Raw genomic sequence first — 576,716 nt, forward strand, 5'->3', positions numbered from 1 at the left:
GAAATCACATACAAAGGACCACCCCTTAGATTCACAGCAGACCTATCAGAAGAAACCTTCCAAGCCCAAAGGCAATGGTGCGATATAGTGAAAAAACTCACTGAAATGAACGCTTCACCAAGAATACTCTATCCGGCTAAATTCTCACTCAAACTCGAAGGAATAGTACACTATTTTCTGGATAAACAACAGCTCAGGAACTTCATAGACTCAAAAACTAAACCTAAAAGAAGGATTAAAGGGGCCACAATAAGACAAGACAAACCCTGATGGTACCCTCAATCTTTCTGACATCTCAAGTTGTAACCATGCCTCCGGCTGGACTCCAACAGCTCAGGACTAAGTTTTCCAAGAAATTAAAGTAAAGTAAAGTAAAGGCCCTCCCGTTGATCATCGATTTGCTCGAGCGGGCCCAGTAACGTCTCCATTGGAGACTTTGTTGTTACTGTGTCTGGCATATTGAATACTCTCGGTAGCTTGCCGGGCTCTCCAAGAGGGGCAGAGGAATCGAACTCGGGTCGGCCATGTTGGCTGCGTGCAAGGCAAACGCCCTACCCGCTGTGCTAAAAGTTAGACATGTGGGGACCATGCCCACAAACCACCTCTGACTCTGGCATATAAGCTCATTTCTTGGCCTTGCTCCAAGAGACCCACAAATAAATCTCAAAAAAAGATCAAAGGCTGCAGTTAATCTTGGACCTGTGCAAGGCTGAACAGACCAGGGTAGATCACAGGGGGTTGGGTTTGCCTGGTGCCTGCCCAAGCAGGGTCCCCAGCAGCCACTTGTTCCCACAATCCAAATCTCCACTATGCCTCTGGCTGAATTCCACTGTCTTGGGATAGATCTCACCTAGATATTAATCCGCTGGGATATTCAAGTATGCAAGTTTTGTGACTGAAATCTCCGGGTTTTCTTGGGGTTAGGATGAGCTACCTCCCCTACCTCTGCAAATACCACCAGTCACCCCGATGGACCAACTTGAGCATCACCATGTAAACTCTTATACTGGCCTCACTTCAGAGACCTATAAATAAATTTTGAAAGAGATCAAAAGCTTCTGAACATTAGTGGGTAGATCAGGGTGGGGCAGGTTTTCCTGGTGTCTACTCAAGCACAGTCCCCTACAGCTGCTTGCTCTCACAATCCAAAATCCCCGCCATGTTCCTGGCTGGACTCCATCTTGGTATGAACCTCATTGAGATATTAATCTGCTGAAAATTCAGGTATGCAGGTTTTATAACTGAAATCTCCAGGCTTTCTTGAGTCAAGATGGGTTATCTTCTCCAACTTTCCTGTACCTCTGGAAGTCCTAGCGGTCACTTCCACACCCCAAAGCTGACACCTAGTTTAAAAAAAAGATATTTTAATTGTACCTTCCTGAAACAAATACTGAACATCCTGAACAAACATGATGAACTCTTAACACCTGTATTGCAAACCATAATGTCCATAAGGAAGGGGAGAGAAAGAGAGAGAGAGAGAGAGAGAGAGAGAGAGAGAGAGAGAGAGAGAGAGAGAGAGAGAGAAAGGAGAGAGAGAGACAAAGAGGTGCCTGCCATAAAGGCAGGCAAGGGGAGGAATTTTTGGGATGGTAGTGGGAGAGAAACGGGGCACTGATGATGGGAAATGTTCTGATGGAGGGATGGGTGTTGTAACATTGTACGACTAAAACCAAGTCATGAACAGCTTTGTAATGGTCTATCTCACTGTGATTCAATTTAAAAAAAAGCCAAAGCCAAAAGAAAATAAATGGAGGGCAGATTTTTTTTTCTGCTTTTTTGTTTGTGTGTGGGTCATAACCTGTGGTCCTCAGGGTTTACTCCCTCATTCATGCTGAGGAATCACTCCTAGCAGGCTTGGGGTACCATATGGGGTACTAGCATCAAACCTGGGTTGGCTGCATGCAAAGCAAACACCTTACCTGCTGTACTTTCACTCTGGCCAATATCTCATATTTTGGAAACAGCAAGTACTTTAGATATCCTCGCAGGCCCTGTGAGTGGCATAGGTTTAATGACATGTTTACATTTGTGGGCCAGGTTTATTACTAAAATGATAGCATTCATAACACCTGGGTGCTGACAGCAAGGATTTTCTATAAGTAGAACACAGAGAGTGCATGGGATGGTGTAGATAAAGAAAGCTAAAAAAATTGTTATATTTCTGCAAACTTCTTGATCTGAAGGTCATTAGGTTTTCCAATATATCTTAAAGAAGTCATACTCAAGAAAGCTTGTTAGAATGAAATGCACTTCCAAATCAATCGTTTGCCACCAAAAAAAAAATCTTTAATCACTGTGCTAGACACTAGAAATTACACAATAAAATAAGGAAATGGACAGTATTCTATAAAATCAAACCCCTGTCTCTCAAGCACAAGATCACATAATTCATTCTAGGAAAACACAATGATTGCAAAGTTCCCACCACAGTCTGAGGCTCCATCTCCAAGTAACAATATAATAGTGTTTGTTTGTTTCATCCACAATATAAAGACCAATTCTTCAAATACATTTGTCTTGGTTCTTCTGCATTTCATTCTCTAGTCATGAATCCAAAGCCCAGCTTGTGGTAGAGAATTAAATAAGGTCAGTATGAATGAGCCCATTTAAGGATACCATAGAGGGCAAGATATTATAATTGGAAGCAAGCCTGCCAGGGTTGGAATTGTTGCTGTCAATTTGGGGAAAAACTCTTCTTAGGTATATTCAGAATGCTGTCAGCCGCTGTCCTCAAAGCTGCCACTATTCCGGCAAGAATAAAAATGCATCGGGCTCATGGGATCAGAAACGTAGCCTGCATTAGAAAAAAAAAAGTTCAGCTGTTACTTATTGGCCTTTCAGCCAGTCTCACAATTTTTCTTAACCAGGGCAATACAAAATTATCAGGTTGCTTCTCCAGGATTGGGTAAACAGAGATAAGACTTGTTGGCAAGCAGTGGTAAAACACTAGGAAAATTTTAAATGAAATCAGAGAGAAGAGAAAAGGGTAACAAAAGTGATGGATTTTTGAAGGGGAACTAAGCAGAGCCCAGGTGACATTTTGAGTTTGGAGTAAAGATAGGTACAGCTTTGAAAGAGATTATATCATATGGCTAAGAGCCAGGATATTAATGCCAAACAAATCTAGGTTTAAACTCTGATTCTACTAAAGCTTACTGGTTCTGTGCCTTTTGTTAACTTCACCTTTCTTAGCCTCAATATCTTCATCTGTATGTGGGAGAAAGAATAAAACTAATGAGTTTGTAATACATACATGACAGTGCAATGTCTGTCAATAGTGAATGCTGAAGACTTAAAAAGAAAGGTGAGCAAACACTAAAGGAAAGAGCCACTTTCTATATATAATAGACTCTAGTTGTTTGTTTTCTTTCTTTAACTCTGTAAGAGTGCAATTTAAGTGGACATTAAGGATTAAGTTTAAATACCAGTGACATTGGCTGCTCTTTGAAGTAGCAGTCTTGGGTGTGCTGAGTAGAGCTAATAATTCAGACTGGGGCTGCTGTCCTAGATAACGCAGGGGAAGCAGTTACCTTTCTTCTCTGGGCAAGGATGCCATTCATTGCTTCTGTGAAAATGGGTACATTTGTCAACTGCTATTGCCGCTTTTGCTCCATTTTGATAGCTGAGTTGTCAAAACTAACCCAGCCATCTACATTTTCGAGACATCTAGCAAAATATAGTTGAATAGGTGTATTTATTTTCATAAGAAAGGTCTCTGTCAGAATCTCTTAGGCAGCACATACACTCTCTTGTGAGGCGATGCCACTGCTGCCAGTGATGCTTTTGGAGATAGTCATTTCTCATCTCCCTCCAATGTGGTGGGCCCCGGTTAAAAATGAATAAAGTTGTGGTGGGAGAGCCTGGGATGTGGGGAAGCAGGAGTCATACCACTAAGTCTAATTTTTTTTCTTTTTGGGTCACACCCGGTGATGCTCAAGGGTTACTCCTGAGCTCTGTACTCGGGAATTACCCCTGGAGGTGCTCAGGGGATCATATGGAATGCTGGGAATCAAACCCGGGTCTGCTGCATGCAAAACAAACGCCCTACCCACTGTGCTATCTCTCCAGCCCTCTAAGCCTAATTTTGAGAGGACCAAGCAACATAGCCATCCAAAAATGTTTTCATCCATCCTGAAATAGCAACTTCATTCTAGGCACAGATAGATGTATCAATAAACTTGCAGTCTCCTTCTTATCACCAACCTTCGAATTACTCTATGCAATTTTATGGCCTGTCTTGCTCCAAGCCTCTTTCCCCACTGGACTTCAACAGAAATCTGATTATAAACTCATATCATTCAGTGGGGTGGGCTCTCCCTTGGGAATGAGTTGCAAAATCAGGAGAGCCTGGATGCTGACACTGATTTCCCAAGCCATGCTTGCCAGATGAAGTACAGATGGGTTGAAGCACAGTTGAATTACTCACCTTGAGTGGGATTCAAGTGAAAATACGATCACAGGCTTTAGAAAAAGACTGAATCACATCTTCACACTTTGTTATTTTGGGGTGAAAGGTTGCAAGTGCAGAGAAAATATCTAAATAATTTTTTTTTGTCTTCACTATTTAGTCCTGCTCTTTGGAATGGGAAATTTCAAACAGCTGATAAAGTTGCTGTCATATTGTAACTGATTTATGAAATGAAAATGGAGGGTAGTTAAAGGGATCTTCCTTATATGATGTGATAATCCTAGTGAGTAATAATTAAATGTATCTTCTCTGTCTATAGACGCTATACACCCTAACATTTTCCTCTACACCAACTGTAGATTTGCATAATAAAATCCAGTGCCTTTATTCTTGGGTCACTTCTGACTTACTTTTCCATCCTGAAGAATACTGACTGCTCAAAGTCCTATTCCTTTAAAAAACAGATCGTTAAAAAAATGTTTCATCTTGAATCTCCACCATGAAAGGAAAGATTTCTGGTCATAGCACACATTTCAAAGGTTGCCCTGTATTTTGTGATTGTGTGGTCACATCTGTAAAGGCTTGAGAAAATGATATTATATCATAAAAAATGTGATGATGTGACACTTAGAGCACATTTCCCCTGTTACTAGACTGACCAATTATGTTGTAAAGCTGCTGATAAAAAGCATTCAGCTATAGTCGGACATGTTATTAGGAGCCAGGAGCCAAGTTTTTTTCTTGAATGTTCTCAAGTAGCTTGTCTACAGATACCCAGAATATTTTTTTCCCTTCATTTCTTAAAGACTTTCTAATGTCTTAGATAGCAATACTCTGCAGACAAAGTGCATCTGAAGGTCTCCAGGGTCTATTGCCATCTAAATCAGAAAGCAGGAGCCTAGGATTCAATTTATTCTCCCCCAAATCCAGTTATTGTAATAAATCTGATCTCTTTAACGGACATATATTTTTCAGTCCTTCATATTGTCAAAGGAAGTTGCCATGAATAAATGAGCCCATTGAGCCAAAATTCCAATTAAATATAAAGTCTCTTAGGCTAAGAGGTTGGGAAAAGGACATAATAGGTCTTACATATTAATATGAAAGCTGATGGTAGGGTAACTGTCTGCCCACTGTCTTCCAGGGGGGTCTATATAAAACATTAATCACTTTGAAGAGCTTTATGAATTCTTCTAAAGCAGTCCTGTGCAAATGAGTTTCATCAGTGGTGCCTTTACCACCTTGCCTGCCTTTTGAGGAAATATCTGGGTTTACATTTACCCTTTAGAACTCACCTAAGGGTGGGGGGACAGCTCCCTTAGCATATAATGCACTAGCAATAATTTATTTCTTGTTTTTCTCCTCGCCACCTACATATTCATAATTATGTGGCTTAGAAGAAAAAGGTAGCAACAAAGTGTTTACAATTTTTGAGAAACCAGATGGTTTTATTTGCTGGGGGACCATTCCCAGCATTGCTCACAATGTACTCCTCACTCTGTGCTCAGGGATCACTTCTTGGAGGGCTCGGGAGATCTTATTAGACGCTGGGATCAAACCCTGTTGGCCATATGGAAGGCAAGCACCTTAACCTCTGTAGTATCACTCCAGACCCAAAATCTGATCATATTTTTTAAAGACAGGCTTGATTCATGTATATACATCCCCACATCGTCACATATATACTCATGCACAAACACATACTCATTATTATATGTAAAGATAAATGCCGGTTGATGCAAGATTTACAAAATCAAAACATGCATCCTCATGATATTTTAAAACAGTCTTCATGTTTAGCTATCATGAAATATAAAGTTTTTCCTTCATTTTCTAATGCTATCACCTTCTTAGAGGTATTCTGCTAATCAGCATGAAGGGTCTGTCTTCTTACCGTATTTGTCAATGGGTGAGAACTGAAGACTTTTCATCTCCTCCAGTGATAGGTCATGAGAGGAAGCTTGTTCAGCACTGGAAAATTTGTGAGAGACACAATTTTATACAGGATTAGTTTATTAATAACATTATTGTAAAAATAGAATTTATCTATCAAGAGTAGTTCCCAGAGAATGGTAGAGTGATGAATAGTTTTATCTTACAAATGACCCAGTAAAGAAGAGCTGAGAATTATTTGAAATAAGCTAGAGCTAGGTGTTAGTCCTGGCTCTTCCAGGTAGATAATAACTCCTAGCTCTGCAGCCTTAGGCATGTCACCCTTCTGGACTTCAACTTATTTATCCACAAAATGGAAATCATGTAAATAAATTTTAGTTTGCTTTTGTATGTAGCACTGTAGCACTGTCCTCCCATTGTTCATCGATTAGCTTGAGTGGGCCCAGTAATGTCTCCATTGTGAGACTTATTGTTACTGTGTTTGGCATATCAGATACCTCATGGGGAGCTTGCCAGGCTTTGTTGTGCTGGTGAGATACTCTCAGTAGCTTGCCGGGCTCTCTGAGAGGGGCAGAGGAATTGAACCCGGGTCACCCTGGTCAGCCATGTGCAAGGCAAACACCCTATCCGCTGTGCTAAAAATAGACACATCAAAACTATGGGCTATGGGGCTGGAGTGATAGTACAGTGGGTAGGGTGTTTGCCTTGCATAAGGCTAACCCGGATTCGATTCCCAGTATCCCATATGGTACCCTGAGCACCGCCAGGACTAATACCTGAATGCAGAGCCAGGACTAACTCCTGTGCCAGGTGTGACCCAAAAAGCCAAAAAAAAATATATTATGGGCTAACATACTGCAATCCTTACTTAAAAGGAAATAGAAATTGCAGCATTATTATCTTAGTAGTAATCAAATGCATCAAAAAACATACTAAGAGGTATTGTTATCAATATTGCTGCCATTATAATGCATCCGGAAGAAAAATGCAAATACCTACTGTGAGGTGAAGTACTGGTCTATCATTGCATTTGATTCTTATCACTTGCCTCTCATTTATCATTTCTCTCACTCTATAGGTAAGAAAACTACTGCTGAAAGCAGGGTGTGCTCAGGTAGTAACATACATACATGCCTGGTATGTATAAGATCCGGAGTTTGATTCAGGAGCCACTTGGCCTCTTGAAAATCACTTGGTTTGGGCCCTTGATAGCAGCAGGAACATTAATAACAACTGATGCTGAAACAAATAACCTCGTTTGATAAGTGACATCTTTTAGTTTCCAAAGCCAACATGCATGTCCACTATATGTTTTTCCTGATCCCTTTACTAATCCTTTTTCTTGTCTAACTCTAGTATTTTCAGCAGTTAATGTGTTTTTGTTTCCTTTTTACCTCCTCTCAGTATTTGATGTTATCAAAATTTCCACTGCTTATTATCTAATTCCACCTATCAGTTATTTATATACCTGGAGTGTCTCTTGTATTCATCATTTCCATGCACAAGAAGGATCTTGTATCCATCTTTTCAACCCTTAGTAGCCTCAGAGAGGCTACTTTAGTTATCCCCCAGATTCTGCACCCCACCATTGTGCCCCTTTCACCCCTGTCTCTACAGAAGAAATTTCAATGGTCCCTTCCCCAAGCTAGTTCTTTCCATCTCAATTGCTGGCACCACATCATTAATTACTTTAGCCAAAATTATTGGAATCATCCTTTGCTTCTTTTGTTTTTCTCACATCGCTCACCTAATTTAAGCCTGTATAGCTCTGCCTCCAAATATAATCCCACCCACTCAATATATAGGACATATAATTTCTTTCTCATCTGGAGTTTTGTATTTTGTCTCTCTCGTTGACCATTACTTTTAAATTATAAAAATAATTAAAGAATAATTATTTACAGATTTATTGAGAGTTGAGTTTTAGTCATATAATATTCAATCACTAACCCCACCACCAATAGTCCCTGTGTTTCTTCCAGCCACAGCCCTCACCACCCCGCCTGCCACCTTGACAGGCACATTTCAAAGCTTTGTGTTGTACTTTGGATCTCATGTTTTTAGTGTTGTTGAATCTGTGCTTTGAACATAGAGCTGTAGCAGATTACTAGTATACCAGATTCACATCCCACATACTCATAACCACAAGTTCCTTAGACACATTTGCTATGCACTTCTTTTTGGAATTCTTTTGACCGCTTGAAACTTCCAAGCTTTTTTACCAATCTACAGACTTTGTATTTCTTTTTTTTTTTTTATTTTTTTATTTATTTATTGAATCACTGTGGGAAAGGTTACAAAGCTTTCAGGTTTATGTCTCAGTCATGCAAATATCAAACACATTTCCCTTTACCAATACTTATTTTTTACCATGAAGAACCCCAATAAAACCCCACCCCCCACCCCTCCCCGTCCCTGTGAAGCAGATGAATTCTAGTTAACACTCTATCTGCTTTGATTAGATTCATTGTTTCAATAAAAGATTCACCACTATTATTTAGAGTTTACCCCCCCCTCAAATCAGACATGCTGAAAAAGCATTGTGAAGTGATTTGCTTTCTACAGCTGGGTTCAAGAATTAAATGTTGGTTTTGGATTTCTGCTATTTTACCTATTGACCCTGGAAGTATTTCTACTGAAAGTCAGATAGTTAAGAAATTGGTTTCTGTGTTCTGGAGTCGTGGCCGTGCTGGAGAGCCGCTCGCGGGGGGCAACCGGTGCCCTCGGTAGGGCGTGAAGGGTGGAGCGAAACGCCCCCCTTCCCATGAGGTTTTAGTCGCCCCCACACTCCCGGCTCATACCTGCTGTCCACAAGGCTCCCATGTGGCCGCCATCTTTCTTTCCAGAGAGGAGAGGGCGAATGGGGCAACACCCTTTCCCCTCCGGCAGACTTGATGGCCTGGATCAATGCATAGTCCGTTCACTTTTCTGCTCCAAGCTGCTGGGTTCTGCATTAAGTCCTTGTGCTTCTGGGGCCGTGGCTGTGCTGGAGAGCCGCTCGTGGGGGGCAACTGGTGACCTCGGTAGGGCGTGAAGGACGGACCGGAACGCCCCCCTTCCCATGAGGTTTTCAGACTTTGTATTTCTTAACTCTGCCTGGAATGTACTTCTAATTCTAAACCCTAATGCCAACTTCTAAACCCTAATCCCATTCTGCTGAATTCTTTTACTGTCTTCACTCATAACTGGCTTCCTTGTCATGTAAGCATTGGTTTGGATGCATCCTTAAATGCATCAAAGTGCTTTCAAGGAGCATCCTCAAGAAGGTTTACCCTGACCAAGATTCCTAAGAGGCCCATGGTTATTTCTGTCATATCATGTTACCCTATGTCTTTTTTAAATTTTAGAAATACATAAAATTGCTTTGCTTATTTATCCATTTCCTTATCTGCTGTCCTTTTCATACAAAGAGGGGAGAGGCTTTGTCTTGTCTATCTCAATGATTTCTTTTTGTTTCCTCAATACTAGGGACAGTGTTGGTACAGGCACAATTTTCCTCAAGAAAAAGTTTCTGAATTAAGTGAAACATAATTAGGTGATAGATCCCTAAGCGATATATTCTTCCCTCCAGTCTCTCAGTTCTCTGTTCCATAAGGTCTTCCACTGGCAGAAATCTTGCCAGTGTCTTCCTATTTTCTAGTGCCATGCCTTGGGAGGACCTTCTAAACTCTGCTCTACAATTCTTCTTGCATCCCAAGTGTGTCTTGTATTATAAAATTCCTCAATACTTTTCTCCCCCAAGTCAAGTCATACTACCAGACTTTGGATTTTCCAAATAATCCCAAATTGTTCTTTCTTAAATGGCCAAGACCCAGAGACTATAAAACCCAGCTCCCGGAAGAGAACAGCGCAGTCTCCTGCCTCTGCGCCTGGCTGTTCTCACCAGGGCCCCATTTGAGGAGGGTGAGTTGAGTTTCACCCCCAACCCCGAGCAGAGCCCCGGCAGCTGAAGACCTCCAGTTACAGCCACAGCCATGCTTAAGACCACTCTTCACACGTTTGGACAAGCCTCACACGTGAAGGAACCGGCAGAGGAACAGAGGTATGCCGGACCGGGGGCGTAGATCTCCAAGCCTGCTCAGATTGGGACTGGGCCTCCTCCACCCAGATCCCCCATCTTCCAGTATGTAGGTGTTACACCCACCAACTGCCCCCAGTGCTGTGTAATTCTATGAACGGCCAAGATCCAGAGATTATAAAACCCAGCTCCCAGAAGCGCATGACCGCAAATACGGCTGCTTGACATCTTATTATCTAATTCTTACTCTGGAGAACCTGGCAGGCTATCAAAAGTATCCTGCCCGCATGGCAGAGTCTGGCAAACTCCCCGTGGTGTATTCAATATCGCAAAAACCAGTAACAATGATGGGTCTCATTCTCCTGGCCCTGAAAGAGCCTTGAGTGTGGCACTTTCTAAATTGTCAGGGGCAGGAGGAAGGAGCCATTACTGGTGCCTGCTCAGGAGGAAATCAATGAAAAACAGGATGACAGTGATACAGTGTGTTCTTTCTTCATGATTGTGACCTGGGGCTGTTTTCATTCTTTAAGTCAGTTTGTTTACATCTTAATTGCCCCTGACAGAAATCAGGATGATATTAAGACTAAAATGGGTGTTCTTGTGACAGATTCTTTGAATTTGAATCCCCACTCCATCACTTATTCACCTTATGCCCTTTGGTAAATTATTTAAATGTGCTCTGCCATAGCTTATGCAACTATTAAATATAAAGTTTATAAGTTTAATCCTGAGAAATGAAAGAATACCTTGAAAGCACTTTGAATGGTGCTGACATTTGGTTAAGCAATCAGAACATATTACTGAACCAAGGAGCAACTCAAAAGAAGTATTTTCTCAAAATCCTTTCAGAAACCTCTAGTTAGAATTAACCTCTTCCTCTCCTACACCCCTGCTTTCTATTCCTTACCGCTGTGCATATCACAGTCTTCTTTGGTGTTAATTTCTATATTCTTATACTAGTGAACCCCACTAAAAAGAGTGCACCCGGATCTTGGAGAGTCTAACATCTTTGGAACTCCCAGAGGGCTTAGCTGCTCCTTGGCAGATAGCAAAATACAAAAAAATGCTAAACAATGTTAGATTTAATGTACTCTTAGTCTTTCTAAAGCAAACATCAGTTCACTGATGGATTCTCTGAGCTGCCTTAAAAGGCACTGCATATTTGGCCTCACTTTTCTAACTTATAAAGTGAAGAATTTTTTTTCCTAGAGAAAACCAATGATTAAACACAAGAAAAAAACGTATTGACTTGAGGTGTAACATAGTGCGATCTCTATCAGTATTAATGGCATACCGCACTCTGTTCTGGTCAATAGAATGTCAGTCAAGATATTTTTCAAAATAAAATTTACCCTCTAATGCCTCAATCCTCTGTAGCACTCTGGCTCCTTTTAGAAATAGTGCTATATGCAGTAGTCTTGGCAACAACAAGATAATAGGGAATAAATATTTTATCACCAAAAAGGCTATCTGGTTTCCTATGAATAAAAGCCCATCTCCAAGCTGACTTGTTTATTCAGTTGCTGAAAGCAATTCGTGCCAGGGGACTTAACCTTACTGCCCAAGAGATACCACATAGGCTGGCTCTGGATGCTGTTCTAGGATGACAGACAGATGGAAATTAAGCACACCCAAGTCAAACAAAACAGAAGAAACCAGACCCTGATCAATGGAACTCAAAGTCTTCAATCCATGTGCATTCAGACTTCAAGAGGACTTTCAAAGAACCCAAGCATTTAAGAGCCACATCAGAACCACATTTTGCTGAAGTAAATAGTGGACAGTGAAAATTGGCATTTCCAGTGATGCAGCTGCCACATGAATTCAGTGAAAGTAAATATGAACTAAAGGCAGGTAAGGAAAGCACTTAATTTTAAATGCCGCAATATTATTGGTCAACCAGGAAGCTTTCTTCATGTTCAAAGGATGACATTTAGCATATATTCATATGTGCATATGTATGAATGATAAGTAATATTAGCAAATTTCAGTATACTATTTAGTTTTTTTAAAATTTTTGCTTCACACTAGGTGGTGCTCAGGGACTACGTCCAGCTTGTTGCTTAGAGGTCACTCCTAGTGATGCTCAGGGGAGCATGTCGTACTAGGATATAAATCTGGAACTCTAGAACACAAAGTGTGCACACTAACCCTTTGAGTCATTGCCCTGATCCTCATGTACACTTTTAGTAGAACAGAATAAAATCTTTTTTAAAAAATGACAGTTAATATGATTTTTATGGTAGTTTTTAAAAGTTGCCTTATATTGATGTTAGTGGTAAAAATGTCTGTTATTTTAGGATAAAGAGTTCATATCTGCTCTATGATATATATATGTGAAGATGCAGAGTTATTAGCTACTATCTCTTATTCGGTACAACAGTACAGATAATTTATCTAGAACGAACAGAATAACAATTTAAGAAATATTTCTTGCTTTTCAGACTATGGTTTATGAGTATATGTTTCCTTGTATGTTGTTTATCAATTAGACCATTCGTACTCAAATCCACAGTTTATAATTTGTATTTTTCTAAATGCATGCTATTCATGCGATGGTGTGTCAATACAGTCTATTACGTTTGCCTATTGTTACATCATCTGAGAATCAACCCACAGAATCTGAGCAATGAAAACAAGGGCATTCAAAAATAAAATATAAAGTCATATTGACAGAAATGAAAGCAGAACTAATGATGATCATGACAAACATATAAAACAAAAATAATATTTAATGATAGGTGAATCAGTATGCACAGTAGATTACAGAATATAAGACTGTTAGAGGTAGAATGTGTCCAAATACTGTTTCAATTCTCCATAATAGGTATAGGGCAAAGTCTACAAACTAATCTCTTAGATTAATGTACATTCTAGCAAAGTCCCAGAAAGGAAAGTACAGAAAAGGTTGTTCTGTACACTTAAAAATACCGATTACTAGAAGCTAACTATGGATTCTATAAGAAAAATAAATCACAGTAGGTTTATTTTATTTCTATGGTAAGAATACTTTTAAAGTGGTGATACAAATGCTGGAACATATCTGGCTTCCTACAGACATTTGACAGTTTCTCTGACTTGCTAAAATAAAAGATCCATGCTAGATGGCAAATAGGTTGAATGACTACTAATTAAGTATGCAGAATGAATATTGACTCCAGGTGGTAACATTCCGCAAGGGTTAAATTGAGCCTTAAATGCTGGGATTAATTAATTAAAATACCTTCTTTTAGTTTATTTTTGTTTGGGGGCCACAGCTGGTGGTGTTAAGGGTTTACTGCTGACTCTGCCTTCAGGGATCACTGCTGGTGGGCTTGAGGGATTATATGGATTACTGAATTCAAACCTAGTCATGCACCCTAGCAGTTGTACTATCATTCTGTTCTCCCAAAGTATGTCATTTATTTAAATTATAAATGTCCAAAAAAAGATTGAGTTTTTTTTTTTTTAATGCAAAAGTGTGGATACTCCCATTCCTGATAGTGTTGGGTGCTAGCGAAATTTCCAGTTGTTGATGGAAATCTCATCCTCCTTTACTTAAATCTATGATTCTTTGGAATCATAATTCTTTTGAATGCATTGATGAGTCATGTAGACTTTGAAATTTGGCTTTGATATGTTGGAAAGGTTTAGTGAGATTACAGGATTCTCAGGAAGGTAGATTTTTATCTTCCTTATCTGAACTGTCTGACATTTGGCCAGGTCTGAATGCCTGAATTTTAAGTTTATACCACCGCATTCCACTGTTGCTAAAACTCTAGGTGAAACTTATATCTTTTTGACTTCATACATTTTATTTGAAATAGTAACTAAATCATGCTATTTGCCTGAAGGAATCATCTTCTTTTAGTGCTCTATTTCAAAGAAAGAACCATGCTGGCATGTAAGATGAAGCACAGAAAAGTGTGGCAAAAGCTCTTTCACACACACCCATCATTAAGAATTTGAGTGACAGGTTTTGTAAAGCTGGTGCTAGAAAATTCAGAACTGCTTCACTAAGGCTTTTGTGTAAGATAAATTTGTAGAATATTCATGTTGCAATGCCTGAGGCAGGGAACCCTTAAGCAGTATGTCATATCTTAATCCAGAAAGATATACAGTCAGGCAAAGTCCAGGAGGAAATAAGAAAAATACTGTTTGAAGAGACTCCTGGGAATTCTGGATCTATCTCTCCAGAGTAGTAGGAGCAGGCAGTGCCACATGAGCTCAAATGGCCCAATTTAGAGCTTCAAAAGCAGCCAATATTGAGGCTTCCAACATAAAGTCTGCCAAGTGCTTTGAGTATTGAAGCAATGAATCATGGTTTTGGCCTTGGGATTTCATGAATTCTCAGAATATTTTCTAGTGCCATAATTGCTTCTGACTGAATTACATTCCAAAGAAGATTTCAGATGGTCATAGAGTCCAAAAGAAACGTGTGTGTGTGTGTGTGTGTTTTTTATCTTATTCTTCCAAGTGTGACTTTTTTTCAAAGCAGGGAACTTTGATTTGGCAAACTATAATAAATGTATACTAATCTATGTGACTTGAAAGCAATAGTAAAATTAAAACTTTAAACAAAAATAAAGATACTGAGAACATTTTCCTATAATCAGCATGTAATAATGTAATAATAGTAGTAATTTATATTTACAGAAGGCCTTGAGATTGCATATTCTTCACTATTGATTAGCTTCAAGAATTTTTACAAAACCTTTATGAAGTGCCTGGGAAGATATTATTTATCTACCTATTTTTATTTATAATTCTATTAAAATAATTATTCATGGACATAACCCCAACACCATACCCATAATCAGTGTACCTCTCTCCCTCCCACAGGGACCCCAGCCCACCCCCTCTCATCACCCTCCAACTTAATTGTGTGGATCAGTTTCTCCAATGTGTTTTCTTTGATCTTTATTGGTACGTGGCTATGTATCTTTAAGAAGGTATGAATGGGACCATAGTGATAGTACAGTGGGTATTGTATTTGCTTTGCACGTGGCAGACCTGGGTTTAATCCTTGGCCTTCCATCTGGTCCCCTAAGAGCAGTTTGGAGTGATCCCTGAACCTAGAGCCAGGAGTAAACCTTGAGCACCACCGGATGTAGTCCAGAAATCTAGAAAAAAGAAAGGCATTCAGTTTTACCTCTGTTCTATGTGGAGGTGGGATATTAGGTTTACAAAGTTTGAATAAACTACATAAACTCAATAGAGCTAGAAACAGAACCAGAACTTAAATAAAAACATCTACAGACTTCTAGTTCTTATTCTTTCTTCTAAAAATATTCTGTTTAAGAGTAGCACATGTCAAACTATTGGCCAGTTATAATTTGGGAAGCTCACTGAATTAGTCATGAGTTACAGAGCTTTGGAGTATATATAAAGATGGTCATTAAATTCCCTATAGAAAGTATCCTTCCTCATCACAGAGAAACTAGAATCAGCTTTCTTGTGATTTGCTTTATATAAAAATAAGACACACATGCTAATTTCTCTAAATGAAATGTTTATGAACCTCTCAACTCTGATCTGTTATAAGATCTAAGATGCATGTATAGATTTTCTGAAATACAGCTCAGGCTATGTAGAAAAGAAAGCCATTAGGTTTACTTGAGTGATTAAAGACTTAGGAAAATTTTCTTCCTTTCACATAGATCGAATTAATTCTTTTTTATTAACCTTAAAATGTCCTCAGCTACCTGTATTTTGGAAGATTTAGCCATTTGGACAATGCATAAGGCAAGATCATCCAAGGCCTCACAGCTTTGCAAATATACCTTGAGGTTTATTGGATCTTTTTTGACATCTGTCATAATTATGTTACCTATGTAAAAATATTAACAGGAGAATCAATGCCATATGCACCCTTATCCCCTTTGTTAAGAAAAATATATTCAAATTAGGAGTCATTTCTTTCCTGCAAAAGGAAACACACACAGGTAACATCAACTCAGGGCTTCAGTTATTTGGCACTAATCCAGGGGACTAATGCAAAAAGAAGGTGGGGAAATAGCCGCTGAAATCCCCAATAAAGGTATTTACACAGAAAAATAAATGTCTTGCCATAGAAAAGGCTACCAGAGTCACCTGGCTGCTTCTTTTGGCATTTGGCTGAAAACAAATAGATCTATTTAAAACAGAACTGTCAGAAGGGATAAATGCCTTTCTGCACTTTGCTATGTCTTTCTTTGCAGTCCACCTTTTCTTTGGCATAAATAGAAAGCCGACATCTCTATTAGAAATGGGATCACTTTTGGCCTTACTTTGAAATAGTTCAGTCAGAATCTTTTGAATAAGCATTTCTTAATTTATCAGCTAAGTTCAACATATTTATTTATTCATGACTTCATCCTGGCTATTTTCAAAACATTATTTTGTCTGTCAATATTCCCTACTTGATGCCCTAAATTAAAACAAATTTATTGCTCCCATTATAGTGAATTGGCGATGGCCAAAGAATTTAATGGGGCCAGAGGTCAGTGCAAAATATCTCTTTCAGTAAAATCAAACCCATCAGTTTTCTTTCAATGGCAAATGTCCCTAAGCTGTAAAGAGACTTAAAGACTTGGCAATGGGTCATGGCTCTCTTTGAGCCATTAGGCAGATATCCAAGTTCTCAGCTCCCCCATTTTTAAAGAAAAAGACAATTAGGCAAAGAATTATGAATAAGGGGAAAATTCAGCTAGAACTTTAAGTGTGTGTTAATTCCTTGATGGCTCATAATTTTTTAATGTGCTCAACAGTAACCTAACAGTACCGCCCCCTCTCAATTTACCTAAGACTAAGCAGGTATAAATGCAGCAATTGTATAATGCAGCTGGAGATGAACTTTGCATGCTTTGACTGCTAAAATTGAGGAGGATTGTTTAATTACAGAATATTCTTCCTTACCCTTCATCTAAACGGTCATCAAAGTAAAAAAAAAAAACAAAGAGAAAAGCATTTTGAAATTTACAACTATAGGACTATAAGGTTATTATCTGGCAGGATTCACCACCATAAAATTGCTCTTTGTGATTAATCAGCATTTTGTGAGTGGGCACTTTAGGGCTAAACACATATCCAGTATCTCAACTACATTTCTATATCTTCATTTATTTGTATATATATACATATATATAGATTTAAAATCAATGGATTATAATTTTAGTGTTGTTATTTATTCTGATGCTCAAATTATATTATACTTGGCAAAGTGACTTAAACTGTCACTTTGACACGTGTCCATCTTTCTTTGAGTATCACTTTTGAGTATAAGAATATTCAGTGACTATTATATATTCCTTGACCCAAAACTGCCATTTTTCAAAAGTGCACTGTGTGTGTGAATAATTCTTAGAATACAAGATCTAAGTGTGTAGTGTACTTCTTGCCATTAAAATGTTGCTCCTCCCAGTGCCTCTCACTGGACAGGCAATGCTGATAAAATGCATTTATGCCCTTAACATTTTTTGGTAACCAAGTCTGGCAGTGCTCATTCAGATTAAAGTCATAACTCCCAACATCAACATACAGAGACACTCTCCTTTTCCCTACTTGGGCTCCTACATTCTACATTCACTGCCCTCTTTGCCCTCTGCATTTTGACACTCGGATTTGGATGATTCCTTAACCTGCCTCTCCCAAGTGGGTTTCTTTCATAGCTACGTTAGGCCCCAGCACTCAGCACCAAGGCATACTATTATGTGATGCCCTCCTCACCTTCTTGGGTTCCAAACCCTTGCACTGGGTGATATCCTACACTTTATCCTCTCCAACACCTTCATGTTCCAATTTCTCTGCACCTGGTACCTTTCCTCTGCAATTGTCCTCTATGTGCATGAAATCATAAAGGCTGACACCTTCCTACAGGAAACATCTTTCTCACTGTGCCTAGCTGTGACACCCCCTTTTTTCCCAACTGCCCCTTCATGAATATCCCTCTTCTCTTGATAAGTCTCTTTCTGATGGATGCCTTATTCAGCAAGTCTGGGCTCTAGCACTTGGTGAGGCAGAACCTTACCACCTTGAAAACCTTTAACTCCTCTAGTACCTTGAGATAGGCAGCTGCGACCTTTTACTCCTACCCTTCACAGATATTCCCACTCTGTTCAGACTCAGACATCCTGTTCTGTACCCTACAGGGAAGTTGATATTTAGCACTGTATAATGGCTTTTGGATTAAATCATTCTGGAAGGCATAGGAAGAGTAACAGAATGAACTTTAAAATGTTAATCAGATCTCATCATAACTCTGGTTCAAATCCCTCAGAGACTACCCAACACTTGTAGGACATCCTGCAGCTCTGTCCTGACTGAGGCAACTTTCCTGTTCTGGTGCTCCTCTACCTGGCATTGCCTCCTGAACCACTCATTCTCTCTCTGGACCTCCAGCCTGTTGTCTGCCACAGCAGTTTTCTAATTCTCTTCGTTCTTCTGAACTCTACTTTCTCTTTCTAGCTCTGCAGAAGACTGTTTCCTAAGACAGGCTTGCTTTGTGAGTCTAATCATTCCATCTACATTGTTTCCTCGCTGTTTATCCCATTAACTTATTTTAACTGTTCACAGATCATCTATCTCAGTCTCAAATTTCTTTTGCATTTATTTATTGTCACTTTTATAAGCAAGTAAAATACTCTGTTTATATGCCTTGAGTCTTTTAGGACATCACCATTTCTATACATACTCATGATATTCTGTGCTCTATTTTCTGTTGCTGCTTTTTCGGGTCCATACCTGGTAATGTTCAGGAGTTATTCTTGGCTCTGCACTCAGAAATTACATCTGGTGGTGCTCAGGGAACCATATGGGATGCTGGGGATTGAACTCAGGTGGGCCAAGTGCAAGGCAAGCACCCTACCACTATACAATACCTCTGACCTCCTTCTGTGTTTCTTTGTCCACAGAGGAGAGAGGAGCTAATATTTTCCCCACCCACCTAATTAACTTTCAATCATTCAATCAAGGAGAAGAAAAATTGGATAAATATCCTAACTTCTTGCTTCTAACTCGGAAAATTCTTAGTTACTCTGTGTCTGCAGAGGTTATAGTTTGAGTGATTCAATTAGCTGTTCATGGCAGAGACTTATTCATTAATACGTTTGCTTAGCTTATTGGTTTGTTCTGTTTCTTTTCTTTTTGGTTTCCAAATAGTATGCAGGCCTCTTGGTGATTCTCTACTAAGTGCTCCCACAGTTAAATGCAAAGAACCTGGGGATATGATGCTACTTGGCTGGCTACCTGTGTGGTGCTGAGAGGGGCATGCAGGGTTGCACCTGATGTTGCCTAAGGGACTATGTGGTTAAAAGATCAAAGTGGGGTTGGCGGCATGCAAGCCATGCACCCAGAACCCTGTGCTCTATCTCTGGCAGACATAATTTGTATTAACTTTCATTTATTCCCTTTCTTTCAGTGACTTCAAAAAAAAGATGTTTACACTCAATTCTTACCCCATGGATTATTGGGGGAGAAATCCAATTTAGTGCCCTGTCTTTTCTGACTAGAGCATATGTTGTATGAGATTCTGTCTGTGTCTTGAGCACTACTAAGTCTTAATCTTTGGTACCTTACATAAATTGTTTTGTAATAGGCACCCAAGAGATACCTATTAAATGAATGATTGAAGAACAATTCCACCCTGGAAACTTTGTTTTTATTTACGTGGGATTCATTGGTCAATCAATCAATCTCTGCATTTCTTCAGTCACTGTTCAAGAATCAGTTATATTTCCCTACTACATACATAAGCACAGTGATCTCTGTAGAAGATTTTTTTCTTTTCTGTCCAGCACAATCCACCCTCGACACCACTACCACATAAATCTGAGAAAGATTCTGCTGTGGCATTCTCCTCCATTGATTCTCAATGAAGTTTTACAGAAATTATTAAAAAAAAGAGTACAATGCAAAATCTTTGCTCAAATATCATCTCTTCTAGGAAGAAGGTGATGGTTATATGGGAAAATAAAAGGAACTCAGTGGCTTCAATAGTTCCCTGGACATGGTACAAAACACATCTCTTACTGCATATTCACCCATCTCCAGAACTGGACCGTATATTTTTCATGGGTAGAATCCCTGAAGCTTGAGTTTTTTTTTATCCCCCCCCACCCCCGAGATCTCTCACCACCAAAATTTATTGGTTGAAATAAATGATTGACTTCTTGCAGGTAACCTTGGTATTTTTCCAAGGGGAGACAAGTTTGAGGTGCACACTGTTTTAGACTATGTGGCCTGGGGAAATAATGAAATTTTATGCTTTTACTGGTCAGAGGTAACAGGGAATTTTCTTGTAAAGAAAATTTTCTTGTAAAGAGCTAGACAATATATAGGCTATATAGACCATTAGGTCTCTGTTGTAATTATGTTCAAATTTGCTGTTGTAGCACAAAAGCAGACAGATAATGTGTAAACAAATGTGACTATTTTCCATTAAAACTTTACATAAACAGTTGGAAAGTTGGATTTAGCCTGTGGGCCATAGTGTATACCAACCTCTTCATTGGAGCAATAGGTAAACCCTAGGTGTGCTACTCCCCTAAGTTTCTTTCCACCTTTGGGCAAATTGAAAGTATGATTTGCCAATCATGTTTCATTTTAATAGTTTCTCTGGGCAAAGAAACAATAAAACACTCGAGCTAATGGTAAAAAAGAACCAGATAATTTACATTTATTCAATGTCAATCATGTATCAGACTCGTCCAAATTGTATTTTGCACTTAACCCTCATTGCTACTCTAACAAGAAGGTTGCATTTATAATTTTTAAGAATATCCACTTTTAATTTTAATAGGAGCCAACCATGGTGCTTTGGATTCAGGGAGCTAGGGCTACTGCCAGAAATGTTCACCTTGGAGATATAGTCCTAATGATCTAGTGCCCTGGCTTGTGGGACTTGGAGGCCACAGGGCTACACCTTATGGTGCATGAGGAATTGTGTGATGATGGGAATTGAAGTAAGGGGCTCACACATCCTGAGCTCGTGCCCAGCCCAGAATACCATAGATTTATTTTTGTCTTTTTGAGGTGAAATTTGGGACTTGAAATGCTCAACTATTTCAAATTCATGCAGTCTGTGAATGGTAGAAATTAAATTTGAACTCAAGATAATATGAGCCCAAGATATAACCATTATTTTTAATAATGGCCACCGTATGACTAGGGGGACGTAGGTGAGTAGGATTTGATTTAGGGGCATGAATGTGGGGGTTCTTGGACACTTTGGTGGTGGTGAGGTGAGGTAACGGTGCTACCAAGACCAGAAATATCAACATCTTTGGGGCTGGAGCAATAGCACAGAGGGTAGGGCATTTGCCTTCATCCAGTCGATCCGGGTTCAATTCCCAGCATCCCATATGGTCCCCTGAGCACTGCCAGGAGAAATTCCTGAGTGCAGAGTCAGAAGTAACCCCTGTGCATTACTGGGTGTGATCCCCACCCCCCAAAAAGGAAAAAAAAGAAAGAAAATATCAACATCTTTGTATACACATTACCTTAACTATAATACTTTTTTTTTAAATCACAAAAACAATTTTATTGATGGAAGATAAAAGCAGCAACTAGATAGGAACCTACAGAGCAGTACATATTCTTTCCCCTTTTGGATTGCAGAAAGTTCAAAGGCCATCTTTGTTGATTTTACACCTCTTGGGCTCCATTGTGTGAATTTAGATCCCTGCAAGAAATTCCATGTTCCTTTGTTCTTCATGAGAGGCCAGTCAGAATGGAAAGATTTAAAAAGCTCCCTTAACTCTTTGAACATGCAGAACATTGATCTCCACAAACCATTTTAAATACCCTAAGGAGTTTACAAAATTATAGATAATATTCTTTTGCTGTTGTTTGTTTGCTTTTGTTTTAAGTGGATGTATACTACACCTCTGGGACCTTTTGCCTCATCACACAACACCAGTGCTTTTCTCTCCTCTGTGAATTCTCTGTTGTCAAACCTTGAATTTAAAAACAATGAGATTATGTTCCTAGGGGGTCTTGTTCTCATTGAAAAGCTCTTCTGCCAGTAATGTGGGGACTCTAACCCCACTCTGGTGTAATGTGCTGTGATTCCTCTTTGAATCCTAGGGCAACGCAGGGTGTGACATTTCCTGCTGAGTCAAGTCTTGCTTCTGCTTCCCGTGTTGGCAGGAGCATTGACTGTGGGTCAGAGCGTTAAGACCTTTTACAAAACTCAGTCTCCATGGTCATCTTTGTACTGGCATTTATTAAGCCTTGATGCAAGGCATTCTCCTTCAGAGCAGGAGCCATATTTTGCTATTTTTCTCTGCAACCCTGGCAGTTCTGGCCTGGCACAGCATATAATCTAAACATACATTGAACAAATTAATTCTGTTGAACAGAACTCTGGGTTATTTCTCAAGTTTTATAAGCCAGCCCTTAGCAAATTTCAATGCTATGTACAGGTTGACTGAGTGGTCAGGTGTATAAGACTGGAGTCAGAGTCAGGATTCTAATCCTGGCATCTTATTTTTTAGCTGAGTCTGGAACAAGTTCCCTAATCTTCTGATCCTCGGTTGTTCTTTCTGTACAATGAGGGTGATAATAGTACTCTTCCCAGCTGCAAAGACTTTGTGTGGGTTGTGATGATATAAAAGTACATATAGGAATCTCTAACATGTATTCTCTTTCTTATTACCAAACTCTGTCAGTAACATTCTTCCCTTCTCTTTCATTGAATAATGCTATTCATCTTTCAGGACTCAGCTAATTTAATTTCTCCCTGATCCATACTTTTTTTTTCTTTGGCTTTTTGGGTCACACCCAGTGATGCTCAGGGGTTACTCCTGGCTCTACATTCAGGAATTACTCCTGGTGGTGCTCAGGGACCATATAGGATGCTGGTAATCAAAATCGGGCCGGCTGTGTGCAAGGAAAATGCCCTACCCGCTATCATTCCAGCCCCCTGATCCATACTTTAGGTACCCTTTTAAAAACTGATTTTTTTATGGGGGGGTTTCTGTGTAGAAGACTTTTTATATGAAATATTTCAGACCACATATAGCATTGCTCTGGGCTTTATCCTGACCCCACACTCCAGGACCATTCCTGGTGGTGCTCAAGGAACTTTATGCTGTGCCACAGATCAAACTGAAGTCTGTCAAGTTCAAGGCAAGCACTTACCTTCTATATTCTCTCTGGTCCTATTATTAGACTTTGTTCTTCTTAGCTTGTTTTAAGCTTTTTTATTGTTGTTTTGATTTCGGGGGAAGTGAGACATACCCAGCTATGCCCAAGATTTACTCCTTGCTCAATACTTAGGGATTGTTTCCAGCGGGGCTTAATGGAGCTATAGGACATGCTGGGAATAGAACCTGGGACTGTAGCATGCATGGCAAATACCTTTGCCTGCTTTGCTATCTCTCTGGCTCCTTTTAGTAAGTTCTTTCTCACATTATTCATCATTGCTTTTTTACTGGTCTGTCTCCCCAAGTGCCCAGCCCAGCAGCTGGATAAAGTAGTTTCTTAATAATTGAATGACAGGAAAGGAGGTTTAAAAGAGCAAATTGAGCATTCCTCTTGGTGCCATAGAGCAGAGTTTTTGAAAATTTTTTTCTTCACAACCTCTCTTCACATAGGCCGGCACTGTCAGAAACACCTTAAATTCATTAGGTGGTTGATTGTGAATTAATTTTTGGTTACTGTGCATTAGAGATCTTTCACTGTTACCATATTTTTCATGGTCTCCCATGTTTGGTTACCTTATCCCACAAGGAATGTCAAGCTACAAGCTAAGTCACAGACCGTATCAGGTAGAATGATCCTTTTAAAAGCAGCCTTATCATGTCATCTCTCTGTTCAGTTCCCTGCAGTGGCATGTTCTAATTTCAGTATATACCTAAGTCCTGCCAAGGGCTTGCACTTCCTTTATGATCTGGCCCTCACTAACTCCTCTGCTTTGTCTCCAATTACTCTTCTCTATAAAAATATTTTGTTCTGGGGCTGGAGTAATAGCAAGTGGGTAGGATATTTGTCTTGCATGCGGCTGACATGGGTTCGATTCCCAGCATCCCATATGGTCCCCTGAGCACCGCCACGAGTAATTCCTGAGTGCAGAGCCAGGAGAAACCCCTGTGCATTGCCATGTGTGATGCAAAAAACAAAAACAAAAAACAACTTTGTTCATTCTAGTCTATTTAGGCTGCTTCCAAAATTCATAGGCGTGATCCCACCTTGCCCATCTTGGGGAATTTGTACTCACTTTTCCAAAATATGGAATACTTTTCCCTGGGACTTATGATTTTCTTGTTCACTCTGTTCATATCTTTGCTTAAACATGGCCTTCTGAGTAAGAGCCTCCTTGACCATTCTCTTTAAAATTGCTTATAATTTCTGTTGCCCACCTCCTACTTCAGTGTGCTACAGGATTTATTTTTAAATAATGTTCAGGTCTCCCTATCTCCATGAGGATAAAACATCGGAAAAAAAGGGATTGTTCTGCTTGTTTGGTTTACTGATGTAACTGCAAAGCCTGGGACAGTGAGCACAGCATAGTTATTTGGTAAATAAATGAATGGCTCAAAATAAATGTCCACAGTTCCTAGATGTGGGAAAAATGAAAGTTCTTCTATAAGCATCTTACTGAAAGAGATTAATTTAGCCACTCCTTAAAATATTTCTCTGTGTAATTTTAGAATATAAAGGAGTTTTATGGAGGCCATGCAATCAGTCACTGATTGACCCCCTCCCTTTCTTTTCTTTTTGGGTCACACCCGACAATGCACAGGGGTTACTCCTGTCATTGCACTCAGGAATTACCCTTGGTAGTGCTCAGGGGACCACATAGGATGCTGGCAATAGAACCCGGGTTAGCTGCGTGCAAGGCAAATGCCCTACCCACTGTGCTATTGCTCCAGCCCACTGGTTGACCCCTATACAGCTCTAGTCTCAGTCACTGAGTCTTAGAAAGCATCCATGGCATCCATAGAGTGTCAGATGCAGAATGCCTACCTCTCATTATTGCAAGGACAGTACCCTCTACTCTAGGCAAGCCCACAGAGGTATATCTCTGTAGGCTTCCATGATGAGCTGAGCAAAGCAGAGGTGAGACTGTTAAAATACCCAGCAGGCCCTTGTGAAATGCTATTGGGTAGAATTTATTACACAATGATTCTATGTTTTAAAGACTTTTTACATGAAATATTTCAGTGGAGTGTTTGTGGACATGACCATAAAAATGACTTGAGTCTGTTTATAGCTGGCCACCATTAGGCAGTTACCACACTAAAGTTCTGAGAGAAAAAAAAACAAAACAAAGCTCCAAGAAAAAAACAAAACCCCAAATTCTTTTTCTGGCAAAGGCAAAAACTTCACATTCATTCCTTCTTTAACACTATAATCTGTTAGAATTGCTTTGTTCTCTTTACACAGAGGAATTATAGAATATTACCAAACACGAATATCGCACTCACACTATATGTCTTCACAACATTATAAATTTTACAGAAGTATCAGTGGGAATAATGTCTGTAAAAGCACTCTTTGAAATGATATCACAACATCACTTGCAGAACAGTTTTTCATTTAATTTTCCCAACAGCCACGTGGGAGAAGTATCATTTTTATCACTAGCATAATAACAATATGCTTACCATGATGATATAGTGTTATATAATAGTTAGGTTTTTTATTTTTAATGAAAACACCGAGGGCAGAAAGGGCAGAAAATTTGGTTGGTGTAACTGGATCAGGAGCAGAGAGCAGAGGCACATCGGGGACCATTGTTCTGCTCCAAGGCGGTGGTGCCACATTAATGAATGTCTGTGATCTGCCTGAGAGAAGTGAACTTTGGGGGGTCTCCCTCTTATCAGTAATCTAAATTTTTCAATTTCTAGTGGACAACTGGACTTAGAGTTGGAAATTTGTGCTTCTGGTCATGAACCTTGTGAAGCTCTGGGGTCACAGAGTGCTGAATTTCATCTTTGTTGTCTAATCTTGAATTCCCTTTAGGAGACATTCCCTCAAAGCTTCCACTAAAGTCAGGGGACAAGGTAAAACTGACAGATTCGGAACCTGAAAAGAATGCAGATTTGAATCATACTGTCCATATTTCAATCAGATAATGAATAATATTGTTCTGGTACTGTTTCCTTAGGTAGGAAGGAAGTACACATGCATTTTAGGGACTGGTAATAACAACAGCTTACATTTTACAATGTTTTGAATAGATTGAAAAAAAAGAAACAAGTTTCTTCTTTTTCATTGTTTTGAATAGATTTTTTAAAAGGGTCAAGTTTCTTCTTTTTCATGCTACACTTTCAATGTACCATATCTTCCGGAGTAAGTCTTCTATACTGTTTTGGGAGAATTAGTCATGCGACTCCTGCTGAAAATATCCCCAAGCACCACACTAGAAGCCTACCCCTTGGTCTACCTTTTAACATGAGCGAGGGAGCTGAAAGAAAACTGTGTCAGGGGAATGGGTAATCTTGTAGCATAGGTTCCCATAGGAACGGCTGGAAGATGCTCCCTTTATTTATGCGCATTTGCTGCAGCTGCCTCCTTTGGGTTCTGGCTCTTACTATGTGCAAGTGTCAGCCCAAGCTCTGAACTGCCCTAAATGTTTTTCTTTGATGCCCTTGAGTCCACAGCTTTCTATTTGTGTCTGGCCCTGATTCATTAAGGGCCTGAATGCTTCACCTGCTATGTTAAGTTTCCCATAGAGCCTATACCAGATGTAAAAGGAAAGAACAATCCCTGGTCAGCACACTCAGCATGGTAGAATTGGAAAAGAGAAGGGTAGGAACTAAGGCAGATAGTAATTACATCTTGCTATCTATTTTTGAAAGATATTGATTTGCTTCTTTAATTTGAATTTTTTGCTTTGTCTGGATCTTAGATACCTGTTTTGAAGATTATCAACTGGATGTAGACCCACAATTATGCTGGGTCTTGGGCAAGAAATTCTGACTCATCGCATGAAGGGCATTATGAGGAGACTAGCACATATTTTAAAGAATGTTATACTTATCCTCAGGTATCAAAACACTTCAGAAGAACATACTTATTCTAGAAGACTACAAATATACACCAACCCATTTATTCATCCGAGTATTCACTCATTAGACCCTGAGTCCCTCTTATAAAAATTTATCATGCTTCACTGAAGTGGCTTGTTCACCAGTTCAATAAAGGCATGGATTTGATCATCTTAGGTCTAAATGCCTAGAAAACAGTGGATCTTTACCAATTATTTGTTAACCAGAGGAAAGAAGAAAGGGGGAAAAAAGTATAAAGGGCTTTTGCAAAGAGTAGCACTTAGTATAGATTAAGTGTGTATGATAAAGCCCGGCAAGCTACCGAGAGTATCTCGCCCACGTGACAAAGCCTGGCAAGGTATCTGTGATGTATTCGATATGCCAAACACAGTAACAACAAAGTCTCATAATGGAGACATTACTGGGCCCGCTCGAGAAAATCAATGAACAACGGGAGGACAGTGACAGTGACAGTGATAAAGTAGAAATTCTTGTCACAAGAAACTGTACTTCACTTTGTAGGAAAAGTTATTGAGTAGACACTGCATCAGAGAGTATTTTATGGGACTTGTGTAGGTTGTTACATATAATATTAATAATAACCTACAGTAGGTTCTATTATTTTTCACGTTCTAGAAATGAGGAAGCAAATAGAAAGAGGTTAAATAGCTTGGCTTGAGCGATAGCACTGTGGGTAAGGTGTTTGCCTTGCATGCGGCTGACCCAGTCGGCCCAGGTTCGATTCCTCTGCCCCTCTTGGAGAGCCCAGCAAGCTACCGAGAGTATCTCGCCCATACAGCAAAGTCTGGCAAGCTACCTGAGACATATTCGATATGCCAAACACAGTAACAACAAGTCTCACAATGGAGACATTACTGGGCCTGCTCGAGCAAATCGATGAACAAGGGGAGAACAGTGCTACAATGCCAAAATAGCTTGGCTAACATTAACCATAGAAAAGGCCAGTGCCAGAATATAAACCCAGAAATCTGACAGGAGGAATATGCTCTTAATGACTACTGTAGACATCTCCATGTCTACTGTAATTGCACCGTGGCAAACTCCCACAGCTATGGAGAGAGGACATATTAAAAAAAATGTTCTGAAGTTTAAGCTGGAGGTTGAGATGCTGCCCAAACCAAAATACCTATAAGAATATTTAAACATACCTCTAAGTTAGAGGATTTAGTCAGAGAAAGTAAATCTGTGTTCTCATAGGCAGTATCACAACATCGTCTTGGGATTCTGGGGCTTGCTTAAGCTCTTTCTCTCTCTCTTTTAAAAATTTTATTTTAGCACTGTATTTTACAATATTATTTCTGATCGAGTTTCATGTCTTCTGGTTCAGCTTTTTGAAAAACAATATGAACATGTCTCAAAAAATTAGGAATTGAATTTCCATATGACCCAGCGATTCTTCTTCTTGGCCTCTACCCCAAGGGCTCCAAAACTCTACTTAAAGTTACTTTACTGCCCCCACGATACTTCTAACACATTCTAACACAGAGGAGCTAATTCAGGCCCCATGCAAATATCTGCTAGATGAATTAGCTTCCTACCTAACTTCCAAATCTAAAGGTCTTTCCTTCCTGACTTTATGTCTTCACAATCCAGCTGCTTAGATATGTCACAATTCTGAGGGCAATCTTTTACATTTGTCAGTATCAAGTAGACCAAGACTCAAGTACCTCTGAATATATTTCTGGTGACTCTTTCTCCTATTCTCTCATTTGCTTTAAATATATTAAAAATAGAGATGAAACAATAAGGCTTTGTTGTTGTCTTGGGTGATGCCCAGGGCGCATGCAATAGGGGACCAGATGTGATGCCAGAATTTGAGCCAGGGTCATGGCTGCTTTTCCTAGTGCATGCTCAGAAAGCACCTTAATTTTTGCACTGTCACTGTGGCTTGCTGTTTTGTAAAGTTGTAAGACATAATTTCATTTCAGTTCAAAAGACAGAAGTTTGAAAACAACAAGAAGGAACTGGGAAAAAAGAACCCAGAGGCAGAACAGAGGACATGGACAGGAAGACAGGGAACGTTCTCCAAAGTGAGAAAAACCGTTTTTCTGTCTAAAGATAAAGAGATGAGAATCCATGATGTTTTAGAGAAATTTGGAGGGAACTATGAAGAAAATTGGTTGGCAATCACAGAAGATGTTATCCAACATTTCAGAAAAGTAAAAAGCAAATTTATGTGAATTATATTACTGTCACTGTCACTGTCCTCCCGTTGTTTATCAATTTGCTCGAGCAGGCCCAGTACCGTCTCTATTGTAAGACTTTGTTGTTACTGTGTTTGGCATATCAAATACGTCACGGGTAGCTTGCCAGGCTTTGCCGTGCGGGCGAGATACTCTCGGTAGCTTGCCGGGCTCTCCAAGAGGGGTGGAGAAATCGAAATCGGGTGGGCCATGTTGGCTGCATGCAAGGCAAATGCCCTACCCACTGTGCTATCACTCCAGCCCGTGAATTATATAATATAAATAAAAATGTATGAATTAATGTATTTAAAGGAGATGAATTTATGTTTCCATACTATGATCCTATTGTAGCCAATTTTTTGAAAACCATGAATAGTTTTTCATAATCAAGGAATAGATAGCAGTTCATAATACAATAATGAACATTATAGATGTTAACCTTTATTTTATTTCAGACATAACAGATCCTCATTGCACATACTGGTGCTCACTTTTAGAAAATCCCATGTATAAAATCTAATTTTCTTTGAAAGATATGTTCTGTGAGATTGTTTTGTAAAACCACTTTCTTTATAAAGAAACTTCAGAAATTATTTCTATTATTCTAGTTTCCCTATTATTTTAGTTCAGAAAAAATCAATTTAAAGACTTTTAAAAATTGTACTTTTATGGTAAGGCAATTTGCTTTAAATTGAAGATTAAATAGTCCCTCAAGGAAGCATATTTATAAATGGGGTTTTGAAAATGTATCTTTTACTTATGGAAAAGAAATTACGTAAAAACAAAGTGTAAGACCAAAAAATAGAATAATTTTGAACTTAGAAAACATTGTTTTGCACATCATTTTTGAATGAGTTATGAGACCTCCATTACTGACAGTATGACCAGTCAGGTTTCAGATAAAACATAAAGGCCATCAATCCAGTGGGGGAGAGTGGAACTAACTCAGATCCCTTAGCAGAGACTGAGGTCACATTGTAAAACACTGGAGGGAATAGTAATATCAGAGGTTTTCTAGAGACAAGAGCAGTATCTCAGAAGAGAACAAGACTCAACAGATGATTTTGAGTATACTGACCCCAGAGGGTAGGAGAAAGAAGGAAATAAATAAAAATAATGAATAAAGGGAGTAGATAGTAGAAAACTGCGTGGAAAGAGGAAATAAAAATACACAGAAAGGTACATTTCTCTCCTACCCTTTCAGTTTCTGCTAATAGTTCAATAATTCAGTGGAACCAAAAAGTAGAAGATCACTCCGATGACCTCTTTTCCCTCAATCAATCAGCAAATCCTCTCACTTCACTCCACTGGGCCAATATATCTTAACATCTATTACTGTCTCTCAGTTTTTACTTGCCTTAGTTGGAAACCTCCTGGTCTGCCATCTGTCCTCTAGTACCTGAAACACAGCTGCCAAATTAATCTTTTAAAAGCAGAACTCTGGCCAGGTCATCACTTGTTCAAAAACCCTGAATGGCATCCTGCTATGTGCTGAATGTAGCCAAGGGTGATTGCATTAATCACTGCTTACAGCTGGAACCAGGGGAATGGCTCAAAGGGCTTGAGCCATGCTTTGCATGAAGGACACCAAGTTTGATCCCTGGAGCCACATGGTCACCTGAGCCTTACTAAATATGACCTATAAGCTGAAGAGTTGACCTTTTGCACTCTATACTCCTGTATCGCCTAAAAGTTACTGCTTTAAACTAGTAGTTCTCAAATCTCTGAATCAACTTTAGAATAGTAAACGTTAGTAAATTTCAACTTTAGCTATCTGAATCAATCACTGGGAATGGGTTACAAATGCAATTTTTTAAAATTCCTTTGCATCACACCTACCCATTAGAACTTCTGGGAATTTTTCAGTAAGCTATGCTTTGATATAGGATACTGGAGCGATAGCACAGCGGGTAGGGCGTTTGCCTTACACGCAGCCAACATGGCCGACCCGAGTTCGATTCCTCCGCCCCTCTCGGAGAGCCTGGCAAGCTACCGAGAGTATTCGATATGCCAGACACAGTAACAACAAAGTCTCCAATGGAGATGTTACTGGGCCCGCTCGAGTAAATCGATGATCAACGGGAGGGCCTTTACTTTACTATTCTGATGCATATAAAAAGTTGAACACCAATGACTCAGCGATTGAGCTCTATCTGCTTCAACTTCAGAGTCTTCTTCCTACTACAAACTGTATTCCTTACACAAGTCACTCTAAGCTTCAATTTCCTCTTTTTAAAAATGAAGCCTAACTAAGGGTGCCACTGTGAATTATCAACAGTGGGACACATAGAATTCTCAGTACAAGACCTAAAGATATGGAGCTCCCCATATGCATCACATCACAATTACTAATTCAATTACTAATTACTGTTTTTATTTTTTAAATTTAATTTTTATAAAGTTGTTCACAATAATATATTACATTCAATATTTCAACACCATTACACATTCCCACCACCATTATTTCCAATTTCTCACCACCAACCAAGCCTATCCCTAAGGCAGATACTAAATAATTTATTTTGCATTGCTTGTTTTGGGACTGGAGCAATAGCACAGTGGTAAGGCATTTGCCTTGCACACAGCTGGACGAGCCAAGCCAGGTTCGATTCCTCCACCCCTCTCGGAGAGCCTGGCAAGCAACCAAGAGTATCTTGCCCACACAGCAAAGCCTGGCAAGCTACCTGTGATGTATTCGATATGCCAAATACAGTAACAACAAGTCTCACAATGGAGACATTACTGGGCCCGCTTGAGCAAATTGATGAACAACGGAAGGACGGTGATACAGTGCTTATTTTGAATAAGCCACTAAAAATGACTCAAAAAGGTCTTCTTAGGGGAAAGTGTGTGAAAATTGTTATATCTCACCTTGGAGCCATTAAGCCACTGTATAAGAGATTACTAACGTGTTTTTACAGATTGAGCCTTGTTTGCTAATGTGTGTGTATAAATATATACATATACACATTATATATATATTTATGATCAAGATCGATTGCCTTCTTCTTGGTACCCCATCAAATGTAGTGTGCTACTCTTAGTATATCAGTGGCATAAAGTATGAGATGTTGCTCCAGGAATTCTAAAATTTAAAATAGGTTGCTATAACTGGAGTTAAATTTTTAACTGGGTGGTGACTTTGGGGCGAGGAAGCATCTCTGCAGGGTGTTGCTCACTTCTGAGATTTGTTTGTGAGTCTCTGGATCAAAGCTGTTAATGAGCTTATATGGCGCCCAGAGGCAGGTAGTGGGTATGACTGCCAGGTAGCTGGAAGAACAACTAATTAGTGTTTTTAAAGGCTACTTTTGAGCTCACCCTAAACTACATTTCACAGACCAATCAAGATGACCCACTCAACATCCCCAGCAATTCAGTAACTACTTGTACAGTCTCTTGTTCATTAATAGTCTCAACTGTTTGACATATAAATCAGTGAGGAGCTAATGCCAGAGATTTCTTGATACTAATTAAGAGCCTTAGGGAAGAAGCTTAGTTTGAAATTGAACAGAGTCAATATTCTAATGAATGTTAATGAGACATTGATTTACAATCTGACCTGAAAAAGATATGATAAACCAGTCATTTTTATTCCCATCTGTAAAATGGGATTAGTGCTATTAACCTCTTTTAACAGCAATGCCCCTACAAATACATTGCATATAGAATGTACCCACAGGTGTTGATAGTTATTCCTGTGATACAAAATGATGGATTGCATCTGCTAAAATAGGACAAGTTACTAATATCTCCATCAGCAGAGCTGAGGAGAGTAATGTTTCTGTTTTGTTTTGAGTTATTATCATTATTTCTTCCTAATTCTGCTTATAGGAACATTTATTATAAATATATCTTTTAGACTACTGTCACATTGGAGATAGACTACCAGAGAAAATACTGCCTATCATGTGGTTAACAATTAATAAGATAATTTGTGTGAACTGTCAAAAGGATATATGACTATGTAAAGTATTATAACACTGGAAAATGTCAGAAATAAACTATCTTAACCTGTTAAAATAAGAATGGGAAAAGAATTACAGTGTTTGAAAGCACAGTATTATTACTACTGGAGGAAGAAATTGTTAGTCATGGGGAATATGTAATGCTGTCATCATAGATAAAGGAAATATCATGTTATCTTTTCTTCTTTAAAAAATTGCAGGAGTTTGGGCCATACCTGGCTGTGCTCAGAGATTACTCCTGGCTCAGTATTTAGAAGTGACTCTGGTGTTGTGTGTGGGAACATATGTGGTGTCAGGTATTTTAATTGAGCTGGTCACAAGCAAGGCAAGTGCCTTAAACCTCTATTATTTCCCTGAATCCCTGTTATCCTTTGTAACCTACTATTATGACTTGTTATTCTCCTTAGAAATAAAAGCTTGAATTGGACAATTTTATATCTGATTTCCTCTACAACTAGGCAGCCCTTCCTCCTCTCTGCCTATAGCAAAGCTGTGGAGATGTATCTTCCTACAAAATATGACAATTTATGCCACCTACTGATAAGGTTCTTTAGACCAGGTTCCTAGACAAATACACACCTAGGTCTGCATCTCCAGACTCATTTGCTGCTTTGTAGGTAAGCCTTCTCCTCCAAAAAAACTTCCAAGTTTCCCTCATGTACTAAACCACACAGTAAAAGGATTTACTCTTTAAATTATAGGCACTTAAAATGCCTATAATTTATTATATGGAGTTCATGATACCTTCTGGACTGTTATCATCTTAAGTCATGAACCATCTTGTATTTCTGTCCTTACTTTTAACATTTAGCAAGATATCATTAGCAATCTCCTTGCAAATCCAGCAAATAGCTTGAATAAATGAGTGAATGAATTAATAGTAATATTCACAGATGACTCTTGAATGCTAGCTAATTTTTTTCTGGCTAAGGAGAAATTTCAGGGCAAAATGGCTATAATTTTAAAAATAGTAAAACACCAATATTATTACCAATAAAAATTATTTATGTGGGTGATTTACACTGATCCACATTCTCAGTACCAGTTGCAGCTCACAGATCACCGGGGAATGACTTCATCTCACTTCCTTTCACTGAAGCTCCAACAGACATCAGTACTACTTTTCATTTCCCTTCACTTCAGATAGCAAGTTCCTGCTCTCAGCTGAGTCAGATATCAGAATCCAGAGGGAATAATGTAGGTAAATCAGCTCCACTTGGCAATATGCTGACTTGGGTATGTGCAGTCCTTCTATTAACTCAAATCTCCGTTCTAATGAAAGAGCCAGTGGAGGAAAACCAGTTTTCTGAATCTGAATTACCTTATTCTGTCAGACCTATCATTGACCTAGCTCAAATGTCCTTGTCATAGCCAGATTTTAATTATTTCCATCAGTGTTCAGTCTCCAGCCCTCACCTGTTGTCTCTTCCCACCTTCAACCTTGCTCCCCTTAGTTTGACTAAATCCAATGTCAGTATCCAGCCTGACCTCAGTTGTGTTTGTCCTCAATTACCTGCAATCTTTTCCTGACTCCTTCCCTAATTAGGCCTCCACTCATGTCTCTTGCAGAACGGTTGTCAACAGCAACATAAGAGAGACACAACCTTAGTTAGAGAGCACATCCCCTCCGTGTCCTAATGACATGAGTAGGACATTATAGCATGTCAGAATTCAACCATAACTATTAGTCATGTTTTTATTCTGAGAAAGTAGCAAAAAATAAAAGCCTTTCAAATCTCATGTTGGATTAGGTATAACTTTTCTGTATCACCATACATAGAGGAAAAATAAGCAACTGCTACTCTTTGTTCAAGGCACTGGCCTAACTTCCAATTGGGACTTGTTTCTGCCTGGTCTCTCAGTAGAGCTTATCTCTTGTATTTGTTTCCTAGAACTGCTATAATAAATTTCTATTAACTTGGAAACCTGAAACAAAGGAATTTATTCCCCACAGTCCTGGCAGTTAGAAAGAAGAAGCAACGTATCTTCTAAGTTGACACTTTCTGAGGGAACATAGTGAGAATAGATTCCCTGACTGACTTTAGTCTGGTGAAAGCAGGCAAATATTGATGCTCCAGGATAACATAGGTTTGTCCTTTCTCCCTTGCCACAGGGAGCTTATGTTTATTGGGTTATACCCATCACAGTTCTCCTGAGTCACTGGCATTCCTCCATGCTTATCTATAATCTCTTCTCCAATGCTCTTCTCCCCAACCAGTTAATCAGCATTTTCCATGATCAGACTCTTAACTTGTAAGGTCAGATTCTTCAGAAATCTATGATTTTATATGTATGAGTGAAATATTGCCTTTCTCCTCTCCTTATCGTTTGAACAGTTTACTTTAAAACAATGTCCTTTTTGTATAGACAGGGAGACAGGTAGTATTATTCTTTTTTAACTTGGGAGTAAATTGTTTCCAAATATGCCACACTCTGGGGCATCTGCTTCCTCGGCTTAAGCCTCAGTTGCCCTTAGTTCCTAGCACCCCAAAAACAGGATCCTGACAAGGGACTGAATGGACCCAGGGCAAGTTGTGAGCTACCCTGGTATTGAAATGGTCCAGGCCAAAGCACCACGATACTCAACTATAAGTTGAGAGCATGGTCATGGACAAACGCTGTCATTATTCAAAAGGAACGATGAGATTAGGACCCTGCTAGGGATAGGAAAGTCTAATCTGGCCTGAGCACAAGCTTGAGATTGAGATAACCCCAAGAGAGCAATTTCTATAAACTTAATGTATCTCTTACTTTTTCCATACAAAATGATTAATATTATGAATGTTTATATGTCTGTTGGACAAGGAGAGGAGAAACACACCCATGGGATTCTGCTCTTGGGTGGGTTGTCCTGCTGAATGAGACTCTGTCCTGGAAGAAGCTTTCACTGGGGAAAGGATTTTACCCTATTGACTGTGACCACACCTATGTGTAATTATTACCCCAACCCTTCATTCTTTGGGATTTAACTAGGCTGTAAGAGTGGGCTGGGGAGAAGAAGAGAGAACCCAGAGAAAAAGGGAGATTGAAGGGGGATCGAGAAGGAGAATGAAGTAGCATGGGGGAGGAAGAAGCAGGAGGAGAATCAGAGGAGAACAGAGAGATTGGAATAAACTGCAACTGACACCAACCAGCCTGGCCCTCATTTCTTCCTTCACCTGCCCTTTGCCATTGACCTCCCCGGGGTGGGGGATGCAGTGTGAGACTACCAAACGCAGGCGATAGAGAAAGACAGCGGCCACGAGGTCCTCTCGAAATTTATTGAGTGAATACACAACCTCTTCCTGTGCTGTCTTCACATGACATTCACTCATGCCTCAGTCCCTCCTTCCTTCCTTCCTTCCCTCCATCCTTTTTTCCTTCCTCCCTTTCTCCCTTCCTTCCTTCCTTCCTTCCTTCCTTCCTTCCTTCCTTCCTTCCTTCCTTCCTTCCCTTCCCTTCCTCCCTCCCTCCCTCCATCCTTTCTTCCTTTATTCCTTCCTATTTCCTTCCTTCCTTCCTTCCTTCCTTCCTTCCTTCCTTCCTTCCTTCCTTCCTTCCTTCCTTCCTTGCTTCCCTTCCTCCCTCCCTCTCTCCCTCCCTCCCTCCCTCCCTCTCTCCCTCCCTCCCTCCCTCCCTCCCTCCCTCCCTCCCTCCGTCCCTTCCTCTCTCCTTTCTTCCTTTATTCCTTCCTATTTCCTTCCTTCCTTCCTTCCTTCCTTCCTTCCTTCCTTCCTTCCTTCCTTCCTTCCTTCCTCCCTCCCTCCCTCCCTCCTTCCCTCCTCCCTCCCTTCCTCTCTCCCTCCCTTCCTCCCTCCCTCCCTCTTCCTTCCTTCCTTTCTTTCTTTCCTTCTCACATCTAGCTGTACTCAGGGCTTATTCCTGAATCTGCTTAGAAATCACTCCTGGCAGGGTTCTTGGGACCATATGCTGTGCTGGGAACGAAGCATAGGCTTGCTGCATGCAAGGCAAATGCACCCCCCGATGTAAGTGTAAGGTCACTCCAGGCTTTAATTCTTTTCTTTCTTCTTTTTTCCTCCACACATATACTACTAAATTAAGGGCCCACCATTCTTAATATGACCACATTGAACCTATTACATATAAGCAATCCTATTTCCAAAAAAATTCACATTTTGAGCTTCTTGGGGTTACTACTTAACATAGCTTCCAGGAATTAAAGACACAATTCAACTCTAACATCACCCTCAACATGCTTTACTAAACACTTGACCTTGTTTTCACCATGAGTTCCACAATATCTCTGAGTGTATGCATGCTTTACTTGCTGGAGGCCCTGGTTCAATCCCTGGCATCACACGGTGTCCAGAGCAATACCAATACTGACCCCTGATCACAGAGCTCCCCAGGTACTACCAAGTGTGGCCAAAAAACAAAACAAAGCAAAACCAAACAGATCAAAACCAAACCTCAAACCAGAAAGAATTTCTTGTGCTGTTCTAGAAAGAGTAGACATGTTTTGACCTTGTCATACTGAAGTTTTGGACCTTTAGTCATACTGAAGTCAACCTCAGATTCTTTCCTTACTTATATTTCCTAAGTGTTTTGGCCAGATTTTCTATCTTCAAAACGGAGTTAATAACCACCTTGTAGAGCTAAGTATATTAAATTAGAAGACATATGTATAGTACCTAAGTTCTTATTCTGGGAGTGGAAATTTGGGGGGGGGGGACTTCCTTCATCAAGAAATGATTATTAAATAGCAAAGAAAAAAATTAAAATGACTGGGGCTGGAACTATAATATAGCGGATAAGGTGCTTGCGTTGCACTCGGCCGACTTGAGTCTGGCACCACATATGGTCCCCCGAGCCCCACCAGGTGTGACACCCAAATGCAGAGTCAGGAGTAATTCTGAAAATCACCAGGTGTGGCTCTAACACCCTCCCCCCCAAAAAAAATAATAAACCACAGACTTTCACATCAATGCTTCTTTTGGATAATGAATATTTCAGTATAAGTATATATGTACATATATACATATATATTCATACCAATTTCCAAAAGCATCATAAAGCCCTTTCAATTTGTTGTTGGGTAAACCTCAGATAGAGCTGTGGATAAATGCTTTAAACAATCTCTCCTGACATTTTTGTGGTGAATGCATTGATTAGGTCACATCTCATATTTGATTGTGAAAATAAGAAAGGGCCTATATGATCTGGCCTTAAATACTCTATAAAAATCTCCATTTAAATATTCTATTTTATAATTAATAAAAAAATGATTATATTTTGGTATGCCTGGGTAAACCTGACTATGCAAACCTTGAAAAGCCTCTGCATTAAAAAAATGGCTATGGTTTGCTGCTTACCAATCTTTTCAAGGGAGAAGAGGCAGAGTAACTTAATTAGTTGTTGGAAGATTATTTACTTCCCTTCGACTATAAAAAACAAAGGTCTGTCAGTACCAGATGCATCTGATTTTTGCAGATGTGGTGGTAGCTTCTAAAATCTTTGAAGATTAATCTTAAATGTGCTTTCAGGTTTCCCTTTTATGAAACGTTGACAGGATAATAGAATTAGATTTGCTGAATTTCACTAAACTGTAAAGTAACGTGTCATCAGCTTCACTTACTTCTCAAAAAATATTTCTCTCTGGTAATACTCATCAATCTAGCTTTTCAACCCCTAAATATGAAACTCTGGAACAAAAAAGGATAACTCCATCAGTTTCGCTAGTGACAAGACGTTAAACATTTAACACTCCCACTTTGTAGCACCAGCTGCCTCTGGATAATGCACACTTGCTTAAGCTTGGTTTTGAGGAAAAGGGAGGAGAAGAAGAACTAAGGAAAAGGAACTATGCTTGCAGAATCAAGGAGGCATGTTTCTACTGAACAAAGCTTTTCTCCCAAGGCAACCTGGCTAAAGTGGCATCATCGGTTTCTCAACTCCTAGGCAGTGACCCTGTGTCTCTACTTTCTCATGGACTCACTCTGATAAAAACTTATGATATGCTGGATTAAGATTACTTTTTCACTGAGAGAATGGACGCTGTTTTAGTCGAAGAAATTCCCAACCCCCACTACACGTGTTCAATAAATACTGGCTGAGTGAATGAATGAACTGTAAGAAAGTACTTGTGACATTGAAGGGGTCATACCAATCCTTTGTCTACAACCAATTCTTCATCTCAGGCAACTCTGCTGTGATTTACCTTTGGCAAGACCTTTAGGAACATCTGCAAACACTTTCAAGCTCCACCAGTATTTTCTTCTTCAAGGGTCTTGTTTATGACTATTGCGAAGGAGATGGCAAAAGCCCTTGATAGTTCTCCTGGGTGAGAGACGGGAAAGATCAACTCTGAGAGTTTGAAGTGTGCCCCCCGAGAAAGCTTTTGAAGGGAGGATTTCCATGAGCAGTGAGGGATGCTGCAGTGGAGAACCCATTTTGAAGACTAGAGTGTGAAACTCCCAATAGGGAAAACAGGACAGTATAAATAGAACTCTGTCAGTGGTAGGTGTTGGTTCTTTCACTCAATGAACTTTGGATGAGGAACTACCAGGCGCCAGCTGCTATTATAAGCCCGAAAAGATGAAGGCAGATGGAAGTGGTGTGGGAGTGGAGATGCATAAAAAGAGGAATAAGGCATAAGGAGGAGATGTTGGGCAGTTAATTCAGCAGGGTCTCAGTTTCATCATCTATCTTTCAGTTTAGAGAACAAACTGAAATCTGTAAAAGTTTTAGGCAAGTAATTTTTTTTGCTCTTTCCCTTCCTCTGCATCTTGTCTTTTTCTTTTCTTCTTAAAATCATGATGCCTAGGTCTTTATATCATTCCTTCCCTTTCCTTATCATTTAAAGAAACAACCTCATAAATAATCGTGGGCATGGTGACATTAACACAGGATTATCTGAATACCAAGAGTTATCCCTGCCAGGCTGCCCGATTTGTGTAGGTTTAGGTCTAATACTAAGTTTTAAAGAGGGGCTTAACTCTGTCTATGTCACTCATGTTTCATCTGTATTATCATATATTACTCACCTTAGCATTTCCACTGATCCATTCTTTAAAAAATGCAGAAATCAGAATTAAGAGTATTACCCCAATGCTACTTCAACACGACTAATAGTTGCTGTAATCAGTTCCAAAGAAAATCTCATGTATTCATTGTCTGGATAAAAAGTGTGAAGTCTTAGTTACTAGAAGAGATTGCAGGAGGGAAAACTATTCTTTCTTCCAGTTTTCCTTAGATATTGAACTCCATTGTCTCCATGTTATTATCTGCTTTCTAATTCCATCTACTTAACTTTATGTATCTTTTCTCCCAGAGTCATCCCCTGCTCTGTTATTTCCCAAGAGTATTACATAGCTTCTCTCTCCCTACTTTTGGCTCTGTTGCTACTTCGTTTATTTTGTTTTTTTCTTTTTTTTTGGGTCACACCTGGCCATCTTCAGTGGTTATTTCTGGCTCTGCATTCAGAAATTACTGCTGTCAGTGCAGGTGTGTGTGTGTGTGTGTGTGTGTGTGTGTGTGTATGTGTGTGTGTGTGTGTGTGGACCTATGTTATATCAGGGATCAAACCTGGGTTAGCCAACTGCAAGGCAAATGCCCTTCCTGCTGTACTATAGCTCCGCCCCCTGGCTCTACTGCTTATTTCCTTAGCATACATTTCTTTCCATTTTTAAAAAAGTGAATTCTTCCAGATATAAATTAAATAATATTGGTTTTAGGATGTCTTTCCAGGATCCCTGGGCATACAAAAACTGATTTAGTATTTATCTTCCTGCCCATGTCTCTTACTGCCTTTCTATCTACATTGTATTCTCATAGGGTTCAGAAGATGCATTATATACACCTTGATACTTTCAATATCCACTAAATGACTGATGATGACTGATAAAGGAATGCACACTGGTTGAGTACAAACCCTGTGGAATAACCTAGAGAAAGATTAACAAAATCAGGTAAGAGGGCTAGAGCAATTACGAACAAGATCCACACAATGCTTTTTCTCACTTTATTTTTTCATTTCTAAACAAGTGAAATATTGTTAATTCATTATATTTTTTTAAAAAGGAGTGCAAAGATAAAGGAAAAATAAAATATAATACCTTAAATTTTCCAAGAGTGTAGACAAAATTATCAAAATATTGGGAGTTCTGTGGTTAGGTCCAAATACAATGTTCTAGACCTAGTAGAGAATCAGCACATGCTGTGAGTTAATTAATTCTGTGAATTATCCAAATTCTAGTCATTTAATTAAGTTCTGTATAGTGCTCAAGTTCCTATATGTATTTTCTTAACATAAAGAGTAGTTGCCTAAACAAATATAACACTTAAATACAGGTGGCCTGATTCAATAATGGTGATTTTTAAAAAGAGAAATTTAATCGTATTTAAATTATCTTTTTTCTCCTTTCATCCAGATATAAAAAAATGGCTGTGAATTTATTACCACATGTGCTAAAGATCTCAGTAAGTAAAAATTGGGTGGTGAATAATGTAGTTCAATTTTTTCAGTAGTTGTTAAGATCAGAATTATCCATACTTCAAAAAAGAAATAAAACTAGCATCAGAATATACAAGCTATTAAAAAGTTATTTAAAAAATGAAATTCAGATTACTCAATACCAAAAATTATTACATTGCCAAATACTCTGTTCTTTAACTTCTATGTAAAAATAAGTACCTTTGGTGTGTTTTATCATCAATTTTTATCTTAGTTATTTGATGACTATATATTTTTGATGGGATACTATTGAAGAAAGCTGCATAGTACCAATTTTACCTGAATACGTAAGAATTTTATTTTATAGAATGAATAGTGTTCATTTGGATTAAAAAAAAACAATTGGTGCATTTAGATTTGTGTTTTCCAGCATTCTGAATCTTTTCCATTTTCTTGTGGTACCCTTACATTGAGCAGGCACATTAACAATTAACTATACTTTTCTTTTCAGAGATTAAAAAAAAAGAAAGAAAGAAATTTGGAAGTTTCTCCTGATTTTCATTTTCATGTGAATAGCTGCTGGATAGAAAACATGCAGAAACCCTGACTTTAATCCAAATGGCAACTTGACTGGGAAATGAGCAACATTGTTGAATTTAAGAAACAACTAGTATAGAGGCAAGGAAACACTTTTAGAAATGTATAGGTAAAGCTGCTATTTAATGAGAAAAAAAGAATGTCTTACTATCTCAAAGAGAATAAATGATAAAAAGAAGAAAGTACCTGAAGTAGGGCTTAGAATTCCAATCAAATTTTTTTTCTTCTCAATATCTGAATGTTTTATTTATTTTTTAAATATCATTTGCTTGGTAAAATTCTGACATAATCGACAATTATCTCTGCTATAAAACAAAATAATACCAGAACTGGCCTCTGGTATCTTGAACCTAAGTAGCTCGTTCTTTCTACTACTTCTGAAAGAGAAAAGAGAAAATCTACCAGGACCCATTCAATTTGTTTCTCTCCAAGATGGTGTCTGGATATCCTTATTCAGGAGGGATAGTGTTCTTATTTGCTTATTCAATGCATTGTTAAGTAATACCTAGTTAGTTAACTTTCAGCTAACATTAATGTAGCAGGTAGGAAAGCTTTCAGTTCAAAATAACAGAAAACTCAGTGAGTTATTGTTTAATAATATAGAGGCTTGGTTTTCATGCATATCAACAATGATTCTATTGCTTGGTAGGGCATCAACACCTAGACTTATTTTTCACTTTTGATCATATTTAGCCACTCATTTATTTACTCATTCACTCATTATTTTCATTAATTTGATTTACTATCATTTACTACAGAAAGCATTGTGGCAAATATTAAGAATGTAGTGATAGAAAACACAATTCATTTTTTGCGGCTGTTTTTTTTGTGGGGGTGAGGGGGGGACATACCTGGCAGAACTACTTCTCAGAACTACCTCACTCCTGCAGTTCTTAGGGATCCATATGGGATTCCAGGAATCAAACCTTCAAGGCCAACACCCTACCCTAAGTATTCCTATGTACCCTTAGTTCCCATCACCAAAACAAAATTCTTGACCACAAGGAGAATATAGCTTATATGGGGGAGAAGGGAGAACTGGTATAATTATTTTTATTATAATATAGCTTCTGTGGTCTGTGAACGAATGTGTGTAATGGCATAAAATGAAAACTATAAAAGGATCTGTAAGGAGTTGAGAGTACTGAGGGGAATTTCTTAGAAGACATTTTAGGGCTAGATAGATAGTATAGAAGGTAGGGTACTTGCCTTACACATGTTCAACCCAGGTTTAATTCGTGCCTGTCCATACGATCCTGAGCCTGGCAGGAGTCACCCCTGGGAGTTGAGCCAAAGGAAGCCTTGAGCACAGTCAGGTGTGGCACAAAAACAGAAAAAGATAGAGATTTTGGAGACTTAAATCACAATTTTCACCCACCTATTTGTGTGTTAAAGGGGTGAAAAAGGATATGGAAGCTTGAAAACTGCTCATATTATGTGGTATTTGCAAGCTTCTTAAGCCATATATAAGGAGCTGTTGGAGTGTAGGTGCCTTGAAATATTCATTATAACAAGTGTGGGGATCTTGTAGTAATAACACTAAATGACTTCTGCATCTAAATAATATCACAAACAACAAACACTGTCCTCCCATTGTTCATCGATTTGCTCAAGCGGGCCCAGTAACATCTCCATTTTGAGACTTGTTGTTACTGTGTTTGGCATATTAAATATATATTCTCAGTAGCTTGCCGGGCTCTCTAAGAGGGACCGAGGAATCGAACCTGACTCGGCCAGGCTGGCTGCATGCAAGGCAAACGCCCTACCGCTGTGCTATTGCTCCGTAAATTTAAACAAATGTTAGTGCAATGTACTATGACACAGGAATTATTTGAATTGTTAACAAGCGATAGCACAGCGGTAGGGCGTTTGCCTTACACGCAGCCAACATGGCTGACCCAAGTTCGATTCCTCCGCCCCTCTCGGAGAGCCCGGCAAGCTACGGGGAGAGTATCTCACCTGCACGGCAGAGCCTGGCAAGCTCCCCGTGACGTATTCGATATGCCAAACACAGTAACAACAAAGTCTCCAATGGAGACATTACTGGGCCCACTCGTGCAAATCGATGAACAACGGGAGAGCCTTTACCTTTTACCTTTAATAATCTTAATAATTATTAATTCTTCCCCCAAAAGAACTTACACAATATAGATATCATGTGAAGTAGAAAGTGGTAAATGAATTAAAATAAGTAAAGTTTCCCTTAGAAGAGAGAAAAAAAATTTCCATTGAGTATAAAAATAGGATTGGAAAGTGATTATTGGAGAAAGAGGACAACTTATAAATACATATATGTTTATGTATAAGATATTGCTCCTTCCTCCAATAATCACTTTATATACATATACATATGCATATACATACATATATACATATATATATATATATATATATGAGCGGGACAGTATTTGCAGCACATTAGAGCTAGAAGCGTCCACAGAGATTGTAAATCCTGTGTTTCTTAAAATTTTAATGTGCACTAGCAATTCATTTGTAAACATCTTGTTTAAATTCTAGTTGTGATTCAGGAGATCCATGTGGGACCTGCAAATCTAAATTTCTAACAAGCTCCTAGGTGTTGCTGAAGCTTTTATTCTATGGGCCACACCTTGATTAACAAAGGTCCAGTTCACATGTGTTCATATGCTTCAGTACACGTGAGAATTCTCAGGGCTGGGTCGATTGCTCATGCCACAGGGCTGATTAGTATGAGGATGGCTCTCCCTCCCACTGTTACAGTTTAGCATGTAGGAAAAGATCATGATCTTAGAAGTGGGGCTGATCTAGGCTCAGCCTTATCCCTTTGTGTTACTAGTTGCGAAGTTATCTTTCTTCTGCTCCAATTTTGTCATTTGTAGAGTTCTGATAAATAACTCGTACCTCGTGAAAAAGTTGTGAGAAGCCCATAATAGGATTGGCATACAGAAAAACGTGCAGAGTAGAGTTGGGGACATGGTAAGTGATCAAAATTTAACATGTATCTTATTCTTCCCCACCAGGATAATATTGCCACTAGTGCATATAATCTTATCTCAATCATACAGCCCCTAAGATGTACTAGCATCTTGCAATACACATCTAGGGTGCCAGAGACATTGACCGGCAAATAAATGATTCATTAAGGCCCCCAAAAGAGTGGTCTATGTATTTTTCTGTGGAAGAGGATTCAAGAAGATAAACATATATCTGCCAGTAAATTCTTGATACTTTTTTTTTTCAAATGAGGCCTTTAAAAATTTTCTCTTTAACAGAGAATGCTTAGGTAAAATCATAAATATTAGGGGAGTATGTTTTAAATTCCACTTTTGTTAATACTGGAATTTTTTTCTCCTCTTGGGTCCCTGGTTTTTGGGGGAATATTTTAGCTGCATACTTAAATTCCAAGAAAATTTTCATTTCAGAATTTCCCAGGAGATAATAAAAAACGATGACTTGTGAAATGTCTTCTTGAACAGGACACTTCCTGTTTCAAGAAGGCACAAGGAAAAGATTGTGCCAGTTGTGCTTTAGATGAGGTTTAGATTTAGTTCACAAGAAAGGACTAAAGGAGAAAAGAATTTTTTGAAAAAGAGAAAGAATCTATCAAGAATTAAGCCTGTTAAACCGTGCAGTAAGAGCTGCTTCAGAAATCTATTTAGAAATCATTGTTCTTGTATCGGAATCATTATAGAGACACCGGCATCACCCACTTCTTATTACTGCAAACATAGCAACAGTTGCTAAGCTAGCAAGAGAATCACAGCACAAACACTGGAGTTGGAAAGCAGGGTGGGGCCGAGCTGGAGGCACAGTGCTGGGTAGTGCAACAGCGCGTGGAACTGCCTGGGCAGATTTAATTACTCTGGTTGTACTCTTTGGTCCTTGTGTCCTGTCAGACATTTCAGTCGAATAGAAGCTTTTTCAAAAGCAGCATCTTCAGACCAGGTTTTACATTCTGTCATTTGCACATATCACCACCAAAGGCTGGCTCTGTGTGCTTTGATGTAGGCAAGAGTGGGTCTGGACATGCATTGTGGTTATAAATGGAGAAAGGGCCAAGGTTTCTCTTCATTTCCAGGAATGAAAAACTCATAAAGCTCTCATTATTAGAAAGTCAGGCTATTCGTTGTCCCAATATGTCATTTCATCTAATTGAAAACTGGGAAATCTGTCACCATTTATTTAGTAGCTTGCCTCTGGCAAATCTTTGCAGGTTCTCTTCATGTGACTGGGAATTAGTTAATTAGTATTACAAAATGCTTGAAGAGGGAAATGCACTCTGGCTCGCCCTTTGGGTTATGAGAGAGCCCATTTTAGATTGCTAATAAGCGCTGATGAAGGAGAGAAAAGAACATGAAATTATGGCATCAGGAGAGTCATAGCAAGAGCTGAATCTTACTCTCTCAAGTATAATCTAGCTCGCTCTTTTCGTGCACAATTTGTGCGTGACAATACATCCAGATCCTCAAAATTTATAAAACAACTGATGCTAATTTTTCACATGTAAGGATCTTCTTATAACTTTGCCATTAATTTCTCATTTTCACCCCACCCTCTTCTGACGTTTCATGTTTTTTATAACGGTATTTTTAAAAAAATAATATTGCCTTTTTTATTATGGAGAAATACTGCTTAAAATGTAAGGGTGGTTTAAAAGCCAAGGGACTGAGGGAAAGGGCTGATAGCTGATAATTTTTATAAGCTCTTAACTATAAGCGCCTTTGTTCCTGTGCAATAAATAGTCACGCCTCTCCAGCCCTGAGTCTGAAGGAATGGAGGCAAATGTGTGGTTTATCAACTGACTGCTAGGTGGAGCTAGAGAGTAAGGTAAGAAGAAAAACAGCAGGATTGCTCCAAATCCACATCAGTCAAGAGAGTTCTAAGCTCTATTACATTTCAGCATAGAGTTACTTTCAGTTGTATTGGTTTGTAGGATTGTCATCAGTGTGGAATGTAGAGGGCACCAGCAACCAATTTATAACGTTCCTCTTTATTTGTACCATGTGCCTCTGTGATATATGCTTATTTCACCGTAGTGCTTTCTGGCCATGATACTTAAGACTTTCGTGAAGAGGTGTAAATGTAAATAGATGGCCGAGCTTATTTTTCAGAACTTCATGAAAACCGTTTCATCTTTTGCCAAGCCACTCTACTTTCTTAAATTTACTTTCGCTCTACATTAGATGGCACTAAGGCACATAGTGAGGAGGCAGACCAAGTACTTTCATGTTCTCACATCAACCTGCGTAACTATGTATTTTCCTTCTCAGCTCCATGCCCCATGACATGAAGAAATTTTCTGATTTTGTTAATTAGAAAATGTATGGGCACCTCAAGAAGATTTGTGCTTAAAAAGAAGAGATAAAAGGCAACTGACAGGCATCATAGCACTTGCTTAGATTCCAGCTGCTCTCCCTTGACTTTAACATTTTTCCACAGCAGACCCTTAATGAGTTTAATTACTGACCTTCAGTGAGTGAGTGCCACAAAAATTATACATTCCAGAGGCGATAACTATCCTGAAGGGGTGGGGTGGGGATGAGTTAACCCTCCATTAGGTAAGCCAGTTCTTACTCCCTTCATTACATAAATAAAGAGGACAAGGCCCATAGAACTTAAGTTATATGAGTTAATAACTTCTACAAGTTCAGAAGATATTGCTGAAGTAGTGATTGGATACTAATGTGATGATTTGATAGGAAATGAGGCTCATCATAAATTCTATGGATAGTAGATATTAAAAAAAATCTTTAAGGAGAAGAGGCACAGTTCAGAAAACTAAATATGCTATAGTTTTGTTTCTACGTATAATCAACTAGAGGACTCCTGGTGTTGTATTCATGAATTAGAAGCGCAGTTTTTATCTTTATTCCTGAGATTTAAAAATTCATGAAGCTTTTATTATTTAGGTTACTTTCTTTGACTAAAAATGTTAGCTAAAAGATCCCTTTTGTAAAATACAGTGGAAGCAATGAATTATTATAGTAGAGAGCAGATTTAATGAGAAAATGAAAAGGGTGGCTGTTTTCACAAGTTTTTAATTCAATAAAGAAATAATGCTAAAGTATAAATATCCTCAAAAGTGTTCCCCAAATGTCTGGTAAGAAATAATTCATCCTTTTATACACTTATTGAATTTTGTGGCCAAGGAGTCAGACTTGTTTCCAGAGACATAATTAAAAAAAGATAGAATAGAGTTAGGTCATGGCATGCTGGTGACTGTTGCAGGAGATGTGTTTCTTTTTGTGTACTCAAGTTGATCCATACAGTGAAGGCAGCTGATTGAAAGGATATGTTATGAGCAAGCTTACATTGAAATAAAGTAGCTTGTATCAGAAGGAGTTGGAGAAGAGAAATTTTCCCTGCAATCAAAGACTGTATTGACTGCAGACTTAAGAGTATACTAATTCTCCCTTGGCACTGGCAGAGCTTTAGAGGGATGAAGTTTAGTACTCTGGATGGCTCCTTGCTGATTAGCCTCAAAGGCCAAGCAAGAGGTTAGAAAGTTATTGCTTTTAATAGATGTTTTAAATATGATGACCAAGCATATTTTCTAGAGATAGCATGGCATACTGAAAACTCTACCAGCTAGTGCCAGAGTAAGTACTATTTTCTCATTATATAGTTTCATTAAAATTATACAAACCATTTAAGCCTGTTTTATCTGAAAAGTTAAAACCAGCAGGCCTTCTCAAGATTACCATGAGGATAAAATGGCATATTTGTGATATCCTTAGGATATAATTACTAAGTCCACAAGGTATTAGCACATATTAGCATAGCGACCTCTTATTGTCTAGTTCTCGCTCTCAGAGAATCCGGCAGGCTACCAAGAGTATCCTGCCCACATATATGCCTGGCTGGAAACACCTGTAAAGGTGATTAGAGGCTGCCCCAAAAGTCTCCATCCCTCTCGGAGAGCCCGACAAGTTACCGAGAGTATCCTGTCTGCACGGCAGAGCCTGGCAAGCTACCCATGGCATACTCGATATGCCAAAAACAGTAACAATGATGGTCCTCATTCCCCTGACCCTGAAAGAGCCCCCAGTATGCCATCGGGCTACACTAGCATGTGACAGGGACGAATGGAGACGTTACTGGTGCCCGCTCCAGCAAATCGATGAACAATGGGATGATAGTGATAGTGATAATGATAGCACATATTATGTATCAGACATTGTTCTAAAAGCAATAGCTAAAGCATCAAAAAGGAGAGAAGTTTATGCTCTCATGATAGTTTAGTGGAGATACCAATAGGGAAGTAAATAAGCTGAGACTATAAATATAGATGTATCTTAATGTTATAAAAATGCCAAAAATTTGTCAAAGATGAATTTTCAAGAAAAATGTGCTCATAATAGAGCAACAACAACAAATCCTCTAAATATAAGACAAAAACAAAGTCAAAAATAAGAAAAAACAACCAACTATATAATCAGACTATAAATACAACAGAAATTAGAAATATCAAATATTCAGATACAGAATATAAAATCAATGTATTTAAAGAAAGAAAAGAATAAATTAAAAGGATGCAGAAGGAACAAGATATTTTAAAAACCAGTCACACTTCAAAATGATATGATATTTGAGATGCTATAGAAATTAGAAGGAAACTTAATTAGAAATTCAGTGAAAAGAATAGCATATTAGATCCAGTTACTGAGAAAATAAGTGAAATGAGTTTGAAGAAATTAGCAGAAAGTAGCATGAGGAAATTAGGGGGAGGGGGCACATCACAGCTGATAGGGAAATATGGAAAATAAAGTGACTCTAAATACAGTTACATTTCAAGAAAGACAATACAGAGGCTGGGGTGAAGAAGTATCAGAAGAGGTAGTGGCTGAGGATTATCCATAATTTGTTAAACATGTTAATCCTCAGATTCTTAATACCCAATAATTCCAAAACAAGGTAACAAAAATATTCTATAAGACAAAGACAGGATTGCAAAATTGAAAACCAAAAATAATGAGAATTAGAGTCAAATAAATTTTAACAGCAACAAAGAAAGTCAGCATCCTGTTTTGAAGATACAAGGAAAATATGCAAAACAACTGTAAACTTCCCCAGACTCTGACCCACACATATCACACATTTAAAATATCTTTATCTTTTAAAAAAGGAGAGAAAATAAAGGTGTTTTCAAATGTTTTCTTCAAACAAAGTCAACTTTAATGGGTTGTAAAAGCGATATACATATTAATGTGAAAGGAAAGAATAATAATTTGGAGTAAAGTGCGAAATGTAAGCAAAAAGAATATTGAAACAATAAATAAGAAAGTCCAGATAACCACAGCCATATGGGCCTTTAATGTCCAAGCTCCATGATTAAAAATCACAATAAATGATTAAATCATAATAATGAATTTAAGTGTCTTAATTCAAGAAGTTAAGATTTGAAATTAATATGATCTAAGATCTCTCTTTTATTTTGGGAATACAACAAATGTATGAATTATAGAATTTGTTAACAATGCTAAATTTTTAGGGTACTCACAAAATAAAGAACAACAGAGGATATAGTCAAATTTATTTGAAGTAAAAATATCTAGAGAGAATAAAATAATGGTAGCAATGATTTCAAAATATTCAGAAGCCACAATAAATATGACAATTAATATAGAATGTGAGAAATTCAAAGATTAAAAATCTTATATAGATACAGAAAAGAATAGCTGAATAATTGCACTAAATTCATGTAAATGAGACTTGAACCATAAAAGTATTAGGTCTATTAATCTTGTATTGATCTGTATTGCTTTTGAGTTTTCTTTTTTTGTTTTTTTAAATTTTTATTAGTGAAACACCATGAGGTACAGTTGTAGATTTACAAATTTTTGTGCTTGGGTTTCAGTTTTACAATGATAGAATACCCATCCCTCCACCAGTGCCCATTCTCCACCACCACTGATCCCAGTATCCTTCCCACCCGTGGACCCCCAATCCTACTCTGCCTCTGTGGCAGGGCATTCCCCTTTGTCCTTTCTCTCATCTTTTTAGTTTTAAAACATCGATAAACAAAATACTAATTTTTGAGAAACATGAAAGGTGATTATGGAATTTGTTTTGAATAGTTAAGGACGAAGAGTAATAAAAATATCCAAGATGAGAAGTGACCTTCCAGACAGCAAGACCATTAATAATTATAGTTAAAACTATGTACTATTAATTCAAAAATCAATGTTCATTCCAATGGAACAGAATAGAAAAAATAAAAACAGACCTATCTAAAAGTTAATCCTTAATATCTTAAGAAAATATTATTACAGATAAACTGGTAGATAAATGCCTCATTTTTTAGTAAGGGGGAAAAGAAAGTCATTATTTTTATCACAGTCATTATCTTATGTTTTGTTCTCTTTATGCTGAGATATAGCTTATCACTTGTCTTTTCAGTGAAATCCTTTTCTTATGCCCTCAACTCTAAGCAATCTCTTTTGTCGGATGCACTTATGTCAGTGTTCAGAGTTTATTCCTGGTTCTGTACTCAGGTGTCCTGGCTAGTGGTACTCTGAGGGTCATACTCAGTTTCAGTGATTGAACTTGAGGCAGTTATATACAAGGCAAGTGCCTCAAACCCAGTACTATCTCTTTGACTCCAGCAATCTTGCCTTTTAAAAACACAGTATATATCAGTCACTTTTCCACTCACACTTTTCAGATTTTTTTTTAAATTTTATTGACTCACTATGAGATAGTTACAAGCTTTCATATTTGGGTTACAATCACACAAATGATAAACCACCCATCCCTCCACCAGGGCATATTCCCCACCACTCAGTTATGTTATTTTGGAAAGTCCCTATTTAGAAAAGCTTGGAGAACTAGGAACGCTTCCCAATGACACTCAGAGGATGTTCAGTATTTATGCCCAGCTATACAGGTTTGGAGGTGCTGGAGGTCAACAGGTTACATTGGGTAGTACTGGCAGGGTATGAGGTGAAAGGAATTGACCTCAGGGTCTTGATCATAAACTCCAGCACTTTGGGTTATTTCCATTATCCTTCAGCTGATATTCTACCCTTTGTTGAAAGGAAAGATTTGGATACATGTGTCCTAATAGTGAGGGGGTGAGATGGAGAGCGTATTGAATTAACTAATAGTTTATTTTAGGATAATAGATTTGAACTTGACATAATTATAGGGATCAAAAGCTCTGAGAGCCAGTGGTTTACTCACTTAAAATGCAGAAATACAAAGCATGTATTCATTTACCAACGAGTGATTCCTTTAATTAATTATAAATGAAAACATTTAACATTCACTATGTACATCTACATATTAATTAAATAGTATAGGAGATAAAAAAGAGAAGACAATCTCTGTCCTTAAGGTATTTATAAACTAATGAAGACTAAGACATAAAAAATTATAAGACAAAATAATGCAAATGCATAAAACAGGACAAAGTGCTATGTGGCCTTTGGTTATGCATGAATGGGTTTGGACCCTGACAAAGTTTCCCTTACAACAGAGTGGTTAAGCTGATTGAGATATTATTGAAGGCTGATTAACATTCTATCAAGATTAAGAAGGGACCTGTCAGATTGAAAAACTGTCAAGTCCCAGCAATTGGTTGACAGTAGGTTAAACACTGGGTGTATGTGTGATATAATGTGTCACCAGGAAAGCTATTAACAATTTTGTGCAGCATAATTCATTATTTTTGTGGGATTGTCTAAAGCATTGCAGGAAGTTCAACAGGCTAGCCTAAGTCTACTAAATATTAGCAGCATCTCCCAAATCATTGAAACCTCCAAAAAATGCTTCACATGGTTCCAGAAATCTTAGAATACATTAGAGAAAAGGAATGACAGTGTTATTCTCAGTATAGTTTCACTAGAATACAGGATGTTTAGCGGGAGATACGAATGAGAATTTTTTTATTCATTTATTTAGATTCCCAGATAAATTGATTTTGCTTAATTTTAGAAGCAAGGGAGATATATTGTTTTTGAAGTAGGTAATGGTATAGCTGGAGTTCAACATAAGGAGGATTATGCTGTCATACAACTGTCAGAGACAGTTGTGGGAATTGGGGTATGACAGTCATTGACAGAGAAAAGTCAAGAATAAATGTTTAGAAATCATATGGTCTAAGGCTAATCTTTGTGGTTAGGAGTTGGAGGTTATGTAAGTGGAACCAAAGAGTACATGAAGTCACAAAAAACTAACGGAGAAGAGAGAAGCAAGGTGGGAGAATTTAAAGTGGCTATGAACCTGGTCGTAACTGCTAATTATGGTAAACTGTTAAGAGAACTAGGGGGCTGGAGCAATAGTATAGCAGGTAGGGTGTTTGCCTTGCAAGCTTACTTGTGTTTCACCCCTGGCATCCCATAGGGTTTCTGGAGTAATCACGAAGTGATCACTGCCAGGAGTGATTCCTGAGTGCAGGGCCAAGAGTTTTCCCTTAGCACTGGCGGGTGTGGCAAAAAAAGAGAGAAATAAATTGGTGATAAAGAAGGAATTGGGAGAAATAGGAAAATTTAAGGTTCCTGAGTAAGTTTCAATACAAAGAAGCATGTAGTTCTATAGAAGGAATTATTTAACCTCCAATTATAAGGACTCCTTATCATTGTAACTTCCAGCTTCATAGACCAAATAAGTGCCATCCTGACAATGCTCTCCTTTCATTCCTCCTAGAAACATCAGTTTCCTAATGCTATCATCTGATGCAGTTGCTGTATTTTGAAAAAACCATGGGTGAATTAAAATTTTATAATTTATATTCAACTTTTATAAATTAAATTGCACTCTAAGTGCACTAGGCAAGTTTTCTATTTAAAGGAACCCTTTGATGGCCCCTTCTGTAATGTGAAAAATTAATTTCAAATCTATCTGTGTTACAGTTCCAATCTTTGGATCTCTAGATTTCTTCTCCTGGCCAGCTAACTAGGTCACAGCATTCTATTCTCAGAGCCCAGCCCTACATAAACACTAATTGGATTTTGCATCTGAAAGGTGGTGTATCACTTTGTCATTTCTAAATTTACATGATGTAATCCATGTACAAGATGGGAGATTTCATGCCCTGTGGGAGGAGCAAGTGCCACATGCTTAGTTTTCCATATATATCTGGAGGCACATCATATTTTAAAAGAGGCAGAACTTAACTGCCTTCCTCATTTCAGATTTCATTAATATGTGGTTGCAGTAGGAATTAGTGAATTGTTATTACCTGTGGTGAGGATGTCTAACAATTTACCACCAAACCATTTATTTTATGAAGTAAAACAATAATCATTAAAAATAAGTATACAAACAAATAACAAACCCAAACCCATCAAATCAAGTATTCCAAAACTATGGGCTATTAACATTATGACCACAAATTGAAAAACAATGCACCCTCTCAAAAAAGTCATTGAATGCTTTAAAGCCCAGAATTGAGAATGTATACTACTCATGACTACAGGCCACAATCCTGTTCTTGAAAATCACAAGGCCAGGCTAAAAATCACACTGTAACTGTGTGATTTTAATGAGTTTGAATGCCCCTTAGATCAGAGGTTACTAGTACACTGCAAGGATTTTGGGGAGAGACCACATAGGTAATCAACCTTTATAAAGGCCTCCTTTGGTCTCAGCTGTTGGTTCACCTCTACCCTCACTTTCCTCTTCCATTTATCCCATCAGTTGTAAATCCTTTGCACAGAATGACTGACAGATCAGCACTGGAGCATTCTCATATAGCATGTTTCTAATATTTGGAAGCATACTGAAATATCCTGGGATATTTTAAGATTCTGCTGTTTGGGTGCCCTCTCCATGGATTATGGTTTTATTTGTCCTGGGTATTGACACTTGAAAAAACTGCTCATATGAATCTAATGCGTGGTCAAAATTGTGAGCCTCCCCTAATCTGTTCAACTAATGGTCCAGCTCATTGGGCCATTGAGTTTCCTGTCACTGAGCTCTTTGACTTTCAGAATCTATTGATCTCTGCTCTCCTGGCTCTCACATGTGCAGGCTAAAAAGAGAGGTTTGGGAGATGTAGCTGAATTCTTTCCCTGACTGACCTCCAGAAGAAACTGGCTGAAGTCTAGCAAATACAACGATTGGAAAAAGAGTTTGAAAAGTACAATTTCCTCTGCTTGAGAAATTCTGTAAGGGCAGGGAGTCCTGGGTGAGAATTCCAGCTCTGCCGCTGTAAAAAATGAGAACACCTTTTACCTTACATTCTTTATCTAAATATATCTGCGTACCCTAACTGAGTCTGAGTATCCTCATCTATAAAAATGGATTTCCAAATGCTTATTTGGATCTCTACTTTAAAGTGTTTAGTGTAGTATGTAGTAGTTGCTAATATGTAGTAATATGTAGTAGTTGCTCAAAAGTGATAGCTTTTAAAGTTGAAAGCATAGAAAACAAAGCAAATATTATTTACCGATATGCTCTAATTTAAAAATAATTCTGGATTTGATTTTTAAAAATTTGATTTTTAAAAATTTAATTTTTAAAAATTTGATTTTTAAAAATCTTTTTGGACTAGAGCCATAGCACAGCAGTAGGACATTTGCCTTGCACGCAGCCAATATGGCCAACCCGAGTTCGATTCCTCCGCCCCTCTTGGAGAGCCCGGCAAGCTACCGAGAGTATCTCGCCCTCACGGCAGAGCCTGGCAAGCTCCCCGTGACGTATTTGATATGCCAAACACAGTAACAACAAAGTCTCCAACGGAGACGTTACTGGGCCTGCTCGAGCAAATCGATGAACAACGGGAGGGCCTTTACTTTTTTTTTAAAAATCATTCAATGTATCAAATTATTTACAAGTTTTCTATTAAATAAATATTTGTTGCTTATTGACTTTGTGGGCTAGAGTGATAACATAGCAGGTAGGGCATTTGCCTTGCACATGGCTGACCTGAGTTTGATTCCTCTGCTCCTCTCAGAGAGCCCAGCAAGCTACGGAGAGTATCCTGTCCACACGGCAAAGCCTGGCAAGCTACCCGTGATGTATTCAATATGCCAAAAATACTAACGAGAAATCTCATAATGGAGACGTTACTGGTGCCTGCTCGAGCAAATAGATGAACAATGGGAGGACAGTGCTACTGACTTTGTACAAATCAAATTTCTAAGTGCTAGGGATAGTTATGCATAAAATATGCATAATCCTTGTGCTTCTAATGGGATAGTGCATCTATAGGCTTAGCTAGACATTTTAACTAATTCTAGAATAGATTACATACAGTCCAAAGATTGAAATTGGTAGAGGGAAGCTACAACTAACAAAGTGACCTTCAATTCACCCTTATTGCAAATACCCAGGGTGTATTAGTTCAGTAAGCAAACTCTGAACCTAGTAGATAAATACTTAACAGAATGCTGTAAGAGTTAAGAAGTCCCTAGAAGTATACAAAACCTAATGAGAATATTAAAAAATCTGATGGGTTTGGGCCAGGGAAAATACAGCAAATAAGGAGCTTGCCTTGCATATGGCAGACTCTGGTTCAATTCCTAGTAACCTATATGGCCCCCACCCTCCACCAAGAGTGATCTCTGAGCACAAAACCAGGAGTAAGCCCTGAGCACTGCCTAATATGATCCCAAAATAAAACAAACCAAAACCAAAATCTCATAATAACAAAAAATTTGATGTTTTTTCCCGTTCATTATGTGAAGTGTCAATGGTAGTATATGTCTCTAGACACCCAAGTGGCCATAAAACTGTTTCCTCTGCTCTCGCCTCACATAGCACCACTGTCATGCTATGTAATTGTCTTCATATTTACAAATTACTTATATTCTAGAATATTCCTATGCACTGTAGCACTGTCCTCCCGTTGTTCATCGATTTTTGCTCGAGCAGGCTCAGTAACATCTCCATTGTGAGACTTGTTGTTACTGTGTTTGACATATTGAATACGTCATGGGTAGCTTGCCAGCCTTTGCCATGCAAGCAAGATACTCTTGGTAGCTTGCTGGGCTCTCCGAGAGGGGCAGAGGAATTGAACCAAGCTCAGCCGCACAGGCTGCTTGCAAGGCAAATGACTTACCACTGTGCTATTGCTCCAGCCAGAATATTCCTATATTTTATTTTATTTATTATTTTTATTTATTTATTTATTTATTTGATTTTTGGGTCACACCCAGAAATGCTCAGGGGTTACTCCTGTCTCTGCACTCAGGAATTACTCCTGGTGGTGCTCGGGGGACCATATTGGATGCCAGGGATCGAATCCAGGTCGACTGCGTGCAAGGCAAATGCCCTACCCGCTGTGCTATCGCTCCGGCCCCTCTTATATTTTAGATTAAAGAAATTTGTATTTGTTTGGGACTTTTAATAAATCACTGTCATTAATATTGTCTTCTCTGTGTCAATATTGCCTCTGCAGTAACAATCCTAATAATACCCATAATTTTTTTTTATGAAACTCAGGCCATTGAGCTAGTATATTGCTAAACAGAGATGGAGACTCTGATCTATCTGACTCTGTAATTCACCCTCTTAGCCTCTACCTCAAGTGGACATCTCTCAGGCGACAGTGCTTTAGACATATCAAAATCTGACTGCTCAGAGAATTAATTGGAAAAACCACAAGTATAGAATCAGAAAAGCAGATGGAACTAGAAGATGAAGCTATGACTGACTCTAATCTAATCTTGGTCTAGGAATCCCTTATGAAATTACGTGAAGCTGGAATTCAATAAAGAATTGTGTCCAGCTTGCCTGGTTATCAATCAAACCTGCATATACTTAATTTTATGACATTCCATAAATTAGAGACTTCATCATTCAGATTCCCATGTCTTCATAACTGCATATGTAACTTTTGTCAGACCAGGTATATATAATAACTATGGCACAAACAAGCAACAGTAGCAATTTGAAGATGGTATAATATCCTTGATGATTCCATTTTTTTTATCTTCAACAAAATTTTTTTGTTCTGAGTGATGGAGTATGTGAATGAGTATGTGTGCATGTGTGCATGCACGTGAGTGTGTGTGTGTGAGTGTGTGAGAGATAGTGTGTGAGACAGAGTACATGTAAAACTGGACTCATGTAACTTTCTGTAACTCATATGGAAGGATCACTGTCACCGTATCACTGTCATCCCATTCTTCAATTTACTCAAGCGGGTGCCAGTAACATCTCTATTCCTCTCAGCCCTGAGATTTTAGTAGCCTCTTCTTACTCATCTTTTCCCAAGAACTGGAGGCTCCTTCAGAGTCAGGGGAATGAGATCTCTTGTCATTACTGTTTTTGGCATATTGAATACTCCATGGGGAGCTTGCCAGGCTCTGCCCATGCGGGGGGGATACTCTTGGTAGCTTGCCGGGCTCTCCAAGAGGCATATATTTATATATTTATCTCTATGATTTGTTGCCTACTGTCTGAACCCCATCAGATATGCTGTGTTAATTATGAAAAAATGGGTAGGAAGTGTCTTATAATGTGTGTCGCGAAGCTGCGAAGCATTAACTGGGTTCCATGCGACTTCATTCATGCGTGAGGCTCGGCTCGAGTGTCAGGAAAGTGGCCTGGAGCATGGCAGTGGAAGGATAGAGGTTTTAAGCTAGGCTTTCTGTCCTTTTCAATGAGCTTTCCTTTCCAATGGGCTGTTATATACACACTTCCCATCTGAGCTCGCCATTATTACCTTTTCTACTTTTCATACAGAACAGAATCCTGGCAGCTAGGTCAATGAAATATGACTGTATCTCTACTTTAGTCCATTTGCTTAGATCATTTGAGATGACCATATTATATAAAAAGGACCAATCAAATTCTCTCTCTCATGGCAGATTTGATTTATTTTAATTCATTATTCCCATTTCTATGGCCTTTGCTATGTGACTTAGCAGTTTCTTCAAAGTTAGTATAATTTCTCTCTATATTGATAATTGGATTCAGCCCTGAGACTTGATCAGATATATCAGGTGATGCAGCTTAAAGAGGGACTTTAAATATACATAAGATGCCAGGCTTATTCTTTCAAGTTCCTAGCTTGAAGAACTTACCTTGGGTAGCCACTGAACTAAGGAAAAGGAAATATACTTAGAGTAGACTTAGACAAAATTAAACAAAGTGGACTCTGCATCTCATGGTCAATCCCATCCAAAATCAGCTCACAGACACATAAGTGAGAAATCAGTGCTAGGGCTGCGATTGTGGCTCAATAGTAGAGCACATAACTTGCATATGCAAAATCCTGAGTATTGAGAGCCATTGAAGATTGGCAGGTATAACCTGATCCCATGAAAGCAACAACAAAAATAAATTACTATCGTTATTTATTCCTGAGTTTTGGTAAAGATTCTATACATATTTTTATGGCAATAGTGGATAGGTATAGTCATCATGAAAATCTTATAATTAAATAGAGACAAGTATCTATCAAAAACTGGGACATACATATAATATTAAAGCTCACTGTGGAAGAACAATATTTTTTCTTGCTCCCTTTTTATAGTTTTTTCCTCCTTATTCAATGGGTATGAATTTCATATAACCTACAATTAATCATTTTATAATGAACCATTCAGTGACATTTAATATATTCACAAAGTTCATCACATCTAATTTCATAATATATTCGTTAACACAGTATTAAAACTCATATCAGTAAGAAGTTATTCTCAATTTTTCCTTTCTCCTAGCAACCACCAATCTTCTTTCTGTTGTTAAAGCTTTACCTTTTATAATGTACTGAGTAACATGCCTTCTCCAAGTGTTTTGTGGTTTTAACACACTTCTCCATATGTTGAAACCCCAATCTCTCTTGTGACTATATTGGGGATAGGATATGTAAGGAAGGAATTGGATTCAACAAGATAGTACATGGATTTAGTCTTCTTCTTCGCATGTATTTAACCCTGGTCAAGAACCTGTAAGCATATGGTCCCATGGTGCATCATCAGGAGTGATCCCTGAGCATGGAGTCAGAAGTAAGCTCTGAGCACTGCTGGGTGTGGTCCCAATGTTTTTAATGAGGTAATTAAGGTTAAATGAGATCATAAGAGTTATTCACTGATGCCATAGAACAAGTGCCCTTGTAAGAAAATGAAAAGATGGGATGGCAGAGTGAAAGGCTCCATCTACAAGCCAGATGAAAGAACCATCAGAACCTTACCACGTGGGCACTTGATCTCTGAATTCCAACTTCCATCTTATAGTGGAGTACATTACTAGGCTGGAAAGATAGTACAGCAGGCAGGGTATTTTCTTGTATATGAATGAACTCAGTTTGATTCCTGTCATCCCAAGTGGTCCCATGAGCCCCACCAGGAGTGATCCTTGAGCACTGTGGATGTGGTCCAGAAACCAAGAGAACGAAAAAGCAAGCATATTTCTACTGTTTAACATTTAAACTTCAAACCACACAATTTATGATCTTTTGTTATAACAGCTTAACTAATACTCATATTCAGAATATGTATGCACAAAGGGTAATATGGGGGAAAGATAATTTAATATGCACATAATAATGTATATATGGCTTCTTTCATTCACCATCATGCTTTCAATGTTCATTTGTGTTTGTAGCATACATCTGTGTGTCATTTCTCTTTATGGCTGAATATCATTCTATTAGCAAATATATTTCTTTATTCATTTAATCAATAAAGAAATGAATTTCCTTTTGGTAATTGTGACTAGTGTTGTTCTGAACATTTGAATATGAGTTCTGTTTTTGTTTTTGTTTTTGTTTTTGCTTTTTGGGTCACACCTGGTGATGCTCAGGGTTTACTCCTGGCTCTGCCCTCCGGAATTACCCCTGGCAGTGCTCAGGGGACCATATGGGAAGCTGGGAAGAACTGAACCTGGGTCGGCCACGTTCAAGGCCCTACCTGCTGTTCTATCACTCCACCCTTGAATATAAAGTATTAAGTATTTATTTGAGACCTACTTTAAGTTCTATAGGATATATACTTGGAAGTAGAATTTCTAAATAATATTGTTTTTAGTTTTCAGAACCCTGAATCTTTAGGGCTCAGATTTTCCAAGATGTTTCTTGTTTCTCAAGGGATTTTTCTTTGGATTCTATAAGTTAACCTCAGAATGCTTTAAATAAATTCCTTTTGTTGCTGTCGCTTGACGTCTAACTTTGATAGAGTCAATCCCTATTATTTGAAATTCAGAGAATGTAAGCAAATTGATAATAAAATTCTAGTTCTTGGTCATGGTATTATGAGTATAGTAAACTTAAAATTCCTTTTTCAAAGATTGCGACGGGGGTGGTAAATCCCCTGTTGATACTAATCAAATTGGGACCATCTTGATGAGATTCTGGAATCTGACTTGATTATGAGACTGTTGTTTAGATTACCACCTACCTTTGGGACCAGGCAGCATAGGACCTTGCGTTCAGAGCATATTCCAATTCAAAACGACTCCGTAGAGCTGCCACATGGCTCCGACCAGGTCCTCCCCGGCTCACCAGGCAATCAGAAGAAGAAGAAGGTGAGAGAGACCCGCTGCTATTACTGGATGCAGGAGACATCAGCTGAAGGAAGGAAAAGCAGTTTCAATCATTTAATAAATCCAACAGACTTACAGGCATAGACTAGAATATTGATTTATTTTCATGTTTTATTCTAAGATTTTTCATATTTTAATTTTTGTTCATTTCAGCTTGTTTCTGGCTTTCCTTTCAGCCTCTCATGACACCACCTGGATAGCTTAATTTACTTTTTTGACCTAGTTCTGTGCTGAGAGCTGGCCCATTAAAGTTGCATTTGTCTTTCTGAAAACACAGCTGGCTCGAATCAGATTCATAAAATAGATATTTAGAAGGTTATTATTTAATGATCAAAAGATTCTCTATATATTTCACTATAGCAATGTGATTCATGTCAGAGTTCCTTCAAATTGTAACTTGAAAATTATTCCCTTTAAATGAAATTATTCTCTTTACATAAAATGGATTTATCTAAATTTCCAGGAATACATTCATTTTATAAATGAAGTATTCTTTAATGTCTTACAAGCATAAGAACCAAACCAAGTTTTTGTAAGAGAACTTAAAAAATAACTACAAGTTGTTAGTATAGCAAGGAGAAGGACAAGTTTGAGGGAATAAATGAGAGATAGAAAAGGGAAAATCAGGAGTTTTTCTTGAATTTCTGACAAGTTTTATGTTTATTAACTCTCCCTAACCTAACTTAGAATATGAATGCTTTTGACATTATGACTTCATAAGGTATGTAGACAGTATGCATTGGTATGTCTATTATATATTTCTTTCTAGGTCCTTCATAGATGTACAGACATGTTTTTAGGTAAGCAATGTAGACAGATTGGTGGGGAATCTCCAGATGTGTTCCTTTATCTTAGAACATCTTTATTAGCTAGAATCTTCTTCCTCACAATAAATCTATTGTTGCACTTAATTTCTATCTGTTGACACACAAGAACAAGGTCAATTCCCTTGTCACATAAAAAATCTATTGGACTCACCTGAATTTTATCTTCTTTAGAATAAATATGCCTCAATTCTTCTAATAGGTTCTCACATGTTACAGTTTTCAATTCATTCCTCATTCTGATCTCCCTTCCCTAAAATATGTGTTCATTTTTTAATTATCTTTTTTTAAAAGGATCATGGGAATAACTAGTTACAATTTTGTTTGAGATGTCAGATCAAAGATGAGAAATTACTACAACCTTTATTTTGTAGCAAGACAGAAGTGTTAATTCCCAAAGTGGTGGTTATTCTCTCATATTCATAATGTTCCTAAACCATATATTCACCATTTTATATTTTCTATTGTTTCTTTGGCTTTGACATATTTATTTTCATTAAATTTATTCTTGTCAGACATGTCCTATTACTATATCCACCAAGAACAATGCTATTAAACCTTTTCATACATGCAGACTGGTATCAATACAATGACTAATGGTTGAAAACTACTCTAGACCAAGTGAGGTAGAAACTTGCTTTCAAATACTTTCTTTTATGAAATTGGCCACATGATGAGCAATACTCTCTTGACCTGGCTCTAAGCCAGCATTTCTCAACAGGCAACCATATGGTCACACGTGAAAACCATGTAAATGAGGGCCATGGCATGAAACTGGAGGCCAACTGGTAGGACAGGCGTGGGACACGAGAGGGAAACAAGATCAAAAGGGATCATGGCTGGAAAAAGATTAAGAAATGTAATCAAAATCAGTTACTAAGCAGCATTATACTGAATAGTATAAAGGATAGATCGACATTCTTCAACCCTTTTACACATGCAGACTGGCACCTGTCCTGCACATCAGTACATGGATCAGCAAGTAGAACCAAGACTGTATAGATCAATAGTTGTCAACTTTTCTACACCTGTGAACTGGTCCTGGCCCATGGGCTAGTTGATGAAGACCACTGGGATAGAAATTTATGAAACTTTATGTTAACACCCTTAATTTGTACACTCTGAACTAGAAAACTGTTTTTGCATGTAGCAAATTCAGTTTTACTGGGTATGACTGCACTAAGAAACTTGGTAAATAAGACAGTTTTGTTTAGCAGATCTCACCAAGTTTGATCCCTGTTTCTGGAATCTACTCCCAAAACTAATTGAATATAACCCAAGACTAGGAGCATATTTGCTGAGTCTAAAACAAAGGCATCTCTGAGCATCCTAGGTCTCTTGCAGATGCTTTTGTTGGAGGAGGCTATTAAAGCCCTATAGGACTTCTTACTATGAAAGTTTCAGGGTGGAAGGAAGGGAAAGTTCCATGGCTAAAAAGAGCTCAGGTTTTCTTCTATATAAAGTTTCCTCTTTAGAAGTTTCAGTCAAGACTTGAACCAAAGACTCTTATGACAGGTTATCATTGCAGACCAACAATTTTAAGTAGACCAGGCCCTTTATATTCTTTTTTAAAAACTAAGAATAACATTGAAGTGAAATTTTTTTTTAAAGAAATAGAAATTTCTCTGAATGGTCCTATTTTAGGATGGAGTTGTGAAATTTCAGGTTGAAGCTGTTTTACCCCATCACCCCCACCCCCAATTTCCTTTATTTGCATGTGCATACATAAGACTTTTTGTATGATGCCTGACCTTTCCCTAAAAGCATTTATTTGCATTTGTGGAAATTATTTATTTGGAATTAGTTTATCTATTTTCAAAAACTGTGTCCTGAACTGGTGTATAGAAAAACTAAGATAATTATAAAGAGCATTAAAGAAAGTAGCTCCTTGATATTAAAAACAATTCTGTTAGCCTGATTATCAACATATCGCACATTATATAAGACATGTGTATTATAAAAGCAATGTCTCTAAATTTATTCATTGATTTTAGTGATGATTTTTATTGAATATAGGCAATGACTTTATGTTGTTCACTGTAAGAACATTTATATAAAAATGACTTAAATAATTATCTTTAAATGTTTTAACCTAAAAATTGTTTTCATATTAATTTTTTAAGGTATAAGGACCCAAAATTCTCTTCTCTATTGTTCTTTTCTGGGTGCTTGGAACCAAACCTTTCCTCCACATAAAAGGAATTAGCCCTACCATCCAGCCCCCAAATTTATTCTGAATTTACCTTTGTCCCTACTTGCAGTCAATTCTGCTCCCCTATAGCAACTTAATAACAGGATAGTTATGAATAGAGCCAAAGAAATTCATACTCATTTTCTTCTCAAAAGTACCATTTTACCTAGATTCCCCAATACCCTTGAACATTCAGTCTTTTTAAATGGACATAGTTCAGAAGCTAAAATTCTTACCTCAATGTTGCAGAGACATTCTTCTAACTTGGTAACAACTTCAGAAAATTCCGGTCTTCCCTGTAAATAGAGAAAAGACATTTTCCCCCAAAGAATGAAAGGCAGGCAATCTCTTTGGATTTTAAAATTAGGTATTTGCATTTGTAAAGAATGAGATTAACAATAAAGTATATTTTTATTTAAAATACACTTGTATTGAAGTGTTAATTGAATGTTCATTTGCTGTTCAGAGAAGGATGTAGAGTCTCACTCTGATAAGAGTTTTAAGTCAGAATTTGCAACTACATTCAGATAATGAAATAGTGAAAAAGCTTTAATTAGCTTTGCATGTTTTTAAGTGGCAGTTTTTTTTTCTGAAATGAAAGAATAGAAGTGAATACTAAAATCTATTAACCCTCTCAGGGCCTTATAATACTTTCCCTGTCTTTAGAAAAATAACTGCAAAATCGTATTTCAGTAGTTAGTTTTACTTTCAAAAACACCATACAAAAGTCAAAAATAAGATTAATAGAGATTTTAGGACTATTGTTATGATCAGCTTTTCATATTCAAAAATATTATTAACAATATTGTCCACTATGAACTTCTGTGCCACATGTGTTTAGTTAAATATTGAATTTTGATTGCATTTCGAATTTTCTTCTTCTAGTTAAGAATATAAAAAATAATTATGCATCTGTGGGAAAAATCTTGGGATTCAAAAAAATGTGTTCTCTTAGGAAGAAAGTATATGCTTCTTTTTTTGTCAGATTTTTAGACTACATGACCCATCATTTCTCTCTTTATGAAACTTTCACTGCCAGGAGGTAGTGAGCCCAATTTAACATTCAGGTGCAGTAACCAACTAATTTAGATTCTTAGTTGAACAATTTCTCCCTTAATATCTGGCCCTCCCTGAGGACAGTGCTTCCCCCTGAGCCTTCGCAAGTGGAAGGAAGTTTTCTCTAACATATTCCTTGTACCTTAGGGATGGTGGGATGGGGGTAGGATGAGAGAGGGTCCCTGTCTTCCTTGCTGGCTTAGCAACTTTCCAGTGGCTTGTTCTAAAACCACAAATTTATCATGCAATTCCACTGTCACTCTCCTTGATTCTTTGATGGCTTTAGTTTACTGACAGGCTCTGTAACACTATTCTTAATGCTTTATTATCTCTCTGATTAATAACCTGGTTGATTCAAGACCCTATTAGTAACAATGTCTCCAAGCTCAATATCCTTTCAATTTTCACCTTCTCATTATGAGCTCCAGAATATTTCTTTCTGCCTAGGTTAGTTCCTCTGGAACTCTGACTTCAACAGTCTTTGATCATGCAAACAATTATGCACTTTTTAAAAAACTAACTTAAAAAAATTTATTGTGAACATTTTCAAAAATACCTTATAGTAGAAAGGTAATTAAACCCCCAGATATGTGTCATTCAGCTTTAACAATCTTATTTTTTGTTAATATTTTTTCATCCACCTATCTGAAATTGCCTATTACCTCCCTTCCATTAGCATTGAATTTAAAATTTTAAAAAAATCAGTCAATGTTCTGGGAGCTTTTAAATTATTAAATGTTAAAACTATTAAACATATTAAAACTATTAAAATGTAGATTTTTTGGGGGTGAGGCCACACCAGTTGGTACCCAGTTTTTACTCCCGACTCAGTGCTCAGGTTCACTCCTGGGCTACTCAGAAGATCATATGCAATGTGGGAAATTGGTTGTTGGGGCACCAGCTATACTATCTCTCTGGTCCTTAGAAACTGCTTTTCTATTCTTCTACTTTCAAAAGCCTAAAATAATGGCAATGAACTTTATTTATTTTTTTACAGCAGATATAACAGATATTTATTGAATCATACAAGAGTACTATAGACAATTTTGTAGTATTCTATAAACAAAAGTACTATAAAAAATTCAAGGACCTGGAAGAAATAAGTAATTTTTAGAAAACTAGAACTTCCCAAAATTGAATCAATAGGAAGCAGATCACTTGAACACACCAATTTCTTTTTTTTTTTTGAAAAAAAAACTCAATCACAGGCTCAAATGACTTCACTAATAAGTTTTTCCTAATAGTACCTAATTTCTATACATTTTTTACAGTGATTTTTTTTTCAGTTTGCTACATTCCCTTTATTTTTATTATTATGTTTTTTAATTTTTATTAGTGAAACACCATGAGGTACAGTTGTAGATGTACAAATTTTTGTGCTTGGGTTTCAATTATGTAATGATCAAACACCCATTCCTCTGCCAGTGCCCATTTTCCCAGTATCTCTCCCACTCCCCATCCCACTCCCCACCCCACCCTGCCTCTGTGGCAGGGCATTCCCTTTTGTTCTCTCTCTCCTTTTGGGTGTTGTGGTTTGCAAAAGAGGCATTGAGTGGCAATCATGTTCGGTCTATAGTTTACTTTCAGCATGCTTCTCCCATCCTGGGAGGATCCTCCCAACACCCTTTATTTGGTGCTCCCTTCTCTATCTGAGCTCCCTTTTCCCCTAGAATGTGTGTCTGGCCTCCAAGCCATGGAACAAAACTCCTGGTACTAATCTCAGCCACTCTTAGGTGTTAGTCTCCACTTTGTTACTTTATGTTCCCCAGATAAATGCAATCTTTCTATGCCTATCCCTTTCCTTCTGACTCATTTTGCTTAACATGATACTTTCCATGTAGTACAACTTATATGTAAATTTCATGACTTCATCTTTTCTTTTTTTTTTTTGGTATCTTTTTTTTTTTTAATTAGTGAAACACCATGAGGTACAGTTGTAGAGTTACAAATTTTTGTGCTTGGGTTTCCGTTGTACAATGATCAAGTACCCATCCCTCCACCAGTGCCCATTTTCCACCACCACTGATCCCAGTACCCCTCCGACCCCCCTTATCGCCCCCCCCCCCCATCCTGCCTCTGTGGCAGGGCATTCCCTTTTGTTCACTCTCTCCTTTTGGGTGCTGTGGCCTGCAAAAGAGGCATCGAGTGGCGACTTCATCTTTTCTAACAGCTACATAGTACTCCATTGTGTAAATGGCACTGAACTTTAGACCAGAGCTCTTTTTTGAGATTTTCAGATACAATAAAATGTGCCTCAGGGGACCACATAACTTACAGCCTGCATTTTCTAAAGAGATGTTTCCCTGTTATTTCCTTCCTTTTTTTTTCCAAATAAAAACTTCATTGTGACTTGATGAACATTATGGTTACTTTGAGAATATGAATCCAACATCTTCCAACCTATACACTGTTGACAGTAAAGTTCTGATTAAACCTGTCAACATGTTTCTTGATTGGAATGTCCTTCCAATGACAGTGGTTAAACATCCATTCATCCATCCGTCCATCCGTCCGTCCGTCCATCTGTCTGTCTGGCTGGCTGGCTGTCTCTGTCTGTCTCTTTATCCTATCTCTTTTATTGTTATTATTCTTACCATTTTCACTGTCATTCAGTGTATTCATATTTTTTATTCTTTTCTTACTTAGTTTAGATTTTATTGGTTATCATAAGCACTACCTTTCACATAGTGTTGACTACCTTGCTCTATCATGCATTTGTGCAGTATTGGGAAATTTTCACTATCACGATCATGACCATCCTGTTATTCGTCGATTGCCTCGAGCAGGCCCCAGTAACGTTTCCTTTGTCCTAGCCCTGAGATTTTTAAAAAAGTGCCATATTCAAGGCTCTTTCAGAGTTAGGAGAATGAGACCCATCATTGTGACTGGTATTTGGCATATTGGGTACGCCACGGGGAGTTTGCCAGACTCTGCCGTGTGGGCAGGTTACATTCGGTAGCCTGCCAGTTTGTCCAAAGTAGTAATGAGATAATAAGATGTTGCGAGGCCGCAAATGCAGCCGCATGTTTCCGGGAGCTGGGTTTTATAGTCTCTGAGTCTTGGCCGTTTCCAGGAGCTGGGTTTTTATAGTCTCTGAGTCTTGGCCGTTGATGGGATTACACGGAAACAGGGGGCCAATTGGTGGGTGTGACCCCCGCCTACTGGAATTTGGAGGATCCAGGTGGAGGATGCTCAGCCCCGATCCGAGCAGGCCTGGAGATCTCAGCCCCAGGACCTGTGTGCCTTTGTTCCTCTGCCGGTACCTTCATGTGTGCAGAGAGTGATCTCAGCATGGTGGTGGCTGGTTCTGGAGGTCTTCGGCTGCCGGAGCCGTGGTCGGGGCGGGGAGGAAAAACTCAACCCGCTCACCTTCAAGGGGGCCCGGCGAGGACAGCCAGGTGCGGGGCCAGGAGACTCTGCGATGCCACCACCATGCTGAGACCACTCTCTGCACACATGAGGGATACGTACAACAGGAAGAAATCATATTCTTAAATGTATATGCACCTAATGAGGGAACAGCTAAATACTTAACTGCTAACAGATTTTAAGGAGGACAGTGCTAGCAACACAACAGTAGTTGGAGACTACAACATCACCTTATCACCAATTAGAAATTGAACTCCCATTTGAACCAATACCACTCCTGGGAATATATCCTGGAGAGGCAAAAAAGTACAGTCGAAGTGACATCTGCACTTGTTTGTTCATTGCAGCTCTCTTTACAATAGCCAGAATTTGGAATAAACCTGAGTGCCCAAGAACAGATGACTGGTTAAAGAAACTTTGGTACATCTACACAATGGAGTACTATGTAGCTGTCAGAAAAGATGAAGTCATGAAATTTACATACAAGTGGTACTACATGGAAAGTATCATGTTAAGCGAAATGAGTCAGAAAGAGAGGGATAGTCATAGAAAGATTGCATTCATCTGGGGAACATAAAGTAACAAAATAGGAGACTAACACCGAGGAATGGCCGAGATTAGTACCATGAATTTTGCTCCATGGCTTAGAGGCCAGCGCTAGGGGAAAAGGGAGCTCAGATAGAGAATGGAGCACCAAATAAAGGGTGTTGGGAGGATCCTCCCAGGATGGGAGAAGCATGCTGAAAGTAGACTTTAGACCAAACATGATTGCCACTCAATGCCTCTTTTGCAAACCACAACACCCAAAAGGAGGGAGAGAACAAAAGGGAATGCCCTGCCACAGAGGCAGGGTGGGATGGGGGGGGGATGAGGGGTGGGAGAGATGCTGGGATCCGTGGTGGTGGGAAATGGGCACTGCTGGAGGGATGGGTATTTGATCATTGTATAATTGAAACCCAAGCACAAAATGTGTAAGTCTACAACTGTACCTCTTGGTGTCTCACTAATAAAAATTTAAAAATTAAAAAAAATAGCAAACAGAAAAAATAAATACATAAAATGTGTCAAGTACCTAGGAACCAACTTAGCGAAAGAGATCTGCACCGTAGCACTGTCATCCCATTGTTCATCGATTTGCTTGAGCAGACACCAGAACGTCTCCACTCATCCCTGTCTCATGCACACTAGTGTAGCCCAATGGCATCTACTCGCTCCAGGAACACGAAGTGAGACTTCTTGTTACTGTTTTTGGCATATTGAATTCGCCACAGGTAGCTTGTCAGGCTCTGCCGTGCGGGTGGGATACTGTCTGCAGCTTGCCAGGCTCTCCAAGAGAGATGGAGGAATTGAACCCGGGTCAGCCGCATACAAGACAAACGCCCTACGCTATCACTCTGGCCCAAAAAGAGATCTAAACCATGAAAACTTCAAATCCCTTAAGGAAAAATAAAAAAAAACAGAAGACTTTAAGAAACAGAAAAATATTTCATGTTTTTGTTGGATTTGAAGAATACTGTCAAAAAGGCCATCCTACTTAATAGTGCAGTCACTATCCAAATTCAGACGACATTCTTCAGGGATTTAAAACAGTCCAAAATAAAGTTTGTATGAAATCATGAAAAACCCAAATAGTGAAAACCATACTAAAAAATAAGAAATAAAAAATATATAAGAAACTAAAAAGTACCTAACATGAAATTAAAGTCAGAGTAATCAAAACAGTATGGCAGAACATCCAACAATACTTCTTGACATAGGAGTTGAGAGCATGAAATGGAACAGAGAAAACCTCTTCAACAAATGGTGAAGTAGGAGCCAGAGCAATAGTACAGCAGTTAGATATGGAAGAATTACATCAGTGGTGTTAAGGAATGATAGAGCTAAATAACCAAACCACAGAGTCAAAACACTGATATAGCAGGACCCAAACTTTAACAATCAAACATGAAAAGGTGGGGCTGGAACAATAGCACAGTGGGTAGGACTGCCTTGCATGTGGCCAACCCAGGTTCGATTCTCAGTATCCCATATTGTCCCATATGATCCTCCATGCATTGCCAGGAGTAATTCCTGAGCCAGGAGTTACCACTGTGCATTGTCGGGTGTAACCCAAAAAGAGAAAAGAGAAAAAAAAATTTCAATCCTGATTAAATTTATTAGACTAGTCTTATCTTTTTTTGGTTTTTATTTATTTATTTATTTATTTTGAGGCATGCTAGGCTGTACTCAGAACAGGGGTCACTCTGCAGATCTCACTTGGGTGCCAAAATGATGAATAAATTTATCTATGGACTGATTTCCTGAGGCACATTCCATTGTATTCGCAAATCTAAACAAAGATCTTTGGTCCATGGTTTAGTTTGCCATTATTTTAGGCTTTTGAAATAAGAACAAGAGAAAACAGTTTCTGGAACCAGTGAAATACTGCCACCCCTTCATTCTCCAAACTACATTTGATTCTCTGAATCCCCCTAGGAGTAATGGGTTGCTGGGAATTGAATCTGAGTGGGCTGCCTGCAAGGCATGGGACTACCCACTGTATTATCTCTCCAGCCTTCTGGACTAGCTTTGCTTCTGCTTAGAGAACCTGTGGCATATTTCTAGTTCACTTACTCTCTCATACTGCAGATGGTTATTTTGTACCTTCACACTTCTCAAACTTCCAGTTCTGACTACTGTTACTTATATTTAGAAATGAACTTTGCCTCTGTCTGAGGTTAGTTCTTTGATCATATCACTTAATCACTTAATCACTTAACTTCCCGTTAGTCGTCGATTTGCTCGAGCGGGCGCCAGCAACGTCTCCATTTGTCCCTGTCGCGTGCTAGTGTAGCCCAATGGCATCTGTTCGCTCCGGGAACATGAAGGGTCTCAAACCGATCGTTCATGATCTTGACAAAGAAGTCTGACCATCTGGTAGGTGGGCGGCCACGTGATCTTTTGACATCCCGTGGAATCCAGTCAGTAACAGCTCTGGTCCAACGGTCGTCTTTAAATCTCATTACGTGACCAGCCCATCTGATTTTTGACACCTTGGCAAATGAGACAGCGTCCCTGATCCTTGATCGTCGACGGATGTCAGAACTCCGGATTCTTTCTCTCATTTGAGTGAAACGTGATATTCCAAGCATAGCTCTTTCTATTCTTCTTTGGGAGACCTGAATAGCGTTCTCATCTTGTTTGCGTAGGGCCCAGGTCTCTGAGGCATATGTTAATGCAGGAAGAACAGTGGAATCAAAGAGATGTGCTCAGAGCCGGAGGTTCTTCATCCTCTTAGCTATTTCTTCGACGTTCTTGAAGGCGTTCAGAGCTGCTCTCTTCCTCCTGCGCAGCTCGGGTGCCAGGTCATTTTTCATGTTGACCTCTCGACCTAGGTACACATAGCTGTTGCATTCGGAGATGATCGTTCCATTGAGAGCGAATGGGGCGTCAGGAACAAGGCTGTTTCTCATAAACATTGTCTTCGTAATATTCAGCTGTAGTCCTACCTTTCCACACTCACGGTCAAAGTCGGCCAGCATTTGTGCCGCTTGGCTGATGTTTGGTGTTATTAAAACAATGTCATCAGCAAAGCGGAGGTGGTGTAGCTGCCGACCATCTATCTTCACTCCCATTCCTTCCCATTCTAGTCGTCGCATGATGTTCTCGAGGGTGGCACTGAAGAGTTTCGGTGAAATGGTATCACCCTGCCGCACCCCTCTCTTGACATCAACGATCACTTCTTTGTAGAATGATGAGATCCTGGTAGTGAATCCGCAATACAGCTCACGGAGGATCCTGATGTATTGGGCTTGAATGCCCTGATTGGCTAGGGCTTCAATGACCGCTTCCGTCTCAACAGAATCAAAGGCCTTCTTTAAATCAATGAACATTAAACAGAGCGGCATCTTGAACTCCCGAGAAACCTCAATGAGCTTGGTTATTGTGTGGATATGGTCGATGGTGCTGAATCCTTTGCGGAACCCTGCTTGCTCGCATGGTTGTCCTTCATCTAGTGTTCTGCCAATCCTATTTAGGATGACTCGAGTGAACAACTTGTAGATGACAGAAAATAGGCAGATCGGGCGATAGTTGCCAATGTCATGGATGTCTCCCTTCTTGAACAGTAGTACGGTCCTGCTGGTTTTCCATTGGGACGGAACCTTGCATTCAGACAGGTAGCGAGTGAAGAGCCGAGCCAGTGTATTGATGAGTCCTGACGGCAGGTTCTTCAGGTGTTCAGGTCTGACCTTGTCTGGGCCGGGTGCTGTTTGTTTCTTTACCGACGAAATGGCGTGTTGGATTTCGGAAGGGAGAACGTTGGGAACGACATATCCATCCTGTGGAATTTGGTATGTCGGCAAGTGGACATGGCTATCGAAGAGATTTGAGTAGAAGTCATGGATAATCTTCTCCATTGCCGTTCTGGAGGATGTGATGGATCCATCAGGACGTCGGAGGGCAGTCATCTTGGTCTTATAGTTGGCGAAAGACAGGCGGGCGTTACGAATACTTTTCCCGGCTTCTGCCGCATCTACCAGTACTTCTGCTCTTCTCTCTTTGAGGTCTTCCTTGATCGCATCTCTGCACTGCTTTGCGAGCTCGGACGTTAGTTTGCGGTTGCCTGAGGCATGCGCCAAACCACGCTGGCGAATTAGCTCAAGAGTTTTCGAAGATAGGCGATTTTTTGTGGCTATCTCTCTCTGGGCGTTCCTCGCACATTCATGGAGGTGCTGAACCAGTCGATCCTATTCCTCGTCAATGTTGTCAACAATGGCATCTTCCCATGTTGCCGCAATAGTACCAAAGAGTTCCCAGTTGGTGGTCATTCTGGGAGTTCTCTTTTTGAACTTTGCAGCCCTCTCTCCCCGCTCTGTGAAGTAGAATTTTGCACGAAGGAGACGGTGGTCCGATCCCGTTAGAAATTTTGGGACAACAGCGACATCAGTCAGGCAAAACCGTCGATTGAATATGATGTGGTCTATTTCGTTGTGGAATCGTCCACCGGGAGACTCCCATGTCCATCGTTTAGATTCTGCCTTCTGGAACTGTGAGTTACCATGAATGGTTTTGGTCGACATGATGAACTCAGACAGTCTCTCACCCTGTTTGTTCCATTCTAGGCCATGGGTCCCGATGTGAAGTTCTTCAGCTGATCTTCTCGGTCCTATCTTGGCATTAAAATCGCCCACAATGATCTTGTAGAAGGTGTGGTCTTCTTTATAGAACTTCTCTAGCTCCATGTAGAACTTCTCGATTTCTCTTTCATCATAATGAGATGTTGGTGCATAGACAACGAAGATAGAAACTGCAGGCAGTGAGCCACATCTATTCAAATGTAAACGTCCGATTCGGGTTGTTAGGCATTCGAATGAATCAATGCTCTTGGCCAAGTTTGTGTTGACAAGGACACCGACGCCTCCAACACCTCTTTTATCGCATGTTCTGAGGAACAATTCTTCTCCAGTGTCGAAAACGGCATGGTGAGATTCGTGCCTTCTTGTCTCGGTCAGACCAATGATGTCGTACTTGATCATTCGCGCTTGTACCATCAGGTCCTCGATGGATGCATCTGATGCTAGCGTACGTGCATTGAAAGTACAGACGATCATTTTTGTCTTCCTTCGTTGTGGCAGCCTAGGTCGGCCTTGAGATTTTGTCGGCCTCTCCTTTCTCATCCTTCTCAGTGCTGCCATGTCGGTGAAGCCGTCAGGGTCAGGTGAATGAGACCAGTTGTAGTTACTGGTTTTGGCATATCGAATACACAGCGGATAGCTTGCCAGGCTCTTCCGTGCGGGCGGAATACTCTCGGTAGCTTGCCAGTCTTTCCGAGAGGGATAGAGGCTTTTGGGGCGACCTCTAATCACCCTTGTAGGTGTTGCCATATTTGAACCCTATCAAATATGGTAGGACAATTCCGGAAGGTGGGTATTTAGTGTTTTATGATGTGTTGCGCGGCCGCTTGCAGCCGCGCGGGTCCGGAAAGCGTCCTGGAGTGTGGCGACGGCTGGGTAGTGGAAGTAGTGTCGAGAGTGGAAGTCTGCCAGTGGGGTATTTATCTGGGTAGGGTGGGTCTCCTGTGCACAATTTGATCCCTGGGTGGTTGATGGAAGCAGACAGGGAGGGGTAAGGTGGGGCTCCTGATTAGAATCCCTTTGTCACCTGTGGTGGTGGGAGCAAGCAGAGAAGCTCTGTCCCTGGGTCCGCCGAGCCTGGAGTCCAAGGTCTCAGAGAGTTCCGCTTATCTTGTTCTGTGGGTCTTCAGTCGTGCGTGGGTCTCGGCCGGAGCTGTCACGCGGGTCCGGAAAGCGTCCTGGAGTGTGGCGACGGCTGGGTAGTGGAAGTAGTGTCGAGAGTGGAAGTCTGCCAGTGGGGTATTTATCTGGGTAGGGTGGGTCTCCTGTGCACAATTTGATCCCTGGGTGGTTGATGGAAGCAGACAGGGAGGGGTAAGGTGGGGCTCCTGATTAGAATCCCTTTGTCACCTGTGGTGGTGGGAGCAAGCAGAGAAGCTCTGTCCCTGGGTCCGCCGAGCCTGGAGTCATATAGTAAACTTTATTGCTACTAATATACTCAAGAATATTGCCCTAACAATAATACTCCCCTTTGATTTTATCTTTTTATATTATCAATGTTCCTTTTCTATTGTTTAATTTTCATTGACATATAAATATATTATTAATTCTCTGATCTGAAAAGAAAATATACAACAAAGTTTTGACTCCACTTCTTCTTCAGCATCCACTACTTCTACTTTTGTTCAGATTTAAGGAAAAATTTAGGGACATTGGTGATGGGAAAAGAACACTCATGAAGGGATGGTTGTTGGGACATTGTGACTGAAATCTTGTCATAAACAGCTTGTAAATGCATATCTCATGGTGATTCAATTAAAAAATTCTCCAAAGAGTTTTCTAAATTTGCAGTCTCTAATTCTCCTTCCACACTCTGTTAGGTTTTCTCTTATAATATGCCACTAAAAAATACTCCTTTTTACCAGTTTCAATTGCTGTGTTGATGCTCATCTCCTTTGGCAAAGCATTCCATGCAAATAAACATTCCGTTGTCCTTAAAACATTCTTCATTGAGATTTGAGGTCACTACTACTTTAAATTAGTTCTCCCCTCTCACATTTACTATTTCTTGAACTTTTCTTTTGGTTCCACTTCTTCTCTTATCTTTAAATATTGGACTGTACCAAGATTCTGCCTTGGGCCTCTTCTGTAAAGTTTATTTATTGAGAATTTAATTTAGTTACATGGTCTTCAATGTCCTGAATGTCTATCTCTAGCCAAGTACTCTTTTTTGAACTCTAAACTCACATGGGCAGCTGCTAGTATTCATAATTTTCCCCATTTTAAGTAAATGCCAATTTATCCTTCCAGAGAATTGTTTCAGAGAATAAAAATCTTAGGTAATCTTTAGTTATTCACTTTGCTATAATTTTTTTGTTTGCTGAAGGGGCCATATCTGATGGTAACAGAGCTCTAACCCAGGACCTGATACATGTAAGTTATGTGCTCTATCATTTAAGCTATGTCCTTGGGACCTCTTTTTCATATGCATTCTTCAAATCTACTTTCATGATAACAAAAATTATCCAGAATCTGACTACTTCCCATTCTTATCAAAGCTGCCATCATTTCTTGTATAATTGCCTTGGTTAGAATCCCTTTGTCACCTGTGATTGGTGGGAGCGAGCAGAGAAACCAGGAGCCCCACCCTACCCTGCCCTGTCTGCTTCCATCAACCACCCAGGGATCGGATTGCGCACAGAAGACGCACCCTACCCAGATAAATACCCCACTGGCAGACTTCCACTATCGACACTACCTCCACTACCCAGCCGTCGCCACACTCCAGGATGCTTTCCTGACCCAAGTGGCAGCTCCGCCTGAGACTCACACACGACTGAAGACCCACAGAACAAGATAAACAGAACTCTCTGAGACCTTGGACTCCAGCTCGGCGGACCCAGGGACAGAGTTTCTCTGCTCGCTCCCACCAACCACAGGTGACAAAGGGATTCTAACCAGGAGCCCCACCCTACCCTGCCCTGTCTGCTTCCATCAACCACCCAGGGATCGGATTGCCACAGAAGACCCACCCTACCCAGATAAATACCCCTCTGGCAGACTTCCACTATCGACACTACCTCCAGTACTCAGCCATCGCCACACTCCAGGACGCTATCCGGACCCGCGCGGCTACTTTGCGGCCTCGCGACACATCATAAGACACTAAATACCCATCTTCCGGAATTGTCCTACCATATTTGATAGGGTTCAAATATGGCAACACCTACAAGGGTGATTAGAGGTCGCCCCAAAAGCCTCTATCCCTCTCGGAAAGACTGGCAAGCTACCGAGAGTATTCTGCCCTCAAGGAAGAGCCTGGCAAGCTATCCGTTGTGTATTCGATATGCCAAAACCAGTAACTATAACTGGTCTCATTCACCTGACCCTGAAGGCTTCACTGACATGGCAGCACTGAGAAGGATGAGAAAGGAGAGGCCGACAAAATCTCAAGGCTGAACTAGGCTACCACAACTAAGGAAGACAAAAATGATCGTCTGTACTTTCAATGCACGTACGCTAGCATCAGATGCATCCATCGAGGACCTGATGGTACAAGCGCGAATGATCAAGTACGACATCATTGGTCTGACCGAGACAAGAAGGCACGAATCTCACCATGCCGTTTTCGACACTGGAGAAGAATTGTTCCTCGAACATGTGATAAAAGAGGTGTTGGAGGCGTCGGTGTCCTTGTCAACACAAACTTGGCCAAGAGCATTGATTCATTCGAATGCCTAACAACCCGAATCGGACATTTACATTTGAATAGATGTGGCTCACTGCCTGCAGTTTTTATCTTCGTTGTCTACGCACCAACATCTCATTATGATGAAAGAGAAATCGAGAAGTTCTACATGGAGCTAGAGAAGTTCTATAAAGAACTATAAAGAAGACCACACCTTCTACAAGATCATCGTGGGTGATTTTAATGCCAAGATAGGACCGAGAAAATCAGCTGAAGAACTTCACATCGGGACCCATGGCCTAGAATGGAATGAACAGGGTGAGAGACTGTCTGAGTTCATCATTTCGACCAAGACCATCCATGGTAACTCACAGTTCCAGAAGGCAGAATATAAACGCTGGACATGGGAGTCTCCTGGTGGATGATTCCACAACGAAGTAGACCACATCATATTCAATCGCCTGACTGATGTCACTGTTGTCCCAAAATTTCGAACGGGATCGGACCACTGTCTCCTTCGTGCAAAATTCTACTTCACAGAGCAGGGAGAAAGGGCTGCAAAGTTCAAAAAGATAACTCCCAGAATGACCACCAACTGAGAACTCTTTGGCACTTTTGTGGCAACATGGGAAGATGCCATTGTTGACAACATTGACGAGGAATACGATCGACTGATTCAGCACCTCCATGAATGTACGAGGAACGCCAAGAGAGAGATAGCCACAAAAAAAATGCCTGTCTTCGAAAACTCTTGAGCTAATTCGCCAGCGTGGTTTGGCGCATGCCTCAGGCAACCGCTAGCTAATGTCCCAGCTCACAAAGCAGTGCAGAGATGCGATCAAGGAAGACCTCAAAGAGAGAAGAGCAGAAGTACTGGTAGATGCGGCAGAAGCTGGGAAAAGTATTCATTACGCCCGCCTGTCCTTCGCCAACTACAAGACCAAGATGACTGCCCTCCGCCATCCTGATGGATCCATCACATCCTCCAAAACGGCAATGGAGAAGATTATCCATGACTTCTACTCAAATTTCTTCGATAGCCATGTCCACTTGCCAACATACCAAATTCCACAGGATGGATATGTCGTTTCCAACGTTCTCCCTTCCAAAATCCGACACGCCATTTCTTCGGTAAAGAAACAAACAGCATCCGGCCCAGACAAGGTCAGACCTGAACACCTGAAGAACCTGCCATCAGTACTCATCAATACACTGGCTCGGCTCTTCACTCGCTACCTGTCTGAATGCAAGGTTCCATCCCAATGGAAAACCAGCAGGACTGTACTACTGTTCAAGAAGGGAGACATCCATGACATTGGCAACTATCGCCCGATCTGCCTATTTTCTGTCATCTACAAGTTGTTCACTTGAGTCATCCTAAATATGATTGGCAGAACACTAGATGAACTACAACCATGCGAGCAAGCCAGGTTCATCAAAGGATTCAGCACCATTGACCATATCCACACAATAACCAAACTCATTGAGGTTTCTCGGGAGTTCAAGATGCCGCTCTGTTTAACGTTCATTGATTTAAAGAAGGGCTTTGATTCTGTTGAGATGGAAGCGGTCATTGAAACCCTAGCCAATCAGGGCATTCAAGCCCAATACATCAAGATCCTCTGTGAGCTGTATTGCGGATTCACTACCAGGATCTCACCATTCTACAAAGAAGTGATCGTTGATGTCAAGAGAGGTGTTCGGCAGGGTGATACCATTTCACCGAAACTCTTCAGTGCCACCCTCGAGAACATCATGCGACGACTGGAATGGGAAGGAATGGGAGTGAAGGTAGATGGTCGGCAATTACACCACCTCCGCATTGCTGATGGCATTGTTTTAATAACACCAAACATCAGCCAAGCGGCACAAATGCTGGCCGACTTTGACCGTGAGTGTGGAAAGGTAGGACTACAGCTGAATCTTACGAAGACAATGTTTATGAGAAACAGCCTCGTTCCTGATGCCCCATTCGCTCTCAACAGAACGACCATCTCCGAATGCAACAGCTATGTGTACCTAGGTCGAGAAGTCAACATGATAAATGACCTGGCACCCGAGCTGTGCAGGAGGAAGAGAGTGGCTTTGAATGCCTTCAAGAACGTTGAAGAAATAGCTAAGAGGACAAAGAACCTCCAGCTCCGGGCACATCTCTTTGACTCCACTGTTCTTCCTGCATTAACATATGCCTCAGAGACCTGGGCCCTATGCAAACAGGATGAGAATGCTATTCAGGTCTCCCAAAGAAGAATAGAAAGAGCTATGCTTGGAATATCACGTTTCACTCAAATGAGAGAAAAAATCTGGAGTTCCGACATCCGTCGACGATCAAGAATCAGGGACGCTGTCTCATTTGCCAAGGTGTCAAAAATCAGATGGGCTGGTCACGTAGTGAGATTTAAAGACCTCTGCTGGACTAAAGCTGTTACTGACTGGATTTCACAGAATGTCAAAAGACCACGTGGCCGCCCACCTACCAGATGGTCAGACTTCTTCGTGAAGATCATGAAGGATCGGTTTGAGGCTCTTCATGTTCCCAGAGCAAACAGATGCCATTGGGCTACACTAGCACGCGACAGGGACAAATGGAGACGTTACTGGCGCCCGCTCGAGCAAATCGACGACTAACAGGAAGTGATTATATCACTTAAGTGATTAATTATAATTGCCTTATAATTATTTCTGTTGATTTTTTTTGCCTCTTAAAAATATGTTCCCAACACAGTAGCCAAAATAATCATTTCAAACTGTACTTCAGATAAAGTAATGCCACTCACAAAATCCTCCAGTTACTACTGATCTCATTTGGGTAAAAGAAGAAGAAGCACTTGCAGCTGAGAAGATATTTCAAACGGTAGAAGACATGCTGAACATATGCCAAGGCCTGGGTTTGATTCCTGACACTGACACCACCTCAGCACATTTAGATACAACCCTGGGACTCATCAAATATTGTTGGAGTTGTTTTGCTCCCCTCCCTCCCCCCTCCACCACCAGTAACACTGAAGCAGGACTTATAAAACAAACCAACCAAAGCCAACTGGCTCCTGAGAGAATCATTATTTCCTCTTCCTCTTAAGTACCCACAATAATCATGCTGACCTCTGCAGACCAAACATAACGTGCCCTCAGAATTTTGTACTTATATCCTCCTCAACTGGATTTACTAGTGCACTTTTATGTTTCGTAGGTCTTTGTTAAGTGCTACTTTATCAGAATTTTCTCCTTGTCCAGTACATTTAGAATGCCCAATCTACTGCTATCCAGCACCCTCACAGCCTCCCCTAAACCCTGACTTTTGCTTTAATTCAAAGTACTGGTATGATTTTTTACATATTTTCATATTGATTCTTTTCTCATTTGATTATTCTTAACATCTTTTTATAGACTGTTTGCCACACAAAACAAGGGTTTATTATTGGTATCTGCTACTCTGTCTCCAATGCCTTAAGCAATGCCTAGCAAAGGGAGGTGTTTAAAAACTACTGCTGAATAAAATAATAGAATTAATGAATTTACATATTTCTTCAGACTATCATTACAAAAGATCTACAAAGTTTAAGATGTTTTACAGAGTATTAACCTTTAATATAACACATACTAATGGGTGCATCCTGGATATTAGCTCTCTGAATTTATAGTTAGATACCTTAGTTTAATTTAAATTCTATGCAAATTAAAGATTGAAGCTATCTGACATCTTGGGAGAAGCCAAACTGTTCATTATAAAGTAAAACTCCTCATGACCCTAATATATTCAAATCATGGATAATAAATGCTAACATTGTAACAGGCATTACTCTCTACTTTTCTTCCAGGTAGATGGCGCATACCCTATGCCATGTTGCTGTGGCTCATAGCAACTCACGTGTGGTTACACCAAGATGTAGCACTCTGTCACCAGCTAAACTATACAGTAGATAATACGAGCAGTGATGTGAAAAGGCAGTCAGTGTTCAGTGCATTTGAAAACTTTCTTAGATCTGATCATTGTATTCACTGCTCTTTGGGTTCATCATGAAATGTTTAAAAAAGCAAGTCTTTGCCCTATAATCATAGATTACTTCTAACATCACTTTATTGTCCTGCTTTTGGTGGTCCCAACCAAACCAATTTTAATACCTCCAGAAGCAACTGAGATGTTTTTCTATTATAAATGTTAAGTCACCATTTGATGAAGTTACATGTTTTCTTTAATAAAAACATATATATGGCTTTAATTACATTTTTGTCCACACTACAGATTTGAACTCTACAACTGGTTGGAAGAAATATCAATGAATCAAAAACCTGAACTGCAATTGTTCAGCATTAGTAAGATTAAGTGATGTACTATCAAAACAGATTATTATCAAAGTGCATCTAATTTTGAAAGTCTAGTCTTTTTTTTTATTGGTGGTAAATGAGCTGTAGAAATGCTAACAAGATACACTGCCTGTATTCATTACATATTGCTTGCTTAAGTCAACAATTTAATAAGACACCTTATTAACAAATTTGAGGAGAATGTGATTTACATCCTGATATCCAAGAAGACACAAACAAGATATAAGCTCTGCCAATGGAGAGATTTTAGAAATAAATCCAAGTTAAGATAGAATAGAAGATGATTTCCTTCATTTCTAAAATCTTTAAGAGGCTCAGAATTAGGAGGTAGATGTTATTCTCCTCTTTGACAGAAGAGAAATAGTTCCAAGGTGTGTTGGTATCTACACATAAACAGTAAACTTCCTCTGTCTCAAGTGAATTTACTTCCCACATATTTTTTTCTGGTTAGCGATAGCGGATATCTGTATGAAAAAAAATTGCTCATCTACATTTTTTGTCTCTATTTCTTCCTTCTCTGTTACAGAATGCCACATTTCTGAAGCTGGATTTCATAAAAAAAAAGAAAGTAAATGGATGACTTGTGAGTAGATCTTCTGTCTACTTCTAGATAAAACATAATTGACAGAAAAAAAAATCATCTGTTCCCTCAGAGTCGACAAATTCCTTGAGGACTAGGGATCTACAAAAACAAAACTCCCTCAACCCATATCAAACATAATAATGAGAGGAACAAAATGAGAAACTGGCCAGAATTAATAGAATTCAAATAACCAGTAATAAATACTTAAACATCATGATGTTTGCGTTGTAAAGATTGGAACAATTCTTCCAAAAGAAGGCATTCTGAAATCTCTTTGTCTTTTACATTTTAACTTTTTTATGTCTCTTTGTTTCAATAATAAAGTCTGAATTTCATAAGAGAACTGTCATTTGCTTTTCCCACAGTTGATTGTTCCAATATCACCTGTAGACCTCCCAGGGACAATGGGCTCTTCCATCCTTATGACACTGTCATTTGCAGTCAAAACAATTTTAGCATGATAAAGATGTGTTACAATAACTCTTGATTATAATACATCTTTATTGAGTTAAAATGCTTTGATTCCTAATGACAGAAGCAGTGATAGCTCTGAGGTGATTATGGTAGAGGGATTTAACAGTTGGAAGCCCTGAGTACCACCTGTCATCACATGATGGACTTCATTGGAGGGCACAGATATTAGACAGGAGGCCAGGATGGCCCAGACTATAATGAGATCCCCACTGACAAATCCTTGGGTTGTCGGGAGAGAATATAGATCCATACTAAGTTGCCAACTTTTAGCCTGGAGCTGAAAAAAGCAAAAATAAAACCCCAACGTATCAGAAAACAATACTCCTCACCTTTCCTCACACATTAGTGTTTGAGAGGAAAAAGATGACTGACTTCACAACAGAAATACACACTGCTAGTGAAAAGCTGGTTGAGAAACCCGAACTCAGACTCAGCTCTGGGGCGAAATCTATCCCTGGCCCATCAGGACTGGAGCAGATCAGTGCTGGTCAAAGAAAGGAAAAGCCACCTTCCATCATAAACAAAGAATCCATTGGCGATCATAATCCCAAACAATGAATTGTCTTTGACAACTGAGAAACAGATGGGTTTATATTTCTCAAATAAACATTTCATAGCAACCAAAAATGTAAAAATCCATCATTCTGGTAAAGAGCCACCTTTCCCTTGAATTGAGAAATGAATCATTTTCAGTTTGTTTACAGTTATCACCCAAGTGGTACTGATGTCTCTGAGGGTATCGATTAGGTCTGCTCTCCACTGTCTTTCCTTCTCACTCACTCGAGTCTTGCTTTTTGTCTGTGTCTTTCTTCCCTATAGCGGCCCCTGTGACCACGAAGGTTTTAATCATAGCTGATGGATATGTGTCCTTTAAAGAGAGCACCAATGTCTCCTTGTTTAATCTTGCCCTGTTCTCATTGACCAGAAATGGCATGGAAGTTGTTCTGGAAGATGCCCTGCCAGGCTTTTCAAAGTTGCAGATGTTATTGCTGGAGCACAATCAAATATACAGCTCTTTGCTCACTGTTCACTCCTTCAGCAAACATTACAACCTGCAGATACTGGAACTTAGCATCTGGATTTCTCTGATTTCCTGCATTGGGAAAGATGACCTCCAGTCCCTGCCTCAACCAAAGGAAATGGACCCTTCCAGAAATATGTTCGTCCACATGTGCCATATATTTTTAATTCAAGGAAGCAATTAATCCTCTTGAGTTTAGATAAGAATGAGTGGAGTTGCAGTTGTGAAATCCACTCCCTTGCTCCATTTTTAAGAAATTACATGAAGTCTTCTGTTCACACATCCATAAATGCCAAGGATCTAAATTGTCAGCTTCTCATCACAACAGCAATGGCCGCAGCAAAAAATGTGCTGAGGCTGTCAGATACCAGCTGTGATTCCAAGGCTCCCAACCTCACTCTGGTTCTAAAGGACGGAAGAGCCCTCCTTCCAGGGCATGATGTGGCCCTGCTGACTGTTCTTGGCCTTGCAGGTATGCCTGGGATATGTGTGTTCATTTCTCCCTTCTCTTGTCCACAACCACAAAGAATACTAAGTGATGCCTTTCGCAGACTGTTGGGAATGTTTCCAAGGTTCATGGCTAGAGATGATGAGAGTTTCTGAAGAGATTAGTTGATTTGTGATAGATTGTAAGAATTTCCTTTTGCAGAGAAGCTAACACAGAGAAAAAGTGTTTGGGTTCAGAATTTCAAACCTACCATTGATTGAACTGGCAGTCTGATCCTAAGTAAGAACATTCAATTTACATTTCTTGACTGTAACTCATAAGTAGGATCTATAATTTGTCAATAATCCCAAACCAAAGAATACTGGTGCATTTGTTAAAATTCTAGGAAATATGGATTGAAAGGGTAATGAGACAGCTTCTTTTCTTTTCTCATGGCAATCACATCTCTGTGGTAGAAAATGAGGAACACTGGACTTTATCAAGCATAAAAGGAGATACTATTATGATCTACACAAAATCTTACTTTATAGTGTTTGTTTTTACAGCAAATTGATTAAATGCATGAGCTCTATACTTGGATTATTCTGGTTTAACTCCAAAATATTACTCTGTGACTCTAGGTAGATTAACCAACTTCTCTGTAGCTTGGTTTCCTTATGCTTGGGATTTAGGATTATGATTTATATTTGCCCAACTTTTGCATTACAGGATCATTATTTCCTCAAAATAGCAAAAAAAATGATGATATTCAACCTTTTAAATTTTTCTATGGTAGCTTAAAACTTTAAAAAAAAACACCTATGTGGCTTTATTAATATGTCACTGAATGAGTGCTATAAAGTGATCATTATTAAGGACCAAATGGGCAGGGCATATCTCAAAATCTGTTTCCGGGCTAAACTTCCAATGTGTAGGTAACCGTGGTGGTGTGTGTGTGTGTGTGTGTGTGTGTGTGTGTGTGTGTGTGTGGTGATGGGAAGGGGGAGGAATATGATGGTTTTCCAGAGCTGTAAAACCTGAGGTCCCAAATGGCATCTAGGACCGAATTTATGCATTTCAAATATGTCTTCTAAATAAATATTCCTTAGTAGGTTTACAGTTTATTAATGGAACATCAGCATTTTATGTCTTAATGGTTTATACTTTTAGTGGGACATATGATAGGAGATAGGCAACAGGTTTAGACAAAAAAAAAAAACACCAATGATAGTCAGACTCAGTTAGAAGTAAATTCAGTTCCTCTCAGAAAGATTATTGTTTAAAGAATTGTGCAATCATGACAGTAATTTCACTAAGAGATAATTTATCATGTAAGATAAAAGCAAGAAAGCAGCAGATGTGTTCCTAGGTGTTTCTTAGAAAAGTACTTCTAGGAAATAACAGATATTCCTATTAAAAACTGACAGGAGCCAGGAAACCAGGGTTCCATCCTCAGCACCAGAGGCCTCCTGGGCATTGCTGGGTATATTCCTAGAGACCCCTGAGCACTACTGGGTGGCCCTAGTGGTCCCAGAAACAGCAGAGCCTAAGCAGCACCACATCCTCATGCTCTAGCATTATATTGCTAACCTAGGGGGTTGGGGATAACCAGGAGTGACCCCTGGCTCCCTGACAACTGCAAGGAAGGGCCCTTCCTCCCCAAACATAAATAGATATACATATAAGCAAAACATTTGAAGGTTCAAGTATTTGGGGCAGTGCTTGAAATAGTGCAAATGACATCTTTGTTTCAGCATTTTTTATAGACTTTCATTTTCTAATATACATTATGAAACTTTAAAAGGAAGATATAACAGAGCATTTCTCAAACATACTTAACCATGAATCGCCCCCCTGCTCCCCCCCCAACATAGTTGATTTCATTGAATTGTTGTTTTGTAGAACATCATTTTGGAAATACTACAATAGGGTGATTATACTAGGATATCTTTTAAATATGTTTTCACAAAAGATGTGCCTAATTAACAATACTACATTTGTGTAGAGATAGACCATTCAAAAGTTTTTGTCAAAATCTGATACGTTTTAACTGCTAAATTCTGCTGAATCATAAATCTGATTGTGTACATATTAGGTTATAGTGTGAGAAATGACATTTTTAATTGTATCCTTCACCAAGTTTAGATACAATTTTAAAAAACTAAGTTATGAAATCAATTTAATCCGTTAAAATTTCTTCTCAAGTGAAAATTACCTTTACTTTTACACCTGTAGATATTTGGACAAAGATTTAGAATTGTAACTTTACCTCTGAGGGACTAGGAACACATTTTAATGGTAAAAGAAAAAGTACCTCGTATGCATGAGACCTAAGTTCAATCTCTACATCTCCCCAAAAATAAACATTTAAAAGATATTTTAGCCTCTGATTCCACTTTCTTCTTCAACAAGTCAAAGGAATACAAAAATCAATTTCAATAAATTTATGTTAATAAGTGGTTATTTGGTACCAGACTCTGACATCTTGATGCTTCTTGTTCTGGAAATTGGTAAATAAGAAGAAAAAATTTACATAAAGCTGTAACAGGTTTTAAGTACTTCAGTGAGAACTTATTACTTTTCCTGTATTTTTTTTTAACTCAGAAAGATTGTTAGAACACTTTTTAAAAATAGCAAAATGCCCATGGCAATGAAAATCTAACTATCTTCTTAATAGCATGTTCAGCCTACCTACAAGCTTCATTTGCTACTTCTGTTCTCTGCACTAATGGAAAGTGACCATACCTGATTGGTAATGTGATACAGATATAGCTCTAGCATCACCAGTAGGAGAAAGAGTGGTTTCTAGCCATTTAGATACAATTAGAGATAGGTACACACTTTTTTCCTATAATCAAATTATGCTTACTCTTATTTCAATTGCCGATGATACTGTATTATTAACAAAAATTTACTTCTTTCCTTGGTTATTTGGCTTAATATCTGCATTAGTCATACAGTATTTTTGTTTGTTTATTTTGAGGTCACACCCATGGTTCTCAGGCTTACTCCTGGTCCGCACTCAGAGATTACTCCTGCTGGCTTTGGGGGACCATATGGGGTGCTGGGAATCAGACCCAGGTCTCAGCTGCATGCATAGCAAGCGCCAACCCATTGTACTATTTCTCAGGCCCTGTATAATGGGATATTAATGATTGGGGGTTATGGGGGACTTTTGCTATCAACTGAGGTTTCTAGGATCTATTGGGGCAACTAAACCTAAACAGTAGAAGTAATAATCATAAACCACCATGATCATTTATTGAGGATTACTATCAATCAATCAATCACAACCATCCTGTTATTCGTCGATTGCCTTGAGCAGGCCCCAGTAACGTCTCCTTCGTCCTAGCCCTGAGATTTTTTAAAAAAGTGCCATATTCAAGGCTCTTTCAGAGTTAGGAGAATGAGACCCTTCATTGTTACTGGTGTTTGGCATATTGGGTACGCCACGGAGAGTTTGCCAGACTCTGCCATGTGGGCAGGTTACATTCGGTAGCCTGCCAGTTTGTCCAAAGTAGGAATGAGATGATAAGATGTCACTTTCAGGAGCTGGGTTTTATAGTCTCTGAGTCTTGGCCATTGATGGGATTACACGGCGCCAGGGGGCCAGTTGGTGGGTGTGGAACACCCGCCCCCGCCCCCCCTTCGCCCCCCCACTGGAATTTGGAATTTGGAGGATCTGGGTGGAGCATGCTCAGCCCTAATCCAAGTAGGCTTGGAGATCTCAGCCCCGGGACCTGCGTGCCTTTGTTCCTCTGCCGGTACCTTCATGTGTGCGGAGAGTGGTCTCAGCATGGTGGTGGTTGGTTCTGGAGGTCTTCGGCTGCAGGAGCCCTGGTCGGGGCGGGGAGGAAAACTCTACCCGCTCCCCCCCAAGGGGCCCCACTGAGAACAGCCAGGCGCCGGGGCAGGAGACTCTTCCGGGAGCTGGGTTTTAGAGTCTCCTGCCTGAGAGGTCCCAATTATCACCATTTGATAGAGGAGGGGAAAAGGCTTAAAAAGTTAGAAAACTTTTCCAAGAGTGGAATCAGAATAGAGATTTGAATCCTGACTTTTCTGTAAGAGATGTATAGTGCTTTTAAAGCTGTATTATTTACATAAGTTTTCACATTTTGAAACCAAAATTTTGTTTGGAAAACCCAAACTGTAGGATATACCAATAAATATGTTTAAATCTAACTGGCATCTATTTTAAAAATGATTTATTTTTCAAATATTAGGTGTACGAAAGGAAAGAAAGCAAGGGCATAGGAAGTGTCTGAGGAAAAAAATCTTTTAAACTGAGAATAAAAATTGAGGTATCTAAAAGAGAGTTAATTGGAAGGGAAGAGTACTTTATTTATCCCTGTGTTTATTACAACACTGTTCACCATAGCCAAAATATGACAACAACCTGACTGGATAAAGAAATTTGGTGCAGAAAAGCATGATAGAATATTACTCAGACATTAAAAAAGATGACATTGTACCATCTGTTGTAACTATTGGACCTTGATAAAATTATGCTAAATAAAATTAGTCAGAGTGAGATAAATAAATATTTAGTGTTTGGGGGCCACACCTGATGTTGCTCAGGGGTTGCTCCTGGCTTTGCACCAAGGAACTACTCCTGGCGGTGCTTAGAGGACTCTATGAGATGTCAACATTGAACCCAGGACAGCTGCATGCAAAGCAAGCACCCTACCACTGTACTCTTGCTCCACCCAGGAATATTCTTTAATATTTTCATACTCTTCACACAAATCCCCAGAGATAGAAATATTGGGCTATAATATAGTTCTATTTAAAAAGATTTGAAAACAAAACCCTCCATACTGTTTTTTGTAGTGGATATAGCAATTAACATAGCCATCCATAAAGTGGTTCAGTATCTTCATATCAACACCAACAGGATTGTTTATTCAACTTTTGAGTATGCCATTATAACTGGTATGAAAGGAAAATCTCATTGTGATTTTTGCTTATATTTTATGAATCATAAATTGTAAAAAACCTCTCGGTTGGTCAGGGAGTGGCCCTAATGGCTCTTCCCTGGCCACCCAGTTTCTGGGTGGGCCTGGGTCGCTCCCCCAGGCAGGGCAGCCTGAGCCCTGGGGAAGAGAGTGGAGAAGACATGGGTCAAGCAGGTTGATTGATCAGTTGCCATTTATTCCATTCTAGTCACGCGCCTGCCCCAGTCTCCCAGAGCCTCCCATTCTGGTTTCACACTCTCATTCCCGTTTCCTCCTGTCTCTCCCGCTCATCTCTCCGCTCCATCTCGCAGCTTGGCTATCTCTCTGCACATAGCTGCTCCAGTATTCTTCTACATTCTTCTCTCTCTGTCCCCCTTGCTAGTCTCTCCACGGTTTATCATGCTGCCCTGCTTTCTCTCTCCCCTCTCCAGCTCTCTGGTCTCTCCAACTCCCCAGCACTCTGGGCTGACACTGCACCCAGTCAAGTTAGCAAAATCAACATAAGAAAACCCTTCCTGATGGCCCACCCAGGTTCAAAGGGAACAACACTTAAGAGGTATTCCAAAGCCCTTCCTGACTGCCCAAGGGCAAAATACCCCTTAAGGTGTTTTTCTCTTTTCCTTAGTTAAATAACTCTATCAATATCTTAATACTAGTTATTTTTGTATGGACACAGTAAGAGATAACATTGAGGTTTGTAGGGCAACTGTCCTGGGAACATCTTGTCACAGACTCAGACTACAGCGCTCAGGCCAGATTAATCTTTCCTAACCCTAGCAGGGTCCAAATCGAGTTATTACTTTTTGGATCATGACAGCATTTGTCCATGCCCAAGCTCTTAATTTATAGTTAGGCATTATGGCTCTTTGGCCAGGCCCATCTGGATGCCAGGGTAGCACATAGCTTACCACTTGCCCTGGTTCCATCCAGTCCCTCCTTGGGTTGGGACCATGCTTTTGAGGGCGCTAGGAAGTAAAGGCAGCTGAGGCTTAGGTGAGAGAAGAGATGCCCAGAGTCACATTACAAAAGCATGTCTTCTTGTGTCCATACAAAAAGGACCTTGCTCTGAATAAACTATGCAAAGGACTTAGAGAGGAGAGAAAAACAATATTTACAAGTCAACAGAGCACAAAGAAAGAAGTTACAAATAAACAAAAGGAATGGGAGCACTGTGATGGGAGAAACCCAATATACCTAAACTACCTGAGGCTATGCAGGAAGGACAAAACAGTGTTATCCTACAATAAATGATACAGAACAACTTTTTATGTGTCTATTGACCATTTGCACATCTTCTTTGTGAAATATGTTTTAATATTGTTTGCCTATTTTTAATTATATTTGGGGTTTTGGGTTTTCTGTTGTTATTTATATAGATTGAATATTAACCCTTTATCTATATTTGCAAATATATGCATATAACTATATTTCCAACTAAGTAGACTGCTTATTTGAGGGTGGGAGGGCACACTCATCTGTGCTCAGGGATTATCCTGACTTTGTGCCCATTAGCTATGTGCAAGGCAAAACCATTGACATGCTGTACCAGAGATCTGGCCCAAGGCTGTTTTTATTTTATTGACAATGGCTTCTTTCACTATAAAGATTTTTGTTTTCATGAGATTCCAATTGTTTATCTCTTTATAGATTTTTTTCCTCTTAGAGATGAATGCATAATCATCAGTAATGGTCATAGCAAAGAGCTTGTCACCTATGTTTTCATCATGTGTTTTATGATTTTAGATCTTATATTCAAGTCTTCAACATATTTTAAATAAAACTTGACCTATGATGTAAGAGTGATCTAGTTTTATTTTTTTGTAAAATACTATACATCTTTCCAGTACCATTCATGGAGAATTTTCTTTTTCCATTCTATGCTCTTAGTTTTATGGCCTATAAAACACTGCCTTTTATAATTTTTATTCAAAGAATAAGCAAGTCGGTTTTCCACATGTGTGGTTTTGTTAATGGACTACTAATTCTATTCCATTGATCTGTGAGTGTTTTTATTTTAGTACCACAGTTCTTTATTGTTATAGCTTTATAGTATAGTTTCAAGTGAGGATGTATGAGTCCTTCACTTTTTTATTCATTTTTCTTAGAATTATGTTGGATATTTCAGATATTGTGGGTCTATGTAAAATTTAAGATTACTCTGACCCATGGGCATATTCTCCCATTTCTTTGCTTTTTATTATCATTTTTTAAAAATCAATGCCATGCTTTTTATCATGCAGCTATTCACTTCTTTTGTTGAATTTATTCCTGGGCATTTTATTCTTTTTGAGTATGTGATAAAAAATATTTGGAATTATTATTTCTATATATATGCTTATTGCTTATATATGTAAAAGCATTTATTATATTCAGGTGTGCATATTCTACATCAATTTTATTTATTGATGCTGAATTTGACTAAATGCTTCCTCTGCATCTATTGAGATGATTACATTATTCAAACTTATTCAAATTAATTTTATTGATTTGATATATCACCAGAATAGATTTTTATTTGTTGAACTATCCCTGCATTCTTACAATAAATTTCACTAAATCATGGTGTACGATCTAATATGTTATTGAATTTTGTTTACTGATATCTTTGAATGTATGTAATTTGCTGAGATAAGAAAAATATTTATAATCTGCACTTGAATTTTAAAAACACTGCCTTTTATAATTTTTATTCAAAGAATAAGCAATATTTTCAAGAATATAAAGTAAAAGTACTAGGAAGTTTGTGATTAGACATTCACAGAAGAGAGAGATCTTTGGAAAAATGGAAAAGAAAGCAAATAGAAGGATAAATCTGAGAAATTTATTAAATCTTAAAGAATAAAATTTAAATAAATAGAGGCTAGTATTAAGATCTTAAAGAATAAAATTTAAATAAATAAAAGCTCTAACAGAACAGCATACACAAGACCTTTTAAGATCAATGAAGAATTTGAAACATGATGTATGAATAAGAGAGATATTTTGAATTTTTCAAGAAGTTAGGAAGGTAGATTATGGCCGGATTCAGAGTCTTGAAGACCAAGAAACTTGACTTTTATGAAATAGGGAACCATGATATATTTGGAAAGGCTATGGTCTTTTAGGTATGTTTAAAATATGGTAAAAACATACAGAATCAATTTTTTTTAAAGAGGATGCTATGGTATTTTAGAATTTCAGGGACTATAGTGCATGTTGTCTATAATGACTGTAGAATTAGGACATGGGAAATACAAAATTAAACTCATTTCCCAAGTCAAAAAATAATTTTAATACATGTCTTATTTTTTATACGTGAATTGCCATCCACAAATATTTTCCTACCACAGATACTGAAGATGTTATGGTCTCTTAAAAATTTTAATAGCTACAGTGAAAGATACAAATTGAACAATAGAACCATGTCTGGACTGTTATTTTTCTGCATGGTCATGCATTTATCATTCATTCTGATTCCCTTTGAATATTTAACAAACCTAATATTTGTGAATTTCATATTTAATGATTTATGTTTGTTCCTCTGATGTTTTCTTTTAATGATCTCTATCTTTTTCATAGGAGCTGTTGGTCTTACTTGCCTAGGCTTAGTTATATTTAACTGGAAACTTCAACAAGGCAAAGCAAATGAACACATATCAGAAAATCTTTGTTGCAGAACCTCCGATGAATCCCTGTGTGCTCATGAGGCAAGAAATTACCACGCTCAGGGATACTGTAACTGCCACTTAACTCAGGAAAACGAGATAAAGGTCATGTCCATTGTGGGGTCCAGAAAGGAAATGCCACTTTCACAGGAAAATAGCCATCAAGTAGCACTGGCCTCTGAATCCACAGTCCTTGACAGATCATTTAGAAACCTGAAAGGCAAGAGCCATGGGGCAGACAGCACTTTCTTCTATGCTGGTGGCAGATTGTTGAAGTCTGCATGTTCAGAGCCTCCTGAGACTATGGCAGCTTTTAATGAAGCAGGTTTACTTACAAGATACTGTCCAGAGAGATTTGAAAGCCTAAGGAATCTTGAACCTGGGAAAGACCAGCCTAAAACTCTTCCGCAGTACATAACAACAGTAGGTGAGTTATTCTTGTTTTAGAAAATCTACGTTCCTTCCCTCTGAGAAAAGTAGCTCCTTTAATTTCCTCTACAAGAGAATGAATGCCATAAAATCATGTTTTCGATTTCTGTCTATATTCTACTTCTGGATATTGTATGTGTGTGTGTGTGTGTGTGTGTGTGAGAGAGAGAGAGAGAGAGAGAGAGAGAGAGAGAGAGAAAGAGAGAGTCTTCCTGCTTCCTATCTGTCTGTAGTCTGACTGTTTAGACTGAGGTGAAGATGGAGATGGAGACAACCTACCCTCAGAGTATATTTTACAACTCTTGGGAAGTGAATTTTGTGGCCCAACAACTAGCAATGTTATTTTGGTTTGCTTTTTGAAAAAGAAACATTTTAAACAGCAACAGTGCTGTTGCTGTAAAGATTTATGGGAGGCTGAGTATCGGCTTCTATTCCAACATTCTTTGTGCTCTAATGCCAATTCTGCAGTAAGCAACCTTCCCAGATCATGACATGTTAGAAGAATAGGCCTTCTAATGCTAGTGATTCATTTCAGGGATGATGTCAAGACACATACTTTGCTTGCTGAGCTGTCAGGGATGATAACTTCCTAGTCCAGGGAAAGTCAAGACTTAATTCATTGTCCCATGTTGGGAGAGCCAAGCGAATCTGGCCATGACATCTACCCACTGTACATGGGCAATGTCAATATTTAGGTGGAGGTAGTGAATTAAAGGTCTTCTTTTTTCTCCCTGAATAGTAAGGTGAGTGTTCATGTTCAGCAGTGAAAACTTTGACAGCTACTCTGTAAAGAGGTTCCTGTCATTTATTTGAATTGGCTTACAACAAGCAGAGGTCTCTCTCAGAATATGAATGACAGAGGTGCTGCACCAAGAAAATTTTACCATGGAGATGTGGCCTTAAGGATATATATTTGGAACAATTGAATACGAATAAATATGTATTATTTTATATGTGACATAGAGACTATATGTATTTTTCCTCTTGCATTTCTCACATTCCAGTTCTTACCACTTTGTGGACTTTGTTTCAAAAAGGGTGGACAAGGAAGAAAGATCAAATTTTTGTTTTTTTTATAAAGAAGTATGACATCTGCCAATAGAATTGTATTAAGCAGATGTTTCATTTTAGCTTTTTCTAATGCCCGTATTTTCTTTGGGAAGCCTCTCTATTCAAGAAATAGTGTTTGTTAATCATTTAAAACCCAGTTCCTTATTTCACACAACACATTTGTCAAACTAGTACAGCTACTTTTAAGCACTGTCCTCCCATTGTTCATTGGTTTGATGTGTTACTGTGTTTGGCATATCAGGCCCAGTAATATTGTGAGGCTTGTTACTGTGTTTGGCATCTGGAATACATCACAGGGAGCTTGCCAGGCTTTGCCGTGAGATACTCTCAGTAGCTTGCTGGGCTCTTCGAGAGGGGCGGAGGAATCAAACTCAGGTTGACCATGTTGGCTGCATGCAAGGCAAATGCCCTACCGCTGTGCTATGGCTCCAGCCCACAGTTACTTTTAAGAAATATCTTAAATCATGCTGTTTCAACATGTAACAAAGCTAGAGACCAAAGGTATTTGAAGAGAAAGCAACTAAAGTTAAAACTTTTCCAGAACAACAGACCATAAGACACACTATAACTCCTTGCCATTTTAGGTGGCAACACAAAATTATAGTACTTCAAAGGTATGTGGAGGAGATTTTAGATAGGATCTAGTTTGCTAGTTCTTCATATTTATCATTGAGTTCTGTGACTCTGAAGATCTGATAAAGGTAAGGTAAAGGTAAAGGCCCTCCCGTTGATCATCGATTTGCTCAAGCGGGCCCAGTAACGTCTCCATTGGAGACTTTGTTGTTACTGTGTCTGGCATATCGAATACTCTCGGTAGCTTGCCGGGCTCTCCGAGAGGGGCGGAGGAATCGAACTCGGGTCGGCCATGTTGGCTGCGTGCAAGGCAAATGCCCTACCCGCTGTGCTATTGCTCCAGCCCGAAGATAAAAGCTACAAAATCTTGCTCTCGAATAATTTTAGACTCATAGGAAGTCCCCATCTAGAAGAATATCCTAACATTTAGAAACTTCTCTAAGGTCAAGCTGATGACAGGACTTAGATTAGAATTAGGTACTAGTCTGGTTCTTAATCACCATTTCTTTTCTCAATAGAAAAAAAACCACATAATTTCTTTTGAACATATGAAAAAGAAGTTGACAGACGTTTTTGTGAGCTATTTTGTGAACAAGAGGAATTTTCATTTTAAATAATCTTAAACTTACTATGCATTGTGGTTCAAAGGTTAGGATTGAGAACAATCTGAGACTAGCTCTGCACATATCATTTAGCTCACACGACTAGGGAAAAACTATAAACTTTTCTTAGTTTGCCACTTATTAAATTGATGAGCTTATATATTTTATCCAATGGATTAGGTATTTTGCATTAAATGATAATTTATAACATTTAGCACAATACCTGGATCTAAGTATATTCTTAATTATTACTCTTGTTATTAATTTGCCATTGATATCTTTAAGAACACATCACTAGCATTATACTAAATGCACCATGTTTAATATTAGGTAGAGGGCTGATGAAACAATACAGGGGTTAAGGTGCTTGCCTTGTACATGATTGAACCAGGCTTGATTCCCAGAACCACATATGGTCGTCTGAGTGATCTTTGAACACAGAGCCAGAAGGAAGCTCTGAGCAGAGCAAGGTGTGACCCCAAACAAATCCCAATTTAAAAAGAAACAAAAACCTAAGCATCAACTGATGCAACAAAGATGCTAAGCAATATTTAAAAATTCTTACTCATTTAACAAATATTTCATGTCTATTATATTAAGTGATGATAGATAAAATACATAATCTCTACTATGATAGAGACAGTAGTACCTCTTTTCTGCTGCTGAGGTTTTTTTTTTGTTATAACCTAAATACTATCCAATACTTCATCATTTTTCTCACTGATATTTAGTTCCAAGGGTAAGTGAAGTCAGAAAAGAAATTTCCAATGACCATTTGGATCTTATTTATATATTATTCTAACCAAATTAACATACAATCTAAATATGTACAATATTAATATTTTGTTTCTAATTTCACGGCATTTTGTTTTGTTTTGTTTGGGCCACACCTTGCTGTGCTTAGGCTCACTCCTGACTTTGTGCTCAGGGATCATTCTGGTGAAGTTTGGGAAACCATAAAAGGTACCAGACATCAAATCTGGGTTGATTGCATGCAAGAGAAGCATGTTATACTATCACCCGTCTTCCTCACCCTCCTAATTCCACCACTTTTAAATCATTACTACAACATATTAAAACATAGCCACAAAGAATGTCATTGCAAGTTAAGAAAATAGTCAAAAGGGTTGGAATATTTGCTTTGCACAATGGAGCAATGAGTTTCGTCTCCACCACTTCATAGCCCCCTGTACTGAGTGGTACTTGAGGACTGGGTCAGCAGTAGTCCTGAGCACTATCGAGTATGTCCCTCACACTCACTCCCTTAAAAATAATATACAAGCACACAGACGTGCCAAATCTCCTTTGTTCATTTGGCTAAAAATTAGAAAATATTTCAAGATTTGTAATCATTAGGATTCATTTTTGTGCCTTTGACATTGTTTCTACACACCTGTTTGTTTAGGGTAATAAAACTCTGCTCATTGCTAAATTCCTGCATTTATTGTTCAGCAGATACCAGCAATGACACATTTAGTAGAAGATATGCAACACCCGCTTCAGGCTTGGCAAGAAAAAATCTTGAAAAGCATTTAACAAATGAATCATGGCAGCCTCCCATAGAAAAGGGAGACAATGGCTTACAACCTCACAGGCAAAGACATTTTATTACAAGCTCCTCATCTAAGCCTTGTGAGCCTGAGGAACACTACGCACAAAAGATCTTAGAAAAACATAGATCAAAATATCACGATCCTTGTGGACTATTGAAACAGAACAGGCCTAGGTATTTTCAGCCAAGCAATTCTCTTATCTGTAAATATGTGCCCTGTGATCAGTTTCTAGATTATATGAAGAAAAAGAAGCCAAATCATAGAGACCATTCAAAGCCTGAAAAAGAACAATTCCAAATTAACAGTGCAATAGAAAAATTCCTTATGAATGAGGACAACATGAAGTTATCAAATTTACCAATAAAAATCAAGGAAACATACACCCCAAAGAAGTTTCATTTCCACAACTTTGGTTTAGCTGAGAAAAATCGATTTGTGATTTCACCCAAATCATCAACCCATTGGAAACAGACAAATCAAAGTAGCCACACAATAAAAACGCAACAATCTCAGGATCTCAAAAAACACAACAATCCTCAGGTGAAAAACCAAGGAGAAAAGTGGTTCACTGATCCACAGATTCTGAAAAGAAAGAGAACCAATCAATCTGACCTCAAAGGAAAGTTTAAAGGACAAAATTTACGGATAAAATTAAATGTGCATCCTTTTAGAAAAGTCAGGGTTCATCCAGAAAAGATCTTGCCAGTGCTCCCAAAGAAACGCAAACATGTCTTATTTCCTAATAAATTATCCAAAGCTTCTGACAAAGAAGCCAAAATAAACCTTATGACCTCTGTAGATTTTCACCAACAGCCAGAGAGTAACAGCTATGTTAGGTTCACTTCAAAGCCGTTGCCTTGCAAACATGCTCCAAAGCAGACCCCATACTACAAAGAAAACACCAAAAAGGCCCTTCTGCTCAGCACTAACTTGTCTTTAGTCAGCCAGAGTTCAGTAGAAGATAAAGGCTGCCATGATGGGCACATTCCAGCTGGAAACTCATCAACATTACCTCAGCCCATACTCATGCTAGCTGAGTATCAGAACTCACACACTCAGCTCTCAACTGAGCAAATGGAAGACTCCACTCACCTCTCATTGGAAGTACCAAGTTACTTGCCAGCTATTAGGAAAAGCATCCCAAGTGTTCTTCCATGCCACCATTCCAGGGAGGTGACAGACCAAGCATCAACAGAGTCGACTAAGCACTTAGAACAAGACAAATCAATGACCACTGACCAGGTTTCTTGGTCCTTAGGGAATCAAACACAACTTCTAGGTGTTCACAAGACTGGCACCGACAAAGAACATACTCCAGATAAGAATCAAACTTTTCAACAAGTAGAACAAGACTCAAGTTATGAAATACTTGGAGAAAGAGGAAAACTGTTAATGACAAGACCCCAGATATTACATAAAATTGCAGAAACTTGTCTTATGGATGAGGAGCATGATATGGGGAACAAAAGTCTGAAAACAGAAACAGGAGATTTCATTCTCATTCCCCGGACACAGTCCAAGGACAGCCTAACACTTGCAAAGATAAATTCTATTCCATACCAAAATAGAACAGAGCTTCCCAAGGATATCAGTACTTCTCTCCCTACTCAAGCCATTTGGCAACTAACCAATAAGAGTGAAGAGGGAATTGACAGGACAGACGCATTGCCAAGAGATGACGGCACTGAAGCACTAGAGATAAAAATAATAGCGAAAGAAGAGGGAAAAACACCTGATAAAAGCATGGCAAATTCTAGCACGTCAATTCAGACAGTACAGATGACCTTAAAAGGCACCACAAAAGAAAAGCAGCGGACTTGGGGAAAGGGAAAAAGTGAAAAACATGAATCATCTGAATCAAGTTCTGGTGAGACCACCATTACAGCTAAGGAGTTGAGTGTTACAAGATCCCATGGAACTGAAAATAGAGTACTTTGTAGTGAAAGTGAAAGTGATCTTCAAATTAACAAGAAAACACATGATTTAAGAGATAATCAAAATATTCAACCAGATACAGATAACGGAGAACATGAAGAAGGTGCATCTACAATGGAGACACAAGAAGTACTTTCCCTCTTACCAGACTTAAAAAACAGTGGTTTTGAGAAAGAAAATGAAGTGTCTCAAATTCCTAGAAAAAATGAAGCTGAAAACTCTGTTCCAAAACCTATGTTGCATTTACCAACTGCTGAATATGCTAATACATCACTTTTAGAGTCAGAACAAAATAACTCAAATAATAATCACTTTTTACCTTAGCTTTCTGTAAAATAATACAGAAATTCCCCCAGCCTTTGCATGCATTAGGGATACATTTTCTTCTGTAAGAAAACAATTCTCAAGAACTGTTATTAATTTTTTAGATACATAGTTGAATGCTGTACAAAAACAAAAGATGGAGTGATAAAATATGTTTGATAAAATTGAGTTTGATTTATTAAATGATAAAATGAAAGAGAAAACTTTTACTTAGACCAGGAAAGAAAACAAATTAAAATAAAAAACATTAAAATAAAATGAAGGCTTTAGCAAATGAAAGATTAAGAAGAAAGGGCTTAAGCACATTTACACTTTTGATATTTATTTTATGAAAATTATTATACATATATCTTTTAGTGCATTAGCATACTGCTTTCTATTCAAATGATAATATATTCATATTATTGCCTGATCTGTTTTCTTAATTATGGCATAAAAATAGAATTTGAGCTTTATTAACTGTACTCTAGTTGATATACATATTGATATATTTCAACCATTTGTGACTATTCTTTTAACAATTATCCTAGAAACAGTAGAAAAATTTTAAAACCTGTTATTTCAGAGAAAAAAGTTTTTAGGGATAGTAAACTGTTTCTTAAAATCTGCAACATTTCATAAATCCACTAGGTGGAGATCTCAGCTTCAATCATTTTAAAAGAGCAAATGAGCCTTCAAGAAAAACACAATGGATACTGAACAAAAGAAATTTTTAACAAGCTTTATTGCCAATTCTTATTAACTGTAGATTTTGAAAACTAAATAACCATTAGTATATAAGCTTTTAAGGTTTGATCTCTTGTGTTTAGTATGCCATTATTGTTTGCTGTGGGTAAATCCTGCACACAAGGATTAAATGTGCTGATTAATATTCAATTTAAAAGCCATAGCAAAATATACATTCCACTAAAGTTATAATTATTTGAAAAAGAAGTAAATTCAAATAATTTTATCATTAATGTCCCACTAAAATGTTGAAAGCATACCATCATGGTATGTATTGTATGTATAGTAATTCCTAAAGGGAAAAAAAGGTTGCAAAAGCAATTGATTGCCTCGTCTTCTATTAACTCTATTTGTGACTGGATCCCCAAAATTATATTTACACATGAAAATATCAAAAAGCTTAAAAACACTATTTTTATAAGTGTAAAATATTGTTAATGTATACTATCTTCTACTTTCCTATTCAGAATTGCTAACAAATCACTTAACTTTGTAACTTCCCTTTAACGCTTACGTCTCTTTATTTCTTTTCTCCCTGATTTCTAAATCTTCTAGCTTTTATCCCCAATTCCTCTACCTACTCTTTCTGCTTCTCTCCTATGTCATCTCTCTGACTCTCCTGATCCCACCTCATTTTGTTAAGCACCTTTATGGTGAGAAGAGCATCTATGCCAATTTCTTGCATAATAAATTCTATTCTAATTGACAGCTCCCTCAGTTTTATGTAGCCTAGGTTTCCAGGGATAGTAAACGGTTTCTTTTTTCCCCCTACCTTCTTTTTCATTTTCCTATTTGTTTTAAGCATTTTAACCTCGTTGCTGAGTCCTTAGCTTTGTTCTCCTTTCACTGCTAACAACATGCCGAATATCTAGGGTCTAACAAGTAATCTGGTTACTAGTTGATGCTTCTTAGTTTGTGGTGATTTGACAGTTCTCCAGGACACTTTCCTCTCCTCCATTTCCAACAACCAGACATTCACTTCATGCTATTTCTTCCATTGAAGTTGGCTCCTGAGTCCCCATGGTAACCAAAGCAGTCTTTGTGTGGTAATCAAGTGGATTACCGCATGAACAGCCAGGGTGGCTGGCTGATGTCTGTGTCCTTTGCTTCCCTCGAAATTCACCTGTGCTCTTTATTCAAATGTAAAGTCTCAGGCTCCAGCTATGCTTTTGACTCAGTAGATATAGAATAGGTCCTCAGAACCTTTGTTTTAACAGATACTCCCAGGTAATCTGAAGTATGTAATATGCATTCAACACAAAATAAGAAACAAAGCTTTGTTTCAGGCTCATTAGATTAGTGCATGCCGATGAACAATGCGAGGACAGTACTACAGTGCTACAGTGCCTCACTTAGTACTATAGGTATATAGTGAACACAGCTACTCACTCTAAGGGAATAAATCCCACTATATCAAACTTGATGGTTTTTGCGAATAAGGAAACAAAATAACCATTTATTTTTTATCCTATGTCTCACAGATCTAGGGACCAAAACAATTCCCTGAAATTTCAGGTATAAATTCCTTCTTCGGACTTCCAAGGCTTTCCAAAAGCTGTCCATTCTAACCCCCAGACCTCCCCACATATCTCACTGCTTCCCAGAAAGTAATTTCCATCTCCTAGAAAGAGGCTTTTCACTTTTCTATCACCTTTCATTTTGTCTTTGTTCTACCTTTTGAATCTTGATTAAGACTCATGTGGGAGACGAAAATATGAAAGAAATAATAGAAAATGAAAGAAAAAATGAGTAGTAAAGTTGCTAGTAGTAAAGACTAGAATAGCCTGCTGTTATCATATTAAAGCTAAAGATGCGCTTGTTTCCAATGATATTTGGCATAGCGTTTTAACCACCCAGTGGCTACAGTATTCAAATAATCAAAATCTCTCCCTGTGTCTTTCCTCACAACGAACTTATACATTTTCTCTTTGTTTCAATGATTCCCTCCCCCCCCCCATACCATACTTAATTCTTATTTTAAATTAAACTGAATTTACTTCCTGGATTACTTCCTCCAGGAAGCCTTTCCTCACCAACACTCTCTTGGCCCATCAGTGCTACTTTTCCTTGAGTTTGCCTTCTCATCTAATCTTGTTTTCCTTCATCTTAGTTTATAGCTATAAAATCATTAAAGTGATTATTCATAAAATTAGTAGGTGTTATATTTTGAGAGCACAATGAATCCCCAGTCTCTGTTCATGGGTTAAAAATTCAACACATTATTATAGAATGAAAGAATAAAAACATTGTTGCCATTTCCTTAAGATTCAGTCTGGGGCATGGTGCCCACCTTTCTGGGCATAATAATACTCAGGCATGCCACATACAGAAAAACCTCAACTTTAAAATGTGGAAATGCATACTATAGTTAAGTCAGGGCTCACCAGTCTGAGGAGCCTAGATTTTGCGATCAGGCAGAAACTTTTCTTCCCTTGTATTTGCTCCCTGGATCTCCATCCCCTAAGCCCTGTGCTAAGAGGACTTACCGCTTAGCAATTAAACTTTACCACAAAACATTCAAATCTTGACTTCTCAGGGTTTGTGTGTGTGCTTGTGTATGTGTGGCTTTTATTGAGGGGTGGGTGGTGATTACTGTTTACTTATCATTAATTAATTTCTTTATTGGTTTTAGGGCCATATATTATAGTGCTATTCTTACTTTGTGCTCAGGAGTTACTCATAGCAAGGTTCAGGGGTCTATATGTGGGATAGGGGGTTTGATTCAGGGTCTCAGCAGCAGCATGCAAGGCGAGTCTCTTACCTTTCATACTAGGTCTCTGGCCCCGTATTTACTATTTTCATAATTATCCTCTTTTGACCCTGTTTTATTTGCTTTTTCTAATTTCCTAAGCATTGCTTGACTCATCCATGATATACAAAATAAGCTTTTAGAAACCATGAACAACTTGCTCATATCTTGACATTCATTTTTTTATATATCCCATATGTATAATCCTAAAGAATCAGATAAAATAAGCAGAAGGAATTCCCTATGTTGGCATTTTATGTTTTAGTTTGGAATAGCTAGTGCCCCATATAGGGAAAATTCTGTATTAGGTGCTTGCCACCCTTACTCCTAGAAAAATATGCTTAGGGTACATATTAATATGGAAGGAGAAGCTTTTCACAAACTATTTTAAGTCTTGTAATTTTCAAAGATAAATTTAGGACATCAAAATTCAAGTGTGGGAATTGTAGGTCTTTTAAATGAACGATAATAGTAGTTCATTTACTTGATCAATAATTTCTCTAACATATCTATTAAGAAGGTTCTAAGCACTAGAGTTATTACAGCAAACAAAATAAGATGACCAAACAAAGAAAGTCTCGATTTTCTGGAGCTCATATGCTGGTAGTGAGAAAAGATTCTACATAAATAAATGCATAATCCGCTAGCTAGATGATCAGGAGAAAAGGCTCTTTATTCTGACACATTCAATCCATGCCCCATAATATTATATATTTATACTTGTGGGGTTGGATAATGACTTGTTTTTAACAACTTTGGTTTTGCCTTTATAAAAAGAGTGAGAAACTTTCTTACTCCTTCCAGACATATGATTTGGAACTCTCTTTCTCATGAGGTGAGACATTTCTGGAGATACATGTCTCACTGTACTTGTTTCCTTGTTGAAGAGGGATAAAGGCCCTGGAGGATCATAAATATGGTCATATAAGAAAAGGACAGCACTAACTAGAATGGTTTAGACTGAGTTAATAAGAACTATTAGTCCTTTTCAAGTGGTGACTCCATCTCCTGTATTTCTCCTGTTGAAGAATTCCTGTCTACTCAGAACAAAAGAATCAGTGTAGGCTGTTAAACACAAATATTTCAATAGATAACAATACATACTGACAGGAGTATTTTTAGACCCTGTGCTAAACTGTGTTATCAGGAATAAAGAAGTGAAATTTCCTATTTTGTTAGTCTCTGAAAACATAGCAGACATCAATTATTCTGATGCGGTTAAGAAAGAGCCTTTCTTGTTAACAGATATTCTGGAATTTCATTCTGAAATCATAGGAATGTTCTCTGCTACTCTTTTAGATATATTATCATACTTACAAGTGCTATTTTCCCCACTATTTATAGGGTACTACTTTACATATTCCCTCTCTAACATTGATCTTCCATTTAAATTCTAAACTGTGAACTACTTTATCACATAGCCACCGAGATAGTTATTGAAAGAATAGGACCTGCCACCAGTTTGAGTCAGTCCCAAGACCTCTTGTCACAGGGCTTGCCTGGAGGCCTGCCCATGGTGAAAAGCCCACACACATCCATCTTGTGCCAAACTTCTTGCTTCAGAAAATGACTAAGTGTGGCTCAAGCGTAGTTAATAAAATTGCTACTGAGATGAGACTGAGTCATCTGTCATACCCTAGTCTCTCTTTCACTAATCAGTTGTGAGAAACATTTCAAAATCAGAGAGCAGCAGCAAAGAAATATGAGATTCTCAGACTTCTTGAGGCAATTAGAGCCTAAAGAGCAGAAGGCAAATCAGTCTTCCAGCCTTGACAGGCTTAAAATACACATTGAAAGTAGACTTTGGAGTTACACTATTTGTGACAGATTTTGACCATAACACATTTTCTGAGAGGAAATAAAAATTACTCACTTCAGGACATGCGTTCCACCCTCGCATCAGCAACGATGATATGGGCTTGGGAATGGAATAACCAATGGGAGGTCTGATGTGGTGGTAAGCCATGTCTGCCGCGGCAGCCGCTGCAAACCAAATGGTCATGTCAGTTTTGAAATTCACATCTTTATTTTAAGAAACATATGGACAGACAACAAAAAGTCATCAAAAATCAATCTGTGCAACAACAGCAGACATTCATGGAAGCCTGTGTGCCGTTACATTTTTCAGTGCTTAAGCAAATATTGTGGATCCCTTGATACTATCGCTTTCTAATTGTTCATTCATTCACTTGTTCATTCACTGAATAGTTAGCAGAAAGAATTTACAAAGAAAAATGAAAGTCGGGACATGCAAAAGAGCATACAGATATTACTTAGTGTACTATATGTATTTGAAATAATCATGTATATGATGTTTAAGGATGTAAAGAGGCAAAGGAAGATTAGTCCAAACTACAAAGTGTGATAAGTCCCAGGCTAAAGAGTGCCCCTGAAATTTGTATTTCTGAAAGTGCAAATTTTCAGAAATGCAAAATGTTGGGCAAAGGAGATAATAATTTTAAAAGTGTAAATTCTATCATAAGTTATAAAATGTTAGGATTTTGTTTTTTAAAGTGTTTATAAAAAGTTGCTATTAGTTCAGTTGTTGAATACTTCAAATCCATCATTTTAGCTAGTATCAATGATTGGATTCCCCAGTGTTGTCTCCTTGGATACCTGAATATTGCTCATCTGAAATCCCCTATCACTGTGTTATGATTCTTGGAACTTCACTGTAGATACCTGATTGCTGAATATTTTTTCTCTCTTATCACCTGTGATTTCTATATTCCCTTGGAAACCAAATTTATAGCTAATTTCGTTAAACTTATTGTACTAAAGGAAAAATGGAATATGTATACTTAAGCTCTTTTAATACTTCTAAAAGCTACAGAAGTGAAATATTATTGCAATGTATGTGTTTTACCGTGTAAAATATTATTGCAATGTATGTGTTTTTATTGTGTAACTAATTTTTAATTTATAAAAATTTTAAAATGAAACTAATAATTTATGCAGTCTCTTTTTCCAAATTTTATGCTTTCTTATTTTGGTCCACATTGGAAATATATATATTTTAAATGACATATAAAGTTTTTTTTTTAATTTCTTAAAAAATTATGTAACACCAGTGGGAGGGTGAAGTTCTAGGCCATTGCTGCTTCCTGTCTTCCACATTGTGATGATATAAGCATCTGTCTATATTTTAAAGACTTTGTGATGTAACTCATATTCATTACCTCTCCTCCACTAAAGTCTGCTCCAATTCAAATGATGTTTATAGATCTACTTCAGTTGCTCTAATGAAATTATATGTAACATAACTTCATCTGTAATTTGCTTTATTGATCATTAGATACTAATTTCTCTAAATTCAAAATTATCTTTATTCTTTGTAAAATTTTAAAACACTAAGAGCATTAGAACAAATGAAATATTAATATTCACAATTAATAATCATTTAAATATTTTGAGCATTTCTAGCATTCTTTATGTTTCTGAGCTCATGTCCAATATGTAATAACATAATAATTTTTCATAAATTAAATAACAGTATTTTCCCAAGTTATTTCAACTCTGTTAACATATTTTAGTGATTGCATTTTGTGTGATTTACCTAATCATTGCTCAATTTTAGGTTGTTTAAACCGTGTGAACACGTCAGCAAGTATTTTTATTTATTTATTTATTTATTTTAAAATTTTTATTAGTGAAACATCATGACGTATAGTTGTGGACTTACAGGTTTTTGTGCTTGGGTTTCAGTTATACAATGATCGAGTACCCATCCCTCCACCAGTGCCCATTCTCCACCACCAATGATCCCAGTAACCCTCCCACCCTTCCATCCCCCCATCCCACCCTGCCTCTGTGGCAGGGCATTCGCTTTTGTTCTCTCTCTCCTTTTGGGTGCTGTGGTTTGCAAAAGAGGCATTCAGTGGCAATCATGTTCGGTCTATAGTCTACTTTCAGCATGCATCTCCCATCCTGGGAAGATCCTCCCAACACCTTTTATATGGTGCTCCCTTCTCTATCTGAGCTGCCTTTTCCCCTAGCATGTGTGGCTGGCCTCCAAACCATGGAATGAAACTCCTGGTACTTATCTCAGCTATTCTTGGGTGTTAGTCTCCTATTTTGTTACTTTATGTTCCCCAGATGAATGCAATCTTTCTATGTCTGTCCCTCTCTGACTCATTTCGCTTAGCATGATATTTTCAATGTAGTACCACTTGTATGTAAATTTCATGACTTCATCTTTTCTAACAGCTACATAGTACTCCATTGTGTAAATGTACCAAAGTTTCTTTAACCAGTCATCTGTTCTCGGGCACTTGGGTTTATTCCAGATTTTGGCTATTGTGAATAGTGCAGCAATGAACATAGAAATGCAGATGTCATTTCAACTGTACTTTTTTTGCCTGTCTGGGATATATTCCCAGGAGTGGTATTGCTGGGTCAAATGGGAGCTCAATTTCTAATTTTTTGAGAATCGTCTGTACTATTTTCCAAAGGGCTGAACCAGTCGGCATTCCCACCAGCAGTGAAGGAGGGTCCCTTTCTCGCCACATCCACGCCAACACTGGTTGCTTTTGTTCTTTTGGATGTAGGCCAGTCTCTGTGGTGTGAGATGATATTCCATTGTTATTTTGATTTGCATCTCCCTGATGATTAGTGATGCAGAGCATTTTCTCGTGTGCCTTTTTGCCATTCAGATTTCTTCTTTGAGAAAGTTTCTGTTCATTTCGTCACCTCGTTTTTTGATGGGGTTGGATGTTTTCTTTTTGTGGAGTTCAACCAGTACTTTGCATATCCTTGATATCAACCCCTTGTCGGATGGGTATTGGGCGAATATCCTTTCCCATTCTGCAGACTGTCTTTGTATTTTGGTCACTGTTTTTTTTTTTTTTTGAGGTACAGAAGCGTTTTGTCCCATTTGTCTATCTCTGTTTTCACTTCTTTGGCCAATGGCATGTCTTCTTTGAAGATACCATCCTTTTCAATATAGTGGAGGGTTTTGCCAACCTTGTCTTCAATGTATCTTATGGATTCCAGTCTGATGTTGAGGCCTTTAATCCATTTTGATCTTACTTTTGTACATGGTGTTAGGTAGAGATCTGAGAGGGGTTTTTTTTTTTTGCATGTATCTGTCCAGTTTTGCCAGCACAATTTGTTAAAGAGGCTTTTTTATTTTTTATTTATTTAAAAAAAATTTTATTAGTGAAACACCATGAGGTACAGCTGTAGACTTAAAAATTTTTGTGCTTGGGTTTCAGTTATACAATGATTGAGTACCCATCCCTCCACCAGTGTCCATTCCCCACCTTCAATGCTCCCAGCATCCCTCCCACATCCCCACTCCCCCATCCCACCCCGCCCCTGTGGCAGGGCATTCCCTTTTGTTCTAAAAAGGCTTTTTTAAAATTAATAATTAAAACAGCATGGTACTGGAGCAAAGGCAGAGCTGCAGACCAATGGAACAGGGTTGAATAAACTGACATCTCCCCCCAAATATATGATCGTCTAATCTTAGACAAGGGAGCAAGAAATGTGAAGCGGAGCAAGGAAAGCAAGTATTTTTAATACAATATTCTTGAATTCACAGATAGCACTGCACTACACTGTTCTCCCCTTGTTCATTGATTTGTTCGAGTGGACCCAGTAACGTCTCCATTGTGAAACTTGTTGTTACTGTGTTTGGCATATAAAATACATCAGAAGGAGCTTGCCAGGCTTTGCTGTGCGGGTGAGATACTTTCGGTAGATTGCCGGGCTCTCCGAGAGGGATGGAGGAACCGAACCCAGGTCAGCCGGGTTGGCCGGGTCTGTTGTGTGCAAGGCAAACACCCTACCCACTGTGCTATTGCTCCAATTCACAGATAATTTATGATATTTTGAGAGAAAAGTTAACATGTCAAGGAATATAACTTTAAAGTCATTTATTACATAAATAATTGGTTTTTCTAAATATTTATTTATACACTCAGTAAGAATTTCATTATACCTACACCAGAATTTGGTTTTTCTTATTTTATAAAAATGTCTTGCTAATATAACGGTTAACAAATCGACCACTCAGGAACTTGACGAAGTGGTGCAAATCGACCACTCAGGAACTTGACGAAGAAGTCTGACCATCTCATAGGTGGGCGGCCATGCAATCTTTTGACGTCCAGTGGAATGCAGTCAGTAATGGCTCTAGTTCAGTGGTCGTCTCCAAATCTAATTATGTGTCCAGCCCATCTGATTTTTGACACCTTGGCAAATGAGACAGCGTCCCTGATTCTTTATCATTGATGGAGGTTGGAAAACCACATTCTTTCTCTCATTTGAGGCAAGTGTGATACTTCAAGCATAGCTCTTTTGATTCCTCTTTGGGAGACCTGAATAGCATTCTCATCCTGTTTTCGTAGGGCCCAGGTCTCTGACACGTATGTTAATGCAGGAAGAACAGTGGAATCGAAGAGATGTGCCCAGAGTCAGAGGTTCTTCATCCTCTTAACTATTTCTTCGATGCTGTTGGAGGCATTCCCAGTTGCTCTCTTCCTTCTGTGCAACTCAGGTGCCAGGTCATTCATCATGTTGACTTTTTTACCTAGATACACATAACTGTTGCATTCGGAGATGTTCATCCCTTTGAGAGCAATTGCATTTGTGGTGCTTGGCTAATATTTGGTGTTATTAGAACAATGTCATCAGCGAAGTGGAGGTGGTGTAGTTGCCGTCTATCTTCACTTCCATTCCTTCCCATTCCAGTCGTCACATGATGTTCTCAAGGGTGGCATGCAGAGTTTCGGTGAAATGGTATCACCATGCTGAACCCCTTTCTTGACGTCAATGATCACCTACCTGTAGAATAGTGAGATCCTGGTAGAGAATCCACAATACTGCTCAAGAAGGATCCTGATGAATTGAGTTTGAATGTCCTGTTTGTCTAGGGCTTCGATGACCACTTCTGGCTCAATGGAATCAAAGACCTTCTTTAAATCAATGAACATTAGACAGAGCAGCATCTTAAATTCCCAAGAAACCTCAATGAGCTTGGTTATTATGTGGATATGGTCGATTGTGCTGAATCTTTTTCAGAAACCAGCTTGCTCTCATGGTTGTCCTTCATCTATTGTTCTGCCAATCCTATTCAGGATGACTCGAGTGATCAGCTTATAGATAACAGATCGGGTGAGAATTGCCAATGTTGTGGATGTCTCCCTTCTTGTACAGTAGTACAGTCCTGCTGGTTTTCCACTGGGAAGGAATCTTGCATTCAGACTGGTAGTGTGAAGAGCTGAGCCAGTGTATTGATGAGTACTGACGGAAGGTTCTCCAGGTGTTTGGGTCTGACCTTGTCTGGGCAAGGTGCTGTTCGCTTCTTTACCCACGGAATGGCGTGTCGGATTTCAGAAGGGAGTACTTTGGGAATGACATATCTATCCTGCGGAATTTAGTATGTGGGCAGGTGGACAAGGCTATCGAAGAGATCTGAGTAGAAATCATGGATAATCTTCTCCATTGCCCTTCTGGAAGATGTGATAGATCCATCAGGACATCAGAGGGCAGTCATCTTGGTCTTGTAGTTGGTGAAGGACAGGCGGGCATTGCAAATGCTTTTCCCAGCTTCTGCCTCATCTTCTAGCTCTGCTGCTCTTCTTTCTTTGAGGTCTTCCTTTATCACTTCTCTGCACTGCTTTGCGAGCTCGAACATTCGCTTGTGGTTGCCTGAGGCTTGCGCCAAGCCATGTTGGTAAATGAGCTCCAGAGTTTTAGAAGAAAACTATTTTACATTTAAAATAGTAAATTTCTCTTATTTGCCAGCTTAGCATTTTGTATTTTTCTTATAATGGTAGATCCAATTGTACAATGGTTTCAGTTTAAAAGTCATCAGAATTTAATTTCTTTGTCTTTATTACCCTTCATATAATATTTTTATTGTTACATTTATCAACAATTACCATCAGGTTATAATCATAGACACCAAAAATTTAAAAAAAGCAACAAATTACTGATTAATATATATTTAGCAAACTTAATATAGATAAAATTTGTCTTTTGTGTCCTAAAAACAAAGCCTGCTAGAATGTATTCATTAGCTACTCTTAACTACTTTTCATTTATTTTAAAAATAAGTAAAAAAACAAATGGACTCTAATGACATTGATCTTCTAATACCATTATTCACCTTATGATCATTTGAATATTATTAAAGTGGTATAGCTATAAGCACATAAACCAGTGCAGTGAACATATTTAAACTAATTACACATAACCTAATGGGTAGGGAGGGACTATTCATAAAATGAGTTAGACTCAGATGCAGGTGCCAAATATCTCCCTTTGAAACTCTTTTAGGTTGTGCTATCAAGTATATAGAGTTACTTGTTTGCTTCTTGGCGCTGTGTCTGATAAATCTGTTTAAGATGAATGATGTTTAATTTTTCATTATTCAAAGTAGGTTCTGTAAGGCCTTGGCATCTCCTTCTCCCCTCTGTTTTTTTGTACTCTTGGCAGTGATATTACTCATTACCACCTCCACCAGAAAACAGGCAATGCAACATGAGGGGTCATGGAATTGAAATTTGTCACCTTTAATGTTGCCTTGTCAGTACTGTCTAAGTAGCCATGTTGCACTAACAGCTCGGAAATTTTCTGGTATTTCATATTCAGGAAAAGACTGTTAACCTGTTAATCAAATTTACATCCTGATTGCTGCTTAAAATATATTAAATGATTTATGTAAATAATAACTTCTACTTTAAGAAAGGAAACTTTGTTATTAGAAGTAATAAGAGTAAATATTAAAATATTAATAGCTATTGGTACTCAAAAATAATAACTAATTACTATTATAATAGAATCTGGTGTTCTTTAGTAGACCTTTAGTAGAACCTAGTCTTCTTTAGTAGAACTTTATACAATGATAAAAATATTCTGTATTTCTCAATATGGTAGCATATTGAATAATAAAGATGTGACTAGTATAACTGAGAAATTCAATTTTAAATTTATTAAAGTTTAATTGATATAAATCTAAATGGCTGAGTATGCCTGTGGGTTTCATACAGACAGCATAATTCCAGAACAAAGCCATCTCCTATGGTATCTAAAATAAACAAGACTTGACTTGAGCACAGTTAGTCAGTCCTTAGAGTCTCTATAACCCTGTTGTTTCTTTCATTATATCTTAGCAAATAAAGATATACATTTTTGTGGCATTTTTTTTTGTTTGGCAGGCATACCCTATGGTACTCAGGGCTTATTCCTGGCTCTGTTTTTAGGGATCTCACCTAGAGGTGCTTGGGGACATACATGGTGCTAGGGATCAAACCCAAGTAGGACACATCCAGGGCTCTTACCCACACATTAAACTATTTCTCTGGCTGTCAAATATAAAGACTAAACAATATTTTCTTCTATGTCTGTGGTTTACAATCCTCTTCATGATAGATTTTTATGCATAACACATTCCAGCACCAAACCCTCCACTAGAAGATATCCCTTCCATCACTATTGTCCCAGTGTTTCCCCTCTCCTTATTGTATCTACCCCCTTCTCCTCCCCTGTTGATAAGCTTCCAACTGAAAAGCAGTTCTCAGTTTTTGTTATACCCCGAGTTTGTTTCTTTATATTCAACTGATGAGAGATCAATCTGTGTCTGTGACTCTCCTGACTTACTTCACTCATCATGTTATTCTCTAGAACCATACTTATATGAACAAATTTCATGATTTCATCTTTTCTTACGGTTGAGCACTATTTCATTATATATGTGCACCAGAATTTCTTTATCTAGTCGTATGTTTAATCATTTTGTTGGATGAAATAAAATGAATGAAAGTTGCAAAAATAAGTATTTTAAGTGTTGAACACTTGAATTGTTTTCATATTTGGCTATTGTGAGTAGTGCTTCAATGAACATAGGAATGCAAATGTCTCTTTTGAATAAAGTTCTTGGGACTTTGAGGTAAATATCTAGAAGTAAAGTTGCTGCATCAGATGGAGATTCAGTTCCTGGTTTTGTTTTCCAAAAGGGCTGTACCAGTTAGCATTCCCACCAGCAGTGAATGAGGAACCCTTTTTCCCCTACATCCACATCAACACTGTTTTTATTTTTTTTTTTGCTTTTTGGGTCACACCCGGCAATGCACAGGGGTTACTCCTGGCTCTACAATCAGGAATTACTCCTGGCAGTGCTCAGGGGACCATATGGGATAATGGGAATCAAACACTGGTTGGCCGCATGCAAGGAAAATGCCCTACCCACTGTGCTGTTGCTCCAGCCCCAACACTGTTTTTTTTTTTTTGTTTTTTGTTATATGTACTAAAAGACACTCCAAACATTGGAGAAAATATTTGCCTATCACTCATTTATAATTGGTTAATATATAAGAATATACGAAGAACTGGTAGAACTTTCTAACAAAAACAACCAACACCATCAACTAATGGGATAAGGACATGAACAGAAGACATATATGTGGCCAAAGGTATATGGAAAAATGCTCTTCCTCTATTGTTTCTAGGCCTTTTGTCTAAGATCAAGTGTAAAATGCTCTTTATATGATGAAATGAAATAAAAAGTGGTATGAAAATCAAAACAAAAATAAGATACAAATATTTTAAGTGTTATCTCTCTAAAGAACCAGTGAAGTAAAGAACAGGCAGGCATTCAACACAACATGACAAGTTTCGCTCATTTTCTTTCATGCAACAAAATGATTGAACATTCTATGTAAACATAATTTTAGAGTAAACTTTTGTATAAAGTTGGTAAATTAATGAGTATTTAATAAAGATATCACTACACTTTTACTGTGTTTTAAAGTTCAATCATGAATGCTGAAATGTGACTACTTTTGCCTGGAACACTCCTCCTCACCCTCTTTTCCTGTGTTATATCTACTGTCACTTAAGTCTTAATTTAGATGAACTCTCTCCAGATGCCCCCTCAGAGAACATGGTCTACTATGATGATATAATAATATAATTATGCTTAATTGAATATTTACTTGCTTGCTTGCCCCTGCAAATAGTTCAAAAATTCCTTCATGTCTGGAACTGTTTATCATGTGTGCTTGTATGTATGGTGTGTGTGTGTGTGTATGTGTGTGTGTGTGTGTGTGTTTATGTGAGGGGAGCACACACTTGACAGATCAGGCCTTCTCCTGATTCTATGCAGCAAGGTTGCTCCTGGCTGTGTTCAGGAAACCATGCAATGCAGAAGATTGAACCAGGGCCTCCTGTTGGCAGAGCAAGTGCTTAGTTCACTGAGCTGCCTCTATGGTCCTGTCTCTATGTTCCCCTCCTCAATCCCACCATTGTATCTCCTGAGCTGAGTACAATGACTGACACATGACATGCACTGAATGAATCAGTGACTGAGGTAGTTCTAAATACATTTCACTGGAAATAATATAGACACTATAAAACAAGTTTCAGAAACCCTTTTCTATACAAATGAATAAAGATGATGAGTTTTTACCAAAGACACAGAGCAGCAGGTAAGATTCTTGTTTGGCATGAAGTTGACCTTGGTTTTATTTCTTGGCATCACAACATCTTTTTGTTCTAAATAATCAGAAAAAATACTCCAATAACCTGAAGTAGTTATGACTATCAAATACTTTCCGCAAGAAATAATTTTCAGTCTGGCTTTTTTTTTTTTAACTTTCTAAGGTAGCACTATAGCACTTTCCTCCTATTTTTCATTGATTTGCTCGAGCGGGCACCAGTAATGTCTCCATTGTAAGACTTGTTTTTACTGTTTTTGGTATATTGAATACACCATGGGGAGCTTGCCAGGCTCTGCTGTGTGGGTGGGATACTCTTGGTAGCTTGCTAGGCTCCCCGAGAGGGACGGAGGAATTGAACCCGGGTTGGCTGCGTTCAAGGCAAATGCTCTACCTGCTGTGCTATCACTCCAGGCCAACTTTCTAAGGTAAGCCTAATTAAATCAATTGTATTTTGTGAGCATAAATTCCTCTAAATGTATGACAATCAGGACATTTCATAATGGTGACAGACATATGCTTTGGGATCAAGATATTATTCATGTAACTCTTGACTACAACTCATAACATGCTGTAACAAGCATCTGTATTAGTCTAATAAAACTCAACCACAAGTTATTTTTAGTATTAAATAAAATAATGTATATAAATACTTTAAACATTGATGAGACTATCAGTAAGCATTAGATATTTTGAGTATAACTATCAATGTCTACAGATCTAAGTGTGTATTGATTCATTTTAGTCTGAACTCAGAGACTGCATATCAAAAGCATTGTTGTATATATTTTGTTCTGTTTTGTTTTGTTTGTTTCTAAGCCACACTCAACAGTGCTCAGACTAATTTCTGGTTTTGCACTGAAGGATGACTCCTGGTGTGGTCTCAGGGTACCCAGTGGGATGCTAGGGATAGAACCTGGGTTGCCCACAAGAAAGGCAAATGTCTTATGTGTTGTACTATTACTTTGGTCCTTTCTGTTCTATTTAGAACATACTTTATTTTTCTGAGGTTTTCTTTGAGTGTGAACACTAAGTAAACATTGCATTGAGTTACTGAAAAGTAAGGACTGCAAACCATCTAATTTGTCATCAGTTCCAATGCAACGCAGCTATTGTGGAGAGGATGACTAGATACCTCTTTATAATGGATAGAGTCTAGATAAATTAATGTCGGCTTCTGAATTCCTTAAGTAACTTGTCATTCTCTTCTGTTTTATAGAATTAAATCAAGGCATTCACATAAAAAAGGAGCAAGAAGGTGCAATGTTTACAGACCAAGATAAATTTGCCAGAATTAAAAAGAATGACTGTGTATTCTAAAAAAAATGTAATTCATTCTGCTTCATTGTTTTTAATGGGCAGGGCTCTGGTGAGGCAAAGCCAATGCCTTTTACTGTCCCAGAAAGAGCAAAGAGATTCTTTGTTATACTGACATTTTTCAGTGATGTATCACCAGAGCATATAGCATCTGAGAGAGACCATGAGATTGCAATCTTGAGACTGTACTAAGAATGGCTTAATTTTTTAAACCATATCCCATTCTCATTACAGATTGTCAGAAGAATAGATTAATTTGCACCATTGTCTGTTCTCATTGCAATCTTTGTCAGTGTAATGAAGTATTGGAATGTTAATATCAGCTATATTCATAGAAATATTACCACCCTTGGACTGATTTGATCTTTCCAGTGATCTGTGAAGTGATTGGCTTTACTCTTTTCAGTGATGAACTGATAAAAATTGACACAACCAACAAACATAAGAATTCAGGATTTTAGCTCACTACTATTTTCCTATCACTTGTCAAAGCACAGTCCACATCACTGATCTGCTTTTGCCCCTTGAGTATTTAGGATCCTAATTATATTTATAATATTGTAAATATTATACTATAATGCTATAATTTGTAATACCCTAATTATATTTATACTTAGGATCCCAATCATATGGAGAACTAAACTCTTATAACAAACACATATGACTAAAAATATGAGATGTAAGTATAACTGTGTCCCTAAATATATTATTATTCATATTTTTAAAAACCATATGTAGGGGCTGGAGAATTAGTGCAGAAGGTAGGGCATTTGCTTTTCATACATTCAACTAGAGTTCAATCCTCGGCATCCCATATGGTCGCCTGAGCACCATCAGGAGTAATTCCTGATTGCAGAGCCAGGAATAACTGATCTCTGAACATTGCCAGGTGTGGCCCCCAAACAAGAACAAAATAAATAAAACCATATGTAAAGTGAAAAAAGAGTCTGCCATGCCATATTTTGTTTCTGGACTGGAATCTCTAACTCTGCATTAAAACCTTGATTTGAAATCTCACTCAAATCTGTCTGGAATAAATTGGCAGCTGTTCTGAATTTGTAGCCACATCCTAGATTTAGATCCTAGATTAAGGTTCTTAATTTCTGGATTAAGGAATCTCAGGATACAAAGTAGTCATTTTGTTAACCAGCTGACATAATACAGAACAACTAAAGGAAAACAAGAGGTTTCCCTTTATGGCACCTAATCATAACAGTTATCTGCAAAAGTGGGTATCTGATAATAATGGACAAGCATTGGAGAAATACATCCATGCAGATATTGTATTTAGTTTTTCAAAATCTATTTAGAAGAGACAGGCCTAGGAAAGAAATAAATTCTGGGAAACAGGTGTTGATTTCTTTTTTGTGATATCTATTCAGGACAGCTTTTGTTTGCCAGGTCATACCAGCAACTTTTTCATCTTTCCTGAATTTTCTCTCTGTTTGGCTTCATGCCTTGGCTCCATGCCTCTCTTGGTCACTGTCACTGTCAGTGTCCTCCCGTTGTTGTTTATAGATTTGCTTTGGTGGGCCCCAGTAACATCTCCATTGTGAGACTTGTTGCTACTGTGTTTGGCACATTGAATATGTTATGGGGAGCTTGCCAGGCTTTGCCGTGCCAGCAAGATACTCTCAGTGGCTTGCCAGGCTTTCGGACAGGGGTGGAGGAATCAAACCTGGGCTGACCAGGTCGGCCGCGTGCAAGGCAAATGCCCTACCTGCTGTGCTATTACTCCAGCCCTCTCTTGGTAAGCTCATAATTTCTTTCACACAGCTGCTCTCTTCCTGTATCCACCGTCTTCCTATTGGCTAAGTCAGCTGTCTGGAAGCCATCCTTGACTGCCGTCTTCCTTATAAAAGGCCCTCCTGTTGATCATCGATTTGCTCAAGTGGGCCCAGTAACGTCTCCATTGGAGACTTTGTTGTTACTGTGTTTGGCATATCAAATACATCACGGGTGGCTCTGCCGTGAGGGCGAGATACTCTCGGTAGCTTGCCGGGCTCTCCGAGAGGGGCGGAGGAATCGAACTTGGGTCGGCCATGTTGGCTGTGTGCAAGGCAAGGGCCCTACCGCTGTGCTATCACTCCAGCCCATCTCCCTTATGCTCTCACTTAAATTCAGCTACAAGTCATTTAAAAATCTTTCAAACCATTTGTTCTCTCTCTCCTTTTGGGTGCTGTGGCCTGCAAAAGAGGCATCGAGTGGCAATCATGTTCGGTCTAGAGTCTACCTTCAGCATGCTTCTCCCATCCTGGGGGAATCCTCCCAATATCCCCCATTTGGTGCTCCCTTGGGATGTGGGGGATGAGGGGAGTGGGAGGGATACTAGGATTAGTGGAGGGGGAGAATGGGCACTGGTGGAGGGATGGGCACTTGATCATTGTACAACGGAAACCCAAGCACAAAAATTTGTAAGTCTACAACTGTACCTCATGGTGTTTCACTAATAAAAAAAAAAAGTTAAAAAAAATCTTTCCAACCAGCTATTTTACCAAATAACTATTCTAATTAGAGTTATTGTTGTTGTTCTGTTTTTTTTTGTTTTGGGGCCACACCCAGCAATGCTCAGGTCAGCCACGTGCAAGGCAAACAGCTGACCCGCTGTATGTACCGTCTTTCTGGCTCCATCTAGTTAAGAGTTTTATACTTTCAGACTACTTGTTACCTTTTACTTTTTTTGGTACTCTTTCTAACAAGCCTTTGTTCTGTAGACAGAAGGGAGCATTCTAAAATAATAAGAGAGTTATACTTATTGTACTGCTTAAAATCCTTCTGTAACTTTCATTTTTGACATACCTTCAACAGCTTGGCTTTAGCTTTACATTTATAGCACATATCTTCTAATTCCTTTGTATATTATGTTTTATTCCTTCTGAATTCTTTGTGGACATTTTACCACTCTGCATTTGCCCATGCTGCTTTCTTTAGGGATACTTTCTCATTGTCTCTAGCTATTTGGTTATAATTTTTCTAAGATATAGTTTAGGAATCACCTCCTCAATGATATTTTGCCTGATATTCTTTTCCCATTACTAGACAGGGAGACTTCTGGGAGAATATTTAGTGTTCTATGCTTCTTTGTAGTTGGGATTTCTTCTTTGCTCGTACTTTTCTCTTGTTCCTGTGAGAACTATGAGAGTGACTCAATGCCCTATTCCTCTATATTTTCCTTCTATTAGAGTACATTCGATGGCTCAAAGGAGTACTCAAAGGTGGTCTATGTATAGTAATAATGATAATAATAGCTAATAGTCTATTCAATACATATTATTGCCAATAACTTTTTAATTAGTTGCGATATATCCTATTTCTCCCCATTTAAAAATAAATAAGTTGTAGGGGCTGGAGCAATAGCACAGCAGGTAGGGCATTTGCCTTGCATGTGGCTGACCCAGGTTTGATACTCAACATCCCATATGGTCCCCTGAGCACTACCAGGGGTAACTCCTGAGTGTAGAGCCAGGAGTAACCCCTGTGCATTGCTGGATGTGACTCAAAAAGCATAAATAAATAAATAAATAAGTTGTATAGCTTGGTTAAATAGTCATGTATCCTGAGTATCCCGAGTTATGCAGAAGATGGCATGACTCAGGATATTACTCTTATGTCAATTATCTTTAGTCAGAGTAAGCTTGAACAATGTTTGATTAAATATTTAATTGTCATCATTAAAAATAACTTTATATTTCTAAACAAGCATACGGAAATTAGCTAGCATGGTAAGAGTGAGAAGTCACCACTATGATTCAGCATGTCAATGTTTTGCTGAACATGACTCAAAGCATATGATTATCTGTTCATGACACAATCCTGCTTCAAGCATTTGGTTTCTTCTACTGACCCTATGGTCATTTAATTTCATGGCCATTGGGGTACACATGTGATGACTGTCTCTGTCTGTTCTTTAGAAACACAAGACTACAAAGTCAATTTGAACATGTACTTTGCAAAGGATACCCTAAGTTCAAGTTCTTCTGAAAGCATACTCACTTCTTGCATAAAAGTCAATATTAATATTTTTGTTCTACTTTCATATTTCTCTCAGGAGATAGGAATCTGCTAAATCTAGGACAATGTATAATGTTGATACTATCATAATTGATAATGCTGTCCCACATTGTAGTCATGGATTTGTTCCTCATTGTAAATTGCTAATATGAAGCTTATATCGAATCTGATGCCTCATATAATTTATTGCTGAACATATGCTAGATTGCCTAACCACTGCAATGATATTAACAGGATCGTTTTTTGATGCATGGTCACTGTCCAACTTTTAAAAATCCAGCATCCATCATAAACAAACCCTCTTTCCAATAAAGTACTATAAATTCTAAAATATGGACTATTGGAATCGATTTATTCTTAGACATAACTTCTAACTCTCATCATATACTAGTCTCCCTCCAAAAATAGTTATTCTGGGGTTCCAGGAGACAGGGGGTCTTTATATCTTTGAAATATTCATTTTATAATTAGAAAGGAATAATAGGGCAGAGAAAATTTCAAAGCTGTGTTCATAAAGTATTTTAAATACTATGATAAGTGAAAACTTGAGGCATGGAAGAGACTACTGCACTTAGTTCAATCAATATTGAAGAATTAAGGAAGATTTTTTGGGGAGAAGTACTATTTTAACAAAGAACAAAAAATAAATTTGTGTTACTATGATGAAAAGTAGGGAAGAGTATCCCTGGCAGACTAAAGTGTGCAAAGATATGGAAGAGAGTAGTAAAAATGTCATACTGTGGAAATGCTATAATTCCTTAATGCTGGCACAAAAATGAGAGTGTGCAAGTGGTAAGAAGCAAAAAAATGAGGACAGTCATTGGGAAGCTTTATATGTTGTTGCAAAAAATTTTGACTTTCTGTCAAGAACAGAGGAAAAACATTGGGGTTTCATCTAATTAATGCAAGTCATAGTTGGAATTTTTTTATTTTTAGGTATATGTACATATAGATAAAGCCCCCAGTTGGTGCTCAGGGTAACCAGGGACCAGTGAAGGAAATTCTTGGCCAAGTTGGTCGTAAATTTCTGTGGTAGAACCAGAGGATGTAGTTTTATTTGGTCCAAGAATCATCAGGACTATCTTAGTAGTACTTGGAGACCTCAAGGGTCAACCCAGCAATACTTGAGGAGGGGGCATGTTCTACTGAAGATTAAACCAGGGTCTGTGCATACCATCCCTATGTTATTTTCCTAGCCCGTATTTTTTTAAAGCTACATCCATCTTGTAAATGATATTTGATTGAAAAAATATAATGAGTAATTCTGGAGACAGGGATAACAATTAAACTGTGAAGTATTTGATATGTGAAATAAAGAAGTAGAAGTGGATATCAAGGGAATAAGAGGGTCCATAAAATATATATTCAAAGAGATGAACTGAAAATAAAAAAGTGAACAAGGAAAAACAGAAAGGAAGAGAGGGAGAAAAGAGGAAGAAAAAATAAATTAAGGATACTATTAATTTTTATGTGCTTTCTAAAAGGAAAAAGACCCTCAAATATAGAATCATAAGAAACTTAGACCTTAAATATTTCATATTATCATCTTAAAATTGTGGATTTTTATGTACAAAGTAAAAATATAATTTTATTTTATTCTCACAGGTTTATTTATTTATTTATTTTAATTAAGACACCATGATTTTTAAAGTTATTCAGGGTTGAGTTTTAGGCATACAATATTGCACCACCCATCCCACCACCAGTGTCAACTTCCCTCCACCAATGTTCACAGGTTCCTTCTCATATCTTTGTACCCTCCCTCCAGCCTCCCCTCTTGACAGGCACATTTCTAAGTTCAATTGCTAACATGTGGGTCTCTTGATTTCAGTGTTTTTGACTCTGTGATTTGGCTCTAATATTCCTTTACACCACCTTCGTACCTGATTCCCCTGATTCCCCTGTTGCCCTTTTGCCCCCATTTTCTCTTTCCTTCTCCTTCCTATACTGTGGGGATCAAGGTTAATTTGGGCATCTCTCCTTTAAAACTTTTCATTCCCTCATCTAGGCAGGTCATACCTCTCCCCCAAATGCATCAAAACCTTGAGAGCCACCCCCATGTGCCACTGCAGATGCTACACCAAATGGCCTACTGCCTAATTTCATTAAGAATCTCTACAGACTCATCCCAGTTCTATAGATACTGAAGGTTCTGGACCATGCGCATGACACTTCCAAATCCCACAGTACTGAAATTTCAGTAGGAGCACACCGATTTAGATGAGAAAGTAATGTAAAAGCCAACTAACCTCAACAAACAAAAACAGTAACACAGAAGCTTCAACTAGCAATGGACAGCTTAGTAAATCCTCAAAGACTTTATAACCCAATGATGAGATTTAACAACTTTCAAAAATTTTCTCATACTGAAGTATTTTTGATAATTCCTTTAGCCATTTGATTGCAACAATATAAAGCAAATTATTATGTTGCCTACTAAGAGGGCAGGCTTGGGGTGGGGGTGTGATTGAAAAAAAACGGAGACAGAGTTGGAAGGTAGGGTCACTTACCTGGCTTGAGATGAGCAAATGGAATTTCACCAGTGAGAAGCTCCCACAGACACAGAGCATAGCTAAAGACGTCAGCTTTGATAGTGTAGCGTGTGCACTGTGTGAACACCTCAGGAGCCATCCAGCGGAGATTCTGTGTGTCAAGGAACATTCATAAGTCAATACCACCCTTGTAACTACTTTCAGTTTACAAATCATTGTATTCATCATTGTTTGGAAGATCATACAATCCATAATTTTTCCAAAAATAGTATAGCAACTAATAAGCAAGTACCCTGCGTCTTAAAGATGATCCCAGCTATAACATCTTTAATTTCTCCCTGAGTATCCTTCCCCTTACATGCACCTGAATAACCAGTCACAAATTCATTCAGGAAATCTATCATTCTCAAGCAGTGAATCATCACTGGGAAAAAAACCTTCATTTTTAAGATCTTTAGGATATAATTTAGGAAGTGACTAAATTAGGCCCATAAGTAGTATCCTCATAACTGACAAGACAAATGTCTGAGAATATACTTATGAAATAAATTTGTCACTGGCAGGATCATGTGGGTTATATATCCTTTGTTTATATAGCCACGCTATTCCTAAATACTGTTTTTGCAATACTATAAAAAAAATAAGGTCAAGAAACATCATGTGACATAGGAAATAATACTAGACTTTAAGATAAAGGTTGAAAACGCTAGTTCAGGCTCTACTACTACTGGAACATCCCTAGGCATGCTTTGTGAACTGAACTCAAATTCTAAAGTCCCATGACTTCACAATCACATCAATCAGCTTTGCCAAACCCTTTTCTTTATTTGTATTTCTATAAGAAAACCAGTTTTTTATATTATTCTCATTTAACTTCAGTTCAACTTCATTGTGTAGTGATAACTGCTGATAACTCAGGTGTCCACCTTACTTTGAAATCATACATAATTAAAACTTCCAATAATATTTCATTCTAGTTATGGTGCTCAAATGCAATCCTTCCAGGTGAGATTCCATATTCCAAATAATATGTTTATGTAGCAGATTGTACTCTGTCACAATATTATGAAATCTGGAATAAGCATACAATTTACCAGTAGTTTCATAGAAAGGAAACAGAGTAATTAAAAAATTTACAGAGGTCACACATTACTAGTAAAAAGCAAATTAGCCTTAAAATAAAAATCTGCAGTGCTTAAAGACTCTGACTCATAGAAAACATTACTTGTTGATGAGCTTCAGTTCAATTCCATTTAATAAAAGTTTATTTAGACAGTTTCATGAGGGTGCATTTTAGAGTCACCTGGAGAACTTTCAAAAGACACTAGTATCTGATAAATCCCAGGTCAATGACATAAACATTACTGCTGGGTTTAGGTTGCATGCTTTAAAACTTTTTTCAAAGCTATTTCAATGCGCAGTCAGGATGGAGAATCATTGGTTTATCTCTCTGTGACACAGCCACCAGATGAGTTATCTGTATCCTATTAGACAGAACTCATTTCTTCTACCAGTCTTATCCCATATCTCCCTTCTCTTTATTCAGTCTATTCCAGTTCTTCATCAGGGCCTCTACTTTTACTATTTACCCTGTCATATGGTTCTTGTCCTCCCACATTTGGACCATTTGGATGGCTTCCATATTCACTCTCTTATCAAAGGCTATTATTTCTCACCTGCCCCACTGAAAGGGAATAGTCATCACTTGCCTTTTGTTTACTCTGCTTTGTTTCTTCTTCATAATACTTCTCTACCACCTTATTTTTATTTTGTTAATTTTCTCAGTGTCTGTCTCCTTACTGTAGATTATTAGCTCTGTAGCAGTGAAAGTTTGACTTTGTTTACTTCAATGTCTTTCTGGCAACTTCACTTATCTGTTTCATAAATATCTGTTGAGCAAATGATTGAGATCCTTCTAGGGAAAGGCCTATGTATAACCTTACTTCCAATACAAAATGGATGTTGTTGTTCTTTGATGTTGTTCTTCTATTCCTTCCTCTCTAACTCATTTCTCACTATCTTTCCCTTACCTGGTACTTAACAACAATGTCAAGCTATTGGAAATTTCCCCAGGAAGTTTGTGGTTTCTCATCACCCCTCTACTTTTGCATGGCTGTTGTTCACTCTCCCTGAAAGCCCCTTCCATTCTCTTTGCATCTGATTTACTTCTATTCATCTCATCTGAGCTCCCATGGTGCTTGATCACCTCTCTTACTACACCTCCATAATGACATCTATCTCTGTGCTGATTAATTTATCTTAAACCCAGAATATTTATACTTAGATCTCCTTAGTGAAATGTGTGTGTGCAGTTCCTTGAAATAAAATACTAAACTTTTATTCCTATTTTGTAATTCTGACCCTCTGTATAGTACTTGGCATGCTTTTAATAAATGTATGTTAAATAAGAGTAGAAACTAGCAGTACATATCTCTGTAAAAGTCTAGCATAAACACTGAATAAGGAGGAAGGAGAAGGGTTAAGTCCATTATGAAAAGTATTTGAATCAGATAAAGTTTTCTGGGCCTCTTAAAATGAGTAGGCTTCTTCCAGGCAGAGTACAGAGAGCTTTTCAGGTAAAGAATACCTGGAAAATACTGTGAAAGTGAATTTTGATGGTTTGGGAAATATTAGGTTGCTTGTACATTATGCCATAAAGGTCTTTGAGGGAAGTTGCAAGGAAGAGGTCACAGAGCGTTCCTTGGGGCAAATTAAGGAGGCAAAGGTGCCAAAATATGAATTCGGATCTTTGGTTTTGTTTTTAATTTTTGGGGGTAGGGGGACCACAACCAGTTTTGTTCAGGGCTTACTCTTGGCTCTTTGTTCAGGGATCACTCTTGGTTGTACCTGGGGGACAATATAGGGTGCCAGGGATTAAACCAGACCAGCTGCTTGTGTAGAATTTACCCTGCGTGTAATGGGTATTTCTGATGGTTTACAGGAGTTGGTGAATGGTCAGAAAACAGAAGTGACTGATGTTGCAGAGTGAACTGGAAGAGAGTTAGAAGAACTGCCAACAGTCTAGAGAGAAGATGGGAACCTTCATTAAGGCCACGAAAATAATAAGATAAATCTAAAAATAAATACCCCAAATTATTTCATGTATTAGTAGAAGTTTGAAAAGGAAAAAATTTAAAATTGCCTAAAACTTAGATGAATAAAATAGGTAATAGATAAAAAGAAAGTTACTTTACATTGTATAACAGGAGTAAATGACAAGGTAGGTAGTAAATTTAATAGAAAACATTTTGAGTATAATTATGCTTGCTACAGATGATATCATTATATTTGACTCAAACATTAATGCTCACCTGTGCTACCAAATGCCTTATAATATTAATGTGAAAAATTATTAATAGATTCTGATGAGAATGTCATTGTATGAATGTTATAATTAGTTACCTACTAACTGCTAACTATGGTACTTATTAAGGAGATCTAAATATGAAATCCAAAGATCTACATCCACTATGTACTTTTTAGTTTTAAACAAATTTATCATTATTCTATCCATAGCGTTTTCCAAATATATGTTGAATCTATTTCTCTGGCAGAGCTTAGAAACAGAGTTCTCTAGTAGCATTCTTTTGGAATCTTACTAAAAATGAAAATAGAAAATGTTTTCCAGTCTCTGGGACAATGACATTTCTTACAGATAGAACTATTCTCTCATGCTGAGTTTGCACATTTTAATTGCTTCATAATTATAAAGAAGACAAATTGGAACAAACCCCAGGTTGTTTGGTCATATTGTCTTCATCCAGAGACTGTAGAAATCTTGATTCTGAGGAAAGAAAAAAGAAAATTCATGTCAAAGGTCATATTTGAAAACCAAGGTAAAAGATTACTGTTAAAAGTTTTTAAATGCCAGGAAATATATATTATTAAAATTTATTATTTTTAATAATTTTTAAAATTATTTTTAATTTTTTATTTAAATTATTTTAACTTATTTATTTTTTAAAATGTAAACAATATAAAATTATTTATTTATTTTTAAATTATTATTTCTGTTTCTTCAGTTGGGCTGGAGTGATAGGCTCCCCGTGGCGTATTTGATATAGCAAAAATGGTAATAACAAGTCTCACAATGGAGAAGTTACTGGTGCCCGCTAGAGCAAATCGATGAAGAACAGGATGACAGTGCTACAGTGCTACAATTTTTTTAAGTTAAGGATATTAAAGAAGAAAAACTGAAAATAAATGGCAATGCTTTCAAAATTCAGGATATTTGAAATTTGAAAAACTATAAATTGCAATTGTGAAATCTCTCTTCAGAATAATCATTAATATCAGGTACCACCTAGAAAAGAAGAAAGACACTTGTATCATTTGAGGCTTTATTCACGGAAATCTCACCTCCAAAATCTGCTACTACAGCATGCCCATCTTCATAGAGAAGAATATTATGGCTGTAAAAAAAGTAACTTTGAGTTACATTCTTTTTCTTGTTCAAACTGTCCATCTCTTAAGGATGAAGACAACTTATTAATTCAGAGGATAAATAAAACATTAACGTCCAAGATACTAGGTTACGCTAATTTCCTTAACTTCGCTCATTCAAAGGGATTATTTACAAATTTGACCAGCTTATCTCTGACTTTGAAAAGTATAAAAATTATCCTATATAAATTCTCTAAACTTTTGAAAATCCCTATTAACTGAAGATTAGTTTTGCAGCTAGCTCCTGGAGAATATTTGATAACACAATTGTTATAGGTAAAGAGTAACACATCCATAAGCATATTAGTATCAAACTAATTAATAAATCAATTCACTGGAATCCTAGGTACAAGGACAGTTCAAGGCAGGGCTTAACAAGAATAAATCAAGAAGACTCCTTATGAAAAATATTTGTGGCTGATACTGTAATTCCAGATGAGAGAAGTGGTTTTAAAGCCCATGAAAAGATGGTAGCTTAGACTACTTAAAGTTTTGGGAAAGGTAAAGGTGCAAAAATCTCTCTCTTTCTCTCTCTCTCTCTCTCTCTCTCTCTCCTCTCTCCTCCCTTTTTCTCTTTTTTTCTCTCTTTCCCTCTTTTACTCTCTCCTTCCCTCCCTCCCTCAATTCCTTTCATTTTTGGGTTTGATTTTGATCTTGGTCCACACCTGGCAATGGGTTTACTCCTAGTTCTGTGATTAAGGGGTCACTCACTCTTGGCAGTCTCGGGACCATATAGGGTGCTGGGGATCAAATCCAGATCAGCCATGTATAATGCAAACTATTACCCACTGTGTTATCTCTCTGGCCCCATGAAGTCTCTTTGTCTAAGTCAGGAACTAAAGCTAGTTAAAAAATTTATTTCCTTTTAAAGAAATAAATTAAGGTTGAGACAGTTCAAAAAGAGATCATTCCTTTCACATTTGTGAACAGTATTGTTGGATATCTTATGCATTTGTGTATTTGAGTATTTCGTATGGAATGACCTTTTATATGCTCATTACACATTTTACTTATAAATCATTCATTTCAATTAGCATATTCCCCCATGGACTTCTAGTGCTCATAGGCTATACTATATTTATATGTTCTATCTGTAATTGTTTATTGAGTGATCAGAAGAAGGAAAATGCTATTGCATGGAGTCATTGATAAATTTAATATGAAAATGAGTCATTTACATAAATATTTTCTAGTCTGCCTTGAACTATATAAGGTTACTTTTGAGCTTTTCTTACACCATTAGTGATTTTGTGTGTATGTGTGTGTGTTGCAGATGAAATCCTTCTTGCTAGCTTGATTGCTTGCTTTTTTGTTATAATAGCTTCTTCCTATTGTTATTTTATCTTTAAAGTATCTTATTTAGATGCCATAATTTACAAAGTTGCTTATAATAGGTACATGATGACAATTGGTGGAAGGTTTGATGGGTCAGACCCTTAAGTTTGATTTGTTGTTGGTAGAAGAAAACCCGTCAGTAACTGGCTGAGCTAATCTATTTACCCCAGTTCTATCTATGGTGGAGAGGGAGTAACTGATAGGATATCAGAAGTACATTGAGGAGACAGTGATAATACAGCAGGTAGGGGGCTGGCCTTGCATGCAATGTCCCAAGTTCAATCCAAAGCATCCCACATGGCCCCCCAAGTGCTCCAGGATTAATCTTTGAGCACAGAACAAGGAGTAAGTCCTGAGCATCATTGGTTGTGGTGCTCAAAAAAAAAACTAAAAACTATAAAAACTCATTGAATGGAAAGAGAAAATGGTGAATAGATGCCATTACATATACATGTAAATAACGCAAAAGCACACACAGATATCCTGGTCTTCTAAAACCCCAAGAAGCAGTTTCACAGGTGGGTGCCCTTGAGGAATGCTTTTCAGAGAGCAGTGGATTTGGTAAAACCATTAAAGGACATTAAATTTATAGATTTAATAAAACCTTTAATTATTACAGTAATTTTGAGAATTTTGGAATCTAACATTTTGATTTCAGTTGAGTGAGTGATTCCAAAGGTTCTTGTTATTTGTTAGCTTGTAATTTTGTCGTGTCAAATAAGACTTAAGTTCAGGAGCAAGTTCTTAGTTGCAGATTCCACTTTGTGGTATCAGAAGCAACAAGAGCTTTCTTGCCACCTTAGCTATCCTGCATTGGAGATTAAAGATCATATGCTAAAATGGTGCTTATCATTGTAGGAAATTGCACAGGCTTATTCTTCCTGCTATTAAGGCCAGGTTCTATGCTAGGAACTGTAATACTTGCCTTCAACGACTACTGCCTGATTTGGAATGCAGTGTAAATTAAAGGAACATTGTCGCACAACAACTAAAATTTACCATGGTTTTCACTGTGAAAAAAATATAAAATAACACAGTGAATATCAGTCTGAAATAAACATATCAACAAACTAGAAGAAATAGTCTTATAAAATAGAAGAGGTGGTAGTACACATGATAAGAACTTAGCTATACATGTCAAGAATCAGAATCTGTGGCTTTATTTTCTCCTACTGTATCTATCATCATACTCATTTTCCCTGGTTAGTTACATTTCCAGAATCAAAATAGAACTGAGACAAGGAAAGAGAAGAACAGAAACAGTACATGATGTGGCACTGCACTGTAGCACTGTCCTCCAGTTGTTCATTGATTTGCTCGAGTGGGCCCAGTAACGTCTTCAATGTGAGACTTGTTGTTACTGTGTTTGGCATATTGAATACGTCAGTCATGAGTAGCTTTCCAGGCTTTGCTGTGAGGGTGAGATACTCTTGGTAGCTTGCCAGTCTCTCCAAGGGGGGTGGAGGAATCAAACTCCGGTCTCCTGGGTCGGCTGCACTGACAGCGTGCAAGAAAAACGCTCTACTCTTTGTGCTATCATTTCGTGATGTACTATGATTTAAAAAAAAGAGTACTTGGGTTTAACTGTTATTAGCTTTTGCTTTGAATAAATTATAATATTTTGAAATTTTGAATCTTCCCATTTTTTTCCTAGAGAAAATTAAAGAAGATAATACAATGGAATCTTGTATAAATTATGAATGGTTAAGTAGCAATTGGTTATAATTAACACTCATAAGATCTAGTTTACATGTTGTTTGTACATAAATACAGTTTATAAACTATAAAGTAATATACTTGTTATGTATAAAATAATGGGTCTCAGAAGCAAAATGACTTCTTAAATCAAAAGCCAAAATGAAAACTGACTGTACTTCAACTCATTCTTAGTGTTAAAGAATCTCTACTCCTTTTATTCCAGTAATCTAATCTACAAAATGATTTTTTTTATTGAATGACTGCAATTCAAGTGAAGGAATCTTTGTTTCCCTGATTTAAATTGATACTGGAGTATTTAGACTTGTCTATAGCTTTCTCTTTTATCATGAAGCAAATGATTTGGGTCAACTGTTTTTGTAAAAAAAAATAGAGTATTTATCTATTTGAGGTTCCCTTCTCTCATACATCACTCCACAATAAAGTCCCTTTAACCTTAACAATGCATGCACTTAGCAGAATACAAAATATAACTAAGGGCAATATTTACTTCATCCAAATAAGCGAAGCGAAAACAATCTATGTTTCGACCTTCAATTTTCTCTTCAGAACATTAGCACAGTTCAATTTCAGAAGAGAATAAGCTTTTTCAATGGTATGTGCATGTGTTCATGTATGTGTGTGCATTTCTTTTAAATGTTTTCTCTTAAACAAAAATGAACAGAAGTTAAATTTTACTGGTTCCTTGTGACAAAAGAAAATTTTCTCCAGCCTCAAAAGTGAATTAGTTTAATTAAGTCATTATGTAAGCATCATGGGTCTTTTTATTTTAATTGCCTGTGTTGAAAATTTACCTAGAGTGCTCAAATGATTCATAATCAGTTGGTTATGCACGATAGTCCAATACTAATTGTCACTATTAATCAGACTGGCCTGATTATTAGACCATTTACAAATTCTTACTTCCTTTCAGAGCTGGCCTGAAGTTCATGGTTGCCTTAGAAGAATCAAGGTTACTTGCTTCTCTTGCACTGTCACCACTAAGATATTTTTAAGTTTTTAAAAATTCATAAGTACTAGTTATTTTTTCTGTTTTACAGAGCTATATAATTTCCTGTGTCAGTTTCTACTCTTAAACATTGGTTTAAGGATATCAGGTTTAAGGATATCAGAGTCCTTATTTGAAGAGATGACATCCCCATAGGTGTAAATCTACTAATGCAACAGCAATATTTCCGAGGCTTCCTATAAGTCACTGTTTTCTGATATAAGCCTGAAGGTTATTCACTTACATGATGAAAGACACATGGCTATTGGCATGCCTGGAAGCATTCCATGGGTTAAATCACTGGAAGCAATTAGGTTTCATTTTCAATCCCATTACACTGGGAAAGTCTTCAGTTTACAAACAGATCTGCTTGACCTGATGCTGAGGGTTCCCTCATGTGCCTACTGATACATTTTGCTGGTGGCCCTAGTGATGCTCTAGGACTCTTTCCCTGTTCTCTTCCTCTCCCTGGGGAAAAACCACTATTTGACCTTTGGCAGGAGAAATGACATTGTCCTCTCCAGCCCCACTTAAAAACCCTTCTTTATGGTTTATTAAGTATGTGACCTCAGGCTCTACACTGCTTCTAATTTGTTTCAAGCATAAAATGGAGTGCTAATTCTCTTTCTACCTTCCTCTCTTATGCTCAAGCATAAGTCTCTTCCAAAAATGGAGAATAGACTCTTGGAATCTGTGACACTATTTTTGAGTGTCAACACCAACCATTTCAAGAAACTTACTGAAAATAGATTTTATGGTTCTTGCTTTTCTTCTGTTACAAAAGTAGCCTGACTATAATTCTGTTTTTAATTGGGGAAGGGGACACATACCTGGCAGTGCTCAAGGTCTATTCCTGGCTCTGTTATCAGAAGTGACCTCTTATGGTGCTCAGAGAATCATATAAGGTACAGGAGATAAAATTGGGGTTGGCCAAGGCAAGTATCTTTATGACCCTATAACTATTTTTATATTATATTTACCAGGATATCCAAAGCCAGAAAAGCACAAACTTATGTTTTGCTATTAATCCCTTTGAAGGTAGTTCAATAAAAATAAAAACTATATTTTTTTTTCTTTCAATGCTGCCAGGAAGCTGTTACAATTTGAAGTCAAAGACACAGACATGAGATGCCTTGTATCAACCTTTGATTCTTTAGAAAATGAAGGCAAGAGTCATGTCAACAGTGAAATAGCCCCCTATGTTCATTCAGGAGCAACAATATACAGATTTTGAACATAATCTGGGTAAGAGAAAATGAATTTACCAGAGCCCTATATCATGAACTTCTAACCACTGAAAGCCTAATTTCAGAGAACTCTTGGAAACCATGGAAACTGAAAACTTCAGTAAATGCAAAGGATTGCAGAACCTTGGCTTTTCCTAAAACAAACTTCAATCTGTCAGTAGAAGTATATTTGAAGGCTTACCTTTAAAGCTACTGGATTTGTCCCATTGCCAGTGGGATTGAAGTGGTGGATTATAAGATTTGTATTGTAGTTAAACCCATTTATTGAGGGTAATGTGAAAAAAATTCCACACTCTCCACTTACTATTTGCTCAGCACCATGAAATGTAAGTTGAAGAGGGATAATTACTGAATAAATCTAACTACACAGGTACATGCTATTTATTGAGGTCCCTAGAGGTTAATGCTTTAGAATAAACATGCAAATATAACATCCATTTATATTTTTGTCTATATTGTTGCTTCTTAATCATACTAGGTACACAAACTGAAAAATGGGATATTTTTGTATGTGACTTGCCAATGTAATATTGCAGGATACAATCGAATATGCATTTACTATGTCATTCTTTTTCCTTTTTGTTTTTCTGCCACACCTGAGGATGTTCAGGGATTACTCCCGGCTCCTCACTCAGAAACTACTCCTGGCAGGGATTCAACAAACTGTGTGCAAAGCAAATACTCTGCTCACTATCACTCTGGCCCATATATGTCATTTTATTTTAACTTAAAATTGAAAATAAAAGTAGTATATCTAAAAACATTACTAACATTTTTAATAGCTTCTAATGTTTTTCTAATGCATGGGACCATAAATGAACAGAGACATTTTTACTCCAGTTAGTTGTAAAACCTATCTATGGAAATTATAGGGAGAAAGTAAAGGGAAATTTCCTCCCACAAACACATTGTTTGATGTAATACTAACTCCTTTAAAATATGCATAAAATATTCACTTAGGCATAGATGGTCCATGATGAGTCCTTTATTTCTGAATCCTAGACAAATGATGACAAAAAAAGAAAAGGCTAAAGATAGGATGGAATAGGAAAAGAAATATGTGAAAGGTAAGCAAAAAACCAAAAAAAGTCTTGTGAATTCAGTCTGGCAGACACTATTGGTAATATTTGCATCCAGTTAGAGGACCTGAAATCATTATAGAATTGTTGAGCAAAGGATAACTGAGCCTAAAAATAAAAGCTGAGTAGAGAGTTTGGCTTTATCAACAAGAAAGGTTTTCTATATTAAGTAAAGCTGTCTGTAACTTGGGCAATTCTAGGAGAGCAAGTGTGGTGACTTTACCCTGACAAAGATCTTGTCCTCTAAGGATTGCCTCTACTAACCTTAGATTGATCCACAAATGCATATTTAAAAAGTATTGTTTTGGGAGAATTTGTTTACAGCCTTTTGGGAATCAGGGGGTTTAGAGATAAAGAAGGAGAGGTACTTCTTACCTACTGGACCTATTTAAAGTTAAGGCTTTTACTTGAATATCTTTATATTTAGTGAACACAAAAAAACTAAATGCCCATGTTTCTGGGCTTGGTTAAAAATGTCCTTATTTTCACATGCTTTCCATCAAGGACACTTAAAAAATTCAAAAGAAACAAACTGGTCTATTTTTCAAAAACCTGCTGAACCATTCAGCATCTCTTCAGTTGCTGAGAAGAGGCACTGTGAGTTTTTTTTCAAGAGTCTAGATAGTCTATCCCCTTGGGATAGAAGTATTAGTCACAGAAATGTAAGTTATCAACCATGACGGTTTAGGGCTATTTCAGTTATAACCCTTTGTCAATGCTGTGTGACTGCCACCACAATATCCCCTGGCTCTGTCCCCCTATCTCCTTCCTTTTGTTCATGTCCCTTAGTTTGAATTTACTCTCAACCTTTCTTCTAAATAAATATCTCCTATTTTCAACATCACTCTTAGTAATTTCTCCTTATACATGCTTTCACAGAATTTGTTTCCAATAAGATTATAAACACCACAGGAACAAGATCCATGAGCCAGAGAAAGTAATGGTGATCATTAAACTCTCATTGAATTAAAATTTCTTCTTGATACTAGAAATAAAGGGTAAAAAGGAGTCAAAATTATGAGGGAATTTCACAGGATTGGAATTATATTGTTATATTGGGGGATCATTTCTAAAGTTCATAGAATTCAATTTTGCAGTTATATTAAAAACAAATTGTTTATATTTTTGTAAAGATGGAAATTCACAACTCAAAATCAATGTTTGGAGACAAACATAATTTTCCTGTTTTTTCAAAGCCTTATTTCATGAAAATTTTTATCAGTCAGTTTACTATAAAATCAACATTCACAAACAAATATTTGGCTAATAATTCACTTGTTTCTATCATATTTATGAAGATTGCTCACAGCACAGAGAAACTTTGGAACAAACCCACTTTTCTAGTAAAGATAAAAGATGAGCTGAAAAACACTCCTAATCAGAGACAGGCATGAGCCAAGTCCCTTTGTTTAAAGCTTTATTCACGTACTCACCCCATGTCCTTCCTGACAATATAAATTCTATCCATGTTTCAAGAAGAAATCAAATCTTTCTTTCTTAAGTTTTACCTAAATATTAATTTCTATAGTAATGACTAAGACAGAATACCTATAACAGTGTCTTTTGGTTCCTATGGTCAGTACTTAATATACGCTCTATAACTATTTTTGTATTTGAATAAGTTCAATGCAACATTTTCAAAATGCAATAGAAATAGCCAGGATGATAGTTTGCTTGAATAAATTAATGGAAAATTTCAGAACATTAGGCCAAGAGACCAAATGTGTATCTGTGATCCTGGCTTCTTTGTAGTCATAAAGAAGAAGTTTCAGGAATTAAGAGTTCAGGCCTTAGGTAACTGGAAGTTTACCATTAATTAAAAAAAAGGTTTCTCCTGAACTTGGGTGATAAGGTGAGGATAAGTAGGAGGGGGCAGAGTACAACCATTATTTGCATCTATAATATCTATACTTGTGGTCCAAGAAACATGCTTCTATCCTGTGTCTCTTGATCCGTCCTCATTATCTCCACCTAGGTCCAGAGTCGGCAAGGTTACATAATCTAAGGACCTGTGACCTCTTCAGATCACAAAGGGTGCAGTTCCAGTCTAAGTCCAGGTCTGGGAGGATCAGGAGAGAACAGAGTAAATTTGACTGAAAACTGGTCGCCTTAAGACTGAGACTGAATGTCAGGCAGGAAAGAGCAAAGCTTCAACATACAGGCCAGTAGAGAACAATCTGATTTGTTTCTTTCTTTGTTCTTCTCCTGTTTTCAGTTGATTGGGCAGAGCTACTTCATCTTAGGGGGCAGTATTTTTTCCTCATCTTCCAATTCAAAGTCAGTCTTTTTTTAAAACAAAAATAATATTGAATCACAGTGACATACACAGTTACAAAGTTGTTCATGATTGGGTTTCAGTCATACAACTTTCCAACAGCCATCCCTTCAACTAGTGTAATTTCCCATTACCAATGTCCCGTTTTCTTCCTGCCACCACATCCATATCCCACCTTTGCCCCAACCTGCCTCTATAGCAGGCTTCTCTCTCTCTCTCTCTCTCTCTCTCTCTCTCTCTCTCTCTCTCTCTCCTCTCTCCCTCTCTCCTTCTCTCTCTCTCCCCTTCCCCGCCCCCCCCCACCTTCTGGGTATTACAACAGGTTTCCAGCACTCAGTTCTTGTCCAGAATGATCATCTCCAACTATCATTGTCATAGTGGTTCCTTATCTATCCTAAGTACTCCCCTTGCTCCTCCATTTGTGCCAGGCAAATCCTCCCCTTGTTTCTACTGTCATGAGTATCAGACTCATATTACATTAATTTTTATATCCCACAGATGATTGCAATCATTCTATGTCTGTCTCCCCTTTTGACTCATTTCACTCAGCATGATACTCTCCATGTCCATTCATTTATAAACAAATTTTATGATTTCATTTTTCTCAACATCAGTCTTTCCTATCCAGAATTAATAAACACACATTTCATCATCACCAAAGTATCCCTGACCCTCTATCATTGTCTTATGTCATACTTATGCTCTAGTATGCCTTACCCTCCCCTCCAACCCCTGCTAAATAATTATTTTGTAATCCAAAGTCAATGGTTTGTCATTGTTTGATATGATTTATTCCTTTGTTTTGTCTCTAAGTATAGTATACAGGTGAGTGAGATCATTCCATAGTTTTTTTTCTCCTCATTTATTCTGCTTAACATGGTATTCCCACACTCCATCCATGTTGCTGCAAACTATGTAACTTCATGCTTTCTTACAGTTGAATACTATACTGTTGTGTATCTAAATCAGAATTTCTTGAAGGGTTTTCTTATACTTACTGCTTCTACTTCTTTATTGACCATTCTCCCCTTCATTCACAAGTCTCACTTTCCCTCCTACCACTCCAAAATCTTTCTTTCATTCACTAACTCCTGTGTTTCTAAATTCCAGGGCATCATTTGTCAAATTTACATATAATCTCCTGAGTCTTCTATAATCTTGACTAAAGCCTACTCTTCTTCTTTCCTATGAGGACACATCATCAAAATTTGAGCTGTTCACATAAAAATTAGGGGTCCATTTTTTACTCTCTCTAATCTTCAAAGCACTCACAAACTTCTATCTATTCTACTTTTATAATATGATTCACAGAAGTTTTGTTAGACTGCACATTTATTATTCAATCTAAAAGTAAAAATATATAACCTTATGATAAATAAGTAATGTAAGAATATGTAGATTAATATACTATTTGTAGTAAAGAGATATCTTTCTAGTGCTATACATGGGTTTTTGATCTAGATAACACAACAGCAGCAATAATAAAACATATATCACTTCACCAGGCATAGTTCTAGGTAATTTATATTAATTGATTTGTTGCAAACTCTAATGAAGTAGATATAATTAATTGACCATTTTAAATGTGAAGAAAACAAACATCAGAACTATTAATAACTCCCTTTCACAGCTAACTAACACAGCTAGGAACTTCAAATTATTCTGATTATTTCATTTCCATAGCAGCTTTTTATGGTGACATCTATACTTTACCTTCCAGTTGAGGAATCAGTCAAGAAACTTAAAATATTTTCTTTTGGCCACACATTAAGTAAAAAGTGTCAGAATAATGATTAGAATCCACATCTATTTGACTTAAAATTTCAATTATTTTTCTCCATACATACTCTGATAGGAATGCACTAGGTAGTATGGGAAAAATTAAATTAGAAAGTACGCACTTAATTTTGTACCTCTTTCAATAATTTGGAAATCTTTGATATGAAGATTGTTTTTAGAGGAAACATGAAGAATGAGTGTCATAATAGTAAAGTCTGCACAATTAAAATAAATGTAACAAAGTAATTTAAAATGATACTGAAAAAATTCAGAATCTTGGGGAGAGAAGTGTAAAACAATGAAGAAGTGACATGTGTAGTGGGATGGATGTGCTTGTGGTGGTGTGGGGGGAGGGGTGGTGATAGAGGATAGTTTACTTGTGGAATCTGAAGGAAGAATGAAGTTTGAGCAAGAAAAGATGAATTGCCTTGAGAGTGTTTGGAAAACTTAATGAGATTGTGTTAAGAGAAAATGTGATCTGTGACTAAATAGTTCAACAACATGCATATTTCATGATGTTGACTTTATGTGAGTTGAGTACTTATGAGTCATAGCTGAAATAAAACCAGAGATAACCAGTGATTTTAGAACTTTGCTTGCAGTTACCTGGATGTTTCAAGTGCCTTAGAAATGACAGTATTCTAGTGATGCCCACAGGCTATCTATTGCACTATGGATACTTGATAGTTTACCCTAAGTGCAGAACATTCCATTTCTCAAAAATTTAGCAGTCTTCAAATTTTTGTCTTTAGTTTTGTACAGAACTTCTAATTAACCCCAGAACCATGAAAACAGAAGTTTTATAACTATTACCCACATTCTCAAGCAAAGAAGTGCAGTCAATTTGCTGCAATATGGATGGAACAAGGAGATAATAAAGTAAACCAGAAGAATGATAAACACAGGATAATATTATTTGTATGTGGTATTTAGAATAATTGGATGAGACAATGCAATGTTTTAAAGTGGGGATGCCTAGATCATCCTTTAATTCCAAAATATAGGGAGAAGAAAAAAGTCAAGTGGGGAGGGGGAGGACAGAAGAGATAGATGAGAAGCAACAGGGGCCAAGGATCAAGGTACAATGGTGGTATTCAAAAATGATAAACCTGGTCCCCCGAGATGCCTGAAGAGAAGCAGTTTTGAGCGTCTGCCCTGCGCTCTTCACTCCTGACCTGACGGCAGCGCCCATCTCATCTTAATTCCAGGTCAGAACAGCTGCCGGCTCGCGACCCTGGGACCTCCATCTTTCCCTGCAGGACCCCAGGTGTCCCCCGAGATGCCTGAAGAGAAGCAGTTTTGAGCATTTGCCCTGCCCTCTTCACTCCTGACCTGACGGCGGCGTCCATCTCATCCCAAACCCAGGGTTCTGTAGAGGTGTGGCCTCCTCAAAAGTGGGCGTGGCCTCAAAAGTGGGCGTGGCTTAATTTCCGGCGGGCCAACGCTTACGCGGCCGCAGGTTGTTTTCCCACACTAAGGAACCTAGTCCCCAGGGAATCTAGTAACCCAACCTACTCAGCAATATGAAGAAACAAAGAAAATCTCCAACACAAGGGGAGAACAACGAAAACAATCTAGACCATTCTGTCAATACAGCTCACCTAAGGGACCTCTCTGACATAGAATTCAGGTACGAAGTCATCAAGATGTTCAATCAACTCAATGAAACAGTCAGACAGACAGCCAGTAACACCACAGAAAAAATCGACAAATTACGAGAAGAAATGAGGGCAGAAATGTCACGATTAAAAGATTCCATAGATGAAATGAGAAATTCAGTTTCTTCTCTTAAAAATAGAATGACCACAGCTGAAGAGAGAATCAGTGACCTGGAAGATCAGCTGCAACAAGCCAACACGCAACAACAAACAGTGGCAAGGGACCTCAAAATGGCTCTACAGAGAATCAGAGTCCTAGCAGATGACTCCAAGAGGAACAATATTAGAATCATGGGACTACCTGAACCTCAGGGAAACAATCCCAACGAAAAAAACACCGTCAAACAAATCATTGCTGAAAACTTCCCAGAGCTGCACAATGCAGCCATTCAGATTCAAGGAGCCCGAAGGGTGCCAGCTAAAAGAGACCCCAACAAAAACACTCCAAGACATATCATACTTAGAATGATCAATACTGCCGATAGAGACACAATACTGCAAGCAGTAAGCGCAAAGAAGGAAATCACATACAAAGGAGCATCCCTTAGATTCACAGCAGACCTATCAGAGGAAACCCTACAAGCCCGAAGGCAGTGGCGAGATATAGTCAAAAAACTCACGGAAATGAATGCTTCCCAAAGAATACTCTACCCGGCTAAACTCTCCCTCAAAATCTAAGGAACAGTACACTATTTTATAGATAAACAGCAGCTCAGGAACTTCATAGACTCAAAACCAAACCTAAAGCAAGGCCTAAAGGGGCTACTATAAGAAAAGACAAACCCTACAACCACAACACACCCGCACAGAAACATGACACAAAACCCCATAACCATTCTCTCTCTCAATGTCAACGGTCTAAATTCACCAGTTAAGAGACACAGAGTGGCAAAATAGATACAGAGACAGAACCCAACATTCTGCTGCCTACAAGAAACTCACCTCAACAGCCAGAGCAAACACAGACTCAAAGTCAAAGGATGGAAAACAATCCTGCAAGCAAACAACTCCCTCAAAAAAGCTGGGGTGGCCATACTAGTATCCGACAACATTAATTTCACCTTGAAAAAGATTAGAAGGGACAGTGAAGGCTATTTTCTCTTCATCAAGGGATACGTACAACAGGAAGAAATCACACTCTTAAAGGTATACGCACCTAATGAGGGAACAGCTAAATATTTAAAACAACTGTTAACAGATTTTAAGGAGACATTGCTAGCAACACAATAGTACTTGGAGACTTCAACATCGCCTTATCATCTCTGGATAGATCAACACGAACAAAACCCAGCAAGGAATTATTGGCTTTGAAAGAAGTAATAGAAGAGAAAGGGCTTATGGACTTATACAGGGCTTTACACCCCCAAAAGAAAGAATACACATTCTTCTCCAGCGCACACGGAATATTTTCCAAAATAGACCATGTGCTAGGACACAAAACATACCTCAACAGAATCAAGAAGATAGAAATAGTATCAGCCATCTTTTCAGACCATGATGCACTGAGGATAGAAGTGAATCACACACAGACACGGAGAACCAAATCAAACACCTGGAAATTAAACAACTCGATGCTGAACAATGAGTGGGTCAGGAACGAAGTCAAGGATGAAATCAAAAGATACCTGGAAACAAATGAGAATGAAGACACAAACTACCAGAACTTATGGGATGCAGCGAAAGCTGTATTAAGGGGAAAATTTATAGCTCTGCAAGCCTATCTTAAGTCGATAGAAACGATGCACATAAACAATTTGACCTCACAGCTCAAGACCTTAGAAAAGGATCAACAGAAAGAGCCTAAATCAGGCAGAAGGAAAGAGATCATAAAACTTAGAGCAGAAATCAACGACATGGAAAACAAAGAAATAATCCGAAAGATCAATGAAACCAAGAGCTGGTTCTTCGAGAAAATAAATAAGATAGATAAACCACTAGCAACACTCACAAAGAAACAGAGAGAGAGAACCCTAATAAATCGAATCAGAAATAAGAATGGGGATATCACAACAGAAACTAAAGAAATTCAAGAGATCATCAGAGACTACTTTGAAAGTCTCTATGCCACGAAACACGAGAACCTGGAAGAAATGGATAAATTCCTGGATTCCTACCATCTCCCAAAGCTGAATCAAGAAGATATAGAGTACCTGAATAGACCTATTCACATCAAGGAAATTGAAACTCTAATCAAAAGTCTTCCCAAAAACAAAAGCCCAGGCCCAAACGGATTTACTAGCGAATTTTTCCAAACATTTAAAGAGGACCTATTGCCAATTCTTCTCAAGCTTTTCCAGGAAATTGAAAAAACAGAAACTCTCCCAAACAGTCTCCATGAAGCCCATATCTCTCTAATACCAAAAGGAAACAAAGACACCACAAGAAAAGAAAACTACAGGCCAATATCCCTGATGAACACGGATGCGAAGATTCTCAACAAAATACTAGCCAATAGAATACAACAACTCATCAAAAAGATCATACATCATGACCAAGTGGGATTCATCCCAGGGATGCAAGGATGGTTCAACATTCGGAAATCAATCAACATAATCCATCATATCAACAAAAGAAAAGATAAAAATCATATGATCATATCAATAGACACAGAGAAAGCTTTTGACAAGATCCAGCACCCATTCATGATGAAAACCCTTGCCAAAATGGGGATAGAGGGGACTTTCCTCAATATAGTTAAAGCCATCTACCACAAACCTACAGCAAACATCATCCTCAATGGGGAAAAACTGAAACCCTTCCCCCTAAGGTCAGGGACGAGACAAGGATGCCCACTCTCTCCACTACTATTCAATATAGTACTGGAAGTACTTGCAATAGCGATTAGGCAAGAAAAAGATATTAAGGGCATCCAGATGGGGAAAGAAGAAATTAAGCTCTCACTATTCGCAGATGACATGATACTATACTTAGAGAACCCTAAAACCTCTACCAAGAAACTCCTAGAAACAATAGGCTTGTATAGTAAAGTGGCAGGCTATAAAATCAATACCCAAAAATCCATGGCATTCCTATACGCAAATAGTGAAAGAGAAGCAAGTGACATCAAGAAAACAATCCCATTCACAATTGTGCCCCAGAAAATCAAGTATCTAGGAATCAGCTTAACTAAGGAAGTAAAGGACCTGTACAAAGAAAACTACAAAACGCTACTTCAGGAAATAAAAGAGGACACGAGGAAATGGAAAAATATCCCCTGTTCATGGATGGGGAGAATCAACATCATCAAAATGGCAATACTTCCCAAAGCACTGTACAAATTCAATGCAATCCCTATAAGGATACCCATGACATTCTTCAAAGAAATGGAGCAAACACTCCTGAAATTTATATGGAACAATAAGCCCCCACGAATAGCTAAAGCAATTCTTGGGAAAAAGAAAATGGGAGGAATCAACCTCCCTAACTTCAAACTCTACTACAAGGCAGTAATAATTAAAACAGCATGGTACTGGAACAAAAGCAGAGCTGCAGACCAATGGAACAGAGTTGAATATACTGACATTTCCTCCCAAACATATAATCATCTAATTTTTGATAAGGGGGCAAGAAAAGTGAAATGGAGCAGGGAAAGCCTCTTCAACAAACTGTGCTGGCAAAATTGGATGGCTACTTGCAAAAAAGTGGGCTCAGATCTCTGCCTAACACCATGCACAAAAGTAAGATCAAAATGGATTTATGACCTCAACATCAGACCAGAATCTATAATGTTTATTGAAGACAAAGTCGGCAAAACTCTCCATGATATTGAAGCTAATGGTATCTTCAAAGATGTCACGCCACTGGCCGAGCAAGTGAAAACAGAGATAGACAAATGGGACTATCTTAAACTAAGAAGCTTCTGCACCTCAAAAGAAACATTGACCAAAATACAAAGACAGCCTACAGAATGGGAAAGGATATTCACCAAGTACACGTCCGACAAGGGGTTGATATCAAGGATATACAAGGTACTGGTTAAACTCCACAAGAAGAAATCTCCCAACCCCATCAAAAAATGGGGTGAGGAAATGAACAGAAACTTTCGCAAAGAAGAAATTCGAATGGCAAAAAGGCACATGAGAAAATGCTCTACATCACTAATCATCAGAGAGATGCAGATCAAAACCACAATGAGATATCATTTCACACCACAGAGACTGGCCCACATCCACAACCGGTGGATGGCGCAACCGGTGCTGGCACGGATGTGGCGAGGAAGGGACCCTCCTTCACTGCTGGTGGGAATGCCGGCTGGTCCAACCCTTTTGGAAAACAGTATGGACGACTCTCAAAAACTTAGAATTTGATCTGCCATTTGACCCAGCTATAGCACTCCTGGGAATATATCCCAGAGAGGCAAAAAGGTATAGTCGAAGTGACATCTGCAATTGTTTGTTCATTGCAGCACTCTTTACAATAGCCAGAATCTGGAAAAAACCTGAGTGCCCAAGAACAGATGACTGGTTAAAGAAACTTTGGTACATTTACACAATCGAGTACTATGTAGCTGTTAGAAAAGATGAAGTTATGAAATTTACATACAAGTGGTACTACATGGAAAATATCATGTTAAGCAAAATGAGTCAGAAAGAGCGGGATAGACACAGAAAGATTGCATTCATCTGGGGAACATAAAGCAACAAAAAGGGAGAGTAACACCCAGGAATGGCTGAGATTAGTACCAGGAATTTTGCTCCATGAATGGAAGGCCAGCCACAGGCTCTAGGTGAAAAGGAAGCTCAGATAGAGAAGAGAGTACCAAATGAAGGGTGTTGTGAGGGTCCTCCCAGGGTGGGAGAAGCATGCTAAAAGTAGTCGATAGATCAAACATGATTGCCACTCAATGCCTCTCTTGCAAAACACAGTACCCAAAAGAAGAGAGAGAGAACAAGGGGGAATACCCTGCCACAGAGGCAGGATGGGACTGAGGGGCGGGGTGAGGGTGGGGTGGTGATACTGGGACCCATGGGGATGGATGACGGGCACTGGTGGAGGGATGGGCACTTGATCATTGTATAACTGAAACCCAAGCACAAAATTTGTAAGCCTATAACTGTACCTCATGGTTTTTCACTAATAAAAGAAAAAAAAACCAAAAATGATAAACCTAAATATACAAACCACAGAGTAAACAACACTGAAACACTGAGACCCAAACTTTAATAACCAAACTTAAAAAGTTGCCTGTCAAGGTGGCAGACTGGGCAGTGGGGCTGGGATCGGGGTGAGGTAGAAAAGGGAACCTGGGAACACCAATGAAGGGAAGTTGAAACTGGTGGTGAGATCAGTGATGGAACATTGTATATCTAAAACCCAACTGTAAATAACATTGTAAATGCTGGTGATTTAGTATAATAAAATTTAGAAAAGAGGAAAAAACGAAAAGAAATGCAAACACCAATTTGCGTGTCTAAATTTCAGGAGGTTATAACTCAGAGAGGTTACAAATTCAGCCACTTGAAGGCTGGAGAGCTCTTGTGGACTGCAGGATGATTCATTCAAGAGAATAGGACTGTTTGGGTTCAAATATCAGCTTTGCTGTTTAGCTAATAGCGTGACTTGGGGAAAAAATTAATTTACTGAACTTCATTTTTTGTTTTTTATTTCTGTGAGTTATTTTAGTGAAATAGTACTTGTGAAAGAAATTCACAAAGAAATTTATTTTTCCCAAACTCTGACACAGTATCTTTTTGATAAAGCAATAAAGAGAAAATGAGATGCCAGAATCAAAGAATCAATTAGTTGACTTTTAATAAGATTGATCAAAGATAATAACTAAAATAAGAAAACAATATATATACATATATCTATGAGAATGACTAAAAAATGTACCTTCATTTTATACATGTAAATCTAGATGGAAATAATCTTAAACAGTGAGTGAAATAGCAACAATCTTTAGGTAGGGATCACTGGAAGGTATTTTGGAAGATGTAGTAACAGTGTCTCAAAATAATAAATGATTATATATCCCAAAGGAATTAATATAATCTTAAATTAAATATAATATTTATTAGGAGGAGTAGGTTTTTAAGGAGAAATTACTGTACTGAACAAATTTTTAAAAAAATAAGCCTACGAACCATCTTCACAGAAGTATCGCTTCATCTCTTATCCTCATTTTTTAAATGGAGTTATTAGATTTTGAGGGGATTGCTGTTGAATTTTTTGAGTGTTTTGTGTATTTTGGATATCATCTCTTTATCTGGCTAATACTGTATGCAAACATTTTTTCCCATTTAGTGAGCTTGCTTTTTATTTTAACCCTAGTCTTTTATTTTTATCATGCAAGTCCTTTAAAATCTGTTGTAGTTTCATTTGTTCATTGTTGTTTTTGCTACCTTTGAGCTAAAGTCAAAACATTAAAGACCCCACTGGGGTTTATACTCTGTAGTGTTACATCTTGTTTTCCTGAATGTATTTTATGAATTTTGGTTTAATTTTCAGATGTTTAATAGACTTTAGGTGGACTTTTGTATATGGTGTGAGACACAAATCTTGTTTCAGCTAAATGCATGTGACTATCTTGTTTTCTTAGCACCATTTGTTGAAGATATTGCCTTGTTCCACTTGTTGTACACAACCCCTTTGGTCACCTTATTATCAGGGATTAGCAAATAAAAACAACAGTGAGATAACATGAGACAAAATGAGAATAACATATAAAATAAAGATTGGAAACAGCCAGTTTCAGCACAGAGACGTGTCAAAAAAGGAACCTACATTCATTGTTCATGGAAACATTGCCTGGTTCAGTCTCTATGGAAAACAATAAGGATATTTCTAAAAAAGTAAAAATAGGATTTCTATATGACTCAGTAGTTTACTTCTTGCCATTTATTTTCCTCAAACACAAAAACATTGATCAGAAAAGTTATAAGGACATGTATGTTCATTGCAGCACTCAGTTAAATAGCCAGGACCTAGAAATAAACCCAAATGTCCAATGGATAATTAATGCATAAAGCAGTTTTGGTTTATATGCACATTATACAACTCTAAGAAAAGATGAAATAATGCAGTGTGCTGCAATATGGATAGACTGGGGGATATCATGCTAAATGAAATAAATCAAAGGCATAAGGACAAATTCAGCATGGTCTCAATCATTTGTGAAATACAGAGATACAAAACAAGGGAATACACAGTTATGTTTTTTTCCCTTTTTTTGAGTTTCACCCAGCAATGCACAGGGGTTACTCTTGGCTCTGCACTTAGGAATTACTCCTGACAGTGCTTGGGGGGACCATATGGGTTGCTGGGAATCGAACCCAGGTCTGCTGCATGCAAGGCAAATGCCCTACCTGCTGTACTATAGCTCCAACCCTGGGAATACAGTTTTAAATCCTCTTGATGTTAGATTACTGAAACACTAACAAATAGAGTGGGAAGGACAATGAAATGAGATTAGGCTAGAGTTGACCTAGGGACAGTGTGGAGGGTATTAAGTGCTTCTGTGATGGTGCAATGCAATAACTTTATACATCAATGCCATACAATTTAACACACAATCATGTAACCTAACTAGTTTTGTAAAAAAGTAAAGCAATCCAGGGTTCTTGTTTTTTCTTTGACATGCATATTACACTTGTATTTTCAGATTTTGCTCAACTGGAAATACAGATTTTACAAGGATGATAATTACAAAGTTAGGTGACCAAGAGATCATTAGCATATGAGCACTTATGGTAGTATTTTGCACAGTGGGTTTGAAAAGCCTCACCTGCTGCCTACCTCTATTGACATAAATTTATCTTTACTCTTTATTGTTCACTGTTTACTCTTCGGGTTGGAACAATAGCACAGCAGTTAGGGCATTTGCTTTGCACACAGCCGACCCAGGTTCCATTCCTTCGCCCCTCTCGGAGAACCTGGCTAGCTACCGAGAGTATCTCACCCACACGGCAAAGCCTGGCAAGCTAACTGTGATGTATTCGATATACTAAAACACAGTAACAAGTGTCACAATGGAGATGTTACTGGGCCTGCTCGAGCAAATTGATGAACAGCAGGAGAACAGTGACAATGACAGTTTACTCTTTACTGTCTTTACTCCACCTTTCATTTGAGGCCAACCTTCCTATTATCAACTAGACAACCAAATCCTCTCTCCTTGTGATGCCTCTCCCATTCATATTTATTTTACAATATAATATAGTAGAAAGAATAGCAGACCAGTCCAGCTATGCCAAACAATATGTTTTTTCTAATTACTCCAACTATTTATCTCTGAATATACTACTTGAGATTCTCAACTCTAGGAGCTATCTTGTTGGGTTATAAATATTAAATTGAAGTTCCATAAAACTTTGATAACTTGATCATTGCATATGAGAACTTAGTGAACACATATGAGTACTCCGGCATCTTCTATTCAGCTGTAAGCATCTTGAAAGCACAAAGCATCCTTTTGTTATCTTTGATTCTACAAGTATGATAACTTGGAACAGTTTGGGTGAGTTTACACACTGGGTATTTGGTTAATAATATACATACTGGCAGTGTGGTGGAGATTTTCAAGTATAAAAAAGAGCCTTAATTTCATGGCAACTAAGAAAATCTCAAAATTTCCCTCTTATCTGAAAGCTACCAGAAACTTGATGACTAAAGATAGAGGCAAAATAAGTTAAAGGTAAGAAAAGTTTTTTTTTAAAAAAACCCTAAAATTCTGAGAGATAAAAAAAAATTCAATTTGGCTGGTGAATTCTAAATTTAATTCCATATTTTGAATTTTGTTCTTAATACACTTTTTATTTAGACTTACGCTTCAAGCCTGTGTTGTCCCTTAAACATGGATCTCACTTGTTTGTCTCTGTGTTTCTTTGTCTGACTGCTCCCACTCTGGAAATGTCTGTGTTCTCTCTTAAACACACACTTATCTCTCTCCTCACATATTGCTAAATAAGTTTCCATAAAACTATCTTGCTTCAAAGAAGTAAACAGAATTTGTTTTAATATTAAAAAGAAAACAAAATTATAAACAATAAAATCCCCCCATTCCCTTTAAAGTGTCATGTAGGTCTGGAGAGATAATACAGAGGGTAAAGCTTTTGCATTTGTATGCAGCTGACCAGGGTTTGATCCTGGTACCTCAAAAGTCCTCCGAACTCCTCCAGGAGTGATCTCGTAGCACAGTTAGAAGTAAGTCCTCAATACAGCAGGGTGTGGCAAAATAGAAATAAAATTACAACATGGCATGTAAATTTAAAGCCAAACAGGTACTTACAAGGATTGACAAAAGTTACATTTCCAACTTGAAAGAACTACCATTAGATAAGGTTCTTCTGATACTTATTACAGCGATTGCTATAACTTATGCATCTGTGGAACATTATATCTCAATGACAACATCGCCTTGATATAGCTTGCGGGGGTGGTATTCCAGTTTGATTGCAGTTTCTTTATGATATGATAAAGAATTATGAATGTTGCAGTGCTGTTTCCAGTGTGCTTTTCTGATAAGTAATAGTGTAGAAGACATATGCTGCCATTTGATAACTTTGAAAGCTTTGGGCAAGTTACAAGAGCTTGGCAAAACATAGCTGCCAGAAAACCTCTTTGAAGTATTTCTTAAACTCTGCGCGTTTTTCTCAAAGGCAAAGTGAAACTCAAGAAGACACTTCATGGAAGCAAATCCCAGCACCTGCCTCTGGCAGTCTTACTAGAATCCTTTATTGTTCTTTTTCACCCTTTGTTTGGGCAATTAGATGTATAGAATGGATAATGACAAATCTAAAATGTTGATTTTCAAAAGACCATCTTTTATATGCACGAATTTAGACATAGAAAACACCTAGAAAATACTTATTTGAAGAGTATTTATTTTACATAGACTGAAAAACAACAGATAAATTCATTTAGCATATATTCTAAATGTTGAAGTTGTATGCGCTATTTGTTACTCTTGAGTTTACTTTTTTAATATGAAAAGAATCAACTCCCACCCTCCCACCCCCCAAATACACATCTATATCCACACCAACATTAGAAAACATATGCAGGCGCCTGGCTATAGCACAGGGAGTAGGGCGCTTGCCTTGCACTAAGCAGACTCAGGTTCCACCCTGGACACCCCTTATAATCCCATGATCCTTCCAGGAGTGATCCTGAAGCACAGACTCAGGAGTAAGCCCTAGCACCACTAGGTGTGGCCCCAAAGCAAACAAACAAAAAAGAAAACATACACAAATGAGCAGTAGCACCAAGTTATATGCACAACATATAGAAATATCACAATCAGTGATGCTCTTTTTTTGAAGGGACCCCCCCTTCGTAGAAACATGGATAATGTATTGGACTGAATGAAAACTTTTAAAAATATGTTCATATCCTAATCTTTTGAATATCATCTTATTACAGGCAGAAGATGGGGCTGGGGAGGGGGGGTAGGGGGAGACTGGTAATGTATGTTGGGAGAACACTGTTTCTGAAACCCAAGCCAACCCAAAAGCATGGAGGCCTTTGAGACAAAGGACCTATCTCAGAAGTCTGGAAATGCCACTGAGATGTAGAATTCCAAGGCCCAAACAAGGATGGATTCCTGAGAAAAGAAGTATGATTGGACCCTCTGCATGGAGAGGCTCTACCACTAAAACAAAGGCCATGCAACAAATATCAAAAGACCATCAATTGTTCCTAGCTCTCCCTATTGGCAACCAGCCAATTCATCTCCAGAAATTCTTTACTGTGAAGGAAATGCTACAAATGGAAAAGGCTTGGATAGGATTAGAACTGATTTTCCTTTCCTGTAGAGGACAATTCCATAGCTGTTTGAGAAGTTGGGTGGCAGGGACCATCTCAGAAGCCTTGCAGAAAAAGTGGTCATCAGGTAGATTTTGATGGCTGCCTCATATCAAATGAATTTATGTGAGTATTCATACTGTGCAGGAGGCTCATAGAGGACACATAAGTCCTAAACATCCAGATACTTTCCAAGGTGGCAGAGATGGGTAGAAAAAAATACAGTAGATTTTTCTTCTCGAGGCTCTTGACTCTCTCATTCCCTCTTCATACAAGGCACCCAGATAAGCTCCACCAGCAGCAATACTATATGGACACATATTACTTAAAACACAATGAAGCTAATAATTTCAAGATGATATCATCATGGATGATCATCGAATCAAGTGACAAGTGTTTGGTCAGGGAGAAAGAAGAGGAGGGGACATAGATTGAGGGGATAAAGTGAGATAAAGACAGAAGCAGAGATTGGGATGATGAGATGAAGAATCAACAGAAGTAGGAGAGGAAAGTAACAGAATCACCCTCTAGAGCCTATTCCACCTATTCCAATAGAGAAACACTGATGACACCTTGATTTTGGACTATTAGCCTCCAGAATGGTGAGGGTATACATTTCTGCTGTGGAAAGTAACAAAGTCATTAACGATTTCTTAAAGAAGTCATAAGAAATAAAAAAACAGATAGACAAGATATAAATTATTTTCCTGTTAACTCAGAAACAACTTTGAAATTGAGCAACACAGGGTAAAAAAAATATTTATAACTTAGGGTTTCCTTTTAAACTTTGCAAGAAAAAATGCAATAAATTTCTGTAGCATTTTTGGGGAATATGATTTTAACCAATCATTCTTTTTGCATTCATTTATTAAAAAACTATTGTGAGACTATTATGTTCTAAACAATGTTAGAGTTGCTGAAGCTGTAGTGGTAAGGAAAATAGAAAATGATTGTTTCTCTCTCTAGAATTATATGCAAGGGAGAATGAAAGGTAACCAATTACCTATGTATCAGTAATATGTGTGTTTAAAAGAAGCAGAAGAAAGCAAGTTGATAAAATGTTCAATATCACTTATTATCTGGAAAATGCAAGTCAAAACAGCGATGTATGTCACCCAATTGCCCCAAAAAAGGATGAGTAAATAAAATATGGAAAAACTGACATTTTGAAGTTTGCTACAATGTATGTGGAATTGGTGAGTGTCATGTTTAATGAAATGAATCAGAAAGTAAAAGATAAATCCGGGATAATCTTGCTTACATGTGAAGTACAAAGAAACAAAGGCACTAAACAATTCCCAGGAGAAACAAATCCTGGGCTATGTTCAATAGAACTGGGATCCGAAGAAGGGTAGTGGGAAGGGAAATGAGATAACTGGATCATGAAATAATTGTGGAAGGACTGGTAGAGTACTCTGCAAGTATAAAACAATGACATCTATGTTACCATACACTATACTTAAGAATAAAAATCAGCATATATAGGCCAAAAGGGAAAAAAAAGCTAGGTGAAAGAGTAATGTGGTTCTTTTTTAAAATTGGTGACTTGGGGAGCCCTCTCAAAAACAAAAACAAAAATATATTTGAAGCAGAGGCTTGCAGAAATTCAAGGAGTGAATTAGAATGATATCAGATGCAGAATGTTCCAGAAAGAAAGACTGCAAAATGGCAGGGTTCAGAAGTAGGAGTATAATTGGAATCTTTAGTAATTTTTCAGTGACAGATGGAGAGGACTGACCAAAGAGGAGTCTCGTAGGAGCTGAGATCTGAACAGGCAGAGGAGGCAGGACTTTGTGGTTCACTATAAAGACTTTACAGTGAGCACTGGAAAAAGGGGTATATTGGAGAGGCTTAAATTAGGAATGCTATAATTCAACCCATTGTAAAAGCATTGCAATTAGCAATTAAATGATAAAGGAAAAAATAGAGTCATGAAGAAAGTTAGCAGGTTATTGCAATAACACAAAAAGAAATGATTGATGGTCTATGGTTATAGAAGCAGAAATTCAAAGTGGTTAAATTATACATGTATGTACCACTGTATCACTATCATCCCGTTGTTCATCAATTTACTTGAGTGGGCTCCAGTAACATCTCCCTGAGATTTTAGCAGCCACTCCTTACTCCTCTTTCCCAACACTGTCATATTGGAGTCTCTTTTAGTGTCAGGGGAATGAGACCTGTTATTGTTACTGTTTGGGGCATATTGAATGTGCCATGGGGAGCTTACCAGACTTTGCCATATACATGTGTGTGTGTGTGTGTGTATGCATATATGTACACGAGGTATCTAAATAACAGAATTGATTGTGTGGATTATAAAGCCGATAGTGCTTGCTGATGGATTGGATGAGAATGAGAGAGAAAAAGGAGTGAAAGAAATAAAACAATTTTTTTCTTAGTTGTGCACTTGAAAATTTACTGATCATGAAATTCTGATCTTGATATACAGTTAAATACAAATCAAATCTATAGCCAGTAGAGGGTTTTTGAAATCATAAATTCTTATTTTGAAATATAACACAATCTTTAAGCAGAATATTCGTCCTGATCCTCATGTCCCTTCTTATTATTTGTATGCTGACATTATAACACATTGTGCAGAAACTTTGAAGATAAAATTAAGATTTATAACCACTGGATTTTTAAGAGTGGGAGATTATTATGAATTATTCTAGTGGACCCAATATTATATTAATTAAAAATGAAGAGAAAGAGAATAGGTGACTGAAAGCTTTAGAGAGCCTAGGATCATCCTTCTTGGAAGGGAAACGAGTATTAAGCACATGAGAAGGAAGGAAACTTAATGAGCAGTAGTCTCTGACTAGCAGAAAGGAAAGGCATCAGCCAACAGAAAAACAGGAACACAAATGTGGACCAGAGCAGTTGACTGTTTCCCAAAGGAGTTCTTTGAGGGCACATTTTCAGTTTCTGTAATATCTAATTCTTCATTATGTATCTTTTAAGAACATAGTTATTTAATCACAATGCCATTATTCTGAAATTTCATGCTGATATAATTAATTCATTTGAAATATTCTAATATAATTGTGAACTATCCAAGTGGAGATAACCAATGTGTATATAGTTACATAAGCTTCTAGAGTTTAGGGGGAAGTAAAATGATAGAAAAAAAAATCAGGCTTTTATTTACTTCTTGTTTTTAGGCCACTCCCAGTGATATTCAGGGATGACTCCAGGCTCTGTGCTCAGGGATCACTCCTGAGGGCCATCCGGGATGCTGGGGATTGAACTTAGGGTTGGTTGCTCATAGGGTAAGTGCTCTGCCCGCTGTACTATTGCTCCAGTACCTGAAACCAGGCTCTTACTGATATATAAAAATAATGGGAAGACTGTTAGAAAAGACTAAATGGGAAGACTGTTAGGAAAGTAAAACTATAGGCACCTCATTGTGTTTTTCTCAATGATACATTCTAGGAAAAAAAAAAGTAATAAAATCTAAAAAGAACAGAAGTGGAGAAATTGCAATGTAACTTCAGCAAGCATTATAAATAAGTAAGTTAATTTTAAAAAACGATATAGGTAAACAAAACAAAATTAAATCTCTACAGAGAAAACTATTCTTAAAAGATAAGATATTTAATAAGAAAACTATATTAATAAATATTCTCATATCTTACTTCACATCATATTACAAAATATTAAAGAGTAGACTAGGTGGTAGAAAATATGAAGAAATGGGAAGCCAAAGCATAGTAGTCTTTGCTTTCAATCAGGAGAATCCAAAGTTATATGCAGTTCTTGTCTTTGGCTATATGAACTATCTCTTTACAGTTACATCTACTAATTTAAGGCCTGTATGTGCTTAAAAAATCTCCACTAGTAATTTATACAATGTTCACAACTTTGTCACATGTACTAACAGATATATATTTTCAGTTTCTGTGCAAGTTCAACAGTTCATGCTTCATTTCTGTTCACTATTGTTGATTATCATCTCAGTCTTAGGATGTCACAGTTCTGCATTTTTTTTTTGGCTAGCATCTCCCACAATATATCAGGTTCTTATCACCAACAGTCACTGAAAATCCATGAGTTTAATAATAAATTATGCTCTTTCAATTCCAATGCTTTGTTTTGCCTCAGTGAACGATTACCTATCCTCATTTATGGACTATTTAAAACCAAAGATGTTGTTACCATAAAATCATAGTGACTCTTAATATACAACCTATTCTGGCATAGATTTAAGACCTGGTATTTTAGAGGAGGAATCTAGGATTACACTGAGATTGAGCCAAGCTGCGAATTCCCCTATAGCCAACACAGTTATTCTTTGAATTTCTTCTGTCCATAGAACTCATGCCAGACATCAAAAACATTTTCTCATCTGAAAGACAAATCATAAATGGCTGCATATTAGTAGTATTTAAGTTGGCATAAGAGTTAGACTCTTGACTTCTTTATAAAGTATATAAAAAGTATTAAATATTGGTTTATATAAAGATGATCATAACCTAGAACTAAGAATAGGGAATATGCAAAGAAAATTACTTGAGAAAAGAAATAATGTTTAGTCTATTTACAAAAGACAACATAAAATAGCAGGTAAGTATAAAAAATAGAAGTATTAAAAAATAAAAATCAAAAAGTTTTAGAACTTAATACGATTTTCTGACAATGGATATTATTATATTTGTAAATTGTTTTGTAAAAGATAAAGATTTTCACAGATAAAATTTTCAAAGAAAATATTCAGTAGATAAATATAAGAAATAAAAATAATGAAAGAAGGAAAGGTAAAAGTCTAAAGAAATAATGTTTCTCAATGAAATACTATGCAGCTGTTAGGAAAGATAAAGTCATGAAATTTTCTTATAAATGGATGGTCAGAGAAAGTATCATGCTAAGTGAAACAAGTCAGATAGAGAGGGACAGACATAGAATGACTGAATTCATTTGTGAGATATAAAATAGCATAATACGAGACTGACACCCAAGGACAGTAGACATAAGGGCCAGGAATATTACTCCATAGTTGGAAGTTTGCCTCATGAGCTGGGGGAGAGGGCAGCCGGAATAGAGAAGAGATCATTAAATCAATGATGGTTGGGGAGATCATTAGGGATGGGAGATGTGTGCTCAAGTAAATAAAGGACCAAACATGATGGCCTCTCAGTTTCTGTAATGCAAACCATAACACCCCAACGTAGAGAGAGAGTCTGAGGGAAATTGTCTGCCATAGAGGCAGGGAGAGGTTTGAGATTGGGGGGTGGTGAATACCGGTGATGCTGGTGGTGGAAGATGTGCACTGGTGGAGGGATGGGTGTTTGATCATTGTATGACTGAAACTTAAACATGAAAACTTTGTAACTGTTTTTCATGGTAATTCAATGAAAAAACAAAAAAAAAGAAATAGTGTTCAAAAAAACATTAGTGTATAAAACAGGTAAGTACCTGCAGTCACAGATGAGATGATATTTGAGTGTAAATAGAGGGGGAAGAATTTTTCAGGTACATGTGGCAACAAATCCAAAGTTATTAAGTTGAACCTGGTTTAAAGAACATCATGGAGGACACTGTGACTGGAATGAAATAAACCAGGAGCAGGCAATGAGTTTGTGTTAGTTTTAGTACAGACTGTAAAAAATATCATATGTGCATGCGCAGGGATAGGAAGATATGAGTTGTTGGTGGGTTCTTCAGCCGGCTCTCTCTTGCCACCCGTGTTCGGTGCTCTCGACTAGCTGTGTATGGACTGGATTGGGATGTCTCCTCCTTTGTGCTCTACTACTGTGTGTGCCGTTGTGCTCTCTTCTGTCTCTCTATTTCTGAATCTGTGCCTGTAGTCTCCCCTCTGGTCTCTTCCGATATTTCTCTGGGGTGCTTCTGCTCCTCTCGCTGGAGCCCTTCTGCCTCTCTCTCTCTGGAGCCTGACCTGCTCTCACTTCTGACTCTGTTCCCTATTCCAAATCTCTGCCCCCTCTCTTACAGTTTAGTTTACATAGCAATCACATAGGGTGGTGACACAAAGGTGGGTCGAACATTAACAAATCAACAAAGTTAAGAACAAAATTTAAGGGCGGAATTCCATCCAGGGTTTATCTCTTTCTTCTTTCCTCAGCTAGTAATTCACTTAAATAGTTGTAGTAAATCTACATATAATATTTATAGTAATGACATTCTGTATGAGCACTTGATCACTTGATTACTGATCACTTGACTTCCTGTTAATCGTCGATTTGCTCGAGTGGGCGCCAGTAATGTCTCCATTTGTCCCTGTCGCGTGCTAGTGAAGCCCAATGGTGTCTGTTCACTCTAGGAACATGAAGAGCCTCAAACCGATTGTTCATGATCTTGATGAAGAAGTCTGACCATCTGGTAGGTGGGCGGCCACGTGGTCTTTTGACATCCCATGGAATCCAGTCGGTAATGGCTCTAGTCCAGCGGTCGTCTCTAAATCTCATTACGTGACCAGCCCATCTAATTTTTGACACCTTGGCAAATGAGACAGCGTCCCTGACAGGAGGGCGTTATGAATACTTTTCCCGGCTTCTGCTGCATCTACCAACACTTCTGCTCTTCTCTCTTTGAGGTCTTCCTTGATCGCATCTCTGCACTGCTTTGCAAGCTCAGACGTTCGATTGCGGTTGCCTGAGGCATGCGCCAAACCACATTGGTGAATAAGCTCAAGAGTTTTCGAAGACAGGCATTTTTTTGTGGCTATCTCTCTCTTGGCATTCCTCGCACAATCATGGAGGTGCTGTACCAGTCGATCGTATTCCTCGTCAATGTTGTCAACAATGGCATCTTGCCATGTTGCCGCAATAGTGCCAAAGAGCTCCCAGTTGGTGGTTGTTCTGGGAGTTCTCTTTTTAAATGTTGCAGCCCTTTCTCCCCGCTCTGTGAAGTAGAATTTTGCCCGAAGGAGACTGTAGTCCGATCTTGTTCGGAATTTTGGGACAACAGTGACATCAGTCAGGCAAAACCGTCAATTGAATATGATGTGGTCTATTTCGTTGTGGAATCATCCATTGGGAGACTCCCATGTCCAACATTTAGATTCGGCCTTCTGGAACTGTGAGTTACCATGGATGGTCTTGGTCGACATGATGAACTCAGACAGTCTCTCACCCTGTTCATTCTATTCTAGGCCATGGGTCCCGATGTGAAGTTCTTCAGCTGATCTTCTCGGTCCTATCTTGGCATTAAAATCACCCACAATGATCTTGTAGAAGGTGTGGTCTTCTTTATAGAACTTCTCCAACTCCATGTAGAACTTCTCAATTTCTCCTTCATCATAATTAGATGTTGGTGCATAGACAACGAAGAGAGAAACTGCCGGCAGTGAGCCAAATGTAAATGTCCGTTTCGGGTTGTTAGGCATTGGAATGAATCAATGCTCATGGCCAAGTTTGTGTTGACAAGGACACCGATGCCTCCAACACCTCTTTTATCACATGTTTCGAGGAACAGTTCTTCTCCAGTGTCAAAAACGGCATGATGAGATTGGTGCCTTCTTGTCTCGGTCACACCAATGATGTCGTACTTGGTCTTTCGTATTTGTACCATCAGGTCCTCGATGGATGCATCTGATGCTAGCATACATGCATTGAAAGTACAGACGATCATTTTTGTCTTCCTTCATTGTGGCAGCCTAGTTCAGCCTTGAGATTTTATCGGCCTCTCCTTTCTCATGAGAAAGGAGAGGCCTGTATGAACACAGTAAGAGATATATCAATTTAAAGTTTGATTCTTCCTGAGGATGTTTTACTATATATTCCAGATCACAGTCCTCAAGCCAGGTTAGTCTTCCTAACCTCAGCAGGGTCCTAGTCTAGTTGTTGCTTTTGGATCATGACAGTATTTGTCTATGATCAAGCTCTCAACATATAGTTGAGTATTGTGGCGCTTTGGCCTGGCCCATTTTGATGCTGGGGTAGCTCACAGCTAGCCCTGGGCCCATTAAGTCCCTTGTCAGGACCCTGCTTTTGGTGTGCTAGGAACTAATGGCAACTGAGTCGAGAAAGCAGATGCCCAGGAGAAAATATTATTGGAATCAATCAACTCCCAAGTTACAAAGCATAATATTAACTGTCTTCCTGTGTCCATACAGAAAGGACATTGCTTTAAGGTGACCAAGTTCCCTGCGGCAAGGCTGAAAGGGCAAACCCAATGTTATCCTACAATAGACCATATCATGTAGGGCCTTTGGGATGATTTTATTTTTACCTTTATTATAAGTAATCTAGGAAGTTATTAGAACATTCTGAGAATAAGAGTGACATTGTCTAGCTTTAAAAATTATTTTTATTACTTTGTAGGAAATAGAATAAAGAATTGAATAGAACAAGAATGGAAAGAGGAAAATAAATTAGAGATTTACTATGATTGTCCAGGTGAAATATAAGAGTGGTTTGGATTGTTATGGTACACAGACTAAGAAATGACTCAATTCTGCACATATATTCAAAAGAGTTTACAGAATTTCCTTGTTAGTTAGGTCATTCTATAGTTATTGGCTTGCTTATTTGTTTTCTTTATAAGACTTTAATTGCAACAGTAACAAAATAAATATATTGTTCATCTTAGATCATTTGCACTGACATAATACCTCCCTGTAAGAGGAGAACCAACAATATTAAGTGCATCTAATATAACTAAAAAAATTATCACCTCACTACTCGATGTGAATTCATGAAAAGGGTAATAAACTAAAGTAGAACTAGCAGAAGGTCCAAAATTAATGTACTAGACTAAATAGGCAAATGTTTCTTTCATTGTTATGATTTTTATACAAAAATTCCATATGTATTTTACTATTAAAAATGAAAGGAAAGGCTGGTAGACTCTTACATCATGATGTCAAAATATAAATTTTAGAGAAAAGACACAATGTATTTGGTACTATATATCCACAGTTGTAATAAAAGCTGCATAGATTATTATATATTGCTAGAAAAAATTAAGTAAAAACATTAAAATATTTTTACTATGTGTCTATTGAAATGTTTTAAGTACAATAATACATGCAAAGCTCAATTAAAATTATTGATTTTGATATACTTAGAAAGGATAATTTTGTTGTGTTTGGGCCATATCTGGTGGTGCTTAGGACTTATTCATGGCTTTACAGTCAGGGATGAGATGCCAGGAAATCGAACTGGCAGCTGCTGTATGCAAGCCAAGCACCATCTCTGTTCTGCTATTGCTCTCTATTGCTCTAGCACCCCTAATTAAGAATTTTAGCAGAGGCTTTGATGAAATCTAAATTTACAGAAAGTTTCTGTTCTACTACTATAGCAAATGGTTCTAAATTGTGATGCATTATATGTATCTTAAATCATTCTAAATACAATTGCATTATTCTAAATACCTTATATCTTCTTAGATCAGGGAACTAAAAGAACTGATTAAAAATGACTTCATGGGGCTGGTGTGATAGTACAGCAGGTAGGGTGTTTGCCTTGCATGTGGCCAACCCGGGTTTGATTCCCAGCATCCCACATGGTCCCCTGAGCACCACCAGGAGTAATTCCTGAGTGCAGAGCCAGGAGTTAGTCCCTGTGCAACGTCAGGTGTGACCCAAAAAGCAAAAACAAACAAAAAAATTACTTCACTAGAGGCCAGATTACTCAGAATGTGATAGTACAGCAGGTAGAGCATTTGCCTTACACATGGCCAAACCGGGTTTGATCCCCGGCATTACAGATAGTCCCCCCAGCACCACCAGGAGTAATTCTTGAGAACAAAACCAGGACTAACCCTGAGCATCCCTGGGTGTGAACCAAAAAGAAAAGAAATATGATTTCATTAAATATCTATATATTATTTTTGCTTCTTTTTTGTCTTTAGATAATGATGGCAGTGCTCAAGGTTTACTAATGACTCTATATCAGGGGTTATTCCTGGCTAGGGCACAGGATACCATATGGGATATCAGGGATTGAATCACAGTAGACCTCATGCAAGGCAGGAACCCAACCTGCTGTTCTATTGCTCTTTATTAGTGCTCCCTTACCTTACACTTTTTTTCTATTATCTAAGAAAAGTACCTTAAGAAAATAATACTAAAAAGTATAATGATTAAGATGTGCACCGAATTACCAAATGTGGTAATATAGTTTCATATATTTTTTGGTAGTTTGTTTGGGGGCCACACCTGGTGGTACTCAAGGTTTACTCCAGGGATCACTGCTGGTGGGCTCAGGTAATCATATGGGATGTCAGTCAACAAACCTGGCTTGGCTGCATGAAAGAAAAGGGTATATCCACTATACTATCTCTCTGGTCCCTGCAGTTCCATATTATAAACATAACTGGAAGGAGGGGTGTGTGTTTCCTCTCATTCAAACTAGATCCAACCAGTTCTTCATAAAGAAATGATAGAATCTGCAATTAACTTTTGTGAAAGTTGAATCAATTTTAATTATATAATTAAATACATTGTTTGCATTAGAAAAATTTCATCAGGTCAATTAATTTCTTGAATATTAAGTCTAATTTACAATATTATTGAAACATAGGAAGACAATATGGCCATCCTGTAATGACTCACTTATAAATGATAACCACCATTTTAGAAACTATAGTTTAATATAGCTTGGAATTATTTACGAGAAAGTGTGACTTAAAATTTATAAAAAAATGTAGTGAGTGACTATATTGAGGATAGGCTACAAAGGTTCTAAAAATTATAAAGCGATTGCTTTAGACTAATTTCTTGGATTTTCCTATGTCCAACACAACTATGAGTGTAATAAATATAAGCTTTTTAGAAAAGTTTGTCTCATTCCTTTCACCTACTCCTAAAAAGTCTTATTTTGTAAGGATAGTGAATATGATAAAGTTTTAATCACAGTCACGGTCCTTCCGTTATTCATCGATTTGCTCGAGCGCGCCCAGTAACATCTCCATCGTGAGACTTGTTGTTACTGTGTTTGGCATATTGAATACGTCATGGGTAGCTTGCCAGGCTGTGCCATGTGGGCGATATACTCTTGGTAGTTTGATGGGCTCTCTGAGAGGGGCAGAGGAATCGAACCCGGCTTGGGGGGCTGGCTGTGCACAAGGCAAACGCCATATTGTTATAAATGAATGAAGATTAAACAGATTAGTTGGTGAATAAGTTAAATGTTTAAGGTGGCATTGTTTATCAGCTATCACAGTTATAAATTACTCTTGAACTGTTTTTCTAGCTATAATGATTGCATCTTACTAATTACCTACATTTTCTTTTCTGATCCACTCAGAACTCATGAACTATAGTTGAGGAGGAACAGGAAACTGAGATTGAATGTAATCAAAGAACAGTGTAGTTATGTGGTCTCCTAATATTGAATCAAGGTGATGCATATTTAGCAAAAATCTTGCGTATATCAAATATTCAACTTATTCCTATACAGACTGCATCTTCCTCCTTTGTACTCCTAACCTGGGCTTCTTTATTTGGTAATAGAACTATTCTAGGGGGCACGTTCAATTAAAAAAGAACTAATCTTTTGTCAGTTTGTTGATTTCTCTTCAGTCATATTTAGTCACTTGTCCAAAAACAGAGTTAGGGGATGTATTACATCGGGATATAGATATCCAGGCGGCATGATTAATTAGGCTGAGGTAAAATTAATATAATAAAAAGTACAACACAATTAATTATATATTTTGGCATAGTCATTTCAGTTGCAAAATAAAGAAATAAAGAACTGATTAGATATGTAAAAGATTAAAATTTGAAAAGGTCTGTTTAGGGCCTAAATCAGATATCAAAGGAGAGAAGTTAGAAAGGGTAAAACTCTGATAATGGTGAGTAATTTTGATAACTATTGGCAGTTTCAAATAAAAGGCAGAGGCATATTTGAATACAAAATGGGTAAAAAAGAATTATGAGAATTACTTTGAGCTTTCTGGCATATGAACTCAGGTAAACGGTGCTACTATTTCTGAGAGAGAAACACTGAACAAAACCAGTGTGTTCACAAATTTGAAGCTGAGTTGAAATTCAGCTGGAACCTCTTTACAGTTATCCAAATGACAATGCTAAAGACATAGTTCGACATTTAGGTCTGGAGCACAAGAAAAATACAGTATGCCATCACTATATGTGGTATTTAGAGGAAATGGATGAGGAAGTGAAATGGTTTTAAGGCAGAGGATTACTAGATTACCCTTGGCATCAGAATACAAGGAGAAGGAAATAGAGTGAAGAGGGAGGGTAGAAGAGATAGATCAGTAGCAATGGGGGCAGGGTTCAAGGAGATTCACTACGTCAATTTTGTTAAGGAATGATAAAGCAAATATGCAGATCACAGAGTCAACAACAAAGAAATAAAGAAATAAAGAAATCCAAACTTTAACAACCAAACTTAAAAGATGCCTGTCAAGATGGCAGACTGGGGCTGGGGCTAGGACAGGGAGTAGGAGAAGAGACCTGGGACACTGTCGGAGGGAACTTGACACTGGTGATGGAACTGATAATAGAATTTTGTATGCCAAATATCAAACTATGAATAACTTTTGTAACTCATGTGCTTTAATAAATAAAATTCAGGAAAAAGTTAAATATTAAAATTATAATTAAATTCACAAAAAACATTTCAGTGGCATAATCAAGGTAGAAATTCAGCCTAATGAGTATAGCATAAGGATTGAAGAAACAATGAAAACTGTCTTAGTTTTTGTTAAAAGATTGCTTATGCTGGGGAAAGACCCATTGGAGTACTTGGGACCCTAAGTGGAATCAATAAACAGACTTTGATTTTCTAGTTATCTAAAGACAGGATTTTTTCCCCCTGTTTTGTTTATAGATTACAGTCAGCACTACTAAAGACTTTTCCTTGGTTTTGTGTACTGGGATCACACCTGGTCATGCTCAGGGATTTAATCTGGTTGGTCATATGCAAAGCAAGTTCCTTTACTGCTGAACTCTCTCTCTATACACAAGACAGGAAAATTTTTAACATTAATTTTGGGGGCAGAAATTTAATTAAGACAGTGAAAGTGCCACAAATCCCTTATCCATCTACCTGTCTTACTGTTAAATATAGGAAATTGCTTTTGATAAGCATTTCTCTATTAACAAAAAACACCTCTGCATCAGTTTGGAAAGTCCATTCTCCATATGTATATAAATCCAAATTTTGTCTACCTTTAAGTGATTTAAACATACCTTATTTAATTTTTTTGTCTTACATGCCCACTACTTGAATAATAGATGCTGATATCAGGCTATTTTATTTTTATTTGTTTTTTTTTTTAGGACACACCCAGTGAAGCACAGGGGTTACTCCTGGCTCATGCACTCAGGATTTAATCTTGGTGGTGCTCGGGGGACCATATGGGATGCTGGGGATCAAACCCAGGTCAGCCACATGCAAGGCAAAAGCCCAACCCGCTCTGCTATCGCTCCAGCCCCAATATCAGGCTACTTTATCTGGTTCCCTTATGTACTCGTATTTCTCCTTTTCCTTTTGAGTACCCTTTCTGTACTACTCTGCTATCTTCTTGAGAGCAATTTTTAATTCTTACCCCGTTTTCCTTTCTTCTCAGTACTAGACATACAATAAAAAATCAAGACCATTTAGTAAGTAGCCTCACCGGAAGAATTTTAGGTAACACTCACAGTTCATTCCATCCACTTTTCTGGTCAATAGGAATATGTATATATGGTGGGGGGGGGGGGAGAGTTTTTTTTCAATGCACACCATAGAGTTTGTTACTTATTTGATCTACTCACTAGATACCTTTTCACAGCATCTGTACTAAGAGAATTTCTAATTGAGGGTTGTCTCACGATGATACCTATAAGAACCAACAAATTTTACCCATGGTTATTATCCTCTCTTTTAGATAAAAAGATTTTATCTCAGGATATCCACACTTAGTTGCATCCCTAATGGTTTATAATGATTATAATTAGCATTTAAATAGAACCTCACCTGTTCAGAGGCCTTACAGCTCTGCTTATTATTTAGTGAAACGGTCACACTATTACCCTTCAATAAGAAATCTTTCAATATAAAAATTAAGGTATAAAGATGTAAAAGCCTAGGTGCTGATAGTGTGATGCTATGCATTTTGCCAGCAACTTCAATTTTATGCTATAAAATTGAAACATGAAAGACCTTTAGCACTTTTCCCTGAAACTTAACATGCAATGTATGCTCTGAGATACAACTACATAAAGAGGGGGGAGGGAGAGAGAATGAGAAGGGAGAGAGAGCGAGAGAGAGAGAGAGAGAGAGAGAGAGAGAGAGAGAGAGAGCTTTCCGTAATAAACCACTTTCCACCATTTGTCAAGGAGAGAAATCTTTTCCTTTCAACAGTCTCTTAATCACCACAGGATATGAGTGAACATTGAAAGAAATCAGTCTGTTTGAAACTGTTGGTGAGATCATTCAAAGCCAGTCTCAGGCTGTGATCACTCATAAGACACTACTGATTTTGAGAGCACCTTAAGAGCATCGTTACACCTTCAAAGAATAAATCTCAATTCAAGATCCCTATTGGCTTCTGACAGTTGTCTCATCATCTTGGCTATTATACTACTGTATCTTGGAAGGAATGCTGGCTTTTTTTATTCTTATCTTAGATATAGATTTATTTCTGGTCTTTCATGGCTTAATCTTGGAGTTGGTGAGCTCTGAAGAAAAGGTAAAGATATGAAACTAGGTTGATGAAAGAACTACAATAAAATTAGAGGTAAACTGTAAAATAAATACAAAAATGAACCTCTTATTTTGTTAAACATTAAATCAATTTTTCTTTTTCTTAAGAGACACATTTGTTTACTCATGAAATTTTTTAAATTCTGTTAAAAAAAAAGTGGAGTAGTAGAAAGAGCACTTGATTTAGAGGGTAGGTTACATAAGTTTTAATTTCCATTTACCATGATCTATCTGCATGGTCTTGGGAAAGATAATAAACCAACTTGGAAGCCACAACTTCTATATTTTTAAGTAGCACAGTAGCACTGTCATCCTGTTGTTCATCAATTTGCTCGAGCGGGCTCAGTAATGTCTCCATTGTGAGACTTCTTGTTACTGTGTTTGGCATATTGAATAGGTCACGGGTAGTTTGCCAGGCTTTGCCATGTAGGCGAGATACTCTCAGTAGCTTGCCAGGCTCTCCAAGAGGGGTGGAGAAATTGAACCTGGGTCGCCTGGGCCGGCAGCGTGCAAGGCAAATGCCCTACCTACTGTGCTAAAGAAATTGTAATCTAATAATAACTTTAACTGATATATTGAAGTGAGATTCTACAAAAGGAAATATATAACATGAAAATAAACTCTCAACATTGATGTAATTAGGCATATGGAGCTTTTATTTTGATATTAACTATTTGGTAAATGATTAAATTAGAATTAGTTTATCAAGTAGCATTCCATTGATATTTTCATCAATAAAAATGCCAAACACAGTAACAAGTCTCATGATGGAGACGTTACTGGACCCGCTCGAGCAAAAATTACCGAAAAATAAAATGTTACTTAATTTATTCATTAAATGAACCCAGATTCTTTTATTTTAAGCCTGAGAACTTATACCATAAGTCAGGAACTGAGCTATTTCTATAGAGTCTGTTTCTTAGAGTATTAGGAATAATCAAATAATCACTGATTTAATTGTGAAGTTGACAGAAATCTACTCACTGACATTAAGAGTAAAGTCACAAAACTATTCATAATCCAATAATAAAGAAGTAATTAAAATTATTTGTGAAATCTTTACATAGAATTTCGAATCTAATTTGATATACACAAATGTAACTAGAAATAAAATAGTTTTCACACTGATGGATGTTCAGTTCAAAGTATTCATAAAGCCTCCAGAAAAAAAGTGATATATACCTCTTCTTCATATGTAAAAATAAAGATAGAGCCTAGGATGAGACTCAGTGTGTTAGAGTGAGTGACTCACAAGCATGAGGCACTGAGACCTAGAATTGAAAGAGAAGTGTCAAGAAATTTTAGAGTACTGCACTTTGAAAAATGAAACGCTGCTGACTCTCTATCATCACAGCAAGGAAAGTCTTCTCAATTCTAAACTGAACTTATATTTGAACACTCATTTGCCAGTTACATGATGTTGGGAAGCTACCTAAAAATAGGTAATAAATGTGTCTTTTCTGATGAAGTTATAAGATGTGAGAAGATCAGGTGACTAATGGAGCGTAAAGTATTTGTAAATTGCAAAAAAACTATCATTGCACAATTTTATTTGGCGAAATTATCTAATTTTTGAACTTAGAAGAAGATTCATTCTCTCTGGAGAATACCCTTTATTCTGTCTGGAGATGATGGTCATCTTTACTGAAAACCCCTACATTTATGCATAATGAAGGCTTTAATAATTAAAAAGCATATGTGCTGATATAAGATAATAATATTCTTCAATTTGGGATAGCTTTTTCTATCCCACTGGCATTGTAAATATTTCTTAATCTCTAGCATCACAAATGTTTATATTTATACCATATATGATATGATAATAGATATAAAAAAAGTTCCACTAAATTCTTTTTTTAGAAACCATAGATCACCACAGTAAAGTAGCAGGCTATAAAAATCAGTATACACAGTTTGGGATATGTAATATACAAAAATAAATGCATGTATTTGTACAAATGATGATTAGAAGAGAAATAATTCAAGAAAACAATTCTTTTCTTCATCGCAAAAAATAAAAATAAGTACACAGTGGGGTAGAAATGTGGCTTAGCAGCAAAACATTTACTCTTTATGTAAAAACAAAACAAAACAAAAACAAAACCAACAAGTAAGTACCAAGGAATAAAGAAAAACTGTATGTTGTTGTTAAGGGATATAGAAGACACAGAAAATAAAATTTATTCCATCCTCATGGATGAAAGAATTGCTAAAATGACCATCTCTGCAAAATATTATATGAATTTGATGCGATTCCTGTCAATAACCCATATAAATTTTTTACAGAAATATAATGAAGACTACTATAAGTTGTAGAGTATCACAAATAACCCCAAATAGCCAAAGCAGAGAAAAAGATTTGAGGCATTACATTCCCCAACTTTAAACTATACTACAAACCAGTAGTAAAGAAAACAGTGTGGTAGTGGGAAAAAAAAGATATTCAGACCAACGAAATAAAATTGAGAACTTAAATAAAACTCTCATAGTTATGTAGGGAGCTAATTTATGACTGTTGGAGTACAAAGAACTTAGGTCTATCAGGTTGCACCCATCACAGTGCTCCCGAGTCATTCCCATTACTTTGTTTGTCTGCAACTACTTCTTTGTGCTCTCTTCCCCAACCAATTTGTAAGGTTGGATCCTTCTAGGACACTGAACTTTTACTGTAAGTTAATATTGCCTTTCTCTTCTCCTTATGTCTTTTGAATAGTTTACTTTAATGCAATGTCCTTTCTGTATTGATACAGGAAGACAATTAATATTATGCTTTGTAACTTAAGATTTAATTGACTTTGAATCTTATTCACTCCCAGGCATCTGCTTTCTCAACTTAAGCCTCAGTTGCCCTCCTTCCTAGTGCCCCCCAAAGCAGGGTCCTGACGAGAGACTGGAAGGAACCAGGGCAAGCCAGTAAGTTATGTGCTACCCTGGCATTGAGATGGGCCAGGTCAAGGTGCCACGCTTCTTAACTACAGGTTAAGAGTTTGACATAGGCAAATACTGTCATGATCCAAAAGTAACAACGAGACTAGGACCCTGCTGCTAAGAATTGGAAAGATATCTGGCCTGAGCACTGCAGTCTGAGATCAAGATGGCCCTAGGAGAGCAATTCTATAAGTTTAAAGTATTTCTTACTGTGTCCATACAAAATGATTTATATTACGTATGCTTATATGTCGGTCAGACAAGGAGAGGAGAAACACACCCAGGGAATTCCGTTCTAGGGTGGGTTGATCTGCTAAATGAGAATCTTTCCTAGAAGTGGTTCTCCCATTTGTCCTGACTAGTTTGGATGAGACTGAACATTTCTCCCCTTCAACTGCCTTCAGTAAATATTTTCAGTATATTGTAAATATTGTAATATTTTCTTTTCTCAAGGATCTCAGGTGCTAGCCAGGCCTGATCTTTGGAACGCAAAGCTCAGGTACTTGTCTTTGGGATGTAGATTCCAAGCTCTGGCAGACTGGTCTTTGGGATGCAAATCCAAGTGCTTATAGCTTGTGAAAGTACTTGTGAAAGGTTTCAGTCTTAGTTTTGGATCTTCTTTCTGGAGGCCAAAATTACTGGCCTGCAGATGTAAAGAAACAATGTATGTTTGCCTCCTCAATATTCTTTCTGTAATTCCTTTTGATGACATCACTGTATTGCACCCTTTAGAAGTACCATGATCTATATAAGGGAGATTTCAGGGCTTCTGGGGGGAATATGTTCTTTAGAGAACCTGGAGTGATATGCTGAGAGAACTGAAGAGACAGGTCTGAGAGAACGGGGACAGAAGCTGAGAGAACGGGGAACACGTGCCTGAGAGAACAGGAAATACAGGCCTGAGAGTACATGGGGAACACGTGCCAGAGAGAACGGTGGCCTCCATGACATAAATTTCTTCCAAGTAATAAATTGCTAAGACCAACCAGCCTGGCCTTCATTTCCTTCCTTCGCCTGACCATTGCCATCGACCTCCCTGGAGTGGGGAAATAGCCTGAGACTACTGAACGAGGGCAGTCAGAGAGATAGGCTGCTGCCGCCCTTTGCCCATCTCTTTGTGTGTTTACACAATGACAAAGGAACCAAGAATATAAAATGGGGGGAATGAAATTCTCTTTAACAAATGGTACTGAGAAAATGATACAGCCACATGTAAAGAAATGAAATTAGATAACTATTTCACATATACAAAATTTACTCAGAATGCATTAAAAAAATAATGTTTCACCCCAAACCATAAAGTACAAAGAAAACATTTGCAAAACATTCTATGTTATTAGATTTAGTGTATTCAGGGATGTTGCCCCACTGGCAAAAGAAAGAGATGGAAAAATACAGAAGCCAAATACATCACCCTTCTTCAATAGTGGGAGACACTATCATAAAAAATACACTTCTTCAATGGAAAATATATTCACACAACATATATTTGAAAAGGGCCTATGATCCAAGATATAAAAAGAACTAACAAAACTCCAATTTCAATACACAAACAATTGTCTAAAACAACGGGAAGAAATATCATAAAAAATGGCATATCATCTCACACCAATGTGAAAGAATAATGTAAAGATCATAAACAAGTATTAATGAGGTTGTAAATAGAAAGGAACTCTTACAGTTCTGGTGGGATTGTAGATTCGTTATTTCTGTACATGAAACATTATGTGGATTTGTCAAAATTTTTATAAAAGATATGCCACATTAACATGATACAGTAATCACAATTCCAGGTATTTGTACTGAGAAAATAAAAACTGTAACTTAAAAATTTATGTGTACTTACACTTATTGTAGCACTATTCACACTAGCATAATATCCGTTATCTCAATAGATAAGTGTCCAATGACAGATGACTGGATCAAGAAGACATGGTATACACATAAAGTAAAATACAGCATAAGAAAAATATGATCATGCCTTTTGTGACAAAATATGTGGAATTGGAGTGAATTGTGCTAAGTGAAATAAAGGATAAAGACATCTACTAATTATCTCTCTCATAGGTGATATTTAAAGAAACCATGTCCAGTGAAAACAAACCTTTAATCACTGACAACAGAACAGGTTACTGGGACTACAACCACAGAAACCGAATCTGCCATCTAAATAACTTTATTATTGGGTTCTTCCTAGGTTTCCAAATATAAGCCTGACTAATCAATGCTTCAGAGTTTTGTTTTCTTTCCAAAAGTCCCATTCAAGACAATTCCATTTTTTAACCTATAGAGCTTTGTTATATACTAACATTGCTTGAGTTGCTGAATTAATCATAATATAATACAGGAGTAAATAATTAGTATACTAACACAAATAACAAAAATAAACATGCTCATATAAGCTAAGGGCTGAAGCAATAGCACAGCGAGTAGGGCATTTGCTTTGCACACAGCCAACATGACCGACCCGAGTTCGATTTCTCCGTCCCTCTTGGAGAGCCCGGCAAGCTACCGAGAGTATCTCGCCCGCACGGCAGAGCCTGGCAAGCTACCCGTGACATATTCGATATGCCAAACTCAGTAACAAGTCTCACAATGGAGATGTTACTGGTGCCCGCTTGAGCAAATCGATGAACAACGGGAGGACAATGCTACAGTGCTATATAGCTAAAATTAAATGTTCAGTTCCGAAGTTTTCTTTTTGTAATGGTAACTGACATTTTGAATATCATAAAGGAATAGTGCTCTCATCAGGCTTATTCTCAAAACATTTTAATATATTTCAAGGAATCCAGCAATTGATCATATAAAATCAGTCTTCTTTTCCATTCCTAGATAATTTCCTCTTTAGCAATCATTCTTTTCCCTAACTAGTCTTTTTAATCTGCTCTCCTAGTGTGCAAATTTGGTTCTGTCAGAGACAGTGAAATAGTCTTTGGTATCTTACTATACTAAAAATCATATAAGAGCTATCCCAGTCTCTTTAAAATCATATTAGTTCTATATATATTAGTTTTCACTATTTTGCTTATATCTATTTATCATTTATTTAGATAATTGCTTATTTCTGTAAGACTAGAACTATTTACTGCTTTACAATTAAACCACTGAAAAAATATCAGACTGGTTCATTCATTTGGAATCTTTCAAGTATTTCCAACAGCTCCAAAGTCATTCCCTTGGCCTAAATTGTCCTATATAATTATGGTCCTTATTGAATTTTTAGCCTTTATTCTTATTAAACTGGTATCTATTACTTTTTGATCCATCACACTCATTTTCTTTATATATATATATTTATATATATATATATATATATATATATATATTTGCATTTTGGGTCACATCCGGCAATGCACAGGGATTACTCCTGGCTCTGCACTCAGGAATTACCCCTGACAGTGCTCAGGGGACAATATGGGATGCTAGGAATCGAACCCAGGTTGACTGCATGCAAGGCAAATGCCCTACCTGCTGTGCTATTGCTCCAGCCCCATCACACTCATTTTCACAAGTTCTTAAAAATAATTTGTATATACCCACTATCTTTTTATTTTTGTCCATTAAAACTCCAACTGGTAGTTGGAGTTTCAAGCTTAAATCAAACACCTTTTCCTAGACTTCTCTTTTCTTGGGTTGTCAGAGTTGGAATTTTTAAAGTGTATTCTCAAACAGTGAAATTGCTCGCTTAGAAAATTTTTAGAAATGTAAACTTGTGGCCCTAACCCAGACTTTGCATTGCACTGTAGCACTGTCCTCTCATTGTTCATCGAGTTGCTCGAGTGGGCCCAGGAATGTCTCCATTGTGAGTCTTGTTACTGTGTTTGGCATATCGAATACATCACGGCTTTGCTGTGCAGGTGAGATACTCTTCGTAGCTTACCAGGCTCTCCGACTTGAAGATTGAAAATGTAATCCAAAACCAGGGTTTAACCTGACAGCAGTCTGAGAACTACTCAAGTAGGGTAAAAGAAATGGATTTGTGACTTCAATTTTCATAAGCAGAGTTAAATAAGTGATCAAGTTGCTATGAAGAAGGGGCAACGTTTTGGAGACATTGGATATGAAAAGTTAAACTATCAGTTCTGATGAACTTAAATGAGTAATACTCCAGGGTAACAAAAGCAAATAATGTAGCTATAGGGAATCAATATTTCCCAAGATAGTAGGCCTTAGTAGGCAAAAGGGTTATGGAATATATGGATTCATATGCATCTTTTGATAAAAGAGACGTATTTGTAGTTAATGAAGTCCAGATGATTCAGATATACACTGCGTCTTGTACCTTCATGAGTTAGTTATACTTTCATTTTATAAGCCTTATCCAAATATTTTGACTTAGAGTTAGAACTGAGGTATAGACATAGATGGGAAGCACTCAATCTAATTCAAAGATAAAGATTCAAATTGAGAAAATATTTTGTATATATACATATATATATTTATAATTTATTTTAATCAATACCTATGTCTATGTAGATAAAACACAAAGAAGACTGAACACATTTTAGTGTTTTACTCAAATTACAATAATAAGAACAGGATGTAGGAAAACTGAAGCAAAAGACCAAAATTTTAAAATAAATGCTCAACTATTTCTTCATTATCTATGGTAATATGATCATGATAATCTCAAGGCAAGTGAATTTACATTCCTTGTAAATGTATATAAGAATTCTAAACAAGGCACACAATTTCCATGTGATTGTATGCATGATTCCAAAGATTAATAGAATGCAAATCAAATATATTATTTATAAATTTTCCCCAAATTGAAATATTTGGCAATATGTAAACAATAGAATGACTTATAATGTCTAATTTTCATGTAGTTGTTTTGGTTTCTGTACTTAACAAAATAAATATTTTTTGCCCTATGAGAATTTCCATTACTTTGTATCTATTGATAAAATATCCATAGAGAATTGCTTTTCTAAACCAGTGTTCTCTCTTGAACAAGTATTTCTCTTCCTCTCTCCTCACATCTCTCAATTATATTCAACAAAACTATTTTGCTCAACTCCCTCAAAAACAAATAAAATAAAGTGATCGCCAAGTCCTACTGTACATCTGGAGATTAAATACTCTTATTAGTCAGAGATGAAATACTCACTTGACAATAATATAGAAAAGGTAAAAATAAATACTATTTCATAACCAAGTAATTCCAGAATAAAATACAATTTTCCATGGAAATGAACATAAAACTTATTGACAAATTAAAATAAGTTATAGAAAATGTGTCTTGAGAATCTCACTTTTGATAATAGTAGGAAAAACTATTTTGAGCAATTACACCAAAGACTTTAAAAAATCCACATGGTTTCAGTCACAAAACAGAGCAGTTAAAACATTGTAGAGATTTAAGAGTTAATATTGGGATGAGTGGGAGGCCCAGATATGCGAACCAAGAATTGGGGGATTAATTTCCCTTTTTTGCAATCCTCCTGTTCTAGTTTCCAATATATAACAGAAATTTATTTGTACTATGCCCAATATGTAGGTCAAGACTTGTCAGAGCAGGATATTCTTACTGCAAAAATAGCCCAAATACCTATCAACAGCAAAAGAGAAAATAAGTTAAGTATATTAATGCAATGGAATACTATGAAGTATCTTAAATATAAAAATTTACAAAAACAGGTGGAATATGGGCACTGGTGGAGGGATGGGTATTTGATCATTGTATAATCGAAATCCAAGCACAAAAATTTGTAAGTCTACAACTGTACCTCATGGTGTTTCACTAAAAAAAAAATTACAAAAATGTAGAAAAAAGAAGCAAAATATAAAAAATTTCCCATGAATCTATCTATCTATATACTATATATATAAATTTAAAAATCATGCAAGATTCTCACGGCATTTTACATTAGGCATGGGGGAAAGTCTTTTGACTGATGATTTGACTCACCAACATTCAAGACTCCAGAGTATAACTAGAAGAGGGAAAAATGAGTTTTCCATACATTCTACATCATAAACAAGTTTTTAAGTGAGTTGGAGGCTCAAATTCTTGCATTTTTATACCTCATTTTCTTATTTATATATAAATTTTTCTTATATAACCATATAAAGAAATACTAAATGAATCATACTAAATGAAGAGCAGTGTGATCACCATCCAGGAAAACTTTATTCTTTTAGATTGCTTATTGAATTAACATCTTAATACTGTACCCTTCTATCACTTTTAAAGTATAATAATCGCTATCAAGAATTGATAAAGAAGTCAAATCATTTTATCCAGTGTATTTTTTATTTATCTACATTTGAATAATTTAGTAATAGTTTTAACCTGAGCTAACATAAAAAGAAGAAATAAGCTAAAAAATAGGAACAATGAAAACACTTAGATTATTCCAATATGAGTTTATCAATGTTTAATATATACACTTGTTATCATTTCTATGAATATCATTTAGTATAGCAGTAATGAGTATAAATTCGAAAATCCATTACTTTCTCTTAAAATAACAAGTACCCCTTCAGAAGCAAACATCATGGTTTTTCCAAAGCTCAGATGTAATAGCCTGGCTTTGATGAAAGATTTTAATATTGAAAATGAAAATAAGTGGAATTTTGAAATAATTGCATAGCAATTTTATTGTTTGAATTTGAAAGGCAAAGGCATATCTGATCATATTTGACATCTATTTCTTTTGTTACTTCCTCTGTGTTAAGCTGTTATTATCTCTTTTAACCTCCTTATGGGAGAATAATATTCAATCAATTGTCTCTCTACCAACATTTATAAAATGAGCGTGGTACTCTGAAAACATTTTCTTTAGTATCTCATTAAATGCTTTTTTCTAACTTGTTCACCTGGAGTGTGGATTATTTAGCTCCCTAATAATTGAACAGCAGCAGTTATCAAACAATAAAAACTATTTATATATTTTCCTTTTGTTACAAAATGCAGAAAGGTACAGGCCTTTTCATTGATAGTGTTATTAAAGATCCAATAGCACTTCTGAATAACAAAGGGATAAATTATGTAGTGAAGTATTAAAACTGATAAATAAAATGTTAAAAACCTTTCTTTCTGCCATGAATGCATTTTAAAGAATCTTTTCTTTAGCTTAACACAAAGAAGTGTACAACATATCAAAATTTCTATGACCTGGAAAATTAGCCAAAGATAGTATTCAGTAGTTCATCTATATTACATACATATGTATTTAAATGTATATAGAAAGATATGTCTACATCTATAAAAATATAACTATATAAAATAAAACATCTTCAATTTATTTATAGAGAGTGAGAAAGAAAAAGAAAAAAACACCATAGAGGCTCAATTCCTTTGCCAGAACAGAATAGCTGCTTAAATCTGCCTTTCAGTACAAGGCTTGTCGTTAACTTTGAAAAGTAAGAAAAAGTGAATCTTGAACTTAAGACTGAAACTTTTCAATATTCTTGACATCCTATTTCTAGGTGCTACCAAGGTCAACACTCTTTTAAATTGTAAAAAGCACACAAAACTTTTGTGATGTTTCCTTTTCTTTTTTTTTTTCCATATAAGCAGAGATTGAAACGGTTCAGTGGTCTGCTCCAATGACATTACTCTAGTAAACTGAATTTCTTAAGCCATTCTTCTCTTACCAAAAGAAAAAGCATTTGCAAAACTTTCCTTCCTTTCCTTTTTAATTGGCTCCTCTCCTGTTAAATAGCACTAGAAAATGTTTGCATTATCAGATCTTTGTCTTAAATGTTACATTGGGTTTTTCTCTAAATTCTCACAGTGCTTTTAACTACCCTACACTTCTCTCTCAGTTCACAAATCAACAGTAATTTACATCCCTCTTTTACAGATCAAATTATCACCTAGTTTATTTTATATATCACTGTTTAATTTTGTTTGTTCTGATTGAAAAATTCTATTTATAAGTCACTGGGCTTGTGAGTTCTTTCATATTATCTGTACAGAGCTTGCTGGATATTTATTTCTCTGTGAGTTCACAATACTTGGGTTCACTGTATCACTGTTGTCTCATTGTTCATTGATTTGCTCAAGCAGGCACCAGTAACATCTCCATTTGTCCCAGCCCTGAGATTTTAGCAGCCTCTCCTTACTCGTCCTTCCCAAGGCTGCTGTATTGGAGGCTTTTTCAGGGTCAGGGGAATGTGACCCATTATTGTTACTATTTTTGGCATATCAAATACGCCACAGGCTCTGCCATGCAGGTGGGATACTCTCAGGAGCTTACCAGACTCTCCAAGAGGTTGGAGGCTCACTCATAAATTTTTATCTTTCTATTAGGAGTTCCTTGAGTGAATATAGAAATATAATGATTTATATGCATATAATATAAGAATTTAATAATGCATGTTATATAAAATTGTTATATAATAATTCATATCATACAATAGTTCTATTTACCTAATATACACTGCTATTTTACCACTACCAAAGAAAGTCAAAATGATTTCTAAGTGTTATTGACTATATGCCATCCTGGTTTTGCATTTTTTTTCACCGAACAGGCTCTGCAATTACAATATCTCTTGAGAGGTATTAATACTAAACTAATACAAAAAAGAAATGTCTAATACAAAAAATTAATACTAATACAAAAAATTAATACTAATACAAAAAATTAATACTAATACAAAAAATTAATGCTAATACAAAAAAGAAATGTCATACTAGAAATATTTGTTACTACTGATTTAAAACATCTGGTGAAGTCTTAAATTCATGTTCTGTAAATATATATTAATTTCAACAACAGTTCTGAAATACTGTTCTGATAGATTCACTAAATGGAAATTCCTGGTTTGAGATAAAGAGATAGTTTCATAAAGTAGCTTCTGAGGCTACTAGAAAAAAGGCTGGAGTGATAGCATGCAGGTAGGGCGTTTGCCTTGTACGTGACTGACCTGGGTCTGATTCCTCAACCCCTCTCAGAGAGCCCAGCAAGCTACCAGAGAGTATCCCGCCTGCATGGCAGAGGCCCACGGCATATTTGATATGCCCAAAACAGTAACAACAAGTCTCACAGTGGAGACGTTATTTGTGCCTGCATGAGCAAATCGATGTACAATGGGAAGATAGTGCCACAGTGCTTCAACAACAGAAATTTTATTAATTAATTCAGACATAGTATCACCTTGAACCATGTGACATTAGATGTTTTCAATAATTTTGAGCAACAAGGATCATTTCCTAGGGGGGTAGGGAGGCTCTTGAGCAGTGTTCAGTAACACCAATGGTCATTCCCAGCGACTTTCGACCAAATAAATGAACAGGTGGTTCAATGTAAGGTCCTGAGGTTATAGTGCTATTCAGGCCCTGCCATGCCACATTACTACCCAAGCTAAGAGGTGCTAAGGAAACCATGTGATTTCAAGGAATAAACTGGGTTCAGTGGTATACACAAGGTATCTACCTTACCCCTATATTATCTCCTCAAAGAATAATTTATATGATTGAAGCTAACAAAAATTCTGTTGATATTTATAGAGTAAATTAGTCATTGTATTTTTCACAATTTATTTTTATATGTAATATTGTTCAAAAGAATTATAAATATATTTTTTTATTTAGGAGGGCCAGAGCAATAGTACAGTGGGTAAGGAGTTTGCCTTGTATGCAGCTAATCTGGGCTTGATCTTGGCATTCCATATGGTCCCCAAAACCTGCCAGGATTAAATTTGAAGCACCTTGGGTATGCCCCTACACCAAATTATTAAAAAAAAAAGAATTTTTTTTGTGTTCAAACTGACTTGTATACTTTGTCATAGATGAAGTGCTAAGTGCTAGAAATTTCTTAGGGAATTAATGTCCACTTATAGGTCTGAGATGACCATCTTAGATGCTTGAACATCAGTAGCTTTCTTTCCACAATAAAAATTCATCTTTCCTTTTCCATCTTAATAGATTCACCAAGCCTCTTTATGTTTTTGATTTTATATAATTATGTATCATGCTTTTACAGAGAAATACTTACACATAATTTGTTTTGTTATTTTCTTAAGCTTTCAAATCTTTTCTATATTGATTGTTTTCTCAGAAATCTTTACTATCCTATCTGTATCTTCCACTATTTCATTATTCCTTTCTCTCCTCAGTTTCTTAATGATCTAAGATATCATCTAGTACAAAATTGAAGAAAGTTTCTCTGTAATTCAAGAGTAAAAGGAACATCACAAGTGTCTTTTCCCTTTACCTCCACCTTCACCTACTGCAGCACTTTGTTTTCTGCTAATTGTCACCGTATATCCATTAATTATTTATTTGTCATATCTGTGAGGACTGTGTGTTGTCATTTTTCCACTGTGCTCAGGGTAAACAACTAACTAAAAGAGGCATATTTAGGCAAAAATGATATTTCTAAAAGTATAGATGCAAAATATAGTTTATTTTGTATTCTTGAAGATACTTAATGATCTGCTTAAACCTTGATTATGCTAGCCTACACTTACCAAATTAAAACCTCAAATTAAACATCTCATTTATTAGCGCTTTTGAAATTCATCCATTTGTTTCAGAAATTATAAGGGGGGAAATTATACATTTCAGGAGGTCCTCGGTCACAATACCAACTCAAATTCTACTTGAATGTCTTAGAAAGCAGAAACTGCAAAGCCTGTTGTGGGAAGAGTTTGGAATACAAGAAGTCAGCCAAGTGAGTAAACATGAAATGGAAGATTATCCATATTTGTGAAGAATCCATTCCAGCAAGAAATTGAATTGGAGCTTCTGCATCTAAAATAGCGGTGCTTCTGACAGAGCCACAGAGAAATGAATTTTCAGACGTAGACTAGACTAAGGGCTATGAGACAGCATGGTCTAGTGGCTGAGGATTGGAACAACAATCAGATTAGGGTTAAATCCCAGTTCAGTTACTTGCCAAATTTAAGTAAGTTTTTGTAATTCAGCAGACTAGTAGAGTCTCTACCTCTGCCAGACACTAGGCAAGTGCAAGAACTTGGTTCACACAATTAGATGTTCTTAAGCCTGCAACATCAATTTTCCCTCTTACCAGATTATGCCCAGAATGCCCACATGCTCTAGTAGTCCTCCGTAACCCCCCTCCCGATCCCTGCACCCATTTTTAAAAAAAACCTTCCCTGGACCACAATTTTGCAATTGCTACTATTTCCTACTTCTTGTATTCCACACAGCTCTGCTTCCCACTAATGTCCTAGAGTTTAATTGGAGTTTACAGAAATTGTACTGTGAAGTAGAAAAAAATACAGATGAAGTTTAAACTGGCTGAAGTTTAAACCTCAAGATTATCTTAGAAATTGTGAGGTAGATTTGATGATATCACTGTACCTCAGTTTTCCTAAAGGGAAAGCAGAATGAAAATCACACATTATTCATAGAGTTGCTATCTTGTTTAGTAATAATGAAAATTGAAAAGTGCTAAACATGACGTAAATTGTGACATTCACTTATATTTCATTGGATTCCATTGATTTCTCTCTAGGCTAGTTGTTGCAGCTAGGACATCCAATACTCTATTGAATAATAATAAAGAATGAGGCATCCTGGGGCTGGAGCAATAGTACAGTGGGTACTGCGTTTGCCTTGCACATAGCTAACCTGGATTCAATCTCTGGCATCCCATATAGTCCCCTGAGCAGCACCAGAAGTGATTCCTGAGTTACAGAGCCTGGAGTAACCCCTGTGAATTGCTGGGTGTGACCCAAAAAGCCAAAGTAAAAAAGAAGAGAAATAGAAGAAAGTGGCATCCTATCTCATGCCTGGAATCGGAGGAAAGGTTGATAGTTTTTCATCAATATGTATACTACTCGAGGTGCTCCCATACCCCTCTCACAAATCACTGACTGCAAGCGATGGCCTGGTATGGGCCTGACGCTCCAGCATCATCCATTTTCAGGGATAGTTATTCAGCAGGTAAAGTGAAGCTAGATGGTCGGCAACTACACCACCTCCACTTCACTGATGACATCGTTATAATAACACCAAACATTAGCCACTGTCACTGTCACTGTCCACCCATTGTTCATCAATTTGCTTGAGCAGGCTCAGTAACATTGTGAGACTTGTTACTGTGTTTAGCATATCAAAAACTTCACGGGTAGCTTGCCAGACTTTGTCCTGAGGATGAGATACTCTTGGTAGCTTGCCGGGCTCTCCAAGAGGGATGGAGGAATTGAACTCGAGTCGGCCATGTTGGCTGCGTGTAAGGCAGAGGCCCTATCCACTGTGCTCTGGCTCCAGCCCAAACATTAGCCAAGCGGCACGGATGCTGGCCGACTTTGACTGTGAGTGTTGAAAGATCAGACTGCAGCTGAGTCTCACGAAGACAATGTTTACGAGAAACAGACTCATTCCTGACGTTTCATTAACTCTCATGGAACGAACATGTCTGAATGCAACAGTTATGTGTACCTAGGTCAAGAAGTCAACATAATGAACGACCTGGCACCTGATTTGTGCAGGAGGAAGAAGGCGGCTTGGAATGCCTTCAAGAGCGTTGAAGAAATAGCTAAGAGGATGAAGAACTTCCAGCTCCTGGCACATCTCTGGGCCCTATGAAAACAGAATGAGAACGCTATTTGGGTCTCCCAAAGAAGAATTGAAAGAGCTATGCTTGGAGTGTCACGCTTCACTCAAGTGAGAGAAAGAATCAGGAGTTCCAACCTCCATTGACACTCAAGAATCAGAGACACTATCTCGTTTGCCAAGGCATCGAAAATCAGATGGGCTGGACACACTATGCAATTTGGAGATGACTGCTGGACTAGAGCCATTACCGACTGGATTCCACAGGACATCAAAAGATCGCATGTCTACCCACCTACGAGATGGTCAGACTTCTTCGTCAAGATACTGAATGAACAGTTCGAGGCTCTTCGTGTTCCTGGAGGGAGTAGACGCCATTGGGCTACACTAGCACATGACAAGGACGAATGGAGACATTACTGGTGCCCGCTTGAGCAAATCTAAGAGTAATGGATGTCAAGTGATCAAGTGATGTATACTACTGACAGTGGGTCATAGTACAAAACTGACACCAAATGCAAACTCAATCTTACTTTTGGAGGAAAGCTTCAATCTCAGAAGTATGTTCCTCTTCTTTTAGTAACAAATTTCACTGTTTAGCATTAGCCTTAAAGTTATGGGTTTTTGTTCATTTGTTTTTATAAACACACTGGCAGTGCTCATGGTTTATTCCTGGATATGCAGTCAGAGATCACTCCTGGTTGTGCTCCAGGGACCATACATAGTGCCATATTGAAATTATGTTGGGCACATGCAAGGCAAGTTCTGCACTTGCTGTATTATCTTTTCAGTTCCTAAATGTTGTATGTTCATATTGTTTACAAAACATGTTACCAATCTGTATTTTTAGCAGAATTTGACATATATAATTATTTGACATATGTTTTTTGTTTGTTCAGAGATTTAGAGAGAAGTGCTCTACATTTCTCATTTTGAAGAGGAAGTCTGATTTTATTTATTTTTAATATGAGTTATTCTGATAACACAAAATTTTTTAAATGAATTATTTTGTTTATCTTTTACCAAGAATATATGCTCTTTATCAGTGATGTAGATTTTATTTACCAAAAAATATACTCTTCTTAAAATGTTCTAAAAAAAATGAGGCAAATTAGAAAAAATACATAAATTAAGGTTATTTGTAGTTTTGAATTATTGACATTTGAATAAAGGAGATAGTTTACGAAGTTAGACCACCTAGTTACCAGTTCTTATTTTTGTAAGTTTTGAATTATTGACATTTGAATAAAGGAGATAGTTTACGAAGTTAGACCACCTAGTTACCAGTTCTTATTTTTGTAATTAAAATTTTTTTTAAAAAAAGGTCATTGAGAAGAATACACTTATATGATACAGTTTGGATTAACTACAGAGATTCTAACATTTAAAAGTAGAAAAGAGCTCTCATGAATAACAAAACCTTTATGTCTTAGCAATAATCAGAATTGCTGAATACAGAGCTAAGTTTAGCAAAATAGATAAACTGTGCAAATAAGAACCATCTGATCTATATCTTTCAGACTCATTTATAGGCATCAAAGAGGAGATTCAGGTTATCCAAAATTGCTTCATTATTTTTATTGTTGACTCTTGGACATTCACATTGCTCATTTCCTTCTGCCAACTAATTCTGAATTGTCCAATTCAATTTTCTAAATTCGGGCTAAATGGGCCTTAGATTAAATTGCAAATGGGAACATTTTTCACAGACTAATTATTTGACATATATTTTTTGTTTGTTCAGAGATTTAGATAGAAGTGCTCTACATTTCTCATTTTGAAGAGGAAGTCTGATTTTATTTTATTTTTAATGAGTTATATTTACTTTTAATCTTGATCAAAAATTAATTCATTTTATGTTTTCTGAGTCACATCTTTGCTTTTCACTAGATCCCATAGATGTGTCATCTCGTAAATGACATATTTTTTTAATATACATGAAACAGAGCTATCCTAGCTGCACTCTCCAGACCCAGAATTTCATGTTGTACTTCTAACAAACAGATTGCTTTAATAGATATCATGGTAGTCTGTTTTTCTTTGCAAATGTTGTATTTGCCATTTGCATTTTATTTTTAGGTCAAATGTCTTAAGCCACCAGTTTTCTAATGGTATATAAACATTCTAGGTCTTAGCTTTGTCAATGAATGCACTTTCACATTTGGCTGAGGAATAGATTCTGGTAATGAATATCATTTGCATCAGACCAGAACCAGCAAGAGTGAATAGAGAGTAAGTGCACAGTCTCCTAGACTCTCATCTCCTTTCCTGTCAATGGCTAAGTCCCTTGACTTAATGCTAACATTTGCAGACAGCTAGCTTGACCTTAGAGTGATAGAGATTTGTATTCAGTGATGGATTCTGTGTAAAACTTCTTTTCTTCCAATTCAGTTATGTTGATTCTTCTTCTTTAGCTGGAATTGTTTTAGATAACCTCAGTGAGGCTGTTTAGTAAATGATTATTTTTAGTTTTCAGTTTTTTAAGAAAAGACAAATACCTTGTGTTCATGATTAGAGCGGTGTCAATTCACATGCATCATCTGCTTTTTAGAATTTATCTTGTTGTATTTACTATTAGAGTCACATTAAAGGAAACAACAAATCTATGGAAAGACTACAGCTACAAGTTTAATGAGTTTTAATGGATATACATATATATGTATATGAATTAAAGATACATGTATATGTATAGATGAATATGTTTATATATACATATGCACCTAAATGAATATAGGTGTACATATATATACATATGCATGCATATATGTACATATATATACATATATCCAAGCAATTGCACTGTTTAGATCAAGATGCAAAACATTCTTGTTGCTCAAACAACTTTCCTCACTTCCTTTATACTCTGTTTCTCTCTCTTTGTTCAGTCATAGGAAACATTTAATTTGTTCTTTGACTCAACAAATTAGTTTTCTTTCCCTAAAATTTTACATCAATTCAGTATTACAGTATGCAATTTTTTTATGTGTACAGAATAAGTCATATGTAGATTGAGGATGGTGACCACTTTTAAATTCATATTTGAAATACATTTGTTTAATTGGGTGTGAATAGTAATTAAACAGTAGTAAGGATAAGTTGGGCATTTGTGTGAAATAAAGAAAAACTTCTAAAAATATAAGTATCAGGGACAGTATATCTATGCTATTGAAACCACAAGGACTATTCCAAAAAAGAAACACAAATCTACATCAGAGAGTAACTTCTGGGTCAGGTGAATATTAAAATTTCTCCATTAAAGCATCTAATAATCACTATGTGAAAGAAGCTGAACACCAACATAAAACAAAATTGGGAATTGATTTATTTAGACATAAAAATATAATAAGGTCAGGAAATGTTGCCACTAGTTTTTCAGGTTCACATAAATCTGATTTTAGTTCCCACATACTTTTTTCAGAGGATATTTAAATAATTTGACTGTGACAAGTCAAACTGTTTTGAGACCTCATTGAAAGTCAAATGAAAACATTAATCAAATGCAAAAATATTCTAGTCAGGCATAGAAATGCTGCAGGTTAGAAAATAAAAACCTTGCCTGTGAGAAGGAAAATCAATCAATTCAGAAAAGGCAGGTATTGGTTCAAACCTATATGGTCAGTAGTGACCAGCACTAAGATTTTAAGAGATTAAATTATTTTTTAAAATATCAAATAGCTTTAGGCTATGTCTTCATTGCAGAACCATTTTATTTGGGTAATTTTTCACCTAAGTAAATTAGACAATCAGATCAGTCAAACTACTTATATTTTCTCTTCTCATAGACTTCACTAATCTCACTGGTTTTATTTGGAGTACTGGAGGTGGGGTGAGGTGAGGACAGGTTTTACTGACTATATGCAAATAGTCATCTCCATCAGTGTTTTTGTGTCTATTTGGGCTCCTATGATATACCAAGGTGGCTAGGGATTTTAAAAAATTCACATAAATGGCTGACTAAAGCACCAGACTAGAGAGCTAACCATGGCACAGGGAAGCCATAGGAAGAAAGTAAGGTTGGAAGAGTTCACGTTTGGTTCAGAAAAAGATTAAGAAACACTGAGTTCAAGCTATAGTACAGCATTTGCCTTACACACAGCTAACCCGGGTTCTATTCTCAGCAGACCACATGGTTCCCTGAGCACCGCTAGGAGTGAGTCCTGAGTGCAGAGCCAGGAGTCAGCCCTGAGCATCGCCAGATGTGACCCAAAAAGCCAAAAAAGAAAAAAAAGAAAGAAAGAAAGAAAGACAGAAACACTGATAAATAGTACAAAGCCGATGCATGACTTATGAAAAGCAATCTTAATTGACCAAAGGGATACTTTCATATGATTTAATTTTACTTAGTATTAAGTAAAAGCTATGTTCTAATTCTTATTATGAATTTTAATACTCCCCTTGGAAATCTAACAAATATTGTTTTTATTATTCGTCAGTTGTTACCCAGTTTATCGAACTAAATGCCTATTTATATACCTATGCTTTACGTTAGCTTACTATATAACGGGCAATAATGTAGTCTGTACTTGCTAGCTGTATCAGCTTGATAAATTGCCTAATCCTGTTTATAAAGCCATTCTGTGCTTATCTGTTTAAAATATACATCATAGGTTTTAATAAACTAATGTCTGTGAAACATCAAGTTTAGTGCCTGGCCCAAAGAAACAATAAATGATATTCTTATATTTCTTGAAATGTTTCTAATTCACTCATGCATTTAACAAACACTAATTGAATTTTTATTAGGGCCCAAACATTTTGCTAAGCATTTGGCAGGGAAAAGTCCCCGAAAAATATGTAGTCACAATTCCTGCTGGAGTGATAACACAGCGGTAGGGCGTTGTTTGCCTTGCACGCAGCCAGCCCCATCGAGCTGGGTTCGATTTCTCCTTCCTCTCGGAAAGCCCAGCAAGGTACCGAGAACATCTCACCCGCACGGCAAAGCCTGGCAAGCTACCCGTGATGTATTCAATATGCCAAACACAGTAACAACAAGTCTCAAAATGGAGATGTTACTGGGCCCCCTCGAGCAAATTGAGCAAATCAATGAACAACGGGAGGACAGTGTTTGTTTGTTTTAATAAAAACACATTCAATACATGAGCACTTTTAATAGAGAGCTTATGCTGAGATAAAGAAGGGTATGGCATACTGTAGGGAAAACTCCGGGGGGCTTTCTAGAAAAAGGACTAGAAATTAGCCACAAGAAAAACAGTAGTATGGGCTGGAGAGACAGTACAGTAGGTAAGTCACTTTCCTTGTATGTGGCTTACCTGGGTTGGATCCCCAGTATCCCCGGATGGTCCCCAGAGACCTCCAGGTATGATTCCTAAGTGCAGAGCTAAGAGTGACTCCAGAATACTGTCAGGTGTGGGCCCAAAACAAAACAAAACAAAACAATTTGGAATAGGGGGAAAGAAAGGGCACTGAAAAAAAGGAAGGAAAAGACGGACGTACTCAGGAATGGATGCTCCACCAGAGTGAACGGCATGTGATAATGCCTATATAAAATTCATCTTTCAGATAGGTATTCTGAGTCTATTTCAACTAAAAGTCGCAAAAGAAAAATAAAACAATACTCCATCACTCCCAAATAAACAATGAGACTTCTTTTTTCTATCTCCTACATTTGCTGGGTGAACAAACAAGCTTGACAAATAACACCTCCTTAGCTTCATATTTAGAAATCAAAAATAAGAAACTGTCAAATTGAAAGAGGTTCTAAAAAGATCAATGCTAAAATGTCTGCCAGCTATACCACAATAGAAGAAGGCTCAGAATATCTTTCTCTTAGAGTTAAATGGAGAAAAAGAAATTAAAGGAAGAAAAAGAATTAGAAACAGCATATAATCAATCCTTTCCTTTACAAATCCCAGCAATTCGGGAGGCTGTCAGCAGCTAAGTCTTTCAGGGACCACAGACAGGAAAAAGCCTATTAAAATGTGCTTCATTCCAAAGAAAGGGGTCACTCAAGATCCTCAGACCCTTAACACTGAATAGACTTAATGAAAGCCCACTGCTATTTTAAGAATTTAGAAGGGGATTTCCCTCCCAAGAGAAAAGAAGGCAGACATCAACAATGCCCTCACACTAGTTCATCAAAGATACTGGGCATGCTTTTCACTAACCTTCTGTAGGTTGTTAAAGGCACTAAATAAGGTTTTAGCGACTAAGAATACAGTTCTTCAGATACAAGGCTTAAAACATAATTGATACAAAGACCACCCCTGAAGGATTAAAGAATTCTAATCATTCAATGAGGTTTGCATGGTTCTTTTTCCATTTTGGTCAAAGTAATTATAAATCTTAGAGAAAAAGAGCATGTTGTTCCCCATGCATTTAGTAACCACACCACCTACCCCCACCAGCTGGGAGCAAGATAATCCAGATTACTCCAGAAATAGTACAGATCCAGCCACTAGATACAAAAAGGAGTCTTATTTTGAAACTTTCTGGCAAGTCTCAGTTTTATGCAATTAATGTAAATGAGACCACTCTCCACACACTTGGACAAGCCTCACACATGAAGGAACCGGCTGAGGAACTCAGGTGTGCGGGACCCAGGGCTGAGATCTCCAAGCCTGCTCAGATCGGGACTGGGCTTCCTCCACCCAGATCCCCCACCTTCCAGTAGCTAGACAGTTATACCCACCAAATGCCGTGTAACCCCATCAACAGCCAGGATCCAGAGACTATACAACCAAGCTCCCTTAGAGATCACTTATTCTCTAATTCTCGCTCTCAGAGAACCCGGCAGGCTACTGAGAGTATCATGCCCGCATATATGCCTGACTGGGAACACCTATAAAAGGTGATTAGAGGCTGCCCCAAAAGCCTCCATCCCTCTTGGAGAGCCCGGCAAGCTACCAAGAGTATCCCGCCCACATGCAGAGCCTGGCAAGCTCCTGTGGCATACTCAATATGCCAAAAACAGTAACAATGAAGGTATTCATTCCCCTGACCCTGAAAGAGTCCCCAGTATGTCATTGGGATACACTAGCATGTGATAGGGACGAATGGAGACATTACTGGGCCCGCTAGAGCAAATCGATGAACAACGGGAGGACAGTGCTACAGTTCTAATGTAAATGACACACATCCTTCTTTTGTAGAGTCTCTCTCAATTACACCCTATGTCCTGTTGTCCAGGTACACTTATTAATTGCAAGGATAGTTCTGGGAACAGGTAGATGTGGGGATCATTATCTCCATTTGAAAACTGGGAACCTGAAGAATAAATTAGTTAATGGCAACTGTGACACAATAAGAACAGATAGAAATAATAGAAATGAGAAAAATGACTGTATCTTGGGAATCACAAAGATGTGATGGAATGAAATCTTCATTTTTTTTATTAAAGAAATGACAGAGAAAATTTCAATGCTGACTTTGAAAAAAATATTTATATGCTTTTTATTGTGAAGACATTTGATATACTAAATAGGTAAAATAGTGTTTTTTAATTAGATAGTTGCTCTACTTATCCTCTACAAAAACAAGATTTCTCTTACTTGACCTTTTAAAAAAATCATGATTTACAGGATTTGTCTTTTAAGATAATCCCTTTTCTCTGATATGACGTTAACCAAATACTTGATGATTAAAAAGGTGGTGTCTAAATTTTGGCAAAGGAGACCTCGGGACAATAATCAACAGGAGTCTTACAAATTAAAAAAAAAACTAATATGTCAAATTGCTCAAGAACACATATAAGATGAAAAAGAGCTGTCACGTGGACCTGCATGATTTTGCTCCATAATCTAAGCTCTTAACTGGTACATATGGGGACCAGTAAGATGATGATCCATCTAAGACAGATTCCCAGAGCTTCCCAGTCAGCAATCTTAAGATAAGACTAATATTATCTTAAAATATGCTTCTACCAAAGGCTGATAGGGAATATTTTTAGATATAAAATATTATACATTAAGGGAAGTTTTCAATGACCTACATATTTACTTTTGGAGACCACACTCAATGTACAACTCTTGGAAATTCAAAGAGACAATAAATGCCTGTCTATTAAGATTGTTCCTCAGTTGGGCAGGCAGGTAGCTCAAAGGAATGGAACACAAGCCTGGCATGCATGAGATATTATTTCAATCTTCAGAAACACTTCCTCTTTCAGTACTAATCAAAGTAGCTCTGGTGGGCTATCACTACTGGTGCAAGAACAATCACCAGGGCCGAACACTGAACTATTTGGCCTGTGCAGGTGAGCAGAGCATATTTTAGATTTTTTAATTTTTTGCCCACACCTGGCAGTGCTCAGGGTTTATTCCTGGTTCTGCATTCGACGATCACTCTTGGCAATATTTGGAGAACAAATGTGTTGAAGGAGACTGAGCTCAGTTTTGGCTGCATGCAAAGCAAACACCCTCTCTGCTGTATTATCTGTCCAGATCCTATTACTGGGAGTGGACACTGGATTCTCTGAGCAGTGCCAAGGACAAGCTACCTACAACCACCAATAAAATTGTGAAAAGTATTGTCTCCTATTTATTAGTGAGAAATCCAGGATCTAGGCACATAGTCAGATCACACACAGTTAAATACTCATATCTGAAAAAAAAATATGGCGACATAAATAAATCTCAGCATGCAAAGTTTGAAAATGATGAACTGAGAAATGTACAAATTATCATACAGCAGCACTAATATCATTACTGAAAGGTTAGCTGTTCAGGAAATTGACAAGATGCCAAGAGGAGCACTCACAATGCCTTCCAAGAAATGAGAGCAGAGAGGAAACGCAGCCGAATAGAGAAAAGCCTTTGTTGACATTTTCAAAAGCTGACTTTATACAGGCCATATCCCCGAAGAAAAGAAAATGGCAATGTAAGAAACCAGTAACACTAGAAAATTGCAGGCCAGTAAGTTCAGCACCAGTCACAGGAAAGCATTTGAAAGGTTTTAGAGGATCAAGAGGGGAGTCCTTTCTCTTCTCCAAGCTCAGTATCTGGGTGAGAAAAGCTAATACTATTAGAGGAAACGCACTCCAGTTTCTCCAGCTTCATGAATTCTCCACATATGCTATGCTGTAATAAAGAGAGAGAAAGCAGAAACCATAAAAAGCACTATAATGAGATATCCTGATGCTAGGCTCCAGTAGTAGTAGCGCTTTTATGTCAAGCGAAAAATAAATCTTGGTACTACAGGATTCCTGTTTGGAGGCCAAAACCTGACTTCCTAGGCGTTGCCAAACACATACTTTTATTTGCACTCGCACATATCCATATAAAGTGTTTCAAATGGCATGTTGTGGCTTAGTGTCTACTTCTCAGATGTGGGATTCAAAGAGTTTTCAGACTTTGATGACGGAGGCAAAGATTCCAGAGGAAATTACAGAGAAAAAAAAGGAAAGTTTGACCAGGTTGATGAGCAATGTGATGATAATGTGGGCAGAATGAGCAAGTTTTCCTCTGACTTAAATATACCTATTTCAATTTAAAGGGAGTATGTGTCTAAGGGAATTTACTTAATGGGGTGTTAAGAACACTATTTTTAGAATTAGTGGATGCAGCCAAAATGAAATGAGACGTTCTAGTGGAGGTAGCTGAAAAAGGAAGAATATTTTAACTGGTCCTGGAAAGAAATTTAACTATTTTCTTTTAGTATAGGGAGGATAACTCAGGACTCAGAGACTTTGTTTACTGGAGCAGAAAAGGCAGAGGAACCTGCTATTTGGGTTCAAGTGGAGGAAACAGAACCAAAATTAAATGTGATGGACATGTACAGGCATAGCTAGCCCTCAGAAAAATGCAAGAATAAGTAAACAGGCAAGGTTAAATATACCGTAAGAGTAAATGAGGATAACTTCAATGGTAATGTTTTGTTTATCTAATAGTAGGTAATTGAGAGTCAAAGGCAACTCCTTTGCTTCATCTGGAGGGTCAGGCAGACAGTGCAAATGGGAACTGATCATGTGAGAGATGGTGACAAAATTAGGACTAAACATCGATGCCTAATTAAAGCTCATAATAAAGCATTAAAAGGTAAAGGCCCTCCCGTTGATCGTCGATTTGCTCGAGCGGGCCCAGTAACGTCTCCATTGGAGACTTTGTTGTTACTGTGTCTGGCATATCGAATACTCTCGGTAGCTTGCCGGCCTCTCCGAGAGAGGCGGAGGAATCGAACTCGGGTCGGCCATGTTGGCCGCGTGTAAGGCGAACGCCCTACCTGCTGTGCTATCGCTCCAGCCCTAACTTGTAGAATTAAATGATTGAAAAGGCACTTCTGTTAGATATGTTGCAAAAAAGTTCTTTGAAAAGAGTGATTGTAGGTTTTCTGTGTATTAATATTTACACCTTGGTATATTATCTCATTTTTAATTTATTTTTTTATGGTGTTGGAGATCAAATTTAATGATTGATAATGTGAGATATATACCTTTACCATGGAGCCAAATACCCTAATTATCACTATTTTATGTTTGTTTCTTTGGGTAAGGGTGATGGAGCAATAGCACAGCAGGTAGGGTGTTTGCCTTGCATGCTACCAACCTGGATTCGATTCCTGCATCCCTCTCGGAGAGTCCAACAAGCTCAAGAGTATCCCACCCGCATGGCAGAGCCTGGCAAGTTCCCTGTCATGTATTCAATATGCCAAAAACTGTCACTGTCATTGTCCTCCCGTTGTTCATTGATTTGCTCGAGTGGGCCCAGTAATGTCTCCATTGTGACCATTGTTACTCTGTTTGGCATATCGAATATGTCATGGGTAGCTTGCCAGGCTTTGCCGTGCGGGTGAGATACTCTCGGTAGCTTGCCAGGCGCTCTGAGAGGGGTGGAGAAATCAAACTCGGGCCGGCCATGCTGGCCACTTTCAAGGCAAATGCCCTACCCGCTTTGCAATCACTCTAGCCCTTGCCAAAAACAGTAACAACAAATCTTACTTCATGTTTCTGGAACGAGCAGACAGGGACAAATGGAGATGTTACTGGTGCTCGATCGAGCAAATCGATGAACAACAGAACAACAGTGTTACAGTGCTTTTTTGGGGGATTGGGGGGTGTGCTCGGGGCTTACTCCAGACTGTGCTCAGGGATCACCCCTGGCAGGACTTGAGGAATCATATGTTGTGCCAGAAATAGAACCAAACAGTGTCAGCAGTGTAAAAAATGGACAGCTTACCAATTGCACTATCTCTCCAGCCCCCAATTTTCACTCTTAAAGAAATGTATAGGTGTGTTTGCTGTCACATGAAACTGTGTTATGTTCGAAGCTATATAGATTTTTGTCTATTATATCGCCTACATATTTTTGTCTATTAGATCTCCAAGCCTGCTCAGATCGGCTGAGCATCCTCCACCCAGATCGTCCATCTTCCAGTAGGCAGGGGTCACACCCACCAACTACCCCCCACCCCCGGGCACCATGTAATTTCATCAACGGCCAAGACACAGAGATTATAAAACCCAGGTCCTGGAAGAGAACAGCACAGAGTCTCCTGCCCCCATGCCTGGCTGTCCTCACAGGGGCCCCTTGAAATGGGGCGGGTTGAGACCTCCAGAACAAGCCACAACCATGCTGAGACCACTCTCCACATGCATGAAGATAATGGCAGAGGAACAAAGGCATGCAGGTCCCGGGGCTGAGATCTTCAAGCCTGCTCGGATCGGGGCTGAGCATCCTCCACCCAGATCCTCCATCTTCCAGTAGGCAGAGGTCACACCCACCAACTGCCCCCCCCCCCCCCGACGCCATGTAATTCCACCAATGGCCAAGACCCAGAGACTATAAAACCCAGCTCCCGGAAGCGTGTGGCTGCATTTGTGGTCATGCGACATTTTATTATCTCATTCTTGCTTTGGACAACTTGGCAGGCTACCGAACATAACCTGCCCACATGGCAGAGTTTGGCAAACTCCCAGTGGCATAACCAATATGCCAAATACCAGTAACAATGATGGGTCTCAATCTCCTAACCCTGAAAGAGACTTGAACATGGCACTTTTTAGAATCTCAGGGCTAGGACCAAGGAGACGTTACTGGGGCCTGCTCGAGGCAATTGACAAACAACAGGATGATAGTGATCGTGATTGCCTACATTACAAGTTTTTATTCCTTAACCAAGTTTTGTCTTAGGGTCCTTTGTCTCCACATATGCCTAAATATATACTTGTGTTTAACAACTAACAATAATGAATGAGAAACATTGCTTCAGAGTTAATATACATATACATATAATTGAATAAAATTTACTTTTAGTGGCATTAGTTTGTAAAGTAGAAAAATATGTTTATAAACTAAAAATATTTGGCATTAGTTAGCTGCATATTTTGGTAGCTGTTTTATGCAAATCTATGTAAATCTACTTAGTTATTACCTTTAACCAAGCCCTAGTATAAAGCCCTGTTATCATTTGTAGAAACCTGGAGGTAAAAACAACTGTCGGTTGATCAACAAAACTCATTCCCTCTTCTTCTGGACATAACACTACTCTGTACTTCCCAGTAGGTCTTGACCATTCAAATGAGGTCTAGCCAATAAGACGCGATTTGAAAAGAATGTGCGACACACCATAAAACCTTTATCCACCAGTCTTTCATGTTTTGTTCCATTTGTAATATAATGACCCCCAAGAAATTTCTAGGAGATGCTGAAGATGAGTCACAAGAGATTATTGGGGCATTCCTTTAACCTGTCCATTTACCCTAGTGAGTCTGAATTTGATGCTGGAAAAATGTACATCTTATGCTTTTTTTCATTAGTCAGTCTGGTCAGGAAATTGACACATATTGAATTGAATTGATTAAATATTTTAAATTTGAAATTGAAAGTCACATCATGATTTAATTTTTTATGTTTATTATTACTTAGTTTTTTTTGGTTTGGGGGAGGGGTTGGGGATTAGATCTGATAGTGCCCAGAGTTTACTTCTGGCTCTGGATTAAGGGATCACTCCTTGTGAGGTTCAGAGAACGATATGGAGTGCTGGGGGTTAAACCCAGGTCATTCACAAACAAGGCAAATGACTACACTGCACTATCTCTCTGGCTTCACATTATAATTTTAGAAATAAATATTTCAGAAGTGCAATTGTGCCAGAATTGTAAGACCCTAAATCCTAAATCTTAAAGCTTGCATGTAATTTTGTAGCTCCACTTCTATTCATCACTAGTGGTAATATGTCTCTTCTATGAGAGAACTAAGAAAGTCATCCATATAATTTTTGTAGTACTTAATACCTTAAAACTCCAGCTGAGAAAGACTGAGAATATAACATAAATGATTGGAAATGTGTGTGCTTTTATGTGAATTGATACATAATACACACATTTATATAAGTTTCTCTAAATAGATGTATTAGTTTATTATAAATAGTTCTGTATTCTTCCAGGATTTAATAACCTTGTATGAACAGCAAATAGGTTAATGCTAAAGTTTTCACCTTTGTTTTTGTCATCAAGATTCTATACTTGTGGGAACTTTCTGGAATTAAGTAGGAATTAAAATTAAATGCATCAGAGATCCTTAGTAGACTTAACAAAACTCCCATGGAAACTGACGCTCTGTGTCATAGGTACAATAGAACTGCTGATCTCTTTTTTTTCACTTTCATTATTAAATAAATAAATCAATGAATGGTTATTTTGTGTTTGGGGGAAAAATTCTCAAAATATTTGGAAGTTACAATGTGGATGACTTTACAATATTCCCAATCTATTCTGCAGAAAAGAGTGAGATTGTATCATAAGTAATTTGCATCCATCTAGAAGGCAGTTCTCTGTGTCTACTGAAATCATCTTTATCATTGAATATAAAGTTCCTCAGCCTCATCTCTTGACATTCTGATTTTGTCAGATCAGAATTTTCTTAAATTTGTCCCTGAGAAGGTTGGAAAGATAGTACAGAAGGCAATGCATTTATTTTGTACATTAATGACTTGAGTTGAATATTGGGCACCACGTGAGCTCCTCCAGCACACCACTAGAAGTGATCCTTGAACACAGAACCAGAAGTAAGCCCCGAGCACCTCTGGATAAGACAAAAATAAAGCAAAATAAAAACAACAACAAAAAATAGGTTCATCCGGAGGTTTTCCTGGTAGCCAAATTTGAAAACCTCTACTAGAACTCTGTTTCTTTGTTTAGTCACAAGAATCAGCTGACAATACTATTTTAAGATATATGTTGTCAGCCACAATCTAATACATTGTAATTAAGTGCCTTCACAGGGAAAATTTTCTTAACCTATCTTTAAACCTGTCTGTAAACAACTAGTATCTCCAGATTTTTTTTCTTTTTTTTTTTGCGGGGGTGGGGGGTGGGTGTCACACCTGCTGATGCACAGGGGTTACTCCTAGCTCTGCACTCAGGAACTACTCTTGGCAGTGCTCAGGGGACCATATGGGATGCTGGGAATCAAACCCAGGTTGGCCACATGCAAGGCAAATGCCCTACCAGCTATGCTATGGCTCCAGGCCACGTCCACCCACCCCCACCACCACCCCCAATCTCCAGATTCTTACAACTGGAAAATAATTTGGAAAATGCTTCATTGTGTTCTAAGTTCTGTTTGAAAATGCAAAAGTCTGTTATTCTCAATTTTATCCCAAGGCATATAATAGATTGGTTCATATAAAAGTTTGAATATGTTTATTAATTTATTTTAAAATGGCAAAAAAAAATTTAAAAGATTGACAAAATTTAAAATTACACTTTCTTAATATATTTTTGTACATTTACATTAGAGAACAACAAAACGGATTGGGACAGATCAGAGAAGTTTCAGTGGGTTCTTTTTCAATGGAAATGATTATAATTTCCATTGTTTTTAAGTAGTCACAATTTTACACAAGGGGCATTTTATATAGAATTTTAAATTCTTTTAATATAATTGTTTATTAGAAAAGTTACAAGTGGAAAAAATAGCTGACAAAATAGTGGAATCTGTAGTCTATGAAAATCAAAAAAACATGATTATACCTACTAGTAAGGTAGTTAGAAAACCAATAGTTTATTTCTTCTTGATTACTGGTTTCAAAAATTCTAAGAGTTTTATTTTGTAAACAATTGCAAGGAAAATTAATATATTTAATTAAAAATGCAATTATTTTCTATCAATATTTCTTCTTCAGTACTTTCTGATGTCTTGACTAGTTTATCTAAATTTAATCTTCCAATAAATATAGTCTTTCCAAATTTACTTTTAAAATTATCTGTCATTTTATGCAGAAAATATGGCTCACATGATAGAGCATGCTTCCAATATGTGCAAAAACCCTGAGTTTGATGCTTGGCTTTATAGCCCTATCACTCACACCAAATACTATAAGGGTGTCTCTGTTGTCCCCACAGGTGGCCTTTGCAGTGCGCTGCATGGCTTAGCGCCATAGATCTGAGCACTGTCGGAAATGCTCCTTATTGAAAAATATGTTGTAATTTTTCACCAGAATGTTAGCTATTTAAAATTAACATTAATTACTTTCTTTTTCATTTTCGGAGTAAGCTGATATTCAAAACCTAACATTGAGTCCTTCTTGGATCTAGATCTATAGTTTTAATAAATTAGTCATATTTTATAGAAGAAATAGCTGTATGTATGAGAAAAGTGTGGAGTGTTTTTCCACTCCCAATATGTGTGGGAACAAGCATAGGATTAATAGCAAAAGTATGTGTCACTTATATAGTACTTCACAGTTTACAAAATGCTTTCCTATAAATACCTCATCATGGCCACATTATGATGGAAGTGTCATTATTTCATTGCTTACAGTGTTGATACACTATATACTTGCACAGAAAAAAAAGGCCATTCATTTGATTCATGTATCTGCAAGTGGAGTGCTGTTTTAGTTTTAATAACAAGTAAATTGGAAAATTTACTTTTCTAAGAATACAGTGACATATACTAACACTAAGTAAAAACAGCTGTAAACTATGACTCACACTCTCAAATGGCACTGCATGTCTACATTGAAACAACGGAATTTGGTGGGGCATAGGGTCATTAACAAACTGGAAAGCCCATTTCTGTATAAAGTCAATCACATTAAAAATATTAATATACAATGAGCCTGAGAAAACATATCTATGCTTTACTTAGATGCAGTTTCTGCTCCACACTAGCAGAACAGTGCATGTAAAAAATAAATAATGCAGAAACATAGAAATATTAAAAGAGATGATATCAGAAATAGTTTCAGTGACAGAATTGAGACTGTTAAAGAGTAAAGTACAAACCCAACAGAATATTCTTCCATCTTGTTGTTCCAGAATGGTTTTGTTATTGTTCTTTGGGGGAAAATCATATATATATAAATTCATAATATAGTGTGAAGAATGTTATATGGATGTGGCCTTCTACTTAATCTCTTTAGTCAGTGTACTTAGTAGAAATGAATATAGTAGTTAACTATTGTAAATTTTTGAGATTAGATGAGAGAATACTAGAAACTAAAAGAGTTCCTTTCCCGTTGTAGTTGCTTAATTAAATTAGTATCATTTTAATAATCATCATTGGGAAGAATCATTTCACTAATTATTCCTTCAACTTCCACTAAGTATATTAAGATCAAAAGTCGTTTTCAGAACTGCACAGTAGAAAGAATGTTGTGGATCTGGAAGTTTTTGCTTTCATTCACATAATCAACCACCATAAAACCAAAGAGATAAATATATTCTCATTGTGAGTTGATCAAGACTCAAATAACCTCTTTCTTTTTAAAAGTGAAAAAGGGATTGGGCATGTTAGTTAATATTTACCTCTGAATAACCATACATAAATCAATAGAGTCATTGCTTTTCTAAATGACAGTCATAGAAAAACTTTAATGATTTGGTCCAGTTAAACATTCTTTGGTTGAGTATCTCCTCTGAGACTCTATGCTTATTTCTGGGAACCTGAGATGAGCTGAACAGGGTCTCTGCCCTTGAAGCCTTGACATGCCAAGATTAGTGGTGGAGAGAAAAATGTAAACAGATTTCTTACAAATAAAATCATGTGTTTGCAGTTCTTTACTTTCTAAGGTAAGTTAGTCTGCAACTCTGTTTCACAGGAGATGTTCTAAGTGCTGTCTGTGGAAATGCAAAAATTACCATTCTGTGAAAAGACTGAAGAAAGATGTATACTTATTCTTCAAAGTCTAGTTTTAGCTATAGAGCTAAATCCTTTGAAATCCTTTGAAAATTACTGCTTAATCATTTGGTTCTTAATCATTTTCTACCTTAAGTGGCAATTAAATTGCTTCCTGACATATGTTCTATATATTAAACCAGATTGTTGTAAATTCTCTTGAGGAAAGGACTCATATTTGGGGAGAGGGTTACATATTGGTCTAGAGGTATTACTCTGAAAAACTGAATGTTTTATTGCTACCAGATTAAAGATTAGTAGTAGAAAATAGCCCATAACTAAGAAAAGCTATCATTTGGGAATCAATGACAGCCAAGGTATCTATGTAACAATATTTTAAAATCTGAGAACTTTGGGTATAATCTAAGTATTTAAGTTTGTTTAGAGAAAGGAAAAAGAAATATAAATTTCAATGTTATAATCAATGTCCTGCTTTTAATTTTAATAAAAAGATATTGTGTGTTGTGCTGTGTGTCCTAGTGGAAACAATTTGCAAGTGTTCATGGACAACAGAAAAACATCCAATTTTCTTGCAAGTAGAGTATTGCAATTAGAGAAAATACGTAATGATCATTCATTTGTTCTTAATTCAATTGACCAAGATTGGTATAACAAAATAATATTCCTAAAACATACAAACCACCAGTTACATTATTTTAATTCATATTATAAGTCTGTTTCCTAAATATCATTGAAATGCAAAAGAAAAATATGCTGCGAAAAGTAGACTATAGACTAAACATGATTGTCACCCATTGCCTCTTTTGCAAACCACAACACCCAATAAGAGAGAGAGAACAAAAGGGAATGCCCTGCCACAGAGACAGGGTGGGATGGGGGAAATGGGGGGTGGGAGGGATACTGGGATCCGTGGTGGTGGGAAATGGGCATCGGTGGAGGGATGGCTATTTGATCATTGTATAATTGAAACCCCCCCAAAAAAGAAAAATATGCTTGTTAGCATATGTTTCTAAGCATAGTAGTTAATAGTGAAGAAATAACTTTTAACTTATGAATTAGTAAATGTCTAGAGAGTTTATGTATGTTATAGAAAATTTGGAGTAATACACGTTTATATTTCACTTGATTACTTGACATTCCTTTACACATCAATTTGCTCGAGCAGGCACCAGTAACGTCTCCATTCATCCCTATTGTGTGCTAATGTAGCCCAGTGGCATCTGCTGGTTCTAGGAACACAAAGAGCCTCAAAGCAATCATTCAGGGTCTTGACAAAGAAGTCTGACCATCTCATAGATGGGCGGCCACATGATCTTTTGAAGTCCCGTGGAATCCAGTCAGTAATGACTCTAGTCCAACGGTTGTCTCCAAATCTCATTACGTGTCCAGTCCATCTGATTTTCAATGCCTTGGCAAATGATACAGCATCCCTGATTCTTGACCATCGATGGAGGTCAGAACTCTGGATTCTTTCTCTCATTTGAGTGAAGCATGATACTCCAAGCATAGCTCTTTTGATTCCTCTTTGGGAGACGCGAATAGTGTTCTCATCCTGTTTTCGTAGGGCCTAGGTCTCTGAGGCGTATATTAATGCAGGAAGAATAGTGGAATCGAAGCCCAGAGCCAGAGGTTCTTCTTCCTCTTAGCTATTTCTTTGACGTTCTGGAAAGCTTTCCAAGCCGCTCTCTTCCTTCTGTGCAACTCAGGTGCCAGGTCATTTGTCATGTTGACTTCTCAACCTAGGTACACATAACTGTTGCATTCAGAGGTGTTCTTCCATTGAGAGCAAATGAAATATCAGGAACAAGACTATTTCTCATAAACATTGTCTTTGTGAGATTCAACTGTAGTCTAACCTTTCCACACTCATGGTCAAAGTCGGCCAACATTTCTGCTTCTTGGCTGATGTTTGGTCTTATTAAAACGATGTCATCAGCAAAGCGGAGGTGGTGTAGTTGCCGACTGTCTATCTTCACTCCCATTCCTTCCCATTCCAGTCTTTGCATGATGTTCTAGAGGGTGGCACTGAAGAGTTTCGGTGAAATGATATCACCCTGCCAAACCCCTCTCTTGATGTCAATGATCACTCCTTGTACAATGGTAAGATTCTAGTAGTGAATCCGTAATACAGCTCACGAAGGATTCTGATTAATCGACATTGAATGCCCTGTTTGGCTAGGGCCTTGATGACCGCTTCAGTCTCAATAGAATCAAAGGCCTTCTTTAAATCAATGAACACCAGACATAGTGGCATCTTGAATTCCTAAGAAACCTCAATGAGCTTGGATATCATGTGGATAGTCGATTGTACTAAATCCTTTTTGGAACCCGGCTTACTCACATGGTTGTCCTTCATCTAGTGTTCTACCAATCCTATTCAGGATGACTCAAGTGATCAGCTTTTAGACGACAGAAAACAGGCAGATCAGTTGACAGTTGCCAATGTCATGAATGTCTCCCTTCTTGTACAGTAGTACAGTCTTGCTGGGTTTCCATTGGGATGGAACCTTGCATTCAGACAGGTAGTGTGTGAAGAGCCGAGCCAGTGTATTGATGAGTACCGACAGCAGATTCTTCAGGTGTTTGGGTCTAACTTTGTCTGGGCCGGGTGCATTGGCTTCTTTAATGATTAAGTGGCATGTCGGATTTGGGAAGGGAGAACATTGGGGATGACAAATTCATCCTGTGGAATTTGGTATGTGGGCAGGTGGATGTGGCTATCAAAGAGATCCAAGTAAAAGTTATGAATAATCTTCTCCATTGCCCTTCTGGAAGATGTGATAGATCCATCAGAATGCGGGAGGGCAGTCATCTTGGTCTTGTAGTTGGCCAAGGACAAGTGGGCGTTGCAAATGCTTTTCCCAGCTTCTGCCACATCTGCCAGCACTGCTGCTCTTCTCTCTTTGAGGTCTTCCTTTATCGCTTCTCTACACTGCTTTGCGAGCTCCGACATTCGCTTGTGGTTGCCTGAGGCTTGATCCAAGCCATGTTGGCGAATAGCTTGAGAGTTTTTGAAGACAGGCGTCTTTTTCTGGCTATCTCTCTCTCGGTGTTCTTTGCACAATTGTGGATGTGCTAAACCAGTCAATTGTATTGCTTGTCAACGTTGTCAATGACGGCATCTTCCCATGTTGCCACAATAGTGGCAAAGAGCTGCTAGTTGGTGGTCGTTCTGGGAGTTCTCTTCTTAAATTTTGCAGCCCTTTTTCACCACTCTGTGAAGTAGAAATTTGCATGAAGGAGTCGGTGGTCCAATCCCTTTTGGAATTTTGGGACAACAGCAACATTGGTCAGGCAAGACCATCAATTGAATATGATGTGGTCAATTTTATTGTGGAACCATCCACTGGGAGACTCCCATGTCCAGTGTTTAGATTTGGACTTGTGGAATTGTGAGTTACCATGGATAGTCTTGGTTTACATGATGAACTCAGACAGTCTCCCACACTGTTCGTTCCATTCTAGGCCTTGGTTCCCAATGTGGAGTTCTTCAGCTGATCTTCTCGGTCCTATTTTGGCATTAAAATCACCCACAATGATCTTGTAGAAGGTGTGATCTTCTTTATAGAAATTCTCCAGCTCATGTAGAACTTCTCAATTTTTCCTTCATCATAATTGGATGTTGGTGCGTAGACAATGAAGAAACTGCCGGCTGTAAGCCATGTCTATTCAAGTGTAATTGTCCAATTCAGAATTTGGGTTGTTACACATTCGAATGAATCAATGTTTATGGCCAAGTTCGTGTTGACAAGGACAGTGACACCACCTATACCTCTTTTGTCACATGTTCCGAGGAACAGTTCTTTCCCAGTGTCGAAAATGGCATGATGTGATTTATGCCTCCTTGTCTCCGTCAGACCAATGATGTCGTACTTGGTCTTTCAAACTTGCACCATCAGGTCCTTGATGGATGCATTTGATGCCAGCATACGTTCAGTGCATTGAAAGTACAGACAGTCATTTTTGTCTTTTTTCGTTGTGGCAGACTAGGTCGGCCCTGAGATTTTATCAGCCTCTCCTTCCTCATCCTTCTTAATGTCGCCATATTGGTGGCTCTTTTAGGGTCAGGGGAATGAGACCCATTGTATTTACTGGTTTTGGCAAATTGAATACACCACGAATAATTTGCCAGGCTCTGCCATTTGGGCTGAACACTCTCGGTAGCTTGCCAGGCTCTCGAGAGGGATAGAGGCTTTTAGGGCAGCCTCTAATCGTCCTTTCAGGTGTTCCCATGGTTCAAACCATATTTCAAAGCAATTAAATATGGTACGATAATCTTGTTTTAAGTGTTTTAAGCTGTGTTGCGCAGTAACGTTGTAGCCATGGAGTCTGGAATGCGTCCTGGAGTGTGGTGGCGACTGGGTAGTGGAGGTAGTGGAGGTAATGGAGGTCTGCTGTGCTGCTGGGAGCAGGCAGAGGATCTCTGTTCCTGGGTCTGTTGAGCCTGGAGTCCGAGGTCACAGAGTTCTGCTTCACTCGCTCTGCGGGTCTTCACTCATGCGTGAGTCTTGTCTTGAGTGTTCGAAAAGCATCCTGGAGCGTGTCAGCGGCCGGGTAGTGGAGGTAGTGGAGGTAACGGAGGCCTGCAGGGTTGTTGGGAGCAGGCAGAGGATCTCTGTTCCTGGGTCCTTTTAAATTTATTGCCTAAAATTCAGCCACTCAGGCTAATTTATGTCCTTACCTTTCAAAACTATCTTCCCCTTTGTTTTCACTTTCTCTAGCGAAATCCAATTTTTTGTTGCCTTTAATTGATATTTTTACAATAATTGTCTTGCCAGTTTCTTGTCTTTGCCTTCCAGTTAATCATTTATGCAGATATGTAATCAAGCTCTACATAACATAAAGTTCCAACTTTGGGAGTTCCAGCTCAAATAGTCACAGGGCCTTCTCCTTCCTCTCCTTGCTTGTGGAACAAAGTCTAAAGTACCTCAGTCTGGCATTCTGTGATTTCCTTGAAATAGTTTCATTGAAATTTTCTGTACAATGTGTGGCTTTATATACTACTTATAATTATACATTGTATCCATGAAAGTGAATGATTAATCCTTTCTATAGTTAAAGAAATATGTTTAACTTTCCATCTATTTTTCTATTAGCTTCCTTAAGTCTAGGATACTATTAAAATTCTAGTTATCCTTAAGGGCTATATTCAAAGATCTCATCAACCATGACATTTTCTCTAAACTTCTCAAAGTAATTGATTTTCCTTTCTGTTTTTAAATAGATTTTTTGCTACTTTTTTTTAATAGAACTTGCTGTTTTATTTATAAATGTATTTATTTATTTATTTAGGGACCACATCTAGCACTCTGGCTCTGTCTCAGAGGTTTTTCCTAGTGAAATTTGGAGATTCTTTGCAATGCCAGGGAAAATAGGGGAAGCTGCATCCAAGGTCACCACCTTAACCTCTGTATTATCACTCTGGCCACAGAATTTCCTATTTTATACCTAAAATATGTTTATATAAACATTTTTATTCTCTACTAGAACTTGAAATTTCCTTGAGAATGGAGACTATATCACTTTCACTTTACAAGCTCCACTGTGCAAGTGTAAAACTAAATATAGCATTCACTTACTCTAATAGTAGTTGAATAAATGAGTCGAATAATTAAAATTTAGAAGTTCTAGAACAGTGACAGTTCTACAAAGGACACTCTATATGTCAGATTTTATGCACTTTATGGAAAATCATGAATAGTAGTTATTTTTAATAATCTTACTTGTTAATAAATTATATGAAGTGATTGTTTAAATAATCTCCACAGCACCACTGGGATTCCATAGAGGTGCCCCAGGGATCTCCTTGACAATGGGAAAGGGAAGGGAATGAAAGATGTAATGGTAACGCATCAAGGCTAACACTTTCCTAATGGGAGAACATAACTTGAGACATAAACTGGGCAAAATACATAAAATAATAATGACCATGATGACAATAACAACTTTTCTAAACTCTAGTTTTAGAGTAACAGATTTTTTTAGAAGCTATAAATATGTAGCAATTGTTCTTCAGGAATGAACAATAATGAGACTCACTCAGGTATTACCTTCTCATTTACCCACATAGGTCCCCACTACAAACCTATATTCCTCCTTGCCTTTTACCTTCAAAACACGGAAAAAAGTTATGGCTTGTTACAGTTATTTTTTAGGAATACATAAGCAGGGAACAACATTCTCCTGTTTTTCCTAAGATCTGTTTCTTCAGGACTTCCATCCTATTGGTTTCAAATTTACCCACCATTTTTAAACATTTGATAGATGTTTCATCTACCTATATAAATATTCTCTAAAACCAAGGGACAGAGTATATATTTAAAATTTGATCCTGCCTTGGTTGCACTCCAAACTGTCATAAAAGTATTTCCCTTTTTGCAAAATGGAATGGTGTTTGACTTTCTGATGTATCATACAGGTAGCTCTTGTTCGGCTTCATTTTTTTCTGTTCTATATTCTGCCTTCAACTAAAGTTGTTCTGTTTGATATAGTGATATTCCTGTAAGACTTTGCTAGAGAAAGTTTCTACTAAAGACTTTTCTTCTTCTTCTTCTTCTTCTTCTTCTTCTTCTTCTTCTTCTTATTATTATTATTATTATTATTATTATTATTATTATCCTTCTTATTCTTATTCTTCCTCCTCTTCCTCCTCCTCCTCCTCCTCCTCCTCTTCCTCCTCCTCCTTCCCTTGGAGTTCCACTATGGGGATGAGTATTCTTTTTTTTTTCTTTTTTTATTAGTGAAAAACCATGAGGCACAGTTATAGGCCCACAAATTCTGCGCTTGGGTTTCAGTTATACAATGATCGAGTGCCCATCCCTCCACCAGTGCCCGTCATCCATCCCCACGGGTCCCAGCACTCCCTCTTCCCCCCCCCCCCCGTCCCATCCTGCCTCTGTGACAGGGTATTCCCCCTTGTTCTCTCTCTCTTCTTTTGGGTACTGTGTTTTGCAAGAGAGGCATTGAGTGGCAATCATGTTTGGTCTATAGACTACTTTCAGCGTGATTCTCCCACCCTGGGAGGGTCCTCACAACACCCTTTATTTGGTGCTCTCTTCTCTATCTGAGCTTCCTTTTCACCTAGAGCCTGTGGCTGGCCTTCCATTTATGGAGCAAAATTCCTGGTACTAATCTCAGCCATTCCTGGGTGTTACTCTCCCTTTTTGTTGCTTTATGTTCCCCAGATGAATGCAATCTTTCTGTGTCTAGGGGATGAGTATTCTTAATTCTGTATTTTTTTCAAGTGTCTATTCCAAATAAAAATATCTTCATATGAAAACACACAAAAATAACCCTCTGGATTCAGTTGAACTTAATGATAAAAAATAACAAATGTATTAACAAAAGTAGCAGTTCAAATCATTTTAATCAGGTCCTTTTATTGCACCTGACTTTGTAAAAAACAGAATCTTCTATAGCAGTCATTGATCTCAATTCTTGATCTGACTTTACTGACCTGAGAGCTAGCTAGCTGGTGAATCTTACAGACACTTGTACATTTCTGAACATTTTTCATAGATTTGAAAGATCCCTTAGTGGTAGTAAGATAGCTTTCTATTTCTGTAAGAGACAGCAACAAAACTTTCTATTGTCTAGGCTTATGGTAGTCTGCCCCCCTACACACCTAGCAGAAAACCTTGCTCTACAATAAATCTGAAATGTTTCTTCAGTGAAATCAGTCTCATACTCCAAGTCAGTTATAAAATCCTAGTTTTGTTATTATAGGAAAAATACCTGTTCAAGTCACGGTGTATAATTGGCTGTGTCAGGTTGTGAAGGTACTCCATACCTTTGGCAACATCTACTGCAATAATTAATTTGGATTGCAAATCAAGAACCCTGGAATTTAAAAAAAAATATTTAATAAGAATAAAACAGTCAAAATCAATATAAAGGCCCTCCCCTCCCTCCCGTTGATCGTCGATTTGCTCGAGCGGGCCCAGTAACGTCTCCATTGGAGACTTTGTTGTTACTGTGTCTGGCATATCGAATACTCTCGGTAGCTTGCCGGGCTCTCCGAGAGGGGCGGAGGAATTGAACTCGGGTCGGCCATGTTGGCTGCATGCAAGGCAGACACCCTACCCGCTGTGCTATTGTGTGTGTGTGTGTGTGTGTGTGTGTGTATGTGTGATTTGCTATGCTGCATAATTTTAACCATTTTTGCTCTACTGCAGGTGAAGCTAAAAATTCAACAAACCTGAGAAATAGTTTTTTTGTACTCTATAATGCTTAATTATAGATCAACTCAGAGAGTAGATTTTTCAATATTGGAAGTACTCTACTTGATTTTATAATATTTGTAGTGTTATGCTTAACTTCTTTGCAATAAAATGAAATCTACTTTAATTACAGAATTAAAATGTTCTAAAATCTAAGTATCTTGTTCTAAGAATTAACTCAATTTAAGCACTTGCAAGAAAATTATTTTTAAAACAATAAATACCGTGACTACATATATTTAGTCTACATATATCTGCTTTATTGGTGCATCAAGTTTATCTTAATTATTATAAACTTCAGTTACTAATTTAAATTCCTAAATTTTCTCTGATAAACTTAAATTCTATTAAAAACTCACAGGAAGAAAAGCACAGAAGGTATTTATATACTCGAAAACACAGTTATTGGTCCTGAATTATTGGTCATCTTCAAAATGTCAGATTTCCTAGCACTCAGAGACTTCAGAAAGCCAATGCTCATCCAAGCAGAAAGCCTCTGAGATGCTGCAAGTGCAATTTCAATGATATGTGAAGTTAAGTCAGAGCAGGAGACCCATACCTTTTCTGTTCATGAAGGAGGGAGAACAGAGAACCCCCTGATATGTACTGAGTGACGATGGCAAACTGGCTGGGATCATTCAAGCAAGCACCCACAAACTGAATCACACAGGGATGATTGAGTCTGCAGAGAATAGACACCTCTCGGCAAAACATATCCACATCTGACTTGGAGCAGTAGGTGTTGGCTCGATAGCTGGAAATGGCAATAGTGACAAATTCTCAGTAAACAGATGAATCAAAACAAAGGGCTAATCATGCATATGCATCCCAAAGTTGATAATTCTGCATGGATGCTAAATTTTATCATTTGTTTGCTTACCGTTTTATAGCCACTATTTTATTTCTGCATTTTCCTTTATATACTTTCCCAAAAGAACCTGAAATTGTTTAAGAGAAATAAATAAACATGTATCATTTTTAGCTTATTAAAACTAAAGTAGACTATTGTTTTCTTAGGTTACCTGAACCGATGATCTCATGGAATTCAATTTCTGAGAGCTGAAGATGAAAATGTGAAGGCAATCCAGCTCTTAGGAGTAGAACATCTGCCTTCTCTGAAAATATGAATTGTTAAATTTAAAGTAAACAGCACATATGGATTTGTATACATACGTGCACATATATACTCTAACCAAAAAGTCTTTTCTTAAAATAGTTAATTTTTAACTATGCTTGACTATTTGAACATACTAAAACTTTATCAAAATTGACCCCCAAACCCTCTACATTAAAAGCTTGTTAGTTTTCTATTTCTGACCTTTATTTATTATCTAGACTAAAGATTTTTTCCTGGCCTGACCCATGACTAGCTTATCTCCGTGACAAGCAACCCTTGAAAACAGTATATATTACATCATGATAGAAGTCCTTATCAAATTAAACAGCATGTAGATTAATTTACTTGGAGAAAAATCCCAAACCAAAATATAATTATTAATAAATAAATCCAAATTAAAGATAAATTTATAGTCAAATTTTACATTTTTACTTTTTTTATTCAATGGCATTAATTTCTGTGTGCAGATGCATTTAAAATAGTTCTAGTGTGTTACTTATTCTGGAATTCAATAAAAAAAATTAATGACTATTTTCCATGGCAAATCTATTCTCAATTATCCTTAACGATAATATTTTTAAATTTTTATTTCATTAAAAATAAATGTCTAAAATTTTGATCTGTTAAATAATCTTATAATTTTAATTTTTATATCTTCATTAGCTGAAAGGACATATGTGAAAAAGTTCTGCAAGTACAGTTAATTATGTAAAAATAATCTATTAGTATTGTTTACCCTAGAAAAATAGTCATCATTTGTAACAGGTAAAGCAAAATGGAAAACTATCATAATTTGAAATAATAGTTCTCCTTAGTAATAAAATACAATGATTATCCTATATTAAAATACCTTTTGTCATGCTTTTAATCTTTCCCAAGGGGGATGGAACAGACACATAGGAGCCATCTAGAAATCAAATTATATTATAGAGTTTGAAAGTAACAATCACTTTTCCCTAATTAAATGTTAAACATTATAAAAAAGAAGCAAGTATCATGGTAAATTTGCTAAGTAAACTAAATGAGACTATAGTATAAGTCCAGGTCTTTCTTTGGATATTGAACTGGAAGCCAAGAATTTATTTAAAAAGTACATAAAAAGATGAACAAGAAAATCTACAGCATCACAGACTCCAGCAGATTTTAGTTATGTCTGCATATGACTATCCTTTGTTCTGCCTTGATTATTGAAATATAAAATGACCACTCTCTGTTTATTCACCTAATCATATACAAATCTCATAAACACCCAGACTGAGAATCTTAACTTAGAGAAACTGCAGATTGGTGAGTTAGAAAATAACTTAAGTGAGGCTCCTTATTTTGCAAGCCTCACTCAGATAGATTTTCTTAAAATGAAACTAATCAGATATTCTTTCCTTTCTGACCCCAGAGAGTAATAGAAACAGATTTACCTTTAGGCACACTGTTGTTCCAACAATATTATGTTAATTGAATGAAATTTAATATAACTGAATTTCAACAATAGCCAACAAAAAGTTAAATAATCACACATCTCCTATCCCCTTACTGATCCTTTCTCTATTCCAGCTGCCCTCTCCCCTTTGCTCATGAGGCAGGCTTCCAGCTATGGAGCAATCTTCCTGTCCTGTGTATCTACTATCCTTAGGAGTCAGCCTCATGTTATGTTGTTTTATACTCTGAAAGTAGATAAAGGATCAAAAATGATAACCTCTCAGTGTCTGTGTTGCAAACCACAATGCCCAAAAGTAGAGACAGAGTATCGGGAATATTGTCTGCCATGGATTCAGGGGGAGGGTGGGAAAGGGTGGGTAAAGGGGGAATACCAGGGATATTGATAGTGGGGAATGTGCACTGGTAGAGGGTCGGGTGTTTGATCATTGTGGGATTGTAACTCAAACATGAAAGCTTGTACCTATCTCACGGTGATTCGATAAAATTTTTTAAAAAAAGTTAAATAAGAATGGGAGTACCTCCTCCAGGTTGAGAATATTCATTACATGGGAGTTCATCCTGTGGTCTCTTATAATGTTTCAGAAGTGTGACAATTGCATCATGTCCTTTATGAAGAGATAAAAACGACAAAGTGCTTTAAACATTTGTTTGATAAAGTCCCCTCATTAACTAATTACCCAATATGTCCAGTGACTGGAGTAGCCTGAAACACAGAATGTGTCTTAAGAGATACTATATTGCACTAGGATATCAGTCCTTCCATTCATTCATTGACGATAAATCAGTATTATTTTACTGAGATACTATGTTTGACACTACATTGGGAACAGTGAACACGATAAACAAGGTAGGTATGATCTTTAAGAACTTTGATGTGCAAATTTTAATTGATAAAACCAGTGGGAATTTCTACATAAGGAAATAGCAAATGCAGTGGGAGTATATGGTCGGAACACTGTTGAGAGGGTGAAGATAAAGACTGGATAGAAAGTACGGGGGTTAAAGTGCTTGCATTGCCGAAAGCCAACCCTGGCTTAATCTCTGCCACTGCATTTCTTGGGAATGACCTCTAAGTATAGTCAGGAATATTCTGAGCATTTGCAGCAATAGTACAACATGATACTAAGGTAATTCACATAGTTCTGAGACAGGAAACAGATGGCTGCCCATCAATATTTGCACATACTCCCCATTCAGGGACTGATTTTGTCACTGCAAATGTTTACCCACACAGAGACAAGTTTTCTATACCACTTGTATCCAATTGTGGCCTTGTTATAATTGTTTGTGATAATTATTTCTCCAAGGAAAGAAGGACAAGAGAGATGTAACTTTCAGGACTTCAATTTAAGAAACAGATGAACCTTTTCTACTTTTGCTGGAAGCAGAGGGTTCTGTGGATTGGAGGACTGGGTGAGGTCATACACTAAATAGAAATGTTGACCCTGTTACATTTCTGAGAATTAAGTTTCTATCATATATAATTCCAAAAGGTTGAAGGGATGAGGTTTATTAATTGTAGTAGGGATTACATTTCTAAATAATTTGAAGTTGCCACTTAAGAGCAGCCAGGTGCAAGAGCTGCCCAGGGGGAGGTGTGGAAACTGGGAGGCCCTGCCAGTATCCCCACAACTTCAGCGTCCCAGAAGTCCTCAGAACTCCATCCACTGGGACTTAGAAGGACTTCTTTATGCGTGCATGATCGTTGGACCAATGTCATTGGTAATTGTTCCAACCTCCAGCCCCACTCTCTTCCCAGGAGGTTTGGGGCCAAGGATGAAAGCTCCAACCCTCTCATCGTTGTAGGACTGGCTACTTAGCAGCCCATGTCTCATCCTTCGGTAATGTCCAAAAGTCACTCATTTACCAGTCTGGTATGGACGGAGGAAGCTCATTCTAAGGACAAAGGACATCTCCAAAGCTGGTGGCTCAGGAAATTCCAAGGCTTTGGGGAACTCCGGGCCAGCCCCTCATTCTAAAGAATTACAAAAGCTAAATGCTCCTCTGAGTTGACCATTCATTGGCTTTCAACAGAATTAAAAAAAACTTATAGAATTGTTAAAACTTACAGAAAAACTTAAATCTACAGAGTTATTTATCAGTGCCTGTTCTTGATCACCTGATCACTTGATTTCCCGTTAATCGTCAATTTGCTCGAGCGGGCGCCAGTAATGTTTCCATTTGTCCCTGTCGCATGCTAGTGTAGCCCAATGGGGTCTGTTCATTCTAGGAACATGAAGAGACTTAAACTGATCGTTCATGATCTTGATGAAGTCTGACCATCTGGTAGGTGGGCGGCCACGTGGTCTTTTGACGTCCTGTGGAATCCAGTCGGTAATGGCTCTAGTCCAGTGGTCATCTCTAAATCTCATTATGTGTCCAGCCTATCTGATTTTTGACACCTTGGCAAATGAGACAGCATCCCTGATTCTTCATCGTCAATGGAGGTTGGAACTCCGGATTCTTTCTCTCATTTGAGTGAAACATGATACTCCAAGCATGACTCTTTCAATTCCTCTTTGGGAGACCCAAATAGTGTTTGCGTGTTATTAGAACAATGTCATCAGCTAAGCAGAGGTGGTGTAGTTGCTGACCATCTATCTTCACTCCCATTCCTTCTCATTCCCGTTGTTGCATGATTTTCTCGAGAGTGGCACTGAAGAGTTTCGGTGAAATGGTATCACGCTGCCGAACCCCTCTCTTGACATCCATGATTACTTCTTTGTAGAATGGTGAGATACTGGTAGTGAATCCATAGTACAGCTCACTGAGGATACTAATATATTGAATTTGAATGCCCTGATTCTCTAGGGCTTCAATGACCGCTTCCGTCTCAACAGAATCAAAGGCCTTCTTTAAATCAATGAATGTTAGACAGAGCGGCATCTTGAACTCCCGAGAAACCCCAATGAGCTTGGTTGTTGTGTGGATATGGTCAATGGTGCTGAATCCTTTGCTGAACCCGGTTTGCTCGCATGGTTGACCTTCATCTAGTGTTCTGCCAATCCTACTCAGGATGACTGGAGTGAACAGCTTGTAGACGACAGACAATAGGGAGATTGGGCGATAGTTGCCAATGCCATGGATGTCTCTCTTCTTGTATAGTAGTATAGTCCTGCTGGTTTTCCATTGGGATGGAAACTTGCATTCAGACAGTGTGTGAAGAGCTGAGCCAGTGTATTGATGAATACTGATGGCAGGTTCTTCAGGTGTTCAGGTCTGACCTTGTCTGGGCCAGGTGCTGTTCATTTCTTTACTGACAAAATGGCATATCGGATTTCGGAAGGGAGAACATTGGGAACGATATATCCATTCTGTGGAATTTGGTATGTGGGCAGGTGGACATAGCTATCGAAGAGATCTGAGTAGAAGTCATGGATTATCTTCTCCATAGCCCTTCTGGAAGATGTGGTAGATCCATCAGAATGTTGGAGGGCAGTCATCTTTGTCTGTTAGTTGGTGAAGGACAGGCGGGCGTTATGAATGCTTTTCCCGGTTTCTGCTGCTTCTACCAGCACTTCTGCTCTTCTCTCTTTGAGATCTTCCTTGATTGCATGTCTGCACTGCTTTGTGAGCTTGTGTATTTGCTTGCAGTTTCATGAGGCATGCGCCTCCACTACCTCCACTACCCAGCCACCCACATGCTCCAGGATGCTTTCCATAAGCCCTGGCCGAGACTCACGCATGACTGAAGGCCCACAGAACAAGATAAGCAGAACTCTGAGACCTTGGACTCCAGGCTCAACGGACCCAGGGACAGAGATTCTCTGCTTGCTCCCACCAACCACAGGTGATGAAAAGATTAAAATCAGGAGCCCCACCTTACCCTGCCCTGTCTGCTTCCACCAACCGCCAGAGACCCAGGGATTGGATTGCACAGATAAGACCCACCCTACCCTCTACTTGTACCAGATAAATACCTCACTGGCAGACCTCCATTACCTCCACTACCTCCACAACCCAGCCGCCACCATGCTCAGGACGCTTTCTGGACCACGCGGCTGCTTCGCATTATAAGACACATTATAAGACACTCAATGTCCATCTTCCAGAATTGCCGTACCATAATTGATAGGGTTCACCTATGGTTTGAACCATGGGAACCCCTACAAGGTCTATTAGAGGCTTCTCCAAAAGCCTTTATCCCTCTCGGAGAGCCTGGCAAGCTTCTGAGAGTATTCCACCCGCATGAAAGAGCCTCACAAGCTATCTGTTGTGCATTCGATATGGCAAAACCAGTAATTACAAGGGGTCTCATTCCCCTGACCCTGAAAGCATCACCAGTATGGCAGCACTGAGAAGGATGAGAAAGGAGAGGCTGATAAAATCTCAAGGCTTACCTAGGCTGCCAAAACGAAGGAAGAAAAAAATGGTCATGTGTACTTTCAATACACATACGCTAGCATCAGATGCATCTATCAAGGACCTGATGGTACAAGCGCGAAAGGTCAAGTACAACATCATTGGTCTGACTGAGACAAGAAGGCACCAATCACATCACACCATTTTCGACACTGGAGAAGAATTATTCCTCCGAACATGCGATAAAAGAGGCGTTGGAGGAGTCGGTGTCCTTGTCAACAGGAACTTGGCCATGAGCATTGATTCATTCGAATGCTTAACAACCGGAATCAGACATTTACATTTGAATAGATGTGGCTCACTGCCGGCAGTTTCTATCTTCGTTGTCTATGGACCAACATCCAATTATGATAAAGGAAAAATTGAGAAGTTCTACATGGAGTGGAGGAGTTTTATTAAGAAGACCACACCTTCTACAAGATCATTGTGGGTGATTTTACTGCCAAGGTAGGACCGAGAATATCAGCTGAATAACTCCACATCAGGATGCATGGCCTAGAATCAAACGAGCATGGTGAGAGACTGTCTGAGTTCATCATGTCAACCAAGACCATCCATGGTAACTCACAGTTCCAGAAGGCTGAATCTAAACATTGGCCATGGAAGTCTCCTGGTGGATGGTTCCACAATAAAATAGACCACATCATATTCAATTAATGGTTTTGCCAGATGCATGTCGCTGTTGTCCCCAAATTCCAAACAAGATTGAACCACCATCTCCTTCGTGCAAAATTCTACTTCACAAAGCGGGGAGAAAGGGCTGAAAGTTTAAGAAGAGACTCCCAGAACGACCACCAACTGGGAGCTCTTTGGCACTATTGCTGCAACATGGGAAGATGCCGTTGTTGACAACATTGACGAGGAATACGATCGACTGGTTCAGCACCTCCATGATTGTGCGAGGAACGCCAAGAGAGATAGCCACAAAAAAATGCCTGTCTTCGAAAACTCTTGAGCTTATTCGCCAACGTGGTTTGGCACATGCCTCAGGCAACCGCCTGTTCTTATACTCCATACATAGTTTTATTTTCATGTTTGGAATATTTTTAAAAAATTTTCTCAGATCATACATAATAGTATGACATTATGAAATGGTAGCCCCAGAAGTAATCTTTGGGCTCATTTACTTATGATGAAGGAAAACTCAAGATTTTGCTAACATACATTTGGGAAAAAAAAAACTAATAGAACAGAGACTGTAGAAATCCACATACACAAGCAATATTCACGAAATGAAAGGTTGGTGTGCTTTTCATCCTTGTAAGAAAAAAAAGAATATCAAACTCGATTAAAAAGGCATGGAACTGAACATCAATTTATAGCAGTTCCTTTTCAACTCTTTAATGTGTTTAAGAACATATTGCATTTTAAAGTACAGATTCCTGAGCTACTACAAAAGATTATGGTTGAAAGGGTCTATAGGGACCCTGATTATTGCTTATCTAACAAAGTACCCAGTAAAACTGATTAACAGTTGACACTCTGATACTATTGATGTAGCACTTAAGAAGTTAGAATCATGAGTTTAAATTTAAACATAGATGGTCAGTATTCAAACCCAGGATTTGGCTTTCTCCATGCAAGTGCTGCAGGCATCCTCTAAGACCCTGGGACTAAAGCAGCCCTGAGCCTCTTCCTCTTTGTCCCCAATGCTGTACTGGTCTTCTTCCCCTCCCAGCTAGCACACCCCCGACACACACCGCAGGTTACCAAGGGGGCGTGGCCTATCCAGAAGTGGGCATGGCTTCTGCAGAAGTGGGCATGGCCAAATACTGGGCCTGCCAATACTCACGCGGCTGCAGGTAGTATACTCAAACCAAAAATTCTAGTGTAATATCTCAGCTCACATAACTACATACCAACATGAATGAAAAACGCAAATACCCACCACGATGTGAGGACTATGAAAGGAGTCCAGAAACCTCACTAGATGCTACTCACCTAAGGAACCTCTCTGAGAAAGAATTCAGATATGAAGTAATGAAGATGTTCAATGAGCTCAATGAAATAGTGAGAGAGATATCCAGCAAATTGAAGGAGGACATGAAAGAAACAATGGATCAAACAATTGAGAAAATGCAGAAAGAAATGAGAGGAGAAATTGGAAAGGTATGCACAGAAATGTCACAAATCAAAGATTCTGTAGATGAAAATAAAAACTCAGTCTGTGTCCTCAACAGTAGAAAGACGACAGCTGAAGACAGAATCAGTGAGTTGGAAGATCAGCTGCACCAAAAAAAAACAGGCAACAACAAACAATGGCAAGAGACCACAAAATAGATCTAGAGCAAATCAGAGTCCTCGGAGATGATTCCCAGAGGAACAAGATTAGAATCATGGGGATACGAGAAGCTCAGAGAAACAAACCCAATGAAAAAGTCACGATTAAACAAATCATTGCTGAAAAATTAACAATACAGCCATTCAGATTGAAGGAGTAATGAAGGGTGCCAGCTAAAAGAAACCCTAACAAAAACACTCCAAGACATATCATAGAATAATGCCACAGATAAAGACACAATACTGCAAGTACCAAAGTCAAAAAAGGAAATCACATACAAAGGAGCACCCCCTTAGATTCACAGCAGACCTATCAGAGGAAACACTCCAAGCCCAAAGGCAATGGTGGGATATAGTGAAAAAAAAAAAACTCAATGAAATGAATGTTTCACCAAGAATACTCTACTTGGGTAAACTCTCAAACTCGAAGGAACAGTACACTCGGTTCTAGATAAACAGATGCTCAGGAACTTCATAGACTCAAAACCACACCTAAAAGAAGGGCTAAAGAGGCTACTACAAGACAAGACAAACCCTACAAGTACAACAGATACTTAAGAAAGATGACAAAAAAAACCCATAACAATAATGTCTCTCAACGTCAATAGTCTAAATTCACCAATTAAGAGACACAGAGTGGCAAAATGGATTCAGAGACAGAACCCAACATTCTGCTGCCTACAAGAAAGTTGTCTCAACAGTCAGAGCAAACACAGACTCAAAGTTAAAGGATGGAAAACAATCCTGCAAGCAAACAGCTCCCTCAAAAAAGCTGAGGTAACCATACTAGTATAAGACAACATAAATTTCAGGTTGAAAAAGATAGAAGGGACAGCGGAGGCCATTTTATACTTATCAAGGGATACATACAGCAGAAAGAAATCACACTCTTAAAGGTATACGCACCTAATGAGGGAACAGCTAAATATTTAAAACAACTGTTAACAGATTTTAAGGAGACATTGCTAGCAACACAATAGTAGCCAGAGACTTCAACATCACCTTATCAGCTCTGGATAGATCAACAAGAACAAAACTCAGCAAGGAAACATTGGCTTTGAAGGGAGAAATAGGAGAGGGCTTTTAGACCTATTCAGGGCTTTACACCCCAAAAAGAAAGAATACACATTCTTCTCCAGTGCACATGCAACATTTTCCAAAATAGAACATGTTTTAGGACACAAAACATATCTCAATGGCATCAGGAGGATAGAAATAGTATCAACAATCTTTTTAGAGCACGATGCACTGAGAATAGAAGTGAATCACACAAAGACACAGAGAATCAAATCAAACACCTGGAAATTAAACAACTCAATGTTGAACAACGAGTGTGTTAGGAAGGAAGTCAAGGACAAAATCAAAAGATACCTGGAAACAAATGAGAATGAAGACATAAGTTACCATAACCTATGGGATGTAGCTAAAGCCATGTTAAGGGGAAAATTTATAGCTCTGCAAGTATTTCACAGGAAGAAAGAAAGGGCCCACATAAACAACTTGACTGCAGAGCTCAAGATCTTAGAAAAGGACCAATCAAAGGAAACCAATCCCGGCAAAAGGAAAGAGATCATAAAACTTAGAGCATAAATCAACAACATGGAGACCAAAAAAAAAAAATCCTAAAAATCAATGAAACTGGTTCATTGATGCTGGTTCATTGATTTTCTCGAAGAACCAATGAGCTGGTTCTTCGAGAAAATAAATTAGATAAACCTCTAGCAACACTCACAAGAAAGAGAGAAAGAGAACCCTAATAAACCATATCAGAAGTAAGAAGGGGGATATCACAACAGAAATCAAAGAAATTCAAAAGATCATCAGAGACTACTTTTAAAGTCTGTGTGCCACGAAACAGAGAACTTAGAAGAAATGGAAAAATTTCTGGATTCCTATAATTACCCAAGGCTGAATCAAGAAGATCTGGAGTACCTGAATAGTCCTATTAACATCAAGGAAATTGAAACTGCAATCAAAAATCTTCCCCCAAACAAAAGCCCAGTCCAGTTGGATTCACTAGCATATTTTTTCGAACATTTAAAGAGGACCTATTGCCAGTTCTTCTCAGGCTCTTCCAGGAAATTGAAGAAAAAGATACTCTTCCAAACAGTTTTTATGAAGCCCAGTATCTCTCTAAAACCAAAAGGAAACAAAGACACCACAAAAAAAGAAAACCACAGGCCGATATCCCTGATGAACACAGAAGCGAAGATCCACAACAAAATACTAGCAAATAGTATTCAACAATTCATCAAAAAGATTATACATCATAATCTTTTTGGCCTGGGATTCATCCCAGGGATGCAAGGATGGATTAACATTCGGAAATCTATCAATATCATATCAACAAAAGAAGATAAAAACCATATGAACATATCAATACATACCGAGAAAGCATTTGACAAGATTCAGTACCCGCTTATGATGAAATCCCTCACCAAAATGGATATAAAGTGGACTTTCTCAATATAGTTAAAGCGATCTACCACAAGCCTACAGCTTATAATGAAAACCCTCACCAAAATGGATATAGAGGGAACTTCCTCAATATAGTTAAAGCCATCTACCACAAGCCAACAGCAAGCATCATAACAATGTGGAAAAACTGAGAGCCTTTCCTCTAAGATCGGGGATGAGACAAGGATGCCCACTCTCTCCACTGCAGTTCAATATAGTACTGGAAGTACTTGCAATAGCGATCAGGCAAGAAAAAGATATTAAGGGTATCCAGGTAGGAAAGGAAGAAATCAAGCTCTCACTATTCGTAGATGATATGATACTAAATTTATGAACCCTAAAACCTCTACCAAGAAACTCCTAGAAACAATAGACTTGTATAGTAAAGTAGCAGGCTATAAAATCAATACCCAAAAGTCTATGGCTTTCCTATACACAAATAGTGAGAGAGAAGAAAGTGTCATTAAAAGTAAAACAATCCTGTTCACAATTGTGCCCCAGAAAATCAAGTACCTAAGAATTAGCTTAACTAAGAAGTAAAGGACTTGTTCAAAGAAAACTACAAAAGACTACTTCAGGAAATAAAAGAGGACACGAGGAAATGGAAAGTTATCCCCTGGTCATGGATCAGGAGAATTAACACTGTCACAATGGCACGACTCCCCAAAGCATTGTACAAATTCAACACAATCCCTATAATGATACCCATGACATTCTTCAAAGAAATGGAGCAAACACTCCTGAAATTCATATGGAACAATAAGCCCCCACGAATATCTAAAGCAATTTTTGGGAAAAAGAAAATGGGAGGAATCAACCTCCCTAACTTGAAACTCTAATACGAAGCAGTAATAATTAAATAGCATGGTACTCAAAGACAGAGCTACAGACCAGACCAATGGAATGGGGTTGAATATACTGACATCTTCCCCCAAGCATATTATCATCTAAACTTTGATAAGGGGAAAGAAATGTGAGATGGAGCAAGGAAATCCTCTTTAAGAAGTTGTGCTGGCAAAACTGGAGAACTACATGCAAAAAAAAATGGTCTCAGATCTCTACCTAACACCATGTAAAAAATTAAGATCAAGATGGATTAAAGACCTCAACATCAGACTGGAATCCATAAGGTACATTGAAGACAAGTTTGGCAAAACCCTCCACGACTTTGAAGTCACGGTCACGGTCACGGTCCTCCCGTTGTTCACTGATTTGCTCGAGCAGGCCCAGTAACGTCTCCATTGGAGACTTTTGTTACTGTGTTTGGCATATCGAATACATCACAGGTAGCTTGCCAGGCTCTGCCGTGTGGGCGAGATACTCTCGGTAGCTTGCCAGGCTCTCCGAGAGGGGCAGAGGAATCGAACTCGGGTCGGCCATGTTGGCTGCATGCAAGGCAAATGCCCTACCGCTGTGCTATCACTCCAGCCCCTTGCTGAGAATTACCCTCTGGAAATATGAAGACTTCCAGTGAGCACACTTTCCTCTGAAGAGGAAAAGCAAAAGCAAAAGCAAAGATGTACTATCACAATGCTCACTAGCCTTTTCATTTCTCTTCTTCTTTTCTTCTTTTCATTTCTTGATGACCTTTTCAGAGTTAATTACTAAAAGACCAACATGCAGACAAGAAGATAACGGTATTTTGAAATATTACACTCCACTGGCCAAGCGGGTGAAAAAAGAGATAGACAAATGGGACTATCTTAAACTAAGAAGCTTCTGCACCTCAAAAGAAACAGTGACCAAAAGATAGTGTACAAAATGGGAAAGGATATTCGCCAATATCCATCTGACAAGGGGTTGATATCAAGGATATACAAAGTACTCGTTGAACTCTACAAGAAGAAAACATTCAACCCCATCAAAAAATGGGCGACGAAATGAACATAAACTTTCTCAAAGAAGAAATCGAATGTCAAAAAGGCACATGAGAAAATGCTCTACATCATTAATCATCAGCGAGATGCAGATCAAAATAACAATGAGGTAGCATCTCACACTACAGAGACTGGCCCACATCCAAAAGAACAAAAGCAACCGGTCTTGGCACAGATATGGTGAGAAAGGGACTCTCCTTCACTGCTGGTGGGAATGCCGACTGGTTCAGCCCTTTGGGAAAATAGTATGGACGATTCTCAAAAAAATTAGAAATTGAGCTCCCATTTGATCCAGCAATACCACTCCTGGGAATATATCCCAGAGAGGCAAAACAGTACAGTTGAAATGACATCTGCACTTCTATGTTCATTGCTGCATGTTTACAATGGCCAAAATCTGGGAAAAAAACAAATGTCCGAGAACAGATGACTGGTTAAAGAAACTTTGGTTCATCTACACAATGGAGCATTATGTAGCTGTTAGAAAAGATAAAGTCATGAAATTTACATACAAGTGGTACTACATGGAAAGTATCATACTAAGCGAAATGAGCCAGAAAGAGAGACCAGACATAGAAAGATTGCATTCATTTGGGGAACATAAAGTAACAAAATAGGAGACTAACACCCAAGAATATTTGAGATAAGTACCAGGACGTTTACTCCATGGCTTGAAGGAAAGCCGCACATGCTAAGGGAAAAGGCAGCTCAGATAGAGAAGGGAGCACCAAATAAAGGGTGCTGGGAGAATCCTCCCAGGATGGGAGATGCACGCTGAAAGTAGACTATAGACCGAATATGATTGCCACTCAATGCCTCTTTTGCAAACCTCAGCACCCAAAAGGAGAGAGAGAACAAAAGGGAATGCCCTGCCACAGAGGCCGGGAAGGATGGGGAAGGTGGGGGATGGGAGGGATACTGGATTCAGTGGTGGTGGAGAATGGGCACTGGTGGAGGTATGGGTACTCGATCATTGTATAAATGAAACCAAAGTACAAAATTTGTAAGTCTACAACTCTACCCCATGGTGTTTCACTTGTAAAAATTAAAAAATAAATAAATAAATTTAAACATAGGTTAGGTGCAGGTCTCCTAGAGGATCTTTATTAGATGAAAGACATTGTTTTTCTTTGTTTTCACAAAACTCTTTAAAAAGTACTTAATCTATTAGAACTGATGATGGAGTAAGACTGATGATGTACTAAAATGATGTAATAAGACTATTGTAAAGATTAAGAAAATTTAGTAAACATATCTAATAAATTATAACACATAATTTAAATTGTGTTAATAATTTAAATAAATTATAACACAGATGTAGCATGGCTGACAGTGAGTAGGCTGTGAGCCGGCCAGGAGCCAGATGACTGAGCTAAGTCAGTACCTCTGATAGTGAGGTCTGTGTTGCTTTTCTCCGTGCTCAGGGCCGACTTGTGAGGGTGGAGAGGTTCTCTTTCCTTTGCAGAGTGTTTCATTTTGGGGTCAGTTACTGATTTCTTAGTGTACTTTTATTAAGTCTGCAGTGCTGGGGGTTGAACCCAGGGCCTCACATGTGAAACAAGGCAGATGCTCTGCCGCCAAGCCATGGTCCCAGTCCTGTGTACTATTTCTTCACTATTGTTGTAGTTGTTATTTACTTATTTATCTTTGTTTTTTGGGTCACACTGGTGGTGCTCAGGACTGTCTCTGCTGAGGGATCCTTCCTGGTGGGGATTGTACTGGGTCAGCTGCTTGTAAGGTGAGGCCCCAGCTGTCTTAGTGGCCTCTGACCTCTGCAAGGGTGACAGCATGTTGCAGATGGATGTGAATTGAGTAGGTGTCATCAGATTCAGCTTTTGGATTTCTTTTCCATGATCTCTTGGTCCATGGAAAAGAACCAGCCACCACCATGCTTAGAACCAGCCACCACCATGCTGAGACCACTCTCCACACGCATGAAGGTACTGGCAGAGGAACAAAGGCATGCGGGTCCCGGGGTTGAGATCTCCAAGCCTGCTTGGATCGGGGCTGAGCATCCTCCACCCAGATCCTCCATATTCCGGTAGGCAGGGGTCACACCCACCGACTGGCTCCCTGGCGCCGTGTAATCCCATCAATGGGCAAGACCCAGAGACTATAAAACCCAGCTCCTGGAAGCATGCATTCGCAGCCGCACAACATCTTTTTATCTCATTCTTACTTTGGACAAACTGGCAGGCTACCGAATGTAACCTGCCCACATGGCAGAGTCTGGCAAACTCCCCGTGGTGTACCCAATATGCCAAATACCAGTAACAATGATGGTTCTCATTCTCCTGACCCTGAAAGAGCCTTGAATATGGCACTTTTTAAAAAAATCTCAGGGCTAGGATGAAGGAGACGTTACTGGGGCCTGCTCAAGGCAATCGATGAACAAAAGGATGGTCCTGATCGTGATCAATAACACATAAATATATCTCTGGAACATTTCCACTGCTTTCTTATCTTAATATTTTTCTCCAAGAATTATAAATGAACTTTCAAACTCCTTTATTGTTCTTTAGAAAATTTTTTCAGTACCAATGTATTTCATTATATAGCTCCTACCATTTGCCATCACAAACATGGTGGCTAAAACAGTGAAACACTATTATATTACAATTATGCTGCTTAGAATTCCAACCAATCCAATTGGTTTCAAATTAAGCTATTCAAAAGACTACATTGTTTTTTCCCCAAATAAATGGTTTAGGGAAAAAATCAGCTTCACTGTCTTTTCTAGCTCCTAGCAGACATAGATATTTCTTGGTTTGAGTATCCCGTCTTTATTTAAAAGTCAAGTTGGCTGTGTTCTCACATCTTACCACTCAAACCTACATTTCTTTTTTGTCTCTTACAGAATTCTTAAAGAATCCTGCCATGACACAGGGTCTACTCTAGATGATCCACTCTAGTTACTCTTAAAGTAGCCTCAATTCTACTTGCAACTTTTACTCTCCTTTTTCATATTAGGTAGCACACTCTGAGTTCCTAGGTATTCCAGCAGGACCTCAGCATCACTGAAGAAGGGACTTCATGCTGCTACCATAGTGTGATGAAATGATTGTCAGAATGGTTGCCCTATCAGTGTTGCCTCCTGTTAAATACTTCCTTTGTTCTTTATTGATGATGACCATTCTAACCTCAGGATAACAGTCACACTACTTAACAACAAAAGTTCTAGTGGGATTAAAGTGCCCCTTCTTTTGCCATAGGTTCTGTGATCTGGTTTGTTTCTTTGTTTGGTTTCTGGGCCACAGGTAGTGGAGTTTAGGGTTTACTCTGGGTTCTGTGCTCAGGGATGAACCCTTAGCGATGTTTAGGGACTGTACTTGATTAGAACCAGAGTCAGCAGGGTGTAATGCAAGCACCTTATTGGTGTACTGTTTTTCAGTGCTGGATTTGAGATTTTTTTCTGATCCTTTCCACACCATCTGCCTCCTACTTCTGAACATCCGGCAGTTCTCTGGTGGTTGATTATTTACTTAATTTCTTCATGTCTTTAAGTGTTAGGGACCAAAAACTAAAATATGTTATTTTTACTTTAACTAGGAGTGGCTCCCAGGGGGAAAAAAAAAATCTCAACCCCCAACTATTTATCCAAGTGCCACAACTCTTAGATCACGGATTCTATCATCTACACTACCTGCATCAACTCCTCTGTTGGACCAATGGTGACTAACAGCTTTGAGAGTTGCCTTTTCCTTAGCAAAGCAGAAAGCCACATCCTGAATCCTGAATGCCTGTGTGAGTCAGTGATCACACCCTTGATGTTACCTTTCATTTCAACAGCTCTCTTGGCTCCACTTGCTCTGAACAGTTTTAATTTCCTGCCAGCACAGTGGCACAATTTGTTGGCATTTTCCTTGGGATGCTTTTCATCAGGAACCTAATGAGTGCCTAGGTTCTGGCTGATGATAAGCATATGGCTGCCAGAGAAATGCCAAGAGACTCTGGAAGGCATTTCTGCCTGATTTCTCACCTCCTGCTGGCTAACTGCAGGCTGAGACATGCACATAGGGAGATTCTCATTGCTACAATTGCTTTGACAGTGAACCAAAACTCTGCAAAAACACCTGAAAACCACAAGGGCCCAGAAACCTGATACTTGGCCAGAAGGAGTTAAGCAGAAAAGTATCTTGGTGGGACTCACTAAATAGACTTGTTAAGCCAAATTTCTGAGTGACTACACCCAGATAACCAAGGCAAACAAATGGGGCACATCCAGATATAATCAAATGTCCATTATGTCCATTAATTAAACAAAACGTTTTTCTCTATCTAAGAATTTAATTTCTGTATCCAAGTATTTTATCGCAATAGGAGGTTGCTAGGTTATTAGTCTGATTTGTTACCATAATTATTTACAATTTCAAAGTATTCTTTATTGGGGACCCTGAGGCTTTTTTTTAAAGTGGACTTTCCTGCTGGCTTGAAGTCTCTTTCATTTCCTTCTCTTAATTTTCCCGGTCATGTCTGTTTTTCCTCAAATTCCATTAATACTTTCCTTTCCTTTAGTCTTCCTTTTGTGTTCCTTTACTACATGCATTTGGAATGATTCCCAGCAACTTCTTGCTTTCAACTCTACAAATATCTATTATTATAAAACATAAGTTGTGCTGGAGAGATAACACTGAGGATAAGGTGCATGCCATAAACCTAGATTCTATCCCTGGCACTGTACAAGGGTCCTGAGCATTGCCAGGAGTGATCTCAGAGTGAAAAACAAATAATAAGCCCTAAACATTTCCAGGTGTGACCCAAAATCAAAGCAAACAAATAAGCAAACCCAAATTGTTGTTTAAGGCTACAAATTGTTGCTACAAAGACAGTTTACATACATATAGGAGATACAGTATACTTTTTGAAGAAGTACATGTCATGTTATTTCCTTATAAGGTTGTCTCTCCTTCCTCACCATTTCAACTTAGACTAATGACTGATGATTATTTTAATAACGATTTATTTTAAGAAGACAAAAGGAAAAAGTTGCTATGAAAATTACCTTAAGAACCTGGTCTAAAGATTAAAGGCGAATGATATCAGAATTACTATCTTCTTGACTTTGTGATTCTGAGATCCTCTGGATAAGCAGTGAACACAGATATTTGATCTTGATTACAAATTCTAATTCTGATTCATGTTTTCCACATCCTCAGGACAGCAAAATAAGAGTCACAGGCTTGACATCTATCTCAGAGAATAAAGTTTAACTACAATGATGGAAAAAAGTCTTTGCTTAAGACTTTACTATTTCCCCTACTGTTATGTTTTAAACACATTTTTCTCAGAGAAAAGTAGCATCAGACAATGATTTCTGAAGTTTGACCTTCCATCACTCATCTTTCTTCTGACAGTCTTAGTCCCATAAATTGTAATTTACCTGAGGTACCAAAAGGTGTACTAAGTATACTACTCAATTTGCTCGAGCGGGCCCAGTAACGTCTCCATTGGAGACTTTGTTGTTACTGTGTCTGGCATATCGAATACTCTCGGTAGCTTTTTCTAATAACTTAAATCTGATCTATGATTTTGTTTGATATCATAAGGAGAGTCACATATTACTAGTCAGTATTATTTCTGTATCATAATCACCACCACCATTCAGAAAAAAAAAATTTAAGTCCTTTACCTTGAAAAAGAATACAAGTAAAATTCTTGCACCAAAAAAAAATTATATATAGACCAAGTCATTTAGATTTCCCCTTTCTTCATTTTCTTTCCTTCCCATTTGAGTTTTTGCTTTATTTTCTCCCACAGCACAGCGGGTAGGGAGTTCGCCTTACAAGCGGCCAACATGGCCGACCCGAGTTCGATTCCTCCGCCCCTCTCGGAGAGCCCGGCAAGCTACCGAGAGTATTGGATATGCCAGACACAGTAACAACAAAGTCTCCAATGGAGACGTTACTGGGCCCGCTCGAGCAAATCGATGATCAACGGGAGGGCCTTTACATTACCTTTACCTTTTCTCCCACAAATATTTATTGAGTACTTAGAAACTGGCTCAAACAACATCTTTTCTAGAAGATTTGTTTTTACTTCACATTTAAAAAATAGTATAGATTGTTACATGGTGGCTAATGTCTGTTTTCTAACTAATGATCTGTCTCTTTCTGATAGAAGTACTACCTTCCTAGGATCAGAAAGATATTTGTTACTTGTTATTTTACATCAGTTACTAATATAATGTCAACCACAGAATTAGTTTTACAACTCATAATTTTTTTCTGAATAAATGGCATAAAGTATGAGAACTCTGCTGCTCTTTTTAAATGTCATGACTAGGATAAATAGATACCCTGTAGACTGGAAGAAAATATTTGCTCATCTCACAACTAATAAAGGTTAATATCCAAGATACATAAAACACTCATGGTCTAAACAAAAAAACCATCTCTATCAAAAATTGGGAGAACCAAATCATCAAAAAAGACAAAAATATGGTTAACAAGTATATTGTATATTTGAAATATCATTCATAAATTATTATCAGGGCAATACAAATAAGACAACAATTATAATCACCTCATACTAGTGAGAATGGTACACACTGAAAAGAATAGAAACAACCAGAGCTTGCAGGGATATTGGGAAAATGTAGCATTCATCCACTGTTGATGAGAATGTCATCTCATTCAACCTCTATGGAAAACAGTATGAAGACTTCTTACAAAAAGAAAAAAATGAACTCCCATATGACCCAGAAACTCCACTTCTTGACATTTATTCCAAGGATTTAGAAACACTATCTCAAAAAAAATCATTGTCTTATATTTATTACAGCACTATTCACATCAGTCAAGACTTAAGAGAAGATAAGAAACTTTGGTGTATAGACACAATGGAATACTGTTCATCTATAAGGTAGAAAAATCAAGTAATTTACTGAATGGCTAGAATATGAGAGTACCATACTAAATTACAAAAGAATCTATCTCATATGTGGAAGATAAAGAAATATAGTAAGGGAAAAATAGTTGGTCAATGGTAACAGGCCCCAAGAGCTACAGACCCGAATCTGCCACAGATATTGGGTGAGGTGTGAGTGAAGGGACATTATTATTAGTGGAGGGAATGCTAACATACTAGTGATGGATAATGGAACGTTGTTTGTGTGAAATTCTATTATTAATAGTTTTAATTAGTGTCTGAATACAAGCTAAAGGGGGAAAATGAAATGTTCTTATGTTCCTTACTTTCTAGAAGAGAAAAAATAATAACTATCTAAATTATCGCTCAAAGTGTTCTTAGCTAAGTTCTAGGACAGCCAAGTAGAGGAACTTATGAATCTGCATGGTGTTGCTATTTCATAAGTGTAGAAAATGGCCAAGAAAGAGCTCTTTGAGGAACTATCTTTTAAGCTAAACTTTAATGATAAGTATGACACAATTAATCAAAAGCAGCCCAGCCTGGAAGAAAATTTTTGGAGTTACAGTTTATAGAAAGAGGATACTTATTTAGAGCATTTTTGAAAACTTTTATCTATTTATTAGTAAGCTTACATAACTGTTAAGAACTAAGACATATTCTATATGGTTACCATATAGAAGAAAGCATGGTAGATACATACTGAGACAACAGAAAAGTGATAATTAATGTTCCTGAGATCACTGTATTTATTATAACTGACCAGATGCCCCATTAAGTGAGATACATGAAATTTTATCATGGAAATATGTTATTTCTCTATTTCTCTCCAGAAAGCATGTATTGAGCATCTTTAGTACCAGGCATTTCAGTGAATTTTTAGAAAACACTGTCACTGTCACTGTCCTCCCATTGTTCATCGATTTGCTCGAGAGGGCCCAGTAACATCTCTGTTGTAAGATTTGTTACTGTGTTTGGCATATTGAATACGTCACGGGTAGAAAACAAATATTAATTGCACAAATGCTTATTATCCAGAAAAATTAAAATTTAATAGGGCAGAGGGTATTTCAACATGAAATGATATATTTATAGAGATATATTAAATGTAATAAAACAGTAGGATATGAGTGTTAGACTAAAATGTCAGAAAAGACATTATGTAAAAGAGAATCTATAATCCGAGTTTTGAAGGCCAAGTGGGAATTAGAAATGTAAAGATTTGAGTGGCATGAAGAGGATAATTAGCTGTGAAGCCAGGGAACATTAAATAAGAAAATATTTATAAAAATGAAATAATAATATTTAGAAATATTTTCATAACATTGAATTACTATCATATGAATACTTTGGGTTTGATTTGGATTTTGCCTTTTTGATTCTAGAATAGTAGAGCAAGAACTTAAACTCTGTAATAAGAACTCTGTAATAAGATACTAAGTTCTACTTAGTATCATTTTTCCACTAAACAGCTGTATGTATGTTTTCAAAAAGACTGACTTAATGGCTGTAAGGCTCATAAACATTTCATCGGTAATGGAAAGATAAGACTTAAGGGTTTTTTGTATTAAATTATATGTACATATACTTTTATATGAAATTGGAGTTTACAGATTATAAAATTTCTTCTATTCATTTGAATGTTTGTGGATCCTTGTTACTATTTCAAAGAAAATGGGAGGGGGAGGACATTTGGGGCACACCTGGCAATGCTCAGGGGTTACTTCTGGCTCTGCACTCAGGAATCACTCCTAGTGGTGCTCAGTGGATCATATGCAATGCCAGGGAAAGAACCTGTTGGACACATGCAAAGCAAGCACCCTACCTGCTGAACTATTGCTCCATCATTTTCAGAAATAAATAAGTTTTTTTTAATTAACCCCTGTATGAATGAAAGTTCTCATTCTAATGAGTCAATATTGTTTTATTTTTAAAAGAGAGACTAGGCTTGTTGAAAGTAATTGTATACATAAAATCACATATAGATTTTGAAATATTATCCAAATCTTTTGTTTTTCTTTCCTCTACTCCTAAAGGCATTCTAGCACACTCTTTTAGGTTGATTAAACCAAAGAACAAACTCCAACTATGTAAAAATTTATTAAAATAATCTTGATAATTTATAATTTACTGACAAAAACATCAAAAATTTAAATGAAGTCACCTTTTTATCCCCTACTCCTCCCATACTTATCTTTTTGTTATTTTTCGCAGGTTTAAAACTGCAGAAACTCACGACTGTAAGCCTTAATTATTTTTAGAGAATATATTATAGTACATTTACTATAATTCACACTGTACTACACTTGTCAAAAGGAATGAACAAAGTATACATCATGGTACAGGAGTCTTGATTTTTATTGTTTTTGCTCACTTAACTCACTAATTCTCCAACTGCAGCTCCCTGTCACTGTGAATTAGAGTGGTTCTGCTGTATACAAATATTGTATTCTGGGTAATTAGATATTGGGATAGGAGTCTCTGTAAATTACTTTAACTGGTGACAGTACTGAACCAAATAAGAAGTTTTTAGTTCTGTTTCTAGTTTGGGTTATTTTCTGACCCTAAGCAGTCTGACATAAAGGCATGCTTTACCTTGTCAAAGGCAGCCTTTTCAAATCTAACTGCCAGACCCACTATTGAGCTCTGTGTTCAATTCTAATTGGCTGAGATCTTTTCAATTCGGCAGTTTCATCTTTAATGCAATGGATGTAAGATTACGTGGAGGTCTTTTCAATGGTTTTTCCATACTGGTGATTAGGGCAGAGGATTTGAACATAAGCAGGCTGCTGGCTATTTCTTCTGGCCAATTTAAATTGATTCATACAAGTCCTTTGTGCTCCAGGGAAAGGGCAGAACAAATCCAAGTGAGTGCGACAGCTATTGCTTCACTTTCAGATGTCATAGTAGAAAGTGTGGGGAGGGGGCGTGGGGGGGAGGGGTCACTCTAAATATTAGAAAATTGAAAATCTGAGAAGTTTGGCTAAAAAATACTGAAGCTTAACCTGTCAGCTTCTGTGTTGGAATCAAGTTACTAGAAAAATTACTTCCAATATATATATTGTCTTTAGGTTAAAAATTTATGTAAATGGAACCCTCATACTTTATTTTATTGAGAACCATGGTGAGTAAATGTTTCTCTTAAAGCATTCTAAAAGAGAGTACCTTCCTGCATGTGCTAAAAGACACTAACAAAAGAAATTCAGCTAAATTTTTGTGTGAGTCAGGTCAAACATTTCTATTAGAAATTTTGAAACAGATAGGTTCTATTGAGAAATGGTTTCTCTCTATGTTAAGAAGGTAGACTAGATGGGGCTGGAGCAATAGCACAGTGGATGGGGCATTTGCCTTGCATGTGGCCCACCCGGGTTCAATTCTCAGCATCCTATATGGTCCACCAGCACCTCCAGGAGTGATTCCTGAGTGCAAAGCCAGAAGTAACCCCTGAGCATCACCGGGTGTAACACACACACAAAGAAAACAAAAAACAAACAAAAAAAGAACGTAGACTAGTGAGTTGTTCAACCTGGGCATATCTCTAACCAACCAATTTTTTGCAAGTTCACAAATTATTATTATGAAATTTTCTTCTGATTAATTTACCCGAAAAAGATACAGAGTACATGGTAAACCATCATGAAATCATTCCTACATTTTCTCTGTTCCATAAATAATGAACTGTTCCATAAACAATGAACTCCAAATAAAGTTATAATGCTTCCTAAACCCCATTTCCAGGTTGTTCATAAAAATCATTAGTATGCCACATCAATTAATTTGATGACTTCCTGCCCAAGGGAGAAATGAAGGTATTTATATCTAAACCAAAAAGAAACTGTGCCCAGTTGACAATATTTTTAACAAGGCATTTCAATCTTTCCTGAATATAAGAAGACTATGCAATGTTTCTCAAGAAAGAGAAAATAGCAGCAATTTCACTTTGTTGGTTGATTTGCTTTGCCCTAGAACACATGCAAAATATCCACCTGTCTCCTGAGTGCTAACATTTAATTTGTTAAAATTCATACTAATAATGAAATGCAACACTGAAGCCTGGCACATTAGTTGAACAAATAAAGTTGACAAGCATGGCATATGTTGCAGAGATTAGTGTAAGTCCTCTAAAATATTTTTGTTATCATATGTTCAAAAATATAGGAGCTTGGCATCTTAGAAATAGTAAAGTGCTTAATGTACTTTCCTTGTAAACATCTGATCCCAATTTGATACGCCTTGCGTGGCAAATGGTCCCCTGAGCATGCCAGGTGTGATCCCTGAGCAAAGAGGTAAGAGAAATTCTAGTGCATTGACGTGTTTGGCCAACCTCCCATCCTCAACACCTAGCAGCTTATACAATGATGTTTGTTTTGTTAAGTATGGAATTTCATCAAAAAATAAAAGTAAAACTAGTTTTACTCTCAGTTACCCTCAAAAGTCAAGCCCTGTGTAAAGCTAGTTTCAACAAGCTATTTCTAAGCTGCCTTCCGGAAGACTAATGCTTTGTAAACAAGTCTTATTCTGGAAACTCACATTTCTTGAGAGACACCATCTGAGAATCAGTTGCTTAAATATAATATGTCTGAGCTGAGTAACTAGAAGTTGGGAAGAAGGTCTCTTGAGACTTCAGAATGTGTAAAAATTTCCACTCAAAACACAAATATGAAAAGGCTAGAATTATTTTAGTACAAAGTAGGGAAATATTAGACTTAGCAGAAAGGTATCCATACAGTAATCATATACCATATAGGTGGATGATCATGGTGTTAGTATTCTTAATAATCTTTTAAAATTTTATTTTTATTAATGAAACCCATGAGGTATACAGTTGTAGACTTACAGACTTTCATGCTTGAGTTTCAGCCATACAATGATCAAGTACCCATCCCTACACCAGTGCCACCAATGATCCCAGTAGCCCTCCCACCCCCACACACCATTCCCCTACCCCACCTTGCTACTGTGGCAGGGCATTCCCTTTTGTTCACTCTTTCCTTTAGAGTGTGGTAGTTTGCAATAGAGGATTTGAGTGACCATCGTGTTCGGTATATAGTCTACTTTCAGCACGCATCTCGCATATCAAGTGAGTCCTCCAAACATCTTTTACTTGGTGTTCCCTTCTCTATCTGAGCTACCTTTTCCCCCAGCAAGTGAGGATGGCTTCCAAGCTCTGGAGAAGACGTCCTGGTACTTATCTCAATTATTCAATTATTCTTGGGTATTTGACTCCCATTCTGTTATTTATATTCCCCAGATGAGCGCAGTCTTTCTATGTCTGTCCCTCTCTTTCTGGCTCATTTCACTTAGCATGATACTTTCCATGTAGAACCACTTGTATGTAAATTTCATGACTTCATCTTTTCTAACTGCTCCGTAGTATTCCATTGTCTAGATGTACCAGAGTTTCTTTAACCAGTCATCTGTTCTTGGGCACTCGGGTTTTTTTTTTTCTCAAATTTTTGCCTGTGTGAACAGTGCAGCGGTGAACATAGAAGTGCAGATGTCATTTCAACTGTACTTTTTTGCCTCTCTGGGATATATTCCCAGGAGTGGTATTGCTGGGTCAAATGAAAGCTCAATTTCTAATTTTTTGAGAATTGCCCATTATGTTCCAAATGGGCTGAACCAGTAGGCATTCCCACCAGCAGTAAGGGAGGGTCTCTTTCTCTCCACAATCCCACCAATACTGGTTGCTTTTGTTCTTTTGGATGTGGGCCAGTCTCTGTGGAGTGGGAGGATATTTCATTGTTGTGTTGACCTGCATCTCCTGATGATTAGTGATGTAGAGCATTTTCTCATGTGCCTTTTTGACATTCGGATTTCTTCTTTGAGAAAGAACCAGCTCTTGGTTTCATTGATCTTTTGGATGGTTTTTTTTTTTTTGGTCTCCATGTCGTTGATTTATGCTCTAAGTTTTATGATCTCTTTCCTTTTGCCAGGTTTGGTTACCTTTTATTGGTCCTTTTCTAAGATCTTGAGCTCTGCAGTCAAGTTGTTTATGTCGGCCCTTTCTTCCTTCCTGTGAAATGCTTCCAGAGCTATAAATTTCCCCCTTAACATGCTTTAGCTACATCCCGTAGGTTATGGTAACTTGTGTCTTCATTCTCATTTGTTTCCAGGTATCTTTTGATTTTGTCCTTGACTTTCTTCCTGACACACTCGTTGTTCAACATTGAGTTGTTTAATTTCCAGGTGTTTGTTTTGATTCTCTGTGTCTTTGTGTGATTCACTTCTATTCTCAGTGCATCACGATCTGAAAAGATTGTTGATACTATTTCTATCCTCCTGATGCTATTGAGATATATTTTGTGTCCTAAAACATGTTCTATTTTGGAAAATGTTGCATGTGCACTGGAGAAGAATGTGTATTCTTTCTTTTTGGGGTGTAAAGCCCTGAAAAGGTCTATAAGCCCTCTCCTATTTCTCCCTTCAAACCCAATGTTTCCTTTCTGAGTTTTGTACTTGTTGATCTATCCAGAACTGATAAGGCGATGTTGAAGTCTCTGACTACTATTTTGTAGCTAGCAATGTCCTCCTTAAAATCTGTTAGCAGTTGTTATAAATATTTAGCTGTTCCCTCATTAGGTGCGTATACATTTAAGAGTGTGATTTCTTCCTGTTTTAAGTATAAAATGACCTCCGCTTTCCCTTCATTCTTTTTCAACCTGAAATTTATGTTGTCTTATACTAGTATGGCCACTCCAGCTTTTTTGAGGGAGCTGTTTGCTTGCAGGATTTTTTTCCAACTTTTAACTCTGAGTCTGTGTTTGCTCTGACTGTTGAGATGACTTTCTTGTAATCAGCAGAATGTTGGGTTCTGTCTCTGAATCCATTTTGCCACTCTGTGTCTCTTAATTGGTGAATTTAGACCATTGACGTTGAGAGAGATTGTTGTTATTGGATTTTTTGTCATCCTTCTTAAGTATCTGTTATGCTTGTTGGGTTTGTCTTATCTTGTAGAAGCCCCTTAGCCCTTCTTTTAGGTTTGGTTTTGAGTCTATGAAGTTCCTGAGCATCTGTTTATCTAGAAACGAATGTACTATTCCTTCGAGTTTGAGTGAGAGTTTAGTCGAGTAGAGTATTCTTGGTGAAGCATTTATTTTAGTGAGTTTTTTACACTATATCCCACCATTGTCTTCATGCTTGGAGTGTTTCCTCTGATAGATCTGCTGTGAATCTAAGGGCTGCTCTTTTGCATGTGATTTCCTTCTTTGACCTTGCTACTTGCAGTATTGTGTCTCTATCCATGTAATCCATCATTCTAACTGTGATATGTCTTGGAGTGGTTTTGTTAGGGTCTCTTTTAGCTGGCACCCTTCGTTAATCTTTCAATCTGAATGGCTGCATTGTGCAGCTCTGTGAACTTTTCAGCAATGATTTGTTTAACCGTGGCTTTTTCATTGGGATGTTTCCATGACCTTCCATACTCCAATGATTCTAATGTTGTTCCTCTTGGAAGCATCTCCGAGGACTCTGATTTGCTCTAGATCTATTTTGACCTCTCTTGCCATTGTTTGTTGTTGCCTGTTTTCTTGCTGCAGCTGATCTTCCAGCTCACTGATTCTGTCTTCAGCTGTTGTCTTTCTACTGTTGAGGGCACAGACTGAGTTTTTAATTTCATCTACAGAATCTTTGATTTGTGACATTTCTGTGCATACGTTTCCAATTTCTGTTCTCATTTCATTCTGCATTTTCTCTTTTGTCTCTCTCATGTCCCCCTTTAATTTACTGGATATCTGTCTCACTGTTTCATTGAGTTCATTGAACATCTTCATTACTTCTCTGAGTTCTTTCTCAGAGTGGTCCCTTAGGTGAGTACCACCTAATGAGGCTTCTGGAGTCTTCATTGTCCTCTCCTCATGGTGGGGATTTGCATTGTTTCTTCATGTTGGTGTGTAGGTATGGAGACTGAGATGTTAAACGAGATTTCTGGGTATGAGTAAACTTCCTGCAGACCAAAATTAGGCCATGCCCACTTCTGCAGAGGCCACGCTTCCTACTGGTACCTGGTGTGTGTGGGGTATCCAACCTGGGGGAGGAAGAATCCTGGGCACAGCCTTGGGGACGAACAGGAATGGGCTCCCTTAATAATCTTGAATGATAATTTTCTTCAAGAAGAAAAATGCTTCTAAGCAGAGGACAGAATAAATTGCAATACTAGTCAAAAACATCATGAGTACCTCTCATAAATTGTCAGAAAAAGTCAGGCATGAAACCATAAATAACACATACTTCCATTTTTATAAATTAAATAAAGAGACAAAGTTCATCTTTACCCTAATAAAAGCATGATACATATCTGGGAGAGTGAGTGGTGAGAATATAAGTGAAGGTTTTAGGTACTGAGGATGATGTTCAGTTTCTTTTTCTGGATGCTGATATATTCATATATTCCCATTTTTCTTTCTTATTTCCATGTGCTTACAACCTTTCCCCATTTCTATCTAACAAAATCACCCTTATTTTACTGATGAATTTCCATATTCTAATTCATACAGAAAACCTTTTATATAAACTTGGTGGTCTGATACATCTTTCAGTTTAGTAATCGCTCTTTTTAAATATAATATCCTAATGTTCTAGATTTTTAAAAGATATAAATACTACATTACATGCCTTAAATGCCCTAAAAAGATGACACATGCATCAAACTCTGATGTCCTTCACATTTTTAGTTGGAACTCTCTAATTTCAATGATAATGTATACTGTTCCATTCACCTACACAATTTAAACTGTACAGGAGCTAATATATTTCTTAGAACTCAATTTGAAAGTAAAATAGATATTAATAATAATGTAAAAGATGTTATTTTTTTTTCTTTGATCTTTAGTTTCATAATTATTCTGAATACTAATGATATATCAATTATTAGGTATATATTTTGTAAAGTCACTGTCAAAAAATTTGTCTCACCCCATTTCATTTAATATCTACAACCTTATGAAATATGATTGGTATACTCATATTTTAGGTGAAAATACTGAAGTTCAGCAAGAATAACTTTCTCAAGATCAGGGAACATTACCTGGTTTAAACCCAGGTGTTCTTATACCTCACATAAAATCTCCATTTCTTAACAATTTAATGTAAGAAAGCTTATACTTAAGCAATAACCATTTATACCCTGTTTTTCTTGTAGGATTAGATCAGATAAGCATTGCTTTTCTATTTTGATTTCTTTCATTAAAATTTTTTAGTCTATATCAATATTCCTTTATAAGAGTGATAGACATTCTAAATCTATTCTAAGAAATAAAATATCACTATTACATGTTGATTTTTTCTTTGTGATCACGGGCCTGGTTGGCTTGGGCTTCACCAGGGCCTTGATGGAGTCAGCATGGGCACTCATGGCCTTAGCATTGTTGGCCTGCATCTTCTTCAGGCCCTTCTTGAATAAAGGCCCTCCCGTTGATCGTCGATTTGCTCGAGCGGGCCCAGTAACGTCTCCATTGGAGACTTTGTTGTTACTGTGTTTGGCATATCGAATACTCTCGGTAGCTTGCCGGGCTCTCCGAGAGGGGCGGAGGAATCGAACTCGGGTCGGCCATGTTGGCCGCTTGTAAGGCGAACGCCCTACCGCTGTGCTATCACTCCAGCCGAGTTCAATTCCTCTGCCCCTCTCGGAGAGCCCGGCAAGCTACCGAGAGTATTCGATATGCCAGACACAGTAACAACAAAAGTCTCCAATGGAGACGTTACTGGGCCCGCTCGAGCAAATCGACGATCAACGGGAGGGCCTTTACCTTTACCTTTACCTTACATGTTGATTTTTTTAGTATCTAGGAAATTGATTGCTCACTCTCTTTTTAAAAGTGCCAGTACTGAGAATTCCTTCAACTCATCTGAAACCCAAGAGTAGTCTTTCTTGGACCCATTTGATAAAAGAGGTTAAAACTGACCCCAGAGAATCAAGTAAAACCTACAGAGACCGTGGGAGTGTAGAAATCCTGTGAAAATTAAATTATTCTTTGGCATAATGTATAGTTGTAGCTCAATGTATCACTATAGAGATAAAGAAAACTTACCTTTTTCATAAGCCCACATCAAACATGTCTGCTCATCTTTTTCACCACTAGACCTGCTGGGATCACAAGCTACCAAATTCATATCTGCTCCATTATCCAGTAAGAACTGAACCAAGCGAATGTGACCATGGTAGCAAGCAGAGTGCAATCCTATAACAGAATAGAATAAAAATATAGATGGAGAAATGAGAAAAACAAACTCCAATTTTAATATAGTCATTGTCAAATAAAAGAATATTGCTACAGATATAAAACTAGGATTTTCACCTTGAATAATGAGCTTTTATTATTAAGCAAACAAGACATTTTGAGAAAATGAAGCATCCTCTTTTAGAGGATCTTAATATAAATTTTCTATGATTTAGGTGAATATATACTATTTTTCAATCCATTGCAATTTTTAAGATGTTTGTATAAAATTAATCCACATTGGTACCTCGCTTGAGTAGCAAACCAAAGACTGTGCAATGTGCTAAATCTTGTCTCATCTAGGCCACAAGGGATGCAGGAATATATAAATTAGCACGTAATCATATTGCTAAAGACCAATGATTCTAAATTATGTCAGAGATAAGATGTTCTTCCCCATTGGGAATGACTACTCTCACTGCCTCATCTTTCTTGAGACCACTATCTTGTGTTTGAATGGTAGAAATGGACCAAGTTCTCAAATTGTTTTACCTGTGTGTCCATCCCTTCCTTGGTGATTGATGTTCACAACATTCTGATCAAGAAGAAATTTAACCAAATCAATGTTCTTGCCATAGGTACAAGCACTGTAAAAAATACAAGACGAGAAAAACAGAATGCTCTTGTTATAGACTGAATAAGTACTACTCAAAGTAATATATTGAAGCTCTAACTCCCATAATCTCACAGTGAAACTGTATTTAATGAGATACAAATTTAAAAGATAATGAAAGTGTAATTATTAGGTGTACCCTAACACAATATAATGGAGAATTTATAAGGACACATTAGTACACTATGGTGACATGGAATGAACACTCAAAGACAAAAGACAAAGGTACATATCTACTGGTATGGAGCGAGGTCTCTGAATAAAACAAGTGGACTGAGACCATAATCTCAAGTTTACAGTGTAGTGAAAAACTTAATTTCTGCTTTTTAGGTCAAGCAGTATGGTGTACTTTATTATGGAAGCCTTAGAAATTTATATAATTTATATAGATCTTTTTTTATCCTGGTATAAAAGATGCTGGTGTATTTAAGAGTGTCAAGGGGGGACAAAGAGAGAGAAGTAAAGAAAAAGAGAAGTGAATAAAAAACACCCAAAATTCATACATCAATAACATCCTTAAAATATTAATATCCAGGGTTTCAAGAAAGGACTTGTGTATAATACCAGTATTTCTTTTTTTACTTTTTTCCTTCGAATTTGGGGCCACACCCAGCAGTGCTCAGGCCTTATTCTTGGCTCTGTGCTCAGAGATCACTCTTGGAAGTACTCAGGGGACCTTACAAAGTAACATGGATCAAACCAGGGTTGGTCACATGCAAAGCAAGTGGTATTTACCTCTGGTTCAAAATTTCTAGTACTGATCATAAAATATTCCCTGTGTTGCTTTTCATAAAAGAAAGAAAAATGTTTCATGTTCTGTGTATTTTTAGCTTCAGAACCAAGACTCTATGCAAGATAACATAATAAAAACTCCAGGAGGTTCTTGAGAGATTCAGCTAAATCCAAGTTGTAGTATAAAGTTATTTCTGGAGAAAGCAAACATTATCTCTTACACACTGTCTTGACCAGAGGGCAATATCTCAAAACTTTCAGTTTGCTAAGGATACATTGGTTGTAGAGTTAAAAATTAGCCAGGAATAAGTACTTTGACCTCCTTGAATTTCAGTTTTATTACTTATAAAATAATGGTATAGAATGAATTTCTACCTACAACATTACTGGTAAAATTACAAGTAAATAAATGCTTATGGAAGCATATTGTAAACTGTAGAAGACAGTTCATCGTTGGCACTGATCAATTAGAGTTGTATAAAAATATATGTTGAACTGGATTTACTGTGGGAGTAAGGCACTTTCCTTTCACATGGTGGATACTAATTCAAACCCCAGTACTGCTTATGGTCTCCCAAGTATAGTTAGGAGTGATCCCTGAGCACAGAACCAAGAGTTGGCACTGAGTACCACTGTGTATGGCCCAAACCACACAAACTTCCCAACTTAGCATATTTCCTGATATAAAAAGATGAAAGATTTTCATAGTAAGTTTTACAACAACACTTGGTAAATGATTAACATTTTAACTTTTGCTGCTTACTAGGGAAACTAGTATTACATTCAGAAAAATGCACAGGGTAAATCATGACTGGTAATATCTACATTTTTATATTTTGCTTTTTAATTTTTAAAAGAATTTTCTTAGATTTCTCCTCCTACCTTATTTTTTTGCTATCCCTAGTACATTACAACCTCTAACTGTTACTTCACTCCAAACCTTAGGGAGATATGAGGGATTGAAGGAAGGCAAAACTGGAAAGAACCCCACTTAAATCACATTGAAAGATGCAGGAACACTGTGATATTGATATTTTTAATTTAAGATATATGTATTTTGTATTTGACCTTATGTCTAGACCAACATAATTAAAGCACATGCAGTCTTCTAAGCAACAACAGCAATAGATGTATGCTTTTATTATAGTTTAGCTTTGTTCGTTGTTTCTGAAATATTTTCAGAGCCATAAAGATCAAATGGGCATCTTTGTAACATAATAAACCTCTTTAGATCACACATGTTTATCTTAATGAAGAAATATTTTGAACATCCCAAGATAATCACATGTTGGGAGCTAGTTAGCCAGGGAGCCAACCTGTAGCTAGAGGTTATCAGATATACCACTCAACCTGTAAAGGAAGAGGGCTGTAATGGAAGGATACATAAATCACCAGTAATGGCCCGTAATTTAAGGCCAAAAGTCATGTCAAGTAATGAAGCCTCCATAAACTGTTCCAAGGTATAAGCTACAGAGAGTTGTTGGATAATTGAATATATGCGCTAGATGGATGCTGGGAGACACTGTGGAAGGCCCAGAGACCTTCCAGTGTACTTTAATATAAACATCAAATCTGCTTAATGCTTAAATTAATAAAATCCTTAATCTGTTCCTGAGTTGCATTCTTTTATATTAAACTGATAATTTAGTCATTAAACTCTTTTCCTAAGTTCTGTGACCTGCTCTAGGCAAAGTATAAAATATATGGAAGAGTTGATTTAAAGATAGAAGAAGAGGTAATAATCAGAACTTATGATTGACATCTGAAGTATGAGGCAGTCTGGGGAAACAAGTCCTTAATCTGCGAGGTTGGGCACTAACTTGTGATAGTTGGAAAGAATTATAGTACACTCACTTGATATTTGCAGAGTACTGGAAAATTGCTTGGTATTGGAAAAACCCAAACAGCTGGTGTCAGACCTTTTCAAAAGTGAAGTATTGAGTACTGTAGGAGGCTATAGAAAAACATCGTTCTTTTCTTTCTCTACTGGATTCTAAAAGAGATAATTCACTAGGTCTAACTGTTTACTGTTTGCTCCTTTCTAGATGGTCTTGCCCCAATAATTTTTTTCTTTAATAAAACACCATTGCTTCTCTGAACTGTTTTCCTAAGTAAATATCTGCATTCATTAAAGTGAACTGTTATTCCTATAAAATTTCATAAATCAAAGACTGAGTTCACTGCTATCTCCTTGCCATTTTAGTCTTATGATATTTATCAGAATGTACTGTATGTATAATAATACACTTCAATTTCTATGCTTTGCTATTTTACAATTGAATACCTTTAAAAAAAACAAAAGATGATCATGTATCTTACATTCCCACCAACACCAACATAATAAAGAACCTTAAAAAGGCTTCCTTTAATAGTTGAGGGAACAAAAAGTCACAACCTTTGCACAATAGGTTAGATCACCATTATTTGCATTACTAATAGGATGAAGATACTACACTTCTTTTTTTTAATTTTTTCTATTTTCTAAATGGTTTTGGGGCTGTAGTCTGGTGTTCAGTCTACTACTGTTTAGAGTTGCTCTTACTGCACCTGGAACCAGGCAGTGCCAAAGATCAAACCTCAGCGTCCTATATGCAAACCCTTTAGGCTATCTCCCTGGATGCTTTTAATGTTCTACTGACTGATTGCCTGGATTGCTTCAGTGTTCATTTTTGTTTCCTTGTTTGGTTTGACAGGGGGACAGGGGGAGTGAGCACACATCCAGTTTTACTCCGGGCTTGCTCCCTGAGTGCTCTGGGAAGCCCACAAGGGCTGCTAGGGATCAAGCCCAGGTCTGCTGTGTCGAAGGCAAGCCCCCTACTTGTACTATCTTAGGTCACTTCACTGCTTCTTTAAAAAGCAATTAGTACAGAGAATGAGGAGCACACACACATTCTCTCTCCAATATATATGTAACATATAATGTAATATATAATATGTATACTACATGTACATATGTGTATATACGTGCATAAATACATATGAATATACAGAAAAAATGTACTGAGTGCTTAGGAAGTACAAAGCATTGTTATTTGTACATAGAAACATTCATTGCCAGAGTGACTCTGAAAAATAAGCTTCTTTTAAATATATATGCTCAAGTGACTGGAATGATAGCACAGAGAGTAGGGTGTTTGCCTTGCATGTGGCTGACCCGGGTTCGATTCCCAGCATCCCATATTGTCCCCAAGCACTGCTAGGTGTAATTCCTGAGTGCATGAGCCAGAAGTAACCCCTGTGCATCACTGGGTGTGGCCCAAACAGCAATATATAACATATATATGTGTGTGTTCAAAACAAGTCAAATAAAATGTTATTTACAAAATAATACTATGACTATATATATTTAACTCTTCACTAATCCTTTTGTTTGTACCATCTTCAGGAAATGACAAAGACTTAGAATAAGTTGGCTTAAATTTATGTACACAGGGTAGTAAAATGATTTGAAAACTAATTTGAGGTATTAGCTGTAACAAGCATGCTCTCTAAGGGAAGAGAATATTATCAATCTCTACATATAAATTCCATCAATTATTCCCACTGACAAATTACACTGCTCCGTTTTGACTGAAAACATGGTTGGGAAAAGCTCTTGCAACTAATTACTAAATCTGTAGGGAAAAAGCAAAATACTTTGGTACTAGAAAATAAAGATCTGTAAAAAACTATTGGGTATAAAATTAGACACTTATTACATGACTTTGCTATTCATAAATATTTTAGTTATTTAGCTTCATAGAAACTCTGCTTTAACACCTATATATGAGAAATACTAGAACCAACTTCATAAAATAGCTATAAAGACTACATGAGATAATGTGTGAAATCATCCAGTATATTGTCACTGTTAATGATATTAATGATAGTTTCTCTTCAAGAAAATACTTTGAGAAGGTAATTTTCCTTCTCCAGAGTTTTCTTCCAAACTTTTGGTTAAAGTCTTTTGTTAATAGTAAGTTATCTGGAAATTCTGACAGGTTGATGTCTGGTACAAAAGTATAAGTTTAATTTTAATGAAATAAAAATTCATCATTTATAGCCTTTTACCAGAATCTAAAAATATATGTAGATATCATAATAGTACCAAATAAATATTTAGAGCTAACTAGCTCATAAATCTATAATGTGTGGGAGCCAGAAAGATACAGTGGGTAGGGTTTTTGCCTTGCATGTGGCCCATCCCGGTTTGATCCCTGATCACCTATATGATTCCCTGAGCCTTCCAGGAGTGATTTTTGAGTGCAAAGTCAGGAATAAACTCTGAGCACCACCGAATGTGACCCCAAAACAAAACCAAGAAAAAATGTGGTACATAGGTAATAGGTTATATTCAAGTCTCCCTAAATTTATTATGATTTTATTTTACAGTAAAATAGAAGCTCAATAAAATCGAAAGTCCTTATAGTTTATAAAAATCTGTCTTGCTTTTGGACATTTCCGAGAAGAGCTCAAGTTATTAATAAACTTTTCCTTTCTTTCCCCCATCTCTCCTTCTCTTCCTTCCTTTCTTTTTTCTTTTCTCTTTTGGATCTTTTGCAAACCCAGCTGCTCTTTCAGTGTACTTTTCTAGAATACACGGTTAAGAACTATCATATTCCTAGAAAAGTGCTAATGTGTCTTGAGACATCTCAGTGGCCACTCTGACTAAATTTGAACAGGCTGACAGATGGATGTCGCAGATAGGTAGATGCATCTGCACGTAACTTTTAAGTAGTAAGAAAAATGTGTCACATCCGAAGCTGATGAATTCTGGTAATGAGATTCTTGTCAGGGGAGGATTATGGGCACTACCCCTTTTGGCAGTTTTCTGCAGAGTGAAGTGGAATAGAAGCAATATGCTTACAGATGTTGATATGCCTGTTGCCTTGGCAACATCAGTCCCTGTCTTTGTGGCTGCTGCCAGCAATGCAGCATCTGGCTCCTGCCCCATCTGTTGTACTGACTACAGCATCTGCCTCTACCTCTTTCTTCTGTGCTTCTAGTTTGAGCTCCTTGTCCTCTGCCCACCCTCTGCCCTTGCTCTCTGATTACAACATCTGCCACTGTTTGTTCTTGCTTTACGTACATAACTCCAAGTGCCATAGGGTATCAGTGAGTTTAGTGGCCATTGCACTTATATCTTTCACCTGTGAAAAGCAGTTTCACTGAAGATATTTTCCTTAGTAAGGCTCTCTATTCCTGATAGTTGAATAATTTCCTTGGCAACTTCAAATTTTCCATTGTAGCATGCCCTAGATTAAAGAAAGAATTTTCATATCAGTGATAAGGTACAGCCATACCTGAAAGATCTATGAAACTATATAAATGTAGGTATATAAATTATATATGTCTATGTGTATACATGTGTATATGTGTGTGTGTATATATGCATATATATATTTTACTCACAAATGCAATGGGGTATCTCCATAAATATTAACGACATGTGGCTGTACTTCCAAATCACTCTGGAGCAGGTACTTCACTATATCGTGATGTCCGAAGCGAGAACAGAAATGGAGTGGGACATGGTCCTCATTGTCCTGAGCATTCACTGTTATCAAGAGAAAAGGAAAGGTACATTATTTGGAATCCTGTATTTCTCAATTTTTTTTTCTTTTTTTGGTCATACCCGGCGATGCACAGGGGTTATTCCTGGCTCTGCACTCATATGAGATGCTAGGGATCGAACCCGGGTGGGCCAAGTGCAAGGCAAACACCGTACCCACTGTGCTATCGCTCTAGCCCCTCTATTCTTCAGTCTTCTCATGGATAGTTTCAGGGACTTTGTGGAGTGCTTGAGAGATTCCTAGAAATTGTGAGATGATGATAATAGTAAAGGAAATTAAGTGAAACCAATTAAAAGAGCTGTAATTCTATTATATTGCCTATTACCACATTAAACAGTCTATCTTCTAATTCCCATAAATTCTAGGGAACATATCTAATCAAATCTGCCTTGCATAATAGAATAGTTCAGGAAATAAATAAGCATCTGAAAGGTACACATAACCTTATTTTCACAAATATCTTCTTTCAAATTGATTTTTCCTCTCTTGATTATGTTAAAATTTAGATTCTGCTCAAAGCACTATTCTCACTGTCACTGTCACTGTCCTCCCATTGTTCATTGATTTGCTCAAGCGGGCACAGTAATGTCTCTATCATGAGACTTGTTATTACTGTGTTTGGCATATGAAACACATCACAGGTAGCTTGCCAGGCTTTGTGGTAATAGGCAGGGCTGGCTGTGTGCAAGGCAAATGCCCTATCACTGTGCTATCGCTCCAGCCCTCATTGATTTTAATTCAATAGGTCATTTGCCTTGTGCGCAGCCAGCCCGGCCACATCAGGTTCGATTCCTCCACCCCTCTCAGAGAGCCCGGCAAGCTACCGGAGTATCTCGCCCGCATGGCAAAGCCTGGAAAGCTACCCGTGACGTATTCAATATGCCAAACACAGTAACAACAAGTCACAAAATGGAGATGTTACTGGGCCTACTCAAGCAAATCGATGAACAACGGGAGGACAATGACAGGTCACGTAGCAAGTACCCCTCTGATTAGAACATTGTTTAATAGGTTCTGATTTTTCTTAAATGAAGAATTCTCATTGATATATACTCAATACTAAAACAAGATATGGTATGCAGAAGCTTTACATAAGGGACAACCTCATTAAATATCTTATCATTTGCAGCTGCTTAATATTCAATTGTTCACTCAGTGGTGTATATGAGTTTTTTCACTTTTGTCCATCCTTACTTATAACCTCTTCCTACATTTTGGGAATTCTTTACACTGAAAATATTGAGTGTAGGCCAAAACTATCTTTTTTTTTTTATTCATAGAAACTTATCCCAGAATCCTTTGCAACTAAGGTACAGAATTAACAGAGAGTAGTCATATGCTCCAGTTTATGCTTCTTTTTCTATCATACTTTTAAACAGTATTCTCAACTGTGCCTTGTCATAATCTGTAGGCTTCTCCAGTCAACTTAATATATCAGAACTGATGACACCAGAAAGTGGATCCTAATCTGTCTGGGCAATGTAGCAGCAATGGAGTAGTTCCATCTAATTTCTAGTATCTCTGATTCCAGCCACAGACTCAGTGCCAGAAGCACAAGTGTTGGTATGTGTCTCTATCATGGATGGAAGTGACATAGGATTAGTTTTGGTTTGTGAGAGAACTCAAAACCTGTCTTATCACTCTCTAGTGTGAAAGATTTCTTTTGTGCGTTTATTGATTTTTAAAAAATAAATACATTTTATGCTTACATTAGCAAGAGTTAACTTCCTTTTCAGGTAAGAACATGAGACTGATATATACTCAATGCCCAATTATCACTGTACCCCAGGATATATGTTGGAGTTATTTATTTTTTATCAGTAACAATAAATATAGTAATAGTTGTATTTTAGGGATACAGTGAGCTGAAGCAATAGCACAGTGGGTAGGGCGTTTGCCTTTCATGCGGCCAATCTGGGTTCGATTCCACCGTCCCTCTCTGAGAGCCTGGCAAGCTACCCAGAGTGGCATAACCATTATGACAAAAACAGTAACAAGTGTCACAATGGAGACGTTACTTTGGCCCACTAGAGCAAATCGATGAACAAAGGGAAGACAGTGCTACAGACAGTGCAGTGTTAGAAGTTAGAAAAAAAATCATGGTTGGAAAGGAGCTTATGGTGCTTATAACATATCAGAAATTTAAGTAAATTCTTACTTTGCCTACTAATTTTGCTCTTAGGAATTTTCTGTGTTAAATTAAAAAATGTAAGAAAATATTCTATACCCTAAAACTGTAATCCAGTTGAATAGTCAGTGACTGTAGACCTGAAGTTATAATAACTGAATACCAAGACTCTTAATTCTGAGTATATTTTAGTAGAAGTTTAAGAACTAAGATATTTTGATGAACTTCTGTAGATATTTGTCATATTATTTCATTAGTCTGTTTATCTGTATAGCATGCTTTATTTAAAAAAGAAAATAATGGTCTTTTAGCACAACTCATCACTCTTATTCATGCATGTGTGACTATGTATGTTAATATAAAATAAAAATCATCTATAGAATTAAAATAATTGAGGGAAAGAATCTTTTAATGATAAAAGATAGGAAGGGAAAAAAAGACAAGATAATACCATATTTTTAAAGTGTACAAGTAGTCTATTACTACTGCTGTTATAATTATCATTTAAAATGTAATGAACACTGATATAAACCTGTAGTTGTTTGTGTTTGTGGGTAAGAATTATCACTTTATTGTCTGACAAGATCTTAAGCCAAAAGGAAGTCTTTCACAGTCACTGAAGTCTTTTTGTCCCAAGACTGCTATTGAAAAATAATTCTTTAAACACCCTCTATTAATGAATGGTTCACAAGGACACTCTTCCTTCAGAAGCAAGTCCCTAGTTGTTTTGATTATCTTCCTTTTATTATACCTTTCCTTTGTTCACATTCTGTTGTACGCCAGGATAAGTCAATACAATAACTCAATGCTTGAGAACAGTTGGGAGTCCAAAACATCTGGAGGTCACATAAGAGTTCTTAGGGTCCAGAGGGACATTGTGTTAGAGAGAAGAATGCAGCATAACCTTCCATTAATTCACAATTGGCCCTTGTTCATCTCTGTCCCACCTTACAAAATTCTTTTTAAGTTTGAATCAGTCAACTTCAGAGTAGAATATCTAAGGACTTGGTGAATTACTTGCAATGGCCAACAAACTTTTCTTTTCAAAGCAAATATAAAAATCGACCAACAAGACAAGTCAGAAGAAATCTGAGTTAGAGTACATACATATACCTGCAATTCTGTCTATTGGTATTACCTTAGATCAATTTGAAAAGTCACAAATTGTATCTTATTAAGAAAATTGAATGTTTGTATGATATTAATTTAGCATCTCATAAGATATGTAGATAAAATATTTTAAGTAAACAAATAAATATAAAACATTATTTAGAAAATATCCAGTATCTAATCCTTTATTTGAAAGAGTAAGTGTTCCATAATGTCTTTTGAAATAAAGATTTAATGAATGGATGGGTAGATTTATGCGAGTTCTTGCTTGTTTCTGCTTATCTGTAAGATAAAATTTAAAATTCCATATTAACCCAGAAATGTCATCACATCCCCTTAGCACTCTGAAACAACTCTTAGGATTTCTCAAATAAATTTCTACTAACAAATCTGTGTTAGAGTTCTAACATGACTTTTTTAAAAATATAATGCTTAATTTAAAATTAATTATATCACAAACATTTCTATAAAAATTTTCTATAATATCCACTTCCATGTTAAAAGAACTGTACCTATTTAACATTCAGATGATAAGAACTGAAAAATCTAAATTTTTAATTTTCCATTTCTAAACTATATTAGAATAAAAAATTATGAGGACTATATTACTATTTTCTTTTTATAAAATACACCAGTTTTATAAACTGTTCATTTTCATTCAGTAAGCATTAAAAGTTCTCCTTATTCATTATTCTAAGCCAGAAGACTAGTGATTTAAAGTATACTTTACAGAGTAGGTCAGCCTCCCAAACATGCTTTAACAGAAGAGGTTGTTCTCAGAATTACATTTTGGCTACATCTGTAACCTGAATTTATTTTCATTTGTGACATTCTATTACCATGGAAACATTCTGTAAATACCAGATTGTAAATTGTGCTCTTTTGGGGGTCATTCATTTAATCTTCCTCTTAAGTACATTTACCTCAGGCAAGATCCAGATTGAAAATAAATCATTTGAGGGCTTAGTTACATTTTGGAATAAGTGAACTGGTTTATAAGTCTAGTACAGTGTTTATCTGGACAATGGATCTTATGGTTTATTTGTTGCAATTGGTTGATGTACAGAAGAAACTTAAACACTAAGGTATACTAGAAGGCAATCAAAGTACTAAAAGACTCAGTCATGCTGCCTCTTGATTTTTTTAAATGATTGAGTAGGACGCATGTAGTGTTTGTGTGAATCAGAAAGAAAATGTTAAAGATTATATAACATGATGCCAGTATGTAGAGGGATTTGGAGGTAATACACATTTCATTGCTTTTTTGTAGAAGAGTCCTTTGATCCTGGAGACATGCTGATCATAAATGACACTCATTTTGACACTACTGAGCTTTTGGAGTTGCACAGAGGAATAAAAAGCTGAGGTTGGCACTGATAATAAAAGGAAAAAGTGATGTGGTTCCTGACCCCTTGGAAGAGCAAGGCAGTTTCAAAAACAGAATTATGTGTTCAGTAATTCACACAGGTGTACCTCTGTGAATAGAATAGAAGCCACAGAATCAAAGAGACTGGTTAAATAAGGTCCACAGAACAGAATTCCCTGTGTCCTGACAACACAAGTTGCTTATGTTAATGCTATATGGAATATACCTGGGTGATTTCCCTTTATTTTACAGAAGAGGCAAATATTGTGTTTCTGAAAGTTTACGGGACAAGATGGCTCTTATTCCAGGACGCAAACTGGAAACTGGTCTAATGTCAACACAGCTGAGAGACATTGTGTTTTCTATATGTGTATGTAAAAATCATTGATTAGATTTATTTACTGAATATCAACATGAGTTTTGGACCCAAGAACTGACAGTGCTAGAGCTTTGACAACCTTGTCCTTTTGGAATTGTGCATCCTTCCTGCTTCAAAGGCCAGCAGTTCTTATGGCTTGGTTTTTAATTAGGTCTCTTGGGGGTCAATGGAAGAATGTTGGATATGCCTGAGAGAATTTAATGACAAGATATAACTCTGAGATTCTCTGTGTCAAAAAATAAAGTTTGTGAGGAAGTAATGAAGAGGAGAAGAATATTTATCAATGTTGTACTTGTAATAAAAATTTGAGGTCAATTTTATAATCTAAAAATTTTAAAGATAAGGGAATTCTAATATCTAAAACTTTTATGTGTACTTTACAGTTTTCCCCTAACCTGATCATTCTCTATCTCCATTGTAGAGAGGATACTTGATGTAAATATAATGTGATGGAGATATTTTGGTGCTGGGAGAGTGGCATAGTAACATGCATTTTAAAGAGGTGTGAAATTGTACCCTTAAAACATAAAGTCAAGGTAGCTAATATGACTTCAATAAAAAAATTAATAATAGCAATTAAAGAGCATGTGGGAAACAAATGAAGCTATCATATATTGTTGTGGAAATGAAAATCAAAGACTTTGATAAATGTCAAACGTGTGTAGTCTTAAAAGCAGCAATTCCAAAAACATGAAACAACCCCTAAGGGAAATTAATTCAAACGTATACAAAAAGTGAGTAAGAATTGTCCTGTCAGCTATATTTATAAAACCAAATGAGAAATAATAGAATGCCCAGTAGTTTGAGAATAGACAAACTGAAGAATATTGACATAATCTTCAGTTATAAAAAAGAGGAAACTGACTCATGTAATAAGATGAACAAATGTCAAAGCATGTTACTGATCAAAAGAATACAACCATATTGGGCCGGAGCAATATTACACAGCAAGTAGGGTGTTTGCCTTGCAGCTGGATGACCAGGGTTTGATCCTGGAACCTCATATGGTGCTCTGAGCACTCAAGGAGTGATGATTCCTGAGTGCAGAGCCATGAGTAAGCCGTGAGCACCACAGGCTGTGGCCCCAAAACTATAAAAAAAAATACATCCATAAAGTTATATAGAAACTTTAAGAATAGAAACAACTAGCTAATACAACTGAAGTCAACCATAAATTAATTTGGTGAAAACTTAGAAGATGGTATAAATGAAATTGCCAGAGTTCAGTTTTCCATATAAAGTATTTTCAACTTTATAAATGAAAATATAAAAATTTTAAAATAACAATAAGTATATACCATTCATATGGCATATATATTTATCAGTTAGCACTGTTAGCTCTGTCCTCCCATTGTTTATCGATTTGCTTGAGCAGGCCTAATAACATCTCCATTGTGAGACTTTGTTGTTACTGTGTTTGGTATATCGAATACGTCATGGATAGCTTGCCAGGCTTTGCTGTATGGGCAAGAAACTCTCGGTAGCATGCCGGGCTCTCTGAGAGTGGTGGAGGAATTGAACTCGGATCGGCCACATGCAAAGCAAATGCCCTATCCACTGTGCTATTGGTCCAGCCTATTTATGAGGTGATTTACATGGATATATTAATAAATATTCACTTAATATCTGAGAATTTTGCTATATGTAAAGTTTTCTTCAATTAAATAATTAGTAAATAAAAACAACTAGGAAAATTTATATATGAAATTTTCTTATTTTTACTGAGGTAATAAATATTAAAAGCTGAGAGGCAGAAATATGGTAAAGTGGGTAAGGTACTTATCTTGCATGCATCTGACCCAGATTCAATCCCTAACACCTAAGATGGTCCCCTGAGCACCTCCAGAAATGATACCGGAGTACAGAGTAAGCCCTGAGTATAGGTGGGTGTGACCCCAAACCAAAACCAATTGAAATATGTATATATATATTACACAAATACACATATATGTATATATATATATATATATATATATATATAAAATGACTTGGTAACAAATTAGCAAATGAGCATAGGGTTAATAAAATTTAAGATTATTCTATAGTGAATAAGTAAAGTGCAAATAAAAAGTATATATACAGTAAAAGATAGAAAAGATATTTTCAGCATATAGTCTTACCATCTGCTTTGCCGCCTTCTTCCATCAATAGTTTTGCAATATTAAAGAATCCTTTTGCAGATGCCAGGTGGAGAGGCCTATCTCCAACTTCACCACTTACATTTACATCAGCACCAAATTTTAAAAGAAGGCGGGTTATCTAAAGGATCAATTAATCAAAATTAATGTCAGAATTTTTTTTAAAAAGTTTTCTTTTGCAATATGAAAAAAACATATTTAAAGCCTTCAATTAGGTTCTTTTCTATCCCCAAAAGACAGAAAGTCCTAACTCAATTAGCCAAAACAATAAATAATTCTATCAAAATAAAATTGGGTTAATTGCAAGACTTAATTTTTGTTGTACATAAATAATTCTAAAATCATTCATAATCATAACAATTTTTTTCAAAGTGGCCTCTGGCTAGAGTCAGAAATAGTTAAATTAACTTGATTTTCATGACAGTTCCATGAACAGGTAAATGATGGTCACCTTTTTTCTACACGAATTCTGAGTCTTTTTTTTTGATTTGTGAGTATATGATAGATAATTTCAGTAGTCCTCAGCATCTTCCCCAAATTGCTAACCTTCATGTTCAAGGAGTAAGAGAGAGAGGGAGAGAGAGAGAGAGCAATAGAGAGACAGAGAGACAGAGATAGAGACATAAAGAGAGACAGAGAGAGAAAGAGAGAAGAGAAAAAGAGATAGCTCAAGTATTAAACAATTTATAAATCTTTTAGGGATTTATAAGATTTCTTCAAATATTAATTTGTCCACTGAGGATTTTGCAATATAATTTTTTCTAGATTGAATATATTTCTTTCCTGGGAATTTCAGAAGTCACTACACTAATCCCAATTAGTAAGTTCAAAGACCATGGTGAATATTTTGTAGACGCTTTAGGAAAAAAATTAACAGGGTGAGATGTGAGGAAATCTTCCATTTAGAGTTAGTACATAAAGAATAATTGTTCTGAAACCAGCCTTCTGCTTATTAGCTATGTCAACTTTAATAAACGATGATCTCTTGTGACTTCAATTTGTTCATTGATAATATAGGAATTATGATAGTTCTACTTCATAAAGTTGTTATGGGGATTAAATAAATTATTGCATGGAAAGCAGTTAGAAAAATTCCTGGTACTCAGTAAATTTAGTAGACATGTTAGCATCAAAAAGAATATGTGCACTTTATCCCTGTGTCACCTAATGGGTAGGTTCATACTTAACTCAGAAGAAATCAGAACCATAGAAGTTTTGTGGCAAGAACCTTGCTCTTTTGAGCATATATTTTCACTTACATATTTTCCATAGAGTCTCATTATGAGACTTTATAAAGGACGTATTCAAATTATCTTTGAAATACTATTATTATTTATGTTGGAAATACTGCTCTTTGTACCAAATATATACTCTTCCACTTAAAAATAAGTAAATAAACTAATGGAAAAGAACATGGCACATTAAGCACTTTTAAAATTGAATGTACCATTCTCCTGTCAGCATATTTTAGCAAGTGACAATAGCATCCATAAATTACTTATGCACTGTTTTTGCAAATAGAAAGTGAGTCCCTTATCATAAAAGGGCCATCCACATTTCAGAGTAATTTTATAACTGTGACTATATATTGAGGGAAAATAAACAAATTTAACTCTCCAACCAGCATGCGTAGCAGCTCCTTATGTTTCTGCTGGGTGATAAGGTTAATCACCAAAGAGGATGACTCTACAAATTGCATGCACTGTGTATGTCCTGCTGGTGCCTGAAATCAAAGAAGTATGGCATTTTTTTATCACCTGGGCTTTTGGACCCTGTAACTTTCAAAAGCGTTTTCAGTGACCAGCTTTCCAGTACACTCTACTGTGCTCTGAGCAGCACATCAATGAAATGAGCAATCTTCCCTAGCTATAGGTCACGCTTCACAGGTCCAAGAGTGTCCAAGCATATGCCAGCTAGCAAAGAAATAAAGTCAAAATGACTAAAATAGCACAGAGACACAAGTACACTTGTTTTTTCACTCAGAATCCTTCAGGTACAATGGCATGACTTCCATGAGGGAAAAAAAAAGACTTATGAACTTGAATAATGGAGTACAACTAGAAATTTAGAAATGTAAAATGAAGAGGCAGTCAAATAAATAGGCTGCCAAATGAACACTTAAGTTTTGTGTACCCAATTAAGTTTGTATTTCTGTTTAATTTGGTCCTATTTAGATAAACTACCTTATCTTAGGAAGCTTCATGAATATTATTAATGGAATTAATAATAAATAATTTTAGTTTTTTGTCATAATTTTTAGAAGCAAAAAGGTCATAATTAATATATTAATTGTTTCAGAATAAGAGCTCATAAGATAATAACTCATTAAATTCATGGGATATAATTAGGGACAAATAACATTATTTATTGAGTCAAGACATATAAACTATTCTATTAATTTTAATTATCCTATAACATTTTATTATTTTAACATTCTTTATTATAAATATCAAGAAATATAAACATACAACTAATACAGTCTTATGTCTTAGAAAGTTACAGATTACAGCACATTTTTTTCATTTTTTTACGTCATTCTATATGTTAGTTTTCCATTGCCACTGCTGCACAAATGTATTGCACTGAAATAATGAATATTTATTTTCTAAAAGTTCTGGAGTTTAGAAATCTAAAATCAATATTTTGACATGATGCATACCCTCTACAGATTTCCATTTTCTTATTAAATTTTGTTTGCATTCTTGGTTGATTTTTGTTTGGGCATCACATTTAGCTGTGTACATAAGTTACTCCCAGTGTTGCTTGGGGAACCATGTGGTGCAAGGTATTGCATCCACGTTTTCTTCATGCAAATATGCACTAGACTTTTGAGCTATCTCCTTGGCCCCCTTCTTGCTTTACAGCTTTTATGTGCTTGTGATCACTTCCTGCTTTAACCTCTTGCTTTTGCTGTCACATCTCTTTTTATTCTGATTTCTTTTTTGCCACTATAATAGCATCTTTGAGATTTTATCAACCCTTCCAGACAATCGAGGACAATATCCTCATCTCAAGATCCTTAACTTGATCATATCTCCAAATTCTCTTTCGAAGTAACATTCACAAATTCTGGAGATAGAATGTAAACATATTTCAGAGACAATTTTTTTTTTTTTTTTTTTTTTTTTTTTTTATAATTTATTTATTTATTGAACCACTGTGGGAAAAGTTACAGAGCTTTCGGGTTTAGGTCTCAGTCATGTAGATACCGAACATATTTCCCTTTACCAATACTCATTTTTAACCCGGAACCCCAATAGACCCCCACCTCCCACCCCTCCCAATTCTTATGAGGCAGATGAGTTCTAGTTAATACTCTATCTACTTTGACTAGATAGATTATTTCGATAGAAGATGCACAATTATTGTTTAGAGTTTACGACCCACCCCCCCCCCCCCAATCAGACATGCTGAAACAGCGTTGTGAAATGATATGCTTTCTACAACTTGGTTTAAGAATAAAATGATGTCGCGCGGCCGCTATCGCGGCCGCGCAGTTTTGAATTTCTGCTATTTTACTTATTGACCCTGGAAGAATTTCTATTAAAAGTTAGCTAGTTAAGAGATTGATTTCTGTGCCCTGGAGTCGTGGCCGTGCCGGAGAGCCGCTCGTGGGGGGCAGCTGGCGACCTCGGTGGGGCGTGGGGGACGGCCCACAAAGCCCCCCTTCCCATGAGGTCCCCGCCGCTTCCCCGAGCCCGGCTCAAACCCGCTTTCCACAAGGCTCCCGTGCGGCCGCCATCTTTCTTTCCAGAGAGGAGCGGGCGGGCCGGTCAACGCCCTTCCCCCTCTGGGCAGGCTTGGTGGCGCGGATCAACACAAGTCCATTTGCTTTTCTGCTCCAAGCGGCTGGTTCTCTGTGCTAAGTCCTTGTGCCTCCGGGGCCGTGGCCATGCCGGAGAGCCGCTCGTGGGGGGCAGCTGGCGACCTCGGTGGGGCGTGGGGGACGGCCCACAAAGCCCCCCTTCCCATGAGGTCCCCGCCGCTTCCCCGAGCCCGGCTCAAACCCGCTTTCCACAAGGCTCCCGTGCGGCCGCCATCTTTCTTTCCAGGACAATTTTTTTTGTCTACTACCGATTATGATAGTGCACAGTTCTTTAAAAAAGCATCTTTGTAAGGAACTGCTGAAAAGGGCTTTATAATTTGTTTTATTTGAACTATCATTAAAATCACCACAGAGGCATTCATTTGTCATGAATCAAATGCTAATATAACCTCATAAGTGCAACCATTGGAGGAAAGTACTATTACTATTTTCTCTACTTTATAGATTCACAAATTAAATATCTGTGATGGTATATAATGTAAACGTGCTAAGAAAGCTAGGATTTTTTTTATTTTTTAATTTATTTATTATTTATTGAATCACCGTGAGAACAGTCACAAAGCCTTTCAGTTCAAGTCTCAGTTGGTCATACAATGATCAAACACCCGTCCCTTCACCAGTGCACATTTTCCACCACCAAGAACCCCAGTACACTCCCCCTCTCTCCACTCCCCGCCTGTGTGGCAGATTTCCAATTTACTCTCTCTCTCTACATTGATCACATTCAATACTAAGATAAAAGACCCAAAATTACAAAGTTACAACATTATTATTTGGAATTTTCAGACCTGCCAAAAAGACATCATTAGATAATTTGTTTTCTATTGCTGATTATGAAGAGTATATGATATTGTATGGACACAATAGCAGCCATGCAAATTTGGATTTCTGATATTTTACTAATAAACCTAGAGGGATTACTGCCAAAAGCCTGTGAGTTCCAAGATTGGTTTGTGAGCCTCTGGGATCATGGTCGTTCAGAAGCTGGAGGAGGCATTTGAGGGTGGTAACCCGGATAGTTGTCATGGAGAGGAGCAGGGCAAATTCCACGCCCCATCCCACAGGGCCCCTTGTGCCTCATCAATGCAATCTTATACTTGGCTGTTCATTAGGCTCTAAAAGATGCAGTTCACCGTGCCATCACCACAAAGGGGGGCGGGGGCAAGTGGAGGGACAGACACCCTTCCCCTCCCAGAACGGCATAGTACCATAGTTAAATGCACAGTCCAGATGCATTTCGGTCGTGCATTATGTTTTGCTCAGATATTCCCACCACCATTCAAGCCTGTTTTTCAGGGATAAATGCTAGATCATTTACTTTGCATTGATCACTTTGCATACGCCAGAGCCATGATTGTAGAAGCTCATGGTCACTGGGATTCCATCTGGAGAAGGCAGGGAGACAGCACCTACCCCATCTGGGACCTCTCGGTGATATCGGCTCAGTACGGGGCCTGAAGAATTCTCTGGGAGTTGTGGAGCCTGTCAGATGGTTTTCTTCGCTGCTGTGTGCTGTCAGAAATTTAGGAATTTTTCAAGGTCAAGCTAAAATGATTCCTATGGTTGCAGACTTACCATTGTATGCTTCCTCTGTTGTACATTAACCTAAATTAAAAGTTAATTACACAGCATTTTCAATATTACTATAGATTTTAAGATTCTCAAGGGTGAATCTGAGAAAGTCTTATATACCTTTTCTTTGACGCTGGCTAGTTAAACAAAAATTAAGTCGTATCCTGGTCTTTGGAAATTCTGTTGTCAGACTCACCTGCTCATGTCCATAGTATGATGCAATGTGCAATGGGGTGAAAAAGACTGCGTCCTGAACGTTTACATTAGCTCCATGTTGTAACAGTACATCAGCAGCCTGAGAGAAAGAGACATCAATAAAGAATTTCACTTTGGGAATATTACCATCAAAATTTGTTCTAAAATTACTATACACAGCTCTTCTTCAGAGCATCATCCTGAAACAAAATTTACTTCTAGCTCCCTTTGAAACCTTGAATTACTTGGGGTTGGAGAAATAGTATAGTACTTAAGGTATTTGCCTTAAATTTGTACAACCCAGGTATAATCCTTGGCATACCAGATGGCCCCCAGAGCCCTGCCACGAGTGATTCCTAAGTTCAGAGCCAGAAATAAGCCCTTAGCACCAATAGGTGTGACCCCAATTTTTTAAAAAAATTAATTCCTTATATGGGCCTAGAAAATAATCACCAAAACTCTTACATTCATATTTTCTTGACCTAAATGCATATTTTACATGCATTCACCACTACTTTCTTTCATGAACTCAATAGTATTAATAAATTTCATTATTTTCTTGTTACTTTGAATACTTGTTTACATTCATTTCTTAATCATGAATTCTAATCTGCCCAATCTAAATTTTGAAACCAAAATAATATCACCTGTTCCAAAATTTCTGATTTATCTCCCTTTTCATTTCAGTTGACTCATTAAATTGACTTCCCTCCTTTTAATAGGAGGGAAAATCACTTAAAATGACATTTGCAAAGTTGAACAAATTTACAAAGTTAAACAAATCTTACATTACTTCCAAAAAGGAGAAAATTAAGAACAAAGTGAATAGACCAGAGATATAGCACAGGGCTTAAAGGGATTAAGGAACTTGCCTTGGATATGGCCAAGTCCAAATTTAAACCTGGCACCACATATAGTTTCCAGGAGCAGTTCCCAAGTGTTGCTGCATTATTTTAATAAGAATTTGCTGAATTGGGGTCTGTAGAGAGAGGGGGGAGGGATAGAGAGGGAAAGAGGGAGAGAGAAAGAGAGGGGGGAGAGAAGGAGAGAAGGAGAGAGAGAGTACTGTTTGCCTTGCAGATTGCAGACAGCCAACTCAGTTTCACTCTCTGGCACTCCAAATGGTCCCCAGAGCCCCATCAGGAATGATCCCTGAGTGCCAAGACAGGAGTAGACCCTGAGCACAGTTGGATGTGGTACAAAAACCAATAAATAAAGAATTTTCATAGTGAATTATTGCATAAATGAATGAACACAGTGGAGAAACATTTTTAGAAGGCAATGACCACATATTTTCATGAAATCCATAAACTAACAAAGTTGTCAAATCTTCAGTTTCTTTCTTCTCCCAATGACCCATCTCTAAGACTTTCTTCTCTAGAAAACTTTAAAGTAATTTCCTGCAGATAGGTTCTTTTAATTGGTATTTTTAAATGGTGCGTCTACTCATCGTTCTTTTCAAATAATATGAATTTGGAAAAATTTTCAGAAGTTTATAGATGTATAGAAAACAATAAAGAAGAAGGGATCCAAGAGATTATGAACTTATAATAGTTGCCACCTAAATCAAGTTTCCTTGACCTTTTCAGTGACAGCCCTGTAAAACTTGAGAGAGATAATGGTAGGATATCACATACTAAGGTTTTGGGTTTGTTTGTTTGTTTTAAGGTAAATTATGGTTTGGAGAGATAGTACAGCAGGTAGGGTACTTGTCTCTCATGCAATTGAAATCAAGTCAAATCCCCAGGTCCTCTGAGCCACATATGTTCCCCTGAGCTCCTCCAGGATTGATTCCTGAGTTTAGAGAAAGTTAGTCCTGAACAATGCTGGGTGTGGAAAAGAGGAGGAAGAGAAAAAAAAGAAGGCGTAGAAGGAGGAGGAGGGGGAGGAGGAGGAGGAGGAGGAGGAGGAGGAGGAGGAGGAGGAGGAGATAGAGGAGGAGGAAAGATAAATAAGAACAGTAAGGTGCTTTCCTGCATGTAGTAGAAGCAGTTCTACCCCCCGGGAGACACTAATGGTTTCCTGCTCACTACCAGGGCTGATCCCTAAACACAGAGTCAGGAGTATAGCCCAAGCACAGTTGGTGTGGCCAAAAACCAGTAAACAAACAAACGAACAAAAGGTTTTGAGTAAGTCAGAATTACCAGGGAAGTGAGTTGAAGTCTCTTACCTCAAACTTTGTTCCATAGTTTTAAATAATTGATTTATTTAATCATCTATTTATTCATACACTGAATACAATGTACTGAGCATGTATTTACAAAACTGTTATTTTTACATGCCTATTGTCATAAATTTTCAGTCACTGAGATTTTACACAAACTGATTATGCTTGTCCAAAAAAAGATTAGAAATACTTATTGAAATTGCTGAAAATTAAATTAAAAAAATATAATAAAGTACTTAGGGCTGGAGCGATAGCACAGGGGTAGGGCATTTGCCTTGCGCACAGCCAGCCCAGCCAAGCCGGGTTCGATTCTTCTGTTTCTCTCGGAGAGCCCAACAAGCTATGGAGAGTATCTCGACCGCGCAGCAAAGCCTGGCAAGCTACCCATGACATGCCAAACACAGTAACAACAAGTCTCAAAATGGAGACGTTACTGGACCTGGTTGAGCAAATCAATGAACAATGGGAGAACAGTGACAGTGACAGTGACAGGTTTCCATAGGTTCCTAGAATAATACTTTCACTAATATTGGGATATTGTTGACTAATAATTGGTAGTTATACAATATGTGTACCAAATTATTATTATTATTATTATTATTATTATTTGCTTTTTGGGTCACACCCAGCAATGCTCGGGGGTTACTCCTGGCTCTGCACTCAGGAATTACTTTTGGCGGTTCTTGGGGAACCCTATGGGACGCAAGAGATTGAACCTGGGTCGTTCACTTGCAAGACAAATGTCCTACCCGCTGTAATATCACTCCTGCCCTTCTCCCTTCTCTCTCTGTCTCTCTCTCTGTCTCTCTCTCTCTCTTTGTTTGCTAATTATTTTTTAATAAAAATTTAAACCACTTATTGGCAAACTATATAAAAAGATCTGAACTTCATTCATAAATGGCAATTGGAATCTCCTCTGTTCTAACAAATGTCACAAAACTCAGCTCCAATGTGAAAGATAGGCAATATTTTTCTATTTTATAGGTGACGAAACAGCCTCAAGGTATCTTACTTGAAGTTTTATAACTTGTAAGGGACAGAACTGATATTCAAACCGTGATCTGTTTGACTTCAAAGTTTCTTTCATTAAACCCTTCCTGCAACCTGAATCTTATTAACACCAACCTTAAATAAACTAATGAACTGACTCAATCTCACACAAGAAGCGGCTTTCTGTCAGTAGAATCTCTGTAGATTCAGCTTGAAAATGAATGCCAAAGCCATTTATATTAAGCACCTGGTATCCAAGACATCACATACCTGGGAGTTCAATATTAGGAACCTTTAAAGGAGGTCACAAATGATCAAGATAAATGAAGCTTTTTATAATTCCTTTTATTTTAAATTTAGCATAGACAGCCTGAATTTTTATTGTAAAAAGTATTTCAAATGTTAACACAGACAATTTCTTAGACATGGTTCCCAAATGCACTTTCATTCTAAAAGAGAACAGCTTTTTGGATTCAATAAATAGTCCAAAGAAAATTTTTTCTCTTAAGTTTGCACTTATCAAGTCATTCATAAGGTCAAACTTTTGATGGAATATTATTAATTATGAAGTGTTGGCCTTCTGAGAAATTGTCAAAATGTAAGTTTTAATGAAACCTCGCAGAGGTATTATTGAACTGTAGACTTTAGTTTGTTTTAAAATTCAAGGAAATATTTAACCACTTAAGAGCAATATATATTGGAACTACGTGAGTAATAAAGAAGTAGAGTTCATTCATTACTTTTTATATGCTGGAAGTTATTAAGGAGAGATTGACTCTTAGAAATTAAATGGAAATGTAATATACTCTAACATACACAGGAAACTGCACATAGCTATACAAATTTGTTTTAATAGTTACACTGGAATATTAATAAATAATATTGTTTCATTTACTGCAGAATCAAAAAGTGGGACAATAAACTTCAAATTCTATTAAAAGAAGGCCCATGTTTCATTAACTTAACCTGTTTTATTCACCACTGTGCTAACTATATGCTAGGTACCTTACTATAAAATTGGACTGTATTTATAGTAAAAATAAAAATCTTGCAATTTATATGTATCACCAATCATAAGGCTATGTTAACATTAGTAATTTGGGATTAGAGAGAGAGTTCAGTGGTTAAGGCACAGGTCTTACATGTGCCCAACCCTGGATCAATCCCTAGTACTCCATAGTTCTCAGAGCATTGTTCAGTGTAGCTTTTAAGGTTCCTGAGCACCAAAGACTGTGGCACTAGAGCGTCACTGGGGTGACCCAGGCAATCCTCAGCCCTACAAATCCCAAGTAGCTCCATATTCTTAGGCTCTTAAATCAAACCTCCCAGTTGGTCAGGAATCACTAGAAATAGATCGCTGGGCATTTTGACTACCTCTTAAGATCCCTCACCTGGTCCCACAAGTAAACAACAAACGATTGGAACCCAATTACATGATAAAACTAAATAATTCAATAAGATTTTATTGATTATTTATCTGAAATTAGTTAGCTCCATGTTGAGAACTTTTATTAAACTTTTGCATATTTTATTTTATTTTGCATTTTTCAGGGTATATTATTATACAACTTTAAATATTTTATAAAATAATGTTTTTATCAAAAATTATGAAATTTATAATTATTTATATTATAGTTATGACAGTATAATTAAAATATTAGAAAAATTATAAATTATAATAAACTCATTCCAGAAAAGGTATCTGAATCACTTGATCACTTGATCACTTGACTTCCCGTTACTCGTCGATTTGCTCTAGCAGGCGCCAATAACGTCTCCATTTGTCCCTGTCACATGCTAGTGTAGCCCAATGGCGTCTGTTCGCTCTAGGAACATGAAGAGCCTCAAACCGATCATTCATGATCTTGATGAAGAAGTCTGACAATCTGGTAGGTGGGCGGCCACGCGATATTTTGACATCCCGTGGAATCCAGTCGGCAACAGCTCTAGTCCAGTGGTTGTCTTTAAATCTCATTACGTGACTACCCCATCTGAGTTTTGACACCTTGGCAAATGAAACAGCGTCCCTGATTATTGATCATCAATGGAGGTCGAACTCCGGATTCTTTCTCTCATTTGAGTGAAACGTAATATTCCAAGCATAAAGGTAAAAAGGTAAAGGCCCTCCCGTTAATCATCGATTTGCTCGAGCAGGCCCAGTAACATCTCCATTGGAGACTCTGTTGTTACTGTGTTTGGCATATCGAATACGTCACGGTGAGCTTGCCAGGCTCTGTCGTGCGGGCGAGATACTCTCGGTAGCTTGCCGGGCTCTCCAAGAGGGGCGGAGGAATCGAACTCGGGTCGTCCATGTTGGCTGCGTGCAAGGCAAACGCCCTACCGCTGTGCTATTGCTCCAGCCTAGCTCTTTCTATTCCTCTTTGGGAGACCCGAATAGCGTTCTCATCCTGTTTGCGTAGGATCCAGGTCTCTAAGGCATATGTTAATGCAGGAAGAACAGTGGAATCAAAGAGATGTGCCTGGAGCCGGAGGTTCTTCGTCCTCTTAGCTATTTCTTTGACGCTCTTGAAGGCGTTCCAAGATGCTCTCTTCCACCTGCACAGCTCGGGTGCCAGGTCATTTGTCATGTTGACTTCTCGACCTAGGTACACATAGCTGTTGCATTCGGAGATGGTCGTTCCATTGAGAGTGAATGGGGCATCAGGAACAAGGCCGTTTCTCATAAACATTGTCTTTGTAAAATTCAGCTGTAGTCCGACCTTTCCACACTCACGGTCGAAGTCGGCCAGCATTTGTGCCGCTTGGCTGATGTTTGGTGTTATTAAAACAATGTCATCAGCAAAGCAAAGGTGGTGTAGCTGCCAACCATCTATCTTTACTCCCATTCCTTCCCATTCCAGTCGTCGCATGATGTTCTCGAGGGTGGCACAGAAGAGTTTTGGTGAAATGGTATCACCCTGCAGAACCCCTCTCTTGAGATCAATGATTACTTCTGGTTTGCTCCTCAAAAGAATCAAGAGAAGTTCCTTTAGTTTCCACATTGTGCTTTAAACACTTACTTGACTATTTTGCTTTTAATTCCTAGAGAGTTTTTCTATCTGCCAGGTATCCAGCATCTTGGCTAAACTTGTTTCTATGTTCACCATTAGATGTTTCCACAAATACATTATCATATTGATTGTTATTTTTCTGTTAGTATTATGCTACTTATCCTCATAATTTAACCTATACATTATTACAATCGGCAAAGGACCAATTCATAATATTTTAAACATTTTTTTTCATGTTTTAAGCTTGTCTAAATGGTTACATGAAATTTTAACTTCAGGTTAAATTAAGTTTTTACCTGAGACATTGAAATTCAATCCCTGTAACTAAAATATCCAGGATTTATCATATAAAATTTCAGAGTCTAAAAGTAATGCCTATAAAAACAAAGGCATTGTTATTAGTTACTAAATGTTTTTCTTATTATATGACTTTAACTTACTCAACTGAATCACATTTGTCTTCCTTTCTTTTCTTCAGCTTACAAAAGTCAGAGGATAGAGATGAAGAAGGAAAAATGATCATGTCATGAAGAATTAAATGTCCAAGGAAAGAGAAAGTAGAATAAGGCAGATTCTAGATGGAATAAAATAGCAATCGTTCTCAATTGGAATTGCCAAATCAAATATAGTGTCTTATACTTATATACCTTCAATAAATATCAATATCTTGAAATTAAATTTTTCAAGTCATTTCTCATTTCCTATGACTTTTTGGAGTCTTCTCCAAATTTTTGCTTGTACCAATGCTTTTCTTCATATATATATAGTTGATTTAAAGTCACAATTTTCTATATACTTTTTCCTAACCTTTATTGTTGACATTTATATAAAGAAGAGCCATAGTATATATTTGGATAATTTCTATTTTAATTCATAGAAACGTAAAAATTAAAAAAATTAGAGGAAACATTTAATAAAGTCTTAGTCCCAGGAATGAGAAATTATTAAAAGGACATCAATATGCAAGATTTAGATTTTATATTTTTCAGCTATTTTCAATATTGAGGGGCTGGAGCGATAGCACAGTGGTAGGGCGTTTGCCTTGCACGCAGCCAACATGGCCGACCCAAGTTCGATTCCTCCACCCCTCTCGGAGAGCCCAGCAAGCTACCGAGAGTATCTTGCCCGCACGGCAGAGCTTGGCAAGCTCACCGTGACGTATTCGATATGCCAAACACAGTAACAACAAAGTCTCCAATGGAGACGTTACTGGGCCCGCTCGAACAAATCGATGATCAACGGGAGGGCCTTTACTTACTTTTACTTCAATATTGAGTTCACAACTGTGTTCCCTGAAACTACTGTTCTCAATAATATAACAATTTTGTTTTAAGAATGGTCTACACTTTTTGTTAACCTTTTTTCATCTTCAAAACTACCTTTGAACCTACTACAATATGGTACTCACCTCACTGCTTCAGGAGAATTCCTCTGAAAAATGAGGTAAAAAACTTCTAATTGCTTATCTCTTGGATCACTTTTTATGTTCCATCTATTTTTAATATAAACCTAAATACTAATTCTGTTTGTCCTCTCTTTATAAGATGGTAGTCTCATAGTAATTGACATTACAATGTTTGAGTTAAACCCCTTGTCTTTGCCAACTTATTGTTCGTCTATCAAGGCATTAATTTGTTCTTCAGTTTTTTCCTCTGTTCATCTTAAATGATACTTATATGTTACTTTTTCCTCAATAATACTTGAATTTTCTTTTGATATCATTTGTATACATTATTTTTCTATTTATTAATGCCTACAAAGCATTCAGTATAATGCTGTTTCCTTATAATTGAATATTTATTAATTGGATTTTTTCTCCATAAATTCTTTGGTTGTTTCCATCTATTCCTACTATACCACTGTTACTGTTATTACTATTGCTATTTCTACTATTTCTACTACAACCACCAACACACCATCATCACCACAACTAGTATTTCTCACAAAGCATGCTTGTGTATACACATACCACATAAACACAACACACACATACATACACACAGTTTTCACTCTCCAGTTGCATGGGATTAAGACTTCATAGGATACTGAGTTTATATTTTCTTGTCAACTGATAATGCTGTAATGTATTTCCACTCTTTTTTCTAGGTTGATAATCCCTGCATTGATTTCACCTATTTTCCACTTATTTTATTGTAGTTAATGTGAGTAAAGCATTAGAAGATAAAGAGAACTTGAATATTTCTTGAATATGTGGTGTGAGAATATCTAAGTAAACTAAATGATCCTCTCTCAATGCTTAAACAAACCAATAGAAATTTTATCAATAGATTTATTGGGAAAAAATAAGGGCCATGAGTCTCAGTTTGTGAGAAAACCTCCAAAGTTTAAACTCACTTCTTTGAAAATCCAAAACTTCTTATGGCCCTAAGTTACTTGTATGCTTATGTGTATTATTATCATTATTAAATAGTACATATTATTATATGTAATAATACATATAATATATATATATAGAAGTAACACATTAGTGAGGATGTTTTTCCTGGCTAATATTTCTTTTCTAGTCATTTTCTAGTCATACTAGGTGTCATATGAGTAAGAAAGATTCTAACTCATTGTTATCAATTGACTAAAAAAGATTAAATTAAAGGTTTTCTTAATTAGAAATCATGGTTAGAGATTTTAAAGAATATCATATACTATAATAAAACATTTAGGATTCTTCCTAAAATGTTTCCTTGATAGCAGATTAATTTTTAAGTGATAATGGTTTATAACATTATATAAATTCCAGACATACAGCACTATACTGTAACATCAGTATGTACTAGAATTTGATTGCCACCAAAAATACTCTTTTTAATCAACCACCGTACAAATCAACCAATTTACCTGACCCTCTATCTTTTCAGTAACCATGAACATTTTCTCTAAATCTGAGACTATTTTTAATTTGTTTTGTTTGTTTCTATAGAGTAATGAATAAAGAGGAAGTGGTTTATATATATAGTTATATATATGAAATAATATATAACTTTATTTTCTATGTGGAAAAGAAACATAAAGTTTGGAGTACGTACTTTGCATGTGAAATCCAGGGGTTCAATATCTGACAATATATGGCCCCCAAACTCCACTGGGAATGACTCTCCTATGCACCCAAAGAAGCACATAGAATTAAGAGACTTTCAGTAGGAATAAATATGTTATGACTTACATCTTTGAAATATTTTTCTAGTGGAACTGGAGAGATAGTACAACAGGTAAGGCACTTGACTTGCATATGACCAACCCAAGTTCAATCCCTGGCATCCATTTCCTGAGCACCAATTTCCTGAGCATCATCAGGTGTAATTTCTGAATACAGAGTCAGACCTTACCCCTGAATATTGCCAGATGTGGCCAAAAGGAAAAAAGATGAAGAAGAAAAAAAAGTGAAAGAGGAAAAGCCTATTCAACAAAAATCAATTAATTAAATATATTTCTAGTAATAGTATAGCAAATGTTATAGCAAGACTAGATGCAGAGCACTGAGTTGTTAGAAATATTAGCTACAGTCAGTTAAAAAGGAAATAAATGTAGATGGTAATTAGCAGTGTAGCACATAAAAAAACAGGAAATGGAAAAGGATGATGAAACACTGTCAACAAATGATATTTGTAAACAAGAGGAACTGCATAAGATAAATTTTATGATAAACCTTTGTCGACCTCATAAATTTAGAAAGTAGGAAACATTTGCCATGGGAAATCAGAGATGGCCCCCCTAACAAAATCCCCAGTGTCTGAACAGTCCTCTGGGAAAAACAGTTTATGCTTCAAAATAAATAATAATCCACCAGGCAAAATTACACCCACAGACACCAAATGTGTGTCTAGGAAAGTACACAATAAGACAAGTAAGTGTCTTTTAGGTGTAGATAGCAGTATAGAGAGATGTAGACAGCAAAAATAGAATAGATCATTGTATAATTGAAACCCAAGCACAAAAATGTGTAAGTCTGCAACCGTACCTCATGATCTCTCACTATTAAAAATTTTTTAATAAAAAAAAAGAATAGAAAACTGTCATGACTTTATTCTTATGGGGTGACTGTTAATCAACTGAAGTGTACCAGTTTGCTCTTAACTACCAGTGAATTTTGAAGTACTTGCTGACTGTTCTTACTGTTTCTGCCATCTTAAAACAATAACTCACTTGTTGGGAGCCAGGATGGGGGAGCAAAATTGTACTGAATAAATGGGAAGCCTGTGAGCTCTTCTGAGGCTGCCGAGTAACTCTAAAGCTTGGAAAGTCCTTGTGTGATTTTTTTTGTCCTTCTCTGCCACCTACCTCTACTAGAGGAGATGGAAGTCACCAGTCTCACGTTGGCTTTAGTTTGGTGCATGAAGACATAGTCAGTTATAATGTTTTTAGGGGAGGGTTCCCAAGCAGTGCTTAGGAAGTCTAGGGAGGTCCTTCTAACTATTACCAGCCAATTAGTCCAGTGTATTGATGCAAGGATGAAGTTCTGCTTAGGTCATGTGCTACTAAGGATTCCTGGGTCACCATGGTGGTGCTCAGGAGCCTTCAGAACTGCACCCGGGAATGATAAGGATACATGTTCACCATCAACCCAGGGCTGGCTGCAAGGAAGACACATGGTTAATCCTTGTACTATGACACATGGTTAATCCTTGTACTATGTCTCTTATCACTTAATTGTATATTTTTTTCTCTCAAATTTATCACTTGTAATAGCTGTATCTCCCCAGTTTCCTTTGGAATTTCATTGTCCTCTTATGCAGCACTAAGAGCTATTCTTTCTAAAAGCCAAACCCTAAATTTAGTTGTGAATTAAAAGCTCAATTTTTAAACAACTACAGGAAATTGTGATAATTAAAAATGCCAATAATTTTTATCCATTTGTGTCGAAGATTTATTTAGCATTTTAGATGATAGCACCCATTTTAGATTTAATCACCAACACTTTAATGCTATGATCTAATTTCTATAGAATTATTTGGTAAATATATACATGCATGTATATATTTATGTAAATATATACATGTTACTTATCAATACATATTATAGAGTTTTAGTGAGAACTATCCATTATGTAGTTAGTTTCTCTATTATAATTTTGACTTAGTAATTTTGCGATGACTTTATTTTTACCTGACATTGCTCTAATTAAATATCTGAGTACAAAACTTATTGGAAAATAGTTTCTTTAGGCTGTCACTGAAATTAAGTTCTCTTATGTAATCTTTCTCTTATTATCTCAGGTTAAAATTAAATTTGGTCTGAAAATGACTCAGAAAATGATTCCACATGATAACATTATCAAAGAAATTAAAGGGAGACTCCATATTCTCAAGCTGTTGAATAAAGCTTAGGGATATATTAACTTATATTCTCATAATAAAGAATTTCATCTATTATATGAATTTATAACTCTCTAAAGATGAGAACATCAATAGAAAATCTGATGGATGAAAAGTGATTTGAAAGGCAAAAATATGTGAGGTCAAAGTTGAAGATACAAGAGGTATAATTTTTTGAAGCAATAACTTACAAAAAAACTTTTGTAAGCTAAGAGAAGATATTTGGCGATATTAATGGCTAAAATATGTGAGGAAGGGAATCAAGAAAGGGAAGAATCATCTAAAAGAAGAAAAATAGAGCCAAGGATTATTTGTGAAAGAAACTATAGAAGATATATTTTTAAGAAAAGGAGAGCAAAATTTTCTAAGCCAGATAACCGTCATATTGCCATGCTATTTTTTTTCCTCCCTTATATATACATTTTGCAGTATATCCTTATGGAGGATCTTATTTTAAAATCCCTGGCTGAGAAATCAGACTTTTAATGTTCACTATGTTACAGATACAACATGTTCTTTGCATTTCAAAAGCGACAATTTTTTTCTCATGAGATTTATTCACATAGCTTTCCCACCATTTCCCACTGTGTCGTAACTGTAGAGACCTGAATATTGGAATATCAGCTAGGCGCCTTTCTCTGAGATCCTACCCCTATTTTTTATGCCCTGCCCATCATAATCAGAGAGGTATGCAGTTACCACCTGACATTGGGTTTTCTCATAAGTTTTGAACTCACCTATTCCTCCATTTTCTCAAAAAGAAAATCTTTCCCAAAACATTTTGAAAACAAGTGGTTTGACTTCCCTTAAAATATAAATTTCGGGGCTAGAGTGTTAGCACAGCTGGTAGGGCGTTTGCCTTGCACGCGGCCGACCCAGGTTCGATTCCCAGCATCCCATATGGTCCTCCAGCACCGCCAGGAGTAATTCCTGAGTGCAGAGCCAGGAGTAACCCCTGTGCATCACCAGGTGTGACCCAAAAAGCAAAATAAATAAATAAATAAAATAAGAAATAAAAAAATAAAAAATAAATGTCAAAATTATACTTTAAATGCTACTTGAAATTAACTAATAGAACATAAAAGTAGAAAGATTTTAACTTTTGGATAAGACTACTAAGAATACTCCTAAAATGATATTGATGATAAATAGATTTCTTGCAGTTGAAATATTAATATATATTATAACCAGTTAAGTCTCAGGTTAAAGGATAAATTCTATTATAAACAATATTCTCTCTCTCTGTCTCTTTCTGTCTTTCTCTCTCTCTTTCTCTTTCTGGTCAAGTAAGCCAGAAAACACACTATTTTGTGAAATGAGACTATCTATCTAGTTGAAAACAAAAGATGTAAGTAATAAAATTAATCTTAACGATTTAATTTAAAATGTTAGTAAAGTAAAGTAGTAAAGGCCCTCCCGTTGATCATCGATTTGCTCGAGCAGGCCCAGTAACGTCTCCATTGGAGACTTTGTTGTTACTGTGTCTGGCATATCGAATACTCTCGGTAGCTTGCCGGGCTCTCCGAGAGGGGCGGAGGAATCGAACTCTGGTCAGCCATGTTGGCTGCGTGCAAGGCAAACGCCCTACCCGCTGTGCTATCGCTTAAAGAACTTAATAAAGAAAGTGACACAATTAAATTGGTAAAACTGCAATTAAAAGTTGTTTTTAGCTAATTGTAAAACTATCAGTTTATAGTGTAGAAATCAGTTAAGATCATTTTTATTCTAGTGGTTTATTTAAAATGTGGAACATGAATCCCCTATTTACATTTATTATTGGTATAGAAAATAGCATTCATACTGGAGGAAAATGTATTCACCATTCCATAGGTCATGTTAAACTAAGCAAACACTGGATGGCTAATAACATAAGCCTATAGTGAACATAAAAAAAGATCAGTACTGAATATAGTGGAGAAGTTTTCACTTTAGAAACAGAAAGAACCAAAACCTAACCAGGCATGAGATTCAAACTCAGACTTCCTCCCTTCACTTAGCAAATATGCAATGAATTAATACAGACTGAGAATACAAAGAAACCCATGTAGATTGATTCTAGAGGCCGTATATCTAAACACTATGCTCTATTACAATACTATTTTAAAAACATGCTCTATATCTCAGGCTTTCAAACATTTTAACAGGGGCTTCTCTTCAAACTTTTCTCTAACAAACTCAGAATTCTGCATATAATAGAACCAGACAGTAGGGAGCATCAGTCCAGTACTCACTCCGTGCTTGTTTATCATGTCTGAGGTGTCTACAACCCTAGAAATTCATAGATTGTATGCTCAAAACAATTGCTATGCAAAAAAGTATTTCCAGTTTGGGGTGAATAGAATTACCACCACATCTATTTGCTAGGCCCTCTTTGCTCCCAGAAGAAAACTGCAAAGAAACATGAGAATCACATGAAGTCAAATTTCTGGGTTAATACAGACCATATCTTCCAGACACAATACATAATTATTTTATTAATTAGTAGTTATATATATTTATTCTTGATAACAGATAAGTAGAGTAGTATGTTTGATAACTTTTAAGTAGGTTATACATGAAACTAAGTAGTTTCCCTGACTGTGTATTTACATAATGACTCATTTCCAATAATAAAGGGCAAACATAAAAATCAATACAATAATCTTTGTAATTTAGGATTAGATTACAAAAAGTCTGTAACTTCATCTCACTTGCCCTCTATGTTCTCTCTGTCATTCTCTGATGGAAGACAAATTAGATATTGTGAGATTGCCTATGACTAGGAACCCATAGCAAGGTATTGATGTTTCTAAATAAAAACCAGAGTGAGTCTAAGCCTCCCAATATACCCTTAGGGAGCATGAAAGTGAATTATTTTTCTTTTCGTATTTGAAATGACTAGAGACCAACTGCATCTTGTGAGGAACCTAATTCAGAGACCCAGCTTAAATCCCTCAGAATCCTGACCTATAGAAACTACAGAAACTACAAGGTAATAAATATGTTTTAAGACGCAAAAAAAAAAATTGTACTAATTGTTAGGCTACAAACTATTGTTCATATCAATTTAGCACTAAAAACATTCAGGTCAGAACTTCACATTTAAAAAATAAACTACTTCTCGCTTGTGTTAAAGTTAAAAGAAGCACAATAGTTCAAATCAACACATTCTGAAAATCCACATCTTTAAATCCTGATGCTCTTTGCTGGGGGTGAAAGATAATTTGTCAGAAAGTAAAACAAAGTTTAGCAGAAGAGTTAAAGAAAATTAACTGTAATATAAAGTAAATGTAGACAGAAAAAAATTGGGTCACACCAGGCTGTACTAAAGACTAGCTCTGCCTCTAATCCTTGAAAACAAGAGAAAGAAAATTATATTAAGAAAAATCATAACCAAATTGTTTAATATTAGTGACAATTAGAAAATCTCCCCCTCATCAGTTCTCCTACTTCAACCCTGGAATCCAACTTTCAACTTTCTGTTTCTCTGAATCTGACTGCTCTAAATGGAGTCAGATAAGTGGAATCAAGTCTGCCATCTACGACTAACTTATATCTCACAATATAATGTTTCTGGGATTCATAAGTGCATAATATATGCAATCATTTATGTAAAAAGTTGAATTTGCAGTGCAAAATATTTTATAAAATCTTCATATTAGAGTAATTTAATAGATTGTTGTAATAACTTTTATTCTGAACAAGTTTTTACTAAAAGTATATTCATGTCAATGTACTCATTACTGAATAATAAAGTAAAAAGTGAATGAAAAAATAATGTTCTAGATGAGAACTTCTATACAATTAAAGATTACTCAGTCTTAAACAGAAAAAGATAAAATATTAAAAATACATTTGTAGATAAAGCACATGTTATGTGCTGGAGGATAAAGCTTCAAAAAGCAGAATACATATTGTCAGAAATAATGCAAATGAAACAATAGTGGCATTATAATTGTAAGCACTAAAAGAAAAATATTTAAAATTCTATATAGGTTAAAAATACCTTCTGAATATACTGGTGGAATATAATCACAGGCAAAAGTTTTTGAAAAGATTCTTCAGCAAAATGGTATATAAATGGTATATAAGTAAGCACCTGATCAACTCATGAAGAAAATGTGAATCTGTAACTTAATAAGATTAATACACATATATAGGCTTGAATAAAATTTAAAAAGACTGAATACACCAGGTGTTGGTCAGGAGCTGGAGAAACAACCTCTCAAACACAGCTCATGGGAATGAAAAATACTCTGAAAGTCTAGTAGGAAGTCCTTGAAACAGAGGAATGACCAGAACTGATATTCATTTTAAAACTTTCACTGTGCCTTCTGTGTCAGAATAGGTTGAAGGTGAAAAAACACAGGAGACTATATCCACTCATAACATACATAATTATATGGTGAGCTTCATCGACAATACCATGTGACAATTTTATGTTAGTAAGATGATTTGATAGTTTGTCTTTTATACAAGACTTAAACGGAACATAATTTTACTTATCAATAATTATATTCTAATTTCTGAGTTACTTACTAAATTACAAGCTCTTAGGTGACATTTTAAGGTATATCTTATTCATCATTCAATTTTTACCACAACTAGACAATGGTCATATATAAATGCTTGGTCAACATTACTGATTTGATTTTCTCTTTACTCATTATTTACATCATACATAATACAAAATTCCTTAATTAAAAATATCAGAAAATTAAGGAAAATTTACAAAATTCAAGGTAAGTCTTACAATATCTAAACAGAGAAAAAAACTCTTAGGGTTTGTAAATTATCAGAAACTATGAAACTCACAGGAGGGAGAAACAATGAGGGAATTTTTTCCATTATCTTTAGGGTATAAGATTTGATAATAGAAGTTTAGTTATAATCATAGCTGCCAAAGTGCCTCTAGGAAAGCAATAATAATGGAGCAAGTATCTTATATTTTTTACTGATCCAATTAAAATAAAAATTAAAATCTGTTCATATTTGTAAAAAATATACTGAAAGGCAAAGCTATAATATTTAATAATTGAGTCTCAAGCCTACTTTAATAACTCTCTGACACTGTAATATACAAATACATGCATTAATTCATCAACTGAAATATGTTATAATTTTACTTTTATGCTTGGAAATAATTAACAAATTTTAAATACACAACAAATTTATTATTCATTTTTAGTTGTTCTAGGACAAAATATTGTTTGAAATAGACGTAAGAATGATATTTAAGCAAGACCAAGAGTGCTGTCTTCTCTTTCTCTGATTATATTTTCTTTATAATATCTTTGCAAAATTGTTCATGTGAGTTCTTTCTCACTATGTGACAAAATAACACTTATTAAACCAAAACAGAGCTAATTTTTTCTCACAAACAATTTGATGCAAAGTTTAAAGGATCATAAAAAAATATTTGTACAATGAAGCATTCCAATGAGTTTATGTGTCTCCTTCAAGAAATATCCTTCAGTATGCTTGCATTTTGGTCACAATTAGCAGAGGTTTTAGTAAAGAGCATTTCATGATTATTTTATGATTGGACAGCAGTGAAGTGGAGGCATAAAACAAATTTTAATTGCTTTCTTTTTATCTGACCTATTTCCCTATATAAACTATGAATGACCCAAATTATTCTCCTAGACTTTAGAAAAATATTATACATAAATTAAGAGACCGTCTTTATCATTATTCTTATCTAACCAAACAGGCTTTTCCTTTCAATTTTAACCAAAGTAGGCAGAACAAAAACAATTATCTGCCTATCTATACATCTCATTATGTACATATAGGTGTAATTTTACACTCTCACTGTTTAATTTGATTACTATTTTAGTACAAAGAGCATTTCATTAAATTTAATTTTAAACAAGCTGGTGTGCATCATGTGGGGCAACTTATAAAGATATATTCTGTACTTAGAATGGACCTAGGCTTGTTTTAGTGCAGTAGAGAATACTGCTGCCTTAAATTTATTTCAACTGCTTTTTACAAAGAAGCGCCACATATTTTTTTATGGGGATGTGAAAAGTGCATAATCAGTAACTGATATGAATAAAACTACTAGTCCAAATTCTTAAGTAGACCAATAATGTAAGAGTTTCTAGGCAATGTGCAACAGTATAGGTGGAACCAAAAATCTTTAGGTATTGGACAGTAGCTGAAACAAATGATATAGCAACTAATAATAAACAAATGAAAAGAGCCAGAGATACAATACAGAAGTAAAGCCTTTACCTTGCACACTGTAGACCCATGTTCCACCCCAGACACTACATATGGCAACCCCAGTCCTCATCAGGAGTGACCCCTGAGAGTCTGTAGGAAGCCTGAGCTTAGCTGGCTGTGACCCAAATACCAGAAAAGGAAGAAAGAAACAAAATGACAAAATGTAGCATTTCTTTTCACAAATAGATGTGACAAAATTTTATTTGTGAAGGAATCAAAGTATTTTTTCAGTGCTCTAGGAAATGAGAACCAACCAAGAAAACATTTTGAATGCCCAAAAATCAAAAAAAGTAAGTTTCCTGTTTTCCTACTTTCTTTGAAATAGACCTTTAGCTTACCATTTCGGCCTTTCACTGAAGAAAAATTAAAAATAGATAACAGGAAGTATGTAGCACTGTAGCACTGTCCTCCGGTTGTTCATCGATTTGCTCGAGTGGGCCCAGTAACATCTCTGTTGTGAGACTTGCTGTTACTGTGTTTGGCATATCTAATATATCATGGGTAGCTTGCCAGGCTTTTTCATGAGGGCGAGGTACTCTCGGTAGCTTGCTGGGCTCTCCAAGAGGGGCGGAGGAGTCGAACTCATGTTGGCCAAGTTGGCCGCGTGCAAGGCAAATGCCCTACCGCTGTGCTATTGCTCCAGCACAGGAAGTATAGTTTTCAAAACTTAATTTATAAGTGACAAACCTTGGAAAATGATTTTGCAAAATAAAGAAACTTTAGAAATTGAAATACTGAAGAATATACAAGGAGAAGAACAAACACAGAATGATCTTTGTTGAATTTTAATTTGAATAATAGTTGAATAATGTAGGATATAAAGGGCTGGAGTGATAGCACAGCGGGTAGGGCGTTTGCCTTGCACACCGTCGACATGGCTGACCCGAGTTGGATTCCTCTGCCCCTCTCAGAGAGCCTGGCAAGCTATCGAGAGTATCTCGCCCTCATAGCACAGCCTGGCAAGGTGCGCATGATGTATTCCATATGCCAATCACAGTAACAACAAGTCTCACCATGGAGACGTTTCTGGGTCCACTCAAGCAAATCAAAGAATAACGGGAGGACAGTGCTACAGTGCTACAGGATATAAAGAAAAATGAAATATAACACTGTTCACAGGTAACAGATACTGAGAATGAGGAATGTGGTAGAGGAGTGTGGGGGTGGGAGATTAGGATGAGGGGGAAACAATGGTGTTATGGTAAAGGAAAGTGGACACTGGGTGTGTGGTGGTGAATTGAGTTTTGCATAGAAATCCTATCATTAACAGAACTATACATTAGACTACCTTAAATTATATTAAAAAAAAAGGAAAGAAAAAGAATATACATAAGCAATGAACTTTTTCTTATTAGCTTCCTGAAGTAATCTTTCCAAGGGTTTTCTCCTTGTAGCTCTATCCATAATGTTGAGTAAGAGCTTAGTCTTAGGGGCCACAGATATAGTACAGGGGATATGGTACTTTTCTGGCAAGCCACATGGCCATCCCTGGTTTGACCCCTGGAACAGCATATGGTCCCCTTAACACCATCAAGAGTTATCCCTAGTATAAGAGACAGATGCAAGTCTTAAGTACCTCTGGGTGTGCCACCCCACCACCACCAACAACACACACACACACACACACACACACACACACACACACACAAGGGCTTAACCTTTGAAGTTATAAAATCTGAGTTAGAATTTAGACTATGACCGTTAATACCTGTAACAATTTAGTGTGAATCACTGTCACAGTCCTCCCGTTATTCATCGATTTGCTCGAGTGGTCCCAGTAACATCTCCATCATGAGACTTGTTGTCACTGTGTTTGGCATATTGAATACGTCACAGGTAGCCTGCCAGGCTTTGCTGTGCGGGCAAGATACTCTCAGTAGCTTGCCGTGCTCTCCAAGAGGGGTGGAGGAATCGAACTCGGGTCGGCCATGTTGTCTGCATGCAAGGCAAATGCCCTACCCACTGTGCTTTCGCTCCAGCCCTTAGTGTGAATGAGTTCGTAAATTTAGACATCAGTTTTCTGACTAATAAAGTTTAAGTAAAGACTAAATGAACTCCAAATCATCAGTAAAGTAATATGAGGAGTAAATAAGATGATATCATAAAATTGCAACACTCTATGAAATCAACCTAGATCTCCAAATAAGGATGAGTGAATATTGAAGGTATAATGCTCACATACACACACAAGCACACACACACCTTGCACGCATACATGCATGCACACACACAAACACACACACAGACATACAAGGACTGAATGGAATACTACGCAGCTGTAGGAAGCAGCTTCAAGAAAGTCATGCAATTTGCTCCATCTTGTATAAAACTGGAGAACATTATGTTAAACCAAGTAAGTGAGAAGAAGAAAGACAAATTCTATATGATCTTGCTTATCTGTGATATATAGGATAACAGGGCAAGGAAATGTAAGGTTTCAAGTTGGGGATACTTAGATTATTCTGGTCCTTAGATATAGAACTGGGAAGGAAGGTGAAGGAATGCAATGCAGTATGAGGAGTAAAGAGAGGCAGATGGGAAGTAACAAGATAAAGGGACGGGGCTTTGGACACGTCAGCAGTTTAGGGGTGTGGTGTATCATATATTACAACAACAGAACCAACAAAAAAGAATGCATTCAAATGGCAACAACCAAACAAGAATTTGTCTATCAAGGAGGCAAGCTAGGGAGCTGGAGGGAAACTCAAACATCTTATACCATTTTCACCAACATGTCTGAACTTGAAACACCTAAGGTCAAGTTAAACAAGCCAGTCATAATAGGCCAAAATCGTATTTATTCTTTTCTTTAGGCCAAAGTCTTGAACAGTCTAACAAACAGCAATATAACTTGCCAGAGATTGGTGGCTGAAGCAAGCAGATGTTGTTCAAAGCCTACAAAGTTTTAGTTATGCTAGATGAATAAATTCTCGAAATTTGTCTTGTAACACAGTGCCTACAGTTAGCAATACAAAATTGCTCATTTCAAAAATTTTGTAAGGTAGAACTCATATAAACATTACCACAAAGCAAAAATAAGCAATGCATATTTTCTCTATAGTTATATCATTAATGAAATTCTTGTATGCAGTTTCATAGAAATGTATGATTATATTTTCTATTCATTTAAGCTTACCTATGCTAACTAAAGAAAACAGAACTCCCTATATCAATGTCATTCATTGTACTATATTTTTAGTTAAAATTATTATGAGGGGCTGAGACAAAATTATAGGAGTTAAAGTTTTTGCCTTGCATCTCACTGAGTCCAATTTGAATCCTTGCAAGTCCATATGATTCCTCAAACACTATCAGAGGTGATTTTAGTACAGAGTCAGGACCAGCCCGTCCCCCGCAGCACACCTCTGGGTATGAGCCCCCAAACTCTAAATGGATAAATAAATGCAAATGTTTAAAAAGAAAGGTATAAATAGATAGAGGGAAAGTATTTACTCAAGGCTAACCAGAGAGTAAGCATAAAGCAAAACTGAAATTTAAACCTAAATTTGATTGTCTTCAGAGTGCACATGTGCTCTTAACCAATACTTTTTACTGCCTCACAATTGATGTCTGCTCTAAACTGGGCTATGCAACATCGTAACTAATCATGTTCAAATTGATTTAAGTATTTAAGTGAAAGAGAGTGATATACTAAACTTAGAGTATGAAGGCTCCAGGCTTAAAATCTATCTGCTTTGTTTCCTTTCAGACAATATCCTGACCTTCACTTTGTCTTCAAGCAAATTATGTAGGTGCTTCAATTTTCAGTGCTACTACTGACATAATTCTGCATTTCCATTCAAGGAATTTCCATCAAGATCAGTAAATCATATTGGCTGCAGGTCAGTTCTGCTAAAAATTATGCGAATTCTGTTAAAAAAATAGAAATCTGATACTACTATTTATATACAATATAAAAGATTTGACTTCATGAATACTTTGATTCTCTTTAAAGTCAATGTCTCATACAATATATGACTATAATTCACAATTTGGATTTAATCCATCTTTAGAAAAGTAAGTCATTTCAGAAGTATTACTTTTTCTTACCATATTCCTTGATACCCAATAGATTGTTTAGATTTTTGCTTTCCTAAAGTTAAGACACATTCCATTTAATTCTGCCCACAAAATAGGGTAAAAAATATAGTTCAACATCAATATGCTTGGTAAAATGATAAAAATGAATATATAGTGAATTATAAATAAACTTGAAAATTTGAAAAACTGATTTAAAATAAAATAAAATTCTGTAATATATGATTTATAGCTTCTTTAGCTTAATATATTTGTTCATATAAGAGACATCAAGGAATATATCATTTTAATAAGCTAAAAAATATTGTCTTTCCTTTCTACTGCTGTTACACAAGTTCCACCAAAATGAAACTGTTTCTAGTATCATCTTTTCAGTTCTCTTTATTTTAAATCCCAAAGGTCAGACACAAACATATTTTTATTGATTTGTTTCTTTTCATATTTCCCAGAGGGTCCACTCCCAGCAGTGCTCAGGGAGATCTTGTTGTTGCTGCCTTTAATTCTCAGCCTGGCACTCTGGACCTGATCGTTCATTCCTCAAGTTCTCCTGGGTAAAAGGCCACACCCAGATATAGTTCTGTTGGGGGTAAAAGGGCAGTCAATGTGGTGCTGGGGATCTTACTCAAGGCTTCACACATGCTAGGCTCAGAATTGATTTTCATACCCTGGTGATTTTTGTCGTTGTTGTTTGTGTGTTTGTTTTTGTTTTTGAAGCTTTTTTTTTTACCTTTAAGTTCCAACATCCAATAGACTAAGTTAGTTTTCTCACATATAAAATGAAAATAATAGTACTTACTATCTTCGAGCTATTCTGTGAATATAAAGAGATCATCAGTGTTTGATCTCTTAGAAAATAACCAACATATTGAAAACATTCAATAAAATCTGCTTTCACAGGTAAGCGCCTTAATCAGAGCTATATTTTACTTTCCAATAGTTTAGTCAATGATATACTATTCATCCGGTCATCTCCTCTATAAAAACATTCAAGATTACTAAAACCTACTTATTTGTATATAACTGCAGAATACTGGGCATCATAACATAACAATATAAAGACATTTTAGCATGTACACACTGATAAATTATCTCACTAAAAAAAAAACTTTAACATTTTGTTAAATGTTTGCATTTTCAGGGAAGGAAAGGAAAACACAGTATTCACAAGCTTCCAAACACATAAGGTCACAAACAGTCAGCAAACCTCAGGATAGAGGCTGTTTTATTTATGGTGGCGAATAATTTGACATGTTTCTCAAAATCAATGATTCAAGAGGCTCTTTATTTCTGTTTTCCCCTTCATGAGAACATACCCTCTGTCTATTTCTATCTCTAATATAATTTAGGAAGAATAATATCAGGTCTTAATTTAAAGTGAGTGATATAGTATAGTGTTTCAGATCATATATCTCTTCAAACATGTCACTTTCCTTTCACCACTTTTCCTATATTCCAAAACAAGTTTAAATTAAACATGGATCCACAATAAATCTGTCAATTTCTGTCTTATTTATGGCACTGCTAGAAGAGAAGCTAATGTTCTTTTATAAGCCAAGATGGACACTTTCTAGTTCCTTTAGAGTTATAATTAAAATTAAAATATTTTAAAGACAGTAGCTGTGAGAGGTCACTATTTTGATGATGTGATGCGATAGTCCTCTATGGTTCTCCCACAAAATGTACATGGTAGCATGTTCAATATTGTACATGGGAGAGTTTCAGTTTTCATGGCCCAAAATCAATGACATGATGGAAAGATTTAAAATGAAATAGAGTTAGAGAAGATGATTTAGCTAGATATACTTAAAACATAATTGATCAGTTTCAAATTTATGATAGCTAAAAAAATTCATATCTTACTCTCAAACTTGAATGATCAAATTTAGCATAATTTATAGCTTGATAAATTTTTCATAATCTATTTGAAGTTGTGTATTTATATTAAATTGTGATACAACAGACATACACATAATAATTTATCTTATTAAGTAGCTTATCTTCAAAATTATATGAATAACCAAGATTCTTCAAAACTCACTGTAATAATTCATTACTATTTACACTACATGACTCTATTATGCTGTTTAAATCTTTTAAACACCAGTCAAGTTATCTGCTGTATGCCTATATTTTACTCTATTTGAACAGGTGTGTCTATCGTTATTATTTCTGCCTACTCTATCACTGTCTGCTGGAAGTGTGGGAAACATATAACTCTTCTCTCTTTCTTTTTTTGCCTTTTTTGGATCACACCCAGCGATGCACAGGGGTTACTCCTGGCTCTGCACTCAGGAAACATCCCTAGCGGTGCTCAGGGGACCATATGGGATGCTGGGAATCGAACCCGGGTCAGCCGCGTGCAAGGCAAACGCCCTACCCGCTGTGCTATTGCTCCAGCCCCATTCTCTCTTTTTTGAAGTAAAACAGATTTTTGGAGGTTTTTTTAGGAAAGGGAAGGAGGGTGAGAAAGTTAGAGAGAGTAACAAACACAAGAGAAAAAGCAAGTTTCTCCAAAGGTGGCGAGAGCCTCTACATACATCCCAACATTAGATATGAAAGCATGAGCACATCTCAAGAGGGGAGATGTGGGCGACACATGTGCTTGACCATGTGGACACAAGCAGCACATGGACTCAGGTAGAAAATGTGCCAACTCATCTCTTTAATACACAGGGCTTTGCATTAAGAATGCCATAGCAGAGGAGAAGGAATCAAGAATCATCACACTCACTAATTTATTTGATGAAGTCCCTAAATCTGAGTATAATATGAATTGTGACTTTGAAGGGAAATTGGAAGATTTTGAAGACAGTGGTATCAAAAACATCACTGAAATTGCAGTTTAATTTTACAATTTATAATGGAACATGAAACTTACGGCAATGGAACCAATGAAAACAAAAAATCTTGGTAGATTTAACTTAAAATATACAAATAACATCATTGTCAGCTGACATAATTTTCTTATTGTGGTTATGTTAATTTACATGACTATATATGTTTAGTGATTCATTTCAACATATTTTCAAAATATGCTGCAAACACCGCCAAAGTACCAATATTCCTCAATCACAATCCATTAGAACTACACATCTTTGTGATATATTTCCACTCTTCAATTCCCCACCGCCCTTCTGGTCTGGTAACTTCAGCAAATAAGCCTGAGTTCACACATTTTTTTATCTTTTCTTTTGTCTGTTTCCTTGCTCTGCATGTTTATATCACATGTGAGATATTTTAATATCAAATGAACAATTTGACACTCTAGTATGTCCATATTGTTGAGAAGACTTTATCTTTTCTTATAATTGGGTAGTGTTCCATTATGTACAGATACTCCTTCCTTATTTATTCAGCATTCAACAATTTACCATATCTTTCCACAGAGCACATAAGATTCTTTTAACCTGATTTACTCATCCTTTGGTATCTCACTTCTGTTGTCATTGACTAAGGGAATGTTTTATTGAACAATGTCAATTCCCTTGATTACTTTCTATATATATATCATATATAAATAATATAATCCTGTATTTTATTCTCCTATCTGACTGACTCACCTTAACATATATCCTCAAGTTCCACCCACATTTCAGCAAAATAAAAAAATTGCATCTTTTCTTATAATGAATAGTATTCCATGGTGCATCAAATATTATAATTTATTTATTCACTAAGTGTCTTTGTACAGTTGTTTCCAGAAGAAGTGATGCCATTTAAGCCAAATAACTACCTCTTAATGGAAAATATACTTTAACTCTTAGCATCATCTCTGTGAAATTGATGCAGTTAGGTAGCATAGTAGATACAAATTAGACTAGTAGATACAAATCAAAATGGTAAAGGAACAGCCATGTAGTTCTGTAAATCTAAGACTGGTTAGGAGGAATATGTATAAATAAATAACTTTTTTTTACTTGGAAAGTTAATAAATTGGTCACAAACTACCAGAGTTGAATCTGTGTGATAGCACAGGACTGAGGCAAGTAACTGATTTTATGCCACAACTCTCATGTTAGATTTGAGACAACCATATTGATCAGAATGCAGATTAGGAAAGTTCAGCGAATGTCACAAAGAGATGCATGAGAATCTTAAAGACTAATGATATAGGTATATTGGAATTTCTTTGTCGGAATAGAATAAAATAGAACTTTTTTCCCCTAGGTCAAATATTGTCATTATATTAAGTCCAAAGTCCTCCTTTATATTTTAAATATATAAAAAGATACTGGGGAAAACAGGTAAAAATAAAGAGTTAGTACTAAAGCTTCAAAGGAAAACAATGATTTTTTAAAAATGGGTTATATAATTACTTAATTTTATAGAATTCATGAATACTTTATATAAATTATTCATAAATATCGCTTGTGATTTTTACATGCAAATTTTCTCATGACAACATTATAATATATTCTTTTTTTATGAAATTGAGAAAAAATTTCCATGTTATGTGTAATTTCCACAACAATTCTTGAATAATCATGAACCATTCAGGAAAAAAATTATAGAAAATTTATAATATGCTAAGCTCAATATGGAAATCTATGGAGGCTCTAAGTATTTTTCATATATAAAGAAAGGTATGTATTAATAATTATAAAAGAAATGCACGTTTATCAATTGTCAATCTAAATGCTACAAAAAAGGTGTAAAGTGCTATAGTCTAAAAGTATGGATATTCCTAAAGCCATGAGAATCTGTTTCGTGAAGAAACAATTGTCCTGAATGTTTGTCTTGAACTCTGAGAGGATGACCTAGAGTGGAAAATTAAAAAGAATGTAATTTAAAAAACCATAAGGCATATAAATGGGGGGAACAATTTATTTAATTTAGAGCATATATTGTAAAATAATGAGCATGAGTATCCACGTCTATAAAGATAGTAAAGCAGGGTCATTATCACAAAATTCCTTTATTTGATATATTTTTAAGTCCATAAGCTTCATAATTAGAGGGACAGCTATCAAACTCATGCTTGAATGAATCTGATAAATTTTCAGTAATGGTTAAAAAAAAACTAAAATAGACCATAGAGTATTGGGAGATGGATCACCAAAGAGGACTAGCGTATGAAATATAAGAGGATAATGACAGTATGTAGCAAAGATAGAAGCAACATTTGGCCACTAATTAAAATGATCTTGATAGCCTTAGATGAAATATTTTTAACTCTTGCTCTTCAATGTACACACTTTGGAATTAATTTCCCTCAAATATCATACATAGTTGAGATAAGCATTTTTAGAAGATAATTCTGGAACTTCTGGCAGCACTTTCCCAGAAGTGAGGACCTGCAATAATTATGAAACTAAGAAAACTTCCTCTGGATTTAAGAGTACGCAACTTCTGACGGGCTTTGGGACAGAATAGAAAGTAAAAGTTTAGGTAGGTTAAAGATACTTGCAGCTGAGGACTAGAATTATTTATCAGAACATTAGAATTCTTTATTAAAACTTTTAAGTTCAGGGAAAGCTGCATGCAAAACAAGAACCTTACCTTGTTACCTTCAACCTCCAAGCAAAATTCTTTTAAAAATCTATGGTGAACCTCAGATGGAGAAATCAAATTCTGCACTTACAAAAGTTGATATAGAGAGTAAAACTCACACAAATCACTAAATAGCTACAAAAGGGATTTCTTTTTTTTTTTTAATTTATTTTTTATTAGTGAAACACCATGAGGTACAGCTGTAGATTTACAAATTTTTGTGCTTGGATTTCGGTCATACCATGATCAAATACCCATCCCTCCACCAGTGCCCATTTTCCACCACCAGGATAATATCCCTCCTCCCCATCCCCCCCAGCCCCCCTGCCACTGTGGCAGGGCATTCCAAAAGGGATTTCTTATTCAAGTTGATTTGACTAGCAGTAAACTTAGAATCAAATTTCTCAGGTAATGCTTCTCTCATCATTTTCCAGGGTTGCAGACTGATGAACATTTATTTCATTTACATTTTAGTAGCTTATAAGCTTGGCCTGTTCATGCTCTTTAACCTCACACTGAAAGTAACACTTAATGTTTAATAATATCTAATACAATCTATGACAACGATTAAGGGCTTTACAAAAAGATACTCAAGCTAGTGTCCCCTTACACCACACCTTAAAACTGATACAAGTTTAATTTATTACTTCTGAGACCATAAAATTAATGATTATGGTATATAATGTATGATCATCTCTTGATCACTAGATCAAAAGCCTAGACTCTAGGAGACAGCCTCTGTATTTAACAAAGAGCATTCTGCAATGCAGGGCACATTAGGTAATGGGCACATAGAGTTTCTGGTTTCATTTTCTGAGCAAGCCACTTTTGGAAGCTAAAGAAGAAGCTGTACTGTACCTAAATTAAGTCTCAGTTATTTAAGACTATAGGCACAGTCAAGGTTTACTTTCAGTCTTGTACATCTCAAACTAGCAAACTTTGGCATGAAGTTCTTTTTCAAAATTTTATTTTATTTAAACATTGTGAATTACAAAGTTATTCATAGTTGGGGTTTTGACATGCAAGGTTCCATCACCAACCCCACTACCAATGTCAACTTCCTGGGATGGATAAAACAGATAATCCTAAAATAAGTACACAGAGTGATACGGGCCATCATATTAGGCATATTAGGCAAGTAATTACAATTCTGGATTATAAAACAAGTTTCAAATGCTGCTTTAACAGTCACTAAAAGTACTTGTAACTCTCAGGGGCCAGAGAGATAGTATAGAAGGTATTGTTTTTCATATGACTGAGGTAGACTCTACTCCAGGCATCACATAAGGTTTCCCCAAGCACTTCCAGGAGTGATCTGTGAGTGATCTGTGTAAGCCCTGAGTACTGCCTGGTGTGGCCTAGAAACAAAAATAAAAGTCACTAAAATGAGAGAGATAAATCAATGAGCTGGAGTGCATGTTTTGCATGCTGGAAGCCTCAGATTGATCCTAATCCTGACCTCATGATCCCCAGAGCACAGCTGGGAGTTATCTTAAAGTATCCTACTTAGAATAGCCCCAATCTCATCCTGGTATGCCTCCCCACCCCCACACACAAAGAAAATAATAAAAAATTCCTGAAACACTTGAATTAGGGTTAACCAAAACAAAAATTGACATAGAATGCTGACATACAATTGATATAATTTATCAACATAAATTGTAAATCCAGTGAAGATTATCCCATTATTTCATTATGGTTTCAAGTTATCACTTCTAAGATATCTCTTTTAAACTAATTTCTCCTAATACTATCCAGAATAGTGCCATTTACATTTGATTAAATATATAAATCATCCAGGAACAATTTTCAAATTCTGATTTTATGTAGATCTGAGGTAGGATCTTTTGTTCTCCAACATGTTTCCTGATGATCCTACAATACAGGCCAATGTAGAATTTTATTTCAATATCAAGATTTATTGTCTGTAAGGATTACTAAGATTTTTTACTAAAGAGACAAACTAAAATGATTTTAATGAGTATATTGATATTTGTTAGCCAGGGGAGTTGCTATCTTCATCAGTGTGCCTAGTTACTATTAGAAGATCATATGTCCACTAAGGGCTATATGACCACTTTCTTGAATAGGGTTGTCCCAACCTGATCATTTCAATACATGCTTCTGATCATAAAATACACTTTGGTAAACTGGAATTTTAGTTCAAGGCTATCTTCAGCATCAATTTATAATACAAATAAAAGAATAGTTAAAAGATCCAGATACATTGTTGGCTCTAAATGTATTTTTCTATTTTGCTCTGCAAGGGACAGTAACCCTAAATGTAAAATTATTACTTGATTTAGATATAGATATAAACCAACCTCTTTCATATGAACTTACCTTAAAAATGATACAGTAATTAAAAGAAGACAATGACATAAGAACTAATGTTATATCATTTCATTTACATGAAATACCCAGAACAAATCTATAAAGATGAACAGATTAACAGTTGTCTAGGTCTGGTCAGTGAGAAGTATAATGGATTGCTTGCTAGTGAATATTGGGTTTGCTTTTCAGGTGATGAAATACTCTAAAATTAAATTGTGGTGAGTATTATATGAATTTGCAAAGCTACTATGAGTATTGAACTATATTTTTAATATGAGTGAGTTATATGGCATCTGAAGTTTGTCACAGCAGAGCTGCCTAAAGTATAATGCAGAAGTATCAAAGAGGAAATATGTAGAGCTTAGAAAAATGGAGTTCATCTGAAAAAGTACCAGAATATCTTAATGCTTTTTCTTTGAGATAACTCAGATTTGAGTATAAAGCATGATTCTAATCACTTGCATATTAAGTTTATATCTGCTATTTCCAAAGCTTAAACTCTGGTCAGATGGGCTGAGAGGTGACTGTTTGGATTAAAAGAGGTCAGTGCAGCACCAAGAGTGTGACTTGGTTCTGATACTAGACAGCACACGAATACCAGTGGTATTGATTATTAATGCTAGCACCTTTGACAAGCTTTTAATTTCCCTGTGCCCCTATTTTCTTTTTTTAATTTAATGTAGGAGTACTGCAATTTATTCAGCCACTGATTAGGCTGATTGAATTGGGCATGAAGTCCACCTTACTTTTTTGTTTCTTTTCATTTTTTATCATTTTATTTATTGAATCACCATGAGACCAGTTATAAAGCTTTCAGATTTAAGTCTGGGTCATACAATGAAACACCCATACTTTCACCAGTGACCATTTTCCACCACCAAAACCCCCAGTATACCCCCATCTCACACCCTCCCCCTACCTGTGGGGCAGAAGATTTTCACATTACTCTCTCTCTACTTTGATTACATTCAATATTTTAACACCAGACCCACCATTATTATTCGGGTTATTACCCCAACACTCAGATCTGCTGAAAAGGCAACAGTAGACAATTTGTTTTCTGTTGCTATTTATGAATAACATATGATGTTGCATGGCTGCAGTAGTGGCTGTACGATTTTGAAATTTCGATTTTTAACAATTAAATCTGGAGGGAATTCTGCCAAAACCTGCTGGGTTCCGAGATTTGTTCCAGAGTCTCTTGGATCATGGCTGTTAAACAGCTTGATCAGGAGCCAGAAAGGCTGTTTGTGTGGGTGGTGACTAGGGATCTTGTTAGAATGGGGAGGGAAGGGCCGGCTCCACCCACATCTCATGAGGCCCCACGTGTCTCATCACTGAGGGCCCAAACCTAACTTCCAATAGCCTCTGGATTATGGCAGACACTGAGCCACCTAGGGGGAGCAGGCAGAAGGGCAGCACCCTTTCCCCTCTGGGGTGGCCAAGCGACAGTAACCTGCGGGGTCCAGATGCATTTCTGCCAAAAACCACTGGGTTCCGAGATTTGTTTCTGAGTCTCTGGGATCATGGCCATTAAGCAGCTTGATCAGGAGTCAGAGAGGCCGTTCATTGGTGGTGTCTTGGGGTTTCATTGGGGTGGGGAGGAAAGGGCCAGCACCACCCCCATCCTGTGAGGCCCCACGTACTGTGGAACCAAACCTGACTGTCTAATGGCCTCTGGCAGATAGGGGCAACTGAACCTCCAAGGGGGAGCAGGTCCCCTGGTGTGGCCCAAGACAATAACCTACTGCAAGGTCCAGATGCATTTCTGCCAAAATCTGCTGCGTTTCAAGATTCGTTTCTGAGTCTCTGGGATAATAGCCATTAAGGAGCTTAATAAGGAAACAGAGAGGCCATTCGTTGGTGACGATTCAAGGTCTTGTTGGGATGAGGAGGAAAGGGCTGGCTCCACATCCATCCCGTGAGGCCCCACGTGTCTTATCATTGCAGGCCTAAATCTGACTGTCCAGTGGCCTCTGGAGGATGGCAGCCACTGGGCTGCAAGGGAGAACAGGCCAAGGCGTGAAACCTATTCCCACCTGGGGTGGCCCAGCGCCGGTAACCTACTGCAGGGACTGGATGAATTTTTGCCAAAAGCTGCTGGGTTCCGGGACTTGTTTCTGAGTCTCTGGGATCATGGCCATTAAACAGCTTTATCATGAGCTAGAGAGGCCGTTCATGGACTTGGGATCTCGTTGGGAAGGGGAAGAAAGGGCCGGCTTCAACCCTATCCCGTGAGACCCCGCGTGTCTCATCACTGCAGACCCAAACCTGACTGCCCAGTGGCCTCTGGAGGATGGCAGCCACTGGGCTGCCAGGGGGAGCAGTCCAAGGCACAAAATCTATTCCCACCTGGGATGCCCAGTGCCAGTAACCTACTGCAGGGACTGGACACATTTCTGGAAAAAACCGCTGGGTTTCAAGATTTGTTTCTGAATCTCTGGGATCATGGCCGTTAAGCAGTTCAATCAGGAACCAGAGAGGACATGCCTCCAATTATATAGCTGAGCCCGAGGTGGTTTGTGGGTGTGTCTCCCACATACCTAACTTTTGGCCGTTTATTTTCTCTGTAAATTTTGCCCCAAGTGTTTAGGGTCTGGCCAAAGACACAGCAGCAATTTTGGGACATCTGGAAGTCTGAAGGCGCCATCAGGCTGCTGATGTACTCACCTCAAAGGTACAGACTGACCTGCTGTTGGCACCATACCCCCATTCTTAAGTAAAATTGAGAACGGAACATCAGATGATAATTAATTTAAATAATATGAATGGTATATAGTTATCACTTTAATGTTTTCACCATTATTTTTAATTTTTAGCATTTTTATGATCCCAGATGAATTTTATAAGGGACTTTTGCTTATCAGTAAACTTAAAAACATTTTTTATGATCTTTAGTTGTGAAACTTATGAACAAATTATTTCTTTTAAAGAGAGAAGATGAGAGAGAAGAGGAATGGTGAGAGAATTGAGGGGAAGGGAAGAAAGGAGGGACAGGAGAGAGTATATAAAATCATATTTTATAATTCTATGCATTCACTTGTTTTACCTTTGGGAGAGAAGCAAAGCCATTATAAAAGAAATAATTTATAGAGAGTGTAAGACTTCTTGATAAACAAAATCCTCTCCTGAAACATTCAGATGATTTAGTTAAGAATGAACTGGAACAACATCAATTGCATTTCCTTGAAATCAGAAATAAAATCCAAAATAACTGAGATAAATTTCTGAAGCAATATTTGGATAGGTGTTTATAGCCTGAAAATAAGATAAGTAAGGGTAGAATAAATTCAACTATGAAAATAGCACTCTCATTTGCACAAACAGTATGTGAAATTTTCTGTGAAAAATAAATCATTTCACAACACCAATACATTGTATATTGCATCATCTCAGACTTGCTTTTCTGTTTGCTATTCAAATAGTTGATGATAGCTAATTGATTTATCTCTTGATAACTATAGAAACTATTGCATGAAACACCAAAGTGTTAGAGCTTTTTAGAATTATTTGATTAGTTATAAAGAGTTTTACATTCAGAGTAGTCTTTAGGTATGTGTGCTCATATATATGCATTATTTTACTCTGTTTTTATATCCACATATTAAGTACCATATAATGCTTTTTCTTGAATCAATATTGATTTAAATTTATTGTATATGTATTGCATACATATGCCTGTATTTTGAACAACATTCCAGTTTATGCTTTGTTTTATGAATACTCTGTGTGTCTTATGGGTGTAAGCCATTTTAAAAATACATGCAAGAGTCATAGATAATAAATGTTCTTTTATATATAAGACTACAAGATATAAAAGCACAAGACCAGGTTCACATCCTATTTATTTTATGTACGTATTGTCTGAATGACCCTGGAAAGCCAGGTAACTTTACTAATCTACTAGTGAGTGTTTTTCCTAGTAAACTACGTCTAAGAGTAGCTTTCTCACGGGAAAATCAAATGATATATGTTGTGAATATTAAAGCACTATCAAATGTTAGATATTCATTTTCATTTTCCATGCTTGAGAGAGCATATGACTTATGTGTCCCTTGGACTAAATGGAGAGAAAGTATAATACAAGTTTATTGATTACTGATAGGATCTTAGACCTTGTATAAGGTAACATATGCAAATGTATTGATCGATGGATAAATCAGTGAAAAAGAAATATTGAGACCCAGTACAACCAATATCTGCCTGTTTCTCAAAGCACAGTAAATCTAAATTTGAGTCTCAAATTGCAGACTGCATGTCTAGAATCTGCAGCACATGTTCTCTTTTCATTGAAGGAGACAGCTGCCTAGTCAATGTAAATTTTATTGTAAAAATTTTTAACGTAATTCACAATTATGGGAGGACAAATACACTTGAGACACTAATGGAAGGTCTGAATTTGATATGTGTAGACAAAGCCGCCTGTCAGACAGCACCAGTTATTGTTTCACAGAGAAAGGTGGGTTACAGAAGAAAGTGATTTCTAATGGAAGAGAATGCCCAGAAATCCACTGCCTTGTACCATCCTTACTAAGTCAGAGTTAAAAAGAAAAGTAGTGAAATAAGCATCAAAATATTGAATATTTTAAGTAAATAAAATATGTATGCATTTTATCTCATCACACTATGCTTTATCCCCAAATACTAAACTTTTTGCATGAGATGTATAGTATCCTTCATCTACTGTACTATATCCCAAATTATTCAGATATTATAACATCCTTGTATTTTTCTTATCATGGGGACCACCATCTTTCTGTGTCGATTAAATAGCTATTAAAATAATTCCCCAAACTTTGTGGGTATTCTCTTAGATTCGTTCTTTAGTCTGCTATTAGACCCAAGTTACAACTTTAAGCTATTGTTATGTCTCAAAAGCAACATCCCTAATTTCAGAAAGCTTATATTAAGTCCCAACTTCTCTACTGAATAGCATTTTTTTATTTCTAAGTGATTTTCCACTTGAAAATTTTGCATCACAAAATAAACTTGTCTACAGCTAATTTATTTTTCCTCCAAAATGAGCTCTTTCAATCTCTATTTTAATCTCTGGAAACCATGGTAAGTACTGTAGTAAAAGGAAGCCTTTCAAAATATTATTTTTCAAATATCCATCACCCTTTAGCTCAAGTGATTAAATTTACCCCCCATAGTATATTGGAGAAAAAGTTATTTTGTCTTTGTCTCTTTAAGAATGATAAATTTTGAGTTTGAGTATGCCCTTATTTACGACAACATTAAAAATTTGGGGCTTATCTTACATGACAATTGCTTGTTAAACTAAATTTTTTGGACTTCTTAGTTTCTTTAATTAGTTTCATTCCTAGTACCCAAATTTCTGTTAAGTGACTTCACATTCACTGTCCTATAATTGTGTTCACCTCATTCTTTCCAATTTTCCTCATGATTACTCTTTTCTCTGTCCATTTTTCACTGCTCTTTAAATTTTAACCTCCTCTCATAAATGCTTCCCTAACACTTCAATTACATTGATCACTGTTCCCAGTGAACTCCTAACACTTACAAGTTCATAGTCTTTCATGAAAAGATGAAAGAATAGCTATTTGATTTCTAATTATGCCTAATTATAAAGCTACTCTGATATTTGACTTTGCTCTTATTTAATGATTTTTTCTATTTTACTTTTAAATTGCTTTTACAATTTCTTTTCTATTTATTTATCCAGATAGCTTATAAAGTATAAAGTCTTTAGGAAGAAAAACTATACCATATTTCCATATTTTCTTGTATCATTTCCACGTTATTGCAGTATTCTGTGTAAAGCAGAGAGATTCAAATGCATGTATTTCCCATACTCAAACCGAATGAGTTTGGAAAAAAATAAAATAGATTTAATTGGGTATTATCATACTTGATGACCTTAAAGAAATAATTAAAATAAAAAATATATTTAAAACATGACTTCATTGTTTTTTATTTGGTGACTAAATAGTTAATTAGATCAAAGGATAAAGACATAAAGAATATACCTAGCAAATGCAACTTTAGTGATCAATTATAAAATTTATTTTTATAAAATATTTAAAAAATAATGATAAACATCATTGAATAATACAAAATTGATGATGAGAGAAGTTGTAAAACCCATGGAGAACTGTAAGAGAGGAAGGTCTATTGGGAATTATTCTGGCAAAGACTTCCTTATGACTGGTAAAACCAATATGATATTTCCTTTCAAATTGTGGTTACAAAGCAAGAAACAGCTATTTGAACAGAAGATAAAAAGAAAGAGCTCTTAACCACCTTCCTTTTTTTGACCCTGTTCTAATTCTATGACTCAAAAATGTAATCGCTTTAGGTCTTAACAAAAATATTTCATTTTACAAAATATATCCTATTATTTTTATGACATTAAAAGGTGGAGAAGTTTGACTTGAACAGTTATTTTATCCAGACTTCTTAATATTTATCTTCCATGTACAATAGCTCTGACTCCACTTATTTTTTGAAAAACATGATTCTAGGGGCTGGAGCAATAGTATAATGGATAGGACGTTTGCCTTGCACATGGCCAACCCTGGTTTAATTCCCAACATCCTATATGGTCCCCCACAGCACCACCAGGAGTAATTTCTGAGTAAAGCCAGGAATAACCCCTGAGCATCACCGGATGTGACACAAAAGAAGCCAAAAAAAAAAATTTTTTTTAAATAAAATGTTCTAACAGGACTAACACTTTTCTTATAAATTCACTTTTGTTTATAATAAATCTCACTAAATAATTTATGTCAAGACAATATAAAATAAAGGGATGAAATGTTAACATGACAAGAACTAGTTTACTGTCAAAATGACACTATTAAGAGAAATGAATCACACCAATTTATAGGTTTTATACATGATTTCATAGGTAGACCACTTTGTTCATCATTTGATATGTGAAAAAACTACAATATAATAATAAATATGAATAAGAGAGAAAAGTTACATATTTTAAAATAATATCAATAGCAAACATATCATTTTTAAATGGTTGAACTTGCATGTGAGTACCAAAATTGAGAATGTAAAAATGGATTATGTGCAAAAGTTATCAGGAATCCAGGCATAATTCTTACTCTCACTGACTTTTTTTAAATTTTATTTTTATTTTTGTAAAGTTGTTCGTAATAGTTCATTGCAGATTATATTCAAACACCAATCCCACTACCGTGTACCTTTGCACCAGCATAAGAGGAAAGTATGTGAAGATTGCTATGTTTCATCCTGGAGCCATTTTAGCCTTTGTATAAGAGATTACAAAAATATTTGTTAAACCAAAAACAAACATGTGCTACTTTTGGTCCATCAGTGGGCTAGAGTATAAGAGGTCACCTAGAATGTTCTGAGACACTCTTTTCTGGGAGCTTTATTTACTGGATCTTGGCCCTTGATGAGATTATATGGCACCATAGGCAGTTTGTGAGTGTGACTGCCAAGCTACTGGAAAACTGGGGAGTTGGGGGAAGGAGGTCCAGTCCAGTTCCAAGTAAGCCTGGATATCTCAGCACAGGTCTCTCACTGACTTTGTAATGTGTAAAGAAAACCACAGTACAAGAATCTTAGTTCCATAGCTATAAAATGATAGTGATAGTAAAACTATTTCATGAGGGTTTATAAAATAGACAAATAACACAAATGAAATGGTTTCTACATTAGGATATATGAAATTAAAATTTCAACAATTAAACTTGTCAGAATACACAGTCATTCCATGTTCTATAAAATAAATTGTGATTTGTTTTTTAACCACCCATCTGCTCTTTTCTCTATTCCTGTACTTCCAGCTCTTACCATAGTTTCACTTCTATGCTTTAAACACACCTCTTCTAACTCAAACATTGCACAGGTTATTCCAATAATATGGAGACTTTACTGTATGTTGCTACTGTTATTTTGAAATTCTAAACAATATCTGCCACAACAGACATTGAATAAATTATTATGCATGTGTAAGTGACCTTTCTTATATTTTTACTCTCTGGAAAGTATTACATATAAATGATAATTTAATTATTTAAATTAATCTATTACTATTTTTATTCTATAAAATAATTATTCTTTTTGTTTTTGTATGGCACCAAGCGGGCTGGAGAGATAGTACAGTGGTAGGGCATTTGCCTTGCACATGGCCAGTCTGGCCGACCTGGGTTTGATTCCTTTGCCCCTCTCCGGGAGCCTGGCAGGCTACCGAGAGTATCTAACCCACACAGCAAAGCCTGGCAAGCTACCCATGATGTCTTTGATATGCCAAAAACAGTAACAACAAATCTCACAATGGAGATGTTACTGGTGCCCCCTGGAGCAAATCGATGAACAACAGGAGGACAGTGCTACAGCACCAAGCAGTTTTCAGGACGTACTCCTGGCTCTATGCTCAGAAATCATTCCTGGAAGTGCTCAGGGGACCATACAGGATGGCGAGGATCGAACCTGGGTCTGCCAAATGCAAGACAACGAAGGACCTTACCAGCTCTACTATGTCTTCGTCTCCCTAAAACTGGTATTCATTGTCATTGCTAGAAAGTCTTGGCATTTAATTAATGTATGCTACTACTGTTACAAACAGAAGTGTCCATTAAAGCATATTTATAAAGCCTAATTTGATCCCCTTAAAGACATATTTTCTTTTTCTTTTTAAATTTTATTAGTGAAACACCACGAGGTACAGTTGTAGACTTACAAATTTTTGTGCTTGGGTTTCAGTTATACAATGGTTGAGTACCCATCCCTCCACCAGTGCCCATTCTCCACCACCACTAATCCCAGTATCCCTCCCAACCCCCATTCCCCATCCCACCCTACCTCTGTGGCAGAGCATTCCCTTTTGTTCTCTCTCTCCTTTTGGGTGCTGTGGTTTGCAAAAGAGGCATTGAGTGGCAATCATGTTCAGTCTATAGTCTACTTTCAGCATGCATCTCCCATCCTGGGAGGGTCCTCCCAACACCTTTTACATGGTGCTCCCTTCTCTATCTGAGCTGCCTTTACCCCTAGAGTGTGTGGCTGGCCTCCATGCCATGGAGTAAACCTCCTGGTATTTATCTCAGCTATTCTTGGGTGTTAGTCTCCTATTTTGTTACTTTATGTTCCCCAGATGAATGAATTCTTTCTATGTCTATCCCTCTCTTTCTGACTCATTTCACTTAGCATGATACTTTCCATGTAGTACCACTTGTATGCAAATTTCATCACTTCATCCTTTCTAACAGCTACATAGTACTCCATTGTGTAGATATACTAAAGTTTCTTTAACCAGTCATCTGTTCTTGGGCACTCAGGTTTTTTCCAGATTCTAGCTATTGTAAGCAGTGCTGAAATGAACAAACAAGTGCAGATGTCACTTCGGCTATTCTTTTTTTGCCTCTCCGGGGTATATTCCCAGGAGTGGTATTGCTGGGTCAAATGGGAGCTCAATTTCTAATTTTTTGAGAATCGTTAAAGACGTATTTTTAATAACTTAAAAGAACATAATTCCTAAAATCTTTAAAAATACAAAAAATTTTTAAAAAACCCAGCATTTAAAATAGTTGAACTAAAAAGAAAATAAAGGGGTAGATTTGTTTCCTTACATAACCAAATTGTGACTTACCTCCAGGTGACCTGCTATAGCAGCAATATGCAGAGCGGTGAGCCCACCATACCCAACCTGCTGTATGTCAGCTCCACTGTGAAGTAGAGAAGTGATCAATTCTGCACTGTCCTGCAAGGAAACACATCTTTAGTGTGACTTTTCTACTAACAGCAGATCTGAATGATGTGCAACAGGCTGTATTGATTCACTGACTGTCAGCTAATTTAGGTCCTCAAAGAAAACCTAAAAGTGATTTCTGATATAAGAGCATATGAGATAGCAGAGAGAAACTCTGAGATTTTTGAACTGTAGGAATACATGACAGGGTCATTCTGTTACAATTCATTCTCTATTACCTGACCATAAAAGGCAAGAAGGACATTTACCTATGGTAAAGCTCTTGCTTATTCAACTCATTCCTACATGTAGGTCAGTCCAAAAAATGTGCTTTCTCCAGCAAGTGTAGAATTGAACTGACTCTGGTGGATTATTCCTTGGTAGTTCAGTAATTGCTTCTTCTCTAATACATATGTGTCATGAGTCCTATACATAATTAATGACAGAAAGTGTCATGGGCTTTATACATAATTAATCAGTAGTGTCTTTCTTAACTTCTCTCATTTAACAGTAAAAATTTCTGAAGCATTACTTGAGTCTTTAAATTAGAATAATTTATGGAATGACCAATGTGATTCTTTTATTTTTCAAGCATTGTATTTGTCTTGAACGAGAAAACATATTTATAATACAAATTGAAGTTGACATTCATTGAATGTTCATTATGTAATTAGTGTTTCTTTTTTTGTTGATTTGTTTTTTTTTTGTTTGGGGGCTATACCTGGTGGTCTCAAGGTATACTCCTGCTTTTTCCTGAGGGATCACTCCTGTTGGACTCGGGGAACCGATGGGATGTCAGAATCAAACCCAGGTCAGATGGGTGCATGTCCCACCCTCTACACATCTCTCTGGCTCCTAGTCTTTTATATATTTCACTATATTTAAACCTGACACGGAATGGGACTTTACAAACAAAAATTCACGAATCACGAATCACGACCATCCTGTTATTCATCGATTGCCTCGAGCAGACCCCAGTAAAGTCTCCTTCATCCTAGCCCTGAGATTATATTCAAGGCTCTTTAGGAGAATGAGACCCATCGTTGTTATTGGTATTTGGCATATTGGGTACGCCACGGGAAGTTTGCCAGACTCTGCCGTGTGGGCAGGCTACATTCGGTAGCCTGCCAGTTTGTCCAAAGTAGGAATGAGATAATAAGATGTCATAATAAAATGTCACGCGGTTCCGGGAGCTGGTTCTTATAGTCTCTGAGTCTTGGCCGTTGATGGGATTACATGGAGCCAGGGGGCCAGTTGGTGGGTGTGACCCCTGCCTACTGGAATTCGGAGGAATTGGGTATATTCCAGAAATAAAAATTAAGAATTAACTATTTGTTACAACAATTATAAGAAACATCAATTGTACATATCTCATTTTATAAATCAGAATACTCCTAAAAATCCTGTGGCAGGTCCCATTTCCCCAGTTCCAGCTTTGCAATGGGATATAAAGGTCTTCATTTAGCCCTCTCCCTCAAAGCTTGAATTTGGTCACACAAATTCTATAACTCGGTATATTGACGTCTTGATACATCTGGTGGCAAGAAAATCAAATGTTCAATTGACAGGACTTTGTATTTCAAAGACAGATAGTTAAGATAATTACTCCACTGAAAATGTTTTTTGCTTTTTTGGGAGTGCGGGGTGGGGAGGGTAGTTCCTGGCTCTGTGCTCAGATATCACTCCTGGCAGTGGTCAGTGGACCATATGTGGTCCAGAGTGAGCAGCATTCAAGACAATTGTTTCAATCCCTCTACTATTTCTCCAGTCTTGCTTTGTTTTTAAAATGGATGTCACTCCTAGAAGTTCTTGAGCTAGTAGTTCTCTACTCAGCGATTCATACAGCTCCAAATTTATAGTCCAAACATGCTAGACATGCATGCAATCATTTGACCTGTGACTTCATGTCCACTTTTGATTTTATAATACTATCATACATAACAAAATTTGTAAATTTCCAACTTTCCTCTCCACTTACCTGTTTTATCAAGAAAGTTAAATAAAGAATTTATCTTCTTTTCCTGTTGTATTGATTCCTTCTGCTCAGTCTATAGACTTATGCTTTCTCCTAGTCTAAAAAAAAATCCCCATTTTTTTTCTACTTGAAGCTAATCTAATTTTATCACCATCTTCGCTTTCCTTTACTGAGCTTCCAGAAAAAGTTACTGACACTTGGAAACTCTGATTTCACTTCCTTAGTAATCTCTATGTACACTCAAATCTTATGTAATGCCAACTGAGTACACAATACTTTTTATGCATTGAACCTTTTTTTTTTCCTCACACTTTCCTTCCCTCACATTAAGACACATTTAGTGTTTTTGGGGGGTGGAGAATGGGCACTGGTGAAGGTATGGGTGTTTCATTGTATGACCAAGACTTAAACCTGAAAGCTTTGTAACTGCTCTCACGGTGATTCAATTAAATAAAATTATAAAAATGAAAAAAAAAGACACATTTAGTCTCCCAGTTTCATTGCTTTGTATCACTAAAAGAATCATCTTGCCTATTTCTTGAATCTGAAACATGAGTCTCAAACACTCCTAAAACAGTTTCCTCATATTCAGAGTGAATGTTTTCTTTCATATACATATATATTTTTGTAAAAAAAATAAATGTCAAGCACCTTCCTATCTTTGTATATGAGGTTATAAATTTCTCTTTGAAAAACTTCTTTTTCTTTGTCCTCACAAATCCATGTATTCCTAGTTTCCTTCTCTTTGCCTCTTTGTTGTTTCCAAAAAAAAAAAAAAATGAATAGTTGTGAAGGTTAATTGTAAAATAGCTTCTAATTCTAAGAGATACTTTTAATAATCCTTATATAACTTGATAATTTCATCTTTGATCCTAACTTCACTGCTAAATTCAAATCCCCAAATTCTGCTTACTAAATATTATCTCAAAACAGATATTCAAAAGTCTGCTTAGAAAAATCCATTAATAATTTCCTCAGTGTTATCTAATATACTTCAATATTCTTTGCTTACATTAGTGGTACTTTCTTGTTCCAAATGACCTGGAATTACTTAGAGTGCTTCCACCTTGGCTTCAGAATTCTGTTAGCTTCAAATTGCTAGCATTTCTCAAGTTTCTCCTTAATTCTAACATCACTTAAATATTATAAGACTAATTAGTCTCCTCAGCTAAATTAAGCCTATTCTCCACATTAATATCAGAGAAAATTTCTTATACAATTTTAATCATGCCATTCTTCTTTTTAAAAGCTTTCATATATTCAACAGATAATTATAGAGCATATATAGTGTATAAAATATTGTTCTGAGAATTGGGAGCATTACAGTACAACAGTTAAAGTCCCTAAATTTACTAATATTTTAATATACACAAAGTAAAACATTGGAATATACTTTTACTCTGTTATGTGACAGGAGACTGTCACACTGTCACTGTCCTCTTGTTGTTCATTGATTTGCTCTAGCGGACCCAGTAATGTCTCCATTGTGATACTTGTTACTGTGTTTAGCATATCGAATACGTCACGGGGAGCTTGCCAGGCTTTGCCGTGCAGGCGAGATACTCTCGGTAGCTTGCCGGGCTCTCCAAGAGGGGCGGAGGAATCGAACTCGGGTTGGCCATGTTGGCTGCTTGTAAGGCAAACACCCTACCACTGTGCTATCACTCCAGCCCATGACAGGAGACATAAGGTAAAGGTAAAGGTAAAGGCTCTCCCGTTGATCGTCGATTTGCTCGAGCGGGCCCAGTAACGTCTCCATTGGAGACTTTGTTGTTATTGTGTCTGGCATATCGAATACTCTCGGTAGCTTGCCAGGCTCTCCGAGAGGGGCGGAGGAATCGAACTCGGGTCGGCCATGTTGGCCGCTTGTAAGGCGAACGCCCTACCCGCTGTGCTAAATTAAAACATTATATGAAATATCATAAAGTACAAATGACTATGAAATTAAGAGGCTAATGAAAAGGAAAATTTACACTGTCAAGAAATTTTGCTGAGGAAATTTTAGTTTGAAATAAATGATAAACACCAAATGATAAATGATAAATAGTTCAGAAGCTAAAGCTTGTCTTGCATATGGAACAAGCTCCATCCCTGATACTGCTTCTGGTTCCTTGAGTACCAACCAGAGTGATTCTTCAGTATAGAGCTATGAGTAAGCCCAGAGCACTTCTGGGTGTGGCCTAAAATGCTCCCCCATCAAATGATAAGCACCAAAAAAAAAAAAGTCACCACTGACAACTCTGATATTATTTTCTAATAAACTCTATGTATACCCAAACTCTGAGTAAATTCCAAATGAATATGGAAATTATTTCAAATTAAAATTTCCTCAGCAAAATTTTCCTTATACATTAAACCTTGCATTTTCTTACAATGTATCCTTTCAGTAAGGCACATTCATTCATTCATTCAGTTCATGTCCATATATATTTTTCTTTTCTTATATCCACACTATTTGCTCCCTGAGTCATAGTTTGAGGAAAAGGATTCGAAAGCATATTGTAGACAGCACTAGGTTTTAAGACATAAATAATGTTGGGATAATAGCCGGTCAAATGTTTAGTAGAAACTTAAAGAAAAGAGATACTCAAGATGAAGGCAAAAATGTCTAATCTTGTATGGTCTTGTATATTCTTTAATGTTTGAATTTTTCTCAGATGTATTAGATAACAGGAGGATGACATAAGTCTGAGATAAGGAAGAGCAAGTCATTTTTCACTGTATCACTGTCTTCCTGTTGTTCATCGGTTGCCTCAAGCAGGCCCCAGTAACGTCTCTTTCGTCCTAGCCCTGAGATTTTAAAAAGTGCCACATTTGAGGCTCTTTCAGGGTCAGGAGAATGAGAACCATCATTGTTACTGGTTTTTGGCATATTGAATATGCCGCGGGGAGTTTGCCAGACTCTGCTGTGTGGGCAGGATACTTTTGGTAGCCTGCCAGGTTCTCCAGAGTAAGAACTAGATGGTAAGATGTCATGTGGCTGTGTGCTTCCCCATGTGCTTCTGGGAGCAGAGTTTTTTACAAATAAACAACAACAACAAAAAAATCACCTTTAAATTTCACCATGTCAGCACCAACAGAAAAGCAGAAGTATGGAAAGGGAAAGAGGAAAAAGGGAAAAGGGAGAGAGGAGAGGGAGAGAGCGAGAACAAGAGAACAAGAGAGCATGGAGGGGGGAGGGGAGAGCAAGGGAGAGAGGAAAGAAAAGTACAATGTTATCATACCACACTCATCACTAAAGTGTAATTATCCTCCCCTACTGTTCCCAGAGTAGTATCTGAGGAATAAATAAGATGTTTTTTCCCCCATTTGATGTGCTAAAAATAAAGGGGTAAGGATATGAGAATAGAATTGTTCTTACTATTTAGAATTCCATCTTTGCTAATAATGACAGTGTAAACTTTAGTAAGATAGATAACCCTTTGATAAATTTCCATTGTTATAAAATGGAGCAAGGCAGCAAGTTCAAGTAATGTAATAATGGATGTAAAGCACTTTAAAGGTAATGGACAAAACCTTCTTCTCAAGGACTCATTACCACAGACAGAGTTCTCAGTGGAAATGTCTCAATTATGTAGCTGTGTGATAACATCATCTAGGTCTTCCTTTTTATTTCTGTTCATCTCCTTCACAATGTCACTTTGTCACTTTCACTACAACTTACACTAGCTACCCACTGAACCAAAGAAATAAGAACCCTAAGTAAACACAGAAATGAGAAAATGTTTACCAGTTCAACTGTGGATGACCTGTCAGAAACTAAGAATTTCTCCTCCAATGAAAACAATTCACAGATATTGTTATAATAAATAAGTTAATTTAAAATAGTCTGAGTTAAAATAATGAGCAGCTTTGAGATAAGTTACAATATGATCTTAAGACAATCTTCTCAGCAGATGGGTAGACATTTAAATACATGGAAATAGAGGACTTTTGTTTTGTTTTTGTTTTTGTTTTCAAGCCACATTTGGTGATACTCAAGTCTTACTACTGGCTCTGCAATTACTCCTATCAGTACTTAGAGGGCCATATAAGATGCTAGGGATTGAACCCAAGCTGGTTGCATGCAACGCAATTGCCCAACCAATTGTTCTGTCACTCAGGCCCTGATTAGAGGTCTTTTAAATACAAATTATTTTTAAATGAAAAGGAAATATAATAACTTTGATCAAATGAAAATATTAAAAACAGAGGAAAATGGGAAATTTAAAAAATAATATAAAGCTGACAAGTGGTTAATATATTGTATATATGAAGGACTCAGACAAATTAAGTAGAAAGATGATTTCAACAAATATTAATTAATGTCTACCTTATGACAAGCACTGACTGTACCCTTGCAAAAATTAAACAAGATAAATGTAAATCAAGGAGCATATGAATATTTATTAGGTAGACTTTAGTAAACACAGGCCCACCCTATCCTGAACTATCTTTATATTTTATATATACTCAAAATTTAAGGAATTTAATAGTAAGTAGAAGTGCTTCAGAATAGTCAACCCATGAGGTTCCAAGTACTAAATTATCTTTTCATTTCTCAACTACATTTCTCAAGTTTGACCTACTGTAATAAGTACTATATTTATAAATACTATAAAATGGAATCTTTATCTCACCAACATATATAAAAGAAAATGCAACAAATCATTATGACCTATAAGTTACTTTTACTATGGGCTAACTACACTGTATGTGTTTTTATTTTTCTCAAAGGGAAGACAGGCAGACACTTTGCCTATTAACTGACAGTGCTCGCAGACATAAGGCCCAACAGTTCAGTACTTGGCTCACAGTGTGAGCTAAAAGGGCCAAGCCAGAGGTGCCAGGCACCACCAGGAAGAAATGCAGTGATATTGGGTGGTTGTGCTAGCTCATAAATGAAAGCTCTCTCCCATTGAGATCTCTGTCCAGTACATCATGTAAAATACTTCATGTACATATGCATTTCCTTCAAGCTTCACAATTTACCCACGAAAAAGTTATTATCTTTGTTATCTATACGAAAGTTACCTTTAAGAATTCAAAGTAAAAACAAACAAGCAAATGAGAATTCAAAACAGGGGTTGGGTGACCATATGGGGTTAGACCACTTGCCTCATGTACATCTGACCCAGGCTCAATCTCTGGCCCTGCACTAATCAAAGCATCACTGGTGCAGCCCCCAGTGCTGTGAGACTAAAGCAGCATAGCTTCTTCAACATTTGACTGAGAATCACCAGTTGCGCCCCAGGTCTCCCAAGCACTGACTCCCATAAAGTAGCCAAATTAGTTGTAGAACCCTATGTTTATTTGGTAAGTTTTGGAAATTGTTTTAAACTCCATTTTGCTTGTCTCCCAGATCCAAGCTTCTTTTTTAACTTTCAGTAGTGCTCTGGCTGGCCATTCTTAGTTCCAATATCAAAGATAAGCTTGAGAGGATGCACTTTTCTGCATTTGTTGTATCTAAGTAAAAGTTTCAAAAATGCATTCCCTATAGTATTAAAAAACTGCATTTTAATTGAATAATTCTTAGAGTTGGAATCATTCTTAAAGTCAGCAATGTGATATATAAAACAAAAACATTATACAACTTTACTATGAAATATATATTATTATGAAACATTATTGCTTACATTCTATAATATATAACAAGAACCTGGAAACATTGGAAGAAGAATGTCAACACTGGTGATGGTGTTGGGTCTGCAACATTGTATGCCTGAAATACAGCTAAGAATAACTGTACAAATAACTAAGTAAATCACTGGTCCTTGATATCTAATAAAATTATTTTCAAAAAAAGTATAGAGGTCTGTGGCAAAAAAAAAAAACAACTCCCAAGTTCTATGAAGCAAGTATTCCTTTATTATGTGCAGGTGAGGAGAGAATAATAAAACATGTAAATAATGTAAAAAAAAAACCCTACAGGCAATATTTTTCAAAGAAAAACTCTTAAAATTGGAATAGTTCTTTGAGGGAACTGACAGATTCTCCCTAATTTACTTGCCAAATTATCCTAATGACTAGTCAAATTTGTATCATTATTATTTAATAAGATACATAAACGCCTCCTAAAGCATGGAAAATGTAAGCCTTTGAAGCACAGGGTTATGTCAAATATTATTTGTATTTTCTATCATTTTATTTTAATTTATTATCTTAACTGTTAAAATAGACATATTGTTTACAATAGTGTTAATATTTATAATTTAGATGTAATTTTACTATACCACATCCACCACCAAAGTACCCATATCCTTTCACTATCTGAAAGTACTTTTCAATACTGAGTACATTGAGTACATGTATTGCATGAAAAAGGCCTGGATTCAATTCCTGACACCACATGGTTCCTTGAGCACTACTTGGTATGGCTCCAAAATCAACTAGCCATAAGTGTAACAAACAAGAATAAATATTATTTTTAAACAAAATTAAAACCATATGTGGAAGAAAAAGAGTTGGGCAAAAAAGTAACCCAGTAGTCTCTAAGGAGAATTTAGGGTACAACAAAAATTCAAAATTTATGTAAATTAATAAAAACATTTTACAGATGAAGTAACTACAACTTTGTGCTATATCTAATACTCTGATACAGGGGCTAGTGAGTTAACTTGATGAGCTGAATGCTTTGCATGCTGGAGGTCATGCTTTAATTCCCTGATCTGGGAGCAACCTCTGAACATAGAGCCCAGAGAACTTTCAAAGTTTCAACAGATACCCACCCCACCTCCCTGCAGAAAACCTTGTAACATTGCACATAATATCCTGCTTGTCTCTGATTGTCACTATGACTAAGAGTAAGTATTCACTAATGTCAGTGAACTCAGAATCTTTGTGACTAGATTACATAAATTAAGTAAAAACTAATAAAAATTTCCAATTCCATTTCACAATAAAGTAAATAAGTATGAAATTTCTAATGATTAAAATTTTACTTTCTTCTGATTAATAAATAATCCATCTCCCAGAGCCAGGAATAAGCCCTGAGCACTACTGGATGTGACCCCAAAACAACAAACACACAAGAAATTATCTATCTTCTAGAGATCTAAAAAGATAGCAAATATTCATTTAGAGTATTAAAACAAGTTCCTTTAACGTACAATATTTTAAAATTGAACTGGAATATGAACTTGTTTTCAGACTTTGAAGGGCTGGGAATACAGTTCAACAGAAAAGGCCTTGCTTTGCATGTGTGAAACCCAAAGTTCAATCTTAGGTACTTCAAAACAATGAAAACAAAACAAAAAATTCTCTGACTTTAAATAATATGCTTTTCAGAGGCAGGGTGAGATGGGGGGATGGGGGGTGGGAGGGATACTGGGACCCATGGTGGTGGAAAATGGGCACTGGTGAAGGGATGGGTGCTTAATCATTGTTTAACTGAGACCCCAGCACAAAAATTTGTAAGTCTACAACTGTAACTCATGGTGTTTCACTAATAAATAAAATAAAATAAAATAAATAAAACGCTTTTCTCTTTAGGTCATTAGCCTTCCTCCCTAACTATAATTTTACTTTTATTGTTTGTTTTTTTCTAAAAGTTCTTTTTGTGACAATGATCTCCACACCTGTAAAAATAGGATCTAAAACATGCTTTATCTATTTAATGAGTTGTAAAGAGGACCAGATGACATAATGTTGGTGAAAATGTTTGTAAATTTAAGATCATTACAAATGAATGTTTACATATTTCTACTAATTGATCATAGATAAACCTTAAAAGATTCTATTTATGTCTTAGTCCATTCTCATTAAGATGTTTATTGATGAATATATCCATTTTTTAAATTTCTGAATTGGGCTAAACTTCTTTTTGTAGTACCTATCCTAATTGTTGGGTGGTCTCTGGAGTGTCACATGAATGTAACTCTAAGGCAGAATGAAGCTTAGTTTAGAAAAAAGACTAAGTTATTGGGAGTGAAAAATATATATATATAAATAACTATTTTAATTATGTGTTTATCTAAGTGATTTTTTCTTCATTAATCCAGTATACCCAGCACAGCAATTATTATAGTCTGTTTTGAGTTTAGAACAAAAATATAACAAAAGTAGCTTTATTGCCTTTGAAGACTATTAAGATTCTTCTAGGGCAAGGAACTATGCAGGGCTTTGGGATGAAATGTATTTAGCTTCAAGCATTAAAATTTAATGGAATAGAGCTACCTCATGCATCAGGGGCATCTCCAATGAAAGGCCCCATTAATCAGTCTATAAATATGTATATATGTTCTTAAAAAATGTTCACAAAAGTTCACACTCATCTGCCTTTTGTTAAAATAATTCTGAACTTATTTTCACAAAAGACACATTAATAAAGGCTTTGGAGATACTTGACTTTGCTTGAAATTTTGAAGGAAAAAAAAGAAATTAAAAGAAGAGAAATACTTAGAGTGAATACCTATACTCTCTTCAGAGTAATGCTAACAATTTGCTTTTGATTTATTTTTTCTTATCATCTCTACCGATGAATGCTTCTGTTTCTTCCTATGGGCTTCTTTCAGATGGGCTTTGAATATACTTGTCTTCGCAATTATCAGGAATTATAAAAGATTAATCTGAATCTTTGAGATATTAGCAAAATGCAAATAAATACTGTTTGGAAATGTAAATTGGTACTATAATTTTTAAATTATTTTTCTTTCATATTGTTATGTTTTAGGGCTGGAGTGATAGCACAGCAGGTAGGGCGTTTGCCTTGCATGCAGCCAACATGACCGACCCAAGTTCGATTCCTCCGCCCCTCTCGGAGAGCCCGTCAAACTACCGAGAGTGAGTATCTCGCCCACACGGCAGAGCCTGGCAAGCTACCCATGATATATTCAATATGACAAACACAGTAACAATAAAGTCTCACGATGGAGACATTACTGGACCCACTCAAGCAAATTGTTGTGTTTTAAAGTTAAAAAATTAGCATAAGTTGAACTTTTATGTTCATTCAAAGGGTCACTGTCACTGCCCTCCCGTTGTTCATCGATTTGCTTGAGCGAGCCCAGTAACGTCTCCATTGTGACAATTGTTACTGTGTTTGGCTTATCGAATGCATAACGGGTAGCTTGCCAGGCTTTGCCGTGCGGGCGATATACTCTTGGTAGCTTGCCAGGCTCCCCAGGAGGGTGGAGGAATCGAACTCGGGTTGGCCATGTTGGCCGCTAGCAAGGCAAATGCCTTACCCACTGTACTACCATTCCAGCCCGTTCAAAGGGTCAAGACTTTTAAAAGACTGCAAAAACATTTTGTATAAATTGTCCTATAATCCTACCATACACTTCACTGCTCAATTTTTCATGTTTTGAAGGAGCAATCAATATCTTTTGCCTCTTTTCTAACTCTAGCTCAGTCCATTTTTCGTACTTTGCTCGAGCGGACCCAGTAACGTCTCCATTGGAGACTTTGTTGTTACTGTGTCTGGCATATGAGAATATACTCCCACAAATAATTAAAATTTCCCAAATAAATATCTCACAATTTTCTAGTTCTAATTTTGGTAGTTAAAGTAAGACATTTTGTCCAATATTTTTTCCTTCTTTGAAGTACTTGTTTTCTTTTGAGTTACCATAAAACTGTGTCATCATCTGTATGTTTATGCAATAAATATTTATTGGTGAATATACAATATGAATTATTCTAAGAGACCAGAAAATGATAACTAGATTAAATCTATTCCCTGCTGCTGTGGTAATGAAAATTGCTATCAAAGATTACAAACATGACACAAGAGGAAAAGACACTTGGTCCACAAAGTGTTTACTACTAACATTTAAAATTAATAGCCAGTGTTTCAGTATCAGAAAACTTGGCACAATTCTGATTCTCAAGTATTTTACATAATGCTAGACTAACATACCTATAAAACAATGATGAATCTGGGGCAGAATAGTGACTTCTTCATTTCATGGGCATAAATTTTTTAAGTTTCTGGTTTTCACATCTCCTCTCACAATTTCACAAAATTTCTAAAACACTTAGTCTAAATGATAGTCCCCATGTAACTTTGTCGAATTATCTATCTTCCATGAAGGCATGGAAGTTTATCACATTTTGAAAGGCAAAGGGCCTCTCAACTCACCATTATTTTAATGCAAGGCACTGCTGATGAAGGAACAATGAATGACATATGGAAGGTCAAAACCAGTTTAGATGCACGCTAGGCAGGTGCCCTAACCATGGTGTACTGTCTCTGGCTCTGAGATTGTGATGCTTTTTTTTTTTTAATTGAATCTCCCTGGGCTGGAGCGATAGCACAGCGGGTAGGGCATTTGCCTTGCATGCGACTGACATGGCCAACCAACCCAAGTTCGATTCCTCCACCCCTCTTGGAGAGCCCTGCAAGCTACCAAGAGTATCTTGCCCGCATGGGAAAGCCTGGCAAGCTACCCATGATGTATTCAATATGCCAAACACAGTAACAAATCTCACAATGTTACTGGTGCCAGCTTGAGCAAATTGATGACCAACAGGAGGATAGTGATTGAATTACCCTGAGATAAACAGTTACAAACGGTCCATGATCATGTTTCAGTCATACAATTTCCAACACCCATCCTTCCACCAATGTACATTTCCCATCACTAATATCCCCAGTTTCCTTCCCACCTCCCCTACTTTCTGCCCCCCAGCCTGTCTCTATGACAGGCACTTTTCTTCTTTCTTTCATTCTTTCTTTTTTGGGCATTATGGTTTGCAATACAGAAACTAAGAGGTTATCATGTTTGTTCCCTTACCTGCTTTCAGCACACAGTTCTTATCCAGAGTGATCATTTCCAGCTATCTTTGTCATGGAGTCTGTCCCTTCTCTATCCCACCTGCTTTCCCCCCAGGCACTTGACACAAGCTTCCAACTGTAGACCAATTTCCTGGCCCTTGTTTCTACCGACCTTGGCTTTTAGTCTAATATTATTTATTTTTATATCCCACGAATGAAAGCAATTTTTCTGTCTGTTCCTCTCCTTCTGACTCATTTCACTCAACATGATACTCTCAATGTCTATCCACTTATAAGCGAATTTCATTACTTCATTTTTCCTAACAACTGTGTAGCTGTACCATAATTTCTTTAACCGGTAGTCTGTTGAAGAGGTGGGGAAAATCCCTCCTGCCACTTGAATATAACACCATTCATTGGCTATTCAATAAAACAGACAGAAAGGGCTGATAATCTCACTTCTAGCTAAGTGGAAGCTTACGCTGCTATCCTATCATGTACCAAGACCAGATATCATTATTTTGTTGGAAGTGTATTCTCCACCCCTCATAAAGAGAAATATGTTTGGAAGTAACTAGATAATAAAACACAGAATCATGCACAGTATTATTGAGGTAAGTATACTTTGCTGTGACTATATCTCAGACCATATTTAACCCAAGACATGGGAGGAATAAAAAAATTCTCTAGGGAATCTGAGTTATCTGTACTATCTCAATAAAACTGAAGGATAGTTAACATCTGTTACTATTCTATTTTAAAATAGATTTTTTAAACCCTAATTTATAAAATCTAGCTTTTCAAATTTTATAGAGTTTAAAATACTTGTTTGCTAAGAAATAACATAAGTGTAAGAAAATCCGTCTAAGAATTGCTCTAATTTGAGAGGTAATAATGTTCTCCAGTTCCTTAAAATGAGAACAAGTATTAATCAGTTTCAATTATCATGAAAATTTAGTTAAATATGCACAAGTTGTATTCATAATTTTTCAGAATTGTTTTTTAAAAAAGAATTTCTGATTATTATCTTGCTATGCTCCATTTAAAAATGATCTTCAATGAGGAAACTTTGAATAAAAATATAATTTGAATACTAAATGTTAATTTAATGAATTAAATAAGCAGTTCTCAACTAGAGGTGATTTATTCTTCCAGGAACTGTGGTTTATGGTGAATGGGGCAACTGGTAACTTTTTGAAACCAGAAATACTGCTAATCCCTTACAAAGAACAGCACAGCTTCAGCATAATAAAGAATTATTTTATTCAAAAAATCAGTACAGCCAAAGTTGTGGTCTTCATCAAAAGGGACAAATATGGGGCCAGAGTGATAGGACAACATATGGCTGATCTGGGTTCAATACAAGGCATCCCATGTGGTTTCCTGGGCACCACCAGTATTGATGCCTGAAGAAAGAGTTAGGAGTAGCCCCAGAGCATGGCCTGATAGCCTGATATGCTGCCAAAGCCAAAAGGTATAAAAGGGACAAATACCTTTTAAATTTTAAGAAACAGCTTTATAACTGTGCATCTCACAGTGACTCACGGTCACGGTCACGGTCCTCCTGTTGTTCATCGATTTGCTCTAGTGGGCCCAGTAACGTCTCCATCGTGAGACTTCTTGTTACTGTGTTTGGCATATCGAATACGTCACGAGGAGCTTGCCAGGCTCTGCTGTGCGGGCGAGATACTCTCAGTAGCTTGCCGGGCTCTCCGAGAGGAGCGGGGGAACCAAACTTGGGTCGGCCATGTTGGCTGCGTGCAAGGCAAACGCCCTACCGCTGTGCTATCGCTCCAGACCCCACAGTGATTCAATGAAAAAAATTAATTAAAAAAGTAAAAAAGAAATGTCAAAAATCAAAAAAAGTACAGCTTGTATACTTAAAAACAATTATGAGAGACAGAGAGAGAGAGAGAGAGAGAAGAATATTGCTGCCATAGAGTCAGGCAGAGATGGGGGGGGGTATGCAGAAGGGAAAATGCATACATTGGTGGTACTAAATGTACAGTAGAGAATGGATGGGTTTTATAACATTATATGACTGTAATGCAATCAGGAACAAATTTGTAACATATCTCACTGTGATTCAATAATTTTTTAAAAAAAATTTAAACTTTGGGGGCTGATAGCACAGCGGGTAGGACGTTTGTCTTGCACACAGCCAACCCAGGTTCGATTCCTAGTATCCCATATGGTCCCTCTAGCACCACCAGGAGTAATTCCTGAGTGCAGAGCCAGGAATAACCCTTGAGCATCGCTGGGTGTGACCCAAAAAAAAAGCGAAATTAATTAATTAATTAATTAATTTAATTTTTTAAAATTAAAAAGCAGATGCCAGAGCAATAGTTGTAGGTAAGATGCTTGCCTTCCACATGGTCAACTCAGGCTCAATCCCTAGCAACCCATATGGTTCCCTATGCACTGCTAGGAGTAATGTCTGAGGAAAGAGCCAGGAGTAACCCCTGAGCATCGCTGGGGGTGGTCAAAAAACAAAACAAAAATTTAAGAAACAAAAAGTTTGGCCCTACTTTTAGGATAATTTAAAAAAACAAATTTCACAATCAAATGTATGTGCTAAGATAGGGGGATAATCACAAAAAGGATAGAACAGTTTCTAGACTATACAATTCTAACAAAATTTCTGAAAGCATAGTTTTTAGATTCTACATTTAGTAAGTCAGAAACAAGTATGAATAAAACTTTTCCTCTGCAATGTCACTGTCCTCCCGTTGTTCATCGATTTGCTCCAGTATGCCCGGCCCAGTAACATTGGGAGAATTTTACTGTTTTTGGCATATCTAATATGCCATGGGGAGCTTGCCAGGCTTTGCCGTGAGGGCAAGATACTCTCGATAGCTTGCCGGGCTCTCCGAGAGGGGCGGAGGAATCAAACTCAAGTCAGCCATATTGGCTGCATGCAAGGCAAATGCCTTACCCACTGTGCTATCGCTCCAGCCCTCTACATTGTATATATTAGTATATAAAATGTCTTCTTGGGGTGAGGATGTCACACCCAGCATTGCTCAGGGTTCACATATGGTTCTGAGTTTAGGGATCACTCCTGGTGCAGTAGCATCCATATGGGGTGCTAGGGGTTAAATCCAGGTTGGCCATATGCAAGATAAACACTATATCTGTTGTACTATTTCCCTGGCCCCATAAAATGTCTTCTGAGATACTAGAGTGAAAACTTGCGAGATATCTGTAGGGAAGAACAAATGACCATTCTTTTTTATGACCATTCTTTTTTATATCCCATCTATGAGACAGATGACTCTGCATTTGCCACTCTTATCTGGACTTAATTCAACATTATACTCTCCAGCTCCATCTATGTGGTGGCAAATTGAATGATTTCAACTTTTCTTACAGCCTACTAACATTCCAGTCTGTGTGCGTGTGTGTGTGTGTGCGTGTGTGTGTGTGTGTGTGTGTGTGTGTGTGTGTGTGTACTCAGAGTTTCTTTGTCTAGTAATCTATTCTTGGTTGGACAGTTAGGATGTTTGGACACTTAGAATGTTTCCATATTTGAGCTTGTGAATAACGTTGCAATGAATATAGGAGTGCAAACTAATTTACGGACTGGAGCGATAGCACAGCGGGTAGGGCGTTTGCCTTACACGCGGCCAACATGGCCGACCCGAGTTCAATTCCTCCACCCCTCTCGGAGAGCCCGGCAAGCTACCGAGAGTATTCGATATGCCAGACACAGTAACAACAAAGTCTCCAATGGAGACGTTACTGGGCCCGCTCGAGCAAATCGACGATCAACGGGAGGGCCTTTACTTTACTTACTTTTAAACTAATTTACAAAAAAAACTTTTGGTACACTAGGGGAGTAAAAACCCAGAAGTAGAATTGCTGAGTCATGTAGAAGTTCAATTTTTATATTTTTGAGGCATGCTCATATATTGTTTTCCAAATGGGTTGAAGGAGTCAACCTTCCCATCAGGGGATAAAGGTTCCTTTATCCACATCTCCTTATGAGAACTGGTTATTTCAATTGTTTATAATAAGGAAGACAAATGGCCTAAAGCAACAGAATCTGAGAAATTGTTTAGTGCACTAGCTGAAGTGCACAGTGAGAACTGATGTGGTACAGTGGGAGACACTGAGTCAATGTGGAGGGAAGTAGACTCTCTAGGAGAAGGTATGGACTTGGAATGCTGCATACATGAAACCCTAACATTAACAGTATATTAAGTGACAGTGATTAAAATAAAACTCTTTAAAAAGACAAAATGATCATTTAAGATCCATCGTATTGTAGGATGACACTGTTTTATCCTTCCTGCATAGCCTCAGGTAGTTAGGTTTATTGGGTTGCTCCCATCACAGTGCTCCCATTCCTCTGTGTTTATTTGTAACGTTTTTGTGCTCTGTTGACTTGTGAATATTGGTTTTTCTCTTCTCCCTAAGTCCATTGCATAGTTTATTCAGAGCAATGTCCTTTTTGTATGGGCACAAGAAGGCAGTATGCTTTTGTAACGTGACTCTCAGTGATTTTCCCTCCTGGGCATCTGTTCTCTCACCTAAGCCTCAGCTGCACTTTCTTCCTAGCACCCCCAAAATCAGGGTCCTGATGAGGGACTGGATGGAACCAGGGCAAGCAGTAAACTATGTGCTACCCTGGCATCAAGATGGGACTGGCCAAAGTGCCATAATGCTTAACCATAAGTTAAGAGCTTGATCATGGACAAATGCGGTCATGATCCAAAAGGTAATAATTAGATTCGGACCCTGTTAGGGTTAGGAATGATTAATCTGGCCTGAGTGCTGTAGTCTGAGTCTGTGATAAGATGTTCCCAAGAGAACTGCCCTAAAGCCTCAATGTTATCTCTTACTGTGTCCATACAAAAATAACTAGTATTAAGATGTTGATAGTTATTAGACTGAGGAAAGAAGAAAAAAACCTTAGGAGATATTTTGCCCTTGGGTAGTCAGGAAGGGCTTTGGAATACCTCTTAGGTGGTGTTGCCTTTGAAGCTGATGGGCCCTCAGGAAGGGCTATCTTATGTTGATTTTGCTACCTGACTGGGGGCAGTGTCAGCCCAGAGTGCAGGGGAGTTGGGGAAAGAAGAGAGCTGGAGAGAGAACACAGGGCGGCAAGATGGATCATGGAGAATCTAGCAAAGGGGGAGAGAGAGACAAGAATGTATAAGAATACAGGAACAAGCACGTGGAGAGAGAGCGAGCCCAGGCTGTGAGATGGAGTGTGGAGAGATGAGCAGGAGAGACAGAAGGAGACGGGAATGAGGAGCAGTGTGAGACTAGAATGGGAGGCTCAGGGATGTAGGATAACACTGTTTTGTCCTTCCTCAGGTAGCTTATGTTTATTGGGTCACACCCATCCCAGTGCTCCCGAGTCACTCCCATTCTTTTGTTTATTTGTAACTACTTCTCTATGCTCTCTTCCCCAAACAGTTAATCAGCTTATTCCCCTAATCAGTTTCTGTTAATTTGTAAAGTTATATCTTTCTAGGACACTGAACTTATATTGTAAGTTAATATTGCCTTTCTTCTCTCCTTATGTCTTTTGAATAGTTTACTTTAAAGCAATGTCCTTTTGTATAGACACAAGAAGACAATTAATATTATGCTTTTGTAACATGGGATGTAATTGGCTTCAAATATTATTAATTCCCATGCATCTGCTTTCTCAACTTAAGCCTCAGTTGCCCTCACTTCCTAGAGCCCCCAAACGCAGGGTCCCGATGAGGGACTGGATGGAACCAGGGCAAGCGGTAAGCTATGTGCTACCCTGGCATGGAGATGGTGTCCTTGGGTGGGCATGAACCACCAATCTTTTGGATAACAGCCACAAAAAACTCAGAGCGTGGCCCCGACACCGCTGGGTGAGGGGCAGCCCGGGCTTCTCTCTCTCTCCCCCCTTTCTAGCTTCTCCATGGTGGAGGAAAAGAGGGCCAAGCCAATGGATTGATCAGATATCGTTTATTCCATTCTCATTCCCATTCACGTTTGTCTCCCTCTTTCCTTCTCTCCCAGGCCCCAATCTGGAACCCCTCTTTCCCTCTGGCTCTGACTCTGGATCTTCATCTGATCTTCTCACCCCAACACATCCTTCTAGTCTAGTTAAATCCCCACAATCTTGAGGGGCTTGGCTTACATAGATTTGTGGTCACAATCAATAGGGTTAAAGTTCTTCCCCTCAGGGGATGCTGCTTCTAGGACAGATTCTCTTTCAGCAGGACCACCCACCCAAGGGTGGAATCCCATGGGTGTGTTTTCTCCTCTCCTTTTCCAACAAACATATAAGCATTCATAATATTAATCATTTTGTATGGACACAGTAAGAGATGAATTAAGCTTATAGAATTGCTCACCTGGGGTCGTCTCGATCTCAGACCACAGTGCTCAGGCCAGATTAGTCTTTCCTATTCCTAGCAGTAGGGTTATCCCTATCAGGGTCCTAGTCTTGTCGTTACTTTTGGATCACGATAACATTTGTCATGATCAAGCTCTTAACTTATAGTTAAAAATTGTGGCACTTTGGCCAGGCCCATCTCGATGCCAGGGTAGCACATAGCTTACTGCTTGCCCTGGTTCCATCCAGTCCCCCGTCGGGATCCTGCTTTTGGGGGCGATAGTAAATGAGGGTAGCTGAGGCTTAAGTTGATAAAGCAGATGCATGGGAATGAATAATATTTGAAGCCAATTGCATCCCATGTTACAAAAGCATAATATTAATTGTCTTCTTGTGTCTATACAAAAGGACATTGCTTTAAACTATTCAAAAGACAAAAGACGTAAGGAGAAGAGAAAGGCAGTATTAAGTTACGATATAAGTTCAGTGTACTAGAGAGATCTGACTTTACAAATTAACAGAATCTGATTAGGGGAATAAGCTGATTAACTGTTTGGGGAAGAGAGCATAGAGAAGTAGATATAAATAAACAAAAAAATGGGAGTGACTCGGGAGCACTGGGATGGGTGTGACCCAATAAACCTAAACTAACTGAGGAAGGACAAAACAGTGTTATCCTACACAGGGAGACTGGAGCAAGTGCGTGGGGGGAATGGAATAAACAGCATCTGATCAATCAACCAGCTTGACCCTCATTTCCTCTACCATCTGCCCCAGGGCCTGGGCTGACCCAGCTGGTTGAGAGGCCCCACCCCACCCCCCACGAACCTGGGTGGCCAGGGGAAGAGCTGTCGGGGCCACCGCCTGGCCACCCTCAAAGATTTTATACAATCATATGAAGAGGTAAAAATAATTTGATAATCAAAATTCTGCTTTTAATTCACTGAAGAAAGATGTTTTCAAGTGTATGTGTATTAAAATCAGGGTATATGTGAGATAAAAGTAGATGATCCAATAAGCTTCTTTTCCATAGAATTCTTGTTTTAGACCTTCAATCCTATATGTAAAGATCTTTTCCCAAAGTCTCTTTTTTTATTTGAGATATGCAATAACATCTAACAAAGTATTCCTCATGTGTGATGCAAATATAAAAAGGCTGTTGTAAGAGAATATATTAGGGTTCAAAAAGAAAAATTAGAAATGTATATCTTATATAAAAAAATAAAAATTTTATAACTTGTAGACTTACATTGGTCTTATTAATTATCAACTAGTAATAATCATTCACAGTACACACTCTATAATAAATACTTAGAATTCCATATGGAAAGAAATTGAAGGTTGCTTATCCCTTTTTTTAACTTTTAATCTTTTTAATACAGAAGAATGAATTATTGCTTATGTGAATAACACTGTGTAGATACATGTATTCTAATACATGGTTTAGACTAAATTGTTCCATATAAAATTGGCAGCTTATTTATAAAAGGTTCCTGTGAAGTACCCACAGAGCAAAAGTAATATGAGAAAAAGAAAACAAGAGTTGGCACTTCTTTTTCCTACACAGAGGGCTTTTTGTAAGTCAATTTTTTCAGGGAAACTTAATAATAATTTAATCACATTTTAAAAGAAATTTGTCAAAAGATTTGTTTTTGGTTTTTGGGTCATACCCGGCGATGCACAGGGGTTACTCCTGGCTCTGCACTCAGGAATTACTCCTGGTGGTGCTCAGGGGACCATATGGGATGCTGGGAATTGAACCTGGGTTGGCTGTGTTCAAGGCAAACACCCTACCCTCTGTGCTATAACTCCAGCCCCTTTCAAAAGATTTTGATGTAATCAAAACAAATATCTAAAATATAGGTTTATAGGCTCAGTTTTTAGTCCTATTGACTAAAGTGTATATTGTGCCTTAAGCTATTATTTAGTTTACAATTATAATTTATAAACAATTATCAATATGGGGTACCATTTTATAGGGCATATAATTAAAAAATGTAGAGTAAATTTATCTATGTATAAACTCCATTGTTTTAATATTAAGATTACCTATTCTTGTCTTTTTAGAAAGTAATAATCTAATCATGGTCCATTTCTTTTCAAGTTTTTTTTTTATGTAAAGTGACTGACACATTAGGTCTCCAATAAATGTTTATTGAAATGAAAACTCAGCAACAATAGTTAACTTTTATTAAGTAATTACTCTCTGCTAGGTATTTTGTAAAGAATAGCATATGTCTGCCCTTCTAAAAAAGTCTAATCCACTCAGAAAAGTAAGTAATTCTTTTTTGCTTCATTTCAGAAAGAAAGAGGAAGAGAGCAATTTGTTTAATGATGCACAACAACCAAACTTAAAATGTGTCTGTCAAGGAGGCTGACTGAGAGGTGGGAATGGGAGGTAACCTGGGGACATGAGGAGGGAAGCTAGCATTGATGGCAAGGTTGGTGCTGGAACAACTGTCACTATCACTGTCCTCCCGTTGTTCATCGATTTGCTCGAGTGGGCCCAGTAACATGTCCATTGGAGACTTTGTTGTTACTGTGTTTGGGATATCAAATACATCACGAGTAGCTTGCCAGGCTCTGCTGTGCAGACGAGAGACTCTCGGTAGCTTGCTGGGCTCTCCGAGAGGGGCGGAGGAATTGAACTCGGCTCTGCCGTGTTGGCTGCGTGCAAGGCAAATGCCCTATCCGCTGTACTATCGCTCCGGAGCTGGAACAACAGTATTCCTAAAACTCAACTATGATTACCTTTTTAAATCATGATGTCTCGATTTAAAAAAAATTAATTAAAAAATAACTGAGCTATGAGCACTAGTAGTTGAGCTCCTGACATTCTAGATGATATAACTGGGGTATAGAATGAAGTTCTTCATTTATAAAACTTTGTGGTGGTTTCTGCTGATTGTCTTGCCACAAATTTAGTTGCAAAACTCAACAGTCATCTTCAACTTTTAAACTTCGACTGCTTACAACCTTAACCTCTTAGTTTAAAATTTAGATACTAGCTTAACTTCTTGGTACCAAATTATATTAAGGAAAAATAGAGAAGGAACTATTTACTTTTATCTAATAGTTACCATGTGATTCTCTTGCATGTTAAAGTTTAAAATCACTGGGTTGGAAGTGTGGTTCATTGGTAGAGCATAGGACTCACATAAGTGAGGCCCTAGCACCACAAAAGAAAAAAAGAAAAACAAAACCATTATTTTTGAAGTCAGAGAAAATAGGAAAAGAGTCTGAAAATCTATTAAAACAAAACTGCGAGATAAAGGTTCCTGAATTTATTATTTAGAAGAGAGAGTTGCAGTATATAAGTAACAGATGACAATAGAACTTTTTTTTTTTAATGATGAGTCACTATTTATTTATTTATTTATTTATGCTTTTTGGGTCACACCTGACGATGCACAGGGGTTACTCCTGGCTCTGCACTCAGGAGTTACTTCTGGCGCTGCTCAGGGGACCATATGGGATGCTGGGAATCGAACCCGGGTTGGCCGCGTGCAAGGTAAACACCCTACCCGCTGTGCTATCTCTCCAGCCCCGACAATAGAACTTTTTAACAAAATATTGACAATACAGAATTATGTCCTAAATCGATCATGTTGTTTGCACTATAAAATGTGATGACAGACATGACACTTGTATTGACCTTTCCTACTGATAAATAAAATATATCAAATGGACAAAATATATGGTACATGTATTATCGGGCTCTAAAACACACACAAAATAGCAAAAACCTGTGAACTTTAGAAGAAAGAAAAATTACAAAGTGAATCCTCATAATCAATCATGACTGCCCTAGATTTCTTCTTAAGATATATTTTTAACATAGAACAGAAGATAGAAAGGCAGTCTTAGTTTAATCTATTATACTTGTCTTGCACATGCTGACCTGGGTTTGATCCCCAGTACCCCATGTGCTCTCATGAGTACCACTATGAGTGATCCCTGGACACAGAGCTAGGAGTAAGCCCTGATCACCACCAAGTGTGGCTCAAATAAATAAATAAATAAATAAATAAATAAATAAATAAAAGTTACATGATTTTTTTTAAATGAGGGAATATGAGTTACATGACATATATGTTTTAGGCATGAAGTCTAGCTCTTACAAGTCTATTATTTTGTTAGTCATGAGTTACACCATGGAGTGATTGGGAACTATTCTTGACAATGTTCAGGATTGATCCCTGGTAGTTCTAAAGGGTCCTACCATATGTGATGGCAGTGAACTGGGGTTCACTGAATGCAAAGCAGTTGACTTAACTCTTATACTGAATTTAAACATTCTAAAATCTCAAATAAATATATGTATATAAGTGCTTCATCTGGATCAAAAAATCCAAGCATTTCATAGAGTTGAGAAAAAACAGATAACTTGTTTGGATTAAAGAAAAGAATAAGAGAAAAGAATAAGACAATTCTAAAAGTGCATGATTCTACATTGGCTCCTAAACTGTCTATTAAATATATACCCTTGAGGCCAAGTAAATAAACAAAAAATGGAAAAGCCAGTTTTGATAAGCAGGAGTGTAAGAGTTAGAGTATTCTAAAGATGGTAGCACTAAATGATCCAGAATCCATTTATGTGGCTGTACTCTGCTAAATATTACAAAAAATCAACAAATACAGTCTTCTGCTCAGACTCAGAATTCAAGGTATCAGTGAATCAAAAACACACAAGTACATTGTGTTTATTAAAGCATAATTTACAGTAACTAAGATAAGGAAACAAACTATATACTCAATAGTACCTGCCTAGATAAAGAAGAGGTGATACACACACACACACACACACACACACACACACACACACACACACACAATGTAAGTTTAAGAGAGTTGAAATCTTGCTTTTTGCTACATCATAATAGAGCTGGAGACAATCATTCTATGGAAAATAAGTCATAAAGAAAAAGAGAAGGGACTGGAGCAATAGCACAGCGGGTAGGGCCTTTGCCTTGCATGAGGCTGACCCGGGTTGGATTCCCAGCATCCCATATGGTCCCCTGAGCACTGCCAGAATTGATTCCTGAGTGCAAAGCCAGGAGTAACCCCTGAGCATTTCTGGGTGTGACCCAAAATGCAAAGAAAAAAAGAAAAAGTAAAAGAAAAAGAGAAATAGTGGATGCTATCACTCACAAGTAGAAGAGTGAAAAGAAGAAAGTGAAATGAAAACAAACCCCTGAACTCTGACCCACAACTAAGGTAATGAAAAAGTAAAGAGGGAATGAAAACAGTAAAATGGTTGGGAGGTTTAATGGACAACAGTGAAGGGATATTGGCACTTGAATGGTGGATGTGGTGAGTTAATATACATTTTGAAGAGGTAAAAATATACCTTTAAAACTTATACAGTCTGATATATCAATTGAATCTCATTTTAAAAGAACAAAAGCCAATCCTTTAACGAGCCCCCAGACTGGTATTAGAAATTCTACAAAATCTACAGCTTCTCAGCTTCTCATTTTCTAATATATTGGAGATAAATGAGGAGTGTACCCTGCAATATCAGAGACAATTGCTGGCTTTGTGCTCAGAAACAATCTTTAACGGTACTCAGGAGACCATGTGGTATGTGGAATTGAACCTAGGTCTCCCACAGGTAAAGCATTCACTTAAGCCCATTGAGCTCTCTCTCCAGTCCAATATTGTTCTCCTTTGTTGCCCAAAATAAACAGAATTCAGTTTTCCACACTGCCTTAATTATTCATCACCAAATTCCTGTTCCTTGATTCAACAGAAAATTCAGTTTCAGGTACGTTTCCTATACACCAAACTCAACCTCCATGCAAGACTCATAGGATGACTAATAGATGTTAATGACAATTTAGCACTTGACTGCTGCATCTTTGCAGAAGGAATTGCAAGAATTGAGTAGATATTGACTGGGAAATAAAAGGGATGAGCCTTGGAGAATCTGCAGTATGAATCACAGAGTATGTGAATCTGAATCATGAAATATAGGCTCTTTTCCCTCTCTACAGATCTAAAGATTGTTGGAATTAAGTAATAAGGTAATTCTGATATAAGCAGAAACAACCCCCCACTACACACACACACACACACACACACACACACACACACACATATTTACAAAACAAATGCTCTCAAAAATTCACATAAAATCAAGGGCAAAATAAACACTACAACAATGCAAGTTTGATATTTTGTGACAGTTATACTTCATTTTTAGTCATCAGTTTAAAATTTCCTAGAGACCATCATTTTTATGAAATAAACCTACACCTACATTTTGCTATATTTTATTGACTTTAGAAACAATGTATATAAAAACCAATATGATATTTAACTCTTAAAAATGGGTAAAAGGGAAATGAAATGGGAGTATAAGATAATTTATATTTAAGCTTTGTTTGTAAATTTTGGATTTATGACTATTTTAGTCCCTTTTCTAATTTACCTTTCTACTTTCTGAACAGGTATTAAGATTAGGTTGGAACTAGGAATTAAGTGATAAAATAAACAACTGGAGAAAAAATATTAAAAGAACGTAACTAATGATAAATTGAGGGGGGAAATGGTATTATTAAGAATAAGATGCAGAATGCAACTTCAATATTCTTTAATTCTCCAAGGCTACTTCATCTTTTACTCAGGGATAGCCTAGTATACTAGGCAGAAAAGAAACTAGACTCAAGTCTTAAGTCCTAGTTTAACCACTGAATGAACATGTAACCTTCACTCACTCATATTCACTCACAGATTTTTAATGAAAATTAAATAATAGTTCATTAAAAAGAGCATGTGTCATATATGTAGATAATGTCTGCTAAACACAGAGAAAGAAGTTCACTCTGAATATTCTGGTCACTGTAAATGTTTCCCACGATTACTAAATAAAAAAAAATAAACAGTAGTCAAAAATTAAGCATGATCTTTGATTCTATATAGAGTTTATGGAATTGAGGGCAGAGAAATAGTAAATCAAGCAGGACGCTTGCCTTGCAGACAGCAAACCTTGGTTTGGTCCTCAGCACCCAATATGATCCTCTGAACACTGCCAGGAATAATCCCAGATGATAGGGCCAGAAGTAAGCCCTGAGCACCGTCCACAGAGGACCCAAAACAAAACGAAACAAAATAAAACAAACAAAAAAGACTTTATGGGATAAAAAATGCTTCACCTTGTATACTGCTAAGTGCAAAGCTGTAAATCCATTTCTTGTTAGTCGAGATGGACGGAGCCCTTTTAACATAAGGGTTCGGATATGTGACTTGTTGCCTAAATAAAAATGAAAAACAATGTTTAACTGTTGCAGGGTAAATTATCTCTTTGAACCAAATGTCAGACTGATATATGAAAATTTCAGATATTTATTTAGTAGAAGGGCTGGAGCGATAGCACAGCGGTAGGGCGTTTGCCTTGCACGCAGCCAATATGGCCAACCTGAGTTCGATTCCTCCGCCCCTAGATATATCTTTGTAGCACTGTAGCACTGTCCTTTTGTTGTTCATTGATTTGCTCAAGTGGGCCCAGTAACATCTCCATTGTGAGACTTACTGTGTTTGGCATATGAATACATCATGGGGAGCTTGCCAGGCTTTGATGTGCTCTCCAAGAGGTGTGGAGGAATCAAACCTGGGTCAGTTGGGTCAGCTGTGTGCAAGGCAAACGCCCTACCACTGTGCTATTGCTCCAGCCCAAGTTTACGAATTAATTTGCATCCTCAATAGTGAGCATTTCTACTACAAATAAACTTGTGTAGATGTTTTATATTTTAATGCAATCTTATGTTTTAAATTTAGTGTTAGCATCATGTTTTTATCACATAAAAATATTAAAGATCCATCTTATTAAAGATCCACTGCTAAAAAAGCATAGAAAAAAATTCTAGTTGTATAGGATTTCTTAGAACATCTTTAGTAGAGTAGCATATTTGAACCAGAAAAACCTGGAGGATATAACTAAGGTTAAGAAGGTGTGTTTCAATTTGGCAGGAAGATTTGTCAAGTAAATTATCTAGTTCTTTTGGGAGCAATGGGTAAGGGATATGCTTAGAGTTGATACCTAGATTTTAAGAGTTCTATTTTAAAAAATAATCTCAAGTAGTACTAGTTTGGATTTACAAAATAAAAATTGAACATTCACTAATTCAACAAATTTTTATGTATCTACTACATGCCAGAACGCATCTGAAGTTCTGTGATATATTAATAAACAAAACAAAACAAATGAGGCGAATTAAACTTAAGTTTTATCTTTTGTATATTTTCCTTCCACATATTGTGCAACAATTGCCGGATAATATATGGGTAAAGCTTTAAGTGTTTCTGAATTTAATCTAATCCCTGACTGGCATGTCCAATACTGAAAACTATTCTTTTGATTTCCAAGAACAGCAAGTGACTTCGTTCTGATAGAAACACAATAAAAGTTAAATTCAGTGCTCAATCAATTGAAATATCTGCCTGGTAGTTACTGCTTCTACCAAAGGTTATCAAGGTTATAGGGTTAAAGCACAAAAGAAAATTGAGCACAAATAGAATTCTCTTCTAGACTATTAAGCAGCTCAAATCACTGACCATAAATACATATAACTAGTTTACAAAGTATTGAATTTCCAGCACTCACCTCCACAAATGCAACATAAATGAAGTAGAGACAGCCCATTTTCTGTGCGATAATTTAAGTTCACTTTATTGAAAGCATCATCAGAACTAAAAAAAAAAATAAAATAAAATGGTCAAAATTTTACCTTTTAGAGGCTGCAGAGATACTACTGTGGGTAAGGTACCTGTGTCGGATGTAGCAGACCTTAGTTAAATTCCCAGGACCCTATATGGTTCTCTGAGCCCCACCACGAGTAATATCTGAATGCAGAGCCAGAATACAGATGGGTGTGGTCTAACAATACAACAAAATTTTAACTTTTCTGTTATTTTTCTACATTCAAAAAAAAAAGAACAGAATCTAATATAAATTCAGTAATGTACTTTTTCTAGATTTCTTATCTTAAAAAAGAATTTTAAATATATTTTTATATGAAAAATTATTTAAATTAAGAAATGTTAATATTGAAAGACAAAATTTAGTAGTTATATCATACAATTCTGTGTTCAAAAAGATTTTGAACTTTTGGGGGCTTCCTGGTGAATTAAAATTTATGTCTAAATAAAATCCATAACTATTTGACATAAATTAATTTCTTTCTAGAAAACATTTACATCTTATAAATGGAGGAACTGAAGGAATTCTCTCCAAAAAAGGGATTGCAGGAAGTGTGGGGAGGAGAATGGTTCATAAAAGATTGTAGAAGAAATACTATCTCAAAGTACTACAAACTCTGCCTGAAGCAAAGTTTCCTTGTAGTTTGACTAGGCCAGATTTCACAGATAAAGAAGATTTGAAATCTGATAAGGTACAAGGATATAATCCCAGGTGAAAAGAGAGGTAGTGTTAGTGATTCAATTAATAAAATCCTTGCATTTGTCTGAACAAAGACCACTGCTCTAGGGGGGCCTTAGAGAGCCATAGGTAACCTTTGAAAAAGGAAGTAAAGCTAACATTCTTGACCTCTTGAGGTCCTTGATACTCCCAAGACACTTTTTTTTCAGAAGTGAGATCATATACTTGGCCTCCCAGGTCAATTTCAAGCTACCACCTGCCTATTTAAATCTCCAGCAGCTTTAGTGAGATAGCATAGTCTTTGGTGAGAGGGCCTTCCAAATCATTTGTACGGTACTTACATTTGAAAAGGACTATAAATTCAGAACATTATCATCAAGGCCTCAGTTAAGAACTTCAAAAGCTATTGGAATTTAAAAATAAGAAAAGAAAGGTGGTAATCTCCAGAGTACTGCTAGAAAGAGAAAGCTTCTAAATCTAGGGACCTTGATGAAATGCTTTAATTAACAATGGCAAGTTCAGTGGCTGTATATATGTGTGTGTGCTCTTTTGTTTTTCATAGACACAGAACTTACCAGAACTTTCCTAACTCTTCTCATCTTTGTCTTCCCCAAGATCAACTTCTCGGCAGCAAATTCCATAGACATGTTTTCTCATGTTGTGTAAAATATCTTACTTTGGAATGCTATGTGTAGAGGTACAATAACTTCTCTGGAAGTTTTCACATTTTCTTACACAACATTCTCAAAATGTTGTGTAAGAAAGTAAGGAGCACAGGGTTTCATGAAAATGAGACAATTGTGGAGGAAAACAGACACTCTGGTGACAGAGAATATGGTACTGGAAGGTGTTCACAAACAGCATTGTAAGTCATGGTGCCTACAATTTAAAAAAAGTTTTAATTTTTAATTTCAAATTTTGTATTTGAAATTTTCTTCATTTCAATGAATGCTATAAAAAGTCATTGTTTTATGAAAATGCTCAACTGTTTTAACTGTATTTCAAATGAGTCTAATTATTAGTGTAACTATTTCATGGTATGTGACATACTCGATATTGTACTCTATGCCAAACACAGTAACAAGAAGTCTCATGATGGAGACGTTACTGGGCCCGCTCGAGCAAAATTGATGAACAACGAGAGGACCGTGAAGTAACTACCCAAAAATGTGGTATTTTGGAACTGTGTGACCTTTGACAAGAAAGTCTTGTAAACTTTTAAAACTAATTTCACAATAGATATCTTGGGGGGAAATTAAGATAAATGAATAGTTTTAAGCAAACTGCACACAGTAGGTCAGACTTATAAACCCATTCACAAAAGTCTTTGTGTCTATAATTCCAAATAATGCAGATAGTACCCAGAGTCACTCCTCTCAAAGTTAGGTAGGATGATTTTTTTTTCTCTTCAAATAGTACAAAATTAGTGTCCATAAGTAAAAATAGGGAAAAAAAAAAACCTGATTGGACGGATGTGGGCAGAGAGATAGAACAATGGGTAAGGCACTTGCCTTGTACATACATGATGGATTAGAGTTCAATCTTTGGCATCGTATATGGTTTCCTGGGCCCTACCAGGAATGATTACTGAGCACACAGTCAAGAGTAAGCTCTGAGTACACCAGATGCTACCCAAATACCATCTCCAAAATAAATAAATAAATAAATAAATAAATTACTTCAGTAAGATTGGAAAGCAAAGATGTTGAGAAAGAATTAAAATCTCTGACTTCTTTTGAAAGATAGCCCCATGACAATTGGGCCCTAGCAAAGCAAGTCCCAGCCCATATCCCATCCTGCAGCTGTGGCAGGCTGACAACACCAAGTACCCCCATCTCCTCCTTGCCCCAGGAATTCGCCAGATAAGCCACAAGGCCAGAGAAGGCCTAATGAGGCATCTCCTTACCCTGGAATCCGCCTAATAAGGCCACAAGGTTGGAAAAGGTCTAATGAGGTATTTTCTTGCCCTGGAATTCACCTAATAGGGCCATAAGGCCAGAAAAGTCCTAATTGACTGCCTGTTGGGATGGCCTGGTGACAGGTACAGAAGAGAGTGGCTGGTGCTGATGGCTTGTTGCAAAATGATTGGCTGCCTGTGTGCAGCTTTTAATGTAATAGTACAAATGTATTGGATGCTTTGTGCGTAGGCTTTTCTGAAATACGCGGGAAGATGCCCTACAAAAAGCCCCCTTTGAAGGGGCTCGGGGCTCTCAGTCACTGACGGTTTGCGGTCATGCTGTGAGCCCGAGCATGCTCGAATAAACCTCTTGCTTTTGCATGGACTTGGTCTCTCAGAATTTTCCTTGACAGGTGAGGCTGTCCTGAGCTCGGACCCTAACACTTTGACTTTTGTTCTTTGTCATTCCATTTAACAAAAGAAACACGAGATCATGAAACAAAAACATCCCCGAGATATTGGGGTTTGGAAGGAAAGGGAAGCACTTTTTATTTTTTATTTTATTTTATTTTGCTTTTTGGGTCACATTCGGCAATGCACAGGGGTTACTCCTGGCTCATGTGCTCAGGAATTAGTCATGGAGGTGCTCGGGGACCATCTGGGATGCTGGAAATCGAACCTGGGTCGGCTGCATGCAAGGCAAACACCCTACCTGCTGTGCTATCACTTCAGCCCAAGTGAAGCACTTTTTAAAATGTAAAAAACTATAAAACCTTCACCCTATGAGAAAAACTGAGAACTTAGTATTTCTTTAGAATACTATAATGAACTTAATGGGAAAAAATAAAAGAAGAAAAAAAGTGAGAGATCTCTTATAACAAGCCATTAATAAATTAAAAGTCATTTTAGTATTGTAAGTAATCCTTTAAGAGCTTGGTAGTGGGGGTATGGTTCTGCCAGCAGATCAATCTGTACCTGTGAGGTAAGTGCCTAATAACACCTTCAGACTTCCAGATACCCCAAAGTTGATGCTATGCCTTTAGCCAGACCCCAAAAACTTGGGGCAAAGTTTACCAAGAAAGTAAACAGTCAAAAGTTAGGTATGTGGGAGACACACCCACAAACCACATCCGGCTCAGCTATATAATTGGAGGCATGGCTTCTCTGGTTCCTGATCGAATTGCTTAACGGCCATGAGGCCAGAGACTCAGAAACAAATCTCGGAACCCAAAATGCATCCAGTCCCTGCAGTAGGTTACCAGAGCTGGGCCACTCCAGGTGGGAATAGGTTTCGTGCCTTGGCCTGTTCCCCCTGGCTGCCCGGTGGCCGCCGTCCTCCAGAGGCTACTGGACAGTCAGGTTCTGGCCTGCAGTGACAAGACACGTGGGGCCTCATGAGATGGAGGTAGAACCGGCCCTTTCCTCCCTGTCCCAAAGAGACCCCGAGTCACCACCTACAAACAATCTCTCTGGCTACTGATCAAGCTGCTTAATGGCCATGATCTCAGGGACTCAGAAACAAATCTCAAAACCCAGTGGCTTTTGGCAGAAATACATCCTGACCCTGCAGGGGGTTACTGTCACCAGGCTGTAGGATAATATTGCCACAGGGAGTTTAGGTTTATCTGGTTACACCCATCACAGTGCTCCCTAGCCACTCCTATTCCTCTGTTTATCTGGAAACTCTTCTCTGTGCTCTCCTTCCCAGCCAGTTAATCACCTTTTCTCCCTAATGAGATTCTGTTAGCTTGTAAGATTAGATCTTTCTACGGACTTGTATTGTATTGTATTGAACTTGTTTTATAAGTTATGTCTTTTGCATAGTTTACCTTAAAGCAATGTCCTTTTTGTATGGACACACTTATAGTTGAGTATCGTGGCACTTTGACCTGGCCCATTTAGATGCCAGGGTAGCTCACAGTTTGCCCTGGATACATTCAGTCCCTCGTTGGGACCCTGCTTTGGGGGTGCTAGGAACTAGGAGCAACTGAGGCAAGAAAGCAGATGCCCAGGAGTAAATATTATTCAGAGTCAATCAACTGTCACTGTCACTGTCTTCCCATTGTTCATCGATTTGCTCAAGTGGGCCCAGTAACGTTGCCATTGTGAGACTTCTTGTTACTGTGTTTGGCATATTGAATACTCTCGGTAGCTTGCCAGGCTCTCCGAGAGGGGCAGAGGAATCGAACCTGGCTCAGCCGGGCTGGCTGCGTGCAAGGCAAACGCCCTACTGCTGTGCTATCACTCCAGCCCAATATTATTATGATCATGGACAAATGTTGTCATGATCCAAAAGTAAGTAACAACAAGCCTAGGACCCTGCTGGGGCTAGAAGAATAACCTGGCCTGAGGACTGCGAAATATATAGTGAGATGTCCTCAGGAAGAACCAAACCTTAAGTTTATATCTCTTACTGTGCTCATAAGATCAGTGTACGGTTATGCATATGATAATTATGTATATGATAATTATGGCTCATAATCAGTGTACGGTTCCACAACGAAATTGACCACATTATATTCGATCAACGGTTTTGCCTGACTGATGTTGCTGTTATCCTAAAATTCCAAATGGGATTGGACCACCGTCTCCTTCATGCAAAATTCTACTTCACAAAGTGGGAGAAAGGAATGCAAAGTTTAAGAAGAGAACTCCCAGAACGACCACCAATTGGAAGCTCTTTGGCTCTGTTGCGGTAATATGGAGAGATGCTGTAATTGACAACATTGATGAGGAATACTATTGACTAGTTCAGCACCTCCATGATTGTGCGAGGAACACCAAGAGAGAGATAACCACAAAAAAACGCCTGTCTTTGAAAAGTCTTGACCTTATTCGCCAACATGGTTTGGCAAATGCCTCAGGCAACCGCAAGCGAACATCCAAGCTCGCAAAGCAGTGCAGAGGAGCGATCAAGGAAGACCTCAAAGAGAGAGAGCAGCAGTGCTGGTAGATGCGGCAGAAGCCAGGAAAAGCATTCGAAATGCACGCCTGTCCTTCACCAACTAAAAGACCGAGATGACTACCTCGGATGTCCTGATGGATCTAATGCATCTTCCAGAAGGGCAATGGAGATTATTCATGACTTCTACTCAGATCTCTTTAATAGCCATGTCCACTTGCTCACATACCAAATTCCGCAGGATGGATATGTCGTTCCCAACGTTCTCCCTTCCGAAATCCAACAAGCCATCTCGTCGGTAGACAAAAAAAGAGCACCTGGCACAGACAAGGTCACACCTGAACACCTGAAGAACCTACTGTCGGTACTTATAAATAAACTGGCTGAGCTCTTCACACGCTACCTGTCTGAATGCAAGGTTCTGTCCCAGTGGAAAACCAGCAGGACTGTACTACTGTTCAAGAAGGGAGACATCCATGACATTGGCAACTATCACCCAATCTCCCTATTGTCTGTCATCTACAAGCTGTTCACTCGAGTCATCCTGCATAGGATTGGCAGAACACTAGATGAAGATAACCATGCTAGCAAGCTGGGTTCTGAAAAGGATTTAGCACCATTGACCATGTTCACACTATAAACAAGCTCATTGAGGTTTCTCGGGAGATCAAGATGCAGCTTTGTCTAATGTTCATTGATTTAAAGAAGGCCTTTGATTCGGTTGAGAAAGAAGCAGTCATCGAAGCCCTAGCCAATCAGGGCATTCATACTCAATACATCAGGATCCTCCGTGAGCTGTATTACAGATTCACTACCAGGATCTCACCATTCTACAAAGAAGTGATCATCCATGTCAAAGAGGGGTTCAGCAGTATGATACTATTTCGCCGAAACTCTTCAGTGCCACCCTTGAGAACGTCATGCGATGACTGGAATGGAAAGGAATGGGAGTGAAGATAGATGGTCAGCAACCACACCACCTCCACTTTGCTAATGACATTGTTCTAATAACACCAAACATCACCAAGTGACACAAATGCTGACCGACTTCGACCATGAGTGTAGATAGGTTGGATTACAGCTGAATCTCATAAAGACAATGTTCATGAGAAACGGTCTTGTTCCTGACATTCCATTCACTCTCAGCAGAACAACCATCTTCGAATGCAACAGTATGTGTACGTAGGTCGAGAAGTCAACATGATGAATGACCTGGCATCTGAGTTGTGTAGGAGGAAGAGAGCAGCTCGGAACGCCTTCAAGAGTGTCGAAGAAATTGCTAAGAGGACGAAGAACCTGCAGCTCCAAGCACATCTCTTTGATTCCACTGTTCTTCCTGCATTAACATACGCCTCAGAGACCTGGGCCCTACGCAAACAGGATGAGAACGCTATTCAGGTCTCTCAAAGAGGAATCGAAAGAGCTAAGCTTGGATTATCATGCTTCGCTCAAATGAGAGAAAGAATCCGGAGTTCCAACCTCCGTCAATGCTCAAAAATCAGAGACGCTGTCTCGTTTGCTAAGGCATCGAAAATCAGATGGGCTGGAAAAGTAATGAGATTTGGAAATGACCTCTGGACTAGAGCCCTTACTGACTGGATTCCATGGGACATCAAAAGATCGCATGGTTCAGAGGCCCAGCTCTGGGCAACAAAGCTGAACAGCTCCAATTCCAACAGGTACAGCCCACCCCCAAGGGCCTGGGTCCCTCTCTGGGCACGCGCAGCTAGAACCAGCCCCTAGAAAGCCGGTTTTCAACCCCTGATCTGCGTGGGACGGGCACAGAGGCCCAGCTCTGGGCAACAAAGCTGAACGGCTCCAATTCCAACAGGTACAGCCCGCCCCCAAGGGCCTGGGTCCCTCTCTGGGCATGCGCAGCTAGAAACAGCCCCTAGAAAGCCGGTTTTCAACCCCTGATCTGTGTGGGACGGGCACAGAGGCCCAGCTCTGGGCAACAAAGCTGAACGGCTCCAATTCCAACAGGTACAGCCCGCCCCCAAGGGCATGGGTCCCTCTCTGGGCATGTGCAGCTAGAACCAGCCCCTAGAAATCCGGTTTTCAACCCCTGATCTGTGTGGGACGGGCACAGAGGCCCAGCTCTGGGCAACAAAGCTGAACGGCTCCAATTCCAAACAGGAGACATTCCCAACTCCTCGCCCAGTGCCAGGGACTCTTTCCGGAGCTGCGGCCACTAACACGGCCGCGAAATATTTTCCACCACGTATGCCATAGGAACCATAAGCTACCTTCTTAGATGGAAACTTCTCTATTTTAGCTCAGCCACTAGAAACACAGTAGCCAATAACTCATAAGCCTATCTTAACTCACACTGCATATCAAGCAGAATAGTAACTGAACGTGAAGGACTATACCACACCTCTCACAATGGTAAAGCAACGCAAAAGCCCACCAAACTTTCATATTGAAGAGTCTAGCCCAGATGACACCAACAGTACTGTAGTGTTAGACAACCTCTCTGACAAGGAATTCAGAAGGGAGCTACTTAGGATGCTTAGGGAATTAAAAGAAACAATGGAAACCAATGCCAATAGAAGACAAGAGGATCTGAAGGCAGAAATGAGGAAAATGCAATCAGAAATGTCAGACCTGAAAAATCTCGTAGGCGAATTGAAAAGCTCAGTGGAAGGCCTCAGCAGCAGAGTAACAGCGGCTGAGAACAGAATCAGTGAGCTCGAAGATGAACTTCAGAGACTCTCCAGAAAAGAGCAGAAAATGGAAAAGAGACTCACAATTCGGGAACAGATGGCAAGAGAAGATCGTGATGAAGCCAAGAGGGGTAACATAAGAATTATTGGAGTCCCAGAGGTACAGGAAGAAAACCTCGATGAAGAAGAAACTGTCAAAGAAATCATTGCTACAACATCTCCAGAGCTGAAGAAAACTTGTGACCACATTCAGGAGGCCCGACGGGTACCAGCTAGAAGAAATCCGAATAAAAATACCCCAAGACACATTCTGATCAAAATGACCAAAACCTTAGACAGAGACAAAATTCTGAAAGCAGCAAGATCGAAGAAAGAAATCTCTTACAAAGGAGCATCCTTAAAATTCACAGCTGATTTTTCTGATGAAACCCTCATGGCCCGAAAACAGTGGTGGGACATAGTAAAAAAACTCAATGAAATAAATGCCTCCCCCAAAATACTTTTCCCAGCAAGACTCTCATTCATAATAGAAGGAACAACACACAGTTTCACAGACAAACAACAGCTCAGGAACTTCATAGACTCAAAACCATGGTTACAAGAACAACTAAATGGGCTACTTTAAGGCAAGAAAGGCCCCTCAAATACACCAAATTTTAACAGAACAATGGGACAAAATCCCATAACAATAATCTCTCTCAATGTCAATGGGCTAAACGCACCAATTAAAAGACATAGAGTGGCAGGATGGATTAGAGAATTGAACCCAAAATTCTGCTGCCTGCAAGAAACGCATCTCAATAGTCAAAGCAAACACAGACTCAGAGTCAAAGGCTGGAAAACAATCCTACAGGCAAACAGCTCCCATAAAAAAGCTGGGGTAGCCATCCTTATATCAGAACACATCGATTTCAGAGTGAGGAAGGTCATAAGAGACAGTGAAGGCCATTTCTTATTGATCAAAGGATCTGTACAACAGGAAGAACTTACAATAATAAATGTATATGCACCTAATGAGAGACCAGCAAAGTGCTTAAAACAACTACTCATAGATTTGGAAAAAGACATCAATAGCAACACAATACTAGTGGGAGACTTCAACACTGCTTTGTCACCTCTTGATAGATCAACCAGACTCAAGCTTAGCAAGGACATAATTCATTTGAGGGAAACAATGGAAGATAGGGACTTAGTAGATATGTACAGGACACTTCATCCACAAAAAGCTGAATACACATTCTTCTCAAGCGTACATGGAACATTCTCCAAGATAGACCACATGCTGAGCCACAAAACATGCCTCCATAAAATTAAGAAGGTAGAGATTGTATCAACAATCTTCTCAGACCATAATGCGCTGAAATTAGAAGTAAATCACACACAAAAACAGAAAACTAAATCAAACACCTGGAAATTAAACAGTGCACTATTGAACAACGAGTGGATTAGACAGGAAATCAAAGAGGAAATCAAAAGATTCCTAGAAACGAATGAAAATGAGAACACAAGTTACCAAAACTTATGGGACACAGCAAAGGCTTTGTTAAGAGGAAAGTTTATAGCTCTACAAGCATTCCTCAGGAAGGAGGAGCGAGCACACATAAGTAACCTAACCTCACAGCTTAAGAGCTTGGAGAAGGACCAAAAAAAGGAGCACAACCCGAACAGGAGAAAGGAAATAATAAAACTCAGAGCAGAGATTAACGAGATGGAAACCCAAAAAACAATCCGAAAGATCAATGAAACCAAAAGCTGGTTCTTTGAGAAAATTAACAAGATCGATAAGCCTCTAGCAAAACTCACAAATAAAGGGAGAGAGAAAACCCTAATAAACCAAATCAGAAATGAAAAGGGGGTCATTACAACAGAAACCACAGAAATTCAGAGGATCCTCAGGGAGTACTTTGAGAAGCTTTATGCCACGGAACATCAAAACCTCGAGGAAATGGATAAATTCCTAGACTCCTACAGACTCCCAAGGCTGAACCAAGAAGACCTGGAATACCTGAACAGACCTATCACCACCAAGGAAATTGAAATGGTAATTAAAAGTCTCCCCAAGCACAAAAGTCCTGGCCCGGATGGATTCACTAGTGAATTCTTCCAAATCTTTAAAGAGGACTTACTCCCAATCCTCTTTAAGCTTTTCCACGAAATTGAAATATCAAAAACACTTCCGAACAGTTTCTACGAAGCAAATATCACACTGATACCAAAAGCAGACAGAGATACCACAAAGAAAGAGAATTACAGGCCGATATCCCTGATGAACACAGATGCAAAGATCCTCAACAAACTACTAGCAAATAGAATTCAACTACTCATCAAAAAGATCATACACCATGACCAAGTAGGATTCATCCCAGGGATGCAAGGATGGTTTAACATTCGGAAATCAATCAACATAATCCACCATATCAACAAAAGAAAAGATAAAAAGCATATGATCATATCAATAGATGCAGAGAAAGCATTTGATAAGATCCAGCACCCCTTTATGATGAAAACCCTAGCCAAAATGGGTATAGAGGGGACCTTCCTCAACATAATTAAAGCCATCTACCACAAGCCTACAGCAAGCATCATACTCAATGGGGAAAAACTGAGAGCCTTCCCTCTAAGATCAGGGATGAGACAGGGATGCCCACTCTCTCCACTGCTGTTCAATATAGTACTGGAAGTACTTGCAATAGCGATTAGGCAGGAAAAAGATATTAAGGGCATTCAGGTAGGAAAGGAAGAAATCAAGCACTCACTATTCGCAGATGATATGATACTCTACTTAGAGAACCCAATAACTTCCACCAAAAAACTCCTAGAAACAATAGACTCGTATAGTAAAGTTGCAGGTTATAAAATCAATACCCAAAAGTCCATGGCTTTCCTATACGCAAACAGTGAGAGAGAAGAAAGCAACATGAAAAAAACAATCCCATTCACAATTGTGCCCCAGAAAATCAAGTACCTAGGAATCAGCTTAACTAAGGAAGTAAAGGACCTGTACAAAGAAAACTACAAAACGCTACTTCAGGAAATAAAAGAGGACATGAGGAAATGGAAAGATATCCCCTGCTCATTGGTCGGGAGACTTAACATTGTCAAAATGGCAATACTACCGAAAGCATTGTATAAATTCAATGCAATCCCTATAAGGATACCCATGACATTCTTCAAAGAAATGGAGCAAACACTCCTGAAATTCATATGGAACAATAAGCCCCCACGAATAGCTAAAGCAATTCTTGGGAAAAAGAAAATGGGAGGAATCAACCTCCCTAACTTCAAATTCTACTATAAGGCAGTAATAATTAAAACAGCATGGTACTGGAACAAAGGCAGAACTGTAGACCAATGGAACAGGGTTGAATACACTGACATCTCCCCTCAATCATATGCTCATCTAATCTTTGATAAAGGTGCAAGTAATGTGAAGTGGAGTAAGGAAAGCCTCTTTAATAAATTGTGTTGGCATCACTGGAGGGCTACATGCAAAAAAATAGGCTCAGAACTCTCCCTAACACCATGTACAAAAGTAAGATCAAAATGGACTAAAGACCTCAACATCAGACCAGAAACCATAAGGTACATTGAAGATAAAGTTGGCAAAACCCTCCATGACATTGAAGCTAATGTTATCTTCAAAGATGCCACGCCACTGGCCGAGCAAGTGAAAATAGGGATAGATAAATGGGACTATCTTAAACTAAGAAGCTTCTGCACCTCCAAAGAAACAGTGACCAAAATACAAAGACAGTCTACAGAATGGGAAAGGATATTCACCGAATACACATCTGACAAGGGGTTGATATCCAAGATATACAAAATACTGGTTAAACTCCACAAGAAGAAAACATCCAACCCCATCCAAAAATGGGGCAATGAAATGAACAGAAACTTTCTCAAAGAAGAAATTCGAATGGCAAAAAAGCACATGAGAAAATGCTCTACATCATTAATCATCAGGGAGATGCAGATCAAAACCACAATGAGATACCATCTCACACCACAGAGACTGGCCCACATTCAAAAGAACAAAAGCAACCGATGCTGGCGTGGATGTGGCGAGAAAGGGACACTCCTTCACTGTAGGTGGGAATGTCGACTGGTTCAGCCCTTCTGGAAAACAGTATGGACGATTCTCAAAAAATTAGAAATTGAGCTCCCATTTGACCCAGCAATACCACTCCTGGGAATATATCCCAGAGAGGCAAAAATGTATAGTCGAAGTGACATCTGCACTTGTTTGTTCATTGCAGCACTCTTTACAATAGCCAGAAACTGGAAGAAACCTGAATGCCCACGAACAGATGACTGGTTAAAGAAACTTTGGTACATCTACACAATGGAGTACTATGTAGCTGTTAGAAAAGATGAAGTCATGAAATTTACATACAAGTGGTACAATATGGAAAGTATCATGCTAAGCGAAATGAGTCAGAAAGAGAGGGATAGACATAGAAAGATTGCATTCATCTCGGGGATATAAAGTAACAAAGTATGAGATTAATACCCAAGAATAGCTGAGATCAGCACCAGGAGGATTACTCCATAACTTAGAGGCCAGCCGGGCATCCTAGAGGAAAGGGCTGTTCAGATAGAGAAGGGAGCACCAAATAAAGGATGTTTGGAGAATCCTACCAGGAGGGGAGATGCATGTCGAAAGTAGACTATGGACTGAACATGTTTGCCACTCAATGCCTCTTTTGCAGACCACAACACCCAAAAGGAGAGAGAGAACACAGGGGATTGCCCTGCCACAGAGATAGTGGGGATAGGGGGATGGGGGTGGGAGGGATATTATCCATGGTGTTGGAAAATGGGCACTGGTGGAGGGATGGGTATCTGATCATTGTATAATTGAAACCAAAGCACAAAAAATTATAAATTTACAACTGTAAAAAAAATAAAATAAAATAAAATAAAGGGGGAAAAAATAGATCGCATGGCCACCCACCTACGAGATGGTGAGACTTCTTTGTCAAGACCCTGAACGATTGGCTTGAGGCTCTTCATGTTCCTAGAACGAGCAGATGTCATTGGGCTATGCTAGCACACAATAGGGATGAATGGAGACATTGCTGGCTCCCGCTTGAGCAAATTGATGGGTAACAGGATATCAAGTGATCAAGTGTCTGTGCTCATACAGAATGACATTGCTAGAAATATTGGAAGTGGATTTACTACAACTATTTAAGTAGATTACTAGCTGAGGAAAGAACATACACTTGTTGGGATCCCACCCTTGAGCAGATCTCCTATAATCTGGAATAATCTCTTTAGATGAGATTTTATCCTTGATTTAATCTCGAGGAGTGGTCTTACCTCTTTGCTGATTTGTTAATGTTCATCCCACCTTTGTGTCACCATCCTACATGATTGCTATATAAACTAACACTGTAAGCTCAGAGGGATCTTGGGATCAAGAGAGCAGAGACTGAGGCTCAGGCTGAGGCTCAGGCTGAGGCACGGGCTCAGGCTCAGACGCTCTGGTTCCAGAGGGCAGAGTCAGAGGTGAGAGTGAAGATTGGAATGAACTACAATTGATACTGACCAGCCTGGCCCTCATTCTTTCCTTCGCTTACCTCTCCCTCGACCTCCCCGTGTGGGGGAAGTGACGTGAGACTACCGAATGCGGGAGGCGGGAGAGATAGAGCACTGCTGGACTCTTGTAAATACACACTGGGCCACCCCAGGGGGCAAAGGGTTCTAACCCTCCACCTGCTTCCCCTTGGCAGCTCGGTGGCTGTCGACCACCAGAGGCCTTTGGACAGGCAGGTTTGGGCCCACAGTTATGAAACACGTGGGGCCTCACCGGATGGGGGTGGAGCAGGTCCTTTCCACCCCATCCCAACAAGACCCCAAGTCGCCGCCCACAAACAACCTCTCTGGCTCCTCATCAAGCCTCTTAATGGCTATGATCCCAGAGACTCAGAAATAAAAATTGGAATCCAGTGGTTTTTGGCAGAAATGCTTCCAGTTCCTGCAGTAGGTTACTGGCGCTGGGCCACCTAGGTGGGAATAGGTTTTGTGCCTTGGCATGTTCCCCCTGGCAGCCCGGTGGCCACCATCTTCCAGAGGCCAGAGGACAGTTAGGTTTGGGCCCATAGTCATGAGACACGTGGGGCCTCACGGGATGGAGGTGGGGACGATCCTTTCTTCCCCGTCCTAACAAGACTCTTAGTTGCCACCCATGAACGGCCTATCTGCCTCCTGATCACGCTGCTTAAAGGCCATGATCCCAGAGACACAGGAACAAATCTTGGAACCCAGCAGGTTTTGGCAGAAATCCCTTCAGATTTAAGTGTTAAAATTTCAGAATTTCAAAATCGTGTAACCACTACTGCAGCCATGCAACATCATATGTCATTCATAACTCTCAACAGAAAACAAATTGTCTACTGTTGCCTTTTCGGCAGATCTGAATGTTGGGGTAAAATCCCAAATAATAATGGTGGGTCTGGTGTCAAAATATTGAATGTAATCAAAGTAGAGAGAGAGTAATGTGAAAATCTTCTGCCCCACAGGTAGGGGGAGGGTGTGGGATGAGAGTATACTGGGGTTGTTGTTGGTGGGGAATGGTAACTGGTGAAAGTACGGGTGTTTCATTGTGTGACTAAGACTTAAATCTGAAAGATTTATAACTGATCTCATGATGATTCAATAAATAAAATGATAAAAAATGAAAAGCAACAAAAAAGTAAGGTGGACTTCATGCCCAATTCAATCAGCCTAATCAGTGGCTCAATAAATAGTAGTACTCTTACATAAAAAAAAATAGAGCTTGGTATTACCAGAATATATATCTTATACTACTTCTGCCTTTTAAGTGGTTCCAAATTATTTTCCAAGTTATTTAATCTATTTTAGTCTTAATATCTTCAATTTTAAAATGATTTAAATAATAAACATAACCTTGCTGTAAATGAAGTTAAGTCCATACTATAATACTGAGCACAGGCTGTGTGATCAGTAAATCATATTTTTCATTACTATTATTTTCTGGTTCACTGTGTATGTTTCAAAAAAGTGTGGGTGTGAGGGACTCGAGCATTCAGTGGCCAAGAACCATTCCCCTGACTGACCCATGTTGACGGAGAAATGAATGACAGGGGAACACAGAAATAGGGCTTAAGCTTAAAGGTTAACTCTTCCTGGGGACATCTTGGTATATATCCCAGACTATAGTCCTCAGACCAGGTTACTCTTTACTAACCCCATCAGGGACCTTATTCAGTTACTTATTTTTGGGTCATGACAGAGTTTATTTCTTGACCATGCTATTAACTTATTATACTAATGGCACTTAGCTTGTCCCCTTCCAATGTCAGAGTTGCTTACAGCTTTCCCTTGGGTCCATCCTTGTCCCTTTCTGGGACCCTCTTTTTGGGGGTTTTAGGAACTAAGGACAACTGAGTCTTCAGTCAAGTAGATATGATGAATGCCCAGGAGTAAATATTATTTGGAGTCAATTAACTCTCATAACTGTCTTCCTGTGTCTATACAAAACAGTACATTGCTAAATAAACCATGCAAAGGATATAAAGTAAAGAGAAAAGGCAATATAGGATTATTAGTACTTCATGAAATTGGATGTGCTTCAGGAGCACTGTTGTAGGAGTAACTCAACAAGGAGCAAGGACAACTGAATGTTATCCAACAACTGAGAACATGTTTTTCCTTTAAAAAATATCTATTAGGGCCAGAGCAATAGTATTGTGGGTGAGCATTGCATGTGCCCACCCAGGCTTGATTGAGCCCTAACACTCCATATGGTTTACTGAACCCTGACAGGAGTGATTCCTGAACACAGAACCAGGACTTAGCCCTGAGCATTGCCCAGTGTGGCCCTCAAATATTTTTTTATTATTTTAGCTAATGTAACAACTTGCAACAAACTGGCTTTTGTGTATACATTGGATGTAACCTTCATCCCTTCATCCCTGAACCATCTTCTTGTCTTAAAATCATTCTTCAAGGGCCAGAGAGATAGTACAGCAGAGAGGATGCTTTCTAGGGCTTGCCCCCTAGCACCACATATGGTCCCCAAACCCTGCGAGGAATGATACCTGAACACCTGAGCACAGAGCCAGGAATCAGACTTGAGTACTACTGGTGTGTTCCCTCCTTCTCCCAAAATTATTCTTCAAGTAGATTGTAGATTCCTTAACAAGTATTTGTTCATCAGTCATGTCAGCGGAAAATGGCCTGCATCTCATAGGAGACATTAACACACATTCAGAGCAACAATGATGGCAGTGTCAGCAAGTTTTCTGTTTTCTTTCAATGTATGGAGCATCCTCTTAAAACCAGGATCATTTATGTTTTTGATGTATAGTGACCACATCTACCACTCCCAAAGTGCCCAAGACCTTTCACCATTTGCTTATGTGCAAATTTCTTTTGTAGTTGAAATTTAGGATTCCTTGAGTCATTCAGAATAGACTGAAATATACCACATTGACAGGTGTGTTAGTTTATGATAAATCAATCAAGGCCATGTAGATGCAAAGGGAACTTTCTCACAATAATATCTACCAAGAAGAATGCAAGTTGGGGATTATGTTCAGAATGTGGGTTGATAGTCATCATAAAAAACCTTTCTAAGCAGCTGGAGCATATGATTTGCCTATGGGAAGCCTTGATTTTGATTTCCTGGTGCCACATGAACCCATGAGCAGTGCTTGTCAAATAGACAAAGTATGCTGGGAGGGATTAACAAGGTAATCTTTGTTTACTAATTTTATTGAAGTTATTTATTTATTTATTTATTTTGGAGATGGGTATTGGGCAGCAACCAGTGTACTCAGTTTACTCTTGACTGTGCTCAGAAATCATTTCTCGTGGTAGTTAGTAAACCGTACATGGCACCAAAGATGGAACCCTAATCCATCATGTATGTTCAAGGCAAGTGTCGTACCCATTCAATTGCTTTTGAACCCCATCTCCCCACCTTACTCTAATACCCACAACATCCCATCAAAACAAATAAACTTTATGCCTCCAAACAACTAGATGCTAGGGTGAACATCCATTCCAGAACATCAGGGTTTTTTTAGGATTTTGTACGGTACATTCTCTTCATCATGTGAGTTCCCCTCCACTCTGTAAAAGTCCCAGTTTCCTATCCTGTAGCTTTTCATTTTATATTTTATTTATCCTACTCATTTTACATTTTACCTTTCCTTCCTTAGATCCCTTATATATAAAAGCATTCATATGTGTAAAATAAGATTGATTTTTTTCCTTACTAATCTGTCTGGATTAATTTTATTAAATCAGCTTGAGAAAAAAATTAAAGAAATAAGGTAAATTTTCCTTTTCTCCCTGAGATAGACTAAATCTTGGGATATCTTAGGAGAATTTTTAAACCAATTTTGGTATACATCAAAATCTCCCACTTGAAATAAAATCTCCTGATTTCAAGAATAGTTTCTAAAATTATAAATATTCTGTTTACAGTGACTCTGTCCGGCTTCTGGAAATATCAGCCCTTGTCTTCACATTTTTTGAAAGGTAGCTGGTCAGTGCTGTATTTGATCCCCTGAGTATCAAAAGGATCACTACTGAGCACAGAAACAAGAATAGTCCCTGAATACCTTTGATATGATACCTCCTCCCCCCAAAAAAATACCAACAAAAGCAGTCACCAAATCCACTATTGTGATATCTAGTGCTTATCAGCGATGGAGAACAACTATTGGAAGCTGTTTTGTTATACAAGTTAAGAGGCATCATTACAAGAGGGTGCCATTTTTAACAACAGAAAAATTGAAATAACAACAGATTCAAAGGGAATAAAATGCTAAGCTTAAAATAATTTTAGAGATAGTTATAATTACTTATTTTTCTTCAGTAGTTAACCATGATGAAGAATTCAACAAGTCTGGCAAAACACACATTTAATATCCAGTATGTTCTTTTCCTTTCTTACTTTTTGGGCCATACCTGGATGTGCTCAAAGCTTATTCCTGACTCTGTGCTCAGTGATCACTCCTGACACTGTGCAGAAGATGACAGTCAGTGCCAGAAATCAAATTTTCCTTGGCCAAGTTATTTTGAAAAGTTTACCTGATATAAACCAGTTACTAATTCTCAGATTGTTAACTGAATCAGCCCTAGGAATATGCACGCTAAGTAGAATTAGTACAGATTTCTAGTTTTGTTTAGCTTTGCAAAGAAAATAAATTCTGACTAAACATAAAATATAATTACTAAAATCAATTACTTTATTTAAAAACCACATCATAAATGTGTGTTGTTCACATAACTAAAATTTAATGCAGAAATTATATTGAAAAATTGCTCAACTCCTATTATTCCTTAACTCAAGGAATCTTAAACTAGACTTGACCATCGATATGACCTAGTGTACAGTACTAGATTCCTTGCTTAAAACTGAGCTACTGATTGTTGCTTTTGTTCTCCTCTTGAATTCTATCCTCACGATATGCAGGCAACATCTAATGGCAACAAAGTAAATCAACAGATAAAAGACTGCCAAATACCACAGTAAAATATAATTTTAATAGTAAAAAATTTTATCTTAGCTTTAATGATTGCAATGTAAATTTTAGTGAGTTACTTTGGAGGCTAGATTTGAATCCTAACTGTTTCTATTTTGATAGATGCACTTAAAATGTTCAGGAGTTTAAGGAAATCCTTCCTAAGAGAAAGTCTTTTTCTCTTATTTTTCTCTCCTAATGTAAATTTGTATGTCAAATTCAATACCATGAGCAACATTTATGTATTCTAATACCTTAAGCTGAATTTATTTTTTAATTTCCCTTTACATTTTCATCACTTGCCATGACTTACTGTGACTTAACATATTCTAATGAGTTCATAGTGCTTGCTAGGGCATGGATGAAGTTCCTAATTAAAATGAGCTCACTATTATGAATCTACTTCTAATAGTAAATTCTGTCCTTAATCATTAAAAAATGGGAGTTCTGTACCCAAAGGTTACTTTCCTTCTTGTAGCATAATGAACTCTTTTCTTCGCCTTCACCTTTTATCCAGAAAAGTATGCAGTTTTGTGATCCAATTAAACTTCTTTCTCATGATCTCATCCTTTTCAGAAGATATCTGACATGACCACAAGTGGGAGCTTATTAAAATATAACATTTGAACAGCTGGCAAAAGAAATAACACACTTCTGTCCAAAATATGCAGATAGATAGATACAGTCTTTTAATTAACTCATTGGCTGAAATTTAAAGAAAAGCAAAGAATGTATAAGAAAACTATGCATTTGCAATGAATCACCTAATTTCTCAGTTTAAATGACTAGTTGCAACTTCTTATGACATCTTTATGGCTATTGCTAATTTTTTCTTCAACAATACAAATAGAAAATTATCAGTAAGATATGTTCTCAAGATTAATTACCAAGAAATATTCAGAAGTGAATTTTTCAATATTCTCCAGAATAAATATGCAAACTTAGAATATAAAGTATATTCATTCGCCAATGATCAATTTATTCAACCAATAAACACATTTGGTAATGACAGAACAACAATAGTTAAAGATGCAATTGAAACAATTTTTATGTCAGAAATATTATGGGATTTAAATAGGTTTAATCAGAGACAGGAAAGATAGTCCATCAGGTAAGGTGCTTGCCTTGTACATGACCAAACCAAATTTAATCCCTAACATCCCCTACCAGTACCACCAGGAGTGATCCCTGAGTGCAGAAATAGGAGTAACCACTGATCATCACTAGGTGTGGCCCAAAAAGCAAATAAAAAATAAACAAATAGATCATATAAGACTTTGGGGACCAGAGTGAGAGTATAGCAAGTTGGGTGCTTGCCTTGCATGTGGATTCTATCCACAGTACCACACTTGGTCCCAAGCCCACCAGAAGTGATCTCTGAGTGCAGAGCCAAGAGTAAACCATGAACATAACTGGGTGTGGCCCAAAAACCAAATGAACAAAAAGATAATGTTGTGTTTAGTAAACATATACTAGAGGCGAGAACTCCAAATAAACAAACCCTCTGAGTGTTGTATTGATAAAGGTAATCAGGTATAGTATAGCTGAGAGGACAAAATAATCAAATAATGGTTTTCCAAAGTAGCACTTCTGTTTTCCTTTTGTTTTTTTTTCCTTCCTCATCTATTTTCTCATTTATTTTTTGTACCCCAAACAATTTTTAGTGCAGCAACTTTACTTTGTAAGATGAATAAACTTCACTTCTGTTGTTTTTTGCAAGGTCTCACTTCTGAGCAGCTATCAACTGGCATAAGCAAGATAATGGTTTATTTCTTTTTGTCTTGTGTAATTTTAGTACTGTTTTATTCTATAGTTTATTGTGGGTGAAAGCTATCCCAGGAAGATTGTGTATTTGAGTTGACAGAAACCTTGGTGCATAATGGTGTGGAAAATTTCTTCTAATGAATGGATTTGTAGCTACTATGAATGCCATATAGAAACTCCTCTACAAATCAAGTCTATAAAAACAACAAAAACAAATCTTAGACAACCCTATATTTACACTACCTTTACAATCTTATATTTACATTAGTAAATGATTGGTGCCATATTCTTTTTCAGGCATCCTATATAGTTCATCTAACTACTGTTTAGAGAAAGCCTAAGGTCAGGCAGCATTAACAAAGTTGTTCATCACAGGAGTAATCCTAATATTAAGACATGAACAAATATGAGGGCAGAAACTAACATTTATTTAATACTAAAAATGTCCTACCTACTCAATTAAATGTGACCTCATATTCATCAAATCTTCTCAACTATCTTTAAATTTTGCCGTTTGAAGCAAATAGCAGGACAATTCATATTCTCGGCACTCTTCTTTCCTCATTATCCATCATTTTATTCTAGAGAAAATAAAATCCTCCAAACTTCACTTTAAGCACAGCTGTCTCTCTCCTTGTGATACTCTATGCATTGGTGAAATTAGATGGAGCAGAGTGCTATATTCTGTCTTTGTGTTCATTTGTTTATTTATTCCTTTGACACGCTCTCCTAATTCCTGTCTCTCTGTCTCTCTCTCTCATCTTATAGTTGTCTGCTTTCTATTTACATATCCTATATCAATTTTTTGATATCACCCCCAAAAATAATTCCTAGTACAACTTATATATTTTCCTAAATGGATATTTTTCAACTTCAGCATAAGAATAATTTTTGTCATGCCAAAATATTACTTGGAAAATCTGTTAAAAATTTGGTCTTCCGAAAGCAATCTCCAAAGATTTGATTCATTAGTTTTGAGGTAGATCACAAAATCTAAACTTTTATCAAATACTATAAGCTACTCTACTGTAGGCGTCTTTAGTTCTTGAAAACATAATATTCTAGGATGTTGGTAATCTGCCTCTCAGATTTGTTATTGAACATTTCTATACTTTTTAAATGGTTTCAGCATCTCACAGTCTTTCTAGTCACAAAATGTTCTAATATTATTCTTAAGAAATTTGACAATCATTTTGATGAACCCTCTAATACTTTCATCTGAAAATTCTTTAAATTCAACTCCATCACATTTTTTAACAATTTCTATTTCAGATTTTGGCATCATCTTGATTGTTCTAACACTTTACTTCTTCATTTTCAAAAAATTCTTTTCATATAAAAACATGTTTACCTAACTTTTTTGATTCCTAAATTTATTTATTTTGGAGAGGGCAGGGATATGGTCACACCTAAAGATGCTCAAGACTTACTCCTGACCCTACACTCAGGGATTACGCCTGGCAGTTGTGGGGGGAATCATATGCAGTACCAGGGATCAAACAGTGTGTGAAAGGCAAGTGCCTTATCCCCTATACAATCTCTCTGGCCCTCTTTCGAAAGCTATTTAATCCTACTTAATTAAAATTAGGCCTCCAGTACTTCAAACTGCTGTAGTTTCCTATCAATTACAGTAATAAAAACTTCCAATTATTCAATGTCTACTGTGTGTTGGTTAGGCTTTGTTTTCAACATTTAATGTAATTTTGCAAATGTCCTGTGAGGTTATCATCAACCATATTTTATATATAAAAAAAACAAGCTCAAAATTAATTAACATACCCAATGATATGCTACAACTATTAGAAGAAACTGGATTAATAAACATATTTGCCTGACTATAAAGCACTCAGACTGACTGACATATTTCTTATTCAATTTAAATAAAGTGGTCATGACATTTGCTTTCCTTAGACTTTTTATGGGCTCATTAACTTTTGCCTGTTTAGCTTCACTAAACTGTGTGTTTTACGAAGAATACTTTTCAAATTTGCTGAATACATCAAGATTCAGAATCTTCTCTTTTCTGTATTTGAAAATCATCTTGTTTTTCCTTCCACTTAGCACTTGTCATAGCTTGACTTCTGTGAGTGTTATTTATATATGTGTTTCTAAACCAGATTGTGAAGTCCTGAAGTAAGAAGCAGAGTGTAGTAAGTAGGAAGAGTTCTTTCTATGGAGACAAGCTGACCTGGCTCAAATCATAGTTACAGCACTTACTGATGTTATGATCTTGACAAGATACAGTTCTTTTAGTCCTTAGCTTATTATCCACGAAAATTAATATTTGGATACAGCAAACTTTGAACTATAATCATCTCATGCTGATTCTTTCCTCTTAATCCCAATTTTAATAAGAAAAAGAGGGGAACGCACTTACTACAAGTATATTGAAAATGTAAGAAAAGCCAGTTATACCAGGTACTATAGGAATTTTTTTCTCATACACAGATGTAAATGTGGTATGAGAAAAAAAAATCACACAAAACTACGTCTCAAGCTTGCATCTTAATACTTAAAAGGATATGCTTATTAAACTAGCCTTAACCTATCTACATGATACTAAATTAAAAATAATAACAGTGAATTTATAGTTTATGTGTTGAAGAACAATTTCAATTTTATCACATTTCATCCATTATACATGAGTCAATAAGAGTTGAGAACTTTTCATCTCTATATATCTCTTTTCCTACATAATATATTAATAAGTATAATTATATTATGCCAAAATTCCAGTCTTATAGCTACAATATTTTAAAATTATTTCCACACAATGAAGAAGAGTACATGCACTGGCAAAAGTCAGTTTAGGATATCCCATCTTCTGAGTCAATACTGAATTAATCATTTTTGAGTCAAATAACACATAAAATTGACTATCTTAAACCATAAACCAAACACCTGTGAGAATTTTAATAACCCACTGACTAATTTCATGTTTCACATATTATATTATATATTATATATGGGCAATTTTGCTTGCCACTTATATGAGCTTTGTATGCTATTTTCCAAATGCTTTGTGTAATTCATTATGTAAAAAAAACATAAAGTCATTTGGTCACTTCTTTATACTTGTTTTTCAAGTAAAACAGTTCTTGGTCATGAGTACACTAAATGCAAAATACAGCAGTAAGTAAAATGATTAACTGGCCTGCACAAATTTTTCCTCAGTCAGGTAACTAACTTAAATTTACTGATCCACCAAAATAAAACTAGTTTCTCAATGCCATTTTAATTTCTTCAGACGGTTGCTTGTGTGTGTGTGTGTGTGTGTGTGTGTGTGTGTGTGTGTATGTGTGTGTGTAAATAAGGCTTTTGCCCCTCTTTTCATTTTGTGACCTCCAAGGTTTGATACTCTGCTTGATTATTTTTCTCATGTTATCCTGGAACAAGATCTCTGAAAAGCCTAAAGCCAATATATGCACTGTTATCCAGTTGAACAGGAGCATAATGATACCCAGTTCTATTAAGGAACAGATTAGATTTTGAGAATAGGTTTTTATTTATTTATTTAATTTCTTAATTGTCTTACCATAAAAGCTCCAAAATACTAATGCAACTACCATCTTTTGGGAAGAGAAGTCTAATTGTTTCTTGGTACCATGACTTATAAGAATGATCTAATTCTAGAAACAATTATTCAGATCAGTAAGTCTTGAGTCCTCTCTTTTCACTTCCTTTTTGTACTCCCAGTTGTTTTTAGCCCAGTGATGTGTATTAGCATGTACAGACACCACCAGGACTCTACAGTCTTGAGATGGTAGTAAAAGCATACAGTACAAGGCTTGAACTCAGGGCTCTGCACATGTTAGGCATATGTTCTACCTTTTAAGATATCTCCTCAAATTGAGCGCTCTAAACTTCAGTGAACAATGGGAGGATTAAATAAAATAAATCATATTTTTAGAAGATGAGATCTTTACATTTTAGGAGTTGTATGAATTATCAAGAAGGAATAAATTTCTAAGGTTTAAAACTTGATTAATTACATCTGAGATTATATAGTTTGTATTGCTAAATGTAGAGATAAAATAAATAACAAATATACTTAAGGTAAAAATAACTGACAACTTTACCCAAATATATGCCTTAGCTCTGCAAGTTCTTTTTCTTTTAACTGTAGGTCGTCTTCTAATCTTTCTATTATAATAACGTAGGACTCACTGACTTTCTTCTTCCATTCATCTAGTAAAAAAAAAAACAAGCAGAACTAATCATACTTAGGTTTCACAAACTGTAGACAGGCTGACAACATACAAATAATTTAAACAAATAATTAAAACGTTTCTAATGAGTTCAATAACATTTAACTTAAATTACTAGTTTGTGAGTTCTAAATGTAGGAATTTACATCTAAAATACAATCATATTGAATCATAGTAATTAAGACATGGTTTGATATTGGATAGTATATTTACATAGAATAACATATTTTTATATTTCATTAGATATCGTTGCATTTTAATTAGCATGATCTCGAGTGGAAACAATTTTTGTGTCTTAACTACTAAATATTTAACAGATTTCAAAAACCTTTATAATTAAGCAGTATACTGAATTTTCTCAGTAACATATAGAGAAACTAGTATACTTTAAAAACTTTCTGCTTTCTCTAAAGGTTTTCCATAAAAAATAATTCAAGTTCAAATAATCTTCACAATACTTTAGATAATACGCTATGATATTCCTTGCATATAATTAATAATATTTCAATTAAATCTTAGTTATCTATAATAATGAGCTATGTTACATTTAAGAATAAAGAATAATTACCAGTACAAGTTTGGGTTGGTCTAGATTTATAATTTCCCATTAGATAGAAGTTTCTGAAGTTTCTTCCTGGCCAGTTGCAGTCCCTCACATTACAAGATTCCAAGTTCAAGTGCAGTGACAGTCTATTAGTAAAATACTTTGATAGTCTAGCTAAAAATAAGCTGACTACTAAACAGACTGTCATGCAACAATGACGAAGAACAAAATACAGTGTGCTTTCAAGAGTGAAATCGTAGAAGGGTTTATCAGTGGGCTTCAAAGACCTCCTTCTGCTTAATTATTAATGACTAAATTTCAACCTTTTAAAGTACTCAGTTTATAAATAAATATACCATACATTCTGACTAGTATTCAGTTTATAAATAAATATACCATACATTCTCTATTCAATAACCTACCAGTTTGGCGCCCTTTGGTTGCTCTGTCTTCACTCTTGTATATAATGCTGCAATAAACACTGGCATGAATATAACTTTGTGTTAATGCTTTTACTGCACTGTAGCACTGTCCTCCCATTGTTCATTGATTTGCTCGAGCAGGCCCAGTAATGTCTCCATTGTGAGACTTGCTGTTACTGTGTTTGGCGTATTGTATACATCACGGGTCACTTGCCAGGCTTTGCCATGCGGGCGAGATAGTCTAGGTAGCTTCCTGGGCTCTCTGAGAGAGGTGGAGAACTTGAATTCGATTCGGCCAGGTTGGCGGCTTGCAAGGCAAATGCCCTACCATTGTGCTATTGCTCCAGCCCCATATTCAATGTTTTAACAATCTTAGAAAATATAAAAATAGAGTTTCGAATCATACAGTAGCCCTATCTTTAGCTTTTTACTGTTGTTATAATTGACATTTTCTATTTTTATGGGGGCCACAACAGTGTGTGCTGAAGAGGGCAGGGCCACTCCATGCACTGTATGGAAGCTACCAGCATACTCCAGGGATATTTGGAACCACGTAATTCTGGGGATTGAACTAAGGGTTTCATATATACAAGCATAAAATCTACCGCCTGAGTCCCATCCTTGACCATTTTTGCTTTATAAGAAAGCTCCAGCATTTCTAAAATGGTTGCTCTTATTCAGATTCCCACCACCAGTGTTCAGGGTCTCTTTATTCACCATCTCTAAAATGCTACTGCTCCTAATACTATCGATGCGTGCAATCTACACAGATAAGAGATGGCGTCTCAATATTGTTTTAACTTGCATTTCTAAATTAGTGCTGATAGATATTGTTGAACATTACTGTCAGCAATCTATATAACCACATTGGAAAAGTATTTGTTGAGGATTCTGCCTATTCTTTATTGGGTATCACCCTAACTCTAATCAGAGCCTAATCCAATCTCTTTCCTTATATTAACCCTAACCAAGTCCTAAGCCTAAACTTAACCTACTAGCTTCAATTTAACTATTATGTTATGTTTAGATTTAGTTTTAAATTTTAAACAAAAACAAACCTATGACCTAACAAGCACCTTATCCCTAACTCTAATGAACACTAATCCAATACAAGTCTTTACAGTAACATACCAAAACCATAGCCTAATCTTACCTATAGCCTTGTCTGAACAATCACACTATATTTAACACTGATTTCTAACTTCAAACATAGTAAAATATATGCTCCAAATCTACCAGCATTATCTTAGTCTCCCTGTAATATAAACTACTTCATAGACTACCCCTGACCCACATGTTAGCCTAAAATTACCTACTAGCCTACATTGGCAAACACCCAATATTTAGCTTTTATTGTATATTTTAAACATATCTAAACATAAGGCATAACTATAACAACATACTAACCCTAACCCTAGCCTAAAGTTACCTATTCGTTTCCATTGAACAACTGTTCTACATATTTAATTTTCACTTTCTACTTTAATCATTGGGCTAGAGCTTTCCTCCCCGCCCCGACCAGGGCTCCAGCAGCCGAAGACTTCCAGGACCAGCCACCACCATGCTGAGACCACTCTCCGCACACATGAAGGTACTGGCAGAGGGACAAAGCCACGCGGGTTCCGGGGCCGAGACCTCCAAGCCTACTCGAATTGGAGTCGAGCATCTTCCACCCAGATCCTCCAAATTCCAGTAGACGGGGGTCACACCCACCACCTGGCCCCCTGGCGCCGTGTAATCCCATCAGCGGCCAAGACTCAGAAACTATAAAATCCGGATCCCGGAACCGCGCGGCCGCATTTGCGGCCGCGTGACATCTCATCAGAACTTTTTTTTATGACATCTTATTGTCTCTTTCCTACTTTGGACAAACTTGCAGGCTATCGAATGTAGCCTGCCCACAGGGCAGAGTCTGGCAAACTCCCCGTGGCGTACCAAATATGCCAAATACCAGTAACAATGATGGGTCTCATTCTCCTAAAGAGCCTTGAATATAATCTCAGGGCTAGGATGAAAGAGACGTTACTGGGGCCTGCTCGAGGCAATCGACGAATAACATTGGGCTAGAGTGATAGCATAGCAGTAGAATGTTTGCCTTGCGTGCAGCCAGCCCGGCCAAGCTGCATTCGATTCCTCTGCACCTCTTGGAGAGCCCAGCAAGCTACCAAGAGTATATCGCCTGCATGGCAAAGCCTGGCAAGCTACCCGTGACGTATTTAATATGCCAAACACAGTAACAACAACAAGTTTCATAATGGAGACGATGCTGGGCCCACTCGAGAAAATCGATGAATAGCGGGAGGACCGTGACCGTGACTTTAATCATAATCATACCTATTCCCTCACTCTAAAAGCACCCTATCCCTCACCCTCACCAAAATCTAACACAATCAACATCTTCAGAGAAACTCTTACCCAAGTCTTATCCTAAACTTACCTAAAAGTCTCAATTCAATAGTCATCCTAAAATTAATTATCATTTTCAACTTGAAACCCAACTACTCCTATCCCTTAACTCAAAGTGCAAGAAAACCCTAGCCCTAGCCCACCCTAATCAATTGGACATTTTTAAGTTACTACAAAATGTTATTCGTCGATTGCCTCGAGCAGGCCCCAGTAACGTCTCTTTCATCCTAGCCCTGAGATTATATTCAAGGCTCTTTAGGAGAATGAGACCCATCATTGTTACTGGTATTTGGCATATTGGGTACGCCATGGGGAGTTTGCCAGACTCTGCCGTGTACAAAATGTTATAGTAATAACAAAATCTAGCCCTAAGATTATGATTCAATTAAATAAGCGACCTATTTTAACTTTCATTTCAACATTAAAGCCATCCAAACTTACTCCCTAACTCTAATAGCATCTGAACCCTAACCCAACCTTAATGCTATCTCATCCAGATAATAACTCTTACGAAGACTCAGTCTCATGTTACATATTATCCTCAACTAAACAATCACCTTATATTTAACTTTCATTTCAACATTAAAACCAACAAAACCTATCCTCTAACTCTAAAACCACCCTAATCCTAACCTAGTCGAACTCTAATGATGCAATCAGCACCTTAAATCTCACCCAAGCCTTGACCTAAACTTATTATAAACCTCTATTGAAGTCATCCTAAAATGAACTATCATTTTAAACTGTAAACCCAAACAACTCTATCCCCTAACTCTAACAGCAAGAAGGGCTCAGGTTCCTAGGTGCTAGTACAGTGTTCCTGCTTTGAGAAAGGACTGTTCTTTGGATAAATTTATTTATTTGGGTTATTGTTTTTGTTTCTGTTTTGCTTGCCATACCCAGCGTTACTCAGGGGTTATTTTTCCGTCTGCACTAGAAATCATTCCTATTGTGCTCAGAGAACCTTCTGGGATGTCTGTCATCAAACCTGGTTTGGCTTCATGTAAGGATCCTACACACTCCAGCCACCTACAGGTAAATTTAATATTGCGACTTCCACCAGAGGCCCTCGATTTCCGTTGCATTTCCAGCAGCAGAAATGGAGAAAAGAAGCTGATTTTTGCTGCAGACTAATGGAATCCTAGGAAATGCAGAGCTGCTAACAGCTCCTTGCGATGTGAGCAGGGTCCAGTGCCCCTTCAAGTCCCCACTTCCTCCTCTAGCAGCACTGACTGGGAAGCAACAGCCTGTCCAGCTGGGCTACACCCCTGCCCAGCAACTCTCCCGTCCTGCACCCCACTCACACCCCATCCCACCCCATCCTTTAATCCCAGCATCTTTCCTAGTCTGACAGGCTTGTGTGTGCAGAGCAGCCTCCCGCTGACACTGCGTCCCTGTCGTACACATCTTCAAGCCCAGCAGAGAGCACGTTCTGCCAACTTTGTCTTCCACATCTACTTTGCCGTCCATGCATGCGTGCTTCCTTCCCCTTCTGTCTGATCACCAGCACCAGAGCCGGGTCCTGAAGGCATCACTGTTTGCACGCTGACCCTATGGGAAAGAAACCATTGCCAGTGGAGGGTTAGAAGTCATCTATTTTTATTGTCTGAGCATGACATTTGCTCCTTCCCGAGCCAGGGGCACGGGAGGGAGCCCCAGTGCTGTCAGCAGGTCACGGGTGGTGGGTGGTACTTCCCAAGCTTGCAAGCATGTTTTGGAATCTTATTGTTTGCTCTGAAAACACAGGCTGTGTGTTATGAACAGAAGGCACTCCATTCTGTGTGAACAAAAGTTATACCATCTCGTGAACTTCTTTCAGTTTGTGTGTGATATAGTTAGCTAGTAAGTTGTTTACAAGGCTCCTTGTAAACCAGATGTGAACGCCAGGCATGACACATCTGGTTATCAATGCAGGACAGATGCTTCCCGTCTTGAACTTGGACTGGCCAGCTCAAGTGGCCACACTCCAAACTGATTGGTCAGTGGAACCTCAAATGACAAGATTCTGACAGGGCCTGTCAGACTTGGAAAGCACCTCTGGATCCCCTCTCTGTCTCCAACATACTTGGGACCTGGCATGAACCTCTGAACCTCTGTCATGTCCTCAAAGTGCCTAAGGCTGGATGGATTCTGTCTGATTTTTCTCCAACCTGTCTGAGGGATGGTACCACTGACGAACCCCATCCCTCTGCCAGCCTCACGTCGGGTGGACCCAATGATCACGAGCTGTGACTGCAGAGATCACTGACACCGATGCCATGTTACATTAAGAGTGCCTAGGTTGAGACTTCAGCCAGCTGGAGGTGGGCGTATGATTTAGAATACTGTATTTGTTATATGAATATTCTTAGTTGGATTTGCTTATTTATATGTATGACTTTAGTGATGGTACTGTGTGAATTGTTATTCAATAAAGTAGAAGTACATAAGCATATCTGACTCCCCTCGCCTCTATCACCCTCATGACACTGTGAAAGGCCAAAGAGAGTGTGTCATGGTCAAGAGAAGCATGTTTGGGCTCCTCGTTCAGAAATACTTTGGGTTGTGTGTGTTGAAATGAAGAGGAGACCAGATGGTCCCCACATAGTCACCGCCCTCAGCATGGGAAGCTGGAGGGGGGCAGCTGAGAACCCCCATTTCTGATAGTGGGTGCCAGCTCCTTAGTCCTGACCCGTGGGGTTCTCTTGTGTGACACTATTCTTTGTGGCTTCTTTTTCTCAGCCAGCCTTCTCCAGAGTGTCTTCAACCTCACAAGACAGCCCCGCCAGAACGTCTTCTGCTGGCAAGTCTTGTTCCTCAGCCTGGTTCCAACTGAGTCTACAGGTGCCAGTTCTCTCTACCCAGGGACTGCCTGTAGTGGCCTGGCTTACATAGGGTGGCATCCATTCTCAGTGGCAGTTACTCCAAGTGCCCATCCCCATGTCTGTGCACTGAGTCTGTAGCCTCACCCTTCATCTCGGCCCTGCTACATTTTCTCAGATCCTCAGAGGAACTAACAGTGTGCATCCTTCCTGTTGTGTATCTCTGCAGTGTTGAGCCTGAGCCACAACTTGCCAGTTGATGGAGCCTTCAGTGGATCTTAATGTGGACATGCAGGTGGATTTGAGCATCATTGAAGTCACCATGTTGAGGTCAGGGAAGTTGATGTGCAGCCACCTGGCTAGATGAAAGACAGTCTGCTGGTCAGTCCCTTGCAGAAGACCTTAAAGGAACTGGCTGGCAGTGACCTAGTACAACTGCCTGACAGCCAAACCCAACAGGGCCAGAGCTATGCACAGACCAGTGCCTTTGCTTGGCCTGCCCACTGTGATCCTGTCCAGCAGTCTAACCCAGCAGCCAGTGCTCTGCAGCAAACAAACCCTCCCATTCAGCTTGTCTTTGCTCCTTCCTTCCACCAACCACTTTCTTCATATTTTAGGTCAATACTCTGTGTTATGAGGAGTGTTTGGAGGTTCTAGCAGGGCAGCGCAGCTACTCGTATACCCTCGACCGAAGACCGGTCCGTCTCTATCGGGGAAGGCCGTCCTCTTCGACCGAGCGCGCAGCTTCGGGAGGGACGCACATGGAGCGGTGAGGGAGGAAGGGGACACCCGCCTAGCCAGCCAGATCAGCCGAATCAACCCTGGCGATCAATGGGGTGACAGATGTCGCAGCCAGATCGCCCTCACATCCAGTGCGCTGGAGCGATAGCACAGTGGGTAGGGCGTTCGCCTTACAAGCGGCCAACATGGCCGACCCGAGTTCGATTCCTCCGCCCCTCTCGGAGAACCCGGCAAGCTACCGAGAGTATTCGATATGCCAGACACAGTAACAACAAAGTCTCCAATGGAGACGTTACTGGGCCCGCTCGAGCAAATCGACGATCAACGGGAGGGCCTTTACCTTACCTTTACCATGAGGAGTGTTATGAACTAGGGAGACTTGTAACAAGGCAGGCAGGCCTCAGGAGGTGAGTCTGCTACAAACATTTCAGACAGAGCCTCCATAAAACTCTGCCTGCTACTTAACTTTTATTTTTGATCTATCCACTAACTATCCCCTAACTCAGAGCAATCTAACCCTAACCCTAGCCAAAGCTTAATACAATAATCATTTTTGAGTAGCTCTTTCCCAAATTTTGACAAATGTCCTGTAGCACTGTAGCCCTGTCCTCCCGTTGTTTATCAATTTGCTCGAGCGGGCACCAGTAACATCTCCACTGTGAGACTTGTTACTGTTTTTGGCATATCGAGTACGCCACCGAGAGCTTGCCAGGCTCTGCCATGTGGAAGGGATACTCTCGGTAGCTGGCAGGGCTCTCTAAGAGGGATGGTAGAATTGAACCCAGGTTGGTGCATGCAAAGCAAATGCCCTACCTGCTGTGCTATTGCTCCAGCCAAAAGTCCTAATAAGTAATATTTCATTTACTGAGATCACATGCTTGGACAAGCCTCACGCATGAAGGAACTGGCAGAGGAACCCAGGTGTATGGGACCCAGGGCTGAGATCTCCAAGCCTACTCGGGTTGGGACTGGGAATCCTCCACCCAGATCCCCCATCTTCCAGATGGTAGACAGTTACACCCACCAACTGTTGTGTAACCCTATCAACGGCCAGGATCCAGAGACTATAAAACCAAGCTCCCAGAAGTGCACTTATGTATATATTATATACCAAGATATAATCTGCTGAAAATTCGGGTATGCGGGTTTTGTGACTAAAATCTTCAGGACTTCTCAGAGTTGGGATGGACTACCTTTCCCCACCTCCTTTTGTTTCTGGAAGGTTCAACAGTCACAGCCCATAGTGGCCACCCAAGTGAAAAGCTACTTCAGCCTTACCATCCCAATAAAAATACTGAATGCCCTGAACAAACACCATGACCTCTTAGGACCTGTATTGCAAACCATAATGCATAAAAGGAATAGAAGAGAGAGAGAGAGAGAGAGAGAGAGAGAGAGAGAGAGAGAGAGAGAAAGAGAGAGAGAGAGAGAGAAAGAGAGAAAGAAAGTGCCTCCCAAAGAGGGAGGCTGAGGTGGAAGGGTGAGGTATTGGGGGATGATGGTAGGGAAACAGGATATTACTAGTGGGAAATGTACACTGGTGGAGGAATAGGTGCTGGATCATTGTATGACTGAAACCCAATTATGAACAGCTGTATAATGGTCTATCTCACTAATATTCAATTAAAAAAATTAAAAAGTAATGTGGAGTTCATGCTCAATTCAATCAGCTTAATCAATGACTGAATAAATAGCAGTACTTCTACATTAAAAAAAAATAAAATGCTTGTTGAATTGTGTCTAATAGATTTAGGCCAATGCTTGGTTACTTAAGTATGTAGACTGGATTATAGTTGGCTAAGGTTAAAGTGCTGCTAGTTTAGGAGATAGGTCAGATCTAATTTAATTTAATGTTGCAAATAAAATTTAAATATTGAGTTATTGTTCAATTTAGGCTAATAGGTAATTTTAGGCCAAGTCTTCATTAAGGTTTTTATAAACATGTGGATTTTCATAAAAATTAAGGGTTTGGTTTAGGTTGCTGGTAGATTTAGGAAATAGGTTTGGTTGGGTTTCAAGCTTTTAAAGAAAGGTTAAATATAGTGTGATTATAAAATTGAGGCTAATAAGTTTAGGCAGAGGTATAGGTAAGGTTAGAATAGGGTTCGGCTAGGTAGGGTGTTGTTAGAGTTAGGAGATAGATCATTTGGTTTTAAGGTTAAAAATGATAGTTATTGTTGAACTATAATTGTTGAATTGAGGCTAATAAGCCCAGGTTTTAGTAAAGGTGATCATAAGGAGGTGGACTGGATAAGTGTTTGGTTCGGGTTAGGGATATGATACTATTACAGTTAGGGGGTAGATTTTGTTAGATTTAATGTTAAAAATGAAATTTAAATATGAAGCTATTGTTAAATTGAGACTAGTCTGTTTAGGCTGAAATTTCTGTATGAGTTACTATAAGGTTTGTGCTAGAGTTGGGTGCAATTAGAGTTAAGGGATAGTTTTTGTTGGGTTTATGGTTGAAAATGATAGTTAATTTTAGGTCAGTGGTTGAATTAAGCCTAATAGGTAAGTGTAAGCCAAGATTTGGAAAAGGGTTTCTATAAGGGTTTGGATTAGATTAGAGTTGGACTAGAGTTAGGGTACTGATAGAGTAAAGGGATAGGTTTAATTGGTTTAGTTTTTAAAATAAAATTTAATATAGAAAAATAGTTCATTTTAGGCTAATAGGTAGTTTTCGGCAGAGGTTTGGGTAAGGGTTTCTATAAAATTGTAGATTGGACCAAGTTTAGAGTAAGGGGACTGATAGTGTTATATGATACTTTTAAAATTGAAAATTCAAGTGAAATATAGGGAGACTATTCAATAGAGGCTATTAGAAAAGTTAGACTGAGGCTTTGTAAGAGTTACATTTGATGTGTCTTTGATATGGGTTGGGCTAGTATTTGGGGTTAACATGATGTTAGAGCTAGGGTATATAGTATCCTGTGTTTTGAAGTTAAACATTGGCCACTTGTTCAGTTGAGGCACATAAAACAAATATGTCATACACTGTACTATTTCTCCAATTTACAAAGTAGATTTTGATCACAATCAGTTGAATTATGAAAAAATTCTTCATGCTTCATAAGTTAAAAAGAAGAAAGCACTTATACATGAAGGACATGGGAAATAAATGAGTCAGAGGGACAGAGACAGGCATAGAATGATAGCACTCATTTGCAGGCTATAATAATATATAGTGTGAGAATAATATTCAAAGACAGTAGAAACAAGGGCCAAGAGTTCTAGTTCATGGTCAGAAGTTAGCCACAAAGTAGGAGGGGACAGTTAGGACAGAGAAGGTACCACTATAACAAAGAATTGATTGCTCTGGATAAGAACTGAGGGTTTATAGGATATAAACTAATATACAGGATAACCTTTCAGTAACAGGATTGCAGATCACAGTAACTAAAAAGAAAGAAGCAAGAGTTAGAGAGAGAGAGAGAGAGAGACAGACAGAGACAGAGACAGAGACTGAGAGGCAGAGACATAAACAGAGACAGAGACAGAGAGAGGAAAAAGTGTCTCGCCTAGAGCATAGAGGCAGACTAGGGGCAGTGTGTGGTGATAGCTGGAAAACTAGGGACATTGGTGGTGGGAAATGGAAAATGCATACTGGTGAAGGGATGGGTATTGCAACATTGAATGATTGAAACCCGTCACCAACAACACTGTAATTGTGTATCTTACAATGATTAAATTAAAAAAAATTAAAGAAGCACTAATGTAAGGCAGCACTAAGTAGGTACAAAATATTTTTGCCCAGAGCTTGACTTGTATTGACCCAACTACTTGTAGAGTTCAAGAAATCTAAGAGGAGACAGAAATAACTAGTTTGGGCCAGCCGAAGTGATAATGTAGTGGACAGATCACCAGCCTTGCACTAGGTTTGATCCCCAGTACTCAATATGGAGCCATAGCGCAGTGGTAGCACATTTGCCTTGCGTACTGCTAGCCCGACCGACCCAGGTTCAATTCCTCCACCCCTCTCAGAAAACCCAGCAAGCTACCCGCATGGCAAGCCTGGCAAGCTCCCCGTGATGTATTCGATATGCCACAGTAACAACAAGTCTCACAATGGAGACGTTACTGGGTCCACTCAAGCAAATTGACGAACAATGGGAACAGTGCTACAGTGCTACCCAATATGGAGGCTCGGGTCCAACTATGAGTGGTCCCTGAGCTCAGAGCAGGAGTAAGCTCTGAGCACTGCCAGATGTAAAATGAAAGCAAACCAAACAAAGAGAAAAGAAATAATAAGTTAATTTCAAGCATGTGATAAATTGAGATCTTGGACAAAATTCAGATCATTATGTAATTTCAGAGGTTTCAGGTAAATTAATAAAATGATGTTAACTAAAATCCCTACCATTGTTCCACAAAATAATGGCATTTAAACAAAACTGATGGAACCAAAGTAATTTAAAGTGTACCCAAGATCTGGAATAATAGAACAGCAGGTAGGGTTCTTGCCTTGCGAGCAGTGACCAGGGTTTGATCCCAGCATCCCATATGATTCCTGAACAACTTCAGGATTAACTACTGAGTGCAGAGCCAGCAGTAAGCCTGAGAATCACCAGGTGTGGCCCTTAAACAAAAAACCAAACAGTAAACTTAATTCTGGGTGTTTTTGAGATTAAAAAATTGCTGGGATCAAATTTAAAAATTCACAAATTCCAAATATTAGAAAAATTATGTAAAGTGGCAGTAATTTTGGAAAATATGATATGGAAAGATAATAAGAATTTTAAAAGGAACCAAGAGTCAAGGCAAAGACTTTAGAAAAGCTAAGGAAAACTTACTTATTTGATAAGAAAAGCACCTGAGTAGTGTTAAACAGTGTTCTATCTGTGAGAGGAATATGTTAACTATATATAAATTCATGGCACATTATAGTAAGAAACACACTGAGGGATGTGAGTGATTTTTAAAAAGGTATCATTTTATAATGAAGATCATAAAAAAACTGCTTGCTCTAAGTATACTGAGATTACATTTGAAATGCAGTTTTCAATGCTGGACACCTATCTCATTATCATGAAAGAAAGAGAGATCAAAGAAAACTTTTCTTGGAAATTCAGAAATGGATTGAGAAATAGATTTGTACTGGCAAAAGGGAGCAATTGTAGGTATTCTGTAAATGCTCCTTTAATAATACCATTAAATTTTTCTAAGATATAGTAATCGACAGGTAGCACATTTTCAATCATTTAGAAAGATTTTCTTTTAGTTTCAATTTAGAAGAAATTTTCCACTTAATTTTATCAAGCCATTCCAGATTCATTTTGCTCAGTGGCCCTTGTTTTTCGTATATGTTGACTTTTGGCTGAATGCAAATTACAGTGAGTTAATGGAGGAACTGTTCAATTTTTATAGTTTGCCCTAATACAGAACTTTATGATTCTTAACTATGAAATTAATATTCTGCCTTTGTTCACTGAAAAACTTTGAAGATTGTCTCATTGTTTTAGCTTATTATGATTATGGGCTATAAAATGTGCTTTTATGTAAGTTTTTGGTGTTACTGTTATTATTTTTCCACTGAGTCATGGAAGAAAAGCCTTATGCAGTGAAGCTAACTATTTAACTAACTATATCCATTTATATCTTTAAATAAGATTGATATTATAGGATTGTATGCAGCATTCTTTTTATATCAATAAAAAGCCACCTGCATACTGAATTTTTGGTGCAGCACAGATGATGATAAAATCTTGTAAAGAAGAAAACTAACCATTCCGATCTAAACAAAAACATTTCCCAGAAATATGTACTTCAAGAGAATATAAAATATAAAATTAAACATTGTAGTTTAGTCAATATTTTTATTTAAAACATATAAGCTTATGTGAAGTATCTGTTATGTTAATTTGCTTATGAACTTTCTTTTCCAATTCTTGTTCCAATTATACACAGCTCAATATGCAATATTTATCATTAAGCAAAGCTATCACATGAATCACCATGCTTCCTGAATCACTAGAAACTGTTGGTATACACATACACACACATTCCCCCACTACTTCTACCTTCTTCCTCATTTATGTTTTTTTAAGTGTTTAGAAATCTTATTTGTGCTCTGCATTTGAGTGTCATATAGTACTTGACAATCTCCTAAGGCTATTAGCCTGTAGTTTAAGTGTTTCCTTAATTACTGTTTCTTTTAATATACCACCCAAACTCTACTCCTGTAAGACCCTCCTGTGTATCGGACTCTTTCCCTAAGAATCTTCACAAAAGCTGCTCCAACTGCCAAAATATAGTCACTTGCGCTCTCCTCCCACTGTCATCAAATACAAACAATGACATATAAACAAGCCAATTCTTATTCTTCCTGTTCTTTGTATAAAAATTTATTCCACTGAGAGGCCTTTTCTAATCTTAATACTTTCATAAGTCTCTTAAACTCACTACCTTGATGACATCCCCCAGTACCCTTTTTATAGCTCTTATCACAGGTTGCTTTAATTACTTTGGTTTTCCTTTCTTATATAACTATAAAATCCACCCCACCCCTGTCCCAAAGAAATAATTAAATATTTTTAGCGTCTGGAAAAAGCCCTGACACATAATTAGTGGTTAATAAATATTAGATCATTTGAAGTTATTATAGTGGTCTTTATTATTTGCCTTTGAAAGGCTGCCACAACCTTTATATGCCCCAGCCACAACCAAATATTTCTCTCCCCATTCTCTTTGACTCCAATAACTATTTCTGATACCAATATTTATTTAAAGTTATCGGTTATCTCCTTAGAATGGTTAGTCTTGATCTGTAGGTTGAGTCACCAAACTTTTTCAGAGGAGTACAGACAGGAGAAAAGTGAAGTAGGAGTTGTGGGTTTGGACTTGGATCAGTATAGAGATAAAATAGTTGTAGATAAATACAGTTCTTCTCAGAGTGCATAGATATCCAAAGGACAATGTCCTTTCTTCCAAACCAAATTGAGTTCCCATTGTAAGACTCTGACAGAGGCTAAGTTGTCAGTTTTCCCTTGGAATGCAAATTACATCAACAGCCACAAGCCACAAACTTAGGTGCACCCAACAATAGGGCCTTGGAAACACTCCCCTTTCAGTCCTAGCTCCCCAGCATTACTTACAGGCTGTTTGGTGTCTCCCATTCCTTCTTTTGCCCAGTTTCCACTCCTCTCTGCAGAAAAATCTCTCTGTTTTGTTGCCTTGCCTTACTCAGTGTTTAGGGTCTCCCTGCCATGCAAGTGGATGCATCCCAGAGAAACACAGAATGATATTACTGACAGTTTTCACTATCCTCTTCTACGTCTCCCACTCCTTCTGCCTGGGGAGGCACTCCTCTTACCACCATCTGGTCCTTTCTCAGGGTCTAGATGATCATTTAGTAAAATATGTGGGGTGGTGGATAGTCTGGTGACTCTACTGATGTGCCATCCTGCTGTTTCTATTTTTCTCTCCTAAACTATAGCCTCACTTTTGGTGGAGTGATGTAAATCAGTTATTTACTTTAAAACATTGGATAAAATTATATGTTGGACATGGTTTTGTTTGCTTATGTAAAACACAGCTATTTACTATCTCTATATGAAGTATCATGCTAGGTGCTGGATTGTTTACTTCATTTAATTCATTATTTAATGATGATTGTATTCTATGACCATAGTATTATTATGGAATAGATAATCACTCTCTGCTAATAATCCATGTCTTGTACTAATAAAAATACATTTTCCACCAGAAAAAATGCCAAATAATATCAATGATAATTTGTGCCTTGAACAGATGATAATGGAGGGCTTTTTTTAAATAAAAAATAATAATTGTAAAAATTATTAAGAAACCTAAAATGTAAAGGGCACAGAAGACATTTTTGGAAAAGTGCAGACCCAGAAATATCAATAAAATATGGAGTAAGTTTTTCACTTGAAACCTTTGCCAACAGCTCATATTTAGTCTTATTTTCCAAAGAATCAAAGAGTGACTCCATCTCTCAAAGGCTAGAGATTTTATAAGTATTTTCTTAAAATAATAGTAAGCTTGAACTCCCCCCACTCCTGCAATGTGCCTTCAGATGAAGGATCAATTTAGTTGTAATTAAACAGAAAATACTTTAGTATATCACAGGAAATGTGGCACAGGCTGCTTTGGTCTTGACCAAAGCATCACTGTCACTGTCACTGTCCTTCCATTGTTCATTGATTTGCTCGAGCTGACCCAGTAACATCTCCATTGCGACACTTGTTACTGTGTTTGGCATATTGAATACGTCACAGGTAGCTTGCCAGGCTTGCCATTTGGGCATGATGCTCTCGGTAGCTTTTTGGGCTCTCTGAGAGGGGCAGAGGGACCAAAGCATGAGAAATTAAAAATAAAATGCAATAATGTTCATTCATGAACACACACACACACACACACACACACACACATATATATATATATATATAATCACTATGGATTTTCCTCCTTGGATATGCAAAATCTGGTGACTTGAGAACCTTAGCTGAACTTAGTCTAACGTCGTTTCTGTTGGCAATGCATTTTCCGTTTCCTTACAAAAGAATGTTAATCAAGAGCCTGGTGGAAGGGCCAGAGCAATAGTACAGTGGGAGCTTTGTGTTCACAAAAGTGTGTGAGGGCTCGCCACGTGCATTCAGTGGTCAAGTTGCTTTCCCACCCTGTATAGCCAACAGTTATGGACTAAGGAAAGAGGAAATTGAAGTCAGGCGGGTTGGTGATCAATTACCGTTTATTCCAATCTAGTCTCCCTCTGCCTCCTTTTGTCTCATTCACTGCCCTCATTCCCTCTCTCTGTGCCCACTCTCACAGCCTTAGTTATAGAGAACAATCACCAAGGGTTGGGGGAAGCAATTACATCTAGGTGAGATTGCACAATCAACATATGAAAGCCAAGAAAAATAGCAGATGCCCAGGAATAAATATTATTCGGAGTCAATTAGCTCCCAAGTTATAAAAGCATAGCATTAAATGTCTTCCTCTGTCTATACAAAAAGGACATTGTTCTAAAGTAAACTGGAAAGCACATAAAGGAAAGAGAAAAGCAATATTTCACTTACCAAGTCCAGAGTCCTTAGAAAAATCTGACCTTAGAAGTCATAGGTTTGATTTGGGGATATAAGTGATAACAGATAGGGAAAGTGGAGCACAGAGTAGAAGTTAAAGATAGACACAGAGAAATGGGAGTTCCTCGGGAGCACTGTAATGGATGTAACCCAATAAACCTAAAGTTCTTTGGGCAGAGGAGAAATGATGGAGGAGAAAGGACAAACTAACGTTATCCTACAGGTTCTATTCCTGGCATCCCATAAGAGCCCCTGAGCACTGCCAGGAGTAATTCTTGAGTACAGAGCCAGGAGAAATCACCGTGTGTTGCCAGCTGTGCCCTCCCCAACCGCCCCCCCACACACACACAAGCATGGTGGAAAGTCCAATATTGGGGCTCTGTGAAACTTCTACAGTTACTTTATCAAGGACAATAACAAGCAAAGAATCAGAATTAATTAGACATACATGGAACATGATAACATGAACTGGAAAACAGGATTAGAAGTAGATCACCACTGACTTTATATAGTACGACTGTTAAATGCAATTTATAAAGCAATGCTTGCATATTGTATTTAAGGAAAATAGGAGAGTAAGTGACATAGAAATGATATATGTACCTCTAGAGAACAGGAAACTCTAAAAATGGAAATAGATTTCAATAAAAATAAAACTCTGCCTCAAAATTCAAAATCAGGGCCAGGGAGATAGTTTACTGGGTTGAAGTTCATGCTATGCATACCACAGACATGGCTTTAGTCTTAGCACTGAATGTTCACCTGATCATTGCTAGGAGTGATCCTCTCAACCCATGCCAGTTCTGAGCTGGAAGTATTCCCTGAACACCTCCAGGTATGCTCCCCACCAAAAAAATTAATAAAAATCAAAAATTAATCATTCTACCTTTCATATACTATTTAAAAGAAACTGTTACTGTGTTTTCTTAATTTTAAATTGTCATATGATAATTCATTTTAAAAACTAAATATATACTCCCCCAAGTACTGCTGTGTATAACCTGATATTAAGGTAGCCCTTAATCATTACCATAGTGACTCTGATAGGCCCAGTACTGTTTGGCTCAATCAGTTTCACATTATATACCCAAATATTGAACCATTAAGCCCACATAGCTGGTTGGATATTGCTGGAATGGCCCTTGATCCCTGAATATTGTTTGGGAGATTCATCTAAGATCATATTGGCAAAGTTTAACTTTTTTACTAAATACTAGTCATTTCAGAGATTGATAAGGAATAACTGTATCTGTTTATCTGTTTTACTCTTACCATTTGTCAAATATAGATAGAATCAAAGCTCAAGTCAGAATATGGTTAGTATTGGACACCTGTTATTCCTTGATTCCATTCTAAAACAAACTTATTAGGAGTCCCTGCTAAGATGATAGTATACTTTGTGTACTTCTTGGAATAAATAATTTACAGGGCTCATTCAAATGCATATTCAGTGGGAAGCCATCTGGCTCCATGTGAATTTATGAATATTTTAGCTTGCTCAGCTAGTCAAAAGTAAAATCTGGCACTTAGGATTATCATGTAGATTTTTGACAGTATTATTTAAAAAATGCTCATATAAATCAATGATTGACAATTTCACTAAAGCATAGTTTAGCCTTGTTACTTTTTGGTGGGGGGTGGGTGGGTGGACACCAAGTGATGCCCAGGGGTTAGTCTTGCCTCTGCACTGAGGAGTTACTCCTGACGATGCTCAGGGGACTATGTGGGATGCTGCGGATAGAACCCAGGTCAGCCACATGTGAGTACAGCAATACCCACTACATATTTTTCATACTTCCACTATAGCAATACACACTATAGTATCACTACAGTCCTAAAGAGTAGTTTCTTTAGTTATTTTTTGAGTCCACTTAAACTATGCGTGCATGCCTAGTTTGGTATTCATCATATTTCAAGCTGAATTAGAACATGAAATGTTATATTATAATAGTTGTATTAATCACTTATCACTTAACTTCCCGTTAGTCGTCGATTTGCTCGAGCGGGCGCCAGTAACGTCTCCATTTGTCCCTGTCGCGTGCTAGTGTAGCCCAATGGCATCTCTTCGCTCCGGGAACATGGAGGGCCTCAAACCCTCCATGTTCCCGGACCATATTTGATAGGGTTCAAATATGGTAACACCTACAAGGGTGATTAGAGGTCACCCCAAAAGCCTCTATACCTCTCGGAAAGACTGGCAAGCTACCGAGAGTATTCCGCCCGCACGGAAGAGCCTGGCAAGCTATCCGCTGTGTATTCGATATGCCAAAACCAGTAACTACAACTGGTCCCATTCAATAGTTGTATATAAAAAGAGAATTTTGGTGTACAATTGGGCTTTGTAGGTTATAATGGTGGTCTCTGTCATGTGAAACCCAGATTTTTTTTTAATGAAGTCTTTATTACTTCAGCTACTTTGGGTGAGGGTGGATAATGTTTAGCTCTTAGCACTACTCATAGATTACATCAGTAACAGAGGTCCTCTGCCTAAGGTACTTTTCCTTACACTACTTCTCTCCATAGTCACAGTAATTCCAAAAATTTCCTATACATGGTATTTGTGTGAAAAGGGATTATTTTTTTTTCTTGAGGGAGTAGGGTAAGGTATCAGTATTAAAAAGAGAAAAGACTAAGACTGAAAATGCAACCCATAGTAAAAGATAGGCAACTCAGAATTGCAACTCTTAGAATCACTTGCAAGCCCAATAGAACAAAATAATTAGAATTGATGCTCTCTAGGATTTTACAGATATTTGCAAGAAGTTTTTAATATCTATGGAACTTAGAGTGCAGAAGGTCTAAAGTTGCCTATAATAAGGGAGCAAATCCTAACTGATATCTTGCTACTTAAGGAAGTATGAAAAATATATGTTGTATTAGAGAGACTGCAGATAATCTCCAGGCAAAACTTCACAGAAAAGAAGTGTGAAATGTGAGAAAGTAGTGTGAACCTTCATCCTAAAAAACATAATCTTCAGTGAAGCAAAATGATACAAATCAAATTAAAAGATTAATATGTACATAGAATTTCATTTCCTCTGCTATCTTTGAAAATCTTTCCTTTTCAGTATCTCTGCAACTTTATCTTCATGTGAAATGATAAAATTATATCATTGTTATTATGGCACTTTTAAGGGTATTATTACATTGCATTAGCCTAGGTAGCGGTAGATAATGAAAAGTTAAAAGAAGTGGATGGATTTGAGTTAGGTATTCAATATGAAGATAGCACTACAGAGGAACTGAATGTAAAAGGTGAGATAAGTGGCTCATTCATCCAGACATCCAGCGGCAGGACCCCTTCCAGGGACTGCAGATCTAACTAGACCCCTGAGAACGGCCACTTTACGTCTTTGGTCTGTGAAGGACGGGAATTGAGGCACACCGCACACACCCAAAGCTGAACCATTCCGGGCACCCTCTGCTCACTCATCCAGGTTCCTGCCGGCAGCAGGGCCCCTTCCTGGAGATATGGCCACTAATATGGCTGCAAGTTATTTTCCCCCTATGTATTCCATAGAAATCATAAGTTACCCTCTTAGATGGAACTTTTAAGAGGTTAGCTTAACCACAAGAAACACATTAGCCAATAATTCATTAAGCCCATCTCAATTAATTCTGCATCATAAATAGAGCAGTAACAGTGAGCGTGAAGGTCTAAACCACACAGGTCACAATGGTAAAGCAATGAGAAGCCCACCAAGCTTACTTATTGAGGAGGCTAGCACAGAAGACCCCAACAGTAATGAAGTACTAGACAACCTGACAAGGAATTTAGAAGGGAGTTACTGAGGATACTTAGGGAGCAAAAAGAAAAAATGGAAAGTAATGCCAATAAAAGACAAGAGGATCTGAAGGTAGAAATGAGGAAAATGCCAACAAAATTACAAACAGAAATACCAGACATGAAAAACCTGGTAGGCGAATTGAAAAACTCAGTGGAAGGCCATAGCAGCAGAGTAACAGCTGCTGAGGACAGAATCAGTGAGTTCGAAGATGAAGTCCAGAGACTCTCCAGAAAAGAGCAGAAAATGGAAAAGAGACTCACAGTCCAGGAACAGATGGCAAGAGAATATCATGATAAAGCCAATAGAGGTAACATAAGAAGTCTTGGAGTCCCAGAGGGACAGGAAGAAAACCCTGATGAAGAAGAAACTGTCAAAGACATCATTGCTATTATGTTTCCAGACCTGAAGAAAACTTGTGACCACATTCAGGAGGCCTGAAGGGTACCAGCTAGAAGAAATCTGAATAAAAATACCCCAAGACACATCCTAATAAAAATGACCAAAACCTTAGATAGAGACAAAATTCTGAAAGCAGCAAGATCAAAGAAATAAATTTCCTATAAAGGAGCATCCTTAAGAAATCCTCACGGCCTGACAATAGTGGTGGGATATAGTGAAAAAAAAAAACTCAAAGAAATAAATGCCTCACCAAAAATACTTTACCCAGTGAGACTCTAATTCATAACACAAGGAACAACACACAGTTTCACAGACAAACAATAGCTCAGGAACTTCATAGACTCAAAACCATGGTTACAAGAATAACTAAATGGGCTACTTTAAGACAAGACAGGCCCCTCAAATACACCAAATTTCAACAGAAAAATGGGACAAAAATCCCATAATAATAATCTTTCTCAATGTCAATGGGCTAAATGCACCAATTAAAAAAGACACAGAGGGCAGGATGGATTAGAAAATTGAACCCAACATTCTGCTGCATGCAAGAAACACATCTCAATAGTTAGCAAACACAGGCTCAAAGTCAAAAGCTGGAAAATAAACCTACAGGCAAACAACTCCCATAAAAAAGCTGCAGTAGCCATCCTAATAACAGACCACATTGATTTCAGAGTGAAGAAGGTCACAAGAGCCAGTGAAGTCCATTTCTTATTGATCAAGGGTTCTACAATAGGAAGAACTTACAATACTAAATGTATATGTACCTAATGAGGGACCAGCAAAGTTTTTAAAACAACTACTCATCAACTTGGAGAAAGATATCAATAGCAACACAATATTAGTGGAGACTTCAACACTGCTTTATCACCTCTTGATAGATCAGTCAGACTCAAGCTTAGCAAGGACACATTTCATCTGAGGAAAAAAATAGAAGAAAGGGACTTAGTAGATATATACAGGACACTTCATCCTCAAAAAGCTGAACACACATTCTTCTCAAGTGTGCATGGAACATTCTCCAAGATAGACCACATGTTGAGTCACAAAACATACCTCCATAAAATTAAGAAGATAGAGATTGTATCAACAATCTTCTCAGACCATAATGCGCTGAAATTTGAAGTAAATCACACACACAAACAGAAAACTAAATCAAACACCTGGAAATTAAACAGTTCACTATTGGACAATGAGTGGCTTAGAAAGGAAATCAAAGAGGAAATGAAAAGATTCCTGGAAATGAACGAAAATGAGAAGACGAGTTATCAAAACTTATAAGACACACAAAAGCTGTGTTAAGAGGAAAGTTTTTAGCTTTACAAGCATTCCTCAGGAAGGAGGAGTGAGCACATAAGTAACCTAACCTCACAGCTTAAGAGCTTGGAGAAAGAAAAACAAAAGGAGCCCAATCCGAACAGGAAGAAGGAAATAATAAAACTCAGAGCAGAGATTAATGAGATGGAAACCCAAAAAACAATCCGAAAGATCAATGAAATGAAGAGCTCGTTCTTCGAGAAAATAAAAAAGATTGATAAGCCTCTAGCAAGACTCACAAAGAAAGGGAGAGAGAAAACCCTAATAAACTGAATTAGAAATGAAAAAGGGGTCATTACAACAGAAACTACAGAAATTTAAAGGATCCTCAGGGAGTACTTTGAGAAGCTTTATACCCCAGAACACAAAAACCTCGAGGAAATGGATAAATTCCTAGATTTTTATAGCCTCCCAAGGCTGAATGAAGAAGACCTGGAATACCTGAACAGACCTGTCACCATCAAGGAAATTGAAACTGTAATAAAAAGTCTCCCCAAGCACAAAAAAGTGAATCCTGGTCCAGAAGGATTCACTAGTGAATTCTTCCAAATCTTTAATGAGAACTTACTCCAATCCTCTTTAAGCTTTTCCACAAAACTGAAGTATCAAAAACACTTCCAAAGAGTTTCTGTGAAGCATCTATCACCCGAATACCAAAGGAAGACAGAGACACCACAAAGAAAGAGAACTACAGGTCAATATCCCTGATGAACACAGACAAAAAGATCCTCAACAAATAATTATCAAATAGAATCCAACAATTCATCTAAAAGATTATACACCATGACCAAGTAGGATTCATCCCAGGATGGTTTAACATTCGATAATCAATCAATATAATCCATCAAATCAACAAAAGAAAAGATAAATACCATATGATCAAATCAATATATGCAGAGAAAGCATTTGACAAGATCCAGCACCTGTTTATGATGAAAACTATCAGAAAAATAGGCATTGAAGGAACTTTCCTCAATATAATCAAAGCCATCTACCACAAGTAAATAAAATGGGTCTCATTCCACTGACCCTGAAGTAGCCAACAATACAGCACCGTTGAGAAGAAGGTGGAAGAAGAGGCTGATAAAATCTCAAGGCCTAACTAGCCTGCCAAAATGAAGAAAGACAAAAATGACTGTCTGTACTTTCAATACACATACACTGGCATCAGATGCATCCATTGAGGACCTGATGGTACAAGCGTGAAAGATCAAGTACGACATTATTGTTCTGACCAAGATGAGAAGGCATCAATCACATCATGCCGTTTTCGACACTGAAGAAGAACTATTCCTTGGAACATGTGACAAAAGAGGCATCGGTGGTGTCAGTGTACTTGCCAACACGAACTTGGTCATGAGCATTGATTCATTCGAATGCCTAACAACCAATATCAGACAATTACACTCAAATAGATGTGACTCACTGCCGGGGGTATCTATCTTCGTTTCCTACGCACCGACATCCAACTATGAAGAAGGAGAAATTGAGAAGTTCTACATGGTGCTGGAGAAGTTCTATACAGAAGACCACACCTTCTACAAGATCATTGTCGGTGATTTTAATGCCAAGATAGAACCGAGAAGATCACCCTAAGAACTCCACATCGGGAACGATGGCCTAGAATGGAACGAACAGTGTGGGAGACTGTCTGAGTTCATGATGTCGACCAAGACCATCCATGGTAACTCACAGTTCCAGAAGGCTGAGTCTAAACATTGGACATGGGATGGTTCCACAACAAAATTGACCACATCATATTCCATCGACAGTTTTGCCTGACCAATGTCACTGATGTCCCAAAATTCCAAACAGGATCGGACCACCATCTCCTTTATGCAAAATTCTACTTCACAAGGGAGAAAGGGCTTCAAAGTTTAAGAGAACTCCCAGAACAACCACCAACTGGGAGCTCTTTGGCATTATTGCGGCAACATGGAAAGATGCCATCATTAACAACATTGATGAGGAATACGATTGACTAGTTCAGCACCTCTATGATTGTGCAAGGAATGCCAAGAGAGTGAGAGTCACAAAAAAATGCCTATCTTCAAAAATTCTTGAGCTTATTTGCCAACGTGGCTTGGCGCATGCCTCAGGCAACTACAAGCAAAAATCCGAGCTCACAAAGCAGTGCAGAGAAGTGATAAAGGAAGACCTCAAAGAGAGAAGAACAGAAGTGCTGGTAGATGAGGCAGAAGCCAGGAAAAGCATTCGCAATGCCCGCCTGTCCTTCGCCAACTACAAGACCAAGATGACTGCTCTCCGACATCCTGAAGGGCACATCTTCCAGAAGGGCAATGGAGAAGATTATCCATGATTTCTACTCAGATCTCTTTGATAGCCATATCCTCCTGCCCACATACCAAATTCCGCAGGATGCATATGTTGTTACCAAAGTTCTCCCTTCTGAAATTCGACATGCCATTTCTGTTGGTAAAGAAGCGAACAGCACCTGGCCGAGAGAAGGTCAGACACAAACATCTGGAGAACCTGCCATCAGTACTCATCAATACACTGGCTTTTCTCTTCACACACTACATGTCTGAATGCACGATTCTGCCCCAATGAAAAACCAGCAGGACTGTACTACTGTATAAGAATGGAAACATCCACGACATTGGCAACTATCGCCTGATCTGCCTATTGTCTATCATCTACAAGCTGTTCACTCGAGTCATCCTGAATAGGATTGGCAGAACACTGGATGAAGGACAACCATGCGAGCAAGGGTTCCACAAAGGATTCAGCATGATTGACCATATCCACATGATATCCAAGTTCATTGAGGTTTCTCAGGAGTTCAAGATGCAGCTTTGTTTAACGTTCATTGATTCAAAGAAAGTTTTTATTCTCTTGAGATGGGAGCGGTCATCGAAGCCCTAGAATTCAGGGCATTCACACTAAATACATCAGGATCCTCCATGATCTGTATTACAGATTCACTACCTGGATCTCACCATTCTACAAAGAAGTGATCATTGATGTCAAGAGAAGGGTTCGGAAGGGTGATACCATTTCACCGGAACTCTTCAGTGCCAACCTCGAGAATGTCATGCAACGACTAGAATGGGAAGGAATGGGAGTGAAGATAGACTGTCGGCAACTACACCACCTCCACTTTGCTGATGACATCATTCTAATAACACCAAATATTACCCAAGCTTCACAAATTCTGGCCGACTTCAACTATGAGTGTAGAAAGGTTGGAGTCCAGCTGAGTCTCATGAAGACAATGTTTATGAGAAACAGTATCGTTTCTGATGTTCCATTCATTATCAATGGAACCATCATCTTCGAATGCAACAATTATGTGTATCTAGGTCAAGAAGTCAACATGATGAATGACCTAGCACCTGAGTTGCCCAGGAGGAAGAGAGCGGCTTGGAACGCCTTGAAGAGTGTCAAAGAAATAGCTAAGAGGATGAAGACCCTCCGGTTCTGGGCACATCTTTTCGATTCCACTGTTCTTCCTTCATTAACATACGCCTCAGAGACCTGGGCCCTAGAAAACAGGTTAAGATGCTATTTGCGTCTCCCAAAGAGGAATCAAGAGCTATGCTTGGAGTATTCATGCTTCACTCAAATGAGAGAAACAATCTGGAGTTCCAACCTCCATTGATGTTCAAGAATCAGGGATGCTGTTTCGTTTGCTAAGTCATTGAAAATCAGATGAGCTGGACATGTAATGTGATGTGGAGATGACATGGACTAGAGCTGTTACAGACTGGATTCCATGGGATGTTAAAAGACCACGTGGCCACGCACCTATGAGATGGTCAGACTTCTTCATCAAGACCCTGACCGATCGGATTGAGGCTCTTCATGTTCCTAGAATGAGCAGATGCCATTGGACTATACTAGCATGTGATAGGGATGAATGGAGATGTTACTGGCACTCGCTTGAACAAATCAATGAATAACAGGATGTCAAGTGATCAAGTGATCTACAGAATCCCAAAGTAAGTATCATTCTCAATAGTGAAAAAAATAAAAGCCTTCCCTCTAAGATTGGGCACAAGACAAGATTGCCCACTTTCGCCACTCCTATTCAATACAGTACTGGAAGTCCTGGCCATTGCAGTAGGCAAGAGGAATGTATCAAAGGAATAAAGATAGAAAAGGAAGAGGTCGAACTATCACTATTTGCAGATGATACGATACTATACTTAGAAAACCCTAAAGATTCTACAGAAAAACTCCTAGAAACAATAGGTCAGTTTAGTAAAGTGCCAAGCTACAAAATCAACACCCAAAAGTCCATGGCTTTCTTATATAAAAATAACAAAAGAGAAGAAAGAATATAAAAACAATCCCGTTCACAATAGTACTTCAGAAAATCAAGTACCTCGGAATCAGCTTAATCCAAGAGGTGAAGGACCTACACAAAGAAAATTACAAAACACTACTTCAAGAAATAAAAGAGGACACTAGAAAATGGAGGTAAATGGAGACACATTCCCTGTTCATGGATAGGGAGTATTAACATTATCAAAATGGCAATACTGCCGAAAGCACTATACAAATTCAATGCGGTCCGTATCAGGATACCCATGAAATTTTTCAAAGAAATAGACAAAACACTCCTGAAATTCATCACTTGACTTCCCGTTAATCATCGATTTGCTCAAGCAGGCGCCAGTAACATCTCCATTTGTCCCTTGTTGTGTGCTAGTGTAGCCCAATGGCGTCTGTTCGTTCTAGGAATATGAAGAGCCTCAAACCGATCGTTCATGGTCTTGATGAAGAAGTCTGACCATCTGGTAGGTGGGCGGCCACGTGGTCTTTTGACATCCCGTGGAATCCAGTTGGTTACAGCTCTAGTCCAGCGGTTGTCTCTAAATCTCATTATGTGACCAGCCCATCTGATTTTTGACACCTTGGCAAACGAGACAGCATCCCTGATTCTTGATCATCGATGGAGGTCAGAACTCCGGATTCTTTCTCTCATTTGAGTGAAACGTGATATTCCAAGCATAGCTCTTTCAATTCCTCTTTGGGAGACCCGAATAGCGTTCTCATCTTGTTTGTTTAGGGCCTAAGTCTCTGATGCATATGTTAATGCAGGAAGAACAGCAGAATCAAAGAGATGTGACCAGAGCCGGAGGTTCTTCATCCTCTTAGCTATTTCTTCGATGCTCTTGAAGGCGGTCCAAGCTGCTATCTTTCTTCTGCGCAGCTTGGGTGCCAGGTCATTTGTCAAGTTGACTTCTCGACCTAGGTACACATAGCTGTTGCATTCGGAGATGGTCATTCCATTGAGAGCGAATGGAGCATCAGGAACAAGGCTATTTCTCATAAACATTGTCTTCGTGAGATTCAGCTGTAGTCCGGCCTTTCCACACTCACGGTCGAAGTCGGTCAGCATTTGTGCCTCTTGGCTGATGTTTGGTGTTACTAAAACAATGTCATCAGCAAAGGGGAAGTGGTGTAGTTGCTGACCATCTATCTTCACTCCCATTCCTTCCCATTCCAGTCTTCGCATGATGTTCTCAAGGGTGGCACTGAAGAGTTTCAGTGAAATGGTATCGCCCTGCTGAACCCCTCTCTTGACATCAATTATTACTTCTTTGTAGAATGGTGAGATCCTGGTAGTGAATCCGTAATACAGCTCACGGAGGATCCTGATGTATTGAGTTTGAATACCCTGATTGGCTAGGGCTTCAATGACTGCTTCCGTCTCAACAGAATCAAAGGCCTTCTTTAGATCAATGAACATTAGACAGAGTGGCATATTGAACTCCCGAGAAACCTCAATGAGCTTGGTTATCGCGTGGATGTGGTCGATGGTGCTGAATCCTTTGCGGAACCCGGCTTGCTCGCATGGTTGTCCTTCATCTAGTGTTCTGCCAATCCTATTCAGGATGACTCGAGTGAACAGCTTGTAGATGACAGACAATAGGCAGATCTGGCGATAGTTGCCAATGTCGTGGATGTCTCCCTTCTTGTACAGTAGTACAGTTCTGCTGGTTTTCCTTTGGGAAGGAACCTTGCATTCAGACAGGTAGCGTGTGAAGAGCCGAGCCAGCATATTGATGAGTACTGACGGCAGGTTCTTCAGGTGTTCAGGTCTGACCTTCTCTGGGTCGGGTACTGTTCTTTTTTTTACTGTTGAAATGGCGTGTCAGATTTCGGAAGGGACAACATTGGGAACGACATATCCGTCCTGTGGAATTTGTTATGTCAGCAGGTGGACATTGCTATCGAAGAGATTTGAGTAGAAGTCATGTATAATCTTCTCCATTGTCCTTCTGGAAGATGTGATAGATCCATCAGGACGTCGGAGTGCAGTCATCTTGGTCTTGTAGTTCGCGAAGGACAGGCAGGCATTACGAATACTTTTCCTGGCTTCTGCCACATCTACCAGCACTTTTGTCTTCTCTCTTTGAGGTCTTCCTTGATCGCATCTTTACACTGCTTTGCCAGCTCGGATGTTCACTTGCAGTTGCCTGAGGCATGCGCCAAACCACGTTGGCGAAAAACTCAAGGGTTTTTGAAGACAGGCGTTTTTTTGTGGCTATCTCTCTCAGTGTTCCTCGCACAATCATGGAGGTGCTGAATCAGTCAACCATATTCCTTGTCAATGTTATCAACAATGACATCTTTCCTTGTTGCTGCAATAGTGCCAAAAAGCTCCCAGTTGGTGGTCGTTCTGGGAGTTCTCTTTTTAAACTTTGCATTCCTTTCTCTCCGCTCTGTGAAATAGAATTTTGCACGAAGGAGACGGTGATCCGATCCCGTTGGAATTTTGGGACAATAGCGACATCGGTCAGGCAAAACCGTCAATTGAATATGATGTAGTCTATTTCGTTGTGGAATCGTCCATCGGGAGACTCCCATGTCCAACGTTTAGATTCGGCCTTCTGGAACTGTGAGTTACCATGGATGGTCTTGGTCGACATGATGAACTCAGAAAGTCTCTCACCCTGTTCGTTCCATTCTAGACCATGGGTCCCGATGTGGAGTTCTTCGGCTGAACTTCTCGATCCTATCTTTGCATTAAAATCACCCACAATGATCTTGTAGAAGGTGTGGTCTTCTTTATAGAACTTCTCCAGCTTCATGTAGAACTTCTCAGTTTCTCCTTCATCATAATTGGATGTTGGTGCTTAGACAAAGAAGATAGAAACTGCCAGCAGTGAGCCACATCTATTCAAATGTAAACGTCTGATTAGGGTTGTTAGGCATTCAAATGAATCAATGCTCATGGCCAAGTTTGTGTGGACAAGGACACTGATTCCTCCAACACCTCTTTTATCTCATGTTCCAAGGAAAAATTCTTTTCCAGTGTCAAAAACGGCGTGATTAGATTGATGCCTTGTTGTCTCAGTCAGACCAATGATGTCGTACTTGGTCTTTCGCGCTTGTACCATCAGGTCCTCAATGGATGCATCTGATGCTAGCATACGTGCATTGAAAGTACAGACGATCATTTTTGTCTTCCTTCATTTTGGCAGCCTAGTTCGGCCTTGAGATTTTATTGGCCTCTCCTTTCTCATCTTTCTCAATGCTGCCATATTGGTGACGCCTTCAGCGTCAGGTGAATGAGACCCATTGTAATTACTGGTTTTGGCATATCGAATACACAACGGATAGCTTGTGAGGCTCTGCCGTGCGGGCGGAATACTCTCGGTAGCTTGCCAGACTCTCCAAGAGGGATAGGGGCTTTAGGGGTGACCTCTAATTGCCCTTGTAGGTGTTACCATGGTTCAAAGTATATCTGAACCCTATCAAATATGGTATCGAAATTCTGGAAGATGGGTATTTAGTGTCTTATAATGTGTTGCATGGCCACTTTGCGGCTGCAAGGGTCTGGAAAGCGTCTTGAGCGTGGTGGCGGCTGGGTAGTGGAGGTAGTGGAGGTCTACCGATGAGGTATTTATCTGGTACTGGTAGGGGTAGGGTGGGTCTTTTGTGCGCAATCCAGTCCCTGTAGCTCTGGTTGTTGGTGGAAGCAGACAGGTTAGGGTAGGGTGGGGCTCCTGATTTTAATCCTTTCGTCTCCTGTGGTTGGTGGGAGCAAGCAGAGAATCTCTGTCCCTGGGTCCCCATCTTTGCCAGCAAGTCTCCCTGAAATTCATAAGGAACAATAAACCCCCAAGAATAGCTAAAACAATCCTTGGGAAAAATAAGATGGGTGGCATCACTCTCCCCAACTTCAAACTGTATTACAAAGCAGTAGTTAAGACAGCATAGTACTTTGCTATAAACAGACCTGCAGACCAACAGAACAGAGTTGAGTATTCTGTCACAGACCTCCAAATATATAACCAATTAATCTTTGACAAAAGATCGAGAAATGTGAAGTGGAACAAGAAAAGCCTCTTCAACAACTGGTGCTGGGAAAACTGGATAGCTACCTGCAAAAAAATGAACACTGACCTTTGTCTAATGCCAGGTACAAAAGTCAGATCACAATGGATTAAAGACCTCAATATTAGACATGAAGCCATAAGGTACATAGAGGAAAATGTAGGCAGAACTCTCAACAACACTGAAGCTAAAAACATTTTTAAGGATGAAACAGCACTGACCATGCAAGTGGAAGCAAACATAAACAAATGTGACTACATCAAACTAAGAAGCTTCTGCACTTCAAAGGAAAACAGTGATCAAAATAGAGAAAGAGCCCACAGAATGGGAAAGAATATTTACCCAATACCCATCTGATAAGGGATTAATATCCAGGATATACAAGACACTAGTAGAATTGTACAAGAAAAAAAACCTCCAACCCCATCAAAAAATGGGGAGAAGAAATGTACAGAAGTTTCCTCAAAAAGAACATACAAATGGCCAAAAGGCACATGAAAAAATGCTCCACATTGCTAGCCATCAGGGAAATGCAAATCAAAACATCAATGAGATATCATCTCATACCACAGAGACTGGCACACATTCAAAGGAACAAAAGCAATCGGTGCTGGTGTGGATTGTTGATGGGAATGCCCACTAGTCCAGCCTTTTTGGAAAACAATATGGACAGTCATCTCAAAAAATAGAAATTGATCTTCCATATGACCCCACAATACCACTTCTGGGAATATATCCCGAGGGTGCAAAAAAGCACAGTAGAAATGACATCTGTACTTATATGTTCATTGCAGCACTGTTCACAATAGCTAAAATTTGGAACTAACCCAAGTTTCCTAGAACAGATGACTGGTTAAAGAAACTTTGGTACATCTACACAATGGAATGCTATGCAGCTGTCAGGAGAGATGAAGTCATGAACTTTGCTTATAAATGGACAGACATGGAGAGTATCATGCTAAAAGTGAAATAGGTCAGAAAGAGAGGGACAGACATAGAAGGACTGCACTCATTTGTGGAGTATAAAACAACATAACAGGAGGCTGACACCTAAGGATAGTAGATACACGGGACAGATAGATTGCTCCATAGCCAGAAGCCTGCCTCATGAGCAAAGGGGAGAAGGCACCTGGAATAGAGAAGGGATAACTAAGAAAAAGATGGCTGGAGGAATCGGTCGGGATGGGAGATGTGTGCAGAAAGTAGATAAAAGACCAAACATGATAACCTCTCAAGGTCTGTTTTGCAAACCATAATGCTCCAAAGTAGAGAGTGAGATTATGGGGAATCATGTCTGCCATGGATGCAGAGGGAGGGTGGGAAAGAGGGGGATATACCGGGGATATTGGTGTTGGGGAATGTGCACTGGTGGAGGGATGGGTGTTTGATCATTGTTTGATCGTAACCCAAACATGGAAGCTTGTAACTTTCTCACAGTGATTCAATAAAATTAAAAAAAAAATGGTGAGGGAAGCATGTGAGAACCCATGGATGACTTCAGCAGTTCGGTGAATAACTGGGACATTTAGATGAAAAAGAATTGACAGGGTGAAGATAAAATTTCCCTAAATTGAGAAGTCTATCAGATATGTTTCAACTAAGGAGAATTAAGAAATTTTAGATACTTATTCACATCTAGGAAAAAAAGCATTGGGATTATTTTGAGGGTAGCAGAGAGCTATATCCATTGTAAATGAAGCATAACATAGACTATCCATGAAATAATTGTTAAGAGTTTTTACTTATTTATACCTATGCTTTGGGAAATTGCAGCCTGTTTGTGATCTAGAGATACAGAGAAATAATATAATTAAGGAACAATTTTACAATGCTTCTCTACTAAAATTATGCAAAGATTTCTTTTGTATTCTAACATCAACATTTCTTTACTATTGCTTGATCCAAGGTAACTGTAGCACTGTCCTCCCATTGTTCATTGATTTGCTGGAGCAGGCACCAGTAACATTATGAGACTTGTTACTGTGTTTGGCATATCGAATATGTCATGGATAGCTTGCCAGGCTTTGCTATGCAGGGGAGATACTCTTGGTAGCTCTCAGAGAGGGGCAGAGGAATTAAACTGGGGTCAGTGGTGTGCAAGGCCTACCCTACCCCCTGTGCTATAGATTCAAGGTAAAATGGAGCTAAATGTTTATGGTCTTGAAACACAGTTGCCACATTTTAGTGCTACCAGTGCTCTATACTCTCCACCAGTGTTCTTATTGTTTTTCTGTGTTTTGGGGCCACACCTGACTGTGCTAAGGGATCACTCCTGGCCCGTCAGGGGTGTTGGAATCAAATCCAGGTCTGATGTGTGCAAGACACCCTTAGCCGCTGTATTATTGTAATGGCTCTGGTGTTCTTAATATTACTCAGTTCACTTCTTCATTCCCTCCCACTCTCTCTCAAGTCCCATTTGATAATGTAAATTTTGTAACCTAAGGCTGGGGTTTGACATTTTTTGTTGCTATCTATTCCCTTGTTTGTTTCTCTGTATAAAAGAGAGGAGTGAGAATAGCCATTATTTCTCTTATCTCACAGACTTATTTTGCTTAACATTATGCCTTACTTGCAGTTCTATCCAAGTTACAGTTGCAAAATTGTTTGATTTTTTTAAAACAGCTGTTTAGCTATACACACACACACACACACACACACACACACACACACACACATATATATATATATATCACTGTCATCACTGTCCTTCTGTTGTTCATCGATTTGCTCAAGTGGGCCCAGTAACGTCTCCATTGGAGACTTTTGTTGTAACTGTGTTTGGCATATCAAATACATCACGGGTAGCTTGCCAGGCTCTGCTGTGCGGGCAAGATACTCTCGGTAGCTTACTAGGCTCTCCAAGAGGGGCGGAGGAATAGAACTCAGGTCGGCCATGTTGGCTGCGTGCAAGGCAAATGTCCTACCGCTGTGCTATCGTTCCAGTCCCTCTCTCTCTCCAGAGCTATATATATATATATATATGCATGCCAAAGCTTTTTCATTCATTCACTCATTCATTCATCCCTGAATGTCTGGACTTATTCTCTATTCGAGCTACATCAATAAATATAGCTGCGCATACAACTTTTTAAATTTTTTTTTTTGTATCTTGGTAAAGTTAGACTCACGGGCTTTTGTCAAAGTTCTTTTCAGTTTTTTTTTTTTAATCACCATACTTTTCTTAAGGACTGAACGAGATGACATCCCCATCAGCAGTGAATGAGAATCCTTTTTTTACCACATCCCCATCAACATAGTTGTTTCCAGTGTTTTTTATATACGCCATTCTCACTGGTGATATACCTCATCTTAATTTGTATCTTCCTGGTAACAATTGATACTGAAAACTTTTTCAGATGCATATTGTCTAACTGTTCCCTTTGGTGTCTGTCCACTTGTATGTGAATGACTTATATACCTTGAATTATAGCCTTTTATCTTATAGTATGTGACTACTTCTCTTATTCACTAGTGTCTATTTTAATATATTTATTTTGAGATGTAAAACCTTTTTAATTTTATGTAGTATAATGTTTTTTATCTTTAACAATCAAATAAAATAATTGAAGCTATGAGGTTCGTATCTTGGAGAGTTCTCCCCATGTTTTCTGGAATGTATTTTATTGATTCTGGTTTAATCTAGAAGTCTTCAATTCACTTTAAATTAATGATTTAAACATCAGCAACTATAACAAGTGGATTTCTCAAAAAGTTCCTTTTCCTTTTTCAAAACCTAGCTTTCAGAAAGCTTTTAATGTGACTGAATAATAGTTAATTACAAACTCTATCAACTTTAACCAATTATAATGAGTGATAATTATTATTTCATTTTTAGTTTCATCAAAAATTGATCTAAGTGTCATGTAAGCTGTGAATTTTCTAAATCAATTTATTACTTTGTCAGTGTGTCTGTACATTTTAAATCTTTACTTAGACCACTTGTTATGATCATAATTATTTGCTGTGTAGCAGAAGTTTTCTAGTTCCAGATTTTATTAAAAATGTTAGAATTTCTCTGAAGAATAGCAGATTGGTAGATATAACTTACTTTCTAAGACTCGAAGGCTAAAAGTAATCAGAAAGAAACCACCATGTAAAGTTTCATTGAGTAGTACCACATTGCTCAACCTGCAAATGAAATAAACACTTGATTTCTACAGAGTTGTATTTAAAAAGATTTTTGCCTCAAAATGTAGATGTTTTCATTTCTTTCTGGGCAAGGTGATACTCCCTTACAATGAAATGCCAACTAAAAATCTAACTTTAAATATCAGAATTTTCTTCAGAATTAATGATTATTAGTGAATAAAATAAATTTTGAAAAATCATTCACAGGGCAGAAAAAGATAGTGCAGTGGGTGAGGTGCTCAACTTGCATGATGCAGACTTGAATTCAGTCCCTTGCAACATATATGTTCCCCCCCGCCCCACCCACAGCACTACTAGGAGTGATCCCTGAGCACATAGCTATGAGTAATCCCTGAGGATCAATGAGTGTGAACGCCCCAAACCAGAAAATCTTTATTACTGAGTTACAGAAAATTGGTTGTTGCAAAATTAAAAAAACTCTTTAAGGGTGCTGAACAAAAGTAGATCAGTAACATACCTAAAACATGTCCAAAGAATATAGACATTATATCTTAGACTGTTTCAGTGATACCCTGAAGCACAACAGAAGAAATAAAATTCTGACACAGAAAGCTGGGAAATGACAGCAGCAGATGGATTGCACTACTGTGTAGCAACCAGAGATTTGCTTTGTTTGAAAGGATGAATTCTATACTTTAAAAGGCTACTAAATTCTAGCAGTCAGTGGTTGAAAAGGCAAAACTATTTGTCTAACCATCCCAGAAGGTAACATTAAGTTTGTTGATTTCAAATATTTACTTGCATGAATAATATAGTGCCTTTGGGATGAAATCTTCAGAAACAAATGCCAATTGCTACACTGCACTATAGGTGAATGAAAAGTGACTAATTCATAGACACATACACATTTCATCTCCTGTTTTTACAAATACATATGCAACAAGGAATTGGCAACTTTTATTATCTCCTTATTCCAATATTTAAACTGACTCAAATTGTTATCTACTATAATCAATTAATCAACAAACTTGAAATACATGGCAAGTCTGGTTTGCTGCTGCTCATAGAGCTCTGCTAGAAATAGGGTAAGTTTATTCTTATGGGAGACTGCTGTAATTTTCCCCATATTTAAAAAGTAATCAATATTTTTGTACATGCAAATGGAAGCATGAATAAAACTATTGCATAGTATCAAGCACACTCATATTGAATGGGAGATGGGGGTGCAATAACAACAGAAAAGTTCAGTAAAAAGAATGTTAACATAAAATTTCAATAAATATAAGTAAGAAACATTAAGTTCTTTACCTGAGTAAAATTGACATTCCCAAGACAAACTTTGAGAAATAAAGGATTTATACTAAAACAGAAAATGGCATAAAGAATAATTTAGTTTTTGATTCAGATATATACCACCTTCCAAATATTTTTTTTAAGCCCTGGGATTACAATACTGTTCATTAAGTTTTCAGACAAGTTACTCCTGGTTTAGTAAATAATTACTTTCATGTTAGCATGCAATTGTGTGGCCAATTCTTATTTCAATTTATTCACATTCAGTTTTTTATTCAAATCATACAAAATTCTGGCAAATATGTTCAGTGTTATAGTCTCATATAAAGACATTCTATAAACATGCTTATACCAAAATAATAACATATAACTGAGTTATTCCAACCAATTTTTTTGAAATTGTAAACTATCTGTGTATTTTCTTGGTATTTCTGGTAAATTAGTTTCTCAACATATCACCAGTACATGGACAAAAAATACACAACAGAGAGAAAAATCGGTTCATCTGGTAATTTAACAATTTTGTTGAAGGGATTAATGAAAAGATGTATGTAATGTTCAAAATGAAATTATATGATTACCAGTGAATCTTGTATAATTATCAGTGAATCCACAATCTTCTTTACACTGTGAACAATCTTAAGGTATACAATTTAAGTTTAAGTTTATAAGAATGAAATGGCATTCCTCATTTTCATAAGGCCAATAAACAAAATTTTATCATGAATATTCAGAACTATTACAGATTACAGTTATAGATTTGCCTTTGAAAGAGAGTATGTACATTATTCCTAGAATTCTGAAGATACTATAGCATGACATTTTTATTAGTTTGATTGGAGCAGGTGTCAGAGAACATCGTAACTAAAGCCCTAACTAAGAGAGAAAACTACTATCTATATGCTTAGATAATTACCATATGTATCTATGGGATAATTACCATATGTATCTATGGAATAATTACCATATGTATCTATGGGAATAAAACAATGTTTCACAAATTTATGTCTAAAAAATTAAATAGCAATATACATAAATAAATCCCATTTCTGATCTTACAGTCTTCATATTAATTCTTAAAAAATAGTTATCATTAATTTTATAATGATAATAACTGCTGTAAAGGCAGACTGATTGATGGTAGGAGGTGAAAGGAGGGCAACTGGGGACATTGGTGGTGGGAAATGCACACTGGTGAAGGGAAGGGTGTTGGAACATTGTATGACTGAAACCCAATCATGGACAACTTTATTTATCTCACATTGACTGAATAAAAGAAATTAAAAAATATTTTTATATTAATATTATGCTACAATTATTTTAATTTACTTTAATTAAACACCATTCCCCACAAATATTCTTGTATCTGTAATCTTCTTATCAAAAATAGAAATAATATCATATTTAAGCTATCTCTAAATTAACTGTTTTTCCTGTTTGAAGTAATTTCTAGATAAATTTGTTCCCTGTAAGCTATCATGTCTTCCACATCTTTGTAGACAAGCATTTCTTGAATGGATAACAGCTTATAGTTAGTTAGGCTAAATGTTGACTTGTTCTTTACAGCATTTAGCATCTTCAGGGATGCTGTGACTGAATCACTCAAAGAAGAACAAACTGGGAAAATGCGAGCAGTCCACAAACTCAAACATGTCTTGTTCCCAGAAAACAGTTCCTCTGTAACTCTCAGATTCCAGCTATCTAAGCATGACAGAAAGCAGACTCCAAATAATTTAAGTAACTTTATATCTGACAAGGTTTGAACAACCTTTTTTAAATTGTCTTGCACTCCGAATGCCATGGTCGAATATGTTAAGTGTTCATTCATCTTCAAGCTTAAAGAACACACAAAAGAATTTGCAGGCAAAAGAGCAGTTGTTATGATATTACAGCCACTAATAATGCAGTTTTCCCCAACTGAAACACCAGGACCCAATCTGGAATATTCTACAACTGAGCCTGATGCCACTGAACATCTTGAATCCAGTATACTTTGAATGATACAGGATGTGTTATCAGAGCATTTTGGTATTGCTGGACAGATGCTGAAAGCTATGGACTGTAAGCCAAGTTCTAGCTTCAAATTGACATCTGAAGTAAAATGAAACAAATATTCTTCAGTTGTTCCAATGTGATAAAACTTGGAATTATTAAGAACAACAACATTTAGAGATGTTCCTTTTAGAAGGTGAAATATTCTCTGTCTCATGATGACCAACTCTGGATCTTCTTTTGTGACATTAGACGTATTGCTGGTATACTCCACAGTTGCTCCAGGCCCCAAAGCCTGAAGAAAGTCTCCATAGGCATCTATTTCACAGTTCAGTGTGCCTATTTTTTCATAAAAAGAAAGCAACTTTTTTGCTGATTTATGATCCATATAAAAAAGGCTGTCAGTATAGACATACTCGGGATCTAATTTAAGAGAGGTACTGTCACTCCCAGCAAAGTGCTGTTGAGAAAAATTTCTTGATCTACACACAGCACCAAACTGATGCATTTTTTCTATGCTGGGCTTATGAAGGAAACGATGACAACACCTGTATTCAAGGTCCTTGGATTCTAAGTAATCGAAAGGTTCGAAGACAAATACTCCATGTGTAGTACCTACCTTCAAACTAGAAGGATGAGCTAAAGCAGTAAACCCAGGTTTGTCAAATCTAATAAACTCAGAATCTTCAATACTATAAAGTTCAATATCATCAGCACATGTGACCAGAATTCCAGGATTCATATGTGAGGGGAAATCAATGTACATGGCTAGTTTTAATTCTAACATCTGATAAATGGGGTTACCAAAAGGTAAAGCAGTAAAAATTTTTCCCAGTGCACTGGCATTTGGAAGGCGTTGACTGTAGCCACCTGTCAAATTAATCAATAACAGAAAATTTGTTTATAACATCATTTAAAACATAAAACTTTTTAAAACATAGCACATCAGTTACAACCTAAAATATTGCTAATTAAAAAAATACAATGAATTGCTATAACTCAGGAAAGGATAATCAATGACAGATTATAAATTTCAAGAGCAATGCTGGAGCAGTAGTAAAGCAGGTATTGTGATTGCCTTGCTTGTGGCTAACCTGGGTTCAATCCCTAGTAGCACATATGGTCCCCCAAACTGCCCAGGAGTAATCCCTTAGCACAAAGCCAGGAGAAAATTCTGAGCATCAATGGATGTGGTGCAAAAATTCAAAACAAAACAAAAAATTTCAAAAGCAATTCTTTATAATATGTATAATGTAATATAATTCAAAAGCAGTCATTTAATATAAATCAGTTTTAAAGATTCATGAGTAGGAAATAATTTTAATAAATTTTAGAGTCCATGAATTATTTTAAATAAAATAGTAATCAGAGATAACAAGTAAACAAAGCATGGGTTCAAAAAAAAAAAGCATGGGTTAAAATATTATCTTAAAAATGACCCAAACCACAAAAATGATCTTATGCCTCTCTTGCAGGGGATCCCAAATCTAGGAGCATTCAGAATTACCTCTACAGATGAGCAGCAATGATATTATACTCAGGACCTAATATTAGCCCTAAGTGTTTTCTACTGAGCCATCTTCCAGGCCCTTTCTTGTTGGGGAATCCTAATAGTTATTGGCATCACCTCAGCTCTTATAGGGCTCAGTGTAGTTAAACTCATAGACCTTGCACTTTTGGGGATAGTGTCTTAATCCACTGAACCACCTTCCTGGGACCCCTATTTCTACAATTTAAAAATAACAAATTTCAACAACAGTTTAACAGTTGAACAAAATACACTGTAAATCAACTCACAGAAAAAGAAAAAGGGCCACAAAAATACTAGCATACCCATTTCAATATGTAATTATTAAACAATAATTTCCAGATGAGAAGTCATCTGTTAAATAATCATATAAACTTAAAAGGACACATTTATCAAAAGGATTTTAAAAATATTTATCTAAACTAAAATTTATGTATTTTTAACTTTGAAAGGATTTTTTTCTTAAGATGATATTATGACTTCTTAATTCCTTGCAATGTGTTATCTTTAATTACATTAAATAACTTACATAATTTTGGTGTAACTAATTATACTAAGAGCATTACATAGTAAAAAGACAAGATAAAATATGTTTAAGCTGTAATCCACAATTTTTAAACCACTTATCTTTGGAGTTTTCCCAAGTCAGCTATGTCAAATAATATTTGTTTTATCATATTTAATGAGATCACTAATATATGTAAAGCACTTGGTACAGAGTACATTTTTGTTAAAAAATGAGAGCTAATACTCTCTCTTTACTAAGAGCTAGATGACTGTAAACTTTTATTGCCCTAATAATAACATTTTTCTTAAGTCACATAAAAATAAATACTGTATGATTTCACTTACATGTGGAAAATAATGAACTCAAATACACAAATAAAACTTAACTCTTTGAAACAGAGAACAAACTGGTGGTTACCAAAATGTAAGGAGTGAGAGCAGGTTAAAGGACTCAAGTAAATTATGTACCAGTACATGGAAACAAGATTTTTGGTTGTGATTAAGATGTAGTTTATGTAGGTGTCAAAGTCTAATACTGTACATTTGAAACAGCTGTGTTTATTCAATAATTTTTTTAATGACCTATTTTTAACTGTATTTTCTAACCTGTAATTTTTATTGAACTGAGAAAATGAGTAAGACGTGTTCTGGAATAAAGGTATGCATTTAAATATTTTCATTTTTGTCTTAAATTCAGAATTTGATGCTCTATATCACCTTTATAATGAATCATGGCTCTTACATATGAACCATAAGAAATAGAAACTGCCTTGGAAATTATGTAGATGATTAATTATAAAATATCTCACTGAAGAGTGTGCTGGTTCATAATAAAATTTCTAACAGCCATATCCTACAGAGAGAAATAATAAATGTTTAAAAACATAAAAAATGTTTATTATAATCCTCAGTGGGCACCACAACCTGTATTTGTAACACCTGTATCATCATATCTATGATAATGACACAGAAAACTGCAATAAAAGAGAAAAGAATTTTTCTTTTTTTTTGCTTTTTTGGGTCACACTCAGCAATTCTCAGGAGTTACTCCTGGCTCATGCACTCAGGAATTACTCCTGGCAGTGCTTGGGGACCATATGGGATGCCGGGGATCGACACTGGGTCGGTCGCGTGCAAGGCAAATGCCCTACCCACTGTACATAACTCCGGTCCTGAAAAGAAATTTTTTTTAAACTAAATTTTAATTTAAAACAATTTTCATGATTTAATATATCCAATTAAAAAAATACCTTTATCTGAGACAATGTCTTTTCTACTTTCTTTTAACTGAAAAGTTCTCTTTTGTGACTTTTCATCTTATATGCAGTGCCATCAATACCATGTCTGTTATCATCTTTTCATTTTTTTAATTATTTTAAGAATTGAAGACTTCTGGGAGCAATATTGGGCAAAATTCTCATAATTACAGTGCTAACCAACATTCTCTACAACAAGAATCTCTTCTAAGATGTAGTGAAATGATAATATTTTGATGACTTGTGTTATAGGAAAGAAATTTCCTATGTAAATAATTAAAATTATATCCATAAAATGCATGTGGTCTACAAGTTTAAAGATAAAATTTGTGAAAAACATGGTTCTTACAATATCAACAAAAACCAAGAAAGCATGAAATATTTCTTTCAAAGCTGAAAATCTTCAAATAAACAAAAGGACGTACAAGAGAGAATACAGATCTACTTAAAAGAAAATGTAAATTAATAAAGTGTAACTTTACCAGAGTGAATTAACAGTATAATAAAAGAATCCCATTTATCTCCATATAACTTTTCCAAACATCGAAGGGCACTAAGTGTTGATCCTCCATTTCCTTAAAAAAAAAGTCAAAACATAAAATTTAGTTCATTGAAACCTACTAAAACTTTAAAATTATGGTAAGTTTAACTGTTATAATTGAGGATCAATAACTCATAGCAATTAAAAAATTGTAAGGAAACTAGAAATCAGCCTTTAGTAGTTAATGATCTAATCTATTGATAATAGTAGTAAAAAAATGATAAATTAAGTAAGTTCAGCACCAGCATACAAGTGTATACACAAAACTGGAATCATAAATTAAAAAATTATAATTATAAATTATAAAATCCAGGAGCAGGAGCGATAGCACAGTGGGTAGCGCGTTTGCTGTGCACGTGGTCCATACAACAATGACCGGAGTTCGATTCCTCCGCCCCTCTCAGAGAGCCCGGAAAGCTACTGAGAGTATCTCTCCCTCACGGCAAAGACTGGCAAGCTACCCGAGATGTATTCAACATGCCAAACACAGTAACAAGTCTCACGATGGAGATTTTACTGGACCTGATTGAGCAAATGGTGAACAACGGGAGGACAGTGCTACAATGCTTATAAAATCCACTAAAATGATGCCACTGAATAGGGAATGAGGATGGCTGAATTGACAGAACCTGTACTTGTATCCTTATGTGCTCATTGCAAGATCTGTAGAAATGTATGTGAAACCCTGACAAATGAACTAGAAGGAAGCTACCAGATGGACTGGAGACTGGGACACCCTTACCAAGAAACCAACTCAGACGTAGAGCAACAGAGAGCTACTGAGAAGTGATTTCTGAGGTGCAGAGTTTCGTCTGGGAGAAAGGGAGTTTTAGATTGAACTCACACACCCAGTACCCAATCAATCTGAAAATAAAATAAAAAAAAATACCTGAAACAAAAACATTGCCTACTTAGAACAATGTCAAAGTCTAACGTAGAGATAGCCTACCTTTGGTATCGAGAAGCTTCAGTTTTATGTACTACATGGAAAATAATCTTAGAGAAATAGTATATACTTTTATTTGCAATGAAAGTCAAAATGCAAATTGACCTAAACTGAATTTTAAAGCTAATATGTATATGACATTAGATTGCTTTTTTGCATTCTATAATGTGGGTCCACTTGTATATGTGTATATTTTTCTCTCTAATTTGCTTTATTTATGTATATTTCTGAAGAAGTGGAGTGAGGAGTGGGAAGAAACCATAAAGATTTCTACTGATAAGATCCGAATGAACATTCCCCATCTAAATAAAATTTCAGCAAATGAATCAAATTCTTTTTAAAATTCGGGAGGTTTTGATATGTCATAAGATATGTCAAAAAACAGTTGCTGTATTTCGTGAAAAAACAACAAATTATTTTGGTCTATACCCTGCAGTGCTCAGGACTTGCTCCTGGCTCTGGGTTTGAGAACATCACTTCTGGTGGTGTTCAGAGGACAATATGAGGTACCAGGATTTGAAATGGGGTTGACCACATGTAAGGCAAATGCCTTAACTCCTATCCTATCTCTCAGACCTGACAAGCAAGTTAGAATTTTTTGTTAAAGATATATACTTGATGAATTATAAACCACAGGAAAATTTTCCTTAGCGAATATTTTGCCAAGAATCTCTGCTACACATTTGATTATAAAAGCTTACCAATTTTGGCTCCAGCAGGATCAACAAAAACATGGTAATGAACTCCAAGGGGTAACTCCTTTTTTTTCAGCTTTTCTGACAACTGTTGCTTATAAGCAAGTTCCTGTTTTTCATCAGCTGCTGTGATTACAACAATATCCCAGAATTCTCCAGCTGCTACAGGTTTGCCTAGGTGGAAAAAGAAAGAAGTGACAACGATGATTAAAATTCTAGAGCTAATATAATTTTACCTATTTGAAAACAGGATAAAAAGTTTATAGTTATCTTTTTTAAAATGCATCTATTTCCTTTGAGAATTAGAGAATAACTAACGGCTAGTTAACACAACTTAAAACAGTACTGGAAAAGGTTTAAAAATATGTCTATTAGACATCTTTTTATTTGTTCCTTTTGTGTTCTATACTTTCATTTAGATAATTTTAAAAAATTAGACGTTTCTTGATTTTAGAGAAGTACTTAAGTCAATTACTATATGATTTCTTAAGATACAAAAGGGACTAAATAAAACTTTATTTAAAAATAAAATCTATCAGGATCATCTTTGTTGGTTGGGAAAAAAATGAACCGAAAGATTCATTCTTACAATGTTGCTGTTTATAAATATGGGTACTTCATTTCTTATTAGCATCATATGAGCTTATTACCAAAATGCTACTGGAGTAGAACAAAAAATTCTGGTTATCAGGGAAGGTCACAATTCCTAGATGACTTCAATGAAAAAAGAAAACAACTATTGGTAGACAGTTTAAAGTTCTTTGTTGATGAAGTAGTAATATAAAAAGTTTCATAAACAGGACTTTTAGGTTACAATTTGACAGTACTGAATACTGACTGTACTGTTGTATAAGTGTTATTCCCACTTACAAAAAAAAAAGCAGCAAAAAGCAACTTCATTAAAAATATTCCCAGTTCTGATAGCTATAGAGAGAACGACAACAGTACTGTATACACAAAACAAATTTTGATGCAAACTTCCCTATTTTTTAAATCCAAGATTTGTGTTTCGTTTTGTCATTTTCCTCAATAAGCATCCACATTACAAAACCGGTGAAGTGGTGGTGGTTGGGGGAGGGGGGGTGCGAGGGTGGCAGAAGGCTCAGGTCAGATCTATCTGCAAGATCCCAAGCTTTGGATGAATTTAAAATAACTTTTAAATCAAAAGTTAAGCAAACGCATGACCTGGATTTAGTTTCACTACCCTGGATAATTATCTTCATTCTTCTTCTATCCCCATAAAATTGATAAGCTTATTGTATATACTACTAGGAACTAGGGAATAAAGTTAAAGTAACAAACATAACACATAAAAAGGTCAGCGACAACATAAAAAAGTCCCAAGCGATTGCTAGCCAGGTGTGTCCCAGCCTTGCAAGTGACAAGCAGGCAGGAAGCGACCATCCGGAAATTTGCCGGGAACTAACGCGCCCTGCGTCGCCACTGCACGGAAGAGCCATCATTCCTCCTTGGGTACCTCTCAGCTCAGAGAACCTCCGCAACTTTCGCTGAGTGGCTTCTTGGAGAGCAATGTCAGAAGAGACCCGAGACGAGGCCATAGCCCTCACTTCCTAGAGCCCACCAGACACCGCCCCTTCAGCCCGCCCGTGCTGCACAGCACGCATGCGCCCGGCCTGGCCGCGCCCGGCCCCGCCCCCGTCCCGCCCCTTGCGTGCGTCACTCACGTAGCCACGCCCCAAGGCGCTGTGACCAGCCGTGGGAAAACCCTCAAGGAGTCAGCCCAGAGTTTGAACCTGTTTCCTTAGCAACGCCCTAAGGGCGCTGATGGCCCTTAGTTATTTGTTCAGCTGTGCTGGGTCTTTGTCGCTTGTTCCCAGCTCATGTTAAAGCCTTAGGGCTTGGTTGACCTGGTGAGTGTTTTTCCACGTAGGGCGATAAAATTGTAGAATCGGCCTTCTAAAAAGGAAGAGCAAAACTGGCGTCCAACTTCGACTCGAAGTTGTCCCCTGTAACCGATGTGTTACCTACCACAAGCAGAACCCAAGGGCCACTTGAGTTTTAATCCGCCTCTGCATCATTTCAGATTCTCATCCCCCAAACCCAGTTCCAGAGACTGCAGTCTGCACTCTATACTTGGGTCTTCTCTACGCACTTCTGTCTTCTGTGTCCTTACTGTTCCTAGAAAGTGAGCCCTTGCCCCTCTAGTTTTGAGATCATTTCATAGATGTTGGGACACTGTGTAAAATTCAGTAAAGATTTATGAAAGATAGTTCAGTCTCAAAATTAGAAATACTAGTTTGATTGGTTCAGTTTGATTGGTTCAGAAAAATCTGTCCTCATTCGAAGAGGAGTACAGATATTTAAGAACCTAAAAGTTATTGTCATGAACTTAGATATTTCTAATGAACACTTGACTCATATGTTTCTGTATTTACAGATAAATTATTTTTCTCATTTTTTTTTCTATTTGGGTCACACCTGGCGATGCTCAGGGGTACTCCTGGCTTTGCGCTCAGGAATCACTCCTGGCGCTGGTCAGGGGACCATATGGGATGCTGGGAATCGAACCTGGGTCTGCCGCATGCAAGGCAAACTCCCTACCCACTGTGCTATCACTCCAGCCCCTTTTCTCATATTTTTATTATTTTATTTTATATGTAGAATCATAACAGCTTTTGTGACAATTCTGGAGCCCTGTATTCTGAATTCTATTTATTTGCCATAACTAAAACTTAAAAAGTATCTTACTGCATGCATAGATCATCAGTTATAGTGAATTGTATCATTTTTAGTATATGTGAGATACTATGCATGTGTATCATATATAGTAAATTTATAATTCATTATCTATTTAAATAAGTTTATTAAAACAATAATATAGCTGTACTCTTAAAAATCTTCAGATAGGAAGAATAAGTAATGGTGAAGAATATAAGTATATATGTGAAATTACTGTCAATTGCTACAGTATAGCATTTCTTTAAAAACTATTTAGAATATTATTACATATCAATTTAAAGGAAAAAAGAGTGGAGTTCATGCCCAATTCAATCAGCCTAATCAGTGGCTGAATAAATAGCAGTACTCCTACATAAAAAAAAAAAGAACCTCCTTAAGTGTGAGCTCCCTGATTTTCTCAGTGACTGTAAAACCCTCTCCTGTTTCAGCCTCATTACTCAGCATGTGGTTTCTGAGTAATACTTCAGATGTGGAAGTCGAGAGAGCTGAGAACTAATATTCTAAGGCCCCCACATTTCCCTAGGGCTTCTTCTTTTTAAAAACATTTTCATGTATACAGACAATTGTTTATTTTCTTCCTTTGAATGCATTAAAATGCTAGTTTTCAGAAAAATATAAAGGAAAATAGATATTTTAGTATTTAAATATTCATAAATTACAACCTCTTATAGATTCACTTCATGTTTTGCCATCAAGTTTCTAATAGAAAAAGTTAGGAACAATTGATGTACAATTTCATTTTACATATGACTTGTGTATTGTGATGAAAATATCTGATAATTTCATAAGGAGCGTATAGACCAGTAAAAACTATTGAAAGGTTTTGCTGAAAATGATACTTGTTTCTCCTTAAATAATGTATGTTTTGAAACTAATTGGAGTGGTAATGGTTTCTCTTAATATAGTGCTGTACTTAACAGTATTTTACCTTTTGAACACTATATAATCATTTAAACTTGATAATATACAAATTTGTACATATATTTCACAGAGTATCTGTGAATTTGTCAATTTCTAAGAGGAATGAAATTGCCATAATTTCTCTCTAATGGTCATATTTAAAATTAGTAGCATTTGTTGACCAGGTTTACAACTAGGTTGCAGAGGAATATGATTGCAGGGGTTTTTAACTTTCCTTGATGGAGGTTTAGTGAACTAGAACTGTGATTATAGAGGTTTCTGCTTATGAGATTCAAGTCCAAGGAAGTTGTAAATCTTTGTATCCAAATGTCTCTGATTGAAATATAGGCATCATTTTCCCCTGAAACTTTACTTTTCCAATAAAACAAAAAGTTATTAATTTCTTATTTTGTTTACTTGTTTTATTTCACATGGAATGACAGCTTTTAAGCTCCTTTTACATGGAGCTATAAATGGGAAATGCCCTAACATCCTTCAAAAAAAGAGGGAACACTTATGGGAATTCTTGGCTTGGGGGCATGGACCTGACAGTTGAGTTCATATAAAGATGCTGCCAGTGCCCAGATCCTGGTTGAGTTGGGAATCATGTAGGGTCAGAGATGGAATTAAGACCTCAAATAGGCAAGTATAGGCTCAACTCTTTTAAGCTCTATCCATATATTCTCCCTAATATAATATTTAAAGACTGCATCCGAGATAAGTATTTATCTTACTATTGCTATTCTTTCGGCATTATGCCAATTCTTTATTCCTCATAGTAATTCTATCAGTTAGAGATTTAGCAGTAGGGCGTTTGTTTGCCTTGCACGCAGCCAACATGGTCGACCCGAGTTCGATTCTTCCGCCCCTCTCGGAGAGCTTGGAAAGCTACCGAGAGTATCTCGCCTGCACGGCAGAGCCTGGCAAGCTACCCGTGATGTATTCGATATGCCAAACACAGTAACAACACAGTCTCCAATGGAGACGTTAATGGGCCCGCTCAAGCAAATCGATGAACAACGGGAGGACAGTGACAGTGACAGTCACTGTCAAAACAGAGTTTTTTTCACTATATTTTGTACATGAGGAAACCAAAGCATTAATATATATGTGTGTGTGTGTGTGTGTGTGTGTGTGTGTGTGTGTGTAAATATATGTGGCCAAGCTTGAAATAACTTACATTTCACTTTTCTTTTTCCCAAGTTCCTTATAAGTTTGTTGAAAATATAAAAATAACTTTTTCTAACCAACAGAACACCATTGTGATTCAGCTGTGCTAGTCATGTCTAATCCTTAAGGTATGTGTCTAATTTTGTACTTTTTAGACACCTTAGTGAACCACCTAGAAAGTCTCACTAAACTATTACATAAACATGAATCAACTTGTACAAAGATAGACATAATAGGGACTTGTAGAGATGAAAGGGAATTGGAATAATAGGTGAGATGCCCATCAATTCTAAATAAACCTACCCATCCAATGCTTTTGCCAATGTATCAGACATGTTAATTAATTATTTTAGAGGTACCAGCTCAGATGAGCCCAACAAGACTGAATCTATAGATAGACATTATCACTTGGAAAGTAAATACTCACTTATGAGAAGTCAACGAATTCTGAGAAATACATAGTGTTTGTCTTAAGCTACAGGTTTTGGAACCATTTTGTTTTACAGCATAAGTAAAAAAAAATGTAAAATGTGGTTAATATTTATTGAAGAGATTTTTTATCTCTAGAGAGTTGAAAATGAAAGTTCAAGGAGTTAACTTTTGGGAATAGAGTGATAGTACAGTGGGTAGGCCTTTGCCTTTCATGTGCCAACCTGGGTTTGATCCTTGGCATCCCCTATGTTTCCCTGAGCACCACCAGGAGTAATCCCTGAGTGCAGAGCACTGAGCATTTCTGGGTGTGACCAAAAAAGCCAGGAAAAAAAGAAATTAACTTTTTTAATATTTTAATTAACAATTTAGAGAGTTGAGCTACGTTTTACATAACAATGACTCTGGTATAATGTGATCAGATCACATTGTTATTATTATTATTATTATTATTATTATTATTTGAATCTCTTGATTTAGACCCGCATTTGAGGTATCTGTGCCTGCAGGGTGGGGTGGAGTGTGGAAGGGTCTAGCTACTCTCATAAATCTACTGGGCAATGAGGCTAATTTTTCCTATGTACTATTGACATTCCTTTTATCCGGGGTCCCAGATATGAAATTTCAAACTTTGGTCATCAGCATGCACTTCATAAAGCCGGTACCAGTCCTGATTGTTCAAGGAAGTGAATACAATCTAGAGCAGCATTTTGCATTTCTCACATGGGGCCTATATGGCCCACTGTGGGACCATGTTTTCTTTAGTAGCTGCAGGTGAAAATTGTGTAACTGTGTGTGTGGGGGCGGAAATCACAACATGAGCTTGTAGGCGGTAACAGTTGGGGGGGGCAAAAGCAATGTTTTTCAAAGTTGACTGCAAATTAGAATTTCCTAAACAGATTTACAAAAATGGAAGCCTGTGTCTCACCCTTAGAAATTTAGCTAATGTAATGACCTTGGTGGTGGTCTCACCCTCAACCAAATTATTAGTAGCACTGTAGCACTGTCACTGTTATCCCGTTGTTCATCGATTTGCTCGAACAGGCAACAGTAATTTCTCCACTGTGAGGCTTGTTGTTACTGTTTTTGACATATTGAATACACCACAGGGAGCTTGCCAGGCTCTGCTGTGTGGGCGGGATACTCTCAGTAGCTTGTCAGGCTCTCTGAGAAAGACAGGAATCAAACCCGTGTCGGCGCGTGCAAGGCAAACACCCTACCTGCTGTGCTATCACTCCAGTTGTTATTAATATCAGAAATTTTAAAAACTCTCCAGTTTATTTCAAATAAGAAGGTAAGTTTAAGAACCTTCAGTTTAGAGCTTCTGTTTTCCTTGCTGGAGTGTGTGGAGTACCCTTGCCATTCCATATTTGTTTTACCTGGATCAAAGGCATATGCTTCCACACTATTTCCTGCTTCCCCTCCTTTGAAGTGTCTTCTATCACATTACAGTTCCTAGTATTTCTTTCCACCCACCTCTATTAAATGTTGAGAGAATTTCCTTTATGTCCCCATTATTGCAGTGAGTTGCTGAGGTGTAATGGTAGTGTCAGACTTAACCTTCAATTAAGAGATTCTGTTAGTGTCATCTCTTTCCAGCTAATTGGGAAGTGAACCCACAACCATCTCTTTTGTTATATTTTTTCCCCTACTTAACAATATGTCTCAATTTAAGAGAAAGGGAATTAAACCTTTTTATGTAGAAATTTCTCCCTACTTTATTGAGACATGATTGACATGTAATGTTGTATAAATTTAATATAGATACTGTAATTTCTTGATACACACTTCCATTGCAAAATGATTAGACTATAAGTTTAGTTAGAACTATCAGCCCTCAAGGTCATTATTTGTGTGTGTGTGTGGTGTGAATTTATAAATTTTGTTTTTAGTAACGTTTTTTGGCTCTCCATTTAAATTTAAAAATATTTTGTTTTTTTGTTTTACTTTTCCACACTTTTTTTATTAAAGCATCATGATTTTCAAAGTTATGCATAGCTGAGTTTAAGATGCACAGTATTGCAGCACTGATCCCACCACCAGTGTCAACTTACCTCCACCAATGTTCCCAGGTCCCCTCTCATCCCCATCCCCCATCCCTCCAGCCTGCTCTCTTGGCTGATATTTTTCTAACTTTGGTTATTAAAGTTTATATTTCTTGATTTCAGTGTTGTTGACTCTGTGGTTTGGATATTTGGCTCTATCATTCTTTAACACCACCTTTGTACCTTAATCCCCTGACCTAACTCCCATTGCTTCTCATCTGTTATCTTCTTCCCACCGCTTTGGCATCACTCTTCTTTTCCTTCTTCTCACTATACTCTGGAGTCAAGGTTGATCTGGGAATCTCCCCTTTAAAACTGGTTCCCTGATCCAGGTATGCTTAATATCACATATAAGTCATGTCATCCTGTGTTTATCCTTCTTATGGCTTCGTTTAGCATGATGTCTTCTAGTTTCATCCATATTGCCATGAGTTGTATGATTTCATCATTCCCTACAGCTGCGTAGTAGTTCACTGTGTACCACATTTTCAGGATCTGCTTATCTGTAATTGGACATCTATGTGATTCCATATCTTAGCTATTATACTGAGTGTGGCAATGAATAATGGTATGCATACATTCTTTTGAATAAATGCTTTTTTTCTTGGGGATAGTTACCCAAAAGTGAAATTGCTGGATCATATGGGAGCTCAATTCTGAGTTCACTGAGTATACGTCATACTGTTTTCCATAGGGGTTGGGCCAGAATGCATTTCTCCAGCAGAGGATGAAGGTTCCGTTTTTTATTACATCCCTGCTAACAGAGATTATTCCCAGTATTTTTGATATATACCATTTTCACTATAAGATGATCTCTCATTGTCATCTTGATTTGGAATTCCCTAGTAATAAGTGGAATTTCTTAGTAATAAGTGATGATGAAAATGCCTGTTTGCCATTTGTTGGTCTTCCTTGGAGAAGTGTTTGTTCATTTCTTCTCCCAATTTTTATGTGCTCTAAAAGCAGTCTTTTGTTGTTTTTCTTGATCTTTCTAAGTACTTAATAGATCTTGGATATCAACACTTTATCTGATATATTCAATGCAAATATTTTCTCCCACTAAACTGTCATTTAGTTTTTTTCCTTTTCTTTTGCCCTACAGGAACTTTTTTAAAAAAATTTTTATTAGTGAAACACCATGAGGTACTGTTGTAGATTTACAAATTTTTGTGCTTGGGTTTCGCTTATACAATGATCAAATACCCATCCCATTTTCCACCCCAATGAATCCCAGTATACCTCCCACACCCATCCCCCCCCCCCCCCCCCCATCCGATCCTGCCTCTGTGGCAGGGCATTCCCTTTTGTTCTCTCTCTCCTTGTGGGTGTTGTGGTCTGCAAAAGAGGCATTGAGTGGCAATTATGTTCAGTCCATGGTCTACTTTCAGCATGCATTTCCACTCCCGGAAGGATCCTCCAAACACCTTTTATTTGGTGCTCCCTTCTCTATCTGAGCTGCCCTTTCCTCTGTAATGCCCAGCTGGCCTCTAAGCCATGGAGTAATCCTCCTGGTACTGATCTCGGCTATTCTTGGCTATTAATCTCCTATTTTGTTACTTTATGTCCCCCAGATGAATGCAATCTTTTTATGTCTATCCCTCTCTTTCTGACTCATTTCGCTTAGCATGATACTTTCCATGTAGTACCACTTGTATGTAAATTTCATGACTTTATCTTTTCTAACAGCTACATAGTACTCCATTGTGTAGATGTACCAAAGTTTCTTTAACCAGTCATCTGTTCTTGGGCACTCAGGTTTTTTCCAGATTCTGACTATTGTAAAGAGTGCTGCAATGAACAAACAAGTGCAGATGTCACTTCGACTATACATTTTTGCCTCTCTGGGATATATTCCCAGGAGTGGTATTGCTGTGTCAAATGGGATCTCAATTTCTAATTTTTTGAGAATTGTCCATACTGTTTTCCAAAAGGGCTGAACCAGTCGGCATTCCTACCAACAGTGAAGGAATGTCCCTTTCTTGTCACATCCACGCCAGCCACGGTTGCTTTTGCTCTTTTGGATGTGGGCCAGTCTGAGGTGTGAGATGGTATCTCATTGTGGTTTTGATCTGCATCTCCCTGATGATTAATGATATAGAATATTTTCTCATGTGCTTCTTTGCCATTCAGATTTCTTTTTTGAGAAAGTTTCTGTTCATTTTATTGCCCCATTTTTTGATGGGGTTGAATGTTTTCTTCTTGTGGAGTTCAACCAGAACTTTATATATCCTTGATATCAACCCCTTGTCAGATGTGTATTCGGCGAATATCCTTTCCCATTCCCTAGAGGAACTTTTAAGCTTGATGTAGTTCAATTTACTTAATTTTTTATTCTATAGCCTTTGTCAATGGCATCATATCATTGAAGATTCCTTTGAGGTCTGGTTTTGAGTGTTCTGCCTGTATTTTCTTATTGTACTTTATAGATTCAGGTCTATATCTAGGTCTTTTATGCACTTTGAGTTGACATTTGTGCAAGATGTGAGATATAGATCCAACTTTAGTTTCTTGCAGGTTGAAAAGTTGAAAAGACCACCTTTACTCCCTTTTGTGCTCTTAACTCCTTTGTCAAAAATTTCGAGGTGTTATCTTTGGATTGCTGATGGATCTATCACATCTTCCAGAAGGGCAATGGAGAAGTTTATCCATGACTTCTACTCAGATCTCTTTGATAGCCACTCCACCTGCCCACATACCAAATTCCGCAGGATGCATATGTCGTCCATGTTCTCCCTTCAGAAATCTGACATGCCATTTTGTCAGTAAAGAAGGAACAGCACCTGGCCCAGACAAGGTCAGACCCGAACACCTGTCAGTCAGGACTCATCAATAAAATGCCTCGGCTCTTCATGCACTACCTGTCTGAATGCAAGGTTCCTTCCCAATGGAAAACCAGCAGGACTGTCCTACTGTTTAAGAAGGGAGATATCCAAAACTATCGCCCGATCTGCCTCCTGTCTGTCATCTGCAAGCTGTTCACTCGAGTCATCCTGAATAGGATTGGCAGAACACAAGATGAAGAATAACCATGTGAGCAAGCCAGGTTCCACAAGAGAATTCAGCACAATTGACCATATCCACACAATAACCAAGCTCATTGAGGTTTCTCGGGAGTTCAAAATGCCACTCTGTCTTACGTTCTTTGATTTAAAGAAGGCCTTTGATTCTGTTGAGATAGAAGCAGTCATTGAAGCCCTAGCAATCAGGGCATTCATACTCAATACATCAGGATCCTCCATCAGCTGTATTACAGATTCACTACCAGGATCTCACCATTCTACAAAGAAGTGATCATCTATGTCAAGAAAGGGATTTGGCAGGGTGATACCATTTCACCAAAACTCTTTAGAGCCACCCTCAAGAACATCAAGCGAAGACTGGAATGGGAAGGAATGGGAGTGAAGATAGATGGTCAGCAACTACACCACCTCCGCTTCGCTGATGACATTATTCTAATAACACCATGAGTGTGGAAAGGTTGGACTTCAGCTGAATCTCACGAAGACAATGTTTATGAGAAACAGTCTCGTTCCTGACATTCCATTTGCTCTGAATGAAATGCACATCTCCAAATGCAACAGTTCTGTGTACCTAGGTCGAGAAGCCAACATGATGAATGACATGGCACCTGAGTTGTGCAGGAGGAAGAGAGCAACTTGAAACACCTTCCATAGCTAAGAGGACAAAGAACCTTCAGCACCTGGCACATCTCTTCGATTCCACTGTTCTTCGTGCATTGACATACGCCTCAGAGACCTGGGCCCTATAAAAACAGTATAAGAACGCTATTCAGCACTCCCAAAGTGGAATAGAAAGAGCTATGCTTGTAGTATCACGTTTCACTCAAATGAGAAAGAACCCGGAGTTCCGACCTCTGTCGAAAGTCAAGAATCAGGGACACTGTCTCGTTTGCCAAGGCATCGAAAATCAGATGGGCTGGATACGTAATGCGATTTGGAGATGACCGCTGGACTAGAGCTGTTACTGACTGGATTCCACTGGACATCAAATGACCGCGTGGCCAACCACCTACAAGATGGTCAGACTTCTTCGTCAAGACCATGAATGATCAGTTTGAGGCTCTTCTTGTTCCTAGAACGAGCAGATGCCATTGGGCTACACTAGTATGCAACAGGGATGAATGGAGACATTACTGGCACCCGCTCAAGTAAATTGATGATTATCGGGCAGTCAAGTGATCGAGTGATCTTTGGAAATTCTATGTTAACCCATTTGCAATAGAGTCTTTCTTCATGCTTTTATGATCACTATGGCTTTATAAGATAGATTCAAGTTACGTAGTGATGTGGCTCCCAGTTTCTTATTTTTCTGTATGCTTTTGTGCTTCCACACAATGTTTGTCTTTGGCTCCACACAAACTTTTGTGTTTCCACACAAACTTTGTGATGAACTATTCTAAGTCTTTGAGAATGTTGTCTGAATTTGACTAGGGATTGTATTGATTCTATATAGTAGTTTAGATAACATGGTCTTTTGGCAACATTGATTCTTCCAATCCATGCACATGGAATGTTTTTCTATCTCCTAAGATCTTTTTCAATTCATTTCTTGAGAAATGAAAAAACTTTTGAAGCTTTTTTAAAAAAAATAAATTATTTACTGAATCACCATGAGAAAATTTACAAAGCTTTCAGGTTTAAGTCTCACTCATACAATGATCAAACACCCATCCCTTCACCAGTGCACATTTTTCACCACCAAGAACCCCAATATACCCTCCTTCCCACCTCCCAATGCCTGTGAGGCAGATGATTTCTAATTAACTCTTTCTCTACTTTGATTACATTCATTATTTTGACAAAAGATGCACCATTATTATTTGGAATTTCTTCCCAACAATCAGAACTGCTGAAAGGCATTGTGAAATAATTTGCTTTCTATTGCTGGTTATGCTGACCATATCAGGTAGTGCTTTTGGATTTCTGATATCTTACTAATTAAGTCTGGAGGGATTTCTGCCAAAAGATGGGTAATTACGAGAATGGTTTGTGTGCATCTGGGGCCATAGCCGTGCTGGAGAGCCCCTTGGAGGAGGCAACTCGTGGAAGGACATGCTGGTTCTGCTGCCCATCCCATGAGGCTGCAGTTGCCCCATCACTGCCAGCTCATACCTGGCTGTCCAAAAAGCTCTGAGGTGGTGGCCACTGTGCTGCCAGGGTGGAAAAAGGTGGAAGACACAGACACCCTTTCCCTCCCGGGGGGAGGTGGGCGGAGCGGGCACAACGCCTTAGTTTAACACATGGTCCACTCACATTTCTGCCACAAGCTGCTGAGTTCTGAATTAGGTCCGTGTGCCTCGGGGGCCATGGCCATGCCATAGAGCCACTTGTGGGAGGCAACTCGTAGTCTCAGTAGGGCGTGAAGCTAGTGTTTTGAAGTTTTAATGATATAGGTCTCTCACCTCTTTTCCTCAGTTGATTTCTAGGTTGTTGATGATTTTGGACACTATTTTAAATGACATATACTTTTTTTATTTCTTTCTCCTCTGATTCATTACTTGCATGTAGGAGTACAATCAATTTTTGTGTATTGACTTTGTAGCTGATCACTTTGCAAAAGCTCCTATTTATTACTTATTGGAGGTTTTGAGTTGATTTTTTACTGTTTTCAATGTATATCATCATATTGTCTGCAAATAGACATAATTTGATTTCCTCTTTTCCAATTTGTATTCCTTTGATTTCCTTTTATTGCCTGATAGCTGCCTTTAGTAACTTTTAAGCATATGAAGCATATGGTACAGTATTTTGTTAATTATACAATCCATGCATACAATTGACCTACAGATCTTTTTTTTCTTTTTGGGTCACACCAGCGATACACTGGGTTTACTTTTTGCTCATGCACTCAGGAATTACACCTGGTGGTGCTTGGGGACCATATGAGATGTGGGGAATCGAACCCAGGTCAGTTGGGTGCAAGGCAAATGTCCTACCCACTGTGCTATCACTCCAGTCCCTAGAGATCATTTTTAAACTGGAAGTTTTACCCATTGATCAACATCCCTCTATTTCTCTCACTCTAATTTTTACATCCTACTCCCCATTTAAGTGAGTTTGGATTTTTTAATTTCCACGTTTAGTTAGACCACACAGTGTATGTTTAACTTTGCAAAGTGTTTCACAGAGTATAAAGCCCGTATGATCTAGCCATATTGTTGCAAAAGGTAGCATTTTCTTATTGCATAACTGTTTTATATACTTACACATAAAACAGTTTCTTTGACTATCTTTTAGTAGAACAATACATATCTTGACTGTGTGACTAATCCTGCGATAAATTTGGAAGATGTATCCTGCTCCAGTTCCACCTGTGGCCTGAATGTGTGGTCCACTGAGCCCAGGCAAGGAGTAATCCCTCAGAATAGCTGAGTGCCACCCCTCACTCCCTGTCACTTCAAAACAAAAACAAAAAGAACAAAGTTCCACCATTTATTTACCAACACTTGTAACTTTTTTTTTTTAAGTAGAGCTCTACTAACAGATTTGGGATAATGGTGTATGAAACTTTTAATTCATGAATTGGCATTTCTTATGCCCTCTTTGAAAAAATGTCTATTCATTTCCTCTATAAAATTTATGTATTAATGCAGTGATGTGTAGAGTTAGTTTCAACTTTTTGTTAAGATAAATGACCTTTCTTATTTCATCTCATCAAATGTTTTGTGATTAGTTCATTTGCAAACAATTATAACTAATTTTAATGCATCGATTGGGTAATTAAGAGCAACATGATAGCCCCACTGATGAAATATGTTGATAGTATAATTGTGGGTAAAAAAAGACTATGACCAAATATATGGAAAGTTTATGTATTTTATATAAAATTTTTCAGTTAATGGAAAAATTAAGTCTACTAGTTAAAAATAAGTGACTTGCCTATAAAAATTTCTGGTATATGACTCATATTTCTTGCAGAATTCTCACTGATTTTAAAAATGGGTCTCTATAAGTAAAACTTTTAAGCAGACATTTTGAAATATTTGATTTATGCTTTTATATGTATGTACTATTTTATTTCAAACTGCAACTAACATCTCCTTTGGCCAAATGGAAAGGTAGGTCTTTAAAAGGACAGCTAGAAGAATGATGAGAGAATTAAGGTTGATTCTTAATACAAACACACAAGACAGTACACTTGTGTTCATATATTCTCTACTGAATCATCACTTCGTGATTACTGTCTGTAATAAAAGCATAAATTACCCAAGTAAAAGAAATTTTATAGGATTGGAAATGTGACTTGGTGGTAAAGTATAATATGTTGCATATATGAAGCCCACAGAGTTTGTGTCTGTGGAAGCAAAATATTATATATATTATACACATATATAAAATATATAAATTATATAAAAAGCTTATATACAGAAGTTTGAAATAAATTTAGTCAAATTTTGAACTATTGTAAGTTAGGTTTTAATTTCATAGTTGAATAAAACATATAATTAATTGCAATTGCAAATTGCCTCTTTCAAAATAAATATTCATAAGTGTTGAATATCTCTCTTTTACTCTGACTTCATCTTCTTGCATTTTCAGCCTCTCATATAAAAATGATCACTCTCCTGATTTGAGAGCTCACCATTCAATACATTAATTTACCATTATATTTTAACCAAAATTATCATAAAAGATATATGCTACAGTATAGTTTTATGCAATATTTTATTTCAACTACTTCACTGAACTTCATGTTCTCTGTTCTAAGAGAAAGGACTTATTATTTATTAATAAACCAAGAGTGGTAATAGAGTTGAATTGTAGTTCTAAAAGTGGTAATCTTATGATGCTATGAAAAGATTTTATAGGAATTAGATTTTTTATTCTGATTTCTGTCTATTATTCTAGTATCATGAGCAAACAAGCTTTGTATACATACAGGTTTATTTTTGTAAGTTGATAAAATTACTGAGAACAATATCCTATTTTTCATAGATGTTTCATGGAACCGTCACAGACGAGCTGACACATCATGAAAAATGGCGTAAATATAATGAAAATGTTGTAGAAGAAAAGAAAAATTTTGTTTTTGTGAAATTTAATGGCCTTCAGCTAAAATCTATGGAAAATCTGCAGTCTTGTGTCTCTATAAAAGTATGCATCTTCTCAAACAATTTTATTACAGATATTCACCCACTTCAAAATTGTAAACAATTAGTGAAACTTGATCTCCATGGAAATCAGGTAACCAGTAGATAAAATGATATTTAATTTGCTTAAATGCAATGCTGTCCATTGTAATATTTGTACTTTATATATAACATATATAACAAAGATACACTTTAATAAAAAATATAGTGTATGTAAAGAAAATTTCAAATGTAGGTAAAAATTTACATTAAAATATATGAAACTATTCTGTGATTTAACTAATTCTTTAATGCAGAATGTGGATTAAGGAGATGTTGTAATAGCACTGTTGCACTGTCCTTCCGTTGTTCATTGATTTGCTTGAGTGGGCCCAGTAATGTCTCCATTGTGAGTCTTGTTGTTAATGTTTTTGGCATATTGAATACACCAGGGGGTAGCTTGCCAGGTTCTGCCGTGCAGGTGGGTTTCTCTCAGTAGCTTGCTGGGCTCTCTGAGAGTGGCAGAGGAATATGAACCCGGGTCGCCCAGGTCAGCCGCGTGCAAGACAAACGTCCTACCCGCTGTGCTATCACTCCAGCCCTGACAAACTTGATTATTTATCTTCATGTAAGGGATGTTATGAGTGATACAGTGATTTTGATGATGGTTATGTCTAGTTAACCTCTTTGTGACACAATTGCAATTTGTTTCCCTTATGGTGAGACCTTTAAAACATTGTCTTAAAAAATTTAAAATATGAGGTATACTTATTACACCTATTAAAAGTGCAAATGTACAATGAAGTGTTAGTAACTACAGCCACCATACTACACATATCTCTAATATTTACTTCGTAATTAAAAGTATTTACCTTTGATAGTTTTCACCCATTCATACACAACACAACCCATACCTCTGACAATGATGAATTTTTTTATTCTGTATGAGTTTGTTTTTATATTAGATACCACTGATAAATGAGATTATATTGTATTTGTTGGGCAGAGCCTGGCAAGCTCCCCAGGTTGTATTCAATGTGCCAAAAGCAGTAACAGTAGCAGGTCTCATTCCTCTGACCCTGATAGAGCCTCCAGTATGGCAGCATTGGGAAAGATGAGTAAGGAGAGGGTGCTTCAATCTCAGGGCTGGGACGAATAGAGACATTACTGGTGCCAGCTCAAGTAAATCGATGAACAACGGGATGACGGTGATATTGTATGTGTATTTGAGCTATTTCATTTAGTATAGTACCCTCAGGATCCATTCATGTTGTCATAAATGACAAAAATTTCCTTCTTTTATAACTGAATACTATCTGACGATTTAAAACATACATACATGTACATGCATTTTTACTTTCTTTGCCAAGACTTGATTTTTTTTTAAAAATAGAAGTTTTGATGTTGTATCTCATTGAGTTTTGATTTGTATATTCCAATGACCAGTAATACAAAGCACAATCTCATGTATCTGTGAGCTATCTCTGCATTTTCCTTTGAAAATGACTTCACAACTTTTTCCTGCATTTAATTATGTTTTCTAGTTATTTTGAGTGGTTCTTTATATATTTTGGGGATTAAATCCTTAGCATGTTTGTAATTTGCACATATTTTATTCTATTACTTATATTCTTTTCATTCTGTTAAAGTTTCTTTGTTCTGCAGTTTTTACCTGATTTTTGCTGTTGTTCTGACATAAAATTTTAAAAATAATTTTCAAAATTAAAAATATACTATATGATTTACTGCTCGAGCGGGCCCAGTAATGTCTCCATTGGAGACTTTGTTGTTACTGTGTTTGGCATATCGAATACGTCACGGGGAGCTTGAAAATCTTGTAGTTTTGATGTCATATTTTAAGTTTTAACTCCATTTTGTATTAATATCGTAAAAACTTGTAAGATATATCCTTATCTTATTCTTTTGCCTGAGAGATGGTCTGTTTCTCATTGTACATTCTGGCTTCTTTTTGTCATGAATTTATTGACCATCAATTTGTATTTTGTTTCATTGATCTATGTGTCTGTTGATATTATTAATGTTATGTTATTTTGACTGCTATAGTTTTCTAATATAGTCAGAGATAGGAGGTATAATGACTGCAGGCTCCAATCTTTTTCTTAGGATTATTTTTGGAAATTTCCGTTTTGTTTTACTTTGTCTTGCAGTTTCATACAAATTTGAGGTTTGATGTTCTATCTCTGTGAAAAGCATGTCATTGGGATATTGATAGGGCTTTCTTTCTTCGACTAATTTAGTAATATGTAAATTTTAACACCATTTCTTTGAAATTCACAAGAATGGAACATCTCTCTAGTCCTTTTTTTTTAATTGAGCCACCATGAGATACAATTACATAGCTTTCATGTTTAAGATTCAGCTATACAACAATTGATCACCCATCCCCCCACCAGTGCAAACTTTCCACCACCAATGTCCCCAATACCTCCCCCACTTCCATCCTGTTCCTTACCCTGCCTCTATGGCACACAATTGCTCAGCTACTCTCTCTGCTTTTGGACATTATATTTTGCTCAAATTTTGCCACCACCATTCAAGCCTGCCTTCCAGCGACAGACAATAGATCATTTCTTTTCCATTGCTCACCTTGCATATCATGAAAGGTCGCACGGCCATGCACTTCTGAGATTCTAAATTATAAATGGTTCAGTTCCAGAGTCATCTCTGTAGGGAACTGTTCCAACGCGGTTTGGAGAATTCCTCCTGACACCCACACACTGGAGCCTTGCTTGTAGAAGCTCATGGTCGTCAGGATTCCATATGGAGAAGGTGGGAAGACTGCACCAGCTCCATCTGGTGCATCCAGGTGAAATTGGCTCAGTATGGGACCCAGAGAGATCTCCAATCCTGTGGTGCCCTCCAGGACTCGTCGCTACTGTGTGCCTCTCTATTTCTTTCTCTTCTTCAATTACTGTCATCCATCTCTTCTGGTTTAAATTGTACATATTTTTCACCTTGATTAATTTTACCATTATGCATTTTATTCCTTTAGTTATAATTTAAAATGAGATAATTTATGAAAATTTCTCTACTAGTAAATCATTAGTGTATTTAAATGTAAAAAGTTCTTTTTTTAGTTTTGGGGACATACCTGACATTGGTTGGGGGCCACTCCAGGCTCAGTGCCTGGGCCCAGTGTTCAGTGCACATTTAACTATCCCTAGCTCCTATAACAGTTCTTACATATTTATTTTGTTTCCTGTAATTTGATAAATTTATTAGTTCTATGTCCCTTTTTAATTGGTATATATTACATTGAGGAATGACATATATTATATTGAGGTATAGTTTCTTTGGGCTGGAGCGAGAGCACAGCAGTAGGGCGTTTGCCTTGTGTGCAGCCAGCCCGGCCGAGCCGGGTTTGATGCCTCCACCCCTCTCAGAGAGCCCAGCAAGCTACCAAGAGTATCTCGCCTGCACGGTAAAGCCTGGCAAGCTACCCGTGATGTATTCAATATGCCAAACACAGTAAGAACAAATCTCAAAATGGAGACATTACTGGGACTGCTCGAGCAAATCGACAAACAACGGGATGACAGTGACAGTGACATGGTTTCTTCATATTCAGTTTGTTGAAAGTTTCTATCAGTATATTGAACTTTTTCAAATTCCTTTTCTTTAGAGATATTAGTTTTATCTTCATTTTGTAAATATTGTGTATAACATTAAGTAGACTCCTTAAATCTTTAAGAAAAGTAATTTAAAAGGTTTAAACAGACTGTTATAAAGGGAATCTTGCTGAATAAAATTATACAATAATTTTCTGAATAAACTCTAACTTATTCCAGTTTTTTGGTGTACTATTTTTTTTTAATCATTATCATTTGAGTAATTAAACATTCTGGTTTTGTGGTTAGTGAGAAATTTGTCATTTAAGGAAATACTGAATTTCTTCGTTTTTTTTGACAGATTTGTGCTTTTTATTTTTTATTTGAAATACTGAATTTCAGCAGATTAAATATATGTTTTTTATTCATGTAAATTTAAATAAAATTGATATTTGAATTTAACTATAATTGTCATCATTTGTATTAATATTTCAGATAAAGAACCTACCAAATGCAGAATTTTGGAGTGGATTCAAGAATCTAAAACTCCTTTTTCTTCATGACAATGGGATTACGAAATTAAAGAATATATGTGCATTGTCTGCCTGTCCAAGCCTTATTGCCCTCACTTTGTTTGATTGTCCAGTGAGCCTTAAAAAAGGATATAGACATGTTGTTGTTAACAGCATCTTGCCCCTCAAAGCACTGGATTATTACATCATTTCTGATGAAGAAATAGTTCAGAATTGGCAACTTCCTGAAAGATTTAAGACATATAATATCCGACTGTTCTTTAATTTCTGCCCTGCTTTGAAAAAGGTAATTGTTTTTATTACAATTTCATTTTAAATAAGTTTGTAGAACTGAATATTTAGATTCTGCATTCTATACTGCAAAATGTTATTTTGGCATGTATAAGATATAGTAGTATCAAGTTACAAATATTTATTTATTTATTTTTTTAAATGTAAATATTCTTATTTTGGGATTACAACTAATGATGCTCAGTTTTATGTTGTGGAAAGAACAAATGGAACCAATGAGAATAACAGATCCCAAGTAATAAGAAGGGAAACATTAGTAGTCATTTAGATTAAGGAAAAAAGAGTGTCATTAATAATCATTTAGATGAAGGGAAAAATCAATTAATAAATGGAGTGATTAATACATTTCTTAAATGGTTATGAAAAATTATTACTGATACATAAGAACTTTGAAATGTTGGGACAGAATGAGAACAGGTAAGGCACTTGATTTTGATCTCCAACAGTCCATATGGTCCCCTGAGTGATCCCCTAAAGTGATCACTGAGCACAGAACCAGGAGTAAGTCCTGAGCACCATGAGGGTTGGCCCAATTTAAAAAAAAACAGACAAGTAAACTAAAATAATTTTGAAATGTTCTTTTTGTTAGTGAAAAGGTTATTTATTTTAGAGATTTATTAGCTTTCAAGAGCAGAAATATAATTGTGAATTGTAGAAATAGTTTCAAAATTTATTGACAAATTTTAATTACATATACTATTTAAATAGTATTTCTTTTATATTGCTTTCACTGAAAGATTTTATTTATATTTAGAAACAAATCAGTGTTTGACAAAGAGTAAATTAAAATCTAGGGGGGAGGGTATTATTATATAATATTTTAAATATATTTAAGAATACATGTTTGTGCATATCATTTAGTATAAGAAACATCTTTGTGCATATCATTTAGTATAAGAATGTTATAAATACTTAAAAATAATGAACTTTACTATAACTTACACTTTTTAATTTAATATTATTCTATGAATGCATAAATTAAAGAAGTGTATGTTCATGCCAAAAGAAACATCACAATTAAAATCTATGTCCTAAACATAATAAAACTATGAAGAATGATTCTTTTTTTAATTAAGTATCATGTAATTCATAGAACTTTATTTTGGGAGTGTCAAAATTTTTTTTTTACAGACTATGAGCTTCTTTATATGCAGCCAGTTGCTTAGGTAGGAAAAAGATTAGATGGTAGAAATAAAAACCACATAGCAACTAAATCTGTTCAATTTATGTCAGAAAAACATTAGTTCGTCCAGATTTTATATCTGAAAGACTTCGATCACTAGTACCAGAAAATTTGGCTACCATTAGACAGTAGAGAATCTGATATGTGTGGGGTTTTTTGCTTTTCTATTTTTTTTGGTGTTGAGGGATCACAGCTGGCAATGATCAGGGGTTACTCCTCATTTGGCACTCAGGAATTACTTCTGGCGATGCTCTGGGAACTATATGGAATGCAGGATATCGAACCCAGTTTGACCCTGTGCTGGCAAACGCACTCCTTCCTGTTCAATCACTCTGGCCTCTATGAATGTTTTTAATTGACCAAATCGTATATAAACCAATATTTTATTAATAGGAAAAGAAGGAATACAGATTCTTGGAAGGCAACAAACACATTTTTTGAAAATGAAGGATTATTTTATTAATGAAAATTATTATGGATTATAAAAAGTACAAGAAGGGAAACATACACGACATTGGCAACTATCGCCCAATCTGCCCATTTTCTGTCATCTACAAGCTATTCACTCAAGTCATCCTGAATAGGATTGGCAGAACACTAGATGAAGGACAACCATGCGAGCAAGCCGTGTTCCACAAAGGATTCAGCACCATCGACCGTATACACACAACAACCAAGCTCATTGAGGTTTCTCGGGAGTTCAAAATGCTGCTCTGTCTAACATTCATTGATTTAAAGAAGGCCTTTGATTCTGTTGAGATGGAAGCGGTCATTGAAGCCCTAGCCAAACAGGGTGTTCAAACTCAATTCATCAGGATCCTTCATGAGCTGTATTATGGATTCACTACCAGGATCGCACCATTCTACAAAGAAATAATCATTGATGTCAAGAGAGGGGCTCGGCAGGGTGATACCATTTCACTGAAACTCTTCAGTGCCACTCTCAACAACATCATGCGTCGACTGGAATGGGAAGGAATGGGAGTGAAGATAGATGGTCGGCAACTACAACACCTCTGCTTTGCTGGTGACATTGTTCTAATAACACCAAACATTAGCCAAGTGGCACAAATGCTGGTTGACTTGGACCGTGAGTGTGGAAAGGTCGACTACAGCTGAATCTTATGAAGACAATGTTTATGAGAAAAAGCCTCGTTCCTGATGCTCCATTCGCTTTCAATGGAACAACCACCTCTGAATGCAACAGTTATGTGTACCTAGGTTGCGAAGTCAACATGATGAATGACCTGGCACCTGAACTACTCAGGAGGAAGAGAGCAGCTAGGAACACCATCAAGAGCGTCGAAGAGATAGCTAAAAGGACGAAGAACCTCCATCTCTGGGCACATCTCTTCTATTCCACTGTTCTTCCTGCATTAACATACTCCTCAGAGACCTGGCTCCTACACAAACAGCATGAGAACGCTATTCGGGTCTTTCAAAGAGGAATTGAAAGAGCTATGCTTGGAGTATCACGTTTCACTCAAATGAGTGAAAGAATACAGAGTTCGGACCTCCCTCAACAATCAAGAATCAGGGACGCTGTCTCCTTTGCCAAGGCGTCAAAAATCAGATGGGCTGGACACGTAATGAGATTTAGATATGACTGCTGGACTAGAGCCGGTACCAACTGAATTCCACGGGAGGTCAAAAGACCACGTGGCCGCCCACCTACCAGATGGTTAGACTTCTTCATCAAGATCATGAATGATCGGTTTGAGGCTCTTAGTGTTCCTAGAATGAACAGATGCTATTGGGCTACACTAGCATGCGACAGAGACAAATGGAGACGTTACTGGCGCCCACTCAAGCAAATCGACGATTAACGGGAAGTCAAGTGATCAAGTGATTATGGATTATTATGTTAATGAAAAATGTTTATCCTAAACATTTGGCATCTGTTTGTACTTTTTTAAAATTTATTTTTGGGACCTTCAAAGTGATGTTTAGAAGGTTCTGGGGGCACTGTAATTTGTTTTCATCCAAGCAGGCAGCAGTTCAATGCAAGGACTCTTTTGTGTTATCTCTTGGCCCCATATTCTGTTCTTAATTTCAATTAAATATCAAAATATAAAATATATAAATGATTAATATACAATTACAAGAGAAATATTTTAAACTATTTTTATTGAGGCATTGGAGTTTACAGTACTATTAATCGCTTGTTTTACATATAGATCGTTCCAACTTCAGATTCATTACGAGAGAATCGTGTCCAGCCCCCAGTGACCCAAGGACCCTTTCCAAACCCATCCCATTATGAAAGCTGTTTGATAAATAAAATCTTCAGCTCCCATCCCATACCAATCCCCACTGACAATCTGTTGTGCTCTTACTATGTTTTTTATCCTGAAATTTGTGAGCTCACTCTCTTGTCTACTCTCTCTCTCTTTCATTCCCGCTCTTGCTCTCTTACTCTCTTTCATTCTCACTCTTGCTCTTTGTCCATCTCATTTTTGGTGGAGGTGATGGTGGTGACATGAACATAGATGAATAGAGTTAATTTCCTGAAATTAAAATTGTAAATAACAGATAGCTCAATAGATTGTTTTGCAAAAACGAATTTTTTTAAAGTATATAAATTTACTTGCCAAGCTCTGCCGTGCAGGTGGGGCACTCTCGGCAGCTTGCCAGTATCTCCACAAGAGGTAGAGGCTTTTAGGGCTGCCTCTAATAGTCCTTACAGGTGTTCCAATGGTTCAAACTATATTTGAATCCCATCAAGTATGGTACAGTAATCTCGTATTAAGTGTATTATGTGTCGTGTGGCTGCTTTGTGGCCACGTGGTCTAGAAAGCATTCTGGAGCATGGCGGCGGCTGGGTACTGGAGATAGGGGAGATAGTGGAGATCTGCCGGGCTGCTGGGAGCAGGCAGAGGATTTCTGTTCCCGGGTCTGTTGAGCCTGGAGTTCATGGTTGCAGAGTTCTACTTCCCTGGTTCTGTGGGGCTTCACTCATGTGTGAGTCTCAACCCGAGTGTCCAGAAAGCATCCTGGAGCATGGCGGTGGCTGCGTAGTGGAGGTAGTGGAGGTCTGCTGGGCTGCTGGGAGCAGGCAGAGGATCTCTGTTCCCGAGCCTGGCAAGCTATCCATGGTGTATTTGATATGCCAAAACCAGTAAATACAATGGGTCTCATTCCCCTGACCCTGAAAGAGCCACCAATATGGCAGCATTAAAAAGGATGAGGAAGGAGAGGCTGATAAAATCTCAGGGTCAAACTAGTCTGCCAAAATGAAGAAGGACAAAAATGACTTCCATCGAGGACCTGATGGTGCAAGCGCGAAAGATCAACTACGACATCACTGGTCTGACCGAGACGAGAAGGCGTCAATCACATCATGCAATTTTCAGCACTGGAAAAGAGCTGCTCCTTGGAACAAGCGACAAAAGAGGCATTGGCGGTGTCGGTGTCCTTGTCAACATGAACTTGGCCATAAACATTGATTCATTTGAATGCTTAACAACCTGAATCAGATTATTACTCTTGAATAGATGTTGCTCACTGCCAGCAGTTTCTGTCTTCGTTGCCTATGCACCAACACCCAATTATGACAGGAGAAATTGAAAAGTTCTACATGGAGCTGGAGAAGTTCTTTAAAGAAGACCACACCTTCTATAAGATCATTGTGGGTAATTTTAATGCCCTGATAGGACCGAGAAGACCATTCATGGTAACTCACAATTCCAGAAGGCTGAATCTAAACATTGGACATGGAGTCTGCCGGTGGACTGTTCCACAACGAAATTGACCACATCATATTCAATTGACAGTCTTGCCTGACCAATGTTACTGTTGTCCCAAAATTCCAAATGAGAACGGACCACCATCTCCTTCGTGCAAAATTCTACTTCACAGCGTGGGGAGAAAGGGCTGCAAAGTTAAGAAGAGAACTCCCAGAATGACCACCAGCTGCGAGCTCTTTGGCACTATTGCGGCAACATGGGAAGATGCTATCACTGACAACGTGGACGAGGAATACGATGGACTGGTTCAGCACCTCCATCATTGTGCAAAGAACGCCAAGAGAGAGATAACCACAAAAAGACACCTGTCTTTGAAAACTCTCGAGCTCATTCACCAATGTGGCTTGGAGCAAGCCTCAGGAAACCTCAAGCAAATATCCGAGCCAGCAAAGAAGTGCAGAGACGCAATAAAGGAAGACCTCCAAGAGAGAAGAAGCTGGGAAAAGCATTCGCAATGACCACCTGTCCTTCGCCAACTACAAGACCAAAATAAGTGCCCTCTGACGTCCTGATGGATCTATCACATCATCCAGAAGGGCAACAGAGAAGATTATCCATGACTTCTATCCGGATCTCTTCGATAGCCATATCCACCTGCCCACATACCAAATTCCGCAGGATGCATATGTCGTCCACAATGTTCTCCCTTCCAAAATCTGACACGCCATTTCATTGGTAAAGAAGTGAACAGAACCCAGACCAGACAAGGTCAGACCCGAACACCCGAAGAACCTGCCGTCAGGACTCATCAATACAATGCCTCGGCTCTTCACACACTACCTGTCTGAATGCAAGTTTCCGTCCCAATGGAAAACCAGCATGACTGTACTACTGTACAAGAAAGGACACATGCACGATATTGGCAACTATCGCCCAATCTGCCTGTTGTCTGTCGTCAACAGGCAGTTCACTCAAGTCATCCTTAATAGGATTGGCAGAACACTAACTAGATGAAGGAAAACCATGCGAGCCAGTCAGGTTCCCCAAAGGATTCAGCATGATCAATCATATCCACACGATAAACAGGCTCATTGAGGTTTCTTGGGAGTTTAAGATGCCACTGTGTATAACGTTCATTGATTTAAAGAAGGCCTTTGATTCTGTTGAGATGAAAGCATTCATCGAAGCCCTAGCCAATCAGGGCATTCAAACTCAATACATCAGGATCCTCAGTGAGCTGTATTGAGGATTCACTACTAGGATCTCACCATTCTACAGAGAGGTGATCATTGATGTCAAGAGAGAGGTTCGGCAGGGTGATGCCATTTCACTGAAATTCTTCAGTGCCACCCTCAAGAACGTCATGTGACGACTGGAATGGGAAGGTATGGAAGTGAAACTAGAAGGTTGGCAACTACACCATCTCTGCTTCGCTGATTACATCATTCTAATAACTCCAAACATCAGCCAAGCGGCACAAATGCTGGTCTACTTTGACTGTGAGTGTGGAAAGGTCAAACTACAGCTAAATCTCACAAAGACAATTTTTATGAGAAATGGTCTCGTTCCTGACATTCCATTTGCTCTCAACGGGACGAACATCTCCGAATGCAACAGTTATGTGTACCTAGGTCGAGAAGTCAACATGATGAATGACCTGGCACCTGAGTTGCACAGGAAGGAGAGAGCAGCTTGGAACACATTTAAGAGCGTTAAAGAAATACCTAAGAGGACGAAGAACCTTTGGCTCTGGGCACATCTTTTAGACTCCACTATTCTCCCTGCATTAACATATGACTCAGAGACCTTGGCCCTAAGAAAACAGGATGAGAACACTATTCGGGTCTCCCAAAGAGGAATCAAAAGAGCTATGCTTGGAGTTTCATGCTTCATTAAATAAAACTAAGAATCCGGAGTTCTGACCTCCATCGACAATCAAGAATCAGGGATGCTATCTAGTTTGCTAAGGCATCGAAAATCAGATGGCCTGGACACGCAATGAGATTTGGAGATGACTGCTGGACTAGAGCCATTACCAACTGGATTCCATGGGACTTCAAAATATCTCGTGGCCACCCATCTATGAGATGGTCAGGCTTCTTCATCAAGACTCTGAATGATCAGTTTGAAGCTCTTCGTGTTCCTAGAATGAGTAGACGCCATTAGGCTACATTAGATCATGGCAGGGATGAATGGAGATGTTATTGGCACCCACTCGAGCAAATTGATGAGTAACGGGATGTCAAGTGATCAATGATGTAAATTTAACGAATGTTTGTATAATGCAGTGCTAATACAGTTTAGAGTTTATGTGAAATAGTAAATGTTGAAAATGTAGAATTTAGGAATTGTGAAAGAATGAAAAATTATTAAGCGAGAAATCTTAATTGGCCCATAAAAGTGCAAAGTGTTTTATCCTAAGAAATAGAATATTGTATTCATATTAACACTATTTATATAATACACTATAGATACTGCTTTTAAGTCACTGCATTAATAAGTAAAATATTGTAAGAAAAATATTTGTGGGTGTAGAAAAACCTGGAGACTTTGTTGTTACTGTGTCTGGCATATCAAATACTCTCGGTAGCTTGCTGGGCTCTCTGAGAGGGGCGGAGGAATCGAACTTGGGTCGGCCATGTTGGCCGCTTGTAAGGCGAACGCCCTACCGCTGTGCTATCGCTCCAGAAAAACCTGATTAGATGTAGAGCATTCAATATATATGAGACATTAATTTATTAATTGAAAATGTGTATAATCTCATAACAAGTTAGGAGTAAACAGACCTTTCTTAATCTATCACTATTACTATCAATCACTATCACTATCACTATCACTATCACCCCGTTGTTCATTGATTTGCTCGAGCGGACGCCAGTAATGCCTCCATTTGTCCCTGTCACTGCTAGTGTAGCCTGGTGGCATATTCGGGGCTTTTTCAGGGTCAGGGGAATGAGGAACACCATTGTTACTGTTTTTGGCATATCAAGTACACCACAGGTAGCTTGCCAGAGTACCTGTGGCATACTCTATACGCTGCACAGGCAGGATACTCTTGGTAGCTTGCCGGGCTCTCTGAGATGGATGGTGGCTTTGGGGACAGCCTCTAATCACCTTTATAGGTGTTCCCAGTCAGGCATATATGCGGAAGCTTGATTTTATAGTCTCTGGATCTTGGCCATTAAGAGGGTTACACGGCAATTGGTGGGTGTAACTTTCTAGCTACTGTAAATGGGGGATCTGTGTGAAGGAGGCTCAGTCCCGATCAGAGCATACTTGGAGATCTCAGCCCCGGGTCCCGCACACCTGGGTTCCTCTGCCAGTTCCTTCATGCATGAGGCTTGTCCTAGCATGTGGAGAGTGGTGTCAGCATGGCTGTGGCTGGGTCCCAAAGGTCTTCAGCTGCCAGGGCTCTTCTCAGGGCAGAGACGGAAACTCAACCCGCTCTCCTCCAAGGAGCCCCAGTGAGGACAGCCAGTCCGGGGACAGGAGACACTGTTGTTCTCCTCCGGGAGCTTGGTTTTATAGTCTCTGGATCTTGGCTGTTGATGGGGTTACATGGCAGTTGTTGGGTGTAACTGTCTAGCTTCTGGAAGATGGGGGATCTGGGTGGAGAAGACCCAGTCCCAATCCGAGCAGGCTTGGAGATCTCAGTAGATCTTAATCTAGTAGAATGTAATAATAAGCAACATGAGTGAATGGCATATTCAGTGCCAAATGCTGGAAATGTCTTTCCTGTTCTGTAAATACTTCCTTTAAAGCTTGCAAGACTAGTTTCAAGGCTATGCATTTCTTATGCTATTATCTAGCTATGAAATTCTATGCCTGCTTCTACATGATATATTTATATCTTAAATCATATATACCATAATTATCTAAATTATTACACATTATGAACTAACAAACAGAAATCTAAAGTAGGTCAGACATTTTTAGAGGATTATTCATAATAAGCAATACAAAATAAATTATCTTTAGGGCCTGCTATTGGCCAGGTGTGAGTGGTGGTTGGGATAATTAGAAATAATGATGGTGGGAAGGTGTAATTTTGGTGTGATTGGTGTTGGAATATTGAATTTGAACAACTTACTTGAATAAGCTGAACAATAATTTGAACAATTATTGTGAACAACTTTATAAAAATAAAGTAAAAAAAAGCAGATCCCAGGGAAACTGATTAGGTCAATCAACCCCCAAAGTGGTAAATTTTGTTTCCGTTTGGCTGACTTATTTTTTTCTTTTATATGTTTTAAATTCTGAAGTAGAAGAAACTAGTAACTTAGAATGATCAAAGGGTACAAACAAAGCAAGTACTAATATAACTAAAAGGAGCAAAATATCTCTGCAAAATATGTAGAAAGCTTTATCTAAATAGAAAACTTTTAGGCAATACTTGATTGTAAATGTAGAAAAATATGTAGAAAAAATACATCTACCATGCTAGCAAAAACAAGCTTAACATGTCTTTTGAAGATAACAACATAAAATATAAACAATTGATTATATTTTCTCGGTACAGGGATCAACTTATGAAAATGAAATGGATAATATTAAATATATTATTTCAAATATTGATAGAATTCTGGCTCATAATTCACCAATTTTGATTCTTCAAAGATATGTGCGTGGTTACTTGGTAAGAAAAGCTTTAAGGTATGTTATGATTTTATTTATTATTTATTGTTAAATTATGTTAAAAAGCTTACATCAAGAGTTATCCAATAATACTCATTTTTATATTCCATCTCATAGGGTTTTTGTATAGTATTTGAGCTAACTTTAAGAATATGTGTCAAAAATTATAGTAAAATACTATTTTGAATAGTCATTGTCACTGTCCTCCCGTTGTTCATAGATTTGATCGAGCAGGCCCAGTAAGATCTCCATTGGAGACTTTGTTGTTACTGTGTTTGGCATATCGAATACATCACGGGTAGCTTGCCAGGCTCTGCCGTGTGGGCGAGATACTCTCAGTAGCTTTCCGGGCTCTCTGAGAGGGGCGGAGGACTCGAACTCGGGTCGGCCCTGTTGGCTGCATGCAAGGCCCTACCTGCTGTGCTATCGCTCCAGCCCATTTTTTTTTAATAGTATTCAATGCTTTTCTATTTTTTGTGCCTCTAATATTTTAAGTTGATCATGTGAAAAGCACATAGCACCTGGAAAATATTCTTGCTAGCTGCTTTTATTTAAACACAATTTATTATTATTGTTATCAGTTACTGTTATTGGTTTGGGGGCCACACCTGGCTATGCTCGGGGTTTACTTCTGGCTCTGCACTCAGGAATCACTCATGACTGTGATTCCATATGGGACCATATGGATGCCAGGGATTGAATGTGGGTTGGTTATGTGCAAGGCAGGAACCTTACCCTTATGCTCTCTCTCCAGCCCACTTTTATAAGTCTCACAATTTTTTGTGAGATGTTACTGGTGCCTGCTCGAGCAAGTCGATAAACAATGGGAGGACAGTGCTAAAATTATTATTATTATTATTCTCTACATTATTTGACTCCAGGAGAACTGTCTTTCTTTGATTTTCATTCTCACTAATTAATTACATATAACACATATTCAGAGTAATCTTTCACAATATAAACCTAATTTTATTTATCAACTTAAAATTTTCCAATATTTTTTGTTTGTTTAGGGAAAAACTGTGGCTTACATATGTGTATATCTGATATACTTGAGTTGTCATAAGCATCTACCAGCTCTTTTTCAGTATCTTGCTTAATAATCTATATTTCCATATGTACTGTTACTTTAGCATATAACAGAGTTGCTTGATGTGTGTAAAGAAAGAATTACTGAATATTCATCAATTCATTTATTGATGAATTTATCAATAAGTGAAGAGACTGTTAAAGTTAAAATCAAAAAGGTGCTTACGGTTTCATCTATATGAAGTAATTTTTAGGAAAACTGTAAAATATAAGCAAGGCTGCTTTCAGAGGTGCCTGTGGATCACCACAGCCTAGTGATATTCTAATGTTTCTATTTCAAACCATGAGAACTATCTCTTCAGATTTAAATATTTTATACCTTATTTGAAATTTTTCATTTAAACTGCTTGCGAGACTATATATAACCTTGAAATATAATGTACTGCCTATATTTAGAATCTGTTATAGTTGCCACTTTAAATTATTCTTAGAATGAAGCATTATCAGGTTAACACCTACATATACTTAAGGGCAGGTATTGAGGCAATAGAGAAGGAATGTGATTAGACTATGACTTGTATGAAAAAGTAAAAGAATGAAAAATAGGAAGTATACATTTAAGGGCAGTATATTAAGGTGCCTTATTGAGTACTTTGTTTTGGGTTTTGGGTTTTGGATTGTGGGTGTTGCTTGAGAGCTACTCTTTGAATTGCTGCTTAATTTGTATTTAGATTCTAATATATGTATGCATATGTGTGTGCATATATACATGTATGTACTTGGTATACTCTCACACATCAATGCATTTATTTTACTCATAATATTTTCATGATTTTTGGCAAGAATATTGATCAGGATATTTAGTCATACTTAAGAAAATTCAGTTTTAGCTTGGTTTTTCACAAAGTCAGAAATGATTAAAGTTGATTAAAGAAATTGATCTAAGTTTATGCAATAAAGTATAGGTTATAAGGGTTATAATTGCCACCGTTTTTAACTTTTTCCACTTTTCGTAAATTAAAAACCTCTTGGGTAACATACTCTCATATTTCTATATCCTTAATTATAAAATATTTCTTAATTATGTAAGAATGAATACACAAATAAGGAATTATTCATATTTCAGGAAGTATGCAGTAATTCCAATAACCACCCTTTACAAATATTTTTCACTGAGATGCTATGAGAAATAGAAAATTGTACAAATAAAATCCACAGAACTATGTTCCATAAGAATTTATCTTGTCCTCTCTACATCTATTTCTCATTATATGCTAAATGATGTAGATTGCCTCACCATATCACGGTCACGGTCACGGTGCTCCCGTTGTTCATTGATTTAGTCGAGCAGGCCCAGTAACATCTCCATCATGAGACTTGTTGTTACTGTGTTTGGCATATCAAATACATCACGGGTAGCTTTCCAGGCTCTGCTGTACGGGCGAGATACTCTCGGTAGCTTGCCCGGCTCTCAGAGAGGGGCGGAGGAATCGAACTTGGGTCGGCCATGTTGGCCACTTGTAAGGCAAACGCCCTACCGCTGTGCTATCGCTCCAGCCCACCATATAGTCATATTCATATTTTCTAATAGAAGGGAAGTATATTATTAATAGAATTATTTTGACTATCTTCATAAAAGAAATAAGACAAACTGGTGTAAGCAATCCGAGGGATATATTGACTTACATGAATAAATGTCTTGAAGTAATTACATTGAAAGCTTAGATAATTAGAATTCAACCCTAACCCTTGACTATTCTTTTAGTGGTTAAATCAGTTTAAGCTTCTTGTTATATTTTTTTTTAAAAAAAAAGTAGATGCCATGGGTCAGAGCGATTGCACAATAATTAGAGCCTTTGACTTACATGCTGCCAACCTGGGTTCAATCACCGACATATTATACATATGAATCTTTATTATACATATTAATTTAAAAAATTATTGATTAGCATATAATTTATCTTCAGAAACTAATTTCAGTAACTATTTTTATATGTTAAGAACAAAACTATTACAGATAATTAATTTTTTAAATATGCCTTTAAGGGTTAAAACCCATTGAAACCACTGAGATAAAGTTGTAACCTTATTTTGAGTTTTTTTCTGAGGAAGTTGCTTTTGTTACTTTGATGCACTTGAAAGTAAAATATTAGTTTTGTTAAGACTAGCATATTAGATACTTAAGAGATAGTACAGCTATCAGAGCTCTTGTTGTGCATGTGGCCAACCCAGTTTCATTCCCTGGCATCATCTGTTCTTCTCCTGAGCACTGCCAGGAGTGATTGCCAATCTCAGAGCCTGGAGTAAGGTCTGTGCACTACTACCTTTTAAATAAATAAATAAAATTAAGATTCAAGGAAAGTACTCTATTTACAGTGCAATCTATCTAGATCAACAACTCTGATTTTTTGGGTATTATCCAAAAGAGGAAGAGGGTTAGATTTAGCATACATATGTATCCAGATTTTGGTTTGGCATAATCTACAAAATTTTATGTAATCTACCTCATTTAATCCTACAAAAAAATCATTAAATAACTTGCCTGAGTTATAAAAGAATACATTATATTCTTATTTTTAATTCTACATCTTAATGACCGCAGTTAAAGAAAATACATTCGTTACTCTGACACCATTTGTTAAGATAGGATCTTGGAAAAGTGATACACCTGTATGAATTTTTTCATGTAGCAGTTATGAAATTATCTCAGTTTTCCCTGATTAATTAATGGTATTGGTAAGGTATAACTTTCAGTTTATCTGTTCCAGAAATTCTTTGTGTGCTCCTTAGTACTTGGTAATTCTTAGGTCCTAAATATTTAATAATGAAGAAAATATTCAAAGTCACTGTTCTCATTATAAAGTAATTATAATTTTTAGTTGCGTAATAGAAAATGTGATGTAATTATAAACTCACATTATATTACTTTATAAAATAAAATAATTTTATTAACATTATTTCTATTTGAACTGTTTTCTATATTTAAAATTGGGCTAGAGCAATAGCACAGCAGTAGGGCATTTGCCTTGCACGCAGCCAACATGGACGACCCGAGTTCGATTCTTCCGCCCCTCTTGGAGAGCCCGGCAAGCTCCTGAGAGTATCTCGCCCGCACGGCAGAGCCTGGCAAGCTCCCCATGACGTATTCGATATGCCAGACACAGTAACAACAAAGTCTCCAATGGAGATGTTACTGGACCCACTCGAGCAAATCGATGATCAACAGGAGGGCCTTATTTATTTATTTATTTATTTTATTTTATGTTTGCTAATACAAATCTGAGGGCTGGAGTGATAGCACAGCGGTAGGGTGTTCGCTTTACAAGCGGCCAACATGGCCGACCTGAGTTCGATTCCTCCGCCCCTCTCAGAGAGCCCTGCAAGCTACCGAGAGTATCTTGCCCGCACGGCAGGGCCTGGCAAACTCCCCATGACGCATTCAATATGCCAAACACAGTAACAACAAAGTCTCCAATGGAGACGTTACTGGGCCCGCTCGAGCAAATCGACGATCAACGGGAGGGCCTTTACCTTACCTTTAATACAAATCTGCATCTATATTTATTAATATAGAAGTTACATGAGGTGCTCTCATTATTTCATAAATATAATGTAACACATATTTAAGAAAAGTAAAATACAAAAAGAAGAAATTGGTAAATATTTAATATAAGTATAACAAGAAAAAATCTAAGTAATACATTTTATTTTTATTCATTTTTTTTTTTTTTGCTTTTTGGGGTCACACCCGGTTTTGCACAGGGGTTACTCCTGGTTCTGCATTCAGGAATTACTCCAGGCCATGCACAGGGGACCAAATGGGAATTGAACCCAGGTCGGCCGCGTGCAAGGCAAACGCCCTGCCTGCTGCGCTATCCCTCCAGCCCCATCTAAGTAATACATTTTAGAAGTGAAATATGTCACAAAACTCTGCTCATAGTTTTGTGTGATATTAAGAGTTACTATTACTCTCAGAGGGTTTATAATCAACCTTTAGTGATTTCCTGAGTTTATAATATACTTAATAAGAATCTGTCATAAAAGAGCATTTTAGTCCTCTTTTCTGTGATATATCTATTATTTCATGATAATTGCCTATGCTGTATATATTTTGAAGCCTATATGTAATAAGTTCTGAGATCTCATTTTGGAATTGGATGATGAAAAGTCCTTTTTTGCTATAGTATATACAATTCTGAATGGACAATTTGCTCAACAATGACCAGTGAATAAGGAAGATTATATAAATCCCTACCTAAAATTAGAATATTAGAGATAGTATTAACAAAACTTTATGTCAAACTTTAACAAAGCATTAACAAAATTTATGTCAAATACTCAAAAAATTGACCATGGGGAATTTGCCAGTTATAGATCATTCAAAATAATATTTTGTTGCATATAGTGGGTGAGGTACAGTGGGTGTCACTGACTCATAATTAATCAATATTTTTTTAAATTCCTAGGTTTAAAATTAATTCAACTTAGTTTAATGTTATCTTGGAAAATAGATATGCTGTTTCTACTATTTGCTAGTCAAAGTTAGCAATGCACTGTAGCACTGTCCTCCCATTGTTCATTGATTTGCTCAAGTGGGCACCAGTAACGTCTCCATTGTGAGACTTGTTACTGTTTTTTGCATATCGAATACGTCACGGGGAGCTTGCTAGGTTCTGCCATGCGGGTGGGATACTCTTGGTAGCTTGCCGGACTCTCTGAGAGGGATGTGGAATCGAACTGGGGTTGGCCGGTTGCAAGGCAAACACCCTACCTGGTGTGCTATCGCTCCAGCGATTTTAAAGGTAAAATTGAACAAATTTTATCTTTGTTAAAATATTCCTAAGTTGTCTAGAAATCTTATGATTTGTTAATATATTTAATAATTCATTACCAATAAAATATATCAAATATATTCTTATGTTTATCTCACAAAGTGGGATAATGACTACACTTAAGTTGTCAAGAGTAGACTGAATCATTTCCTCATTTTATTTCAAGTTTATACAGAATAATTGTAATTGTACTAATACATTAAAAAATGTTTTGATTCCATAAAAACTGAATAAAAATAGAGTTCTTGTTAGTTTTTTTAAAACAAGCTTTCCAATTTTAAAAAGTAATATTAGAGGGGCTGGAGTGATAGCATAGCAGATAGGGCATTTGCCTTGCACGGAGCCAACCCAGATTCAATTCTCAGCATCCGATATGTTCCCCTGAGCACCGCCAGGGGTAATTCCTGAGTGCAGAGCCAGTGCAATCCTGTTGTGACTCCCCCCCCCCCCCGCAAAAAAAAAAGCAAAAAAAAAGTAATATTTGAAACAAGATATTTTATATAATCATTTCCTTCCAAAATGAGTGGGCTTCAACATAGAGTACAATTTGAAAAAAAATTGTCATTTTCTTTTCCTCATATTAGACCCTGTGATGGGCTGGAGCGATAGCACAGTGGGTGGGGCATTTGCCTTGCATGCAGCCAACATGGCCGACCCAAGTTTGATTCCTCCGCCCCTCTTGAAAAGCCTGGCAAGCTGCCGAGAGTATCTTGCCCACACAGCAAAGCCTGGCAAGCTACCCGTGAAGTATTTGATATGCCAAACACAATAACAAGTCTCACAATGTTTCTGGGCCCACTCGAGCAAATCGATGAACAATGGGAGGAAAGTAAAGTAAGTAAGTAAGACCCTGTGATAGAATAATGGCGGAGGGAACAGGAGAGACTTCATTCCAGTATATCTGGGTCTGGTCGATACACATTGGCAAAAAGGAACACATCTGTCAAAGATTCAGGATGTGCAATAGTAATAAGAGGACTCAGCACATGTCCTGATTGTTCAAGCTATCCTGTCAATTTTCTTAAGGATGACATGTCTGCAGTCTTTTGTGGGGAACAACTGAATACCTTACTAACTCTTTCAAGTAAACTTGTATTGCTGTACCAGAAACAACTATCATTTAAAGATATATAATTTTAAAAATGTTGGTATTTTCTACTTATTTCAGAAAATATCGGTTGAAGTCATAAAGTCCTACTACAAAGGAATATTTCATTTTGATGTTCTGGATTATAAATGTCACTGATATCTAGATGTGTTCATGGAAGGTTAGATAATACTTTGAGGAAGAGATAATATTAAATCTGAAGCTTTGAGGAATATGTGTATCTGAATAACTCATTAAAAAGTGTAACTCAATATACTTGAGAAGTAATATTTTTTTATAAAGTTGAATGAGAGTGCTTTAGAGAGGATACAATAACTCTGTTTACTCTCTCCACAATTAAATGAAAACTACTATTGAGTTTGCCCTCTTCTTGTCTTTAGTAATGAGAAGTAGTAGATTACTGGGCAAAATTTCACACAGCAAAAAAATTGTCCAGCATTTTGTGAATGTAATTTTGTAATACATACTTTTGACTAGACATGGCTAAAGAATGAATCTCTAAGATTTAGCTCTTAGAAAACTCAAAAAAGAATATAGAAGAACTATGAACAACTATAAATGATGCAATGTGCATATAGTAGAAAACTGAAGGTGAAAAAGGATCAAAAGAGATATCTGACAAAATAAAATAAAGAATATTCACGTTAGTGTCAGACACTGAATTACAGATGTGAGAATTCAGAGACCACCAAGCAAGATAACTTCTTAAAATCACACTTGAGAATCTCATATTCAAATTACAAGAAAATCTAAAGGAAGAGAAGTGCTATACATAAAAACACATTCCAATAGAAATAAAGATAAATTACATTTGAATCTAAGAAACTATACACTCAAGAATAGAGTGGAGGGAAATATTCAAAGTGTTAATAGGAAAAAATGTACCAAATGCTGTATAATGATTATCCTTCAAAATGAGAACACTGTACCACTGTTGTTCAGTTGTTCATTGATTTCCTCGAGCGGGCACCAGTAACGTCTCCATTATGACGTTGGCATATTGAATACGTCACGGGGAGCTTGCCAGGCTTTGCCATATGGGCGGGATACTCTTGACAGCTTGCCGGGCTCTAGACCAAGAGGGACGGAGGAATCGAACCCAGTTTGGCCACATGCAAGGCAAATGTCCTACCTGCTGTGCTATTGATCCAACACCTGCTATTGCTCCAGCCCTGTATAGATCCAGGTTTCAAGAAATATAAAAATGTTTTAGAAAAAGTGGAATATTTAAGAAATGTTTATCTGCATACAGAAAGAAAGGAAATGGGGTTAGAAATAAGTGATGGTAAATTTTTTAAAGTTTACTTTTCTTTTATAATTAGTCTAATAATAGTTTATTGAATATAATAGTATCTATCAAATATATAATGCCTATTTGCATATATACACTAATGTATGCTTATGGAAGGAGAATTAGGATTTTTGCTATTATAAAGTAATAAAATTACCTTATATGAAGTAATTAATTTAATTAATTACCTTAATGCCCCTCTCAGAGAGCCTGGCAAGCTACCCAGAGTATCTTGCCTGCATGGCAAAGCCTGGCAAGCTACCCGTGACGTATTTGATATGCCAAACACAGTAACAACAAGTTTCACAAGGGAGACGTTACTGGGTCCACTCAAGCAAACTGATGAACAATGGGAGGACAGTGCTAATTACCTTAACTTATTAAGAAATAAACTGTTATTTGAATTTATATTCTAGTTAACTGTAAATATACATACATAACTCAAGGGAAACCATTAAATAAATTTTAGAGAATGTTTAACCAATTTTCTAAGAAAGGAAAGAAAACAGAAATATATGACAAGAAATTAATATGAAAAAAATGAGAAAAAAGATAATGGAAGAAATGGAACCAAGAACAAGAACAACAAATAGAAAACTAGTAAGAAATGTGTACATCCTAATGCAAAATATCAGTAATCACTTTGATCATCAGTAGTACAAGGCTACCTGTTTACAAACGGTGTAAAACAAAAGTGCCTTTATTCTGTTTACAAAAACCTCCTAAATATATAAAGACACATACAGATGAAAAATAAATCAAGTGAGGGCTGGAGAGAGAACAGAGTTTAAGGTGCTTGCCTTGAACACAGTCAAACTTGGGTCGGGGCTGGAGCAATAGCACAGTGGGTAGGGCTTACACGTAGCCAACATGGCCGATCCAGGTTCGATTCCCAGCATCCCATATGGTCCCCCGAGCACCGCCAGATGTAATTCCTGAGTGCATGAGCCAGGAGTAACCCCTAAGTATTGCCGGGTGTGCCCCAAAAAAAGCAAAAAAAAAAAAAAACTTGGGTCAATAAGTAGGATCACATATGGTTCCCCCAGGCACTTTCAGGAACAGTGATGGGTATAACACAAACACCCTCCCCTGCAAAAAAAAACCAAAAAAAAAGCAGAAAAACCCCTTATGTGTAGAGAGCTATATTATGTAATAATTAAAAGAAAACTTGTATAGATATATTATTGCACTGTAAACTTAGAGAAAATTCGTAGTAAGGCACCAGTACTCCAAGAAGATATCACAACATTGCACAACATTGTAATGTTTTCTTGCTGTCGATCCTAGTGATTTTTTTTCAGTGATTTAAACATTATAATTTCCTGAAAAGCATTTCTGCCTTATTGTTATATATGCTGTTTATTTAACATTTAATTTCTGTATCACCAATCTCTATTTATTAGGTTGTGAACTTCTGGTATTGGGACTTTCCATTACAGAGACATACTGCTTATTTTCACAAAAATTCATTTCTCCTGAAATATTCATTGTTTGTTTTTGGCAGTTGGGTAACCACTAGAGATTATTACCTAACCAGATTCATTTTTAAGATAAATCTGTTTTTTCGACTATGATTTTGTTATGTTTGGAAGTGACAGAATAATTTCTTCTGCTTCAAGTGCTTTAATGGTAATTGCAACCCTTTGTTTTTGTGTCTTTCTTTTCTCTTGTGCTGAGATGCATCAATTATGAGAGTCAGTAATTGACAGTCTCTCTTAGTATGGTGAGGCAAGATTGAACTACTTTATTAGTGTATCTGTTATACTAAAATTAAACGGGAAACATGGAAAAGAACTATTTAATTTTGTATTATTTAAATCATTATAAGCTTTATTTTTTTACTACATTTTACACTAATTTGTGTATCATCAATGAAAATATTTTAATGATGACATAAACAGATATAAATCACAAAAAAAATCTAAGAAGTTGAAGCATTTCTTTCTTTGGGTAGTTTTGTATTACTTCTGCTATAATAATAATTGTAACAGCAAATGTTATATCTGGTTCCTTAAAATTTTAATTCAATTTTATTGTGCTACTTATCATCCAGAATGAGTTTTATTGAGTTTTGATAAAACGTTCCCATCATATAGGATGAGTTTACTTAGTCTCACAAAAAAACATTTATCTGAAGACTGGATACAGTGCTCAGGGAGATGGCTCGTTGGTCAAGAATACACATCTAGTATGACTGCATCACTGGTCTGAGCACTGAATAATCCAGTACTGTTGGCCAAGCATAACAGTGTGTGGACCAAAAGTCTCCTCAGCACTATTTGGGCTCTCCTATAGAATTTTATCTAATACTCTTTCTGCATTTATGTATAGGATCATATATTCTTATTCATTAATACTGAGAATTATGGTTCTTGATCATAGTGCTACTATATTATGGAATTATTTTTTATATTTATAATATCATTATCTATCTTCAAAAGTAATATTTGTTTTTAGATCTCTTTAAAGCATCCTACTTCCAGTATAATGTTAAATTGATTAAGTGAGATAAAACATCTTATCATATTTTCTTATTTAGAGGGGAAATATTTAGTATTTTACTATTAATTGTGATATTAATTTATTGATGACATTTAGCAAGTAATATTGAATGATTAATTTAACAAAAATATAATTAATAATCAGTTAATTTTTAGTATAACTAATTGAAAATTAAAAATTGCATCACATATTTTCAATAAATATTTCCAATGACAGTGCTGATAGAAATTAATTTTCCTAAAAAGATATAAAAACTATTTTTGTTGGAGAGAAAGCGCTTTAGCACTGTCCTTCTATTGTTCATCGATTTGCTGGAGTGGGCACCAGTAACGTCTCTATTGTGAGACGACTTGTTACTGTTTTTGGCATATTGAATATGCCAGGAGGAACTTGCCAGGCTCTGCTGTGCAGGCGGAATACTCTTGGTAGCTTGCCTGGCTCTCTGAGAGGGATAGAGGAATTGAACCTGTGTTGGCCGCATGCAAGGCAAATGCCCTACTCACTGTAGGACTCTCTTAGGGTTGGATAGGAAAAATTAAAGAATTCATTCTTGTAATATATACTGCTATAAGTACTTCATCCCCTGAAGGATACTGATGAGCAAACATTATTGCCTAATCTTTTCTAGTAATAATGTAAAAGTCCATATATTATTAAATTTACCATGTTTTAATGATATTAATGAACTGGTGTCATTTCATACTTTTGGGGGCAAAAACCTAAATGACAGTTTACTGCTTTTTAATATTTAGTTCGTTTCTGAATAAAAGAAAGCATAAATGTATGACTGATTATAAAGCAAAATGGATTTGCATACACAAAGGATATGATAATCAACTCTTTGTTCAGTCTGAAACAAATATACAAGGAAAATATTTACGTTGGAAACGTGTAAGTATGTCTAACTTTTTAGAAATCTTTTTAAAATTCTATATTGAGAATTTATGTAGTATTATTAAGAATCACTTCAATCTCTTTTAAGTACCTTCCACATTTTTTAACGTTATTTTTTCTTAAATTACTGTGAGATACAGTTACAAAACTTTCATGACAGGGTTTCAGTCACACAATGTCAACACCTATCCCTCCTTCCACCAGTGTACATTTCCCACCATCAATATTCCCCATTTCCCTCCTGCAACCACCACCCTCAACCTACCTAGGTAGCAGTAGCAAGAACTTTCTCTCTCTCTCTCTCTCTCTCTCTCTCTCTCTCTCTCTCTCTCTCTCTCTCTCTCCCTCTCTCTCGCTCTCACTCTCCTTCTTTTTCCTTCTCCCTCTCTCTCTGTCTCCCTCTCCCTCCCCCCCCCATGCCTTTGTCTGATTTTTATATCAAGGTGATTTTTGTCTCATAGAAACTGTTTGGAAGTGTTTCTGTTTCTTCAGTTTCCTGAAAAAGCTTGAACTGAATTGAGAGTAGATCCTCTTTCAGGGTGTGCAAGAATTCACTGGTGAATCCATCTGTGCCAGGGCTTTTGTTTTACGGGAAACCTGAAACCTTTGATTGATATTTTATTTTCATTGATAGTGATAGTTCTGTTGAGGTATTTCAAATCTTCTTGGGTCAGCCTTAGGAGATTATAGGAGGTCAGGAATTTATCCATTTTTTGAGGTTTTCTTGTTTCATAGCAAGAAGATTCTCAAAGTAATCTCTGATGATCCTTTGAATTTCTGTGGTTTCTGTTGTGATGTTCCTGCTTTCATTTCTGATTCTGTTTATTAAGATTCTTTCTCTCTCTATTTGTAAATCTCGCTATTGGTTTATTGATCTTGTTTATTTTCCTGAAAAAAACAGCTCTTGGTTTCATTGATTTTTCAGATTGTTTTTTGGGCTTCCAACTCATTAATTTCTGGGATTAGAGATTTTAAAGGTATTCTGTGAGGGGTATTTCTGGGAGTGAAATGAGTGTACAGACTTCCCTTTGTGGGGGGACTGGACTTCAGGTTGGGAGAGAGTGAAGAGTCTACCACTGGTCCGCACACCTGAGTTTAAATGTTAGATCAACAGATTAGGGGTGGTACCTGACGGGGACGGCAGTTCCGGGGTCAAATGCTGAAGATCCAGCCTTCCCTTTGTGTGGGTCTTCCACTATATTTTAAAATTTTACAGAAAACTTTTCTTAAATAAGGGAAATCATATAAATACTACAAATATAATTTTTGTGTTGCATTAACGACAGATACCTCATTATTTTATCATTTATTGCATATATGGTTTGTTTTAATGTCCTAATTATTGATGGTAGTATAAAATTTTTAGTCAGACAATAGAAATAGTTTATTAAAAATAGTCAATTCTTATTGTAGCAATGGGCTGGAGCGATAGCACAGCAGGTAGGGTGTTCGCCTTACAAGCGGCCAACATGGCCGACCCGAGTTCGATTCCTCTGCCCCTCTCGGAGAGCCTGGCAAGCTACCCGAGAGTATTCGATATGCCAAACACAGTAACAACAAAGTCTCCAATGGAGATGTTACTGGGCCCGCTCGAGCAATTGTAGCAATATTTATTCAGTGTATTGTGCTAATAATTCAGTTTTGAAGACATAATGGAAATAGAAATTACATTTATTACATGCCTACTATGTACCAGGTATTGTGCTAGTTATTTTGCATGTGGAATGTAATTTGCTTTTCACCACAATTTAAAGTGGAGATTTTGAATTTTGTTTGGTTTTATTTTTTGTCTGGGAGTCTCAGCTGGCTATACTCAGGTCTTACTCTTGGCCCTGTGCTCAGGGATTACTCCTGGCAAAGCTAAGGTTACCATAAAGGGGCCCAGGGTATCAAACCTGGGCCAGTCACATGCAAGACAAGCACTTTACCCAGTGTATTGTCTTTCTGGCCCCAGAAAAATTATTAATGCCATTTTTATGTCAAATTTATATAAATAATAATAAATAGGGTGATTAATGTGCAGAGGAGATAGTTAATTTCCACCAGTCACAGAAGTGACAGTCCATAAACTTCACATCTTTTGACTCCGCAGTTTCTTCTTTCATATTTTTAAAGGGTTTTAAAAGCCTCTGAGTACTCTATTTAGAGTTTTTAAAGCTTTAAATATTGCATTCAACATAGAATAAAACAAAAATTCTTACACCAGCTTTAACCATTACCAACATACAGCAATCTTATCTCATCTATATATCCCTCTCAGTAATTAGAAATAACACTCCCTCTTTGCTTTGATCAGGTGTCATATCATTTTACTCATTCAGCTATTCTGTCTTTACTGTTTCATCTAACACTGTGCCAGATGTCATTCTATATTTTATAATGAAGAAACATTGCATTTTAATAGGATACAAGTTTCATACAAACACAAGTGTATCATTGAAAATCATCTTCTGTGGGTGCTGGGGCCAAGAGGGCCGAAAACAAACAGTTCCATGAGAGTGCCTGTGGCATCAACACAAAGAAGCATAACAACTGAGTGGAGCACAGCATCCCCTAAGGGCTCTCACTAGAAACTTCACTGGAGGGAACAGCTATCACCTGAGGGAGACTTAACACAAGGAAGACAAAACTGTGGACCTTCAAAGTTAAGGAGTGCTGGGGGCCATGGGGGAAGGGTGAAAAGAAGGGATTGAAAAAGATTCCACATGTTCTGCAAGGCAAGTTTGTATATACAGAAAATGCCAAGTATATTCAGGAAGAGCTGAGCAGTAAGAACCTACAGAATATTATTTTTTATAACAACAGCGCAGGAGGAAGAGAGCGGCTTGGAACGCCTTCAAGAACATCGAAGAAATAGCTAAGAGGACGAAGAACCTCCAGCTCCGGGCACATCTCTTTGATTCCACTGTTCTTCCTGCATTAACATATGCCTCAGAGACCTGGGCCCTACGCAGACAGGATGAGAAACAGGTCTCCCAAAGAGGAACTGAAAGAGCTATGCTTGGAATATCACGTTTCACTCAAATGAGAGAAAGAATCTGGAGTTCCAACATCCATCGACGATCAAGAATCAGGGACGCTGTCTCGTTTGCCAAGGTGTCGAAAATCAGATGGGCTGGTCACGTAATGAGATTTAAAGATGACCGCTGGACTAGAGCTGTTACCGACTGGATTCCACGGGATGTCAAAAGACCGCGTGGCTGCCCACCTACCAGATGGTCAGACTTCTTCGTCAAGATCATGAACAATCGGTTTGAGGCCCTTCATGTTCCCGGAGCGAGCAGATGCCATTGGGCTACGCTAGCACGTGACAGGGACAAATGGAGACGTTACTGGCGCCCGCTCGAGCAAATTGAGGACTAACGGGAAGTTAAGTGATTAAGTGATTAAGTGTGATAACAACAGTCACTATGTCAAAAATGGAATCAGGTTCCAGCACAATACTTATGCCACTCCTGGCATAAGCAGGGAACTGCATTTCCAGAGATGAGCCTCTCCCAATAGTATTACAAACTTAGTCTGCCCCGAACACTCCAGTCCTGAGCTGATTTTGCACGACTCCTTACACCTTCCCCCCGCCCCCCCGCAACCATTCCCACTCCTCCCCATGAAATAGATAGCTGCTGAATGATTAGATTTCACAGGATTGATTTTTATGTTGGATGTCATCTCATAAATCATAGGGTCTCAGGACTCTTAAAACCAACAAAGGGTGATATGATCAGTAGACCCCAGGCTAGGAGCAGTTGTTCTAGAGAAGAACACTGCCAGCAGGATCTCAGCCTTTGCATCATTCAGCATGGGTGACATCCAGGGTCTGCCCCCAAAGGCTTACCATCTTGCCCTATCCTGACGCACATATAGTTTCTACTCAATGCTGACAGGACCTGTTCTTCAAGTTACAGTTACAAGAAAATCACACAGGCATTACTAACTCAGAACCAAATGGAAGCTTCCCCAAAGTGGTCACTTAATCTTTAGCCTGAGCTGGAGGCCACCTGGTAAAAAGAGTCCCAAAAGGCTCAGTTTTGTACCTGCATCCACCATGTGAGCAAAAGCCTAGGAACTGGCAGTACACACATTTTATGTATGTAGTCATCTCCAAACCATGACTGGGGGCAGCCATTTTCTGAGAAAGCAAGTGGATAATGCTCTCCTAGAGGACTGGTAGATAAGGAGTCATTCTGGAGGTGAGCCCCATTCATCAGGCTGTAGTTGAGAGCAGTCCTGAATTTGGTATTGGGAAATGAGAACACCACCCCCCGCCCCCCGCTGCTTGCTGGACTCTGAACAGCACTGATTCATTTCACAGAGTACTTGAAGTTTGTAATTCTACCCTTTTATCCCACAAAGAAATATGAAAAAGGGGGGTGGGATAAGAAGTTCAGCCACATGAACAGATGTCAGCAGAAGCCCAGGAAAGTCTTCAGGTGTGTGAGAACTTTTTCACATGGAAAGAGGACGACTTCAGAGCATAATCCTCTCAATATTTTATGAACTAAGATCACCACTGGAAAAGAAATTCAGTAATCTCAAAGAAAGATTAATGGGAAAACTTAAAGAACTCATTTAAACAGAAACGAGGAACCAAAGAATACAGTAGCAGTATTAATCAGAATGGAAGAAGTCAAAAATCAAGTCAAGTGACCTCAAAGATAAGCATATGGCATTATCAGTAAAGAAGAGTTAGTTGAAAGATATTTTAAAGGATTGAATAAAATTTAAGTTAGTTGATGAACAATAGCAAAAGTAACAACCTGTGGACCATAGGAATTCTAGAAAGAGAAGAGGGAAGAATTGGTGGAAAGAAAAGCTGAGAACTTTTTCAGTCTAAGGAGTGAGGCATGTTTGGGGATTCAGGAGGCATGATGATCACTGATGTTTGTAGCAGGGTATATCATAAGTGGCAGTTTCTAACTTGAAGTATGTTGCTACTATCCCAATTTTGTTGAGTGATTTTATTTTCTCAGTAATAGGTGTTAAGCTTGGTTCTATCATAGAATTTTGAGGAGAGGTAGTTCCAAAGATGTGCTCAGGAGATCCAGGGCCACACTTTCTTGAACAATTTTTGATTTAAGAGAATTTTTGATTTAAGAGAATGATATAAAGATTCTCAGGGGAAAGAAAAGTAGCTGAATACATCTGTTTTACCTACCCAGCCTCAGCCCCACAAAGAATACTGGACTTCTTCTTCTTTTTTTTTTTTTTTAGACTTCTGGGTCAGAGCGATAGCATAGCAGGTAGGACGTTTGCCTTGCATGCAGCCAACCGAGTTTGATTGCTCCACCCCTCTCAGAGAGCCTGACAAGCTACCGAGAATATTCCGCCCACACAGGCTTACCTGTGGCATATTCGATATGCCAAGCACAGTAACAACAAGTCTCACAATGGAGACGTTACTAGTTGCCCACTCGAGAAAATCGATGAACAATGGGAGGACAGTGCTACATTGCTACAGACTTCTATATATAAAAACAAGATGCTCAGTAGTGAAAAAATGTTTTTCTCTGGATCAAGCACAATGAAAGGATGTTTGTTTTTATAACTATTAGTTGTAAATATGATTTACATTGTTTTGAACTATTGAAAAAATTGCAACAATCAGGTGAAAGGAAGAAATCAAAGGCAACCAAAAGAAATTAACCTAACATCTGAGCTGGAGCAATAGTACAGCAGGTAGAGTGCTTTCCTTGCATGCAACCAATTGGTTCAATCCCTAGCAATCCACATTGCCCTCTGAGCACTGATAGGAGTGATCTCTGAGCTAAGAATCAGGAGTAAGCCCTGAGCACCACCAGTGTGACTTGTCTCCAAAAAACCTACAAGAAAATTAACTATCATTATTTGAAGATAGTGTAATAATACTAAAAATTTGAAACATATCTCCAAAAGCCTCTTGGAAAAAACTAGTACAACAAAGTACATGATGAAAAAAGTCAATACACATTTTTTTCCCATTTATATATGCAAATAACCAACCAAAAACAAAGAAAACATACAAACTCAAAAATAGTATACACTTATGTTTATTGCAGAACATATATAATAGCCAAGAGATAGGGGGAAAATTACCAAATGTTCAAAAACAGATGAATGATGAAGTTATGATATATTTATACAAATGAAATACTATGTAGCTATAATAAAGGATTAAACCAAGTGATTTGTATCTACATTGCTAGAACTAGAGAATATCATGCTTAGTGAAATTAGAAGAAAAGGGGTGTATACAGAATTATCTCGCTCCTGAAGGAATTAAAGTTATACAGTAAAGGATCAGAAACAGATAGTTGAGCTAGTTCAAAAATCTAAGTTTATGAGTGGGGAGAGGACGAATAGAATGAGGTGGAACCTTTAGCGACATTGATGGAGAAAAGTGAGTAATTTGGTGATATGTGTGAGACTGGATTTATGTATCACTGTCATCCTGTTATTCATCGATTGCCTCGAGCAGGCACCAGTAATGTCTCCTTCATCCTAGCCCTGAGATTTTAGAAAGTGCCACATTCAAGGCTCTTTCAGCATCAGGAGAATGAGACCCATCATTGTTACTGGTTTTTGGCATATTGAGTACACTGTGGGGAGTTTGCCAGACTCTGCCTTGTGGGCAGGGTACTCTTGGTAGCCTGCCAGGTTCTCCAGAGTAAGAACTAGATAGTAAGATGTCGCTTCCGGGAGCTGGGTTTTATAATCTCTGGGTTTTGGCCGTTGATGGGATTACACGGCACTGGGGGCAGTTGGTGGGTGTAACGCCTACATACTGGAAGATGGGGCATCTGGGTGGAGGAGGCCCCAGTCCCAATCTGAGCAGGCTTGGAGAGCTATGCCCCAGGTCCCACACACCTGGGTTCCTTTACCGGTTCCGTCATGTGTGAGGCTCGTCCGAACATGTGGACGAGCGTGGCTTGAGCGTGGCTATGGCTGGAACCGGAGGTCTTCAGCTGCCAGGGTTCTGCTCAGGGTAGGGAGGGAAACTCAACCCACACTCCTCCAAGGGACCCTGTCTCCTGCCCCCGTCTTCTGCCTCCCCACCTGGCTGTCCTCACCAGGGCCCCTTGGAGGAGGGTGGATTGAGTTTCCACCCCTACCCCGAGCAGAGCTCTGGCAGCTGAAGAGCTCCTGTTCCAGCCACAGCCATGCTTAAGATCACTCTCCACAACGTTCGGACTAGCCTCACGCATGAAGGAACCGGCAGAGGAACCCAGGTGTGTGGGACCCGGGGCGTAGCTCTCCAAGCCTGCTCGGATTGGGACTGGGCCTCTTTCACCCAGATGCCCCATCTTCCAGTATGTAGGTGTTACACCCACCAACTGCCCACTCCCCCAACCCCCCCCCCCCCCGGTACCAGGTAATCCCATCAACGGCCAAGACCCAGAGACTATAAAACCCAGCTCCCAGATTTATGTATGCCACTTTAATTTGGTTGGGCAAACCCAGCAGCTGTGCTCAGGATTTACTCCTAGATCTTTGCTCAGGGATCTCTCCTGGATCTGTTTTCAGGGATCACTCCTGACCAGACTCGGGAAACAATATATGGTGCCTAGATCAAGCGGGGTTGAGAACATGCCCACTATACACTATACTATCTCTTCAGTTCTAAAACATTCTTTTTGGGGGTATGGTGCCGCCAGCAGGTCAATCTGTACCTGTGAGGCGAGTGCAACAGCAGCCTCATGGTGCCTTCAGACTTCCAGATACCCCAAAATTGCTACTGTGCCTTTGGCCAGACCCCAAAAGCTTGGGGCAAAGTTATACAAGAAAGTAAACGGCCAAAAGTTAGGTATGTGGGAAACACACCCACAAACCACCTCCGGCTCAGCTATATAATTGGAGGCAAGGCCTCTTTGGTTCCTGATTGAACTGCTTAATGGCCATGATCCCAGAGACTCAGAAACGAATCTCGGAACCCAGTGGCTTTAGGTAGAAATGTGTCCGGTCTCTGCAGTGCTGGGCCAACCCAGGTGGGAATAGGTTTCGTGCCTTGGCCTGTTCCCCCTGGTGGCCCAGTGGCCGCCATCCTTCTGAGGCTACTGGATAGTCACATTTGGGCCCCCAGTGAGGAGACACACAGGGCCTCACGGGATGGGGGTGGAGCCGGGCTTGTCCTCCCCACCCCAACAAGACCCCAAGTCATCGCCCACGAATGGCCTCTCTGGCTCCTGATCAAGCTGCTTAACAGCCATGATCCCAGAGACTCAGAAACAAATCTCAAAACCCAGTGGCTTTTGGCAGAAATGCATCCGGACCCCACAGTACGTTACTGTCGCTGGGTTACCCCAGAGAGGAAACGGTGTTGTCCCTCCGCCTGCTCCCTCTTGGGGGCTTGATGGCCGTCATCTTCTAGAGGCCATTGGACAGTCAGACTTGGGCCCGCAGTGATGAAACTTGTTGGGCCTCACGGGATGGGGCGGGGATGGGGGGAGCCGGACCTATCCTTTCCACCCCAATGAGACTCCAAGTTATCGCCCACGAAGGGCCTCTCTGGCTCCTCATCAAGTTGCTCAACGGCCATGATCCCAGAGACTCAGGAGCAGATCTCGAAACCCAGTGGCTTTTGGCAGAAATCCCTCCAGATTTAAGTGTTAAAATTTCGGAATTTCAAAACCACATGGCCCTACTGCAGCCACGTGATATCATATATTATTCATAACCAGCAATAGAACACAATTGTCTATTGTTGCCTTTTCAACAGATCTGAGTGTTGAGGTAAAATCTCAAATAATAATGGTGGGTCTGGTGTCGAAATATTGAGTGTGATCAAAGTAGAGAGAGAGTAATGTGGAAATCATCTGCCCCACAGGTAGGGGGAGGGTGTGGGATGGGGGTATACTGGGGATTTTGGTGGTGGAGATTGGGCACTGGTGAAGGTACGGGTGTTTCATTATATGACCGAGATTTAGACCCAAAAGCTTTGTAACTGCTCTCACAGTGATTCAATAAATAAAATTATAAAAAAAGTAAAAAAAAGTAAGGTGGAGTTCATGCACAATTCAATCAGCTAATCAGTGGCTGAATAAATAGCAGCACTCCTACTGCTATTTAAAAAAAAAATTTTTTTTTTTTTTTTTTTTTGCTTTTTGGGTCACACCCGGTGATGCACAGGGGTCACTTCTAGCTCACGCACCCAAGAACCACTCCTGGTGGTGCTCAGGGAACCATATGGGATGCTGGGAACTGAACACGGGTTGGCCATGTGCAAGGCAAACGCCCTACCCACTGTGCTATTGCTCCTGCTCCATAAAAACAAACAAACAAACAAACAGAAAAAAAAAACCCTTATTTTCTTAAGCTGTTTTAATCATATGGAATTAGGAAAGTATCTAAGGTTGTGAACAGTAATGTGTCTGTGTTTTTTTGTTTGTGTGAGTTTTTGTGGCTCTTGTCTAACTGCTCCACTTCTAGAACTAATAATTTTACTTTTACCACTTTAAAGTTTGGGATTTCACATCCTCTATCCTGATTAATATTCTGGTGAGCATACATATACAAGAGATTGGGTTAGCAACAAAAGAAAAAATAATAGAACAATTTAGTATAATTACTCTGAAAATGCCTTTAAGAATCATTTCTAATACATTGGATGTTTACATCTTATACTCCTTGAAAACTTTTTTTGTAGTACCTGGAACTAGTGTAATCTATTGAAAGATTTTCTTTAGAATAGATACTTTTTTTGTATTACAGAATATTTTCTTTGGATTTTGACTTCTTTCAAGAAGTCATAACTAATACTGATTGAAAAGTAAACATTTCAAGTTAAATGTAATTTTTATAAAATAAGATAGAATAAACTTCTCAAATACAATTTTCTTAAGAAGTGTTTTACATTGATGATATTAATCATTAGCCATTTTTTTTATCTTAGTAACTCAGTTTTAAATATATTTTTAAAAATTATTAAAAATCATTTGAAAATATATGTTCCTTTGCCACCTGTATATTTTCTCTGGTAAGTGTATTTTTTTAAATTAAATGTCCATAAAGTTTATTGCATACTTATGTGACTAAAATGAGAGAGATTATTTTTAGGGCTACTAAACTGTTCAAACGAAAGTGCATTTTGTTGTTTTCTAAGCAGATGTTACCAGATACTGTACCAATCATGGCTTGCAGGGAAAAAAATCACATTTTGTAACCAGAAACAAGAAATTGAATCATATCTGAGTTTTTTTTTTTTTTCAGTTGTTTGGGGCCGCAATTTATCTTTTTAAAATCTTAAACTTTCTCTTCTGTTCCCTCTTTCCCCCAAAAACCTATTTTTTGTTGTCATCCTTAACAATATGATTTTAACAATTATAGTTATAGTTGGTGAAAACTGGAGTGATAGCACAGCAGTAAGGCGTTTGCCTTGGGCGCAGCCAGCCTGGCAGAGCCAGGTTCGAGTCCTTCGCCCCTTCGGAGAGCCTGGCAAGCTACCGAGAGTATCTCGCCTATCTTGCCTGCACGGCAACGCCTGGCAAGCTCCCTGTGACGTATTCGATATGTCAAACACAGTAACAACAAGTCTCACAATGGAGACATTATGAGGCCCGCTGGAGCAAATGGATGAACAATGGAAAGACAGTGGTACAGTGCTTGTTTGGGTTTGGGGTTTTTCACTGATACTCAGAGGATCCAAGGCCTACTCTTAGTGATTCTTGATCTGAATAATAGGGCAATTTAGTGCTCGACCTGAGAATGTCACAGTGCTCTTTGGGCCCTGTGATTCCAAGGATGACCCACAACACTCTAGCACCGCTGGGGAAAAAATGAGATAATTAAGCAGACAATATCGCTTGTTAACACAACAAATATGGGAAAGTCCGAAGGATAGAAGTACTCATAGTCCTATACAACACGTTGTTTTGAAATCAAAGAAGGAAAATTAAGTATTTATATAAGACACAGAAAAAAGTCAGAAAAAACTTAAACGGGACATTTTTATAAATTCAGATAATTTCTTTGGCATTTCGTAACATATTTACAAAGGTCAAATCTGTTAGTTCAAAAATATTCGAGTTTTCTCCCAAGAGTAATATACTACTATACTTTCTTCTTTCCCTAAGAGTCATTTGATAAAATTTAATGACATTTTATTTTTGTTAAATTCATTCAGAAATGATTCAACTTTGCCCTTATTGAAAATTAATTTTTTAAAGGATCATAGCACTGATTCAGCTATTCATACAGAATACTTGTGTATATATTTATGTATGTATATGTGTAATGATTTAGTATCCACTTAGTGTCTTTCAACTTTTCTCTCTTTGGTAATCACATTTATTTTGGAAACTGACTGGAGGGAAAACTCAATTTTATTTCAAGAAGAAAACTGGCTCACATTTATGTTTTAAATTATTCTAGTCTGTGTTATTTTCCAGTTTTAGACCCTTATGCCACTCTTTCTTAAGACTGGTTTTCTGGCATTACCAAGTCTTCATTCTGTACTTCTCTGGAAATTAACTAAACTTGCTATATATTCCTTTAGTTAGCCCTGCCTCTAAACTACTAGTTCTTCTTCTTAACTCACATTGCATATATTATTTTTCTTTCTTCTTGGGCCATATTTTGATTATTAATTTTAACTAAGAAGTATGTGTATATAATTTATATCAGATTTAATATTAGTAAAGCAAATATTTTTTATATTTCACACTTAACTTCCTTATGACTTTCTTTTGTCATTTTCTTTTTTATTTTTGTGTGTGCTCTTAAATATAAAGTGCAAGTACTGATTTGTTAAATACTTTCATACTCTATTGAGTCTCTTATTTTTTATTAATATATTCCGATAATTAGTTAAATCAGTATATTTTAAACTTATTTTAAACTGTTTAAACTTATTTGAACTGTTTAAACTGTTTACATTCTTAGAACAAACTAATTATGATTTCATATTTTCTTAGTTTGTAATAATTATTTTAATATTATCCCTGTATAAATTAATGATGTTATATTTTTGTGCATGTTTTTTGAATTATTGATAATGTGAGATGTTCTGTTGTTGACATTTTCCATTTTATTTTCTGTCTGATATTTAAGAAATATGAGTGCAAGTTTCTTTGAATATTTAGTAGTTCTTCACTGTGTACTTGTATATTTTCTGTGACTTTTATGTGCAATTATTTGATGATGATATGTTTCTTTGATATTCCTATAATCTGGGGTTTATTGCTGTAGCTATTTCATACAATAGTGGTTCTCAAACTGTAATACAGGGGCCATTATGGTGCATTGAAATGCCTGATCAAAAATGGTAAAAAAAAATTAATATCTCTGTCCTCAACATATACCATTGATATTTTTCAGTGTCTATTTATTTTATTTATAAAATATTGAGTGTATGCTAAGATTAATTAAAATATACAGATTTAAAGAGGATTTTTAAAATATAAAATAATCCTATTCTTTTCACGACATATCTTGAGAAATATAGTTCTTGTTTATAAAATTATATGACTTTTAAATAGAAGTGATTTATTATTTCATTAAAATAAATGCTTTAAACATCTTATAGTTTTCTAGCATGGTAAATATTGAAAGATATAAAATGCATAGAAAGCTTTCTTGAAGTCTCATAATTTTTAGTGTATAAAGGAGCCCCATAAAATCTGATCTTGATTAAACCAGCATAAGAGTATCTTTTTTGATATGTTTGAAAAATAAAACTACATAATGATAGTTACAGTAATATTAGAAATGTTTTCATGTGAAATTTATTTAATAATTTTATAAACATATTGCCATATTTTATATCTCCTGCAATCATAATATGTAAAATCTTATCACACCGAAGGTTATGTGTTCACGGTCTCACTGGATGGCTCTTTTTCACTGCCTGCGTTCAGTGCTCTTGAGCCATGTGTGTGCCTGGATCAGGATGGCTGTTCTTTCTCTCAAGCTTGAGCCCCTCTCACTCTGACTCCCCTCTCCCCGAGCTTACAGCCTTAGTTTATTTAGCAGTCGCATAAGGCGGTGACACAAAGGTGGGTTGAACATCGACAAATCAAAAAAAAGAGATAAAACCACTCCTCCAGGAGATTAACTCAAGGATAAAATCTCATCTACAGAGATTACTCCAGATTACTAGGAGATCCGCTTAAGGGTGGGATCCCAACAAGGGTGTGTTCTTGCCTCGGTTATTAATCTACTTAAATAGTTGCAATAAATCTACTTCTAATATTTCTAGCAATGTCATTCTGTATGAGCACAGTAAGAGATACAAACTTAGTTTGGTTCTTCCTGAGAACATCTCACTATACATTCTGCAGTCCTCAGGCCAGGTTAATCTTCCTAGCTCCAGCAGGTCCTAGTCCCGTCGTTACTTATTTTAGTATCATGACAGCATTTGTCCATGATCATACCCTCAACTCTAGTTGAGTATCGTGGCTCTTTGGCCTGGCCCATTTCGATGCCAGGGTAGCTCACAGCTTGCCCTGGGTCCATTCAGTCCCTCGTCGAGACCCTGCTTTTGGGGTGCTAGGAACTAAGGGCAACTGAGTCAAGAAATCAGATGCCTAGGAGTAAGTATTATTCGGAGTCAATCAACTCCCAAGTTACAAAGCATAATATTAACTGTCTTCCTGTGTCCACACAGAAAGGACGTTGCTTACAAAACAAGTTCAGTGTCCTTAGATGGGTGTGACCTGATAAACCTAAGCTACCTGAGGAAGGACAAAAGAGTGTTATCCTACAATAATAGAGTTAGGCATGGCTATAATTTTAGAGTAAAATGTACTTAAATTGAGTATGTTTTCTACAAATAAACATTCTTACACTTTGATTATAATTCTCATGTCTAATATCATGTGATTACAAAACTTATCTGAAAGTCATATATTCAATAAAATTCATTCTAAATCTTCTAATTATAGCTAAGGGCATTAATTTATGACATGAGTATTATACTTCTAAGAAAGAAGTTTGAATGAAGCCAGGAAGATGAACCAGGGGCTGGAGTTCATACTTTGTACACAAGAAAGGAGGGAGGGAAGAAGGAAGGAAGAAAAGAAAGAAGGGAGGAAAGGAGGGAGGGAGGAAGGGTGGAAGGGAGGGAAGGAATTTAGTTCTGCAACACCATATAGGTGCTTATCTAGTGACAAAGGGCCTGGAGCGATAGCACAGCAGGTAGGGCATTTGCCTTGCACACAGCTGACCCGGGTTCGATTCCTTCGTCCCTCTTGGAGAGCACAGCAAGCTACTGAGAGTATCCCGCCCACACAGCAGAGCCTGGCAAGCTCCCCATGGTGTATGCCAAAAACAGTGACAACGAGTCTCACAATGGAGATGTTACTGGTGCTCGCTCGAACAAATCGATGAACAATGGGAGGACAGCACTACAGGAAAGCGCAATACATCTAGTGACACAAGTGAAAATTAAAGTGAAAATTTCAAGTAAAGATCAGCTCAGGATGGAAGATGCAGGCTGAAAGTAGACTATAGACTGAACATGATGGCCACTTAATACCTCTATAGTAAAACAAAACACCCAAAAGAAGAGAGAGAACAAAAGGGAATGCCCTGCCACAGAGGCGGGGTGGGGTGGAGGGGATAGGGTGGGGGTGGTGAGAGGGATGCTGAGACCATTGGTGGTGGAAAATGGGCACTGGTAGAGGGATGGGTATTCAATCATTGTATGACTGAAACATAAGCACCAAAGTTTGTAAGTCTATAACTATACCTCACGGTGATTCACTTAGAAAAAATTAAGAAAAAAATAAAGAAAATTCTCTAGCACAAGGATGAGGCTGAAGCACCCTAACTTTTCAACGAATAATATGAACTAATTTAGAAGGGATGCTGATGAGATCCAAGCAGAGGTGTCACACATGGAGACAGTATTCAGGGAGTTGTCAAGAAGGCCAGTGCTGTCAGCCCAATAAAAGAACTGGGAAAAGGGAGAGTGGAAAATCACTGAAGGTCTGATCCCTTGATCCCATCGAAACCCAAAGCAGAACAACTAAGAAAGCAAATAGAGAAAGCACTCTATATGTCTTTAATCCACTCCTTAGGTAAAATGTACCAACATCTATTACATCTGGAACCTCAAAGAATAGTTATAATGTATACAAAATAGGCCTCACCAAAAATAACCTCAATAGTTCCTACCCTACATACTCTTGCACCCTCCTCCTCTTAACATAGGAACAACTTGTCTTGAGGCTAACCACTGGAAATAAAAATAATAATGAAACCTGCAGGATCATGTGTTTTTTAAAAAAGACATCTAAATTCTAAATTGCTCGTCTAAAATTTTGGCCAATGAAAGTGTACACACATGCAGACACACAAAAACAAAGAGTAATTTGAAAATGACAGAGAAGTTATATGGGCAGATGGAATAATATACCTCTAAGTAACTTGCAAACTCAAGGTAATTTGACAATCACAAGAAGAAAATGTACTTTTTAAAACATAAATCAATTTGCTCGAGCGGGCCCAGTAACGTCTCCATTGGAGACTTTGTTGTTACTGTGTTTGGCATATCGAATACGTCACGGGGAGCTTGCCAGGCTCTGCTGTGCGGGCAAGATACTCTCGGTAGCTTGCCCGGCTCTCCGAGAGGGGCGGAGGAATCAAACTCGGGTCGGCCATGTTGGCTGCGTGCAAGGCAAACGCCCTACCGCTGTGCTATCGCTCCAGCCCCATAAATCAATTTAAATCAATTTAAAAAATATTTTTTACCCTGAACATTCATTTAATTTAGATTTTCAAGTTCTGTGCTCCAAATTTAGTGCATTTTCTCCACCCAGTACGCTGTGGTAAAATCAAGGAGTAGAATTTTTGTCTTTGAGAATTTGTTATTTAGATGAAATTATATAAGAATGATTGATACATCTCTATAAAGGTGTATTTATATATCATAAAAGAATTTCAAATATCTTATTGAATATAAAAGTTAATGTTAAAAAATAATACATCAAGTTTAAACTTTTAAATGACTGAAGTTGTGTAAATAAGAATTTTGTTTGCAAATGTGTGGATGGAAACTATCCTATCTTTTTAGACTTAGATTTGAGGAAATTGAAGTTGGAGAGGAATTTTAAAGAAAACTTTAATTTTTACTTGAACACTGAAATTATTTTTCAAAGGAAAAATCCTGTACTTTAGTTATTGTTTTGTTCTGTGGCCACACCATTATTTGATCTTCACTGTTACGAATCAGTTATCAAGAGCAAAGTTTCTTCATTTTCATAGACAGGAGTAATAGTCAAAATCAGCATGTCCTTGTTCTAATTCACCTTCATGCCAGCACATTGCAAAACAGTCTTCATCTAAAAATAGTAAGTAAAATGGTTTTACACATATACTTTTAAGTTCTTGCAAAAGTGTCCTCCAAGGAACTCATGTTTACTTTTTTGTTTTTTTAATGAATAGACTCCCCAGAATTCTACCTCTTTAATTCCCTTGTCACTTTAGTTTTTAACCTTAAAGCTCCTGAGGCCAACCAGAGCAAAATTTTGTTCTCTTTAAATAAAATTTTTATTTGACATTAGAGAAAAATGATTTAAAAGAAATACTATTAATGAAATTTATCTTGAGTGTAGTTTTTTTTATTTTATAAGTAAAGTAAGTAGCAGAAAATTATATTTATCCTTTTGCTGTATTCATAGAATCAAATGATCATATTCCCAAATTTGATTGCTTATGAGAGTCTTATTTTTATTTTTCTACATTTTTAAAAATTAAAGCACACTGATTACAAAGCTATTCATAGTTGAGTTAGTCATATAATCTTGCAGCACTGATCCCACCACTAGTGTCAACTTCCCTCCACCAGTGTTCCCAGGTTCCCTCCCATATCTTGCCCACCCTCCATCCTGCCCTCTTGACAGGCAACTTTCCAAGTTTTGTTGTTAACGTTTGTGTCTCATGGTTTCAATGTTGTTGACTCTATGATTTGGATATTTGGCTCTTGTATTCCCTCATCCAGTTATTCTAAATACTTATATAAGTGATACCATCCTGTGTTTATCCTTCTTCTGCTGGCTTCATGTAACATGATATCTTTCAGTTTCATCCATGTTGCCATGAATTGCATAATTTCATCATTCCTTATAGCACTGTAGCACTGTCCTCCCATTGTTCATCAATTTGCTCGAGCGGGCCCAGTAACGTCTCCATTGTGAGACTTGTTGTTACTGTTTTTTGGCATATCAATACGTCACAGGTAGCACCTTGGTGTGCATACGTTCTTTTTAAATGATTTTTTTTTCTGTCCTGGGATTGTTACCCAAAAGTGAAATTTCTGGGTGATATGGGAGCTCAATTCAGAGTGTACTGTGTATCCTTCATACAGTATTTTGTAGGGGTTGGACAAGACAACATTACTTACTACAAGCAGTGTCTAAGTGTTTCATTTTCACTACATCCCTGCCAACAGAGATTGTTCCCAGTATTTTTGATATGTACCACTCTCACTGGTGTAAGACAACATTCTCATTGTTGTCTTGATTTGGATATCCCTAATAATAAGTGATGATTAGCATTTTTTCATGTGCCTGTTTTCATCCTCAAAGAAATATCTGTTGATTTTCTTTCCCCATTATTGGTGTAGCATTTAGATTTTGTTGCTGATCTTTATTTTATTGGTTGTGGAAGAATTTAGATTATCATTAAATGAAGAGTTTAAAATAAGACATAGTAAAAAATTTTAAAAAGTAAAAAATAATCTTATGGCTATGAAATACATAATTGTACTAATCCTTTTATTTAGAATTTAGAAAAGCCTTCAGTGATAGAGAAGCAAAAGGAGTCTCTTTACTTTGTGGTTATCATAGCAAAGTTCATTCATGTGAGAAACATTTATGTGGGATATCAATGAACTATAAATCTTGAAAGGGCTATAAAAGAAAATTAATTTTTTTGTCAAATAATCTTAATTTTCAAGCATATTTCCTTTGATAGGTAGGATACTTACAGAAGCAATTACTCTCAGTTTACAAGTTACTTTCTTCCTATTAGTTCAGAAGCACCATTGAAATTACATACATGAAATATACATTTGCAATTTGTGCATAACTTGCAAGAAATAATAGATTCTCAACTTTCAAATATTTGAACATACTCATCTCAACTACCAAATATTTACATGCACTAATGTTATAAACTAATGTTATATGAAACATTAGAAAAAATAGAAATATATATGTATGTGCATGTGTATACACACATATGTATATATACACACATTCACACAGTACCTATCCTTTTAAATTTATACTTTTGACATTATTAAAATGTATGAAACACCATTATTTTAGGTTCTTGCTGTAATATGGAGGACTGTGGTTATTAGAATATGTGAGCTCTTAAAAACAAATCTGGAGTTCACATTAAGGCAAAATATGATGTTTGCTGACACTACATTAATTAATGACACACCTCAAAATTTTAACTGCTTTTATCTGCTTTTAAATTTATTACTGTATTTTTCTTCAGGGTGAAAAAAAAATATGGGTCAATTTTCACTGAAATGAGCTGGATTTATGTATTCACCTCTCATCAGTGTCAAAAGGATCTATGCACATCTTTCCCTGGACAACAGAATGAATACCTGTCTCTGATTCGACACTAGGGTTATCAGCTGTATAAGATAAGTTTAAAGTTGAAAAGAAAAATACACTTAGTGATTATCCAAGCCACCGTATTTTAACAATTTGAAACTTGCACAAAAGTGATCATTAAAATATTTACAAGAAAGCTGATATAACTATTTTCAATGGAGTAAGACATAGTATAATAAAAATTTCTTTGCAGTAATTGCTAACACAAAACTTTTTTAATTGCCAATATTTTTTATTTAAAAAGATAACCAAATAAGGATTTTTATTTTTTATTTATATATTTATATATTCGCGGCCGCGCGACATCTTAACAGAACTTTTTTTTATGACATCTTATTATCTCATTCCTACTTTGGACAAACTTGCAGGCTATCGAATGTAGCCTGCCCACAGGGCAGAGTCTGGCAAACTCCCCGTGGCGTACCAAATATGCCAAATACCAGTAACAATGATGGGTCTCATTCTCCTAAAGAGCTGTGAATATAATCTCAGGGCTAGGATGAAAGAGACGTTACTGGGGCCTGCTCGAGGCAATCGACGATTAACAGGATGATGAAATGAAATGAAATGAAACCAAATAAAATAAAATGACAAGTTTTGCTCCTTTTAATTAAGTATTTTTTGATCAGGGTAAGAAATGGTGAATGTGTTAATTGTTGTATCACACTACTGTTCTCTGGGCTCTCTAAGATAGTTTTAGAGATTTTTAAACATTTTTAAACATTTTTAAACATCATTTTTTTATATAATGATCATCACCAATAGCATATAAAGAGACTTATAGTTAAACTGAAAATTTTCATGATATTTAACTCTTTGTTTAATATATTAGAACTCATAAACTTTTAAAAATGAATCTGGAGCTCACTGTATTTAATAATTTAAATAATCCTAATATAGGTTTTAATAGCTTAAATATAAAAACTAAGCCTATTTGTAGGCTTGCTCCTGGTTCTGTGCTCAGGAGTCATTCCTAGTAGTGCTCTTGGAACCATAGATTGTTCTGTCAATTGGATCAGACTTGGCTGCGTGAAAACCTTAATTCCTGTATGTCTCTCTGATTCCAGTTTTGGATCATTTTTTTCATCCACAAAATTGTTAGGGTTAATGTAACTAATAAGCTTTTGAAGCAAAACTTAAGTACTTCGAGAAAGAAAAATGAGCAATAATTGTTAAGAAATCTCTGTCACTTACACTCTGAAGTCAGACAATTTGAGATTTGGAAGGCTATAGAAATTTCAGAGTGTCTTACTGGATCAGTGATAATAATGAATTGAGCCTAATTTTGTGATAGACTGGTAGATAGCTATATAGGTATTCAGATAGAGTCTAGCATCCTTCGTGTATAAGTGTATGCACATATTCTAAATATCTATATAGATACAGACATACAGATGATATGTATCTACACAGATATTTGTACACCTATACATGGTATATGTATATATATATATATACAGATATATAATACAACATATTTTTCTCAAAATATTCACTACAGTTCCTGAGATATTCAAGATACTTTGTGGGAGCATAATAATGATGCATTTAAAAAAAGTCATTTTAGATTTTAATATTTTAATAAAATTTTAAATATTTTTAGCCATACCCAGTGGTTGTCAGGGACTACTCCTGGCTCTGTGATCCGGAATTGCTCCTGGTGGCATTTGTGAAGCCATATGTGATACCTATAATGGAACCTAGATAATTTTTGTGCAGGATTATGGCCTTACCTACTGTGTAATATCATCAACCCTGTAGTAAAAAGAGGTATGAAATAATATGTACAAATACTCTGAACTTTACAAATGAGTGCACTATTCCAAATTATAAAAGATTAAAATCAAAATTTTAGAAAGCATTGTACAAATAAATTATTGAACCAGTGTGGTCATTTATTAATCAATAAAGCATATTTAGGTTGCTTATAGTATACCTTATTTTGAAATATGATAAGCTATGTGAATGTGATTTTAACTTACTGAAATGTTTTCTTTTGTTTTTTTACAATTGGATCATGTGATACATAATTATAAAGCTGTTAATGATTTTCAGTCATACAATGTTCCAACACCTATCCCTCCACCAGTGTACATTTCCTACCACCAATGTCCTCAGTTTCCCCAGTTTCCCTCCTGTACCTCCCCAGCCTATCGCTATGGCAGGTACTTCTCTCTCTCTCTCTCTCTCTCTCTCTCTCTCTCTCTCTCTCTCTCTCTCTCTCTCTCTGCCCTCCTCCATTTGGGCATTATGATCGCATTATGGTTCAGATACTGAGAGGTTATTATGTTTGTTCCATTACCTAATTTTAGCACGCAGTTCTTATCCAGAATGATCATTTCCGACTATCTTTGACATAGTACCTTCTCCCCGAGCACTTGAGGCAGGCTTCCAACCATGGATGAATCCTCCTGGCCTTTGTTTCTACTGTGCTTGTGTATTGGTCTAATATTATGGGTTTTTTATATTCCACAAATGTGTGCATTCATTCTATCTGTCCTTCTTCTTCTAACTCATTTTAATTCAGCACAATACTTTCTATGTCCATCCACTTGTAAGCTAATTTCATGATTACATTTTTCCTAATCACTGTCATCCTTTTGGTCATCGATTGCCTCGAACAAGCCCCAGTAATGTCTCCTTCGTCCTAGCCCTGAGATTTTAAAAAGTGCCACATTCGAGGCTTTCGGGATCAGGAGAATGAGACCCATCATTGTTACTGGCTTTTGGCATATGTATTGAATATGCCATGGGGAGTTTGCCAGACTCTACCGTGTGGGCAGGATAATTTTGGTAGCCTGCCAGGTTCTCCAGAGTAAGACCTAGATAATAAGATGTCGCTTCCGGGAGCTCGGTTTTATAGTCTCTGGGTCTTGGCCATTGATGGGATTACACAGTGCCCGGGCTCGGATTTTTCCTAATAACTGCATAGTATTCCATTGTGTAGATGTACCATAGTTTCTTTCACCAATTGTCTGTTCTTAGGGACTTTGTTTCCAAATTCTGGCTATTGTGAATGTGCTGGATTGAACATAGAAATGCAGATGGCATTTCTGCTGTGTTTTGGGGCCCTCGAGGAGGTATACTCCCAGAAGTGGTATTGCTGGGTTATATGGAAGCTCAATTTCTAGATTTTTGACAAATGCCCATAGTGTTTTCAAAAAAATGCTGGATCAGTCAGCATGCTTACCAACAATCAAGAGTCCCTTTCTCTCTTTATCTATGCCAGTACTGAAATGTATTCTTAATGCTAAAAATAAAAACAACCCTCCTGATATTTCAAACACCAGTTTAAAACATAATCTCTCTAAAATTTTGTATTTGCTTAGGATTTGTTTTGGTTTTGGGCCATACCTGGCAATGATTTACATGCCCAAGTTGGGAGGCTTCATTCCAGAGTGGATCATACTTCTTTCCTCCTTTTTTCCAAAAGTAAAAGTGATATTTAAATGTACCTAAACAATTAATTCCTGGGTTTTATATTTTATTGTAAATCAATTTTTCTAGAAAATGTTATTTATTTTATTGTCTATCATTACCATGTGATCTAACTTAATTTTGTGGTTACTTAGGTAATTTTAACTTATAACACAAATATATAGAATATCATTTATAAATAATTACATATACTAATTTCAAGTTAAATTCTAGCCAATTGAGTACATACATGAAATAATAAAATACAGATATTGATCAGTACTAACATACAACCTATGTTTTGTGACTGTTTTTCCACTTTCAATAACTGTATCTTGTGTACCCTGTTTTAAATATATGCCAATAAGGTAAAAGGTAAAAGGTAAAGGCCCTCCCGTTGATCATCGATTTGCTTGAGCGGGCCCAGTAACGTCTCCATTGGAGACTTTGTTGTTACTGTGTTTGGCATATCGAATATGCCAATAAGATTTATATTAAATTATACAATATTTTGAGAATATATTAAATATCCAGAGCTGGAGCGATAGTGCAGCAGGTAGGGCATTTGCCTTGCACGCAGCCAACATGGCTGACCGGAGTTCGATTCCTCCACACCTCTCGGAGAGTCCAGCAAGTTCCCGAGATGCAAAGCCTGGCAAGCTACCCGTGATGTATTCGATATGCCAAACACAGTAACAAGAAGTCTCACAATGGAGATGTTACTGGGCCCGCTCGAGCAAATCGATGAATAACGGAGGATCATGTCTGTGTTTAAGTATCCAAAAATAATAGAGCTTGTTCCTATGCCTACCCTGGTGCCATGAAACAGTAGACTTTCTATACAATATTTTAAATCAACCAATTTAATTTCTGTATTGTTTTTTATGTGTGTAAGTTTATATTGCCACATAGGTTGAAGAATTCAATCAAAGTGATGAAAGGACATCAAGAGAAGTAAACCATATCCTCAGTGCTCAGGAGAATAGTTTATTCTAGGGGTGAGAAATGTACAAATTTATTATAAATAAAATGTAACAATAAAATTTAATAAACTATAGTTGAAAGCTATAAAAACATCATTTGTTATGTAAAGGGAAAATGCTATATTCTTTGAGATGTCATCTTTCATAAAGAAAATAGTCTCCATATCTGCTATATATTATGTTGGTTTTAGATGTTGTAATCATGGATTAATAAAGCAATGGTATTGTGAGTAGAATTTCATTGTCAAGTAATAATAATTAATAAAATGAATTTCTGAAGAGAATTTTAAAGAAACACAAACCCACAGTTTCTAAAATCACTTCATACCCTTTGCTATTTCCATCTAGCAACAATTGTTTTTATTTATATACAAGCATTATGTTTTCTGAATAAGAAATTATAGCCTATTCTAAAATCTCAGGGAAGCTTTCACCATCCCTTTTTGTTCATTAAGTTCTTCAGTTGCTACCACTAAATGGCCATTATTGTAATGCCATTATAAAATTGTAAACATTACTAATTTTATGATGGTGCCTATAACCTGACTCAGGATAGACCTTAGAATTTAACTATTCTTGGCTAAAGGACCATTGTTACATTAGTTTTATGCTGTTTTTTCCTATGTGTTATTTAATTTCCTTCGACATTTTTATTTTGTATACAAGAGAAATGTCACATTTATTTCTATGTCTACCATATATAGATGGTATATGTTTATTCATATCATCCTTTGTGAATTCTCTCCTCCTTTATAAAGAGCATCATGGATCCCAATGTTTTTTGTTATGATAAAGAGAGATCAGGGGCTGCAGAGATAGGGCATTTGCTTTGCACACAGCCGACCTAGATTCGATCCTCAGCTTCCCATATGGTCCCTCAAGTGTAAAAAACTATGCACACTGAAGGTTGTGTGTTTGCGGGCTCTCTGGACGGCTCTATTTTACAGCCCGTGTTCAGTGCTGTTGAGCCGCTGTGTGTGGCCTGGATCTGGACTGCTGTTGGCCAAGGCAGACGAAGGAAGAAACGAGAGCCTGGCAGGTTGGTTTTAGTTGCAGTTTATTCCAATCCTGTCTCCACGTGCCTGCCCCAGTCTCTCTGATTCTCCCATTCTTGTCTCACACTGATCCTCATTCCTGTCTCCTTCTGTCTCTCCCACTCATCTCTCTGCGCTCCATCTCACAGATTGGGCTCTCTCTCTCTCTCTCTCTCTCTCTCTCTCTCTCTCTCTCTCTCTCTCGCTCGCTCTCTCTCTCTCTCTCTCTCTCTCTCTCTCTCCACGTGCCTGCTCCTGTATTATTCTTCTACATTCTACTACATTCTTCTCTCTCTGTCCCCTTGCTAGCCTCTTCGCGGTCCATCTTGCCACCCTGCTTTCTCCTCTCTCCAGCTCTCTTGCCTCTCCAACTCTCTTATCTCTCCAGGCTGACACTGCCCCCAGTCAGGTCAACATAAGAAAGCCCTTTCTGAGGGCCCACCAAGTTCAAAGGGAACACAACCAAGGATATTCCAAAGCCCTTCCTGACTGCCCAAGGGCAAAAAACCCCTTAAGGTGTTTTTCTCTTTTCCTCAGTCTATCAACATATCAACAAAACTATCAACATATCAATACTAGTTATTTTTGTATAGACAGAGTAAGAGATAACACTAAGACTTGTAGGGCAGCTCTCCTGGGAACATCTTGCACAGACTCAGACTACAGCATTCAGGCCAGATTAATCATTCCTAACCCTAGCAGGGTCCAAATCTAGTTATTACTTTTGGATCATGACCGCATTTGTCCATGACCAAGCTCTTAACGTATAGTTAACCATTATGGTGCTTTGGCCAGGCCCATCTCATGCCAGGATAGCACATAGCTTACCTCTTGCCCTGTTTCCATCCTACCTACCAAAAGCAGGACACTGCTTTTGGGGGCACTAGGAAGTAAAGGCAGCTGAGGCTTAGGTTAGAGAACAGATGACAGGGAGGGAAATATTACTGAGACTCACATTACAAAAGCATGTCTTCTTATGTCCATACAAAAAGGACACTGCTCTGAATAAACTATGTAGAGGACTTAGGGAGAAGAGATAAACAATATTTACAAGTCAACAGAGCACAAAGAAAGTTACAAATAAACACAGAGAAATGGGAGCATTGTGATGGGGAAAACCCAATAAACCTAAACTAACTGAGGTTATGCAAAAGGACAAAACACTGTTATCCTACAGTGGATAAAGATGGGTGGCATATCACATCCCCAGACAGAAGTTTTAAGTATCATAATTTTTACTATTTCCTTTGTCTTTTCATTCTGCCACAAGAGGCTATGCAGGAAAGACAAAACAGTGTTATCCTATACCCAAGCACTGCCAGGAGTAATTCCTGAGTGCATGCAACGCCTTTGCATCTCCGGGTGTGATGCAAAAAGATAAAGAAAGATAAAGTGAAATTGTAATCAAACATAATGTAGTAACAATTTTCAAATAGCAGTTAAACCTAACAGTTGTCTAAGTGAGAGAATTTTGATTTTTTCTCCTCATAAATCTTTATTTTAAATTATGCTTTTTCATTGTTTTTTCTTATGTGCCCATATCTCTTCTTAAAATAAAAGTCCAAATGACACCATACCCATACCCAATTTGAGGACATCCTATTTATGTCCTATACATGGATCATTATATAGTATCCTTCTGTAAGTTGAAGAGCCTGCTTGCTAACATCATAAGGTATCCTTTGGCTAAAACCTCAACATTTTAATTCATACATAATGTGAAATATTTTAGTTTGAATTTTAACACATTCATAAGTTTATCTCTTTGATATTTTTATGGGAAACCTAAGATTTAGATTAGTACTTTTAAAGACAATGTCTTGACTGGACAAGGAATAGAAGGAAATTACCATGAGGTGTAGAATGTCATTGAAGTAGTGATTTAACTTTAATTCTAAATGTGTTTCTGGAACCATCCTTGAAATGGAACCTACTCACAATGAGCAATGTATAAATATATAGACAAAACAGCTGTTTGTTTAGGTATAGAATAGTAAAATATAATTGTTGCTCTCTGCTGTCAGGTATTCTGATCAAAGATAGAGTTTTCTCTACAGTATAATGGATCTTATTTAAATAACACATAATGTGAAAATCAAATAATAACCTTACAGAATAACCAGGCTTAGTGGTAAAATTCCACCTATGGAGTGTTAAAATTCTTGAGTTTTTGAGTCAGAGAAATAAGTATACAGTATTTTTCTCTAGTTTAGAAAGAAAATAGAGGAAATTGTTACCATTATCACTTACTATTAAATTTACTGGTAAATTAGCATACATACTTGTTTGTAAATATTTAACATAAATAGTCATCCAATATTTTACAACTTGCACTTCTTTGGTTTACCATTTAGAGTAAGTTCTATAATTCATCAATTTATCAAATACAAGTTTTATCACTGTTCTGTGAGTTTCTTTTTAATATGATTGAATGATATGTGTCAAGTAGTGTCATATCAGGTGACAAAGGGATTCTAATCAGGAGCCCCACCCTACCCTGCCTTGTCTGCTTCCATCAACCACCCAGGGATCGAATTGTGCACAGGAGACCCACCCTACCCAGATAAATACCCCACTGGCAGACTTCCACTCTTGACACTACTTCCACTACCCAGCCGTCGCCACACTCCAGGACGCTTTCCGGAACCGCGCGGCCGCAAGCGGCCGCGCGACACATCATAAGACACTAAATACCCGTCTTCTGGAATTGTCGTACCATATTTGATAGGGTTCAAATATGGTAACACCTACAAGGGTGATTAGAGGTCACCCCAAAAGCCTCTATACCTCTCGGAAAGACTGGCAAGCTACCGAGAGTATTCCGCCCGCACGGAAGAGCCTGGCAAGCTATCCGCTGTGTATTCGATATGCCAAAACCAGTAACTACAACTGGTCTCATTCACCTGACCCTGAAGGCTTCACCGACATGGCAGCACTGAGAAGGATGAGAAAGGAGAGGCCGACAAAATCTCAAGGCCGACCTAGGCTGCCACAACGAAGGAAGACAAAAATGATCGTCTGTACTTTCAATGCACGTACGCTAGCATCAGATGCATCCATCGAGGACCTGATGGTACAAGCGCGAATGATCAAGTACGACATCATTGGTCTGACCGAGACAAGAAGACACGAATCTCTCCATGCCATTTTCGACACTGGAGAAGAATTGTTCCTCGGAACATGCGATAAAAGAGGTGTTGGAGGCGTCGGTGTCCTTATCAACACAAACTTGGCCAAGAGCATTGATTCATTCGAATGCCTAACAACCCGAATCGGACGTTTACATTTGAATAGATGTGGCTCACTGCCTGCAGTTTCTATCTTCGTTGTCTACGCACCAACATCTCATTATGATGAAAGAGAAATCGAGAAGTTCTACATGGAGCTAGAGAAATTCTATAAAGAAGACCACACCTTCTACAAGATCATTGTGGGTGATTTTAATGCCAAGATAGGACCGAGAAGATCAGCTGAAGAACTTCACATCGGAACCCATGGCCTAGAATGGAACGAACAGGGTGAGAGACTGTCTGAGTTCATCATGTCGACCAAGACCATTCATGGTAACTCACAGTTCCAGAAGGCAGAATCTAAACGATGGACATGGGAGTCTCCCGGTGGACGATTCCACAACGAAATAGACCACATCATATTCAATCGACGGTTTTGCCTGACTGATGTCGCTGTTGTCCCAAAATTTCGAACGGGATCGGACCACCGTCTCCTTCGTGCAAAATTCTACTTCACAGAGCGGGGAGAAAGGGCTGCAAAGTTCAAAAAGAGAACTCCCAGAACGACCACCAACTGGGAACTCTTTGGTACTATTGCGGCAACATGGGAAGATGCCATTGTTGACAACATTGACGAGGAATACGATCGACTGGTTCAGCACCTCCATGAATGTGCGAGGAACGCCAAGAGAGAGATAGCCACAAAAAGTCGCCTATCTTCGAAAACTCTTGAGCTAATTCGCCAGCGTGGTTTGGCGCATGCCTCAGGCAACCGCAAGCTAACGTCCGAGCTTGCAAAGCAGTGCAGAGATGCGATCAAGGAAGACCTCAAAGAGAGAAGAGCAGAAGTACTGGTAGATGCGGCAGAAGCCGGGAAAAGTATTCGTAACGCCCGCCTGTCCTTCGCCAACTATAAGACCAAGATGACTGCCCTCCGACGTCCTGATGGATCCATCACATCCTCCAGAACGGCAATGGAGAAGATTATCCATGACTTCTACTCAAATCTCTTCGATAGCCATGTCCACTTGCCGACATACCAAATTCCACAGGATGGGTATGTCGTTCCCAACGTTCTCCCTTCCGAAATCCGACACGCCATTTCGTCAGTAAAGAAGCAAACAGCACCCGGCCCAGACAAGGTCAGACCTGAACACCTGAAGAACCTGCCGTCAGTACTCATCAATACACTGGCTCGGCTCTTCACTCGCTACCTGTCTGAATGCAAGGTTCCATCTCAATGGAAAACCAGCAGGACCGTACTACTGTTCAAGAAGGGAGACATCCATGACATTGGCAACTATCGCCCGATCTGCCTATTGTCTGTCATCTACAAGTTGTTCACTCGAGTCATCCTGAATAGGATTGGCAGAACACTAGATGAAGGACAACCATGTGAGCAAGCAGGGTTCCGCAAAGGATTCAGCACCATCGACCATATCCACACGATAACCAAACTCATTGAGGTTTCTCGGGAGTTCAAGATGCCGCTCTGCTTAACGTTCATTGATTTAAAGAAGGCCTTTGATTCTGTTGAGACGGAAGCGGTCATTGAAGCCCTAGCCAATCAGGGCATACAAGCCCAATACATCAGGATCCTCCGTGAGCTGTATTGCGGATTCACTACCAGGATCTCACCATTCTACAAAGAAGTGATCGTTGATGTCAAGAGAGGGGTGCGGCAGGGTGATACCATTTCACCAAAACTCTTCAGTGCCACCCTCGAGAACATCATGCGACGACTGGAATGGGAAGGAATGGGAGTGAAGATAGATGGTCGGCAACTACACCACCTCCGCTTTGCTGATGACATTGTTTTAATAACACCAAACATCAGCCAAGCGGCACAAATGCTGGCCGACTTTGACCGTGAGTGTGGAAAGGTAGGACTACAGCTGAATCTTACGAAGACAATGTTTATGAGAAATAGCCTTGTTCCTGACGCCCCATTCGCTCTCAATGGAACGACCATCTCCGAATGCAACAGCTATGTGTACCTAGGTCGAGAGGTCAACATGACAAATGACCTGGCACCCGAGCTGCGCAGGAGGAAGAGAGCGGCTTGGAACGCCTTCAAGAACGTCGAAGAAATAGCTAAGAGGACGAAGAACCTCCGGCTCCGGGCACATCTCTTTGATTCCACTGTTCTTCCTGCATTAACATATGCCTCAGAGACCTGGGCCCTACGCAAACAAGATGAGAACGCCATTCAGGTCTCCCAAAGAAGAATAGAAAGAGCTATGCTTGGAATATCACGTTTCACTCAAATGAGAGAACGAATCCGGAGTTCTGACATCCGTCGACGATCAAGGATCAGGGACGCTGTCTCATTTGCCAAGGTGTCGAAAATCAGATGGGCTGGTCACGTAATGAGATTTAAAGACGACCGTTGGACTAGAGCTGTTACTGATTGGATTCCACGGGATGTCAAGAGACCGCGTGGCCGCCCACCTACCAGATGGTCAGACTTCTTTGTCAAGGTCATGAACGATCGGTTTGAGGCCCTCCATGTTCCCGGAGCGAAGAGATGCCATTGGGCTACACTAGCACGCGACAGGGACAAATGGAGACGTTACTGGCGCCCGCTTGAGCAAATCGACGACTAACGGGAAGTTAAGTGATTAAGTGAAGTGAATGATATGTATTAATATATTGATGTCTTTTCCCTTTCTGGTACTGTTATAGATTTTTTAAAGTCTTTCATTATACTCCATCAAAGTAGAACTCTCATCACCATTTTGGTTCTTTTGATTTTATGTGTTATAGAATCAATAGAATAGGTAGAAGAGATGTGACTGAGTAAAATTATAATTACTCTTACAAGATAGCTATGCTTTATATTGGGAGAGCCAAGATGGATAAATTAAGGGAAGCTCCAAATTCTTTCAGCAAAATCTAAACTGGGGGAGAAGTTGGGTACAGACCTTGATTTTGTTTCTTTTGGAAAAAAATTCTCCTTCAGCTCACCATTTACTTGGAAGCAAAGTTCCACTATGGGATGTGAAGATTGGGCTGTGGAGAGTATGCTATGGCAAGCACTGGGAAATCTAGACCCAGCAAATAGCAGTTGTGGGCACAGCTTTCTGAACCATGGTGAATGGATACTTGTTATCACAATTTACACTTGCTGCCCAGACTGGCTGGACTATGACAAAACATCAGGTGTCAGAACCCACAATCAGTGACCTCTTAAGACACCCAGTCTACATAGAGTTAGAAAACTATGTTACAGATAAAAGATGGAGAAGACACTATAAAATAGAAAATGACCATCCTACCCAAAGCACTGTACAGGTTAAGTTCAATTTTCATTAAAATTATGATGATATTTTTCAAGGACATAGAAGAAACTGTGAAAGAACTACTTAGAACAAACTACTAAAATTTACATGAAGTCACAGAATCCCCTGAATATTCAAAGGTATTATGAGCTATAAAGAAGAGGGCTGGAGTGATAGTAGGAAGGGCACTTGCCTCGCATGGGACTGACCCAGGTGCAAATGCTGACGCTCCTTATCTCCACCTGTCCCCATCTGGAATGCCTCTGAGCACAAAGCCATGAGCACAGCCAGGTTTGCTCAATAAAAATAATAGGAAGAAAGTGTGAGCTATTATATTTTTCTGGCTTTAAAGTGTATTGTAAAATTATCACTGCATCACTGTCTTCCTGTTGTTCATCGATTGCCTCGAGCAAGCCTCAGTATCATCTCCTTCGTCCTAGCCCTGAAATTTTAAAAAGTGATACATGCAAGGCTCTTTAAGAGTCAGGAGAATGAGACCCATAATTGTTACTGGTTTTTGGCATATTGAATACACCACGCGGAGTTTGTCAGACTCTGCCTTGGGGGCAGGATACTTTTGGTAGCCTGCCAAGTTCTCCTGACTAAGAACTAGATGATAAGACGTCACGCGGCCACCAATGTGGCTTCACACTTCCGGGAGCTGGGTTTTATAGTCCCTGGGTCTTGGCCGTTGATGGGATTACACGGAACCGGGGGCAGTTGGTGGGTGTAACACCTACATACTGGAAGATGGGGATCTGGGTGGAGGAGGCCCCAGTCCCAATCCGAGCAGGCTTGGAGATCTACACCCTGGGTCCCGCACACTTGGGTTGCTCGGCCGGTTCCTTCATGCATGAGGCTTGTCCAAATGTGTGGAGAGTGGTCTTAAGCATGGCTGTGGCTGGAACTGGAGGTCTTCAGCTGCCAGTTACTATAATTGTAAAATGATAATAATCAGAAATTTGTGGTAGTAGTATAAAAATAAATTCTTGGTATAATGGAATAGAATTGAGAGTCCAATGTAATTCTAGTCCTGTTTTTCCTAAGATATCTGACTTCTTAAAAACCCTACATTATAAGAGCATTATTTAAGTTTACTATTATTATTGTAGAGATTTTGATTCAGTCTTCAGATATTTAAAAGTTTATATCATAAAATTTATAGTTTTGAATGTTTTGTATTGTGTAGTGATATACATTGTTTGTGAGGCACACCTTGTGTTTATTTCTGGTTCTGTGCTCCTGGTGATTGGAATGACCAGATGCGATGCCAGATATAGAACACAGAACAGCCTCATGCAAGGCTATTCCATCCACTATACTGTCACTCCAACCCTATGATTATGTAGCACTGTACCACTATCCTCCTATTGTTCATGATTTGCTCGAGTGGGCACCGTAACATACCCATTGTGAGGCATGTTACTGTATTTGGCATATCGAATACATCATAGGTAGCTTGCTAGGCTTTGCCATGTGGGAGAAATACTCTCAGTAGCTTGCCGGGCTCTCCAAGAGGGGCAGAAGAATCGAACCCGGGTTGGCAATGTGTAAGGCAAACACCCTATCCGCTATGCTGCTGCTCCAGCCAGCCCACCCTATGTTTGTATAACTGCTATATCCTAATAAATTTGTTACCTAATTTATTCATTTGTATTTTAACTCAGATTTTAGTGATGTATATATATATATACATATACATATACATATATATATGTTAATCTCACTTGAAATACTGTCACTGTCCTCCCGTTGTTCATTAATTTGCTCGAGCAGGCCCAGTAACATCTCCATTGTGAGACTTGTTACTGTGTTTGGCATATCAAATACATCACGGGTAGCTTGCCAGGCTTTGCCGTGCAGGCGAGATACTCTCAGTAGCTTGCTGGGCTCTCTGAGAGGGGTGGAAGAATTGAACCCGGGTCTGCAGGGTCAGCAGAGTGCAAGGCAAATGCCCCACTGCTGTGCTATCACTCCAGCCCCCGCTGTGCTATTGCTCCAGCCCCCGCTCTGACAGCTGCATAAAATATCTAGAATTTTTTGACCAAGTATCTGAGCACCATGTGTTAAGTTCACATAAAATTATTAATAATAGTATTATTAGGTATTATGCTCCCAGAAGAGAACAAAGCAGAGTCTCCTACCCCCGTGCCTGACTGTCATCATGAGGACCCGACAGCTGAAGACCTCCGGGACCCAGCCAAGCCATGCTGAAACCACTATCCACATGCTTGGATGAGCTTCACGCATAAAGGAACTGGCCGAGGAACCCAGGTATGCGGGACCCGGGGTTGAGATCTCCAAGCCTGCATGGTTTAGGACTGGGCCTTCCAGTAGCTAGACAGTTACACCCACCATCTGCCATGTAACCCCAACAATGGCCAGGATCCAGAGATTATGACACCAAGCTCCCAGAAGAGAACAAAGCAGAGTCTCCTACCCCCATGCCTGACTGTCCTCACCAGGGCCCAACAGCTGAAGACCTCCAGGACCCAGCCAAAGCCATGCTGAGACCACTGTTCGCATGCTTGGATGAGTCTCACTCGTAAAGAAACCGGCAGAGGAACCCAGGTGTGCAGGACCCGGGGCTGAGATCTCCAAGCCTGCACGGTTTGGGACTGGGCCTTCCAGTAGCTAGACACTTACACCCACCAACTGCCATGTAATCCCATCAACAGCCAGGATCCAAAGACTATAACACCAAATGCGCGGCTTCTTATTCTCTAATTCTCGCTCTCAAAGGACCTGGCAGGCTACCGAAAGTATCATACCAGCACATATGCCAGAACAGGAACACCTGTAAAGTTTATTTGTGTTTTCAGGCTACCAAGAATACCCCACCAACACGACATAGCCTAGCAAGCTATCCGTGGTGTATTCAATATGCCAAATCCAATAAAAAAAAAATGGATCTCATTCCCCTTACCCTGAGTATGGCAGCATGAGAAGGATGTGGAAGGAGAGGCTGATAAAATCTCAAGGCCGAACTAGACTGCCAAAATGAAGAAAGACAAAAATGACTGTCTGTACTTTCAATGCATGTAGGCTGGCATCTGATGCATCTATCAAGGACCTGATGGTACAAGGGCGAAAGATCAAGTATGATATCATTGGTCTGACCAAGATGAGAAGGCGTTAATCACATCATGCTGTTTTCGACACTGGAGAAGAACTGTTCCTTGGAACATATGACAAAAGAGGCATTGGTGGTGTCAATGTCTTTATCAACACGAATTTAGCCATGAGGATTGATTCATTTGAATGCCTAACAACCCGAATCGGATGATTACACTTGAATAGATGTGGCTCAATGCCAGCAGTTTCTATCTTCGTTGTCTACACACCAACATCCAATTATGGTCAAAGAGAAATTGAAAAGTTCTACATGGAGCTGGAGGAGTTCTATAAAGAAGACCACACCTTCTACAAGACCATTGTGGGTGATTTTAATGCCAAGACAGGACCGAGAAGATCAGCCGAAGTACTCCACATTGGGACCCATGGGCTAGAATGGAATGAACAGGGTGAGAGACTGTCTGAGTTCATCATGTCGACCAAGACCATCCATGGTAACTCACAGTTCCAGAAGGCTGAATCTAAACATTGGACATGGGAGTCTCCCGATGGAGGGTTCCACAACGAAATTGACCACATCATATTCAATCGATGGTCTTGCCTGACTGATGTTGCTGTTATCCCAAAATTCCAAACGGGATCAGACCACCATCTCCTTCATGCAAAATTCTACTTCACAGAGCGGGGAGAAAGGAATTCAAAGTTTAAGAAGAGAATTCCCAGAAAGACCACCAACTGGGAGCTCTTTGGTTCTGTTGCGGCAATATGGGAATATACCGTTGTTGACAACATTGATGAGGAATACGATCGACTGGTTCAGCACCTCTATGATTGTGAGAGGAATGCCAAGAGGGAGATAATCACAAAGAAAACACACCTGTCTTCGAAAACTCTTGAGCTTATTTTCCAACATGGCTTGGCGTATGCTTCAGGCACCTGCAAGGGAACGTCCAAGCTCGCAAAACAGTGCAGAGAAGCGATCAAGGAAGACCTCAAAGACAGAAGAGCAGCAGTGCTGGTAGATGTGGCAGAAGCCCGGAAAAGCATTCACAAAGTCTGCCTGTCCTTTGCCAACTACAAGACCCTCCAACATCCTGATGGATCTATCACATCTTCCAGAAGGGTAATGGAGAAGATTATTCATGACTTCTACTCATATCTCTTTAATAGCCACGTCCACTTTCCCATATACCAAATTCTGCAGGATGGATATATCGTTTCCAGCATTCTCCCTTCCGAAATCTGACACACCACCTCGTTGGTAAAGAAACAAAGAGCACCTGGCCCAGACATACCTGAATACCTGAAGAACCTACCATCAGTACTCATCAATACACTGGCTCGGCTCTTCACACACTACCTGTCTGAATGCAAGGTTCTGTCCCAGTGGAAAGCCAGCAGGACTGTACTACTATATAAGAAGGGAGACATCCACGACATTGGCAACTATCACCCAATCTGCCTATTGTCTGTCATCTACAAACTGTTCACTCAAGTCATCCTGAATAGGATTCGCAGAACACTAGATGAAGGAAAACCATGCGAGCAAGCCGGGTTCTGAAAAGAATTCAGCACCATCAACCATATCCACACAATAACCAAGCTCATTAAGGTTTCTCAGGAGTTCAAGATGCTGCTCTGTCTAATGTTCATTGGTTTAAAGAAGGCCTTTGATTCTGTTGAGACAGAAGCAGTCATCGAAGCCCTAGCCAAACAGGGTGTTCAAACTCAATACATCAGGATCCTCCATGAGCTGTATTACGGCTTCACTACCTGGATCTCACCATCTTACAAAGAAGTGATCATCCATGTCAAAAGATGGGTTCGGCAGGGTGATTCTATTTCACTGAAACTCTTCAATGCCACCCTCGAGAATGTCATGCGATGACTGGAATGGGAAGGAATGGGAGTGAAGATCGCCCCTCTCGGATACTAGTAGTAGAAGTCGGCAACTACACCACTGCTGCTTTGCAAATGACATCGTTCTAATAACACCAAACATCAGCCAAGCGGTACAAATGCTGGCCGACTTCGACCATGAGTGTGGAAAGATCAGATAACAGCTGAATCTCACAAAGACAATGTTCATGAGAAACAGTCTTGTTCCTGACGTTCTATTCACTCTCAATGGAATGACCATCTCCGAATGCAACAGTTATGTGTACCTAGGTCGACAAGTCAACATGATGAATGACCTGGCACCTGAGTTGCTCAGAAGGAAGAGTGGCTTGGAACTTGTTCAGGAGCATCCAAGAAATAACTAAGAGGATGAAAAACCTCCAGCTCCGAGCACATCTCTTTGATTCCACTGTTCTTCCTGCATTAACATATGCCTCAGAGACCTGGGCCCTACGAAAACAGGTTGAGAACATTATTAGCGTCTCTCAAAGAGGAATCAAAAGAGCTATGCTTGCAGTATCACGCTTCACTCAAATGAGAGAAAGAATCCGGAGTTCAGACCTCCATCAACGCTCAAAAATCAGGGACTCTGTCTCGTTTGTCAAGGCATCGAAAATCGGATGGGCTGGACATGTAATGAGATTTATAGACGAGTGCTGGATTAGAACCATTACCAACTGGATTCCATGGGATGCCAAAAGATCTCGTGGATGCCCACCTATGAGATGGTCAGACTACTTCGTCAAGATCCTGAATGATTGGTTTGAGGCTTCTCATGTTCCTAGAACCAGCAGATGCCATTGGGTTATGCTAGCACGCAAGAGGGATGAATGAAGACGTTACTGGCACCCACTCAAGAAAATCAATGAGTAATGGGATATCAAGTGACTACGGTATTATGTACTCAATGGACAATATTTTATTACATTATTTCAGCTTATTTTTTTATCTATAAAGGTTTGCTGATACAATAATGTATTTGCTGATTGAAATCAATTCTGTGATAAGTTGTTTTAGCCTGGAGCTTTTGATATTCTCTACTTCATTTATCACATTTTTATTAAGTTATCTTCCAAATTAAGTCCCAATTTTTCATCATACTTAGTGTCTTTAGAATTTTATGATTTGTAAATCCACATTTTACCTCATATTTTCAATTATTTCTTCACATAACTTCTCTACTTTTTTCTTTCTCTTCTAAAGCTTAAAATAATAATCACAGTCCTCCCATTGTTCATCGATTTGCTTGAGCGGGCCCAGTAATGTCTCCATTGTGACATTTGTTACTGTGTTTGGCATATTGAATACATCACTGGGAGCTTGCCAGGCTCTGCCATGAGGGCGAGATACTCTTGGCAGCTTGCCAGGCTATCCGCGAGAGGTGGAGGAATCGAACTCGGGTCGGCCATGTTGGCTGCGTACAAGGCAAACGCCTTACCGCTGTGCTATCGCTCCAGCCCAAAGCTTAAAATAATCCATTAATATTATCTTATAAGTTCTTTAGGCTCTGTCTACTTTTATAGCTTTTCTCCCCTTTCTCTGCACTTATTTATGTTTAATGATTGTAATTCTGCTAATTTTTGGCTCAGGCTACACAATTGGATTTTTCAATTCCATAGTTTAATTTTTTTGAATTTTCTTTTGATTCTTTCAAGAATATTTTCTTTCCACTGGTATTCTAATTTTGTGTGTATACATTTTTATTTTCTTGAATGCCTTTTCTGTGCTTTACTTTGTTTCCTGAGCATGTTACTTTTTTTTAAGGGCCCTCCCTAAAAATGTTAAGGTAACATGGAACTCACTATACTGGTACCTGGCTTGGTGATATAGACCTTACCTTTCAGGTCCAGCCTTATAATTCTGCCCCACAGTGTTACTCAGGTCCAGCAATGCAATTCTGTTTGGACCCAGAAGTAATTGTGGCTGTCAGATCTACCCTGACCTTTCTCAAAAATCACCAGGGTCACCCATGCTAATGCCTACGGGCTACCATTGCCAAATCCAGTGGTTCTCAGGAAGCTGTGTGGTGCTGAAGATTGATATCAGGGCCTTATGCTTTCATAGCATGTCCTACATCCTTTCATTTTCCTTTCTGAGAATGTCTTTGGAAGTTTAAACAATAGCTGCTTTGTTTATTTATTTTTTTGGTTGCCTTATTTTTTATTCTTTCTTGTTATTTTTTTCCCCTTAATTTTTATTAATGAAACAACATGAGGTGCAGTTGTAGACTTACAAATTTTTGTGCTTGAGTTTCAGTTATACAATTATCAAACACCCATCCCTCCACCAGTGCCCATTCTCCACCACCACTGACCCCAGTATCCCTCCCACCCCCCCACACCCCATGCCTCTGTGGCACGGAATTCCCTTTTGTTCTCTCTCTCCTTTTAGATGCTGTGGTTTGCAAAAGAGGCATTGAGTGGCAGTCATGCTCAGTCTATAGTATACTCTCAGCACGCATCTCCCATCCTGAATCTCCCAACATCCTTTATTTGGTGCTCCCTTCTCTATCTAAGCTGCCTTTTACTCTAGCATGTAAAGCTGGTCTCCAAGACATGGAGTAAACCTCCTGATACTTATCTGGGCTATTCGTGGGTGTTTGTCTCCTATTTTGCTACTTTATATTCCCCATATGAATGCAATCTTTCTATGTCTGTCCCTCTCTTTCTGACTCATTTCACCTAGCATGATACTTTCCATGTAGTACCACTTGTATATAAATTTCATGACTTCATCTTTTCTAACAGCTACATAGTACTCCATTGTGTAGATGTACCAAAGTTTCTTTATAAACAGTAGCTGCTTTAAAGATTTTGCGTAATTTGGTATGTGAGTTTTTGAAAGACAATTTCTTGGGATTTATTTTATTCTTTTGAATATGTCTGGTTACCATATTTCTGTGCATGCCTGTGATTTTTAAAATTGAGCATTTGGAAAATAGCTATCTTGCTTTATCTTGATCTTCTGCCTTGTCGTATGTCCTACATAGAAAGTTAAATATTAAATTCTTATTTCAGTAAGGCTGTGAAGTTTTGCCTTGAAGAAAATCACTGTTTTACAAACCCTAATCCTCAGTATCACCTTAGAATGAAGATTTAAGATATGTTTGCATTTTCTTGATGCAAACGATCAATACAATGCTGTATTGATCATTATATGTGTGGTTTTCACTTTTTGCCAGGTGTTTTTTTAATGTTCTCATTCCCAAGGAATCTATTTCTATTTTATTGTTGAAATTAGATATTCTGCTTATTTCTTTACCCTCATGCCCCACCCTCACTCTGCCTTGTGATTCAATATACCTACACTTCCTCTGCAGTTTTTATGTGCCTTGTTGTCTACCATTGCTTTCTATAGTCTGAAATGTGAACTACATTTCCATTCCTCTTCTGAGTTGTTATTTGAAACATAAACTATTCCTCTGGGACCCAGAAAAATGCTAGCATTCTATAAACAGCTTTGCTCCTTTTATTCCGAGGAAAAGAAACTAAAACTGGGTGACTTTGTTCTGTTTATCTATACCACACTATGCACTATACAGTGGATAGGAAAGTGCAAGTACATCTAACGTAAATTTCATATTGTTTACATTGTGGCTTTTTTTAATTGATATTTGTTTAGTTTAAGTCTTTGACTTATTTACAAAACTCTTATTATTTCAGTCATTCTGTCATTTTTTGGTGTTTATAGAACAGAGAGGATATGAAATTTCCAGACACACCATTTATCTAAATTAGTATTCTTAAATTTATTTATTTATTTTATTTGTAATATTTCTAATATTTGATTTATTTGATTTATAAAATTTATTTTTATTTTCTCTTTCTAGAACTCTTATTTCTTTCCATTGTCATGCTTGAGTATTTTTAAATATATTATCAGATTCATAGAATGCACAAACACTCTGTTCTTGGTTCATATGTGCAGTAATTTCTCAATTCTGAGAAACTTAATACTATGTATATTATTTCTGGTGATTGTTTTCTTCTGTAAAGTATATTCTTCTGTTCCCCCAAGTTTTTGCATTCGTAATTGCTCTTTGCCAAATGAAACTAATTCTTATTTGCTCACTCATATTTAAGAGTAAGTTTCCAAAATTACAACTTATATAAATTATATGTGTTTGGATTATATTGACTTTGAAGTTCCAATGAAAGAAATAAGATGGGGATCTCTAAAGAAAAATCTTTTGATGTTCTTCAAGTGCTGGTGAAAACTGTTATTGTTCTGTTCAAAATGTGCTATAAGTATTATTGTTTCTTGTCCCTAATTTCAGCAAAGCACCTCTTTCCCTTTTTTGGTAGTGCCTGTTTTGCCTGATTTTAGAATCTGTTTGTCTTAAGTCCTCCAGGAACCTCCTCTGTTTATGACATTAAAATAGTTATGCATCCTTGCTTTTAATCCCCAGTCTTTTTAATGGTTTGTTATTCTCTGTGAATAAGCACACATTCTTATTGCCTTTGAAGGGTTTTATTTTTCTTTCAGTTTGATCATGGTGTCCTACTACTATGATCAAATTGAAAGAAAAATAAAACCCTACAGGAGGGATGAAAAAAATACATGTGCTTAAACCTTCTGATCTATTCTATTAAGTTGATCACTTGATCACTTGACTTCCCATTATTCATCGATTTGCTTGAGCAGGCACCAGTAATGTCTCCATTTGTCCCTGTCGCGTGCTAGTGTAGCCGAGTGGTTTTTGTTCCTTTCAGGAACGAGAAAAGCCTTAAACTGATCATTCAGGGTCTTGACGAAGAAGTCTAACCATCTCATAGGTGGGCGGCCACGTGATCTTTTGACGTCCCGTGGAATTCAGTTGGTAATGGCTCTAGTCCAGTGGTCGTTGCTAAATCTCATTACGTGTCCAGCCCATCTGATTTTTGATGACTTGGCAAACGAGACAGCAACCCTGATTCTTGATCGTCGACAGAGGTCAGAACCCCAGACTCTTTCTTTCATTTGAGTGAAACGTGACACTCCAAGCATAGCTGTTTCAATTCCGCTTTGGGAGACCTGAATAGCATTCTCATCCTGTTTGCATAGGGCCCAGGTCTCTGAGGCATATATTAATGCAGGAAGAACAGTGGAATCAAAGAGATGTGCCTGGAGCTGGAGTTTCACCCTCTTAGCTATTTCTTCGATGCTCTTGAAAGCGTTCCAACCCACTCTCTTCCTCCTGCACAACTCAGGTGCCAGGTTGAATTCTCGACCTAGGTACACATAACTGTTGCATTCATAGATGGTCATTCTGTTGAGAGTGGAAGGAGCATCAGGAACAAGCCTGTTTCTCATAAACATTGTCTTCGTAAGATTCAGCTGTAGTCCGACCTTTCCACACTCACGGTCGAATTTGGCCAACATTTGTGCCACTTGGCTAATGTTTGGTGTTATTAGAACAATGTCATTAGCAAAGCGGAGTTGGTATAGTTGCCAACCATCTATCTTCACTCCATTCCTTCCCACTCAAGTCATCGTATGATGTTCTTGAGGGTGGCACTGAATAGTTTCGGTGAAATGGTATCACCCTGCTGAATCCCTCTCTTGACATCAATGATTACTTCTTTGTAGAATGGTGAGATCCGGGTAGTGAATCCATAATACAGCTCACGGAGGATCCTGATGTATTGAGTTTGAACGCCCTGATTGGCTAGGTCTTCGGTGATCACTTCATTCTCAACAGAATCAAAGGCCTTCTTTAAATCAATGAATGTTAGATAGAGCGGCATCTTGAACTCCCGAGAAATCTCAATGAGCTTGCTTATCGTGTGGATATGATCGATGGTGCTGAATCCCTTGCAGAACCCGGCTTGCTCGCATGGTTTTCCCTCATCCAGTGTTCTGCCAATCCTATTCAGGATGACTTGAGTGAACAGCTTGTAGATGACAGACAATAAGCAGATTGGGTGATAGTTGCCAATGTCATGGATGTCTCCCTTCTTGTACAGTAGTACAGTCCTGCTGGTTTTCCATTGGGACGGAAACTTGCATTCAGACAGGTAGCCTGTGAAGAGCCTAGCTATCATATTGATGAGAGCTGATAGCAGGTTTTTCAGTTGTTCAGGTCTGACTTTGTCTGGGCCGGGTGCTATTCGTTTCTTTACTGATGAAATGGCGTGTCAGATTTCAGAAGGGAGAAAATTGGGAACGACATATCCATCCTGTGGAATTTGGTATGTGGGCAGGTGGACATGGCTATCAAAGAGATCTGAGTAGAAGTCATAGATAATCTCCATTGCCCTTCTGGAAGATGTGATAGATCCATCAGGACGTCGGAGGGCAGTCATCTTGGTCTTGTAGTTGGCGAAGGACTGGCGGATATTACGAATGCTTTTCCTGGCTTCTGCCGCTTCTACCAGCACTTCTGTTCTTCTCTCTTTGAGGTCTTCCTTGATTGTATCTCTGCACTGCTTTGCGAGCTCGGACATTCGCTTGCAGTTGCCTGAGGCTTGCACCAAACCATGTTGGCGAATAAGCTCAAGAGTTTTCAAAGACAGGCGTTTTTTTGTGACTATCTCTCTTGGTGTTCCTCGCACAATCATGGAGGTGCTGAACCAGTCGATTGTATTCCTCATCTGTGTTGTCAACAATGGCATCTTCCCATGTTGCAGCAATAGTGCCAAAAAGCTCACAGTTTGTGGCCGTTCTGGGAGATCTCTTCTTAAACTTTGCATTCCTTTCTCCCTGTTCTATGAAGTAGAATTTTGCACTAAGGAGACGGTGAATGAATCAATGTTTATGGCCAAGTTTGTATTGACAAGGACACCGATGCCTGGGATGCCTCTGTTTTCGCATGTTCCAAGGAACAATTATTCTCCTGTGTCAAAAACAGCGTGATGTTATTGGTGCCTTCTTGTCTCAGTCAGACCAGTGATGATCTTTCACGCTTGTACCATCAGGTTCTCGATGGATGCATCTGATGCTAGCATATGTGCATTGAAAGTACAGATGATCATTTTTGTCTTCCTTCGTTTTGGCAGCCTAGTTCAGCATTGAGATTTTATCAGCCTCTCCTTTCTCATCCTTCTCAATGCCGCCATATTGGTGACACCTTCAGGGTCAGGGGAATGAGACCCATTGTAATTACTGGTTTTGGCATATCGAATACACAACAGATAGCTTGCAAGGCTCTGCCGTGCGGGTAGAATACTCTCGGTAGCTTGCCAGGCTCTCCGAGAGGGATAGAGGCTTTTGGGGCAGCCTCTAATAGCCCTTGTAGGTGTTCCCATGGTTCAAACCATTTTTGAACCCTATCAGATATGGTACAGCAATTCTGGAAGATGCATATTAAGTGTCTTATGATGTGTCTTATAATGCGAAGCAGCCGCGCGGTCCGGAAAGTGTCCTGGAGCGTGGCAGCGGCTGTGTAGTGGAGGGAGTGGAGGTCTGCTGGTGAGGTATTTATCTGGTTCCAGCAGAGGTAGGGTGGGTCTTCTGTGCGCAATCCAGTCCCTGGGTCTCTGGCGGTTGGTGGAAGCAGACAGGGCAGGGTAGGGTGGGGTTCCTGATTTTAATCCCTTCATCACCTGTGGTTGGTGGGAGCAAGCAGAGAATCTCTGTCCCCGGGTCCATTGAACCTGGAGTCCAAGGTCTCAGAGTTCCACTTATCTTGTTCTGTGGGGCTTCAGTCGTGCAGGAGTCTCTGTCCGAGCATCCGGAAAGCATCCTGGAGCGTGGCGGCAGCTGGTTGGTGGAGGTACTGTTAAGTTGAAGTTTGAATTTGTGTCTACTTATATTCACTTTTAAATTCTTTCCTTCTATCCTTTCTTTTTTTTCTTTCTGTTTTCTTTCTTTTTTCTTTCTCCTTCCTTCCTTCCTTCCTTCCTTCCTTCCTTCCTTCCTTCCTTCCTTCCTTCCTTCCTTCCTTCCTTCCTGTTTGTTGATTTTTGATTCAGGGGACCATGCCTGGCCATGCTCAGGGATTACTCCTGGCTCTGCACTCAGAAATTACTCCCGACAGTGCTTGGAGGACCATGTAGGATGTTGGGAATGGAATCCGGATCAGCAACATGTAAGGCAAACACTCTACACACTGGACTATTTTTCCATCCCTTACATTTGAACATTTTATGTGACAAAAGGAAAAGAAGGGAAAGTACAGAAAAAAAAAGAGGAGTAGGAAGTTTTGGAGCACTGTTTTTATCTAATAAAGGATTTCTGTAACACTTGGAAAATACCTCGTAAGTCACACAAAATTCTGAGTGTCTTCTCGTCATGCATATACAGCCATAGTTAATAGATCATAAAAATTAATATATGTTAGCTTTCCCAGCACTAGATCATTTCACATTTTAACTTGTAGTTTAATTTGTTATTTTTGTTTACATATGAGATGAGTTTAGAGATTTAAGATATTTTACCCAAGGTCACATAATCCAAGAGTGCCAGAATGGTATTATCATTATTCAAAATGTAGTACTCTTTCTATTTTACCAGGATGTCACTTGTGAACTATAAACATATCACTGTGTATGAGTCACATGCATAAAAGTGTTGTTATATTATTATTTGAGTATAGAAAATCTAGTAAAATCTATCACTCCCTATGTCATTTCTAATATTATGGAACCACCTATTATGCATATAATTTTATTTCCCAAATTAATTGAAGTTTTTTTCCAAGTTGGTTAAAACTTTTTAATATGTAAAACCAATAGTAGGGCTCAGGAGATAGTCTGTGGGCTGGTGTGCATGCTTTGCAAAGCTGTGAGTTTGATCCCCAACACCACATGGTCTCTTGAGCACCATCAGGATGATCCCTGAGCACAGAGCAAGAAGTAACTCCTTAATTACCACTGAATGTGGTTCAAACACTTACAAATTAAAAAGTCATGAATATGGAATGCTATCTTATCTAAAACTGCTAAGATAATTATCATTGTGCAACTTAATTTTCTCATAATTTTTATTTATATTTCAATTATAAATTATGAAGTGTAATTATATTAAACTTAAAAAGTTGCACTCATTGGTATATAGAGATAGTATGAGGTAAGGAATGTGTCTTGTTATGTTCAATTCCTAGTTCCCTGATAACTGGCAGAATAATTCATAAATCATATACTATTTAGTATTGTACTTCTTACTTGGTACCATAAGTCTCCATTCACTTTCTGAAACATTATTTTAAAAATTGGCAAAGCTCTTAAGCTGTTTATCAGATAACAGTAGTAAACAAAGAGCTTTTGTTATTTAATGTCTCATATTACCATGACTATATATTTTATTTTTATCTTGGAGAGTCTCAAGTAGAATTATACACATTATTTGGTACTGTAATCATCAATAGCAGTGTATCTCAGTTTTGAACATGTCCCCGATTAAAATGGAAAACTATGACAACATAAGTTATGTGCTATTCTCACTTTCATCCAACAACCAGTGTAACATAAATTGGTTGCTAAATTAAATTTACAGAAATTAGTTGTCTTATTGCAGTATCAAGCAGTATAATAATTTCAAAGATACAAATTAACAAGAGGGATAAATCAAATGTAGAGATCTGGGACATCAAATTTGCTCTCATATTCTTTCTTCCTTTAAGGAGCTCATGCCTACTACTAAGAAAAATAGAGAAAATCTCTAGTGAGTTTTACTTTCTTTAATTTACACAAACTAAGTTATTAGATAATGAAACATTTTTGTTTTGTATTTTAGCAAGTTGTATATTTTATGAAGTATAACCTCATTGATCATGAACTTAATATAAACAAAAATTTAGCCAAGCACCATGGTACTAAAATCAATGGATATATTATCTTCTTTCTGGACTATGTCATTTATCTACATTTTCTGGAGTTTTATTTGATGTAGGAATTAGACTAGCTCATCCTCCTTTTTTCTTTGTACATTGGCATGTATTTTATAAAGAGAATGTAAATATCATTGTCAAAATGTTTTAGCTCTTTCCTCTCAACTCTCCAGCAAATTTTGAAACTTAGATAATGTCTATTACACTTCAGCTAAAGAGATAATTATTTGAAGATCATTATATCAAAATGCTGTGATCAAGTTTTTTAATCTTCAATTACTTTACCTCCATTACAAAATTTTTGTTGCACTTATGAGACTAAAATAAGAACTTGAAATAAGAAATAAGAGAAATAAAAATAAGAAATAAAAATAAGAAATAAAAGTTGATTTTATGTTTTAAATTGAAACATATTACATCTTCTACCTTAAACATTTTTTAATAATTTATTCAATTTATTTTGTATTTGTGATTTTAATCCACTTTTGATTTAGACAATTTTAATAATTTTTCATTTTGTATTATTTGCTTAAATGGCAGAATTTTAGTGCAGTATATGAAATACAAACTAAATTATTTCAAATATGCAATCAAAGCCTATTGTACATATAAAATTGAAGTTTTCATTTAAATGTATGAAAATATCACAAAAAACTTTTTTATATAATAGTTTAAATTTTATTCAAAATATTAATACCAAGATGAATAAGAAAAGAGAGGATTAAGGTTAAATTCAAGCAAAAGTATAACAACAACAACAAAAATTTTTGAGTAATGTATACCTGGATTCATTTTCAGTTCTAAGTACCAGTGTAATATATGCCATATATTTTCCCATGTTCCTTAGCTTCATATGCAGTTAAATATGAATTATTTTATAAATTCTGTCAACTTGACTATGAGCATAGGTACAACAAAATACTTCAGATGAAAAGCAATTCAAAACATCATTCTCTTCTGCAATGTGGATCTTGGAGGTTTATGTGTATTTTTAGTATATCTGCAAAGTCCGACTGAGACACAATTGTTATTCAATACAAATTTGATATTTGATATTCCAACTATGAGATTTCTGTAGTGATAGAAGTTAAGATTAAGTATGTTTGTAAACAGATATTGGTACAATAACAAAAAATCTTAAGTGTGGTTCAATCTCAGTGATCAAGTGAGAAAACTGATTTCAGAGGTTGGAAGAAATGACAATCTAATTTTATTAATAAAGAAATTTCCTGTGATGATTTGGTAGACACACTATGTCTCTACTAGTGTATTTCTCTAGGGGAAGTAGGTGAATTTTATAACATTCATTCAGTATGTTGGTTGTATTGGAGTGAGTTTTGCAAATTATTCTACTAAAGAAAAGAAAAATAAACAGTAAAGTGTCTGTTTTATTTTAACTCTACATAAAGTATGTAGAGTTAAAAAAATTAGAGCCTTGAATCGGTTGAAATGCTACCTACTTCTAATATTCAAGTATTAATTTATGAAATTAGTAAGGCTTTGATCAAATAACCAAACCTCTTAGTTGAAGATGACTTAGTAGTTTAAATTGAGTGCATGAATTTTCCACTTACTCGTTACTTAATTTTATGTAACTTTTGTTAAATAGTGTTGACTTAGTAAAAATAGCAAACTCTGGAGGCAATTAGATAGAATGGGTAGAAGGGGAGAAAGTTTTTGCGTGTGTATGTATGTGTGTGTGTCTGTGTGTGTGTGTGGAGAGAGAGAGAGAGAGAGAGAGAGAGAGAGAGAGAGAGAGAGAGAGAGAGAGAGAACAGAGAGAAGGCATGATTGTTGGCACATGTAATTGACCTAAGAAAATAGGTCAATAATCTCTAATATTAATCTGTAATATTAGTATAAAGATGTTACCAGAGAATTTTAGTCTAGAATACCTTTAGCCATGAAAGATATAAATCTACTCTTGAGTCCCTAATATTTAGCAAGAAGAGGACTAAGAAAGATTTTGTAAATTGCAAAGTAGATTTTCCCTTCACCTGAGCTATGGCCGGCAGCACTAATGAAAAAAAAAGGATCTCCAGCAGCATCAATGCGTCAGGAACTATTCCCATCATCACCCACAACTGAAGGTAAGAGAAATCCAAGTGAACCAGTGACTCATATGTACCTCTTCTTCCCATTTTTAGTTGCTTATTACATATTTCAACTTTTCATATTTAGTATATAAAGAGATGGGTAGAGCAGAATGCAGATATTTGTATTTTGTTTTTTAACTCTTTAGTCTTTGGACTTCAGACTTCCAGATACCCCAAAGTTGTGGCTGTGCCTTTGGCCAGACCCCAAAAACTTGGGGCAAAGTTTACCAAGAAAGTAAATGACCAAAAATTAGGTATGTGGGAGACACACCCACAAACCACCTCTGGCTCAGCTATATAATTCTAGGCATGGTCTCTCTGGTTCCTGATTGAACTGCTTAATGACTATGATCCCAGAGACTCAGAAACAAAACTCGGAACCCAGCGGCTTTTGGCAGAAATGCGTCCGGTCCCTGCAGTAGGTTACCAGAGCTGGGCCACCCCAGGTGGGAATAGGTTTCATGCCTTGGCCTGTTCAACCTGGAAACCTGGTTGCCGCCATCCTCCAGATGCCACTGGACAGTTTGGGCTTGCAGTGACGAGACATGCAGGGACTCATGGGATGGGGGTGAAGGCGGCCCTTTCCTCCCCATCCCAAAGACACCCCGAGTCGCCTCCCAAGAACGGCCTCTCCTGATCAAGCTGCTTAAACAGCCAATGACCCCAAAGACTCAGAAACAAATCTCGAAACCTAATGGCTTTTGGCATAAATGCATCTGGACCTTGCAGGAGGTTACTGTCGCTGGGCCACCATAGGGGCAAAGGGGTTTTGTCCCTCCGCCTGTTTCCCCTTGGCAGCTCAGTGGCCACCATCTGCCAGAGGCCATTGGACAGTCAGGTTTGGGCCTGCAGTGACGAGACATGCGGTCCCTCAAGGGATGGGGGTGGAGCCCGCCCTTTCCTCCCCACCCCGGTGAGACCCCAGGCCACCACCCATGAACAGCCTCTCTGGTTCCTGATCAAGTTTCTTAATGGCCAATTATCCCAGAGACCAGAAACAAATCTCGGGAGCCAGCAGGTTTTGGTGGAAATCCCTCCAGATTTAATTGTTAAAATTTCAGAATTTCAAAATCGTGAGGCCACTACTACAGCCATACGACATCATATGTTATTCATAACCAGCAATAGAAAACACATTTCCTACTGTTGCCTTTTCAGCAGATCTAAGTGTTGGGGTAAAATCCCAAATAATAATGGTGGGTCTGGTTCAAAATATTGAATGTAATCAAAGTAGAGAGAGAGAGTAATGTGGAAATCATCTGCCCCACAAGTAGGGAGAGGGTGTGGGATGGGGGCATACTGAGGGTTTTAGTGGTGGAGAATGGGCACTGGTGAAGGTATGGGTCTTTTCACTGTATGACCGAGACTTAAACCTGAATGCTTTGTTACTGCTCTCATTGTGATTCAATAAATAAAATTATAAAAAATGAAAAAAAAATTAAGGTGGAGTTCATGCCCAATTCAATCAGCCTAATCAGTGGCTGAATAAATAGCAGTACTCCTACATAAAAAAAAATGGGGGGAGGGGCTGGAGCAATAGCACAAGGGTAGGGCGTTTGCCTTGCACGCGGCCATCCAGGCATCCCATATGGTCCTCTGGGCACCGCCAGGGGTAATTCCTGAGTGCATGACCCAGGAGTAACCCCTGTGCATTTCCAGGTGTGACCCAAAAAGAAAAAAAGTTGGGGATGGGTAGGCTTGATCTACACCTTGTTTTGCTCAGAATTTGCTCCTGACTCTGTACTCAGGTATCACAATCACCCCTGGCGGGCATCAGGGGGGCATGTAGGGTACCGGAATCAAACCCAGATTGGCTACATTCAAAGCTAACACCCTGCCCACTGTGCTCTCTCCTGCACCCAAACACACAAATACACACACACAAACACACACACACACACACACACACACACACACACACACACACACACCATCCTTATTCACTTTTAATTTCCCTTGATCGAAAACCTGAGTCTCCCTAATTCCTAAGTGTGAGCTCAGTCTCCAGGGCCACCTGGGGACCTCATAAGGGCAGCAGCTTTACATTTTCATCCTCATTGAGATTTCCACTGAGGTTAACACTATTGACATGTAGTTTTGCTTCATGATCATGACGACAACGATCACAACCATCCTGTTGTTTGTCGATTGCCTCGAGCAGACCCCAGTAATGTTTTATTCATCCTAGCCCTGAGATTCAAGGCTCTTTCAGGGTTAGGAGAATGAGACCCCTCATTGTTACTGGTATTTGGCATATTGGGTACACCACAGGGAGTTTGCCAGACTCTGCCATGTGGGCAGGTTACATTCGGTAGCCTGCCAGTTTGTCCAAAGTAAGCATGAGATAAAAAGATGATGCGCTGCTGCGAATGCGACCGCGCGCTACCAGGATCTGGGTGTTATAGTCTCTGGGTCTTGGCCGTTGATGGGATTACACTGAGCCAGGGGTCCAGTTGGTGGGTGTGACCCCTGTCTACTGGAATATGGAGGATCTGGGTGGAGGATGCTCAGCCCTGATCCAAGCAGGCTTGGAGATCTCAGCTCCAGAACCCGCATGCCTTTATTCTTCTGCCGGTACCTTCACGCAAGTGGAGAGTGGTCTCAGCATGGTGGTGGCTGGTTCTGGAGGTCTTTGGCTGCTGGAGCCCTGGTCGGGGTGGGGAGGGAAATTCAACCCGCTCCCCTCCAAGGGGTCCCAGCGAGGACAACCAGGTGCGGGGGCAGGAGACTCTGCAATTAACCCACATTTCCCAGAAATCACAGACCTGGAGACTGAAGTGCCTTGACTATCTCAAGGAATGCTCATCCTTGTTACATACTCTCTTAGCAGCAGCACAATGCCCCAACCACTTCCAGAGGTGCTGGGATAGTGGGAAAAAGCTTCTTCTCTGTCCTTTGGATGTGCAAACATAGGCAAGCAAGAATCGCTGGAGTCCCATGTTCTAAGTAAGGAAAGATATTCAGATGTGGCATGTAGAAATATGGCCCAGGCCTTGTTGTTTCCTTGGTGTTTCTGCTGGACATTTATCTTGTGCTCCCCAACCTGAGGTACTCTAGAGTTCTATAATAAATGTAACATTGGACTATATGCATTTTTGCTAACTTCCTGCTTTGCTGTGGCAGTATTGTTTTAATCATGTTCATCTCTTTATTCTCCAAAGAACTTTTCGTGATCATGGCATCATTTGAACATATTTTCTGTATTGTTAGGAAAATCCTATGGAAGTTTTATCCTTGTTCACATGTCCATTCTGCCATGCGTGTTTCTATTTTTGCATCAGTAAAATATAAGCCTAAATGTTAAAAACAAATGGCTTCGGCCACACATGCACCATAGCTGCTGCACTGTCTTCTGATCACTAATGCTTGGCCAGCTGTTCATGTTACAGTTTACACATAAAATTAGAACACTTTTTTTTTAGTAATTTCCCCTATCCATATCAGAACCACTACTCTGGATTTTGTTCTCTGGGTTTTAGTGTTTTATTTTAGACTCAAACTCTTAATATTGACTTCTGGACTCTGATTTTTGTAACCAGGCATCTTACCTTTATCTCTCACCCCCACTTTTTAGACTTGATTCCTAATTAGCTCTAGACTCTTCTACCTTTTGTAATATTAGTATTATCAGTCTCTAGAGAAAATTCTGCCAAGTTGCTTTTTTATTTCTCCTTTCCTAGGTCTGGTTTCTTTATGACCACCTTAACTTCACAAAACCTTCACCATCAGTTTTTTATGTATAAGGATCTAACAGAATTCTCTCTTATATAAATTGAGAATCCTTATAGAGTCAGAAGGAATGTAATTTTAATAAGAAATAATTCAAACATAGAAATCATCTTTCCCTAAGATTAATAATTACAATTTTTAAAATTTTATTTGTTACATGATTCTAAATTTATCAAAAAAGATTGGCAATTTTTTTCTGACCATACTCAGAAATAAGTGCTCAGATGTCATCCCTGGCTCTGTACGTAGGAACCACTTCTTATAGTCGTTAAGGGACGTATGTGATGTTGGGGATCAAACTCAGGTCAACCACATGCAAGGCAAGTGCCTTTCCTGCTGTATTATTGCTCTGATTCCAGATTTATTATTAGTCAGGCAAACTATGATGGCAAATAGACTTGACATATGAGTACAAACATACTCATCATTTATTTATGACTTTAATGATAGACGTACTTGTGTAATTCTGGTGTGAGCACTACTTCTAGAATTCATTTCAGAAGTCATGGCCCATCTTTCCTGTGGATTCACTGTCTTCTAAGTCCTTCTCCTCATCTCTGTGTGCTCAGTCAAAATAAAGAAGATACATAGAAAACACATTTGTTTCTTAATAGTCATATCAGAAATGACACATGTCACTTCTGTCTGTACTCATTTGGAAAGGACTGTCTCATGACTCTATGTTATATACAAATCAGAGACTTTAATTTCTTTGTGTGTTCAATGAAGAGGAAAATATTTTTTGATAGTACCATTACTTTTCACTTAAGAAAAATAAGGTGAAACTGATTGCAGACACTTTTTGCAGATATGAGATAATGGTAACATATAAAAGAAACTATTTGTGAGTACTTTTAGGGAAGATACTGGTAGAGAGACAGTGCAAATTAAATAATTGTGAGAGGTAAGACCACAAAATAAAAGAATTGCTGCATTTTTGTACTAAATGTGATTCAATAGTGATCTTCTCTTAAAAATAACTATGAAGTCACAAAGCGAAAAAAAAATATCAAGGGCTGGGAATATAGTTCAATTGGCCAGAGCACATCGCTAAAACCCAGGTTTAAATTTCTAGCATGGCATGGTCCCCAGGGCATAGCCAGAATAGGCCAACATCATCCCCTCCCCAGCCCAACAAACATAAGAAAGTAAAGTAAAACAAAGAAAATATTTTTAATATATTTATTAACATGGGCTGGAGCAATAGCACAGCACGGAAGGGTGGTTGCCTCACACGCAGCCAACATGGCCCACCCGAGTTCGATTTCTCCGCCCCTCTCGGAGAGCCTGGCAAGCTACCAAGAGTATCTTGCCGCATGGCAAAGCCTAGAAAGCTCCCTGTGACGTATTGGATATGCCAAACACAGTAACAAGTCTCACAATGTTACTGGGCCTGCTCGAGCAAATCGATGAACAGCACGAGGACAGTGACAGTGACAGTGATTTACTAATATGCTATCAAAATTTATTACACTTGGTTTTAGAACAATTGGAACATTAAGTAAATTTCATTTAACACTTACATATTTTATTTTTCTGCTTGTGTTATAGGTCAAAGAAAATTGAAATATGATACAGAGGATGAAAAACTGGATAAAAGTTTTAAGATATCAGTGTTCAAAGTGCCCATACGTACTTTGGATTCAGTGAAGTGTGCCTCAGTAGTGAAAACAAAAGAACAAGATTCTTTACCTGTGTATGGCCAAGCACGGTATGCCTCTCTTCAAAAACCAGTCTGTACCTACAAAGACATTAAGTTAAAGAAGAATATGAAAGAGTTTTTTACAGTGCACAGAGCTGGTATGAGACTCCAATCACTTTGTGATGTTGATAAATATTATTCAGAATTAAAGAATCTGGAAGAATATCATAAAAGAGTATCCGCTCGAAACATGACACGTGCTTCCCAAGAAAAAGCTACACTAAAAGTTAAGGAAATATTAAATGAAAAAATTCATAATGTAAAGAAACACCGTTTAAAAGAAGAGGAGACAATGCAGATGGGTTTTCAGCAATTTCGGCAGAACAGAAACTTATACCTTGGAAGAGTTAAAGAGAGGAGAAATTTGTTTCTGAAAGAAAAAAGGCAAAAGACTGAAGAGCGTTTATTAATTCAGAACTTAAGTAATGAGCGCTCTCGTGTACTCCGAGGAATAATTTATATGGACAGATTGAAGATGAATGAGGAAGTTCAAAATGAGAAGAAAATGATTGTTAAACAAAGACTGGAAACAGAAAGGTTTCAAAGGAATTTAGTCAAACAAATGAAGGAAGTTAGGTAGGTCTGATTCTGATTTAACAGCAGATTTTAGCTCAATTACATGTGACTCTTGCATGTTGCGCATAGAGATATACTGCATGACGCTTGATAACATAAAATGGCATTGTGGGTAGGGCGTTTGCCTTGCATGCAGTCAACCTCGGTTCTATTCCTATGTCCTTCTCAGAGAGCCTGGCAAGCTACCAAGAGTATCCCGCCCACATGGCAGAGCCTGGCAAGCTCCCCGTGGTGTAGTTGATATGCCAAAAAACAGTAACAAGAAGTCTCATAATGGAGACATTACAGGTGCCCGTTTGAACAAATCGATGAACAACCGGAGGAAAGTTCAATGCAGTGCTAAATAGAAACAACAAATGTGAAAATGTTAGACAATCAAATATCTTGTACCTCCCCAACTATTCTAAATATAAATCTATTTCTTTTTTTATTCTTTGTTTTGAAAGAGGCATATCCAGAGGTGTTCATGGCTTACTTCTTGCTCTACACACAGGGATCTCTTCTGGTGATGCAGGAAATTGTATTCAGTACCAAGGATTAAACCAGAGTTAGCTTCATGCTAAACATGTGCCTTACCCCTTAAACTATCTCTCCAGCCCTAAATCTACTATTTGTATCATAAATGCATCATCATTAGACTCTTAATTAGCTTAAAAACCTGAAATTTTGCACCTCAACTCCCTCATTTTCCACAACTAATGTTTTGCCTGTTAGTTTTACTTTATAGGTCTGGCCAACTGGCAGACCAATTCTTCCTTTTTATTCCCACCTCTCTTTTTTCTCATTCATAATTTTGTTATCTACGAATTTACATTACACTTCAACTGAGAATTCCATCTGCATTCTTCATCCTTTCTTAACCCATATCTTTTTTTAAGTCTATAAACTCCACCTGCCTTTTAAAATAAAGTTCACTTCATTTCCTACTTAAGTAAATCAATACCTTGCCGTTGCCTGCAGAATCAAATCGAATCTCCCCTGAATGGCATTTCAGACACTATGGTCTGTTCCAATCTATCTAGACTCAATTCACTAAATTTTCTTCAATAGGCTCTTTGATCTTTCTCTAGCAGCGATCTTTGCTCTAGTCAGACTAAATTATTTACCAACTCCTATCCATATTTGCATCCTTTGTAACTATAAAATAACTTATATTGCTCTTCTTTCCTCAAAGATGCACTCCACCAGGGGCAGCAAACCCAGTATTACCTGTATGTGTATGAATATATGAGCATAAACATATATATATACATATCTATATACACACACCACAACAAAAGACTATATTATTGTGCAAATTGGAATGCTTTTAACGTTCATATTGATAAGATGGCATTGCTTATATTTAGAGGAAAGTGGGTAAAGGTCTGTTTTTCTCCAGGAAGATACATTGCTAGTATCTGAGCATGTCTGAGTAAACTAGATTTTACCTGTGTTTGCACTCATCAAACTGTTTAAATTGTACAACCATGTCAATAGCTTAATAGCCGACTCAACATCATCTCTTCCCAACTGTTTTTCTAGTGTAAATTAGGTCCTTATATTTTAAGATGCTGTCATACACTTTATTTAAATCTCAATTCTAGCAGTTGTCATAGAGGGTCTTAGTTTGTGACATTCTTTATAAGAAAATTTGGTCTATCTTTCCATTCCAGCACCTGCTACTGTAAGCAATTAACCTACTTAAATTTTAGCTAGAAAAATTTATTCAACAATGATTTACTGATGAAAATAGCAAAAATTCTGTAACCACTACAACCCAGTTCCATTTCCTTTGAGCGGTCAATCAATTGAGGGACAACCTGGTAGGTGAGAAAGAGTTTTATTAGCAATAAGCCAGCAAGTTAGAAGATAGACTATGCAAATTTTAGAAAACTATCTTGCCCACAGAGCACAAAAATCTATTCAGATAGGAAAATAAGAAAATTTGTCTCTAAAAATGGACATACCTATTAGACTGGTGGACATCAAGGTGTTAACTAACTTTCTTTGTGGACAGAGGTCTTCTAAGGTATACCTCACTATACATGTAAATCTGTACAAAAATTTTTGGTTAAGAATTATGTTTCAGCTTTGTCTTCCTTTTTCGGGAAGGACAGGATATGGAAATAGTTCTCTACATTATAACTCTCCTGCTCAGAAGAGTTTGCTGGTTTTTAATTTTGAATTCATCTCTTCATTTCCCCTGGGCCAGATTCAAACTCAGTTGTTATTAAATTAGTAATGGCTATATATAAGCCCATTTGAGTCATTTTTTAATAGCCTTTGGAAGGGTGAGAGTTTTTATATATTTTTGCATAATACTTTAGCCATTGGAATGAGAAACTGCACATTTTTTCTAAATGTTTGTATAATGAAGATATATAATTGGAATTATTAAATAGATACAACATATAATTACCCAAGCTATTAAAATAGCTTTACTAGTCATTAGAATGATATTCATCTTAGGGAAAGTGCTTACTTCATGCATAAATAAATTTGTCTTACATGTCATTTTTCTCTCTATGGTTATTGTTATTTCTACTCATGAGTACTTACCTTTGATTCAAATTATTCAGGGGCTTGTACAAAAGCTAGCACTTGGCCAGCCTAAGTCCAGGTTCTATCGCTGGCATCTCAAATGGTCCCCGAGCACTGCCAAGAGTGATCCCTGAGTTTAGAACCAGGAAAACTCCCAAGCATTGCCAGGTGTGTCCCAAAAACAACAACAGAAAGGAAAATTCAAATCGTTTTAATAGAGTTTACTTTCAACTCTCAAAGATTCCTATTATAAATAGGAAAAATCATTTGATCCCAAGAAACTGAACATCTAAGTGAGAAATGTCATCAGACAATAAGACTAAAAGATTTAAATAATAATATATAAATCATCAAGAAAGAAAGTTACATTTTCTACTTAAATGGTAGATAATGATAAAGGTGAGAGTAATCTAGAAACCTTTAAAAGCATTAATAATTTCCATTTCTCCTCTATGTTATCAAATAAAGATAAATGAGATACTTATTTTTTCTTCTAAGAACTTATAGTCCAATGGCAAATATAAGCATATACTTAATTATTATGCAAAGTAAAGTAGATAGGTAAAATTGTTGATTTGAATTTGTAAAATAAAAAGCTGAAGGGAAAGGCGTGAAACCACTGAGCACCTTCTGAGTGCCTATTGCAGAACTTTTTATATATACCCATTTCTTTTATTTTTTAAAATGCTATTTGAAGGAAAATTTGTACTAGAAATGAGCGTTATATAGGAAGAAAGCAATTGCCTCTCTTTAGATATAAACAAATTATCTATTGAAGCACTTGACATAATATGTTTGTAAGCATTAAAATATTTCATATTTTATCCTCTAAAATTTATAAACATTATTTTAAAATTTTTTTCTCTATGAGTATTATAAGGTGAGAAAGTGGAGAGAAAGAGAGAGAGAAGAGTAAAGGAAGAGAAGGAGTGTAGAAGAGAGGAAGAAAGACATTTTGTGAATGATTTTTATAAATTACTTTAATAAAAATAATCTTGACTAAAGAATGAAAGCTTCTGCAATATCAAAATATAAATCTACTGCAGATAAATGTTAGATATATATAATCATCTTCATTTATCATGGTGAATTGAATGTCTGGTCATCATTAATTTGGAAAGGATACAGAGTCAAGTGAGCTTCCTATTAGATTGTAACTGAATTTTCTTCTATTGTAAACTGCTGCAAATATATTATCCTTGAAAGCACACACAAATAAAACAATGTTCTAAGGTATGAACTTTTAGTTTAAATGATTTCACATAAAGATTATCAACATGCAAAATAGAGCTGTGACAAAAAGGTAAATATCCAGAGACCTTAAACGTTTTTCAGTTCTTTTTTCTGCTGGTTGATTCTTTATTAACATTCCCAAAACTTGACATAAAACATTCAAAGAACTCTAATAACTGGTGTAGTCTTTACAAAGAATGTAGCCCCATTACCTTGTTTTAGAATGAAGAAAAATGGGACAGGTGTTGGGGGAGCGGGTAAGGAAAACCATACATCTCTAGCTTAGGAAACTTGATAAAGGAACTACCAAAAATTTTAAGAGTAAACTAAAAAAGGAAATTTGAAATAAAACAATCTTGATATCAGGTAAATGCTAGTATATGAGTTTCTCAAAGTACTCTTGTCCATATTCTGAAAAAAAAATGCTGCTGCTTAGGGTAAGAAGTGCAATATGAAAATTTTAAAGCAGAGAATCCATTCGTATGGAGTATCTGTTATATATTGTCCTCTACCTTTCTTTACTTTGTTTCTCTATGAAGTGGTGTATTGTTTCTTCAAATCTGAATGAGAGTCTGACTGGATAAAGTATTCTTGGTAAGGCATTCATTTCATTGAGTTTTTTCACTATATCCCGTGACTGTCTTCAGACCCAGAGATTTAGTCAGATAAGTCTGCTGTAAATTGTAAGGAAGCTCCTTTGTATATGATTTCCTTCTTGCTGCTTTCAGTATTCTATATCTATGGTTTTTGTCATTCTGATTAGGATGTGTCTAGGAGTATTCTTATTTGGATTTTTTTTTTTTTTTTTTAGCTTGTATTCTTTAGATCCTGCAGTATCCCTGTTCAGGCACTCTTCAGTTCTGGGAACTGATCAGCAAGGATGCTTTTGACAGCTGATACTTCAACAAAGTTGCCCTCCTGACCCTTTGGGACCCTGAGGATTCTTACCTTGTTACTCTTGAATTCATCCCAAAGTTCTCTCATCAGTTTTTCTTTGATTTTGAGGCTTTTTCCCCCATTTTGTTCTGTTGAGAACTTCCAGTGAGTTTTTCATTTCACCAACCAAATTTCTCAGTTTTTTGTTTCTTTTTGTAGTTTTATTTCTCTTCTCTTATCCTCTTGTGTTTTCTTGATGGTCCATTCCATTGTTTCTTTGAGCACCTTATAGACCCCCTAATTTCTTATCTAAATTTCTTATCGCAAAGATTATATAGCCAGATGTTACTGGTTCAATCTTCCAGACTACCATCTTCACTCACTGAGCATGGTGGGGTTCTGCATTGCTTTCCCATTGTGATGTTTGCTGCCTAGATTGACAGCTATATGTAGAAATAGCCCATTTATTGGAGAAATCTGTTTAAAATCAGGGCAAACATTGAGAGGTAAGTTAAATTTTGTTAAATAAGCTAATCCCTCTATTATGTTTGAACTCCTACCTTTCTCTTTGATTTTCCAGCTCCTAAACAAGTTAGAAAAGTCTGGTCGCATTTACGTTAGAATTTAAGTCATGTAGTCTGGAACTATTAATCTGCTTTAGAACACAGTCCTTCTGACTGGGTTCAAACCCTGGCACTCATTTCTCTCATCCTTACCCTTGCAAAGTTATAGCCAAGTAAATTCTCCAGTTGTGGTATTCAATTTAATGTTCATCTACTAGTATATCTGATGTTAATTTATTTGCTTATCAGTTTCAGAAGAAATCAGAGAGTGTAAGGATAGTTTTCTGTCTCAAGAAGTTACCTCACTGCTTGGGACTGCCTAGCTCTGGAAGATTCAACTATTATAGGGTTGGAAATAAAGTACAGAGGTTGTACTTGATCATTGTCAATGAGGATTTGATCCTGGGCACCACTACATGATACTGTGAACTCCACCAAGAGTGATCCCTTAGCAGAGAACCAAGAGTTAAGTCCTGAGAACAGCCAGGTGTATTCTTTCCCCCTCCGGGGGAAACACACACACACACACACACACACACACACACACACACACACAAAATTAAGATTGAATTCATATATCCATTTCTATCTATAAAGTCTTTTGTACTTTTAACTCTTTACTTCTTTACTTTTACCACATATGTTTTTAAGATATATTGTGTGATCCGTCTCTTAACTTCCTTGTAGAAATTTTTTTCATCTCTAGCATAAACTCTAAAATTAAATTGAATTATTCTTCTCCATTCCATCCAGTGTCTATGCTGTGACTGCCTTTTTCCATCTTGCTAACCACCCCAGTTCCTACCTTGGAACAATCTATCTTCATTTCTTATATTCAGTAGATTAAAAATGGCTAAAAGCAATCACAGACAACTCTGTAGCTCTTTATGTTTATTGTGTGGCCTTGTAGGGGAAAAGGATATTATATTACTCCCTTGACTTCTTCGTTTACTTAGGCAGGCAAAAAAATTAGATTAACAGAAGAAAAAATGTTAAAAAAAATGAACAAACATAAAAACCATGTACATCTCTTGATGGAGGATATCTCAGAGGAGAGACATGGCAAAAAAATGGTGAACTCTCCAAAATGTTTATGTAACCATCATAACTAATAACAATTCTGAGGTAAATTGGAAAAGTCATTTATTAGAGATTCTTAGGAAATACAGTAAGGGAAGTACAATAATTGTTAGATTTTAGTTATTATCTTTGACATCCTCAGAATAGAAAATATTTGGGAGGAAACTGTCTTTGTAAATGGGCATTTGTTTCTTTAAACAATTAAAAGTCGTTTAAAACAAACAACTTCTACTCAGATTTTACAGCCTTTCTGCAAAGTAATCTTTATTCCAAACAGATATAGTGAGGTGTGATGACCTTTGTTTCCGTTGAGCATTTGGTTATTTTTTGGCAATTTGGTTTCTTCTGTATTCCACTACCTACACACTTGGTTTAAATCTTATAATACTGGGTGGTAGTGCTGGTGGTCACAAGAATTACCTTGTCACACACACTATGCTGAGCTTGGGATTGAATTCAGGACCTTGAAGGTGTGAACATGTGCTTTAGCCTTTTGAGCTAGTTTTCCAGTATTTAATATATTTCTCATGTTTCAAGAAAATAAACCACTAACCAATGAGTTAAAGATGGATGGATGTATTTTCCTAAGACCCATAAACATGTCTCACTTTTGACAGAATAACATCTTTACCTTTCTATAACTTAACTTAAAACCTTTATTAGTCTGCTAGTGCTACTTCAACAAGATAGCACATATTGGCTGACTTAAACAACAGAAGTTTATTCTCTTATGCTTCATCAGCCTAAAAATCTAAGGTTATGACATAAAAAGATGTGGCTTCCTCTGAAGCCTATCTTCTTTACTTGCGGATTACTACCTCCTTGTTGGTGCTCATAATGGCCTTTGCTCTGTGCTTACATATTTTTTATGTCTTTCTTTTGAAAAAAATCACTCTTATTGAATTATGCCCTCATTTACACTTACTTACCTCTTAAAGGCCTTATCTCTAAGTCACATCTAAGAGATAATCTAAGGTATTAGGGTTAGGACTTCAATGCATTGATTTGGGGGAGGGAGGGGCTCTGTTCAGCCTATTCTTAGACAAGGCTAAGATTTATTGACTTAAGAAAAAATTCTGAAAATCATGACATTGTGTAGTTTTGATGTCTCTTCTGAAAACTAAACCAGGTTTTAAGAAAATCCTGTTAGTCAACAAAAATATTAGAAATCTTAGTTTGATATAAATATTATTAAATGTTATACTAAGATTCAATACAATAAATGGAGTTCTTTTTTTTCTTTTTTTTCTTAATTGTGTATCTATTTTGGAGCTCTCATCTCTAATTATCATTAATCTTATGAATGTAAATAACTGGAATACGTCTCATTGTATTCTCTCTCTTTTTTCCCCTTTAGGACTCTAAAGGCATTTAGAAATCACAATGAAGAAAAATTTGTCAATGACATGATGATGGCTTTTCCGGAATATTGTGAGAACTTCGAAGATGTTAAAGCAAAAGTTGCAATTGGAAAAAAAAATTTAGTCTTTGAGATTCCTGATGGGATTACAAAATGAAATGATGCCAAATCACATCCTATGATCATTTTGAAGTGCAGCTATTTTTCCTTGAACATTATGATACTACATGAAAGATGAAATACAGGATAGTCATATATAAATCTTCTAAAATGTAAAGATAATTATTTATATTGGTTTCTTTCATCGATCTTTCAATGTCAATAAAGTGGAGTTGGCATCCCCGACTGATTTCCTGTATTTCATAATCAAGAAACAATTAAAACTGATTTTATTTATTGCAAGAAATTTTGCAAAGGCAATTGTTATGTTCGCTTTCATGTCTTTGCTGAGGATAGGAAGTCAAAACTAACTTAAGTTTCCCTGGCAACTTTCGCACAAGAAATTAACTCAGCTGCTGAATTTTCCCCTAGTCACTGTATACTTTGATTGCTTTCATTACCTGCTTTCATGTACTTAATTATATATTCTGTTTATTTTGTTAGACAATCTTCAGAATTTTTTTCAAAACAAATATTTCACCATTACACCAGTAATTTATACTTTTACAATTCAGATAATATAAAATACAAAAGAAAATTAAACATTTCTTTTAAATTCTTGGTAGTAAGACTGTCACTTTTGTCTTTTTGTGTTTTGAAAATTCATTTTTGATGTTTTTCTCTTTTCACATGTGCAAGGGATAAAGACAGACTAAGGCAGGATTATGAAATTGTTATTATAATCATACTTAAAGGACATATATATTCATCCCAGACCAATTTAATACTCATGATATAAAATTTGGAAAATAAAGGACAATGTAAAAATACATAAAACTATGAAATTTTATTCTCATAAAAACACACACACACACAATCATCCTGTTGTTTGTCGATTGCCTCGAGCAGGCACCAGTAACGTCTCCTTCTTCCTAGCCCTGAGATTTTAAAAGAGCCATATTCAATGCTCTTTCAAGGCTAGGAGAATGAGACCTATCATTGTAACTGGTATTTGGCATATTGATTACAACATGGGAAGTTTGCCAGACTCTGCCGTGTGGGCAGGATACTTTCGGTAGCCTGCCAGGTTTCCAAAGTAAAAATGAGATAATAAGATGTGGTGTGTCCGCAAATGCTGTCGTTCTTCCAGGAGCTGGGTTTTATAGTCTCTGGGTCTTGGCCGTTGACGGGAACCACCTGGCCCCGACAGCAGCTGGTGGGTATAACGCCTACCTACTGGAAGATGGGGGATCTGGGTGGAGGATCCGAACAAGCTTGGAGATCTCAGCCCCCGGGCTCACATGCCTCGGTTTCTCTGCCCGTTCCCTCATGCACAAGGCTTGTCCGGATGTGCGAAGAGTGGTCTCGGCAAGGCTGTGGCTGGTTCTGGAGGTCCTCGCCTGCCAGGGCTGCTCCTGGGACCTCTCCAAAGTCCAGCTGTGTGGGTACTCAGGAGGCTTTAGCATACAGGGGTGATGGACGGAAGCACTGGCTATTGGCTATTATTATTCTCATAATATTTTCATATATCAAGAAATATGAATGATCATTATATTAATTTCTTAATAAAATATATTATTATTTTAAATGTTTAATGTGCTTTAATTACATATAATTTTTAAGTATTTATTTTTAAAATTCTCTAACCTTATTAGTCTCAGAAAAATGTCAAAAAAATTACTATCTTATAAAATCTTGTATTCAATTTTGTCTCTGAACTGCTAAAAATATCTGTTGGTATTTTTTTCTCCAAAATGCAAACTGCTTATTTAAATCTGTGACAAAAACTCTATTTTCCTATTAAACATAAAGTATGAGTCAGTCATCTTTTTCTGCAAAAAAGCATAAGGAAAATAGAGTGTGTGGTATAAATCAGGACATATATTGATTCCCATAACAAATTAGAGAATCTTTATGCTGCTCTATTTTTCTATTCTCTAAATAGAAATAATACATATGTTCTGGAGGTTTAATGAAACTAATGACATCATACAGTTATTACATATAACGATCATATAAAATATTTATTATATAACCATTGATATAGTTAAATGAAGAAATTGCAAGATGGAGTGATAGAATAGAAGTTAGGGTGCTTTTCCTGTACATAATTGATCCGGGTTCAATCAGCAGCATCATATATTGGTCCTGCTTCCAGGAGTGATCTCAGAGGGCTGAGCCAGGAGTAAGTTCTGAGTACAGCCTATTTTGCACCCCCCACCAATAAAGAAAAAAAAGTGAAAAAAGTATACAGAGTAAATTTTTAAAAGGTAAGTGTGTAGTAGTTGAAGCAGAAATATCCTTTTGTAGCTATGAGGACTTATCATCTATGTTAGATGTGAGGAGCACTATCAAGGAACTATAGGAATTTTGTGTGTAATATTTGAGTATAATATTTGTGTGTAATATTTGAGTATATTTTATGAGTTTTTTTTAACTCTAAATGTTAGATTGTAGATGTTTTAGGCTGTGTGGGTCATATTCTTTTTGATGTTCACCATAGCTCCACTGTTGCAGGACACATTCAATAATATATGTAAAATAAATAATTATACTTGGTTAAACTTTATTAAAAAAAAACAAAGTTCAGCCAGATTTCATCTATGGGCCATAATTTTCCAGCACTTTGTATATTTGAAAGCATTTCGGCTTGCAAATTTTTGGAATTTATACACGTAACAATACTAATAGGACTCCTTTCACAAGCTAATACAAATTTTAAACAAATTTCCCAAATAAATATCTGAAACCTTTCCCTTGATAATAATGTCTAAATGTCTTAAAATTCTTATATGCTTTAGATCCTTTTAACAAAGGACTTTATTTCAGATAAGAACAACTTTGTTAATATATTCAAATAGCACTGTAGCACTGTCCTTCCATTGTTCATCAGTTTGCTCGAGTGGGCACCAGTAACGTCTCCATTGTGAGACTTGTTGTTACTGTTTTTGGCATATCAAATACGCCACAGGGAGCTTGCCAGTCTCTGCTGTGCGGGGGGGGGGGGGGGGGGGGATACTCTCGGTAGCTTGCCCGGCTCTCTGAGAGGGACAGAGGAATTGAACCCGGGCTAGTCGCATGCAAGGCAAATGCCCTACCTGCTGTGCTATTGCTCCAGCACAAAGAAATAGTAGAAATATTTAGAAATAATAATGATTTTTAGAGGGGAGACACCCAAAATGTCTTCTTCTCATGTCTTCTAGGAAATTAGGTGCCTGAGGGCTTTGCCAGTTTCCTGTACTTACAGGATTTATCTATATAGAAAAAATTCTTGAGGCTAAAAAGTGAGAAACTGAAGGCATTCACATCACTTGCACCTCTCCAACATGAGCCACATGTTGTGGATAAGACTTGACAAGTTTGTCTGACACATTTTCTACACTCCATATTACAAGGATTTTTCTCCAGTTTAAACTTCCATTTAATAAAATTTCAGAATCTGTATATATTTTCAGCATTAGTATATGTACATACATTCAAAAATTTATTATGTTCTATGGCACTCTGTAATATCAACTAATTTAGACAACTTATTCAATGTTGTTACACAGAAAACAATTTTAATCCAAAGTGATTTCTCATGTGCTGATTAACGTTTGAAAATGTAGTGAAGGCCTTTCTACATTTCTTACAAGCACAGCATTTCAATAGTGTGGATTGTCATCTGTGAGATAAGGCTGGAACAGTGAGTGAAGACCATCCCACATGACTTAAAAGCATAAATTTCTCTCCAGTGTAAATTCACATATGATTAGTTAAGACTTAGTTAAGGGTGAATGAAGGCCAACTCATATTCTCTATAAGTGCAAGATCTCAATCTAGTGTGAATTTTCGTATGTGTGTGAGGATTCAGTAAAGGTTTTTTTTAACATTTCTTTCAAACACAGGGTTTCAATTATTGTGAATTCTGAATGGCTTTTATGATTTCTAGAAGCAGTAAAGCCTTTCATATGTTTGTCACATAAGATTTCTCAAATGCACAGTGAGGCTTGAAGAGTGAATGAAGGCCTTCCAACATTCCTTACAAAAATAAGGGTTTTTTTTCCCAGGAGTGGTATTGCTGGGTCAAATGGGAGCTCAATTTCTAATTTTTTGAGAATAGTCCATATTGTTTCCAAAAGGGCTGAACCAGTTGGCATTCCCACCAGCAGTGAAGAAGAGTCCCTTTCTTGCAGCATCCGCGCCAACACTGGTTGCTTTTGTTCTTTTGGATGTGGACCAGTCTCTGTGGTGTGAGATGATATTTCATTGTTGTTTTGATCTGCATCTCCCTGATGATTAGTGATGTAGAGCATTTTCTGATGTGCCTTTTAGCCATTCGGATTTCTTCTTTGAGAAAGTTTCTGTTCATTTCATCATTCCATTTTTTTTTTGATGGGGTTGGATGTTTTCTTATTGTGAAGTTCAACCAGCGCTTTGTATTTCCTTGAGATCAACCCCTTATTGGATGGGTATTGGGTGAATATCTTTTCCCATTCTGTATATTGTCTTTGTAGTCACCCCAGAGAGGCAAAAAAGTATAGTCGAAATGACATCTGCACTTCTATGTTCACTGATGCACTGTTCACAATAGCCAAAATCTGGAATAAGCCCGAATGACCCAGAACAGATGACTGGTTAAAGAAACTTTGGTACATCTACACAATGGAGAACTATGCAGCTCTTAGAAAATATGAAGTCATGAAATTTACATAAGAGTGGTACAACATGGAAAGTATCATGCTAAGTGAAATGAGTCAGAAAGAGAGGGACAGACATAGAAAGATTGCGTTCATCTGTGGAACATAATGTAACATATTGGGAGACTAACACCCAAGAATAGGCAAGATAAGTACCAGGAGGTTCACTCTATGTCTTGGAGGCCAGTCACACATGCTGAGGGAGAAGGCAGCTCAGATACAGAAGGGGGCACCAAATAAAGGTTGTTGGGAGAATCCTCCCAGCATGAGAGATGCATGCTGAAAGTAGACTATACAATAAACATGATTGCCACTCAATGCTTCTTTTGCAAGCCACAACACCCAAAAGGAGACAGAGAACAAAAGTGAAAGCCCTGTCACAGGGATGGGGTGGGATAGCAGGTGGGGGGTGGTAGGGATTCTCGGAGCATTGGAGATGGGGAATGGGCAATGTTGGAGTAATGAGTACTCAATCATTGTATAACTGAAACCCAAGCACAAAAATCTGTAATTCTACAACTGCACCTCATGGTGTTTCACTAATAATAATAATAATAATAATAATAAAAGAAATTTTTACAGTACTTCTATAATAGTCTGATTATATTCTTACTCTATGAAAGTATAACAATGATTTATATACTTTTCACACATTTGACTGGATTCCCTGTACTAACATCTTTATCTGAATGAGAAACAATTCAACAAGCAGAATATTTAAAATTTTTCTCTATATTATTTCATCCTTGGGATATTTTGAAGAACAGAGGGTTAAGCTTTAATACAACTAATTGTTTCATTAAAACCTTCTGATATGTGTAAATACAACAGATTGATGACTATATTCTACATACTGATGCAGTTGAGACCCAGTCACTCAGAGCCACTAAATTTTCAACAAGAAAATGCCTCAGCTTTATTCTTTTAATTAGTTATCTCAACTGTTCTGCTGAGGAATCAACTTTTAGGTTAAAAGCCCCATTTATAGTAATTTGAAAAACCTCCTACTCTCCCTTCTTTCTCACATTTAAGAAGAAAAACAAACTTGAAAGTTGACAATTTTTTTTTTAGAATTTTGCTTCCTCTAAAAATGTGGTTCTTTAGATAAAAGGAAGAGTGATTATAAGAGTTTAAATAAAGAATAGAGTACTTTATCATAGCTTTGAAAAGAGTGCCTATGTTACTACCTGCATGCAAAATATTTAACTATATTTTTTCAGGTGTCTCCTCAATACTCCTGATGCCATTCAGTTATCAGAATACAGATTTAGAAGATTTTACATAGAAATCAAGCTACCTAGGAAAATGTTAACCAGTTTCATGCTATAATCCTTATGATTTGCGAAGTAAAGTATTTTGAAAAAAGAAAGGTACCTAGTTATCACACAGATATAGAATTTATTGCAACTAATAGGTCACAGGGTGTGGCTTTGACCCCAAAAATACATCTTCATGTGTTTTAAACAATTCAGCTAATTTACTGTAGAGTAAACATGTGACCTTTGAGATGAGATAGATGGCTCACCTTAAAATGACTGACCTATGTATTAGAAATTTGTAGCCCAGAAGAGGAAGAGGAAAGAAGAGCAAGGAGGAGGAGGAGAGGGAGGAATTGGAGAGGAAGAGGAAGAACAAGAGGAAGAGGAGGAGGAAGACGAGGAAGAGAAAGAAGAGGAGGAGGAGGAGGAAGAGGAGAAGGAGGAGGAGGGGGAGGAGGAGGAAGAAGAAGAATTTTGTAGATATTAGTATAGTAGTAAGAGTGTCTACAAAGTGATGAGGTAAAAAGCCCTTTTCAGATCATAAAATGTACTTTCTATGTATGTTCACAAATTTGTGAATGTGCCTATTGTTTCTGTGTGGACATTCAGTTTCCTGTCTTTGCAAACAAGGATTATTGAAAATGAGTGAAGAAAAGAAAAGCAATGGCTTAAACATTTAACAAAAGGAAACATCTTGCTTGAATGGAGAAAATTCACATAATTTCTTATGCCATAAGGAAAGAAGAAACCTTTTTATCTGGTTTAATCTTGTAGAGTAAGATAAATAGCATGGAACAAACAAACATATTTCTTAGAGCTACGTTAGAGGCAGTAGCAATATAAAATTCAGATAGTGTTGGGTCTAGGTATTTGTGAAAAAACTGAAGCTTATTCAAGTTAAAAACATTATTTTATAAAAATCTGAAACTAGAAATATAAAATAAAATAGAAGAGCTTGGAGAGTCTATAAAAAATGAGCACTGAAATTGCCTGTACAGCATGAATATCTGAAACATCTTCAAGGAAGAAAAATAATCTATAGGAAAATGTGACTATCAGAAATGCAGAACATTCTTTCATCTTTTACCAACAGAAGCAGTCATCACAGAACTGAATGTTACATTTGCATAATATGCAATACTTCTGAATTGATATCCTTGGTTTCTTGAAGTCAAGAAACTGTCTGAGTTGATAAACTATAGCCTTTATATTTCAATCAACACTTCCTATATCATTTCAGAGTAATCTCATCATGCTTAACAGCACAAAATAGTCAAGCTAGAGTAACAAACGTTCAAATATCAATGGCTTATCCTAACTCAGTTCATTTCTTATTGATATTTCATGTTCAGCATCTGTTATACATGGCCTCTGAAAATGCTATGACAAGGAAAGATAATACATGGGAAAATATAACCCAATGGCCTTGGACTTAAATGCCTTGGTTACAAAATTATATATATGTATGTAAATATATACACACACATATATGTAATATAATTACAAGTTATCACCAGTTGCATCTCATATATATATATATATATATACATATTGTATCTGCTTACAATTCTTTGTCCAGAACTTTTCCCAGGATTATTGCTAATGTAAGACTTTGAAAAAATAAGATTAGCAGATAATATGTCTTTGGTCTATGCATAATCATACTCACAGTACCGAGAATAATTGTGTATTATCTTTAATTCTTATAAGACCTAAATTTTTTTTTCTCTCTACATTTGGGCTGGAGCGATAGCACAGTTGTAGGGCATTTGCCTTTCGTGCGGCCGGCCCAGCCAAGCTGGTTCAGTTCCTCCACCCCTCTGGAGAGCCTGGCAAGCTACCGAGAGTATCTCCCCCAGACAGCAAAGCCTGGCAAGCTACCCATGACGTATTCAATATGCCAAACACAGTAACAACAAGTCTCACAATGAGAGGTTACTGGGCCCGCTCAAACAAATCGATGAACAATGGGAGGACAATGCTACAGTGCTACAGACATTTATAAAAACTTAAGATACATGCTATACATACTAAATAATTAAACAAACACTGTCCTCCCGTTGTTCATCCTCTCCATTTTGAGACTTGTTGTTGCTGTGTTTGGCACATTGAATACCTCACAGATAGCCTGTCAGGCTTTGCCTTATGGGCGAGATTCTCTCAGTAACTTGCCTGGCTCTCCAAGAGGGGCAGAGGAATCGAACCCAGCTCGGCAGGGCTGGCTGCGCGTGAGGCAAACGCCCTACCGCTGTGCTATTGCTCCAGCCCATATTTAATATAAAGATTTATAGTATATCTCTGAATATGTTTGTTGAATAAACAAGCAAATGAAGAAATGAATATCACTCATTATCATAACTCTATTTTTAAGATAAGAAAGCAAGTGTTCTTAAAATATGTAAGGATAGATCTGGGAGATAGATTAAGGAGCTTGAGTGCATGTTTTATATGTGGGAGGTCCAGGTGTCATCTACAGCTCCTCCATATATATTCCCCAGCACCTCCAAGCAGCAGCAGGAGAGATCTCTAAGCACCAGCCAGAAGTAGCTCTGAACTCTGCCAAGATATAGCCCAGACCAAACCAAACCAAACCAAACATATTACCAATGAAGGCCTTAATGTTGTACTTAATATGGAACTTTTTCTTCCATTTCTGGAGCTTTTACTAAATAAAATTTTCTATATTTAGAAATAAAATCTTATATTCTGTCTAGTGAGCCAGGCTTCATTAGGAATTTAAACTCTTTATGCGAGAGTCTATTAAAACCCTCGGATTTTAATTCTTACCCTAGGATTTCTATTTTTAAAATCTAAACCAAAAAATTGACATTATATAATTAAATATAAAGTTGGAACTAGTGTGTGTGGTCTATTTATAGATCTTTATGGCACTTGATTCAGAGGGAGTTGATAAAGATGAGTTCATAAGTATTTCCTATGAAGAGAGGAATTACTGAACTCCAATGAGAATGCTTATATTATTTTATTAATATTAGTTTCAAGATGATATGTCCAGTTAATTTCTTATGATAATTACATTTTATTATGCCACTTTTTAATTTATAATACTACTAACGTCGTTTTTGCCATGAAATTTTACAAGTTATCACCTTTTTAAATGAATTTATCTATTTATAGATTCTGGACAGTAAAATATATAATATAGCATATTGTACAGCATTGTTTGAGGGTCATCCTTTTAGTTTCTGTGAGCTAAAGTTTAGTATTAAAATATTGAAATTATTTTTTTTTCATTCTGTTACACTACTGCTTGCCAAAGAATTGCAAGATCCAGCAGAGTTTATTTGGTTTGTCTTTCCCTTCCTCTTATAAATTACAAGCAATATCCCCATTCTAAAATAGAGACTTCTTTCTGAAAAGACTAGGTTGCACCCTTATTTCATGGTATCTGAGTCCATCACCAACTAAGAGCCTTGGGGAACCATTTCCACTAATGGACTGTGTACTCCCCAGTGTAGTTAATTTCACCCTTGTGGTCAGAAAGAGTTAATGTTCTTTGTTACCAGGGTATAACAGACACTGGGGAGAAGATCACACCTTGTGTTTTTCCAAAATGGACATCTTTACAAGTCATTATCAATTACATCTCCTAGAAGTTTTCTCTGGTTTTATTGTTTTATTATTTCCCCCAGAAACCAAAATTATACAATAAGGAGGCATTAATTGTTGGAAAGGGAATTTTAACAGATTTTATTTTCTTCCAATTTTTTTTTCTTTTGAAAAACTTGGTCCGTAGCTTCATTAATATCTTGGTCTCCTGTTCTCTCCTCCACCTGGTATTCCTACCAAATGGAGGAAGACTCACTCAGATAAGTAGAGAGAGACAGAGAATCTACCCACAGATACATCACAGTGGTTGCAAGCAATACGCCATTATGATTACTGAATAGTAAATACATGCATTATTTCACATATTTATTATTAAATATTGGCTTCATAATTTAAAATTGTGGTAGATAAGCTGCCTATACTATATACATGAAGTATGCCTAATTATTGTGGCTTTACATTTTTCAACAAATATCAACCATGAACCATGAAAATAGCTAAGATAAAACTGAGTATAAAATAGAGCTATCTAATTCCTAAAAACATAAATAGTAGTGTTAAGAATAGCAAGTATGTAATATACATAAAAAATCATATTGGTCTGAAGGATATCATGAGGACACTACCTTGATGATCATCTAACCTGCACTCATTTCTGAAGACTTCTAAAGAAGTTTTGAAAAATACATGTATATAGGTATTAGAGATAATCTAAAACAAGCAAATATTCCATTGGTCAAGGAAATAAAATTTTAGTGGACTACCATGGTAAGTAGCATATTATGCTTGGTTTGCAGTGAGCACAGATAATTCTAAGACAGTGTCCCCTCTTCATTCAAAAAATTTTAAGAATAAAATTGTCAGCTAGATTAAAAGTGCTCATTAAATGGCAAGTGTATATAAAAATAATATGCGAAACATAGCAATTTACTCTCAGTGTTTGGTAGGTATGACTAATTGAAAATATGGTAATCAGTTTAAAATACAACAAAAAGCACTCTTATGTCGTCTTTTATCCACAAAAGCTGCCCTTACTCAGATTTTCACCTTCCATATTGGACAGAAATCTGAATTTCACTGCTTCATGGTCTTGCTCTTACCCTCACCCTAACAATCTATAGTTTTCTTTTTATCTAAAATGTGTATCTTGAGTTCAAGACTTCATTTTTCATTAGTAGTTCAATCCTTTTTCATATTTCACCCATTTATATCATAGTTCAGTCACTTGGTTCTTCTCCTTTCAGATTTTTTGTCTCCCTGCTTTGGACACATTGATTTTTTTTTTAAAACATAAGTCTATACTTGCTATTTCTTTAGCTAAAATACATCCTAATGCATCTTCATTGCCTCCAGGTTTAGTGCAAGCAACTTAGCATAACCTAGAAAGCCTTTTAAAATTATTTCTTTATTTACCAACAGAACGAAGTTGGGAATGAAAAGCAAACCAACCAGAGGTGACCTGAGGACATTGGTGGAGGGTCATGGAAACTTTGGTGGTGGTGGTGTGCAATGACTCTGTATACCTCCTTACTATAAACTTGAACATGTTTATAACTGTATTTCTAAACTAAGATAAATTTATTTTTGGGTTTTGAGCCGCACACGACAATATACAGAATTTAGTCCTGGTTCTGCACTCAGGAATTACTCCTGGCTGGCTAAAGAACCATATGGGGTATCAGAGATCTGTCCCTGTCAGCAGTGTTCAAGGCAAGCACCTTACTTGGTGAGCTATTGCTATAGTACCTAATATAATTTTTTTAAATAAATAAAAAACAAAATTAATATTTTTCCTTCTACTACACCTCTATTTTCACTTAGCCTTTATTACATGATATTTCAGTCATAAAGTACCTCTCTGAAGACGTTCCTTTATTATCATGGGGAAGTAGTTACTTCCCCATGCTCAAATTAAAAAGAATATCTATATATGTTTTGTATGAAAGTTTTTCTCACACTCTATATTTCTCATTCCACTTCTGAATCTAGGGTGACACTCCCATATGTGCATATAGCCCTGTATATAGCTACCATATTTACAAAGTGATATTTTTTCCCATTGTTGTTAGACTATTGAGGGTTGAAACCTGCTTTCTTAGTATCATCAAGCCACTTAGTTTCTGATATTAAACACACATACACACACATATGTATGCATGTTTGTATATACTCTTAATTTGTTGAATTGTGTTAGTAAATACCACATATCCTTAGAAGAATAAAAATCATCTTAGACATGGACACTAATTGGAAATGAAACACGATAAGAGACAGAAGTTCCAGTACATATTATTTATTGGGCACAGAAGCTGCTCTGTTAATGTTAATTCCCCTTTTCATCTGTTGTCTCTAATAGAGACATATCTTCTCTAGAATTATGTGTTGTCTCATGTAGTCTACATACTGCTATATAGTCAATATATAACTATATTATAGTCAGGTATAGTAGGAAGAAATGGTCAGGTGAAAAAATTGAGAGGCTATGTAGGAAAATAAAGAAAATTTTAGACAATGAACATAGAATAATTTGTTTCCAACTCTACCAAATACTTGCATTCTGACTGACTGAAGTAGTAATTTCTCTAAAACGTGATTAACTTTTATGGAAAATGAGGATAAATTCTTCAGGCAGAGTTGTCATGAAGATTAAACAAAACAATTTGTATAGCGCTCCAAGACTTCCTTGGTGCTTGCTAAGCATTTGTAAAATTTCAACATTGTGTAATTGTTATATATACTTGAAATTTTTATGGTGTTGAAGAAGGTAGACAGGTGGTGAGAATATAACTTTATCAATAAATTTCAATTGTATTTCATTAAATAATAACCAGTTTGAGGCCATCAAGGAATCATCTGTGAATCATTTCGTGGCCACTACCAGACAAGGCATGAGAGCTTGGGATAAAATGCTCAAAACCATTTTTAAAGAAGCAAAAGATACATCAATAGTGTCTTAAACTTCCACACCCATCTACTCAAACTGTTTTTCTTTGCTTTCTGGTACACATGCTATCTCATCTCACCTACAACCCACTATTCTGGGTATCTGTCCTTTTCCTTTAATTCTATGGGGTGCCTTTGTTTTTGGGAGTAGCCTAAATTCCAACTCTGAATATCATTTATTTTATGATTGTGTATCTATCTGTCAACTCACGTTCAACTGGGAACCAGTTTTTTTTCAGCCTCCTCTCTCTTTGCATCCTCCTTCCTTTCTGTGAGGATACACAGTGATTTAGGAAAATCTTGGTAGAGGTCAATACTTTATTGTCTACCCCGTGTAGGAGCTTCTGAAGGCTTTTTGAGTCAGAAAGTGGGCTGAACTTGAGCTTGGTAGTTGTACATACTGGCGAATTTCCCCTCGGTGGTCCCCCATAACACCTTCTGCCAATATTGTTTTTGTGCACTCATTGAAAGTTCTAATATTGTTGTAGAAAGGAGACAGAGACAAGGGCAGGAAGAGCTAGTAATGTGCATTGGGAAACTGTCAGAGCCCAAATACAGCCTAAAGACATTAGGTCTTTGAAATATACAACCCATCCTAGGAGATTAGAAAGCCCTTGAGATGCAGAATTCAAGACCCAGAGCATTTACTGTATCCCCTAGGGAAAGAGGCCCCCAAGGCTAAGATAAAGATCATGATAAGAGAATAAAAAAAGATAATAATAAGAGCATTAAAAAATCATCAACAATTACAATTACCTCCCATTAAAACAATGTGGTGATAGATTGTTTTGAAAACTATATAAACTAGTTTTACAGAGCCAGATAACACATGTTCCCAATCTAGCATTGCCTTTATCTTTGACTGAGATGTATAATTTCTTTCTTTTACCTTAAGGCACATATTTTCTATATTGAGTGTTTCACCCACAGTTGTACTTGTGATGTGTGCTTAACTCTTTTCACTCCGAAGCCTGTGTTCTTTCTTGAACACATAACCCTCTTTCTCCTCTTATTTGTCAAATTAGACTGACCTTATTTCATTCTTTGTTTCCTAATTTTTTTTCTGCTAGGGTATGCAATCAACTGGAGAAGTAAACAAACTGGGCAAAATTTACGACTTATTTTCTTTTTTGTATAAAGGGAAATTCCTTATTCCAACTACAGGTGGTAGAGAAATTCAAAGACGGTGAGGATTAATTATCTTGCTGAAGATCAAGTGTGACTCAGCTGTAGTTTTACAGCTGCCCTGTGGAGCAAGTGAGATGCATGGTCTATACTATGCAGGTACTGTAGATGATCAGCTCAGTTCTAAATTCTACACAGGCACTTCCCAGGTAGCTTGAGACTATTACCATTTCCCATTTCATATAACCCTCCTGCAACATTAAGAACAATAGAATCCCAGTGAATGGCTTTAGTACAGAAATAGAAATACTTATTCTATGTCACTTGATCTGGTTTTTGAAAATACTGCTTTTTAAAATATTTTTAATTTCTTTTAGTAGAACTTATATTTCATGGGGCTGGAGCAATAGCACAGCAGGTAGGTAGATCAATTCTTCCGCCCCTCTCGGACAGCAGGAGAGTATCTTGCCTGCAGGGCAAAGCCTTGCAAGCTACCCGTGAAGTATTAGTATTCGCTATGCCAAACACAGTAACAAGTCTCACAATGGAGATGTTACTGGGCCCACTCAAGCAATTCAATGAACAATGGGAGGACAGTACTACAGTGTAGTGCTATATTTCATGAGTACATGTTATATGAATTTCATTTGATTTTACTTCCATTGAGGGCAGAGACAAAATATCCATCATTTTATAAATATCCACAGTACATAATGCAATCTGATGATTGATTGAATAATGTTCAACAATTCATGAACAATTGATGAATGTTGTTAATAGTAGCAACTGCATCATAAATTGATGTCTTACCACCTGTAAGTTTTCCAAACTGGAAATGAGCAAAAAATAAAAAATGAAACATGAGAGAGGAAAGCATTTCTGTTTTTGCGATGAATTTTTCAACTATGAAAAACAGCTAAAACAGGTAAACAATATGAAATAAATTGTGTCAGTTCAAGTGTGAAAAGGCAACACTTGAATAAACATTATAAATAACTTGTATTGTTTGCTTTTAACCTTAGCTAAGTGGTTAGGATAGAAATTATCACAAGAACATTTTTTAGATGACCCTGTCTTACTTAAAATTGTGAAAGCATCTGTGGAAATTTTTATTTTCAGGAGGTCACAGTAGTACATTTTTCATACAGTTAAAAAATCAACAACCTTATTATTAAAAGTAAATCTGTAAACTTAGATAATGATCTGTTTTCAGATCAATTGTTTTCTCTCCATTGTTTGCAAAAGTAAATAATTTGCAGAGAAATCTCATTGTCATTAGCTTTTGGCAAAATTGGTGAAATACCTAGAGGCTTTAGCTCAGAATTTCAAGTGACCTTCAAATGAAAATATAAAAGCATATTTTAAGTGTATACTAGCAGGACAATGATGTATAGGTTTAAGATTTTTCTCAATTTCAATGGCATTAAAAAGTTTCTATGAAAAAACAATTGGTTTGTTGGAACATTGTGCAAAAAATAGAGAAAGGAAAAATGGGACTCTTTGGAGCTATCAATCATGAAAGTAACTAAAATTCAAAAGAGTCACGACTACAATGAACTACATCATCCATATAAAGTAGTTTTGTTCCTTTTTTAAATGAGTGAAAAAGGGAATATGCCATTTGTTTATTTGGTGGCTGACCAAATATGCCAATGACTCTACTTCGTTTATTTCTGGAGTGTGGAGTTTTAGATAACTTTAATTTTGACATGTCGTCATTGAACAGATAGACAAGTAGTTCTTACAAATTTAGTGTTTCTATTCATGTAATAGGACTATCTATAGCAGGTGCAATAAAATAAACAAGGTAAATTATTTTCTTCTAGGAGAGCAGTGAAGGCTATACAACATGAGAATATTTATAAATGTTCACTGTATCAGAAGAATGGTTAAAAATGTCTTCAAAAAGTGCTTCTCATTCTTTTAATATTTAGTCACTATAAGAATCTTTTTAAAATTGTGATAAAATATTAAACAAACGATAGTTTTTATAGAGTCTGTTCTGCATAGCAAATGAGGAAAGTCCAATGCACCAGGTTATGGGCCTTGGAAAGCAACAAACACATGTTTCCTTCCTTGATCTCATAACTCAGAATTTAATTTAAAATTTCACAAAAATGTTGACATTTAGCCATGATTAACAGTGGGAGGGTAAGAGTATGGTAAATTAAATTATCTCAGGTTCAAATCCTGAGTCTAATACACTGCTAAATTTAGCTTCCAGCACTTTACCCCTTGATGTTTACATTTGGAGAATAGAAAATCAAAGTAGAATTAAATATACTTTTTGAATGGTAATAAGTGAATAAACATCCTCACTGTAAAATTATGGCATTTTTCATAGAATTATTAGATTTGAGAGCTATCATATACACATTCTCAAGGTCTGTCTCACATTGGAAAAATTAATAAATGAATATAGTAAGACTGGGATAACCATCATCATCTATATATAGAAAGGCACCCGGATTTCTTCTTAAAAGAAAGGAGCGGAAGTAATTGTTAAGAGGTTGAATTCACAAATTACCAAACTTGGCTTGCACGGAACTCATTACCAGTTAGCCTATTCAATATATAATATATATATATATATATTATTAGATGTATGAAGTACATAATTTCTACTGATAAAAAGCCTGGAGGTTTTCTATAATTTTTCCTAAATAAAATCCATGTCCTTGGTAAGCTATTAATTTAGCCTGTTAAAACATAAACTTTTGAAATTAGTGAAACCTGACCTTATCCCTGAAGTAATAGCTTTATAAACACATGTAGTTCACTAGAATGTCAGCTTTAGAGGCTCTTTGAGGACATTGTTTTCAGGTTACTATAGGGTCTGGCCCTAAGAGAGATGCTGAAAAGGACTCTTTCCTGCATAATTCATTGTTGTGTGCAGATACAAACTTTTAATTCAGCTTTTGTTGTCCTTTCCTGGTCTTAGGAAGCCATTAAGAGACATGTCTTTTATCACTATATTCAGATAAGTTATCCTGTGTTTCTGTTCATTTTCCTGTGACAAATCTTCTAAAGTAAGCAAAGAAGGAAGGATGTCTCTTCTGATGCTCCTAAAACAAAGTTCTCTTAGATGACACTTTCTAGATACTATTTTACTTACATATGAATGAGCATTCTTTCATTATATGACCATAACTTTTTAAAAAATATATCAAAAAGTATAGTACCTCACACAGAGAAAAGTAAAACGTATGACTACATTTATAGACTTGGTAGAGGTTCATTAAAAACAAATTTCACCCCCCATGAATATTAAACTTCACTTACTCAGAATATATACTTACCTCTCAAACTCAGATCTTTTGTATTTTATAGAATCATTTATTTTCACCCAGACCTTTATTTTATTTATTTATTTATTTTTGGCTTTTCAGGTCACACTAGACGATAATCAGGGTTTACTCCTGGCTCTGCACTTGCACACAGTAATTACTCCAGGCGGTGCTCAGGGGACCATATGGGATGCCCAGGGTCAAACTCAGGTGAACTGGGTGTAAGGCAAACACCCTTTCAGCTGTACTAAAGCTTTGATACTCATCCAGACAATTTTTTTTAAATGAATCACCGTGAGGTACAGTTACAGACTTAAAAACTCTCGTCATTATGTTTCAGCCATACAATGATCCCGTTCCCATGCCTCCACCAGTGCCCATTCTCCACCACCAATGTTCTCAGTATCCCTCCTGCCACCCCTCTCCACCCTCCCCCCCCCCACCCCACCTCCACACACACACTGCCTCTGTGGCAGGCACAATCCTCTGTCTCTCTCCCTTTGCTACCGAGATGATTTTAACTGTTACAGTTGACTTATGTAAAGTGGAGAGAAAGGAGAGGAGTATACCCCGCTTTTCTCTTTACTCACCTCAGTCACCTAGAGAAGCACCCAAAAGGGTTAGAACTTAATGAGGTTTGCTCATCTTTTTTTTTTTTTTGGCGCATTTTGGGTCACACCTGAGGATGCACAGGGGTTATTCCTGGCTCGCACTCAGGAGTTACTCCTGGTGGTGGTTGGGGGACTATATGGTATGAGTGGGAATTGAACCCGAACCCAGGTCCGCCGCATGCAAGACAAACACCCTACCTGCTGTGCTATCTCTCCCGCCCCAGGTCTGCTCATCTTTGTGGACACCTGTATCCTACCTGCTCCACTAGTCAGTCAGACTGTGTCTGGGTCTTACTTGATCAACACAGCATGAAAACTAACAACGTCCCAATGCTTGGGGAGCCACGGAACTCAGTCTGGAAGAAGGAATTGCTCTATACTGAAAAGGAAAATCATCTCTTACCTCTGTCCGGGTTCCTTTCATAATTTTTACCTTACAAAAAAGAATCTTAGGAAGAGATGATGAGTGAAGTAAAAAACTGTTTTATTTAGAAAGTATGAGGCAGGAAAGAGAAAGAGTAAAATTGTCAAAAGCCTCTTGCTTTGGCAGAGAGGAAAGAGTCCTGAGTGACTCTGGGATGGGATTATTTATAGATATTTTCCAAACTGTCTTTGCCTGCTTACTAGGAAGTTAATCGTGTGGTAAGAATCAGCTAAAGGAAGAGTCTTGAATTTTTGGTGCATTTCTTTCATAACCTTTTCACATTTTTTTCCCTCTGCAGAAATTTCTGTTCTCCTGTGAGGGTCCAGCTTTCTCAGCACTGGTACCAGTTTGAATCTTAATGGTCTCAGTTTCTGTGTCCACAAAGTGAGTCTGCCTTTAGTTTTTTGATGGTTACTTAGGGCTAGGGAAAAGTAACTTATTTGAAAAGCATCTTGGTTTGGGTACTTTTCAAGAATTCAGTATCACACCCGTGTCTGCCTGCTTCATTAACTAATTACCTGATTAGTTAATTCTACTCATTTACATAATAATCTGTTTACCTAATATATGCACAGAGGCAATTACTATACCTGTCCTACTTATCACTAAATCATGTACTTGGCATAATCCCTTTAGATTTCTAGGGTGTATTTCATAAATGAGTAAAATATGCTAAATTAATTACTGCCTTCTTCCATAGATACATAAACTAAAATTTTATCCCACTGCCCCCTAAGACATATTTGTTTATTCTGTCAATAATATCTTGTAATATGCTAGATCTTTGTGTTTATGTTACTTTAATTCCAAGAGATTAACTTTATTTTGCTCAATGGAATAATTCTCTTCTTACCTTCTGTCTCATAATAATATATTTTGAAGATTAATCATTCAATTATTGCATTTCCCATAGTCCTTGTTTCTTTTACTTTTCATGTTTACTACTCACTTCTTGATCATTTACCTGATCTATTTAAACTATTCAGCTTAAAGTGAAGTTGTATTGTAAAGTAAATTTTTCATTAGAGGTTTAGTCATGGGAGTGTTTTGTAGATTTAGTAATCTCTGTTAAATGTTTCCACATAATCAATATCAATAACTTAGTATGTATATTAGAGAATGTTTCCAGATAAAATATGTAAGTTTTTGTAATCGGAAGCACTGTAACACTGTCCTCCCGTTGTTCACTGATTTGCTCAAGCAGGCACCAGGCTTTGCCGTGTGGGCAAGATACTCTCGGTAGCTTGCCGGGCTCTCCAAGAGGGGCGGAGGAATCGAACCTGGATCAGCCATCTTGGGCGCTTGCAAGGCAAATGCCTTTCCTGCTGTGCTATCACTCCAGCCCCCGTAATAGGCAATTAATAGGCTACAAATTATAAAGTATTTGAGTCATTACATAGATAAATATTTTTCTGGATGTTACTGTCATTTCTAACTTGGACCAGAAACCCTAAAATTTTATGTTTGAGGAAGAAATATTTAACTTTAACCTTATATAAAGTGACAATTACATATAGGCAAATTGTAGAAGTTTGGACTCATTTTATTTTAGAATCATCCACATTCCAATTTGATACACACACACACACACACACACACACACACACATATTTCTTTTCTTTAAGAGGTTTTTTCTTTCCTGAAAAAAAAACCTGCATTCTCTCAAATGTGACTTATTTCCTCTTCTTTTCAATAAAATTTCTTCTTAAAATATTTTATGCATAATCTTCTGAAGTTTACATAAAATATCACTATATCACTGTATCAGTGTCATCCCGTTGTTCGTTGATTTACTCGAGCAGTCACCAATAATATCTCTATTCAGTCCAGCCCTGAGATTTTAGCAGCCCTTCCTTATTCATCTTTCCCAATGATTGGAGGCTCTTTCAGGGTCAGAGGAATAAGACCTGTTATAGTTACTGTTTTTGGCATATTGAATATGCCATAGGGAGCTTGTCAGTCTCTGCCTGTGCGGGTGGGATACTCTCGGTAGCTTGCTAGGCTCTATGATATATATATATATATATATATATATATATATATATATTTCACAAGACATATATATATATTTCACAAGATATATATATATATATATATATATATATATATATATATATTTCACAAGAGAGCCTGGAAAGCTCCCAGTGGCATATTCAATATGCCAAAACAGTATCAAGCTCCTCATTCAACCAGGTCAGGTACCCGCCCGGTGCCAGGGCCCTTTCCCGGACCTGCACAGCTAACTAGATCACCTGAGAACGGCCAGTTTTCACCCTTGGTCTGCGGGGGACGGGAGTTGAGGCACACCATACAAAAACAAAGCTGAAATGCTCTGGGCACTCTCTCCTCATTCAACCAGGTACTCGCCTGGCACCAGGGCCCATTCCCGGACCTGTGCGGCTAACTAGATCCCTTGAGAACTGCCGGTTTTCACCCTTGGTCTGTGGGAGAGGGGAATCGGGGCATACCATGTGAAAACAAAGTTGATCTGCTCCGGGCATTCTCTCCTCATCCAACCAGGTACCCGCCCGGCGCCAGGGCCCCTTCACCCATTTGCCACGAGTTATTCTCCCACTACGTATCCCATAGGAACCATAAAATACCCTCTTAGATGGAACTTTTACTAGGTTAGCTTCACCACCAGAAACACATTATCAAATGATTCATTAATCCATCTCAATTCATTCTGCATCTCAAGCAGAATAGTAACAGTGAGCGTGAAGGTCTAAACCACACTAGTCATAATGGTAAAGCAACGCAAAAGCCCACCATCTTTCTTATTGAAGAGGTTAGCCCACAAGACACGAACAGTAATGAAGTGCTAGACAACCTCTCTGACAAGGAATTTAGAAGGGAGCTACTGAGGATGCTTAGGGATCTAAAAGAACCAATGGAAAGCAGTGCCAATAAAAGACAAGAGGATTTGAAGGTAGAAATGAGGAAAATGCAAACGAAAATGTCAGACCTGAAAAACCGGGTAGGCAAATTGAAAAACTCAGTGAAAGTCCTCAGCAGCAGAGTAAAAGCTGCTGAGGACAGAATCAGTGAGCTCGAAGATGAAGTCCAGAGACTCTCAGAAAAGAGCAGAAAATGGAAAAGAGACTCACAATTCAGGAACAGAAGGCAAGAGAAGATCATGATGAAGCCAAGAGGAGTAACATTAGAATTATTGAAGTCCCAGAGGGACAGGAAGAAAACCCTGATGAAGAAGAAACTGTCAAAGATATCATTGCTACGACGTTTTCAGAGCTGAAGAAAACATGTGACCACACTCAGGAGGCGCAATGGGTACCAGCTAGAAGAAATCCAAATAAAAATACCTAAGACAAATCCTGATCAAAATGACCAAAACCTTAGATAAAGATAAAATTCTGAAAGCAGCAAGATCAAAGAAAGAAATTTCCTACAAAAGAGCATCCTTAAGATTCACAGCTGATTTGTCTGATGAAACCCTCATGGCCTGAAAACAGTGGTGGGATATAGTGAAAAAACTCAATGAAATAAATGCCTCACCAAAAATACTTTACCCAGAGAGACTCTCATTCATAACAGAAGGAACAACACACAGTTTCACAGAAAAACAGTAGCTCAGGAACTTCATAGACTCAAAACCATAGTTACAAGAACAACTAAATAGGCTTCTTTAAGATAAGACCAGCCCCTCAAATACACCAAATTTCAACAGAAAAATGGGACAAAACCCCATAACAATAATTTCTTTCAACATCAGTGGGCTAAACGCACCAATTAAAAGACACAGAGTGGCAGAATAGATTATAAAATTGAACCTAACATTCTGCTTCCTGCAAGAAACACATCTCAATAGTTAGCAAACACAGGCTAAAAGTCAAAAGCTGGAAAATAACCCTACAGGCAAACAACTCCCATAAAAAAACGGCAGTAGCCATCCTAGTAACAGACCACATTGATTTCAGAGTGAAGAAGGTCACAAGAGCCAGCGAAGGCCATTTCTTATTGATCAAGGGTTCTACAACAGGAAAAACAATACTAAATGTATATGTACCTAATGAGGGACCAGCAAAGTACTTAAAACAACTACTCATAGACTTGGAGAAAGACATTGATAGCAACACAATACTAGTGGGAGACTTCAACACCAATTTATCACCTCTTGATAGATCAACCAGACTCAAGCTTAGCAAGGACATACTTCATCTGAGGGAAACAATGGAAGAAAGGGACTTAGTAGATATATACAGGACATTTCATCCTCAAAAAGCTGAATACACATTCTTCTCAAGTGTGCATGGAACATTCTCCAAGATAGACCACATGCTGAACCACAAAATATACCTCCATAAAATTAAGAAGATAGAGATTGTATCAGCAATTTTCTCAGTCCATAATGCACTGACATTAGAAGTAAATCACATACACAAACTGAAAAATAAATCAAACACCTGGAAATTAAGCAGTTCACTTTTGGACAAGTGGCTTAGAAAGGAAATCAAAAGATTCCTGGAAATGAATGAAAATGAGGACATGAGTTACCAAAACTTATGGGACACAACAAAAGCTGTGTTAAGAGGAAAGTTTATAGCTCTACAAGCATTCCTCAGGAAGGAGGAGTGAGTCCACATAAGTAACCTAACCTCACAGCTTAAGAGCTTGGAGAAGGACCAACAAAAGGAGCCCAACCCGAACAGGAGGAAGGAAATAATCAAACTCAGAGCAGAGATTAACGAGATGAAAACCCAAAAAACATTATGAAAGATCAATGAAACCAAGAGCTTGTTCTTTGAGAAAATTAACAAGTTTGATAAGCCTCTAGCAAAACTTACAAAGAAAGGGAGAGAGAAAACCCTAATAAAATGAATCAGAAATGAAAAGGGGGTCATTACAACAGAAACTACAGAAATTCAAAGGATCCTCAGGGATTACTTTGAGAAGCTTTATGCCATGGAACATGAAGACTTCGAGGAAATGGATAAATTCCTATATTCCTATAGACTCCCAAGGCTGAACCAAGAAGACCTGGAATACCTGAACAGACCTATCACCATCAAGGAAATTGAAATGGTAATTAAAATGTCTCCCCAAGCACAAAAATCCTGGCCCAGATGCATTCACTAATGATTTCTTCCAAATCTTTAAAGAGGACTTACTCCCAATCCTCTTTAAGCTTTTCCACGAAATTAAAATATCAAAAACACTTCTGAACAGTTTCTACGAAGCACTTATCACCCTGATACCAAAAGCAGACAGAGATACCACAAAGAAAGAGAATTGCAGGTCAATATCCTTGATGAACACAGACACAAATATCCTCAACAAACTATTAGCAAATAGAATCCAACTACTCATCAAAAAGATCATACATCATGACCAAGTAAGATTCATCCCGGGGATGCAAGGATGGTTTAACATTCAGAAATCGATCAAAATAATTCATCATATCAACAAAAGAAAAGATAAAAATCACATGATCATATCAATAGATACAGAGGAAGTATTTGACAAGATCCAGCACCCTTTTATGATAAAAACCCTCACGAAAATGGGTATAGAGGGGACTTTCATCAATGTAGTTAAAGCCAACTATGACAAGCCTACAGCAAACATCATCCTCAATGGGGAAAAACTGAGTGTCTTCCCTATAAGATGAGACAAGGACGCCCACTCTCTCTAATGCTGTTCAATATAGTACTGGAAGTACTTGCAATAGTGGTTAGGCAAGAAAAAGTTCTTAAGGGCATTCAGGTAGGAAAGAAAGAAATCAAGCTCTCATTATTTGCAGATGATATGATACTATACTTAGAGAACCCTATAACCTCTACTAAGAATCTCCTAGAAACAATAGATTGTATAGTAAAGTTGCAGGCTATAAAATCAATACCCAAGTTCCATGGCTTTCTTATATGCAAACAGTGAGAGAGAAGAAAGTGACACAAAAAAAATACTTTCACAACTGTGCCCCAGAAAATCAATTACCTAGGAATCAGCTTAACTAAGGAAGTAAAGGACCTATACAAAGAAAACTACAAAATGCTACTTCAGGAAATAAAAGAGGACACAAAAAAATGAAAAGATATCGCCTGCTCATGGATCGGGAGAATTAACATTGTCAAAATGGCAACACTACCGAAATTATTGTATAAATTCAAAGCAACCCCTATTATGATACCCATGACATTCTTCAAGGAAATGGAGCAAGCACTCCTGAAATTGATATGGAACAATAAGCCCCCATGAATAGCCAAAGAAATTCTTGGGAAAAAGAAAATGGGAGGAATCAGCCTCCCTAACTTCAAACTCTACAAAGCGGCAATAATTAAAACAGCCTGGTACTAGAAAAAAGGCAGAGCTACAGATAAATGGAACAGGGTTGAATATACTGACATCTCCCCCCAAACCTATGATCATCTAATCTTTGATAAGGGAGCAAGAAATGTGAAGTGGAACAAGGAAAGCCTCTTTAACAAATTGTGCTGGCAAAACTGGACAGCTACATGCAAAAAAATGGGCTGAGATCTCTGCCTAACACCATGTAGAAAAGTAAGATCAAAATGGATTAAAGACCTCAACATCAGACCAGAACACATAAGGTACATTGAAGAGAAGGTTGGCAAAACCGTCCATGACATTAAAGCTAATGGTGTCTTCAAAGATGTCATGCCACTGGCCAAGCAAGTAAAAACAGAGGTAGACCAATGGGACTATCTTAAACTAAGAAGCTTCTGAATCTCCAAAGAAATAGTGACCAAAATACAAAGACAGTCTACAGAATGGGAAAGGATATTTGCCCAATATACATCCAACAAGAGGTTGATATCATAGATATACAAAGTACTGGTTGAACTCCACAAGAAGAAAACATCCAACCCCATCAAAAAATGGGGAGACAAAATGAACAAAAGTTTTCTCAAAGAAGAAATCCAAATGGCAAAAAGGCACGTGAGAAAATGCTCTACATCATTAATCATCAGGGAGATTCAGATCAAAACAGCAATGAGATAACATCGCACACCATAGAGACTGGTGCACATCCAAAAGAACAAAAGCAACCAGTGTTGGTGTGGATGTGGCAAGAAAGTGACCCTCCTTCACTGCTGGTAGGAATGCCGACTGGTTCAGCACTTTTGGAAAACAGTATGGATGATTCTCAAAAAATTAGAAAATGAGCTCCCATTTGACCCAGCAATACCACTCCTGGGAATATATCCCAGAGAGGCAAAAAAGTATAGCCGAAGTGACATCTGCACTTATTTGTTCATTGCAGCACTCTTTACAATAGCTAGAATCTGGAAAAAAAACCTGAGTGCCTGAGAACAGATGACCGGTTAAAGAAACTTTGGTACATCTACACAATGAAGTACTATGTAGCTGTTAGAAAAGATGAAGTCACGGAATTTATATACAAGTGGTACTACATGGAAAGTATCATGCTAAGCGAAATGAGTCAGAAAGAGAGGGACAGACATAGAAAGATTGCATTCATCTGGGAAACATAAAGTAACAAAATGGGAGACTAACACCCAGGAGTGGCCGAAATTATTATCAGGAGGTTCACTCCATGGCTTGGAGGCCTGCCACACATGCTAGGGGAAAAGGGGAAAAAGCAGCTCAGATAGAGAAGGGAGCACCAAATAAAGGGTGTTGGGAGGATCCTCCCAGGATGGGAAAAGCATGCTGAATGTAGACTATAGACCAAACATGATTGCCATTAAATGCCTCTTTTGCAAATCACAGCACCCAAAAGGAGAGAGAGAACAAACAGGAATGCCCTTTTATAGAGGCAGGGTGGGATGTGGGGGGAAAGGATGGGGGGGATACTGGGATCTGTGGTGGTGGAAAATGGGCACGGTGGAGGGATGGGTGCTGGATCATTGTATAATTGAAATCCAAGCACAAAAATTTGTAAGTCTACAACTGTACCTCATGGTGTTTCACTAATAAAAATTTAAAAAAAAACAGTAACAAGTCTCACAATGGAGATGTAACCAGTGCCCACTTGAGCAAATCGATGAACAGAAACAGGACAATGCTATAGTGCTACAGTGCTATATATATATATATATATATATATATATATATATATATATTTCTCTATGATTTACATAAACTTTACTCATAGAATAAACATGTTTTATATTAATTATAAATCACCTTAAATATATCTCTTCCATTCTACTGAAATTAGAACAGACATCTTTCTGGTAAAATCAAAAAGAGAAATATAAAATGCTGCAAATGGGAATTTCTTTATCTTTGTTATCTTTTTACATGATTCAAAAAATTGGCTTGTCCCTAAGCAATGATATTGTAATTAGTCAATTATGACAATAAACAGTGGCCTCACTCTCTCTTTGGTATTTCACTCCTTCAATAAAGTGACTTGGACTATATCAAATCCCTGAATGAACATGTTTTAAATAGTTTTCCTGGTGCACGTTTAAAAACAACAACCTATTAGCTTATACTAATGTATTTCTTACATCATCACTATCATCATCACTGTCATCCTGTTGTTCATCGATTACTCGAGTGGGTGCCAGTAACACCTCATTTGTCTCAGTCCTAAAATTTTAGCATCTGTCATATTGGAGGCTCCTTCGGGGTCAGGGGAATGAGACCCGTTATTGTTACTGTTTTTGGCATATTGTGTACACCACGGTAGCTTGCAAGGCTCTGCCGTGCAGTACTTCCATATAACTTAAAAATCTTTAAGAAAATTTATTCCCTCCTTCCCTTCCATTTACTGCTGTTGTAATGTCCAGAGGTCACACATTTGGTTGTAATTTCTTATATAAAGTAAGAAGAGCACTAAAAATTTATGTAATTACTTACATAAGGTAAAAAAAGCATTTAAAATGCATACTGCATCCACAGCAATTAGCTAAATTATATTTATACTTCATTTTGCCAAAAATAAATGTTAGATTTTTGTTTCAGTTTTTATTTTTGAAAAGTGACCTAAAGTATTTTGGGAATATATACAATAACATGAGAGAATAATATTGCTTAAAAGTACTGTATTTTCAGGGCTGGAGTGTTAGTACAGCGGGTAGGGTGTTTGCCTTGTACCCGGCTGACCCAGGTTCGATTCTCAGTACCCCATATGGTCCTCGAGCACCACCAGGAGTAATTCCTGAGTGCAAAGCTAGGAGTAACCTCTGTATTTTGCCGAGTGTGATCCTAACAGAAAAAAAATGTACTGTATTTTCTCCTCACTTAAAAATAATGATTTTACTCAACTGTTTAGAGTGGATGGTATGTGTGTGTATAACTATTAGTACTGATTTGAAAAAAAAAAGAGATTCTTTTTAATAAAGACCACACTTCCATAGTTAAAAAAATACATTTTATTTTGTACATTTTCTGTTAGTATCAAGAACTTTTGTGTTCTGAAGCAAAGCATGGAAGTATACCTTCTGAGAAAGCATCTGTTTTAACTGTGTATTTTTGGCTCACAAGCCATTTTCATCTGACCACCTTATAATTAAATGATTTCTGAACTTCAGCCACTGTACCTATCTGGATGGAGTCCAAATTGAATTTATCTTACATAAAATATTGCTTCTGATGGTTTAGAGTGATATTCTAGTTTCTTAAGATTAAAAAGTGAAACTGTTTCTGTGGAAGTAAATTTGTAAATATAGACTTTTTTTTCCAAATTATTTGGTTATTTTACTAATTTGTCCATGTAGATAAACCACTGATTGCTTGCTATGTGAAGAGAATAATGCTAGTCATTTAGAATAGAGTGCCTAACAATATCTGATTGCTGGCCCTCAAGTAATTTAGAGAGTGGTTTGGGAAACAGAGGATTAGATAGTAATTCTTATGGAGTGACAAGTGCTATAATATAAATTAAGCATTTCATGCTATGGCAGTACTTGATAGATGTGGAGGGCAGCACTTAACCTAGCATTTTGGGTTTCACGAGCACTTTCTGTACACATAAGTGAGCACATGGAATGAGATATGATGTGCAAAGTATATTCCAGTAAAAAAAAAAATTCAAAAGTTATGATCTGAAGGGTAAGGTGAATTTAAAAAAAAGGTAAGGAAGAAATTCATTTAAATAAAGCCCCAAAGGTATTATTAAGAATTCATAGAACCTTATTCTGAGAGAAAGTGGAAGGTAATATAAGGTTTTAAGAATAAGAGTGATGTAATCAAAAGGGGGGATTTAAAAGGTTGCTCTAGGTCAAAAGTGGAGAATGGACTTATAGAGATAAAGGGTGAGCAGGAAATCCTTAGGTGGTTAAAATAATCCAGTCACAAGGTCCACCCATATTGTCCTAAATGTTAGATTATTCTCCTTTGTTTTGGCTGAATTAGAATTACATATTATTATGTATAATATGTAATTCAGCTCTTTTTAATCCATTAATCTATTGATGGATATTTTGGTTGTCTTCATTTCTTGTCTGTTATGAAGAGAACTTAGGATAAATATGGGGTGAATGTATCTCATTCATTTTTTTTCCTTGCAGAAGTATATTTCCAGGAGTGGAATTTTCAGATTTCAGGTGGATTACTACCCTCCATCTGCACTTTTTTGAGAAAACTTTTTATTGTTTGCCATAAAGATCAGGCTAATTTATGTTCTCTAAAACAGTGCATAAAAATTCACCATGCCTTCAACAGCACCTGTGACCTCTTTCTTGGGATCCTTTCTTTTTGGGGGGGGGGATCACATCTAGGTATGCTCAGGTATTACTCCTGGCTCTGAACTAGAAAATACTCCTGGTGGGGCTTAGGGGACCATATGGGATACTGGGTATTGAACCCAGATCAGCTGCATACAAGGTAAATGCACTATATGCTATACTATCCCTCTGATCCCTCTCTCTTAGACTCTTGATGATAGTGGTTTCAACAGAAGTGAATTAATATAGCATTGTTTTTTATTTGAATTTCCCTTATTGTTAGAGAAATTCTTTTTTCTGGGTGTCACTTTTTATTTTTTTTATTTTTTATTTTTATTTTTTATTGTCATTTTTTATTATATTTATTTATTTTTTAATTGAGGCACCATGAGGTACAGTTGTAGACTTACACATTTTTGTGCTTGGGTTTCGATTATACAATGATCAAACACCCATCCCTCCACCAATGCGCATTTCGCACCACCACGGATCCCAGCATCCCCTCCCCTCCCCAGCCCCCATCCCACCCTGCCTCTGTGGCAGGGCATTTCCCTCTCTCTCCTTTTGAGTGCCATGGTCTGCAAAAGAGGCATTGAGTGGCAATCATGCTGGTCGACAGTCTACCCTCAGCATGCTCTCCTATCGTGGGCGGATCCTCCCAACACCCTTTATTTGGTGTTCCTTCTGTTAGAGAAAATTTTGAGGACTTTCTCATGTCCATGTTGGCCATTTTGATGTGCTCCTTTTAGGGAAATATCACTTAAGTTAAGTGATATTAATAATATAAGTTAGATATAAGTCAGAAAGGCAAGTGTGTATAATATTACTTTTATATGGAATGCTTAAAAATCAAACCTTAAAGAATAAAAATCAGAAAGCAAAAAGAATTATCAGGGATGAAATGGAAAGGATAAGATTGAAGGTAGTTAATGTACAAATTTGAAAAAAAATACTAAAATAGCTCTCTCTCTATCATATATATTTTATGGAATATAAACAATAATATTAGGCAATAGGAATATAATATAAATATTATTTCATTGATTACTATATATAATATATAAATGTAATGAAAGAAAAATGCTGTGGTTTAGACAATGTTTCCTGTCAAACTTACCCAAGTGAAAAAAAAGGTAAGAGGTGAAGATGTCAAAAAGGACTCAAGCAGAAGTTGTTGAAGTTTGAATTCAGGCATCTGGACTGGGAAAGGAGATGGACAACCAAAGAACTATTTCTGTTCCATCTGATATGGGTGAGGTTCCCACATGGCTTATGTGAAATGGAGGAAGAGAGGTGACAGCTGAGAGAAGGGAATCAGCCACTTTTTCTCTACCCAACACTCTCAACAAGGAATGGCTTGGAAAATCTAGGACTATTTAGTCACCTGTGAATCTTGTTCCTTGAAGGAAAGAAAAGTCTCTCCTGGACCTTATCCAGGCATTTAATGTCCTTTAGCTTTCACTCACAGAAAAACGAATTTCAGGAGGAGAAAAACAGTGAAGTATAACATTTGGAAGTTTAGAGTACGGTAAGAGTCAGAGAGAGAGAGAGAGAGAGAGAATAACACAGTCGAGAGAACATGGGCTTCACCAGAGTGGAGCTGGAACCCCAGTTTGCATCCTAGCATTAGATATGAAAGTACACATCTCAGGAGGGGAGATGCAGGTGACACTTGTGCCTGGGCACCGCGTGCTCTCAGGAGCAACACATAGGCATAAGAAGCACATGGGCTCAGGTAACATATGCACACACTTCCTTTGTTCAAGTTGACTTTTAAATGGAACTTTCTTTTCTTCTTTTGGATTTTTGAGTCACACTGGTGGCATTGCTCAGAGGTTACTCCTGGCTTGTCACTTAGGTGATGTGATGCCAAGGATTGAACCTGTGTTGGTTATTTGCGAAGCAAACGCCCTACCTGCTATATTATAGCTATGGCCCCTCACATGGGCAAGATTCCTATAGTATCAGGGGGTAGAGTTGGGAATATTGGATGGTTTTTCATATTCTTTTCCTGACCTTTCATTCCACTGAAGCTTCTCTCAGAATGAAATCCAGCCTTCCCTGAGTCTGTGCAGGCACCAGGTAAAAGTCTAAATAGTCCTCAGTTCTTCTGTCTACAGATGGGTTTTCATAGCCTTGGGGCAATTGGTTTTATTACTTTCCAAAAATTCATTGGTTATGGGAGCCCTTTCCTATCTATGTGCCTGTCTGCTTGCTTCACATCAATCCCACAATTTTGCTTGGTGTGCTATATGTGGGTTGTCGTGGTAGCACAGCGGTAGGGCATTTGCCTTGCATGCGGCAGGCCCGGCCAAGCCGGGTTCAATTCCTCCACCCCTCTCAGAGGTCCTACAAACTACTGAGAGTATCTAGCCCGCATGGCAGAGCCTGGCAAGCTACCCATGACATATTTGATATGCCAAACACAGTAACAACAAGGCTACCTATGACGTATTCGATATGCCAAACAGAGTAACAAGTCTCACAATGGAGATGTTACTGGGCCCGCTCGAGCAAATTGATGAACAATGGAAGGGCAGTAGCAGTGACAGTGCTATTTGTTAACTAAAGGTCTTATGTCTGTTTTATGAAAATATTCCATCATTTTATTTTATGAAAAAAAACCCACAGAATATTTGATATCAGAAAGTGAGGCTTTGCTAGGATTTTGTTAAGAATTTTATAAGCAATTGCAGAAATACCTTCTACAACATAACTTCTTTAAATGTGGATCAGGACCCCAGATGGGTTGTTGTAACTAAATGTGGAGATTGCAGGGGAAAAATTGGCAACAATAAAGTTTCCTAAATTCACAACAACCAAAAATTAGTTCCAAATCAATCGTGCAATGAATTTTGTGTGTTTTTGGCAGCACTCACTTATGTTGCATTTCTTGAACAAAATGGTTAAAGAAGCTCTTTTCCAAAAAATAATAGAGAGATAATCAACTTAAGGATATGATGGTATAATCTCAATACTTGCCATAAAAGGAAGAAAAGGGGACTCCTTGGGGAAAACAACTGATCTTTGATACTTCACTATGAAAATACTTTATGAGCCTCATAGTTTCATTATTAAGAGGAAGCAATTGTTGGAGATTACTGGTGAGGATTGAATTGTGTCTCTTCCAAAAAAAAAGTCCTGTGTGGGGGGGGATGATTAAGATTTTTCTGCAAAAGTCCTCACTTCCAATGCCTATGGATATGATATTTTTGGAAATATGGTCTTTAAAATTTAGTTGTAGTAGGATCATTAGGTTAAAACCTGATCAAATATTACTATTTGTAAAAGTAAGAAAATAAGGACATTACATGTAAGGAACAACATGTGAACAACATATTGATATATCCACCAGACAAGGGACTACCAGAAATCTGAGTGTGGGGGAGCTCTGAGAATGTTTCCCAGTACATTTATTTAAAGAAAACATGATTCTGTTAACACTTCAGTTTCAGGTACTTGGGATCCACTAACAGGGAGTAGATTTGTTGTTTGAACCACCACTTTTAGTGGTATTTGAGAATGGCAGCTTGATAAAATTAATGCAACTAAAAAAGCAAAAAAAAAAAAAAAAGAAAGAAAGAAAGAAGAAGAAAAGGAAAACACATCTTTTGGTGTTCATCTTTCATTAAAAAAGTTGACATATAAATCTAACAATAATTTCTACATAAATTATCTCTCTAGAAATTTATATTATATTCAGAGAAAATTCTCATAAATAAATAAGGCTAGTTGTTTTTATTTACTCTTCCCTGCAATATTTGATACAGAACATCATGAAGGATGGGAGGAAATCACAGACTTGTATATAAGGAAATAGTAATTTGTCAGTCAAAAATAATGTCTTTGAGGACTGAGAGATAGTATAGAGGTTAAGGCACTTGACTTGCATGTGGCGTTAATGCTTTGAATTGCAGTACAGCATTTGATTCCCAAGTACTGCTAGGTGTGACCCCAAGGGAAGGGTCAGTTGTAGCCCCTGAGAACAGCTATGTGTGGCCCAACCTCTCTCTAATGTTTTGCCAAGAAATTTATTTCATGATTGGGTTCCCTAGATACAACGAAGGTGGCCTTTGAAAAATATTTACATGTTGACATTTCCCATAAATTATCTCCCAAGGAAGAGCTAATCAATGGAGAAGGCAAAACTGCATATTTTTGTTTATTGAAACTTCTCTGAAAACCTTCAAAGTGATTATCATGTCTTTTAAACCATGTCCTCTGTGCTAGCTAAGCTATTTAAAGATGGTATCTAAGACCACTTATTAAGTTGCCTTTTATTCCCACCTGGGTATTGACCTTGCAGAGGAAATATCTATAGATTATTAATAAATTTCTCTTATTTTTTTTCCTTTTTCAGTCTGCTTCATACTTATTTGTTTAACTTCTAAAAACCCCAAAGGGATACAGTACGATTTCTTTTGCCTCCAGTAACTTCAGCTATTTAGAAGGGAATTTGCTAGTTGTTCAGAAGGTTAAGACCGCCCAGTCTTCCACAAGTCATTATTTCTCAGGAACTGGACTGCTCTACCAAATAAAAATGTTCTACCAGGATTTTATTGTGCTACTTTCTTTTATAAATACTGGTCTCTCTTATATTTGTTCATTGACTCACAGAACAGTGAAATGCAAGGCAAACTCTGAAGCAAAATATTGATTGCTAGCTCTCATTTCCTCCAAAAGAAAGCCTATGTTCTTCTCAGATGCCTACATTGTCCCTTCCTATTCTACCTTTTATCTTTTTCTTTTTCTCAATCCAAGCACAGAGAATGTCTATTTTTCAATTATATTAAACTTACTTTTAGGTAACAAAAATTTCCTTATAGACTATGCTATATAAGTTGATAATTATAGAAATTTATACAAGATTGGTAATGTCAATATTTCTTTTTGCCAAGGGGAGGGGTGAGAACTCCATCATTTAGTCCTCCAACAAATGCTGCTTTGTCTAGTAAGATTTCTGTCTATGAGTTGAAACCAACAAGACTAATTTTAAAAATTGGTCAGTGAAACTGAAAGGTGAGACTGCTAGAGTAGCAAAGATAATTCTGTATCTTATGGCTTATTTAATATTGTATTGAGGTATTAAGCATAAGTAAAAGATGCAAGTATTTTTAGTGTACAGTTTGATTTTTTTTCTGTATACTCACATACATACTGCTAGAGATTGATGCGATAACTTCAGATATAGATGATGAATAGTTCTAGAGAATAAAGGACTTCCTTATGCCCCTTCCTTTCCTCCAAGGAAAAACACTATTTTTGATTCAATTGCCATAGATTTTATTTTGCCTTTTGTTGAATTGTTGTTATTTGGAAATATGTGTTTGCTCTTCTGTTTGACTTCATTATTTCAGAATTATTTTCTTAGATTTTTTCATGTTGTTGTTTTATTATTAAATTTTTCTTTATTATTTGCTGTGAAATACCCATTTTGATTCTTTATGGACATTGAGCTTTTTCCAGGTTTTTTATTTTATTTTATTTTTGCTGTGGAGTTTTTTGCTTGCTTGTTTCTCTTGCCATTACAAGTTAGTGTGGTATTAACTGAAGCTACTATGAAATTTTCTATGCATGTCTTTAGTTAAACATTTCTCTTAGACATATACAAAAAGTACCATATTTTGAACATTAGACTTAAATATATCTAGTTTGTATCTCATCAAATATTTTCCCAGAGAAACTGAGTTAAAGCAAACCCCTACCAGAAAAGTAAGAAGAGTTCCAGTTATGTCATGATCTCACATTATTGTAACAATAATATTCAATAATTTTACCTACTATAAGGGTCACATAATGGTGTCTCAATAAGATTTTAATTTGTGCTTCAGGGATAAGTCCCTATGATTTAGGTTTGTCTCATAAATCAAATACTGAATTATTTTATTCCAATATGATAAGTTTATTTACTACTTTTTTGTTTATTTATATTTGCTGATATTATTGAAATATTTGTACATTTCTTTCATTTTTGTGGCAGGTACACCTGCAGTGGAGTACTCCCAAACTCCTGGCTCGGAGGTTGCTCCCAGCAGAAATGGAACCACATGGGGCTGGTATTGAACCTGGGCTTTCCACATGTAAAGCACTCACTGCAGTTCTTTAGCTCTTTCTCTGGTTTTGAAACATTTTTATACTTCTAACAATTCTCTTTATACTTCATAGACAAATTATTATCACAAAGAAGTTAAGATAGTAAATATCAGAAAAAATATTACTTAGAATGAATAGGAGTCACAATATAATATTGTTTAGGAAAATATATTTCAGAAAATAACCTAGGGGAACTGTAGAGAGAGCAATATAGAAAAAGATAGAAAGATTTTGTTTTTGTTTTGGGGCCACACCTAGTGGTGCTCAGGCAGGGCTTATTCTTCGCTCTGCACTCAGGAATCACTCCTAGCACGTCTTGGGGAACCAGAGAGGTGCTGGGGATCAAACCCTGGTGAGCCATGTGCAAGGCAAGTGCCTTACATGCTGTACTATCTTTACAGTCCCTAAAGATAAAAAATTTAAATTCATTATTTTATTGGAAGATAGTAATGTACTTTTATACTTTTATTAATTGATGGGCTAAGCAGAAAAGTATTGATAGTACAGAAAGTTTAGAAACTATGAATGAACTATATTTAGCACCTATTACCTGGCCACCTTTTGGATTATGAAAAAGTCAACAAATTTCAAGAAAATAGTTTATGTAGACAATTTATGAATAACAGAAATTGTACCTTTCATTCTATTTAATATAAACTTTATTTGAGGGTGATACACACTTGGTGGTGCTTAGGGCTCATTCCTGTGGGCTCTGGGACCATATAGTGTACCAGTGATCAAATTCAGTCTGTGTGTGAGGCAAATAACCTACCCACTGTACTGTCTTCCAGGCCCCAGAATATAAACTTTTATCTGTATTTCTTTTTCAAGTAGGAGGCATCTGGAACATGAAATGAAATTGCTTAATGAAGTGGCACCCCTTTTAATGCCGGTAATGTTGGGATCTATGAACAAGGAATGTGAATTAGTTTGGTTACTATGAACTACCGACTTGATAAACTGGTGGTTTATCCTCAGTGTGAATGCATGTGCGTGTGTGTGTGTGTGTCTCTGTGTGTGTGTCTGTGTGTGTATGTACATGTGTACATGTGATTTGTAGTCCAAATTGACTTCACACTCAACTCCAACTCTTTAATTGGTATCTTTGCCTCGACTACATCTTGACCTTCTTGGAAGGCTGCTGGTGTGGTTGTCTCAGCAATTAATCTTGTTGAGAGTCTCATCAATGATGCTTAACAGAATAATAAATCTCAATATGCACAAATGTATAATATTAGCTTATAGCTTGAGGGTATTTTCTTTAATTTGACTTTCTTTAACAGAGATATAATTTGTTTCAAGACTGCTTCAATTGATCTTACAGTGAATCAAAAAATTAATTGCAGGATGAAATCAATTTAAATATTAAAAACTGAAAAATGATTCTGGGAAGATGACAACAATCTTAAGAGATCTCGCCATCCCCATTTAATAGTCTTCAAACTAGTTTCTTATTATTTCTAACCTATGAAGTGCTCTGTAGTGCTTTTTATCAGTGCATCTCAATCTTTAATGCACATACAAATATAATAATCTAGATAAAATGCAGACTCTGTATAAGTGGCAATAGTGAGAAGCCTATGCTGCATTTCTAAAATGTTCCCAGATTATGCTAGTATTGTTGGTCTAAATGTTTTATGCTTCTGTATTATTTGATACAAGTACAGCTTTAATACATACAGCGCACATCAACGTTCTATATAAGCAATGCTGTTCTATTCAATTTATGCAATGATCAAATGTGTTCTGACGTTTAACCCTGAAACACTTGAAAATATTTTAGCAATCAGAAGTGTTTATGATAAAATCTGAAAAGACATATTTTTAACATAAGGGGTCAAAAATAATGCACATGGAAGACAAATATTTTTGTTTAGCTTTGTTGTATTTTTGAAAACCTTATCTTTTCAACAAGTATAGTCACTTGCATAGGAGGCTATTTGTTTTAATTTGATTTTACAGTACTTACCAGTAGATGGCAGTACATATTCAATCTTACAGGGTGAGAGTTTTTGTAACAACAGTACCTCCTAAGATTCAGGAAGTCTTTCTGTAAGTGTTCCTTAAATCCCAAGACAAAAATCTATAATGCTTATTTGCAAAAGCACTTATTTGATGCGGATTCTAAACATTTGCCTTTATTTAACTTGAATGCTAATGAACATTTACATTTTGGGAGAATCAAAGAACCATATCCTTTAAAGTTGGGTGAAAACAATCAAATCTGGGGACTGAAGGTACAGGACAGTGGCTAAGGTGTTTGCCTTGCTTACAGCTGACCTTGGTTTGATTCTTGGACCCATATATGGTTACCCAAGCTCCATAGGAGCCATCCCTGAGCATAGAGCCTGGAGTAGTAAATCCTGCATCCTCATAAACACATACATTACCACCACCAAACGAGAGAAAGAGAGAGAGAGAGAGAGAGAGAGAGAGAGAGAGAGAGAGAGAGAGAGAGAGAGAGGAAGAGGCAAATCAAATTTTTAGTTTGCATTAGTGTATTTGGCTCTTGGACACAAATATTCCACATTTAAAAATCTGGAATAAGAAATAAGATATGTTTTGGGAAAGATAAATCTAAGAGATGTGGAATCTTTAATTACAAGCAGAGGGAGAATATTGCAATAGACCATGAAATTTGTGGGTTTTTTGAAATAAGAAAAAAAATTTTTTTTTTCTTTCATAGGAAGGTGTAAACAAGGTTGCAAAGACTTGAGAGTATGGAAGAGAATTAGAAAGAAGCTGAGTATTTTACCCGTAGGCCAGCCTATTCTCATCAGGGACTATTAAGTTAACTCTGGGTGAGGGTTAGTGACAGTTCAGAGGCCTGGGGAAAAGGAAGAGGCTTAATCAAGCTTTGATTGATAAGCCTTCTGCTCTGATTTATCAATAAGGACAAGATAATCATTAACAAGGCAGAAATGGAAAAGCTTTTGTCCGCTTTTGTCGTAGTGTAAAGAGAACATCTATGAATCTGTGAGTTTTTTCCCATGAGGAAGGTTTACAGTAAGTTGTATACTGAAATACAGAAAAGCTACATTTTATATTTATTTATTTATATGGGGGTCTGGAGTCATACTGAAGTCAGTGAGCCCCCACTGGTGACAAGTGAGGCAGAAAGGAGAGAGATGGTCACTTTCTCCATAACTTAAGAGTATGTTGCTAGGGTTGTTGCCCAGGAGGTAGAGCTGGGAATGGTCTTCTTTGAAACTTCTTTTCTTGAACCTTTGTTCCTGTTGGATCTTCTCTAGGAGGGTGGGTCCAGCCTTCTCTGGTCTGAGGTTGAGGTTTAATCAAATGAAAGGAAGGAATTGAGGCTTCTCCAATCATTTCCCTCAGGCCCATTCTGTAGGAAGGCCCTTTCTGTCTCCTCAGGGTCTGCTGCTGGAGAAGGTCTTATCAGATCTTGCTTTGTAGATCCAATGTGGGTCAGAATTAGGACTGGTGGTATTATTACTTCCAGAAATTTTATTGTCATGATGTGGGGGAAGGAAAGGGGATGGTCTTTTCTAATCTACCTGTGATATCAGACTTGCATAGTGTAATAAAATTCTCTACAGCATACATGTTTTCAGGGTGTCCACACATTCTTTTTGAAAGTTTACATAATGTAATTATTCTTTTTAGAGATCAGGTGATGGCATATTCTTTTTACTAAAGACCTGAAGCTTATAGCAAACTAAGTGGAAAAAGGAAAGTAATATTTCAAGTAAATAATTTTTCTTAAGCTCACAATACCAAAAAGAACATTTGCCTCTATTTCCTGGTGAAGAAGCTGAGGTATCCAATGTAGTATGAAGGTCCAGAAGTCAGCTGCTCTGTCTAAACACTTTACAGATGATTTTTTATATTGCTAAATAACAAAATCCAGCTGAGTTCATTTAAAAATCTTAATTGGCTTCATTAAATGAGTTGTGAATCAGGCAGCATGTAATATAGAACTAGAAAGACAATGACATACAAAATGAAAGGCTTTTGTTGCATAGTCAGTAGTGAGTAGTGTTGCAGATAACTTATGTGAAGCAGAGGAGGGCTATGTTAGCCTTAAGAGGAAGAGTTCTACTTCTTTCCTGCTAGACCTCAGTCACCTGGAAAAATGCCTGGGAGGGTTAGGATTGGTCAAAGTTTTCATGAGCCCCCACACGGCCTGGATGCTCAGGTATCACCAGTCCCACTAGGCAACCTTCAAGCTGTGTCCAAATTCCACTTGATCTTCACAGCATGTAACTTGTCTGCTCCACCCAATTTCTTGAGAAGCTGTGACTTCAAGCAGAAGTGAGAAATTGTTCTTTCAAAGAAAGTCAGTCATGACCTCTGTCCAGGTTCCTAGGTTCATTCTCTATCCTTGCAGAAAAAGGATTTTAGAAAGCCAAAAAAAAAAAATACAGATTTCTCTGTTCAGGTTATGTGAAATGAGGAAAAGTGAGGAAGAAATACACGGTAGAATAAATAGGGGCTCCTCCAAAGAGGCCAGAATGGTTTTGGGGACAGGGTTATATATGGATATGTCCCAAAATTGCCATGGGCTAGAATTCACTGCCTAAATAGGAGTCATAAGGGGAAGATTTTCAAGGGAAAGAGCATTAAACTTTTGATTTTTTTTTTTTTATAGCACAGCAGCAGGGCGTTTGCCTTGTGTGCGGTCAGCCTGGCTAAGCCAGTTTTCATTCCTCCTCCCCTCTCAGAGAGTATCTTGCCCACATGGCAAAGCCTGACAAGCTCCCCGAGACGTATTCAATATGCCAAACACAGTAACAACAAGTCTCATAAGTGGAGACATTACTGGGCCTGCTCGAACAAATTGATGAACAACTGAAGACGGTCTTCTCAGAGAGTATACAGATATAGCTGGTAGCCCAATTTTCTGCATTTGAAAGGTATTCTCAATGTGTTTCTGCATCTCAAAGGTCTCCTTGCCTCTGGGATGATTTGGTTTGGAGACACAAAGACTTTTCTAATCAATATTGCTAGGAACTCTCTGCTGTCTGACTGCAACAGTTGGACAAGTCTCTAACAAAAGAAGAATCACTTCAGATAGTACCACCTTCCTTTAGACCTGTGGTTTTCTATTTCTTTTTTAACACTTCCCATGGGTTTGCACTCTTTTAGTTAAAAATCCAAGTACTAACCAGGCCTGACCCTGCTTAGCTTCCGAGATCAGACCAGATCGGGTGTGTTCAGGGTGGTATGGCCAGGTGGAGCGATAGCACAGCAGTAGGGCGTTTGCCTTGCATGCAGCCAACATGGCCGACCCGAGTTCGATTCCTCCGCCCCTCTCGGAGAGCCCGGCAAGCTACCGAGAGTATCTCGCCCGCACGGCAGAGCCTGGCAAGCTACCTGTGATGTATTCGATATGCCAGACACAGTAACAACAAAGTCTCCAATGGAGACGTTACTGGGCCCGCTCGAGTTAAAAATCGTTGCATTAGGGAAAGGCAGGGGTTCCTCTCATGCAAATTACCTCCTTAATGCTGACCGAGAGCATGAAACTGAAATTGGGCAGGTTTTAAGTATCAATGAGGATTGGCATTGAATCCATTTTGCACCTGTTGCTTCTTCTTTTCCTTTTATTTTGGGAGGTCCAAGGTGTCCACTGGCTACTCTCAGTTGGGTTGGGGACAATATTGTTCATATCTTGCAATGCTGGAGATTATCTGGGTCACCTTGGTGTTGCTGGGAGCATCCAGAGCTTCACTTAGTGATGTTTGACTGAGTATATGGTGTCAGGGATAAAACTTGGGCTGGCATATGAGTTATCATCCAACCCACATTTTATTTTTTTGAAAATAGAAAAGCAATAATGTCAATAATTTGCAGAGTACCTACAATAGCTTAATTTTCTTAGATTTAAGAGACTTGTCCAAGTTCACATGAACTGAAAAGGATCCAGACAGACAATAGGGAAGGTTTATAGGAAACTGATTTATTCCACGTTTTTTAAATCAAATAATTACTCTGTTCTAGAAATAAGACCATTCCTATTCAGGAAAGGGAAAGATTGAATAAAAAGTGGTGAATTCATTTGATTATTTATAACATAAAGGAACCAAATAATACATGAACAATGATCTGCTAGTTACAGGAGGAATGGATAATTCTTCAAAGGAGGAAGAGGACTTTTAAAAGTATAATGTGACAGAGACAGTCAAGTGTTTTCTAAAAATTGGATAATTTCCAAAGTATGAAGTTTGTGCCAGAGTGGACTTTCCACTCAGGAACTGCAATTTCCTGCCTTGCTTCTATAATACTGTTGAGGAATTTTCCCAGTGTGCCCTAACACAATGTGCACCGGGTCTGGGCAGACGTGGGGCAAAGTGTGATGGTCAGATGGAGAAACCACTCTGTATGACGACCAATTGCAGTTCACTTTACTGCAAATACACACATATTTTATAGAGGTTCTTGGCTTAAGAGTGATGTTGGTGGGCCACAGGTGACTAATGTGAAGAGGGGAAGACAAAGACGGTCACTTTCTCCCCATTCACCTCTGCCATCTGGGACCCAGGGTTACTGGGTTTTTGTCTCACCATGCAGAAAGGAATTTCAGGAGTAGTCAAGCAGTGAAGCAAATAGATTTATTTTTTTGGAGGGTTTTTGAAGGTGTGGAGGGAGAGTGAGAGAAAGTGATAATGCTCAAGAGAGAATGCAGGCTTCTCAAGGTTAGAGAGAGACCCTAGACACATTCCAACACTAGACACGAAAGAATGAAAGTACACATCTCAAGAGGGGAGATGCGAGCAACACATGTGCTCAGCCATGTGGGCGCAAGCAGCACATGGGCCCCTCGGGCAGAATATGGGTGCCCTTCCTTTGTTCAAGGTGGCTTTTATAAGGTTTCTCCAACCTGCCCTCAAGTAGGGCTTCTTCCTAGGTAAAAGTCCTGTTGCTAAGGAAGTTACCAGGAAGATTGGGAATGGTGATGGTCTTCTTTGGGCTGAATCACTAAAGTTAATCAGATTAAAGGAGAGATCAGAGGGTATTTAAGGATTTTCTTTCATGGGGAAGGGTCCAATCTCCTCAGGGTCCCATTGCTGCTCAAGGTTTTATTTGTATTCACAGAGTGTATCAGCTTTAGAATTTTCCTCCCACAAGTTTTGTTGACCAAGTTTCATTGCCAAGGGCCTTTCCCTATCTACCTGGCTACATCAAGAGGATTGTTCAATCACATAAGTTTAGCATTGCTGACCTATCATTTTTCCAATTCTGCTTTGCCCCAGCCCAATCCCAATTAGGACTAGATGCTGAAGTTAAGAATGACTTGCTAAGCATAGGTGACAATTCCCAGCGGGCAGAGTGAGGCTCAAGGAAAGAAACCTGTTGCCTGTCAAATGCACTAGACACTTTCTACAGGGTCACTATGCAGGGATAGGTCTTATCTGCTACGCAGGGGCAGATTTTATCAGCTCTGGTGCCTGTTGCCATGCTACACAAGATACCATATATTTCTCACCAGGGAGAACATTGCTTACAGGACTTCTTCACAAGCACAAATCCCTTTATATTGTCAATTCTTTGTCTAAAGTGTAAAAACAAACTTTTGGTACAAAGATGTCTATTTTGGTTAATTATTTGGAAATTTATGCTTCTTCTTGGTATTTCAAGAAGCTATTAGGGTAAAATTACTTTACTGCTCTATAACATATTTCACTAGTTAGTTTTCCATCTAAAAACTGCAGGAAGAAGAGGAAGATCTATAGGTACCAGACATCATTGTGAAATCTTAAAAGGCATGCACATAAATATGTACATAAATTGCCCACAGATTTTTTTGGTGAGGTTTTGTTTTTTTTTTAATATTCTCTCTGGATTCCCAGAATCTCATGGTTTTTGTTAGATCAATTTTAGTGGTTAGGGATGAACTAGTTTTCTGGAAGTGGGAGGTGGGGTGTTTTGTATTAGGGTGAATACTTACCCTGGAATGCATTGAAGAATATTGTCCTTTTAAAGGGAGGAAAGAGCAAAGTTATGAACAAGATGAAGAACAAATTTAGTAATGTTCTTTTCTTTGGACAGTACAAATAATCATTTATAGCATCTAGACTTTAGCTGTTCTAGCTATCAGCACTGTTGATAAAGCCTGTTACATACATAACACTGTTTTTTGTGGAGAAAGAAGGGCTGGGTTAACAAAAGAAGAGTGGTCATCATATCAGTTTTGTTATGTAGAGGGACTGAATAATCTGTAGTATCTGACAGTAGCCCAGCCAAGGAGAATAATGATCAGAGTTAGAACTAAGAGCAGCAGAAAAAATAATATTTCATGCCACAATAACAAATAACTTAAAATATGCCACACTTTTCCCCAGATAAATAAGAGAAAGGAAGGTTTACATCCTTTGTTTACAGTATGAGGCTACATGTTATATTTGAATAATAATTAATATTTCTTTGTGGCAATAACACAGGATCTTTAGGTTGGTGGACCAAAAATATGCATAATCAGGAATGGGTAGAAGAATCACTCTAAGAACAGCTGTAGGGCTTTATGTTAATCCTACATAGTAGTAGAAAACATGAGAATTTTTAATATAGGAAACTTACAGAAAGATGTGTGATTTATATAACATCTCCAATAATTGTATTGACAGTAGATCAAAACAAAGGGCAATAAAGAACTGAATGTAGATGCAAACAAAATTTTGCAGTTGAATTTGTAGCATCTGGTACAATGTGTGTCTGACAGACATTTCCCAGATATATTTGTGGCATTCCAGAATTGAGACAATGATGAGAACCTGTTTTACCTTTATGGCTATAAATTAAAAGTATAAGATACAAAAATAAATAACATTTGCACCATTGATTGAGTAGGAAATGAACAAGGAGAAAGTTTAAGATGACCTAAATTTATGTTTTGGATAAATTCTGATGATTTTAATTGAAAAAGAGAAATAATAAGACAACTTTTTGCCTAATTGGAGCTTAACTTCACCCAATTTAAATTTTACTTCCTTTCTAATTTTTCAAATGAAGTTGATGAATAAAGAAATGTCTAAGTTTCCAAGTATCTCCAACAATTTATCAATTGATAATTCTAAAATATTTAGTAAAAGAAAATTAGTGACTATGAAGGATGCTACTAAAGGTAGAAATGTTGATTTTCAACAGTATAATGTTATAACAAGGGTCAATTAGTGCTGAATACGAATAGATAATTATTTTAAAACCTTACTCTATCCTTCTATCCTTTAGAAGTTGAGTGTCTTGCCTACTTCTGGTTTGATTTCAGAACATTATATAACTTGTATTCCTGCTTAGCTTATGAACTATGATTTATGATTAAGTTCTTAGAATGATGTAGGGCTACCTGGTGGCGTATGTGAAATGGGAAGGAAAGAGACATCCTCCCTCTTCCTCCTTCTCTATCTACCTGTCACCCCATGGAAGTGCAAGGAGAAATCTAAGGGAGATGAAAGTCTTCTATGAGCATCCACATAGTATAGAACTTAAGACCCACCAGCTCCATAAGATAGCTGTCAAACTATATGTGGGTTCTGCTTATTCTAGCAGCGTGGGAAATGATCCCTACCACCTGATTACTTTCAATAAACCATGAAACTTGGGCTGGTGAGAGTAATCGCTTTTGGTCAGAAGGTCAGTCCTAAACCTTACCCAGGTTTTCCAAGTATGTTGCCTTAATTCACAGAAAAGAACTTCAGGAGGAGACAAATAATGAAGTAAAACAAGTTTATTTTGGGAAATAAGGCAAAGGAAAGAGAGGAGAAAGATACGTGCTCAAGAGACAACAAAGGATTCTCCAGAGTGGAAAAAAGTCAAGTACACACCTCAGGAAGATCTGCAGTGAATTCGTAAGATGCAAGATGGAGAATTCTTGCCCCAGAATAACAAAGCACACATTTCAGACAGATGAGGGCCATTTCCCTCCTGAACAAGTAAGTTCACCCTAACATGAGAAAGCACACATCACAAACAGGGATGCAAGCAAAGACATCCATAGGGGAAAAAAGTGTGTCTCTCAGGGGTAGATAAGGACAATATGGGCCTTTTCCTCTGTCAAGTTAGTTTCAATAGAATTTTCCCCAGCTGCCCCCAAAGACCTTTGCTAAGGTGGCTGCCAGAGGCGAGAATTTTAAGCTACTGAAAGTCTGCTTTTGATATGCTTAGCATGGTCTTAGTTTCAAAAATGGAGCGTTCCCTCCCAGCCATATTCAGTGCCTGGAATTCTGTGTCACAGTGGATTTCTGGGTAGGGCTCTTAAGTAGAATGCCTTATACCTTGTGATGGTTTTGGTTACTGTATAAAATCTCTGAGGGACGTCCAGGGGGAGACCCTGACGGCTATTCCCCTCACCACCTGCGTTCTGGGGGGCCCAGGCAACAAAATCAATCCATTTAAAAAAAAATATCTGGGGCCGGAGGCATAGTACAGTGGGTAAGGTATTTGCCTTGCACATGGTTGACCTGGGTTCTATCCCCAGCATCCCATATGGTCCCCGCAGCACCGCCAGAAATATTTCCTGAGTGAAGAGCCAGGAGTAGCCCCTGAGCATCGCTGGGTGTGGCCCAAAAAGAAAAAAAGAAAATCTAGAGCCATTTCACTTATTTTTATTTTGAAAAATTGATTGTACACTATGTTCTGATCGTGATATTTTCCCCACCTCCATTTTATTGTTTTTATCTACCTTTTTTCTTTTTTGTTTTTGTTTAATTGTTTTGAGTTCATACCCAGCAATGTTCAGGATTACTCTTGGCTCTACACACAGAAATGACTCCTAGCAGTGCTTGGAGACCATATTGAATTCCAGGGAATGAATGTGGATCAGCCACATGCCAGGCAAGTGACTTACCCACTGTATTCTCTGGCCCTATGTTTTACTTATTCTTTTTTTTTTAACCTATTCTTAAGCAGTTATTTTATGTGATACATGATCATATAAATATGTAGTGATTGTATCCTTAAAATAGTTTGCGAAGAAAGATTATAGCTACTGTAAGTATGACCAGAAAATAAAATAATAATGATGATGACAGTGATGAAGCTGATGATGAAAATTTTATTGAATGACGTTATTCCTGTAACCTGGCATGTTTGAAGTTTTGCATGTGATTTTTATGGCTGTATGTCTATCCTCTTTCTCCACCTCACTGTACTTCCTGCAAATATAGAAAATGGTCATGTGTACTATTTTGCTAAGAAGCATAAAATAATCTTTGAGTTGTTCGAGCAGTATATGACATATTTTGGTTGGAAATCTGAATATTGTTATGATGTCAGCTTGTCTGAACTTATATTGCAGATTTAATATAATTAAATTAAACTCAATTACAATGTTTTCACATTGACAAGTTCTTTTGAAATTCTTACAAAAATACTCAGAAATATCAGAAAACAAATGCAAAAGGAAAGTGGGGCATATCTTTTAATGACTTAAAAGTAGTAAATTTTATAGGCTGTAGTTCCTTGCTCAAGGTTCCTTGATTAAGGTCCTTGCTTAAGGAATAGACATTTTTAGTCTATTTCCAATTTTGAAACCCATTTTCAACTTCTTCATAATAATATTATAAATGCTCAAACTCAGACATAGAAAGTAGAAAAGTTTGTTGAAAAGAAGAAGGAAAAGAAAAGGAACTCCCCATATAGGGAAGAACTATAGGTTTAATGAGTCATTCTTTTATGTATCTTACTGTGTTCTCGGGGGAGAATCTCTGACGTAGTTTGCTACAAGTGTTAAGTAGTACTCCACCTAGCAGTGTTCAAAGAGCACTTTCCCCCTAGAATCTTACTAGAGGGAGGAGATAAGTATTTGATTTCTTTGCATTGGACTTATGTAAAACTTGGTAGCTTGGAGTAGGTTTCAATTTCACCCCTTATTATGAAAGACACAGTTGTGTGTTTTGTATGTTATAGGACTTTATTATTTGGGAACTGTTAGATCATCCTTTGAAGGGTGCCATTTCTTCTAGAAACTGTTACATTAGAAAGCTTAGCCCTCTTAATTGTATTGCAGTGTTGTGTTTTCCTTGTTAACAGTGGTCATTTCTTTTTTAAAAAACATATATATGTTGAATAAGAACATTTTTAGCACAGCGGGTAGGGCATTTGCCTTGCACACAGCCAACCTGGCCGACCCAGTTTCAATTCCTCCACCCCTCTCAGAAAGCCTGGCAAGCTACCAAGAGTATCTTGCCCTCACGGTAAAGTGTGGCAAGCTACCTGTGATATATTCAATATGCCAAACATAGTAACAACAAGTCTCTCAATGGAGACATTATTGGGCCCACTCGAGCAAATCGATGAACAATGAGAGGACATTATTATGCTAAAGTGCAGTGCATAATAATGAATTTGGGGAGGGGGGTTAAAGTGAAAAAACATCTGTCTGTAGGAATGTTAATAACTATACAATAAAAAATACCTGAATAATTTTTTTTGGCAGGTGGAGATTATTTTGATAGTCAGATTGTTGGTTTAAAAATATCTCCAAGTGCCAAGATGAAACCTAATATAAAACTACTTAGAATCATGCAAGTCCACTTTCCAGCTGTGGGAGAAGTGGACAACAAGGGCAAGAAGAGGTATTGAGAAAGAGTACTACCACCTTCCTCCTCAATTTTCCTTGGTATTACTTAGGAAAGTGTTCTTGAGGGAAAAAACTGATAAAGTCTATTCATCAGTTTTATGAAGAACCTTCACCTTCATGGTAAGGGAATTGATCCATTTCATCCATCCAAGTTCTCAGGGAGTCATGGCCCCAGGGTGGAGCAAGGCATTGCTCTTTGCATAAAAAGAAAAGTTGGTCAGAACTTTGCACTGTCCCAGGTTCATCATCTACTCTGATTAAAAACAATATCAGAAGAAGCTATATAGTAAAGTAAAATAATTTTATTTATGAAAAGAAAGGATAGAGAGAGAAAAGAGAGTAAAAAGAGAATAGCCCCTACAACATCATAAAGAAAAAGAACAAAATTACATATCCCAAGTTGAAATGTAAGCAACTCCAGAATGAAGATGTACACCATTTGCCTTTCCAAAATTGCTATTTTAGGGGACTCTCCCAAACTGGTATTTCTTGGGCCTGTCTATTATAGTTTAGAGTTTGTTGCTAGGAGAAAGGATTTTGAACTTTTTGAGATTCATCTTCAGGTTCTTATTACAAATTTTTGGCATCATTTAGAGGTTTTTCAGGCCTAGTTCTTACGTTCAGTAGGTGGTCCAGCCTTTATGCTTTGACGCTACTGTAGGATTGGTGACAATAATGTCTTTAAATCAAGCTTTGATTTATTATGTCCTAAGGAGTTCATTTCCTGTCCACCTGAGCAAATCGATGAACAATGGGAGGACAGTGCTACAGTGCTAATCTATTGCTTGTTTCGGCATTGTGAGTATATATATTTTTTATGACTACATGCTTTTAGATGCTCACTTTAAAAATTAATCATTAGCTTCACTTCATATTGATGCTCTCTGTAAAAAAATACACCTAACATTTAAAACAATAATTAGAACATAAATTCTGAATTTTTTTTGTTATGATGCATCTATTTTTTTGTAAAAATTTCTACCACCTTTCAGGAATTGTGTAAATAACAACTCATCTTTCTAACTTTTTAACTTCAACATTTCAATAAAGAAAAATACTTGAGGTGTTGCATAAGGCAGACTTACCCAGCTAAGAAGACTGTTCCACTGTTCTTCCAGTATTAAATAAGCCTCAGAGACCTGGGCCCTACAAAAACAGGATAAGAATGTTATTCTGGTCTCCCAAAGAGGAATCGAAAGAGCTATGCTTGGAGTATCATGTTTCACTCAAATGAGAGAAAGAATCCGGAGTTCTGATCTCCATTGACGATCAAGAATCAGGGATGCTGCTGTCTCCTTTGCCAAGGTGTCAAAAATCAGATGGGCTGGACACGTAATGAGATTTGGAGATGACCGCTGTACTAGAGTCATTACCAACTGGATTCCACGGTTCGTCAAAAGACCACATGGCCGCCCACCTACAAGATGGTCAGACTTTTTCGTCAAGATCCTGAACGATCAGTTTGAGGCTCTTCATATTCCTTGAACTAACAAACAGCACTGGGCTACACTAGCACGGGACAGGGACAAATGGAGACATTAACGGCGCCAGCTCAAGCAAATCAATGATTAACGGGAAGTCAAGTGATCGAGTGATCAAGTTGCATAAGACAGACAGACTTACCCAGCTAAGAAGACCCTCATGCTCATTTTTTCTATTTCTAATATCTCTTTTGTTGTTGTTGTTTCTTTGCTTTTTGCTTTTTGGGTCACACCCAGCGATTCACAGGGGTTACTCCTGGCCCTGTGCTCAGGAATTACTCCTGGTGGTGCTCGGGGGACCATATGGAATGCTGGGAATTGAACCCAGGTCGGCCACATGCAAGGCAAATGCCCTTCCCACTGTACTATTGTTCCAGCCCCCAAATATATTTTCAAAGTCTAGTATAACCTAGTTTGATTTTCTAAACTCAAATTCTTTATTTTGGGAGGATGTGGGGCCACATCTAATAATGCTCAGGGCTTACTCCATTCTCTTCACTCAGGAATCACTCCTGACAGTGCTACTGACAGGACACATGGGATGCAGGAGATCAAAGCTGGTTTGGCAGTGTGGGAGGCACAATCCTTACCTGCTGTACTATTTCTCTGGCTCCCAATTTCAGATTCTTATAAAACTCCTGAGTATCACACAAGAGACCAGAAAATTACAGACTAGAGTAATTTTGGCCTCTTGGGTGGGAAGTAGCATAGACAATAAATCCCAGGTTAGTGGCAATGCTCAGAACTAAGCACATATGAGAATAAAAAAAGACAATATGGCAACAGTATGAGCAACCGATATAGCCATAACAAATAAACAAGGGAAAAAAAACAGTGGCTTAAACAAGAATTGCTTTCATCTTTTACTTAATAGGACATAGATGAATGTTCAGGGATGACAGGATGGCTTTGCCATTTTCAACAAATGGCTTTCTAGATTGCTCATATTACTGCTATTTTCAAATAAGCAGAAAGAGAAAAGAAAAAGGAACAGAATCAGATACTAAAATTATCTAAAATCAAGGTCATTTCTATATTCTAGAAACTCACCTCATCTCAACCTGAGATATATAATTTCTCTCTCCTACTTTTCTAAATAAAACCGAATCATAAATAGAAATTTAAAAAATTAAAAAATCATGCTCATTACTTCAATTTATATACCATGGGTTAAAACTTAGTCCTACAAAAAATTCTTTCACATTATACACATTTAAGAAAAATTGTGTTTTTCATTGTATAAATGTTACCCCTACCCCTCAGCATTGTGAAAAGTGAAGTTATGGCATGGCATGTCCACTTGAATGAGAGCAGAGATGTGATAGATTGCCAGCATATAGAAATAAAGGAGCCAGAGAGATAGCACAGTGGGTAGGGTGTTTTCCTTGCATGCGGCCAACCCGAGGTTGATCCTGGCATCCCATAAGATTCACTGATGACTTTGTGTGAGCACAGAGTCAGAAGGAATCCCTGAGCATTGCCAGGTATGGTCTCAAAAACAAACAAACAAACAAACAAAACAAATGATTGATTATGTTTAAGCTTACTGCCTTGCTTTTCTCACCACTAGATTTCCCCCCCCTTTTTTTTATAATTTTATTTATTGAATCACTGTGAGAGCAGTTACAAAGCTTTCCAGTTTAAGTCTCAGTCATACAATGAAACACTTGTCTCTTCAGCAGTGCCATTTTCCACCACCAAAAACCCCAGTATATCCCCATCCCACACCCTCCCCCTACCAGTGGGGCAGATGATTTCCACATTACTCTCTCTCTCTCTCTCTCTACTTTGATTACATTCAATATTTCGACACCAGACTGACCATTATTATTTGGGATTTTACCCCAAAACTCAGATCTGCCGAAAAGGCAACAGTAGACAATTTGTTTTATATTGCTGGTTATGAATAAGATATGATGTTCTGTGGCCGCAGTAGTGGCTGCACAATTTTGGAATTCTGAAATTTTGACAATTAAATCTGGAGGGATTTCTGCCAAAACCTTCTGGGTTCCAAGATTTGTTCCTGAGTCTCTTGGATCATGGATATTAAGCAGCTTGATCAGGAGCCAGAGAGGTTGTTCATGGGTGGTGACTCTGGGTCTCATTGGGGAGGGGAAGAAAGGGCTGGCTCCACCCCCATCCTGTGAGGCCCCGCATGTTTCATCATTGAGGACCCAAACCTGACTGTCCAATGGCCTCTAGAGGATGGTGGCCACCGAGCTGCCAAGGGGAAACAGGTAAAGGACAGCACCCTTTCCCCCCTGGGGTGGCAGGACAACAGTCACCTAGTGCAGGGACCAGACGCATATATGCCCAAAGCTGCAGGGTTTCGAGATTTGCTTCTGAGTCTCTGGAATCATGGCCATATGTAGCTTGATCAGGAGCCAGAGAGGCCGTTCATGGGTGGCAACGTGGGGTATCATTGGGGTGGGGAGGAAAGGACGGCTCCACCTCCATCCCATGAGGCACCATGTGTCTCATCACTGTGGGCCCAAACCTGACCATCCAGTAGCCTCTAGAGGATGGTGGCCACTGAGCTGCCAGGGGAAACAGGCCAGTCACGAAACCTATCTCACCTGGGTGGCCTGGTGCCTATAACCTACTTTAGGAACCAGACATATTTCTGCCAAAAGCTGCTGGGTTCTGAGATTTGTTTCTGAGTTTCTGGGATCATGGCTATTAGGCAGCTTGATCAGGAGCCAGAGAGGCCATTCATGGGAATCGACTTGGGGTCTCATTGGGGTGGGGAGGAAAGGGCTAGCTCCACCCCCATTCCGAGGGGCCCCGTGTGTCTTGTCACTGTGGGCCCAAACCTGACTGTCCAATACCTCTGGAAGATGGTGGCCACCAAGCCACCTAGGGGGAGCAGGCAGAGGTACAACACCCTTTCCCCACTGGGGTTGTCTGGCACTGGTAACCCATTGTAAGGACAGGATGATCTCTGCCAAAAGCTGCTGGGTTCTGAGATTTGTCTCTGAGTCTCTGGGATCATGGCTGTTAAGCAGTTAGATCAGGAACCAGAGAGGCCTTGCCTCCAATTATACAGCTGAGCCAGAGGTGGTTTGTGGGTCATTTACTTTCTTGGTAAACTTTGCCCCAAGTTTTTTGGATCTGGCTAAAGGCACAGCAGCAATTTTGGGGTTTCTGGAAGTCTGAAGGCGCCATCAGGCGGCTGATGTACTCGCCTCACAGGTACAGATTGACCAGCTGGTGACACTATACTGTCAGCCACCAATATATTTTGACTTTGCTTTTGGTCCATTTGATTGTACAAGATAATAGTTTCCTCCAAAAGTGTTTTAGCTATCACGGTATCACGGTCCTCCCGTTGTTCATCGATTTGCTCTAGCGGGCCCATTAACATTTCCATCATGAGACTTGTTACTGTGTTTAGCATATCGAAAGAGAGAGAAGAGCAGAAGTACTGGTAGATGCGGCAGAAGCCGGGAAAAGTATTCGTAACGCCCGCCTGTCCTTCGCCAACTATAAGACCAAGATGACTCCCCTCCGACGTCCTGATGGATCCATCACATCCTCCAGAACGGCAATGGAGAAGATTATCCATGACTTCTACTCAAATCTCTTCGATAGCCATGTCCACTTGCCGACATACCAAATTCCACAGGATGGGTATGTCGTTCCCAATATTCTCCCTTCCGAAATCCGACACGCCATTTCGTTGGTAAAGAAGCAAACAGCACCCGGCCCAGACAAGGTCAGACCTGAACACCTGAAGAACCTGCCGTCAGTACTCATCAATACACTGGCTCGGCTCTTCACTCGCTACCTGTCTGAATGCAAGGTTCCGTCCCAATGGAAAACCAGCAGGACCGTACTACTGTTCAAGAAGGGAGACATCCATGACATTGGCAACTATCGCCTGATCTGCCTATTGTCTGTCATCTACAAGCTGTTCACTCGAGTCATCCTGAATAGGATTGGCAGAACACTAGATGAAGGACAACCATGCGAGCAAGCAGGGTTCCGCAAAGGATTCAGCACCATCGACCATATCCACACGGTAACCAAGCTCATTGAGGTTTCTCGGGAGTTCAAGATGCCGCTCTGCTTAACGTTCATTGATTTAAAGAAGGCCTTTGATTCTGTTGAGACGGAAGCGGTCATTGAAGCCCTAGCCAATCAGGGCATTCAAGCCCAATACATCAGGATCCTCCGTGAGCTCTATTGCGGATTCACTACCAGGATCTCACCATTCTACAAAGAAGTGATCGTTGATGTCAAGAGAGGGGTGCGGCAGGGTGATACCATTTCACCGAAACTCTTCAGTGCCACCCTCGAGAACATCATGCGATGACTGGAATGGGAAGGAATGGGAGTGAAGATAGATGGTCGGCAACTACACCACCTCTGCTTTGCTGATGACATTGTTTTAATAACACCAAACATCAGCCAAGCGGCACAAATGCTAGCCGACTTTGACCGTGAGTGTGGAAAGGTAGGACTACAGCTGAATCTTACGAAGACAATGTTTATGAGAAACAGCCTTGTTCCTGACGCCCCATTCGCTCTCAATGGAACGACCATCTCCGAATGCAACAGCTATGTGTACCTAGGTTGAGAGGTCAACATGAGAAATGACCTGGCACCCGAGCTGCGCAGGAGGAAGAGAGCGGCTTGGAACGCCTTCAAGAACGTCGAAGAAATAGCTAAGAGGACGAAGAACCTCTGGCTCCGGGCACATCTCTTTGATTCCACTGTTCTTCCTGCATTAGCATATGCCTCAGAGACCTGGGCCCTACGCAAACAAGATGAGAACGCCATTCAGGTCTCCCAAAGAAGAATAGAAAGAGCTATGCTTGGAATATCACGTTTCACTCAAATGAGAGAACGAATCCGGAGTTCTGACATCCGTCGACGATCAAGGATCAGGGACGCTGTCTCATATGCCAAGGTGTTGAAAATCAGATGGGCTGGTCACGTAATGAGATTTAAAGACGACCGTTGGACTAGAGCTGTTACTGATTGGATTCCACGGGATGTCAAGAGACCGCGTGGCCGCCCACCTACCAGATGGTCAGACTTCTTTGTCAAGATCATGAACGATCGGTTTGAGGCCCTCCATGTTCCCGGAGCGAAGAGATGCCATTGGGCTACACTAGCACGCGACAGGGACAAATGGAGACGTTACTGGCGCCCGCTCGAGCAAATCGACGACTAACGGGAAGTTAAGTGATTAAGTGATTAAGCTTGCCAGGCTCTACCGTGTGGGCGAGATACTCTCAGTAGCTTGCCGGGCTCTCCAAGAAGGGCGGAGGAATCGAACTCTGATCGGCCATGTTGGCTGCGTGTAAGGCAAACGCCCTACCGCTGTGCTATTGCTCCAGCCCATTGCTTAAATAACCCATTGCTTAAATAAGATTTTAGCTATAAATCTTATTTAAACCTGAAAGTTTAAAGATTTCAAGTTTACCTTCTCTCTGAAGTACTAACAAAATTTTGGGTAATACAATAAAGTGAAATCAAACTCTTATTTCCAAATATCTTGATAGTTGGCAGATTTGGAGTGGAGTTTATTTGATTATTTTCTCCCTAAAAATATGATATGATGAGTCAGTTAGGAACCTGAGAAATAGTAGTGAGAAAGGCTGACCCATAGCTGACCCATATTTGGTCTCTGGCACCCTATATTCCTACTCTCCACATGTTCGGACTAGCCTCACATGTGAAGGAACTGGCAGAGGAACCCAGGTGTGCGGGACCCAGGACTGAGATCTCCAAGCCTGCTCAGATTGGGACTGGGTCTCTGCCACCCAGATCCCCCATCTTCCAGCAACTAAGCAGTTAAACCCACCAACTGCCACCCGGTTGTAGATCCAGAGACTATAAAACCAAGCTCTCAGAAGAGAACAACGCAGAGTCTCCTGCCCCCAGCCTGTCTGTCTTCACCAGGCCCCTTGGCGGGGCACGGGTTGAGTTTCCCTCCCCACCCCAAGCAGAGACCAGGCAGTTGAAGACCTTTGGATCCCAGCCACAGCCATGCTCAAGACCACTCTCCTCATGCTCAGATGAGCCTCACACATGAAGGAACCAGCAGAGGAGCCAAAGTGTATGGGACCCAGAGCTGAGATCTCCAAGCCTGTTCGGATCAGGACTGGGCCTCTTCCACCCAGATCCCCCATCTTCTAGAAGCTAGACAGTAACACCTATCAACTGTCCCCAGCACTGTGTAATCCCATCAAAGGCCAAGATCCAGAGACCATAAAACCAAGCTCCATTTGAGGCCATGTGACTTATTGTCTAGTTCTTGCTCTTGGAGAATTCGGCAGACTACCAATAGTATACTGCACACACAGCAGAGTGTGGCAAGCTCCCTGTCACATATTTGATATGATAAAACCCAGTAACAACGATGGGTCTCATTCCCCTGACCCTGAAAAAGCCTCGAATGTGGCACTTTCTAAAATCTCAGGGCTAGCATGAATGGAGACATTACTGGTGCCTGCTAGAGGAAATCAATGAACAATAGGATAACAGTGATACAGTGATACCCCATATGGTCCCTCGAGCCGACCAGAAATGATTCCTGAGTGTAGACAGATGGGAGTGGCACCAAAAGAAAACAAAACAAAGTAAAATAAAGCAAAGAGTTTATTTAAGTAACATGAGCCTCTGTAGTTTTAATCTGAACTACAGTTTTTAAATAGTTTTAGTGGTTTAAACTGAACTACATTTAGAATTTACAAAGCATCTCAAGCTCAAAAGTTTATTAATTTTAATGTATTTCCTTTTAAAAGAACACTCATATGAGACTTTGTTTTAAGGTACAAGAGCTAGAAAAGATGAGGGTGTGGTGGGATGAAATGCACAATCCATATTTTATTGCAGTTGGGGTAGGATACCTATACAACACACTGATAAGATCTGATGTAAGTTGACCAGTGTGACCCCAAATATATTGTGCTTGTGAAATTGTTGTGAAATACTATAAATGATCAAGTTAAGATAAGATCTGAGTGGGTCTTATCCAATGTATTTGTGTCCTATGTTGCAGGCAGAGAGATAGGAGGGAATCTAGTAGTGTGTATGAAAAAAAATAAAACATTTAGAACTCAAACCTCCCCAAGGGCACAAGGGCCTTTCAGACATAGACCCCACTCTGAGGAGTCTGGAAAACTTTTAAGAGGCAGATTCCAGGTGCAGAGTGTGCTTGGCCTGTTGGATATTAACCCTAAGTACTTAAGGCTTCATCAAAAGGGCAATACATGCCCCTTTTACTTGCCCTCAGAGAAACTTACAGTACTCTAACAAGCATCCCTAATTCCCTGAGTTTATCTTTAACTTTCCCTTTGTCTTAGTTACTAAGTCAAACCTTCTGGTGATTCTGGACTTTGTATTTATAGTGAATTTCTTGCTTTTCTATTATCCCTATAACCTTTTTATATTACACTCTAGAACAATGTTCTTTGCTTAAACACAGAAAGACTGTTAATGCTATACTCCTAACATTTGGGAGTTGAGTGACTCTGAAATAGATCTACTCCTGGGCATCCATCATAATTACTTGACTTAGGCTTCAGTTGCTATAGTTCCAAACACCCCAAAAGGGTGGTGGGTGTCCCACGCGGAAACTGGATGGACTTGGGGTGAGTGGCAAAGCTAGCCCAGCATCGAAATGGGACAGTCTAGAAAGTATAAAAGCACAGGCTTAATGCAAGCCATTATGATTTAAGAGACAGGACCCCGATGGGGAAGGACATGCAAACCTGGCCTAAGAACTTAGTCTGGGATTTACACTAAAAGCCTTGCTTGTCCTTGTAGCCCATAAAGCTAAGTTTTGGATTTTATATATCTTACTGTGTGTATTCAAATAACTGCAAGTATTAATAAAAAGTAAACTTAACTGTTTAATATGTACAACTAAAGGGAAAGAAAAAAGCAATAGGAATGTTCCTGGGAGACAGAGTGTCTCCTGAGTCAATTCCCCATAGGTGAATGGCCTCAGTTGAAATGCTTTACCTCTGAAAGTGATCAATCTCACCTACGTACAGTCCTAAACCTTGAACCCTCTCAGATACTCTCTAAGTATGCTAACAGTTCTTCGTTATACGGGCCAGGTTGACCATCTGTCTGTGCTTTCTTGTCTCTTTGTTCCTCTGCTAGGGAAGCCTGAGAAGGTGTTTCTTGGCCACCGAACAAGTTGTGCACCCACATATTGAACTCACAGTTGGACACCTTGGTGGACAGGATTCACAGTTCAAACTAAACCATGCTTAGAATATCAAATAATAACAATAATTCCAAGTTCTTCCCTTTGGAAACAGATTTTGGAGCAGTTTGGAAAAAACATAAAACTAATTTCACAGAAGAAAAGATGTGTGTTTAGCTATCATGGGAAGTGGCCCTCATTTCTCCTTGAGATTTGTATATTATCACTTTATGGTGCATGTTCTCCATGTTGAGAATTCACTGCAGCTCTATTTGGAATGTGTTCTAGAATACTCCATACTATCTATTGAGTGCAAAATCCTTTTCCTCCTTATTTCCTCCTTATTTCCTAGTAAAGTAAACTTACTTTACTATTCTCCTTCCTGAAATTATTTTCTGTGATCTTCAGTGACATACCTATAAACAAACAAATAAACAAAAAACTGGTTAAAATTTATGACTAATTTTTTTTTTCCTAAAAAGACAAATTTCTCACTCCAGCCTGAGTTCCAAAGTTCCCTCTAGAAATCTGGTGACCAGGATCATTTCCAACACCAGATACATCAAGTGTGATACCAGTGTTGCTTCACAGCTACCATGTGGAGCTAGTGAGATATAAGATCTGTACTACACAGGTGTACAAAGCGGATTTTCATCAGTCCTATATTTTTCTAGGCACTTCCTAGGTGACTGAGGTGGAAAGAACCCAAGTGTCTGAGAATAGATGACTAGTTACAGAAACTATGGTACATCTACACAATGGAATATTATACAGATGTGAAAAATAAAGTCATGAAATTCACTTATAAATGGATGGGCATGAAGAGTATCATGCTGAGTGAAATAAGTCAGAAGGAAAAAACAGACATAGAATTACTGCACTGATTTGTGGGATATAAAAAATACCATAGTATGATATATGAATACCCAAGGACAGTATAAACAAGGGCCAGGATGAATGGTTCACAGTTGGAAGCCTGCCTCAAGGGCTAGGATAGAGGTCAGTTTGCATAGAGAAGGAACAGTTATGACAATAATGATTGGAAGAGATCACTCTGGATGGGAGATGTGTGCTGAAAGTGGGTAAGGGATCAGACATGATGGATTCTCAGTATCTGTATTGCAAAGGAGAGGGAGAGAGATGGTGGGGAGAGGGACGGCAGGGAGAGACAGAAGAAAAGTGCACTATGGATGTGGTGCAGAGGAGGAACAGGGGGGAAATGCGACAGGAGTGATAGGAAGATATTGGTGGTGGGAAAGGTAAAATGGTGGAAGGATGGGTGTTGGGACATTGTGTGACTGAAACCTGATCATGAAAGCTTTGTAACCATATTCATAGTAATAAAAAAAAGTTTAAAAATTTTTTTTGAAAAGTATAAAGTAGTAAATTCCATCTCCAGGCTTCCACCTTTTCTCTTCCAACTTCACGTAAATCAGTTGCAACACTTAGAGTAAAAGGTAAGCCTGGTTGGAGTAACTCAAGTTGTAGGACAAATGTTTAGCATATAGAGGCCTCAGGTTCAATTCCTGGAACCACATGGCCCCCAAGGTACTTTGGGTATTAATCTGGTAGCCCCTGTACCTCAGATTTAGGCCCAAACACACAACTTCACCAGTTTCATTAAGAATGACCCTAGATCTATGTATTCCTCCAGCCCAGCTCTGCTGCGAGTGGCACGGATTGGAAAACAAAATAAAAGGGAGACTTTGATTTAAAGATCAGTATAGAGCAAGATAACGTAAAGCCATAAAGCAAAATCCAAGTGTGTCTGAGGCTATCAGACATAGGAAAGAGATAGAGAGATTCATCCTCTGTGATTCACCCTCACAAACACCCCAAAAGGGTGGGAGGTGTCCCATGCAGGACCTGGATAGTCTTGGGATGAGCAGCAAATTTACTTCAGCATTGAAATGGGGCAATCTATATTGTTTTCCAAAAAGGCTGGACCAGTTGGCATTCCCACCAAAATGAATGAGAGAAACAATATCTGCACGTGTATGTTTATTGAAGCACTGTTTACAATAGCCAGAATCTGGAAAAAAAACCGAGTGCCTGAGAACAGACTACTGGTTAAAGAAAGTTTGGTACTACTACACAATGAAGTACTATATGCTGTTAGGAAAGATGAAATCATGAAACTTGCATATAAGTGGATGTACACGGAGAGTATCATGCGAAGTGAAATGAGTCAGAAAGAGAGGACAGACATTGAATGATTGCACTCATTTGTGAAATATAAAGTAACATAATAAGAGACTAACACCTAAGGACAGTAGAGATAAGTGCCAGGAGGATCATACCAGGGCTTGGAAACCTCCCTCATATATTGGGGAGAAGGCAGCTGGGATAGAGAAGGGACCGTTAAGTAAATAATGGGATTTAGATGCATGCTGAAAGTAGACTATGGACCAAACATGATGGCCTCTTAGTAACTGTATTGCAAACCATAACATCCCCCAAAGGAGAGAGAGAGTAAGAGGGAATTTGCCTGGTACAGAGGCAGGGGGTGGTAAGGGATGAGGGTGGCAGGAAGGATACTGGGAACACTGGTGGTGGAGAAAGGACACTGGTAAAGGGATGGGTGTTGATCATTGTATGACTGAAATGTAATCATGAAAGTTTGTACGTCTGTACCTTACCATGATTCAATAAAAAAGAAAAAAAAAGAAATGGGACATTCTAGAAAGTATAAAGGCACAGTCTTGATGCAAAACATTATTACTTAAGAGACAGGACCCCCATGGGGAAGGACAAGCTAAACTAGCCTAAGAACTTAGTCTAAGATTTACTGTAAAAGCCTTGCTTGAGTTCAAACTTCTAATTTCCAAATCTGCGAGAAAACAAATGTTTGAGCCACTCAGTTTGTGGTACTTTGCTATGATAGTTGTAAGACTATTTTTTTTTTGCTTTTTGGGTCACACCTGGCGATGCTCAGGGGTTACTCCTGGCTCATGCACTCAGGAATTGCTCCTGGGCGGTACTCAGGGGACCATATGGGGTGCTGGGAATCGAACCTGTTTCGGCCATGTTGGCTGCGTGCAAGGCAAACGCCCTACCCGCTCTGCTATCGCTCCAGCCCCTCTAAGACTATTTTAAGATCCATGCTTAGTTGTCTTCTGGAGTGAGGGAGGAACCAAGTTGGAAAGGGGATTGTAACTTCAATAAATACTTATCTCTAATAAATAAAGGTGAAATGCAAACTAATTAGTAGATTCTTGAATTTGAAATACTTAAAATATCAATTGTCCCAAAATTTGTCCCAAATTACACTATATGTTCTTTGTGATGTGTAGTAGTCTTATCTGGCATGAGATAATATTTTGTTGTTGTTTTAATTTGCATTTCTCTGATAATAAGTGATACAGATCATTTATGGTAGTTGTTCTGCAACTCTAAGAATTGATTCCTTAATTAAAAGAAAAACTAAGCACTATGGTTTATAATACTATTACTGGTAAGATTTTGTGGGGCATAATATTTCAACTATTCTACCACCATGGCCCCTGTTCCCCAGTTTCCTCTCCTCCAAGGCTCAACCTAGGAAGGCCCCATTTTTTAGATCAGTCAACATATTCTGTTGTCATTGGGCATTTTTTGTTTCCTTACAATGTCTTTTATATTTCACATATGAGAAGAATTATTCTGTATCTCTTTTTGTCCTTCTGACTAACTTCACTCAACATGATATTCCTTAAGTCTATCCACAAGACATTAAACTACATGATTTTATTTTTTATATTATTCTGTTGTGTATATATACTATAGTTTTTTTTAATACAATCATCTGTTCTGTGACTCAGGTTGCTTTCAGATTTTGGCTATTGTTATTTTGGTATTATACTGAAAATTACATAGGAGCATTGGTGTCTTTCCTGAGTAGAGCTTTTGGGCCAAGAAGTGGAATTGTTGGATAGTATAGAAAATCAGTTCAAAGGTATTTGAGAAGTGTTTGTATTGTTTTCCGTAGTGACTGAGCCAGACAACATTCCCATTAGTAGTGGATGAAGCTTCCTGATACCAATGGCTGATTGTGTTCTTTGTGATGTGTTTTAGTCTCACCTGGCACGAGATAATATTTGTTGTTTTTATTTGAATTTCCCTGATAAGAAGTGATACAGAGCATTTAAAAATACAGTTGTTAGCTATATGCATGTCTATTCTAAGGAAGTTTCTATTCACTTCTTCTCCCTATTTTTTTGATGAAGTTATTTTTTTCCTTTTTTAGATAACAAATGCTTTGTATATCTTTATGTATTTATCTATAAGAAGACTAATGAAGAGGAGTCTTCTCTATGATAGAGTCTTCTCTAAATGATAAAGACCATGTAATAAATTCCTGCAAAATTAAAGGCAACAAGAATGTACTTTGTCACAGTTTCTTTAGGTCAATAGTGTGGTGGTCTATAAGAAAACACTGTTTTGTCCTTCCTGCACAGTCTCAGGTAGATTAGCCTTATTGTGTTGCTCCCATCACAGTGCTCCCATTCCTCTGTGTTTATTTGTAGCTTCTTTCTTTGTGATCTGTTGACTTGTCAATATTGTTTTTCTCTTCTCACTAAGTCCTTTGCATAGTTTATTCAGAGCAATATCTTTTGTACGGACACAAGAATACATGCTTTTGTAATGTGACTGTCAGTGATATTTTCCTTCTGGGCATCTGTTCTATCACCTAAGGTTCAACTGCCTTTACTTCATAGCGCCCCCAAAAGCAGAGTCCCGACAAGGGACTGGATAGAACCAGGGCAAGTGGTAAGCTATGTGCTACCCTGGCATCAAGATGGGCCTGGCCAAAGCGCCATAATGCTTAACTATAAGTTAAGAGCTTGGGCATGGACAAATCCTGTCATGATCCAAAAGGTAATAACTAGGTTTGAACACTGCTAGGGTTAGGAATGATTAATTTGACCTGAGTGCTGTAGTCTGAGTCTGTGGCAAGATGTTCCCAGGAGTGCTGCCCTACAAGCCTCAGTGTGATCTCTTCTTGCGTCTATACAAAAATAGCTAGTATTGATATGTTGATAGTTATTGGATTGAGAAAAGGAGAAAAACACCCTAGGAGGCATTTTGCCTTTGAGCAGTCAGGAAGGGCTTTGGAATGCCTTTTAGGTGGTGTTCCCTTTGAACTTTGTGGGCTCTCAGGAAGGGCTTTCTTATGTTGATTTTGCTACCTGACTGGGTGCAGTGTCAGCCCAGAGTACAAGAGAGTTGGAGAGGCAAGAGAGCTGGGGAGAGACTCAGGAGAGACAGGAATGAAGAGAGGATTGGATAAACTGCAACTGAGACCAACCAGCCTGGATCTCACTTCTTCCTTTGTCTGCCAGCCATCCCGATCCAGGCCACACACAGCGGAACTAGAGCACATAATACAGGTGGTGAGACAGAGCTGTCCAAAGAGTCCGAGAACACACAACCTTCAGCGTGCTTAGTTTTTTACAGAGGTGGCAGACTATGAGCAGGGTTTTCAGTTGAAAGCCAGGTGTTCTATGAGCAGTTGCTTTTAAAAACTCTTGCTTTGAAACTTCAAAAAAAAATGTACTCATGAATCATGAAGATTCTGCCAATCTCTTGTAAGGATCGAATTTAGTTGTATCAGGTTCACCTGGAACAATCTCTTTCTAAGATAAATCATGCCATATAAAATAACTTAACCATGAGAGTGATATTCTCTCATATTTACCAGTTCTTTCCATCCTCAGGAACTGGGAGATACATAAAGGTGTATATATTTATGCCTGCCACAAATTCTTGGCTTATTAATTTCACTACAGTTATGGACAGAAAATATATAACCATAAAATGTATTGCTATGCAGGCCTTATTAAAGCCATAAAGACCTGGTTTTATGTAAAGATGCATTGTTAAATTAGAAAATAAACATATGTGAGAAGTTAAAAATGCAGAGGAATAACTACTTTTGTGTTATTATTAGAGAAAACAAGGGTTTTAGACTATTGTTTTTATATTTACATGCTTCACATAAATACTGAAAAATTATCCAATGAAATAATTAACTGTTGGTTATAGTTTGGGGAAAGAGGAGGCAGATAAGTGGATGAATGGATGCATGCAGAGAGGAGGGTGTGGCAAATGCTCTCAATGCATATGCTTTATATACTATTTGGTTACTGAACAATTTACATATATTATCTTTTAAAACTTGAAGTTGAGGTTAAAATACAATTTAAAAATATTAAATATCTTCTGTGCATAGACCCCAGGTAGATGAAGAATAAAATAATGAATCAAATACACGTCATATTCTAAAGTAGCAGACAGTGTGATACCTGATCAAAGGTCAAATCCAGAATTGACTATAATTCAAATAAGGGAAATGTCATAACAGAAAGACAAATAAGCTGTTTTGTTGGTTTTAAAGGAAGAAAGCTATTACACCAAGTGCTTGCATAACCTTTTTTTTTTTCCTTGTTGTTCTTGGCTATACCCTCCTGTCTGCCAGAAAGGGCATTTTAGATCATTGTCTATTGATCCATATAATTCAAACTTTCACATTTAAAGAACTAAGAGAAGCATTACATCTCTCAAATCTCATTAGGTATCAGTGTATTATTGATTTCAACATATTGATTAGCAGGCAATGTATACAGTTTACATGACTTAAAAACAGCTTCTTGTAATACATTACTCTGTATAAAAGAAAACTTGATATCAACTTTCCTCCATTTTTTTTCCCCTTAAGAACTCTGTGCTAAGAGAGGTTGTTGGTAAAATGTGAACAAGACAAGATGCATATCAGGTAATTAGACTATTAAAATTCTCTTTTTCTAAGTTAGACTATATTATGAGAACTTAATTCTTTTTAAAAATCTTTGTACTGAAAGAATCCATATTAGGGCATCAAATTTTTGTGTACTTTAGCTAACTTGCAACATTGCTTTCTGTAAAACTGCTTGGCTGCTTTGCACCAGGGGGAGGGGGACTTGGAAAGTGAACCGGGCATAACTTCTTTCTAAACCAAGTGTGACAGGATTCAGGTGTATTTACTGTTCCTGAAATGTATTGTCTCAGTAAAGCACCCTGCAGATTTGGGTAAAGGATAACTCAGGATGCGGGTGGTTGGGGGAAATTGCCCTTTCCTGGAGTGTATTGTCTCACTAAAGCACCCTGCAGACTTGGATAACTCAAAATGTGGAAGGTCAAGGGGGATTACCTAAGGCTTAATGATTCCGGCTATAACCTTGCTTGTGCTGACAATGCTGATCTTTGAATCTATAGGCTAAGGAGTGAGGTACTTTTAAATGGATTGGTTAAGAAAGTATATGTTGTTACAAATCTATTGGCTATGAAATGTGCGGGCCTTGCTGTAACGGCCAGTGAAGGCCTATATAAGATCCCCTTTGAAGAAGCTCAGGGCTCTCAGCCACTGCCCACTCTGGCCTATGCTGTGCAGCCCCACCATGCTGGTCTAAATAAACCCCGTTTTTACTCCTGCAGGAATTGTGTCTATCTGGTCTCTCCGCGCCTCCCAGGGCTACGGAACTCCCGATCCCAACAGTACACGTTAATATTTTGGGAAAGAGCAAAGCAAATTTATTAGCTTTTGATTTTGTTTGCTTCCATATTTCTTTCATATATTTGTTTAAATATTAGCTCCACAGTCAGTTCTTAAAAATCACCACATTCCCCTACCTGCCCCAACTCCCTCAACTTCTTTTTAAAAAAATGACTATTAGCTCTGTCACTTTTATATACACTTGCTTACTAGTTTCTTTTCTGTCTCCTGCATAACAATGAACTTTCCCCTCACAGAACAGGGCCTTTGCTCTGTTTGCAGTTGTGACCAGCTGTTGATTGTATTCATTTTTGTGTAAAAGCTTTTTGGTTTTACAGAACCCTACTTATTTATTTTTTCTCTTATTCCTTGTGCTTTTAGTGTCATATCAAAGTTATCATTGCCAAGAAACCACTGCAAACTTACTGAATTCCTTTGTTAGTCTTAACAGGTTATATTTTTATTTCTTTAAGTCTGTAGGTTTTTTGACATGTATAAAATTTTCTCTGCAGAAAATTTTTGCTTACTCTAACTTTGCAATAAAGTTTGAAATTAAAAACATAAAAACTAGTACAATATGGAAAGTATCATGCTAAGCGAAATGAGTCAGAAAGAGAGGGATAGACATAGAAAGATTGCATTCATCTGGGGGATATAAAATAACAAAATATGAGATTAATACCCAAGAATAGCTGAGCTCAACACCAGGAGGATTACTCCATAGCTTAGAGGCCAGCCGGGTATTCTAGGGGAAAGCGCAGTTCAGATAGAGAAGGGAGCACCAAATAAAGGGTGTTTGGAGGATACTTCCAGGAGAGGAGATGCAGGCTGAAAGTAGACTATGGACTGTACATGTTTGCCACTCAATGCCTCTTTTGCTGACCACGACACCTAAAAGGAGAGAGAGAACAGGGGGGAATGCCCTGCCACAGTGACAGGGTGGTAAGGGGGGTTGGGGGGGAGGGATATTATCCATGGTGGTGGAAAATGGGCACTGGTGGAGGGATGGGTATTTGATCATTGTATAAATGAAACCCAAGCACAAAAATTTGTAGCCTACAACTGTAGGCTGGAGCGATAGCACAGTGGGTAGGGCGTTCGCCTTACAAGCGGCCAACATGGCCGACCCGAGTTCGATTCCTCCGCCCCTCTCGGAGAGCCCGGCAAGCTACCGAGAGTATTCGATATGCCAGACACAGTAACAACAAAGTCTCCAATGGAGACGTTACTGGGCCCGCTCGAGCAAATCGACGATCAACGGGAGGGCCTTTACCTTTACCTTACAACTGTACCTCATGGTGTTTCACTAATAAAAAAAAAACATAAAAACTATCATGTTTACAGCGTTGTTTGTCTTGCTCAAATTGTTTAGTTAGTAGGGTTCATTTTATGAAATCATTTATGGTCATATTGTAGTTTGTTTTTTTATATCTACGTAAAAATGTTTTTGGGAATTTGTAGAAATTGCATTAAATCTCTTTACTTTTGAGGTATGGGAATTCTAAAAGTATTAATTATTACAGTCCATTAACATGAGTGACTTTAATTTATTTGTGTTTTAATTTATTAAAACAATGATTTATAGTTTTAAATATTAAATTTTTATTTACTTATTGAATATTCATAGGTATTTCATTTCCTTCATTCATTAATATATCTTATAGTAAGTGGTATTATTTTAAAATTTTATTTTTAGATAATCAATTGTTGTTGCATAGAAAAGCAATCATGCATATTACAACATATCTTTACTGAATTTTTTTATTCTAACATATTTTCTTATGGTGTCTTGAAGGTTTTTTTTTTTACATAATGGTAGCATACTATCTTTAAAACCAGAGAGTTAGTACAGCAAGTAGTGCATTTGCTTTGCATGTGCCTCATTCAGGTTCAATCCCTCCACTTCATAGGGTTTTCTAAGCCTCCCAGGAGTGATCAATGAATATTGCCAGGTGTGAGATGAAAATAAAAGCACCGCAGCACTGTCCTCTCATTGTTCATCAATTTGCTTGAGCGGGCCCAGTGACATCCCCATTTTGCCAAACAAAAATGTTTTGTGAGGGAGCTAAGAACTGTATCACTGTATCACTGTCATCCTGTTCATAGATTTTCTCAAGCAGGCACCGGTAACGTCTCCTTTGTCCTAGCCCTGAGATTTTAGAAAGTGCCACATTTGAGGCTCTTTCAGGGTCAGGGGAATGAGACCCATCATTGTTACTGGGTTTTGGCATATGGAATACGCCATGGAAAGCTTGCCACATTCTGCTGTGCAGGCAGGATACTCTCGGTAGTCTGCCAGGTTCTCCAAGAGTAAGAACTAGATAATAAGATGTCGCATGGCCACAAATGCGGCTGTGCCTGTCCAGGAGCTGGGTTTTATAGTCTCTGGGTCTTGGCCATTGATGGGATAACACGGCACCAGGGGCAGTTGGTGGGTGTAACACCTACCACTGGAAAATAGGGGATCTGGGTGGAGGAGGCCCAGTCCCCATCCGAGCAGGCTTGGAGATCTCAGTCCCAGGTCCCACATGCCTGGGTTCCTCTGCCAGGTCCCGGGGGAGCTAAGAACACCATCATCAAACAGGAATAATTTTACCTTTATTTTTTCCCTCCCTGATTTGAATGTAGCAGCGAAATATGAGAAGCTGAGGTTGTGCTGCTCTGACTATTGTGTTGGGGACCAGCAAGCCATCTTGCAGTGGTTGAGGCCATCTGGCTCACACCCAGTAGTGCTCAGAAAGCTCTAGATCTATAGCTGGGCTGAGTGTCATATGATGCTGGGGATGAAACCTTGTGTCAGTATATGCAAAGGCAAATATCCTATGCTCTCTATACTCTCCCAAGATCCTCATTTCCTTTTCTCATCTAGTTACTAAGTAGGACTTAAATATTATGTAATAATATAATAGAACTGACTAGCATGGGCATTTTTACTTTGGTCCACATTATGTAGGTTTTCTTTTATTTCACCACAGAGTTGGTGCCAACTATGAACTTTTTTATGTATGATCTTTAAAGTTTTGAGGTAGGTTCCCTTAACTAATTACTTCTTCTTCTCCTGTGCTGTATTCAACATTTTTGTGTGCTCAAATTCATAATCTTGTTCGTGGAATTCTTTCATTTTTTTTTTCAGTCACCAATATTTTTTCTAGGCACATTTAGTTAATTTTTTATCTTTTAATTCAATCTCTGTGCTGTTGATTTTTAACCTCAACATCGTCTTTGAACTTTGGGTTCATGAACCCGACTCTATGATTTGTCCATTTAAATACTTAATTATTGTCTCTATTATTCAGTATTTGAAATGCTTAACAATTATATCAGTTACTAAATATTCAAATAGGAAATTTTGATCTTTAACCCAACTTCCTCCTAACTATTAAGTGCTCAAATTAGTCTTGATCTGCAGTCCAACTGACTCAGCATTTCCATTCTATTCCCCTCCTCCCTAAATTAATTTTTATATGGTGTGTGTAGAGAGTTTGTAATAATAGTGCATCTCTTAGGTGCCTAAAAATCTCTAATGACATCTTTTGCCTTTAGAATAAAATCCAAACTCATTGCTTATAGTGCCATAGATGATCTGATTTCTACTAATCTCTTAGCTCAGAGTTACTTTATGCTCCCTTCTACTCACTGTATAGAATAGTGGTCTATCTATTTTCTCTGCTAAACATGCTTTTATATATTTTTATGATTTACTCTTTGTTACTCAGCCTTGGTTTAAATTTCTCTTCTACAGAAAAAATGTTTTCTTATTATTGAACTAAATAATTCCATGTTGTATCACAATTTTTTATTTCTCCCATACAGCATATGTTATTTCTTCATTTTTTCTCTGTTTTTTTCCCCTCAATGTGCCCAGTTGTATAAAAGCTCCATGAGGAAATGGATAATATCTGTTTGTTTTTTGCTATATTCAGAGTGTTTAGAAAAGTACTTCGAATATAATTGGTTCCTAATAAATTCTCAGTGAGTAAACAAATGAATAACTTGATAAACTGTTGTCTTTTGTGCATATTATAGAAAAAAGATTGATAACTGCTTGAAATAGAATAACTTGAATTAACTTATGTAAAAATTATATTTTAAAAAAAAGAACTTCATTACCTTTAAGTAACTTAATGTGGGTTAAAAAAAAATTGTACTGAAAACCTTTTAAGGAGCTTGCTCTAGAAGAGAGACAACAATGAATTGCATTTGTAGTATTGATTATAATTTTATGTAGATAAATACTTCTAAATGTGCTTTTGAATAATCCTTTTAATCAGATAAATATTTTTTCTGAGATACGTTTTCATACTTCTCTTTGCATTTGAAAGCTTAATTTTTTCAAATATTCAAGTTAAATGTCACCTTATTCTATAACTAAATATTTATAAATTTTTAATTAGTAGAGTCAATGTGATTTGTGTAGTAAAACTGAAGTTTTAAAATAGTATTAAAATATATTCTTTGAATGTCTTAACTCATTTTCAACACATTTCTTTTTTAAAATTTGGAGCATATTAATTATGGGGTGATAAAATGTGAATATCAGCTGAACTTGAAATAAAGCAAATTTTTGGGGTCAAAGATATTCAACATTATGTTTTTGGTATCATCAGAGTAATCTTATTGATGATAATCTGTTGTGACATTATAATTATTTTACTTTATAAAAGAAGGTTAATTAAAAATTCCCTCAGAGCACCTTCCTTCTGATAGATATTGATCATCAGTTATGTGTCAAGCATTAAGGTTAGCACTAAATATACAATAATGAGTGATCTGGAGTTTCTGAGCTTAAAAAACATGTGTTCTAATTGAGGCCACAGGATCAGCAGCAGACAATAACTAGCATTAAGAAAGATAAAACAGGATTAAATGAGGTGCTATATAAAAAGGAGTTCTAAGTATTAAGGAAAGTAATAGTTCTCATTTTAGCAGCAATGATACCAGTATTTTTTTGCTATTGGAATTATTGCAATGGCTGAGACTTGGGCATACTTCATTTGGCGTGTTATTCACATGGGGTTGATTGCTTTCATTCACTGGTGGTGCTTGTGCACGTTCTGGTAGTAGTGCTATCAGGGGTAACTGTTTCTCCTACAATACTCACTTGGGCTCACACATTGGTCACAGTGTTTACACATCTTTAGTTGTGATGTTCTCTGGAGATCTTATGTTTACGTTAGTGCTGGTACCTTACACCCCTGTTTATATGCTCACTAGGAGCATGCTTAGTGCATGTGGACAGCACCTGGAAGCAAACTCATCATCACATATTTGCAAAGCAAGTGCTTTAGCCACTGTGTAACCTTTGGGGCCCTATGACACCAATTTTGAGACAATGAAACTATTTAAAAAAATATTTTCCAAATAATCTGGAAGGGTAAAATGTGTTAGTGAAGTTGTTTTATTCAGATAAAATGTAAGGAGAGGGGGAGAGAGAGAGAGAGAGAGAGAGAGAGAGAGAGAGAGAGAGAGAGAGAGAGAGAGAGAGAGAAGAAGAAGTACACATCACAGGTTGTGGTGCAGGTAGAGAGAATGAATCATGTGTAAAAATAACTTTGACAAATGGCTGAAAGTGCAAAGGCTTTAAAACAGATTAGCAAGCGGGGAGTAGGGAGCAAACTAGGGGTTACAGAGACAGTGATGGAGTGAAAATCTTGGATATTTTTGTTATGGTGAACTTTGTTCATCAACAATTTGAAGGCTTACATAATTGTAACAATTTTGCCTGGATAAAGAAAAACTGAAGATCATTTTTAACTATGGCTACAATTTAAGTGAGGTACTAGTAATAAAGTGGCTACAGAATTCAAATGATTAATACTTAAGATATATCTTGGGGATTTATACAGAGTGGCTAAAAGTGGGTAGTTGGATTGAATTCCTGGCTCTGTTGTCTCTTTACTGATTTATTTTTCTTTATAGCTTGCATGTTGGTGCATTTTTGTTATCTCCATGATATTAATAATATAGTAGTTGCTTAAAAAGTTGATATTATCAATCATTCAAAATGATGTATAATCAAACTTAAAAACCCCTAAAACAAAAACGATGTGCTCAAAATAGACACCCTAATTGCGGAAGAAAATATTTGAATATCATACATAGACAAAGGGCTGGTATTCAAAATAAATGAAACATTTACAAAACTCAACAAAAACAGTAAACAACCCCATCAGAAAATGGTGGGCAGAAATAAAAAGACATTGCTCGAGAGATAGAATGATGGACAACAGGCACTTGAAAAATTGTTTATAATGGAAGATTTTCAGGGAACCACTAATCAAAACAAAAAGGAATCATCTCATACTAGTGCGAATGGTCTGTATCAGGTGAAAGGAAATAGCAGTGTGGGTGGTGGTGCGAAGAAAGGGCTCTTCCTTTACAGTAGGTGATACTGTTGTCTCCTTCAACTCTTCTGAAAAATAGTGAAACATTTTTTGTCAAAACACTGACAAAAATTTCCATATGACCAGTGTTTCCCTTCATGGGCATTTACTCCAAGAACACTAAAACATTTTTTCCCCACAAGGATATATGTACAATTATGTTCTTAATTGCAGTTTTTGTAATAGCTAAAATCTGGAAACTCCCATTCTCCCTTGGCATTAGGCCTTAGGAACACTGACACTTCAGCCGGTGGTCCTGGGCCCCTGTCCCCAACTCCGAGTGCCTTGCAGAGGAGAAAGCTGGCAAGGCAGGAAGCAGCTGAGTAGTACTAGCCTCCTGCAAGCAGCCTTGTCTTTCTATCCCTAAGAGGAGGGACACACAGTGATGCTGGGGTGCTCCTCAGAGCCCAACGGACAGTGTATAGGCTATACTGTGTGGGCCTCATCATTAAAGGCAGAGCTTTACACCACCTTATGGAGAGCAAGCTGGACATTTATAGGGCACCAAAGGGGTCTAACATGCTTCTTGCTCAGGGCACCCTCACTGGACACTTCACTTCCTCCATGCAGCCCAGCATCCTGGTCCCTGAGTTTGAAGCATTCCAGGAGCAATGAGAAGGAGATCTGGCTTCCTCACAGCAGGAATGATGGTAGGCTGGGGGGGGGGGGAGGGGCAAGGCAGATGCCCATCCAGGTTCCCAGTGGTAAACCTAGAGCCAGGCCCACCAGAATCACAACAATTAGGAGCGGCAGCAGAGTCAAGAAGCCAACTCTATTACAATGGAGTGAGATGGGTGAGAGAATATAAAAACTGCTCCCAGGCAGCAGGGCCACTCCTGCTGCTGCACAGACTGCTCTGGAGGAAGCTGTAGCACCTGGGCTGGCACCAGCTCCAGCATCCTCAACATTGTGGAACAAGGCCCTGCCCTGCAATATCCAGGGACAACCTTTCATTGTTTCTGTCTGGCCTCCAATGGTTCAGTAATACAGAGAAGATGAGGAGCAGAGCAGGGACGGGCCCTGGGGGGACCAGCTCCGGAGTGGGTCACTGGACCAGAACCAGCCTCAGAGGCTAGGCTTCCAGTCCTCACCTGTCAGTACTAAGCCAGAACATTAGACAGAGACTTTGGACGCTGTCCTGCAAACAGGAAGCAGAACCGAGACCCCACTTCTCACTAAGTGGGCAAGCTAAAAAGTTGTGAGTCCGATGACCTGGAAGAGTAGAGCATGCTCTCATACACCCGCTTAGTCATACATTTTCTTGGCAGTACAAGGCCGCAGTTTCCCCTTCTCTTAAACATCCTTAATCTGGATTGACTTTCAAGTATCAGTATGAGCCTTCTCTTTTCCCTATGTATAACCAACCACAAGAATGTGGGAAATGTAATCTATAGAACCTACATGTTCCGTTCTATATCTTTCTCTGACATAGCTTTGACAGCATAACTTCGATAAGACAATGTGTACCCCGATGTTCTTTTGACAAATGCTCATCCTGTAACTGTTTGTACTCTTGCTAGTGAGTCTTTCTCTGTGATGAGGTCATTAAGATGTAACTGATAAAAATTAGAATAAAGGGAGGCCTCTGACAATTGGTCTTTGCCTTGAACCAGATTGAGCCTTGGCCGTCTGTGCTCTTTACAGTCCTCTCATGTATCTTGTCCCTGTGCCTCCAACTGATTGATTGATCACTTCATGCAACACTCACTCGCATTCAGCCTTGCAGGGCCACCTACGTTTGTTCCCGCCCAACAGTTCCACTGTTGGTGCTGCTGATAGATTCTGACACTCGGATATTCTGCTCCACCAGCTGGGCCTGCAAGCCTTTCTGAGCCAGGATGAAGATGAAGTTGCAGTTGAACTCTTCCGGGTTCCTCCTAGGTCAGTCATCGTCTCCCTCTTTTGCTACCCTTCCTTAAAGCAGGCCTCAGAGCTTGCACTCATCGCCTCCACACCTTTCAGCAACTTGATACTTCTCCAGCTTACAGGATCACCAAGTCTGGGTTTTCCCTTCTCTCAGCTGTCCACGGCTTCCAGCTTCTCCTTTGGGCTGCTGGATCTCAGGCTGCCTTGGCTCTGCCTGATGCAGTGTTGTCTGTTGAGCACACTATCCTCCACCAGGTACAGCAGGCTTGTACTGACTGTAGAGTCGAGAACACAGACAGCATACTAGTAGCTGATGCAATGCACATGGAACTGGTTGTTGTTATCTCCAAATGTACTTTGGAAATATGGGAGGTGGCAGGGCTGCAGGGTCATGTTGGGCTTTCCGACTGGACAGGGGAGCGCAGCAGAGAGTTTATAGCTTCCCATCTTAGAGACTGAGTATGTGTTCTCCTTGTTGATGGGGGTGAGAGAAGGTCGTGAGTGAGTGCAAGGACAAGGCTGGCCCGATGGCCCACCCCATTGCTTGTCTTGAGGGATAGAGGAATTTGAGAGGTCCCTGAGACCCTTGAAGCCTCTTGCCCAAGATGTTTATAGGGTTGGACTGCAACACTAACAGCTGCCCAGTCACCGGTTTCTCTGGTCCCCTTCACTTGTATCTGAGGGCAGAGTTTGGTGCTCTCCATCGTCCTCTTCATCATTCTTGTAGTCATCCTCTTCATTGTCTAAGTACTGCAGGTCTGGGTGGCTTTTTTAAACAATCAAGTCTTAAAACATTTTGTTCTTATTCCCCTGAGTGCACTCTGTGGACAGAATGAATTTTTCTGTGTAGATTGTTTTGTCCAACACAGACACCCTAACAGCATGAATGTTCACGACTGTCCACGTCCAATAAGAGTCAAGACCAAATTTCAAATATGTAAAGGCTTGCAGAGTGCTTCAAAGAGACAGTATCATGCTTACAGAAAGGACTAAAAAATATCTGGGTAGGGGGAGAGTTAATTCAAATAAATAAAGGAAAGATATTTGAGTTCATTTTTGGAACATTGTATGCCTGAAATTTAATCATGGATAACTTTGTGACTTTGTGATTTAGAGTGATTCAATACAATTTTTTTTTTTTGGTAAAGAAATACATTCCAATCCATAAAATCAGATTCTAAATAGAATGTAGTGTTATTCAAGGTCACAGAATCATTGTTTATTATTATAAAATAGATTACAGAAAGAGCATCTATTTTGTGAAGTTTGTAGGGGATTTGGGAATAAAAAGCTTTGCATTCTAGGAATATAATATTCCAAAGAATTGCAGTATTTTTATTGTGTAATAAAAATTTTCTACTATAAGGCTATTAGTTGGGCTTCTGCTTGCTCTTACATTAACCAAAGCCCTTAGGTATTATCTATAATTTTCATCTTAGTTTCTTTAAAATAAATGACAACTTCAACACTTGAAAAGTAATATATTGGTACAATCATTCTTGGTTTTGCTTTTTCCAGCACCTTACTATGACTCTGAAAACATAATTCAACAGCATATTATTTTTATTTAACCATCTTTATCTGGTTCCCAAGATATTTGTACTTAATATGCATAACCATCTCACTTTCTTTAGAAATGTCTAGGGTGTTGGTTTATAAGTTATTTAAATAATATAATTTCAAAACAATCAAGGGACTTTAAAAACTTAGGGATCCAGTGAACTCTCATTGGCACTTTCAAGTTTTAAAAAGTTGCTTAGTAGCTACAAGTGTTTAGAGTCTATAAGAATTATATAAGAATTACTCATAATTTTTCACTTAGATGGTCAAGAATGTCAAGTGATCCAAAATCTTTAGAGGAAAGACATTTGAGAGTATTCATTATAATAGCACCTACATTATAAAATTTGTGAAATGGTTTTAATGAGAAGGTATAAAAATAATAGATCCAGGTAAATGGTAAATATTAATATTTATTATTTCTACTTTATATTTATCATAGTGTAAGGATATACTATAAAACACAGTATTTTTGTTTATGGTCCACACCTGGTTGTCTTAGAGATTATTCCTGGTTCTGTGTTCAGGGACCAAATCCTGAAAGTGCTCAGGGGACCATATATGCTGGAGTTGAAATGAGAATATTAGATAACATTTATTTAGTATTTCTTTCTTGGTCAGTATTAGTATTTATCAAACTCCCTTGGGTAGTAACTAAAACATTTGTTCAGAAAAGATAAAGTTTTTCATACCCATGAATTATGGGAGGAGAATGTGTTTTAAAGAACTAGAAAAATTACTAGTTCTTATCCCAGAAGCATGTCCTGATACTTGGTTCCTGGACTAGATGTGATCCCCTCTTATCATTTAAATTGGAGGCTTTTATGTTGTCAACAACGGCAAGAATCTTTGCACATCTCAGTCAAATTTCCAGCCTTGCTGAAATGAAGGCTTGCATGTTATAGGTCATTTTATAATCTTTGAACTCCTCTTCCAAAGTCAGGGTGCTCTGTTCTCTCCTAGTAACAGAAAGAGAAATGCTTAGCCCTATTATTCTCTTTTCATATGACTGTGGCCAGTTTGTATATTTCCATAGGTATAGCCAGTGGAAATTCACAGTGGTGAATGAGGCTTTAAAAAGTTTCTGACTGGCATGAAAGGGATGGAGATTGAATGCTAGAGAAGGAATACTCTCCAAATAACAGCAGTAACAAAAAGTGCATCCATAATTCATGATGTTTCTCTTTCAAACACGTTCATAGAAGAAAAAATGGATGAACTATCAGTTTTCCATATGTTTCTTAGTCATATAGAGCCTTGAATAGTTTAACACCACTATCTACTACATAAGCTTACATATAAAGTAGGCAATTTTTTCTTCTGTTTGGAGGAAATTATCCTTGTGTTATTTAGATATTTCAGATTTTGTGAGGCAAAAGAATTTAATTTCATGTAACTAGGGAATTCAACCATCCTACTCCTTAGATTTCTTCCTAGTATGCAACACAAACGTAAAATATCAAGTAGGATTTTTTAAATCACTGGTAAACACATGAAATGATAGGTGAGTTAAATTATACTTGAGCTTAAATGAGTTTTTCCCCATGTATTTGGGTATAAATTAATGGCTTTTAAGGGAGAAAGTTTCTTGAGCTTCCTTTAGCTTTCTTAATTTTTTAAAATATTTTTTAATTAATTACCATTAGATATAGTTAGACTTACAAACTTTCATGATTACATTTGTCATACATTGATCAAGTATCCATTCCTCCACCAGTGCCCATTCTCCACCAACAATGTTCCCAGTATCCTTCCTGCCACCCCCACCTCTTCCCATCTGCTGCCTCTGTGGCATTCCCTTTTACTCTCTCTCTCTCTCATTTGGGGTGTTATGGTTTGCAATACAGGTAGTAAATGGCCATCATGATTGGTCTATAGTCTACTTTCAGCAAGCATTTCCCATCTGAGTGAGCCCTCCAAATCTCGTTCACTTAGTGGTTCCTTCTCTATCCCAGCTGCTTTTCCCCCTAGCATGTGAGGCCAGCTCCCAAGTCGTGGACCTGATGCATTTTGATTCTTAATTGAGTTTTGTTGGTAAAGGTTACTTATGCCAGCGTATATGAAGGACAGACAATTTTTTTTTACAGGAGTTTCAAGGAACTGAACGGTCTTGCAACAGGTTCTACAAATCCTGAGATTTGTTAACTCTGAAAGGCTGCCTTACTTAATGAGACATCTCTGGGAAGACTTTTGTTTAAATAAGAGAAAGTTATGAATAAAAGGGAAAATAACATGTTATTTAGAATAATTAGTTTGTTCTTTGTAAATTTGGGATTGCTCAATAATTAAAACAATTGGTAAAAAATTTGTATACATTTTAGCTAAAGTTAAAAAAAACTATTTTTAAAAGCAAAAAAAATTACTCACTTTCTAAGTTTTACTTTATCTTATTTCTAATTTATCTTTTTCTAAGCTCAAATGTTTTAATCAACCTCCTCTCCACTTTTTTGTTTGTTTTTGTTTTATGGTTGTACGAAGCGATAGCACAGTGGTAGGGCGTTGCCTTGCACACAGCCAACATGGCTGACCCGAGTTCGATTCCTCCGCCCCTCTCAGAGAGCCCGGCAAGCTACCGAGAGTATCTCGCCTGCATGGCAGAGCATGGCAAGCTACATGTGATGTATTCGATATGCCAAACACAGTAACAACAAAATCTCCAATGGAGACGTTACTGGGCCTGCTAGAGCAAATCGATGAACAATGGGAGGACCTTTACCTTTACTTTTGTTTTATGGCTATACATAGCAATGCTTACTTATGGCTCTGTACTCACGGATCACTCTTAGCAGTGCTCAGAGGAGCATATGATATTATAGTTATACCATATGGGTATTGACCCCAGGTTGGCTACAAGAAAGGGAAATGTCCTACCTGCTATACTATCACTCAGGTACCATATTTACTTTAGAATATATTTTCTAATGTTTTTATCTAGAATTGATACTTTCTCTGAACCTTCTCTCCTAAAGAAATTTTTCCAAGCTTTATTAGTTGACTTTTGTCAATATTTTAGCCTTCCTAAATTTCCTAGTTGCATTTATTTATTTATTTATTTATTTATTGAATCACTGTGGGAAAAGTTACAAAGCTTTCAGGTTTAGGTCTCAGTCATGCAAATATCAAACACCTTTCCCTTTACCAATACTTATTTTTTACCACGAAGAACCCCAATAAAACCCCACCCCCCACCCCTTCCAATGCCTGCGAGGCAGATGAATTCTAGTTGACACTCTATCTGCTTTGATTAGATTCATTGTTTCAATAAAAGATGCACTACTATTATTTAGAGTTTACCCCCTCCCCCCAAATCAGACATGCTGAGAAAGCATTGTGAAGTGATTCGCGTTCTACAGCTGGGTTCAAGAATTAAATGTTGGTTTTGGATTTCCGCTATTTTACTAATTAACCCTGGAAGTATTTCTACCGAGAGTCAGACAATTAAGAGATTGGTTTCTGTGCTCTGGAGTCGTGGCCGTGCTGGAGAGCCGCTAGTGGGGGGCAACTGGTGGCCTCGGTAGGGCGTGAAGGACGGACCGGAACGCACCCCTTCCCATGAGGTTTTAGTTGCCCCCACACCCCCGGCTCACACCTGCTCTCCACAAGGCACCCATGTGGCCGCCATCTTTCTTTCCAGAGGGAGGAGGTTGGAAGGGAGCAACACCCTTTCCCCTCCAGGCAGACATGATGGCCTGGATTAACGCATAGTCTGTTCATTTTTCTGCTCCAAGCTGCTGGGTTCTGCATTAAGTCCTTGTGCTTCTGGGGCTGGGCTGTGCTGGAGAGCCGCTTGTGGGGGGCAACTGGTGACCTCGGTAGGGTGTGAAGGACAGACTGGAACGACCCCCTTCCCATGAGGTTTTAGTCGCCCCCACACCCTCGGCTCATACCTGCTCTCCACAAGGCTCCCATGTGGCCGCCATCTTTCTTTCCAGAGAGGAGAGGGCGAATGGGGCAACACCCTTTCCCCTCTGAGCAGACATGATGGCCTCGATTAACGCATAGTCCGTTCATTTTTCTGCTCCAAGCTGCTGGGTTCTGCATTAAGTCCTTGTGCTTCTGGGGCTGTAGCTGTGCTCCAACCTTAACTCTGATTTTCAGGGAGAAACGTTGGGTGATTTACTTGTCATTGATCACTTTGTATATACAGAGATGCCGCGCGGCCGTGTAAGCGGCCATGCGGTTTGGAGGAAAAGTCCTAGTTCCTGCATACTTGAGCTATGCTTGTAGAGGCTTCTGGTCACCGGGGTTCCATCTGGGGGAGGCGGGATGCAGCACCTACCCCATCTGGGAGTTCCTGGTGATCTCGGCTCTTTTTGGAACCTGGTGTCTTCTCCGAGAGCTGTGGAGCCAGCCCTCCACGTGGTCCTTCTTCTCTCTCTGTGGCTGTATGCTGTAAAGATGGCGCTGGGGGACGGGCCGTGGGCGTGACTTCCGGAATCAGAGGTTATTTGGGAGCCGGGATGGTCCCGGCAGTTTGGTGTAAAAGTCCTAGTTCCTGCATACTTGAGCTATGCTTGTAGAGGCTTCTGGTCACTGGGGTTCCATCTGGGGGAGGCGGGATGCGACACCTACCCCATCTGGGACTTCCCGGTGATCTCGGCTCTTTTTGGAACCTGGTGTATTCTCCGGGGGCTGTCGCAATTTTTTTTAAATTGTAAATGTTTTAAAGGCAGAACTAGTGGCTCACAAAGATATTATTCCTAAAGACTATTACAAAAATTTAGCAGTTGAATAAATTGATATCTCTGGTGCAGAATATGGACAGGGCATTTTAGATAAATATTTTTGTAAAATATTATTTGAAAAAGAAACATTTTTATCAGATTCAAGAGTTAGTAAACTCTTGATCTGAAATTAAAATAAAATCTTCCCAGGTAAATGTGTCATATATGAAAAAATATATAAAAATAATAAAAAATCATTAAAATAACTGATAAAACATCAAAAGATTTGAATCTTAACATAATGATAATAGCTGAAACTTCTTGAGATCCGTGTTAGCATGAATGACAGAATTTGGGTGGAATTATTAAACCAGTCCTTTCATATTTGTGAGGTCAGTAGCTTCAAGCATGAGGTGAGACAAATTTGTTGTCTATAGAAAAGAATATAGAAATATGTTGTAGGCATGTAGGAAGCAGCTTTATTTATAGGTGGCTAAAATGAAACTTTGACTTTACATTTGTTAAATGTTTTTTTACAAGAAATGTGTATTTAAAATGTTTAGGTGATAAAGGACTTCTTTCAGTTTAAAAATTTGGGCCACATATAGTCATATTTCATGAAATATTTTTTTAGTCACTTATATATCACTATTTCTGGTTCAGATAACTTTTATAGAAGGATAAAAACTTCTCATCGTAGAGTGGATAAAGTGCATACTTTGCAAATGGCTGATTCCTATTTTATCGCTGGCATCAGATGATCCACTGACTATTGCAAAGTAAAGCCATAGAGCCCATGAGCACTGACTGGCATGTTGGTCCATGTAATCTCAGGCACTGTAGGGTCCAAGCATTGCTGAATGCAGGATCTCACATATAACTACCTGCCAGATTGACTGAGAATCACCATGAAGTGGGGGTCAAGGTCTTTGAGCACTGCTTGAAAGGTCTCTCACCAAAGTTAATAAATCTGTCACTGTCACTGTCCTCCCACTATTCATCGATTTGCTCGAGTGGGCCCAGTAATATCTCCATTGGAGACTTTCTTGTTACTGTGTTTGGCATATCAAATACATCACAGGTAGCTTGCCAGGCTCTGCTGTGCAGGCGAGATCCTCTCAGTAGCTTGCCGGGCTCTCCAAGAGGGGCAGAGGAATCGAACTCGGATTGGCCATGTTGGCTGTGTGCAAGGCAAATGCCCTACCGCTGTGCTATCGCTCCAGCCCAAGTTAATAAATATAGATATTAAAATAAATCTCTCCCTTTCAACTTCATGTTAATAGCTTCTCTGTTGCAGCAAACTAACAAGTGATGTAAAGATGGTAAAAAATACTTAGTCACAAAAGCAGAAATAGATAAAAGTATGAAAAAAGGAAGATGAGATACTTGTTTTCTGGACTCATATATTTCCTATGAAACAACAAGAAAGAAAATGCATGAGGACTTCATGGAGATGAAAATTGAAGTTGAAAGGCTCAGAGGTAGTACTGTATTGGTCTTTCTTTTGGTGGACCCATTATGTCTTTCTTTGGCTTTTCTATTCAAGTCTTTATGAAATTTGCTTCCTTTCTGCTTATCAGGTCTTTATGGAAAGTCATTTTCTTAGAGTTGATAAATCTGCCTGTTCTTAATTCTTCTACCAAGCAGAAACCAACCTCTCTCTGTAATTGAATTATACTTTTGGGAAGTTTTAATGACTGATGTTGGTTTATAACGTGTTCAGTCAGAAATGATCTGGGAGTGTCATGTACTTCAAACTTGATGCTAAGCCTCATCTATTTGGAAATAAGTATAGCTGTTAGTGAATCAGGAGGTCACATATTTGAGAAAGTTCTAACAAATATTTTCCATTACGATTCACTTTCTGCTGGGGGAATAATCAAGTAGAGAAACAATCCTTAAATGGGTTGATGGAACAGAAAGCTGTCACTGCAAATAATTCCCAAATGTATAATACTTGAACATGTGGGGATTGTATAATGCTTCCTGATTGCATATACAGAGACATTTCAGAAATTTCATAGAATATTCTATAGCTTGCAATATCTACTGTTTTCACTGACTCCACTTGGAGAAAGCTACTTTAAAGGAAAGCTATTAGAAATGCATAGACACACACATGTGAGGAAAGAAAAGACATGTCACTTGATGGAAGCATAGATTGAAGTACTATAGCAGCAAGCCAAAGAGATGACAAATATTGCTGTAAGTCAGTAGAATCTAGAAAGATAGAAAGAAGAATTCTCATCTATAGGTTTTAGAGAACATTAGCTCTCTAAAACATAGGTTTTAGAGAACCAGTACCTTAATTTCTAGACTGCAGAACTATAAAACAATAAATTTATGTCATTCTAAGATACCTAGCTTGGGATGCTTTATTATGTTGGCCCTAAAAAACTGATACATTATAGGAAACACTATAACGTCAGAGTCATGGCTGGTTTTGTGTAACCATTTGTTAGATATATATATTGAAATATGGCTTTGAACATGCTATTCCTCATAGGTGACTAACAAGAATTTGGATCAGTGGTGGTGATTTTGGAGAATTTGAAGAGAAAATAAGATGGGAAATTTAAGGGTAGACAATAAATAAATAAACTAGGAAGACAATAATAATTTGAATAGGAGGAAACAGAAATCAAGAGTAAGTAGGATTGTGCTGGTCACAGTTTTAGCAAGCAAGCATCTAATGCAGTTGGAATTCATGGTTCTAATAGTCTGCATTTGGAAACTTGTCTGTCTTTAATTTTTTATTAAGTAATTTGTTAATGCTGTGGTGGTAAGTTTCAGTGATATTCAGGCTTCATCAGGGCCATACTCAGTGGTGCTTTGGGAGAGAGCTTACTGAACAAGGAGCAAACCTAGGGCCTTGCACGTGTTGGACTGCTCTATCACCTGAGCCACACTCTCAGCCCCTGAAAATTACTCAATTAGAAATGTATTTGTATATCCCAAATCAATATGTATATTATTTAAAAAAATCATTATCAGATGTACCAACTACAAAATTTGAATCGTTGAAGGAGTTAATTTCCATCTGAGGTCCAAAAACAAAGAGACACACTACAACCAAATTTCAATTCTTATACTGCATGCAATATTATTTTTGCAGTATAGTTAATGCTGACCTCTTTGCATTTTTGTAACTGTTGTTCCTGAAATGGGATCTATACATGGTGCTAAAGTGCTATTGGGAGTTCCCTAATTTGAGAGGACTGTTAATATGTCTTACAGAAAAAAAAAAGATTATTGGGTTTTAGATAAACTTTTTTTTTCTTTTACTTTTTTTGGGGTGGTGGTGGTAGTGGTGGTGGTGGTAGTCATACCTGGTGAAGGCTGGGGGTTACTCTTGACTCTACACTCAATATTTACTCCTGGAGTTTCAGGGGGGAATCATATGGAATGCCAGTAATTGAATATCGATTGGTCATGTGTTAGGTAAGCACCTTATCCACTGTACTATCTCTTCAGTAGTTAGATAAGCTCTTCTTTTCTTTCTTTCTTTCTTTCTTTCTTTCTTTCTTTCTTTCTTTCTTTCTTGCTCCTTTTTTTAAAGTCATGTATCATAGTGCTGTTGACTATGTTAATGAATTAATAAGACATATTAAATAAGGGGCTGGAGCGATAGCACAGTGGTAGGGTGTTTGCCTTGCAAGTGGCCAACATGACCGACCTGAGTTCTATTCCTCCACCCCTCCCGGAGAGCCCGGCAAGCTACTGAGAGTATCTAGCCCACACGACAAAGCCTGGCAAGCTACCTGTGACATATTTGATATGCCAAACACAGTAACATTTGTCACAATGGAGACATTACTGGGCCTGCTAGAGCAAATCAATGAACAACGGGAGGACAGTGACAGTGACCATTCAGTGAAAGCACAATGAATCTTAGTAAATATTAACTGGTTGATGAAAATATTTTAACCAGATATAAAGAGAAACTTAATACTGTCTTCCCTGAGGAGTGAGGCTTTAGTATTGGCCAAGTTTCTATTTAAGACCTTATAGGCATAATTACTACTATCTATCTACAGTGAAAATCAACTGTATGGGATTAAATTTATTTAAAAATACAAATAATGTAGTGTGGTAATATAACCTTTTCACCATAAGTCACAAATATTTCACAAACATTTTACTGTAGACTTGAATCTATTTATTCTCTGTTTATTTTGTGTTTATGGGTAGAAGAAGAGAGTGACTGCAAGGTAAAAATTTCTAAGTTTGTACAGTTGGCAGAATTGAGAGAAGGTGATTGATTCAAGAGAGAAGGTAGAGAATTAAGCTAGAAGTAGACCATATAAGGTCCCAAGAAATTCTCAGATATTTGTTAGAATATACTGTCTTTGATGAGAAGTCAACTGTGGATTTAAATTATTTGTCATTATATATTAAATAGTAGTCCTCATTACTTAAATCTTAACTCCATTGAGTTAGTTCAACTTTTAAAAAAGAGTTACCTAGAAAACAACACAGGTATTAAAAAGTTTTCTTATCTGGGTACTGTAATTTGGACTTTGGCATCTAATTACTATTAAAAGATGTATAATGTTGTACAATATCTTTTTTTTTTTCGTTTTTGATTCATGTCTAGTGATGCTCAAAGCCTACTTCTGCTTTTTACTCAGGAATCACTCCTGGTAGATTCGGGGAACCATATAGGAGGCTGAGGATTGGATTGGAGTCAGCTGTGCACAAGGCAAGTATTTTACCTCTGCACTATCTCTCCAGTCTCTATATATTATTCATTTTAATCTCCACCACCTTAACTTGTTTCTAGGCAGAAGGAATGAACTCAACAAGTAAATTAAATTATTGTTAAAAGAATCTATTAATAGTACATTTATTGAGTATAGTACAGTGGGTAAGGTGCTTACCTTGCACGCAGCTGATTTGGGTTTAATTCTAGACACTTTGTATGATTGCCCAAGCCTCCCAAATAAGATAACTGAGCAAGCAGAGAAAGGAATAGGCCCTTAACACTGCTGGATGAGCCCTCCACATATATTTATTGATATTAAGAGAATTATAATAACTAAAAGCTCAGGATTTGAACTCAAGAGGAAATGAGTTGAATCCTAAGTAACTCAGATACAAATAATTTTAGAATCGTAGTTTCCTCCTCTGTAAAATCTGCACTGATACTTCTTGTATAGAGTTGTCAATATTTGATTAAAGTGACATTGTCTAGTGCATAGTATCTGCTACTCAAAATATAATGATAAAAGTATTCATTGGGAGTAAGGGTTATTGGCTTGTGATGAATTATTATACCTGCAAAATGAAAGATGGAATAGGATCTAGTTTGATAGAGTAGGTTTTATTAGACTATAAATCTTTGTGTAAAATCAAAGTATCCTTGAAAGTTCTTCTGTAATTGCCATCAGTAATTGCTTTTTTGTCCCAGAACAACCTCTCTACTCTAGTATGCAAGATCATATTACTTGCTTATTGGCTTTTATGGAGTCTTCAAATACTGCTGAACATACTGTTGACCAGACTTAGCAGATCCTCCAAAACTGTCATTTTGTTCAACATTGATGAGAGAAATAAAATAAAGTCTGGTCCAGATCGAATGAATGCATGACATTTGCATGTCTGCATGAGTTTGCCACAGGATTTCTGATTTATTTCTGATTTATTTCCATAGCTCAAAGCTTTGCTCATTAGATTTCTTGGTATCAAGAAGTTGTACCAGTTAGGTGAGTAGGCACTGCAGGAGGTGTGCAAGGCCTACCTACCTGATGGGGCTCTTTGAGGACACCAATCTCTGTGCATTCCCCACCAAGTGCATCACCATTATGCCCAAGGACATCCTGTTGGTGTACCACATCTGCAGAGAGAGAGCATAAAGTTTACGATGGTAAAATCTCAGGGCTGGGACAAATGAAGACACTACTGGCGCCCACTCGAGTAATAGATAATTAACAAGATGACAGTGACAGTGACAGGGTGAGTAGAGGTATGTATCTGTGGGTGTGTGTTGTGTGTGTGTATGTGTGTGCATCCTTTGATGGAGGAACATGGAGGAACATCCTGTCTTTTGGTTTCTGCCTTGTACCATGAGCTGCCAGGTTGTCCCTGGTATCATGACTCAAAACTGGAACGAACTGGTTTAAAAATGGAATGAATGATTGAATTGATACATATTGTTGTTTAATATTGGAAGTGTTTTAGAAATATATATATATAAGCTATATATTTTTTTCTTTATGAACTTTAGAAATGAACCAAAATATGCTTTATTAACTATGCTTTTTCTTACATCAGTTGAACTGTGAGAAATAGATTGCTTTGCACCTCATTTTTCTTAAAGCTACAGTTCTGAAGTACCTGTCAATGACAATATGAAATGAAG

At 37.7% G+C, this 576,716-nt stretch overlaps 4 protein-coding genes across 6 annotated transcripts; 2 read left to right on the forward strand and 2 right to left on the reverse strand.

The window, feature by feature from the left end:
* Positions 1–2,264: 2,264 nt before the first annotated feature.
* TNNI3K (TNNI3 interacting kinase) lies at positions 2,265–347,684 on the reverse strand. 3 transcript variants are annotated; one of them, XM_056123420.1, is made up of 25 exons: positions 347,588–347,684; positions 346,891–346,999; positions 322,307–322,392; positions 320,859–320,956; positions 294,607–294,717; positions 255,452–255,550; positions 249,840–249,978; positions 242,576–242,720; positions 242,314–242,418; positions 236,332–236,426; positions 235,651–235,800; positions 208,301–208,387; positions 207,196–207,252; positions 206,251–206,343; positions 206,109–206,166; positions 205,788–205,982; positions 204,744–204,848; positions 127,040–127,092; positions 126,412–126,464; positions 122,699–122,831; positions 105,293–105,402; positions 65,097–65,156; positions 61,701–61,870; positions 6,306–6,382; positions 2,265–2,797 (listed from the first exon to the last, which is right to left on the reverse strand). In XM_056123420.1, exons 1-25 carry the CDS (start codon positions 347,625–347,627, stop codon positions 2,721–2,723), a joined length of 2,505 nt encoding a protein of 834 aa, XP_055979395.1. In that variant the 5' UTR covers positions 347,628–347,684; the 3' UTR covers positions 2,265–2,720. The 3 variants fall into 3 exon arrangements, with proteins under 3 accessions (XP_055979395.1, XP_055979396.1, XP_055979397.1); XM_056123421.1 differs by lacking the exon at positions 207,196–207,252; XM_056123422.1 differs by lacking the exons at positions 2,265–2,797; positions 6,306–6,382 and adding an exon at positions 7,441–7,543.
* LRRC53 (leucine rich repeat containing 53) lies at positions 84,089–99,944 on the forward strand. The gene is given in 5 exon segments (XM_056122780.1): positions 84,089–84,146; positions 84,230–84,582; positions 84,585–84,903; positions 93,372–93,884; positions 97,585–99,944. Coding segments are annotated over 5 exon segments (3,603 nt in total).
* A 35,537-nt stretch (positions 347,685–383,221) lies between the features above and the next one.
* Positions 383,222–391,267, reverse strand: FPGT (fucose-1-phosphate guanylyltransferase). Its single transcript, XM_056123423.1, has 4 exons — positions 391,119–391,267; positions 389,648–389,815; positions 387,942–388,034; positions 383,222–385,038 (listed from the first exon to the last, which is right to left on the reverse strand). Exons 1-4 carry the CDS (start codon positions 391,198–391,200, stop codon positions 383,597–383,599), a joined length of 1,785 nt encoding a protein of 594 aa, XP_055979398.1. The 5' UTR covers positions 391,201–391,267; the 3' UTR covers positions 383,222–383,596.
* Positions 391,268–404,840: 13,573 nt separating this feature from the next.
* On the forward strand, positions 404,841–491,634 carry LRRIQ3 (leucine rich repeats and IQ motif containing 3). The gene is made up of 8 exons (XM_056122904.1): positions 404,841–405,089; positions 409,039–409,362; positions 418,756–418,889; positions 419,307–419,323; positions 425,197–425,206; positions 430,404–430,528; positions 483,116–483,842; positions 491,475–491,634. The coding sequence occupies exons 1-8, from the start codon at positions 404,841–404,843 to the stop codon at positions 491,632–491,634; spliced, it is 1,746 nt and encodes a 581-aa protein (XP_055978879.1).
* The last annotated feature ends 85,082 nt before the right edge of the window (positions 491,635–576,716 follow it).

This window comes from Sorex fumeus, unplaced genomic scaffold (genome assembly GCF_029834395.1).
Source record: "Sorex fumeus unplaced genomic scaffold, SorFum_2.1 ptg000047l, whole genome shotgun sequence".
Classification (NCBI taxonomy): domain Eukaryota; kingdom Metazoa; phylum Chordata; class Mammalia; order Eulipotyphla; family Soricidae; genus Sorex; species Sorex fumeus.

Bases quoted from the DNA above. Each gene is read 5' to 3' on its own strand.
- TNNI3K (XM_056123420.1), bottom strand. From the start codon at position 347,627: ATGGGAAATTATAAATCTAGACCAACCCAAACTTGTACTG. The intron at 347,000-347,587 runs GTAATTATTCTT...TTTTTTTACTAG, and splicing joins ACCAACCCAAACTTGTACTG to ATGAATGGAAGAAGAAAGTC. The intron at 294,718-320,858 runs GTGAAGCATTTT...GTTTCCTTGCAG, and splicing joins TGCACTTAGCAGTATACAAG to GACAGTGCAGAATTGATCAC.
- FPGT (XM_056123423.1), bottom strand. From the start codon at position 391,200: ATGGCCTCGTCTCGGGTCTCTTCTGACATTGCTCTCCAAGAAGCCACT. The intron at 389,816-391,118 runs GTACCCAAGGAG...TTTTCCACCTAG, and splicing joins GAGGTTCTCTGAGCTGAGAG to GCAAACCTGTAGCAGCTGGA. The intron at 388,035-389,647 runs GTAAGCTTTTAT...TTTTTTTTTAAG, and splicing joins TCCTGCTGGAGCCAAAATTG to GAAATGGAGGATCAACACTT.
- LRRIQ3 (XM_056122904.1), top strand. From the start codon at position 404,841: ATGTTTCATGGAACCGTCACAGACGAGCTGACACATCATGAAAAATGG. The intron at 409,363-418,755 runs GTAATTGTTTTT...TTCTCGGTACAG, and splicing joins TCTGCCCTGCTTTGAAAAAG to GGATCAACTTATGAAAATGA. The intron at 430,529-483,115 runs GTATGTCTAACT...CTTGTGTTATAG, and splicing joins TTTACGTTGGAAACGTGTAA to GTCAAAGAAAATTGAAATAT.